Source organism: Phocoena sinus, chromosome 17 (assembly GCF_008692025.1).
Source record: "Phocoena sinus isolate mPhoSin1 chromosome 17, mPhoSin1.pri, whole genome shotgun sequence".
NCBI lineage: Eukaryota > Metazoa > Chordata > Mammalia > Artiodactyla > Phocoenidae > Phocoena > Phocoena sinus.
In genome coordinates this window covers 74,912,619-75,489,334 of record NC_045779.1, presented here as the reverse complement: position 1 = coordinate 75,489,334, position 576,716 = coordinate 74,912,619, and the positions used below count along the sequence as shown (strand labels likewise).

General features: G+C 48.5%; 1 protein-coding gene and 2 non-coding genes across 3 annotated transcripts; 2 read left to right on the top strand and 1 right to left on the bottom strand.

Moving 5' to 3' along the window:
• The first annotated feature begins 163,741 nt into the window (after positions 1 to 163,741).
• Positions 163,742 to 406,221, top strand: COL22A1 (collagen type XXII alpha 1 chain). The gene is made up of 63 exons (XM_032609582.1): positions 163,742 to 163,832; positions 168,192 to 168,758; positions 197,509 to 197,583; positions 204,712 to 204,823; positions 208,940 to 209,063; positions 220,051 to 220,326; positions 226,953 to 227,033; positions 228,221 to 228,337; positions 230,987 to 231,031; positions 232,963 to 233,025; positions 237,255 to 237,293; positions 249,735 to 249,788; positions 250,619 to 250,654; positions 251,717 to 251,770; positions 253,650 to 253,694; positions 262,980 to 263,033; positions 263,703 to 263,747; positions 268,921 to 268,965; positions 269,240 to 269,269; positions 269,543 to 269,596; positions 273,344 to 273,397; positions 286,935 to 286,988; positions 297,728 to 297,781; positions 298,427 to 298,480; positions 299,725 to 299,778; positions 300,728 to 300,781; positions 304,396 to 304,440; positions 304,995 to 305,039; positions 305,498 to 305,551; positions 308,695 to 308,736; positions 311,473 to 311,505; positions 314,434 to 314,487; positions 314,766 to 314,819; positions 315,625 to 315,678; positions 317,407 to 317,460; positions 319,024 to 319,077; positions 321,700 to 321,804; positions 322,565 to 322,609; positions 338,070 to 338,147; positions 346,533 to 346,568; positions 347,482 to 347,535; positions 348,785 to 348,829; positions 353,118 to 353,165; positions 359,003 to 359,116; positions 359,494 to 359,547; positions 361,909 to 361,962; positions 363,546 to 363,599; positions 366,327 to 366,380; positions 370,988 to 371,041; positions 374,992 to 375,045; positions 379,312 to 379,365; positions 384,131 to 384,175; positions 384,990 to 385,043; positions 386,811 to 386,864; positions 392,111 to 392,164; positions 393,585 to 393,656; positions 393,817 to 393,852; positions 394,667 to 394,711; positions 397,116 to 397,295; positions 398,916 to 398,982; positions 401,554 to 401,736; positions 403,678 to 403,755; positions 405,872 to 406,221. Exons 1-63 carry the CDS (start codon positions 163,742 to 163,744, stop codon positions 406,060 to 406,062), a joined length of 4,782 nt encoding a protein of 1,593 aa, XP_032465473.1. The 3' UTR covers positions 406,063 to 406,221.
• Positions 331,749 to 331,855, top strand: LOC116742795. Its single transcript, XR_004346575.1, has one exon. It is a non-coding gene; the product is annotated as a U6 spliceosomal RNA (small nuclear RNA).
• Positions 406,222 to 465,762: 59,541 nt separating the features above from the next.
• Positions 465,763 to 465,835, bottom strand: TRNAG-CCC. Its single transcript has one exon. It is a non-coding gene; the product is annotated as a tRNA-Gly (tRNA).
• Positions 465,836 to 576,716: the final 110,881 nt, after the last annotated feature.

The window sequence follows — 576,716 nt, the reverse complement described above, 5'->3', positions numbered from 1 at the left end:
TCCTCTCAAGGCCTTCTCCCTGCAACAACTTTCAGGAAGGCCGACGTCCTTTATTCTACTTGATTACTTCCTAGTACTTGCTGTGCCTTTCATACGTGGCTGGCCTGAGACGATCCATCACCCTAGAGTCTCATTCGAGGCACCGGTGTTCCCAGTGAACACAGGTGACAACAAAGGCTGAGGAAGATTAAGGGACTCCCATGAGGCATTACAGCAAGCAAGAGGTGGGCCAAGCCTGAATTCGAATGCAGGAGCATCTGATTTCTAAGTCCAGGGTTTCAGTTAAACAGTCCCAGTGACAGTACAGTATTTAGCACGTGGTGTATGCTCGATGTTTACTGAATGACTGAGTGAGTCGCTGCATCCTTGGTGAACTCACTCGTTCTCTGAGCTCCCTCATCCCCACGTTAGAACACGGGGAGGGTAGTATCTGCAGTGGGGCCGTGAGTAGAAAATGCCACGTGGTGAGGAGGGTAGTGCAGGGCAGCTGCCCACTAAGTGTTAATTCCCTTTCATCTCCTGGTCAGGGGCTGCATCTGGCTGCTTCAAAGGGTGTTTAAGCTGAGCCGAATCGCACTCGAGAGTGACAGAAAACCCTGAAACCTCGGGAGACAAGCATAATCTCCTGGAGCCAAGCAGCAGGCCCGGGCAGGCTCTACCTCCTTGTTTAAGACACTGCCCCCACCCCCACCCCCACCGCCGGCAGACAGGGGAAGCAGGAGGGTGAGGATGCCCGCTCCCCGCACCCCCCACCCCACCCCGAGCTCACCGCAGCCGGTGGTGTTCACACCTCTCCCACAGGGTCGGCACCTGCTGGCAGCCCGGCCTGTGGGCACCTGCCCGGGAGGAGCTGTGAGCCACGGCTATGTCGACTGCTTGTCAGAGCACCTCTCGTGTGTGTGTCTTGCATCCTCGCACTGCAGGCCAGGAGGGATGCAGGTTCCTGATCTCCCGTACTTAGGTCCCAGGCAGCAGGCTCCAGGCGGAGCTGCTCAAGGCTCTGTTTTGGAGAACAGAGTCAGGGGACCCCAGACCAGAGACCAGCGTGAGGAAGGGTGGTGAGGGCCCAGTGAGGATGAGGCTCCACAGTGGCTCCTGGAAGGAATGTCCAAGAATGTGGAGGATGGTGTCCCCAGAGCCCAGGCTGGGGCCCAGGGGTGTCTCTGTGGCCGATTTCCCACTGGACGTGGACAAAGTTCTTGACTAACTGTGCCCTGGTTTCCTCAATTCTCAACACAAGCAGATGCAGACAAGGCATAGCCCAGAAGCTCCCTAAAAGCCTTGGGTAGTAAGAACTGCTGGAAGAATTACATTATTACAAAAGTGACTTTAAAATATATTATTATTTTCTTATTTCTTAAGTAAGGACAAATATTGCTATAAAAGTTTTTATATGGAATTTGTGTCAAATGTTGATAGAAGTTTTCTTCAAACCTGATTCAACAATTTTGTATAGAAATAAACCTCCTTTGTTTCTTCTGGTTAAAAAAAAAGGAAAAAAAGCCTTGGGGACCTAAGCTTCCTGGTTACTGGCTCATAGAAATAGCCGGGTGGCCACTGTCACTGCCAGCCCATCACCGAAGCCACCGCTAGGCTCTCTCGTGGAGTGGGTGGCTTGGACACGCGTGTGCTGGGTGCCCCTAGTTGTTCGTCGTGTTAGCTGATCCAGCCATGCCTTGTGTGAAAGGTTAACTGGAAGTCAAAACAATATTCCGGAAATAGACCTATGTTACCCTTTTGGTCAGCATCAGACAGTGAGAATTCTTCTACCCCACACCAGACACGGGGTCATTGCAGTAGTTCTTGAAGGTGGCAAAACGAATTGCCACCAACTGGGTGACTCAGAAACTTGAATCACGGCTCTGGAGGCCGGAAGTCGGAAATGCAGGTGTCAGCAGACTTGGCTCCTTCCGGAGGCCCCGAGGAAGGGTCTCTTCCACGCCCCTCTCCCAGCTGCTGGTAGTTGTTGCCGGTCCTTGACCTTTACACGATTCCCTCCAACCTCTGCAGCCATCTTCACATGGTTTTCGTCCCGATGTATCTCACGGTCTGTGTCCAAGTTCCCTTCTTCTGAAAGGAAAACGGCCATCGAACTAAAACCTTGAACCCTAGTTCACTGAACCCAGCAGGCCCTCATCCCAACATGATTGTACTTGAAGAGATCTTACTTCCAAATAGGGTTACATTCACAAGTACTAGAGATTAGGATCTGAACATGTACTTTCACGGCCTTAAATCAACCCATGACAGTCACTTAGGGATCAAACTTTAGTTGCCCTCCCTAAGGATTCAAGCTAGAGAGTGTTTAGGTTCTTTAACTGGGCTTGTGCAGTGTGGATAACTATTTAGAACATCTTTGGCTATGCGTCACGGATCCCACCAATTTCATAAGAGGGTCTATTTCCCATATCCAACACGTTAATTAGAAAAACACTTAGTATTGATCAAAGGTAAAGCTTCCCAAGCACCCACACCTGGAGGTGTTTTCTGATTGGAATGCTTCTCGACCAACTCTGAGATGTGATTTCCTTAAAGCAATAATTTCCCTTTGAATTTCAGTGTAAACTCACCAGTGCACATATTTATGACTGTTTATGATGAAGTATAAGTGAACTACAGGTGCTATAACATCAACTGACAGTCATATCTACTTCGCCTGGCTGCCAAGATAAAAACGAAGAAATACATTCTATTATCTCTGGTTAATAAACAAGCAACCTGAGGAAGAGAGCTGAAGCCACTAATTTAACAAACACACAGTTAATACACTGTAGAGGGGAAGTGAAAATATAGTCTACTCACCCCAACTTCTCACTGAACTTAGGCTCCCTTTTCATTCCTTCTTAACTTACTCACTTGAAAGTTGAGTGACCTTGGATGGGTCACTTGCTCTCTCACAGTTGTAGTGTCCCCAGTAGTATAAAGACTGAGAAATTGTTTTCTCTGACAGTGTATTTGTAGGTCATTGGAGGTGAAAGTGCTCTGTGGACTCTAGGCTGACAGACATGTACCAGGAGGGTCGTGATGGGAATTTTCTGCTTCCAGAGTGGTCTGCTGTCTTAGCTCTTTTAACAAGCACTGAAACAGTTATGGAAGATGAGGCATCTAGCTCTAAAAATAGCTTCTCGCAATTGCTCAAGGAAATGCAATGGAAGTTACTTTTTTAAACAACTTTCTGGCCAAGTCTCATCACAAGGAGGTTAGGCGGAACTTTTCCTTAGAGACGAATTTTAGCCAAGACATGGGTCTCCCTGCATAGCTAACGCCAAATCTGCTCTAAGAAGGATGGTCATTGAAACGTCCAGATGTTTCTCCAGGGAGTAAAACTTTCCTCTTATCCCCTTAACTCAGCCATCCCTCAATACGTATTTCTAAATTTAATTACAAGGAGTTTTACCATTTTAAAGTAATACAGCTGCATGTTAGATACTTGAAAACCAGAGAATAGCCTACAACATCCTTCCATCTTCCCCCGCCCCCCGCCATCACAATGCCTGTATTATTTGCAGTGGCCTCAGGACATTCTTACATATTTCAACTTTTACATAGATAAAATCATAGTGTAGGTTTTTTTATCCCATTTTTTCCTGCTTACGTCATGGTGTAAGTATCTTTCCATGTCATTTTAGAGTTTTCTTAACTCATTTAAAGGAGCCGAGTGTATATAATTTATATACCTATTTCCCTGTTGTTGATTATTTAAGGCTCTTTCTAGTTTCTCCCCATTAAAAATGCCTCAGGGAATATATTTATACACAGATGTTGCTTTCTTTCTCAGACAAGGAATTACATCCTTAGGCTCAGTTCCCAGAAGTGAATTATTGGGTCAAAGAATACGAATATTTCTTTGTGTCTGGAAGTCTTTGCCAAATTGCTTTCCAAAATAGTCATTACAATAAAAGAGGGACAGGAGAGTTCTACCCTAACTCCAGCAATTTTGTGTTTTATTTTCTCCTTCAGCCACTGATACTTGAAGAGGCAGAAAACCCTCCTTCTTTGGATTTGGGTTTCTCTGTATGTGAGACTGGCCACCTTTATGTATATATCTGCTTCCTAGTTGTAACTTCCCAAGCCCTATGCTCTTCTTTACACGTGGAGACCCCCAAGTGGTATTAGGCGGCACTGGAGATTCAGACACAAGGCAGCCTCGACTGACTGCACAGACATGGGGTCCGAGTAGCTGGGGAGGGATTCAAGCCTCGTGCTCAGTCGTGACCATGGTTTGGGGAACTGGTGGGTTACAGAGAGTCAAGAGAAGGGCTGAGATCCGGGGTCTACAGGCTGTGGTGCTCAGTTGTAATTCACACACCAGGTGCAAGAGAAAGACTGGGAATGAGGAGTTAGATGGAGGCCACCGTCCGAAGGTGCAGGCTCATCCCCTAGCCTGGTGTGTGTCACCGGGGCCGAATCACTCAGTCTGGGATGTGTGTGCCGAGCACCTGGCCCCAGTGGTCAGTTCCCGGTCACGAGCAGCCCCTGTTCCTGAGGCACAAGCCCTGCCATCAGGGCCTAATGACTTAGTGGGAGCAACTGACATCCTCTAAGGAAATGTCACGAATGGTTGCAGGGGCCACGTCCGAAGTCCCCAGAGTTCAGCACAGTGCCTGCCACACGGCAGCCCTGGCTAGGTGTCATCACGTTAATGAGCAGGTAACTGACAGCTGAATGGTTAGCACGTGTGCGATGTTTAACATCTTGGAACCAGACCCATACGGCAAGGAGAAGGAACCAAAGGTGTCAGGACTAGGGAAGAGGCCTGTAATGTGACAGACCATTTGGGTTTCAGCAGCTCAAGAGAATCCCAAAGGAGATGACAGCAGAAGGCTGTTGCTGGCAGGATTTCTAGGAGCTGCCGTCACCAGGTCTTCGCTGAAGGAAGAGCTGGGTGACACCTGCATGTGTCTAGTACATGACGACAGTTCAATACATATTCCTTCTATTTCCCCTCTTGTCCTTCAGCAGGAATTGAGTCTACGCATATATCATTAATTGGCGAAGCCAGAAGTTTACCTTGAAGCCACACATCAGAGCGTGACAGACCTGACAGGGATGTGAAAGACAATCCAGTAAGAATCCCACATTTTAGAGATGGAGGAACTGAAGCCCAGAACGTTCTGCTCGCCTTCTATGGCCAGAGCATGAAGCGTCAGATTGGACCCGAGGTCATCTGTCCCCTCATACCCGTGTTATCTCCTCTGCCGTCCCCAAATGCACTTGAGAAGCCCAGGATATTTATTTTCTACATTTGGCCTCCGGCTCCACAGTGGTTCTAGGGAAGCCCAGACTCCCTCTAGGAGTGGAGAAGCCAGGAAACGTGTGCAGTAGAACAGCCATGCCTGTTTGTGGTCCACTGAGGGGGATTTGGTCAGTGACCCCGACTGCACGTGGGCATCTCCAGGTTAGGACACTCCCTGCCTGCACCTTGGGCAGCAGGGTTAGGGTGAGACACACTCATAGTGACACAGAGCAGGAGCTGTGGCTGCATCAGATCTGGACACACCCTCAGCTGTACACTCAGTGTGCCCTGTGATCCAAGGAGAGCCATTCCCCACTCCACCTCAGTTTCCCCATCTGTCAAATGGGGAGACTAGAATAGGGAGGATCTATTTCACGTGTGATTTTCTCGCTCTGAAGAAAAAGTCAGTTATTTTTCTTGCATGTGCTTCCTCAAGTGCCTTTAACGCCAAACACTCAACATGCCAGAGAGACATACTTGGGGATGGTGGGTTCTGAACTCCTACAGCATTTCCAGATGTTTGTAGCGAAGGGAACAGAGCCCAGCTCGTGTGTCAGGCTCTTTAAAAAGATGCAGCCCTGGACACAGCTAGAGGGGCAGGGGGTTCTTCGGAACAGGTGATCCTGATTTGAGGGACTACAGCGTGGCAGGTGGCCTAGAGGACAACAGACTGCGTCAGCTAATAGACTTGAAATATCGCAGAAGCTAACTTCGTGAATTCAAGTGGGGCTGGTATCACAGTGAACGGTCTACTCATTAGTAGGGCTAGAAGTTGTATGCTCAAGTCTCTACTCTGTCGAGGAAAATACGTTCTGTCCAAAAAAGTTTTGCTGGTTGGCGAGCAGTCAGTTTTACAAGAAACGAGATTCTCCAAAGTGTTCCGCATCTGACTTGGTGATAGGAAAAGCTCGGGGAATAGGAATCAGGTTTTGGGAAGTTCCTTCCTATACTAGATAGGAAGTTCCAGTAAAACGCTAAGAGCCTTGGCTTTCAAGTCAAAACCTGGACCCCTACCTTGATTTACCGCTTACTAGATCTTAGATTGTTCAAACACTCTTAATATGTCTAGTCTCCCACCTCAAAATTAGGGAGCATACTAACCTCTTAGAGATGTTTTGAGGATTAAATAAATGAATGAAAATAACAGTTGGCGCCCGGTAGATGCGTCATAAGAATTCAACAAGCATCACTCAGGTTTGAAGGGACTGCGCTCGTGATCCATGCGACCGGTGTGGGGACACCTTCATCTTTTCCATTTTGATTCTAACTGTCATATTTCATCAGAAGGGCCTTCACATCCGAAAGACAATTCTGAGTCTTGGCAGGGATTTCAAATGCGTCTTAGTTCAATTAGCATTTATTAAGCAACCTTTCCTGGGTGAGGGGCTGGATGCTGAGGAGACACATTCATTCATCCATTTATTAAATACCTGCTGATCCAGAACCTACCATCGTAAACAATGGGGAGAGTCTAGGGAGGTCCCCCCTCTTCAGCTGTGGATTTCACATCTCAAGAACCAAGAGATGGTTAACAACTTGAGCTCTCAAATGCCGAGTTGTGAAATTCTGGCTATATATTCATGAAAGATTACTTTTATAAAGTGGCTTGTTTACATCTTCCACTGAGAATAACAAAGCTTTTCTTATGACACCATGCCATTATTCGGAGGGCGCTGGTCCTGGACATGGATTTTTGGTGACATTTGGAGAGCAAGGCTAACCAAGGTAACTTTAGGTGACACAACTACTTCTTCTGAAAGAGCCCTCTGGGTTCATCCTTAGACCACCTGGAAAGAGCACAGATTTCTTGTTCTGCAGTGTGGGACTGTAATTGGGTCTGTGTGGGCTCTGCTGATTGAGTTGTCTCTGAGTCATTATTGTAACCCCAGAGAATTTTGAGCAGAATTGTTGCTCAAGCTATGCCTGTGGAATGGCAATCCCATAGTTGTAATGGAATCAGCCGAAGCAATCCATTTATTTGTTCATCTCTTGAGTGTTCATTGAGCCTTTCCTGTCTGCCAAGCCCTCTGGGGAAAATAAAATGGAATCAAGTGAGAATTGTGCTCACAGCGTAATAGAGAAGGCCAGACATGCCAAGTGCAGGGTAGAGAGAACTGAGACCTGGGGGAAGAGCGGATGAAGTTATTGGGTTTTAAGAGAGATTATTCTGGATGAGATGAGAGATAGAATAGGAGATCTGGACCATCTTTATAATGGCAGTTGAACTGGGTTATAATAATTATTTGTACACACCATGCACTGTTATCTATTACACACCTGGCAATCTTCCTATGGTAGCTTATAAATTCTGACCCCCAAACTCTCAAGTAGATACACACATGACTCTCATTTTACGAGTAAAAATAGCTCAAGATGTTAGCAGTTTGTCCAATATCACTACGGACCTCACAGAATTTGAAACAAGGTTAATCTGTCCCCACCTCAGACTCTCCTCCCAGTACTGTTCTGCTACCAGTTATGGTTGTGGCTGATACTAAAGCTGAACGTGGATGTGGCCAGGCAGGGAGGCACGATATGTTTGATGGATGGAAAGCAGCAGCATTTGATGGAGGCATAGAGGGCGAGGAGTAGAAGGTGTGCACGCAGCCCAAGAGGACCCTCACTGCCAGCTGGAGAGCCTGGACTTTATCTTGCAGGCAGTGGGGAGCCACTGACTGTAGAAGCGGAACAGCTGAAGCAGAAGATGGAGAGACCATTGGAGGTAAAGAGACATAGCAGCAATGATTTAGGCTGGATTGTGAGACCTTATAAAGAGAAGCAAGAGGACCAGACGTGCTTTCCTGTGCCATAAAGCCTCAGTTAGGATGAGGGTGAGTGCAGCTGATTTCTGGTGAAGGGGTTCAGAACATGCCACCCCAACATATGCCACCTCAGCCTATTCTTTTGAGCTGCAAGCACTTGAGAAACAGCAGATGCAGGAAGGGCTACTGACCTACCCCTTTCTGCCCTAAATGCAGTCCACAAAATTTTCCTGAGAAAGGTACCTGCACTACAGCAGGAAAAGAACATTCTTATCACCAGAGATAGGGTGACAACACCAAAATGAGCCTATATAAACCAACCTACTAAGACAGCCCTCATCTTCCATCTCTTTCCCCCATATGTTTCCTGCCTGTTGCCCACAGTTTGCTGCCCTAAGACCAAGCACCTTTGTCGGCTCACATCCCCACAATCATTCTGTGTGTAAACAGATGTGAAAGGTTTTAGGACTAACAGCTTCTTCGGGTGTTCACTTTCCTTCTGAAGACTCCCATGTATGTGTAAAGATATTAAATTTGCATGTTTTTCTCCTGTCACTCTGTCTTAGGTTCTAAGAATTAAACTGACGTAAGAGGGTAGAAGAAGTTCTTCCCAACCCACAGTGGGGAAGATGTAAGGCATGTCTTCACTAACATGCTGATGGTTGCCAAATTCCCGAGTTTTATTAACACGGGCTTGTATGTGGTAGGGAAGGTGGAGAAACAGGCACACAGACCCCCTCACGCGTGATGCTCACGTACAGGCGTGACCCTTGCTCGTACACGCACAGGAGGCTCACACAGTAGATGTTCAGATCATAGGACGCATCCCACATTCAGAAACATGGGAAAAAATGCAGCAATGTGCATCTTGCATGCAGGCACCAAAGCTGATCGCTCCACGTGACCTGTGAGCTCCCTCTACTGAGGGAGTCAAAGATTCAGCCAGCAGACTTACTGGACCTCTGCTGGTGGATGGCACTAGAACCACCACTTACCGGCCTCCAGTCTGAGGCTCAGAAGGGTTAAGAAGTGTGTTCAAGTCCACACAGCTGGGAAGAGGCAGAGCCAGGATCGATCGTTCCAATTCTGTCAGTTTCCTTTTTCTGTAAAAATAGGACTTACTCTTCTCAAGACTGCTGTGAGAATTAAATAATGCATGCACACTGCTAGGAGCTGGCACCTGGCAGGTGCTCGAGGCACAGGAATTCATTCTAGTTTACTGCACAAATACCGAGCTTCCTATCAATCATGTTAGAATCAGTGATACCACAGCAGTCTTACAACCCAACTTCCTTGCTGTGCGGAGAGGAAGCTGAGGCTCAGAGATGGGGGATTGCTCTGGTGGGGCCAGGGACTGACCAAACTAGAGCGAATACTGAGGTCTCCCACCTCTAGGCCAAGAGATTAGCATTTGAATTGGTGGAGTAAAGACTTGGCCGATTGATATAAGCCACCCCCTGTCACTGGCCACCCCATTGCTGACATGGAGAGCACATGAACCAAATGACCACGGAGACAGTGATGGAAGTTATGCATTTGGCCAGACAGCATGGGCTCCCACTTACCAAGGTTGATTTAACCACTTTGAACCTCTGACAGGGACCAAAGCCGAGGCCCTGGAATAACACCATTCCTCTAGGAGCCCAACTTGGAGGTAAGCGGACTACACCGGGCTCCGTCCACCGTAGAAGGGGCAGTGACTTATCCTGATGGGCAAACCTCTAATCTATGAAAAAACTAAACTCAGAAAGTAAATTGTTCGGCTAGTAGGTGAGGACCACAACGGAAGACCAGCTCTGGCGCCATCGGAATGTATACCCCCATCCAATTATTTTTTCGCATAGTGAGTGAATGGCTAACTGTTAGCTAATAAGCCTTTAACCGTGCGTAGAATTTTACAGATCATAAATCTGACTCATGGGTTACTTCCTTTGATCCATACAGAAATCCACAAGGTGAGCAAGACTCCTTCAAGCTCACGTTACAAATGAGCAACTGGCAGCACATTCTCTCCTATATCCCTCCTCTACCTCCTGCCAGAGCAGCGTTTGAAAAGTGATGGCCCAGGATGTTGACTGTAAAACCCTACTCACTCCTTAGCACATTTCATTTAAGAGAAAAGTTAATGAATCAGCTACTTAAAGGATCTGAACCTCGGCTAAGATAACTGCATGTAAAGATCGTTTGCACCAGGCTTCCCTGGTGGCGCAGTGGTTGAGAGTCCGCCTGCCAATGCAGGGGACGCGGGTTCGTGCCCCGGTCCGGGAAGATCCCACATGCCGCGGAGCGGCTGGGCCCGTGAGCCATGGCCGCTGAGCCTGCGCGTCCGGAGCCTGTGCTCCGCTACGGTGAGGCCACAACAGTGAGAGGCCCGTGTACCGCAAAAAAAAAAAAAAAAAAAAAAAAAATTGTTTGCACCCTGTAAAGGACCATGCCAATGGGTTGACAATGAAAACCTGAAAATACAGGGGGATCCATCAGCATTCTGGAATTCCTAAGTAATCTTGATTTTCAAGAGAACGGGGCAATAAGAAGGTATAATATCGTGCTCAGTATCATAACGGGAATGGGTGGTGAGATGCAGACCTGTGTCTGAGCACAAAAGAACGATGTTCTCCCAGGTTCATAGGCACTTTAGGAGAGATTCAGCACCGTAGGTTAGAGGATAGTGTGGAAGATGGAAGGGAACTTGGAGCAGGAGGAACCCAGGTCAACTAAGACAGGTGAGACCAGAGGCACATCACTGTTATTCAGCATCACAAATGCAGAGCTCAGGTGAAGGCTACTGCCTGACTCAGACTAATCCCAGCACATCCTGGAAGTAAAGGAAAAAGAAAGGGCTGCTTCCGGGCTTCCCTGGTGGCGCAGTGGTTGAGAATCTGCCTGCTAATGCAGGGGACACACTAATGCAGCCCTGGTCTGGGCGGATCCCACATGCCGCGGAGCAACTAAGCCCGTGCGCCACAACTACCGAGCCCGCGCGTCTGGAGCCTGGGCTCCGCAATAAGAGAGGCCGGGATAGTGAGAGGCCCGCGCACCGCGATGAAGAGGGGCCCCCGCCTGCCACAACTAGAGAAGGCCCACGCACAGAAACGAAGACGCAACACAGCAAAAACAAACAAATTAATTAATAAACTCCTACCCCCAACATCTTCTTTAAAAAAAAAAAGAAAAAAGAAAGTCTGCTTCTGACACTTTCTGGAAGGAGACAGGATATACGTTATGAATAAATATTGTCTGTACCTGCTGAAAAAGCTCAGCTCAGGAATGAGGACTGAAGGACGTTATCCTCCTAAACTCCCTCCCTCCAACTCACCTCGGGGGGAGCAATGCTTCTCTCTCCTAGGTTTCCCTTGCTGTTTTATGTTACTGTTTTAAAAGTAGCTCTTAAACCGGGAGACACAGGATACGCCTGCAAACTTGCATCAGGATTATGATGTATTCCACCTATTAACTGACAGGGCGAGGTGGTGGTAAATCCAGACAGGGTTTCACTTGAAGCTAGATTTCCTGTTAACTGCTGTTGAGGATGTGCACATGTCTGTGTATTTCGCACATGTGTCTAAATACAATCTAACCACGTTCCCTCATTTATTTCACATCGCTCCTGCTATTTGGGAAACAAATGAATCAACGCATCATAAAGAACGGGCACGGATGGGAGTGTGGGGTAAGTGAGGCTGATTTTCCTGGGAGAGTTATTAAAATAAGTAGTTTTAGAAATGCTCCTGTTAACTCCTTCTGAGAGAAGGGAAAAATCTTAAAGGCCACAAAATATAGAAAAATAGTAGGCACCTTACAGCTCATCTACCCAAATCTCCTCCATTTTTACAGGTGAGAAGGCTGAGGCATAGAAGGCCCAGGTGACTGACCCCAGGCTGCCCAGTGGATGACTTTACAGACAAGGGCACAGGACTCAGGTTTTTACCTGGATGAGGTGGGAAGCACAGATCCGAATACTGGGCTGCCCACGATTTTGTGCAGCGTTAGATTACCTCCACAGATACATTTTCATAGCGATCAGTTATCTCCTACATAATAGGAATGAAAGTATTCAAGAAAAAATATTCTGGCCTCAAAACTGACTAGCAGTGGGACCTTGAGTAGGTCACTTAACTTCTCTGCACCTTGGTTTCCTTATCTTCTTATCTCTAAGTAGGAGACCCTACTGCTCCATTTTAGAATCAAGTGAGCTCATTAATATGTATCGGACTCTTCTCTTTCCCATCCTGGGGGCAGGAAAGCCCCTTTGCAGACAGGTGGGATTGCCACACAATGGCTAGAGAAAACCGGCCAAGAGGACGTGACACCCTCCTGAAAGCGAGGGGCCTTCCAACCTCCAGCGCAAGTTCGTCACTGGCTATGATCACCCCAGGGAGATGTAAACTTCCGGGCACTTCCAGCTACCTGTGATAGAATCAGAGCAGCCCAGGCAGCCCAGCATTCACGGTGAGGATGCCCATCGTCATATGTAGTGACCCACTTAGCTTCTGAAGAGGTCAATTTGGAGCTATGATGGACCCAGCAACTCCTCCACCTCTGAGTGCACCCATCATCTCTTCCATTCCACGGGAGGCTTGGCTAGAAGTGGGGACTATTTTATGCTTTCCACTGGGCCTTTCCTGCTGTGATAGCTTCCAACCCACTGGTCAAGAAACTAGTAAGCATTTGTCCAGTTGCTTTGTTCATCCTGCTTATGCATTTGGTAACCGGGGAAGTGACTAACAGATGGGGCAGTGGACCATTCAACTCTATTATTGTCAGAGCCGGGTCAGATCCATTCATCCCGACCTCCAGAAGTCCTTACTCTCGTGGGGGGCTTTGGGACCCCTGGAATCATGTCAGTTCACTCTTACATCCAGAATCCCTAGAAGTAAGTAGGTCTTTCCCCACTGTCCAATTATTTGCAAAGATTACAGGATCCTTCGAGGAAGAACTGAAAAATCACTACAGGTGATCTCAGGTTTTACTTAACTCCAGGTGTTACGCATTGCTAGATCCATTCTGAAGGTGAACCTATTTCTCTCTCGATAAATACGTCCTCAGAACTGACTCGGTTCTGAAAATTGAGGGATTAAGACTTTCCATGGGCCTCGGCTCACCCTCCCTTTCTCTTGATGCACACGTGTGCATTTTCACACATACATATGCAATTATTTGTTGGCTGCCTATGTTGTATTATATTTATATATATTTACACACAGTTCCTTTGTCAGCTGCCTATTCATCTTGTCCTAATGAACTCCGTGGCCCGTTGGACTCCTATGGGTAAAGGCCCCCGGTTGCCATTACGATCGTGCCGTCTACTCAATTATTTGATCCTTGATCTTGCTCATTGGTCGCGGTCCCTCCATGGTCTCTGCTCTTCTGTAATCCTATCAGCTCACTGACACTAGGGGACCCAGCATCTCCTAACATCACCCTCCTCTGAGAACTGACAGCACGGCTCAGTGGCAGGGCCCTCCCCCAGCAGAGTCAACTGAAACCTGTTCTCTGGGAGGGTCCAGAGGATGCTATGGGTGGAGGGGCTCTCTGATCTCATACAGAAGATTCTTCCTAGTATGCCTTCTTGCCTGAGCCTTTCCATTGCTTCCTGAAGACAGTTTTAGCAACTCTTCATTTGAGAATTCTTCCCTCATAGCTTTCATAATCCCTCCTAGCACGTAGTAGAACTGTCTCCAAGGACCCTTGCCAAGGCATTAAATCCCAAGCCATGGGAGAATGCCCCAGGTCAACACTCATTCATCTTTTCACCTTTCTCGAGGACCCTGAAGACCTGCTGCTCTCAGGTACACTCTCCCAGTTCCTAAGAGTACATTTGGGTCGCATCTTTGCAGCTGCTTTGATAAATAATTCTGCTATTCTTTGAAAAATGCTAGCATTACCCCAATCCGGTCATAATGAAACTGACCCCAGTTAGTTGTTCCCAGGTACAACTCATGGCAAACAACTTCATCAACTAGAGCACAGTGCTTACGTACGTTGCCTTTTGCCTTTAGCCTTACAGACTCCACTCAGTTACTTAGTCTGGGATTTTATTCCCCTGCCCCCCTTAGTGAAATTCACACTTGGGTAATACGTTCACATTCTTTCATCACATTCTGAACTGAATTTGATCCTGGGATCTCCCAAACTCCTAAATATTTTTTTCTACCTCTTGAATATTAAGGTTTAGTCTTTTATGCCTTTGTCAAATGCCCAATAGAAACTTAAAGCATAATATCTTATATTCACCATTACATATGATACAGAATAACTGCTACTGCACCATATCCCCAGAGCTTCATCTACTCTGCCTTTCTCTGGTTTTGATATTATCTGGCCAGTAATTCTAGCCTTACAGCATCAATTAAGTGTTACCTCTGCTTCTAATTTCTGGAATAGACTGGCGAATCAATACCATTTCTCCCTGAAATGTTTATAAGAATTCAAAGCAACCTGGGTCTGGAACACTTAGATTTTAATTATTGGTTCTATTTTATAGATGTAGGGCTATTCAAGTTATCAATTTTTCCTTTTCTGAGTTTTACTAGTTTGTCTTTCAAGGAATTTGGTAAACTTCATCTAAGTTATAACCGCGGGTCTAGCATTGTTAGTCTTTTTTTTTTTTTTTTTTTTTGCGGTACGCGGGCCTCTCACTGATGTGGCCTCTCCCGTTGCGGAGCACAGGCTCCGAACGTGCAGGCTCAGCAGCCATGGCCCACGGGCCCAGCTGCTCCGTGGCATGTGGGATCTTCCCGGACCGGGGCACGAACCCGCGACCCCTGCATCAGCAGGCGGACTCCCAACCACTGCGCCACCAGGGAAGCCCCTGTTAGCCATTTTTATATTATTCTTTTAGCGTCTATGGGTTCAGTAGTGATGACCCCTGTTTCATCTGATACTGACAATTTTTGTCTTCTTTATTAGTCTGGCTAGAAGTTCACTTTTTAGATAACCTGCTTTGGGTTTGAATTTCTGTTTTCTTAATTTCCATTTGTTGATTTTTGCTCTATTATTTTAGTTTCAATTTGATCTTATTCCTCTAGTTTAACGCGTAAGTTCAGGTTATTGACTTTAGACTCTTTTCTAATATGTTTATTTAATGCTGTAAGTCTTCCTCTAAGCATGGCTTTTGCTTCATCCCACAGTTGATATGTAGAACTTAGTTCAAGATCTTAAAGCATATCTTGATACTTCTTTGAACCATGTGTTTAGAAGTATGTTTAATTTGCAAGTGTTTGGAGAGTCTCCATGTATCTTTGTTATTGATTTCTGGCTTAATTTTATCATGGTGTGAGAACATTCTTTTATGATTTGTTCTTTTAAATTTAAGGTGTATTCTATACCCAGAATGCGGTCTATGCTGGTGAATGTGCCATGCAAGCTTGAGAAAAGCGTATTCTTTTGCTGTTGGAGTATTCCATAGATGTCCATTAGACAAGCTGATTTATAGTGCTCTTCAGGCCACCTTTAAACTTGTTGGTTTTCTGCTGCTTTGTTTTTCCTTTCAGTTCCTTGTCTGAGGAATGTCCAGGTTCTCTTTATTAGGCAAATGTATTTAAAATTATGACTTCATGAAGAATTGACCTTTTATTATTGTGTAATGCCCGCTTTTGTCCCTGCTAAATTTGTCTTGTTCTGAAATCTGCTTTGACTGAAATACAGCTATTCTAGCTTTTTCTTTTGAGTAGTGCTGGCATGGTTTTTCTTCATCCCTTTACTTTTAGCCTTTCAGCATCTTTATATTTAAAATGTTCACTTCATGCAGACCACTTACTTGGACCTTTCTTTAAATCCACTGAAAATGTCTATCTTTTAATTGGAGTCTTTACGCCATCTACATTTAAGTTAATTGATATATCTCAGTGTCTCTTAGTCTGCATAGGCTGCTATGTGACAAGATGGTGTATACCGGAGGATGGAAAGTCCAAGTCTAAGCCCAAGGTGCCAGCTGATTTGGTTCTTGGTGAAGGTGCTCTACCTGGCTCGCAGACACCCAAACTTTTCACTGTGTCCTCACGTAAGAGAGCAGAAGTGAGCTCGCTGGTGTCTCTTATAAGAACACTAATCATACGGGATTTGGCTGTATCTCAAGGGTCTTCGTTCTTTACACTATTGTGTTTTTATGCTACCCTTATAACCATTCAGGGTGTGTTAGTATCCCCCAGTTTATACATGAGAACTGAAGCTGGCTCTTCAATGTTTTACAGTGTTTAAAAATTTTTGAGTTCCCCCAAAGTTGCCCTGTTTAACTAGAACCTACCTGTATAGTATAGAGCCAATAAGCATTAAGGACCCTAACATTTGAGAGTGTCATACTCTGCAAGATGGCTTTTGCAACGTCATCACATTGACTCCAAGGGTGCTATGAAGTGGGCATTACTGATCCAGCTCTGCTGGCGAGGAGACAGAATCAGGGAAGTAAAGCGATCACCCTGTTTCATCTACAATGGGTAAGTGGAGGTGTTGATGTTAAAACTTGGCTCTGCTGGACCGAAAACCTTTCTGCTATGGGCCACCAGCTCTGTTAGAGTGTGTTTCTTGCACACCCAAACTCTAGCTGGAGGGGATCGGTGATGCTTGGATTCCCTGGCGGGATCCGGGGCTGGCTGGTCACTGGCAAGGCCCTGTGGCACACTAGGTTCATGCTGGCTTCATCTCTACCTCACGCCCCCCTGTGCACTAACAGGGAGAGCCGCCAGGGCTGGTGGCTTTCAACAATGGGACCCTCCACACCCAAGGAGGGTCATGGGAGTCTTGCCAGTGGCAGCCGATGCTGAGATTGTTTTACTTCTTCAGTGTTTAGCCCTCTGCTCTCTTTTCCTGCTCCAGATGGTGACGGCATAACCTGGAATGTGTAGGTTTGAGGCACTTGGGGACACGGTGCTGGGCTTTATGTCAGGACGCCCCATGAGTCTGAGCGCCTGGCTTCTGCTCTAACTAGCAGAACACGATGCTTTCTGACTTTTAAAGGCATGAAGAGCAGGGACCAAGCAAAAGATAAGGCAGCTCAGACCCTCCCATGCAAGCAGTTTGCTAACATGGCCCCCTCTCGACCACGTGAACTCCCCCGGCTTAGGAGCTGCTGCTTTGAATTTCCAGGCCTCCATTTCCTGCGTGCAGACAGGCTGCTTTTGAACTATCAAGTCCATTTAGCACGCCATCAGGCTGGTAGGATAAAGCATACCCTCATAAGAAGTCACAGATTAAGCTGCTCCCCTACAAAACGTTTGGTTAAACAAGAAGAAGAGGCAAGGAATATATGCCTCAGCCTCAAAAGAGTTCTCTGCTTTTGCAAAGCTTGCTTTAAGGAACACATAACAGATCACCACAGCCAACTCTAGGAATCCAGGGAGACCAAAATCAACACATTCCATCATTAATGTTATGACTTCCACAAGTAGGGTTACTATCCTTACAATTTTTTGTTATGTGCCCAAACAGCTAAGCACTTTGCATGCTGTCTTAGCCAGTCTGGGATGCTGTAATGAAATGCCACAGCCTGCGTGGCTTAAACAGGAATTTCTCACAGCTCCAAGATCAAGGTGCCAGCATGGTCAGGTTCTGGTGAGAGCCCTCTCCTGGCTGGCAGAGGGCCTCTTCCTTGCTGTATCCTCACATGGTGGCTCTTCCTCTTCTAAGGGCACTAATCCCATCACGAGGCCCCACCCTCATGACCTCATCTAAACCTAATCACCTCTCCACAGCCCCATTCTCCCAACACTATCACATTGGAGGTTAGGGCTTCAATGTGAGTTTGGGGGATGAGGACACAGATATTCAGTCCATAACACATGCATTACCTTTTCACTGAATCTTCACAATAGTCCTGTGAGATTAAACTCGGCCCTATCCTTCCCATTTTACTGATGAAACTCAAACTTAGAAATTTAAAAATTCATCTCGGTTGACACAAGTAAGAGGCTGACCAGAGTTTCATATCCAGGTAACGAGTGATACCAAGTCTGTGCTGGGTTACGCTACAGGAACCCAAAGGGGTCAAAATAACACTACAATCCTTTCTCTGTCTGTCATTACGATGCTCCTTTTCATTGTTGTCTATTTGTAGAATCATTTATTATCATTTACAGGTGGCTCTCACAGCATTTTCCCCTTTATTTCTACTTTTAGAAATAAAGTAATTCCACCTGAATTATAATTCAAAGACTCAGTGAGATTAAGTGGCTTTCTCTTCCTCATCTCAGCAAAATGTCAATCTTGAACCTGGAAACTTGTATTACTCACGTTACACAGGAAAGTAGAGAAGCATGCACTGATAACTGCTTAGGTTTCCGTGAAATTCTATAGCCATATAAGTATTTACTCAGAACTTTAAGATTACTGCGCCAGATGACTGCACTTTTCTTTCACATTTTCTGGAAAAGGATCTTAAACGTAACTTGCATCGGGACTTGAGCAGACCCTCCCATGCAAGCAGTTTGCTAACAGATTAACAGATTCAATCTGGCACCGTGGACTGAGCATCTCCTTTGTGCCAGGTGTGGGTGGCGTCCTTGGGGAAGACGGCAGGAAGTGCTCATCTGTCAGGAGCTGAGAAGCCAGGGAGAGCGCAGGTGCGTACACGTCCACAGTGCAAAGCAGAACGGGGCAGGTCCTGTGGGGCCCCTGAGGACAGGCTATTCCCCCCTGGACAGGCAGGGTGAGGCTTTGGGAGGAACAGAGACGTTGGGGCCAGGCACGCCTGGGTTCAATTCGCCTTGACATCCACAGTGAGGTCTGGGGCATGTCACTTAGACACTTTACTGCCTCTCCTGGTGGGTTAATCCCACCATAACCATTTACTCATGTGCCAGGTTTGACACTGGTCTCTAATTTATCTGCAATCTAAGATCACTATTTCAGCAATCACGCCAATTATCACAGTCACCTGGGGAGATTTAAAATTCGTATCAGCGGTTCCCAACCTTTTCGGCACCAGGGACCAGTTTTGTGGCAGACAATTTTTCCGCGGACCGGGGGCGGGGGGGATGCTTCCGGGATGATTCAAGCACATTACATTTATGGCGCACTTTATTTCTACTACTATTACATCCGCTCCACCTCAGATCAGCAGGCATTAGATTCCGGAGGTTGGGGGCCCCTGCCATAGATCTATATAGCTTCTCACGCCTCATTCCTGGCAGCTCTGACTCCACGGCACCTGGGAATCAGCAATTTTAGCTTGTTTGGTTACTGAGGCTTCCTGGGAGAGGAACACTCCACTCGGGAAGTAGCATCATGCAGGAAAATGAACAGGCAAAGCCTCAGAAGGAAAGTTGAAGCAGAGAGACAGAAAGCCATCACTACAGCCCAGGCAAGATAACACGGTGACTTGCGCCGGAAGAGTAGGCAAGGGTTGGAAGTGGTTTGCTTGACAGTGGAAGGGAGAATGTTCTAGAAGGGTCAGGATAGAACCAGCTTCCTAAAACAGAAGTTAGAGCAGGTCATCTGACCACTTAACGTTTTACTGGCTCAGTGACTCCCATGACTGAGAGATGCCTAAGGCTGTTTGTGACCACACACCCCCACCATCACCCAAACTTTCCTGCTTCATCTTCAGAAACTCTGAATGGGATACAGTTCCTTACGTATGCAGACGTCTTAGTCCTCTGAGCATTTGCACATGCTGTTCCCACTTTGTGGAACACCCAGAAATCCACATCTAACTAATGTCTTCAGTGATCTAAACGTTCAGAGAATTCAGACTCAGAGCTGTAATAGCACATGTTACGGACTGGATGTTTGTGTCCCACTAAAATTCATATGTTGAGAACCAGTGTGGCTGTATTTGGAGATGGGACCTTGAAGGAAGTAACAGGGTTATATTAGGTGATAATGGTGGACCTCTGGTCTGATAAAGTGAGAGTCCCTATCAGAAGGGACACCAGAGAGCTCATTCTGTCACGTGAGGACAGAGTGAGCAGGCGACCATCTGTGAGCCAGGAAGAGTCTTACCAGAAACCAAATTAGCCAGAACCGTGAACTTGGCTTCTAGCCTCTAGAACTGAGAAAAGACATTTGTTGTTTAAGCCGCCCAACTTGTGGTATTTTGTATGGCAGTCTGAGCAGAGTAATAGAGCACGTAAGTCAGAAGGGAGGTAAGGAGTTAGTGCTCTAGGACCCTTACGTTCCCACTCATGAAAGAAAATGCTTATATTAGACCTCAGTGTTCCAAGAATGCAAGCTATAGTCGTCCTAAGATATTCTTTCACTGTCCAGTGGTTTATCCAACAAGGTAAGAGAGGAGAGGGGAAGAAATGAGTGATGTGAATTATTTAGTTAATTCAGAACAAGAACAAAAGGAACACAAAATATGAGAGTAGAAAGAAAACTCCATAAAGCACTAGGAGTGGCAGAAAGACGCCCTGGAGGCGAAGGCGTTTTCGGCAGAAGTGGAAAATCGTCAGGAGGCAGCCACACAGCAGCATCCTTTAGAGTTCGATGTAATCAGTGTATTTCTAGAGACAACGCTTTGCACTTCGGAAGCTACTCACACTGCCCCTCAAACAACTAGTTCTGACCCTGGGGTGTGGACCGTCTATTTGGACAGAGGAACCCCCAACACCCTGGTCAATGTAGGATTTGGAAAAGCAGAAGCAGGACACTTCTGTTGGCTGAGAGAGGCCCTGAAATTAATTTCATTGGTTTATGCACGTCCACTCTGGTGGTTAAGCCACAAAAGTATGGCTTAACCACTTTACTGCCATTCACATACCCTGTTTCCAATTCTACGGTTCTGATCTTTGATAGGGCTTGAGGCGGCAGTTAACGCCCTTGGGCAGCTTTTATGACAGTCACAGTGTAGAATCCATGACACGGCAGACATTTAGAGATGGGGCCCCTCCAAGGCCATATCAATAAGAAGGGTCCTTTCATTATTTTTTCCTGAAGGCAGGTAGGTAGCATGGCACAGTGACAGAGCTTTCAACACCCATGAGTGTCAAGTTCCGGAGCAAATCTCTACTGCACAGCCTGACACCTGGACAGACTCCCAATTTCTAGTGACAAGGCTCCTGGCTGTAAGCCAAGGCACTGAGGTCATAGATTCTCCTTCGAACAGTCAAATAGAAGCCAGAGAATGCTATGTAGTCTTTCTGCTTGAGCGGGAGACCCTCAGCCATGTCTAGAGTCTCTATTTTCAAGAGGTGTCCTGAACCCCTGGGGACATTTTCCCTCTCAGTCTTGATCATGTAGAAATTTCACGCCTGGGTCTCCTGTGAACTACGGCTCCTCCTCTAACTATCCCCAGGTTGGGATCATCATGGCTGAGGAAATATCTTAAAACACCAACTTCCTAACAGCTGGCCTCTGATAGGGAGGGAGGAAAGGGTCCCGTGTTTGCTAAGCTGCTCCCCTCTCTTGGGACCATTTCTTTCAGGGAAGCACCTGGCCATGCTGCCACCACCTATGAGAGCACAGTTACCAAAATGTCAAAGTCATCACGTTCAGCAGGGCTTCCTGATAAAGTCCCGTGGGAACTCACAGGTTGGGAAGAGAGGGGAAATTTTCAAAACGAAGGAAACAAAATACTGCACGACCCCAAACAAATGGAAACAAGTGAACAGCTTTGGTACCTATGAGAACTCCACCTTTTAGAATGGAATACAGATTTTTAAAAGTTCCTGGAAGGAAGCCCAGGAGAATGACTCTACATCTTGGGAAGAAATAATCATGAATGATCAACTAACAACTTTAAGTCTTGTGCAGAGGAAATGAGGCAAAAGTTAACTTGTCTACGGTTGATTCCCTGCAGTCTGGCCTCCCAGAAAGGGAGGTCCCTTGTAAGACTTCATGGAAACCATCCACCTCTCAGCTTAAGGCAATCAATCCTCAAATACAAGTATTATATTCTAGCCCCCAAAATAGTCACACAGGAGGAGGGGCCGTTTCTCCTCAACCGTGACCACTGAGATGGCTGTGAGGTCTTACAGCTGCGATGGCTAGGTTAGGACCTATCTCCTGGGCACATCTGGGGAAAGTCTAAAATGTCCCTAGCCCATGAATACTTCATAGGCGGGATACTTTTGAAGATTCTGTGATGAGACTCTCATCACCGGATGAGGGATTCGTTTTCCCCTCATCATATGGCTTAAAATCCCCAAGTCACAAACAAGGACCCTCCTCCAGAGTCTGTCCATCCTGCCAGACTGCTACACACTACCCCAGAATACAATGGGCACCACATATATGCCTCACAGTGGCAGAGGCCAGGGAGAGCTCTCCTCATTTTCTTACTATGGAAAAACTTCAAGTGATCTTTCCAAATTCAGGCGAGTTGAGTTGAACCTTGTGGTTTACCTGGCAGAAGATGGAGGGTGGGGGGAGTCAAGGCAGCCCTTGGGTGCCTCCAAACCTTGGGCCCCTCGAAAGTGTTATACTCGCTAGGACGGAAGTCCTGGTTAGTCTGCCTTCTGTAGGTGCCCATGTGACTCCGGGTTTGGAAGCTGGGAGTTTCCTGAAGCCACTTGGAGGAATAAGCGTGCGATTAAGCCACAGCTCCGTCACCAAGAGCCGCAGCTGGGCCCACATCCTCACTGTCATTTCTTCGGTGAACTCAGGACTCCAGTGTTCTCCAAGGACTGGTCCAGCTAGAGACCCTTCAGGAGACCCAGTGCAAGGCTGCAGCTGTCACAAAGTCATCAGAAGGGATATAAATGCAGGACCAGGCAGGAACCTGCAGTCTTCCTAGCACGCTGCTACCCCTCGTGCTGCAGGAATCTGAGCCTAGGTGGAGCAAAGACAGGCAAGGCTCTCCTGCCCTTAGGCACCTGGAGGGAGAAAGGATGCTAACCCAGTCCTGACCTCTGTATCTAATCAGGGGCAAGTGAAGACAGTTACTGATCACATGGCCAGAACCTCTGATACAGGAAATGCGGTAACTTCCACCAGCCGCCCTCCCCGTCCTGGGATGGGGATCTTACACCAGCACAACTGTGGTGAAGGGGTCGAATTGGCCACTCAAGACGTAACAGGCTTTAAACTAATACTTTATGTGGCTTCGTAGGAGGATCAAAACAGAAGATGCATCTACGATGTCTTCACCTCATTGGGGACCCAAGAGTTGCCCAAGCACGCGACTTCCTTTGGCCTCACGTGCGTGGGACCCAGGACTGCACTGGAGTGCACACCGAGCTCTACACTGAGCTGAACTCTGCAGCTTGGAGACGCACACTGTGAGCAGGTAGAATCCAAGGTGTTTTGTGAGGAAGGTCTGGTCAACCCAGACCCGATGAGTATCTTACCAGAACTTTATATGGAGAAAACCCCATGTTAAAGGCTTAAACTTGCAGAGACCTGTCCTGGACAATGGGGTGACACCACTCTTGTGTTTCTTCATGTTATTAGGACTTAGTCCGATACGTCTCGTTTCCACAAAGGTTGTCACGTGTTCCCCTCCCCACGCTCACCCAGTGGCAGAGCAGTTGGTGCACATTTCTGCTTAGGCAAATGGGACTCATTCATCTTATCCCTTCCTAAAGTTTCTCTCCCCAAGGTGTCTGCGGTTCCCTCATCCTGGTCCCTGTGCAGTCAGGAAAGGGCCTCTTTGCCCTCTGACCTCATTCTGCCCATCGGGAAGAAGCACTTCAGAGTGGAGGGGAGAGCTGGCCCCACATAAGCCCTGAGCCTTTAGACCTGAACATGCAGACCTGAGTGAGCCCTAAAAAGGAAGTGCTGGATTCAACACCCCACTCTTAAAGTGACCACAGCGGATAAACATCCGATTTGTCCGGAGGAAGTGATGCTGTGGGCATCCTTCCTGTGCGAATACGGTTTTAGTCCATGATGCAGCCTCTCTCAGGGAGGCTCGTTCCTCACTCCAAAAGGTCTCAGTTCCAGAAAGGAAACAGATTCTACAGACCCGTGTCGGTGGCCTGTAGTTACGTGAACCCCTGCTTGTCTGAGACGGACTGAAAGCACCTTGCTTTTGTTTATGGGCAGAGATTCCCTCTGGGCTTCAATATCCTGCTCCCTCTGAACCACAGCTCTGTTCTGCTCATCTGTCCCTGATCTGTCTGCTAAGCACTGAGATCCCAAGAAACAAGGCAGCACGGAGGCCAGGCCCGGCTGCCCTCTCTGGACCACTCAGGGGGCTACAACTGGCCATGGTGACCACGAGGGAAAGGAAGTGTCTACTACCAGCCAGGACTTCCGTCATCACGGATACCCGAGACCCATCCTCAGCCATCCTGGTTGTCATGGCCTTAAGAAGTTAACAAGATTCATCCCCGTCAGAGCAGACATCCAGTGGGTGACTCACCCAAATCCCTTCTGGAAAACTAGACCTTGTTAACTGTCCTTGATCTCCGTCCTCCTGTCCCATCACTTTTATTCCGTGGCAAAATAGGACCTAGGTGAGAACAAATCATTCCCTCAGTCTCGCAGAGAAACCAGGACTCACATGAATAAAACATTCTAGTCAACATTAATAGCTGTTGAAAATGAAGCCAGGAGCAAAAGCCCACAGGTTTCTCCACGGGGCAGATTCTATAACTCAGAAGTCTTAGAGGCTATGAGAAAATTTAATCGTTTAAGGCATCATTAATGCATCACCTGTACTTAGCCCAGAGCGTGCCTGCCTGTTCTGGAATGAGTCTATGCATGTAGGAGCTGGGGGCTTTAGGTAACATGGGGCATGGTTCATGTACACTGCAGCGTGCCCATAGAGCCTGTAGGACAGTTTGCACCCCACAGTGACCAGGACCTGGCTGACCCTCTAGTCACAACACTATGACAAGAATTCCATAGATGTGCTGAACGTCCAGCACAGCGAGGAAAACCTCAGCCACGTCTCAGCTAGTTCACCTTCCAGTTGGTGTCATGGGTGAGACAAGGCCCCTGTCCAACAGGCCCTCCATCCTCCAGTGATGGGGTTTGCTCTACTAGGGAAGATACTAAGGTGGGAGAGAGTTCTCTGGCCTTCTGGCCTCCAGAACCTCAAATGCTCTCCTACTCAAGGCTCACTCTTGCTGACACAACTCAAATTGTAAATCTGCACCAGAACCTGGTTTTTATGACCCAACAGAAGCTCAATGTTAATAAGGAAAGGGGAGAAATTCTGGGCCAGCCCTCTAGACCGCCATTTCCATAACTCCTGTTTTCATCTTTTCAAGGAGGTGTTTTTATCAAATCACCTCAAGACCATTAGACGTTGACCCCGAGCACAAGCGCTCATTCGTTGAGGGCACAAGGTGGGCTCCCCACTGTGGTACCCAGCCTCCCGAGTCCATGAAGTCGGAAAGGCCAAGCTCCATATGGATATAAAACAAGGCTTCCTGTGACTCTCCCCTCCCACTTTTCTTGTCTCATACTCAGACATCATCAAACAGCTGAGGAAGGTCAAAAGCATGCCAGTGCAGATCACAGAGAGCGAGGACAAGATCTGAAGTCTGAAGGTTCTAGAGGGAAGTTTACACACATTTTATATGAGAACCAGGGAAGTAGGGCCTATACAACTTGACTAAGATGAAAAAACTCATTCACTGTTTCTAAGTGACCAGGAAGGATGACAAAAAAGGCTTTTTCTCGAAAGGAACAAAGGCTTCTAGGAGCAGAGACTGCACACTTCTAGACTTTCATAATTTCCGGCTTCAGATCTCCTGACCTGCATGTGTACATACAACCTCAGCGCCCTGTCCTGTCCTCAGAGCCAGTGAACTTTCTTCTTGACTTTACAATGAGTCCTAGATGTCTCTAGCCACAGGCCACCTTGCATCCAGCCCCCGAGTGGACCTCACATTCGGCCTGGCTCTTGGCTTCAGGGAGTTTACTCTAGATCAGGATACCATCATCAGGCCTCTCTGCAGGAATCACGTATCCCCGTTGAGAGGAGTATGTAAAATGCCAACAGTGATATGTCAGCATCTGATAGGATGCCCCCCGAGTTTCTAGGAGGTCCAGGGAAGCAAAGTCCGTTGTAGGTCAAGAAGTTGCTCCACAGAAAGCCCCGTCTAGTACAGAGGTCTGTTTCTAACAGCCACCTTTATATTTTGGACATCCCTGGGCACTGGTGGAATAATGGTCAACTTGGTCCTAGGTAATGGTACTTTACGGGGGAATATTCTCTATGGACAGACAGTTCTAAAACTGCCTTTGATTCTGAGAGGGATGCTTGGACATCAGCTCTAGCTCGCCGCCTTGAGCAAAACAGCTTCATGTCCAAGAAGCTGAGACTAGTTTGCAGGCCCAGAAACACCTCCAATCACGGACGAGCAAAGATCAACGTTCAGGCCAAGGAGGCACAGAGTGAGGTCCGGAGACAACCAAGCCGTGGGTACACAGGGCTTCCCCAGGGCAACATCCAGCTCTGAAGTGGCTCCAAGCCACAGCCATGCTCTTGCACTGAGTCCTGAGTGCCATGCTTCAGTTAACGCCAGCCCAAAATTCGAGGTCCCCGTCTCTGTAAAGGTTCTTGTTCCTAGTTAAACTTCAACACTTCAGATTTCCGAACTCTCTGGATGTGCCCCGACTGGTAGTTCGGGAGATCCAGTGCTGGCTCTGGATCCAGCATGTGGATTTTATCTTGGGGACATTCACCACTGGCAGGAGGCAAGGACCCGAGAGCGACAGGTCCTCCCTTCGCGTCAGGTCTTACTGTCTTCTGATCTGACATGTGACTACTACACATCTTCCCCACCCTTGTAAAATCACCATCACTCCCTATACTCTGTAGTTTTTTTGTTTTTATATATTAAACTATGGTTGACTTACAACATGGTGTTAGTTTCAGGTGTAGAGCTTCAGATTCTTTTCCGGTGTAGGTTATTACAAGATATTGAATATAGTTCCATGTGCTATACAGTAAATCCTTGTTTCTGTCTCCCTGTATTCTTAACGAGTCAGTGTGAGAAGAGACTTTTGCCTCTCCAGACACAGAAAGCCACGTTCCTCTGGATTTGCCACACCTGCCTTTCTCATACCCACGCCAGCCTCTTTGCTGTTTACTGACAGCTGCCTGGTGTCTGTCGCCTGTGCCTTTCCAGTGAACAAGGGTAAAGCAGACAGTCTCAGAAAGTCACTTCATTGATCTTCTCTGGCGCCACTTAGCAAGGTGTCTCTCCCCACAGACCCCCTACCCTTTTCCTTGGGCAACCCAAGTTTTGCAGAGGGGTTCCCTTCATAAGACACATTTCCTCCCAAACCAGAGGCTGCTGAGGGCCCCAAGTCCTAAGGGCAAAAAGTGGGAGGAAGGGAAATATCTCTGGTGCTCGAGTCTAGAAGGCCAGTTCCCACCGTACCAAAGAGTTTTTGTCACCCTACTGCCATATGGGGCATTGCAATATTTCTAATTTTTAGTATGTACAATTTTCATTTAGTTAACAGATAGAAAAGTTAATTTTATTCTCTATACATGTTTATTTTTGTAGTTATTCCTAGCATTTGCCAGCCCTGTACCTGCAGGAATGAGAAGCCACACTTTCTAGAGTTTGCCAGTAGCCTTGCTGGGAGGTCATTACCAGACCTTAGATTACTGAATCCATACTCCATTTTTCTCACGTTTTGAGACGAAGCAGTGCTCTGGTGGGCTACTTATTAGGAGTGCTGGTAACAAAGCTGAGAAAAGGTCCAGGACAACAGACCGTGCCATTTCATGAAACGCGACTCACCAAATGGTTAGACAGGGCCTGTGACTTTTTAAAACGGTTTTCTAGACCACGCTCACCTGGTCAAGAGCAAGTGGACACAAAGACTCAGTGTCTCCCCCTCTCAGTTTAAAGCCTCTCCAACCCCTGGTCTCCTTACTGCCCAGTCTAATTTGGAGTACCGAAAGTCAACGTCGAGGTCAATTACAACTGGAGGAACTACATCTGTTTCCTACTCATGATGGAAACCACACAACAAGTTTACTGAGAAATGGCGTCACCTACGGAGGAGCAGCCTGGGTTGCTGTCGACCATGCAGACGTCCTGAAAGGCCCAGCAGAGCCTGGATTCACATGATAGGACAGCCATTCCGTAGGCTACAAGACACGTATGGTCCAAGATGTAACCTAGAGTCTTCCATTGTTAGGAGGTTGGCCTGGATTTCTAGGGAGACGTCCAGGCCTAGAGCTTTAAGATCTCTGTAGATGAGCACAGACACCAGAGTCTCACTACGACACCGCAGTAACACTTCATTTTCGGTGCTCCCTATAATCCACAGGTTCAGAGACAAGACGTTTCATTTTTTTTTTTTTTTTTAACTGGAAGCCATTGTCTTGGTTCTTCATTTAACCCTCTTGGAGGATATGCCAGCGCTGGTCTTGGGACGTGGACATACTACGTGGAACTCCAAACACATAGATCGTGATGTAAAGCAAGTAAAGGAAAACCGAACACTCCCTCATGTAGTCCTGATTAAGCGATGTAGCCAAGACAGTGACACGCACTACAGCTCAGGAATCCATGGGGAGGCAGAGTAGTGCCCCTGGCCTTCAAGACAGGACTAATTTGTGACCACTCCTCGGCTGAATGGACAATTGGATTAGAGGATGTTGTCGGAGACCAAGGGCAGAGTCTTTCACAAGACACCGAAATCACTGTCATCCTGTCAGAAGCAGCTGGAGCGACGGAACAGACTCTCGAGATGCTGCCAGTGCCTCCCACTGGCTGAGCCCAGCTGAAAGCTAGTACTGTGCTGGAAGACAGGCTGCAGAGGTCAAGTTTCCCATGATTTAGGACACAAGAGAGGCAAGAAGTGGGTTGGAAGTCAACAGGACCAGTGGCAACATAATACACACAGTTGACCTGGTCAGACAATTTCTACTAGATGCAACGTAAGAGACATTTAAACATAAGCATCAGGTCTATTCTGAGACAGAAAGTATCCCTGCTTCTTTGGACTGTCTTAGTTTAAATCTGGATTTCAGATCAGTAGAAGGAGAAGACCAACCCAGCACTTAACCACAAGAATGAGTTGGGAACCTGTCCTCTACATGTGCAAGATGAAGGAACAAAAACAATTGTGATTAATCCATATAGATGCAGAGATGAACATTAAAATTAGTTATAACATTATATGCTGAAGTTATACAGTTAGACGATTTTTTTTGTTCAGTTATCCATGTCCCTCCCTTCTGTTAAGAAGACATGACAAAAGTGATCAAAGTCATACTTTGAGAGGAAATCTAAAATTCTAGAAAAAAAACTACAGTGGATAGGATTAGCAAACATTGCAGAGGAAAATAGCGAATTTCAGAACAGAGCAATAGAATTATGTCCAAAGTGACTAAATGCATAAGAATAAGTGAATTGTGGACAAACTCTAAGCCACCTAACATACGCATAAGTGGAGTACCTGAAGAGGTGAGGAGGCAGAAAAATATATGAAGTAGTGGCCAAAACTTTTCCATATTTTAAGGCAACTATAAATTAACAGAATCGGGGACTTCCCTGGTGGTCCAGGGGTTAAGACTCTGAGCTTCCACTGCAGGGGACATGGGTTTGATCCCTGGTCAGGGAACTAAGATCCCTCATGCCATGTGGCACGGCCAAAAAAACCTTTAAAAAATAAAATAAAATAACAGAATCAAACCCAAAGAGTACAGAATATAGAATACATTAACTGAATCAATGAAATGAATCAAAGTTAGCAGAGACTTATTAGAGCTCTTGATCCCTACTAGTCAGTCAGGAAATGCCAGTTCCGTATATCAACTGCATGTCCCATGATATTTTTGGCTCTGATTAAACAACCAATAGAATCAAGAAGGCATGGACAACCCTGCTATTAGTGGGCTGGAGAAGCAAAGACACCAACCAGCTACAGCTATGAGCATCTGTGGTTTATAAGAGCTTCCCTGGCAGGTACGTTGTCTTTCCGGGAAAGGATGGCTTCCATCCTTCAACCTCACGTAGCTCCACACTTTGTTTAAAAATAACACTCTTTGATAATGTGATGTGTAGCCTGGAGTACTCTTATTAGCCCTTTTGAAGGGCTCATGACATTGGGCCCTTTACTATAATGTCACTTATACAGGAAATCTCAGACCCCTCGCCACACAGCTCCCCTTATTGGAAACAAGTCTGCCATGAGTGAGAACAGGACTTCATGGCAGACAAAGCCCTCACCGTCCTGTGCCCTTCGTGTTTCCCAGGAGCCTGAACTGAGGACTCTTACTACCTGGCCTGCCACTAAGCCACCAGACGACCATGTTCTTGGTTACACCAGGTAGACATCTAGATCCTACGTTTATTAAAGGTAACCAAGCCTTGTCTGAAAACTGTCTAATGGTATCTCTGTTGGGCAGTTGTCTTTGTGCCATGGAGAAAAGTTTTCTTCCAAGAACCTGGAGCCTTAGATACCCCTTTTCCTCTTATGAGCACTTATCTAATATTCCTTTTATCTCTGCTGGATCCTTCATCTACTATGTTTGGGACAATTTGTTAGGGGTGGGGTAAGCTTCCCAAATACCAACTTCAGAATAACTGGCTGTCAAGAGCAAGTAAGAAAGAGAGGGTAGTAAAGGGAACTGTTCTATTCACAGTCACTAAGGAATCACTTGACTATGAACATTCCTCAGAAAACTTGGCCAGGAAGTCACTAGGATCACCAAGCAGTGAAGGGAATGTGGAGGACTCCCAGGAGATTTGAGCTCATATCCTCCACGGGATGGCTCTGGGAGATACTGCACAATAGAGAAACAACTATACAAGCCAAGATTTAAATGGAAATAGCAGTGAGCATCTTTGCAACTGACTACACCTGCTTACTTCAAATTGAAGAACTGGCCAGGACATTCTAAAGAACTTCCTTTGACAAAGTAGATAGACGGTTACATGTAGAAGTCCCAGGAGCCTGATCTTTCCCCAAACTATTTTAATACCTCAGATTAAGTTAATTTAATGTCTGTCTAGGATCTAGATGCTGCATATGGAGCAAGAGAAAAATCAAAGCCCGATTCTGATCAAGAACCACTTGTCTTGGCAACCTCAGAGAAGGTGGTCTGATCTGTCCAACTCCATTTTTGTTGGTGACAACAAAGTGTTCAAAGTCATACACGTAGGTCTCCCTAGAAAAAAGGGGAGGGAAGATGCTCATTTTTATATAAAGTAAAATTATTTCCCACAGGTTTAAGAAAAGGTAGAATCTGGCCAGAGAAGACAAGAAGGCCGACTACCATGGCAAGTCGGGAGTGTGACCACTCTTGACCAATCACAGGTCTACAGCTGCCAGCTGTCAGACTCTGAAACCGTCTTCCCTGACACACTGTGTTCCAGGGCAGGAGCCTGATGGAGAGCCCTGCTCACTGCCGCCCCAGGAGGGCTGGGCTGGCGGCAGAATAGGCTGTATTGTAGGGCAGCCATTGGCAGAGTCAGGAAGGCTACAGATAGGGCACATCCGTGATGGAGGAGTTCGACTTCCCAAGGAAGAGCCCTTGGCCATCCCTCTGATGGCTCCCGTGAGTAAATCTCTCAGCGGTATGAGTCTGGGATACCGATTAACTGCCTGAAGCAGCTTTTAACACAGTCCCATGGACACTCAGTGGCCACAGCCTGGGTCAGGTCCAACTCGGAAACTAAGCTCATCGTAAGATGACTGGAGAACTACAGAAGGAAGAACATCTCCACCAACAGCTGGCCAGTGTGGCAGAGGCAAACAAGATTTGGACTCTTTGGCGTTCATGGTATGACCTAGATCTGCCAGGTAATACACTCAGGTCTGAGTTGAACAAGATCATCTCAAACTCAAAGCAAGGCTTCAGTGTAAATGGAAGGAAGCCCCCACTCTACCAAAGCTGGTAGGAGATAATAGTTCTACACCTGAAATTGGAGGATCAGGTGGGTTATAGTAAGGCATCTCAGTAACAGGCATAAAGTAGACCTCCCCTGCCCTCTGCAGTTCGGGCTGCAATCTTCCCATCATATCTGGGGATGGAGACTGCATTCCCGGGAAAGACATGACATCCTATCTCCTCTGGGTGGTCACTCAGGGATCCTGCATTTATTGTTGGATGGTGGGCTTGATGAAGCCAGTCTTCCTCCAAGACACTGATGTGCTGGGACAAGCCCTTTGGCCACAGAGCACACATCCATACACCAGGGGAGCACCTAGGACAGCATCCAGCTCTCAATCACTCAGCACATGATTTCCTTCAAGTTCCCAGTGCTGATGGGGGTGGGGTAGTGGTGACCCCCTTGGGCTGCAGCATTACCATCTCCAGGATTCTTGTGGGAAGGAGACTGGGACACAGTGCAGGCTGGCTGCACTACCGCTCAGAGAATGCTTCCGGTAGCCAGACGGAAAGGCAGGAGTGTTGCAGTGTAACTTGGACACGCTACCGGCTCCAGGACTCCGTGCTGGGATGGCTGAGGCCGCATCACAGCTCAGCATCTGCATCTGACCAACCCTGCTTCTTCCCCCTCCCTTCACTGGTGTTTATGCCTCACACCCCACGTGTGGTCTGGACATCTGTTTCTTGCTGTGACCTGTACTTCCTAAGAAGATAAAAGATCTAAATCGCGTTAGTGAAGCTAGCCTTGTGTAAGTGTTGGCCTTGTGTCAAAGTCTTAATAGAATTATTGCACCATCTTCTGCAAACACCCAGAAGAGATGACAGGCAAGATCACTGTTCAGAGGTTCTGCTAAGATTGAGATGGCTTTTTCCTCTCCTTGGGCTTTGGCTTCAGAAGCGAGCCTTCTCAGCGATACCTTGGAAAGGGTCACAGATATCCCCAATTCAACCTCTCAGTATCCTATATGGACCCAGAAAAGGTGGCCTTGCCGTGGGAAAATTCATCTCTTGCTTTTATAATCCCGTGGGCCACAATCTCCACGTTGGCTGTAAGTTGTCAGGCTGTCTCCTTCCTCCTATGTCCAATCAACCTGGCCAGCTCAAGCTTTTCTATGCTGAGGTCAGGTAAATTCTAGCTTTTGTTCTCAATCTTTCCTAGCCACCTTCTCTAGTCATGATCCCGTGATGAATATTTTCAGCGACCCTCGCCAACATCCTCAGCTAACCGTCTTTATGGTCTGATAAGGTTTTAAGACCTAGGACATTCTCCTGGACTTGTTTTGAAAACTCTATGCATTTGAGATATGATGATCTAGGTAGATCCATGACTCCCTTGTTTTCTAGCCATAGACAACTCTCTGAACACCCACTGTCTATTTGGGTTTCAAGGACACTAGGACCAGGATGAAGCTTAGACTCCTTTATAGCATTTGGCATCTAGGTTGGCTTATCTTTTAAAGGGAAACAGATTTGGACACTGACGTCCAGACTTATGCCCTCAGTCCCTAGTCACTCAAGTGTTCTCACAAAATAACAAAACCAAACTCAGAGCAAATTGGTATTTGCCAGAGGGGAAGAGGGTTGGAGGGTGACAAAAGTGGGTGAAGGGCGGGGCCATGAAACAAACTTCCAGATATAATCATGGGGATGTAATATACAACATGGCAACTATAGTAATACTGTACTGCATATCTGAAAACGTCAAGAGGGAGTAAATCTTAAGTTTTCATCACAAAGAAAGAAACACTTGTCACTTTGGTGATGGATGGTAACTACAGCTTACGGTGATCACTTCAGTGTATACAAATAATGATTTTGTACACCTCAAACTAATGTTACGTCAATTCGATCTCAAAATTACAAAACCTTATAAATGATTTTAGAAAGTAAAGCAACACTCAGGGACACTCAGAACAGGCTCATACTATTAGAAGTAAGGAACTTCTAGTTAGGTAAACCGTTTTCTTCAGTAACACCAGAAATATGCTTGCTTTCCTTAAGACCAAAATAAATAATTGCTGAAGTGGCTCTGGGATTTTTCCTAGCTCAAGTGATTTGATGTTCTGTGAAGTTCAGAAATAACTTGGAACTTTCCAAGCCTGGGACACAGAAGAGACTTGGCATTCCTGTTCTTTCAGAAGGTAGAGTCAGAATTGGGGCTCTGGCTCTGGTTTCTTTTTGTAGATGAACCTGGATTGAGGGGAGAAGGCTCTGGTCTGCTTCAGTGTTGTCCTGTATCTTGTGCTGTGCTCTAATGAGGGGTGGGGGTCATCTGTCAGGCTCCTCAGCTATGTACAGTTGACCCAGGAGTCCACTGGTCCCATCACCATCTGTCTCAGACGCAAAGAGCTGCACTAGAGACACCAAAGCGATGGTGGCTCAACCACAGTGCCTTTAGGAAGTGCAGTCCTCCACGAAAGAGCAAAAGGGCTGTGGGCATGGCCTCCATCCATCCTAGGTTCTGGAGAGCAGCTGAAGACTCGGTGTGGCTGGGAGGACAGTAGCGGTAAGCCAAGCCCTGCCCGATGGCCCAGCAGCCTCAGCCAGAATTTGAGGACAGAAGATGCTCACAACAAAGGACAAGGAGCAAAACAGGAGAGAAGGGGAAGATGATCAATTTCCTGCGGGTGAATTATGCATAGACATTTGAAGAGACTCTTCATCCTAATTTTACCACTGGAGAAGAACTGGGGCACTGAACAACCCCACCATCAAGTGTAAGTGATCCCCGGTTTCAAAGACACGTCAGACATCGAAAACAGAGCCGACTGCCAACTCCTTAAGGGAAGGGCAACTGCAGCCACATGAACAGCCTCAAGCCTGGGCTCGAGAACACTTCCCCAAAGAAGCCAGGACAAAGAGAACACCCATCGCTCGACCGCAAACCAGTATTCTCCTTCAAGCCTTCGAGAACCTATTTCCTGGCACGGCTATTAGGGAAGGACTGGCTAGACAAACAGGCATCCCAGAACCCAGATACGGCTCTAGAACCAGCGAGGTGGGCACCAGGAGAGCAGAAGTGGGCCTGCAAGTGCCTTGGCTGAGGGCCCAATCCCAGGTCTCGCCCGACTGTCCCTTTGGACCAAAGCATCCTGTCCACTGGTCCCAGCAGCCTTCCCCTGCCTGCCCATCATCATCTCGGGAACATCCAATCATTTGCTCAGCAGCTCTTCTCTCCCCAACGTTCTTTCGAGTTCCTCTGGGGGCAACGGGGGCCAGTCACCAGGGAGCGGGGTGGTCCAGCCCACCTGCGCCAGAGGAGAGAACTCAACCTCCTCAGACACTTAGGAGGAGTCACTCGTCAGAGTCACAGATTGACCCCGGAAGGGGGCTCATCCCTTCACTCCTCTGGTGTCCACAACAAGGAAAATGCCAGGAGCACAACTAGCACACTGGCCTGGCGACACTGCCCCCTGCCCCAGCCTGACCCTGACCATCCCCAGCAACAGGTGCAACATCTGGTCAGCCAGGCACATCCCACACTAGGCCAAGTTGGGGCCAGAGGGGAGGGGACAGGGGAAGGGCACTTCTGCAGCCTGAACACACGGACACACGGATGGTAGCAGCACGCACCATCGGCCGAAGAGCTGTTGCCTCTGTCGCTGGGCCAACAGCACCAGTGTCTGCAGGAACTTGAATTTAGCCCCTTAGATGATCTCCTGTCAACCACGAAGACCCAGGAAGAGGCATCGTCTCTCTTCTGCATGAGGAATGGCAAGAAGAGGACTTTCCAGGACCACTGGAGGCATCCCCCCAGCAAGGAGAATTTCAGGCTTCTCTTGACAAACTGCAGAGCTCACTAGGGCCTCAGCTTGAACAGAAGGGCATCAGCTTTCTCCCCACCCTTTTAGGTCTCTTTTCCTGGGATGCAGAGCCAGACTGACAAAGGAACAAGGAAACCCAGCATGCTGGAGACCAAGACAAAGGCAAGAAACAGCCATCACTTAGAAACCCAGAGGGAGTGTCTCCTTTGTCCTGTAGGTGGCTCTTTCTCGGCTCCCTGACTGTTGCCAAGCTCAGATGGCCTCTAGAGCCACCACGGGTACCACGCAGTGGACACCATCCCTGAAGACCGAATGAACCAGAGCATTCTCAGGACACACATCACCCCCTCCCTGCCATCACCACACCTCAGCCATCTGGACCACCCCAGAACTGAAACCAGAACCAATCATAGGTCTAAGGACTCATCCACACGGGTTTCCCTTCTGGCAAGATCAGAAGTCAAGCCTGAAGTTAGGCTGGTGTATAGAAGAGGGGGTGCTCCATGTCTCGAACATGGGAGTCCAGGAACATGTCTGTATCCCAGCTGTGAGTATCGGACCTGGCAATGGAAGCAGCTCTTTCTTCATCTATCAATGGTTAATTCAAAGGTTAAGTCCATAATATTGTGGAATCTTTCAATCTTGGAGCATTAGAACATACAGAAAATAGCAGAGGAAGGTATGGTAGCAACTCCAAGAAATCACTGAGGACAGTATGAATCTGGCACTTTCCATAGTTGTAACATCTTTGGATGTACGGGCACGCCTGTTTACCCACCATCTTTCCTCATGTTTTATGAAGTATAAGTTGTCTAAGCCTCTTGGTGGTCTTCTTTCAACTGTCTCCTCCCTTTTTTTTTTTTTTTTTTTGCGGTACGCGGGCCTCTCACTGTTGTGGCCTCTCCCATTGCGGAGCACAGGCTCCGGACGCGCAGGCTCAGCGGCCATGGCTTACGGGCCCAGCCGCTCCGCGGAATGTGGGATCTTCCCGGACCGGGGCACGAACCTGTGTCCCCTGCATCGGCAGGCGGACTCTCAACCACTGCGCCACCAGGGAAGCCCCGCCCCTTTTATTTAAATTAATTTATTTTTGGCTGCGTTGGGTCTTCATTGCTGAGTGCGGGCCTTCTTGTTGTGGCCAGGGGGGGCTACTCTTTGTTGCAGTGTGCGGGCTTCTCATTGCAGTGTCTTCTCTTGCTGCAGAGCACAGGCTCAGGCTTCAGTAGTTGTGGCACAGGGGCTCAGTAGTTGTGGTTTGCGGGATCTAGAGCGCAGGCTCCGTAGTTGTGGTGCGTGGACTTAGTTGCTCTGCGGCATGTGGGATCTTCTCGGACCAGGGCTTGAACCTGTGTCCCCTGCATTGTCAGGTGGATTCCTAACCACTGCGCCACGAGGGAAGTCCCTCCCTCCTTTTCAAGTGCTAACTTTGAAAGATACATCATGGATTATCAAGCTATGTGACTTTCCATTGGTGTAATAGCAATCTTTGTAAATTTGAAATTGTTCTTCAGATATAAACAAGCTAACTCCTTGAACCAGGGTGTTACCTTAATTCCAGGTTGTCTGAGAAATGAAATCACAACCTCTGAGTTTGTTCCTGAAGAAATGTCAGGACATTATTGCCCCTCTATATCTTCTAGAAGCTCTTCTCCCACTTTTCTCTTAAAATTGCCACCCACCCCCCAGCATCTTTGGCAGACACCAGCTCTATGGCAGGTACACACCTTAAAAGTCCTTCCACCCCACCCTTGGGGATCTACTATCAATGTTACCATGTATGGAGATGACCTTCTGAAAGTTTAGTTTTGTAAAGCTTCTTTCATGACCAAGCTACAGGCTAGGCATACACTATTCACTAACTTTAACCACTCTCAATTTGTCTAGACTTTAGAGATTTGAAGTTGTAAAGGACATTCAAGAGGCAGTTACCACATGTGCCCAAGTGAGCTGTTAGGCTTTCAGTGGCACAGGAGATTCTTGCATGAACTGCCCGGAGGAAGAGACAGCGGGAGAACTAGCTCCATAGGATTTAGACCTTGAGACAAAAAGGGGAGTGATTATCAGAGGGGGTCTCTCCCATATCAAAGTCACAGGTTCCGTCCTGGACTCTGCAATGTTCCTTCTTTTATTATCCCTATTTCCAGGGAAATTTCCTGAAATTCTAAGTTAATAGAAAAAGGAATTTAGGCTGAGGCATACAACCCTGGCCTCGTAGAAATCACATCCATTTCCAGGCCTTCTCTGGTCACAAAACCCAGCGGGCCTCTGTCCTTAAGGTGGGTTGAGGCAAAGGACATCTTAAATCCACCTGCTGAATTTAATGTCCCAGAGCCCAGTGCTAGGGCTCTGGGTTCCTCCTGGGCCCCACTCAACCCACAGCTTCCCTTTCTGCCTCATGGATTTCTTTGATTCCAGGTCTCTTATCTAAATGTCCATCTTCCATCTCCAAACTTGAGCTTTTATGTTTCCTAACTCATCAGGCTAGATTCCTACTTGCCAAGTCATTCATTACCTTTACTCCTTGTTTTCCGCCCCCATAAATAAAATACACTAGTTTTCTATGATCTCATTGAGTCACTGAATCAAACAACTATCAAGTCCCACATTACCTTCGGACGTAAAATTATAGTATATACAGTAGTACATTTCTCTGATGTTAAATTTAGGAGTTAGGAGTCTACTTACATGAAATCCAGATCATCCTCACTGAGGAAGAACTCTCTTGGGCACCTGCCTGCTGCTGCCCCTCCTGTGGGCCCCCAAGGCACCTCTGAAGAACATCAGGGCTCCAAGAAATAAGGTTTGAAAGCTTCTGAGATGCTCCAAATCTTCTTATAAATGTAACAAGCTGAAAAAATGTTATTTACAATAATTCATAAATTAGGTGAATTGACCATACACCATCTTCAGTAAGTTATTTTAAAAAAAAGAAGCACTGATTAACTTTCGGTTTCTTTATCCTACGATTAGCATAGGTGTGCATATTGCTTAAACTTCTAAGTCATTTAGTTGTGAGTAGTTTTGCTTTGTTTTATCTCTACAGGTTATTTTGTTCCTTTATATTTTATTACTGGTGTTTGATTTAATTCACTGTGATCAGAACCTATTAGCTGTATCCTGGATATTTCAAACTTGTTGAGATTTGTTTGTGATCTAGTACCTGGTCAAAATTCCAAATGTTTCATATGCATATAAAAATAATTTTTAGATTAGGTATACTAATGCACTATCCTTTCTGTATATTTTATTAAGTTGCGTCAGTCTGAGAGAAGAATTTAAAACCCTGAATGAGAGGACCTTCAAGATGGCAGAGGAATAAGACGCGGAGATCACCTTCCTCCCCACAAATACATCAAAAATACATCTACGTGTGGACAACTCCTACAGAACACCTCCTGAACGCTGGCAGAAGACCTCAGACTTCCCAAAAGGCAAGAAAATCCCCACGTACCTGGCCATGGGGCTGACAGGGTCTTGGTGCTCTGGCCTGGTGTCAAGCCTGAGCCTCTGAGGTGGGAGAGCTGAGTTCAGGACATAGGACCACCAGAGACCTCCCAGCTCCATGTAATATCAATTGATGAGAGCTCTCCCAGAGATTTCCGTCTCAACGCCAAGACCCAGGTCCACCCAATGGCCAGCAAGCTCCAGTGCCGGATGCCCCATGCCAATCAACTAGCAAGACAGGACCACAACCCCATCCATTAGCAGAGAGGCTGCCTAAAACCATACTAAGTTCACAGACACCCCAAAACACACCACTGGACACAGCCCTGCCCACCAGAAAAACAAGATCCAGCCCCACCAACCACAACACAGGTACCAGTCCCCTCCACCAGGAAGCCTACACAAGCCACTGAACCAACCTCACCCACTGGAGGCAGACACCAAAAACAACAGGAACTACGAACCTGCAGCCTGTGAAAACGAGATCCCAAACACAGTAAGTGAAAAAAGTGAGAAGACAGAGAAATATGCAACAGATGAAGGAGCAAGGTAAAAACCCACCCGACCATACAAATGAAGAGGAAATAGGCAGCCTACCTGAAAAAGAATTCAGAGTAATGACAGTAAAGATGATGCAAAATTTTGGAAACAGAATGAGAAAATAACAGAAACATTTAACAAGGACCTAGAAGAACTAAAGAGCAAACAAATAGTGATGAGCAACACAATGAAAGAAATTTAAAATTCTCTAGAAGGAGTCAACAGCAGGATAACTGAGGCAGAAGAACGGAGAAGTGACCTGGAAGATAAAATAGGGGAAATAACTACTGCAGAGCAGAATAAAGAAAAAGGCATGAAAAGAATTGAGGACAGTCTCAGAGACCTCTGAAACAACACTAAATGCACCAATATTCAAATTATAGGGGTCCCAGAAGAAGAAGAGAAAAAGAAAGGGTCTGAGAAAATATTTGAAGGGATTATAGTTGAAAACTTCCCACATGGGAAATGAAATCGTCAATCAAGTCCAGGAAGTGCAGAGAGTCCCATAGAGGATAAATCCAAGGAGAAACATGCCAAGACACATATTAATCAAACTATCAAGAATTAAATACAAAGAAAAAATATTAAAACCAGCAAGGGAAAAGCAACAAATAATACAAGGGAATCCCCATAAGGTTAACAGCTGATCTTTTTAGCAGAAACTCGGCAAGCCAGAAGGGAGTGGCAAGAGATATATAAAGTAAAGAAAGGGAAAAACCTACAACCAAGATGACTCTACCCAGCAAGGATCTCATTCAGATTTGACGGAGAAATTAAAACCTTTACAGACGAGCAAAGTTAAGAGAATTCAGCACCACCAAACCAGCTTTACAACAAATGCTAAAGGAACTTCTCTAGGCAGGAAACACAAGAGAAGGAAAACACCTACAAAAACAAACCCAAAACAATTAAGAAAATGGCAACAGGAACATACATATCGATATTTAGTTACCTTAAATGTAAATGGATTAAATGCTCCATCCAAAAGACACAGACTGGCTGAATGGATACAAAAACAAGACCCGTATATATGCTGTCTACAAGAGACCCACTTCAGACCTAGGGACACATACAGACTGAAAGTGAGGGGATGGAAAAAGATATTCCATGCAAATGGAAATCTAAAGAAAGCTGCAGTAGCAATTGTCATATCAGACAAAATAGACTTTAAAATAAAGACTATTACAAGAGACAAAGAAGGACACTACGTAACGATCAAGGGATCAATCCAAGAATATATAACAACTGTAAATATTTATGCACCCAACATAGGAGCACCTCAATACATAAGGCAAATGCTAACAGCCATAAAAGGGGAAATCGACAGTAACACAATAATAGGTGGGGACTTTAACACCCCACTTTAACCAATGGACAGATCATCCAAAATGAAAATAAATAAGGAAACACAAGCTTTAAATGATACATTAAACAAGATGGACTTAATTGATATTTATAGGACACTCCATCCAAAAACAACAGAATACTCTTCTCAAGTGTTCATGGAACACTGGATAGGATAGATCCAATCTTCTAGGATAGATCATATGTTGGGTCACAAATCAAGCCTTGGTAAATTTAAGAAAATTGAAATCATATCAAGTATCTTTTCTGACTACAATGCTATAAGACTACGTATCAATTACAGGGAAAAAAATGTAAAAAATGCAAACACATGGAGGCTAAACAATATGCTGCTAAATAACCAAGAGATTACTGAAGAAATTAAAGAGGAAATCAAAAACTACCTAGAAACCAATGACAATGAAAACACGATGACCCAAAACCTATGGGATGCAGCAAGATCAGTTCTAAGAGGGAAGTTTACAGCAAGAAACAAGAAACATCTCAAATAAACAACCTAACCTTACACCTAAAGCAATTAGAGAAAGAAGAAGAAAAAAACCCCAAAGTTAGCAGAAGGAAAGAAATCATGAAGATCAGATCAGAAATAAATGAAAATAAATGAAGGAAACAATAGCAAAGATCAATAAAACTAAAAGCTGGTTCTTTGAGGAGATAAAAAAAAATTGATAAACCATTAGCCAGGCTCATCAAGAAAAAAAGGCAGAAGACTCAAATCAATAGAATTAGAAATGAAAAAGGAGAAGTAACATCTGACACTGCAGAAATACAAAGGATCATGAGAGATTACTACAAGCAACTCTATGCCAATAAAATGGACAACCTGGAAGAAATGGACACATTCTTAGAAAAGCACAACCTTCCGAGACTGAACCAGGAAGAAACAGAAAATATAAACAGACCAATCACAAGCACTGAAATTGAAACTGTGATTAAAAATCTTCCAACAAACAAAAGCCCAGGACCAGATGGCTTCACAGGCAAATTCTATCAAACATTTAGAGAAGAGTTAACACGTATTCTTCTCAAACTCTTCCAAAATATAGCAGAGGGAAGAACACTCCCAAACTCATTCTACGAGGCCACCATCACCCTGATACCAAAACCAGACAGAGAGGTCACAAAAAAAGAAAACTACAGGCCAATATCACTGATGAACACAGATGCAAAAATCCTCAACAAAATATTAGCAAACAGAATCCAACAGCACATTAAATGGATCATACACCATGATCAAGTGGGGTTTATCCCAGGAATGCAAGGATTCTTCAATATATGCAAATCAATCAATGTGATACACCATATTACAGATTAAAGAATAAAAACCATATGATCATCTCAATAGACGCAGAAAAAGGTTTTGACAAAATTCAACACCCATTTATGATAAAAACTCTCCAGAAAGTAGACATAGTGGGAACTTATCTCAACATAATAAAGGCCATATATGACAAACCCACAGCCAACATCATTCTCAATGGTGAAAAACTGAAACCATTTCCACTAAGATCAGGAACAAGACAAGGCCCACTCTCACCGCTATTATTCAACATAGTTTTGGAAGTTTTAGCCACAGCAATCAAGGAAAAAGAAATTAAAGGAATCCAAATCGGAAAAGAAGTAAAAATGTCACTTTTTGCAGATGACACGATACTATACATAGAGAATCTTAAAGACTCTACCAGAAAACTACTAGAGCTAATCAATGAATTTGGTAAAGTATCAGGATACAAAATTAATGCAGAGAAATCTCTTGCATTCCTATACACTAATGATGAAAAATCTGAAAGTGAAATTAAGGAATAAACCTACCTACGGAGACAAAAGACCTGTATGCAGAAAATTATAAGACACTGATGAAAGAAATTAAAGATGATACAAACAGACGGAGAGATATACCATGTTCTTGGATTGGAAGAATCAACAATGTGAAAATGACTATACTACCCAAAGCGATCTACAGATTCAATGCAATTCCTATCAAACTACCACTGGCATTTTTCACAGAACTAGAACAAAAAATTTCACAATTTGTATGGAAACACAAAAGACCCCGAATAGCCAAAGCAACCTTGAGAAAGAAAAACGGAGCTGGAGGAATCAGGCTACCTGAATTCAGACTATACTACAAAGCTACAGTAATCAAGACAGTATGGTACTGGCACAAAAACAGAAAGACAGATCGATGGAACAGCATAGAAAGCCCAGAGAGAAACCCATGCACATATGGTCACCTTATCTTTGATAAAGGAGCCAAGAATATAAAATGGAGGAAAGACAGCCTCTTCAAAAAGTGGTGCTGGGAAAACTGGACAAGTGCATGTAAAAGTATGAAATTAGAACACTCCCTAACACCATACACAAAAATAAACTCAAAATGGATTAAAGACCTAAGTGTAAGATCAGACACTATAAAACTCTTAGAGGAAAACATAGGCAGAACACTCTATGACATAAACCACAGCAAGATCCTTTTTGACCCACCTCTTAGAGAAATGGAAATAAAAACAAAAATAAACAAATGGGACCTAATGAAACTTTAAAGCTTTTGCACAGCAAAGGAAACCATATACAAGACCAAAAGACAACCCTCAGAATGGAAGAAAATATTCGTAAATAAATAAAAAATGAAGCAACTGACAAAGGATTAATCTCCAAAATATGCAAGCAGCTCATGCAGCTCAATGTCAAAAAACAAACAACCCAATCCAAACATGGGCAGAAGACCTAAACAGACATTTCTCCAAAGAAGATATACAGACTGCCAACAAACACATGAAAGGATGCTCAACATCACTGATTAGAGAAATGCAAATCAAAACTACAATGAGGTATCACGTCACACCGGTCAGAATGGCCATCATCAAAAAATCCACAAACAGGGCTTCCCTGGTGGTGCAGTGGTTGAGAGTCCGCCTGCCAATGCAGGGGACACGGGTTCGTGCCACGGTCTGGGAAGATCCCACATGCCGCGGAGCGGCTGGTGCCGTGAGCCATGGCCGCTGAGCCTGCGTCCGGAGCCCGTGCTCCGCAACGGGAGAGGCCACAGCAGTGAGAGGCCCACATACCGCAAAAAAAAAAAAAAAAAGTTAAAAAAAAAAAATTCCACAAACAATAAATGCTGGAGAGGGTGTGGAGAAAAGGGAACCCTCTTGCACTGTTGGTGGGAATATAAATTGATACAGCCACTATGGAGAACAGTATGGAGGTTCCTTAAAAAACTAAAAATAGAACTACCTTATGATCCAGCAATCCCACTACTGGGCATATACCCTGAGAAAACCAATATTCAAAAAGAGACATGTACCACAATGTTTATTGCAGCACTATTTACAACAGACAGGACATGGAAGCAACCTAGGTGTCCATCGACAGATGAATGGATAAAGAAGATGTGGCACATATATACAATGGAATATTACTCAGCCATAAAGGAAATGAAATTGAACTATTTGTAGTGAGGTGAATGGATCTAGAGTCTGTCATACAGAGTGAAGTAAGTCAGAAAGTGAAAAACAAATACTGTATGCTAACACGTATATATGGAATCTAAAAAAAAAAAAGGTTCTGATGAACATAGGGGCAGGACAGGAATAAAGATGCAGACGTAGAGAATGGACTTGAGGACACGGGAAGGGGGACGTGTAAGCTGGGACGCAGTGGGAGAGTAACATTGAGATATATACACTACCAAATGTAAAATAGATAGCTAGTGGGAAGCAGCTACATAGCACAGGGAGATCAGCTCAGTGCTTTGTGACTACCTAGAGGGGTGGGATAGGGAGCATGGGAGGGAGACGCAAGAAGGAGGGGGTATGGAGATATGTGTATACGTATGGCTGATTCACTTTGTTATACAGCAGAAACTAACACAACATTGTAAAGCAATTACACTCCAATATAGATGTTTAAAAAAATGAAAAATCCCTCAGTGTGTCCTAAAGGTGGTCTGCAGTAGCAGCATGCCTAGTCTTTTATTCTGAGTATATATCAAGGGCTTATTTGATATATTCACTATTTAAAACAAATTTATGTGTTCAACCAATATTGGCCAAACCTTTTTACTGTGTGCTCACCCTGTATCAGGTAGTGATGGTCAAAACTGAACAAGAAAAATAACCTGCCAAGAGAGATCTTCCATTGCAGGAGGAAAAACTGAGTCACGAAGAGAAAACCATAACACAATTGATGATCTCAGAGAGAGGGAGGAAGTGGGGGCCGTGGGACGGGAGGATGATTCACAAGGTGCTAGAGGAACGTAGCGGAGCATAGGCAGGGGAATCCATTACTGTCTTATGCCTTGAAGGAAAAAGAGGTCATTGTGGTAGCTTCTGGGAGGAGGTGACACTGATTTGAATTTAAAGCAGGAGTAGAGACAGATTCATAGTAATAGCCTCTTTGAGGAAGGAGGGAGAGCAATTAAACTGCAGAGGAGAGGATGGCACCTCAGCCTTACTTCCCTTAGAAGAGTATTTTAATTTCATATATGAAAATTATCAAAGTTCAAAAAAGGAAGATTCATTAAGAGAATTAAAAACCAAGCCACAGTTTGGGAGAAGATAAGCAAACACCCAAGTTAAAAAATAATTGGCAAAGACCCGAACCACACCTTACCAAAGATGATATATAGATGGAAAATAAGCATATAAAAAAAGATGCTAAATATCATATGTCATTAGGAAATTGCAAAGGAAAACAATGAGATACCACTACAAACATATTTGAATGGCTAAAATTGAAAAAATTGACAATACCAAGCGCTGACAGGGATGCAAAGCGAAAGGAACTCTCATTCCTTGTTGGTGGAAATGCGAAACGGTACAGCCATTCTGGAAGACAGTTTGGCAGTTTTTTACAAAGCTAAACAGAGTCTTATGATTCAGCACTTGTTCTCCTAGTTATTTTTCCAAGTGACTTGGATACTTAGGTCCGCACAAAAACCTAAACACAGAGGTTTAAAATCAAATAATAATTAATATTTATTGAGTGCTTTCTACATGCCAGACACTTGGCTCTAATTTCCCTCATTTTTATAGTTAAAGATGACTTCTCAGAGAACCGAACTCACATAACTTGCCCAACATCAACCACGCAGGAAGCAAAGCTAGATCAGAACCACAGGAGTCTAACTTCAGATGCCATGTTTTCAGTCACAGTGCATTTCTGTCCCCAACTCTAAAAGAAGGGAAAATATCCTACAATAAAATGCAGCATCGAAATTCATTAATTCCAGGAATATTTTAACTTTTCCTCAGTGGGGTACTGTGAGAATACCTTTGGGGACAGACAGAAGTGGGTCCAAGTTCTGGTTCTGCCATATACCAGCTCTGGAAAAGGTACTGAAACTCCATAAGCTTCTGGTATTTTAGCTCATAGATACTTTATTAGGATGAAATGTGGTAAGATACATAAAATGTCTAGCACCTAGTGCTAGACTCCAACTTTCGCCATTTAAGTTTTCATGTGGTCTCCCAGGTGGATTTTCCCAGAGTGAGCAAATGAACTGTTTGTTTTGGCAGCTCTGTCTCCCCATGGAAATGAAAAAACTGCTGCTGAATTTCATGTCATGAGCGTGGTCAATATGAGTCGTTGGCAGAGTGAGATAAACTCTTGGAGAACCTGTAAGTTCTGTTCTTCGAATATATACCTCTGTGGACCAGAGTCTGAGTTCACTGAGTCCATCGTCTGAGCCAGCAGTCTACCTCCCCTCTCATATTAGTACAGGACGTGCAAAATTCCTCTTTGATGACTTTGTTTTTATAGCTTCTATTGATGACAGTGTAATGATCCTAGACTGCTTACCTGGATGGCACATCAACCGTAATTCACGGAGAGAACAAAAACAAGATGTCTCGGTTGGCGAGCTCAGAAGTGCACATTCTGTTGATCTCCGGCTCCTGGACAGCACCTCCTGGGTGCTGTGCCAGACCGGCCTTAGCTCTCCTACCGCTCCCCATGCCATCAGGGCTGAAGGTGCTGTGCCCACTGGATGAGACAGTGTGTGGAGAGCTGTTACTCTGTGCGTGGGACAGGGTGAGAACTCAAGCGTTCTAGAAAGCAAGAGTTATGATTTTACGCGCAAAATGGCCCAAGCTCCTCTTGCTGCTATTAAGGGTGAGATATTCGTTTCTCTGTCTTAGCACTTAGGATGCTTGGGACTAGTGTCAGACTGCTGGGTGCAAGTTCTCAGGAAGGAAGATGACAGAGGCAGGTATCTACTTGAAGAAGGCAGGTTTTCTCTGTTTATTTCTTGGTGTATCACAAGGGTCTGGCATAGTGCTTGGCAACAACAGAGCCTCTGCCCTATAAGATATATTCCCGATGCCTGATGTGTCACAGATACTCTGCTACCACGTACTCCAGTACCACCCCCTTCACCATCACTGGGAACATCACTAAAAAGCAACCACAGAACAACGATGCTTAGGGCTGAACCGCCAGTCACACTCACTCCTAATTGGTCCTCCAACCCTGGAATTTTCATTTAAGCACACTGGTAAAATATTCTTATTAACTTGCATTATCAGTATATCCTTCATCTAGTATTCATATTCTTTACTTCTGCAGCCTGGTCTGGAAGAAACAGATACCAAGGGGGTTTATATGACCCAGTTGTTGAAAATTGCTTTTTCTGATTCTGTCCCCAACTATCTATCTTCCCTTCGCTTTCTCTCCGTCACTGCAGTGCTAGTACAGTTTCTCTTTGTCATTGTCACGGACCAGTTCCAAAGCGTCCTCATTGCTTGTGCTATTTCTGATTCATTTTCCCCCTAATGAAGTAGAACTTCCTGGTTGCCTTCTAAACATTGTGCTGACCGCACCACTTTTCCTTCCTGGGCTTAGCATCACCTTCTGAATCCAAACTGACCTTCCCATGGGCTCTGAAGCTCCTTCACCATTTGGTTCCCAACCTCGCGCTCCCGCTCACCTCTTCCTCTCTTTTCCCGGCCACGACTGCACAACAGCCAATGATTCATCCTTTTTGAGCACCCACGTGCCCCTTTTCACCTTCTTCCCTCAACTGGAATAGCAAATATATTATCCTTAATACAATCATCCTTCAAGACAAAGTTCAGACATGACCACATACATCAAGAACGTCTCTATGGCTCCCCCTGGTTATTGAAGTGTACCCCACTCTCATACCTTCCTATACTTTTTAATGCTGCATTTTGTTTCTGCATTTTAATATAGGTATGTACGTTCATGGGTGTCTCAGCCTGCTTTCTATTACATTTTGGGAGGTGTAGCATACTGCAGAAAGAGCCACAATACTTTTGACCTTTTCCCATCAAAAGCTGAAGCCCAGAAGTGTTACTAATACCCAAAGAATGGACGGTGAGCATGGAGGTGTTTAAATACTTTCTTCTAGCTGTGGAGGAATTAACGCTGGCTACAGTGATTAGCCCAAACTCACTTATGAAGAATAGGATGGGAATTGATATTTAGGTGGATGCTCTGCATCCAATAGTTAGTCAAGGTGCAGGTGACCTGGGGCTGTGGTCTTAGCCTCTTTGAATAGTGACAGATCTTTCTGCACATCAGACGTACGGTGCTGACCAGAAACGAAGATTCTCAGTTTTATATAGTAAAAAAGAAATGTAAGCCAGCTAATTAATACATGGAACGTGCACCATGGTACTGTAAGTGCTATTACCCAATTTTTTAAAAACTGACGACACGGTGCCTTCACTTCCTGACTGCCACCGCCTGGATTGGAGAAGTGTGGACCCCCTCCCCAGAGACAGTCCCATACCTGTGCACGTGCTGCCATGTGCTTCCTGTTCTCAGACTCACTGGGTGACGAAGGCATGCATCCCATCAGTCAGCTGTGGCAGAGGCCTGGCTAACAGAAAAGTCCGGCAAGCAAACCGAGCTGGTCCACAAAGCTGAGAGGATTGTTCCTGCAAGTGTGCCCCATGGACAGTCTGCTATAGGCTTCAGCAGTTCCCGGGAGGTCCAAGGCTGGATCTGGGGGTCTGGGGTGAGGCCTGGGAATCGGGATGCTCATCAAACACCCCCAGTTACTGCAGGCACGTCAAATGGGGCCTATGGAACTACTGCAACTACAGAGTTGTAGAGAGAGGCTGCTCCGACCAGCATGTAATGGCTCACTCTTGTCATGGTAGGAAACCCCTTTCTCCATCCTCGCCCCACACTAACGCAGCTCCCAGCTCCGGAAGGGCTGGTTTTTTGGGGGGAGCGGGTGTTGTGTTGAGAATGTGAGTGTAAACTAAATAGCTCAAGGATGCAGGGCTGTGCCCCAGGTAATGTTGGAGAGAGTGGGATTATCTCCGGGAAAAAATACAAAACCAAACCCCAAAACACCTCAATCTCAGTTTGTACTGAATCAGAACAGTAAAGTATCTGGATCATTTCTCCAGGGCTCCTGCAACAAAGTGCCCCAGCTGCTGGGCTTAAAGCAACAGAAAGGTCTTCTCTCACATTCTGGAGGCTAGAAGTCTGAAATCAGGGGGTCAGCAGGGCCACGCTCACTCTGAAAGCTCTCCGGGAGGATCGAATCCATGTTTTTCTCGTAGCTTCTGACATTGTCGCCATCTTTAGCGTTCCTTGCTTGTAGATGCATCAGTTCAATCTGCCTTTGTCATCACGTGGTATTCTTCTCTTTGTGTCTCTGAGTCTTTTCTCCTGTTCTTATAGGAGCACCCATCGATTTGGATTAGGACTCACTCTAACCCAGTGTGAACTCATCTTAACCTGACTGTATCTAGAAAGACCACCCCCTTCCCAAATAAGTTCATATCCACAGGTACCAAGTGTTGGGAATTCAACTTATCTTTTGCGGGGACACAATGCAACCCATAAGAGAATCCAAGAAGCAATGGACAAGAACACACTGTGCAGCCCACCCCCCAGTCTGCAACAAAACCTACAGAGCCAGAAAATGTAACTTCCTTGGGGAGTAATTGGGCTACTCTGAGTTACCTTCATCTGATATTTGGAAGTAGATCTGCTATCTTTAGACTGAGGATGTCCTTGAAGTTTTTGGATAACAATGGAATATGGGATTTTCTGGGATCTGGGTGTGAAAAGGAGAAAAAAGGAGTGACTTTTTATTCCTCAAGCTGTTGGAAGGGGTCCTACAGTTTACCCCATCTGCTTAATTCCATTTCACAACAATCTTTGAAACACTGTATGTTTCGAATACTTCTCTAAATCCTGGACTCTTCCCAGAGCACCATACACTTACGTATCTTGTACTGATACACAGGGTTAAAATTTATTTCTGAAGCACGTGGTGAGAGGAATAAATCATATGTTAAACAATAAGCATATTTTTTGGTAAGCCTGACTATCCCTGTAACGCAAATGAGTACAAGAAAAACTCTGCCATTTGGTCAGTTCTGCAAAATATTGGAAGAAGTCTTCTAGCTCATCTTTGAAGATGATTTCTTGACTTCCAGGGCAGAATCTGTCCAGCAAATTAGCCAACTGCAAATTAGCCAGTTGCCTGGGGTCCTTGCTAAGGAGACTTCGGTACTTGCACTTGACCTTTGCCACTGGCAGTGACAGCTGGCTTTGCATACTAATGATCCTTCTGCCGAACTCTCAGTGCTTTTCAAATAATTTATCCATCAATAATCCCACCTGTAATAGGGTAGGTCATTATGTCTTCCTTATATCTTGACTGGACAAACTAGACATTTCAGTCTTGGTCTCTGTATAAGAATTCCTGGGATAAAATCTATGTCTCTATTTACCAGCTACATGACCTTGGGCATGTTAATTAATCTTTCTTTGAACCAAGTTCCTCTGATGTAAAATGGGACTGATAAATCTGATAAGAGAATTACATAAGGTAATTCACGAAAAGCACTGACACAGGTCTGCCCCACAGCAAGTTCTTAATAAATGGAAGCTTTTGTTAATGTAGGAGACCTCACGATTACACAAATCAGGATGTAACAAAATTAGTCACGGGCTTCCACCTTGCATTGTAGGCTCACTCTTGTCATTTCACTAACCTTGAAATACAGGTACTTAACTTTTAAAATATATGTGCACTGTTTTGCACTGTTCTCACTTACAGTGATTTAACTATAATGTAGTCCTTGTGTAATATTTGAGCGGAATAATATGATTGGAAATAGACATAAACATTGATGTGGTATACACATGAAATTTACCTTTATGATTGGCTATGTTTTCTTTACATTAACACTCTGAGATTATATATTCAGTTACTATTCCGACATCAGCATATTTTATTCTTTCTGATTTTTTTAACTGAAGTATAGTTACTTTACAATGTTGTGTTAGTTTCAAGTATACAGAAAAGTGATTCCGTTATATACACATATATGTGTATACCTTTTCAGATTCTTTTCCATTATAGCTTATTACAAGATATTGAGCATAGTTCCCTATGCTATACATAGCATACCTTGTTGTTTACCTGTGTTATATATAGTAGTGTGTATATGTTAATCCCAAACTCCTAATTTATCTCTCTCCCACCATCCCTGCTATTCCCTTTGGCAACCACAAGTCTGTTCTCTATATCTGTGAGTCTGTTTCTGTTTCATAGATATGTTCATTTGTGTCATATTTTAGATTCCAAGTATAAGTTATATCATATGATATTTGTCTTTCTCTGTCTGACTTACTTCACTTAGTATGATAATCTCTGGGTCCATCTAATGGCATTATTTTTTATGACTAATATTCCATTATATATATATACACACACACACACACACACACACACACACACACACACACACACACACACACACACTACATCTTCTTTATCCATTCAACCATTGATGGACACTTAGGTTACTTCCATGTCTTGGCTATTGTAAATAATGCTGCTCTGAACATTGGGGTGCATGTATCTTTTTGAATTAGAGTTTTCTCTGGATACATGCCCAGGAGTGGGATTGCAAAATCATATGGTAACTCTATTTTTAGTTTTTTAAGGAGCCTCCATACTGTTCAACATCATTTTATATATATATATATATATATATATATATATATATACATATATATATATATTTTTTTTTTTTTTTTTTTGCGGTACGCGGGCCTCTCACCGCTGTGGCCCCTCCCATTGCGGAGCACAGGCTCCAGACGCGCAGGCCCAGCGGCCATGGCTCACGGGCCCAGCCGCTCCGCGGCATGTGGGATCCTCCCGGACCAGGGCACGAACCCGTGTCCCCTACGTCGGCAGGCGGACTCTCAACCACTGCGCCACCAGGGAAGCCCAACATCATTATATTTTAATGATATTATCTAACAATGCAATTCCCCACCGTTCTACTTATAGTGGATAGAGCGGTACTCTGCCCTGAATGTTCCTTCAAGTCTGATGTTACCATCCCACAGCTATTGGTTGCTGAAGAGTCAAAGAAGTGTCCCTCACTGGAATTGTCCTAAGCAACAGAGAACTGCCCCAGCTAAAGTGATGCCCTCTGCAATGGTTGATTTTAGGTGTGAATTTGACCAGGCTAAGTGATGCCCAGATAGCTGGTAAAGCATTATTTCTGGGTGTTCTGTGAGGGTGTTTGCAGAAGAGATTAGCATTTGATTCAGTAGACTGGGTAAAGAGCATCCACCCTTCCCAAGGTGGGTGGGCATCATCCCATCCATTGAGGGACCGAAATAGAACAAAAACACAGAGGGAGGGTGAATTCTGTCTCTCTTCTTGAGTTGGGACTTGCACCTTCTCTTCCCTGGGACACTGGGGCTCCCGGTTCTCGGGCCTTAGGACTCCCGGACTTACACCAGTAGCCCCTAGCTCTCAGGCCGTCAGACTGGGACTGAATTATTTCACAGCTTTCCGGGTTCTCCAGCTTGACGGCAGAAGATCGGGGGACTCCTCAGCCTTCATGATCAGATAAGCCAATGCCCCTAATAAGCTTCTCTTGCACATCTATATGTATCCTATTAGTTCTGTTTCCCTGGAGAACCCTGACTGATATACCTTCCAGGAAGAGGCTAAGACTGATGACTGACTGACAGAGGAATGCAAACACCCAGCCAAGGGGCCGTCCCAGATCCAGAGCTCCCATAGGACTGGCTGAGGCCCGGGTCCCACCTCACTGCCAGTCAGCTTCTTCCTCTGCCCGTCTTGCCTTCTCCTTTCTTCAGTTTACATACTGATTTTCTATCTTAAGCTTTGTTTCTACACACTCTGCTTTCAGACACCCACTTTGATATCCCACAGTGGATCCACTGGTCACGTCAATTGACGACGTCATTCTACATGTCCCTGCTGAGCAGGTTACAGTGGACACACGAAGCAATTTAGCAAGGCGTAAGTGTGTCCAGGGATGGGTGTGAAAACCAGCAGAAGACCGGCGGTCTGCCACATGGGTAAGGTTCCTGTGGCCCCATGTTCTGGGGCGTATAAGGATATTCCTTTAAAAAGAGATAGATGCAGTTTGCTGTGTTTGCACTTTGCAACCAAGAAAAAGATGCAATGCGGTAACTCTCTTTGATTTTTGGTGGTAAGATACACTACCTTTGGGCATGATGTTCCGGTACATTTATTGAGTGACCCATAAGCCTAAGTTTTATTGGGAGCCCGCAGCCAGAAAGGGCTCTGCAGCAGGCCCAGGCGGTCTACTGCTTCAGCCTCGTGCTCCTGTAGATCTAATGATACTAGAAGCATCTAAGGCAGACAGGGATACTCATGGGCCCTCTGGGAAGTCCTCCACTGATGAATCTCAGCAGAGACACTGAGGACTTTGGAGTAAAACCGTCCCCTCTGGTTCCCTGGGCCCCGATAGCTATTGAATGCCTCAGGACACCATGTGAGTCAGCATCTTCAGTGTACTTTTATTGGCTGAATGGCACCTGAGCTGGCAAATCATAAAAAAATGGTCCCTTGATTAAATGGAAGTTATTTAAATGAGACCAACGCCAATTCAGAGGCACAGGTAACCTGCAGGAGAATGCAGTACACATTCCAAAGTTACCCTCTCTGACGGTGCTATACAATGAACTGTGTCTCTCTGAAATTCCCGCGTTGAAGCCCTAACCTCCTTGTGACTGTGTCTAGAGATAAGGTCTTTGGGAGCTGACATTAGATAAAGTCATAGGAGTAGAGCCATAATCTGATAGGACTATGGCCTGTGGGCTTATAAGAAGAGGAAACTCTCTCTCTCTCTCTTGCTCTCACTCTCCTGACCCCATGCCTTGTGAGGACACAGCAAGAAGGTGACCATCTGCAGGACAGGAAGAGAACTCCCTCTAGGACCTACCCACACCTTCACCCTGACCTTAGACTTCCAGCCTCCAGAACTGTGAGAAAATAAGTTTCTGTTGTTTCAGCCACACAATCTATGATATTTTGTCACATCAGCACAAGCTGACTAATACACACTACTATACTACTTCTCCATCAACTCTCACCTACAGAACCATGTGCAGCTCTCTGATGGCAGCCAACACAACGGGAAAGAAGCAAGGGTCTCTTTCAAAATCTGCACAGTGTGTTGTCATCACTGGACGTGAATGGCAGCTGCAAGAGAGACTCCCAAGGGTGCCCCTGTGGACGGTTACAAAATAAAGTTATGCAATGAAGAACTTGGGTAGTATTTCTATACGTTCGTTATACAATGGAAAAGACAGAACCTGTATAGTGATTGCAAATGGATTGGCTGGCAGCTCATTTTTTTTTTTTCCAAAAAATAACTATTGGAAATGAGGTGTCATATAGGGGAGTGATGTGTGGACGGACCTCTTAGAAAGGGAATGGTGAATGAAGACATTTATGATAAAACTAAATAAACACCAGGAGACGTAACCCATTTGGAAAACACTCAATAACCAGGTGGACAAGGTGAACATATGTGGACGTCCATCAGCCTCTTTCTCCAGGAAGCCTGGCATTTTCTCTGTGGACACAAAGATTCTGTGGCATCAGGAATGAAGACTATGCATGGGCTCTACAAGCTGGACATCCTTCACCAAGCTGAGCTGGACACTGCTATTGCCAAGTACGGATGGTGTCTTTAGCAGTGACTAATGCTGAGTATCTGGCATGCAGGGTAATTGTGCGTTCACTTTTGCCCCTAGAGTCTTGATTTATCCCTTTTGTCCTGATGTCCCATTAGCTCCTCTTTTCATTCTCAAAAGTGTCCTACTTGAGAAAGTCAATTTTATGGCCACTCTGCTGATACAGCACCACCCCCAGATGCAATCACCCTGCTAGCAGGTGGTAGGTGTAGTACTTTGTTCCCTTTCTATAGTGGAGTGCGTGGCAATTTATTCTAATAGAGACACATACATATTCTAGATGCAGATTTGTCTTCCCTGCAGGAAATATTTCTAGCAGAACCATCATCGTTCAGTGACTTGTGGAATTCATCACCATAGTATTCCACTTTGCAGCGACACTAACTGAGGAAATCATTTTACTGTGAAGGAGAATTTGTAATGAGCTAAAACCTACAAATTAATTTTTCACCATGCGCCTTATAAAACAAAGTCACCGGCTTGACAAACAGATGGAATGGGCTTCTGAGACTCAGGACAGATTTGAGGTAACTCCGTGCAAGGTTGGGGTGCTGTCCCACGAAATGAGATGAGTCCCTTACACCAACAGCTATTTGTTTCAGTTAGGATCCAACAGGAGACAGAAACCACGAAGTACTTTGAAAATGGAACGTTTAATATAAAGAATTATTCAAGAATTACTAGAATAGGAGATGACCCATCAAGGGACAAAGAGAACTCTAAAGAATATAATGATGGACCTACTGTAGAGCACGGGGAACTATACTTAGTATCTTGTAATAACCTATAAGGGAAAAGAATCTGAAAAAGAATACAGATATAAAACTGAATGACTGTGCTTTACACCTGAAGTTAACAACACTGTAAATTATAATGTTGTAAATTGTAAATTAACAACAGTATAAACTATACTTAAATAAAAGCTTTTTAAATAACTAAAATGTAGCTTAAAAAAAAAGTTTAAAAAAAAAGAATACAACGATGACAGATCGGTAGAGCAGGCAGAATCACTAAAACTAAGATAGATCACCCACGGGGGATACAAATCTGTAAGCGCCTTACCCCTTGGCCAGAGCTTAGGATCCCGACCTCAGTATGTCCTTTTGTTTCCCACACATGCAGCCTTGTGCTCAGAGGGTTCAGATGTCTAGTGCCCAAAGGATGCCTACTGACCAGGATATACATAAAATTTTTGTCAAATCAGAATCGCAAACTCCCCCTTAAGCATTTGATCTCCTCATGTTGCTACATCACCACACGAAGAAGAGCTTCTTGTATTTGCTGAGGTGGTTGATTCTGACTACCAAGGGCAAATTCTGTTACTAAAACACCACCGTAAAGAAACACACTGTCAAGAAGGACCGTGTGTGAAATCCAAGAAAGGCACTGACTACTTCTTAGACATCTTAAGCCCACAAATATCAGTGAATAGGAAATTCTGGCAAATCCGATAAGGAAAGATCCAGGGAGGATATGAATCCTGTGGGAATAAAGGCATCCATGACACCATCAGGAAGAAAATTTCGATTAACTGAGAGGCTGTCAGAGGGGATGGGAAACACGAGATGGGGGTCGTAGAAGGCGGCTCCAATTTATTAAATAATTCCCTCAATTATCTAAAGAAAAGTTAACCAGAACACACGTTTGGTTAATTAATTTAACCCCCTTTTTCTTCCCCCTACTACTTTATATAAAAAAGCACTGGTGGCGCCAACATCTCAAGTTTCAGGTGGGAATTTAATTATATTGACGTTCTTCGGATCACTCACCTTCAAAAACTCTGTAACAACCTAGACACTAAGCAGAGTCTGAAAGTACTGTGATGTGTTAGTGTGGGTAGCGTCACGATAACCTGAATCATCTGTGGAAGGTTCTTCTAGATAATGCCTCGTCTGTGTGTCATACGGATCTCCCCAAGGACACTGGGTGACCCAGCTACCTCCTACCTCTGTGCCTGGGACAAATCAGCTTCACTGAACCTTACTTTGCCCACCTGTGAAACAAATAAAGATGATAACATACTGCATAGGGCTATTATGAGGCACACATGATACAGTGTCTATAAAGCAACTGGAAAATATTAAAATAGTATAAAATTGTAAATGGTTATTTATTTTTTTGTTGACTCTACAAAATTCTTCTATCATGTCAAGGTAGTTAACCAAAAGGCTCTTACAGACCTCTCATCTTGGTATCTGTATAAAACAGAATCCTACAAAAAAAAAATATGTATATACAACAAAAAACCTAGATAAGAAATAGTAGTCAAAAGAAGAGAGCATGACCTTACTTCAAATACCTGGAAACATGCACTGATATCTTCCATCTGGGTCTACCAGAAGGTTCTTCCTGCACTGTGGCCTGACACACACCCTTCCTTTACCATTATCTGGTTTGAAAGATCCAGGTAGCAGTTTAAACTAGAGTCTAGACCTACAACAGAGCCTTCTTTTGTGCAGAGCCCATTTGAAAACTTGCAGCCTATGGGTTACCCTATGGGTAAATGGATTTGAACAATATTCCCAAATGTGGTGTATGGTTACCTCCAAAATCCAGAGAGATCCACAAAGTATCCTATCCTGTTCTCCAGAGTGATGTACGGTGAAGCAAATTCTCTCTACTTTTAAAAGGATTATTTCCACTTGCCCTACACTCTGGCACCCAGAAACTTCACTAATGTGGTAGAGCACTTACTCAACTATCAGACAGAGGTAAATCAGAATCTGTCGTCTCACTGCCTACTCCCAAACTGACTAATAGTGTTCAGTGATGTTCTGGGTGCCCAGGACTAGAGACAGAGCCCGTATCTAACAGAAGGTCTGGGAATTTCCCTTTTTCTGGTGCATGGTTACCCTGATGAATAGCCATAGGTTTTTTTGGTGGCCATTTATGTTTTTAATAATACATAACGATTGTTTTTAACAATTTTAAATTTCATTAACAAATTTGAAAACACAATTCTCCATAATTTAAAAACTTGTACATTTTAATCTCTGAATCATTGTTTAGGCCCCTCCCTCGAAATTACTAATGGTTTTCATCTCAGTTATTTTCCTCTGGAACCTGGAGGTATTCTTGCATATTTGTTGTCTATATTGCTTATTTGAGTCCATGGAATTTTACATCTCCATGTTTTTTAGTCCCCAGTGTGACTTTTCCCTTTTTGTCTAACTTCCTTTTCTACTTCATCTGTTGGCTTTTTGTCTTCGCTTTTGCTCACCTTGTGGTTTTCTGCTCCATTTCACAGAGGCTCTGCCTTCTTCAATTTTCGAAAAGCCCAACAGTTTAATTCCCATTGAAATGCAATTATACTTCATAGATGAAATAATGTTCTTTTTAGTCATCGCTGAGTGATGTGATTTTTTTTCTGGATGCACTTTTAGCAGCAGGTAGTGTGGGTACGTAGTGCTTCTCTTGGCATGCTGAAGTGACCTGCTCTGTGGACCTGACTCAGACCTGCAGCTGGATGTCACACTGATGTGTTGAAAGGAAGTATATGCCCTCAGAGAGCTGTCCAGGGAGCTGCCTGGGGCACTGAAATGTTTCTCTCTTGACAATCCCTGGGCTCCTTGGATAATGCACTCCATCTCCATGGTATTTAGAGACCAAGATCTGAATGTAATGTGTGTCAATTGCTACCCTAGCGTTATCGTCCCCAGTCCCTCTCAGTGGAAACGTATGCATGAACACACACACCTTAAATCTAATTATTTTATATCTATAACTACCTACTCATTTATTTATGGAATAATACATGAGGTGTTACCATAAGGTATCTTTCCATATTTCTACCTCCCTTCTTGTCACTGAAAAGCTGGCTCCCATTCCCAACATACTTACTTATGTGCTCAAATTCCTGTATGCCAATCTATGCCTCTTTTACCCTGTTCTGATACTGAATTTCAGACTACCACTTCAGTCACCACTGGAATGGCTCTGTGGTCTGTGTCTGATGCCATCCTATAGGATACTGTTACTGATTCACTTTGGTCTTCCCAGTGACTTTTGGACTAAATTAACAGGAAGGAAGACAGGCAGGGAGGGAGGGAGGAAGCAAGGGGGAAAAAAAAAAAAAAGAAAGGAAATTTGGTCTATGCAGGTCTTACCCAAACTTCAAGGCTCAGCTCAGAGAAATATTCCCTAGTTTTGCAGAATAGTGGCCTTCCAAAGATGCCCGTGCCCTAACCCATAGAACCTATGAATATGTTACCTTGCATGTAGAAAGGGTCTTGAAGATAAGATTAAATAGAGGATCTTAGATGGGAAGTTGTTACAGTGGGTCAAAACTAACCACAGGGGTCCTTATAAGTGAAACTGGGAGGCAGGAAAATCAGAGAGAGACTTGACAATGATACACTACCGGCTGTGAGAATGGAGAAAAAGACCACGGGCCTAGGAATGGAGGTGGTCTCTGGAAGCAGGAAAAGGCGAGGAAAGGTGTTCCCCCTTAGAGCCCCCCAGAAGGCACACAGCCCTGCTGACACATCAGCTGCAGGCCAGTGAAACCCAGGTCTGACTTCTGACCGCCAGAACCGTAAGAAAGGAAACGTGTTAGACTTCTGACCGCCAGAAGCGTAAGAAAGGAAACGTGTTATAAGCCACTAAGTTTGTGGTAATTTGTTAGAGCAGCAGTAGGAAGTTCATGCACTGATCTTGGGTGATATTTACTAGAGGACTCTTCTTAGGATCCTCACCAGCGTTCAAACTCCACAAAGACAGGGGCCATGTCTTTCGTGTCCATCTTTATAGCCAGCACGTGGTTGTGTCCCAGTGAAACTGACCCCTCCAATGGTTTAACTTTTGAGGTTTGACTCTTATTTATTTTAGTGGAGACCGTTAGGCCTTTGTGTGAATTACAGATAAAGAGAAGTGACCTTGAGAGATTTTCTGAGTTCTCCTTCATTCTGTATTAATCTATGAAACAATCAACATACCGAGGTAAAACAATTCAGTCAAGGTATTATCTTCTAAACATTCCCTTGTTTGTGCCTTTATTCCTCCATACATTTCCTGTGCTGGTTCCTCTGTCTAGAATGCCTGCCCCTTCTTGCCTTTGGCTCTTACTATTGCCACCCAGAACAAAGATTAGGAATGCATTACTCTCTCTCCTCATGCATTAGAACACATCAGAGACAGTTTCCAGGAAATTGCAAGGCTATAGTCAAGGTTGCGTTTAAAGCATTTATTGATGGCTTCAGGTGAGCTCATCAAAGACACAGGGGACTATGAGATATTGGTGTATCTTCAGAGATTGCATAATTCACTCAAATTCCCTGTCATGAATGATCGTCTCCTAACAGGGTAGTAAAACTTATAATGGAAACCCAAAATGCTTATAAGTCTGAGCTAAGGAAAAATCTCTGGGCTCATTTAGGGTAAAGAGGAATGCATTTTACACCCCTGCTTTCCTAGTCATTACATTATGTCTTATAAGTTCAACAATCTGAAAGTCAGCTTTTTCTATCACACTAAGGACCCATCGATGACTCACGGCTTTGCATTATTCAAGGGTTTGTTTAATAAGGATTTGCTTACTAAAAACAGAAATGATGAAGCAGCTTTGACCTTTAAACTCTTCATGTGCGGTTTCAAATGTGGGTCTGCACTCATCTAGAAGGAAGATTTGGCATTGAAATCAACTGAAATTGGAAGCTTCTCTTGCGTAACAGTTTATATGCTTTGTCTTCCTCTGAAATGTCCGTGTATCTTCCTCCTGCAGTAAGAAGTCCCTCAACAATGGAGACCTGGACAAAGTGTTACATCCTCAAAGGGAAGCTAGGTGGGGATGTGTGAAAGAAGCAAAAACATCCATTAGGCTGACTTCTGCTGTAAATCCTGGAACTCCATAGGTTTGGATTTGCTCAGGGACAATATCATCCTTTATGCTTTTATAAATGTCATAAATAACACTTCATTGGGCTTCCCTGGTGGTGCAGTGGTTAAGAGTCCGCCTGCCGATGCAGGGGACGCGGGTTCGTGCCCCGGTCTGGGAAGATCCCACATGCCGCGTGGAGCGGCTGGGCCTGTGAGCCACGGCCGCTGAGCCTGCGCGTCCGGAGCCTGTGCTCCGCAACGGGAGAGGCCACAGCAGTGAGAGGCCCGCGTACCGCAAAGAAAAAATAAAAATAAAAAAATAAATAAATAAAATAAATAACACTTCACTTATTTTCGTGAAACATTATGAAATGTTTTATGAAAGGTTATCTTCATGAACGATAGTTATCCAACAATGCTGCAAAGAAACCACTGTTCTTTCTATCTTTTTGAAACATGAGAACTTGAGGCTTATAAAGATGACTCACCCAAGGTTAACTGCTGGCCACGGAAGTGGGAGGTTCAAGCTGAAAACCACTGATGTAATCCAAGCTCCTCATTTTCCCAACAGCAAGAAGAAGACTAGATTCAGAAAAGAGAAATTTCCAAAAATTACTCCATGACTTAGGATCAAAGAAGTATTAGAGGCTTCCCTGGTGGTGCAGTGGTTGACAGTCCGCCTGCCGATGCAGGGGACGCGGGCTCGTGCCCCGAGCCGGGAGGATCCCGCATGCCGTGGAGCGGCTGGGCCCATAAGCCATGGCCGCTGAGCCTGCGCATCCGGAGCCTGTGCTCCGCAACGGGAGAGGCCACAGCAGTGAGAGGCCCACGTACCACACACACACACATACACACAAAGTATTAGAATGCAAACTTGTGGCCTCAATCACCAGTATATTTCCCAACACTGAGGTATGCAGAATGAGGAAGAAGCTCAGATGCCATCTCATTCCTATCCTTCGCTGTGTATCTGAGAACACTGAGGCCCCTAAAAGACAGATAGGGACACCATACAATGAGACAAATTTCCCATAACTGAGCTGCAGTACCAAACATCAACTCCCAACTTCCAGTAAGCTGAGTAAGCATGAATCCTATTTACTGTTATCAACTTACTAAGGAGTCACATCCCCTCCATGTTATACATCCCCTTTTTTATTTTTCTAATATTTTTCATATTAAAAAATTTCCATATATAATAAAAATGGAAATTATCTTTTTATTTCATACACCCAAGCCCAGTTCTCTAACTGAATAAAATTCTTATGAATAATTCATTGTGCATTCTTCCAGATACTGTCGGGTTTTTTTTTTTTGTATTTATGAATACACAGTGTTGGTGCTTTAAAATACAAATGATATCATAATATACAGGCATTCTATTAGTTGCTTCTTCCCCATATAATATCATGGTCATCTATGTCAATATCTGCATATTTACTTCATTTTTTTCAATATTAGGGCATGAACAAACTGCATCAAATACCTACATGTCACAAGACATATTATATAAGGATTTAAGGCCCATATGAAAGGAAATGTCCGGTAATTTGCTCATCTTTCCCATACATTAAAATTATGCTTAAAAAAATCTATCCCCTTGTCACCGATTCCTCTCTGCCCTTCTCTAAACTCAGTTTACTAAGATTTCAACCTTACTCCACCAAACTGTTCATGTAAAGTCATCCAGGGCTGCCATGTTGTGAAACCTGATGGACATGTTCCAATCCACACCTAATTTTATCTTTCAGAAGTATTTGAGCAATGGGTTCTCTCTTCTTAACATCTTCTGTGCTTAGCTTCCAGGTTGCCACATGCCTGTTGTCTTTCTCCTAACTACGTCTCAGCCTCCTGTTCTGTATAATCCTCATTCCCCAACTTACAAACACCAGAGTACAACAGAGATCAGTTTCGAGTCTCTCTCCTTCTCTCCATTCACTCCTTGTGTGACCTTACAGATTCACAGGCTTCAAATAACACTGGAAGTTCCCCAACTTTTTATCCAGATCATTTTATTTCCAGACCAGACATCCCTCCTGAATAACAGACTTCTATATACAATGACCTACTCAAAATTTCCAATTCTGTATTTACTAGTTAACTCATACATCGCAACTCTAAATCTGAACTCCTGATCTCCACCCTAAATACTGGCTTTCCATGTTTTCCCCATCTCAGTTAATGCAAATTCCAATTTTCTGGTTGCTCAGGCCAATAACCTTGGAGTCACACCCCGTGTCTCGTATGGCAGCAAATTCTCTTGGCACCATCTTTAAAATATATCCAGAATCTGACCATTTCTACCACCTCTACTGCTACTCACCAAGCACAGACTCTGTCTCTCCACCTCATTGCAATAGCCTACTATCTACTCTTTATCCTTTTGTCCTTGATCCTTGTTGTCTACCCTCAAAAAGTTGCATGAGTACTGCTAATAAAATATGAAAGACTGTTATTCATCGGTTCAGACTTGCAAATGTTCTGAATAAAAACCCAGGTTCTTTCAATGGTTTAAGATTGCCATAAGAAAGAATGAGATTTTTAAATTGCAATGAAAAAAATTCTTTTCCAACAGAGTTAGAGAAGGCTTTATGTAAAAAAGGGAGTACTTAGGGACTTCCCTGAGGTCCAGTGGTTAGGACCACACGCTTCCAATGCAGAGGGTGCGGGTTCGATCCCTGGTTGGGGAACTAGGATTCCACGTGCTGTGTGGCACGGCCAAAAAAAAACCAAAACACTTAAAAAAAAAGGGAGCACATTCTGAGAAAGGCATAAATATTGGAAAGTATGAGCATTCAGGGTAAAAAGTACATACAGAGGCACAAAAAAGAACTATAGCGTTCATGAATTTTCAAGAAAATGACTATTGGGCTTCCCTGGTGGCGCAGTGGTTGAGAGTCCACCTGCCAATGCAGGGGACGCGGGTTCGTGCCCCGGTCCGGGAAGATCCCACATGCCGCGGAGCGGCTGGGCCCGTGAGCCATGGCCGCTGAGCCTGCACGTCCGGAGCCTGTGCTCCACAACGGGAGAGGCCACAACGGTGAGAGGCCCGTGTACTGCAAAAAAAAAAAAAAAAAAAAAGAAAGAAAGAAAATGACTATTGACTGATGAGTGATTTACCAGAGATTAAAAACAAAAGGGTAAATTTAAGCTAGACTGTAACAGGACATTAACATATCCTGGACTAATTTTGGTGGGCAATAGGAACCACAGAGACTTTTTTTCCACAGAGGAATTATGTGACCAGAACTGTAAAAAGTAATCTGAGAGCAGAATGTTAGCTGAAATAGCGTGGAGATTCCAGTGAGGGTACTTCCCCAGCAGTACAGGTAAGGGATAATGTCCAGTGGTGATGGACACGCAACTGAAAATTCTGCACGAAATGTGAGGAGGAGTGACTGATGACACCAGGAATTTGAGCCTTGGTTATCTACTACGTGGTTGAGAAGCTATTACAGTATCTCTGGAAATAGACACTGGTATTCTAAACTAAAGCAGTGGCAGTGGGGTGCAGAGAAGCAGGTGATTAGATGCAATATCCCGGAATTCTCCCCTCTCTGTTTCTCTGCAAGTGCAAATCATTACAACACCTTTGACATTTTTCCTTCTGGCTCACAGACTTAGATAATGGACTTATGGTTACCAGGGGGGAAGGGCGGGGGGAGAGCTAGGGAGTGCGGGATTGACATGTGCACACAGCCATATTTAAAATGGATAACCAACAGGGACTGACTGTAGAGCACAGGGAACTCTGCTCACTATTGTGTAACAACCTAATTGGGAAAAGAATTTGATAAAGAATAGATACATGTAGATGTATAATTAAGTCACTTTCTTGTACAGCTGAGACTAGCACAGCATCGTTGATCTACTATACTCCAATATAAAAGAAAAAGTTAATAAAAATTTTTTTCCTTCTGGTACCATATTTAGAGATATATTTATAGGGTATTCAGATTCAGGTCAGAAGTTTGTTTTTCTGATTCTGTTGCCATGAAGACACCGTGTCTACACAGTATGAAGTTCCGTTGGAGGCCCTGGTGGTAGAATTGGCAGGATATGAGGGCCAGATGAGCGAGATGGGTCAGAGTGATGGAGGAGTTGAAGATGACTTTTGAGTTTTACAATTCTAACGTTTCAGTCCATCTTTTTAGAAAATCTTTCTTTATACTTGGTATAGACAAGCTTTCATCCACAAAATATTATCCAAGAAAACATGACTGGGTATGTGCCTAGTGGTTGTCATTAAGAATATCTTTTTAATATGAAACAGATGTGTCATGCAATGAAGAATCCATAACTTTGCTCAAGACAAGATATATGACGCCTGTCATCGTCTTCCCATCTCTAAGCCCCATTACCCTGTCACGGAAGATTACACTCATCAGGCAGAAGATGTTCCTTCAGAAAATCTCTCAGATACTCTGCCTAATTCTGTGTTCTCTTCGGCGGTACCACAGTTTGTTTTCAGTGAGCATTTCGTGACTACGTAAGAGACGGGATACCCGGCTTACAACTAACATAGCTTCTAATTATAGTTGAAAAATTCATTTGGAAAAAATACAGATCAAAACAGTTTCCTGAATTTCAGTGAACTACTTGACAAAATAATTTTCAACATGCTAACATTCACTTGCTCTTGACCGCAAAGGGAGTCAATCCTGACTGCACCTAGAGTCACCAAGGGAGCTTTCTTAAACAAAACCTGTGCATGGGCAAGTCTACACTGGTCTAGGTTTAGCCAGAGACATCAGTATGATTTCAGAGCTCCTGGGTGATTCTGCCGTGCCTCCAGCCTAAGAACCACTGTCTAAGGATGGCACTTCTGAATGTGTGCCCAGAACACACCTACATCAGGATGGTCCAGAATGTGTGTTCAAAGGCAGGGTCTCCGGGGCCACCAAGCTGCTAACTCAGATTCTCTGAAGCTGGAAACCTTGAACGCGCGTGTTCATCGAGCACCTCCAGTGATTCTTACGCTGCATAAAATCTGAGGACCACAGTTTGTGTTCAAACCTCTCGTTTTTGATATGGGAAACTGAGGGCCCTCAAGGTGGAAGGAACCGGCCCATGACACCAGCCAGGACATGGGGTCTCATCTCAGGTCTCCTGAGATATAATCCAGCATTCATTCCAATGGGTTATATTCAGAGGGGCAGGAAATTTGAAAGAGCAGAAGCTCCTTGAATCAACTATAAAACCAAATAAAATTTATAATAGAAACATAAATAAGACCATGAACCAAATAAAATTTAAATAAACAACATTAATGAGAAACATAAAAATTGTTTTGTTAGAATAAAAGAAAAGCTTGCTTGAAACATTATATGAACGCGGGAGCCCCTCCATGGCCTCTAACCCGGAGAGTTATTTCGATTTTGACATGTTCCACCGCTTTGCACCATGTGATTTTATTTCCTCACCGCTTTTCTCATTCCTAATATGGAAAAAATAAACACTCATTGATGGTAACTCACCACGATATCAGTTTTGCTCTACTTAACCAGACACAACACATTGCTTACATATTAAGATTTCCTTTTTAATTTTCTCATTAATCTGAAAAAATTAAATCAATATAACTGGACATTTTGCCAGTAGTGTCATAAACATACACCTGTATCCGGGGCTTATAATGCATAATTGTAATGGATATAAGGTGATCCAGAATGCTTATATATTTTTTTTAATTATGGCAAAAATAAATCAGTGTAAACACATTTTCATGTGTAATGTCAAAATCAAATTGGGCAAACCACAGATACAGAAATGCCACTTTTGACCATGTAAACTAAATATATTCTGACTTAGATTTCCAAGAGATAAAAACGATTTTTAAAAAATCAACGGTGCTTTTGTTTTGCCTCTGGATTTATGGGGTAGATATTTCTTTGCGTTTACTAGCTGATTGTCTTTTGATTTCTGGTTTAACTAAATGAAGATTTTTTTTTAAAAAAGATCAGCTCCTCATAATGAAACAAAATAGGGAATTCAAACATGCAATTAAAATGCACATTTAATCTACCAAGTGTCTATTTTCTGGTCTATCATTTAATAGACCAGAAGGATCATTCTTCTTTTTGAAATTATTTATTTATTTGTTTATTTGGCTGCATTGGGTCTTTGTCGCTGCACGCGGGCTTTCTTTAGTTGCGGCGAGCAGGGGCTACCCTTCATCGCGGTGGCTTCTCTTGCTGCAAAGCACGGGCTCTAGGTGTGCGGGCTTCAGTAGTTGTGGCTCACGGGCTCTAGAGTGCAGGCTCAGTACTTGTGGCGCAGGGGCTTAGTTGCCCCGGGGCATGTGGGATCTTCCCGAACCAGGGCTCGAACCCATGTCCCCTGCATTGGAAGGCGGATTCTTAACCACTGTGCCACCAGGGAAGCCCAAGTATCATTTTCCAATCAGTCCTACAATGCCATTAAAGATCTTGATGTGTCATCCTCCAGTCACACTAACTATGCTTATTGGACATGAAGTAAAAACATTTCTTGCTCATAACTTTTCCAATTACTTATTCTACCTCTATAATTATTCATTAGGGAATTTTCTTCATATCATACAAGTCGCTCTGTGTTATTTTGTTAATCACTTACACTGTCATACACATACATATGCATATGTGTATATGTGTATATGAAAAGCATTTCATTAAGTAAATCCATCTTTTTATTTGCAATTTTCAAATATCTATTCTATTCTTATAAATTTTACTCAAACCTGTTTTTATATAGGTTTATACTTTGTTGTTATTACCACACTTTTTATAGTCAAGCTTTACTCTCTCTGCAAGCAGTTTTACATGTCAGATGAGTATATACCTGATTTCTCCCTCAGCCAAATTTCAAAATACTATTTAACAAGTAACCAAATAATCATTTTAACTTCAAATTTGAACCACTACCCTTTCATACATTAGAGTTTAAATAATAGATTATGTCTCTTTCTATTACATCTTCTCTCTCCTATACCAGCACCAGGAGTTCAATTATTTTATGTTTACAGTAAATGTGCCATATAACAGGTGACAGCCCCCTCCACTGGCCTTTTTAAAAATCCTTTTGGATATTATCCTATGTTTATGTTTAGAATTCCTTTAGAATCACTTTGCCAACTAGTATAACATCACATTAAGTTTTAGGTAGAACTATGTTTAAGTTATACAACAATTTGGGACAAATTTTAATTTTCAGAAGATTGAGTGAAGCTCTCCAGGAACATCGTATGGCTCTCCATTTATTTTTAAACTTTTATTTGTTTCCAAATAGTGTCTTTGAGTTTATCACCGGGTAGTTCATACATTTGTTGTTGCTCACATGTCACATAGTGTTTTAATGGTATCAACGAGAAGAAGTGGAGACACAGTCACAGCAGACATCAATCAATGTATCTGGTCTCATTCAAAGCCCTCCCTGAGACTCAGTCTACAGCACACCCACCTCATCAGTGTAGTTTGTTTTCTTTGTACACATCCGAAAGTAAACAACATGAACATCTCTAAGGATATCTTGAAAATTTAGAACTTTTACTTGATTCCATAATCAAATCTCCACAACTAGCGTCGCCGTCCTCAAACGCCAACATCTCACCGACCCAACGCCTCTTCTTCCAGTGTGGAAACTTAAAACTACTTGCAGTGGGTGTTGGAGTCCTGGGTTGCACCTTCTGGCTCTTTTGCCGAATTGTCTAGAAATCTGCCAGGGGCCATTCCACAGCCACAGCTGTCACTCATCCCTCTTCTGTGCCCTGCTTGGTCCTTGGCCACAGCCTCTCCTTATGCTCCTTGGCAGGGGACCTGACAGCCCTTTGACAATGATTCAGTATGACGTGGGCCTTGGCAGTGAAGGGACCACAGCCAGGAAATAAAAGAGATGGTGATGGTGCCTCCATTCATTCCTCCCTGGCTCATGCCGGCCAATGTCCATGACCCTGGGAATCCCAGCGCTGCCTGGGGCACTGCCATTTCCCACGGGGTGCCTGGTTCTTTCCTAGGGACAGACTTTCCTACGTGATTTGTCTCCTCTCTTGACTGTGTGAGAAGCAGACCCAGCTTTCTCCAGCTACTTCTCAGGTCCTCTCTTCCACTTAGCAGATGGCGGTCTGTATTCCACTGCTCCATCAGCTGGCAACCCACAGCCCTCCCCAGGTCTCTCCCAACATGGCTCTGGCTCAGGAGAAGGCAAGCTGTTAGTGACTAATATCCTGTGCATATATTAATAAAATATTTTTTAAGCTGTACTCATTTCAAATAATGCGTATATATTCTCGAAGGCTGAGCATTCACGGGACTAGGGGACCTTTGGAGAAGGAACTTGGAATTGTTGTCATAGAAACAATTCATTGGCAACATTGTGGTTCCTTAACCTGGGGGAGAAAAGGATCAACTGCGACTTCCCCTCTAAGAGCTGGAAAGACTTTCTGATAATTTGGAGGGAATACTTCTTTGATGCTACCTCAAAATTTTGAATGAGGGCTAAGAGATTCAAAGTGAAATCTTCATATTGAAAGTGAAATTCTTTTATTTTATAGAGTAAGTTTCACCCCCAAGGAATTAAAAAAAAAAAATCTAACCGGCTCCTTGGGAGGCAGTGAGCTTCCTGCCACCTTTGATTTTTCAAGTAGAAGTGGGATGGGTACAATATAACTCTTTAAGGAAAGCATTTGTTCATGATTCACCTACGCTACCACCTTACTGCAATTATCACAATGTTGATCGCTGTAGAAACAGCACAGAAGAGTGTAAATAATTCAGCCATTGAAAGCAGACAAATCTAAATTCTACTTGAATAAGCTCTATCACTTACAATATAGCTTTAGACAAGGTACTTGCCAAACCTCAAGGCGCTTGTCCATAAAATAGAGGCTACACAGATGCCCCTCTGCTCTCTTGCTGACATGTGCTGAAGCAGTTTTCACTCCCTGCTAACCTGGAACAGAACTCATCCTCTTAGACGTCCCTGAAATAACCCATCTGCACTGAAGCCTCGGTGAGCACAGCAGACTTTCCTGAAGTGTCCAAATGGAGGAGGGTCTACATTGCATCCCCCATACATAAACAACTCACAAAAATGGGCAAACATTCCTCAAACTCCCTTCTCACCCGTGCCTCTGAACTGGCTGGCTGGTTGTCTTTACTTTTCCCTTGTTCCTCTTTCCACCTGTCCCCTCATGGATAAAGATTCCAGCTCTCCTTTCTTTCCAGATTCCAGCCCCAAACCCATCTTCAAATCCCTCCACGTTAATGAAATTCTACTTCCATTACTGACTCAGCCCATGAGATACTCTTCAAATAAGGGATGTACAGAGGAAACTCCCTCCTTGGAAGGCTTTATCCCAGGACACTTTTGTGATTTCACTTCTACCCCAGGAAACTCATAAAAATATTTCTCCTGAATAAACAGAATGCCCTCTTCACAAGAAAAATGTTCTCAGGCTTGATTCAATGAGTTAGCAGTAAAAAGCCTCAGATGCCCCATTCATAAAGTGATTCATTATTATGACTGAACGATGTAAAGTGTGCGGCACCCATTGTTCGGTGCTGCTCAGAAGAGGCAGAAAAGGAGGATGAGGATAATTAAAAGGCCAAAAAAATTTCTAAATGAATGAGTGAATTCATGAGTGTCATGAGGGAATTTCAAGTCAACCAAGGTGCTATGGACTGAACTGTACCACCCCCATTCACTGCTGAAGCCCTAACTCCCAATGTGATGGTATTTGGAGGTGGGGACCTTTGGGAAGGAATTAGGTTTAGATGAGGGTGGGGCCCTCGTGATGGGATTAGTGTCCTTATAAGAAAAGGAAGAGACACCAAAGCTCTCTCTCCACCACGTGAGGACATCTCCACCATCTGGTGGCCATCCACAAGCCAGGAAGAGAACTCAGCCATGCTTGCTCCCTGATCTTGGACTTGCAACCTCCAGAACTGTGAGAAAAAAAAAAATGGTCTGTTGTTCATTGTAAATCAACTATACTTCAATAATTTTTTTTTAAGTGTCTGTTGTTTAAGCCACCCAGTCTATGGTATTTTGTTAGAGCAGCCCAAGCTGACTCATCCATGAGGCATCCTGTGTCCAGCTCACACACCTGACCACGCGCAATGCCATCCGACAACAGGACCTGCTCTGGATACTGTCTGCCCAAAGGTCCACTGTCCACACTTCACTGCCATTTGCTGGGCTGTGTGAGGCCAAATCCTTATGAATTACATCTGCTGCGCTCCTTGCCCTCTCACTCTTATTTGGGTTTGGCCATCGGGCAGCCCAAGTAGACAACCGGAGGGCAGGATAAAAGACTGACTGGGCCACGGTCCAGCAGTGACTGCCTCCCTCCCCACGTGGCCCTCGCCGAGTGATTCTCCTCCAAACTGCAACTCCATCTGGGGTCTGATCTCTCTTCACTCCCCCCTTGTCCCTTCACAGCTATAGGGGTGGAAACTGCATCCCAGGGTTGCTTGTCTTGGGCACCCTACATCCTGTCACAGTTCCCTTCATGCTGCCCTCACTTCTATAAATATTTCCTTCCTTGCAGGGTATTCAGTTGAACCCCGTATCCTAAATACAGTGCTAACCCTGACAGGTAGGTGCCTTACCCAAAGCATATTAGAAAAACTTAAGGATTATTTGCTCCTGGATTCCAAATTAGGCGATAAGTTTGTTACATAAAAGCTAAGATGAAGCATAGCTGCTCTGGAGACATAGACTATAAATAAGATGTGCTTTAGCCTGAGATCCACAGAAATCAGAGGTAGAAAGAACATGCAGGGGTCACTTTGTCGAATTTTCAGATCACTTTTAACATGCATAATCTAGTGGAAACAGAATGGTCTATGGTGTCTGACAGCTCTTGGTTCAAATCGCAGCCTGCCGACTTACCAACTGATTTGGGGAAAGTACTTAAACCCTTCTGAGTCTCAGTTTGATCAACTTTAAAATGAGTGTAATATAGGCAAGGCCAAATCCCTTATCCAAAATCTTTGGGCCCAGAAATGCTTCAGAATTCAGGATATTTTCAAAGTTTAGAAGTTTAATATAATACCAGGCCTGTTTCTAACTTTGTGAAAGGGCCAGAAAGGGTCAAGGGCATGACTCTAATAAAACTCATCACTGTTTTTGCGGGGAGACGTGAATATTCATGAGAACAAAACAAATGAAAACTATAAATAATATCACGCCATTTCTAGCCAGGTTTTTCTACCTAATTACTTACAAAATCCTTGGACTTTTTACCTACCTTAAGAGTCATTCTGAGATCACATTAATTAATGCATTTCAACTCGGTAGCACAATAGCTGGAATACAGTCAGTCCTCAACAAATGCCGTCCTCATCAACATTGTTGCAGTGGCCAACAGCGAACAATTACACAGAGCCTTCCTGTAAACTGATTGGACTCAAAGCAAGAAGCCCTCTGGCATCTCCTCCAATTCCCACAGGTGGTCAGCAGGGCACTGGATCTCAAAGTGTAACGTTTTCGAGTTTAGATAGTTGGTAGGTAGAGCTGGAATATGAGTTCAGATCTTCCATCTCCAATTCTGGGCTCTTTTCCTATATTTATCCATCCATTCAAAGATTGAGGAACAATATCTACAGTATAATCCCATGTGTCTAGAAAGAAAAGCATTACCTGAAAAGGTCTAGAAGGAAACACAGTAAGTTGTGCTCAGTGAGTGACCGGCATGGTTGGCTCATGTCAGCCACTAGACGAGGCACCAAGGGATTGACGTGGCCCACAGCTCTGGAAAGGGGTAGATCATTTTGTAAATACGCATTTAATTTCCTGGGGAAGGCACCTTTATATTCATCACATTTTCAAAAACGCACACAGAGAGAGACACAGACACTAGAACTGCTGGCAGGGAGACGGTGTGCTACTCCAGGGGGCTGACCCCCGTGATGTGTTCTCTCCTGGGCCCAATAATCGGATTATTGTGGCAGAAGGACATTTCATTGCTAATTAGCACAAAGAAATCTTCCAGGCTTCTTGGGTCAGGGCCTGGCGAAGGATAAAACGCCGGGTCCTGAATGGTGCCCTTTGAGATGTTTAAATGGGTTTGGGAGGGAGCCTGTCACATCAGGTTTCTAGGATAATTAGATTATGAAACAGGGAGGGAGAGAAGGCATCCAACATAATCTGCAAAGTCTCTGGCAGAGCCTGGTGTAGGAAACTGGCCACAGAGTTGACCTCCAGAGGGTCACATTCAACGTGGGCCCCAGAGCCAGAGTTCGGGGCACCGACTCAAGGAACGTTTGGTGTCTAAGGGCCTGCTGAGGACATATTGTCAAGTGGCTTCCAAATGCCAGGCACTTGGTGTGTTTGTTTGAAAGTATAGGTTCCCAGGCACTGTCCCTGCAAATTCTAGGTCAGTGGACTTGGGTTTGAACCAGTGGGGAGGGCGGTGTTTTTAGTTCCTGGGTAGCATTTAATGCATACAGTTTAGTAGTCACTGGCCTAGTTCAATGCTGACATTTGGCAGAAAGAAGTGAGGAGACATACTGGAGATGGTGGTGACGACAGCACCCATGTATGTTGTACCGCATTTAATCTTCCTGGCAGCGCTACGACGGTGGCTGTGTTTGCCCAATTTGACAGATGAGGATACCGAAGCTCTGGGAGGACCAGGGACTTTTCCAGTCACACAGCCAGTAAATGATGAAATGAGACTGCATCAGTGCCTCCCAGGGCATCACTGAAAGCACCTGTCAGAGCCCACAGGCTCAGCACGGTCTGGCCCCTGCATAATCCCGAACATCTCGAAACTCTACCTCATTCCTGATGCTCCAACCAATTGGTCTTCTTTCAATTCCTCAGAGAAACGTGCAAAGCTCTTCTGAACTCAGGGCCTTTGCACGTGATGTTCTGACCGCCTGGCCAGTGTTCCCCCCACCACCCCGGCTCTTCACACAATTATCTTCTTTCCACCCATGTTAAAGGCAGAGTAATCATTGTGTCTGAGCGCATACACACAGATACACATGCATACACATGCATACACACACACACCCCTAAGGAGGTTCAGTACCTCCCAGTGCTCTAAGGTTAACAGTAAAATTCTTTAACAGGACCTGGAAAACCCTGTGTTGCTGGCCCCCGACCTCTCTCCAGCCTCACCTTGCCCCAGGCTTTCCTTTACGCCCTGAGCTTGTAACCCCTGGACCTTTTGGTCCTTGAAGCCTCCACGTGCCTCCTGTGGGACCCTGGCACACCCACGTGCTTTGGCTTTGGGTCCCAGAATGCTATTTCTTCCCCTATTCTTTCACTCAATTGCTACCCAGCAGTGAGCCAGACTTTCTCGGGGATCCTGCCCTGACCTCCCAAGTACACTGAACACCCGTTTGTGGATGTTCAGTGTGTCTTGTCGGTGGCCATCATAACCCTTGTCATTTCAGAGCCTCAATCTTTCAAATGGATCGTCTCTTTCTTCTACTAAGATACAGTGCCTGGTGGTTCTCAGTAAGCCCCAGCACACAGCACAGAGCTTGGTACACAGTAGGCGCTCCATAAGAACACGCGGGTGGTGACCTCACTGAGCCATTTGGGTATGTGCTTAAATATCACCTTTGAAGCAAAAAGGTCTTCCCCAGCTGCTTCTCTGCTGTTGCTTGTTTGTCTCACAGTCGTAATGACAAATTATAACGATCTGGGTATCTTTTAACTTTCCGCCTTCCCCGTAAGGATGGGAGTTGCCTGAGGGCAGGGATGATGTCTGCCCCTTGCTCACTTCTAGAACGAGGCGCTTGCATGTGCTGCCTGATGTTCACGTGAGTGAACTGGTAGAGACCAAACTCCAGATTCTCCCTCCACGAATGTCTCTTCTCAACATGCAGCCTTCCTGCTGGTAGATTTAGACCCACTCCCACCGTGATACTGGGAAAGGGATGTCCGCTTTCTGGACCTTAGTTTTCCCACATAAAGAAAGGAGTGAGATCAGATGAGCTCTGAGTTTCTTTCCAGAGTGGACATTCAGAAATTCTAGGACCCACAATGTATTACACTAGACAGATGCCACTGTGATAACTGTTGCTTTGGGCTGAAGGGCTGCACGGGACTCAATTCAGAGGCTGAACTTTGGTTTTTAGACCAGCATTTGGCTCGTGATGGGTGATGTCAAGTTCAGACCCAATCCCACAAGTTAACCCAGATCTGTAAGTAAACTACGCTGAGAACTAAATCATCTTAACTTTCCTTAACACCCTGGCAGAAAAGAGACAGCATACATAGATTTAAGGAGAATTTACATGGGAACGATTTGTAAAAGGAACCACTTCATCCTGTGGGCAGGATTCAGGGGGTCAGGAGGGAAGGACCCATCCGGAATCTGGTAACAACAGTGAGACACGACACCCCTAAGCCTGCAGGGTTAGTGGAGGTACAGTTACTAGATCCCAGAGGGAGGGGATGCTGTGTGGGGAACAGCATCTGAGACGCACTGCGGTTGTCAAGGACACAGTCAACCTGCAGAGATCTTGCAGGGAGAGTCAAAAAAAAAAAAAAAAAAAATCAAGACTCTGACTTTACCACCTCCCTTCCCTCAGATCTCTTGCCAATGCTCCCCTGTGAGTTGGAGCAAAGTGGAAAGAGTAGAGAGAATGGTGGGTGGGGGGAGGGTGGTGGATAGAAAATGTACAGCACACAATTTGAAGGAGACATCAAAATGCAATCAAGTAGAATTTTACAGATAACCTTGAATTGCTCTAAGTTATTTATAAAGTCTATAATTTGCAAACCTCAGCATGTTAACGGTTATTAGTCTCAGACTGCTTGTGGCACGCGTCTAAATCATTTGAGGTACATCAAAGAATCCTCACTGTGTTTACCAGGAGAAGGGGAGAAAAGATCATTTAACTGGAACGTAGGGCTTCCCTGGTGGCGCAGTGGTTGAGAGTCCGCCTGCCGATGCAGAGGACGCGGGTTCCTGCCCCGGTCCGGGAGGATCCCACGTGCCGTGGAGCAGCCGGGCCCGTGAGCCATGGCCGCTGAGCCTGCGCGTCCGGAGCCTGTGCTCTGCGACGGGAGAGGCCACAGCAGTGAGAGGCCCGCGTACCGCAAAAAAAAAATAAAAAATAAAAAACTCGAACATATATGATCTGCTACGTTCCTGACAAACATTTCTAAAATGTCAATTCTAAAAGTATAATTACCTAAAAAATATAATTCACTTGTAGAATCATCTGCATATATTCTCTCGGGTTCTCCTCCCATTATATAATGGAAAGGAGAAACATGACATACAACACATATTCACACAACCTGCAGCTCAGTGACTCCACGGGCTTGTTATTCACCAACCATATAAGTGCCTGAGAACAATCACAGTCCTTGTACCGTCAGCAAAGCTACCACTACAGTAACGCATTTTACACGGTCGAGCCCGCCCTGTCTTGATTGAATGGATTGGATGAATGGGGCATAGTGTCCAATTATTCACGATGCTTCAATCCTATCATTCTTCTATTCTATGCCATTCACGATGGAAAATTGTTCTTCAATTATATTTGCACCTCTGACTGTGAAAAAGTGTTAGGCCAACACTCCTTCCAAGAATAACTAGAAGAGAGTTTATATATAATTTCACTGCACATCACAATTCTATAAATGTGTAATAAATCACCCAAAATTTGCACACACACACACAAACACATACATATATTCCATGAGTATATGGAGAACTACCCCCAAATTTAGAGGCTTAATCTAACCAAAATAATTCATTTTCTCGAGCTCCTTCAAATGGGGATGTGGCTCCAGCTGGGGAAGCTCGAAGAGGGCTGGAGGTTCTATTTCCAGGAAGGCTCACTGCCGTGGCTGGCAAGTTAGTGCGAGTTGTTGGCTGGGACCTCAGCCAAGTCTTCAGTTCCCAGCATGGCTTCTCCAGGTGGCTAGGTTGAGCTTCTCACAGCATTTTACCTAGGTTCGAAAAGGAAGCATCCCAAAAGCAAGTCTTCCCAGAGATCAAGCCTCAGTAGCCATGATTTTGCTGTTTCAGGAGCTAAAAGTTAGCCTCGTGGCCAAGCCAAGGTAGCAGTTGATGTGACAGGAGACTACAAAAGTGCGTGTGTTCCCGGAAGCACAGTGCGTTGGATATGTGTGTGTATTTGTTTATTTATTGGCACAGATAATCTGTCAAGGAAATTAGAATTGGGGGACAAAAACCTTAGAGAAATTAAAAACAAAATGAGGTGAATCCAAAATCAAACTGAATAGTGATTCCTTTATCTGAGTCATTTTCACGTAAATACGAATAGCCAAAAATAGCCAAGACAACCTTGAGGAAGTGGAACAAACATGGAGAATTTTCACTACCAAAGATTAAGATTTACAAAAAGTTAAATAATTAAGACAATACACTAATTGGTGCAGAAATAGGCAAATAGAGGAATGGAACGGAATAAAAATCTCTGCTAAACACACACACACAAATGCAATAAAAAAAAGAATTATTCTGGATAAATTGGATATCCGTATTTTAAAACTATGAGTATTGATTCCTTCTTCATTGGATACATAAAATTCATTCCAGATAGATTATAGGTCTAAATTTAAAAGGAAAATTGCTATAAATTCTAAACGGTAACTTGAAGAATGGCTTAATGCTATGATATAGACACAGATTTCTTTTGATATAGGCAGCAGAGATAAATCTCAGAAAGATAATGCTGAATGAACAAACCCAGACACAGTGAGGTACACACTGTGTTGTATATGCGTGTGAGCACATATGCGTACTGTGTGTGTGTATGTGTATTGCGTATGTACACATTGGGACATGCATGTACACACGTGTGTGCACGTGTATTTTAAACACAGCAAAAATTCATCTTTGATGGCAGAAACCAGGGGCGTGGTTATCTCTGGGGGTAAGTGTTGTGACTGGAAGGGAATCCAGAGGAGCCGTGAGGGGCAATGTTACTGTTTTTATTTTTTTTGCTTAACAGGTGGTGGAGACTTGGTCAATTTTTACTTTGTGAAAACTCATCCGGCTGTACATTTTTTATTTGGACACTTTGAGGTGTGATTTTTTGGCTCAAGTAAAAGGAAGTTTATCTTTAGAATGCTTTTTAGTTATTAAATGTATGATCATAGAGTATGGCTGAATGGCAGAGCAGGAAGACCCTGAGTTCCCCTCCTCCCCAGGCACACCAAAATTACAACGGTTTACAGCTGTAATTACAGAGCAACTATCTATAAGAACAACGCGAAGACCAGCAGAAAAGATTTTCCACAACTGACGATACACAGAAGGATCCACGAGACGGGCAGGAGACGCAGTAAACTCAAGACCCACGTCTTGGGTAGGCGACCCACAAGCAGGAGGAGAATCAAAATTGCAGAGGTTCTCCCCGAGGAGTGAGGGGTCTCAAGCCGCCACGCTGGGCTCCCAACCCAGGGGTCCTGAACAAGGAAGACGAGCCCCAGAATACCCGGCTGTGAAGGCCGGCGGGGTTTGCGTGTGGAAGGTCTGGGGGGCTGCAGGAAACATGATCTGCTCTTAAAGGGCACGCACAAAATCTCACACGCTCTGAGTCCCAGCACAAAAGCAGTACTTTGAAAGGAGCCTGAGTCAGGCCCATCTGTTCATCTTGAGAGCCTCCTGAGGAGGCAGGAGGCTACTGGGGCCTCCCACTGGGGAGCTCATTCTACCACAAGGGCACTGGTGCTGGCAGGTGCCATTTTGGAGTCCTCTCTCTAGCCTATCAGTGCCAGGAGCTCACCTGTCCACCAATGGGCTGCCACCAGCCTCCGGCCCCAAGGGCCCCATGGCCAGCTGCCCTGGGACCTGGCCTTGCCCACCAGTGGGCTGGCAGCCACCAAAAGAGGCAAAGACAGACAGACAGCTGGCCAGGGGCCAGCCGCACCTACCTGCACATCCACGGCAGTTGTCCCCGCCGTAACAGAAGGGTCCACGTAGCCCACGTCGGGAGGCACCACTGGAGCACATACGTGGCTCTGGTGGCGAGAAGGGAGCGTGCTGCTGGAGAAATGGGACACTGATAAGTGCTGTGTGTAGGGGATTTCCTCGGCAGCTGGCTTGGTGGGTGCGCGTAGTGGGCAAGTTGTTGATTCAGTAATTAGTTACTGTTTGCCACTTAGAAGCTGAGCCGATAATGCTGATTAGAGATATTGAAACATGGGCTGCAGCTTCAAAGCCTTGAATTCTCCACTCAGGCTGCAGGTAGAAAATCAGAAGGTGTCTAGGGCAGTTCCGAAAGCAGCCCTTGTCCCCTGCGGCTGCAGGTGAAGGTGGGTCAAACACAGAGTCTGTAAGGACCACTGAATTATAGTGACCGTTAGATGATAATTCTCTTTGGTCTCTTGTGCCAAGTTAAGGGAACCGGAACTGATGGGGAGAGAAGGGACCCCAAGGGATGGCGCATCGGGGCAGGCACATACAAGCTGAGGACCTTGAACTCTCAAACCCCTCTCGTCATTCCTTGCGGTGAAAGCAACCCTCTCTCACGTGTAGAGAAACCAGCCTCTCCCTGCACTTAAAGATGTATTTATAAAGAACTCTGTTGGCATCACACAGGGTGGTTGATTCAAGGGGGCTGTCGACTCTCCTCCGGACTCCGCCCACCCATGGGCACCCTGTGCTTCGGACTGATCACGAGAGTTTTATTCCAGCAAAGCCAAGGTGCGGAAATGAGGCCTTACTGCAGGAGGAGGTGTAATACACCAACTGTTACCTAATCCTTCCAGTCTTTGTTGACACAGCCGAAGCCACACGAATGGCAAAGTGTTCTTAGGACATTAGATGGTGGAAGGCGAATACAGCAGTGGATTGTGCCCGCTTGACTGCTATGAGCTGAATGTTTGTGTCTCCCCCGCCCCCAAAGTCAGGTGTACACACCTAACCCCCAATGCGATGCTGTTAGGAGAAGGAGCCTCTGGGAGGTGATTGGGTTATGAGGGCACTGCCCTCGTGAACGGGAGGTATGATTTCCACAGTAAGCCAGGGGAAGCAAGATGAGGCCTGATTTAACAGGTGGGATGACCTGGTCACAGACATACTTGGGCTTAACTACATGTTCAGCCTCTTACACTGCAATATATACAGGAACATATCAGACCTGGCAGACATATGCTTGATTTGAGATACCAGAGTGGCAGTGGCGGGGGTGAGGGGTGTGTGGCCTTTTGCCAGATTCCCAGGTAGGAGTCAGTTCACAGATCCAGATTCCCTTCACGGAGATGGAAGTGAGCTCCCTTTGAGAAAGGGCTTCACCACGCAGCCATAGGTGTGCACTGCAAATTGTCACCCAGACGGTCTTCCCGGGGAAATGTGTCCCACGGACAGGAACCTGGTCATGGCTGTGCTGTATTGACGTGATAAGTTTGCTCTTATGTTGTGGGGGGAAGGAGACCCATTTTAGGATTTCGAACAATTAAGAGACAGACTCCCGTCTCTGTCTTACAACAATGATTCTTGAACCCATTTAGAATGGTGCTGAGATAAAGGCTTTGAGGCTTGAACTGAAGCAAGGATTCTAAATATGGAAAATAGGGATTGGATTAAAGAAACATTCAAAGATGACAATTATCAAGCTATAGTGACTGGCTGGATATGAGAGGCTTAGAAGAGAAGACAGATGAGGGATGAGACGTAAAGTGTGAAGGGCCCTGGATATACTCAGAAGAGTTTGAAATTCAGAGAACAAAAGAGAGGCACCGAAGAATTATAAAGAGGAGAAATAGATAATTAGGAACGTGGTTTTATCCTAAAGATACGTGACAGCTCGTGCAAAACACTTCTCCTGGCAGACTAACCTAGGCTCCATTAGGGCGTTAAGGTCGCTGGCATTTATGAGTGATCTACCTGAAATGGTAACGTATCTCTGCAAAAAAGAAAAGATGGCTCAATTTCAAAAAATCTAGTAATGAGATTCAACGCACTGACATCCTAAAGGACAGGAAAGCAGTGAGCACTTAACAGGATTAGGGAACTCAAACATGTATTCCTGCCCAACAGCTGTCTCTAAAATACCAGTATATACGGGGAGGAAAACTCATTTCCCTCCTCCCTTCTAGGCTGTCGGCTGAGAATCCCATAAAAGACACACTAACAGGAGAAAAACAAACAGAAGCTTAGTAACATGTATCCCTCCTACATATTCAGTACATGGGAGGGATGCAGGAAAACTGAGCAACTTGTTAAAACGGCCCATCCACACCTTAAACACCTCCTCCAGTGAAAGACAGAAGATGTTGTTTAGGGGTGAGCGTTTTGGGGTGCGATTATCGGAGGCTTTCAGGTAAAGCACAGTAAAAGAAGCTACTGTTGTTACGTCTCTGCCTTCTTCATTGATCAGAGTTTCTGGAGATCTTAAGTTCCCCTGCAGCAGGCCCTCACCACCACGCCCACCCCTCCTTCTGGTCTCTCTCCTCCTCCAGTCCGCCCTCCACACTCCACTGACGGGCTAACCTTTCAGTTATGCACGATGAAAACGTTCTAGAGACCTGTTGTGCAACACAGCGCCTGTAGTTAACAACAATGTATGGAACACTTAAAATAGTTGTCACGGGTGTGGATCTTGTGTTACACGGTCTTAACATAAAAACAAACAAAAATACCCAAGGGGCACAAAGACACTTTTGGAGGTAACGGATATGCTTATAACCGTGATTGTGGGGATGGTTTCTCGGGTGTATACGTACGGACAAGCTCATCAGATTGTAACATTAATATGCGCAGTTTATGAATACCAGGTGTACCTCAATATGGCTGCTCTTAAAATTCAAATTCCTAAAGCAGAGCCCTGCCCAGATATCTCTGAAGGTGGGAATTGGACTCAGGTCAGCTGGGCTTGAGCCCTTATTATCTGTGACACCTTAAAGCTGCTTAAACAACCTGTGCTCCATGTTCCTTGTTGCAAAGTGGGGATGATACCCATTCGTAGGGTGATTGCAGGGGAAGAAGAGATGATGCCGAGATAGAGTGCCTGGAACAGTGACTGGTGGCTTACCATCAATGAACATTAGCTGCTATTATCATGTGTAAGTTTCCTATGTCTACTTATAAACAAATCACAGTGCGATGGGAGGTCCCCCTCACACCTGCCTAGGCTCACCTGTCCTCCCCATACCTGCCAAGTAGCCTTAAACCCTTGAATGGCAGTTCCGATCTCACCTTCCTCCTCTTTTCCAAGTTTATTCTAACCTGACATTCAATCGTTTGTTTGGTCACCTCTCTGGGGGACTCTGATGCCCCCTGGACACGGTCTCCTCCTAGAGTCACTGTCAACTCTCAGACCCCCAGTATTTCCATCCTCACGGGGACAGGGGCCCCAGGTGGGTCTGACTGCCCCCCTGGGAGAGCAGGTCTCCTCCCTGAAAACCTGCTCCACGTCTGGTCTCCAGCCCCCTCCCACCTCACAGCCAGCCTCTCACCACGTCCTGTGAATGAGACCGCAAAGTCTCTGTAATTAGAATGAAGACATTACTAATCGTTAACATTTAATCAGTAGTTAAGCACTTGGCGACACCACACTACGGAGTTTAAGTGGATTAATTCATTCAGTAACAACCATATGAAGTGGATCCTATCATTCCTCCCAGTTTGCACGTTAAACACAGCCTGGAGCTTCAGCTGCCTGCCCGGCGCTGCACGCGCAATAGGAGGTGAAGACCCTTCCTAATACGCCCCTCCCGGCACCCCCACCATTGTATTGCCAGAACCTGCCCCGCAGCTGCCACACTGAGCTTCCGAAAACACAGGAGACCTATTGCTTCCCCAGTTGAAACTGTTCAGGAACCCCGCGTCTTCCGTAGGTGCAAGGCCCACCTGTGCCCTGCCTACCGACGAACCTCGGGCCGAGCTGCCGATGCTCCAACGTCACCCCGGGAAACTCCCCCGGTGACGCCTTCACAGGCTCTCATCGCAGTCACTGCACGCGGACGGATTTCAACACGTGGAAGCTCTTTGCTGCCCCCTGCCGGCCGTCGGCAGCTATAAGGGAGCCTACAAACCAGCTGTGTACCACCCCGTCCGCGGGATTTCAGCCCAGGGAGTCCCAGAATAGCGTCTAGCACAGGGTTCTCCTGATGCAGTTTAGTTTACGGTAACGTTTTCCAAACTTGAATCTCAGAATCCCCAGCTGAGGGACCCTAGCATCTGTAACTTTAATAAGTGCCTCTGTCGATTTTTATTATCAGGCCAGTTTAGAGAAATCACGTTCCATACACCTTTGGGACCCAGACAAAGGGGCTTCACCTGTCAGCTCTGTCCCTCCTGCAACTGCCATCCTGCCCCATCGTCAATCTGAGCATCTCTCTTCGTGATTAATTACCACTTAATTGAGGAGGGCTTTGTGGAGCTTGATTAAGACGATGTTGGTCAATTAATGCAGTCCGTCACCACTCACCATGGTCCTCACTGCAGCTGTTTTTTGTTTCTGTTTTTGTTTTGCGGTACGCGGGCCTCTCACCATTGTGGCTTCTCCCGTTGCGGAGCACAGGCTCCGGACTCGCAGGCCCAGCGGCCATGGCTCACGGGCCCAGCCGCTCCGCGGCACGTGGGATCTTCCCGGACCGGGGCACGAACCCGCGTCCCCTGCGTCGGCAGGCGGACTCTCAACCACGGCGCCACCAGGGAAGCCCTAAGAACACTTCTGACAGGGTCAGCTAACCAGGGGATTGACGTGAGGGATAATGTAACAGAAACGGCAGGAGTTCATGTAACAAAACCAGTTATCTTCTGCTCGCCAAAGCTCTGACTCCCAGGGCTTCAGGCCCTCTTACCAAAACCACTGCAAACGGTCTTCTTGACCCCCACCCCGTAGCCCTTGGGGTGGCAGTGTTGTGGGAAGGACCTTAAGCTGGGGGCGGGGGGGTCAAGAAAAACCTCTATATCAATTCATGCAATACATACCTAGTGTTTAATACTGTAGCCACTAGCTACATGTGACTACAGAGCGCTTGAAATGTTGCTAGTAGAAATTGTACGAACTGAAACACGTTAGAAAACACACATGGATTTTAAAGACTTAATTTAAAAAATGTAAAGTATCTCAATAATTTTAGAGTAATTGCATTTTAAATAGGTTCGATAAAATATTAAAATTAATTTCACAATTTCTTCTTATTTTCTAAATGTCTACAAGAAAATTTAAAATTACCCCGTGGCTCACATTATACTTCTACTGGACAAGGTGATCTAGACCACAGTGAGTGTAAATTCTAAACTTCTCCGCTGGCCATCGGACTCGCCGTTCTGTGGGGTGCACGGAACGTGGACAGATCCCACACATTCAGCCCCTAATTAATCTATATTCTCCACATTTGAAACAGGAATTTCCGGCCCCCAAGCTTGGCCTACAACCAGTGGTTCTCAAAGGTTTCTTCCCACATCAGCACATCAGCATCTCCTGGGAACATGTCAGAAGTGCACGTGCTGGGACCCCACCTCAGAGCCACTGAGCCGGGAGCCCCGAGCGGGGCCGGCAGCCTGTGTCAGCCAGGTGTTCTGAATCACGCAGAAGGGCCTCCGTCTGAAGTGCCCTGGGGCAGACGCTGACTTTGCCTGGCCATTCGTGACCACCCTTCCCCCTTCCATCCCTGCTAACAAAACTCTTTGTTCCCTCAGGTGACAGTGACCCTGATTTGGAGGGAGGCAGCCAGAGGATGGGTCTCACGATTTAGGTGAGTCCCGGCCATGCCATTCTCCCTTATCTGACGCTCACATCCCTCACGTTTCTGGATGCTCACACTAAGGTGGTCAGGGGATGGCAAGGAAGCCGGTGATGTCTCTTCTGTGACAGCTTTTTCTCTTTGACAAAAGCAAAGCCCCTTTGTTTTCTGACCTGCTTCTCTCCTTCCTGAGAAACTTTAGCATGAGGGCAGGTGCTCAGAGCAGCAATGACCTTACAATGTGGAAGAAAAGGTCCAGAGGATGGCAGAGACCCACCCAGAATCCAGGTATGGCCCAGCCTCTGGAGCAAGGCTGGCAACGCCCACCTGCACACTTCTTGTTCAGTGCGGTGATTACACGTCCTCTTCCTTAAGCCCCCGTGAAGTAGATGCTGTTATACTAGCACATCCAAAGCTACTTAAACCTGGGGTCTCTAAATCTACTGAAATTCTAACCATCTCTCAAGACCCGTGACAGTGTCAGTTAGCTTTTGGTGAGACCAAACTATGTCTCCGTCACTGACAACGGTGAATTTTACCGAGTCTGTGATCCTGGAAAACAGACAGTTAAAGAATTCACCCTCCCCACCAGCTCCAGGAACTAGCTCACTGCAAGAAACCCCCTCCCCATAGGACTTAGATGAGACCCCTGGATGCCTGACGCTTACCCCTCCCAAGGCCAAACACGCACCCTCCGCGTCCCCATTATTCGCCCCACAATGATTCGCCCCACAATGATTCGCCGAGCTGCTAGTCCGCACAGATCAATGAGAACAAGTCCTCTTTAACCAAAGTTCAGTGCAATTTCTCTCCTTCCCCAGTTCCTGAACGTTGACCCACCCTCAGCTGGAGCCTCCCTTTAGGACCCTGCTGAAGATAAGCTGGCCCTAGGGAAAACCGTCCCAAACACCGGTTCTTCTAGACTCCTTTGCTTTTCCCTATAAAACAAAAACCAAAAACGCTTTTTGTCTGATTTTTGAGATGCTGGCAGCTTCCGTGGTTCATCTCCGTACTGCAATAGCTCTTTCCCTTTTTGCGATAATCCTTAGGGAGAGTCTCTCCCTACCTAAGCTTGGGTTTGTGGTTTTATTTGACACCAGCACTACACACACACACACACACACACACACACACACACACACACACACACACACACACGGTGATAGGCAACCTCTAAGATTCCCTGATCTCCTCCTGGTACACACGCCCTGTGTAATCCCTCCATGCTGAGTATGCGTTGGCTCTAGTGACTCACTTCCAATGAACAGATTACAGCAGAAATGATGGTGCATCTGAGACCAGCTCATACACAGAGGGCGGCTTCCATTCGGGCTACTCTCACCCACTCTCCCTCGTTCTCCCAGATTACCCATGTGCGGCCAGCCAGCTGCCGTGTCTTGAGGGCGCTACACAGTCCACGTGGCCAGTACCTGAGGTCTCAGTCCAACAGCCACGTGAACCCGGAATCTGAGCTGATGGCAGCCGTGGGCTGGAGGGCTACCTCCTGGGGGACCCAGAGCCAGAAGCATCCAGCGAAGCCACGCTGGCCCGAGGAAACCGTGAGATAATTCTTCTTTCCCCCTTTTCCTCAGAGAACAAAGGAGCCTGTAATTCCCTTACTCTCTGATGTTTGGAGCCTACCGTGCATCTCTTCGTGTAGTAAATACCCTTATTTTAAAATAAATATCTAAACGTATTTTAATTAAATCTCAGTTACTATTAAATATTTCTATATTAACTCCTATCCTCCTAAGGACATTTGAACATTTTAACTTCTCAATGAACACCCTCCCCCGTCACTGTAAGTCACTGTTTTTATTTTTAAGCCTAAATTGTAGCGTACAGCATCCTAAATAGTCTCATTTAAAACTATTTTCGCACTGTCCCATATAAATAACTGGAACGGGCAATTTTTGTTTATATTATTGATTTTGCTGGCCCTCTCTCTTCGCTTTGGTGAGCTTCATTTATTTCTTGTTTGTTGTTTGTGAGATGTTTTGCCGAAGAGATGATTTTGATCCAGTCTAGCTCATTCTACGAAAGTTTACGGTGTGCCCCTGTTTAGTCTCACTAAAAAGTCAGCAGAAACATCTGTATCTTCCTATCTGCGGTGGTATATTCCTCTTAGTTACTTAAGATCCTGAGCTCGCGGCCCGGCTCCTGCCCTTCTGCTGTGCTTTTCTCTCTCTTCCTTATTAGTCCCCCATATTCTGAAGGAAGATTTAAACTCAGAAAATGCACAGGCAGCAGTTCATTCAGCTGAATTCTAGTGGGCGCCGCAGGACTGTACCTGGGAGTTGAACTTGCCTATCAGAGATGCTTTTGGTGCCCCAGGTGGCTGCTGCTCAGGCTCTGATTTCAACCACACCTGTAAGACTTGTGAATAGCAACCACCTTGGAGTCTTTTTGTTGTCTGCCTTAGGGCCTTCTCTGAAGCCACGGGAGTTCACTCAGCACTTTTGTCCCGTACAAAAGAGCTGTCAGAAAGTGTCTGTGGTCTGCCTTTTCATCACTGATTTTTTAAATGTTCTTTTATAGTGTGGATTTAAGTCTTTTGTCACACAGGCACTGTAAGACTTTTTTCCCAGTCTGCAGCTTACCTATTAATTTACTTACAGATGTCATTTGATGATCACATTGAAACAACAATCTGTTGAAGGCCAATTTTTCTCTTAACCTTTTTTTCTTTAGGGTTGGTGCTTTTGTGTCCTCGGATATCTTTGCCTACATGAAGGTTGCGTATATATGATATGTGTTCTTTTACTAGTTTTATGGCTCTTGCTTTCAAAATTTAGTCTATGGTTCATTTCAAATTTACACTAAATAGTGTGTCTGTATGATTGAAGCAGAGATTTAGGGGTTTTTTTTTTTTTTCTTCATATGGATACTCAATCGTTTAGCAAGTTGACCTTGTGAAATTCACTTATCTGTTCTACTTTTCTTTTTTAGAGTCCCTAGAGTTTTATGTATATACAATCATGTCCTTGAGAATGAAGAGCTTGAATTCCTCCTTTGTAATGTGTGCCATCTCCCCATCTCTTGCCAATTGCTCTAAGACTTCCGGTTCAAGGCTGCATATAAAAGGTGAGAATGCGTGTCCTTGCCTGATACTCAGTGATGGAAGGAAAACATTCAATATTTTACTTTTAGGCATGATAATTGTTGCGATTTTTGTAGATGTCCATTAGCAGATTGAACATGTTACTTCTATTTCTGATTGATGTTGTCATCATGAATAGTTATTAAGTTATACAAAATAATTTCATTCTTTCATTTAAAATGGTCATATGATTTTTCTCGTTGATACTTTTTTTTGGTCGCACCATGAGGTTTGCAGTATCTGAGTTCCCCAACCAGGGACAGAACCTGGGCCTGCGTCAGTGAAAGCACCAAGCCCTAACCTCTGGACCACCAGGGAAATCAGGATACTCTTCTTTTAATTGAAGTATAATTGACTGATACTCTTAATTTGGTGAATTACCTTGACTGATTCCCAAATGCTGAATACACCTTACAGTATTGAGATAAACTTCACTTGGTCATTAGATTCATGTTACTAATATTTTGGTATGAATTTTTGCATATATATTCCATTCCTTCTTTCCTGATTTTGTGCTCTATACTTCACTTACTGATTTTACAAACCACACAATACTTTGTTATTTCTGCTTTCTACAGTCATTGTTTTAATGAAAAATGTACAGAATAAGATTTTTCATATATTTATGTACATATTCATAGTGTCTGATATCCTCTTATTTTTCCTATAGATCTGAATTTCCATTAGGTGTCTCTTCTCTACCTTGTCCACTAGATTTTTTTCACCTAGTTTTCATAGCTACATTAAAGCCCCGTCCGCTAATTCCACGTTCTGGGCTCTCTGTGGGTCTGCTTCTGTTCAATGTTGTGTTACCTGATTTGGGTTGGTTTGACTCTTTATATGTCATAATATTAATTTTTTATTATATGCACACAAACAGTAGGTTAAAAAATAATAATTATCCTCAGAATATATTCAGTTCCTAGGATGCAACTACTGGTAGAACTCCAAAGACCTCTCTATGCTTTTCTACCTATCTGCCAATTTTCTGAGTCTAAGCCGCTTTCCCTCTGATCAAAACGCTTGGCCACAGACTTTCGAGCCCCTTTACTCTACCATCCTGTTTCCAGCCTTTCTGCTCCTGGGAGACCCATCTCCATTCTGCTCTCAGCCCCCACCCTTCAGCCACCTGCTACCTTACACTCAGTGAAAGCCTTACATGCCTGGCGGTAAGCTCTCACTCTCCTGCCCCGCCTCCATCCAAAGCAAGCATTTGTGCGCGGGAAAGCTTTCATCTCACCTAGAAGATGCCTCTTGGCTCTCCTACCCGTCTCCAGGCTTCCGCATACCACTATGTGCCCTTGGTGAGAGTTGTGTGGGAAAACGGTGGCAGGGGGCTACCAAAAGCTTAGTGATGGGGGCACCTAGGAATTCCAGCCCATCGTATCAGCTGACACGTGGCCATTAAGCGTCCATTAAAATTTGTGCTGATTTCTTTTTACCACCTTCCATGCCAGGTTCACTCTTCCTTCTTCCCTATCCCCAGAGGTGAAAACAGGTGGGAACTCTCCTAGGAAACATTCATCCCTCTCTAGCATTTATTTCATTCTACATATGTAGATCTCTGATCTTTAAACAAAATCGCTCTGTTTATTCAGCTTGTTCTTGGTTTTTAGGGTAGTGGGAACTGTCTCTTGAGATTTCCTACATCCTACCTGGGAGGTGTGCTCAGACTGGTCACATCCTTATCTTCCTTTCTTTACCTCCCTTCAATTCAGAAGTAGTGTGTCCTGTCTGTAGCCAATAACTTAGGAAATTAATCCTGGTTACATTTTCAGATATTTAGAAATGGATAGTCTAAATGTGTCATGTAGGACTTGTTTTATTAAGTCATCAGTAGGAACATGAGTTCGTAGAACAGAACAGATCCTTAGAGGTCAGCAAGACAACCCCTCCCCCTCATATATTTTTTTTAATTAAAAAAAAATTTTTAAGGCTGTGTCCTACAGCATGTGGGATCTTAGTTCGGCCAGGGATCAAACCAGTGCCCCCCTGCACTGGGAGCACAGAGTCTTAACCACTGGACCACCACTGGAAGTACCCCCCTCACCCCTCATATAGTAAAAGTATAGAAAACTGGCTCAGAGGAGACACAGGACCAGTCCAAGGTTACCCAGTAATTAGTTACAGAGTCAGAACTCCAACTTACCGTACATTTATCTTTCTACTTTTGAAGTACCTGCATTTTAGAGATTCAGCTCCCTCATTAGTACAGTAAGGGAGCTGGATCAGGTTAACAGCAGGTCCCTTCCAGCATCATGGTTCTATTTTTTCCTTTCATGTGCCTGTGAAAGCTTGCAAGGATGTCAAGGACATGATCCATGTTACATCATCGGAGGACCTTTGCTATTTATGCTTAAAGGTTTATCGGACCATGTCTAGATTACGATTCTGGGGAAAAATAATAGCTTAATGTAAAAAAGAAGAAAAAACCAAAATGAAACATTTAAAAAACGTTTATTCTCACCAAATCCAAACGTGTTCACGTGAAATATTTGTTAGGCATTGTCAGGTATACTAAAACCACTATAATTTCCTTCTCCTTCCATTCCGAGATAACCACTATGAAGAGTTTCATATATAATTGTCACCATTTTTATGGACTTACATTATATCTATGCTTTACTCCTTCTGCGTATGCTCACTGATGTCCTACTGTGTGCTGGAATACTCTGCTAGATACCAGGATAAGACAAGACAGGCAAGGTCTCTCCTTCCATGGACTTTATATTCCAGTGATGAAGGTAGACAAGAAGTAAATGAATGAATCACAGCAGCATCCATCCCACAGGTAGAGATGGGGGACAGTGACCGGGAAGAGGGCTGTCCTGGAAAGGGTGGTCAGAGCCTGGCTGTCTCAGAAGTGAGATCCACATAATACAAAAGAATCAGACATTTTAAAGCATGAGGTAAGAGTGAGCTGGGGAGAAAAGCAAAGGCCTGAAAAAGACCAAGCTTAGTGCATTCAGCCCCCAAGCAGGAGCGGCTGGAGTGCGCAGAGTGGGGACGGGCGGAGCGAGGTACAGTGGAAGCGGGGTCCACGTCACACAGAGCCTCAGCCAGTGAATTAGGTAACAGCCTAAGTGCAGAAGAAAGTCACTGCAAAGTTTTAAGCAAGAATTTCAGAGTCTGATTCATAATTTAAAATATGGTTAAATATAGACTCACACCATAACACAATGCTTATACTAAAATAGATATATATTCATCCACCACATACATTTTATTGCAAATATACTTCCTTCTTGTTTGAGAAGGGTAGGATCTTTCTACATATACTCTCTGACACATCATTCAGTTAATGGTTTGGACATCTTCACTTCTCAGTGTCTAGAGATCACACACGGTTCATTTTTTTTTTTTTTTAATAATTTATTTATTTATTTTTGGCTGCGTTGGTCTTCGTTGCTGTGTGTAGGCTTTCTCTAGTTGTGGCGAGTGGAGGCTACTCTTCGTTGTGGTGCACAGGCTTCTCATTGTGGTGGCTTCCCTTGTTGCAGAATGTGGGCTCTAGATGTGCGGGCTGCAGTAGTTCTGGCACATGAGCTCAGTGGTTGTGGCTCGCGGGCTCTAGAGCACAGGCTCAGTAGTTGCAGCACATGGGCTTAGCTGCTCCAGGCATGTGGGATCTTCCCAGACCAGGGCTCGAACCCGCGTCCCCTGCATGGCTGGCAGATTCTTAACCACTGCGCCACCAGGGAAGTCCCTCACACACACGGTTCTTTTCAACAGCATTGCTCTGTTTTTATTCATCTTTGCAGAGGGATGTTCACTGAAGTGACAGTGTGCGTATGAGTTCAATTTGCTTATTTCAGTTATTAATCATTCACTTATTCAGCCATCCAGCAAGCATTGTTTGAGCCACTACAATGCCTAAAACTCTAGGCATTCATAGAAATATGAATCAGTGAAGGGTCCTTGTCCTTAAGAAGCAGCATTCCAGAGAAAGGGTGCACCGTGCATGACCACGTCCTATCGAGTTTCACGAGGTCGGAGGGGACACTGCACAGCGTAACAGAGGAGAACACGTGGGGAGGAGTCCAGCCTCAGATGCTAGGGGTCAGGGAAGCCTTGCAGAGTGGCTGACTCCCGGAAGGAGTTCTGAGAGGTTGGTGGGGACATGCGTCAGGCAAAGGGCCGGGCATGGCCAGAGAGGGCCAACAAGTGGCAAGCACAGGGCAGGATGTAGCCTCACGTGTGACAGGCGCTGAGGAGACTCATGGTGAGGAGGAAAAAGGGCTCCCCCTGGTGGTCACGACACCTGGGCTCCCCACTTGCTTCTTCCCCTAATCCCTGTGTCTTCATCGCTAAATCCCTTCCCTTCTCTGTGTCTCAGCCTCCACGTCTCAAAGGAGCACTCTGACTTTCACATCCTGTGACTTTAAGTAAAACTCTGACATAAGCAAGACAATTGTGGGAAAAAAAAATTCTGTTTTGGTTGCTCCTGAGTTCTGAAATGCTGCCAAGTCTTTTTCCCAGAAGACAATATCGAAACAGTTAATGGAATGAGAAATACTGATCTCACAGAGGGCATCTTCAACAAAATAAGGGGAATCACTAAATAATACTGTAGTTAGAGTTTCAAAGTAACAAGGAGGTAAATCTGGTCCCACGCCGGCTGACAATTTGATGGTCCTCAACAGCGCCACCTAGTGGTCATCCAGCTTTGTCTTGAAGCCCTTTAAGGAAGGAAGCTCGCCCTGCGCAGGAAACGAACCTTCTCTCCTGGGAGGGTCAAGATCGGCCCCCACTATATTAAAGATCCGTTTGTTCTGGGTGCCTGCCACACCCATAACTTCTGCTGAAGACATCTCAGACTGCAGCCCCGAGCTGGGGTGTCCATGATCTTTACAGTGTGACTCCCCACAGTCTTGAGTCAAAGCAGCCTCAACCAGGGGAGGGCCCTTTCTCAGGGACCCTCAAGCATCAGGCTGGTCGTAGGCAACGGTGCATCTTGTGGAAGAGCTGCAAACAAGGGTGATGGCGCGTAGCTGAAACAGATTCCTTCTTTGAGGAATCTGAAACGGGGATGTAATTCAACAGCCGATAGTGAGAGCAGAAGTATAGGACATTGTGTTTGCCCTTCCAATTCCCAACCCACTTTGCCACTGGGTTGCCACTGGGATTTGGGGTGAGTTTGCGACCCCGCCCTAAGCTCCAGGGGCATTTAACCAGAAAGATGAATTCTATCCTCTTTGCTGTGCTGATTAGCATAGGCCAATGGATGCCTGATTTTTCTCCCGGCCACAGAGAGTGATTTATGAACTCAGGATTTTGCAGGGAATTCTGAAAAACAGGATCCTACTTAGGGTCTAAAAATGCAAAATTTGGAACTTGAACAACTGCCATCGTTTCCCCACTATGAGAAAAGGCAACACGAGAAGAAAGCAGACATGCAGAGATGGGCAGAATAAAGGGAATTGTGGAGAAACAGAGGTAGTGCTATTCAACCGGCCCTAAATCCCATTCTCTATTATTGTCTAGGCCAGTTTGATTTGGAATTTCTGTTACTTATAAAAAACGTATCCTCAAAAACAGAAAGAAAAGGAAGTGTCCCCTCAAAGATACCGAGGCAGGGTGCGTGTGCTATATCGCTGTGGGAATCCAGCATCCCGAGTTCTCCCTGCTTGGGGCGTGATGATGTGGATGAGACCTTAGCACTGACTCAGATCCTGGTCATTATGGAGCCAGGAATCTGCACATAGCCCAGCTTCCAAGTTGTGTTTGTTCCACAAACTTTTTGGGGTACCTTATTTCACAACATACATCTGATCATTATCTCCATCCTTACTCCTGCTTAAAACCTTTTGTTTGGGTTTTCAGTGATTTTAGGACTCAGAACAACATTTTTCCTGGCCCAGAAGCTCACTCTCAGGTCTTCTTGACCTAGGTTACCTCCTTCTCAAAGATAAATGCTCTAGTCCACCTGCATCAGACCCCCCTGTCCCTAATATAACCCCTCACCTGTCACCAGCTCCTGGTGTGTCAGATGATTTTGCCAGGGAGCTTGTTGGGGGAGCCCCGTTGGGTACAGACACCGAATCTGCCTCTGCTCACCACTGCCTTCAGTCTCTGGCACGGAAGAGGTGGGAGGGAATTAATAGACAGGTGAATCATTTCCTACCATTAACTGAAGGGGTGAATTCTTGCTAAGCTGAATCTCTGCAATTAACCCTTTCCAGCAAGCCAGACCACGAGATAGAACCTCTAGAACTGCCAAATCAGGCTCCATGATGTTTCCAGATGTTGCATGCCATCAGAGAATGGCAGGAAGGCACACCTCTTCAGTGGACACGAGCAGGGTCAGCTGCTCAGTGATGCCGTGGGAATTGGCAAGCCACGGAGTTATTACTCTCAGTTCCACTGGATTTAGGAAAAGACCGCAGCTGACACACCCCTCTAGAGTCTAAGAAAAATGGCGAATTGATTTCAGGGGTGGGGTGGGGCGGCTTTTATAAAATTCATCGCCAAAGCCTTGAAATATATTTGAAGTGACAAGTGTGCTGTGCTTCCCGGGGCAGCTCGTACCACCTGCCTGGATGGATGGAGGTCGTGCCGAGGCGCAGACTGCATCACTGGTGCCATCACTGACCCATGCAGTCAAGATCCTGAGCTTTAAACCCAGCCCCACCACCTGGGAGCACAGACCGTCGACGTTTAAACACGCATTAGAAGTTCGCTTGTCTTCCCCTCTCATCTTTCGTAGATGCTGATTCGGGAAATCTGATGACTGGCCGGCTTGGCATTTGGTTAGCATCCTTCCCAGATCACAGTGGAAGGTGTCCTTTCATGTGGCAGATCAGAGCTCGGGCTCTGGTGTCAGACTAGTTTGGAGCCCTGCCTCCACCCCATGCCTCGCACGGTGCGGCCTGAGGTATCATCCTTCAACGTCCAGCTCTTTCCTGATCTGTAACACGGGGCTATGGTGCTGTTGTAGGCATTAAACGAAATGAGTAAAAAGCAGTTAACAAGGCACCACACAGTACGGAGCAAGTGTTGAATGAACCTGCCCTCATGTTTTTCCCAACAAAGTCAAAATCCAGCTCTCTGTCTTGTTACACAGCTCGGAATTCCAAATCCTACACCACGGGGAAGGGGGAGCCTGGGAGGCCCACAGGAGGCAACAGCCAAAGGCCGAAGGAGCCGTGCACATCATCCTCAGAAGGTCGGCGGGTCCACCTTGCCGGAGGAAAGCGTTCTGCGATTTGCTGCCTGCGCTTCTCCACAGACTGCAGGGAGCCCCACGTGTGGAGCCGCACCCCGCCCCATTTCATGGATCCCATGTACCTCCAAGACAAGCACTCCAAACCCATTTCCTCTCTCTGAAGCTCCGGGAACACCCCACTGGCTTCTCAATGGAAATGAGAATGGGCGACAGTATCGCTTAGTTCCCATGAACTGACGTCAGAGAGCTAAAAGCGGAACGTTTTGTAAGCTTGGAGAATAGGTCCTTTGTGCTACCTCAATTGCCGAATACTAGAGATGGGAGGGATCTTAGATTCTTGTGTTTTCCTGAGGCCAGAGAGGGAGAGTAACTTCCTCACACAGTGAGTCGCAGGAATGACGGGACTGGAAAATGCTTATTGTGACCCTGAGTTCAGATATTTTCCATTATCCCACATGGTCTTTGCTTTTGCCCTCAGATAATTTACATGGCCGCTCTTTGTGAGAACTAAATGTTGGGGAGAACTGCACAAGATTTGCAGTGAGAAGACCCCTGCCGTCTGTGTGACCTGCAGGGGGCCCTCAGGGATGCTCAGAGAATCAAGAGGGCTGGCCCCCCGCCCTGCCTCTGCCCCTCACTCGGAGACTTCGGGGGAGTCACTGTGCTTCTCTTGCCCTCTGCGTCCTCATCTGTAGATTGACACAGGTGAACCAGACATTCTGAGGAACCCACTGATTCTGAAATATCTGTGGCCCAATTCCCCAAGTGGTCAGAGACTAAGACGATTAGCTTTCTTCAAAACATCCCAACCTGGACATAGTAAACACTTGAGAGATATTTGAGGATAAATTAACAAAGGAATGAAAGGAACTTAAAAAAAAACTGCACCAAGTGAAAGAAGGCAGTCACAAAAGAACACATAGTGCTGGCTTCCATTTATAGAAAACGTCCAGAAGAGAAAAATCCAAAGACAGGAAGTAGAGCAAGTAGCTGTCAGAGCTATTATGCTCAGAGCAACATGAAGTATAAAAGGACTTTCATATATGCCATCTAATAGAAGCCATAGAAGGATGGTGCACAAAACAAGAATTACCTATGTTTCGTCTCCATAAAACTGAGGTCCAGAGGTGAGAAATGACTTGAAGGATGACTCACACACCTTGTCAGCGGCAGAAGAGGGAGAGGGATCCCTCCTTTGCTCCTCTGTGCCTCTCCTTTGCACCACAGCCCCTAATCCCACCCACTCAAACCCATGTACCACCTACCTAGTGCTAAGAGCAATAGGTCCTGGACCAATGCAGAAGATGGTCTCAGCCCAGATCTCACAGGGCCTGTACGCTGCCTCCACTGCTGCTCCCTCAGCCCCCCAGAAACGCTTGTCCCACCAACCACTCTTCCCTCCCCCTAGTGTCCTCACACCGCGGCCTCCTGGTCTCCTGGGCAGCCCCCCATCTGCGTCCTGCCCATTGATGACATGTGTTCTCAGCTCCTGGACTCGCCAGCCTACCCTATGACCCCTCCCAGGGGTATCTCACTCTTCCTCGTGGATACTTCTCGCACTGTGTCCGGCTTTCTCTCCAGATTCTTTGCCTCTCGTCATCTCCAGTTGGACCTCTCCACGTGCTTCCTGAATTTCAACAGCTGCGGGTCCCACAGTCACATCAAAGTCAACTTCACCAATAGCTTCTCTGCTAGACCTTCTCTTGGCTCTGATCTTCGAGGGTGCAGAAACCTCACGTGATCGTATCCCTAAGTTCATGACATGCCAGCGTCGGCACAGAAGCCACCTCAGGCTTGCTCTCGCCTCTCTTCTCTCTCCTCCCTCCCTCTCTCTCTGGGTTCTGATTCTTCCCCTACTCCTTCCTCAATTACACCCCTTGCCTCTCCAGCAGATAACTGCTATGTTTGGTGTCATTCCCTGAATATGGGGGTATCCTTGGAAAATGTGTAATGTTGTTTTCTGGGTACGTAGTTTGAATGTGTATTAATGATATCATGCTGACATTTCGCTCAGCGCTTTTAAGACTTAGCCGTGTGGCGGCGTGCTCCTCTGGCTTGCTGCCTCTCACTGCTTCGTGTCCTAGCGCGTTCACACAGTCTGTCTGTCTCTTTCTCCACTGATGGGCAGCTGGGCTTCTGCTATCACAAACAAAGCTGAGATACGCCTCCTTATATCTGTTCCCTGTAGAGCAGCTCCTCTGCTGGATCACTGGCTACACGCCTTTTTATTTCCACGGATTCCACCCGTATTCCCTCCAGCACGGCTGGACCCGTCCAGCCTGCCCATCCCGGCCGGTCATCAGGACCCCTTTCCCCACTCCCCTCCCACATTCTGAATTGTACCTCCTTGCCACTGTTGTCAGGATAAAAAGCTGTCCCTTTGTTTAAATTAGCATTTTTAAATTACTGAGTCTGAATGTTTTTAATAAACGTGTTAGTAGTTCTGACTTCCCCATCTGTCAGTAGCCTATTTATAGCCTCAGCTCAGATTTCTACTCCATTGAGTGTCTTTTGTATTTTATTTTCAGGAATTTTATTCTTTATTACTGATATAAATCATGTGTTCATTTTGGAAGCTGGAAAAAAACTTTTCCTGGCCTGTCATTAATTTAACTTTCTAAAAAAATTAGGAATCATTATTTTTCACGTTGTAAGAACAATTCTTATTCCCTGGGGGTTGGGGCTTCCCGTGGCACCTGTCTGTCACCCTTCATCCTAGCTGACAGCCCCAGTGTGTCCCGTCTCGCCTGAGCCCAGACGGCACATCCTCCCTGACGGCCTCACCTCCCTCCACCAGCTGCCCACCACCAGCCCCGCCAGCTGTGTGGTCTGACCGTGACTGACGCCATCTCCTCTCCCCCCAGCATCGCTGCCCTGCTTTGTTGCTCACCAGCTGTCACCTGGACCGTCGACTTGACTGCTCTCCTGCCCCCAGACCCCACCTCTTCCCACTCTATGCTCCAAACTGCTCGATGAACCCTCATTTCCAACACACGACTCTGTCCTCCTCCTAAAATCCCTCAGTGGATCCCACTGACTCAAGCAGTTTCAAACGGAATGAAAAACGCTTCACTGGGTGAAGTTTTTTTTTTCCTCTTCTTTAATCAGAATTCTTAGATTCCAACCCAGAATTACAGAATGAGAACGCTGGAGGACAGGGCCTGGGTAACTGTACTTCAGTAGATGCTTCACATGTAGGACTCCCCACCCCTCATGCAGTACTTCTGAAAACCCAGTCCCGAGGAAGGCACTGGAGAAAGCAGCACCGGACCGCCAGGCCAGCTCTCCTGCCACACCTGGCCTCCAAGGCCATTAAAGTAACGCTGAGGGCTTCCCTGGTGGCGCAGTGGTTGAGAGTCCGCCTGCCGGTGCAGGGGACGCGGGTTCGTGCCCCGGTCCGGGAAGATCCCACATGCCGCGGAGCGGCTGGGCCCGTGAGCCATGGCCGCTGAGCCTGCGCGTCCGGAGCCTGTGCTCCGCAACGGGAGAGGCCACAACAGTGAGAGGCCCGCGTACCGCAAAAAATAAGTAAATAAATAAAGTAATGCTGAGATATTTGTTCTTTCATGCGCTCGACTAGTTTTTGCTTCTCTGCCTCTGCAGGATTTGTGTCATGCTTCTGGGAATTCTTCCCCTTGCCTTCAATTTATTTTATTTCTTCAAGGTTTTGCTCAGCTGCCCTCTTCTTCAGGAAGCCTTCTTTCTGATCAACTGCCCTCATCCTTGCCCCTCCTCGGCATCCCTCCCTATAGCTCGTCCCACCACCATCTGCCGCGACCCTGCCATTCCCGTGTTGCTTTCTAATGATTTATCTATGTGTGAGTCTATTTCGTCAGACCCTGAGTTCCCTGAGATAGAATGGTGTTAATTATTATTGAACCTGGCTCAATAGGTCCTAGCATTTCAGACATGAAAAGAAGGAAGATGAAATCTGATAAACAAAAATCTTAGGAGTATCCGTGGAACTGTAAGGAATTGTAGGCAAGAACATGGCCATTTTCTAGAGGTACCAATGGCACCTTTTATCATACTAATGAGCGCAAGCTTCTGAGCATGGGGCTTGATGCCCATAGTTTCACTGGGAGACAAACCACCCCAAACTTAGTGCGGTTTAAAAAACCCAATTTTATCACAACGACTCTACTACCACTCGTTTCTTGTGGTTCTGGGGGTCGGCTGGACTGAGCCGAAGGCTCTCACTCGAGGTCTCTCACCCAGCTGCCATCAGATGTGGTTGAGATGGAGTCCTGCTGAAGGCTTTCTCACTCCTGTGTCCGTCGGTTGGTGCTGGTTACTGGCTATGACCTTCGCTGGCATTGTCAGCAGGGCTCTTTACGTAGCGTGGGCTTCCTCGAGGCAAGGTGGCTGGGTTCTAAGAGCAAGCGTCTCAAGAAAGAGTCAGGAAGAAACTTTCTTTCCCTTCATGACCCTAAGTCACATGGGGTCACTTCTTCTCTACTGCGTTGGTCCCGGCACTCACGGAGATCCACCAGGTGTCAAGGAGAGGGGATAGACGCTCCTCCAGATGGGGCAGTGCTGGGTCACGTGGTCAGAAGAGCATGTGGACTTTGTTATGACCCACACTTGGAAACTACTGATTACAAGCTGCCCCACCGCGAAGCTACTTCACATCTCTGAGCCTCAGTTTTCCCGTCTGTAAAATATGGACACTAGCACAGACTTCACAGACTTTAAATCCAACGACACCTGACTTCTGTTCAGTAAATATTGAGCATCTGCTGAGTGAAAGCAGAAATGGATTGAAAAAGCCTGTGGTTCACGGTTATAACGAGTCTACAGTAACCATTAGCTTCAAGTGCTCTGTAGAAAATGACAATACCCAGTGTTCAAAGTTGGAGTCTCCACTTGGGGAAGGGCCTTTGTGAAAAATACCAGGGCAGGAAATCACCTGCCTGTGTAAACCTCCCCTCAGCCACCACCGCTCCCTCTCTTCCCTGTTTTCACCCTTTTTCTGAGCTGCTTTCAAGCAGATCTGGGCATATTTCCAGCATCCAACACCCTTAAATATTTTGTCTTCAAATATTCATTTGGAAGAAATCCATGTTTAATTGAATAACCAGCCCAGTTTGTGTTAAGGAAAAGACAGAATATTCCCATTTTCACTACAAGAAGCCTTATGTATCTCTCTTCTTTTTTTATCTTATCATGCCTCTCATATTCACAGATTTCCTCCCATAAATATCACTATACACATGCACGAATTTTATGAAATATAGGGCTTAATTTTTTATCCCTCTCCCCTTTCCCCTTTGGTAACCATAAGTTTGTTTTCTATGCCCTGTGGGTCTATTTCTGTTTTGTATATAAGTTCATTTGTATCATTCTTTTTAGATTCCACATATAAGCAATATCCTATGATATTTGTCTTTCTCTGTCTAGCTTACTTCACTTAATATAATAATCTCTAGGTCCATCCATGTTGCTACAAATGGCATTATTCCATTCTATTTTATGGCTGAGTAATATTCCATTGTGTAGATGTACCACATCTTCTTTATCCATTCATCTGTCAATGGTCATTTATTTTGCTTCACGTCTTGGCTACTGTAAATGTTGCTGCAATGAACAATGGGGTACATACCTCTTTTCAAATTATGGTTTTCTCCTGGGCTTAATTTTTTATCATGTAATAATTTATACCTAAGACCACTATCTGATACAATGACTGAATTAATAAATGCATATACAGGTACAAAAATAAGTATATACAGTATATGTAATATATGTAAATGATAAAGCAAAAAGAAAAAATTACCCATGAACCTACTACCCAAATTAATATAGCATTGACTCAACCTGGGTGCTACCATCTGTCCCATCCTCCACCTCCTGCAAAGGTTAAGTTTCATTCTGAAGTTTAAACTTATTATCCTCTTGCTCTTTTAAAAATATGTTTACTTTATATGTTATATTTTTTCCCCAACAATACTGTACTTAATTTTGCTTATTTGGGGACTTTTAAAATAAATGCTTTCAGGAGTAAAGTGAATAATTCTGAGATGGAACGTGGTGAGAAATTACAGAATAGTAACTATCTTAGAACACTGGAGAGTGAATTATGCCCTTTCTAAAGTTATCCAAGGTCAGTTAAAAGCAACAACAGCAACAGCAGCCTCGGCAACACCACAGGTTTCGCGTGGAGAACCTCCAGCTTAAAACCCCTGGCTTGGAGGGAAAAGTGTGAACCCTAAGGCGTGGATGCAGGGCTCCCTAGAATCCATCCACAACTTGCTTACCAGCCCATTTCACTTGCAATGGCAAGGATGCGGAGCAACTACAGCATTCACATTTTGCCAATATACACGTAGATCTGCCCAAGCACTGTGGAAAATTTTTAGTTCTAATTGCTGAAGATGGTATGCCAGTACTCTATGACTGAGCAGTGCCATTCAATATACTCAACAGAAATAAATGCATATGTATATCGAAATATATATACAAAGACGTCTCCTGTAGATTTAGTTATAATACCTAATCTAGAAACAACTCAAATGTGCATGAATCATCAATATATATTCCATCTTACAGCAAGATGTTAACCCTCTTCCATTGAGAAGTGAGGGGGGTTCCCCCCTTTTTCTGATCCTGGGCCAAACTCTGTAGTTGCCTTGACCAACATAATACAGTAAGAGTGATGCTGTGTGACTTCAAATTTGGAAGCTAGGTAGTAAAATTAGGTACAACTTCTGCTTTGCTCTCTTACCCTCTCAGAACCCTCAGTTTTGAAACTCAGACACCGTATTATGAGAAGCCCAGCTCTCATGGAGACCCAATGTGTAGGAGCCAAGGTCTCAGCTGGCAACTAGAATCCACCCCCAGACAAGAGAATGTAGAAGACTGACTCTGTCAGCTGAGGCCTCAGGTATAGTGGGGTGTAGACAAGCCCACCGTACCGTGCTCTGTCCAAAGTTCTGAACCTATAAGTACAATAGATGGTTGTTTTATGCTACTGAATTTTGGGATGACTTATTATGCAGCCATAGTAACTGGAATAATTACACAAAAGACATGAATAACTCTCACAAACATAAAAAGTTAAGGTCAACAGAAGTGAGTACATGCTGGATGAGTCCACAGATAGGAAGCCCATAGTGGAAGAAGTCAGAAGAGTGGTTACTTTTCAGGGTGGACTTACTAGAAGGAGACAGGAAAGAAGATTCTAAAAGTACAGACAGTTTTCTGTATCTCAGGCTGGGTGTCCATCTCGTGACTGTGCTCACTTGTAAAAATTCATCAAGCCTTACACAGCAGACGCAAAAACTACTTCAAAAACAAAGTTTTCAAAAGCAAAAGCAGAGGTATTCTGAAGTGGGTGTGGATCCCTGGGGACCACTGACTCTGCTCCCTCTTATCCCGCAGAATTCCAAGAGCTCAATAAGGAATGTGGTTTGAAAACCTTGTGAGTCAGGTTCTTCTCATTTTCTACATCCCATCATCTTTCTACCTGCAGGAACTACCATATGTAATAGCTGGTATGGAATAACGGCTTAATAAATGCTGAATTCATGAATGAATGAATGATAGCTTTTGTTTGTCTATGGTAACTACAAGGGTTCTTTCTGTAAGACTGAGTAGGAAATCCTTTGGAAAACTTCTGGAACTATATTAATTCATTCAGACATTTAGTGTACTCTTTCAAACCATTTGACAAATGACTGTCCATTTTGCAATTTTTGTTCTTCCAAGTACCCTCCCTTGTTGTCTAATGGAAGCTTAGACTGTGGTTTTTCATACCATTAAGTCCTAATCACCTAATCTCACCATTAGTCACATACATATATGATTCTATTAAGAGGTGGATAAGAGATATTAAAGGGAATATCTAGCGAACACCTCATCTGTTTCAGAAATATATAAAAAGGGCAATATGATTTGACCAAGTGGGATTTATTCCAGGAGTGGAAGTTTGGTTTAATATTAAAACTCTAATCACTTTAATTTACACATAACAGAAAACAGAAGAAAAAATTTTGATCTTCCCAATAGGCATATAAAAAACATTTGACAAAATTTGATATCTAATGATTAAAAATAATCAACAAACTGTGTTAAAGGGAACTTCCTGGGCTTCCCTGGTGGTGCAGTGGTTAAGAATCTGCCTGCCAATGCAAGGGGACACAGGTTCGAGCCCTGGTCTGGGAAGATCCCACATGCCGCGGAGCAACTGGGCCCATGTGCCACAACTGCTGAGCCTGTGCTCTAGACCCCACGAGCCACAACTACTGAAGCCCACGTGCCTGGAGCCCACGCTCCGCAACAGGAGAAGCCACTGCAACGAGAAGCCCACACATCGCAATGAAGAGTGGCCCCAGCTCACCGCAACTAGAGAAAGCCCACACACAACAATGAAGACCCAACGCAGCCAAAAATAAATTTAAAAAATAGATATTTAAAAACAAAGGGAACTTCCTTAATCTGATAAAAGGTATCAGCTATAAACCTTTTGCTAACTTCATACTCAGTGGTAAAATATTTAATGCTTTCCCTTTGAGGATAGAAACAAATAAAAGACGCCTATTGTCATCACCGTTAATTAACTTTGTATTGGAGACACTAGCCATTACAATCAGCATGAAAAATAAATAAAAGGTACGATGATTCAAAATGGAATAACAGAAATAGAGTTACAGATGTAGAAAACAAACTTATGGCTGCCAGAGGGTGAGGGCAGGAGGGATAAATTGGAAAACTGGGATTGACATATATACACTACTATATATAAAATAGATAACTAATAAGGACCTACTGTATAGCACAGGGAACTCTACTCAATATACTCTGTAATGACCTGTATGGGAAAAGAATCTATAAGAGTGGATATATGTATAACTGATTTACTTTGCTGTACACCTGAAACTAACACAATATTGTAAATCAACTATACTCCAATAAAAATTTTTTTAAAAAAGGAAAAAAATCAAAAAGGAATCAAGCCATCTCTCTTCATAAATGGCATGATTATATATGCAGAAATTGCCTACAGCTACAGCTAGAATTAATAAGTCAATTTAGCAAAGATGCTAGAAACAAGGTAAATCTAAAGTGTACATAAATACAATAATATTTATATATTCTAGCAGCAAATAATAGAAAAATAAATTTGAAAATATGACTATTTACAATTGCATGGAAAATTATCAAGTACATAGGAATAAATCCATGTAAATGTGTGTAATACTGAATTTTTTTTTTTTTTTTTTTTGCGGTACGCGGGCCTCTCACTGTCGTGGCCTCTCCCATTGCGGAGCACAGGCTCCGGACGGACAGGCTCAGCGGCCATGGCTCACGGGCCCAGCCGCTCCGCGGCATGTGGGATCTTCCCAGACCGGGGCACGAACCTGCGTCCCCTGCATCGGCAGGCGGACTCCCAACCACTGCGCCACCAGGGAAGCCCAGTAATATTGATATTTTAAAATATCAAATACCTAAGAATAAATCTAAGTAAAGATGTGTAAGAATTCCACATGGAACAACACAAAATGCTGCTGAGAAAAACTAAGTAACGCCTTAACAAATGGACAGCTATTCCATGTTCATGTCTTAAGATACTGAACATTATTAAGATTTCAATTCCCCTTAAATTTATTTACAGACTCAATATAATTCCAATCAAAATCCTAGAAGATCATTATTTTAATCGACTTCATTTTGTAGAGCAGTTTTAGGTTTAAAAAAAACTGAACAGAAAGTACAGGGTTCCCCATATACCCCCTATCCCATGCCGTGCCTCCCACCACTGTCAGTATCCCCAACCAGAGTGATACATTTGTTACAATTGATGAACCTACACTGATGCATCATTATCTCCCCAAATCCATAGTTTATATTAGGGTTTACTCATTGTACATTCTATGGTTTGGACAGATGTATAATGACAAATACGCACTATTATAGCATCATGCAGAATAGTTTCACTGCCCTCAAAATCTTCTGTGCTCCACCTACTTATTTCTTCCTTCCCATAACCCCTGGCAAACACTTATTTTTTATTGTCTCCATAGTTTTGCCTTTTCCAGAATATAATATTGTTGGAACCATACAGTGTGTAGCCTTTCAGATTGGCTCTTTAATTTACTTAGTAAAACGCATTTAAGGTTTCTTCCATGTCTCTTCATGGCTTGATAGCTCTTTTCCTTTTAATGCTGACTAATATTCCACTATCTGGATACCTAGGTTGCTGATATCCACTACTGAAGGACAGCTCTGAGCAGATCTCTCACCACAGAAGATACAGAGATACAAATAAGCATATGAAAAGATGCTTTACATCATATTGTCATCAGGGAAATGCAAATTAAAACAATGAGATACCACTGCACCCCTATTAGCATGCCAAAATTCAGAACACTGACAACCCCAAATGCAGGCGAGGGTGTGGAGCAACAGGAACCCTCGTTCACTGCTGGTGGTGGTCACTTTGGAACGCAGTCTGCCAGTTTCTTATAAAACTAAACATACTCTTCTCATACCATCCAGCACTCACGCTCCTGGGTATTTACCCAAATGAGCTGAAAACTTCTGTCTACACAACAACCCACACATGAGTATTCACAGCAGCTTTATTCTTAATTGCCAAAACATGAAGCAGTTGAAGATTTTTAAAAATATTAGTGTGGTAGATACTGATACAGAAATTCAAAACTTTAATGAAAATGCTATGAACAAAGAATGGCCAAGACAACGTTAAAAAATAAGTTAGATGATTTATAGGTTTCAAAACTTAGTGTGAAGCTGAAGTAATTAAGCCAGCGTGGACACTGACACAAAGACAGACAAATAGAACCATCAGTCAAAAGAGACCCTATGGAGACGGACATTGTTATTTACAGTGACACAGGTTTTCACTGGGGAACAGTCTTTTCAATAAAATTTGCTCCCCCCGAATCCAGTATATGTATGGAGAAAAACAAACTTTCTTCCCTATTTCATAATTTAATTTGAGGAAAATCATAAACATAAATCTGAAAGTTAAAATAATCAAGCTTTAGAATAAAACAGTAGAATATGTTCATAATCTTGTTTTAGGAAAAGATTTCTTAAATAGCCTATGAACCATTCATCATAAAAGAAAAACAAGATAAATTAGACCGAATTAAAAGAAGGAAATTCTGCTCATCAAGAGCCAACATTATAAAAAGTGATTAGTTGGGCCAGGCCTTGGTGAAAACATTTGTGGTACGTTCCCTGTTCCGGCTATCTTTGTATCCCAGGCCCAACCCAGAGCTGACAACCCATTAGTTCTAAGGAAAGTTTTATTTTTTCCCTGTCCCCTTTCTTCCCCCTAACTGGTGGCCTCTTGCTGTGTAGTATACGCATGAGTCTCTTGCACTGGCAAAGGGATGAAAAGGCCCATCATGCCTTGCAAGGAAGTCTTAAATCAAGGTCTGCTGTCTAGTTGTGGGTGCTTTATTTTGCAAATGTTCAAAAAGAACTCCTCCACAGATCAAGGATGGAAGATTTAATTTCAATGGTCAAGTACATGCACACACCAAGATCCATGTCACCAACAAGATACACTCCTCGAGGGAGTATGGACCTTTGGGATCAGACAGATAGGAGTGCAGATTCAGGGAGGGAATTTACTTGTTGGCTTTAGACAAATTACCTTGCCCCTCTGGTCTCATTTTTCTTATCTCTAATGGGATAACTACTTAATAGTTTGTTTTCAATGCCTAAAATATCAAAATCTATTCCATGAAATACCAATTCCATGATGCTGATAGATATTCCACATATGATACATTATCAAATATGGTTCAACAGTTCTAAGAAGAAACTATTTTTTTAAACTTTATGACTCCTAAAAGGGATTTTTTCTAGTGAAAGTTATAAATCTCCAAGGAAGGACTAGAAGATTCAGTTTTCCAAAACAGCTCTGACCCTGGAAGCATCTTCCATAGTAAGAACTAGTGTTGTACGAACACACTTGGAGAAATGACGATGTAGGACAGAATACACATCCCAAAATGCTACCTACTATTATTATTGATACCATAAATATTATTAGGTTATTATTACTTTGCAGCAACAATAACAATACAAGAGGCCCAAATCTGAAGAAATCCAAGTTACAGTTCAAAATTCATAAAGTACCATTTTCCAAACAAAATTTTGCATGTTGGACTTTGCTTGGTGCATCTCCTCTGAATTATACCAGTTTTAGAATAGACAATTTGAAAACAGACAAATCCCTCTTCCCTTTGCTAATTAGCATGATGGATTGTTGCGATGGGATTGTTCCATCACAGTAGAGGTGATGCCGTTGTTTTTAATTAACCATACAGGGACTTGAATTGAATCAAAAAGAAAGAAAAGTTCGGAACATGCCTGCTCACCTGGGTTAAGGATCAAAGGAGTCAAAGAAGTAACAGCTGTGGGCCTACATTTCCTATCGAGTTCCTTATATGAAAACAGATTTATACATACCACTTTGAATATTTATAACTGTGTTTTCATAACATGGGGCTAATGAGAACGCAGACAGAGAAAAGCAGTACACTCACATACTTCTGCAGTGCCAGCCTTTTGTCCAGTGCCTTCCTGGATTATGCTATTAATTCCTTGGAAAGTGTGAATCATAGTAGTTGCTAGATGATGAGTGATTTTCCCTTTTTCATGAGTGCATTCTTCTTGTATGTAAACAACAGCCTCCATGTGCATCTGTTTTACTCATCGAGAGGCTCCTGACCCCTGCACTCTGGCTCTAGCCCTCCAGCATCCATAGGTCTCTAGGATGCACGGAAAACCAGAAAGAACCTAGGCTTTGGACTCTTCCCCCTGTGGGAATTCGGGCAAGAATCTCTGTCACTCCCCTTCTCTTTCCTGGTAGTAGGCTAAGATGAGCCGGATACCCTCCGATTTCAAGACTGCATGACTCCATGGCTTCAGGTTAACAGGGAAATGAAACCACTGGATTGGATGGAGAATACAGGAATATTTGCTTTGTCACTGGCCCTATTTCTGTAACTATTTAACAGGCCTTTACTGAGCACCTAGGTACCAGGCCATAGGCTGGACACTGGAGAAACAGAGCTCACAATCAAGTTGGATAGAAAAACATATGCCAATAAAATAATGCGGCGTGGAACATTTGATGCTGATGTGGACATACTACAGAGAGGTGACAGAAGGCAGAGTGATCGCAGCAGGCCTCCCGGAAGTCATTACACTGAAGCAGAGTTCTGAAAGCTGCATGTGAGCTTGGCAGCTGGGTAGGGATGGGCGCTCTGGGTAGAAAGAACCGTACATGAAAAAGTGCTATGAGACTCAATATACAAACGGACAAACGTCTGTGTGTGTGTGTGTGTGTGTGTGCACGCACGTGTGTGTGCATGTGTGCGCACCTGGGGGGGGTGCATGTGTGAGCGTGTGTGCGTGTGTGCGTGTGTGTATATATGAAACGTAACTCCAATCCACAATTTGCAGCAACCAACCCTGGAAGCCAACCAGTAACCCTTAAAACGATCAGCCCCAAATGGCCAGGTCTTGGTTAATAACGGACAGCCTCCCTAATTTTTGCCCCCATTTCTAGCTTAGGACCAACTGGGATAAAAATAATATTCACCTCTGAACAGTCACATGCCCCACTGGAGGTGGTTAGTCCACCTCCAGCTTCTCCAGGCCAACGGCCTCCAATCAGGGCACCCTGAAGGCCTTGGTGTTTTCGACACTATAAAGCTTTCCCACTCCTCTGCCAGCTTTGGATTCTCTGCCAAATGCCCATGATGGTGGGTGACTCCCTTGCTAGAGCAAGTTCAAACTAAATAGCCTTTGCTTACTTTCATTTGGGAAATCTTCATTTAATTTCACAGCAGAGAGGCGTGAAACCCCGTGTTTTGTGTATAGTTATTGTAGGTGGTTTTTTGTGTGTGTGTTTCTAGAATGTAAACATGTATAAATTGAGGGGAGGGCAATGGTAGATGGGTTTGGAGAAACAGGCAATAGGCTTTTGTATAATGTATTAATTAACTACTGTGTAGAATAATAATATCACAATCTTTGGTGCTTCAAATGACACACATGTATTATCTCCATCCATGTGGGTCAGGGGTCCAGGCATTCTTAGCTTCAGATAAGGTCTCAACTGGGGCTGGGCTCATCTGAGGCTGGTCTGGGGAAGGGTCTGTTCCTGGTCCATGTGGCTGCTGGCAGCCTTCATTTTCTTCTGGACTTTGGTCTGAGGGCCTCAGTTCCTTCCTGGCTGGAGGTACTGGAGGAGGCAAAATAATGCCCCCTCCCAAAGATGTCCAGGATGTCATACCTAGAACCTGTGAATATATGCCCTTATGTGGAAAAAGAAACTTTGCACATGTGATTACAGTTAAGGACCTTAAGATGGGGGGGGGGTGTGGGGGGCAGGTACCTGGATTAACCAGGTGGGCCCAGTCTAATCGTGTGGACCTCTAAAAGTGGGAACTTCTCGTTATCGTTACAAAGAAATGTGAGAACACACGAGCGGTCAGACTGTGGCTGGGCGTGAAGATGGAGGGTAAGGGTCGTGAGCAAAGGAGCGCAGACAGAGCCTCCTGGAACTGGAAAGGGCAAGAACGCATTCTCCCGCAGGGCCTCTGGAAGGAACCCAGCTCCTGATTTGTGCACTGCGCAAAGGTCCCCAACCAGACCAAGCATGTGGTCACTGAAACCCTGCCTACGCTCTGCTCACCAAGGAACACCCTGTCCGAGTGGTGTCCACCCATCGGGGGTCACGTGTCTAATTTGTCCACCTGAAGACGGTGCCATTTCCTGAATCTCTCTAGAAGGAATGTCGCTGTATACTTTGCCCAAAGGCACCAGACAGCAAGTCCTCTGTCTGTTCCCACAAACGTCTCCACAAATTTACTGTTACCTGCTCCCTGGAAACGACGCTTAGAAGTAAGTGACGTTTTGCTCTTAACTCAAAGAGACACAGGCTTTAATTTTAGTGGAATTTTTTCCCCCACTGCCGAGCGGTCTTCTTCATTTGTATAATCCCCAGAGCCTATACTGTGAGCCAAGCAGACCGGGCTTGGTGAAAGTCTGCTGCACTGAAATGACTGATTTGCAAAGGGACTTGGAGGCCGAGGCTTCCACATCAGGGCTGCAGTAGGGAACGGTCTACCCCACGGCTCCCATTTCTGGAGGCCACCCTAAATGCCAGGGACTGTGCCAGGCAACCCGCCTTCCTATGACCCCAGGCCTCACAACAACCCTACCACATACGACTCGTAGTTCCCAATTTCCAAATAAGAAAAGAAAAATACAAGAGTAGGGTTAATTAACTAGCCCAGGGTCATAGAATCAGTAAGGACAAAGCTGAGATCAAATCCTGGCCTCTGGACACCAACCGATGTGATTTCCTCTGAGAAGCGCCTCCCATCATAACCTGCCCAAAGGAAAAAGAGAATCAGGACTCACAGAAGCCAGCTTCTGCAAGTCTGCTCTTCGAGATTACTTTTCATCTCGGTTGGGGTAGGGGACGGTGTCTAATAATATATATTATTTTTGTAACGAGGCTATAAGTTATTCACTGTCCTACAATGCAAATCTTTATTCACACAACGTATCGTTATTCACACAAATGACACCCATAACTCAGATAAGAAAACTTGTACAGGAATGTACGTTATGAACACTTTCAAAACTACCTCACAACCCCAAATGCCCATGGTGTTAGGTGACACACTCATCCCTGTACACAGAAATTTTAAGAGGATGCACTTCCGAGTCAGTCACTGCTTCAAACAAAGCCCAGTGGGGAAGGGCCACGTGGAAGCACTTTATCTTCAAGGAGGTGAAAGGGTGAGAGATTTACCTGCAGGCTCATCCCGGTCTCCTTTCTCCACCAGACAGAGTACACTCAACAGTTCATTAGGTCCCTCAGTCTCCTGGGATTGTCATCTAGACCCTGCAGGAAGCCTCTGGGAAGCAGAAGCCTCTGGCGGTCCAGTCCCACCCATGCGTACGTGTACAGTTTCTCCCTCATCAGGTGACGGTGCATGTCAGGGCTCCTAGGCCTGTGGGAACTTGTACTGTGGCAGCTTTGACGAGACCTTTCCAACAGCACCAAGTACACAAGACATCGCCAGGGCACATTTGCAAGGAAACAAGATGTGTGGCTAAGAGCTGGAAGGAGGGGGGCAGAAGGGGCCAAGCTGATCTAGGGTGAGGTACAATCCAGGTCCAGTTCAGTCTGAACATCTAAACTGACCAAATGCATAGAGAAACAATGTGTCATTGGTAATATACAAGCACAATACAATGCTTGATACGTATGAATACTGCATAAACAAGAAGTTAGAGTAGATCGGTACACAATTACTAAGACTTCTAAGAACTTCAGATAAATAATACTTAGAGTTTATGGAAGCCTGGGCGCCACAGCTACCGAAGCCTGCGGGCCTAGAGCCCATGCTCCGCAACAAGAGAAGCCACCGCAATGAGAAGCCCACGCACCACAATGAAGAGTAGCCCCTGCTCGCCGCAACTAGAGAAAGCCTGCACGCAGCAACGAAGACCCAACGCAGCCAAAAATAAATAAATAAATAAATAAATTTAAGTACATTCAAAATGAATAAAGAAATGAGAGATGGACTCAAAGCCGTGAGAAAACGGTAATATAGTAGGAACAGAACAGCAGGCAAATAGAACACCCAGAAGGAAAAATGCAGTCACTGAAATTTTAAATAAAGTTAATGAATGGGCAAAAGTGACGTTTGAAAAAGAGGACGATATAATAACGTGTTCTAGATATTAGCTGTGATAACACTTCGACCTTACTCTAAATAATCCAGAGAGATACAGACGGATAAATATGAAATGTAAATTTACAAGGATCGTGGGAAAAGGAGGCATGACATACATCTAATAGGAACAAGATAACCATGGGGTCAATATGTAATGAGGTAATGACCAGAAAAATTGAGAATTTCCCAGAACTGCCGAAGGACATAAACACTCAGACTCAGGAGGCGCGCAAGTCCCAACACAGACAAATACACAGAAAATCACATCTGGACCCACTGTCGTGATACTGAGTAATGTCAACGGCAAAGAGAAGATCTAAACAGACAACTCGAGAGAAGAGAGAGTACCTACGCTGGAATGACATTTGGACTAAACTACTGAATTTTAGGAAAGGTATTTTAGTCATTATGATGTTTGAAGAATATCTTAAGAAGGAAGAAAGAAGGAAAGAAAGGAACGGAAAGGAAAGAAGCGAGGGAGGGAGGGAGGGAGGGAGGGAGGCGGGCTGTTACACCCACAGGATAACCACCATCTCTACCAGACAAGTCCTCCCTGGAGGCAGTTTTGACAAAGACCCTTCTGTGAACTGAAGGAGGTCAGACTACACTGGGCTTTGGTTATCAGCTTGAATTCTTCTTCTCAAGAGTCTCTGGCTGCTTATTTTAAAGGTAGTGGGGAGACCATGTACCTGGGCAGGTGGGGCCTCTGGGTGCTCTCAAGTACGACACGGTCAAGCAGAGAAGATCAAGGTCTCTGACCGCGTTTTCTCAGCACCTTTTGCCCCTCAACTTGAACATTCAGATTTCCCTGCATCTACCTCCAGTGTAGCAAGTGACTTGTATAAAAGGCAAATCAGACCATGTGACTCTTCTTCCTAGCTCCCCGCTTCGTCTGCAGTCCCAGGTCCAAACGCCTAAGCCAGACCCTCGTGACTTACTCCTTCCAACCTGCCCAGCACCTTACCATCCTCTCACCCCAAGCTCACTCCTGCTTCAAGCCGCCGAGCCCCCGTGCTTCCCCAGATGGTCACTGCTCTCTCCCTGCCAAGTCTATGCATATGCCGTCTCTCTGCTCAAGCCACCAAACTAACAACTCCCGAAGTCTAGGTGTGACCTCAGAGCTAAGAACGAGAAGGCAGCACCTGGCATCTGGCAGCTGGCCTGGTGTCCTCCTGCTGAATCCAAACATTTCACAGAATATCAACACCAGACAAGGCCAATCTGCCCGTGACAGATCAAGACAAACAAGACCATTGCATAATCATGAACAAGAACTTTATCCAAAACACAAAAATGTCCAAACATCCCCCACCGTGGATGACGGTGTGACTGCTGCTTCTTTGGAGTCACAGCTGTAGCTGTCACCCTTACCTTCCCCTGAGAGCTGAAGGATCCTTGTCTTGATTTACCTCTACGTTTGTTTCAAAAGCACCTGGGGTTGAGACTTCCCTGGTGGTGCAGTGGTAAAGAATCCGCCTTACAATGCAGGAGATGTGGGTTTGATCTCTGGTCAGGGAACTAAGATCCCACATGCCACAGGGCAACTAAGCCCGCACGCCACAACAACTGAGCTCGCGCGCCTCAACTAGAGAGCCTGCGTGCCGCAAACTACAGAGCCCACGTGCCCTGGAGCCTGCGCGCCACACTAGAGAGAGAAAACCCGCATGCCACAACTACAGGGAAGCCCGTGTGCCGCAACAAAGAGACCGCATGCTGCAACTAGGACACAACACTGCCAAAAATAAATTAAATAAGTAAATAATAAAATAAATCTTTAAAAAAAAAAAGCGCCGGGGGTTTGACAGAGATGTTTTGTAGCTGTGCTTTAAGAGACATGTGTCTGAACCTACTCCGACCTGACCATAGGAGGCAGCATAAGCAAAGAGACCCGAGCTGTCCGGAAGCTACCTTTGCTTCATCATTATGCTAAGATCTCTGCCCAATGAGGGGATCTGTACTCTGCTAGGCACAATTCGTACCTTGTGCAGAGAAGCAGGGAAGACTTCGCATGCCCTGGCTGTCCCTGGAAATCTCTGCCCCTTTCCTAGTTCCCTGATGACACGCCTGCCTCCTACCCCTTAAAATTCCCTCACTCCCCTTCCATCGGGGAGAAGGTGTTTTTAGAGCACGCGCTCTCCCTCCTCCATTCCTTGATCGATGAATAAAGTTTGCCTCTGCTACACCCAACACGGTTTCGTTTGATTGACATTTGCAACTCTTGGCAAAGGACCCACTGAGATAACATAGCCTCACTCCAATCTCCCTTACATAGGGGAGATCTCCCTACAGGTAAGATATAGGTAGGATACCCAAAACTAGGATTACCTGCTTTTTCACTGCATCCAATCCAGAGCAAAGCCCACTTCCTTAACTCCTTCCCATACCACCTAACACAGACTCCAACCCTACGTGAGTCTCTTCCAGCACACTCTGACAGTGACTCCCTCACCGGAAGGTAACCAAGCCCCCTCGTTCATTGCAGGTGCATTCCTGGCGGGGCCTGGCTGGAGGGCATGGACCGAGGTCTCATCAGAGACCTTTCCTTTCCCCCTCATCCCAGGTGAGCTGTGACTGGCAGGTCAGAGAAGAGCTCTCAGGCTTTTCTCTGTGTTCACAGCACCCAGAACAAAGCTCTCCCCACCCTGTGCCACCGGCAAAACCCAGGAGCAATTCCCAGGAAATAAAAATAAAGTCTGAGTAGTAAAACAAAGTCTAACCTTTTCTTTTCCTTTGCGCTTAGTCTAGTTTCACTCACTCACAGGGGGGCCGCAGTCACAGGACACGCTCTGGGCGCTTTCAGACTAGAGATACTGGTGCAACATGGCTGAACCCACACTTCAGCTCTCCGGCCGTGTGCAGAGACGCTGCACCCGACTCTCAATCTAAGATGGCAGCGGCGGCAGCGGGCCGTGTGCAGAGGCAGCGCGCCTGGCAGGGCCATCTGGAGAGGGGAGCCGCGCAGCTGCGCCCTGCGCCTGCCCGCCCCCCCACTCCCGCGAGAACCCCGCCTCTTCCCTTGCCAGATCCCCAGAAGCAGCCCCGCCTATGGCCTGGGGGTGGTGGGAGAGCCTGCGCCCTGGAGCCCCACCCGTTGCCCCTCCCTTCTCTGATCAAAGAATGGAGGTTTTCGGGTTTCCCTGGTGGTGCAGTGGTTGAGAGTCCGCCTGCGAATGCAGGGGACGTGGCTTCGTGCCCGGTCCGGGAAGATCCCACATGCCGCGGAGCGGGCTGGGCCCGTGAGCCATGGCCGCTGAGCCTGTGCGTCCGGAGCCTGTGCTCCGCAACGGGAGAGGCCACAACAGTGAGAGGACCGCGTACCGCAAAAAAAAAAAAAGAACGGAGCTTTCCTTTGCTTCTGAGCCCAACTTGGTCTCGTTCTACTGGCTCCAACGACACCGGGAAGAAGGACCCTTGCTGGGGTTGGTAACAACCTGTGTTCCATTTCTTCCTGTATTCACCTTGCTGTCTCCCACTGAAAACTAAGAACTTTCGGGGGCACAAGCTTTCCTGGAGGAGAGCTGCCCCCATACAACCAGCCTCCACGTGGAGGCCCCTCTGTGTTTAAGTTACAAGGGACTTCCCCGGAGGTCCAGTGGTTAAGACTCCACGCTTCCACTGCAGGGGGCGTGGATTCGATCTCTGGTCAGGGAACTAAGATCCCACGGTCAGCGCGGCAAGGACCAAAAAAAAAAAAGACAGATGTGGTGATAGTTAAGGTCAGAGGAAGCAAGTGGCAAGCAGGACCATGAGACAGTGAGAGGGACGATTCCTCTTTTATTTTACTTACTTATTCTGCTAGCGTGATTTTCCCTTATGAGCCAAGGTAGAGGCCTGGTGGTCCTGCACGCTGTGTGCCCCTCGCCACTGTCCTCCCCCAGGCTCCCTCCTCTGAACGTAGAAGCTGCTTCTGGTTCTAACTCATTGCATCATGTCTAGCTAGAGCAGCGCCTGGCAGATACCGGTGCCCACACACGTTTCAGATGATTGATTGGTGGGTGAATTGACCCATGGCTCTCCCAGCTTAACCAGAAAATGTTCTCTTCTCCTTCTTTGCCTTTCTGTCCCCAACTCAATGCATCAGAATTCTCATCCTCCAGGGCCCAATTCAAATGTCACCTCCTCCACAGAGCCTTCTCTGGAATTCGCCTTAAGAAGGAATCACTTCTTCCTCTGTATTTCCTGAAGAAGTCAGCAAATCCTTACGGAGAAATGAAGGCGTGGGAGTGAGTGAAGACCAAACCCCTGGTATGGAGACACTTCTAAAAGCTCACCTTGATTTTGCCCTTCTATTCCATCTCATGCCACAGATAAAATAATAAATACATGAAAATACCATTTTGTCTTTGGAGTTTGCCCTTTCATGAAGCAGCTCATAAGTAGTAAACCTCATTACACAACGCACATTCCAATTAGAAGCTCGCAGCCCAGAAACAGAAGGGTGGGTCTGCCCCCTGCCATTGTGAGCAAACGAACCAGTAATAAATCCCCAGTTAGCCAAGAGGAACAGGGCTTGAATATCTCTCCTTACTTTTTTTAGCCCTGCAAACAGGGCTGTGGGGTTGGCATTCAAGAGGAAAAAAATAAAGTCAGTTTAAATTTGCCATGATTTATGTCTTGCCAGGTAAGTTATTTAAAGTTTCTCAAGAATAACACTAGGGAAAGTCATTATAAAATCAGAAAGGTTATAGCTATATATATCTACACGTATATATGACATCATCTTCTTATAGATAATAAATATCAATACAACGAAAAGTTCAAGAATTTTCGATGTTACCAGATCTGGTGTTTTATAATTAATTAATTACAATTACTTTGGCCACTTTCTAGTTGGGGGATATCAATTAGGGTTTTTGAACCTAGATTTTCTCATTCTGTACAGTGGTGATGTTGTATATAAAGCTCTATTTAAAAGTTTTTAGGACAAGCAGCTGTCAGGGGGATGGGGCTGCCCGTGACTATTATTAATAGCGGAAGTCCCGGCAGCAGGACGGCAACGCTGACCCACAGGTGTGCAGAGAGTGTCGTGTTCCCGGGGCCTTCCAGCCACTCCCCACGTGTACCTCCCTTGAGTATCTGAATCGAGGCAAGAGCTATTCTTATCCTTACCTTCTGAGCGAGGCTCAGAGAGGTTACATGACTCACCCAAGGTCACAGGCCCATCGGAAAACTGGAGGAATGGGTAGTGACAGCGTGCTGGGAGGGTCCTGACTTCAAACGGAGATGGGCACCGTGGAGAGCACACACAGCTGGGAAGGAGAAGGCTCCGTGGGTGAAACCGCAGAGGATCCGCCCTCTCCAATAGTATGTATCATCTTCTGGCAGCTCAAGTTGTCCCAGCAAGTGAAAGGCTGTCAAGGAAAGTACTGAGTTCTCTGCCACTGGAGGCATCCAAGCCGAAGCCGCCCAGAAAAGGATGCTGAGGAGCAGGCCCCCAAGGAAGGGGTGCAGGTTGAAGCGGATGACCCCCAAGGCCCCTCATCATTCCCGCATCCTGGGATCCTAAGACGATACGCAGACATCCCTGGGTTTGTCCGAGCCTCCTGGGTCTTACATATCTCAGCAGGCCCTGTCTTCTGCCTGAGTTAAGATTGGAATTCGTCCTCTGTTTATGGTAGTAAAGCAGGCTGCTTTCATAATTGCCTTTTGGAAAACACAAGCATTGCAAAGTCCAGTGTGACAAAGAGACACTTTTTCTTAAGGAAACCAGAAACGGTGCTGCACAATGAAACACAAAGCAGAGAACTGGACGGTGAATTTATGGACTGTTCTTTGCAGCTGTGAACATAGGCCCCTCTTCGGTGGCGAGCTTGTTGTGTGCATACATTCTCTGAATTTTCCCCAGAGGCCGGGTAGAAAATTAAACTGTAAGGGTATTTCTACAAACCAAAGCTGTGCTAGCAGATCCTGGGAACCAGGGTTTTGAGGCAGCAACTAAAGCCATGGTAGATGCCGTGGGCGGTAGAGGAGACAACATGGCCAGACCGTGCTCAAAGCAAGAGGAAGGGGAGAAATACCCGCCTCACCTCTTCCAGCTGCCCTTCAGTCTTGCTCTTGGCATCCTGCTGGCCTTCCCCACTGGGAAGTCAGGAACCGGGACGCCTGGGGAATGCAGGTCCCCACCACGCAGGGGAGAGTATGCAGGGGTGGACGGATGCGAGAACAAGCAGACCACAGCTGTGCCCTGCAGTCACACGCGTGCTCTCACAACTCTGAGGGGAAGGAATCAGTCTTCACTTCACGCCAGAGGAAACTGAGGCTCAGAGCTGCTGAATGACTCACTCATTCACCTCATTCAACCCCCCAAAGCTTGGCAGAATCATAGCAGAATTCAAATCCTGAGCTCTTTCTTCTACACCGGTCAGCCCCTGAATGGCAGGGTTATGCGTGATTCATGTTGTTATCCCTCCTGGGACCTAGCATAGCATCCAGCATGTATGGGGCATCAATAAATACTCGCAGAATGTAAATGGTAGTGGATGAGTCATTACTGAGAGGGTAGCAAAGACAGCACGGGGTCTGGGATTTAGAGACAACAGGGCTCTGATGGCCCGAGTGGCTTCTGGACGTGGGATGTGGAATTGGAACGAGCCCTCGAGGGACGCAGTGTCACAGAGTCAGAGGTCTCTGGTGTGGGCGGCTGCCACAGATCCAGCCCAGACGATGACTTGGCAAGACCCTTCCTCACCTTCCCCACCAGTTGCTCACCTTCCTCATTGGACGCAGCAGGGGATGTTTCAAAGCAGACGTTGTAAACACGATTACACAGGTAGGCCAGATGCTGCCTGAGGACGGAGAGACGGGGGCGGGGGCACTAACTGTGACCAACCATGACACACCCCTCCTTCTGAGGGTGGGGGGCCCTCAGCTTCAGGCCCTGCTGCCCTGTGGGAGCAGTGTGGCCTCACCGAGAAGCTGGGGACTGGAACGCGAATGTGAAATTTTGAGATGCGATAACGAGTTCAGCTTGCTTTTCAGTACCACACAGGTAGTAATAATAACAGCAACAATGAGAATGAAAATCTTAAAGGTCAAGTCTGACCTGAAGGCCACGAGTTCTGTCCTTCTGCCCTGGAGAAACTGACATGGGCTCCCCGCCAGCGGGCCTGTCCCGACTCTGTACCACTGCATCAGCTGGAGGCACGTATTCAGGTATTTGGTTTTTGCTCATCTATGTGCCTTCCAGGGCAGCTTTATCGGGGGCATTTGTAAAAGGCCTTCTCCAGCTCGGCCTTCCCTTTCTGAGAAGGCAGTCATCTCTGGTCCCATCCCCTGGGCAACAGCAAGCCTTGGTCTGAGCTGCTGTCGCACACATGTGATGATCCGGGTGTGGGTCTGTGTGCTGGAGGGTCTGGGGAACAGGAGATAGAGGGCCAGGTCTGGGGGTGGGAGTGGGGCAGGGCCCCAGCTGGCTGGCGAGGTGCACGGGGAGGAGAACGGGCCCCAGCAGCAGCCCAGCCCCAGTGCCCAGTGCGGCTGAAGCCCAGGGCTGGGGTGGTAGAATCAGAGCTGCTGAGAGCAGCCCCCTCAGGCCAAGGCAGTGTGGGGAGCAGGCCAGGGCAGGGGCCAGGGGTAGAGTGCAGAGGGGCCAGCAGGGTGTGTGTGTGTGCAGCCCAGGGTCACGGGCACAAGGTGCAGGGGATTTTGGTGGATGTGTGGCTGTGCTGCCCTCCTTTCGGGGATCTGCATTCTGAGCCCCCGGCCTCCTGAAACTGAGGGGGCTCACAGGGGGCGGGGGAAAGGGAAGGGGAGGAAACACAGCCTGGAGTGGTTTAGCTGACGCTGTCATTTAGCTTTCCACTGGAGAGGAACAGAGACGCAGAGAGAGAGAGACAGAAGGATAGAGACAGAAAGAGAGACACACACAGATGGAGAGAGACAGAGAGATGGACAGAGACACAGAGACAGAGATATAGAGACAGAAAGACAGAGACACAGACAGACAGACAGAGAGGGAGTGCTCCCTGGGAATTGAGACGGTGTCGCCTGGAGCTCATAACGTCCTGGCCGTCCCTGTGTTCAACTGGCCTTCACGTTGTGGCTTAGTTGTCACTTGGGTTGGCCCCAGAGACCTCCTGACTCTTCGCTCGCTGCCAGTAACAGGTTTTGCATGCGTTCCCTTTGCACGGCTCAAGCTCAGAAAGGCAGCCTCGGGCTCAGCGTGCGGGTGGCCCCGGCGTCCAAGAGGGACTGGGTCGGGAAGAGAAAGCACAGGAGAGCCGGGAGAGGGGGGCTGGAGGAAGGACGTATGGGTGGCGCGGCCTCGGCCACCAGCTCTCCCCCTTCAGACAACAATCCCCCCCGATGGCGGGCCTGCTCCGTGTCAGGTCCATAGCCCACGTTCCCCTCGTCAGTCCTCAGGACAGCCAGGCAGACCAGGCATTGCTGTCTCCGCCCCCACGCCCCTACTTTACAGGGGATGAAATTAAGGGCAGAGAGGCTAATGCTTTGCCCAGGGAAACACAATTTTTAACTAGCAGAGCTGCCAGAGCGAGTTACTTCCCTGATGGCTGAGAGAATTGAGAGTCTCGGATAATCTAAGGACACGGTGCTGGCCTCTGCACGGTCCTTCCTTCCTGCATCCCCATCCCTGAGGCCTGCCCCCCTCCCACTTGCAGCTCTGCTTCCTTCCAGGCTGCAGAGAGAATCGTGGAGGAAGAAATGACCCCCATTCCAGCCCCGGGGGAGGGGTGTGGTCAGCCCCGGCCCTGCCCCTCACTCACTGAGACTTTGTGTGTCCCCTTCTCTCTCTATTCACCCTTTTTGTAGCTTGTTGCTCTTATTTGTATTTCTTTCTTTTTTTTTTTTTCAGTACGCGGGCCTCTCACTGTTGTGGCCTCTCCCGTTGCGGAGCACAGGCTCCGGATGCGCAGGCTCAGCGGCCATGGCTCACGGGCCCAGCCGCTCCTTGGCACGAGGGATCTTCCCGGACCGGGGCACGAACCCGTGTCCCCTGCATCGGCAGGCGGACTCTCAACCACTGTGCCACCAGGGAAGCCCTTTATTTCATTTTTAAAATTGACTTAATATTCAGTTTGTTCTGAGTTTTTGAGTTCTTAACATGGAAGCTTGGGTTATTGATTTTACAATTTTCCCCTAATATTTGCATTAAAGCTGAACGCTTTCCTCTAAGCACCCCTTTAGCTACATACCACAATTTTTTCCTATCTCTGATTTTTAAAAAGAGTTTCCAGTGGTCTTATAAAATAATTTTTAAATTTTTAATATTTTAATGAAAACATTTTTATAGAGGTAGAATTGACCTATATCACTGTATTAGCTTCAGGTGTACAACATAATGGTTTGATATAGGTCTGTATATTGAGAAATGATCACCACCTAAGTCAGTGATGTTTTTCATGTTGTATTTTCCTTAAAACTCTGTGAGAATTCTTTTCCAATTTCCATTGTGATTTCTTTTCTCTTCTTTTCACGATGGGCTACTTAGAAAAGCATTGCTTCCTTTCTATACTATGGGTCACAGTTTCTTACCTCTGTAAATTTTATAACTCTTGATTTTACGTCAAACACTGTGTATAGATGAGGAGTAGAGATTTAACTAAAAAATATTTATCCCCAGGAAAGGGCATACTCCTCCCGATAGGCTGCCGGCAGGTGGTAGCCAGTGAAGTTAATCTGTATTTACACCGAGATTTCTGCAATGCCGTTTAGATTTGCTGAACAATTGGCTTCAATTATTTTTAAAAAGGTAAGAAGGCATTTCCTTGAGGTGTGCACTGCAAAAACTCTAGTGATCTCTTTACATTTACAGTATAGCTGCCAGCTTTTTGACTGTGGTAGGTCTCTCTCTCCTAATCTCTTCCTCACCTCAGATATGAGCTTTTGGGGTCCCTGGGAGTTATTTTCTTCCTCCAGTCCCCTCCCTGGATTTCTATGCCTCAGGGGATCTCCCTCTGCCTTGTGACCCTGACCTCAGCCTTCAGGGAACCCTGCAGTTACCGCACTCAGCAAACCCTTGGGCTACTTCAGAGGGATTTCTATCCGCTCTCTTTCCCTGTATTCTATCTTTGGAGGACCACTGTCCCGCTGTCAGCCTTCAGGGGGAGCGGGTCTCTGCAGTGCACGCTGTGAGGGATTCGTATGACTCAAAGAGATTTATCTCTGCTTTCCTGTCCTGCCACTGTGTGGCAGAGAAATCACTAAATTAGCACGAGTTGCTACTGACGTGATGGACTTCTGCAGACACTGGCACTTGTCCCCTGATGCACGTTTGTACCCATCTCCCTACCCCAACCTCACCATTTAAAGATTCAACTTAGTCTTAAGTAAGCTTTATGGGTACTCCCAGCCTGGATAAAAAGCACCTGCAGGACATTTTCAAATCATCTGATGCTTCTTGTAGCCAATATCTTGACCTTCTACATCTTAATGATCACCGTTCTTCTCTGTCTCTTCTATATGCTGAGCTTTTTTGACGACAGGGGCCATGTCTCTTCCTCTATGTGCCCACAGAGCCTAGAGGAGCGCCAAGCACATTGTAGGTGTTGAGGACATGCCAAAGCCACATCTCCGGGGGGTTGGTGCAAGATGAACTTATCAAGGGGAGTCAGAGCCTCAGATTTATGGGCACCGCTGAATCACCCTCCCACACTGGCTTAACAAATTGATTATCTTGAGGGTTTGAAGTCAGATTTCATGCCCATTTCCTATAGCGCAAGAAAGGAAGGGAACTATTATAATAATGACAGAGGAAATCTCTATGAAGTGACATTTAAAGGCCATTGTCAGACATCCAGACCACAAGTCAGAGCCTCCTCGTGTGACATTATCAAATTTGTAGTTGCCTGACCTTAGAGGACTAAAGAGGGCCTTGACACTGGTTTTATCCAATCTCAGGGCTGAGAGGTAGGCAGAGAAAGCAGCCGAGGGAACCTAGGCCATGAAGCTGCAGGACACACTCAAACACCACTTACCTCCAAGCTCCGAGGGGAAAAGAGCCTTGTCCTTTGGTTTAAGCCTTAGCTGAAGGAAAAGCAGTCAGACGATGCAATGAGTTTGCAATATTTTTCCATAATACTGGAAATCAACCAACATGCTCAGTAAGTGGAGAATGATTTACTAAGATGATTATATTGTTTACAACCTAAATAATATTTATATTATTCATGTTATGGGATTTGGTACAGGAATTTGCAATAATATTTAGGACATGTTTGTAATGATGTTGGCCAATACTTATAAAATTAAGTGATCAAACCATGATATAGTTGGACACTTCCTATATATTCTCAATAATGTTCAAAACGGCTTTTTCTTAATTTAAAAAAAGTCTCAGAAAATACAACAAATTGTTCATAGTGAATATTTGTGAGGTTAAGGTTTGGAAAGATTTTAACTGTAAACATTTTAGTTGACCACACATTTTCTATGGCATCTGTTTTGTAGGAAGAGAAAAATTAGAAGTGTACACATATGAGAAAACTGAAAGCAAACGTCTTCCTTGAGTCTCTGCAAATTCCTGGATTTCTTCTGGAATTTATTTATAAATATACATATATTTATAAATTATACATTTATAAATGTACTCATAAATATAAATTCAATAATACACTCCTGAAAAAGATTTAAAAGTAAATATAAGTATGAAATAATTAAATTTCCTAATGACAAAATGGGACTGGTATCCGAGAGAACTGAGGTAGCTTTTGGGACCTGTGTCTCACACTGTGTTGGTCACACAGAATACCTTCCACATTCGGCTTGCTGACTTCCTTTTATTGTCTCTAAATGACACCTGGTGAATTATCATCAGATCTGACATGTGCAGGAAGCAAGCTATTTTCCTGCAGAAAAACACTTTATAAAGCCACGTGACTGCAGGCACTCAGGGACCTGTGCTAGCACTACTCCCCAGGACACCTGTCCTGACTTACCCTAGGTCACCACTCTACTTCTAACTGGTGCAACTGTGAGAAATTACACTGGTCATTTATTTACCCATCATTGACTTCTATCATCTTAAGGGAAAGTCCGGTTAGAACACCGCCTAGCAGATAATAAGTGCTCAATGCATACTCATTGAATGAATTATTCCCCATGGCCCCCTGTGTGCCCAGTCCCCATGTTAGGGGCTGGGGATGAAAAGATAAACACAATCCAAATCCTACCTAGCGTGAGGTTGCTCGAGACTCCCATACGGAGGCATTCAGGTGGCCAGTAGTCACCAGATCAGTGGGTTCACAGGCAAGTTTGGAACTCAGGCTTTAATTTTATCCCCGGACAAATGACTACACCAACATCACATATGTGTTTGCACACATGCACACATCCACACACGTGTGAACAGCCCAGCTGTCATCCTGGCAGTTAGAAGAGCACAAGAAAACACCATTAGTCACAATGCTCTGTCAATACATTGCTGAAAACTCAGACTGAGATGGATCTAAGGAGGAAGGACCAAAGCTTTCCATGCCACATGTAGAGAAAACGCCTCCGCCTGTCTGACTGAGCCTCCAAATACCACTCCCATGCCCATCTCACCCAATGATCTTGACAGAGACATTACGAGAAACAATAACAATGTCCCAAATAACACAACCTATTAAATGTTATCATCATTGGCTTAATAATCCTGTAAAAACCTGAGACTGATATTATAATCATAAAAATTGTTTGTTAAATGAAGTTGATTACTAGCAGATTTTATGGAGGAAGAAAAAGGAGAAGAAGGAATATTGTTTTCTCAAAGTTTAGTGACAAAGAAATGTCAGCCAGTGTATTGGTCATGGTTCTCCAAAGAAACAGAGCCTATAGGAAATATATATGTATCATGATATATATATATTATTTATATACATATATGTGTGTGTGTATATATATATATATATATATATATATATATATATAGAGAGAGAGAGAGAGAGAGAGAGAGAGAGAGAGAGAGAGGGAGAGAGAGAATATAAAGGAACTGGTTCATGTAAGTGGGGAGGCTGGCAAGTCCAAAATCTGCAATGTGGTCTTGCAGGCTGGAGATCCAGGGAGAGCTGACGTTGCAGCTCAAGTCCAAAGACCATCTGCAGCAGAATTCCCTCTTGCTTGGAGGAGACCAGTCTTTTGTTCTATTCAGGCCTTCGACTGATTATACAAGGCCCACCCATGGGATGGAAGACAATCTTCTTCCCTCATATTTCCACTAACTTAAATGTAGGTCTCATCCCCAAACACCCTCACAGAAACATTCAGAATGTTTGACCACATATCCAGGCACTGTGGTCCAGCCAAACTGATGCAAAGTTAACCATCACAAGCCAGAAATATAACCAAGTCCATCCCCCCACCCTCTGGCCTCATGCATAGCCCCCTCTCTGTACATCACTCTTCAGTACTGGTACCAGGAGCCCGTTCCTTAGTCCCCGCTGGGCTCCCAAGAGAGAGAAGCTAATTGGCTGGGTATCTGTGGTGTCAGCTGCAGGGACCATAGGTCACGGGCATCCTAGGAGTGGCCACAGCCAGTCGAAGTGTCCGTCCTAGGCAGTGAGTGTGGTGCGGGTGGTGCTTATGGTGGGTACTTCCCGCTCAGCATGGGCCATGAGAATCAACTGGCCCTGAAGGGGGCAGGTGCCAGCAAGAGCACAGAGTCCTGAGTGCCATGGAGACCAGCTGGTGTTGGGCGTGCTCAGAAAGAAGGTGACTGCCAGCTCCTAAGGACACTAATTCACCACTGGCCTCATCTTGTTAAAACTATGTGCCCATCATCAGGAATTATGCTACAAACCCATGTCAAAGGGCGTGAGCCATTCACCACATCTGCTGTTTTGGGGCTGTAGAAGCCCTGAGTCTGAGCATGGCTCAGTCTTTAGCATAAGAACCAGAGCCCAGAGTGCCAGAGGGCAGGACATCCTCGTGAGCAATGGAGGGCGTCAGGTGGCCTGGGAGTGGAGGGTGGATTTCTGGGAAGAGTTCACTCCGAAGTTCTTGGGATGGGAGTACGTTTGGAACTTCCAAATATAGCAAGTTAACCTCCTCCCCTCCACAATTCATTCCAGCTTTCCCGCCATTCCTAATAAGGCATGTGCTTTGGTGTTTAAGACCACACCAGACAGCCCCAACCAGATGGGACCGGGCCCGACTCAGAAAGGGGCCTTAGCCCTGGGTGGGGTCATTACCCCCATAACCCACCAGGGGGCACACTCCTGTCGGGAATCAGCCCTGGCGGAAGCATTGCTTCCCCTTCGTCCTGCACATGTTCCCTTTAGCTGCCTCTTGGACGAATCTATCCCCTGCTGCCCCCTCTCTTAGCCCATCCGTCCGCTCTTGCACTGACTTGGCTTCTCTTGTGAGTCCACAGGAAGAGCTCCACTCCAGGGGCCAGACCGGGGTCACAGTCCTAGACTGGCCTGAGTCCCTGAGTGACCAAGCGGGGCCCGGAGGACCCAGCAGGACCCTTTCCCCTGCACTTCCCTCCTCGGTGCTCACCCGCTTTCTTCGGGCAGCGCACTGCATCCGGGAGCAGCTCCATCACATGAATAAACCCTTGACCTCAACCGCTTTACCCCTCGCAGGTGCTGCTGCCCGCTTCCCTGCTGTCTGGTTAGTGATGATGGATGAATGACCGATGATTCGCACAGTAATTGATTGTGTCTACATTTTACAGACAAGAACCTGAGGTTTACCTTGTTGAGGAAGCTGCCTTTGGTCACAGGGTTAGGGAAGTGAGAAGGCTGCAATGCAGATAAAGATTTGCCAGGATTTGTGCCTTGGCCTGTGTGATACTTTGTTCAGACGCTTCCCTGTGCATCGGGATTGAACGTGCTTCCTTCTGAGCGGATGCCCGTCTCCCTGCAGTTCCAGCCACAGGTTCAAGTTCTCCCCTTGGGAACCAAACCAAAAGGCCCAGGCCGACGTTTTTCTGTATCAATTAGCTCCTTATTTATGTGATGAACTTTTGTTTTCTGAGAATCTGAGGCTCACCGAGGGGCAGCAATCTTACTAAATCTCCCCAAGTCCTGGACTTGAATATAGAGCAGTGAATTCTCATCCACTGAGCAGTTCCCTGGGCTCCAAGGGAGGAAAAGGCAGAGTTTCTTAGAGGCAGTGGGCAAATAACAGTGCTGCCCAGTGACCCGTCACTTTCCTCAGATGCAACCCTTGTTGGGTTCTTCTTGTCGATAACAACACCTTCCCAAAGAAATTTGGGGTGGGACAGGTGAGTCATGTGCCCGTCCCTAGGAACAAGGAGAGATTTGGGGAGGCCAGCTGTGGGATGCTGTGGGACCTTGCCCTGGGAGGAGAAGGCATCGGGCTTCTGGAGGAGCAGAGCCAGCCAGGTCTCAGGGAAGGAGCCTGGAGACCTGAGGGGGAGATGTGGCTGGGCTTGGGCGGTGGCGAGTCTGTCAGGCTGGCGTGGGAATTAGACGTGGCCCTCCCAGAAATGCTCTACTGCCTCTCGTGTTTGATGTCCCCGCCAGGCTGGCTTCTGTGGAAGGTTAATGACCACCTGCAACCCTGCAGCAATCAGATGTGGCGCCCATACCAGCATCCTCCCCGGAACAGCGGCATGCACGTCTCTTAGCATCCTGCCTTTTTTTTTCTCATGGTTTCAAAACTCTGGGTCCCTCCAAGGGATGTTCAGAAGGGGCCCCCGCCCCACCCCTGCTGCTCTGCCTGGCGGGCCCAGATGTTCCCCAGCAGCGGCTCCAGCCTCACCAGATGTCCGCGGTATTGGAATCACCTAACTGTGCTCTGCAAAGAGTTTTCTGGAAAATAGTGCCTGTGCAGATGGGTCTGGGACATGCTGCGGGAGATTCACAAAGTTTGGGGTCTATTAATGATGCTGTGGGTTCTCATATAAAGAATTTGTTGAAATTTGTTTAACTTGGTATTTCCGAAATCATCAGGTTGTTTTTGTTGTTACTATTCTTTCTCCTCCCCTGCCCTCCCCCTCCTTTCCCCTTCTCCTTCCCCTTCTCTTTCTTCTTCTTCTTTTTCTTCCTCTTCTTCTTCTTTTCCTTTTTCTCCTTCTCCTTCTCCTTCTTCTTCTCCTCCTTCTTCTCCTTCTCCTTCTTCTTCTTCTTCTTCCTTTTCTTCTTCTTCTTCTTCTTCTTCTTCTCCTTCTCTTTCTCCTTCTCCTCCTTCTTCTTCTCCTCCTTCTTCTCCTTCTCCTTCTTCTTCTCCTCCTTCTTCTCCTTCTCCTTCTTCTTCTCCTTCTTCTTCTTCTCCTTCTTCTCCTCCTTCTTCTTCTTTTTCTTCTTCTCCCTTTTCTTCTTCTTCTTCTTCTTCTTCTTCTTCTTCTTCTTCTTCTTCTTCTCCTTCTCTTTCTCCTTCTCCTTCTTCTCCTCTACTTCCTCCTCCTCCTCCTTCTTTTTCCTGAAATGTGTATTCACATCTCAAAGAAGACAGAGAAATATTCCTCTAAGCCAGTCCTGACCAGGACCAGGGCTGGAGAGATAAACACACTCTCATCAGTAAGCAGTCCTGAAGCCAATTACGCCCTCGTGCTTAGTATCTGCTGCTCCCTGTGGTGGGGCTGGGGGAGCCTCGGACATCTGCATCCCAAATCCATGGTTTACAACCTCCATCTGGTCAAGAAACTGCATTTCTCCCTCAATTTCCTGTCCAGTACCTTAGCTCCTGTCCGGGGCTGGAGGCCAGTCCTGGGATCCAGAGAGCTCAGCTGCAATCCTGCAAGCCCGTGGTCCCCCTGAACTCCAACAATTCTCTGATCCTGCCCCAAACCAAGTATCTGGAGCCACACCTCTGTCCTGCCTGACTCTGAGAATCCCTACAGACCGTGGGCCCTTGCTGTTGCTCCCCACACACCCGGGGAAATGCTCTTATTTACGATAATTATTAAAATAGGGCTGAGGTATGTGCCAGATATTTCACATGTCATCTAATTTAATAACAAAAGAGAATGTTGTCCAGATGAGGAAACTGAAGCTTAGAGAGGTTCAGCCACTTGGGGGATTGGGATTGACGTATACACACTACTATATATAGAAATAGATAACTAATAAGAACCTACTGTAGAGCATGGGAAACTCTACTCAATACTCTGTAATGACCCATATGAGAACAGAATCTAAAAAAGAGTGGCTATATGTATATGCATAATAGATTCACTTGGCTGTACAACACTGGAAATCAACTACACTTCAGTACAAATTAATTTTTAAAAAGAGCGAGGTCCAGCCTCTTGTGCGTGTACTTCTTACAACTGATGCAGTAGTATCAGTATCCCCGTCGTACAGGTGAGAAGGAAGATGAGGCTCAGAGTGTGAAAGACATTTGCCTAAGGTCTTCCAGCACAAGGTGGATATGTGTGTCTTTGTCTTATCAGCGTGTGTGGAAGGTTCTAATGCGAGCAGAACCAGATAAACCCTCCAGAGGAGTGGCAGTGACAGGCAGCAGTGGCCAGGCCAGGGGACCCGTGCAGACACATAGGATCCCACACTCAGGTCAGAAGGACCTCGTGATGGTTAATCTTCTGTATCAACCTAATTGGACTTTGAGAGGCCCTGCTATCTGGTTAAAGGTTATTCTGGGTGTGGGGTGGGGGGAGGGTGTTTCTGGAAGACATTAACACCGGAATCGGGGGGCTAAGAGCAGCCTCTCAGATGTGGCTGACATCATCTGATCCACTGAGGGCCTGACTGGAACAAAGAGGTAGAAGACGGGAGAATCCTCTCTTTGCCTGACTCCTTGAGCTGGAGCATGGGTCTCCTCCACCCCTTGGACTGGAATTGCACCACTGGGTTTCCTGGGGTGGCGTCCAACCTCAGATAGTAGGTCGTGAGACTTCTCAGCCTCCATAATTGTAAGCCAGTTCTTTGATTGATAGATAGTTTGATGAAGAGATACAATTTTTTTGGTTCTATTTCTCTAGAGAACCCTAATAGGACCTCATCCTTGGTTTGGCCCTGCTGTTGCCATCTTGAAAGTTTTTGCAATTTTATCTTTGAACTTGGTTTTGTAAGTGAAGTCTGGTGGGACGAAGGAGCACGTGTGTGAACACAGAAGACAAGCACAATGTGTGCCCCCCTGTCCCACGTGCATATCACTCTTCAGTGCCCCAGGAGCACAGAATTGCAGAGGACCCGCAAGCTATAGGAGCTCAATGGACTCCCAGGGTGCACAGGGTCCGTGTGTTCCATCTATACTGGGTAAGGGGAGACACAGACCCCACTTCAACGCAGAGGGATGCAGTGGCCATTCTAAGAAACATGAACGAACAGGAGACTATCTCAGCCTTCCTTCTCCTGTTACTTGCCTGTTCAAGTCAACCACTAGGCTGAAAATGATGAAGTAGACACAGAAGAGAGAGGGCAAACCAGAGTTCCTCTTCCTTTTGTCCTTCTTCCTCATCAGTAAGCAGAAGCCAGAGTGTGCTGTAAAACGTGCACATGCCAACACGTGAAATAAAAATGGTTAAGTAACTTTTTAAAATGGTGATTCTTTTCGTTTAAACTTATTTATTTATTTTAAAATTTTATTTATTTACTTATTTATTTTTGGCTGCGTTGGGTCCTCCTTGCGGTGCGCGGGCTTTCTCTAGTTGCAGCGAGCAGGGGCTACTCTCCGTTGCAGTGCGCGGGCTTCTCATTGCGGTGGCTTCTCTTGTTGTGGAGCACCGGCTCTAGGCACACAGGCTTCAGTAGTTGTGGCATGCGGGCTCAGTAGTTGTGGCTCGCAGGCTCTGGAGCACAGGCTCAGTAGTTGTGGCACACGGGCTTATTTGTTCCGTGGCATGTGGGATCTTCCTGGACCAGGGCTCAAACCCATGTCTCCTGCATTGACAAGCAGATTCTTAACCACTGCACCACCAGGGAAGTCCCCGGGGAAGTTACTTTTGTGCAGCATTTCCATCATCTGGTAAGATCAAAATACATATGCATGTCACAATCTACGAAATATGAGTTGTAATTTCGGTAATTCTGTACACGGTTTAAACGCTCTTACATTTGCATTTAAAACTGGCATCGCACAGTATAAAGATGGCTGGTAAAATTCACACTAGCGATATACAATTTTATTTTTCTTTATTTAGGGTGACATTAAATAGAAAATAAAGCCCACAACAATAACTCAGAGAGAGATCATAGAAGAAAGAAAAAAACTTGATAGTAGTACCTTTGACAGCATTTTTTTTTCCTGCTGTTTGAAAAAGGCACCCTGCATTTTCATTCTGAGCTAGATCCTGCATAAAATGTCGCCAATCCTGAGCAGCATGTTTTAAAGTTGAAAGGGAATTGGGAGGATTTTCTTTTAACTCTCCTTTTACAGGTGTGGAGACAGAGGCCAGAGCAGTGAGGTGGCGTGAAAGCAAGGATGCAGCTCAGTTCTCCTGCCCCATCCAGCCCCGGCCCCTGGCCCACACAGGCCCTGCCCAGCTGCAGCGGGGCTCACCAGCCACCCAGGACATGGGTTCTTCTGGGAAGCTGCCAGGGGCCCCAGCCAGGCTGGCCTTCTCTAAGGGCACAGGCTACCTGTTGAACTGTTTTCTGAGAAAGTCCCAGAAACCTCTGCCCCCTCCCCAGCAAAGTGTCTTTAGCCACGTGTACCCTGTGCTGTGAGGCCCATGGCCACTGAAAACCCCTCATTATGGCCAACACAAAGCACAAGTGCCCTGCCCAGCCTGCAATCCCGGGCTTATTCACTGTATTATACCCAGAGAAAGAAGGGCGCCTTTAAGTATGGAGAAAAGAGGAGGCACTTCTTGCCTTGAGCGTGGAGTCAGTGTCTACCCTTGGTTCATAGGGCCTCCACTTTCCCACTGCAACTCCCCCCCGGCTTTGGCCTCATCCTACTGGCTTTGAATCTGAAGGTCATTTCCCAGGTTGACGGGATCAGGTGATCTTGCATCAGTGGAGAGGAAAGGTGCTTATGTCACGGAGGGGACAGGGCTGTGGGTGTAGAAAGCTGGGCTGGGCTGGGCTTCGGTGGTGGAGCAAGTGAGGGCTGGGAGGGCAGCAGGCCTCGGAAGTGCTCTGAGGGGCCTGGGTTTTGGAGCAGAGCAGCTGACCTGTCGTTAGAAAAGTCTTTCCTAACAGCACTTTTCCTCCCAGGTTGGAAGCGTTTCATTGGTTCTACCCCTAACCAGATCTGGTCGTGCCTTAAAATTGCACCCCCTGATTCCATGTCCCAATCTCACCAGCCTCCCACTCTTGGCTGAGTCAGAACAGCAAGGAAGTTCTCCACCGTCACATCCAGCCACCTGGCTCCAGCCCCTTCAGCTCTCCCTTCCCTGGTCCCCGACTTCCAACTGCAACCTCAGCTCAGACCAGGCCCTGAGTGTGCTCCTAACTGGACACAGGAGGGGTCTTAACACCAGCTGACCCTTCATGCTAACCTTCGTGCCAGAACTCAGTCTTCCTGGCTATTGTGGTGCTGACCTTGGGCCTCACCTACAATATGTGTTTTGTAGCCACTTCTTTCTAAAAGTGGGACTCCTGGGCTTCCCTGGTGGCGCAGTGGTTGCGAGTCCGCCTGCCGATGCAGGGGACACGGGTTCGTACCCCGGTCCGGGAAGATCCCACATGTCGCGGAGAGGCTGGGCCCGTGAGCCATGGCCGCTGAGCCTGCGCGTCTGGAGCCTGTGCTCCGCAACGGGAGAGGCCACAGCAGTGAGAGGCCCGCGTACCGCAAAAAAAAAAAAAAAAGTGGGACTCCTTCCTCAGGAGGCTGGCTGTGTGTGCTGTGGCCTCCTGACGTGTAAAAGAACTCAGACTCAGGCTCGATTCTGGACCTGCTATTCTCCAGCTGTGAGAACTGGGGTAAGTGACTCAACCTCTCTGAGCCTCCAGTTTCTCCTAACTCTCAAGGAGGGTGTGAGGATTAAGTGAAGCAGACCTTCTAAATTGGAATTGTGGGAGCTGGGGGCTTTGAGTCTCATTTCAATTTTCCCAGGTGTTTCTGAAGACCAGATGCCACTGTTAAAAGAAATCCACAGACAAATAGCACAGAAGCTCAAGGGAGGGTCGGGGTGGGGATATAATTCCTTATAATGAGATCTTTGATTCTCAGAAGGCTTCTCTTACAAAAACAATAGTTATCCAGAAGGAAAAGCTACTTGATCCTCTGTGATCCACTAATGCTGTAAGCAAAGAAGAGATTCCACAGGGCAAAGAGCAGTGAGGACGGTTGGGTAGGCAGCCTGAAGGATGTGCCAGGGCCACAGAGCTAAGAGAAGGGATGAGGTACTTGGACCATATCTTTACAAACTCAGACTCCGAGCCCTGGGTCCCAGTGTCACCTGCTACCTCCTAGCCCTGTGACCTCAGACAGGGCACTACCCCTTCCAACATCTGCTTCTGCCTCTATAAAGGCAAGGGATAAATTGGTGCATGGGTCCTCCAAGTGTGGTGCAAGAAATCACCCATCAGATTCATGCAAGGATTTGTCGAAAAGCAGGTGATGGGTTTTACCCCAAATCTTGGAGCCAGAACCTCTGGGGGTGTGTCAGCCAAATCTGAAGCCCGTTAAAATTGGAAAGTGAGTTGTCTAAATTTGCGATGGCCTTTTCTGATATTCCAGAACGGTGTTCTCCAAAAGGCACCCCATTCATGGAGAATGGAGCATGTATCTCATTAGTGTATTTTATTTTATAAACTATGTATGGGTGTGTCTCTGATTACAAATGTATTTTAAATATTATAAGACATACCCCCAAATAAAACTTTTAAGGTTGTTATAAAAATAAACTGACCTAAAGTTTATATAGAGAGGCAAAAGACCCAGAAGAGACAGCACAATACTGAAGAATAATAAAACTGGAGGATTGACACTACCCAACTTTAAGACTTACTATAAAGCTACAGTAATCAAAACAGTGTGGTACTGGTGAAAGAATAGATAAATAGATCACTGGAACAGAATAGAGAGCCCAGAAATAGACCCATAAATATAGTCAACTGATCTTTGACAGAAGACAAGAGAATGGGTCAATCATAGTCTTTTCAATGATTGGTGCTGGAACAACTGGACATTCACATGCAAAAAATGAATCTCACACCCTTCATAAAAATTAACTCAAAATGGATCATGCACATAAATGTAAACTGCAAAACTATCCTAAAAGGTAATATAGGGGCAAACCAAGATGATCTTGCGTAGGGTGGTGCATTTTTAGATACAACACCCAAGACACGATCCATGGAAGGGAAAATCGATAAGCTGGACTTTGTTAAAGTTAAAAACTTCTGCTCTGCAAAAGACAATGATAAGAGAATGAGAAGACAAGCCATAGAGTGGGAGGAAATACTCGCAAAAGATACATCCGATAAGGGACCGTCATCTAAAATATACAAAGAACTCGTAAAACCCAACAGCAGGAATACAAACAACCTGATTAAAAAACGGGCCAAAGATCTCAATAGACACCTCAGCAAAGAAGATATATAGATGGAAAATAAGCATACGAAAAGATGCTTCACATCATCTGTCATCAGGGAAATGCAAATTAAAACAACAATGAGATACCACTATATACCTATTATACCAGAACACTGACAGCACCGAATGCTGGTGAGGGTGTGGAGCAACAGGAACGCTCCTTCACTGCTGGTGGGAACGCAGGATGGTAAAGCCACTTTGGAAGATACTTTGGTGGTTTCTTACTAAACTAAATATACTCTTACCATATGGTCCAACATGTACACCTTGGTATTTACCCAAAGGAGCTGAAAGCTTATGTCCACACAAAAAAACTACACATTAATGTGTATAGTACCTTTATTCATAATTGCCAATACTTAGAAGCAACCAAGATGTCCTTTAGTAGGTGCGTGGATAAATAAACTGTGGTCCATCCAGACAATGGAATATTATTCATCACTAAAAAGAAATGAGCTATCAAGCCATGAAAAGGCACGGAGAAAGCTTAAATGCATATTACTAAGTGAAAGAAGCCAATCTGAAAAGGTTACATACTGTATGATTGCAACTACATGACACTCTGGAAAAGGCATAACCATGGAGCCAGATAAAAAGATCAGTGGTTGGCAGTAGTGTGGCGGGAGATGAATAGGTGGGACACAGAAGATTCTTAGGGCAGAGAAAACACTGTATGATGTTATAATTATGGGTAGACACCATTATACCTATATCCAAACTCATAGCACATGCAATACCAAGAGTAAACCCTAATATAAACTGTGGACTTTGGGTGATCTTATATGTCCAAGCAGGTCCATTACTTATAACAAAACACCACTCTAGTGGGGATGCTGGTAATGGGGCGGCTGTGCATGTGTGGGGCAGGAGGTATGTGGGAAATCTCTGTACCTTCCTCTCAATTTTTCTGGGAACCTAAAACTGCTCTTTTTTAAAAAATAAAAAAAGTCATTAAAAAATAAACAGAAAGTGAAACACAATTAAAAATCTACAGTAAGGAGATAAGTAGGGGCCCCCCGGATTTGACCACATAAAATACAGGGTCCTGTAAAAGCAAAGTTAAAGAAAAGCAGTGTTTTAAGTGGTCTGAAATGTCACAATAAAGCACAAATAGATCGTGAAATGTACATCTTATGCAACTGGATGAGAACAAACAGAAATTCTGAAACTCCAAGAAGCAAGCAGTTTCCCAGCGCTCACCTAACTAACCCTGACCCCGCAGAGGGTGAAAACTGCAAATGCCTTACCTGAGAGCAGGGCCAAGAGCGGGCACCAATCACTGAGTCATGCGTGTCAGCCTGGGGCTGCCTGCATTTCTTCTGTACCCACACGCGTCTCCTTGTTCACTCTCAGTGCTACCTGCACCCCACGTGCAGACCACTCTCCTAAGACTATATGGCTCAACAGACGACAATGACTAGCTTCTCTGAGCACCTACTAAGTGCTGGCACTGGCGGCTAATTTCACAGAAGGGATCTCATTTATGTTAGGAAACTACATTTTAGTCACCCTTGAACTACATCCTTGAACCCACGGTACAGGTGCCACAATACAGGACCTAGGGGATGATGGGTGTGTCATCCAGGGTCATGCAGCCAAGTAAGTAGCAGAACAGGGATTCAACGTGAAGTCTCCCAACTCTGCCCTGTGTCCTTGCGGGGGGTGATGCTCGGACTTCAAGGCCTCCCTCCAAGACCATGTATGGGGCCCCCTCCCCAATGCTTGCAAACAAAAGGGGGCCCCTTCCAACCCCTTCCTCATCCAGATAGCCTGAGGGCCGGGCTAATCCGTTGTGCAGGCTCCCGCCCAGTTTACTTTCACTCTGTAAATATTTGTCGGCACCCTTCTCGCTCCCAGCTTCCAAAGGTGGGTGTGTCGGCACCCTTCTCACTCCCAGCAAAGGTGGGTGAGCGCAAAGCCAGGCTGGGCGTGTGAACACAGGCAGTTTGTCAGCAGAATTGATGCTGCAAAGCCGCAGGCCCAGCACAATGGATGCTTGCCGAGCAGATGGGGAAGGATGCGTAATCCCTATAATACAAACAGTCATGTAATTTAGGAAAGTGGAGTTGTTTTTCTTGAACCACAGGGACAGATCATGCCATTCCATGCAGCCAGGACTGTCTCTGGAAAGTTCAGACGGGCATTACTCCTCTGTCCTGAGTTTCGAGCTCTCACTCCACAGCCATCCATCACCAGAGGGCAACCCTGTGAGCGGTCCATCCTCACTGGGCTCCTGGCCCTGGTGCCCTCCCACTCCCAGCTGCCCACGTGTGGATGCAGATTGACCTCTGGGCAGCAGCAAGCGCTCCCTGGCAGCGGGGCGTGGAGGAAGTTGTAAACCCGTTTGTTTTCTCATATTTACAATGGGGATGACAGGACACTCCGTATCGTCATTCATTCATTCACATCAAGCATATTCATGGAGCACCTGTCACTGTGGGCTGGGCATAACCAGCTCCGGAAGTGCTGAGCAGATACTAGACACTGCACACATGCGACTCCCTGACTTTACCCTCTTTCCTAAAACTCCGGTTTATAAATCAGCCTCCCATCTCCAAAACCCCCTGTAGCTCTTGCCCTGTACAGGGTAAAGTCCATATTTCTTTTTTTTTTTTTTTTTTTTGCGGTACGCGGGCCTCTCACTGTTGTGGCCTCTCCCGTTGTGGAGCACAGGCTCCGGACGCACAGGCTCAGCGGCCACGGTTCACGGGCCCAGCCGCACCGTGGCACGTGGAATCTTCCCGGACCGGGGCACGAACCCGCGTCTCCTGCATCGGCAGGCAGACTCTCAACCACGGCGCCACCAGGGAAGCCCGCATATTTCTTTATTGGGCTCTAACATTTAAAATATCCAAGGAAAATATATCTATCAGAAAATAAGTTGTACACATCCTTAACCACCTGGGGCCACTTCCAGGACCCTTCTTGCCTAATTCAGAAACAGGTAGAGAACAGGATGAGATATGCATACGAAGATGTTTATCACAGCATGCTAAAAGGGAATAAAAAAGTGGGAATAGCCATCTGTCCGTTGCAGAATCATGATGGAAATTACTATCCTTCCATCAAGCTTAGTGAAGCTCTTCCTGGCATGCGATGGGCATCTAATGTGTGTGGAATTAGAGAAAAGATGGAAAGCAATGGGGCCATGAACAGAATAAGGTCGAACTAAAGGAACTGACATTGACAGGTGCCCAAGACACAGTGTTAGGTGAAAACAACCAAGCTACAGAATGGCATGTGTAAAGAGTATGTTCTCATTTTACAAAATAGGATGTGTCTGGGTCTGTACCTGACAGAACATACTTGAATGAACGGAAAGTATTGTGAAAGCCACAAAATCATCTCTTCAATAAAGATTTTTGGAAAAGAGAAGCAGGGAGCCCTGCTTTGCTAATCTGCTTTATTTTTTTCCCCATTTAACAGTACAGCCTGGGTGTCTCTACATGGTAATGAGCATAACTCTATATCACCACTTGAATGACTTTCTTTCACTTGTTTCATCCAACCCCCTAGTCTTGGACATTTTGACTATTGCCAATTCTTTTGTAAACAGCGCTGATCTGAACATTCTTGGGAATAAATCTTTGCTGGTGAGGAATACATTCCTGGAAGTATAATTGCTGCCATGTTTAATGATATCACTTCTGGTTGTCTTTGATCCACTGCACGTCATTTAACTGACTTCACAATCAGGGAATGGTTCAACCTTTACGCACTCTGAGACAGAACAAGTTAACCTCTGAACCGCGCTTCCCTCACCTGGAAAATAGAAGTATACGGCTTGAGAGGCTGCCAACCAAGAAGATGAGGACAGACAGGGAAGATCCCTGGACGTGGGCCATCACATCACCCTAGGGTGCTCAGGAATCTTAGGAGGGGACTCCACAGAGGGAAGGAATTATTGATGTTGGTGTAACTGACCCAACTTCTAAAACAGGGAAGCCTGGGGCCTGGGGTTCACACCCAGGGCAAGAAACTGACTCAGGAATTGGTTACGTGGCTTTGGCAGGATCATACCATTAGCTAGTGACACAGTGTCTTTGGCTGAATTACCCTGAATGGGACACAGGGCAAGACCCAGGAGGAAGGAGATTCTGAGTTGCCAGGAACCCAGCATTTGATTTTTCAGCAGACAATTGCAACCCAGTTTTCAGAAATTGGAGCATTTTCACGTTAAAAAAGAAACTTTTAAAGTCGTGTTTCAGGCTGGGATATGTAGAAGAAAACACAAGTTTCTAGAAGAAGACAGACCTAGATTTGAAGTCAGTGAACAACTCTGGCAAGTTTCTCAACAACCAAGCCTCCATTTCTGTATTCGCGAGAGGAGGCTGTGCCCGTCACCCTGCCAGCTGGGCTCAGAAGTGACACACGTGTCTGGAAGTGTATGTAGCTCCCGGGTACCTAATCCATGGCCATGGTGACTGACGTCGTTGCTGTTTAGTTATTATTATTATTTGCTCTCTCTCCTGGAGAAGTTAGAGTGTCTCAGGAGGAAACATCAGGCTCATGACTGAGTCCACTCACCGATCAGCTCCTCCCTGCTCTAGGCCAGTCGCTGTCCTGAGCACTAAGGATGCAGCAGAACTTCCTACCCTCTTGGATCTTGTTTCTGGTTGGGGAGGCAAAGAGGAAACACACACACATAAAATACGCTGTCAGAAAGCACTAGGGGCCTTGGAGAATCACAAAACCGAGTGGGGAGCAGAGGGAGATGCAGGGATGGTTTGGATTTTTTTTTAATTTTATTATGGTCAGGACACTTAACACGAGATCTCGCTCTTAAACACATGTTTAAGTGTGTAATATTGGTACCATATTGTGCACATTGTTATAGAGACTCTAAAACGGATTCATCTTGCTTCAGTGAAACTTTATACCCACTGAGCAGCACTGCCCATTTCTTCCTTCCCCAGATCATGGCAGCCACCATTCTGTGCCCACCTTCTATGTATCTGATTATTCCAGGTACCTCAGATCAGTGGAATCATACAGCGGTTGGTCCTTCTGCAACTTGCCTATTTCACTGAGCAGAAGATCCATCCGTGTTGCCACATATGGCAGGATTTCCTTCTCTTTCAAGGCTGAATGATATTCCATCGTATGTAAGTACCGCACTGTCTTTAACCATCCATCCATCCATCAGTGGACATTTAGGTTGTTTCTGTACCTTGGCTATCATGCTCAATAGTGTAATAAACATAGATGAGGTGGTGCGAAGGCCTCGCTGAGGAGGGGGCCTTGGCTCTGAGCCCTCCGTGGAGGAGAATGTGACCATGGAGGAGGGCTCTCATGGCAGGGACGGCCACGAGAAAGTCCTGAACGTGAAGAAGGGCTCCGGCTTGGAGGAAAGGCAGGGAGGCCACTGTGGCTGGAGCTCTGTTGTAAGGGTCCAGAGGTAGAAGGCGGGGAGAACAGGGTTCTGGGCAGTGTGTGAAGGACCATGGTGGCCTGGGGTTTCAGAATTGATTCTAAGCATAAGGGGAAGCCCCACAGAAGGGTTTGCAGCAGAGATAAAGACATTGGATTTAATTTTCAAAGGATACCCCTGGAGGCTGGTGGGTAGAGGCAGGAGTCTGCCCAGAATCCATTCCAAACATGCCCCACTGCCCCCAGGCACCCTCCAACTACACCAATTTGGCCCCATCACTTTTCCATGACTTTCATCTTTTTTAACCTTTCAGTCTTGTGCATCCTAACATGTCAATCTGATTTAAGATCTACCACCTGGCCCTGTGCGAGTCATTTAGACCATCATTCATTGATTCCTTCACTCATTCATGCATTTCACAAATATCGTCATACCTGTTATATGCCAAGCTCCATGCTAGACTTGGGGACATAGCAGTGAACAAGAAGATACATTTACTGTCCTCATAGAGATTGGAGTCAAATAAAAATGCAGGAAACAAACAAGTTTTTTTTTAAGAGGAAGAAAATGAATAATTACAAATTTCAGTCAGTGCAGAATTTTGAGAAAAGGGTGTGGAAGGTCGGAACGATGACTCCCAGGAAAATGTCCCCCCCCCCGACCCCTGGAATGTCAGCATGTGATGAGATATCACTCCAGTGATTGTGCTATGTTATGGGGCCCAATTGACATGAATAAAGGGAGGTTATCTGGGGGAGCCTCATCGAATCCCATGAGCTCCTGAAATCATGAGACTTTGGCTGGTGGCAAAAGAAGGTAGAAAAAGACACGAGAGGGCCGTGCTCCAGCTGGGCTGGACCAGGAAGAAGCAAAGAGCTACTTTGCGAGCTACTGACGGAGAGCGCCAGCCTCCCAAAGGGATGCTGGGGGCCACCCTTGGTGCTGACAGGGAGCAAGAAAACAGGGATCTCTGTGCTACGCGGCAAGGAAGGAACAAATGAGCTCGGCAGCTGACTCCTACCCAGAAACTTCAGGAGGAAATGTGGCCTGCAGCACCTGGATTGCAGCTTTGGGAAAGCCTGAGCAGATGATCCCATGATATTTCCACACAGAAATATGAATTGTGGCTGGCAGTGGCCTTAAAGTTATTGTGTATGTTTACCTGCGGCGTTAATTATCACCGTGATAAAATGGGTGGCGGAGATGAGAAGAAGTTAAGTCACAGGGGGACATTTTCTAACTCTTTGTCTAATGCATAGCCATATATTTTTGTGTGCATAATGACGCACATATTTTTTATTTCAGTTTAATACATCTCAGAAATGTGAACAATTTGTCATCCTGGCAGAGCAAGAGCCCAGAAGGGGAAGGAAGTGAGACAGAGCGCTTTCTGGAATTGTCTTTCCAGAGCCCTCTGCTCACTCCTCCAGCCTCGCGGCCTCTCTTTGCAGAGGTGGAGGAACAAAGCGAATCCTAGCATCTGCTTCTTGGAGGCAGAACATGACCCTGTGAAAACTTGGATCCATTTTCGTGAACAGAGTTGGTTTGGAGGAGGGGCTGGAAGGCGGTCCGCGGAGGTGGACCAGGCTCTGGCCTCTTCTCTGGTCTTTTGGGTGCTCAGGCGAGAAAAGAGAGCTGCAGGGGGAGGCCTCTGGTCTCCAGGGGCTTCTCCAGCCCAAGGTTTTTATCACAGTTTCACAGTGACAGCAGGAGAAGGGAAGGTGGGAGATTGAGGGTTAGGGTGTGGCGGGGAGGACTTGAACCCTGTTCACTGTCGATGGTGAGGACAAATTCAGTGATGGCGAGGCCTGGGGCCTGGAGCAGGGGGAGACCGCTGGGCGGCAGGACAGCTGCAGGGCAGGGACCCAGAGACATTCCCAGTGGTGGAGGGGGCATCCTGTCCCCGTGGGCCAGACCTCCCTCACTAGGTCTCAAGGGTCGCCAGAGGGGAGATGCTATTCCGGGGACCCCTCTGGGCTGCCCCTCCAACGTGCAAAAGCTCGTTTTCACTGTGGGGCTCGGCACTTGCTGTTCTAGTGAGCCTAGCGTGCTTTCGCTCTCTGAGACTGAATGGCTTCCCAGCTCATCTCCCTGCCCCTGCCCATGCGCTCTATAATGCCCCCCACTGGCCATGCCCCTGCCCCCTGAGCACTTCGGAGACTCCCCATCATCCGGCTCACGTCCACGCTCTTCTGCAGGCCTCCCCAGCGCCCGTCAGTCGCCTGTGCCCTGCTCCCCTCTCCAGCCTGGCCCCGGCCGCAAGGGTCCTCAACTCCACGCTTGAGTCCTTCACTCCGCCTGGACGGCCCCCATGTCCCGTGAGCTCTGGGCACCCTGCTAGCCCTGGTCCCTCCTTCGCACAGGGTGGGGCGGGGGACGCGCCCATCTCTAGTCTCAGCCTCCTCGTACTGAATCTAGAGTCTACCCCCCCCCCATTCATTCTCTGACTCGTCCCTCTTCTCTGTGTCCTTTGCACTTAGGATAACATGGTCTGTCAACGTGATGGTCTGCTTCCCCGTTTTCTGTCTGTCTCCCTGTGAGGATGCGCCTACCTGGGCTCACCCCGCCACCTGCGCCTGGGCACTCACTGGGCCCGTGATGCCCACGCGTTAAGTGACTGTGCCCCGCAGCCTTCTCATGCAGGTGCGATCACTCTCTTCCCCGCCTCCCCACCCTTCCTGTGACTCTGATACCCAGGGCACCTGTCTCAGCGCGTTGCCATCCCACAGCAGGGCCTGGCCTCCCCAGCACGCCTCCTGTGTTCCATTTAGCTGGGACCTGACACTCTGCCTGGTACCAAGTGTGCCCCCAGCAACCATGCGTGGAATGAACTGTCGTGAGGTAGTGGGAAATTAGGAGAAGAGGAAGGAAGGGGCCAATGGCAGAGGATTCCCTGGGTCACAGATGAGCCCCACACTGTCTGTTTATTAAATCCCTGCTACCCAGCAGGCGGCCAAATAAAGACGCCCCAGAGTTTAGGAGCCTGATTGGTAGTGTAATAGGGGTGAGGGAGGTCATACAAATTAAGCCATGTTCTCATCTAGTTCAAAATACCCATGCCTGGCCCATTTTTAGGAACAGAAGTCAGCAAGAAAAAGTAGAAGAGCCCCCAGGGCCAGCACCTGTTCCTTCTCTGCTTTTGGAGTCTGGGAAGCCCTTTAGGAAGGAAAGTGTTCTCATCAGACCCACCTGGGCCCCCATCCCTGCTCTGCCGAGGGGCCCTGGCAGGTAACAGTGACTCCCTCTGAACTTTCACAGTCCTCGGCTCAAAGTAAGGACATCAACCCACCCCTCCCCCAGGATGTCCTGAGAGCCAGTAAAGGGGGCCACCTGCAGGAAGAGACAGGTAGGTGCTGGGACAGGAGTGGGACTCCCTGTGCGGGACAAAAGCAAAGCCCCAAACCTCCGTCCCCTTGCCCCTCCAGACTTTCCAAACTTGCAGGCAGCTGCCCAGGGAGGGGGCTATTTCAGACCCGGCTGTAAGAGGGACCAAAATATCTGCTGAAGGCTATAACTGGACGGAGCGTTGTCGGCCCTGTCCTGGGCTTCCTCTTTACCGCCTGGAGCCCGACGCCGTTCCTGCTCCCCTGAGCCCTCCCCAGGCCCCTGCCCCCGTCCCCCGCAGGCACGCAGCCTCGCTGCCTCCTCTTTCTTCCGGGAGGCCTCCCGCCCCTCCGGCCCCTCCCGCTCCGGGGGCCCAAGCGTCTCCTTCTCCGCTCCCCCCGCCCCTCGCCCCGCCCCTCCTCGCCCCGCCCATCGCCGGGCTCCGCCCTCCGCGCTCCCGGCTGGGGATCCCACCGCTCCGGCCCCTTCGCCCCTGGGGGGACCGAGCAGCTTTGTTCTTGCGCAGCAGCTGGGTTGGCTGCCGCTGCTGCTGCATTTCTCCCCAGAGAGGTGTCCCCCCTTTCCCTATCTTTCTGTTTCTCACACACTTCCTATTTTATTCTCTGAGTGCCAAGCCTTACCTTTTTACTGTATTTATTTAGTTATCGGTTTGAAAACTAGCTCTCTCTCCGGACTCCTGGCCTGCGGGGGCCCCCCCAGACCTATTACAAGTCTTATCTAGCGAGTCAGTTTGCTAGATTTGGGGGAAGGGTGGGTGGGGTCGCTGGCAGGTGACCCTCAGGAGGGGGCTGCCTGGGGCTGGCGTCTTCTCCAGACACTGCTTCCTGTGGATCCGCCTGGACTGGGACCCTAGCTGGCATCCCTCTGAGCTTCTTGCCCCACCAGGTAAGGCCGGCTTCTCTTCTCCGCTGGGGGCTGCAGGAGGTCACGGGGCTTCAGGCTTCCCCCCCATCTCCCCATGACCAGGAGGGGAGAGTCCTGGGGGCGTGCACCCTGGGGACAGTGCCCTCTCCTGAGTAGGATCTGTTTCCTTCTGCAGCCAGAACACACGGAGCCCTTCAGGCGGTGACCCCGGTCCTGCGAGGTGGGTCTGTGCTTTGCCTGCGCTTTCTAGTAGCAAGGAGCAAAGTCGGTGAGAAGGCACCTGTTTGATCGTAGTTGAGCAGCCCCAGGAGGCAGGAGCACAGGGCTGAGGGCCGCGTGTCAGATGCCCGGCTTGTTTCCGATTGCTGCTTTTAGAGTTGTTGAGATACCCCAGCTTCTTTCGACTTTCCAGTAAGAAATTTGGAGTAAGAGCCAGAAAGATTGAAAAAAAACAAAAAACAGGACAAACAAAAAAAAAAAAACACAAAGGGAATGAAGTGGGGGAAGAATAGCTTCCCTCTGGTTTTGTATTTATTGTCCAGGAACTTTGCATGTTGGTCTAAATTTAAATCTCTTTCCTATCTGAGCAGTGTGTTTCGCCTCTCCCAACTTCCTCTGGCCCAGGAAGGTGTTTTTGTTCTTTTTCTGCAAATCCATCCTCTGTAGCAGACCTGAGTTTCTTGTATCAGGTTATAGAATGTAACTGGAATTAGTCACGTTATTGGAAAACGTGCCCTTCCCTCTCCCCACTCAAGTCCAGACTCTGAGATGACAGACAGGGGACACGCTTATCAGGCATGTCCTGAAGGAGGCAACCCAACCGGCCTCGTCCTGACGCTCCAAGCCCCGTCTCCCTCCCCAGAACTTCATTACTTGTCATCTTCCAGAACCCTGTATGGCTCTCCTATCTCTGCACAGGTCATTCAGGCCCCAGTCTGTCTGTGTCTCATTGAGGATGTACACCCGGCAAAATCCTAGGAGGCCAGACTTGAGCTGGGAGAGCCCCCTGGTGATGGGCTGCATCTTCAGGCCCTTTCTAGTTTAGTTCATGAGTTGTTCCGGGAAAGTTCTAAGCTCCAGGGCTTGTGCGTTGCTAGAGGCAGGCCAAGTGAGGTGTGCTGGCCAGCTGGCGTAAATGCAGGTGAAGGGCAGGAGCCTTGCTGCTCGTCTGGCCTTCTGCTCCTAACTCAGTCGCTTTCTCTGGCTGCCCTGAGCTGGGGGCACTGCACCCAGTGAGCTCCAGTTTCCTCACCTGCCAAGTGGAGATGATGAAATGACGCAGGAAGAGCTCTGTGAGTGCCTGGGACCTCGCTGTTATGCGGTGCCTCTTAACTTTGCTTCTGCTTCGCAGATCTGGGGAGGGGATGGCATCAGTCGTTGTGGGGAGGAAACACCCGCCCCCCCCATCCTAGATCTCCTTGTCACGCTGCTACGCAGGGGCCAGCTGCGTGACTTTGGGAGATTGTCACCAAATTGTGTTTGTTGGGCCTCCCAGGTCTGGCAAGAGGCTGGAAGAGATGAGGGTTTCCTTTCCTGGGGATCCAGGAGTGCCTCCGGGGGATCCATGGGGCCTTTCAAATGGGAGCAGATTCTCAAAAGTTTTTTTCATATTAACAAAACGGTTAAGGGAGTGGCCCAGAGGCTGGTCCAGCCCACAGACAGTTGTAATGCTTCTTAGGTTATTTTACATTTGTTTTAATTACTTGCCAACATAACATGTTCAGGAGATGTCGTGTACGCATCTTAATCTCTGGCTTCTCTTGAAAAATGGGAAGATGTGTCCCCGGGAGGCCTTCCGAGGAGCCGCCCACTTCAGCCAGGCACGTGCCCTCTGGCCATGCGCGGTTGTCTGTGTGACCTGCAGGGGGTTTGCTGGCTCTGGACTGGATGATTCAGGTTATCTCTCTCGGTCTGATTCCATTCTAAGAGGGTTACAGATAAGTGAAGGCACTTTCAGAGGAGAGAAAGCAGGATGTCCTGGGAACAGACGCGTGGCTCACAAGGAAAGGTCAGTGTGACTGTAAGAAAGATGCTCTGGTAGGGAGGAAAGAAAATGTGTGGCCACGGGAATCTGGAGGGATGCTGTGGAGAAGTGGTGACTGATCTGTTCTCTTGGTCCCCAGAGGGTGGAAGGAGGACCAGTGGGCGAAGTTTCATTGGACACTGGATTCAGTCCAGTAGGAAGATTGGGGCAGATCCACCCCCCCTGGATCTGCTCACTGGGGTGTGGGCCCCAAGCGCCAGAGGGATTTAAACTGAGGTTGGATGGCCATTTCGCAGTGCTGGTGAGGGGCTAATCTGAACTTTGATGGTCAGGTGAACATTTAAGGTCTTTTCCCAGCTTGAGATTGTCCCCTTCCGAAGTGCTTCCTTTCCGGCCCTAGAATTCTGCTGGTTCCCTCCTGCCCCCTTCGCTTCTACTGATAGAGGCCAACACAGGCTGCGTGGTCACTTGGGTCAGGACTGGGAACTCTGTGTGGATCATTCATATCTCGGTTTTGTGAACAAGGAAACGGAAGGAGAGAGTTTGAATGACTTACCTGAGGGCAGGTAGAGAGAATACAAGAGTCAGGATTCAAAGCTACGTCTGGGAAATCGAAGCCCTCGTCAGTCACGTCGACAGGAGGAGCCATCATTACCAGTGCGGGCCAGCCAGGGAGAACCAGAATGAGAAAGGCCCATGGGGATATTTTTAGGGTGGGAATTGTCCCTGAGGCTATTTAGCCAAACCTCCTACTCAAGAGTTGAAGACATGGCAGGTTGCCTGACAAAAATAACTTTAATTTTTAATAATTTTTATTAAATAAAATTAAAATAACAAGAATATTTTCGTGAATAAAAAGAAAATAACCCAAAAAAATCAAGGAAGAGGGATATGGCAAGATGGGAAAAGTATAAGTCCCCCATTTTACAGATGAGGGAACAGAGTCCAGGAGCATGTGAGTGACTCGCCTGCTTTGCAGTTAGAGACAGAGGTGGGTCTCAAACACAGGTCTACCGAGAGGCACCTGGGCATAGACAGGTTGGCCCTTTGGTCTTCCCGCCCAGGACTCGGCATTGTGGGTGCGCATGCACGCATGCCTCTGTGTGTGTGTGTGTGTTGGAGCTGGGGTTGGTGTCTGAGAAGACCGGACCGAGGCCAGGCGGCCACACTGACCTCCCCGCCTTTTGCTTTGCAATGAGTAAATGACCACCTGAATGCAGAGTTGAATGAATGGATCTTGTGACATGTACCGCTCCTCATCTTTATTATTTAGCAAAATCGGTCACTTTCTCTCTGGTTTTAGTAAGTACCATCTTTTATTGCTTCCTAGAATCCCTTCAAGTGGATGAGCCATGACGTGCTCACCGTTCTCGCTGGCCGCTGCCGCTAGCATCTTTCTGCACGTGACTTTGGCCCCTTTTCGATGTGGTCTGGCAGACTATTCCCAAGGAATAGGGTTTCTGGGACAAAGGTCATGGCCATTTTAATGGCTCTCAGGAGGTTTGGGACTGAGTATTCATGAGAGGCCGAAAGCCGAGTAACATCGTGGCCCAGACAAAGGGAAGTCTTGGCCGAGACCCAGGGAATGCACGGAGCCACCAGCCCGCCGTGGTCGTGGACATTGTCAGAACCCTCGAGGGGCAAACCCCATCTGATGGTTAAGTTCCCTGCTGCTGCCCGCTTGCCTTTTCTTGTACCCTCCCAGTTACTGGATGCTCACTACTTCTAGCTAATTCTGTCTACGTTCTGGTAGAGATGAGAATATCATTTTCATTTTTTAAAGTTTGGTTCATAATACAATTTTGAGAAAAAAAATAGTTTACACCGTCCTTTGGTTGGAACTCTCTCGAAGGAGAAACCTTTCCTTTAACTGCATCCTGGCAGATCTGAGCCAGTTGGAGCTGGCCTTGACTGCCCGGCAGCCCAGTGGCTGGGGGATTCCCTTTATAGGCGCTTGCATCTGAAGGCTATAAGATGACGCTCGCGGCCACCTTGCCCAATCTCCTTATCCAGTGACTGAATCATGTCTCCCAGCATTTGCCCACCTACTTCTGTCCAGGGACAGAGGAATCAGCACCTCCCAAGGGAGTCCGGTACATCATTAGATACCTCGTTAAGACGAAAGCTCTCTCCCTGCCACCTCCGTCTGCCAGCCCTTAATTCATGTTTTTGGAGGTGCTTAGAATAATTGAAATCGCCTTTCCCATGACATTTTTTGACATCTGTAGAAACAAAAATAATGTGACCCTGAGCCTGAGATTGGATGCCAGAGGGTGTCAGGCTGTATACTGTGCATTCTTACATCACTTACTCCTGTGAATTGGCTATGCTGCTACCCCTTGTACAGATGGATAGACTGAGGCTTGTGGACATTCAGTCCCACAATTAGTAAGCAGCAGAACTGGGATTCAAACCCATGTCTTAGTGCAAAACTCATACCCTGTACCAAAATTCCACATGGCCTTAGTGTATAAGGTAAAGGTATAGAATTTATCCAAAGAGGCAAATACACCATTTAGACAATCTTCGTTCTTTTTAAAAAATATTTCTCATTAGAATGTTTTAAATTATAAAAGTAATGAAAGCGTATTTTTACAAGGGCAACAATGTTGGCGACAGCCCTGTGTTCTCATCCCCCCAGCTTACCCAATAGTAACATTCTGGCAAATGCCCTTTCAGAATTTTATATCCAAACCTACGCATCAATCAAAATCCAGCATTTGAACAATTGGGGGACAATAACAATGAATACTAAAACATGTTTACCTAGTGCAGTGTCTGGCTCATAGGATGTGCTCTGTTTATAATTGAAAGGTTGAATTCGGGTATGTTTTGCCTGGTCTAACGCTTGCTGTGAGGCCACTGGGCAGTGGTGCCATGGTCCCCATTCGCCTTTAGCAAAGCTGATGGGCGGGATGGGACCCTGGATGGGATGTTTCCAGGCCTCTGAAGAAACACCTAATGGCATCCCAGCTTTTTCCCTTGCTCCTGAGTTGCTGTGGGCAAGTCAGCGTGGGCTCTCCTTGCGTCTTGGATTGCCTGGTGTGCTTCGCCCCCAGCACCCCGTGCTGCGACAGCTCCACATCATCGACTGCTGTAACCCACCGTGGGCTGGTCTGTTTCTGCCACTAGGCAATGAGTTCCTGCAGTTCATTGGTTTTATGTTTCTTATCTCTGAACTACCAGTGTCTGTATGTTGCTGGACACAGTAGGAACTCAAGAAATCTTTGTGGAAGGAAGTAATTTCAAAATGGTGATAGTCAAGTGCGGGGCACGTAGTATTGGATTAACGAAATTACAACTTGATCTAAATCACAATAAAACAATGAAGTATCAAAATTGGAAAAGTGGTACTGGTATTTACGAGGTCTGGTACAGCATTCCACATCCAGACACGCGTGATGGATGCTTCTCCTTCCCCACTCAGGGGGCTTCTGAGTGATGACCAGGCAGCTCTGGACCTTGGGCATTGTTGGGGGCCCCACCGAGCTCAGGGGGCCTGGATTCACAGACAGGGCCGTGTTGGTGTGTATAAGTCTGGCTCAGGTCTGAATCTGGCCCTTCGTTGGCTAGCTGTGCCTTTTAGAGCATCTCTGTGCTCGAGTCCAGGAATCACCAGAGAAAACATGATACGGGTCAGTTCAGGGCCTGGGAACCTCTGGTCAGTGAGTTGATCTGACATCCTTAATGCCTGGTAGGTCAGTTTTCTAGGACCTTTCAAAGGTCATACAGGCCCCAGGATTCCCTGTCAGCCACACCAGCCTGTTCCCGCGCTGGAAAAGAAAGTACCTCGATCCACCTGATCGCCCTCTCCCTCAAATGATGCTCTGGCTGTACACAGATACCTATAATCCCTTGTCTCTTTGGTTGGTCAGTTCCCCCAAGGGTGTATCCGGTCATCCATTTAACGTGCTCTGAATGCCTGCCGCGGGTCAGGTGTGTGATTAGGGAATCAAGGGACAGACACCCCGCAGCCCAGAGGCCAAGCTGCTCACGGTGTTCAGGTGAGGGTTCAGGTGCTCTGTGCTGTGGAGGACTCCCTAGCCAACCGCTCACCGTGCAGCAACACTTACTGGAATGCAGACATTGGCCCTGCGTGCTTACGCACTCCTCCCAGGTAACTTTTGCAACAATCCTACAGGTAGTTAGTAATCACTTTATGTATGAGGAGTTTACCTCCATCCCCTCAGCCCCACCCCCCCCCCGCGTAGACCTGGGTGGGAGTGGGGAGGGTGCCGTGCCTGCGCGTGAGTGAGCATCTGTGTAGGGGAGTGGGTGGGTGCTGAGTCAGGGAGGGAGGGCGTGGGTGCGCGGCTGCCTGGAGGGGCAGGCAAGGGAGCGGATTCACGAAGCAGTGAGTGAGACAGCAAGTCCCCGGCTGGATAAAGGCATGAGGGCGTTAGCAAGTGTTGATCAGCTGTGTCTGGGTGGTTCTTCAGGTGAAAAGGAAAGAGGATGGGGTTGCAGTGATTCTTTCCTCAGACAGAACCTTTCAAGAGGCTTTTCTTCTGTTCCTCCTGTGGAATTCTCCTACCAATAAATGCTCAGATGGGGGTTAGATAACCCGACTTTAGACACAGCAAACCACAGAGGTCCCTCCCACAGGGGCCCCCCTTGATGGGAGAAATTCCCGGAAGGCAGGGAGCCGGAGCCCCGGGTCGAGGTGGCTCATGAATCTCTCTTGTCCCACTGTGCTGGACACATTTGTGAATCAACTCCTGGGAAGAAAACTCATCCTGCAGGGCCTCCGCTCCTGGTCCCTCCCCACGCATCCCTGACCTCCCCGCCTGCTACTGCCTGCAGAGCGTCGGGGTCCTGGTAGGATCTGAGGAGATTTCTTAGAAGAAAAGAAACCCTTCGTGACTAGGCAGAGACAGTAACTCCTGTGCTCATAATCCACATGCTTCCTCTGTTCTCAGGAAGTAGAAGTTTCAAGATTATTTTTTTTAATTTTTTTTAGAAAAAATAAAAGAGAACGCCCTTTTATTATCTAAGTTAAATACAGAGTTAAGTTAGTTGAGACACTCACCTATTGTTATGCTGATACGAGGAGCGCCTGCTCTGTGCCTATCACTGTTCCAGGTGCTGAGGAAGAGAGACCAGAGATATAGCCCCTAAGTCTGAGGAGCTCCGTGGAGAAGACAGACGGATAAGTAGGTCGGTTTTAATATCACTTGTGCGGTGAGAAAAACCGGGGGTCTGTGGGAGCCTGAAGAAGATAGTGGGGAATCAGAGAAGCCTTCACAGGGGAGAAGGCACATACGCTGGGTTTTGAAGGATGAGTAGGAGTCTGCCTGGCAAGGAAAAGACATCATCTCAGATGTAACAACAGAGGCAATGGCTAGGATTTAAGAAAAGAAAATGCTGGGGTGTTGCAGAAAGAGAGGGAAGTCGCTGAGTTTGGAGAATTAGGTCCATGAGGAGTAGGTGGAGACCATGAACGTGGAAAAGATTGGTACCAGACTGAAAAAGGCCTGAGGAGAAGGCTTTCAGCTGGGAAATGATGTGAACAGACCTGTCTCCTCTGATGACATCTGTGCCCAGGGTGAGCAAGGTCCTTTGCAAACTCACAGAGTATAACACACGGGGTTGACAATCTGGTACGGACGTCAGAGTCTTACCCTCAGAAGGGAAAGTGTCTTCAGGGGCTCTGGGAGGTGCGTGCCCTCAGGGCTGAGCGGGGAGCTTGGGTTTGAGACTACAGGGTCTCTTAAGGTAGGGGGTCCAAATGGTCCAGTCGCCGAGGGGGTTGCCTGTGTGAAACTGCTCTGATCTGAAGACGGTTAACATCTCTCAAGCTCCTTCCTGCTCCAACAGTGTAGAATTCTGAGGTACACTTAGCACCTTGCAAAGTTGCCAGCACCTGGTTACTGGGGACCCCGAGACCTAAATGAAGGCATGAGAGGGGCCGAGAGGGGATTCAGGCATGGGGTGATGGGGGGGACCTCTCTCAGATAGAGAGGTCTCTGAACTGGGTTATGTGGTGGTCCAGAAAGTACTGTCAGTATGAAATAAATGCCGAAAAGGATTCTCTGGTAGCAATAACTTCCTTTAATTGAGTGCCTGTACCTTTTTAAAGTTTTAAATCTTTTTACGGCTGCCATTGACTAGGCAACCAGCCTCTGTGGTAGGGACCCTAATCCTTGCAACCCGCTGGTGAGGCTGGGTGAATCCACTTGTTACAGACGAGGCGCTGAGGCTCAGAGACAGTAGCTGAGATCACACGGTGCTGAAGACAGGAACCAAACTACTGCCCCTCTGGCCCACGGCGCTCCACCTACTGTCCTGTCTCAAATCTCACGGGGGAGGCGCTGCTTATGGCTCTGATTACCCTCCCCCAGAAAAAGGGGAGCCTTTCTGGGTCGGCACCTCCCAAGTCAGTGTGGGTGCTCTGGCACTATTTATACGCATTGCTTCATCGGACCAGACGCTACTCAAAATATGTTAAACAGAAATATCTTTCTGTGTCCTCAGGACCCTGTAATCTGAGACCGTCTCTTGTGAAATGAACTGAGACAGTCTATTTGGGGTCGGGGAGAGGGGAGAAAAGAAAGAAGAACAAAATCAGGAAGAATTCAATACTGGAAATGAAAGAAATATGAATGGGGTTATGACAGCTGTCAGACAGCTGTGTAGACTCAGAACAATGCAGGGCAATGAGCGTTTTCTGGTGCTGATGGTGGGGCTGTCTAAAGGGAGGGGACCCCCCTGTCTGTGCCACCACCCCCTTGGCCCAGGAAGGGTGCAGGGGTGGGGCATCTGGATGGATTTTGGAAGTCAGCCCTTGGAAGGGGAGGGTGGGCAGGGTGATCCTGGGAAAGCCAGTCTGAGCTGAGTTGTCAATCAAAGAAGAAAGGAGAGGAAGAGGACACAAGATATATAACAAGGAAGGAGAGTAAGAAACCAGGGGCCACGTGGGAGAGGCTGGGTGAGCTCCAGAGATGGGGCTATATCGCCTGGGCCTTGTAAAATACAAGGCCTGCCTGTGGTTTGCACATGAAAGTATCCCAGCTCAGATTGGCTTAGGTTTAGAAAATGGGCCTGGGGAAATATTTATCCCCAACACAAAAGCTCTGGGTGCTTTCTGGACATCGGGCAACACTGAGCTAAAGTGCTCGAGTGACAAAGCTTGTCTCGTTCCCCTCAATGGGTGGCCTTCTTCTCCATCAGGATCCTCCCATGTCATGACAAACGGCCTTCCACATCTCCAAACTTAGCAGCTCCCCAGAAACGCACCTGTCTTCCCCAAAACTCCAGCAGAGTTCCCAGGGATGGCCCTAATTGGCCCAGCTTGGATTATATGCTTGTCCCTTGTCAAATTCCAGTATCTAGTAGGGATGTAGAGTCCAAGTTGGCCTGGTCTGGTCTCCTACCACCCACCACCCCACTCGCCAGGCCATGGGGTCCCCTCACATGAACCACATTGGCCAAGGATAGGAGAGACCTTCTCACCAAAACAAGATACTGATTCTTCTGCCTGGAGAAGGGAGTCTTGGAAGGCGTAGGCAACAGTGGGACCAGGCAGGAGACTCTCACTGGTGTGCGGGGACTCAGAGGGGACCACACGGACAGGATCTCCATTTCTGGGATCCACACGGGCCCAAGTTATATGGCCCTTCGCTCCCAACTCCATGTAAAGCTCATTAGTCTCCACCTTTGTGGAACTCACATATGATTCAAAAATGAGGAGTGTTTTGCTACGTGTTACTTGAAGCACAGAACTCAGACCACTGACATTCAAGGGCCCACAGTCTGTCCTGGACTCCTGTTTCCGCTTACACCCTGCTTCCCTTTAGGAGGCAGCCAGCAGCCCCAGGAGGTGGGTGGCCCAGAAAGTGAATCCAGCCTCTGCCGTTTTATTTATTTATTTATTTGGATTTTTTTTTTTAACTTGAAGTATAGTTGATTTACAGTCTTGTGTTAGTTTCAGGTGTACAGCAGAGTGATTCAGTTATGTATATAACTTGTTGATTATCTATATTATATGTGGTAGGATGTGTATATGTTGATACCAACCTCCCAATCTATCCCTCCCCCCCACCCTTCCTCTTTGGGAACCGTAAGTTTGTTTTCTAAGTCTGTGAGTCTGTTTCTGTTTTGTAAATAGGTTCACTTGTATCATGTTTTTAGATTCCACATATAAACGATATCATATGGTATTTGTCTTTCTCCGTCCTGCTTACTTCACTTAGCGTGATCATCTCTAGGTCCATCCATGTTGCTGCAAATCAGCCTCCGCCACTTGGTAACTGTGTGGCCTTGAGCGATGCCCTGGCCTCGGGTTTCCAGTCCGTGAAAGGGAGCAGTAACTCTGAGCACATCAGGCCGCCGTGGGGATTCCTTGTGGCTGAGAAGATAAACATCCTGACTGTGCACCTGCTGTGTGGTTGATGTTCGGTGAATCTTAACTGGATTCACGCACACATCCGTTCTGACTGGGAGGGCCGCCAGCCTTGAGTGGATTAGCGGTAGGACACATGTCTCTTATTCCCCCGTCAGGCCTGACGGTCACACGCAGGGGGTGATTAATAGCAATAATGCTCAGGTAAGCACCTGGACACCTGACGCTCAGCAGCTCGCGAGTGTGGAACGGTTTCATGTTTCCCCATCCGTGCTTCCAGGCCTGTTAGGTCAACACCCCTTTTCTTGTCCCTTAGCCAATCTTGACCAAATCACATAACTTTTTGTTCACTTTCAGGTGCTGCAAGGGCTAGTCCAGTCTGTTCCAGTCTCGGAGTTTCATCCCGTATTCACATTAAAGCTCTCTGCCCTCCCATCACCGCCGATGTTAACCATCGTCCTGAGGGACCTGGGTGGCGGAGGGGGCAGTGGGCTCTTTCGCTCCTTCTTCCTCTGTCTCTGGAGGGTCGGGGTGAAGATGAAGGGGGAGCTTGGGGGGCAGCAGACCCTACTTCAGTGGCTGCAGGGGAGCCCTCTCCTGGCTGTCCTTGCCACCCACGCTTCACTGTGTTGCGGGTACCCAAGTGGTGGTCCTCTAACGGAGCCTCCTCGGCTTGGAGCCCCCCACCCTGGGAGATCTCTCCCCTGCCCCTTCCGCTTCTGCCCCGGCAGGCAGTGCCCTCTGTGGCTGCGTACCCGCTGGAGTCTCCTTGTTGTGCAAACAGCTCTCTTGGTCGGGTGCCAGCCCAATAACCCGAACCCAGCTTCCTTCTGTGATGTTCCTTTGACTCATGGGAAACTCCCTCATCCTCGCCGCATGGCATCCCGGGAGTGCGGGCTGCCCCCCCCCCCCCCCGCCCCGGCACCGGCAGGGCTCCCATTGTCTTCTCCCCTGTTCACAGAGGGCCAAGCACACATGCAAGCAGGTGACAGAGGTGAGGCCGGAGAGGTGGGTACAAGCCGGTGCCTGAAGGCCTGTGACGAGGACTCTGAGCCCTGTCGCGGGCAGTGAGGGGCCACTGCATCCACGAGTCTAAAGATCACATTTGTGCGTCGGGAGCCTCATTTGGTTCTCATGAGGACGTGCAGATGCTGAGGTCAGGGGCCAGCCTGAGGTCTGGAGACCACTCCCAAGGCTGTTGGTTGCAGAAATCCGAGACTTGATAGAGGCCTTGTCCTCCTTACCCTACCCGTCCTTCTGAGTGGCCGGCTCCATCTCGTTAGTCAGATCTCAGTTCAGATGTCCCCAACTCAGCAGAGACTTTCCTTTTACAACGTGTAGAAACTGTCCTGCCCACCACGTCCCCTTCTATCCCATAACCCTGTTGTGTTCAAATCAATTATTACTCTCGGAAACCATACGGGTATTTGTTCGTTTCTTGGTTTAGTTTCTCTCTTCCCTCCCTAGAAAGTCAGCTCCAAGGAGGCAGAGATGTCGCCACACCCAGTGATTCAAACAACGCCTGCTGTCTAGTATGGGACTCGATGGATAAATGCTTGTCGGATTAGTTAATCAGGCTGTGGGGAAGGGTGAAGGAGCGGGCAATGGCTTCGGCAGGACGATGCGCCTTTCAAGTCCTTTTGGGGGCCAGTTTAAGAAATCTCCTTTGTTTCAAGAGGAGATAGGGCTTGGGTTTCATTCACAGTTTTTAGCAACTGGCAGAGAAACACGACTGGCATCTGGCCTCTTCTAAGGGAAAAAAAGAACTGATAGGAAATATTTTTGAATTCCATAGCATGCAGAAGGAGGTTAGGAAAACACATTTCTCACTCTATTTCCATCTCCTTCAATCAAGTTAATCCTGCGTGTTGGCAGTGTGGGGCTTAAGTTGATTCCATTTAAATCTATGACGTCTGAATGGAGAGGACGTGAGGACTGGAGGACTCTCGCTGCTTATCGGGACCGAAGGCTCCTAAAGGCCCGAGCTCTTTCCTTCCCTTCTCTACTGTGAGACACCCAAACAAGTTCTTCCATTCTATAGAGGACAGAGACCAGTCCTCTGCGGTTAAGTGAAAAGGACACAGGATTTAGGACGATAGTGGCCTAGGACTAAATTGCAGTTCTGTAACTTCCTGGATGTATGATTTGGGACATGTTTCTTAACCTTCCTGAACTTGAGATTCCCCAGTTGTAATAACCATTTTGTCAGCTTGCTATGAGGAGAGAAAACAGTTCAAATGAAACCACAGCATGGCTCTGGCTACCGTTCATATCATTTGTGCCTTTGTATGTTCACCATATCTGTTACCGCACAGCCTCCTGGATCCGCTGCCATTCTGTGGGTTTGGACATGTATTTTCACGGCCCTAAAAATCCTCTGTGCTCTTCTGGTTCGTCCCTCCCTCCCCTCACACTCCTGGAAACCATGGATCTTTCTCTTGCCTCCATAGTTTTGCCTTTTCCAGAATGTCATATAGTTGGAATCATACTGTATGTAGCCTTTTCAGATTGGCTTCTTTCACTTAATCATATGCATTGAAGGCTCCTCCATCTCTTTTCATGGCTTGATAGCTCATTTCTTTTTAGCGCTGAATAACATTCCATTGTATGGAATACATACATACATAAATGGAATGTGTATTCCATTCCACAGTTTATTGGTTCACCTCCTGAAGAATATCTTGGTTGCTTCTAAGTTTTGGCAATTATGCATAAAAGCACTATAAACATCCACGTGCAGGATTTTTGTGTGGACAAATACCAAGGAGCGTGATTGCTGGATCATATGGTAGGAATATGTTTAGTTTTGTAAGAAAGCAGCAAGCTGTCTTCCGAAGTGGCTGCACCTTGTTGCGTTCCCACCAGCAGTGAACGAGGGTTCCTGTTGCTCCACAGCCTTGCTCGCATTTGGTGGTGTCAGTGCTCTGGACTTGGGCCATTCTAATAGGGGTGTCGTGCTCTCTCGTTGCTGTTTTAATTTGCATTTCCCTGATGACAGGTGATGTGGAGCATCTTTTCATGTGCTGTTTTCCATCTGTGTACCTTCCGTGGTGAGATGTCTGTTGAGATGATAGAGGCCCATTTAAAAATAAGGTGGTTTGTTTTCTTATTGTTGAGTTTTGAGAGTTTATGGTGTATTTTGGATAACACCAGTTCTTTATCAGATGTATCTATTGCAAATGTTTTCTCCTGCTCTATGGCTTATCTTTTTAATCTCTTGAAGGTTTTGTTTGTTCATTTTTAGCTAAAAGTATACCTCAGGGTATTCTCCACCGTAAAAGTCACAGGAAAACATTGGATCAGGGGAAGAAACCAAAGGTACAGAAGTACTATAGCATGTGCGCTTGTATGACTAAGTGGTAGTAATTGAAAGTGAGGCTGACCCCAATATGGGAGGGGGGACGCTTGACCTGTCTCCCTGCCCCGACGCTGGCTGCACACTGCTTCCCCTCAGGGCTCTGTCCTCCACTCCCTCTTCACTTTTCCAGGGGGTCTCCAGCCCCAATTTCTCTTCCGAGCTCTAGACTCAGATGTCTGTCTGTCTTTGACTTCTCCACCTGGCTCTCTTCAGGTGTCTCAGACTCACTCACTGTGACCTGCCCAAGCTTACCATCCCCACTCCACTCAGTGAATGGCTCCCAGATGCTCAAAACTGGCAATCTGGGCTTCCTTCCAGACTGTCTCCTCCCTCTGTCCCTCCACTTCCTGCCGGTCACCTGGTGTCTTGGAGTCTGCAGCTGGACCACTTGACCTGCTACTGTCTTAGGAAAGGTTGTCAGCATCTCTTTTTGGACGTTGCACGAACCTCCTCATTGGTCCCTCTACTCCAACCATCCTTCTCAGCAGTTTTTTCTAAATCACATCAGTATAGGCCACTCCCACGTATGAGGACATCCACTGGTCCCAGGGGCAAAATCTGACCCCTTTTCCTGGGTCACTGTACAAGTCTCTCAACTGCCTTTATTGACATGAATTCATGCCTTCTGCTCAAGCCTGAATTTTCACCATGCCTTTCACCTCCTTCTCTAAATAATTTATTTTTTGCTCATCCCACAGTGATACTGGAAGGGAGGCAGGCTGCTCCTGGTGAAAGCAACTCTTGTCCCCCAGCCTCCTCTCCACCCATCTTTTCCGGCTCGGATCAGGCGTTCCCTCCTCCAGGAAGCCTTCCCTGATTGTCAGGCCTGAGTCAAGTCTTTCCCTCTATCACAACACTGACCACATAGAAATGTAAGCATCTACTTGCTTGTCTGTCTCCACCATTAGGTCTCAAGGTCCTTGGAGAAAGTGTCCTAGTCCATGTGCCTGGCACTTAGTAAGTACTTGACATGCACTCAGGGCATGATTGAATTAGGGAATAAAATAGTGAAGGCCGTGGTACCCCTATGCAATCAACATCAGCTGAGTTCTCTGAGTAGCTCAAACTGACAATTCTCCCCTTGATGTTGATAATGGCAATAATGGTCAACATTTTACTTTATAAAGGACTATCACTCCCATTGCCTCACGTAATCTCTCCCACAGATCTATGAAGTAGGGACTCTTGTTCCCATTTTATAGGTGAGGAAACAAAGGATTGGAAAATCACAAAAATAGTGTGCCTTAAGACCCGCTGTGATCAGGTAGTGTTCTAAGCTTCTTTACATGTAGTGATGTGTTTAATTCTCCCCATAGCCAGTGACATAGATGTTATCCCCACTCGTACATGAGAGGGCTGAGGTCCAGAGAGGTTAAGTGACTTCCCCTGGTTTACACAGCGAGTCACGGGCAGAACTGGACTTTGAACACAGGGGTTCTGATATAGAAGCTTCATCGTTGTGCCAGCCACCCGGGAGCAGTCAGTGTCTGTGCAGGACCTGGGTACAGAAGGTGCTCGGTCTGTTTGGTGACTGAAGAGGGCTTGTGCCAGGTCACACGCGGCAGGGGTTTGAATCCAGGAGGTGGGCTCTAGAGCTTCCAAAGATACAGAAGCTACCCAGCTCCCTCTGCCCCTCTTGACCAGCAAGCTTGCCTCGCAGACAGCACAGCAGAGGCTCAGAAGGACCCAGCTCAGTGGCCTGGACACAGCACCCCAGGCTTTTATGTCGCCACCAGATTCCTGCCCACAGCATCGCCCGTCGCCTCAGCAACACATCAGTGGTGCCTCATTCCACGCTGTCCCCACCCCCCAGTGGGCAGCGGCCAGACCCTCTGAAGCAGACAGAGCTCGCACTCTGCCCGGGCTGCCCTCGCAATGTGCCAGATCTCATTTCCTCCCTCTAGATTGCTTTCTGTTCAGTGTCTTTTCTCCCCTACCTCTGAGTCCCTGAATAGGGAAGGCAGGTTACTATGGTGATGGGCCGGCTTGTGGAAGGAACTCAGCTCAGTAAATTAATTGCTGGACTTTTGGAGACTAATGGCAGAGCCCTGCCTCCAGGGACAGGGTGTGGCCTGCTTCGTGCCAGCTTGGCAGCCAGACCCTGGAAAGAGCTGGTGAGAGGGAAACGGAATCATGGTACCCATGCTCGTTGGGACTGCAGCCTAAGGTGGTTTGGAGTGGGCGGGGAAGCTGACTGACGCGGATCTCACACTTGCCGCGCACCTGCTCTGGGCCAGCATCTGCGCTGCATGCTTTGTAGAAATTATTTCGTGTAACCCTCACGGCATCCCCTATGGAGTAGTGGTCCTTCCCGTCTTATGGGGATGGGATGCTCATTTCTGGGGCTAACGAACAGAATTCCATACCAGGCCTGCCTCCTCAGTGGGCATTTTGTTATGAACACTCCAGTTATTCTCTTCTCTACACTATCTTCCAGAAGGTAGAAAAACAGGGAACATGTCCTGTCTCATTCTGTGACGCCAGCATTACCCTAATCCCAAATCAAGCAAAGGCGTTCCGAGAAAAGCAAAGGACTGATCAATATCTCTCATGATCAAAACTGCAAAATCCCTCAACAAAATATTAGCGAATCAAATAAGACAATGTGTACAAAGAATTCTAGGCCACGGCCAAGTAGGAGGGACCCAGGTGTGCAAGGCTGGTTCAAAGTTTGAAAATCACTTAATGGAATCCATCACACCAACGGGTGAAGAAGGCCATTCTCTTTCCTCTGGGGGATGCATGGCTTGGTTTTTGACTGTAGCCTTTGCTTGTTTCCCACGTTGTTTCTGTGCTCAAGAAATAAGTGTTGCTCCAGCCAGATTCCCAAGAAGCCATGTTGTTGTTTGATTACAAGTGTGGGCCTGTGATTATCTGGGGCTGAACCCCGGCTACTAGGTGTGAGGTCACGAGCAATTTCCTAAGCCCTTTGTGCCTCAGTTTCTTACCCTGTAAAATGGGTCTCGTGATAGCTGTCTTTCAGATTAAATGACTTATTATGTATAAAGCCCTGGGAATAGCTCCTGGAGCTTCGTAAGCATGCGATATGTGTTAAAGGTTAGTGCTGGAAAGAGCGTGGACTTTGGCGTCATTCAGGCCTGATGGCAGGTCCAGCTCCATCTTTGCTGGCCTGGGTGCCTAGTGGAGTTGTCTGTGCTCCCTGATCCCAGGTTCATTTTCAGGAGGGTGGCGCCAACGGTACTGACTTGCAGAGAAGATGTTGCTAAAAGTTGCCTGGCTCACGGCACACACGTGTCTCCCCAGCCTTTTCTCTAGAGAACCTGCCATCCGGACTGTGGATTTTCAACTCCGCAAATATTCACTGGGACAGTGGTCGGCACAGACTGGCCCTAGGGGAGCTTCCAATTAAGCAGGAGACCACACCTGCTTTTTGGGGGGGGGCAGGAGCTTCCAATTAAGAATATTTCTGAGTCCCGTGGATCCGCTTTCACACGCAGCTCTGCCCTTCACCAGCAGGGTGTGCTGGGGGCACCTCCCCCCTTCTTGGCCCCAGCTTGCTGGCCTGTGAAGGGGAGATGCGGTGCCCGCTCCGTGGGGTTGTTATAGAGATGGGATGTGTGGCATCTACAGTGTGGAGGCCCTCCAGTGATGCCGGGTTTTACCCCAGGTACAAGGCGCCCTTGGACGGCGGGTGGGCTGAGGAAGCAGGTATGGGTTGGAGTGCCAGCTCTGGCTCACGTCAGTGATGTGGCCTTAAGCTTGGGCTAAGACTTTACTTGCAGTTTTATTGATATTATTTAATCTCTACAATGACCCCCTTGTGACAACCCGCTACGGTAGGTTTTGTTATTCTCGCCACTCCTCAAGTGAGGGCGCTAAGGCACAGAGAGATTAGGTGTCTCTCTGAGATCGCAGAGCTGGTGAGTGACCGGGGTTTGTGCCACCAGGCACTCTGGTTTGAGGCTCCACCCTCCTGACCACCCGGCGAGCTCTGCCCCCACCTACACTAGAACCGACGGAAGCTGCTTCTGTCTTTTTGGCGCTGGTGGGTGATGGAGATGCGAGAGGGCTGAGTGTGCTGTGTTGCCGCCTGGGATGTGGGGTTGGGCCGGCCTCAGCCCAGGTGTGGGGATGCTCCTGGGCTATTACAGAATCCGCTGCCTGCTTCTGTGGTCAGGCCAACCGGTCTGCCTTCAGTAGCGGGAGGAGCTCCTGACATCTCTTCTTCTTTTTTTAAAAAATATGTATTTATTTATTTGGCTGCACTGGCTGTTTAGTTGTGGTATGCGGGCTCTTTCGTGCGACGTGCGCGTGGGATCTAGTTCCCTGACCAGGGATCGAATCCGGACCCCCTGCGTTGGGAGCGCGGAGTCTTAACCACTGGACCACCAGGGAAGTCCCTCTTCTTCTTATAAGGGCACTAATCCCATTACGGGGCCACACTCTCATGACCTCATCTAAACCTGATCACCTCCCAAAGGCCCCACCACCAAATGCCATCACACTGAGGGATAGGGTTTAAACATATGAATTTGGGGTACATGATTTAGCCCAGAGAAAAGGGCCTGAACATACATTTGTAGGAGGCAGGCGAAGAGAAGGGGGGTGGGTGGGAGAATGCCAGGAGGGACCACTCACCACGCCCCTAGCATCCACTGGGTCCTCCATTCCCCTCAACTCTCATCACCATTCAGTATTCTGTGGATGCTATGACAAATCACCCCAAACTTAGTGGCTTAGGACAGCACAGATTTATTATTGTAAAGTTCTCAATTGAATTGAATTCCAAAATGGGTCTCACTGGGCTAAAATCAAGGGGTTGGCAGGGTTGTTCCCTTAGAAGTCCATAGGGGAGAATCCCTTTCCTTGCCTTGTCCAGCTTCTAGAGGTCACCTGCATTCTTTAGCTTGTGGTCCCTTCCTCCATCTTCAAAGCCAACAATGGCCAATCAAGTCTTTCTCAGGTTGCCATCACTCTGGTTCTGACCCAGACTCTTCCCTTTGTAAGGACCCTTGTGATTACACTGAGCCCCCCCAGATACTCCAAGTTAGCCGCCATACTTTAAGGTCAAGTAATCAGTAATTTTTTTTTTTTTTTGTGGTACGCAGGCCTCTCACCGTTGTGGCCTCTCCCGTTGCGGAGCACAGGCTCCGGACGCGCAGGCTCAGCGGCCATGGCTCACGGGCCCAGCCGCTCCGCAGCATGTGGGATCCTCTTGGACCGGGGCACGAACCCGCGTCCCCTGCATTGGCAGGCGGACTCTCAACCACTGCGCCACCAGGGAAGCCCGAGTAATCAGTAATCTTAACTCCACCTGTAACTTTAATTCTTCCTTACCATGTAACGTAACATATTCACAGAGATTAGGATATGGACATCTTTTATTGGGTTTATTGTGGTAAAAAGTAAATAACATAAAATTTACCATTTTAAGTGTGTGATTCAGCAGCATTAATTCCATTCAGATGTTGTGTAGCCATCAGCAGTATTTCCAGAACATTTTCATCACCCCAGACAGAAACCCTGTAATCATTAAGCAATAACAGAAGATGTCTTTCCATGTACTTAGGTCTTCTTTAATTTCTTTCAGCAGTGATTTGCAGTTTTCAGTGTACAAGTCTTGCACCTCCTTGGTTCAATTTATTCCTCAGTATTTTATGCTATTTTTTGATGCTATCGTAAGTAGAATTATTCTTCTTAATTTCTCTATGGATTGTTCACTGCTAGTGGACAGAAATGCAATGGAGTTTTAAATGTTGATTTTTCACTTTGCAACTTTGCTGAATTCGTTTATTGGTTTTAACAGCTTTTGTAATTTTTAGGCTTTTCTGTATATAGGAACATGTCATCTGACGGTCTCCTGAAATGGTCACATGGCAATCCCCCTTCTGTCCCCACGCTCCTATAACCCCCCTCCCCATTTCCCTCTGCCGGTGTCATTTTATCCTACTTTACCCTGGCCTGTGTCTTACCTGTCTCCCAGGTGTCAGTGAGGGAGGCTTTGGTGGCATTCATCTGCCTGCCCTCAGAACCTGGCACACGAGGGCCACTGGTAAATCTTTGTGAATGAATCAATCAATGGTCAAATCTATAAGCTGTTTCCTTTTCCTGCATTTTGGAGTGAGCAATGACAAACACTTTTTGAAATGGCCATCCACATGAAAATAAAATATACAGGAGGGGAAATCATTTAGCTAATAAACCACATGGATCAAAGAAATGCATAGAAAGCAAGAAGCGGTGTCTGTCCAACTGAGTTAGCAAAGATCAAAGGAATGATGCTACTTCTGTGCTGCCAGGTACGTGATGAGAGGGGCCCACACACACTCCCACACTGCTTGAGGCAGTGGAAATGGTACAACCTTTTTGAAAAGAAGGTTGACAATTCCTATCAGGGTCCTTTCAAAACCCATAGGACACCCTAAGTATTTTCCCACAAACCTACTGTAAGAAAATAATTAAATAGGGGCAAAGACTTAGGTACAAAGATGTCCTCTTGTGACATGTTAAACGAATGAAACAGCCTATTAATGTCTAAAAGTAGAAAATATGATCAGAATAATGATGGTACTATAACAGGCCATAGCCTTAGGGAGCCGATAATGTGGGGCCTGACAGGTCCTTAACATGAATTTGCTAATGGGTGGATGTGGGGGAAGGGCTGGATGAATCAGTGGCCGGGAGGTAACAGTGGGCTTTGCTGTTAGAAAGTCACACCTTTGGCTGTGTGAAGAGTGGAGTCTGAGCAGTGGAGACAGGGGGGAGGCTGGGTCTGGGGAATTCCTCCCACGTGAGGCCCAGAGGTTACTTCCTGCAGCTTCTCAGCTCAAGGGCCCTCCTCTAAAGGCGTGTCTTTCTCCACACAGGACATGTTCCAGTAGACCCTACCGGCGCCTCTTCCTGGCCCAGAAACGCTTGTTCCCAAGCACGAGAGAGCCATGGGCAGCCTGCACGGGAGCGTCGTGGCCCATCTCCTCTGGATGCTGCTGCTCTGGAGTGGGGACAGCAGCTGTCAGGCCCAGAGGGCAGGTGGGGCTGGAGGCTGTGCCAGGCTGAAGACAGAGCCGTCTGTGTGCGCGTCCGTGCGTGTGTGGGTGTGGGCCTCGGGGTGGGCTAGCGCCTGTGTGTGAGAGAGTGCGGGTCATCACAGGGGAGGTGTCAGCTGTCCCCCAGCTGGTGTGTGTCATAATCAGTCGTGCAGCTGGGGCGTGTGCACGTGGGTGTGAGAGTGAACACACACCTTTTTCTTTTTTTTAAATTGGAGTATAGTTGCTTTGCAATATTGTGTTAGTTTCTGCTGTGCGGCAAAGTGAATCAGCTATACGTATACATATATCCCCTCTTTTTTGGATGTCCTTCCCATTTAGGTCACCACAGAGCATTGAGTAGAGTTCCCTGTGCTCTACAGTAGCTTCTCATTAGTTATCTATTTTATACATAGCAGCGTGTATATGTCAATCCCAATCTCCCAATTCATCACATCCCCCCTCCTTCCCCTCTTGGTATCCTTAAGTCTGTTCTCTATACATGTGTCTCTATTTCTGCTTTGCAAGTTAGTTGATATGTACCATTTTTCTAGATTCCACATATAAGTGATATTATATGATAGTTGTTTTTCTCTTTCTGACTTCACTCTGTACGACAGTCTCTAGGTCTATCCACGTCTCTGCAAATGGCACTATTTCGTTCCTTTTTATGGCTGAGTAATACTCCATTGTATATATGTACCCCATCTTCTTTATCCATTCCTCTGTTGATGGACATTTAGGTTGCTTCAACACACATCTTGTGTCAATCATAGAATGTGTTGAAGGTGTGTCTCTGTTGAGTGCATACAGGGTTTGGGGACAGTGGGCAGGTTAGTGCCCTGCTGTGTTGTCTGGCTCTGTGAGGACGTTGGACCACATCCTGGGGGGCGTTGGATGCACTGGAGTCCAGCCAGAAGAGGCGGCTGGGACAGTGAGTGGACGGGAAGTGGGGAAGTTATTGTAGCAGAGAAGGCCCGGGAGGGAGGGGGTAAGAAGTGACAGGAGGGTTTGCCCACCTGTCTGAGGGCCTCCTGGGAGGAGTCACTGTCAGTGGGGGACATGGAGAAGGGGTCAGGGACCTGAGCTGGTCTGGTCTGTATCACAGCACCCAGCCCAGAGCCCGCGCAGTGCGTCCACAGCACACAGCTGGACCGGATCTCAGGGAGAGCGCCTGTCACTATACGGCTGGGTGTAAAATGCTGCCCCCATTTTACAGATGAGGAACTGAGGTAACAGATGCCCACTACTGTATATAAAATAGATAAACAACAAGGACCTACTTATAGCACAGGGAACTATATTCGATATCTTGTAATAATCTATAATGGAAAAGAATTTAAAAAACGAATATAGATATATACATCTATATGCATAACTGAATCACTTTGCTATACACCTGAAACTAACACAGTATTGTAAATGGACTATACTTCAATTTTGAAAAGTGTTGGAAAAAAAAAAGAGAGGCTCCTATCCCCCACCTCCATCCCCGTGAGGCTGGGGGACACAAGAAGTGCTGACCAGAGCCACGCCCTTTATCCGGGGCCTCCAAAGAAGATGAAAAACAAACAACAGACCTCAGAGGCTTCCATTTCTCCATCGTTTTACAAAGTTCTGCTTTGCCTGAGCCTCACAAAGCCCGGCTGTCTAGAAAGACAGTGATGAGTGTGGGCGTCCTGGTTTTCATGGGAGGAATGTGGGGCTTCCTAGGAGCTTTCTGTGTCCCCTGGGATGACCCCACTTGCCCAGGCCATACCCAGGATTATCAAATTCAGAAGTGGGAAGGCCCAAGGACCTTCTGTCCGTGCCCTCATTTCACAGAGTGGCGGCCCAGGGGAAGCAGTCGCCTGCCGGGTCACAGGGCCCTTGCCTGTGGCAGAGCCGAGGCCAGAAGCCAGGACCCTTCCCACCACATCTCTCTTCATTCTCACCTGCCCAAGACGCAGCCTGTTCCCTGGCCTCCAGGAGAAAGTGGCCCCTTGGCGAGGCCTCCTGCACAAATGAACCTTCTGCAGCCTAGAGGATTACAGCCGCAGGGCGGGCCCTCCCTGGCGCACAGCAGCAATTATTCTGATCAGGCTGGGACATCACTGTCCCAAAGACAAAAGGATGACCTTTTGTGTCAAGAAGAAACACTCCCCAGGAATTATCTCTGAGTCCACACATCTGGGCGGACACACTTCTAAAACTCTAATCCTGTTAGGGGATCAATCCGGCGAAGGCAGGGATTCATTTCAGCTCCTCAGCGGATCGGACCTGGATTTTAAAAACTAGAGGGGAAGGTAGATGTGGAAGATTCAAGGGAGGCACTGGCTCAAGGCAGGATAAGATGTATTTGTGTGTGTGTGTATAAATATGCCTAGCTTTATTTTTCTGTTTTTTGAACTTAATGCATTGCTTGTAAACACAAAATCCGAAGTACAAAGGAATACCATTCACTCATGGTTCTGCTTGCCAGAAATAAGCTATGTTTCTTTTTGTAGCTTCTCTCCTGAATACACAGTTGTACACAGAGACACACATGCTTTTCATACCCAACAACAGAGTGGAAAATGTATCCACATTGGTAAATAAGGGTTCCTGTAGGGCCCGGCCATGGCTGTGGTGGCTTCCTGGCATCCCACTGAATGAGCACAGGAGTATTATTTAAGTAGTTCCCTATGGGTGATCATGGAGGTGGTCTCCAGAATTTTGCTTGGCAGTGCTGCCATGAGCTTCCTTATACATCTTTATTTTTTTCCCCTTCCATTTATCTGCTAGTTTGCTTCAGTTAAATCACGGAATCTGGAATTGGTGGATCTAAAGATACCCTCTCCTGTAAAAGGCTTTTAGGACCCTGACAATGGGGTGACAAACCCCATGGCCACTTCTTGAGCCCACAAAGGCACTCTCCTTACGCTCTCACTGGCTACCACGGTCTCTCTGACTTTTGCCAGTTGGACAGTTTAACAAAGTGGAATTCTTTTTCTTTTTTTGGTTTGTTTTTATTTTATTTTCACTAATCAGATGTTTGTGCCAGGTGTTCCCAAAGCCTGATCAGTTGCTGCTGTTGGCATGGCCAAGACTCAGATTCCAGAAAAATCGAGACGAGGGCATTTTGATGGTTCCCCTGTATATTTGTGCAGCACTTTGGAGTTTAGAAGATACTTTTCCTCATATTACCTAACTGTGAAATGGGGACGAACAAGCTCTCTGCACAGGGCTGCCCTGAGGATCAGAAATAAATTAGATAGTACTGCATTTTGTTTAATCAAAAGCATCACATAGCTTATATAAAATTTATATTTGTAAAAATATAAGCATATTTTTTATAGAGCACTATAGAGCTTCTAAAATATATGAATGCAGTCTAACTTACGTGATTTCTAATAGTGAAATACTTTTAACTGTTTGACTATCTGACAAGAGAGGACTGGCTAAATAAATTATGCTCATCCCTGCAGTGGAATCTCTGCAGCCATAGAAACCGGCATTATCACACTGAAAACGGGCTCCCAGAGCATCGCTGGATGCGGTAAAACCAGCTGATATACCAGTGCGTCTGGTACAGGCCCACTTCCATCGATAATTATATGGAAATAGCACATAAATAAATACACCGTGGGCTAGCAGTAGTTATCTCGGAGCAGATGGAAATATGAGCGTTTAAAGATTTTTTGATTGCCTTTTCTGCTTTTTCTGAAATGGGCGTGCATTATTTATAGTAGGTTTGAAAGATAATGAAGTCACTTTCGAACCAAAATAATGGGAAGAAAGAAATGGGTACGGTAGCGTTCCATGATTGTTACTCACTTATATAAATATATATATAAGCTATATATAAAATTATACATATTTATATAACATCCATATATTATATAATATATAATTATATATGTATTATTCACTTATATACATATATAATTATATTATATATAATTATGCATATGATATATTTTATCTATCATTACATAGTATATTATATATAATTGTATATGTTATTCACTTTTAGAAATATATATAAACTATAATTATATAGTTCTATATTAGTATATTTTATATACAATTATATATGGTATCCACTTGTATAAATATACGTATTAGCTATATATATAAATATATATGTTAACTATATCTATAGGCAGCTGAACCTCACTCACAGCAACCTCGGAGAGACTCCCAGTCATGTGACCTTTAGGGACCCGAGGCTGGGGCTTTAAGGCAGCAGCCAAGGCCCCGCTCCCGCCCCCCAGCGCGAGGCCGAGTGGGCGGGGCTTGGAGGCAGGTGGGCGAGACCCGAATGACCACGCCTCCCGCCCCCAAGGACCTTGCCTTTCCTGCGACCCAGCGGCCCCCGTCGCCTTTTCTGTCGCCCCTGCAGGTTGCAAAACCGTCCACTACGACCTGGTCTTCCTCCTGGACGCCTCCTCGAGCGTGGGCAAGGAGAACTTCGAGAAGGTCCGGCAGTGGGTGGCCAACCTGGTGGACACGTTCGAGGTGGGCCTGGACCGCACCCGCGTGGGCGTCGTGCGCTACAGCGACCGGCCGACCACGGCCTTCGAGCTGGGCCGCTTCGGCTCACGGGCCGAGGTCAAGGCGGCGGCGCGGCAGCTGGCCTACCACGGAGGCCACACGCACACGGGCGACGCGCTGCGCTACGTCACGCGGCACAGCTTCGCCGCGCGGGCCGGCGGCCGCCCCGGGGACCGCGCCTTCAAGCAGGTGGCCATCCTGCTGACCGACGGTCGCAGCCAGGACCTGGTGCTGCCCGCCGCCGATGCCGCGCACCGCGCAGGCATCCGCATCTTCGCCGTGGGCGTGGGCGAGGCGCTGCGGGAGGAGCTGGAGGAGATCGCCTCCGAGCCCAGGGCCGCGCACGTCTTCCACGTGTCGGACTTCGACGCCATCGACAAGATCTGGGGCAAGCTGCGGCGCCGCCTGTGCGAGAGTGAGTAGGGACCCGCGCGCGGGGCAGGGCGGGGCGGGGCGGGACCCGGCTGCACCGCAAAGCGGGGCCAGAGGCCACCCGGCCAGCTCAGTAACTGAGAGCTCCCCACCCCCAGTCCGGGCCCATCACCCAGGGTCCTGCCCCGTGGGCTCTGCGTCCAGGGAGGCAGAGGTGGAAAGAAAATTAAAGAGAGCTGGGTCCTGAACCCCGCCCAGTCTGAGATACTCGGAGACTGGTTACGTCTCTTGAGTTGCAGCTTCATGTCTGCAATGGGGACCATCCACTGGCCTCCCAGGGCTGTTAAGTCAGAAAAGGTGCCTGCAGAGGCCTGGCCAGAATATCTGCACGCAGAGCTGAGAGATGTCGGGCCCTGCACCTCTCCTGAGGGGTTGCAGTGAGAGGTCATGGAAGAACGGGGGCACAGACCACCTTTGGGAACTGCCCGAGTCAGTCTGGGCAGGGCGTGACATGGTCAGATCTTTGTGCAGAATGGAATGCTGGCAGGACAGCGGAGTCTAAGGAGCCCACTGCTGGTCCCAGAGGCCAAGGGCTCTTGACCTCGTGCCCTCTGAGATCACCCGAGGCCTCCGAGTTATTTGCCTGGAATCTTGACTGTGGCTGGGGATGGAGGATGGAGAGGAAGGAGTATGCGGGCAGAGGGGGCAGACAACGGGCAGAGATCCAGGGGCCCCTGGGGCTCTGACCTGGACGGCTGACCTCCAGGACCCTAGTGGGGTCATTCTGAGGCCAGCCCCCTCTCCAGGATAGGAGGGGTGAAGTGAGTTTCTCTTGTGCCAGCCTTTCTCCAGGTTCAGCCTCTGCCTGCTTCACTGGGGTGATGTTTCCTCCTTGCTGGGTAACTTCCGCCTCCAGGGCCCAGGCGGGGGCAGGGAGCAGAGTGTCAGACTCTGTCTTTCCGACTTCTCTGGGGGACTGCGCCCTGGCTGGGGCAGCCCAGAGGTTTGCACCTGAGCAGGGGCAGGGGCCTGGGGCAGTGGAGGAGGGACTGGCAGTGGAGCAGCTGGCCAGAGAGGCAGGTGCCTTGTCCCAGGGATGGGCCGGGCTTGCAGCTGACTCATATCTGAGACTGGATGCCCTCGGTTTCTTTACCACTTTGTGGCTTTTTCTCTGCTTACTTATTGACAGATACTTACTGAGGGTCTCATGTTTGTGTGGCCTGACTTCTGAGCCTATAGAAAAAGATAAGACACAGCACCTGCCCTCAAGGCTTTCGTAGTCTAGATGGTGGGAAAAGGCACCAAAAAAGGAATGTGATGGGTGGGGTCCTGCTGTGGTTTGGTGGATGGTGACCCTGAGAAGAGGGAGGGCTTCCTGGAGGAGGTGACACGTAGATGGTTTAGAAGACAGAGCTCAAGCTTCAGTGGCTGCACTTAGTCAATGAACTGGAAATGGCCAGAGGAAAGGAGCAGAGTGGAGGATGGTGGCTTTGTGTGATGGTCAAGGCCTGGATGAAGGAGGGCCTTGTGTGCAAGGCAAGACGTTGGAGGGTTCTTGGCAGGGCGTGACATGGTCAGATCATTATGCAGAATGGAATGCTGGCAGGACAGCAAGCAAAAGGGAGCCCCTTCACAAGACTGCTGGGGAAATTCAGAGAATGGTGCTGGGGTGGGTGGCACATTGATGCCGAGGCCCATTTTACAGATGAGGAAATTGATGCCCAGAGTGCTGAGAGACAGTCACCTAGTCTACAGTGTGCCGTTCATTGGCCATAGACTTCCTTAGTGACTTCATTTGACCCTCACTGCAACCTCCTAAGGTACAGATGCTCTTCTTTTTGCTGCTGAGGGCATTTAGAACGCTGAGATCATGGGCTTCTGGGCCCTCAGCAGTAGGCCGGAGCGGTGGCGGGGCCACACTGGGGAAGAGAAAGGCAGAAGGAACAGCCCGGGCAGGGCCAGGCGAAGGCTTGATCTAGGTGCATATGCTCAAGAAATCCGGGCTGACAAGAGCCAGACGCTAGGTCACGGGCCTAGCCAAGGGGCAGACATCCAACGTGGTGGCTGTCCAACTACCATCCAGCACCCATGTCCAGCACCCAACTACCATCCCAGAGCCTTGATCCAGGGACCCCAGGGACCTAGGAAGCAAGGCTGCTTCTAGACCCTACCCTCTGGCATTTCGTCATCCTGCCAGCCTGGGTTCAAACTGGTTCTGCATCTTGGCAGAGCAGAATGTAGATTTTGAAGAACTTCTGTGCCCAGGGGTTGGTTTTGGGACTCCTTCTGACAACCCTGGAGAGGGCAGGCCGCTGAGTCACGTTGCCCGGTGAATACAACGGCGGGGCTGGGCACAGAACCCGGGCCTTCGGCCTCCGCCTGCTGGCCTCATCCCCCTGTGCCCCCAGAACACAGATTTCAGCACCATTGACCTTGGGTCTGAGTCAGGGACGATGATCACAGGTAACAGAAAACCCCACTCTAACTTGCTTAAAGAGTAAAGCAGGTTGACATCACACAGGATGAAGAGACCAGGGGTCAGGCAGCCTCGAGCAGTGAGACCAGGCCCTCTCACTCTCCCTGTTCCCAGGCTCTTCTTTCTTGGTGTTAATTCTGATCTTGGCTGATGTGTGTGTCGGGGTCTCGGCAGTGACCGGTGTTGACTGAAGAGGTGCTGATGGGGGTTCTCTTTAGGGAAGATTGAGGTCACCGAGGGATGCCGAGGCACCGGGAATCAGTAGCAGGAGAAGTCAGCTGGTAGCAGGGATGGAAATGATGCTGGGGCCCGTGGGTGGGGAGGGGCTGCCCGTCATGAGCTGTAGTCTCCTCACCTCAGGGAGGAACACGGCTGCCCACTCAACCATGACCCAGAGGGAGCGGGAAAGGAGCCCCTGCCTCACTCCCTGCCCGCTTGGCTGGCACTTCCCGTTGGCCTGACTTCATCCGACACCAGAGGGGCCAGGTGATACGGTGACAGGGGCCAGCCTCCTGGGCTCAGAGCAAGACAGAGAAGGAGAGCAGGGGTGTGGGAGGGAAAAGGAGCTGCCAGCACAAGACAGCTCTGAGTGACCTCAGAGTCGCGAGAGTCCTTGGACCCAGCAGAGGAGAGGGTGACCCACAGGCCCGGGTTCAGTCTGACTGGACGCCTGTAGGCCCTACGACTGTTCCCAGCCCATCGCTGTGGCCTCCGAGTGGAAACAGGCTGACTATCTGGGGCCTAAACCACAGGACCCTGTTTGACGCTGGGGAGTGGAGTTAATTACCACCTCTCCTCCCTCAAAGAAAGGGGTCTGACCCAGGCAGAAACACCGGGGGTTGTACCCACGGGGCAAGGGCTGCAAGCCCACCCAGCACGCCACACATCCACCATGATAACATTAGGAGAAACCCACGATTCTCTCTAGACAGGCTTCTCCGAATGCCTGAATAGATGGAAGATCCAAGTTATTCTTAGTCGTCTGAAGGGAATCCGTTTTGTAAATACAGCTGTAGGCTGAGAGGGTCTGCTCTGTTCTGGGGACAGACGAAGCGAAATCTCTGCGCAATTGCTTCAATTAGAAACAAAGCAAAACAAATAAAAGAGCGAACAGTAACACAGTGGAAAGCACGTAATAGATTAAATCAAGGAGCATCACAGCATCCAAACAGCTAGAATTCTTTTGGCCCAGGGAGGGCACCTATGGGTGACTTCACAGCCTGAATCAGAGCCGTTCTGACAGGGGCTTCACACTCATGATCTGGGAAATCGTAGACTAACAATGTGGGGTTTTGGTGTCGTGATCAGTCCACCCAACCCCCTCGTTCGTTCATTCAACAGCCATAGTGTGTTCACGCTAATCCATTCATTCGTTCAACTTCAACCCAACCACGTGTTGTAAGCATTGGTTCAGTTCAGTCCGTCCGTCCATCCATTCGTTCATTCACTGGTTCATTCAGCAGTCACACGCTGAGTGAGTCCTCTGCTGGGCACACGCCAGGTGCCCAGGATGCAGTCTTTTTCATTGAGAAGCTCTTATCTCCTGGAGGCAGCAGGGAAGTGACAGATTTTTACACCATGGACTGTGCACGCTGGTTACCACCTGCCACTGGAAATTTCTGTTAGTTTATCTGCCTAGAAGCTGCCTTCACATATAAGAGCATAAGCTTCACGAGGGAAAGTCTGTTTCTTGCGGTGCCAGCACCTAGAGCAGAGCCTGCTATGTAGGAGGAGCTGCCTAAATATTGTTTAAAAGAAATCGAGAGCAGCGGCCCGGAGTTAGCTCTGTGCTCCCTGCTGCACTTGTGGCGCTGTGCACATCAGAAGCACTCACGCAATGATCCACCGCCTCCCAAATGCCAAGAATATTCAGCAAATCTGAACTCATAGCCAGCAGTAACTGAGTATTTAACTTGTGCGTATTTTGGTTATCAGAGACAAACAGTTGGATTTTTTTTTCCCCTTTAAAAACAAAACCTAGGGCTTCCCTGGTGGCGCAGTGGTTGAGAGTCCGCCTGCCGATGCAGGGGACGCGGGTTCGTGCCCCGGTCCGGGAAGACCCCACATATCGCGGAGCAGCTGGGCCCGTGAGCCATGGCCTCTGAGCCTGCACGTCTGGAGCCTGTGCTCTGCAACAGGAGAGGCCACAACAGTGAGAGGCCCGCGTACCGCAAAAAACAACAAAAAAAAACCCTTTATTTTATTTTTTTTAACATGTTTATTGGAATATAATTGCTTTACGATGGTGTGTTAGTTTCTGCTTTATAAGAAAGTGAATCAGCTATACATATACATATATCCCCATATCCCCTCCCTCTTGCGTCTCCCTCCCACCCTCCCTATCCCACTCCTCTAGGTGGTCACAAAGCACCGAGCTGGTCTCCCTGTGCTATGCGGCTGCTTCCCACTAGCTATCTGTTTTACATTTGGTAGTGTATATATGTCCATGCCACTCTCTCACTTCATCCCAGCTTACCCTTCCCCCTCCCCGTGTCCTCAAGTCCATTCTCTGCATCTGCGTCTTTATTCCTGTCCTGCAATGGTTCTTCAGAACCTTTTTTTTTTTTTTGATTCCATATATATGTGTTAGCATATGGTATTTGTTTTTCTCTTTCTGACTTACTTCACTCTGTATGACAGACTCTAGGTCCGTCCACCTCACTAAATAACTCGATTTCATTTCTTTTTATGGCTGAGTAATATTCCATTGTATGTATGTGCCACATCTTCTTTATCCATTCATCTGTCGATGGACACTTAGGTTGCTTCCATGTCCTGACTATTGTAAATAGGGCTGCAGTGAACATTGTGGTACATGGCTCTTTTTGAATTATGGTTTTCTTAGGGTGTATGCCCAGTAGTGGGATTGCTGGGTCGTATGGTAGTTCTATTTTTAGTTTTTTAAGGAAGCTCCATACTGTTCTCCATAGTGGCTGTATCAATCTACATTCCCACCAACAGGGCAAGAGGGTTCCTTTTTCTCCACACCCTCTCCAGCATTTATCGTTTGTAGATTTTTTGATGATGGCCATTCTGACTGGTGTGAGGTGATACCTCATTGTGGTTTTGGTTTGCATTTCTCTAATGATTAGTGATGTTGAGCATCCTTTCACGTGTTTGTTTGCAATCGGTACATCTTCTTTGGAGAAATGTCTGTTTGGATTTTGAAGGCTGGTGAGGGTCTGGAGGAGGCAGGCTGGGATGGGCTGAATCTTCTAATGACAGGACAGATGCAGAGGAAGAGGACCCTGACCCGACTCCCTGGGCTGTGAACAGCACTGAGAAAGTCTCCTGTTCTCTGAGCACCAAATGTTTTGAAGGCTGATGAGGGTCTTTGCATTACACTCTCACTCTGTCCCCACCCAGCCCGGTTGGCAGGGCCGGGGGCTGGGTGTCCCTGCTGACGTTTTGCACGTGGGGAAGCCACCAGTGCTCTAGACCCGTGCTGGCCATCACATGTGGGCACTGACCAGTCTGGGGCTGGTCTGAACTGAGAAGTGCTGTGAGTGACATACACGCCAGATTTTGTGGGCGTGGCATGAAAAAGAGAGTAAAGCATCTCATGCATATTTTTATATATATTGATTACATATTTAAATGATAATGTGTTGGAAATTTAGGGTTTATACAATATATTCCTAAAATCAACCTCACCTGGTTCTTTTTACTTTTTAAAAATTGCGGCTTCTAGCGGATCTAACTTTACATGTGAGGCTTGCCTGTGAGGCTCTTCTCCACCTCTCCTTCCTCCTCCTTTGCCCTTGTTCTTCTTCTGTGATGCTGCTGCAGATGGAGAACGGAGGTCTGATCGCTTCTAGCGCCCATGCTTTCCAGGCAGCCTGGCTACAGAAGGGAGGAGGGGCAGTTCTGGGGGACAGAGGGGAAGCTGAGTCCCAGGTCAGTGCACAGGAAGTGAGGGGCCAGTGCGGCGGCCCCGCTCCTAAGGCAGCACAGGCGGGGGTCTGGAGGCAGTGGCTGGTCTGGCCTGGAAGCCCAGCTGGGAGTGACCGTGTGAGCAGAGGAGGGGTGACGTGGGGACAGGACCAGGCCTGGGATGGGGCAGCGCTTCTTCAGGGTGGCCACTGCAGAAGCTTCTCTTTGTCCAGATTGCTCCTGGACCACCCGTGGGCCTGACCTGTCCTTGTTCTCAGGCCTCAGGGTGCCGTCGTTCACCACTGCTTAGAGCAGAACTCCTGGGCCCATCCTGCTTCCTAAGTCATAGCTGCACGTAGGATAACTTAGTGCTGCCCCGGGATTTTTCTCTAACGCATTTATGGCTTACGCTGTGTGTCCATCCGTTCTCAGAATTAATAGGCACAACACTTAACGTTGGCGTTCAGACCTTAGCCACTCCTAATTGGTCGGTGACGTGGCTGGTTAGGATCTCTCCCCGAGGAGGCCCCGCTGGCAGGGAGCAGAGCCGGGTGTTTCACCCCATTCTCTTTGACCGCAGGGCCTGAGTTCTTTCTGGTCACTGTGGATATTTAGGAAGCATCTTTAAATCCACCATGGCATTGAAGCCTCTCCCCAACCCCCTAAGTCAGTTCCTGCTTTTTCCTCTTCTGTTGCTGATGGCACTGAGGGGCTGAGGAGCTTATCCGGGATCACAGGCAACCAGGCTCTCAGCTCTTCACATAGCTCAGAACCTGCTGCCTGCAAGTCTGAGTTTTTTCACGCTATCCTTCTGTAATCCTATTGGATGCCTAATTATTGAACCCTCCCAATGCCTGGCCCAGGCCTGGCTCACGCCCGGTGACCAGTGGCTGTTTGTTGAAATGATAAATGGAGCTCACTGTACTTGAAGAAATCATCATCCCTGTTCCGCAAATGAAAGATTCTGCGCACACCTAGGAGGGGCGCAGCGGCAGCAGCCACACGCGGCGGTGTTGTTAGGGATGCACCTTCTAGCGTCGCCACTTCTGCGGCCTCACCCGGTGGCCTCCCCTGAGATCTGCTGCGGCCCGTGGCTCACTGTCCCCCGGCCTTGGGCTCATCCAGGGAAGCACCTCCGTGTCACGGCATCAGTTCCTGCCCCTCTGTGACCTGATGAGGTTCCCAGGAGACTGGACCTCAGCCCGGCTTCCCGCAGAGCCTGGGGCGGAGGCGCAGCCCCGGAGCCTCGTCTGTAATTAAGAGCTTTTTCTACCCCAGGCTCAGTCGTGGCCATGAAACAGCCTTTATATAGCTGATGGTGTGGCACTTATGAGCTTGTGGCATGCCAGCGGCCGCAGCTGGGGGAGCCTCTGCCTGCTTCTATTTTGGGGACACTGTTTGGTGGCCCTGACTCCCCTCCCCCTGCCCCTTAGCCCTTGGGTGTTAGTGTGGATGAGGGCACAGAAGCGGCCGCTTGTGCCTCTGTGGTTCATGACACAAAGCCTCCCTCTCTCTGTGTGTTGTGTGTCCATGTGCTGTTCCAGTGAGTTTTGTCTACTGGATGCAATACTTCCCATGACAACACACACACACACACACACACACACACACACACACACACACACACAGAGAGAGAGAGAGAGAGAGAGAGAGAGAGGGCGGGAGAGAGAGAGAGAGGGAGAGAGAGGCTTGTTTGGTGTGAGGCGGGGATGGATTTTATGGTTCTCCTGCAGTTCACACTGGAAAAACGTCAGCATCTCTACCCCAGCCGCGCATTTTGAGAGTGCGTGACTCTGCGTGTGTCCCCCGCCACTCGGAGGAGAGTCTCAGCTTCCTGTACTGGTTAGACCCGCTCACAGATTCAGCCACTGTGATCCTAAGTGAGGTCAGTCTGGGGGCGGGTGCTGAGATTCTTTGAGAGGCTCTTTCTTGCTTTTGACCGTGGCTGTCACAGACCACTGCATCTTCAGATGAGGAGATCGTTAGGTTCGCTTGAAAATTTGTTCTATGCTTTTTTCTTCTTGTAGCAGAAAACAGTTTGAGTAAATAACACAACTTACTTGTGTCACTGGGACCAGGCTAGATAGGCCTTGCAGGACACCAGCTCACAGCGGTGCAGGTCTCAGGGGTCTTTACTGCACTGTTGGGTTCTTTCTTCAGCACAGATTGTTCCCCTCTTATCTCCCAGACATTGTTGTGAGGCAAGGGGATCACGATGGTGAGCGATTCATGCGATCCTGCTTTTAGGGCAATACTTTCCAGAAAGGAAGGGAGATGGAGAAAAAACAAAATCAAGTAAGCGGGAAGGTGATTTCATAGCGTGGTAAGTGCTTTGAAGGGAGTAAAGCAGGGCCATGTGACAAAGGGTCTCAGGCGGGAGGGTTAGGAAGGCCTGAGTTGATCCAGGAAGAGATCCATGGGCCCAGAGTTCCAGGGAGAGGCAAGTGCCAAAGCCAAGGGCCTGCAGGAGGTGTGGTCCTGATGCTGGAGGAGCAGATGCTGGGGGCCAGGCTGGGGGCAGGGGCAGTCACAGTGCCCACGAGGAGAGCGTTACCACTGCCACTGTCGGGGGCAGATGTTGAGGCTTAGCTCTGCAGCTCAGCTCTCCCAAGTCCACCTGCCAGGAGGAGGCCAGGAATCAGCCAGAAGCAGAGCGCACCTCAACCCCCTGGAATAGTCTGTCCCCTCGACGGCCCAGAGATGACACCCACGGGGAGCCTGGGGCTGGCTGTCGGCATGTCTGGGTGGCGTGTCCAGCCTAGGAGTTTCTTTGGGTCTGTCTCCCTTAGGACCTGAGTCTCGTAGTCATCAGAGAGGGGACAGCCCTGCTGGTGGCTTTGTCCCCAGTGACCAAGTCTTCCTGTCCCCACCCCTGTCTCCATCCCCACATCCCTCTGCGTGGCCTGGAGACTCAGAGATGAACTCAGCACACACATACGTGCGTGCGTGCCTATGCACATACGCCACACACACACACACACACACACACACACACACACGTATCTGGGAGCACGTGTTCCCACGAGGCGACCCGCCCAGCTCGTCCTCTGGGTGGGCCTGAACCCCGGGCAGAATCAGCGGCCGCCTCAGCTGTGGGTTTGGAGCTGCCACGCGGATGCCTGTGGCCTGGCTCTCGGGGCCACACCAGCCTCGGGAAACACGGCTGGGGCCCCGCCCTTGGCCCAAAGGTCACTGGGAGCGCCTCCCGGGTAAACTTGTCATGACTGAGGTCACCCCCTGGAAATAATCATCGGGTTACTTAATTCTGATTATGTGCTGGGGAATTTTATTAGAAAATTACTGAAATTGAGGGAAAACTAAAAAACACCCGTCGTTAATTTTTCATTTGTGTACATCAAGGAAGAAGGAATAGTTTCCCAGCTCTGCGCAGCCAGGCCCAAGCCTGACGAGGCCCCTGCCTGACTCCTTTCTCTGCTACATCTGCGTGACCCCCTGTAAAAACCCCAGCTCTTCTGCCTCAGCCTCTGCTGATCCAGGGGTTGCGGCTCATCTCGTCCACACTTTCTAACCCGTGTGTCCCGCTCCACGTGAGGAGCAGGTACCCTCGTGTCCTGAGTTCTCCCCAGCCTGCCCGTCACTCTCTCTGCTTCTGGGTTCTGGTTTCTCATGGCAGCAGCACTTTTAGTACTGAGCTCCGTGTGGATTTGTCCCGGCAGGTAGATTCCCAGAGGAGGTTTGCACGTGCACCGTGATTCCCACAGTGCAGCCCGTGGGCTGGCGGCGGAGGCTGTGGTGCGTGCTGGTTCAGCCCCAGCGCCTGGAGCAGCCTAGCCCTGCCTCTTCACCCTGGGTGAAGCCTCAGGCCAATTCCCTAACCTCCTTCTGCCTTGCATGTTCATTGGTACAAAGAGGATGATGGTGACATTTCCACCTTGTAGAGTGTTGTGAAGATCTAAGCGTTGGGACGTGGAAAACGCTTAGCACAGTGGTGGCCCTGAGCACACGCTCTACAGCTGTCTGCTCTTACTTCGTGGGTGTGATTTTTATGTATGTCTATCTCTTCATCTGTCTCTATCTGTATGTGTATATGTGTATGTATATATCTATATTTTCATCTGTCTCTACCTGTATGTGTATATGTGTATGTATATATATTTTCATCTGTCTCTACCTGTATGTGTATATGTGTATGTATATATCTATATTTTCATCTGTCTCTACCTGTATGTGTATATGTGTATGTATATATCTATATTTTCATCTGTCTCTACCTGTATGTGTATATGTGTATGTATATGTCTATATTTTCATCTGTCTCTACCTGTATGTGTATATGTGTATGTATATGTCTATATTTTCATCTGTCTCTACCTGTATGTGTATATGTGTATGTATATGTCTATATTTTCATCTGTCTCTACCTGTATGTGTATATGTGTATGTATATGTCTATATTTTCATCTGTCTCTACCTGTATGTGTATATGTGTATGTATATGTCTATATTTTCATCTGTCTCTACCTGTATGTGTATATGTGTATGTATATGTCTATATTTTCATCTGTCTCTACCTGTATGTGTATATGTGTATGTATATGTCTATATTTTCATCTGTCTCTACCTGTATGTGTATATGTGTATGTATATGTCTATATTTTCATCTGTCTCTACCTGTATGTGTATATGTGTATGTATATGTCTATATTTTCATCTGTCTCTACCTGTATGTGTATATGTGTATATATTACTTTTCAGAAAGGTGACTGAGTTCATACGCTTCACTTAAGGCAGTAGTTCTCGACCTCCTTTTGAGGGAACCTATACAGTAAGTCTCCTGCATACAAACAGGTTCCGTTCCGAGAGCGCGTTCGTAAGTCCAGTTTGTTCGTTAAGTCCAACAAAGTTAGGCTAGGCACCCAACTAACACAATCGGCTATACAGTACTGTACTGTAATAGGTTTATAATACTTTTCACACAAATAATACATAAAAACAAACAAACACAAAAGATAAAACATTGTTAATCTTACCGTACAGGAGTCCAGTACAACAGCTGGCATCCAGGGGCTGGCATCATCGGGTGAACAGGCCAGAAGAGTTACTGACTGGAGGAGGGAGAGGAGGTGGGAGATGGTAGAGCTGAAGGACCGTCAGCGATAGGAGGCGGAGGGCAAGCTGCCATTTCACTCACGCATGACGCTGATGGCACAGGTTCTGGCTCCTTGCTGGAACCGGATGCGCGTCTGCATCTTTGAAAGTTTGCAACTTGAAGGTTTACTGTAGGGGACTTGCTGTATACGTGGTTTTTTTCCTCTAATTGCCTCCTTCTCCGGACTTGTAATACCACACCTAACTGTCGATCTGTTTATGCTGTTGGGTAAGGTTGAACTTTGGAGAGCCGCAGACCGTTGAAATCGCTAAGGTTTTTTTTTACCCTCTCCCTCAAAGCTAGATTTACCTCCTTGGAGGCAATATTACCCCCTTTGAGAATGCATAATTTGGGGCATGTGAAAGGATTACAGGATGAGAATTCAGGGAAGGCCTGAGTTCATATCCTGCCCTCTGTCCCTCGGGAGCTGCAGTGATGCGGCATCAGGGTTCAGCAGATGGACTGAGGTCTAAAAGCCCCAGTTAAATACAGCTTTCTCTGTTTGAGAGATTCCTTTTTTAAGCTTCAGTTTTCCCTGTAAATGAAGCCAGTAATATGACTACCTGATTTCTAGAGCCAAGAGAACACACACATAAAAGGCTCCCTTTGTAGCCTGGCACAGAGCTAGTGCCCATCATAATTCAGGCACCGCACTGCTAGGACCACTGATCTGTGGCACAGGGACTGGATGGAATCCCAGCTCTGCCATCTGCCAGCTGGGGGTCCCTGGGCTGGAGTGTGCACCTCTCTGAGCCTTGGTCTCCTTATCTGTAAAATTGTGGAATTTACCAATCTGGTGAATAATTTACTGTGGTTCTTACTGTTTTTATTGTGCTATTATTATCATACTTAATATTTTTATGGCAAGTCTGTATAAAAACTGTCAAAAACCAAAGCTCCCAGACATGACATGACTGGATCTGAGCTCCCCGTCACAGGAGGGAATCAAGCAGAGTCTAGAAGTTCATCTGCTGTGAGTTCTGTAAAGAAAACTGGCCTGTCCAGGAAGGTGAGACTTTCCTTCATCTAGTGCGTGGGGTGCCAAACCCCGTCCCACAGTCCACATCCCACCAGGCAGAACGTTTTACACACTGAGTTTTATTGGAAGATGTACTTCACGTCAGCTTCTTTACACGTTGTCTGTGGCTCTGTCGGCACAACCGCAAGCTGAGTAGCTGTGACAGAGACCACGTGGCCCACAAGATCTGAAGTATCTACCGTCTGGCTCTTTAGAGAAGAAGATTGCCGACCCCTGATAGTGGGTTTTGACGTGATGGCTGGGAATCTGAAGTCGCTGCCACTAACTCCTGGGGTGACCCCGGAGAGGGTGTCCCGTGGAGTGCTGAGTGGGATGCGTAGGAACCCTCCTGGAGGCCCCTTCCCTTCTGTGTCTCCATCACCGTCCTGCGTAATCCCCTCCCCCGTCCGTGTGCTGCTGCATTACGGGTGCCTTCTCATCTTGTCAGTTTTAGGGGCGACCCATGTATCCTAGAAAGCTCTCCTACCATCCCAGGTCTTGGATGAGGGTTCATGTGCCAAGTGGGACTAGAGAGGACTTTAAAGGTCAGCTGTGAACCTGTGTCCTGCCGTTGCATCAGCCACGGCACTCTTTGTTCCTGGTGGCATCCCAGGCAGAGAATGCATCCACGTAGGCGCGACCGTCTCGTTTACTGGTATCGTCATGCCAGGAATTCCAGCCCAGGGGGGTTCAACTGTGCATTTCCCACAGTGGCTTTCGTTTTGAGTTGATAAAGGGATAAAGTATAGTGGCCACAGTGAAATTGGCACTTGCAAAATGTATACACACGTATACACGGTCTGTATATAAATTTGCGTCTATATAGTTAAATACGTGGAGAAATTCTTCATTTCTGAGTGTCTCTCACATCCTGCAGTGAACCTTGTCCTGGCTGAACTGGATTCACACTTGCGAGAGGGCGTGCGGGGCGCGGGGCTTACACGATGTCTGGGGCTTTCCAAGAAATGTGGCTGATTAATTGCGATGCTTCTGATACAGCCTCACGCTTCACAGAAGCCTGAAGGAAAGCAGTTGTCAAAGCCGTACGTTCTCCGTGACTTGTTTTGCTGTAAAATGTGTCTGTCTTTGTCCTTTTAATTACACAGACTCTGGTTTCTTTGCGTTTATCCACATACAAACGCAAGCAGAAACACACACAAAGTCACACACACACAGGCACACAGACACACTCACCCGTGCCCACTCATACATACACATGAGTGTACACATGTGCCCCTCCCCCCCACCCCCCACACACGTGAGCCTAGACAGGGCGGTCAGCACAGCAAACACCCCTTCCTCCTGCCACTCACACTGGAACAGGCGACGTGCAGCTGCTTAGAAAAATAGAGCTGTATTAAAAATCAGTGCCTTTTGAGTGTCTGTCGGCACTTGTGAAATACCTACTCTTATTTTCTGAAGTAGCCAATTTTGCTTGATCCAGTAACGGACACATAGTGTGTTTTTATTTGCTTGTTTTCAGTAAAGGCTCCTGTTCCTTGCATCAGTCTAACGACCAGGTGTAAGGATAAGTGACCAAAGAGGGGACAGTGATAACTGGTGCTCTTGGAGGGTCCCTGAGGGGGCCAGGCCTGTGGGGACTTCAGCTCCCCTGCAGGGCGGCCCGGCCTGGGTGTTTCCTGCTGCACCCGCGTCTGCCTTGGGCCCCAGATTCTGCCCTGTGCTCAGGCTGGGCTGCCCACGAGGCACCCGTGGGCCAGAGCAGCCTGTGCTGGCAGAGGGAGTGGAAACCTCAGTTACAGGAGGTTGGGATGCAGGGCTGATCACCTCCAGTGACCTCTGCTCGCCTTGACTGAACCCTGCGCGGCACGGGGGCGGCGCTGACCCATGAGCCTGGGGCAGGAGAGCAAAAGGAAGCCTGCCTGCTGTGCAGTCTGTGTTTATAAGCCACCCATCAAGTGTAAAAACTGTCCCAGGAAACACGTCCCATCCGCCTAGCGTGGGCCTGGGAGACGGGTGGTTACCTCCCCTTCCAGTGGCATCCAGGACACGGCGGCCCGGGAGGGTCACATCCTGGCCCCAGCCCACCCAGCCCCCTTCTCTTCACACGTCCTATTCACTTGGGCTTGACTCATGGGGGCCTCATGGGGGCAAACACACCCCAGGAAACGAGGTCAAGCTCTGCCCACAAACCCCACGTACGGCCGCCCCTCACAGCCCCTGGGCCCGGGGATTACATGATCCGCTCTCGGGAGAACAGGTGGGCAACCGCTGTACCTCTGGAGGTGGGAGTGGGCTGCTTGGGCGAGGAAGTCCAGAGTGGTTTAGAAGAGCAGCATGGGGTCTGAGTGGGTGTGGTCCCTTGGCCTGTCCTCCCCCCTCTGTTTTCTCTTTGTCTCCTTTTTGTCAGGGAGGCAACAAAATGGGGTTGAAAGAATATGCTTTCTGAAATCCAGCAGGCCTGGGTTGTAAACCCAGCTCTGCTGTCCACCGGCTGCGTGGATGTGCGCAGGAGGCATCTCCCCCGTGGGCACGTTGGCAAAGAGTCCACAACTATCTGTGGATCCTGAGACCCGAGTTAAGTCTAGGCCCGGTCCCCACGTGCCCACTTCAGAGAGGCCTCAGCCAGAGCGCAGAGAAAGCAAAGCCGCCTTTGGGAGTGCAGCGCAGCGAGCCCCGTGCCCACTGCCACGGTCTCAACCTCCTCCCGGTCCCGGATGCAAAAATCTCGGCCTAGAAAGTGAAAATAACCAGTTCAGCACTGTTTCTTTGCACACTGGAACTTAGAGGTAAGATGGACGGCAGTGACCTTGATCCCTTGAGACCAGGCCCCAGACACCAAAGCTGAAGAGGTACTGGGGTCACAGGGAGAGCGGCCCAGGCCAGCTGGAGTCTGGAGTGACACCCGGAGTCCGCCCCTCCCCCTCCTCCTTGCTGTGCGTGAACTTGATGCCACAGCCCACCTTCAGGGAGGGATGACCAGAAACACCTAACTAGGGTCCCTGGCTCCTCAGCTGAGGGTTCCAGTGTCAGCCAGCCTCTGCCGCATTTCCATTGTCACTGGGCGGATGAGCAGGGCCTGGCCAGTGGTGTCCAGCGTGATGTCCGTGAGACTGTTGTTGGTTGGAGGCCACAAAGGGCCTTGAGCATAAAAAAAAAGGAGCCAGTAAACCTGTAGTGAATGTGCAGATCTTTTAAAGTTCTGAGCACTAGAGAATTTTCTTCCTCCTTCCCTCCCTCCCTCCCTCCCTCTCCCTCTCTTTTTTTTTTTTTCTCTTTTTTCATCTCAACTTCTGAGGCCCAGCAGTTTGTATCATAGGTCAGTGCTTGGATGTTTAGGCTGATGGACCTTGGCTTGAAGTCCTGCGTTTGCCATTTTCATCTCTTTACTTGCTACTTAACTTCTGTGCTTGGCTTCCTCATCTGTAGAATGGGTGCACTAGTCCCACCTTCTCCTATGAAAATTAAATATGTTAAAGTATGAAAGTGCTTCCAGCAGCGCCTGACACAGAGCAGGTGCCGGGCACTTGTCCTTGAGGAAGCACCTGGGTGCTCTGACTCTCAGTGTCCTTGTCTGAAACATGGGGATGAGAAAACCCACTTGGTGGCCTTGTTACAGCATTTTACTCGTGGGTCCAGGAGCTCTTGATGAAATGCTGTCCGTGAGCTGGAAACTGTGACTGCAGGTCAGGGGCGTCTGGGAGTCCGTGGGATAAACATACCCTCTATCTCAGGGGAGAACAAAACCATAGAAAAAGCACTGAAACATAAGTGAAAATTCTAGCAGGAAATTTTAGTAAGTGCCCTCTGTCAGACATAACCAGGGAGGCTAAGAACAAACAAGAAAGAGGGGATTTGCTGTAGGTCTGGTGGTTTGGGGGCCCTTGGAGGGCACACCAGGAAAAAGGCCCGCAAAGAGAATTCCAGGAACAGGAAACTTTATGTAAAGGAACGGGTTTGGGGTTATATAAAGGAACCGAGAAACCAGGGAGCGTGCGCCCTGGAGCAGATCGGGGAGGGACAGGGTGAGACCGTGGCAGAGGCCAGCTCCTGGATGGAGTCCTGTGTCTGTGGGAAGTGTTGGGAGTTTTATTCTGAGTTGAATGCCAAGCCGTTGAAGACTTTGTTTCATTTTACGTTTTATAGTGAGACATAGGCAACCTTCCGAAAGCGGGGCGTATCTGAAGTGTCCGGCTTGGTGAATGTTGACACACGGCGTGTACCCTACCGTCCAGAGCACGGTGCTACCTGTTCATGAGTTCCATTCACCGGAGCTGTTGGGTGGAGGACGGATGCAAGGAGGGGACAGAGGAAGCAGGGGCAGTGGGAGGAGTCCAGGGTAACCTGGGGCAGAATTTAGATTCTCATCCTGGGCACGGCATCCCAGGACTGCAGGAGTGTGGGGAAGGGGAGGAGGGGGGCTCGGGAGGGGAGGGGCTGGTGCACTATTGAGGTGCCCGCGCTGCACCCGACCCAGAGCTTGGGGTGAGTCAGGAAGGATGTTGGCAGAAAGGCCCTCGTGGAATCCGCACCCTCCGAATAGCTGATGGGGCGGGGAGATGGGTGGAGAATTCATTTGCTGGCTCTTGCCTGTCTCTGCTGGTGAAATCTCATCCCCAGGGCGTTCACTCCTCTGCGTTCTGTGTGGTGGGGAAGCCAGATCCCAGGTCCCGGGAGCCTCGAGAGCCTTGTCTGAGGCGGAAGTAGGTAGCGGAGGTCAGGGACGCTGATGGAGCAGTGGGACGGCAGGAGCAAGTGTGTCCTTGTTTTGAGCTCCTCGTGTTTGCAGTGGCTTCGAGGTCATTAATGAGACCCAGAGAAACAGGGTGGGGTGCAGCTGAGGCCGGTGAGGCTCCGGGTTTAAGGAGACTCACTCTCGAGGTCCTGCGCCCTCCAGGTGGGCAGCTGGGGTGCGGCTTGTTAGGTGTGGGCCTCAGGCCCGTGCTGGCCTTGTCCTCTTCCCAGCCCTGCCGCAGAGCGGCGGTTAAGGTGACGACGCCTTACACCACAGAACGGATCAATGCCACCAGGATCAAGATGGAGAGGGAACGTGAGCTGGAGCCGCAGCCCAGCGGCCCGGGCAGGTGGGGTGGGCGGAGCTGAAGAGGCAGGGTGGGCGACCCCCCAAGAATGGGGTCTGAGGGCCGGGGCGGGGTGGGCGGGAGGGTGGCTGGAAGTTAGGGGAAAGTGAGTAGAGTTGAACGGAGGACCCAGCGCGCGGTGGTGCTCTCATGAGGAGCAGGGGCTGATGGGCTGGGCAGCTGGCTGAGGTGAACTGGGGGGAGAGGAAGCTCCAGCAGCTTCACGCTCCAGGTGTGGCGTCGGCAGGTGAAGCAGAGCCCGGGCCGCAGGTGGGGATCCACAGCCGTGGAGGGGCACAGAGGCAGGTGACCCCCATGTGCCCACCCCCAGCCGGCCCCTCTTCCGCAGACCCCCAGAGGAGGCGGCCGTGTGCAGTAGGCGGCCCGGGGTGGGGCTGGGAGAGCGCGTGGGCGGGGCCCCCGTCTGGAGTGTGTGCGCTGGACGTCCCCACCCTTCCTGCAGGCCTCAGCGCCGTCTCCAGTCACAGCTCTGCCTTCACCGCTGGACTTGTCTGGGGGGGCGGGGGGAGCCAGGCCACACCGGCTGCCCCTCGTTGCCATCTGGCCGTGACGTCCCAGCAGCCTCCCTCGGGTCCCCACAGGAACACAGCCCGTGGCCGTTCCAGGAACCCACCTCCACCAGCCCTTGGGCAGAGGGGCCAGGAGCAAAGGAGCATCAGGGCTGGCTAGTTCCACCCCTGTGCAGTGCCCTGAGAACCGGTGAAGAGGTCCCCACCTTGCTGCCTGCTCCCACAGGCGTTCAGGGGCCTGACGCAGTGGACGGCTGAGCTCGGCCCCGCTGCCTCTGGGGCCTCCTGTCCCTGTGGCCTGCCTAGGTCACCGGAGCTCTAGTTCTGAGGACACGACCCTGAGTCTGGGCACGGTCTGACCCAGGCCACATGCTGCTGGAGAGGATGTGGCCGCAAGTAGGCAGGATAAATAGCGTCGTATGTTGTTTGCCCATCTCCCGTGAGAAGCACAGGCACCACAAGGGCTGGGGATGTGCCTGTGGGGAGGCGTGGGGCTCCTCAGCCAGTCCTGTGCTTTCCTGAGACGGCGGGAGGGGGGGGGGTCTGTCCTGGTCACACGCAGGTCAGCACTGCCCCCGGAGCCGGGGCTCCGGAGGCCTCTTACCGCCGTGGGCTCCCCTTCTCCCCGCGCCTTCCCGGCGGAAGGTCTCAGCTCCTCTCCACGGGCCACAGGGAGTCTCGTCGACCCTTCCGTGCGTTCATGTGATAAATTCCCGTTGTGCCACTTATTTGGTTTTTTTTTTTTTTTAATTTTATTTATTTATTTATTTATTTTTGGCTGTGTTGGGTCTTCACTTTTGTGCGAGGGCTTTCTCCAGTTGCGGCAAGCGGGGGCCACTCTTCATTGCGGTGCGTGGGCCTCTCACTGTCGCGGCCTCTCTTGTTGCAGAGCAGAGGCTCCAGACGCGCAGGCTCAGTAGTTGTGGCTCACGGGCCCAGTTGCTCCGCGGCACGTGGGATCCTCCCAGACCAGGGCTCGAACCCGTGTCCCCTGCACTAGCAGGCAGACTCTCAACCACTGCGCCACCAGGGAAGCCCTTATTTGGTTTTATATTTCTCCATCTTCTCCGAGCCCACGTAGGAGGAGGGAGGGTTTTGCTTTGCCTTGTTTCTCCTCCCTGCTCAGCAGCCCGCTCCCTGGGGACCCTGTGCCATGGGAGAAAGCTTTGGGGGTGCCCCTCCCGCTGTGGTCCAGCGGAAGGTCCGGGTTCCTGGGAAGGGCGGCAGACTGGGTTCGGTCCTGGGGTGAGTGGGCAGGAGGAGGACGTGACTGGGTGAGATCACGGCAGCCTTGGGACCGAGTCTGGCACTTCGTGTGCGTTCTCTTGTCCAGTGCCTGCCAGGACCCTGAAGGGTAGGTACTGAGAGTGTGGATTCAGTTCTAGAATCGAGCAAACAAGCCTCGGAGGGTTGGAAAAGACGGTGCCACGCACAGAAAGCAAAGGCTCACCCCCACGAGGCCTTTCCTCCGTGGCCGTCCACACGGCAGCTGCTGTAGCGCAAAGCGGGGTGATGCTGGAGTGGGACGCGCCTGGGCTTGAGCTCTGGGTCCCTGGTTATGAACTCTGTTACTCGGCAGGCCAGTATCTTAATCCTGTAATCGGAAACGCTCCCTCCTCTGGACCTCCGCGCCTCCTCTCTGCCCCTCCTGGCCCACCAGCGTCCCCTTCTCAGCCTCCTTTGCTGGTCAGGTCTCATGTCCCGACATGCAAAGCTGGAGGCTGGGACCTACCCTGGGACCTCTTCTCTCCTCTGTCTCCATCTCTGAACCATCTCTTCCATTCCCAGCGCTTTAAAGGCTGTGTCTACAAAGGAGCTACTCCCACATCAAAAGCCTGGAGCTTTGTTTCGGAGTCTGAAAGCCAGGCTCACAGATCCGGTTGCTTGCTAGGTGTCTAAGAGACATCTCAAACATGAAGCATCGGAAACTGGACTTATGTTTTCTGGTTCCAGTTGGGTTCTTCCTGCAGGGTTCCAGATGCTCAGGACAGAACATTCTTTCTTTCTGGGGCGCTCCTCACCCATTAGGCCACCAGCCTGCCCATTCTGCTTTCCAGAGAGACCAGGGCCTGAGCACCCCTCCCTGCTTCGCCCCCGCCGCATGGCTCGAAGCCACCAGTATCCACTGTGGTAGCCTCACCGGTCCGTCCTCCTCCACCCCTGCCCGCCAGTGTCAGGCCCCCAGGCCGAGGGGCACCTCCTGCCAGGACCCATCACCCCCCACCCCTCCCGGCCCCACCCCTGCTGCAGCTCATCTCTCTGTCTGCCATTCTGGCCATGTGTCCATGCTCCCTGACCCTCGGGCCCTGGCCTGCACCCCTGATGGGTCACCCTCCTCCCGCTCTCACCTTCTCGCCTCTGACTCATCCTTCAGATCTCAGTAGAGACACCCTTTGATCCACTGTTTTCATGCCCCCACTGGCCTCAGTACCTTGCAGGGGTTATAATCACAGAGCTCTTGGAGACATCAGGGCCGTACTTGACCAGTTTCCATCTTGTCTGCTGGACGGCAGCTCCCTGAGCTCCGCAGGCCCCTTAGCGTGTGCCCTGGCTCGGCTCAGCGCCAGGTGCATGGCAGGCAGTCGTCGGACGCGGCGTGAAGGGAAGGAGGTTTGCATTTCGGTGCTTCTCAGACACCAGGTGCCAAAGGTCACTGCTGGGCTGAGCTGGGCCCTGGCACCTGTTCAGGCTGGCCGAGGGCTCTGCCTACCTCCTGCCGCCCCACTGCCCCAGGCTCCTTTTGCCAGTCCTACAGGAGGTCCTTGCAGTCTCTGGTGACACCTACTGGTGCTCTGCCCACGGGACAGTCCCCAGGAGGGAAGGAGGTCCAAGTGGCCGGGGACAATCGAGACCACACCGTCTTCACAGGAGTCTCACTGCCCCTGGCCAGGGTCACGGCCCCCTTGTATCTGGGCAGAGCCATCTCTTCCCTGCCCTGAATTACAGACGCAGCCTGGGGTTAAGAGACTTCCCCTGACCCACCTCTCCTCTCTCCACGCTCCCGGCTTTGCTGCAGGGCTCGGTCCCCCTCCCACCTCTGGGCCAGCCGAGCCCCTTCCTCCTCAGGGCTCTGCACTCGCCGGGACCTTCTTCCCTTTGCTCTTCCCTGGCTGCTCGAGCCCTTCTTAGCTCCTGGCCCAGAGCTCACCAAGCCAGGAGGTCTTCCCAGGCTGGCGCACCCCATGCGCATCCTGGCCCCCGCGTCACCGACGTGTCCCCAGCAGCACTGATCACTCGTGGCAGCTGGCTCGCTTCTCTTGTCTGTGTGTTTCCTCTCTGCCCTCTCCTCTGTCTGGCTAGTCACTCCAACAGGGTGGGGCCCCCTCGTCTGCGTGTTTACACGTTTGCTCCTTATGGCAGGATGTATGGGTCGGGCGCCGTGCAAATACGTGTTGGCTGAGTGAGTGAAGGAACGAACAAGCTCGAATTGGGTGCCAGGCGTCAGGCCGTGAACTCCTCACCCACTGGTCCATTTAGTCTTGGGGATGACCTTGGATGGGGAAAAATCCCACAAACTTTTACACCTGTTTCTGGGTCTGGAAACAGACACAGAAGGAGAAACTGACGTGGGTGGTGGGTGTCTGCAGACTCCAGACCTTGCCCCTCCCCAGCCTTGGGGAGCACTTCCCCCTCTGGCCCTGTCCCCGCTTCACTGTACCCCAGCAGGCAGGCGTGTGCTCGGGCGGGAGGGCGCCCGGTAGCCTCTCCTTCTCACTGTTCTCACGCCGTGCGTGCTCTTCCTGAGACAGAGGATGGGTGGCCCTGCTCTCCCAGACGCGGTGATCCTGCTGTCAGCAGGCCCCGGAGGCCCCAGTATTTTGTCTCTTACCACCAGGCTGCCTCTAAAACACTTAGCCTTCATTCCCCCATAGACTGGGCACCCTGACCACACCCTCCCTCCAGCCTAAGGGACCTGGGACGTGGGCATCGACCACCGAGGGGATCTGGAGCCTCTGGGGAGGCAGCAGGTGCCAATTCACTTTGACCTAGAAGGGAAATGCAGGCCGGGAATCTCCAGAAAGTTCTAGAGTAGGAAGTGGAGGTGGAACCTGGACCCTGGGTTGTCCTCTTTGTTCCTCACACGGTCCACACCATGGCCCTGGGATGCAGCTAATAACAATTTTCAGGTGTTTTTTTTTGTTTGTTTTTGTTTTTGTGTGTGTGTGTGTGTGTGTGTTTTTTAACAACGGGGAAAGCTCCTTGTTCACCTGTAAAGAACGGATGCGAATATCTGCCCTGTGAGAGCATTGGCTGAGACCCTGTGTGTGACCTCGAGGCAGTGGAGCTATCCGATGACTGGCTGGTTATTATTATACTCATACCCAGGGTGCTTTCTAATGCTCAGATGTGTGTGTAGAATAGTGGTCCAGCGCTCGATGTCCAAGCCTCACTACCTGGCTTGATTCCTGCCTCTGCCACTTGCTGGCTGTGTGATGTTGGATAAATTACTTAACCTCTCTGAGCTTTGGCTTCCCCATGCATCAGCATGCCCATATTGCAGGGTTGCTGTGAAATCAGAGCACATAACTGTCTAAAGTAGCTGGTAGGTGGTGCACAGGGCAGGTCCAGCACTTCCCTTTTCTTCCTCACCATTTCGCAAATGGGTAGAGAGAGGCCCCGTCCTGCCCTTGCTGAGAGCTGCAGGGAGCTCATGACATGCGCCAGGATTTTAGTGACTCCAAACAACGTGCTCGTTGCTTGTTACGGTGTCCCTGTGTCCTCGGCCCCCACTAGTGAACCCTCCCAGCGTCTGCAGGTATTTGCTGGCCGTGGCACAGAGCTCTCTCCCATCTGTCCGGCTGTCTGTCCAGCTGTCTGTCTGTCTGTCTCCATGGTGGCTCCCTTGAAAATGGGGGCCTGTACCCCTGACCGGTAGCTCTTGGGTCCAGGAGTGCATATTGAGCCCCACAAGGCCCCCGCCGTCCCCCAGACCTCCTGGGGATGTCTGCACCAGCTGTCCTCCGGGGCTCCAGTTCACCTCTGCAAACAGCCCTCATGGCTGCCTGCCAGTCCCTGGCCATCCCGCCGCCCCCTCCCCTAGAGCCTCCTGCCTCAGCAAAGAGGGCCCCAGGGCAAGGCTCAGGCCTACGTTTAAAAAAGAATGACACTGATAACCTGCGAATACTGTACTAGCGAATCATGTTCAGACCTTTAAAACAGATTTGAAAATGCAGAAAGGCAAAAAGGAAATAAAACCCACTTCAAGTGCTGCCCCCCAGAGGTAACCACAGTTAGTAAGTGTCATATAGGCTCTTCCAGACCCCTGTGTATATACGTCAGTTTGTCGTAGTGAGTAGGAGAGTGCTGGAGCCATACTGAGTTTGAATTCTGTTTGCACCACTAACTAGGGGTGTGCTTTGAGCAGGTCATCTGAGCTCTCTTAGACTCAGTTTTCTCATCTGAAAAACGGGCATGATGACTACACTGACATGTGTCAAACAGGATGCCACAGCCTGGCATCTGTCGGCGGGAGCATGCCTCAGCCGTGCCCTCGGGAGCTGTGAGGCTACGGTGCGTGTGCGCTTAGGTTCCTAACTGCTCCCGTTGGGATCCGATTCTCTCTGCTCTTTCTCCTCCGGGTGAGGGAGCTGCCAGGGAGCCAGGCTTGCTCAGCTGGAGAAGATTGGAGAGAGGAGGACGCTCGCTGACTGTCTTGAAACACCTAACGGCTTTTATGAAAGACACGGGACCTGTTCTGGATTTGGTGCCAGCAGAGGACACACTCTAGGGCAGGGTCTTGCCGTCTGCCCACCCCAGGTTCCCCAGTGTCCTGCCCAGAGCCAGGTGCAAGTGGGCACAAGCAGACGGACCCGATGGGTAGAACTCGGAGAGCACGTGAAACCGCTGGGTGCAGAGTGAGGGGGCCCCTTGTACATGTCAGGGGTGTCCAGAGGCAGAGGGGTGCCTCAGGAAGTGGCATGCTGGCTGGCTGTCCCTGCAGGCTTTGGAGACAGACTTGGGCGCCTTTGTGCTGTGTGGCCTTGGGCAGGTGACCTTGGAGAGACTGCATGCTGTAGTGGTCCAGAGCCAGAGGCTGGGGCCAGCACTCTGACTTTGCCATTTGCCAGCTCTGTGGCCTTGGACATCTTGCTGACTTCTGTGTGCCTTTCCTTCCACATCTGCAAACAGCAGCACCTGTCCCATAAAGCTGTAGCGGGGGTGGTCAGTCAGCGTGCTGATGGCTTCGACATGCCTGGCACAAGGTCTGTGCAGAGCAAGCCCTCTACATCTGTCTCCTGACCATGGGGATAACTCCATCCCCTGGCAGAGCAGAAACTGTCCACATCGTGCACCCAGCGCAGTACCTGGACGTGTGGGCACGCAGTCTTGGAAACCCTTACGATTCTAATTATTCGTATCGACCCTGGGGCCTGGGGGCCTGGCTCTCCAAAGTGGGGGTGTGTGGACGACTTCCTGGCTGGCCTCGGAGCCGCGGAGGAACTGTGCCGTGAGTCTGCAGGGGGTCTGATTCATCTCTTTCCTCCTCCGCCTCTTCCCCTGCCCACTTGGAATGTCATCATCCCATCTGTGGTTAGCTGCGTTCAGCAGCGACTGCCGGGAGGTGATGGATGGGCAGTGACTGCTTCCTCCCTCCCTCGGCGCTCTGCTCCTTGCTTCTCCTGCTGCCGCTCAGCTAGGCCGGGGAAGCATCTCCACTCCTCCATTCTAGACACAGGTAGACCTTTATTCAAACCCAGATACTCCTCCTATCTGGTGAGTTTCTTAACCTCTCTTAGTCTCAGTTCTTAATATCTGTGTAACGGAAACAACGTCTACCTCCTCGAATGGTTGTTGTGGGTAAAATTTCCAGATGGGTGAATGGCACACAGTAGGCACTCAGTAATTGCTAGCACCCTTTTTTTCCCAGCTGGAGAGACTCTTGGCTGAGAGCCAGGGGACAGGGAGCCAGGGGACAGCATGGCACATCTTCTCTAGACAGGACCGTGGGTGTTCAGCATGAAGCAGAAGGACAGCAGAGACCACCTTGTGCAAACCCTCCTCCCCTGATGCTCAAACACATTCTCCCCTTTTGCCATTTGGTAGACTGAGGGCAGCTGGAAGCGTTTTTCCCGGGAAACTGCAGTGAATTCATGGTGTGTCCCTCTGGGAGCAGCAGCCCTGATCAACCAAGACTTGGCCTCTGTCGAAGGCTTCTGGTGAGAAAGAACTCCTACTGTGGAAAGAGATCTCGTTGCTCTCCAGAGGTCTAGAATGTTCTGCCTTCCTGAAAGCTGAGGGAATACGAATGGCAGTGGGTGACAGTACATGAACTCCAGGGGAGCAGGGGCTTTGTAATCAGTCATGTCTATTTTGTTTTCACACTTTCAAGAAGGAAAATGGGCCAACTAAGCAAGAGCTAATTAAGCACAGGTTTTGATTCCTGAGAACTTACCCTTATCCTTAATTCCAGAACTACTTTTTATGTTGATCCTGAATGATTACCTATAAATCTGTATTGATTGGATAAGTGAAGGTAATCCAGTTTGTCAGTAGTTTCTTTACCAGGAAAATGAGTTTCTTTTTCTTACGCTTTTCACCTAGGCTTGGGGGTAGCTGGAGTTCCTCTCTCCTCAATTCTAGACAGTCCTGCAGATGTTATGTCCCACGTTTGAAGGAGGAAGAAGGGAAAGTACACCTGCCAATCCCTTCTACCTATCTGTCCCCTTACATTGGGGAAACCAAAGCTTTTTAAGACACCACCCCTCCTCAACCAAGCACGCTTCTGGTATTTATGTCCTTGGCCAGCACTGGGTCACAGGTCCATCCCTCGCTGGAAGGGCGGGCTTAGACCAACCAGCCACAGCTGTTCTCCATAGGCTGAAAATGCTGCCGTTCTGAATAAAAGTGACGCTCTTTCAGCAAGGAAGGCGTGGGGGATGGGGATTCGGGTGGCAGCTAGCCGTGTGTGCGACACCTCGGTGGCAGGAGTCCCGGAGCCCGTGCGTCCTCCCACCTGATTGTCAACGTCATGACGCAGCCCACGCCCCAGAGGCGTCCAGGCCGCCCCTCAGCCTTTACTGCTTGGCTCAGATGGCACTGGTCGTTCTGTTCAGCACAGACTCGAGGCCTGTTCTGTGCCTGGAGCCGTGAAGGCAGTGGACATACAGCTGGACTGAGGCTCAGCCGGGTGTCCAGACTCTCCGGGGAGACAGCCATGCCAGTCAGTGCCTTGAGCGTGGTGCCACCAGCTCTAGGACACGGGGCCCTGCCGAGGGGCCCTTACCCAGGTGGCAGCAGGGGTTGAGGAGGAGGGGCCTGGGAAGCGGGGGACACAGGATGCCACGGCAGCACTGGCGCTTCCTTGAGCGTACCTGTTCCCAGTCCTTCTCACAGCCCACGAGTGCCCTGAAGATAGGGACGGTGTCTTATCTATTATCCCACTTATGTGTCCCTGGAACTAGCTCAGTGCCTGGAATGTGTCTGGAGCTCTGTAAGTATTTTAGTTCGAATAAATGAGTTAACGTGGAAATAAATGGATCATTATCCAAGATGTGGGCATATCTTGGCCAAAGGGAGGTAGTTACGGGCTGAGAGGGACTTGGGATGCTAACCCTCCCTCCCTGCCAAGAGGTGAACCTCTGGGCCCCCGTCTTCTCTGGGGAGCCTGGCTGCAGGGGGTATTTTGGGAGCCATTCGTCCTGACTTACTAAGTCAGCTATAAATTCCCCCTTGAGGCTTTGGAGTGTATGAGGCTTAGTGATGGCCCCAAAAGGGGATTGGCAGGTGGTTTGGGGACTGATTTCTTAAAGCAGTTTGGGCAAGCGCTAACGTCTTTGAAACGTTTCCATCTTTTCTGTGGTCGTGGCTTTCGGACTGTCTTTGACCGTCCCGGTTTGGGAGTCAGGGCGTCCCCTTGGGATATTTGCAGAGACAAGGCTCAGTAGCTTTGCCTGCCCTGAGCTCCAGGTGTCAGCCTCCAGAGGTTTGCTCATAATCAAGGCTAGAACCTTCTGAGTCAACTCATTTTAGGTGACGCACGGTCCCAGCCAGTCCCTCTGGCGGACTGCCAACCTTAAAGCAATTGGCCGTCACCCGCAGCTGCCGCTGTCCTGGGTGGCGCCGTCTAAATACTGCGCACTGCTGGCATCCTCTTGCATATCTGGTTCTAGACAGACAACTCCGTGCTCTTTCCAAAATAACTCCTTCCTTGGGGCTTGTCAGACCTCTGGTGCCTTTGGGATAAACATTAAAAATACCTCCTCCCAAATCAGGGAGGATCTCATTCTTTCCCCTCAGTGCTGATTGGAAAAGGGGCCTCAAACTGGTCCCGCAGTGAAACATTTGTGAAAACGTATGAAAAGAGATTACTGCACGTGGAATTGATGGGTTGACAGCACTGCCTAATAACGTGTGATTATTGTAATAATGTATACAGTAACCGGATTGCTTCAAGGGCAGGGCAGTGTTTGTACTGAGTTGCCTCGGGTGCTACATTTAAGTCCTGTTACGGCCTCATCTTGCTTCGTCCTCCAAGCAGCCCTGCAACAAGTGTGTATTTTGTAAGGCGTCCCACGTCACACGTACTGACACCGGCAGAGAGATTAGGAGACCTGCAGTGGACCCAACACTTGGGCCTGGAACCTTAACGTTGACAGTTGGTGCTCTCTCTGGGATTCTTAGAAATTGAAGTATAATTAATTTACAATGTTGTGTTAGTTTCAGGTGTACAGCAGAGTGATTAAGTTACACACGCACCCACACCCACACACACACACATATTCTTTTTCAGATTCTTTTCCATGATAGGTTATTATAAGATATTGAATATAGTTCCCTGGGCTATACAGTAGGTCCTTGTTGTTTATCTATTTTATATATAGTAGTTTGTATCTGCTAATCCCAAACTCCTAATTTATCCGTCCCCTATCCTGTCCCCTTTGAAAGAAACCGTAAGTTTCTTTCTGGGAATTTTAGGGCAACTGGAAGAATCCCTTTTCCTTCCAACTTTTTTTTTTAAGTGAGAAATCATGAAGACATTCAGATAAGACATTTATGTAATATCGTATAATAAGGCGTTTATGTAATATCGTATAATGAAGTATTTTTCACTGTGTGACTGACTCCATTGCCTTTGTGTAACTGAGCAGTCTTGCTTCTTCTGGGATTACGCCTGCTTCTGGAATTGCACCTAAAGCTCCCTGGGGTGGCATAACAGACACCTTGTAGGTGGGCCCCCAGCACGTTTCCTGTTTCATTGACACCCTGCTGGCTTGAGATTTTCATCTATAAGCTCCTGCCTTTATGAATGAAGTTCCCTCTGCCTGTATCGCCTTTTGGTCTTTTGTCCATCTGGCTGAGTCTTACTGTTCCTTTAAGGGAAACCTCAAACATCAGCTTTCCAGGAAAGCTTCCCTGACCTCCCCAGGCTGGGCTAGGTGTTGGATCAGAGTCCTTAGTGCCCTAGCAACCCAGACCCATTTCTGTCACTTATGACCCCATCGATCGTGTGGATTTCCACGTCTGACTCCGTCTAATGGATGACTGTGAGCTCCTTGTGGGTGGGGACCATGCCTGTTCTTATCTCATCCCCGTATGAGCACAGTATTGGCAGAGCCGATGCTTAACAAGTACATCTGGGAGTAAATGAAACACTCCGTCAATGTGGCGCTGCCTCTGCGTCTGCCCCATGCTGGACGTCCTGCATGCAGGGGGGTTGGCGCAGGGTCCCAATGATGTCACGTGCCCTGGAGGAACCGTGGGCTGCGTTTGCTCATCGATCTCTGTTTCCTCTTGCTTTTCTCAGACGTGCTCTGCCCCAGCCTTCGTGTAGAGGGAGATCGCTTTAAGCACACCAATGGCGAAACCAAGGAAATCACAGGTAAGAGAGTAACAGCCACGCCACACGGCTTGCTTTCTGTGCTTTTTGCTGGACTTGACCATGACCCTCCTTGATTCAAGGGTAGCCTTGGTGCTGTCCTCATTCCTGTCCTTCACCGAAGTCCTAATAGGACGGTCTGAACTGTGCAGGTGGCAGCTCCCGTCAACGAACCGTCAACAGGGAAGACCGTTCACGTGTTCCCTCTGGGAGCAGGTGGTGATGCTGTAGGCTCGGTAGAGAATGCAGTGGAGTGAGTGACATGGTGAGTGAGTGATTGGCAGCCGGGCAAAGGGTGAATAAATAAATGCATTTGGGAGTGAATCAGAGTCATAAATACATGAGTGAATCAACAGATGAGGGAACACAGAGACACACGACTGCGGAGCCAGCGGCAGAAATAAACTCCGCGGAGGCTGACTCTGAACGCGACCACGACTGGGTAACTGGGTGCGCGGGGGACGCCGAGCCGGCCCCCTCGTCCCGATGGTGATGAGCATCCATTAGCTGCTCCCAGGCGTCCAGCTGAACACTTCAAGTTCATGATCTCAGGGGAGTTTTCCTCCCTGCAGGACACCAGCCCCGCTCCCCTCGCCAACGCCAGCCCCGTCAGGAGCCCCGCCTCTCCACCCCAAAGGATCTTGGGTCCATTTCTAACCAGTGCGGTCAGTCTCCCGTCCAAGGCAGTGAGCCCCGGGCCATCAGAACCCGGTGTCTTATAGGTGCTGCAGTGCCCTGCCCCTTCCCCAGGGACCCTGCCCGGGTTCGCCTGCCCACGCGAACACGCCAGCATCTGCACCTTGGCGCCTGAGGGTTGTTTCTAGAACCGCAGAAGGCTGTGCTCCCTGTGTGCACGGCAGGTGAAACGTGCCAGGGGATTAACACTCCTCGGGAGTAACCCAGCCCTCAAGCAGTGAGCGTCGGTAAAGAAACACCCGGCCCCTCGACCCACTTGCCAGCACGTCCCCACAGCGGGCAGCCGGCTTGGTGCTGCTTTCCTCGTCAGCCGCCGTGCCTCCCTCCCTGCTGACCCTTCTCCTCCATCGAGCGTCTCCCGGATAAACCAGCACTTCTTGGGGGGAGCGCCTGGGCTGTAGTCAGTGCTCAATGAGGTGCTTACTCTCCCTATCAGGATGTCTTTGTCTAACTCCTGAGAGCAAGATGACTTCCATCCTAGTCACTGTGTTAATGCAGCTACCTTGAAGTGAAAATATTTATAGCCGAGTCACCGTCCAAAGGGCAAAACTGCTGGGAGCACGGATGTCCCCACTGATTGCCTCGGTACTACCCAGCGGAGCTCTGGCTCTGGGTAATCTGTTCTCCATCCATGTCGGGCTTCCTGAGCGACGAATCCTTCATAATGGTATCTCCCCTAAATAATTCATTATCCAGTGTGTCTGTTCACAGAAGCGAAGTTACGACAGTCATACCATTAATAACAGAAATGGTAATAATTGATGCTTACCAGCACTTACATGCTTACCACGTCCTTGCCTGCCAAGGGATTTGCACTTATTTTCTCATTTAACCCTTACAGTGTAGGAGACCAGCACTATTGTGTCTTTTGTAGCTGGGGAAACAGGTACAGACACAGTAAGTAATTTGCCTGAGTTTGTGGCGGAGTCAGGGCTCACATCCAGCCCGTCGGAAGGAAGAGGGGGAGGGAGGGAGGAGACGCAAATGAGCACCATTTCATCTGCCTTATCGTCTGTAACTCAGAAGGAGCTTTCCTCTCGTTCTACGGACTGAAGAGCCCCTAGTATTTTTTTCCACTGAAGAATAACGGATTCTGGCCGGGAAGATTCAGAAAGTGTGTGTGTGTACGTGTGTGTGCACGCATGTGCGTGTGTGCACGTCTGTGTGTGCACACGTGTGCTTACGCAAGCTGGGAACAAATCCTTTCGGCTCTGGCGTGTGAGGATCCCGCTGAGGAGTCTTGTCGTGATTGGATAGAAACGGGACCCTCTGTGCGGAATCCGCTGTGTGGATCTGCCGCCAGTGAAGCCTGGAACCTCGCCCCCCCTTGGTGGGCTCCGAGGCCCCCAGGAAGTAAATCACAGCGCTGGGTGGGCATCCATCAGCAGGCGGTGCAGATGCCCTGCTTGTGCAGCTCTGAGAGCAGAGAGCCTGCGGGATCTATCGTCTCCTCTAATTATAACCAGACCAGAAAAAAGGCTCCTGCCAGCTGGAGCTGAGACCGGAGCTAGGGAGGGATGGCGCCGCATACTGCCAACTTAGCCGCAGTTGGGTAACCGGAGCAGCTTTTGTAAAAAATGCAGTTCCCCAAAGCCTCACCTCCAGGCGGTTCCTTAAATGACTCCAGCTATTTTTAGGGCTTATCTGGGCTGGAACAGTGAGCACGGGGAACAGAACAGACAAAGCAGGTTGGAGGCCTGGGTCCATCACCCGACTCTCTGAGATTCAGTTTCCCCACTTACGCAACAATACATCCGACATGATATCTCTGAGGACCCCTCCCGGCTCTAAAAACGGAATGTTCTGCCAATTCTAGTGACTGAAGGTGTTATACAACATTCCTGGGGGGTCAGCTATTTAAAGCTGAAAGAAAGCGCTGGGCACGGTCCAGCTCTGAGATTGGGCCACAGACATCCTAATGTCTCTCTGTTCCTACCTGAGTTCCGACCTCCAGATAACAGTCGCCATGTCACGAGCATCTCAGATAGTCTCAGCTCAGTGCCCCTTCCCTCCCTCCTCCCAGGCCTGTGTTTCCAAGTCTAGTTCTCCCCAGTCTCCCCCAGACCGGTACATCCCACCGTTGCCTCCTCCATCCCCACTGCCAGAATGGTCTTCGAGCACAGAAACAAGATTGTGTTTCTCCCTTGCTTTAAAGCCCTTCCGCGGCTCCCCACTGCCTGTAGAAAGAAACTCAAACCGCCTCGTGTGGCCGACAGAGCCCAGCCTGGTCTGCCCCTGCCTAGCTCACTCCCCTAACCATGGCTCCTGACATCCCGAAATAGTGGGATTCTCAGAAAGAACCTCGGTGACTCAGGTCCGGTGACCTTTGCACATCCAGTTACTTTGGATGCCCTTCCCTCCATCTCTGTCTGCCCAGATTTTATTCTTTAAATTCAGGCCAGGCCTTGCCTCCTCTGGGAAGCCTTCCCTGATTGCTCCTCAGCTGGGCAGGGAAAATATTCCATGTGCTGTTATACAAGCCCAGCCATTCCCCCTCCTTCTCATTTACCCATCCATGATACCAACACAGCTTCTCTCTGTGCCTGTTTCTCTGTAGACACTAAACTTTTGGGGGTTGGGGCTGGGATTTTGTCCTGTTGAACATTGGAGCAGCCAACAGGGCATCTAAATGGAGGAGGCCCTTAATGGTTTGGTGAATTCCTTTCTTCTCTCCTTCCCTCTTTCCACTGACGGTGCCTCAATTAAGAACGACAACCAGAGCTCTTACTTTTTTAGGGATGGAAACATGAATCAGATCAGGTCCCATCCTTCAAATTGCTCACCTTCTCCTGGGGACAGATTAACCGTGTGCACCTCGGCCAGACCCACGAAAGACCCGGGAGTAACTTCCGTGCCTGGGGGTCCGGCAAAGCTTCGTCCAGCACGGACCTTTGAAGGACTCTGGGCGATCGTCACGGTGTCCCTGATACCACCTGGTTCAGCTGAGTCCGTGACTTCGGGAAGGTGCATCCTTGCGGTTTCTACATTAAACAATCGCCGCTTTATCTCGCGGTGCCTCGCATCGGGGTCCCTTGACCTCGGGCACGTTTTTCATTTTCCTACCCGGCCTGTATTTATTGCAGGCAATTCATCTTTCTCTCAGCGCCCTTCGCTGCCTCCTGGTTAACTGCTTGTTGTTCAGAGTTTTGTGGTGTTTAAGTCTTTGTTTTTATCCATGGAAGCCAACGAAAGTGGAACTAGAAAGTAGAGCATATGTTTGCTTTTCTAAAGCTATTTTTTATTCTCCCACACATGACTGCTACCAGGAAGCCCAGCTTCAGGGGGCGGTTTCCAGTGACAGGGACAGAGCTGTGAAGTGGAGGAGCGGGCCTCTCTGCCCTTCTGCCTGGCACCGTAGTGGGCGGCATTGGGCCCGTGCCCGCCGGGTTCTGAGCCCGCTCTCTGAGTCAGAGCCGGCACTCAGTGGGAGCCCCCGGGGCCCGCGCATCCCTGTGGGCCTTGGGCAGCCCCGTGAAGTGGGAGTTTGCAGGGGCTGAGTAGTTGCGCCAGAGCCGTGGAGCTGCGGTGTCTAAGAGCAGGGAGGGCCCAGGTGTGTCTCACTGAGATGCTCTCCGGTCCCCACTTTCCCTCCTTAAATGAAAGTGGCTGCTTCCCTGGAGCAACAGCCCATCCCATGTCCAGGCAGTTACCGCTCCAGGGGTTTTGCTCCCCGGCCGCTGAGAGCCTCTGAGTGCTGACAAACGGGAGAGCCCACCGGGACCCACTTGCTCCCGCAGGGAGAGATGGCAGGGACGCCCGGAGGCCCCGAGGCCCGGAGGCGGCGAGCCTGCAAGTCGGGCCCTTACCCTTGCCTCGTTGCTGAAGGAGACACGAGGATGCGGGCTGTGGCCCGGCCGGCGCTGGGCCTGCTTTCACACCCGGGCAGAGTGGCTCCGAAACCTGCGCCCGCCTCTTCTGCCTTTCCTGGGAACAGAACCTGAGCCTAAACGGGCCCTTTACCGCTCGGTGTCCCTTCCATGGAACACTTGTGGGCCACTCACCCCATTCCCAGGCACCAGCCCCTCCCACTGTCCTCTGCTTCCCAGCCCTGCGGGTCACTTCCAGGTCCAGGGCCGCAGTGCACGGGTGACCCTTCGGATCTTCACGAGATCCCTCCTTGTGTGGCCCAGTGCGTTCCACCCGCTGATCCCGCTGGACCCGCCGGGCTCTGTGAGGCCTTAAACCCAGAGCTGCGGGTGATGACATTGGGGGGTGCCTGCCCCTTGGGGGGCCCCTGCATCTCTGGGGAGCCTAGGTCGTTTGCCTCAGTGGGCACTAAAGGGCACACTGTTCCAAGGTGTGCTGTCTTCATCCTTGAGGGAGCTTCTGGGTACGTGTTTTCTATCTTAAGGATCAAATCTCGTTTAACGTTGTGCCATGAATTCTGTTAATTCGCTGGTTTGTGAGATGCTGTTTAGAAATGACATGATGGCAACTCTTAGTCATTTCCTGAGAACTAGGCAACCTCAGAGTGGCAGGGGCTGGGGAGGGGCCGGTGCCTAGAGTCCCCCAGGGCCTCAATCTCAGCACAGCCTTGCTCTGCGTGGAATCCCTTCCCAGGCCATCACAGGCCCTGCCCCAGGCCTGGAACAGCCCCTGCTCAGGTGGCCCGCCCCAAGGCCTGCCCGGTCACCCCTGCTCACCTCCCATCAAATCCTGTTTAATTATTCCTCCTGCCTGAAATTGTCCTTTACATTTGTGCTGAACATGTGCTTATTATTGGTCTCCCACTAGGGTACCAGTTCTCCCAGCTGTGTCTCCAGTGCTCATACATGCTTGGCACAGAGCAGGATCTCAAAAAATATGTATTGAATGCGTAAAGAAATTCTATCCCACGGACAGAATCTAGTGGGAGAAGAGGCTGTAATCATTGTAAAGGGAAATGATTAATATGAAAATTATTTTGTGGGTCTTCTGCCCTATGTCAGGCTCCGTACGAAGAGCTTTGTATCATATCCAAGCTTCACCACAATCCTATGAGGTGCAAAGACAATCCCCTTTTTACAGATGAAGAAATTGGTGCTCAGAGACGTCAGGCAACCTGCCTAAGGTCACACAGCTAGGACCTGGTGGTCAGGAACACAGCCCAGGCCTGTCTGACTCTGCTGCTGAAACTCTCAATTGATGCGAATTCCTTTCTGTTCTTGGAGAATCTTACACAGGGCTTGGAACAGAGAGGCTCTCAAAATACAACTTGAATGACTAAATCATCTCTTAGGACGGAATCCAGTTAGAAGATGTTTTAGTCATCCTAATGTGAGCCCTGCGAGCTCGTTTCCTGTTTTCCGTGGCAGCGTCTCAGAATGTTGGAGACAGCAAGAACCTTCCTGAAGTCTCGTGGGTCAGGTGCCACTGATGCGTGGTGTGTTAGCCTGGGGATGCGGAGACAAGTGAGGCCTGGTGCCCACCCACAGGCGGCTTCCTCTCATCTGCCGCGAGGTTCCCCTTCCCCAGGGACGCAGTGTCAGGCCGGTACATCCCACCGTTGCCTCCGTGTGGGCATCGTGGTTGGGCTCCTCTGAGGACCCCAGCTGCAGGACTCAAGTCAGCCCCCACAGACTGGTCCAGGTGGTTTTGTAGGGGGTCGTGGATAAGTTTGTGCTGCTGATGGTGGAGAATCCTGAGTGAACAACTGACCTGCTGAGTCGGTTTCCTGCCACGGCTGAGCGACCGCCTGGGGTTCTCTTGACAGCCAAGGTGGCGGGTGTCAAGCCTCTGTCACGACCGAGTACTGAGGCTCTTGCGAGTTCTGTAACCCACTCAGCATCCCACAAATATGTGACTGAGCTGGATGACCCCCGTCCCGCCAGCTCGCCTGAGCCCAAAGTTCATGTCTTTTCCATTACTTCGTGTGGCCAGTGAGCAGGGTCCCCTCTCAGAGCCATGACAAAAGGAAACGCGCCTTTCCGTTAATGCAGAGTCACGAAGAGTTTTCTCCTCTCTGATGTTTCGCTCTTTTAAATCATGCAGTTTAAATGCTGCTAAATTATAATTCAAGCAGAGTCCAAGTGAATTGCGGAAATGTGGCTGCAAGAAGGAAAGCCGAAGTTGCCACTTAGCCTGCAGAGCCAGGCTGTGTGAGCCGGGCGTCCCCACGTGGGCTCCCTGAACGCCAGCCACACGCCAGAATGGTGGCCGACTGCTTACTCCATGCTTGCCTGTGATCCAGGACTTTCACGAAGGCTCATGTTTCATCGGAAACCCCAGCGTCTCTGCCTGTTTCCTGCAATTGGCCGTGGAAACAGAAGCTGTCCGTCTTCTCCCTCTGTTGTTTCTGTTTTCACCTGGGAGATGGATTTGCACAGTTCCCTACGCTTAAATCCCGCTCCCCCAGGGCAGGACGGGCTGGCCACCTTCCCAGAGAGCAGATGTGCTTTTCCTCTGTCTCCCGGGCTCCTCTGGCCAAACTCACTCCTGGCTCTTCTCTTTGGACAGGTTTTGACCTGATGGATTTGTTCAGTGTGAAGGCGATCTTGGGGGAGAGAGAGAACGGGGCGCAGAGTTCCTACGTCCGGATGGGAGCCTTCCCTGTGGTGCAAAGGACTGAGTGAGTGCTTGCTTCTCCTTCTAGACCTGCCCGGGACGCCTCTGAAAGGGTGGGAAGGCGCTGGTCAGCACGGTTGCCCACTGAGCACTGGGCAGGGATTTCGCCTACAGAGTGCCTGGTGAGGTCACCCTGAAATGAAGCAGCCGAATCACTGACCCGGGAATTCAGCCTCATTCTTAACCATGTATTACCGTTGACGTTATTGGTCCCCTGGTCCTTCTACACTCACCTGTCCGTACAGGTGTGGTGTTCATCCTCCATCCGTTCATGCCTGCGTTTTTCTGTTAGTTCAGTAAACTACAAACGTTTATCATTTATGGCTTAGATCCATGGTACCTACTGTGGACCAGCCACTGCATGACACGCAGGCAGAGCACCGCCCAGAGTCATGTAGTCGTTTTGGCCAGTGGAGACCCAGTTCAGTGTTTGCTGGGTGCCTGGCCTTACACAAGTCATGGGAGGTCCCTGTGCCCCAGTCATGGTACCTGTTTCATCTGAGGTGAATGTGTCCGCCTTGCAGCGTCATTTGAGAGGGTCATGGTGCAAAGATGTGTCCAGGGTCTGACACCTGTGGGGTCTCCAGTCCAGGGCTAATGATGACACCAAAATTAATGTTCCGTTCTTCTCCTCTCAGGCAGAATGGTCTTTTGAAGATGAAAAGTGATATTTTATCTTGACATTATCCTTCATCTTAAAACTCTTTAATTACTTCTGAGTGTTCTTAAGCTAAGGGCCTGGGAAGACCCTGTGTGTGATCTAGCCCCGTGCTGCCTTTCCGGCATCAGGTTCGTCCTGGCCTGTCATTGTCTGCACTGCCCTCTCTCTACCCCTGCTTGTCCTTCAAAGTAGAGCTCATCTGTCCTGCTTTCAAGGATGCCTCCCCCTAACTCTGAGGTTAAGCCAGGCCTCCCCTTATTTTCTCTCCTCACAACCTGTCCTCCTGCATAAAATGTAGCAACATTGAAGCCAGCGACTCGATTGTGCAATGAGTCATTTGCAGACTGTCTCCCCAGCTGTGGGAGAAGCTCCTCGAAGGGCCTGAGTCTGGTCTCTGCTGAGTCCCAGCGTGGAGCTGAGCCCTGCCTGGAGGAGGGGATGAATCAGTCCACGATCAGTGGGAAGCCTCCGTTAGATACTAGCCTGGCAAAGGCGGGCTTTGCCACATCAGGCCTCAGAGCTTGCATTTTGCAGGCGTGCAATCGTTTCTCCAGCTCGGTGGGCGTTCTCTGAGTGCCAGCCTTGCACCAGGACTGTATCGGGCCCTAACGTCCTCCACGGCTCACAGCGCCAGCATCCCGGGACAGTGCTGGTTCAGAACAGGAAACGCTACGTCAGTTTCTCTCTCTGGGTCCCGTTTCCTCGCCCTGCGATGGAGACCATATCACAGTCAGCAGACCCTCAAGGGAGGCGTGCCTTCCTGACTGTGGGTGTTGTTCTGTCCACACAGGGGCTGAGATACAGATGCTGGGTGATCTTAATCACCTGGTCCCATGCTCATTCGGGGGCCACACAGGGATGAACAGAATCCAGGTTCCATTTCCCACTTAACTCCCCTTACTTCTTTGGCCTAACTTGTCCAATTCATCCATACCACTTAGAAACAGAAAAAAAAAAATCACAGCCAACTTCACTTTAAAGCAAACGTACAAGGGGATTCCTTGGCAGTTAGGACTCCACACTCCCACCACAGGGGGCCCAGGTTCGATTCCTGGTGGGGGAACTAAGATTCTGCAAGCTGCACCAAAAATGATAATAATAATAATAATAATAATAAAGCAAACGTGTAATAGAGAAAGAACAAAACAGAGGGAGGAAAGCACACGTTACACACATGTGGTGGGGAGCCCAGCAGAGGCCTCCCACTTGCTGAGGGTGCCGTCTTTCTATCAGGACATTGGGAGCAAACAGCACAATGGCTTTGGACTCTGCTCTCTGGACGTGGGGCTGAAGTGTTTCTGGGAAATGGATTTGGGCTCATGTTATGCTGAGTCGTCCTGAGAAGGAATTTCTACATGGTTTCGAGTTTGTTTTAATGGCAAAACAGAAACAAACCGACAGAGCTCTGACGTGTTGAGTGAGAATAGCATCCCTTTCATTTCTAATGCAATTTACCCAGATACATACATACACGTATAATTTTTAATGTATGGGTTAATTTTGTTCATAATGAAAAAGGGTGTCAATATTTGTATTTTTCTTACTTGCTAAATGTTTCAAGGGCACTTTACACACCTTATCTAACTTATTTCTCACCACAGTAAAATGGGGGGAGCAAGGCTTGTATTATCCTCAGCATTTATGTGGTGTGACATTTGAGGCTCAAAATGGGACAGTAACCTGTTCAAAATCTCATAGTTCCTAGGAAGCAGAGGTTGGCCTCAAACTCAGGTCGGTCCATCAACTCTAATCCCTTTACCCTCTCCTGTATATCTGTATATATACACAGCCTAAGAAAAAGTATTAGTCTCTTGATAGAGAGAGAGAGATAGAGGCACACCCCAGAGATATTGTGGGTTTGGTTCCAGACTACTGCAATAAAGCGAATATCAAAACGAAGAGAGTCACATTTTTTGGTTTCCCAGTGTGTATAAAAGTTATGTTTACACCATACTGTAGTCTTTCAAGTTTGCAACAGCATTACGTCTTAAAAAACAGTGTACATATCATTGGCACTGATGGACTTGCTTGGTGCAGGGTTGCCACAAACCTTCAATTTTTAAAAAAACCACAGTATCTGTGAAGCACAGTAAGGCTAAAACAGAACAAAACGAGGTGTGCCTGTAGATAGAGATATAAATATAGTTATCAATGTATAGATATAATGGATTTGCATACATAGCATATTTGTATATTACACATACACGTGCGTTGAGAAGTAAGTGTGTTTAGAAAAGAACAGTAGCATGGTTGGCCTCATTAATGCAATGAGAAGAAAAAAAAATTGAAGGGCAGTGTCCATCTGAGGCTCCACAGCCTGTGTCCTTGCAGAGCAGTGGGGAAGCCCCGTATCCCTCCCGTGTGGCAGTGACCTAGGACGTCCCTGAATCCTGGGAAGGCCCGAGGGAGTAAAGGGCACTGCTCCCAGTGCCTGGATGTGATCCTGGGTGAAATCCCAGCTCAGAGAGCGACTCTGAACGGCTGGGCCAACTCCCGGCTCGGATCTGTGAACCGAGATCACAGAGGGAGGACCAGTCTGTACTCACAGGTTCTACAGCCAAACGAAGGGTCCCTGAGGGTCCACGAGTCTGAGAACCAGAAACCCAGACGCCTCCTCATTTCCCTTCCTGGCTCTCTGGCCAGACAGTTTCCACCTCCTCCGGTGCAGAAGGCAGCGCCTCGCATTCTTTGCTCCCAGAGCAGGGTTTGGCCCCCCGTGAGAGGGAGTGCCGGGCAACAGCTGACGGTTAAGAGGAGAGCTCTGGAGACCCGCCGCTGTCTGCAGGGGAGCCTCTGCTCGACCACTGAGCAGCGGGGTGCAGGAGTCACCCCGTGAGAGCCTGGCCGCCCTCAGCTAGGGCGGGGCATCACAACACCGTACATCCGTAGCTTCTGTCACGGAACAACGTGCGTGCGGAATTTGTAGGGGAAAGGGCAGTGCAGGGCTGTCTGGGCTGGAGCTGCAGGGGCCGAGGGATCCCCCCATTTGAGGGCCTGGTCCCCCGAGCTCAGGAAACCAGTGCTCTGTGGAGACGGAGGATGTCCTGGCACGTGGGGCAGGGACCAAGCGGGCTAAGATGTGACAGTGTGGCCTTGCCGAGGGGCAGCAGGCAGGGAGAGGTGAGGGCTGCAGCACTCAGCCGCATTTGGCCCCGCGGCGGGGCGGCAGTTCAGCATTTATTACTGATTTTGGAGAGACGGAAGCAGACGAGCACTGCGGGGGTGGATTTGACGGGGCTGAGGGTGGGTGCACCGGGACAATGAAGGGGCCACAGCGAGGGTCCGCGGAGGGCTGTATGGAGGCCCTGATTGAAGGGAAAGGCGGTAAAGGCAGGCGAGCAGGTGGACTTTAGAACCCTAGGAGGTCCGAGTGGCAGGACTTCGTGACCCCGGGGTGCGTGGGCCTCCTCTGCAGCCTCTTCTCTCAGCCCGGCGCCATCTGTCTCTGTCTCCCTCCAGGGATGTGTTCCCGCAAGGCTTGCCTGACGAGTACGCCTTTGTCACCACCTTCCGGCTCCGGAAGATGTCTCGGAAAGAAGACTGGTATATCTGGCAGGTCATCGACCAGTACGGCATCCCGCAGGTGTGAGCAGCATGCCTTGTCTCGGTGCAGATTTCTTTCTCCTTCTCGTGGGCTTGGCATCAGCCACCGTGTTTTCTCCTGGGGTCTCTGTCCTGGGCCTGGGAGATGGAGGGTCTGGTGTCCACAGAGGCGCAGGGCAGCTGCAGGGGCTGACAGACCGCCAGAGGGCTGCACTTCTTCCTTGACGGTCAAGTACCCGTCACCTGGTGGGGCAGAACGCCCAGTTCCTGTCTCAGGGACCCTCAGCCCAGCGAGGGAGGTGGCAGCCCGTGCTGCTGTCCTACAGCACATGCTCTCTTAGCAGCATGTTCATTATGTAGTGCAAGAAACTGGCTTAGAGTCAGCACGACCTGGGTTCAGACCTCGTGTCTAGTCTTTTCTTGGTGTGGCCTCTGAGACACGTTCACTTTCTTTTTTTTTTTTTTAATTTTATTTATTTACTTTTTATACAGCAGGTTCTTATTAGTTATCTGTCTTATACATATTAGTGTATACATGTCAATCCCAGTTACCCAATTCACCCCACCACCACCCCCGCCCCCCTGCTTTCCCCCCTTGGTGTCCATACATTTGTTCTCTACATCTGCCCTGCATCTACATCTACATCTCTATTTCTGCCCTGCAAACCGGTTCATCTGTACCTTTTTCTAGATTCCACATATATGCGTTAATATACGATATTTGTTTCTCTCTTTCTGACTTACTTCACTCTGTATGACAGTCTCTAGGTCCATCCACGTCTCTACAAATGACCCAATTTCGTTCTTTTTTATGGCTGAGTAATATTCCATTGTATGTATGTACCACATCTTCTTTATCCATTCGTCTGTCGATGGGCATTTAGGTTGCTTCCATGACCTGGCTATTGTAAATAGTGCTGCAGTGAACATTGGGGTGCATCTGTCTTTTTGAGTTATGGTTTTCTCTGGGTATGTGCCCAGTAGTGGGATTGCTGGGTCATATGGTAGTTCTATTTTTAGTTTTTTAAGTAATCTCCATACTGTTCTCCATAGCGGCTATATCAGTTTACATTCCCACCAACAGTGCAAGAGGGTTCCCTTTTCTCCACACCCTCTCCAGCATTTGTTGTTTGTAGGTTTTCTGGTGATGCCCATTCTGAGTGGTGTGAGGTGATACCTCATTGTAGTTTTGATTTGCATTTCTCTAATAATTAATGATGTTGAGCAGCTTTTCATGTGCCTCTTGGCCATCTGTATGTCTTCTTTGGAGAAATGTCTAATTAGGTCTTCTGCCCATTTTTTAATTGGGTTGTTTGTTTTTTTAATATTGAGCTGCATGAGCTGTTTATATATTTTGGAGATTAATCCTTTGTCGGTTGATTGGTTTGCAAATATTTTCTCCCATTCTGAGGGTTGTATTTTCGTCTTGTTTATAGTTTGCTGTGCAAAAGCTTTTAAGTTTCATTAGGTCCCATTTGTTTATTTTTGTTTTTATTTCCATTACTCTAGGAGGTGGGTCAAAAAAGATCTTGCTGTGATTTATGTCAAAGAGTGTTCTGCCTATGTTTTCCTCTAAGCGTTTTATAGTGTCCAGTCTTACATTTAGGTCTTTAATCCATTTTGAGTTTATTTTTGTGTATGGTGTTAGGGAGTGTTCTAATTTCATTCTTTTACATGTAGCTGTCCAGTTTTCCAGCACCACTTATTGAAGAGACTGTCTTTTCTCCATTGTATATCCTTGCCTCTTTTGTCATAGATTTGTTGACCATAGGTGCATGGGTTTATCTCTGTGCTTTCTATCCTGTTCCACTGATCTATATTTCTGTTTTTGTGCCAGTACCATATTGTCATAATTACTGTAGCTTTGTACTATAGTCCGAAGTCAGGGAGTCTGATTCCTCCAGCTCTGTTTTTTTCCCTCAAGATTGCTTTGGCTATTTGGGGTCTTTTGTGTCTCCGTACAAATTTTAAGACTTTTTGTTCTAGTTCTGTAAAAACTGCCATTGGTGATTTGATAGGGATTGCATTGAATCTGTGGATTGCTTTGGGTATTACAGTCATTTTCACAATATTGATTCTTTCAATCCAAGAACATGGTATATCTCTCCATCTGTTTTGTGTCATCTTTGATTTCTTTCATCAGTGTCTTATAGTTTTCTGAGTACAGGTCTCTGACCTCCTTAGGTAGGTTTATTCCTAGGTATTTTATTCTTCTTGTTGCAATGGTGAATGGGATTGTTTCCTTAATTTCTCCTTCTGATCTTTCATTATTAGTGTATAGGAATGCCATAGATTGCTGTGCATTAATTTTGTATCCTGCAACTTTACCAAATTCATTGATTAGCTCTAGCAGTTTTCTGGTGACATCTTTAGGATTATCTATGTATAGTATGTCATCTGCAAACAGTGACACTTTTACTTCTCTTCCGATTTGGATTCCTTTTATTTCTTTTTCTTCTCTGATTGTCGTGGCTAGGACTTCCAAAACTATGTTGAATGATAGTGGTGAGAGTGGACATCTTTGTCTTGTTCCTGATCTTAGAGGAAATGCTTTCAGTTTTTCACCATTGAGAAGGATGTTTGCTATGGGTTTGTCATATATGGCCTTTATTATGTTGAGGTAGGTTCCCTCTATGCCCACTTTCTGGGAGTTTTTATCATAAATTGGTGTTGAATTTTGTCAAAAGCTTTTTCTGCATCTATTGAGATGATCATATGGTTTTTATTCTTCAGTTTGTTAATATGGTGTATCACATTGACTTATTTGTGTATATTGAAGAATCCTTGCATCCCTGGCATAAATCCCACTTGATCATGGTGTATGATCCTTTTAATGTGTTGTTGGATCCTAGTATTTAATGTGTAGTTGGATCCTTTGCTAATATTTTGTTGAGGATTTTTGCATCTGTATTCATCAGTGATATTGGTCTGTAATTTTCTTTTTTATGAGTTTGGGACTATTCCTTCCTCTGCAGTTTTTTGGAAGAGTTCGAGACGGATGGGTGTTAGCTCTTCTCTAAATGTTTGATAGAATTCACCTGTGAAGTCATCTGGTCCTGGACTTTTGTTTGCTGGAAGATTTTTAATCACAGTTTCAATTTCATTACTTGTGATTGGTCTGTTCATATTTTCTATTTCTTCCGGATTCAGTCTTGGAAGGTTATACCTTTCTAAGAATTTGTCCATTTCTTCCAGGTTGTCCATTTTATTGGCATAGAGTTTCTTTTAGTAGTCTGTTATGATGCTTTGTATTTCTGCAGTGTCCGTTGTAACTTCTCCTTTTTCATTTCTAATTTTATTGATTTGAGTCCTCTCCCTCTTTTTCTTGATGAGTCTGGCTAAAGGTTTATCAGTTTTATTTATCTTCTCAAAGAACCAGCTTTTAGTTTTATTGATCTTTGCTATTGTTTTCTTTGTTTCTATTTCATTTATTTCTGCTCTTGTCTTTATGATTTCTTTCCTTCTGCTAACTTTGGGTTTTGTTTGTTCTTCTTTCTCTGGTTCCTTTAGGTGTAAGGTTAGATTGTTTATTTGAGATTTTTCTTGTTTCTTGGGGTAGGATTTTATTGCTATAAACGTCCCTCTTAGAACTGCTTTTGCTGCATCCCATAGCTGCATTTGGATCGTCATGTTTTCATTGTCATTTGTCTCTAGGTATTTTTTTTTCCTCTTTGATTTCTTCAGTGATCTCCTGGTTATTTAGTAATGTATTGTTTAGCCTCCATGTGTTTGTGTATTTTACGTTTTTTTCCCTGTAATTAATTTCTAATCTCATAGCCTTGTGGTCAGGAAAGATGCTTGATATGATTTCAGTTTTCTTAAATTAACCTAGGCTTTGTGACCCAAGATGTGAAGTATCCTGGAGAATGTTCTGTGTGCACTTGAGAAGAAAGTGTAATCTGCTGTTTTCGGATGGCATGTCCTATAAATATCAATTAAATCTATCTGGTCTGTTGTGTCGTTTAAAGCTTGTGTTTCCTTATTAATTCTCTGTCTGGATGATCTGTCCATTGGTGTAAGTGAGGTGTTAAAGTCCCCCACTATTATTGTGTTACTGTCGACTTCCTCTTTTATAGCTGTTAGCATTTGCCTTGTGTCTTGAGGTGCTCCTGTGTTGGGTTCATATATGTTTATAATTGTTACCTCTTCTTCTTGGATTGATTCCTTGATCATTATGTGTAGTGTCCTTCCTTGTCTCTTGTAACATTCTTTATTTTAAAGTCTATTTTATCTGATATGAGTATTACTACTCCAGCTTTCTTTTGATTTCCATTTGCATGGAATACCTTTTTCCATCCCCTCACTTTCAGTTTGTATGTGTCCCTAGGTCTGAAGTGGGTCTCTTGTAGACAGCATATATATGGGTCTTGTTTTTGTATCCATTCAGCAAGCCTGTGTCTTTTGGTTGGAGCATTTAATCCATTCACATTGAAGGTGATTGTCGATATGTATGTTCCTATGACCATTTTCTTAATTGTTTTGGGTTTGTTTTTGTAGGTCCTTTTCTTCTTTTGTGTTTCCCACTTAGAGAAGTTCCTTTAGCATTTGTTTTAGAGCTGATTTGGTGGTGCTGAATTCTCTGCTTTTGCTTGTCTGTAAAGCTTTTGATTTCTACGTTGAATCTGAATGAGATCCTTGCTGGGTAGAGTAATCTTTGTTGTGGGTTCTTGCCTTTCATCACTTTAAATATATTATGCCCCTCCCTTCTGACTTGTAGAGTTTCTGCTGAGAAATCAGCTGTTAACGTTGTGTATGTTATTCCCTTGTTGCTTTTAATTTTTGTTTGTCTTTAATTTTTGCCAGTTTGATTACTATGTGTCTCGGCGTGTTTCTCCTTGGGGTTTTTTTTTTTTTTTTTTTTTTTTTTATGCGTTACGCGGGCCTCTCACTGTTGTGGCCTCTCCCGTTGCGGAGGACAGGCTCCGGACGCGCAGGCTCAGCGGCCATGGCTCACGGGCCCAGCCGCTCCGCGGCACGTGGGATCCTCCCAGACCGGGGCACGAACCCGTGTCCCCTGCATCGGCAGGCGGACTCTCAACCACTGCGCCACCAGGGAAGCCCCTCTCCTTGGGTTTTATCCTGCCTGGGACTCTCTGCACTTCCTGGACTTGGTGGGCTATTTCCTTTCCCATGTTACGGAAGTTTTTGACTATAATCTCTTCTTATATTTTCTCAGGTCCTTTCTCTCTCTCTTCTCCTTCTGGGACCCCTATAATGTGAATGTTGGTGTGTTTAATGTTGTCCCCGAGGTCTCTTAGGTTGTCTTCATTTCTTCTCATTCTTTTTTCTTTATTCTGTTCCGCAGCAGTGAATTCCACCATTCTGTCTTCCAGGTCACTGATCCGTTCTTCTGCCTCAGGTATTCTGCTGTTGATTCCTTCTAGTGTATTTTTCATTTCAGTTACTGTATTATACATCTCTGTTTGTTTGTTCTTTAATTCTTCTAGGTGTTTGTTCTTTAATTCTTCTAGGTCTTTGTTAAACATTTCTTGCATCTTCTCAATCTTTGCCTCCATTCTTTTTCCGAGGTCCTGGATCATTTTCGCTATCATTATTCTGAATTCTTCTTCTGGAAGGTTGCCTATCTCCACTTCATTTAATTGTTTTTCTGGGGTTTTATCTTGTTCCTTCATCTGGTACATAGCCCTCTGCCTTTTCGTCTTGTCTGTCTTTCTGTGAATGTGGTTTTTGTGCCGCAGGCTGCAGGACTGTAGTTCTTCTTGCCTCTGCTGTCTGCCCTCTGGTGGATGAGGCTATGCTTGTGCAAGTTTCCTGATGCAAGGGACTGGTCATGGGTAGAGCTGGGTGTTTCTCTAGTGGGCAGAGCTCAGTAAAACCTTAATCCGCTTGTCTGCTGATGGGTGGGGCTGGGTTCCCTCCATGTTGGTTGTTTGGCCTGAGGCGGCCCAACACTGGAGGCTACAGGCTCTTTGGTGGGGCTGATGGCGGACTCTGGGAGGGTTCACGCCAAGGAGTACCTCCCAGAACTTGTGCTGCCAGTGTCCTTGTCCTCACGGTGAGACACAGCCGCCCCCTGCCTCTGCAGGAGACCCTCCAACACTAGCAGGTAGGTCTGGTTCAGTCTCCTATGGGGTCACTGCTCCTTCCCCTGGCTCCCTTCCCCTGGCTCACACTGCTTTGTGTGTGCCCTCCAAGAGTGGAGTCTCTGTTTCCCCCAGTCCTGTCGAAGTCCTGCAGTCAAATCCCACTAGCCTTCAAAGTCTGATTCTCTAGGAATTCCTCCTCCCTGCTTTGCTGGACCCCCAGGTCGGGAAGCCTGACGTGGGGCTCAGAACCTTCACTCCAGTGGGTGGACTTCTGTGGTATAAGTGTTCTCCAGGCTGTGAGCCACCCACCCAGCAGTTATGGGATTTGATTTTATTGTGATTGCGCCCCTCCTACCATCTCATTGTGGCTTCTCCTTTGTCTTTGGATGTGGGGTGTCTTTTTTGGTGAGTTCCAGTGTCCTCCTGTCGATGACTGTTCAGCAGTTAGTTGTGATTCCGGTGCTTTCGCAAGAGGGAGTGAGAGCACGTCCTTCTACTCTGCCATCTTGAATCAACCTCCACGTTTGCTTTCTGAGTCTTGATGTTCTTAGCTGGAAAATGGAAAACAGAAAACCTCCCAGGAATGGTTAGTGGAAGCACCATGTGGAATGATGTCTCTGAAGCATCTAGAATGCTGCCTGATGTGTGATACAGGTTTTTATGGTAGTCTTTGGTTTTACCTTGAATGGAGCTCTGCAGCTCGTCTTTGCCCATGTCTGGTGCACGCTGGCTCTCAGTCCCTGTGAAGGTAGGCCCACCTGTCAACAGCACGCAGCCGAGCGAGGGAGGACCTGTCTCAGGCCCAGGCCATCAACACCGTACACTGATTTGAGATGCAGATCCCGATCCGCTTGTCCTCAGAGTTCATGGACCAACCGTATCTGTCGTTTACCCTGGTCCTCTCTTGAAGAATGAACTGTGTAGCGACATTACTCATCTTCAGCTGGGGGACGCTGACTTTATTTTCACTTGGGGTTGAAATAAAATAAAAGCGTGCTCAAGCCATTGCACTGCGGTAGCCACACTCACGGGCTCCTCCCCCAGAGGCGACTTCCTCCGTGGCAGTGAGCTCACTTCCCGTGGTTGAAGCTGGACCCTGCCCCCGAGGGCACCTCTTATCCACACTCACACGCGGTCAGCAGGAGCCAAGGACTGTCCCGAGTGCTTCACAAATCTTAACTCAGTCCTCCTAACAGCCCTGTGGGTAGGTTCTACTGTTACTGCCTTACCGAGAGGAACCTGATCCACAGCAAGCTTTAGGCGTCTGCCCGTGTCTTCATAGGTCGTGAGGGGGAGAGGTGGGATTTGAACCCAGACAGTCGAGCTCCAAGTCTGTCTTTTGACCGCTGTGCCCCGCTGGCTCTGGTCCCCATCCATTAGTCCTGTCGAATGACACTCCTGCAGCGTCCCTGGTCAAACTGAGATGCAGAACCATGGTCAGCCTTGACCGCCCAGTGGCCTGATTTCCTGAGTGTGGGAGGCCGACTGCAGGAGGTGAGACTCTTCTCCAGAGAGCAGGCAGCTTGTCGTGACCCTCACCCACCTCCATTGCAGACGTGCACGTCTCCAGTCTGCCGGGGTCCTGTGCTGTGGGCCTGGGCACCTGCCATGGCAGTCCTATGGGGCGAGCCCGCACCACCCCTCAGTCTGGGCCCTCTTCCTCCATGGCGTTTGCAGGGCCATGTCAGCCTCCTCCCCTCCTCCTGCCAGAATGAGCCCTGGGCTGGAATCCTGCAGAGCCATGCAGAGACAGAACCTGCCTTTTCAGAGAGGCTCCTGGCTGTTCCGTTCCACTGAACAAGCTTTGGGGCGTGCCCTTCACTGAAAATGACGTGGTGGCCGCCCCGCGCCTCGGGGAAGTCCTGACCGGACACAGGACAAATGGGCAGAGGCCACGTAGATGACCTGTGAGCAGACTGGTGTGAGCCACCCTGTCACGTGCTCTTTGTCCCGTAGCCCGGTAATAACAGGATCTAGATTTTTACACCCGTGACCCCACAGAGAATTTACAACCACCCTTGACCGTTGGCATGTCCCCCGTTTGTCCTTTGGAGAAACTGAGGGGCACTCATTCCAGATCTGATAAAGGGCCAGGAGGAGGCTAGTTCTGGAGCAGGGTGGAGGGGTAGAGGTGAGACTCGGAACAGGCCGGAGGCCAGTGCAGGGACTGGAGGGTAGGCTCTGCGAGGTGGGCAGGCCTGGGACAGGGAGCCTGGGAGACCGCTGTGGTCCTCTTGGCAAAGGGTGATACTGACTCAGACCAAGGAGTCCTAGGGAACTGGGGAGAAGCGATGGGCTTCTGGAGATGAGGTTTGAAAATAGAACCAACAGGGTTTGCTCATGGATCTGAGGCATGGAGTGCCCTCCTGAGGCCCCCCCAGCTTGGACTCGGGCCTGCCGGGCCTTCCTCTGCTCTGTGTGGTGCTGGGAGAAATAGAAACATGGGAGAAAAACCCATGTCCTCATGAAGCTCCCCAGGTGGCTCAGGGGTACAGGGCTCAAACAGGTGAAACTGACTTCAAGAAAGAGACCAGGTTTAATCATGATTATTAGATTATGCTTATGAGAAGTTTCGGGTTATTAGTCAGGGGTTCATAGTTTCGTTTTTCACCCTAACCGTAACATACCAGCAGACAATGCAGTTAAAAATAAATTTTAGTTTCCCCTTGGCTGTGCTGAAGCCATGTGGGGGACCCGAGACAGAGAAACCAGAACACCTGGGTGGTGTCATAAACACTGTGGCCGGTTCCCTGCAGGGCAGTGGACTCCTTCCTTTAACCTCGGGGCTCTCATTCATTCATTCCCTTTCTGTTGAGTCCTACTATATGGCGTGTGTTGTCCTAGCCACTGGGGTTAAAGAGATGAGCAGTAGAGACAGGGGGCCTGCTTAAAAGGATGGGGGCAGGGCAGGCAGGAAACGGGCGGATGAAATAAATGACCCGAAATGCTCTCATATACTGACCCGAAATGCTCTGAAAAAACAAATAAATCCACATGCCTGAGGATGTGAGAGCAAATGACCAGGTTAGAATCCAGTTGCACGTGTGTGTCAGAGAAAGCTTCACTGCGGTGATGTCTTTGAACTTGCTTCGTTTATTATAGATAGTATCTAGAACAGTGCCTGATGTATAAGTACTATGTATTTTACGTATCTGTAAATTCATTTAATTCTCATAACAGCTCTATCAAGTAGGCACTATCATCAGTGCCATTTTACAAATGAGGAAACAACACACAGAGGTTGAAAACCTGCCCGAGGTCACGCAGCTTAAAAGCGACTTGCCAATTTGGGTGTGGGCAAGCAGTAGACAGCCCAGAGTTTTGAAGAATGTTTTAGTAAAGTGTCTGGGGGTAAGGGAGCGGATGAGGTTAAGGGTCAGGGTTAAGGAAACCAAAAAGATATTGTGGTGTCCTGGGATTAGCAGCAGCAGGAAGCTCCTGCCCGGGGCCTGGATGGCCTGGGCAGGGAGAGGTTGGTGGTTCGCGGAGACGTTGTGTTCTGGGGTCGTGGAGGAGGGAGGGCTTCCAAAGGGCCCTGGCACGTGGAGGAACATGGCCGTCCGGAGCCGCAGGGAAGCTGGGAGGGCAGGAGAGTCAATACCAGACCCCCCTCTCTTCCTGCTCTTTGATTTCCGCTCCCATGGGCCAGACTAACTAGAAGCCAAAGGGCATCGGAGCCCGGGTCAGGAAGTCAAAGGTCAGAGGCTGGGAGTCCAGATCCAGGTAGAGAGAGGTGGAGCGTGGATATCAGGGCTGATGGAGGCTAACCCCATGGAGACTGGACAAGAATATACCCACCCATCCATTTGCTCAGTGAATACCTATTTTCTGTGTCACGTTACATCCCCCACCTCCGTGCGCTGAGGCAGTATTGGTCTTGCCCACTCCTGCATTCCTAACGCCTAGCAGGTTGCTTGCCTGTCACAGAGGGTGTTCAGTGAGCATCGTGCAAGGGATGAAAGAATAAGCACATGGATGAGCATACGTTCATTCATTACTTCATTCATTGATTAAAAAAATTAATTTATTTTATTTTTTGGCTGCGTTGGGTCTTCATTGCTGCATGCGGGCTTTCTCTAGTTGCGGCGAGCGGGGGCCACTCTTCGTTGTCGTGCGCGGGCTTCTCATTGCGGTGGCTTCTCTTGTTGCGAAGCACAGGCTCTAGGCGTGCGGGCTTCAGTAGTTGTGACACAAGGGCTCAGTAGTTGTGGCTCACAGGCACTAGAGCGCAGGCTCAGTAGTTGCGGCAGCATGTGGGATCTTCCCGGACCAGGGCTCAAACCCGTGTCCCCTGCATTAGCAGGCGTATTCTTAACCACTGCGCCACCAGGGAAACCTCTCATTCATTCTTAAAACGCAGAGGAAAGTAAAACTTCCTTCCAGAGTTTTCAAGGCATTTTGCAGAGGGCTGGAGGGTGGTCCAGTGAACAAGACAGCCAAGGTCCCTGCCACCGAATTGCTTTATTCTACCAGGGCTTCAATTTTATCTTCAAGGTGAGAGAGAGTTTGGGTTAGTGGATGGGGTCTCAGACTGGCACCTGGTATCTAGACACAGATGGATTCTGTTTTGCTGTCTGCGGTTTTAAAAGAACCTGAAACCAGTCATGGTCTCTGGTCGGTCTCACAGATCAAGCCCCTCCACACCAGTCCCCTTGTAGTTTCACAAAGGTGCTCTTACCTGCATAGCCCTCGGGTACTTGAGATTTTGACCCCTGGATTAACGTGTGAGCTCAGATCTTCCATTTAATACAGGGTTTAGATGAGCCTGTAAGGTAGATGTCAGTAACACCATTGTCGTGAGGAGGACACCAGGGCTTAGGGATGGGAAGTGCTTTGCCCAAGGCTGACCAGCTGGTGAGGGTCACGGCTAGGATCTGACTCAGGTCTGTCGGGTCTGACTCTGCGATCTCCCCTCCCCAGTTGCCCTCTCCCTCCTTGGTCCCATGCAGCTCAAGGGGCCTCTGGTCCTCTCCTCCCCAGGTGTCCATCCGGCTGGACGGCGAGAACAAGGCCGTGGAGTACAACGCCGTGGGTGCCATGAAGGACGCCGTCAGGGTGGTCTTCCGAGGTCCCCGGGTCCATGACCTTTTCAACCGGGACTGGCACAAGGTGGCCCTGAGCATCCAGGCCCAGAACGTCTCCCTGTACATAGACTGTGCGCTGGTGCAGGCACTGCCCATCGAGGAGAGGGAGAACATCGACATCCAGGGGAAGACCGTGATCGGCAAGCGCCTCTATGACAGCGTGCCCGTCGACGTGAGTACTGGCGGGCCTTCTGCAGCCAAGGTCCTGGGGTCACCGGGGAGGAGCCTCAGGCACCACGTGCTCCTGATGTCCCCGCACCTGTGTGTATCATGTACCAAGTCATCACCTTGCACTGTCTTAGGAGGGAGGACCCTGGCTCAGAAAACTGCCGTATCACCATCACTCATTCACTCAATTATTTAGCCACTTGATCATTTACCATATGTATACTGAGCACCTACTCTGTGCCAAGCACTGTGTGTCTACATGTACATGTAGACAAATCGACCCTGTAAATTTAGACCCTTTTCCCTTCTTCTCTGATTGTAAAAAAATTGGAACATACAGGAAAGTATATGGAAAATAAGTAAAAATCGTCCTCATTTCACCAACCAGGGATATTAACTGGGGAAGACTCAGTGGCCGGTAATAGCTGTCCTTCCATCACCATTACATCAGTGTTCTTTCCTTCTTTATTCTTTCTTTTCCCTCAATTCTTTTTTCTTTTTTTCGCTTTCCTTTACTGTATCTTTCTTTCCTCTACGAATGCATTCCCACATCTGTACACACAGACACACACACCGCGAACACGCACACACGTAACACGTGTACACTTACGTGCTGTCTTCAAGCTGAAGTCAGCTTGATCCTTCTGACCGGGAGCGTCCCCTGCTTCTCGAGAAGTGACCAAATCATGATCTGGGATAGCTCTCTCCAAAACCATCTCTTTTCTTTTTTTACACGTATATGTATTTCTGTTATCAAATATAGGGTTGTTGGATGTGTGCTAGATATTTTGAAATTTATGTAAATAATGTACAGCGTGTATAGTCACGTCTTGCTTTTTTTCTCTCAAAATTGCGTGTCTAAGCTTTCATTTCTTTCAGCTGCTGCGTAATACTTCATTTTATCGTGCATTTTGCTTATTTGTTCTCCTGCTAGTGAGTATTTAGATTGTTTTGATGTTTCACCACCATAACCAGCAAGTCTTGGGTCTTGAACGTGCTGGCACATCTCCAGATGTGCGTTCCTCATGAAGAAAACAGGGTAACACGTGCCTTTGAGGCTGGAGATGTGTACAGTTGGGAGAGTGTCTCTGGGGCATTCAATGATTAGATTGTAGGATAAACAATTTTCGACTTTCCAGCGTATTTTAACTTTTCAACAAAGAGACAGAACATTTATGTGTCTACCAGCAATGTATGAAAGACCCATTTTCTTAGATCCTCACCAACACATTGATAGACTTTTTTTTAACTTTTTTGTTGTTGTTTTGCCAATCGGATGGGCATACGATGGTATTTTATTGTGGTTCTATCTGCATTTCCCTGATTACCACTGAGCTCAGAAATACTTCTATGTGTTTCTTTTTTTTTTGCGGTACGCGGGCCTCTCACTGTTGTGGCCTCTCCCGTTGCGGAGCACAGGCTCCGGACGCGCAGGCCCAGCGGCCATGGCTCACAGGCCCAGCCGCTCCGCGGCATGTGGGATCTTCCCGGACCGGGGCACGAACCCGTGTCCCCTGCATCGGCAGGTGGACTCTCAACCACTGCGCCACCAGGGAAGCCCTGTTCCTATTTTTAAATAAACTTTGGTTCAGTGAGGCTAAATTAATTCACTCAATAAACACATATTTTATTTTATTCTTTATTGAGGCCTAATCATATATAGTAAAAAGCACAGATCTTAAGTACATATTTTGATGAGTTCTGTCAAATGTATATGCCAGGGATGGAAAGTGGTAAATGCGTACCAGCTGCCCCCAACCTGCCGCCTGGCCCTTCCCATCCACGTGGGCAGCGTCAGTGGGACTCATGCTGGTGCCTCGTGTTGTGCTGTGGGGTTCATGTGATCAAGCAGGTGCTGTCTGAGTGTCCCGGGTGGATATGAGCGCCCCAGTGGGTGGTGACTGCTCTTTCCGTCTTGTCTCTCAACATTGTGTTTACTGAATAGAAAAAGACTTTAAGGCTCTGACTTGAAGCTACTTATGGCCTCTTATAAAAGGAAAGGATCACACTGAGATCTTTTCAGTCTCTTTGAATTACTTTTTTGATAACAGTAAGCATCAGATATTACGGGGCCCAGAGGAAAGGCATCTGACCTCAATGAACAGGGTAGGCGGATGGGGGAAGACAGGAGGGGGTGGGCAGGGGTGGCTTCCTGGAGGCAAGTGACTTCTGGGATGAGCCTGGAAGGATGAATTGGATTTGTCTGTGCGCAGGATGGGAGGTGGCAGGAGCTGAAGCACGGTGGGGGAGGGGCGGGGCAGGAGGCAGGGCCAGGCCTCGCTAGTGCACAGGCCCTGGGATCCACCTGTAGGTGAAGGGGCAGCAAGGGTTGAGGAGGGTGGGGAGAGCTCTGGGCTGTACTGGAGGCCGTTTCCTGGGGCTGCAGAGTAGGGTGGATGGAAGGAGAAGGCGGGTGAGCCCTGTTAGGGAAGGAGGTGAGAGGCCAGGGCCTGGGCTGGGAAACGGGGCAGGGCTGGGGGCTGGCCTGGGGATCCTGGCTCCCGGGTGACTCTCTGATGAGGGATGTGCAACAGAAGCGGCCAGGCAAGTCAGGGGGCGTCTAGGCTGATGGACGGGGAGCCCGTCTCCGAGCTGCGGGGAGAGGAGACTCAAACCCTTGGGGCCCGGGGCCGGGAAGGGGTGCTCCTGGGCTCTGGGGGTCCAGCTGGTCTGGGACCTGCCATGCTGGGACCCCTGCCCCGTGACTCCCCGGAGGCCCTGCCAGCCTTCCCTCCGTTTCCCGCTCCTGTGTCCCAGGCCTGCCCAGCTCCAAATCCCAGGGGATGGGGTTGGTCGCTGAGAAGCCGTAACCCCTATCAGGAACCAGAGGGGTTAATTTCTGATGCCCTCCAGCTCTCTGGGTTCATCGCGTGGCTGGTTCTCGCGCTCCGGACCAGCCCTCGCTCACTCGCTTTGAGCAGCACAGACCCAGAGCAGCGCCCCTTCCACCGCTCGGTGCCCTGGAGCTGGTGGACTGCCAGCTTCGCTGCTCTGCACCGGCCCCAAAGCCTCGATTCAGTTTTGGGTAAAGAAGAGTCCTCCAGAGACAAGAGCATTCAGGCTCGACTGGGAAGAAGGGGGCTGGGCCCGCGTTTGCCCTCCTTCCGCCCCGGTAGTGGCGGGGGGCAGGCGCAGAGTCCACCCAGAGCCTGAGCAGGGGCCGCCGGTGGGTGTCAGAGCCGCAGGCGCCGGCCAGCACCTTGCTCTGTGCCACCCACCGTGTTCCCAGAAGTTCTCACGGGCTGACTAGGTCCTCCACGTTGCAGGCTGTGACCTCACTCACCGCATTGTCCCCATTCTGTAAGGACGTTCAGCACAGAGATTGAGGCAGTCTGGGAGATCAGCTCGGTGCCTTGTGACCACCTAGAGGGGTGGGATAGGGAGGGTGGGAGGGAAGGAGACGCAAGAGGGAAGAGATATAGGAATATATGTATATGTATAACTGATTCACTTTGTTATAAAGCAGAAACTAACACACCATTGTAAAGCAATTATACTCCAATAAAGATGTTAGGAAAAAAAAAAAGTGGCAGAATTAGGAGGCGGGGGTGCAGGCCTCACCGTCTACTTGGAAGTTCTGCCTTTACTGTGAGTCTGGGCCTCCAGGTCCTGTCCCGTGCTGACTCTCAGATTCGATGGTCACATTGGGCCCTTAACTGGGCCCTTTTAACCCACAGTGTGGAGTCTGGGGTCTGGGCTGGGTCCCACTCTCTCCTCCTCTGGCCCATTGCCATTAGGTGAGTGTCCACGTTGTACCCAGTGCCGGGGAATCCCAGAACCTGACGTTTGTCAGAGGAATACTCTGCCCACTTCCTGTTTCGTGCTGGGTTTCTAGATTAAAACTGAATCCTGATGAACTACACGGAGAGAGGATCAATGAACCCCGCACCCCTTCGTAAACCTTCCAGAAGCGTAGGCTGGGGCACTTGTGACCACGTAGCTCAGGCTTGAACACGGTGGGGAGAGACCACGGCACCCTGCAGCTCCACCTGCCATGGACACCTGTGTCTGGCCTCACCTGGTCTTCACGGTGCCCTAGGAGTCACGTCAGCATCTCCATCTACAGAAGAGGAAACCGAGGCTCAGGGGATTGGGTGCCTTGACCAGCTGCTCTGAGAGAAGAGCAGAGCTGAGGCTCAGACCCGGGCCCGGCTGATCTCAGATCCTCAGCTCTCTGCACCCTGATTGGTTTCCACACTGTAGTCAGGAAAGCGTCACCAAGCTGCACATGGTGGGCACGGAGGGAAACGGGGGCTGGAGAGAGGACCCTGCAGCAGTTCAGCCTGGAATTGCTGAGGGTGTAAACGGGAGCAGAGATCCCAGGGGGTGGGGGCAGAGGGGCATCAGGAGGTGGGCTCCCTGACGTGGTGGAGGGAGGGGAGAGGGAGGAAGGTGGGACAGGGAATGGTGGGATTCCAGGCAGTTGGAAGAGACCCCTCCTGGCTCCCAGGCCCTGCTACCCACCCTGAGTGCACGTGTGCAGGCCCCAGGCCACCTGTGCACCTCCCTGACCCTGACCTTGCCTTCCTTCTCCACCTCTGTCCCTGTGGCCTTGCCAGACAGACCCAGCCGCTGAGCATGTACGCTTGCTAATGCAGAAAGCAGGACCCTCTCTTTAAAATAGGCCTTATTCCAAAGCATGATTCTGTGTTTTGTCATTTTCTCCTGTCTGTGGGCTGGTGTCTCTACAGGAAATACAACAGACAGACAACTGGAATTGTTACTGTTTCTGCTGAGTCCAGTCTGTGGAGTGAGGGCTTACACCTGCCAGGGCCTGTCCCAAAGCCAGGAGGGTGAGGTCGAGCTGCCTGGCCTGCTCGCTCAGGGCCTTCGAATGCAGCACAGGCCGCAGAAGGGCACAGGGGAGGTGCAAGGCTGGGAGCATTCAGCATTGGTGTTAATAAAATAAGTATCCGTTGATTTAGCTCAACTTCCATTCGATAAATGTCCGTGCGTGGTGCACGCATGTATCCACTCAACCATTCATTCTACGCCTCAGGACATCTGCTGTGCCAGGAAGTACTCTGGGGCTGGGGGTACAGAGAAACGCAAGAGATAGGGGAGGCCTGCCTCACAGAACTGCTGTTCTAATCAGAGAAACACAGTTTAAAAAGTAAACTGAGAAACGCACACAAAGGAGGCATTGTGGTCATTGCTTGTATAAGGATGTACAGGATGACAAGTGACAGGGAGGGCCTGGGCTCTGATGGGTGGTTACAGAGGTGAAAGGTGAGAGGAGCGAGCCTTGTGAGGAGCAGGAGGGAAAAGCAGGTAGGAAAAGAGAGCTCAGTGTGTTTGAGGGCTATGGGTCAGGATGGGGAGCCCTGGGGGAAGATGGACACACAAATGTATAATTACCATGCAGGCTGCTATGTTCAGTATTAGCTGTATGTACAAGGAGCCAAGTGGTGGAGAAGAGACCCCGTGAACTCTTCTCGACAGTAGAGGATGTGTATCAGTTATCAGTTGCTGCATAACAAATATCCCCCCCAATCCCCCCGCCCAAAAAAGAGGGATGAAAACAACAAGCACTTATTGTCTCATAGTTTCTGTGGTTCAGGAATCTGGGAGGGGCTGAGCTGGGTGGGTCTTGCTCAGGGTTTCTCATAACGTCGCTGTCAAGCTATTGGCTATTGCTGTGATCTTGAAGTTAGAACAGGGCTCAAAGACCACCTCCAAGCTCACGCAGGTGATTGCTGGCAGCCTCCCGTGGGCTGTTGGACTGAGGGCCTCAGTTCCTTGCTGTTGGATTGCTGACAGTGGCCCTGGTTCCTCCCTACGCGGGCTTCTCCGTGGGGCAGCTCCCTGCGTGCCAGCTGGTGACCCCAGGCTGCGTGATGTGTGAGAGAGAGAGAGAGACCATGCGCGCACGCACAAAGAAGCCAGTCTTCCTGTAACTGATCTCGAAGTGACACGCCGTCACTTCTGCCACGTTCTGTTCCTTAGAAGCCAGTGACCAGGTCCCTCCTACACTCGGGTGGGAAGGTGAATGAAGCTCCACCTCTTGGAGGAGCATCAAAAGATCTGTGGGTGTATTTTTACAACAACTCCTGAGGGGATGCCTCAGTGTGGTTGCTAGTTTTCAGGGGTTTTCCTGGAAGGGAGACCACGTGCAGAGGCATGAATGTGAAAATCCGTGGTTTCATTTGCTGTGCAAAAGCATGTAAGTTTAATTAGGTCCCATTTGTTTATTTTTGCTTTTATTTGGTAGAAGCAAATTTTTAATATAAAAACGTTCACTTAAAGCCACCACATGGAGATGAGAGAGTTGAAAACAGGGATACTCTGAACCTTTGGAGACTGTTGGTGGCAGCATCATGGCAGGGGCTTTAGTGAACGCAGTGGCCACGGATTGTGGACGGGAGGAGGCGTGTGAGGGGCCTGAGCTGTAGCACATTCAGAGCAGGAGAAAACGCTGCCCCCGGTCTGTGCTGACTCACCTTGCGCTTGGGGCTCGCGCTGTCTGTAGATGACACTGAGGCTCCCTCTGAAGTTCAGCTCAGGGTCAGACCATACAGCATCCTGAAGGGGAAGCGGGCCTGATCCCTGAGCAGGGCGTACCTGAAAGCAGGGAGGATCTGGGTTCCAAAGCCCCCAAAACTCACTCTCTGTCCTCGCTTTCCCTCCCAGTTTGACCTACAGCGGATCGTGATTTACTGTGACTCCCGACACTCAGAACTGGAGACGTGCTGTGACATCCCCTCGGGTCCGGTGAGCAGAGACTCTGCATGGGGGGGTCGGTGTGGGGGGGGAACGGGTCCTTGGCTTCCCGAGGGAGGGGGCGTCCTGGGCCCCAGGATGGGATCGGGGGACACCCGCCACCACAGTGCGCCCCGGGAGGGAGCCGCATGGTCATTGCTAGGGTTCCGTTTCCTGGTCTGGCGGCCATGGGTTGGGGGAGTGGGTCATGCAGGTCTGCCCCAGCCTCGGTCTACGGCCCCCGGGGCTGCAGCTGAGCGATGAAGCCCAGCTCCGGGGTGCACGGGGCAGAGGCTGGCAGTGGGGAACGGCATCCCTGCTGCCGGCGCTCAGAGTGGGGAGGCCGCTGTGCTCTGAGCCGCTCAGCAAGACAGGAGGAGGCAACACGGGTTCAGGAGCAGCGGGCAGAGGCTCCTGGGCCCCCGGCGCAGTTCCGCCTCTCCCAGGGCCTCCCCACCTCTGCCTCGGTCCAGGCCCCTCCCTCTCCATTTACCAAATACCAGTTCCAAGGGTGCTTCCATAGTCCTGCCTCCCAGAGTTGAAAGCTGACATCCATGGACTCGGCGGGCACAGGCCCGGACGCAGTGAGCACTCGGTCAGCGTGTCCTGTGTCAGGACGAGTGGGGGGCGCAGGCATCCGGGGTGGTCGTTACCAGGGCTGGGGCTGCGGAATCAGCTGAGCCTGACTGTAGAGAGAGAGGAGAGAAAGGAAAGGGAGGGAGACGGGTAAGAGCAGGAGAATAAAGGGAAAGAAGGACGGGGCGGGGGGAAGAGGAAGCGAAGAGGGAGGGAGGGGGCTGGCGAGGGTAAGGAAATAAGTCATTACGGGCACACCTGCTGGGTTCCTGCGTTCCGAACTCTGAACTGGATGCTTCCTCCGTGTCCTACTAACTCCTCCTCACCGCATTATGATGGAAACGCCCTTGTCCCCATTCTGCGGAGGTTAGCACCGAGGCTCAGAGGGGTTAAGTGGTTCCCACAGGCTGCTGAGAGGCCAGTGAAGTGGCTGAGACCCTTGGCCCACGCCAGTCTGACTCCAGGGCCTCAGGGTACCAGGACCTGCGGTCAGATGCTACTTGCCCTCCCTGCTCAGGCTCCAGTGTCCTCAGGGTTCCTGGCTCCCCTTTGCCTGTGCAGGGAAGCTCCAGGGAGTGGTGCCGGGCAGGAAGCCAGGTTCTGACCGCTGTGCTTCCCTTCAGTGCCAGGTGACCGTGCTGACGGAGCCCTCACCCCCGCCCCAGCCGCCTCCCACCTCCGGCAGTGAACAGATCGGCATTTTGAAGACTATCAACTGCTCCTGCCCAGCTGGAGAAAAGGTACCGTCCACAGTCCACCCTCAGCCGCCAGCCCGGGGCCCCAGAGCTGAGTGGGGCAGGGTGGCAGCAGAACCAGCAGTGGAGGTGGGAATTTCCCATCATGCACGTGAGCTGCCAGGGCAGGGTGGCCCCAGGCTCCAGGCGACTCTCCGGTCAGGGGCCTGTCCTTGCTCCTTGGGCTTCTCCCTTCTTGATTTCTGTGCACATCGGGAGGGGAGCTGCTCAGACCCAGCCGTGACGAACCTCTTCCTGAAGTTCATGACGTCTTCCCAAGGCGCTCTGGCCCCTCCCGGTCTCCTCTTCACTCGTGTGTGCGCCTAAACCAGCCAGATTTGCTTCGAGAATAAGACTCTGCATGGGCAGCGGCCGAGGGTTTAGGTGTGCTCTGCGGGACACACCCTCATCCCTTTCTTCTCAAAGTTCCCTGTAATTAGCTGTACTATATAATCTACATGTGTATATGAGTAGAGTTTAATGCCTCTTGTTTCTAATTTTAAAACCTAATATGTTTCCAACTGCCACCACCGCCTGCCCTTTAGCCTAGATGAAATGTCTCGAGTGCCTGAGGCCTTCATCTGTTTTTCTGTGGACGAACAGCCCTCTTAATAAGAAAACAATTTCCACTGTTTGATCAGAATAAACAGATATGTGAGGATGACAAAATCGAGATGGTCTCTGTGAAGATCTGCTCAACCGGTAGGCCCCCAGGGCCCTCGGTCTACAGCATTCAGTGTATCCATCGCTCTGTCTGCCCCTCCCAGCTCAGGGCCGGCACGCAGGAGGTGCTCTCCAACTTTGCAAGGGCCTTGGGCGACAGACAAAACTACGAAATCGTGGTTGACGTTCATTGGAGTGGACACACTTTAAGAATTTCCTGACAGTTTTGTTTCAATAAGCCACCTGTCCTGGCAGCCTCTCCTCCTTCCCTTCTTCCCTCTCCTCTGTTCTCCTTCACACTCTCCTTTCTTCTTTCCACCCAGAGACCCCATCCCAAGGAGCTCCCAGTCAAGTGGGGATTTCTAACCATGGCCCAGCTGGCTGGGAGGCCACGAGAAGCAAGCTCGGTCATGCTGCGAGCTGAGGCTTTGTCTGGGGCGTCGGTGGAGTTAGGGGCTTCCGGCCTGGTGCTGGGTTAGGATTGGGAGAAGCTAGAGAGGGAGCCAGGGTGGGTGCACCCAGGGCGCCAGGCAGGGATCCTCGTCTGTGCCCCTGCCGGGCTCAGGCGGTCCACAGACAACGTGTTGATCCGGTTCTCACCCATCAATGTGTCATAACGAAAGCAACTGTCCAAACCCAAGTCCTTTGGAATTCTTGTTTTCCATGGAAAACCCCAAACGGAAAGGGTGACTGCAGCAGCGTGGGGCTTGGCCCACCAGCCTGCAGACTGTGCCCGGGAGGGCGGCCGACGCTAGCTCCGCCCAGTTCATGGTTTCCCCGGAGCCCTGCCCTGGCGGGGCCCCTCGGGAGGAAGTCTGGGGTCAAGCAGGCCTCCGTCCTCTCTTCCCGCCCACCTTCTCACTCTCCAGCTCACGACCACCTGCTGGATCGCCACTGACCTCCTGAGCTTGGCTTACAGATCCCCTCCCCCACCTGTGCCCACTCTGTGTGGCCCCTGGTGGGTCCTAGTTGCCCTTCTAGCCTCATCTCACTCCCCTCTCCCCTCCCAGTTTCTAGGCAGGCGGGAATGTCCTATTCCTCCACCAGGTCATGATCTTTCTTGCCTTCTGGAATTTGCATATGTAGCACCTTCTGCCTAGAACATCCTCTTCCCTCCCGCCACCCCTTTTAATCTGCTAATGCCTGTTCTTCTTTCAAGACATCCCCAAAGAATCCTTTTCTGATCCCATTATTATTGTCTGTATGATCTCCCTCCTCCCTGCCTCCCTGCCTGCCTGCCTGCCTGCCTTTCCATTCTTCACATCCATCCATTCAATACCTGTTCATTTAGCCCCTGTTATTTGGGACATTAAGACCCTTTCTTTCCCTCTTCTTCCAGAGACCATAACAATTATCACATTGGAGTAAAACTGCCTACTTGTCTTTACTTCCATAAGCTCATAAATTCCAGATGGCAAAGGCTGAATCTTTCCATGTCTGTATTTTCAGCCACTGTATGAAATAATGGTTGAATTGATGGATAAGTGGACCCAGGGTATGAAGGATGGATGGAATGGCTTATTGGGTGATGCCACGCAGAGGTTGAGGCTGGCATTTGTAAATTGATGGCTGTATTTGGCGGTCACGTCCAAGTTCCCCATGTAGGTTGGCAGTTTGAGAAAGAGTGCTCAGCTCCAGTGAATTTTTTTGTGTGTGTGGTATGCGGGCCTCTCACTGTTGTGGCCTCTCCCGCTGCGGAGCACAGGCTCCGGACGCGCAGGCTCAGCGGCCATGGCTCACGGGCCCAGCCGCTCCGCGGCATGTGGGATCTTCCCGGACTGGGGCACGAACCCTGTCCCCTGCATCGGCAGGCGAACTCTCAACCACTGCTCCACCAGGGAAGCCCTCCAGTGAACTTTGTCCAACTTATTGATTGGCACATGGCTTACTAGGGACTGGCTTATGAGCAGATGGAGGGATAACCAGCTAGTAAAGAGAGAGGGGAAAATTAAAACAGAACCTTACTTGTTTCTTTTGTCTTTCTTCCTTTAGGGTGAAAGGGGCTTTGATGGCCCAGTGGGACTCCCCGGCCCAAAGGTCAGTACCGGAGCCGGCAGAGAAGCCCTTTAGAGCGTGAGGTCCTTTGATTTGCTCTCTTTGTAAGAAGGAGGAAAAAACTCCCAAACGATGGTGTGTTAGATTACTGTCCTGCGGGGTTTTGCTTCTGAGCTTGTTGAGATGGAAGGATATAGCAAGTGGCATGAAGTCCGTAACCTCGGAGTCCCTTCACGGTTCAGAGCGTCCGTTTCTCAGCCTGAACGTGTGATCGAGAAGGAGAACACGCACGCCCGGGCTCAGATGCTGTTCGCGCCAACAGGCTCAGCCCTCCGTGTTCAGCTAACTCTGCATCAATCCTTTCAGGCCTCTATGTTCCAGAAACTCTGGGGGTTGCGCTTTAAAGAGTCTGTTCAGCATGCACGATCTGTTTGCTTGACGTGCGTGGAATTCTTTTCGTACACGTTTTCCAAACTCACGAATTGCTCGAGGCCAGGTGCCTCCTTGTGGGCTCCTCCCTCCTCAGCCGTGGACCAGCCTCTTCTCTGTCCACCACTGCCCAGGTTTATCGCATTTACGGAGCTGGACAGGGCTGTCGTCTTGCGTCATTGTTTGGTCTCGGAAAGCTGAGACCCAGAGAGGTGTGCATTGCCCGGGGTCACACAGAGGCTGAGGGAGGAGGTCAGCGTTGCCCAGCGGCCGTCACCTGGTCTGGTGTTCGACAGAGGGGCTGAGTGTGATGGCGCAGACACCTAGCGATGACTGCATCCCCTTCCCTCCCCTCCCCCCTCTCCCCCTCCCCCTGCCCCGTCCCTCCCTCTCACCTGTATTACTTGTGTTCACATTCATTCAGCGCGTCACCACTGAGCATCTCCTAAGGTCCCTTGTGTCTTCTCCCTTCTTCCTTCCTCTGTATGTACCTCCTTCATCTTCCCCTTCTCTCGCCCTTCTCCCCTCTGTCCCCAGTGTGCTAGGATGGGGAGAATAGACAGACAGACACACGCACACACACAGGACGTCCAGGGTGCCAGGTGTTCGCTGCGAGAAAGAGAGTAGGGGCCTCTGCCTTGCTGAGCAGCCCCTGGGCTGTAGCCTCCGCTCCTGGGCTGTCAGACGGAAGAAGAGAGCAAAGCTGTTGGGGGTTTTGTGAAGCTCTAAGTAGAAAACATTTGTCTGAAGCAGTGGCTGCTCACGGAGAGACGGAGAGACCGAGCTGTGCTGTGGTCGGGCAGATCTGGGGTTGTGCAGATAGCAGAGCCCGACCCCTGACGCTGGGAGAGAAGATGAGGTGGGAGGGAGGGGATTCTGGGGGGGGGAAACAGGTCCCACTGCCTATAGATAGGCCTGGCTTCCCCGTGGCTGATTGGCGTCCTGGCCCTTTAGCCAGTGTCCCAGCCCGTCCGTGGTTAAGATGCTGTGTAAACACCTTGATTCCAGCGGCTCCGTTTACCTAGAGGTAGCTCAGGTCGTGTCCACAGGCGTGGCCTGGTGGATCCTGGGTGCCCAGGCCCATTCTGGATGCGGGGACATACCAGGGAGCCATGTCCCCGGACTCAGAGCCAGCAAGTAGAGGCATGACAGGGGGTGGGGCGCTGGGTTGCAGGGAGCGGGGCTGGGGGGGGGGGCCCTGAAGCTTCCTGGGAAGGCTCCAGGATGCCTGGGGGGCCCGCCCTAGCTGGGTCCAGTAAGATACGTAAGAGCTGCCGTTACCCGTTCCCAGGGTCAAGCGTGCGATGCTTTCACCCACTTGCTTTCCCCAGGTGTCCTTCGTTCCGGGAATTAGGAGTTTGAGAAAATTACTCAGAGGCTTCTTCCCTCTCCGGGGGCGGGAGGCTTGGCCTCATGGTGCAGTTGGCAATGACAAAATCGGCTGCTTCCAGAAAACTGGGGCAAGGTGGGCCATGGGCAGCTGGTGTGGGAGAGGTTGGTCGGAGGACCCGACCCAACGTTCGTCTCTGATTTCCACCCCTCAGGGGGACATGGGAGCCGCTGGGCCGGCTGGAGCTCCTGGACCCAAGGGAGAGAAAGGAGATACGGTGAGTGAAGGCCCCTCTGCGTGGCCAGTGGGGGGGGACCCCTCTGCATGGGCACAGGAGGCCTGCCAGCTGCTCCAGCCTCACCCTGCACCACCCCGCCCTCACCCACCGAAGTCTGTGCTCCAGGTTGGCAGTGATGACTCCCCCAACTGGCCATGTCTCACCCTGGCCATTGTATATGGTTTTTCCTCTGCCAGGAATCATTTTGCCCTCTGTCCACCCCCGTTTGCCCCTCACCTCCCCCTCCTGCCTGGCTCACGTTTTCGCACCTTTCAGACTCAACCGGTGTAGTTCTCCAGGGTATCTTTGCTACCCCAGGTCTGGCTCACCCCCTCGGTTCTCCCACATCCCCGGTGCCTGTCAGTCCCCACATCAGCTGACTCCCTGATACCTCGGTTTGCGGTTTGTCGGTCCAGCATCCCCGGCATCTGGCCCAGCACAGACTGTTCGTGGATCCTTAGGTTGATGAGCGAGCACAGTGGATGGTGGGTCAGGGAAGAATTACAGAGATAAATGATTCATGGTGCAGAGCAGGGCTTAGGAGCCCATGGCTGGGAAGCAAAGGCTGGCTCCACCAAGATACTTAACCTTCCTGTCCTCAGTTTCCTCATCTGTAAAGTGGGGAGGATAAAATTAACTGTTGAGTTGCATGATGAGGATTAAAACGAGTTAACACATGTAAACAGTTTGTAACAGTGCAGAAGCAAAGTAAATGCTATTGTTCCTCCGTTGTTACCTGGCCTGGTGGAAGCACTAAACCCACCCTTCAGACTGCATCTTGTAGCATCAGTAGCACAGGTTTGGAGTCAGGTGGGCCTCAGTAGCCGTCCCCGGCTCCTGCCTTTATTGGCTGTGTGACTGCGAGCGGGTTGCTTAACCCCCCTGAAAACCTCATTCGCTCCATGAGTAGAATAAAGAAAAGAGCAGCTTTGTCTGTAAAATGCCTGGCCCGTGGTAGGAGGCCAGTGAGTGAGAGCGAGTGTAATCAGTTCCTTTTAGGTTCTCAGTGCGCAGGGGAAACCCGACGACAAGACAGAGCCACTCCCCCAGAAGAGTTAGCCTGGCAGACACCCCCGCGCCATCACCTGAGAGCTCATGATAGTAACTATACCGCCTGCCCTTCTTCACAGGGGCTTCATGTTGGTCCCTCCTTACTCCTTAGAACAGCTTCTTAAACTTAGGCTCGTCACTCACGGACGGGAAGGATACAGAATTTTCAGACTTGCGTGACGCGCTCGTGGTCACGTCAGGTGCTCTGCCTGTGTGTGGCAGAGGCAGGATTTGAATCTGTTTTAATCTGAGTCTTGTGCTCACTTGCTGAGCTATACCTTTCACGCACACTCTACACACCGGCCTCCCGTGCAGAGGTAGGAAGCACCCGCTCTGTGCAAATTAACATGGAAATAGGAAGAGAGGCTTACATTTAACAGCATTCATGGCGTGCCGGGATCTGTGCTGTATGTTTTACAGATTTCTGGCTCATTTAACCCTCAGTTCGATGTTGTGAGGTGAGGGCTAGTGAAACACCCATTTTACTGATACACAGGGAAAAACCAGGCTACAGAAACTGCCTGTGAGAGAGCACAGATGTCGGATCTAACAGACAAAGCCTGCAAAGTAGCCATTGTAATTATATCCAGAGAACTAAAGTAAGCCATTCGGAAGGAAACAGAGGGGAGCATCGTGACATTATCTCATCACATATAGAACATAAGGAGGTAGAAATTGTTAAAAAGAACCAAATGGAAATTCTAGAACTAAATGGAAATTGTAAAGTACAGTCAATGAAATGAAAAGGAAAATCACTCGAGAGGCATGACAGTAGGTTCGAACTGGCTGAAGAAAGAGCCAGCATTCTTGAGAACAGATCAGTAGCGATCATGTCATCTGAAGATCAGAGAGAAACAATAATGAAGGAAAATGAACAGAGCCTCAGAGAAGTGTGAGGGCCCGTGAAGTGCGTCAGTGCACATAACAGGGGTACCCGGAGCGGAGAGAAAGGAGCAGAAAAAGCGTTCAGAGAGATCACGGCTGAAGACATCCCGAATTTGATGAAGGGCAGTGATCTGCATGTTCAGGAAGCCTCAGGAAGTCCAACCAAGAAAAACAAAAGGAGGTCCATCCTTAGAAAAATCATGGTAAAAAACGCTAACAGACAAAGCAAAAACATCGAAAGCGGAAAAAGAAAAATGATTCCTGATGTACAAGGAAAACCCAATAAGATTATCAGCTGACTCATCACCGAAAATAATTGAGGCCAGAATGCAAGTTCAAAGTAATAATTATGACAGTATATCATTGGGTATTTAACAAATATTTGTAACAACAGTAGCACAAAAATGGGGAAGAAGGAATAGATCACGTAGGAGTATGTTTCTAAGTCTCACTGGAAGTAAGTTAGTGTAAATCTTAAGTAGGTCCTGATAAGTTAAGATGTATATGGTAAACCTCAAGCAACCTCCAAGAAAATAATTCAAAACTATATGGTGAAAATATCCTTAAAGAGGTTAAAATGTTGCACTAAAAAGAACTCATGTAATGCAAAAAAGAGCAGTAAAGGAGGAATAAAGGAACAGAAGTCAGGAGACACAGAAAACAAAAAGTTAAATGGCATATGTCAATCTACCTACATCAAAAACAGCGTTGTCTGTAAATGTATTAAACAAACCAATTGAACAGCAGAGATTTTCAGCCTGGACATAAAAACAAGATCCAACTGTATTGTGTCTACGGGAGACACACTTTAGATTCAAATACATAAATAGGTTGAAAGTAAAAGGATGGACAATACACATTCTACAAATAGAAAACATTAGAAATTGGAATGACTGTAACAGTATCAGACAAAGGCTTTAAAATTAATAGAAATAAAGAGGAACACTTTATAACGACAAAAGTGTCGATCCTCTAAAAATATGTCACAATTATAAACATATGTGCACCTAACAACAGAGCCCCCAGATATATGAAGCAAACATTGAGAATTGAAGTGAGAGACTTAACACCCCACTTTAATAATGTGTAGAACAACTAGAAATGTGGAGAAATCGTAACTCATACGTTGCTGGTGAAAAACGCTGCAGCTGCTTTTGAAAAACAGTCTGGTGGTCCTTAAAGGGTTAAACACAGAATTATATGACCCAGCAATTCCACTCCTAGGAGTATAACCGAAAGAAATGAAGACACGTGTTCATACAAAAACTTGTTCATGGGTGTTCACAGCAGCCTCATTCATAATAACGGAAAAGTAGAAGGAACCTAAATGCTCATCACGTGATGAATGGCTAAATAAAATGTGTGTCATAGCCATGCAATGGCACAGTATTCTTTAATAAAATGAGGTATTGACACATGCTGCAAAGTGGGTGAACCTTGACAGCACTTTGCTAAGAAAACACGGGCTATGAAGCCAGTCATAAAAGCCCACATGTATGATTTCATATATATAAAACGTCTAGAATAGGTGAATTTATAGAAACAGAAAACTGATTAATGTTTGCCCAGAGCAGGGGATGGGGGAAAAAGGGGAGTGACCACAATGGGTTTGGGGTTCTTTTGGGATGATGAAAACATTCTAAAGTTGATTGTGGTGGTGGTGCACCACCACATTTAGTATATTTAGGAAATGTACTAAAAAGCCGTTGAATTGTACACCTTATTTTTAGTTAATTAATTAATTTATTTTTGGCCACGTTGGGTCTTCGTCGCTGTGCACGGGCTTTCTCTAGTTGCGGCGAGCAGGGGCTACTCTTTGTTGCTGTGTGCAGGCTTCTCATTGCAGCGGCTTCTCTTGTGGAGCGCGGGCTCTAGGCGCGCGGGCTTCAGTAGTCGCGGCTCGCGGGCTTAGTTGCTCCGTGGCATGCAGGATCTTCCCGGACCAGGGCTCGAACCCGCGTCCCCTGCATTGGCAGGCGGATTGTTAACCACTGCGCCACCAGGGAAGTCCTACACTTTAAATAGGTGAATTATGTGCTCTGTAGATTATATCTCGATAAAGCTGATGTGGAAGAAAGAATAGTACCATAATATTGAGTTGTTGGAAAAATTAAATGAGATAAAACTCACGAGAATCTACCCTCAGTAAATGATAGTGTCTTCTAGAGGCTCCTTGGCAGGGCTTATGAGAAAGCAGCCCACCATTTTGAATCCCAGGGCACATCTGCCATGTGTGATGTCATGCCGTGGAGATGCTTCGTAGAAAACCTTTGCCTTCTGCTTTGCTTTTCCAGGGCAGAGGACCTTTTGTCCACGGAGAAAAGGGTGAAAAGGTAAGCACCTCCCTGCTGTCTCATTCCTCCAGGGGCTGTAGATGTGGCCCGGGAACAGGATGGGGCACTTGGGTTCGGGAGAGTTGTGTGCTGCCGTGGTGCTGCCTGGTAAGAATTTGGGTGGGAGGGGAAGAGGTTTCCTGGGCTGAGTGCCTCAGTGTGTGAAGTGGGAGGGAAGGGCTTGTTTAGGACATGGATGGTTCACAGTGCTTAGAGCAGAGGGTACTTAATGGCGCTCATGGAAATTGGGATGCAGAGCTGCAGATGTGGTTTGAGGACCAACATACAGGGCATTCAATATCAAAATGTGTTCAGGCCTTGTTTGCAGTGATGGGAAGGCCTTGGACGGTCTGTGTGTGATCAGACATGCTGAGAAGGTTCAAATAGCAGGTGCCGATAGACGTGAGAGCGGGGCAGACCAGAGGAACTTGGGGAATAGTCGGGAGATTGTTGCAGAAGCATGAAGGCAAGATGATGAGGGACAGAGTCATGGGTGGCAGTAGGACTAGACAGGCAGAGGAATGGAGGCCTATTCACATTCTCCCTGGATACGAATGTTGCACCTTCTTTAACCGTCATCAGTCGTGATGATGATGTACAAGGTCGACAGATCCTGGGAAAGAGGGGATTCCTTCTAAAGAGGAAAGCTTTCTTAAGGTGTCAGCCTAGAAGGAGAAATAAAAAGCAGTCACTAAAAATGCCATTTTCCACTCACACCAGCGATTAAAAATACATCTCCCATTTCCCAGGAGAGGCAGCCACAATACTTTGTAACATATATTTATGTTGGTTATTTTGCCGGAGTCTAGGCAATTGCAGACTCAGAATGCAGGGCATTGGACCTCGGAAGGGTATCGTTACTCAGAGGGGGGCTCACATCAACCCCTTGCATGGGGCTGATGGTATAAAGCAGGTGCCTCTCTGTCAGGTTACTATGGAAACAGAGCTTTCATGTGCCCAGCTCGTCTCTCCGTGTAGCACCTTTTATTTAGTCCGTTCATGTTGAGAGATTTACTCTAAGGAGATAAATCAAGGCTGTGCACAAGTACATACCCACACGTTTCGTAATTACAGCGTGATTTGTAAGGCAGCCTGGAGACGACTGTAATGCTCTGCAATGGGCAAAAGGTAACGTGAGTCGTTGTACAGCTAAGTAATACATGGTGTTTAGAGACGCAAAGTCACATTTAGAAGGACAGTTAACGACCCCGCAAATGAAGATAGCATTTTGTTCGTTTTTAATTGAAACACGTTGCAGAATATCTATACAGTATGACCCCAGTTGTGTTTATGTGTGTGTGTGAGACTCAGGGAGGTGATTCTGGGGGCAAACCCCCATTGTTAACCACTGGTTGTCTGTGGGTGGCAAAGCTGTGAGAGTATTTATTTTTTCCCTTACTTTTCTTTGTGTCTTCATTTATTCCACAATGAACTTCTCCTTTTTAACCTGTGTTAAAAGCACAGGCAACACACGCACACGTAATAACTACTGCACGGGAATACAGAGCCACTTGAGAGACAGTGTGACACACAGTGTAACACGAGCTTTGCACCAGGCAGACCTGGGTCAGTCGAGGCTGTTCCCAAGCTCTGCCATCAGCGTCCGGGTCTCCCGCTGCCTACAGCAGGACTGGCGGCACCATCTTCCTGGATTCCTGTGTGGTCTCAAAGCACAGCACCTGGAACCTAGGCACTCAGGTTTGATGGTTGCCATCATGTTCGGTTCCTAATAGCCCAGAACCCAGGCACAGGGTATTAACAGGACACCCACATGTTCCTTGGGTTCAGGACTGGGGCTGCCAGAGCCCTTGAAGTCAGGGCGCTCAGCCTGGGTTGTGCTTCCCAGGCAAGACCAACGTGCAGCTCCTGGGCCGGCTTGTCCTCTGAGTGACGTGCTGTCCTTCTCATGTGCTGGCGCCACCAGGAGAAACTGACAGGCCCCCTTTCTCCCATGAGCAGCAGCTGCATCTCTGCCCCGTCTGTTCTGGTTGAGCTCAGGACAGGCAGCCTTCTGCTTCTGGAGGCACCTCCCCGGTGCCCCAAAGCCCAGGCTGCAGCGCTACGCTCAGGACCTGAAGCTGCCGGGCCACAGTCCCAGCCGGGAGACCTCCCCACACATCCGGTGCCGGCAGAAGAGACGCGTAGCTGAATAGACTCCGGCACTCCTGGCTCTGTCTTCAGTTGACATTCTCTTGCAGTTGGGCATTTTTAGCAAAGTCTGAGTCTAGATTCTTCCACATCTGAGCTATGTGATTCAGGATGAGTCACCTCCGTCTCTGGGTCTCTGCTCCCTCATCTGTAGAAACGAAGGGGTGGGATGGGATGATGCATAAGGGACCTTGCAGGTGGCAGTTCTGAGACTGGGTCATCAGCCCACCCCCAGCCTGAGTCCCTGGGGCTGTCTTCTGTAACTTGGAGTCTCTGCTTCCCCTCCAAGGATGCAGCGAGGCCAGGGAGAGTCAAGGGGACAACAGGCTCCACAGAAAGGAGAAGACCACTGGTGACTCATGCACTTGGACAGAGCTTTTTTGCTTGAATATTCTCTCGAAAGCAATCGCAGAGTGCCAAGGGGATTGGATGGACTGGAGCCTGATGTGTCCACAGTCCATGACTGTGTCCAGTCATGTTACGCTGAATCTTGCTGTGGTTTTTTGGGTTTTTTTAAATTTTTGGTGATGTAATCAGCCACTGTGACAACGTGCATTGACCTGTCTGAGGGCCAGGCACCGTGTATGCTGTGTTCCATGCTTTAATGCCTCATTATTAAGACGTGCTTCGAGGAAGTCACAGCTATGCCCTTTTCACAGATGAGAGAACATAGCTTAGAGGTCAAGTGACCTGCCCAAGGTCACAGTTAGTAAGATGGCTAGAAAACACAATCACTCGTGAAGGGAAGCTGGAAGGCTGATTCAATTACCCCTTTTTCTGCAGCTGAGGAAACCGAAGCTCAGAGAAGGTGAGTGACTGGCCCAGTGTCACACAGCTGGAATACTGCCGGAGCTCTTGGCCTCCTGACTTTCCCAGCGCCCCCCACCAAATGCCCAGGACCACTGTGTGGTGCTTTGTTCCTGGGCTGCCTCCGCCCCTCATTTTGGAAGCCAGCCTTCTCTCTGGTTCCCGTTCCACCCCACGTTCACCACGGGTTCTTGGGACAAAGCTCCCTCAGTGTTTTAATACGTATGAAATCGGGCTCAGGGAAAGGGGGAAGCAGGCTTTTAGGGGCTGCCTGAAAAGATCTGCACGTAGCCCAGGTGTTGGGGACACGGAAGGAGAGAAAGATAGGCATGGACCCTCCTCCACAGCGTCTGGAAGACAGCTGGCACTAAATAAATGCTTGCCTAGTGAGTGAATGGATGGATGGAGTGTGGACCTCCGTCATCCAGGACCAAGAGCCAATAGAATGGTCACAGACTCTGCAGTCAGAAAGGTTCAGCTTCACGTTCCGGCTCCCCTTCATGTGGAGCCTCAGGTTCCTTTTCTGTAAGAGTGAGAAGGGGAATGATAATAGTTCCTACCACGTGAGGTTGCTGGGAAGATTAACCCAGGGCCCCACGTCGCAAGCCCGCATAATGGGTGATGCCGCTGTTCTCGCCCCCCACCCCCGTCGTCATTGGCAACGCTGTCTTGTTGAGGAGGGTAAGAGAGGGCGGCTGCAGCATGGTGTGGACCAGTGCTGATGGGCTGGTTTGGACCAGTTTGGGGGGAGTCAGGGGGAGCAGGGAGGGGTGATGACTTCCGTGCCCTTCCCACCCTTGGTCCTTCCATGTTGACAAAATAAGTTAATAAGCAGAGTGAAGATGTTGGTGTAAGGTTTCCTATGGCTGGACACTGAGTCTTTTCCATGGAGATGTGGTCCATGAGCCCCACGGTAGAAAAAAATTCAGAAACAACAAAAACAAGGCCAAAGTGCGTGGTGTCCAGTGAGCTTCCTTTTGCATCCCGAGGGTCCTTCCGCTCTGGGGGACCACAGCCTTCAGGGGAGGAACCCCACAGAGAGGCTGCATTGTCGTCCCTTCCTGGACCCACAGCGCCCTCTGGTGTCTGGAAGCCAGAGCGTCGCTCCAGTTTTCCTCTGCAGGGGTGCATGTGATGCTGGGGAGATAGATCTCTGCCCTTTGGGAGGGTTCCTCTTTCCCTTAGGAATCTAGCACCTGGGGGGACGAGGACAAAGAGAGCTTTCGTTTTGTGCTCAGATGTGGGCTCAGGTGATGGAAAGAAAGCAGGTTCGGGAAGTTGGGCAGACCTGGTTTGGATCCCAGCTCTGCAGTGGCTGGGTGAGCATTGGGTGGTGTCTCTCTGAGCCTCAGTTTCCTCATCTGTAAAGTGGGGCCATTGATGCCCACCCCTTAGGGCTGTTGTGGGGCTTATAGGAGGTTGGCAGTGCCTGTGACAGCACCTGGCTTAGTCCCTGGCACGTGGTAGTTCATGTAAAAATCTGTCCCTTATCTTTATTCCTTTCTTTTGTCTGCTAGAAGCTGTTGCTAAAATCCATAAAAGAGTGGCAGATGTGCTTCTTCAGTAAACAGCGTTCAAGTACCTAGTACGTGGGAGAGTGGTGGGTTCACAGAGCTGTAAAACATGGCCTGGGCCTCCCCCAGAGGCTCACTCACCAATTCAGCGGAGGAGACATGCACACACATTCTGGTCACGTGGTTGTCTAATCATGAGTGTTTCTTCTTCTTCCTGGTCCTTAATCGAGTCTGTTGTGCCACCTCCATCCTCCACCCTGTTACACACTCAGAGGGTGACGACGCTATCAGGAGACCCTGCCTGGGACACCGGTCACGTCAGCACTGCACCTTGAGGGTTTCCCAGGATACCCGGTATTGTACTGCTGGGGCTGCTTAGAGAATGAAACTAAAAAATATCTAGGAAATTCTTGTAAGCACAGTTCCAATGAAGGGAAAAACAGAAACAAAACGACCTCAAGCTGACTCTGTTCTTTATAAGTACTCTTAACAGTGACCAGCGCAGCAAAGAATGGAAACAACCTGATGGAAAATTGCATTTCTTCAAGTGAAAATTAGGAAGCCCTTATATATGTAGATGTGCACGCAACATGGCGTCAATGAAATGGTAGAATAGGAAGCCACATGCACTCCCACACAAAAGGCGTGTGCAGCAAGAAGAGCCAGTGCACTGGGGAGTGGGATTTGGGCTATTTCTTGCCTTGTTAATTGCTCTTTATGTTGCTGTAACATTAGTACTTTTGCAAAACATAAACATTTAACTAACAACTAGAGCTTGAACTTAATATGATGAAAAAATAAAAAATAATAGTATATTTACAGCTGTTCATGCATGAAATCCAGAAGCAGTATCATTTTGGAGGGAAGAGCCCTCTCTCCCAGCGTGGGGCATTTGCCGAACCCTGCGTGCTGTGACGGCTGGTCCCAGATGACAGAACATGGCAGCGGCTGAGGGTCAGGCTTTGGGAACCTGGCACTGCCCCTGTCCTGCTGTGTGACCTTGGAAAGGTCATTGCAGTTCTTGGTGCCTGTTTTCTCGTGTACACTGAAGATAATAGTAACAGTAATAGGCTCTTGTAAGACTGAAGTGAGGGTTAAGTGATTGCATCCACGGAAAGAACTTAGCAGAGCACCTGGCAGATCAGAAAGCATTAGCGGGAATCAGGTCTAAGCCACCTGGGCACTGGATTCTCTGAGCGTGATGGTCAGTTCGGACACATTATCTACGTTAGTCCAAACAGAACAACAGACTCAGTACTTTCACTTAGAAGCCCAGGGACGGTGTTCTTTCCCCCAGGGCCTGGGGCTGTGCGATGAGAGCCCGGATATCTGCGGCCGTGCAGTGAGCCAGGTGGGGTAGGGCAAAGGTGACAAACACACAGGTTGGGCCCAGCGTGGACCCTTGTAGATGACGTCGCAGAGCGGAGTCCAGGCTCACCTAAGCCAGCATTGCCCACTGCTCAGATACACGGGGCAATGCATTTCCTACCAGGGCTCTTTTTTTTCTTTATGAGCAGCTGCTGGTATTAATATTTTAATTAGAGTTGGGATAGGATGTAGAAGGCAGCTCTCAGGTAGAGACCAGCCTAGACCTGGTGCTGAGGAGACTCCACTGCCCCCCGTTTCCCTCGAGTAACAGAGGACAGAGCAGGGAAAGGGCTTGCAGCCCCTCATCAAGTCTGGCTCACACCTTGTAGATGGTGGGGGCCCTTGGGAGCCACAGGGGATGGAATTGTGGCAAAGTGTCCCGTAAAGCCATGCTTGGGTCAGCAACTGTGTACTCAGCGCTTGGTAGCGGGGGGGAAAGAAACCAAAACAACCACCACCAAAAAGTCCTTTCTTCAGCATTTTCACAGAAATCCGTATGGCAGCCAATAAAATTTTGTATGGATTTTGTGCTCGGATTTCACAGTGCGGTGCCCCAGAAAAACTATGCGAGCAAATAGAAGGAACTCAGCTAAATTTTACTGGGCTGGTTGACTCAGTAGCAGACAGAATTTTAGGTCACGCAAACATCGCTTCCTTGTCTTTTATGGCTTTCTTCCATTTTTATCGGGACCATAAACCTGACGGGGAAAGAGGAATCTGAGCCAGACATATAGCAGAGGCTGTTCTGACTCCCTGGGATGCTGCCTCTAGAAACTTCAGCCAAATGTCCTGCAGCGGATGCTGGGGCCGAGTGCAGGTCATTACGGGGGAAGCCCTTATGGGTTGGTTCACCATGAAGTTAAACAAATAGGGTGCCGATTGGGAAACCGAGGAAAGAGGCCACGGCCATCTTGATGGAACTAAGGAGGGTTGTTAGAAGGCCAGGTTCAGGGCTGTCAGCTGAGGTGGGCTGGTCCCCAGGTCTGAGAAAAGTAGGTTCCCCACATGCTTATTCCAAACCAGGCCCCCGAGAAGCCCGGTGCCTCCTGTTCTCTGATGATTTGAAATTGGACAAAGCAGTCTCCCCTGCATTGCTGTGGACCTGAAGATCCAGCCTCTCAGGAAAGGCAGTGGCTTGAGGAGCGCTGGGGACTCGTGTGCCCAGTGGTGGGCAGGGCGCCTGGGGCTCCTCAGCTCCAGGTGGCTTCCTTTGGCGCCTTCTCTCGCTGTCCTATTTGAAACATGCAAATGCACGTGAATTTGTGTTCGATTTTAAACGCTGCTGTGGTCACACCGTTCCCTACAGACCCCTGCGCAGCCGCTCTGTGTTACGTGGAGGATCAAGCCCCCTGCCTGTTGGCCCCAAGTGACCCTCCCCCGTCTCCATCTCCTGCCAGTTCTGGATCCACATTTCCACCTCCCCGGCATTGCTTCCTCCTCCTTGCACATCCACCGCTCCCTTCTCCCGTGGAATCCTGGAGATGCTTCTGATGCAGTAACCTTCGGGGTGTCAAGCACGGAGCCAGGTGGTTCCACAGTCATTGTCTTACTCAGGCCTCCCAGTGAGGGCAGGTGGAGGGTATCCCCATCATCATTTCATGGAAAAGGGCGCTGAGACTCAGGAAGATGCTCCTGCACATCGATGTTTTCACTGTAGAAGCTATAGGGAGAGGGCGAAGTAGTTTATAGTGAGCTCTGGTTTGTTCAAAAGTGTAACACCTACCCAATTTAGGTCTCGTCCTGTGCTGGAGGGCTGGAGAAGGACAGCAGAATGATGGACGTGAACTTTGGAGTAGGATTAATCCAGCCGTCTGCACTGAGAGTCAAGGCGGGTGGAGGGGTGGAGGGTGAAGAGTGTCTAGAAAAATATCTGCGTCACTGCAGAGCTCGTAGGGCAGAGAGGTGGGTGGCAGTGACGCTGCCGCTCACATGGTCCTGACCAGCCCGCGGCCTGAGGTCTGAGCTGGCTGAGAGCCCTTCCTGTGAAGCAGCGGCGCAGTGCCTGTCCCACTTCATGGGACAGACCTGCTCTCACGGTGACATTTCTCTGATCTCAACGTGACAGACACACCTTGTGCCATCCACAGTGTGAAAGACTGAGTCCCTCCCACCCGAGTCAGTTCTTTCTCTGGTGTCTTTCAACGGCAGGCTGTACTTGAAATTGAGAGATGAGAGGATGTTGTGGAGGTGATGGACTGTCCAGGTGGGTGGGGAGTGAAGCGCGGGGTCTGCTACATCCGGATTCTCTTCCCAGTGCCTCCTTTCCAGAGCAGTGGCCAAGAAACGCTCTCAGAAAGCGCGAGGTGGTTCTGCATAGCGCGGGGCTCTGGTGTAGGTGGGACGTGTGCCGTTGCAGGGGATGATGGACACGCTTCCTTCGCAGATTCTGTCCGAAGGGATGGGTGGGGCGTTAACACTGGCAGCCGTGGAGAATTCAGTGGCCAGCACTTGGTGATTTTGTCCGCAGCAGTCGAGTGACTTTGTCTCAAAGAAGATGCCTTGTGGTGGAAAGAATCATGACATCAGCCTTTTACTGACCACTTGATATCTGCCAGCTGTTCACTTTATGAGTGTCAGCCTCCTGCAGCTCCTTGAAGGAGTCTGGAGCATATGCCCAAGGGCACAGAGTGGTGGGTGAGGGGCTGAGGTTGTGTCTGTCCGACCCTACACCCCCATTCCTAGCCACTGCACTGGCCAATGCCGGTTCCCTGCCCTCCCCCCAAAAGGATGCTTTTATCGGGGAATTCTTGACCCTCAAAACCCATGTACCTTGTAGGAATCGACTTGTTTTATGCGCTGACTACATCATAGAGCCTCTGAGCCGTAAAGTATAAATGATATGTGTGTGCTTGTATGTGTGAAACCTCTAAGATGAATTTATGCCATTTGCTGCCGGCTCTGGGTCTCATTCTTTTTTCACAGCTTGCTTAATCCGCGCCCCCGACCCCTATTCTTAGCCTGTTCCTTAATGTGCATTATTCATGGTTATCGACTTGGATAACTGTGGTCGAGTGCCTTCTATTTTTATCATAATTAAAGGGTTTAGGGGAAAATAGGTTCAGCTGCCTATGTACCCTCAAATAGCCTTGTAGGTTGGGGCAAAATGCTGGGAGTTAGAATAAAGATGCCGCAGACCCTGTCCATGGTGCTGAAGGACACGTTGGGGAAGTTTTGAGTTCACGGGTTCTCACGGCCCCAGGCAGCGCTGGAATAGGAAAGTCTGCACTTTTTCCAGATCCGTCTGACACTCAGGCTCTTGGCAAGTTTCATGGCCCAGCCACAGGGCCAAGGGCTTCATACAGGAGGGGAGAGCATTTATGGGAGGGTAAATGCTGGACTGCTAGGCAGCTGGGCTGGGAGGGCAGGGGAGGCCAAGGACATGTACCCTAGACACCGATCGGCTGGACTCAGATCCCAGCTCAGCCACTTAGCAGCTGTGGACACTGGGCAAGTCAGTTACTCAACCCCTGCAACCCGTGCTTTACCTCACCTGTAAATTGGCGACTATAATTCTACTGGCCTCAGAGGGTTACAACGAGGATGAAATGAACTAATGAAAATAAATGACTTAACATTTGTAAAAAGTACTCATAAATGTTAAGTATAATTACCGTGATACCAGCATAGTTTTCCACCTTTTACACCAAGTGACATCTTCTGCGTCCTCTGCATCAATGAGGTCTTATCCCCAGGGCCGGCTGACAGCTGGGAAATGTCAGTGTTCCCTGCTTCCCCCAAGGAGGACTTCTGTAACTTCTGTACTGAATCTCTGTGTTTCCATGTCGTAAACTCTGAAACGTAGGTAGCAGTTGCATCTCCCCGTGGAATTGTCGTGAGGACAGGTCGAGTGCACTGATGAGGGTAAACAGCTCAGAACCTGGCAGGTCGTGAATATAAAGCGAAGACTGGCCGCCAGCAGCACGTCTGTAATATCTCCTTAATGTTTTCTTTAGTATACCGTTAATTTTCCTGCTGGTTCTGCCATTAGCGCTAACGATAGCGATGCTAGTTGGTGTCTAGCTGTCACTCTGTATTGCAGAAATCACTTGCATCTGTACTGGTTGCCTCTTTCAACCTCGCTTGAGTTTCAAAATAGTCAGATAGAGGGACAGGCAAGCAGAGAATTCACCCCTGCTGGGTGGGTGTGGAAATAGAGGCTAAGAAATCTCCGGCCGCAGCTGCCCTGCCCTTACAGGGACAGTTGGACCCCAGAAAGCACCCCATCGACTGCCATTTGTCCTGAGGAAGTGGCCACCGCAGAACACCCTGGGCCTTTGATGTTGAACAGTCCTTCCTCGTGTGAAAATACCCAGACTGTTCGCCTGCTTTGTGTCCAGCCAAGGAGAGTCAGACATTCCCTAAGACCAACGAGAAAGTCTCTCCGCTTCGGAAATCCCACCTAAGTACGAGGCTTGCCAATCAGAGACTGTCTCCGTCTTTCTTCTTCTTACTCAATAACTAACTCCCTTTTAACACTTTTGAACCCCTGCTGATGGCAGCCTGGTCCCCTGGACGCACGTGGGTGAAGGACTCAGTTTTGCCCCTGAGGAGGTGCAGGGGCCCCGCACGCGCCCCAGGGGCAGGTCTGGCGGGCAAGGACACGGTGCAGAACCGCCATCCACAGAGCAAGTTTAAGGCTTCAAGACAACCTGCCGTGAAGGAGCCTGTTTAACTTGATTTAACTGCAGTTCACAAGCTTATCTGACCCAAGAACTCGGCAATCTTCCCCCCACCCCGTCACACATTAACTACAAATCAAACAGGTATGGTGCAGACCAGCTTTGGAAATGTTACACGAAGCCCCGCGGAGACACTTCATACTTAAGCAAGCTCCACAGTGTCTGTAGTTGTTTCCTTTTTTACAGAAAGTGAGACCGAGATTCTGAGATCAAGTAATTTGTCCAGACTGGCCCACCCTCCTCTAAGGGACGGTTGCAGGAGCACGAGGGTTGCGTTCAGCCTGCCAAGTCCCTGAAGTCCCGCCCCCCAGGCTGCCTTGTCTGCGACGTCCCCTCTGGAAGGTTCCACTCACGTTAGTCTCCAGGACTAGACCCTCCTGGCCCCGAGCTTAAGAACCAGACACCACTTCCCAGCAGATCAGTGTTCTGTGGGAGCACAGGCGCCCTGTAGGCACCATTGAATTGCTAGGTGACAGCAGGAGAGGGCACCTCGTGTGGCTGCGATGACAGCGTGCCGGGGGTAGAGGTGTCCCCCCAGCAGGGGTGTGCTTTACTGCCCCAGCCCCCCCTCCTCCTCCCAGCGACCCTGCTGGTGTCACCCTCCACACTTGGACGAGGGGCGAGCGCCACACAACCTTTCAGAGTGGCTGCCTTTGGGATCATGCAGCTAGAAAGGTGCAGAGATGGGCCAGAGATGTCTGTCTGTCTGTTTTTCTCTCCAATATCACAACAACTTAGAATGTTGAGACCATGGAAGGCACTTTGTAGAAGTTTTAAAAGTGTGTGTGTGTGTGTGTGTGTGTGTGTGTGTGTGCATACATACATGGTTGCATCTTAATTTATAGATAAAAACTAGAAATATATAATGTGTGTTGTGTCTTTCAGAAAATAAGACCTGTCTTGAGGGCTTATTAGGAGTACTAAATAACACAATATATGAAGACATCCTACAGGGTCCAGCCCTTAGTGTTTTCTAAATATACTTATAGATTCATCAGTTCAGTCATTCGTTGAATGTCCAGCATGGTTATTTCACAGATGGAAAAGCCCAGAAAGAGGCACTGACTTGCTCCGTGTCCCATGGAAAACTGATGGGGAGGGGGCAGCTGGGGTGAAGGTCTTGGCGGAAGCCTTTGATTTGAATCAGGTGGTGTGGGAGCTGGACAGGAGCGGAGGGCTCCTGGACTTCCCTGGTTTTGAGTTGCCCCCCGTCCATCTCCAGGAGGCATGGTTGGGGGGGTCGAGCAGGTCCCCACAGCTGCTCCATGAGCATGCCCGTCACATGCTTCTGCACAGTTCATCAGAATGGAGTTTAGCCCAGCTTAAGAAACATTTTTAATACCTGGTCTAGCCCAGTGGTTCTCAACTGGTGTGAGTTTTACCTCCCAGGGGACGTTTGGCGATACCTGGAGGCATTTTGGGTTGTCACACCTGGGGAGTGCTACTGGACGTCCTGCAACACCCAGGGCAGCCTCCCCACCCCCGAACAAAGAACCATCAGCCCAGTGCTGATGGGGCCCAGGTCAAGAACCCTGTTCTGGCCTGGTGCTGTGCTGACGTGTGTGACCCCGGTCCTGGAGGGGGGTCAGCCACACGGCGAGTTAGGGGAGGGCAGGGCAGGGGCGTCTCACTCCCACTGTCAGGTGCATACGTACCCCCCGGAGGGGTCTTGTTAAAACATGGGCCCTGATACAATAGGCCTCCAGTGAAGCCTGAGAATCTGCATTTCTCACCCTCTCCCAGGAGGCGCCCAGGCTGCAGGTCTGTGAATTGCCCTCTGAGTCGTGGTGTCCTGGCCACAGGGCCTGTCTGGCACTCTCTCCGCTGCACCAGTGTCCTGAGAGCCTGTCTCCAGTGCTGTCCTCACCCTGTTCTCCTTCTCTCGTCCTAGGGTCCTAATTGCTGTTCTCCTTCTCTCGTCCTAGGGTTCCCTGGGCCTGCCGGGTCCCCCTGGGAGAGACGGCAGCAAAGGCATGCAGGTACGTCTGTTCCCACAGGGCAGCACCGGGCTTGGGACCTCCTGTCAGGGTCCCCTGTCCCCGAGTGGGGTGGCCTTTGCCAGGGCCAGGCCTGAGCTGGGACTTGTTTGTACCAGGATCTTCCCAGGTCCCTGGAGGCCAGCCTGATAGTTATAACATCACCAGCAGCAGCCGTTGCCACCAGGCGTCTGCCACCTGTATGTCCCTGGAAGCTGTTTTCTCACTTAGCTGACAGGCAGTCCTGCGTGGGAGGTCTTGTCCGATGCCTAGACCTGGAACCAAGTCGAGGTCCAAGCTGAGGGGCTCGGTTCCCAAGTCCCCAGTTCACAGCTCAAGGAGTCGGTGAGACCCCAGCCGCAGCCCGCGTGGCCAGCCGGCCTCCCTCTGGGGGGCACCCCGACTCCACCTCTGCACCCGCAGCCTCTGAGTTGGAACACACTCTGGGACCCCAGGCAAAATGTGACCTCAACTCAGCCGGGTCAGTCTGATCCAGGACACAGGGGCCCTCTTCTCCAGCAAGAACCCAGTGGGAACCGGCTCGGGTTCTTGGCGGCCCCTGATGGGCACGCGAGCCGCTATGCATGCTCCACTGTTCTGTCTCAGCTGAGTTTTGTTGGACCAGCAGCAGGAGTGGGTGGGGATTGAGGTGATGAACACCCGCAGTGGAGATCAGCTCCTTTGCTTGTAGGAAGAGTGTCTGGGGGAGCTGGGTCTCAGCTCACCGGTGGCTACATCATTTCCGTGCCGAGTTCTAGTTCCAGGAAGAGATGCCCCGGGTGCCTGGGCCTGTGTCCGCCGGGTTGTGACCACACGCTATTCTGTGTGTGCAGGGGGAGCCGGGGCTGCCTGGGGAGGTGGGCGTGCGGGTGAGTGTTGCTTTGAGTTATTCCTCTCATGCCCCTGGTGCACAGATCTTGATGCAAAACGAACTTTTTGGGTAACATTTCCTTAGGTGTAGAGGTGGTGCCCAAATGGGTTCCCTACCTACGCTGCTTATGCACCACACCCGGGCTCGTGTGTGTATGTCCGCACATGCGTGATGTTTCCTGAAGGCTTACGGAAAATGAATCGTACCGTACTCTGCCATCTATCTTTTGTAACGAGAGGCGCATCTTTCCACACCAGTACGGATCGACACCACCCATTCTCTTAATCAGTGCGTGTTATTCCATCATATGGATGTGTCCTAATTGACATAGCTTTTCCTCTATTTGTGGCCCTCAAGGTTATGTCTAATTTCTTCTGTTTTTCCCTAAAATCAGTAAATGCACACACATGTGTGCACGTGTACGCGTTCCTCTTACGTATACTGTATTTTTATTTCAGTAGGCTAGATGACAAAAATTGGGATACCTTTGGCTGAGGAAAAGAACATTTTAATTTTAATAGATTTTAACAGCTATTGCCCATTTAGTAGCCTAGAAATCATAGCAACCCACGGTCCGGGCAGCAGAGGGGCCTCCAGACCCTGCAGACTCCCGTTGGGCTTTGTCAGGACGCGTCTGGGCTGTGCTGGCCCCACGGCGAAGTGTGAGCGATGCGCTGAGGGAATCAGTCATATGACCGGGAGCTGTGCACATGTCCTGGCCAGATCCTGGCGTGGCCGTGGGCCGCGGGGCACGTGGAAACGAGACAGCCGCACTGGCCTTATGACGGCTCAGCACACCGTTTCCTGTTCCTCAAAGCCGAGCAGAGTTGCGTGTGAATCCTGGCTCCACCAGGCAGGACATGGCACGAGCTCTGCGTGGGGCAGGGAGCAGCGGAGGTGGAGGGGTCTCTCGGGGAGACCTCGTGCAGGCGGCACGGTGGCACGTGGTGGGTGAGAAGCAGCCCTCTCAGCCCTGAACGTGGTTACCGACAGAGTGTGGCCTCTGCTCCTGCCTCTTCTTGCCATTCCCAAACCTTTTTTTGTGAACACGCTTCTGCAGGGACCCCAAGGACCTCCTGGACTTCCCGGACCTCCCGGCCCCGTCGGAGCTCCTGTAAGTAGAGGCAGCTGTGTGGAGGGGGCTCTGTCGCCCCTGCCAGGGACTGGGACCCAGGCTCTGACAGGTCCTCATCCCGCATCTGTACACGGAGGACATGGCAGCGAAGCATGGGTGACTCTTCTTAGACCAGAAATGCTTACATGTTATGGTACTTAAAGGATCTCTTAGCGATCACGTTTAAGTGCACGTTCCCAGGGCCCCATTCCCAGCTAAAGCAACAGGTTTGTGTGGAGCCCAGGAATCTGCATTTTTACCCAGCAGCCCAGGTATTTCTGACACTTGACCTAAAGAAGCCATTTTCACCAATCTGTCTAGTCAGCCGCTCCAGAAGGGAGTGGAGTCTTTATTATAAATTTTCAGCCCCTAGAACAGTGCCAGACACATGGGATGTTTGGTGACCAAGTGCCCCACGAATAAACCGATGAACAAGTAGATATGGTATATAGTGAGCAAAGTGTCTTCTTGGGCTTCTAACCTTGTTTTTGGTTCTTGTTAAGAAAGATTTGAGATGATCTCCAAATGAAAGAAGCAGTGTTCAAGGTCCTTTTCAAACAAGGCAACCTGCGTTGCCTCAGGGGCATTCAAAACCTCTGACCTCTGTGTATCTGGCCAGATTATTTGGATGGAATTAGAATGGCCTGTATATCCAGCTGCCCCCAAAGGCCTAAGTGGTCCGCAGACCCTCTGCCTTCTGGGAAGGCATCCTGTGTTCTGGCCCTGTGCCTCTTCTCCAGGCACCAAAGATGTATGTATTATTCCTGGGATCCACAAGCAGGCCTGGGCAGTCTGCCCCCTTTAACTTCTTTTTCTTAGAGCATCCAGGAAGGGAGAGGAGAGAGAGGGGACACAGGGCATTCACCTAGTAACACAGGACGTACTCAGGCCTCTCCTGCAGGGCCATGCACCAAGCTGCATTCCTGCCCGGGAGAAGCCATGCTTCCACCAGCGGGGGTGCTGGTGACCTGGCATCTCACTGCACACCCTACACATCTCAGAGGAGCAGACACACGTGCATTCTGATCTCTGCACTGTAGTGTGGGGCAGTGGCCTTCAGGTAGAACTTCTGCAAGATTCTCGTGCAAACCAAGGGATTGATGTAGCCATTCCTTGGCTCACTTATTCAACAAGTGTTTATGGACATCAGGCGGCAGCTGCCCTTCCAGACCGTGGGGTGCGGCGCTGAAGGAAAGGAGGCGCTGCCCTCATGGGGCTGCCATTCCGCTTGGGGGAGGCCACAGATGTGTCCCGTGGGGCTGAGTGCTCGAGGAAGGTGAAGCCTGGTGAGGAGGATGGACGGTAGGCGGGCGGGGCAGGGACCGTAATTTGAATCCTGTGGTCAGAGAAGCCAACACCTCGGCTGGCGTTTCCATCGCATCTGCTCACAGAGGGGAGGGAGTCCTTAGTGCAGGTTCTAGGTGTTGCTCCTGAGGAAGGTAGGGTGGATGGAGGGTGGGGCAGCGGCCCTGTCCCTGGGGGAGGTGGAGGAATGTGGCTTAAAGGGGCCCAGAGTCTCCGGTTCAGTGTTGGGCTGCTCCGCCATTCCATGATCAGACGGAATCACAGGCTCTGGGTGGCAGCGGGGACTGACTCCAAGGCCACCTTCCTGCGACTGACCAGATGAGCTCAGGGACCAGGGTGGGTTCAAGTCTTAACAGGGAGGACCTTGATGACCCAGGCGGGGGGACCAGCCCCGGGAGCTCACGCCTCACGCAGCGGGGGACCCAGATCGCTGCCCCGGCCTGAGGGGGGGAGTGCAGGCCGCTGTGCAGAGTGAGTCTGCACGGGAGGCAGGCTGCCCACGGGCCTCACACTCAGCCCGGAGAAGCTGGACGGGGCTGTCCTGTTACTCAACTCTTCTTCCCCTCTTCCCCAGGGTCTCCATGGAGAACGAGGTGAAAAGGGAGCCCGAGGTGAAAAGGTATTTCCAACCTGTTTCAGTCAATCAGTGCAGCTTTCCACAGACAGCGTGTGTGTGCACGTGTGTGTGCGTGCGTGCGTGCGCGCACTGGTGGGTGAAGCCCGGTGCAGAGGAGGCCTTCTGAACGTAAGGTCTGGGCCCAGAATGCTGTGGGCTCGGCACCTGCAGGGGCTGCAGTCCCCTTGCAGAGACAGGAATTCGGGTTTCCTGGCCAGAGGGGTTTTTGAAAGAGCCTTTGGATCCGGACTCAGTTCCGGTTGCTGCCATGGACTCACATCTCCCTCGGCAAGTTGCACAAGTTCTCCACACCTCGATTACCTGACTCTCCCACGGAGGGAGGGAGCATGGTGACAGCTGTGGCCTTGGGGACCCACGTTTAGCCTCATGCATCAAGTGGTGTGACCTGACCTCAGCTGAGACTTGTAAACGCACGTTGCCACCGAGGTGACGTGGTCAGGGCGGGCTGGGCTGGCCGTGCCTTCGTAGTGAGGCCGCCGGGTCACAAGTAATCCTCAGACCAGATCCTTCTATGGGTGCTAAGGCCGTAGAAGACTCAGGGTTCTGCTGGGTGGGGGTGAGGACCGCATATCCCCCCTGACCTCGCCAGACAGCAGCTGGCGTCTAATTCGCAGGAATCCCAGGCCCATCTGTTCATGGGGCTCCTTCAGATCAAGAGCTAGAAACTGGCCATGTTCCAGACCCTTTTTCAGCAGCTACCCTGTTCCATCTTCCTAGAGTACATGTTACTAGTTTTATAGGGAATGTCTAAGTTATTAAGAAACTTAATTTTATTTCAGTATATTTGGAAAATAAGGAAAAAACAGCCTCTAATTCCACCATCCTGCTACAACTGCGGTGGCCAAGTCCCTGTAGGACTTGTTCTTGTGTGTCCCGTGTCTTCCTATATAGTCACACGTGACATGTTCTGCTTTGCATCTGTCTTGTCTCTTGTTCCTGCATGGAGCCTCTCCCCAACATATGCTGCTGTAGACTTTTACGATTTATCTTAAATGGCTGCACAGCGTCCCATTGTGTGACTAGACCGTGATTTATGTGCCCGTTCCCCTATTATTGATCACTTAGGGTTTTTTTCCAGTTTTTCATGATTAAAAACACTGCTTTGGTGACCATTTTTGCACCGATAGCTTTATTTTTCAAATTTAGGATGGTTTCCTCAGGCTGCTCCCCCAGAAGGGAGGCTCCAGTCAAAGGAAATGAATGTGTTGTGTGGCTCTGGAAACACGTGGCCCCGAGGCTTCCCAGAAGGCTCCTCAGAAGGAAGGAGGGGGCAGAGGCTAGCATAACGCCCCACCTCAGCTCCAAAGCCTGGTTTCTGTTTGTGTGGATATTAAATTTTAATCACTGTAGCTTAAAAAGTGAAATACCTTACCCCATGGTCATTATGAGTTGCGTCTCTTGGTTCTTTTGAGAGATTTCATGTGGCTCCGTGCATTTGGTCACAGGTAGAGCGCCCCTCTGTGGCCCCCTGCTCCTTCCCTTTATAAGGTAGAGTCTTGAAAGTGACACTTGGGATAACTGAGGATCCAGGCACAGGGCTTGATGGGCAGCTCTGGCGCACGAGGGAACAAGGTTCTCATTTGAAAGGCCCCGTGGGAACAGGCAGGGTTTGGGGAACGGACCCGGCAGTAGGGCTGAGCTCCAGACCAGCAAAAGGGACCCTGAGACTCCATGCTCAAAGTGCGTGCGTGGCCGGCTCACCAGTGATTCTGGCCAAAGGCCCAGGTGCGCGGACACCCCCCTGGCTGTCGCCTGTGGGCACAATCAGAGACCCAGGCCTGTGCCCTGGCCTCCAGGCCTTCAGTGTCCCACCAGCCATTACTGAGTGCCCGGTGCCTCACGTCCTGTGCTGACGGTGGCAGCGCCAGTGAAGACAGGACAGGCCCTGCTTTCGAGGCCCCAGGAGTTCAGTGGGCCACACGGATTCACAGGGTCAACTTACTTTGTGGTCCTGTGAGGTGTGCAGTGCCCAGTGTACAGCCTGGAGCGTGGACAGCCCTCCGTAGGCCTTGGCCAGACCAGTCAGTGAATAACAGGTGAGTCCTGTGTCCTCAGACCAGACCCCCCCCATAAGAAGGATAACTGGTGAATCGAAGGTGTGGGAACCGAAGCAAAGGACAGTAGCGTGGACACGGCTGGGTCGTGTAAGGACAGGAGGTGGATGCAGCCCCCCAGTAGCTCCGGGACCTTGCATCAGATCCACGTGCAGTACTGACACAGCACTGCAGGGCACAGACACCCAATGCTTGATCCCCTGGGAAGGGCTCCCCGCACAGAGGGGTCAAGGCTGTGGCTTTGCCGCTTGCCTGAGGCCCGGGGCTGGGCCAAGCCTGCCGTCACAGCATCTGAGGACCCACGGGCAGGAGCTCGTGAGGGTCCCCCACCCGCAGAGGACTCTGCTTTGCTTCATGTGGGGACCACGTGCCACCAAACACCCTGGGGTCCGGGAGACATGGGCTCAAGCCGCGCAGCACTGATGTGGAGTGTGCAAAAGGAAATTAGGAAGGGAAAGAAGCCTCCTTACTGGGCCTCAGTCCCCTGCATTGTAAAATCGCGGGTGGGATCTGGATTGAGCCAGAAGCCTGTTCTCAGCCCTTGTTCGTCATCTGGTTCACACGCAGTGCCTGGGGTTTCCGGACGCACCTCCCACAAGTGTCTTCTGCCTCATGAGGGAATATGGAAGGAATCCTCCCAGTTGAAGCTATGTTTTAAGTGCTTTTTTTTTTTTTTTTTTAATGTGCTGGAAAGGACCCAAAAAAGTAAAAGCATAACTTCAGCCCTTAAGAAGCCTGCAGTCTGACTGGGAGCATGTGAAAAGTTAAGTTGATTCATCCATTCATTCCCCAGTCATGTACCCCGCCCCCAGCGCCCAGCTACAAATATTTTAAATATTTGTGTGACCTCCTCCAGCTCTCTGCTCAAGCGCCACTTCCTCAGAAGTCTTCCTCGGTCCCCAGGCCTGTCCCAGAGCTTGCACGTCCATGCCCCTGGAGCCCCTGTGGTTTTCACCCTCATGGGTCACGTGTATCACATTTGTTTGCCTTTCACCCCCAAACACGCCTGTAGCCCCCTGGCAACTTGAGCACGCTGCTCACACCCTGTTCACCTCATACACCTCTGGGGCCTCACGCCCTGGGGTAGTACCTGACACGGAGCACCTGGCCAGGCCTCATCTACTGATGCGCTGGGCACCAGGTGAGGAGTGATGCAGGAGCCAAGGTCGGACTCGGATTACAGAGGACCTTCAGTAACAGGTGTGTGAACTTGGACTTCTTTAGAGATGCGTAGGGTGGATTTAGAAGATGCATCTTAGCACTTAGGCTTAGGTGAAGCCTCCGGAGTGGATGAGATGGTGAACAGGAAGCTGCATGGACCATGTCATGGAAGCCAGGAAATGTCACCGACAGAAAGCAGAGCAGGGACACTGCGCCGTCCGAAAGATGGTCTCCTGAGCTCCCTGGTCGCAGCAGTTTAAGCTGAGCTTCTGAGGAATTTGCATTGCCCGGGGTTTCAGTCGAGACTGAAGTACAGAGCTGAGGACTCTTCGTGGGCCTAGGGGGAGCCAGCTCTGCACCAGAGGAGCTGGGCCGGCCATTTGTTGTACCGGAGCCTCAGGTTCTCATCTGCGGAATGGAAACATGCACAGACTCCCTGAATCTTGTTGGAACCTTGGATGAGACCACAGAATCAGAGTGTCCAGCACATAACTGACACATCCACAAACATTCGTGTCCTTTCCCACCTGTGTTTCAGGGAAAACTCAGTCTGTACACTCAGTGCTTTGTTCTTCCCAAAGTTCTGTTTTGAAGTAACAGCCTTTTCCCATATAATGCTGGGCGGCTTGTCTATTAAGCTTTTGGAGTCTTAAGACTTTTTTTCCAGCCAAGAAACGCTGCATTCCTGTCAATGTTCTAAATTATCAGATCTGGAAAGGACCGCAGATAATCCTGGAGATTTCCCGTTATTGTCCAGAGGGAGGAACTGAGCCCAGAGGGAGGAACTGAGCCCAGAGGCGATGTGTTTCCTGATGCAGCCCGTTATAAGGCGAGCAGGTGCTGGAAATGTCTCACTCCCAATCTGGGCTTTCCCCGCAGGACACACGGGGCTGAACAGTCGACATTCCCCGGGGGCTGTTTCTTCAGACCGGCCACAGGCCTGCCCCCTGCAGGCGCCACCTTGCAGGGAAGCTCGGGAAATGGGGACCCACCTGCAGGGGAGCCCCAGGAGAGGAAGTGCAGCCGGTGACCCATCAGCCTCAGTCTCCCCAGGCTGCACCAGGCAGCAGCATCGTGGCATAGAGGAAGCCCCGCACAGTGATTCTGGAGCCAGTCTGCCTGCGCCTTCAATCCTAGTTCTGGGATCTGCAAGCAGTGTGACCTTTGGAGAGTTTAGTTTAACTTTAACTCTGAGTCTCAGGTTTCCTCAGTGCTGAGAGTATCTATTATGTAAGGCTACCATGAGGATTAAATGAGTTAGTATCTGTAAAATGCTTAGAGCAGTGCCGGGCAACACATGCCATATTTATGGAGGGTGGGGAGTCAGAGAGAGAGAGATGGAGAAAGAGAGTATAGAAACAGCCCGACAGAGGAAGATGGGGGCCTGCATAACCTGAGCCCTGCGAGCTCAGCTTTGGGTCTGAGCTCCGGCTCCCTTGCCGACTTTTCTCCGTGACCCTGGGGAGAGCTGGTTCCTTCTCTGCACCTCCGTTTCCCCATCTATCAAACAAGAAGCCTGAGCTGCATGATCTCTTAGGCTCCTTTCCAGCCCTTATATCTGATGAGTACTTAAAACAGCTTATTTTCTCGTGAACCTCTCAGATTTCTTAAATCAGCAAGAAGGAAGTTTCCATCTCCCCTTGAGACAGGCGCATCCCACTGCCTGGCTTGGCCAGACGTGGAGCTGGGCCAGAGAGAGCCAGTGGCCACGCATCGCTAGGCCACCTCCGTCAGGCACGTGGCAGGGCCTTCTCTGGGAGGTGGGGGCCGGGAGTTAGCCCCTGCTTCAGGCATCTTCCAGAAGGTGCCTTGCAGGCGCAGCGAGGTGTGGAGGCACAAGCACCTCCTAGTGACTGAGGGGCAGTGAGGCCCGAATGGGTTGTCCAGGGGCTTTTGGGCTTGGGGCAGTTGGCAAATGGTACAGTGTATCTAGTTAGTCACAAAGAGAGGAGTCCACTCCCTAGGGGCCAGAAGTTGGACACAGCGGCCCCAGCTCTTCTACCTGGAAACCGTGCTTCCTATACAACTTCGGGTGGGTGAGTGTGGCAGTCGAGCTCCTGAGGCCCCAGGGAGGACGTTCCAGGGGTCCTGCCCACCCTGGTTTGGCACTAGGGAAGCCCAGGCCTCGGGGGCTGGAGTGAAACGGTCAGAGCACCAGCTTTGGAATCAACAGGACCAGTCTTACCTTGGCCCTGCCTCTGTCAGCTCTGGGACCTCACACCAGCTTCTAGTCTCTCTGACCTGTGTCCTTATCTAACATTTAGAGGTAACACCATCTGTCTCAGGAAGTGACCCTGAGGATCCGACGAAATTAGTTGTGAAAGCAGCTACAGGACTCGACACCCGGTAGGCACCCCCTGAACGTTTAACGAAAGGGAGTGGGAATTTTGAAGGGACTGTGGCCATGGTGCATCCCGCCCACACCAGCCCCCAACTCTGTCTTACGGTGAGTCGTCAGTAAGACCATGGCCTTCAATCCACGTAGCTCTGGAAGGGCTGGCAGTGTTGCCCACCAGGTGTCACTGGGATGAGTATTTGTTGACTTTCTCCTGTGTGCTGGGTGCATGTGGTTAAATCTTTATGGAACAAATACCCAGTGGAGGAAGCACACCACACACCCGCTCCCGCGTTAAATGTGCGGAGGGACACGGAGATTTCAGGGTCCTCAGGACTAGGCAGCCTAGATGGCAGGGGCTGTGGGCGGGTTTTGTGCTTTAAGCGGGTTGCGTGTGACCTCTGCTGTCGGAGACCTAGAACAGCAGGTGGACCTGGCCTGGGGGAGCCCCCGCCCCCCGCCCCCTGCCTTCACCGCAAGCCCCCAGGATTCAGACAGTGAATACCAGATCTTCCCCTCTTGAGCTGTGTGAGCCAGGATGGCACACTTAATCTCTGAGACTCAGTTTCCTTTACTGAAAGCAGGGACAGTGTGTCATAGGGCTGATGTGAATTTTAAAGGAGATAGTGTGTGTTCAGCTCCTGGTACTCAGAAGATGCTGCAGACACGGATTGAGTCTGCTTTGATTTGCATATTCCACGCTTCTGGTGGGCTGTGCTCGCGCTAGTTTGAACGCTGACCCCACGCTTCCCTGTGACTTCCGCCCCACCTCCTGTCCCAGCAGGGCTCGGAGGGTGTTGCAGTTAAAGACCCGCTCGGAATGCCGTCTTCTGTCTTCCGGCTCCGTCGCCATCCACATCTCTCTGCCTCTTTGTCCCTCGGCTCATCTCTGTCCCTCGTCCGTCCTCTCCTGCTCATTCCCTCCCTCTCTCATCCCCTGCTCCTGGAGGCACACACCTATCAGCACCCCAGTCGCATCCCTCCTGCCCCACTCTCTGTGTGCTGATCAGGGAGAGAGACCGCCGATGCCACGTCCAGCCGAGCCCGAGCCCTGCACCCTGCAGCTGTCCTGAGTGGCAGCTGGGAGAAGTCTTGCCTCCGGGCTCCACTGACCTTGATGAGTAAGCGCAAGGCTGTTAAGAAATAGGGACTTGGGCTGCGAGGTAGGACTTGTGAAACAGTGCCTGGTCAACACTCCTTCCTTTGCTGAGCCCTGTGGAAGTGCCCCGGGGGACGTTCAGTAGGCTGGCCCGCCACGAGGAGAGCTCTGGAATGGAAGTCCGGAGGCCTTGACTTCAGTCCTGGCTCCATTGCTAAGTTTCTGTGTGACCTTGGACAAGCTCTACCTCCTAAGGTTGTCAGTTTCCTCCCCTGTAAAATGAGGGGGTTGGCGTTCTTGCCGGATCAGCTGCTCTGGGAATCAACGGAAGAGATGCTTGGGGTCCTCTAGGGGCCTCTGCTCAGACCCCATGGGGTGGTAGACATAGAAGATTGAGGGTCAGGGGAATCCAGGTTCTGGTGCCAATGCAGTCACACCTCACTGGGGTAAGTGGCTTACATCAGGGCCTCCGTTTCCTCATCAGAGTCATCCTCAAACCTGCCAACCCCATAGCGTTCGGAGGAAAAGAAGATGCAGTAGCACACGTGGAATCACTTGGCAGAGAGAGAAACTGCAGGCAGCTCTCCTCTCTGTTCACCCCGACCTTCGTGTGATGGAGAGACTTTAAGAGTTAATATATGAGTGCTTGAAAATAGAAACGCGTACATCATTGTTCCAGGATTTTAAAATCATTTCTGAAAGCTAGGAAATATATATGGTTAAGTTTACATAGATGCAGAGTGGAGGGAAACTACAATGCAGCCTGCAGAGTAGGAAGAGGTGCTGGAACAACCCTAAGTCTAAGTCAGTGGATTTGGGGAGTCAAGGGATCCACGGACAGTTGTCAGTGATTAACTGAGGCCCCGCACTTAGAGCGGCAGAGTTGGGCGTCTCCTCCCCTGACCTCGGCTTGAACTGTCCAGTGGGAAGCATCAGTTTTTGCCCCCAGATTGAGAGAAAGAAGCCCCCACCTTGCCCTGCAGTCACCAGAGGTGGGCTGGGTATACAGTCAGCATGCTCAGGCAGGCACCCAGGACCAGCAGAGCAAAGATGAGCAGAAAACCAGGAATCTTCACTTATTCAAAACAGCATCCTGAAAGACACGCCAACATTAAAACAACAAAGAAGGGGGGCTTCCCTGGTGGCGCAGTGGTTGGGAGTCCGCCTGTCGATGCAGGGGACGCGGGCTCGTGCCCCGGTCTGGGAAGATCCCACATGCCGCGGAGCGGCTGGGCCCGTGAGCCATGGCCGCTGAGCCTGCGCGTCCGGAGTCTGTGCTCCGCAACGGGAGAGGCCACAACCGTGAGAGGCCCGCGTACCGCAAAAAAAAACAACAACAAAAAAGGAAAGAAAGAACTTAAGAAATAAAGTTATAGGGAAGTAGAAGGAGAGCTCAGAATCCTTCCCTTGTGCAGTGCTGCATCATTCAGTCGTGTCAACCGGGGCCACACTGCCTCTCCAGGCTGGGCTCCGGGGACGCAATAATGAAAAGAGTAAACCCAGCCCGTGTCCTCCTGGGGGACGGGAGAGAAGGGTGGTCACGTGGAGAAGAAATGTGAATTGGATTAAGGGCTGTGAGGGAGACACATATGAGACCATGCTGGGGAAGAACGTTACGTGGAATCCGGACTAAAAGGCCAAAGGGGTGACGTTTACATGAGCCCTGAGGGCACGGAGGAGCAGCAGAGAGCGGCAAGCGTGGCCCTTGGAAACGAGAGAAGCTGCTGTGATGGAGGCACTGCAAGAAGGAACCTGGGCTGCTGGAGGCTGTGCCGTAGGCTGTGGATACCAGCATGAACCCACCTTTTGGAGGGTTCTCTCTCCATCAGCTGAGCTCTTAGGGCCCGGCTGGGAGAAGGACACTGGACCCGGCGAGTCAGCCACGAGGGGAACACGCCAGCATCACAGGCATGGCTTGGAGGGGAACACTGGTATTTATCCAGTGGCCGTCATAAGTGGGCGCTTTAGATAAGTCACCTCATTCCTTAGTCATCTGTATCTTTCAAAGAAGGGATAATTTTCATCCCCAGGAAACACAGTCAACAGAAACGTCTCAGAGAGGTGAAGCAAGTTGCCCAAGATTCCAGAGCTAATAAGAGATTCACACCTGTGTGAACGTAAGCTGATGGGTGGAGGTTGTGTGGACGGTAGCCCACTGTGCTCCAGCAAATTAACTCTTAGGTCTGTACCACGCACTGCGAACAGTGGACGTTTATACACACTTTCTGGGTGGATGAATGATGTGTTAAATGTGTCCACAGTTTTATGAGCTGCGTTACAAGCCCCGTGCATTTATTATTTTTTTTGACCCCCATGTAGACCCATGAGATAAGGAGTCAGTGTGGTTCAGAGAGGCTGTGTGGTCTTCACTTGGTCACAGATTTAGATGAGAAGCAGAGATGGGAATGTGTTCTCCCTGACCTTTAACTTATGCTCCTTGACCCCCAATACACATAAGCTCTCGGCTGCCGTGTGTGTGTGTTTGGCTCTCCTGGTGCCTCGTGGAGAACAGAGCATGCGCGGGAGCTAAGGGCCTTTGCTTGCCTTTCCTCTTTTATGACATTGACCCCGGGGATGTCCCTCTGTTGTTCATTTCCTCTCTTTCCTTCTTTTGCCAGGGGGAGAGAGGCCTGGATGGATTCCCCGGGAAGCACGGGGACACTGGAGAGCAGGTAGGCAGGCATTGGCTCCGGGGGCCGGCCGGGACTGGGGCCTGTGCAGAGCTCGTAGGGCCTGGGGGCTGTGGCCTTTGTCCTACTCGGCTGGGGGTTCCAGGAGGGTTAGCGACCAGCCCCCAGCTTACGGCCACACGTGGACTCCTCCACGCCAGAGTGGAGGGATTCCAGAGAACACACCACGTTAAATCCATTCTCACCTCAGCAGTACGACACGTGATCATTAACGTAAAGGCCATGGGCGACGCGCACGTGTTCAGAGTGCTGTATTCAGTGCAGTCCTGTCCCCGAGAGTAAAATGTTACTAACAGCCCTAATGCTCATCAATAGATACAGGAGAATAATATAAAATTAATGTGGAAGTTAATAGAGCTTCTAATGTCCTGATGTGATATTCTCTGAGATACACTGTTAAGTGGAAAATAAAGGCAAGTGTAGGATGGCGTGGGAAGATGCATCTATGAGTCCAAAGGGGACCACATGGAGGTGGCATTGGGTTAGTTGAGGAAGAACTTTCTAGCAATAGGTGCAGTCTGGGAAGCCTTGTCAAAGGGGCCTGGTGCCTTCTGGGGAAAAGGCCAGGTACAGATTTGGAGGTGCAGTGGCCTCAGCCTCTTCCTTCTCCACTGCTGCCCCTGATGGCCTCTGTTTCCTTCTTTCCTCCAGGGAAGACCCGGCCCTCCTGGCGTGCCAGGGCCCCATGGAGAAAAGGTAAGCCAGGCCCTGGGGTGACAGATGGCTCTTGACAAGCAGGTGTGTGAGCTGAATGAATCAGGGCCTGGGGGGTGTGTGTTGGAGCGCCCAGGCTGGAGTTCTGGGAACAGAGTGCAGACAAAGGTGGTGAGTCAGGCATTAGAACTCAGCCTACAAGAAATTTCTGGTTATTGTACTGAAACATTTTTTTCTACTTTTAGGAATAAAAATCTATTTAAAAAACAAACAGAAATCCCTATTCTATAACATCCGGACATGTTAAAATATCGTGCTGCCCTTAAAAGGCTTTTTGTTCTAACGCAGAATATGAACAAGCGCAGAAGAAGACCGCACAGACGCCTTTTCCTCTCTCCTTTTCTCCTTCTCTCTCCTCTGCAACATTTAGTTGTTGTTGTTTTTTTAAACCAGAATTATACTCCTGAAAATGTGCTAGATATTTCATAAATAAAATAAGGTTTTATCTCACCCTGCTGGTCATCTATTTTAGAGCATTTTCACAGCAAGGCTTAACTCACTGAATTTGCTGCTTAGGATTTCTTTATCTCAACAGAAAGAACTGCATGTAAAATTTCTTTGTAAACGTGCGGTGAAACCGTATGAAGGTAATAACCTTCCCAGGCATTCAGGGTCACAGAGGGAAACTAAGAAGGTGTGCTGTGTTCTGGATTATAGTGGGAGGAGTCATGAAATAGAGCCCTGCATTTGAGTACAAGAGAAAGATTTTCTTCCAGATCTTAGGCCCTTAGGAGATACATCAGACTTTGGGTCTGAGAGCAGCTAGGAGAGAGGCTGGGGGGGAGCAGGAGAAGTCCAGCTAAACCAAGGAGGGTGAGACCGGGGATGCCGCGCTTCTCAGCGTCACGCTGCAGGGTTCAGGTGAAGGTCACTGCCCTATCCAGACGAGTTCTCGCTGGGCACATGCTGAAAACAAAGGCAAAGAGAAAGGCTGCTCTCTGACTCTTTACCGAAGCAGACAGGTTATAGTCATAAATAAATAAAAAGATACACAAGCTAAAAAAGCCTCTGTTCAGGAAAGGTGGCTGGAGAGTATTGATCTCTTTCAAGCTTGCTCACTTGGGCTTCAATTCTAGCTGAGTTAATTATTCTCTCTCGAAGTATTTTTAGAGTTGAGATTTACATTGTTACGTTATCCTAGTGTCAGGGTTTTAATGTATTCTTGCAGTTCCTTGACAGGGGATGCTAAATCCTAAAATAAATAGTTTATTTCAAGTCCTGAAGAGGGAATGTGTCTTAAAGTTTGGATCTAGGTGACAGCTCTTTCCCAATACTGTGTGTGTGTGTGTGTGTGTGTGTGTGTGTCTGTGTGTGTCTGTGTGTGTCTGTGTGTCTGTGTGTGTGTTTGGCCCCCCCGATTGGTAAGCAGCTGAGTTGTACATTGCTTATAATGATGAATGCAGCAGAAATGGGAAGACACGGTCAAGGGTCACGGTAGGAAATGGGGCATTCATTGGAAGAGTCGAGAAACCAGTGGTTCTCAGGTGATAGAATGTGTCTTAGCTCATTCTGAGAGAACATCACTGGGACAAATCTTAGCTGCTTTACAATTTGAGAAAGTCATTGGGACCATAGAGCTGACCCTTTAACCCCCCTAACTTTACAGATGAGAAAACAGAGGCCCAGAGAAGTAGGGTGTCTTGTTCAAGACGCCACAGTGGCTACAGACCAAGGTGTATAGATCTACCTGCCCGTACGATGATGCACCACAGACCTCGGTATCGGGGATGCTCTACCTATTCTGTATTAAGAGTTTTAATGGATCGACTCCATGGTTATATTAGTTATCTTCTGCTGCATAACAAATCATCCTGAACCTGAGAAGTGTGGTCTCGCCCAGTTTCTGAGGGCCAGGAATCTAGGAGCGGCACGGCTGGACTCCTGTGGCTCAGGGTCTCCCAGGAGGCCGAGCTGTCGCCAGGGTGTAGTTATGTCATCTGAAGAATCCACTTCCAAGCTCACTCACAGGGTGGTTGGAAGCCTCAGTTCCTTGGTGGCCATTGGCCTCATTACACGGTCCTCCCTAGGGCTGCTCACAGAAGTGGAAATCACTTCCCTAGAGTGCGTTGTGAGCTCTCTGAGACTGGGGTTTGGCAGGGGGAATCCACAGTCATGTTTTATAACCTCATCCTGCAGCAGTACCTATGACTTCTGCTGTGCGCTACTGGCCACATAGATGAGCTGTGGTACAGCGTGGTCCTGCACAGGATGTGAATCCCAGGAGGCAGGGGCCATCTTAGAGGCTGACTCCCCCAAGGGATAAAATAGATCTTTGAAAAACATGACACCCTCGTAGTGGAAAGAAAGCGATTCAAGGACAGACTAGCTTTTTCAGTGTCCTCATCTCTAAGGTAGGGTAGTATCTGAGAGGAAAAGATTTACTTCATGTCAAGTCCTTGGAACAAGGCCAGGCGTTTAAAAAGGATCCGATAACTATTAGCTATACGTACACAATTCTTATGGATGGACTATAGGATCTTAGTTTTCCTTAATAATGGTTTAATACATTTGATCTCATAGTCTGTAACGTTACCTGTGCAAGTGAGAAAACATGCGTTGATTAATTGATTTCATAACTATCATTGAAATTCACTTTTGTGGTGTAATGATGATGAGAAACGCAACAATGAAGACAATAAAAATAAATGTAATAATGAGGCAGGGTGTAAATAAAAGAAGAAAGAGGGCTTCCCTGGTGGCGCAGTGGTTGAGGGTCCGCCTGCCGATGCAGGGGACGCGGGCTCGTGCCCCGGTCTGGGAAGATCCCACATGCCGCGGAGCGGCTGGGCCCGTGAACCAAGGCCGCTGAGCCTGCACGTCCGGAGCCTGTGCTCCGCAACGGGAGAGGCCACGGCAGTGAGAGGCCCGCGTACCGCCAAAAAAAAAAAAAAAGAAGAAGAAAGATACAGTTATGAACCTCAAAAGATTCATTATTCAGCCACATAATGCTTTCTCTCTCATTTATATATTATATATATTTATGTATATATTTTATATGTATCAATATTTATATATATTATATTTTGTACATTTAAGACGGCCACACAACAGTATTACAGTATAGTTCAGAATGTCTTCTAACAATCATATTAGCAAAATATTAATGAGGTTTGGGGGAGTGTAGGGAAAAAAGACTCCTGCTTGGGAGAGTTGAAGCAGGCTCATGGGGGAATGGAGAAGACACACCCGAGCTGGGTTCTGATTGCGTGCAGCTGGGCTTGCGTCCAGGTCATGGAAGTGTGTGGAGAGGGTATAGGGTGATAAAGAGTGCTGTGTGTGAGCATGTGTGTGCACCCGTGTGTATGTGGGTGGTGGCGTCATGGAAAGGAAAAGCGAGAATGGAAACACGTGTCTGAGGCAGGACCCGGTTATTGCATGTGAGAAACAGAAAGGCAGGTACAGCAAGGAAAATCCACACTCGTTAACTCTGTACTTGCCACACACCTTTGCTGTGTGGCTAAAAACTGCTCTAAAAATAGTCTGTTTAAAAAGACATTCTTAATTGAGGTTTTAGAAAAACACCTGATGCTATGTAAAGAGATGTGAGTTTTTCCAAGTCTAAGAAAGCAGTGGGACCATCAGAATTGTGACCGCACCAGTCAGAGGAAACAGGTCCTGTCCATAAGATAGAACCTCAAATGCAATGAAGGGTGACAGACGTGCCCTGAGTCCTTCATTCTTACTCCTCGGCCTTAAGGTTTAATAGATGCTTTCCTATTTATCCAGCAACTCATTTACTCTTTGCCAACTTACTAAACAGTAGTTTTTCAAGGCTTCCTGTGCTCCCTGAGCGAGCCTCTAGGGAAAATGCAGTCATATCTCCAAGCTACATGTGGGAACATTGGCTACAAGCAGTGTCCTCGTTTTAGCTCTAGGGCACTAGGGTAATAACAGTGAAGATTTTTCTGTCGACAGATGTGCCCAATGTAGAACCAAGATGTAGCCCACGCTCTGGAAAACCTGACCTAGCCACAGCCATCAGAGCCTGGCGGTAAGGCAGAAGGAGGCGGAAAACAAAACTTCTGTACATCATGATCTGGTGAAAATGGACAGGCCTCATCACAGCATCTGTGGTAGTTATTACTTGCTAAGTACTTACTGAGCGCTGACCATGTGCTGAACCCGTGACCGGGCACAGAGGACGCACCATAGGGTGTAACCACTTTCTCGATGTGCGTAGTGCAGAGCCTGCTACGGGCAGGTGCTCGCTGGAGAGTGGAGCAAGGGATGCTCTTGAGCAGGAAAGTGGTGGGAAGAGCACCAGCCAGATCTAGGCACTGGGTACATAAGTGAGAGCAAGGCTCCTACAGCCTTGATGCAGAGATATGAATGAGACAGAACACTTGCGATTGTTAAGTCAGCCAGCCCACGTGATGGCATGTGTGCTGGAGCACAGAGAAGGAGGTGGTCCCGAGGACTTGCATGGGTAAGCAGGGGCCTTTGGGGTGTGGGAGCCCGCAGGAGCAGGTGTCACAAAGTACCCTCTGTTAACATGACCGTCTCCAGGCCCGTCCGTGTTCTGCAGACGCCATTATTTCATTCTCTTTATGGCTGAGTGATGTTCCATTGTGTATATGTGCGGCATCTTCCTTATCCATTCATCTGTCGATGGACATTAGGATGCTTCCATGTCCTGGCTATTGTAAACAGCACTGCTGTAAACATTGGGGTGCATGTATCTTTTTGGATTAGAGTTTGGTCTGGATATATGCCCAGGAGTGGGATTGCTGGAGATTATCATATTAAGTGAAGTAAGTCAGAGAGAGAAAGACAGATATCATATGATACCACATATTTGTGGAATCTAAAAAAAAAATGATACAACTGAACTTATTTACAAAAGAGAAATTGACTCACGGATACAGGAAACAAACTTATGGTTACCAAAGGGGAAAGGGGGGAGAGATAAATTAGGAGTTTGGGCTTAACAGATACATACTACTATCTATAAAATAGGTAAACAACAGGGCCTACTGTATAGTACAGGCAACTATACTCAATATCTTGTAATAACCTATAATGGAAAAGAATCTGAAAAAGGAAGTGTATATATATATATGTACACACACACACGTGTGTGTGTGTATGTATGTGTATGTATATGCACAAAGGGAACAAAGTACCCTCTGTTGGAACATTTGTCATTTCTCCGCAGGGCGCCATGGGGCCTGCAGGACCTCCTGGGGTACCGGGCTCAGTGGTAAGTGATGCAGTCACCAGTGGTTGGAATCACGGACTCAGATACTGATAGGACTGTGTAGTTGGGAGAGTTGTTGCCTCTGAGAATGAGGCGGGACTGTTCTGATGACACGAGCTGGATACAAGGCTTTGCCCGCTGAAAATGGGGTAAAGTCAGAGGCGAGTCGGAAATTGCTGCTTCCCAGCATGCCGTGCGCCTACGCGCCGCGCAGTGGAGCGAGGGGGGCGATTAGGAAAGTGCCACCGGCTTTGCTGACGTCTGGTTTGTCCCTCAGGTGCAGAGAGAGGGCCTGAAGGGCGAGCAGGTAAGAGGGACGTGGGTCCTCCCATCGTGGGGCTTTAGGTGGTGGCAGAAATAGGAAGGCCACCGGCGCGGGGTGACACTGCTTGCTGAGCTCAGGTGGAGCCCTTCAGAGACAGGTCAAGTTATCTCTGCCAAGAATGCAGATTCCCACCCTGGGTCCCCTTTGGGAACTTGGGAAGAAAACTCTGAGTCAGCAAAGGGTCATGCATGGGTGGTGGCCCGGGGCATAAGGACGGGGAGTCATGACTAATTCTGGCTTGACTTGTGTTACCAGGGAGCCCCGGGACCACGAGGTCACCAGGGCCCTCCTGGGCCACCAGGCGCTCCGGTAAGTCATCCCTCCCCAGCCCGGGGTCCACACCTCTAGGTCTGGAAAATCATAGCCATTCTCGCTTCCGAGCTCTGCGTTATTTCAGAAGCTCCTCCCTTCGCCCTGAGTGATGGGGGTTGTTGTCAGCATCTAGCACAGGAGGAAACTGGGCCTTGGAGACTGCAATCACTGGGCACGGATCATGCAGTGAGCAAGTGTGGAGCTGGACTTGAAGCCCAGGCAGCCCGCCTTCAGGGCTCCCGGTCCCAAACATGCCAGGATTGGGGTTTCTGGTGTTCAGTCTGCGGTTTCAGTTTCCCTTCAGATAAAATGGAATAAAAACATTGGACACTTCAATGCCAGTTGAATCATCTCCAGTGCACACTTGCTTTTCACATGTTTCTGATTAACACTGACTTTGCAGTGGTTTGGAACACTTCAGCCTTTGGTTTCTCCCTCTGTTAAGAATTTAATGATATGTAAATAACCATTTGGGAAGAGGCCATTCAAAGGGACTCTGTGATCATTTTTGATGTGCGTTCAGATACTCAGGATAATTAATAAGAATACAGTAAATTCCACAGGTCAGTGATTGGACCTTTGCTCCTCCTGGTAACATGCCTTTGCTTCTTTCAAGTGACTGTTTTACTGAAGGAAATAAAACAACTCTTATCTTGAAATGTTCATAAATCAGATCTATAATTTATGATAAGGCCCATTCCTCATTAGGATAAATGTATATGTTTTTGCTGGGACAAAACTAGAAGAAACTTAGAAAATGTTTTTAATTCCAGTATAATTAGAACAATTTCACATCGAAAAGTTCAGGTCAGAAAAGCTCCCTTCTGTCTCGATAACCTTAGATACCTTGCTTAACCTTTCCAAGGCTTGGTTTCCGGAGCTCTCCGCCATTGTTACAACTGTTGAGAGATTCAAAGTAGATAATGCAGTGTGCTGTCGATATTTAGCTCTCCGTGCATATATGCCCATATAGTTCAGAGCATAACTGGCAAGTACTGACCATCTGTACTGTAGTATATTTTACATGCAGACATTTGCATATTAAGTTTGCGAGGGTGAAGTTGTTATTTTTCGGCTTTTACCGATGAAGACATTGGTACACAGATACTGAGTAGCTTGCACAAAGTTATACAGCTAAGAAGCAAAAGCGAGCTTTGAACCCAGATCTGTCTGACAGACTAGTCCGTGCGCTTTTCATTCCTGAGTGCACAGTGCAGCAGTATCTCCTCTCAGATGCACAAAGGAGAGAATTACTTTAACTTAGCGGCTCCCACTAAGGGATAAGAAGCTAAGAGTGCTCAGCCCTGCTTAATTCATGACGCAGCCTTCTTGATCTCTCACTCTGGGATCTGGGATGTAATAACGGGCCGTCCTTCCCCCTCATGTAAACTTTGTTATGGTAAATGAGGGAGGGAGAGAAGGAAGAAACCTCAAGCACTTGTGGTCACATACTTTATTTTATATCAATCGAAATATTAAGGCTGGAGATATAGGGATGAAAGCACGTGGACTGATCCATGTGAAAGGAGTGTGAAAAAGAAATAATTGTGAGTAGACACTTGCAATCTCTAGATGATTAATGAGAATCCCCTGCATGTGTCATTCCTGTGACCCATTGTATAGGACAAGGAGAGGGTCCTGAACTCAGTACTTGCAAACACCAGAATACCTCAACCCTGCAGCCCAGTGGAGCTGTCCAGGGTTCTGAAGAGGTCCTCTGGGCTACATACTCTTGATAGAATGGGATTGAGTACAATGCACGGTGTTGCTGATGAAATTCCCTTGGAAGGAGTTCAGAAACCCTACCTAAAGACCTTGTGAAAAGTGGGGAGCAGTGATGAGAGACCAGGAGTGTGAGGTTCTTAAGGCCACAGCCAATATCCCTCCTGTCTCTAAATCCACAAGTTTATCACATGGTGGGAACTTAATACGTGCTTATGAAGGAGGGACCCCCATGACAGATACTCAAGAGGGACGTCGGAGCGGGACCTGATTGCAGTCTGAGCTCATAAGGAGCAGTGTGGCCATGGGAGGCGCTTGGGGTTAGGAGCCAGAGCATCTGGTTTCATGCCCCAATTCATCCACCAAGTAGCTTTGGGTTTTTGAACTCTACCCCTCTTATCCTCTTCTGCTTTCCTAAGTTGGAAATCATTGTCAGCGACATCATTTCCTACGTAAATGTGCTGTGAGGGTGAAATGAGTTGATGTAGGAAGCAGTGTTCTGTGAAGCCTTATTAAGCCCAATACTGATATCAATTGTTATTTCTGTCTTTTTCGAACCCCCAGCAGCACCTAGCCCAGGGCCTTCCTCGGAGCAGTTGCTCCCTAAATATTCTTTGGATTGAATCAGATCGAGAATCTGGCTTCAGTGACTTCTGTTGAGAATGGAAAATTTTGAGTCTGTGCTTAGCAATCCCAGAAAGAGGAACATGTATCCCGTTCTCTAAATAGAAACAGTGTACGGCATTCTCCATCCTTGTTGAGCAGGCTTTTTGCATCTTTGATTCTTTCCCCAGGATGAAACAGGTTCTGGTAGTTTTAGCAGTGTTTGGTTGAGTGTAATAAAGAAGGGCCAGCTGGGCAGACCAAATGTGAGACATTTCTTGATGCTTAATGAAAACTCACTTCTGCAGGGTCTTCCTTCCCTTGACGTGTGCCCTGAGCTCACTGCGGTAATCCTCGTGAGGAAGGGAGATTTAAACCTTTAATTACTACAGTTTGTACATTCATGTACTCATCTTTATGGTGTTATTAAGGGAAAAGACCTTAGACCTAAATACAATTCCATCACTTCATAGTTACGCAGACTGTGGCAGTAGTAGCTGTTTGCGTGATAATCGTTACTATTGAAGATGAGGAAGCTGGAGCACAGAGAGGGAACTTCTGGCCCAAATTCACCCGTACAGTTGGTGATAAGAGTCTCCGTTAGAGCTGAAGTTTCCATTTTCCCATTCCCGCTTCATGCCATATTCTAGGTGACCTCAGTAATACATTTGGGTATAAAGCAGGTGCTGTCAGGAGGTGCTTTGTCAGGGCTTTAGTACCCATTCTTCACGTGGTCCTCACAACCACTCGGGAGGAAAGTTTATTGTGCTCACGCTGGAGATGAGCTACCTGAGGTCCACAGATGCCCAGTGACTTGTCTGAGGTCAGGCAGCAGGAACCTAGCGAGGTGTAACGGGCAGGATTTTACTTAGGTCAGCAAGACCTCTTTCCGCACCAGTTGGCTTTTTGTCTTTTGTGGGTTTTGCTTTGTGGAAATTGATCTTTCTCAGATGGTTTCATTTATTTATCCAGACTGTCATTTGCATATCGCAGTTGATGGAGAGTCAGATAACCCAAGCCAGTTCTTGCCGAGCCAGCAAGATACAGGGGCAAAGGCACCAGGCTTAGAGCCAAAGACACTTGGATTCCAGGCACCTCTCTTGTGTGCACTTTTTACAAAGCAGTGATGCGAGGCCTGTGGTCCTTACTCTACTCATCTTTAAAGTATGAATGATGGCGCCTACACCTCGGTTGTTAATCACACTTAATGACATCAGATAGGTGCACACATTTTAAGTGTTGCAGATTTGAGGGAATAGGATGTTTTTTTCCCTTCCAACCTCCCAGTTTCCCCACTGGAATGGGATGGTATTCTCCTATCCAATGAGAGTGACAGGGCCAAGTATATCCCGTGGTCTTTACTCAGTATTTACCGTGGTCTGTCTCTCTTGTTTTTTCCCCTTTCTCCTCCTTCTAAAGGGTCTGATGGGTCCAGGAGGCAAGGATGGACCTCCTGGTTCGCAAGGTCTCCGAGTAAGTAAACTGTCTTTCCTTTCTGGTGCCCCAACTCAGCCACACTGCCCCCACCCCCCATTTTAGCTGCTCAGACAGAGGAGATGACCCCAGTCTTGGGAGCTTGGGATGAATATTGGAAGCAGATTGAAGGCTTAGATTGAGTTCATCAACAGTAGTTGAGGATGGGTTATGTGTTCAGCCTTGAGCTGGGTCCTGGGTCATCTCATGCAGATGAGTCTGTGGTCTGCCATGAGTCATGTATATAGAAACTCACATCCCTGTGTGATCAGAGCCCCAGTAGAAGGAGAGAACACAGGGAAGGGGCAACTGACCCAACCTGGGGGCCAGCCAGGGCTTCCTGAAAGGGGTAATGTTTGAGCTAAGTCTTAAGGAAAGAATAAGAAAAAATAGCAGTGAAAGAATAGAGGTCTGCCAGTAGGCTGTTAGCCACTCCGATCTAAACATCTACATTATTTTTGAATACCATGTCATAATTTCTTATGGCATTTCATTTCATTTAGCCCTTGTCGTTTTATCCAAACGGTGCACACCTTACGGGTTTGAATCCACCAGTAAGCCCAGCTCCTGACACTGTGTTTAAAGGTAGAGGGCGTGGCATCTCTCTCCTCAGCGCCCTCACGGTAAACTGGGACTGACCTCAACTCTGTCCTCAGGTCCCAGCAGGTGCCTGGCGCAGAGTAAGGGCTCAGCTCACATTTCCTGACCTCGAGCCCTTAAGCTTGTAACATATTTTTTAGTTTGTTTTATTCACGTATAGTTGATTTACAACGTTAATCTTTGCTCTACACCAAAGTGATTCAGTTATCCATATATATACATTCTTTCTCATTTTCTTGCCCATTATGGTTTATCACAGAATACTGAATATAATTCCCTGTGCTCTACAGTAGGACCTTGTTGTTATCCACTCTCTATATACTAGTTTGCATGTGCTCACCCCAAACGCCCACTTCATCCCCTCCCCGCCCTCCTCCCCCTTGGCAACCACAAGTCTGTTCTCTATGTCTGTGGGTCTGTTTTGTAGATAAGTTCATTTGTGTCATATTTTATTTTATTTATTTTTTTTATAAATTTATTTATCTTTGGCTGCATTGGGTCTTTGTTGCTGTGCGCGGGCTTTCTCTAGTCGCAGCGAGCGGGGGCTACTCTTTGTTGCAGTGCGCAGGCTTCTCGTTGCAGTGGCTTCTCCTTGCGGAGCACGGGCTCTAGGTGCGTGGGCTTCAGTAGTTGTGGCTCACAGGCTCTAGAACACAGGCTCGGTAGTTGTGGCTCACGGGCTTAGTTGCTCCCCAGCATGTGAGATCTTCCCGGACCAGGGCCCAAACCCGTGTCCCCTGCGTTGGCAGGCGGATTCTTAACCACTGCGCCACCAGGGAAGCCCCTTGTGTCATATTTTAGATTCCACATATAAGTGCTATCCTATGATATTTGTACTTCTCTTTCTGACTCAACTTCACTTAGTATGATAATCTCTAGGTCCATCCAGGTTGCTGCAAATGGCATTAGTTCATTCTTTTTTATGGCTGTGTAATATTCCATTGTATGTATACACCATGTCTTCTTTATCCGTTTGTCTGTCGATGGAGATTTAGGTTGTTTCCGTGTCTTGGCTATTGTGAATAGTGAAGCTTATAGCATCTTTCACTGGTTCACTTAAGAAAACAGCTCCAGGGCACAAGCATCCAGAGACCGTGAGGCAGCCCCTGGTGGTAGTGAGCTCATTGCCCTTGGAGGTTTTAGTTCAGAGTCCGGGTGACCTGACAGATGGCTGGAAATGAGGGTGCTGGCATCTGGCAGAGGCTGCCGCAGTCCCGTGTATGGCTTCACATATGGCCTGGAGATTCCATAGGTCAGTGAAGTGGATGGTGTCACAGATTTGCTGGGATCCACTCTGTCTAAGGTGGTTGGACCCACTGATCACACTGTACACTTCAGTTCTGAGGTGGGCTGACCTGTTTCTGTGACCCAGCACAGACTCCAACCTGTCCTTACCCACCAGTGAACTTCCTCTTTTGGTTTCCAAGCACCTCTGCATCCTGTAACAGTCTTGAAATCTCAAGATTCTAAGAGGAGCTTATTGTGAAGGCTAGCTCTGAAGCATGGTAGGGTGTCATGAAGGTAGGGCGGGTGGGAGAAGTCACTTATCCTACTAGAAGACCTTGGATATGTCACCTCCCACTCAACATCACCAGCCCTGGCCTCAGTTTCACTGTCAGTCAGATGGGTCAAAACTGGGTTGCCTTTGCCTCTGTATGGAGTGAGGATCCTGGACTTTGCAGCAAGATGCACCTGGGTTTGAAGCTCAGCTCTACTTCTCAGCAGCTGTGTGACCCTTTAAGACACCCAACCTCTCTGAGCCTCTTTACTTTGTTATGGTGGGAAGGCAACCCAGCCGGCTGAGTTGTTGTGAGGAAAAAGTGCCCAGCACTTTGTGGGCAGCAGGACGCGGCAGCTGTCACGGCACTCGTTCTCCTGACACACTCATGCACAGTCTCAGGAGAAAGCAGCAATCCTGTGTCCTATGGGACTGACGTTTAGATGACCCTTATCTCATCTTGCCTTGAAGTGCTCCAAGTGTTACTTTTCCTAATGCAGTGTTAGACGGTGAGTGGAACTCTTGATGCAAGGATGACTGCGAAGGTTTTTTTTTTTTTTTTTTTTAATCTATATCTTTATTTAATTGGCTCTTATTAAGGGGAGAGGGGACAAATCTTGCCTGGAGCTTGCTTGTCTAGGCCCACGCTTCCTTGGCCGTGACTTCTTGGCACCCCAAAAAGTGTTCGTATGTTGCCCCGGGACGGTTGTTGTCCTTCCCAGAAACACCTCTAACCCCTAAGAGTAATAATACCAGCTACCCACGCAGCGGGGGGCAGGGGCCTTGGGGATTGGACGCATGCCCCAAGAGTGGAGATTTGAGGAGTAAAAGAGGGGGACCCAGAGAAGCAGTCAGGGTAGGACTGGGGTAGGGGTGCACATATTGAGTCGCTGAGCTCCATCTAAGTACCAGGCCTCCTGACAGTGCTGGGGAAGGGCTGCCGTCCCTCTGTCCACGGACGAACAGCAGGCTCAGCCACCAGCGCCTCTCAGGGACGCACACACAGGACCGTGTGTCTCTAGGGCCTTCTTCTTTCCTCCCTTCTTCCCTTCCATGCATCAGTCAGCCAGCAAAGCCCACGAGTGCCCTGACGAAGCACAGGTGCTGTGCTAAATGCTCTGGGATCCCTGAAGAGATTATGGTCTCCGCCACCGGGAGCTCACAGCCCATGGGACTTGAGACACACGAACAGTGAAGCCAGATGCCTCCGTGGGGACCAATAAAGACTGTAAGTGTAGAGAGGACAGAGGGAGCTCAGTGGAGAGAGGCCGTGGGGCTGGGAACAGGGAGCGTGGTATTTGAGGCAGCCTCGCAGGAGTGAGCGGATTTCAGCAGGAACAGATGGGGACACGGAAGAGAGTAATTCAGACACAGGGAGCCCCCCCCACCCCCGCCCGAGAGGACCTCCTGCCTCTGGACACTTGCTCACGTCCATCTGCTTTTATCCGGCTCCCCGGTCTCCAGCTCGGAAGCGCATGTGTAAGTAAAAGGGCCACACACGTGGCTTTTACTTCAGCCTCTGCCAGCGTCCTACGAGGACCCTGGACTGATTTCTCTTCTTTTTCTGTTTCTCTTGTCCTTTCCCATCTCTGCCATTTTTCTTCTACTAGCCCTTCTCCCACCCCTGCATCTTCTTTGCTCCCTTTTCCTTCCTTCCACAAATTCATCGGTTCAGCAAATATTTCTTCATCACTTACTGGGTGATGGGCATTGTTCTAGGCAAGTGGGGTCCTTCAGTGAGAAGAATAAAGATCCCTGCCTTCGAGATGCTTACATTCTGGTAGCAAGGAAACGAATCATGCTGATTAGCATTTAAATAAACAATTCTGGAAGAGCCACAGAGAAAGTCGTGTTTGGGCGGGTTCTCAGGAGGTGAGGGAGTTGGCTGTACGGGTAGCTGAGGGGAGAGCAGAGCAGGCAGAGGAAACAGCTAGAGCTAAGGCCCTGGGGCAGGCGGCTGCTTGTGTGTCAGCGCAGAGGCCTATGTGGCCAGAGCGAGCAAGGGCCCAGCATGGAGGAGGCGAAGTCCTAGAACTGGGAGCAGGCTCATGTCAGGCCTCGTGGGCCATTGTGAGGGTCTTGGCTTTTACCGTGAGCGACGTGGGGCTGTTGAGTGTGTTCAAAGCTGTTTTTTTATGAAAAAAATTAAACACATACAAAAATAAGAAAAAGAAAAAGTGAAGTAACCCCCTTATCCCCCAAGCCCATTGCAGCGCTTGCCGAGTCACTGGCCAGTGGGTTTCACACCCTCACCCACTAGCACCCACTGCTGGGTGAGTTGGAAGCAATTTCAAACAGTATCACATTGCGTCTCTAAATATTTCAGCACGTACGTAAAAGAAACAAAACCTTAATACCGTCATCCCACCTAAATCTATGAAAAAGCTTCTTCGAGTACTCACTTTGGGTTCACCGTTTCCTGGACTGTCTCATACATTTCTGGTTGCAGTTTGTTCATACAGGATTTGGGGTGCAGACGTGGCGTGGCCCAGGTTACATTCTAAACGCATCCATCTGGCCACCGTGTTGAGAACAAACTGCAGCAGGAGGAGAGCGATTAGGGAGGGGATGATGGCAGTGACCCAAAGAGAAAGGGAAGAGGGCGTGGCCCAGACGGGGGTGGTGGGGTGGGCGTGGCTGGGAGGAGCGCCCGTCCTGGGCCAGGTGGTCTGCCAGTCAGGGGGGACGCTGAAGCAGGGGCGGAGCCCTTGGCCTGAGAGACCCAGTGTCTAGCAGAGGAGGGTGAGCCGTGAGTCACAAGGCGGGGTGGTGAGGGTGTTAACAGAGGTTGTGCCGGGGAGCACAGGAGGGCTCCTCTCGCGTCCTGCCTCCTCCAGCGAATGGGGTAGGATGGCCAAGCGTGTCCCTGGGGACCCCGTCCCTCCAGTGTCATTGGTGATCTCCTGACTTGAGCTGCTCCATCCCGGGGGTGTTGCTCCTCAGTGGCTTCACCTGTGGACAGACGACAGAGGCAAACGGTGATGTTGGCGTGGGCTGGGGGGCAGCTTCCTGTTCAGTCAGCCTGTGGCTGAGTCAGGAAAGCCTGAGACAGGATGATGACTGATTCAAAGCAGTATCCCTCTCCCTCCCACACTGTGACCTGCCGTTCCCTGCTTCAATTGAATCGTCACTCTGAGAGCTGCTAATGTCAGCGCTCAGGCTGTGACAAGAGAAGAGACGAGACAGTGACAAGCCACAGGGACCTGGGAATTGAGATACTGAGACTAAAACACGGGGCGGGGAAAGGGATCCGGGCCCTTTACTTTAGAGATTAGCAACCGGCAGACAGTGTAGTCTGTGGTGAGGTGAATGCATTCATTTTGGACAGAGCTGGTATTTTTCCACAATGACATAGTGAAAGGGGAGGGGCAGGAGCCAGGCACCCTCTTCCCCATTCCCACCCCCTTCCCCACCCCCTTCCCCACCCCCTTCCCCTTCCCCATCTTGCAGAGCCCGTAGCCCTGGGAGATGGTTGCTGCCCGCTGAGGCGGGTGTTAGGCACTCATTGCCCCACTGCTTCCTGCCTTAGGTGGAGGTAGAGAAGGTACTCAAGCCTTTCTGAGGTTCAGATTTCCTCCTGCTTGTCTGAGCAGGGCGTTGGGGCCCGGGAGTGCTGTCTCTCGGCTGGAGCGGGCACTGCTACAAGTGCATCTGAACCCTGAATGATCCAAAGCAGAGCCAGCCTGGCTCCAGGCTGCTGAGGCGCTTGGACACTCAAAAGCTTGCACGAGGTTGATTTTTCAAAAAAAACCCCCAAAAATTCTTGTGCCCTAATCATCCACCCCAAAATAGACATCCTGTCACTCTCACACCAGCCTATTTTAATTTTCTGTAGAGGACGTATATTTTTCTTATTTGAGAATTTGTTTATTTTTGTTATCTCCACTAAAATGTAAGTCTGTAAGAACATTATTTTTGTATTTGAAGCACTTAGAGGAGTGCCTCACATTTATAAAAACATATGTTTTTATACATGCATTAAAATAAATATGAAAAAATATATAAGCATATAAAATATGCATAAATGTATAATGTCATTCATGAGCATCAGATACAATTAGTGTGCGAGAGTGAATGAATCACACCTGAGTGCTGCTTTCTGGGGGCTGACACACTTGGGTGGTGTGGGGAGAACAGGACCCAGCACTGGACATCTAGCCACCTGGGTTCTGACCTTCGACAGAGAATGTCCAACTTGTTTTTTTAACGTTTTCACCACCTTTGCCCATTTCATCCACCTCCTACCCCTGTCTCCTCTGTCAACCACCAATCTGTTCGCTCTACCTACGAGTTCAGTTTTTTTTTAGATCCCATATCATAAATGAGATTATACGGTATGACGTATTGCACTTAGCGTGATGCCCTCGAGGCTCATCCTTGTTGCATATGGCACAGTTTCCTTCTTTTTATGGCTGTCTACTATTCTCTTGTATGTGTACCACTATTTCTTTATCCATTGTTGCATCCCGGGGCACTTAGGGGCCTTCCATGGCTTGGCTATTGTAAATAATGCTGCAGTGAACATGGGGGTGCATGTGTCTTTTCAAGGTAGTGTTTTCATTTTCCTTGGGTAATACCCAGCATTGGGGTTGCTGGATCATGTGGTAGTTCCTTTTTTTTTTTTTCACCAACCTCCATACTGTTCTCCATTGTGGCTGCACTAATTTACATTCCCCCAACAGTGCACAGGGCTTCCCTCTTCTCCACACCCTCTCCAGCACTTGTTCCTTGTCTTTTGGTAATAGCCACTCTAACACGTGTGAGTTTACGTCTAATTGTGGTTTGGGTTTGCATCTCCCTGATGGTTAGTGATGTTGAGCACCTCTTCATGTGCCTGTTGGTCATCTGGACGCGTCTAGAGTGCCCAGTTTTGAAGAAAAACACTTGGTTTCTTTTGTACCTTTACTGTTACTTGGCCTTCATCTTGCTCTGTGGTCCTAGTCACACCTAAAATAGCCTAGGTATCTTCTTTCCTCTCTGGACAAAAAGGAGGGGAAAAAAAGTTTTGCCTAAGAGAGTTCCATGTTGTCAGACATTTAAACAATGTAAAATTTGGAATGTTTAAGCTAGAGAATCATCATGGTGGAAGGAATCTCTGAGATCGACAGTGAGAAATTTAATGTCCAGAAATATTAAATGACCTAACTGCTCAAGGTTGCTCAGGGCTTTGTCACTGCCCCTCCCGCAAGCTGGGGACAGCCTCTTTGGTTCCTCTGATCATTCTCTTAATATCTTCTGTCTTCTCTTCTCTCTTATCAAGAGGTGAGAACCGAAGAAGGGACACTATGAGATATGGTGCTCCCCTTCTTCCTAGAGATGCAGTGATCACCACATGTCTCTTGCTGGGCCCGACTGCGTCAGTTGCTTTAAAAACATATGTTAAGGGCTTCCCTGGTGGCGCAGTGGTTGAGAGTCCGCCTGCCGATGCAGGGGACGCGGGTTCGTGCCCCGGTCCGGGAAGATCCCACATGCCGTGGAGCGGCTGGGCCCGTGAGCCGTGGCCGCTGAGCCTGTGCGTCCGGAGCCTGTGCTCCGCAACGGGAGAGGCCATAACAGCGAGAGGCCCGCATACCGCAAAAAAAAAAAAATGTTAAAAACAGAACCTCTACACGTGTAGAACTAATATAAGGTAGGAAGGAAATAATATTGGTTGAATTGTCATTGCATAGCAGGCACTTAGGTTTTTTCTTTTGTTTTTTTTTTTTTTTGCACGCATGTTTCTCACTTAATTCTCATAAGGATCCTATGAAGTCTGGCAGTTTTAATCCCATTCTGCAAATGAGGAAACCAAGACTTGAAGGTATAAATCAGATTATCCGGCGTCACACAGATTGTAAATGGTGAGGCAGGGATTAGAACTCAGGTTGTCCTGGCTCCAAACCTTTGCTGTTTTTGCTTTAGAATGGTGTGTGTGTGTCCACTTACACACCAGAATTCTAAACTGGACCCTAGCAGTCCTTTCGGCGGAAGCCTCGGAGAGACCTAGGACCCCTTGTAACTGCCAGTGCGTGTCCTGAAGGATGCCCTGAGCTCCTGTCACTTTAATCTCTAGCTTCTGCCCTTGGAGCTGAAGGTCTTACGTGGCTGCAAGCGATCAGGCCATCAGCCCTGATTTCTAGTAGATTTGAGAGAGAGAAACACTAGTGGTCTTTTGTAAGTGGCAGCCTGGGTTGAATTTGTTGTACTTTTCAATTTGTAAAGCCTTTTTTCTTGCCTTTCTCTGCTCTACCAGATGGTAATGGCGTCATTTGGATCGCAGGCCACTGTTGGATGCCTTTCGTGGCGTGGAGCCAGGTTTATTTCAGGACCCTCTAGGTTTTCTCTGAGCACCTGGTTTCAGCTCTAACCGGTAGAAAATAATCACGTTTGGCATTTGGAGGCACGGAGAACAGGGACTGAGCAAAAAGACCATACGGCTCATATTAGAACCACTTGCACAAGCAATCCTTTCATCGGATAATGGCCCCTCGCATGGCTGTGTTAACGCGTCCTGGCTGGGAAGGAATTGCTCTTTTGAATTCATAGGCTTCCCTCTTCTCCACAGACAGACAGGCAGCCTCAGAAATACTGGTCTCGCTCAGCATCCTGGCATCCAGAAGGGCTTGAAATATCCGCCCTTGTGATAAATTACAAACATTTATCCAGACGTTGTGTTGGCTAGCAGTTTAAAAGAGCAGAAAAGGAAAAAGACAAGGAACAGGCTTATTGTTAACAAACAGTTCTGTATTGCTGCAGACCTTGGCGCTGGCCAGCACATCTCAAATCCCCACACCCAAGTATAGGTGCAAAATGCAGAGGGTACATAGCTGCTGCTACATCCACCAGTAGCTTTACCGTCACCACCAGTAACATTATCACCATCACCATCAGCACCACTTCCATCACTAGTACCATCACCATCAGCACCATCGTCAACTCCACCATCACCACCACCATAATCACCACCATCAACACATCAACACCTCCACCATCACTATCACCTCCACCGCCACCGTTACCTCTACCACCACCACCAGCAGCACCATCACCACTACGTGTTTCTTAACGTCAGATCCTGTGCTAAGCACTTTGTGGACATTATCTTATTTAATCTCCGTGGCACTGCTGGGAGGTAGTGGTTTTGAAACCAACCCTGCTTGACATGTGGTCTCTCACCCACGCCGGGGACTCAGAAGAGCAGAATTCTGCTATTACCATTTCTTCTTCATCAGAGCCTCCGTCATCTTCCTTCTCTTTCTCATAACTATCTATTACATTGGCGTGATGCTTTGTTATGCTTTTTAAATTACTTCCTCAAATATTGAATTATTTCTTCTGCTACTGTCTTTTCAGATAATTACAATGATTATAATTTTCCACATGAGGAAACTAAGATTCAGCAAGTTTTAAATGGCTTGCCCGTCCTCATCTACCTCAGATTTAGAACTCTTTTTCTTTTAATATTGTAGAGGAAAGGGGTTGGGAAAAGAACATAGAGAATCCCTTTGATCACAATGAGTGACCGAGTCCTTGCAGCTACTTGCTTAGAGCTTTGTGCCCCATCCCTGGTGATTCTAGCTCACGAGCTCTTGGGTGACACCAGGGAATGCGTCTCAAATATGTTTTTGCCCTACTTTGCCATTATTTCTCATCATTGCTGGGACTTCATGGACGAGGTGGCACTGGACTGGGCTAGGACTTTGACAAGTTGAGATGGAGCATGCGTCCTACAGACAGGTGGCTTGGTGGGCCAAGTTCCAGAGGCCAGGAGTCCTTGGGGTCTTTGGGGCCACGCTAAGCAGCCCACGTGAGCTGTTGCTTAGGGCTGGGAACATGGCCACTGGACGCGAGACTGAAAAGGCATGTCGGAATCACGTGGTCTGTCAATTTCCAACTGAAACTCAGATGTTATGTCTTTTAGGTAAGGAGGTGGCAAGTAACTTGGACAGAGCTTCTTTCCTCCTTATGGAAGAATAACCTGCCGGCACAGCTTGGCTCAGGGGCAGGGCACGTGAACGGGGTCAGCTCTCGTGGCTGTGGCTGCAGGAGGGGAGGGAGGAGAGCTGTGAGAGGCACCGGGGCAGCTCCAGACACTGTGGGTAGAGGAGATGTGAGCGCAGGTGCTGGAGCTGGACAGAGCCGTTACCGTGATCTTTCTCTGGGTGATGCCCCTTTATGGATGGTCCACGAACCGTATGCCTTTCTTGGGGGAGAGGCCGCCTTGTGACACTGCTGCGATCACAAATCTCTGATGCTTTTCTCTTCCTCTGGCCTCTTGCCATCATCTTGCTTTTTTCCTTCTTGCTGAAAATCTAACACTCGGGATGTCTGCTCCTCTGGACGCACTGCTTTGCATTTCTGTATCTCCTACCACACCTCTCCGACCTGCCCATAATTCTCCTTTTTCAGGTCAGTTTTACTGACTTCCCTGGCATTGGAGAACCTCCTGACTCCATGCTCTGCACATTTCCTTAGCGTCTCAGGTGTCTTCCGAGCATTAGTGTGTCATTACATACAGTCCCCAAGCTCCAGCAGAGCGAAGAGCTGCTGAGAACTCATACATCCCTCAAACAGTGGTGGGTGCTCTGCAAGAGGGAAACTGAAGCTGCGTCCCCTAGCAGATGTGGACACTTTAATTAGTGACTCTGCCCAGTCGCAGCCCAGACCTTCTCATCCCTTCGTCTTCCATCTGGTCCTTGCTTACCAACCGCTAAATGTTCTAGCCCGTCACTGCTCTCAGCCTCTCCTCCAAACGTCTCTGGCCTGGGTTCTGAATTCTGATGACTACTCGCCAGGCCATTCTGCTGACCTCGAAGGGAAGCGGTTTATCCATCTTGTAAATAACGCTGTGGCATAACTTGGAAGCGGGTGGAGGGGGTGTCTGTCTAGATAGAAAATTGAAGGTGTCTGGTTTCCATTCGCTGAGGAAGGGGAGCTGGCCGTTCTCAGCCCTCTCGCGGTCGGCTTCCGATGATTTCAGTAATCAGAGCAGGATGGATGTGCAGACAGGACTCCTCCTAGGCTCGGCTCCCTTCTGAAGGTGTCTGTGACTGCATTTTGAATTCTACCTGACAAGTGTCGAGGAACTCATCCTGACCTAGACCTGATCGCGCCTTCCGGACTGATGTGCTCCAGCTCAAGGGGTGCAGGTCCAGGGGCCTCTAACTCAGACCACCTCACTCACTCTGCAAGTCTGCCAACGGCTTTCCTCCCTAACGGCCCTTCTCTCTACCCTCTCATTGCTGTTCCCACTGCCACTGTCCTGGCTTAGGACCACGTCAGTCCCGAAGGGACAAGTTACGTATCCAGCCCGCGAATGTTCATCAAGTCTCCACCACGCAGCGGGCCTTGTTCTGGGCCCACGGATATAGCACTGAAGAAAAGCAGAGCCAGTCCTCGTTTTCAGATGAGCATCCCAGTGGGTAGACGGGCAGTTGGTAGATACGAATGTCAACAGTGTATGTGGTGGTCATAGAAACAAAGGGAAATACAGCGGGGCAAGGAGAGAGGGTGGGATGGGGACCGCGGTCAGAGAAGGCATTCGGGTGAGGGGGACGTCTGGCAGAGACCAGATGGAATTGAGGGTTGGAGCCATGTGGGCACCTGGGAACCAGCATTCCAGGCAGAAGCACCTGGAAGGGGCCTCTTGGGGCAGGTTGTGGGTGGAGGTGCCCCGGGACTGCTCCCTGGGCTCAGCACCGACTACGCGCTCCCAAGACGTGGTGGCGGGGAGGGGGGGGGAAAGGTGGGATCCACGGGACCCCAGAGGGCTGGGCTGGCACGGTCCAAGGTCGTAAAGACACCTTCCCTCTGGGGATGGGGGAGCACACGGGGACAAACCAGAGTGTCCAGTGGCAGAGACAGGAGAGGGCCAGGGTTTCAGAAAGAGAGAAGGAGCTGACGTCTTCCAGCTCCTGTAACCTAGCAGTCTAGACTATTAGAGGTATTTTGTAGAACTTACATCCTTAAGTCATCTTCAGAGCCCTGGCAAGTAAGAGTGACATGTACAGGCTCCAGCACACATAGATCTGGGGCTGAATCTTAACCCCGCCACATTCTAGCTGTGTCACATGTGAGACTTGACTCTGAACCTCAGTTTCCACACCTCCCAGTGGGACTGAGAACACCTGCATCACAGGGGCGTCCTGCAGAGTAAAGACGTAAGGAAAATGTGGGAAACCCCAAAAGAGGGTACTCAAGGAATGCGGTTCTCATTCGGAGTCTTGTTTTACTTCTCATTTCTGACTGCAGTGCTTTGACGTCATGAGAACAACTGTGAGCAAAAGAAAGCAAACGGACGGGCCTTCCATCATTCACATTCGGCTGTAATATAACGCACGCCGTGTGCGGTGTAGCTAAGCGGCACACACCTCACCCCTGTTCAAAGGGATAGACTCTGAGGCTTAGTGAGACAGGTCACGCCCACAGGATGACCCGCCGGGGTCCTGCACACCAGTGTGGAGTCTAACAGCAGAAGAGCAGAAATGGTCCAAATGACCTACCTGCCCAGAGTTGAAACGTATCACGTGTCATCCTTATGGGGAAAGCCATGTAGCTGTAGAAAAGAATGGAGTGGCTCTCCACGTGCTGATACAGGATGCATCCGGGTTAAATTGTTAAGTGAAAAAAAAGCCTAGTTTATCAGTAGATTGAATGATATGCTACAGTTTGTAAAAAAAAAAAAAAAGGGGGGGTAGAGGGAGAGAATGTGTGTGTGTGTGCGTGTGCAAAGCTTATCTAAACATAAAATGCCTCTGGAAAGATTAGCCAACATCTGGTAGGATTAGCTGCTTTCAAGGAAAGGGACTGAGTGGCAGGGGACAGGGCAAGGACATTTTTCTCAGGTAAACCTTGCTGTACTTTTTGAATTTGGGGCCATGTGTTACCCAAATCATCCAAGTTACAGAGCCGGCATCCAGAGGGGAGCCTCCCTGACTCCAGACTTCTTCCCAATCCCACCCTGCTTCCCCGTAGGGCATCCCGAGGGGGATGGGCTGCTATCCGGGAGTCTGCCCCAGACGTGCCATTAGACGGGCTCCGGGCGCTGCTTGCCTGTTAATTTTGGCTGCTGCTTTTTTTTTTTTTTTTTTTTACATCTTTATTGGAGTATAATTGCTTTACAATGGTGTGTTAGTTTCTGCTTTATAAGAAAGTGAATCAGCTATACATATATCCCCTCCCTCTTGCGTCTCCCTCCCACCCTCCCTATCCCACCCCTCTAGGCGTTCACAAAGCACCGAGCTGATCTCCCTGTGCTATGCGGCTGCTTCCCACTAGCTATCTGTTTTACGTTTGGTTGTGTATATATGTCCATGCCTCTCTCTCACTTCGTCCCAGCTTACCCTTCTCCCTCCCCGTATCCTCAAGTCCATTCTCTAGTAGGTCTGTGTTTTTATTCCTGTCTTACCCCCGGGTTCTTCATGACCTTTTTTTTTTTTTTTTCCTTAAATTCCATATCAGGGAAAGAAAGGTGAGACCGGCCCTCCTGGAATCCCTGGATTGCCGGGGCAGCAGGTAACGACTGTCTTTAAATCCTCTTCCTTAGCAACACTGCTTGCTCTGGTTGAATAAGTGATGGGGTAACGATTCTCAGGTTGTAACCAGAATCTTGCATGGTCACCGCATCAGAGCATTAAAAAGAATGTTCGGTGGGACACTCGCCCTCCCTCTGCCCCTTGCTCCCCCTGCCTCCCATCTCAGGTGCTGGGAGAATGGCTGTTTGGTCTCCTGGAGGGGTTTAGGCCTGGAGGAGGGCAGACCCTCATCTCCTGCCCCTGCCCCTCCTCGCCTCGCTCCCCCTCCGCTTTCAGACTCAGCTCTGGTGTAACGTCCTCTGGCCCCAGGCTCCGTCCAGCTCCCCACTCCCACACAGCCTCACGTGTGCTGTCCCTGTGGCCCCCTGTGGACCTCCACAGCCAGCCTGCCAGGTGGGCAGGCTCGGGGTCACCATCCTCATTTCACAGACGAGGGGTGAGCCTCCCAGATGCACAGAGACTCGCTTGGGTCCACGCGCCGCTCAGCAGACACCTCCCTCCGTCCCAGGCCCCCTCATCTGTGTGTGTCACTGTGAGCACCTCCTGCCTCCGACACACACACCTTAGTGTGGACAGAGCAAGGCGCCTGGCACTGGAGGCCGGAGCTCCCTTCATTCTCCCTTTGCCCCTTGCACCAAAGCTCGCCACCCAGTCCCCAGCCCCAGCCTCCCCCGGAGCAGGGTCGGTAAATTCTTGGGGAAGCAGTGTGCTGGGGGGGAAGCCCAGGTGCGGGGGCGGGGGAGGTTAGGAGGTTAGAGTTCCAGCCCTCGGCCCCTTTCGGGCTGTGGCGTCTTGGACAAGTCACTTTACCTTCTGAACTTCAACCTCATCATTTGTCACAAATACCAAGAAAAGTAAAAGGGGAGGGCGATTCGAAGAGAAGATGAGGGGATGTGACCCGGGTGATGGTGGGCGTGGCGTCCCGGAGGAACAGAGAGCACCGGGCAGGGTGCTGTTCTGTCCTCCTGGGTGTGGTGGCCTCAGGCAGGCAGGCAGGCAGGTGGGATCACTAAGGGCTCGTCCACGGGCCGCCCCTGCACTGCGGTAAATGGTCGGCTCCGGCACCCGCCTGTTCCGGGCCGTCTCCACCTCCGTGCCCGAGTCCCATGGTGTTGACCACACTGTCCTTTGACATTGTCGGGGAGGCACCCCCCAGAAGACACTGCTAACTGCACTTCCAAAACCCGCTTCTCCCACGCTGACACAGGAGGTGTGTGAGGGCACCCCGCACACAAATCTCAGGCTTCATTTCAGTCCCTCGCATCTGGGTTAGGCTGCAGCCCGGGATAAGGGACTATAAAATCAGCCATTATTCACCGTCTTCTAAAGATTCCACATTCACTGTGGCATTTTGATGTTCATAGTGAAAGATAGAGTGTTTTTGCATTTGTTTTATGACCTTGCTTTCCAGTGAGCAAAGCTTGTGTGTTTCAAAAATTCTCCATAAACCCAGCTCCATCAAATCGCTTTAAGTACAGATTTTTTCCCTGTAAATTTTTGTTGACTGCTTTGGAAAATACATTTATTTCTTTCATTTTTAATTTTGAAACCATTTTCCTTCAGCAAATCTTTGCTGAATGCCAGGCATTGAGCTAGTGCTGTGGATAAACACGCGATCAGCTTTCCCACAGCAGGGGTTTTGCTAGAAATAGGGCGCCCGATACATTCGGGGATCTCAGTGGTTCAGAACCAACGTACAGTGTATAATATGTCCTACCTGGCACCCCGCATTGGGCCACCACCCAATGGACGCAAAGCTGAATTCAAGCCCACCACGCCCACACTGAGAGCAGTATTTCCCTGGTGGATCACTGCCCATCTCTGTAATTCACCCTTCCTAACATATCTGAAGACTCACCTTCCCTGGGCCTGGCCACGGTTTTCTTCTGCTTGCCATCCGCGCATTTGTTCATTTGTTCATTGGTTCACTCATTCAGCAGGTGTTTACTAAATACCCGCTGTGTGCAGATTCAGCTCTGGCGATGGGAAACCTAGCAGCCACTGTCCATGTCCAGAGGAGCCAGATGTAATGGGGCAGAAAGAGATGCACGTAGAGTCTGACAATCCTCTGAGCTGAGTCCTGGAAGAGGGGTATTCAGAGCTCTGGTTCTGGGGGAGAGGTCGTCAGCCTCTCTCGGGCCCAGAGGAGGGTCCCTACGCTGATATGGAAAATCAAGGTTGGCGCTGTTGCAGCAGAAACCAAGTCATATGGTTTCCTGCTCTGATGAGAAGAGGGCAGAGGGCACATATGTTTAGTTTCTGCTCTTGTCAGACACTCCCCTTGGTGTTCATATATAATCGTGTATGTAACCACCTGTAATAACCACCTGTGAGAAAGCAATGCTTAGTCCACTTACAGTCTAAAGAACTTGAGCTCAGAGTTTAATTAGCTTTGCTTGTAACGGGAAGAGCCCACTGTAGCCTCAGAGTGAGCCAGCCCCAGGGCGGCTGGCATTCTAGAAGATGCTTTTGGTGCCTCTTTCAAGATGAACATTTTCACCTGCTGGAATGTTTTAGACTCAGTATACACATTCTACATGGTAGCTCCTGTATCCTGGCAGCCTAGGAAAAGTGGAAATCTGTGTCTGGTCTGGGCAACTGTTTATGCAAAGACGGTGCTGCAGTCAGGACGGCAGGAAGCCTCTTGAGTTGGTGGGAACACAGCCAGGGAAGGGGCCAACCCCAGACGGCCGAGTGGGTTCAACGTCCTGGGCCTCTACACAGGAACCCTCCTGAGGGGGGCAGTCATTGTGCCCCTGGAGTTACATACTGAGAGAAGGACTCACAATCCGGAACAACTTCCGGAAAAAGCAAACATTACCAAGTCACGCAGGGAGTGTGATTGCCGTGCTAATTTATGCAAGTAATTTTCATTCATCTTCAAATTCCATCCAGTTTTATAAATCTACTCCAATTGGAACTTGGTGGTTATTAGGAATAGTTACTTGCCATTCCATTATTAATAACGATAATTGGGTTAACTGGTTATTTATACATCGTCACTGGAATCACTGAGCGCATTAAGTAGCTGTTTAGGAACCATCGTATTAAGGAGGATCAAACGTTCTATTAATAATAATTAGACTTACTGGTTAATTGATAGAGTCATTAAATAGTTTTTTTATTAGTAATAATTAAAGCAGTTATTTTGTTGTTAACATTTAGATCTGTTGGCTCATTTGTCACTCTCTTTCATAATTAGATGAATGGGTTATTTAGGTTTTTTTTGTTTTTTTTTTTATAAATTTATTTATTTATTTTTGGCTGTGTTGGGTCTTCGTTTCTGTGCGAGGGCTTTCTCCAGTTACGGCGAGCGGGGGCCACTCTTCATCGCAGTGCGCAGGCCTCTCTCTCACTGTCACAGCCTCTCCCGTTGCGGAGCACAGGCTCCAGATGCGCAGGCTCAGTAGTTGTGGCTCACGGGCCTAGTTGCTCCGCGGCATGTGGGATCTTCCCAGACCAGGGCTCGAACCCATGTCCCCTGCATTGGCAGGCAGATTCCCAACCACTGCGCCACCAGGGAAGCCCTATTTAGGTATTTTTATTGATGATAAAAAGAGAAAAGGGTGAAAACCTCCCATGAGCTGAGCTGGTGTCACGCACACCTTCGTTAATCCAGCCATACGAGGCCACCCCTCTTTTTTTATCACTCTCTCCTGTCTGCGTTTAATTCTGCAGCAGCCCTTCCCCGAGCTGCAGCCCCTGGGCAACTCCACCCGGTGCCTCAGACACTCGTATGGAACACTCAGCCTTCTTCAGCAGGACGGCTGGTGCCCACCCCGTCCAGGTGTGCTCCCCGCCGCAGCGTCCCCGCCTCGGTAAAGGGCCCCGTCACCTATCCAGTCCTTCAGGGCCGTCCTCGTCCCTTCGCTCCACACACCCGACCTGCTGTGGAGTCTTGTCCACTTCTCCTTCCAAACACAACCAAGTCAGATGGGCTCTCGCTGTCCCGATTCTAAAGCCCAGATCCCAGCCATCCTGGCCCCCAACCCTGAAGCAACGCACCTGCCTCCCAGCTGCCCCCTCCCACCGCGGCACCCCACCACCTTCCCCGGGGCCCTGTCCCCGTCCCCTGCTCACTTCACTCCTTCACACTGACCCCGTCGGTCCTGCCGACGCACGGAGGTCCATCCAGTCTCAGGCCCCTGAACCCACTGTTCTCCCTTCCCCGGACTTTCTGGCCACTCAGTTCTCAGCTTAAACGTGGCCCCTTCTGCGGGGCCTGCCTTGACCAGCCCCAGCTAGGACAGCCCCTCAGTTACAGTCATGCTGACTTCAACCCTAGGACTTCCAGTCCCCAAATTGTCTCTTCGCTTGCTTCCGCACTTGTTCTCTCTGTCATCGCAGCCCCCTCACCAGCTTCTAACACCTCCAGGGCCTGGCAAGCCACATCCTGCATCCTGGCTTGTGGGAGCGCCCTGCGCAGAGCGGGCAGTGGCCCAGGACTTGAGGGATCCGCCTGCCCCCCGCCACCTCCCTCCTCCTCGTTTCTACCTCCACTCCTAATACGCTTTCCTCGGTAAACGGTGATTGAACATCGTCCCTGTGCCCTGCGAATAAAATGCTGAACAAAACCAGACACGGTCTCTGCCCTCCTGGGCCTTAAAATCCAGTGGGAAAATGCTGGACGCTCCCTGTTTCTGTTTTTTGAAGTTATCTCCCACTCTTCATACTTTATCCCTAAAGCTTGGGAGAAAATTTAGCAGTCAATTTGTCCAATTTTTACAGCTGCTTTTTAAAAATAAAAGCCACACGTATGAACTAGACAAATGCAAAGCTCCCCTGGTTGACGTACAGGTGGGAGCTCAGGAGAGTCTCCCTCAAAACACGCACACAGGACGTGCCTCCGAACACAAGTCCTTGGAACCCTGGTTTCCGCCTGGTCCGCGCACAACATCTGCATCAGTGACGAGCGGAGGGTGACTTGCCTCTGGCTCCTCGGAGAGTCCCTGGCCGCACGGAGACGGGCCTTCAGTCTTGACTTCCCTTTAGCCACATTTCTTTCCTGAAACCCTAATAATATCCTCACCTGTGAAAGAGGCATAATAGTGCAGAGTCTTTGGCTTTCAAGCAGCTTTTTCAAGAAGTTTATTGAAGTGTAGTTGATGTACAGTGTTGTGTTAATTTCTGCTGTACAGCAAAGTGACTCAGTTACGTGTATACACATTCTTTTTCATATTCTTTTCCATTGTGGTTTATCCCAGGCTATTGACTACAGCTCCCTGTGCTGTACAGTAGGACCTTGCTGTTTATCCATCCTATACATAATAGTTTGCATCTGCTCACCCCAAACTCCCACTGCATCCTCCCCCCACCTTGGCAACTACACGTCTGTTTTCCATGTCTGTGAGTCTGTTTCTGTTTTGTAAATAAGTTTGTTCGTGTCATTTTTTTTAGATTCCACATGTAAGTGATGTCATATGATATTTGTCTTTATCTGACTTACTTCGTTTAGTATGATAATTTCTAGGTCCATCCATGTTGCTGCAAATGGTATTATTTCATTCTTTTTTATGACCGAGTAATATTCCATTGTATGTATGTACCACATCTTCATTATCCATTCATCTGTTGATGGACATTTAGGTTGTTTCCACGTCATGGCTATGGTGAATAGTGAAGCTTGTAGCAAGCAGGGGTTTTTGTTTTGTTTTGTTTTGGTGAGAGGAAGGCAGCTTCGTGCCTAAAAATCCCAAAGCCAGTACATGCAGAACAAAATAGAAAATTCATAAATTGCTTTGATTTAGTAATGAGCCATCTAGTTTCATTTGGAAACTTACCAACTAAGTGACTCAAATGGCCTTTCTGTTTGGGGTTTTGTTTAACTTATTTTCAGGCGAAAGAGAAGATAAAGTGAGGGGACTAATTCAAGTCAACCAGAAGTCTGGGGGGGGGATTAGTCCCATCTGAACAGTAGCTGTTGCCCATCACTGGTAAGGTCCCCAAGGCCACTGGAAGATTCTGAAGTGCCATACGCACCGTCAGACAGCTGATGTTCTGCTCAGCTCTGTGGAGTGCGCTAGGATCCGGGAGATGCCAGCGCCTCACCAGAGCCTTCCACCAGCGGCATCACTGGGTCCGGCACTCTCCTCACGCCCCCAGCTACCCCATGGGAATCTCTCTCTAGTTGAGGCTCTGAAGGGCCTGTAACTCACATCCCAGACTAACCCCTCCCCCCCACCCCCACCCCACGTCTCTTCCTTCCCCTGCAGGCTTCCCCTGGAAAAGCCTCTCCTCCTTTTAGCCTCTCAGGTAGCATCCAACCCCCGCCAGATGCTCACCTGTCACCGCTGAACTGCCGTGCAGACCTCCCCTGGTCTGCATCCCTCCCCGCCATCCACTTAACCCTGGGCCCAGCCTCACTGGCGTCTTGCCTGCGCCATGGTTTCACTGTCTCCTGGTCTGTCTCTTCCAGGATTCCTTCTCCCTAGTGATCCTGAGGACAGCAGAATGTCTTCCTAAGCACAGACCTGACTGTGTCTGTCTTCTAGAACACCTCTGTTATTTTGAGCTGCCTCAAAGACAAAGCCGGACTTTTCAGACCCCAGACTTGCGGCCTAGTTTTAGGGGCCTCTGCTTCCTGTTCTTACTGGGCATCCCAGTCATGCCGAGCCGCCTGTTCCCCTTTATCCTGCTCCGTCCACGTGTGGTGCCCGCCCTCTTCGACCCCACCTCGTTTGCCAAGGCCCCACTTTGCCCTCCAAGACCAAACTCGCCCTCTGAGGTGCATCCCCGATTCCCCCACTGTGTCTTTACTTGATTTCTGTGCGTTTAGAACATCTTCCTTCTTTGTTGTCATTTTCTATATTTTTAATTAGATTCAACAAATACCTCATGAGTTCTTCCACGTGCCAGGACCCAGGGTTCTGCTACAAAAACTCCGAGAGGGAAGTATTATTGTGCCCACTCCTCTGTATGCTTAGAAACCAGCCTTTGGATAAACCAAATACTTTGCCTCGAGTCAGACAGCTGCTCGGAATTTAACCATCTGCCTTTGATGCCAAGCCCACGGCTTTCCCAGGAGGTCACGGGCTTGCGTTTTATTTACTCTGCAAGACTGCAGTCTTCTGGAAGGGAGGGCTGGGTCACCTGGAGATCCGGAGGGAACACGGAAGGTGCCCGATACGTGTAGACTGGAGGAAGGACCTCCACCCCCGCCATCTGGATCTCCGGGAGCCGCTTCTCCAGAGGCCCCAGGACTCTGCAGAGGTCTCTGATGGAAGGACCGAAGCGTCTGCCTGCTCGCTCCCCACTCCCCGCGCCCCTCCGTGGCATCAGCGGGTGCTGCCAGCATCCTGTCGCCCACCGACACCTCGTCTTCCACCCGGGGCTCCTGTGCCCCCAGACTTCACGATGCTTCTCACTCATGAACACGCTGCCCTTTTGCTGGTGGTGACAGATGCGAGGTTTCCTTGCCTCTGAAACCTCCTGGGGGAGGGAGAACATTCTCTAGAACATTTGCACATGCAGGCCGTGAGAGGACGGAGGCTGCCCCATAGCCTGGGACAATTGGGGTGCACGTCATGGGGCATGCACCCCACTGCTCTGTTCCCTCAGCGACCAGGCCCGGACCTCTTGTCCTCCTGCATCGTCATGTTCAATCTTGGGGCTGTAGGATTCATACCCCCATTGCAGAGCACGGGGAAGTGGACCCCCGCAAGGCCAGGAGCTCGCCACGTGGATAGGAAGCAGCATATCTGGGGTTCCACTCGCACCCTTGACGATCAGCTCCTGCAGCGTGTGGACCCTGAGTGCCGGGGCTCACAGCCAGGGAGTCAGGGACCACCGAGGTCATGGCGCCCTGTGTGTAGAGACCTCGGAGAAGGCCAGGCGTATGCTAGGTGCCCTAAAATTCCAGTTTGCTCCCTCCTGGCTGAGAGTGCCAGCTGTAGATGGCTGATGGGCCTGTGCACCCACATCCCCCCAGCACTCCCTGCCCCTGGCTTGCAGAGGCGCTGGTATCAGAAACAAACGGAGTTTCGCTGGAGCTGAGTCCACTCTGACCTGGCGGGGCTGGACGCAGCCTTCCTGGGAGGAAGGTGTACGCTGTGCCGTGTGATGACCACAGTGTGGCCCCGGGGCAGCGCCCACGGGGCAGGCTGGCTCTAATTGAATCCTGACTGCTGTCCACCCCTCACCCCAACATTTCCCGCTGGGACTTGCAGGGCGCCCCCGGCCAGCTGGAAAGGAAGCCACGGCCACTGACCAGCCCCCTGTGTGGCTGCGTCTGGAGCGGCTGTCCCACTCCCTCCAGCGCCGCCTCTTTGTAAGGCCCTTGCGTTGGTTATTTGATGACCGTGTGGGGTTCTGCTCTCGGCCCTGAGCTGGTAGCATCAAACAGGCAGCTAGTCATTAACCCGTACCGCATGCAGAGAAACGACCCAGGCGCTGTGGTCCTACGAAGGTGGTGGACTCGGAGATCACAGAGCTGGGCTTGAAAGCCCCAAGTTCATTTAACGCGCAGACAGTCTTTTAGGAGATGAGGCTGTTTAAGGGTGGGCTGGCTGTGGCGGGCGGGGAGCTTGGCAGACGCTTCACAAGGGAGGGGGTGAAGGACCAGGGACACTGTGCTGGATGCCACCGTATCTAATGCCGGTTCCCTTTCCTCCAGGTTCCAGTTCCTCATCTTCAAAACGGGATGAACAGGGCCCGCCTGAAAGGATTAGCGTGAGGATTAAGATGAGGTGAAATGCGTGTAGCTCAGGGCAGAGTAAACCCTAAATGGAGGGTGCTGCCCCCTCGGCCTTCTACACCTGTGTTTCCTGCTCCCTCCTTGCAAGGGTCCCTGCTGGAACCCTGGGCTTGTAGTATTAGCAGCAGTGAGGATGGTAATTAGGGTGCTGCATGGAGTTGGTCCAGACAGGTAATTCTCAGACCTGGCTGCTCTCCACAGGTACCTGGAGAGTGTTCCGAAGTCACTGGCCCCTCAAATTTGTCCCAGACCTGTGCCTTAGAGTCCAGTCAAGGGGCCTGTTTACCTGTATTTACGACGAGCTTCCCAGGTGGTTCTTCAGCAGCTGGACTGCTCAGGATCCACTGGAGACGATGGCTGTGTGACCTCAGATGGGGCCCTTACCCTCTCTGAGCCTCAGTTTTCTTTATTGTTAAACAAGGTTTAATTTCCAGTAGAGGATCCCTAGAGATCTGTCTACCCTAACGTGCTGAGAGAGTGAAACAAACAAACGGCAGCAGCCCGCAGGGACGTTTGCAGGAGACGGAGGAGGAGGGGGAAACAAGGTCAGAGTCACAAGCGGGTCAGGAGGCCAGCTTCCTGGAACGATCACTTTGAAAGAGGCCAGTGCATTCCGGGGGCCGTCAGCATCAAGGGGAGTGTAAGGAGGGATGAAAGCTAAGTGTATCCCATTTGCTCTCAGAGATAGCTGCCTGAGGGGAGAAGGGGCCTTGGATGAGTTCTGTGGGGTTGAGGTTGCTGTGAGAGCCTCAGAGGTCAGGGCGATGTAAAAAGGTCAACTGGGACATGCCTTATGGAGGGGTGGGTCCTGGGAGTGCCACCTGCAGGGCTCCTGCTCTGCCGGGAGGTGAGCGGAGCTGAACTGGAGCAGATGCAGGCGGAGCAGGACTGAGCCACGATAGGGGGGAGGTCACCAGCCTTCTTTGGTGCCCTCCCCCACCTCTGCCCTCATCCATTAGGGGGACCCTGCATCTGTACCCACCCGGGCCACTGTCCAGCTCTGTCTGGCCATTCAGTTGCTCCAGCCCCAAGCAGATGTCTCCTAATAAGAGTAGACGTTATCCCCAAAGGCTCTCCAGCACTGAGTGAGCTACGTAGAAAACTAGGTTCAGGTGCCATCAAAAAGTTCTCTTCTGTAAACGTCGCCGTTCTCTGCCCTTTGTTGACTCACTAGCGCCCCCAGAGGGAGAAAAGGGAACTGTCCGCGGAAGTGGTAACCTTGGCCATTTTTTAGTATTTATCGTCCTCCAGTGGCGATGTATTGTTCTCTCGGAATGCACAGCGCTCTCCTCAGCTGTGTTCAATGCAGTTGACTTCTCCAAACGCTTACTGAGCACCTGCTCTATTCCAAGCCCTGGGCTTGTTGCTGTGCAAGATGAGATGCGGGGGGGCAGCAAGAGGGGGGCTCTGCCTTCGGGGGCCCGGGGGTCAGATGAGAACTGTTGCACTGGCCTTCGGCTTGGGGGAGGGAGCGATTAATTCTGCCTGGGGAATTGCAGGAAATTTCAGAAAGGTGGAGACATCCATCCGAGCAGCGAGACAGGGGAGGGAGGGCGTATTTGGAGAGACACCTGGACAAACAAAGGCCAGAGGCGCATCTCCTAGAACGTGTGTAGTGGAGAGAGAGAGGGTTTGAACAGATCTCTTGATTCACCCCAGGTGATTCGATGCTGAATAATGCTTGGGAACCACTGTTCTAGAAGCTTTTTGTTAATGGGTTAACCCATCGTGTGTATGTGTGTTCACGCACGTACGTATTTATTTTAAATATGTATTGGAATGGATGATATAACAGACAGTTATATTATCGCACCAGCCAGACAGTACACACGTTACCATTTTGCAAATTTTACTTCAGACCTTCTCTTTTTGCTCTCGTTACTTTTTGTTGAAAAAATGCAGTATTTCAAGTAAAGCGGCGGAACCCCCCTTCACTGGTCCCCATCCCTCTCCCCTCTCAGAGGACAGTGTCACCAGGAGGCTGCTCCACGCACGTTTGTAACCCAGGCTGTGCTCTTTCTCTGCAGGGCCCCCCAGGACCACCTGGCATCCCAGGCCCCCCTGGACCTGGAGGCCCCCCGGTGAGATTGGTTTTGATTTTCTCTCCCCAGGGCACTTAGATGGAGGGTTCGTGGCCCTGGGAGCCGGGGACATCGTGGTGTAGAGCCACATGTTCACTCTTTGAGAGCAGAGCAAAGGCATGAGCAAGGAGGGCCCCCCCAGCAGCCGGCCCTGCAGCCCCTTTGATTGGAAGTAGCATCTGAGTTACACAGCGCATCGTTGGCTGCTCCTAGAGATGCAGGGGGAGAGACACACTGGGCTGGGGTCATCCTTTTGAGGTCTTTCAGGAGCGTGTGGTTTGTCTCCCCTCCCGTATTTCAGGAGCCCTCTGGGAAAGTTCCCTGTAGGCCGAGCGGAGGGATGGGGTCCCGCTGGGTGGGGCAGAGGGAGGCGTTTCCACCCATCCCGCCAGGCAGGAATGAAGGTGCCGGTGGCCCCGACTGCAGACCAGATGAGCCCTGCGCCGGCCAGCCTTGGAGGTGTGACGATTCCACGTCTCACCGTGGCCCACACCAAGGACAGCCAGATGCCCCCGAGCGGTATCCACCCCTGGGTGCCCTTGTCAGAGCTGGAGACCTGGGCTTCTGCCAGGAAAGGTGCTGGGAGAAGTGAGCTGATGCTTGGAAGAGATCAGACTGAAGGTTCCCCTCTGGTTCCCTTTTCAGGGTTTGCCTGGAGAGATCGGCTTCCCAGGAAAACCTGGGCACCCTGGGCAGACGGTGAGTGACAGAGCATCCCTCCCTGCACGGCCCCGTCTCCCCCATCCTCTGTGACGGGAGTGGCCAGGCCCTTTCAGCTGCCATCCGGGCCGCCTTCCAGCAGGTGACGCTCCGTGCCCTTTCCTCCCTGTCGGCAGGACCAGGGCCCTGGTACCCAGCCTGCCTTCTTCCTTCCGTGGTGCCTGTCACGTATGTGCTCTGTCTCCTGGGGCCGCTCCCCCATGGCCCCAGCCGGAATGCAGACTGGAGCACCCTCTCCCTAGGCCGCCGCCTGTGCTCTTGTAACTCAAAGGGACGTTCAAAAGTCCTTTGTTGTTTAAAGTGTGGCTTCTCGTCTGTAGGGTCACTGCCAGAGGGTCGCAGAAGTGATGGAGGAGGAGACATGAGACATGGTCCAGGGTGCAGCAGAGCTCTTCCTGTCACTGTGCCGATGGTGTTGCTTCTTTCCCAGCCAAAAAGATCCTAGGGATCTGGGCCTTCTCCTTCCTTTTAAGTCCTGAGGGTAGAGCTCATCAGACCTTAATGTCTCCACACAAGGAAGTGGGTGCAGACTGAAGCTGGGTGTCTCCCGCCGTTTTGGCCTGTAGCTCTTCAGGGCAGGATGGTAGGCGTGGCCTTGAGCTTCCGATACCATGTGACCATGGTGGGCCCTCCCGGGCCTGGTGACGGCCCTCAGGAGGCCTCTGCTCATCCGGAAGGCATTTCCTTACCGCTGGTTCTCTGATGGGGCCAGCAGAGGAGGGGAAGGCTGTGGATACAGAAAGCCTGTGCGACCCACAGAGCTGACGGGGGGTCGGGACGCTGGAGAAAGGTGACAGAGGGAAATCCGACTGTGGAGCACACAGTGGTTGTCCCCTTGTCCCTGGACCACAGTTCCATTGGTGGCTGTAGATGAAGGGACGTGATTGCTGGATGCCAGTGTGCTCGGCCCCGTTGAGCTCCAGGTACCAGGCCTAAGGCTCTCGACGTAAATTCAGGGCCGTGACGCCCACTCTCAGGCGAACGGGTCCAAACCTGGAACGCGTGGTTAACTGTCACCCACAGACGTTCCTGAACACGTGGTCCACACAGTTTCACCCACAGACACTTGACAGCAGCGAGAGCGCCACCGGAGAGCTGGAACACAGGACCAGTCCTGCATGTCTCGCCCACTGTGCCGACCAGCTTCCGGCTGCAGCAACTCGGTGCAGCGCTTCCCTAACCGTGCCTTTCATGTTGGTCTGTTTTTCTCCCTCTTGGCGCAGGGACCTCCTGGAAAGGATGCGCTGAACGGACACCCAGGCCTGCCAGGACCAAAGGTTGGTGTGAGTTTGGGAACCCAAAACACAGAAGCTAAAGAGATTTTTGATTGTTGGTTGCCTGGGCCTTGGATCACGTTTGGATTCCGAGTCATGCCGGGCTCGGAAATGTTCAGATTTCCAAGGTCAGATATGGGCGAGCCCCTTATTCCTACTTAGGTAACTGGGGAAGGATTTGGAGGCCTAGGACTTTAAAATTATTCTGTTAGAAATGTGTGTGTATTTTATTTGCAAGGAGAAAAGCCTTTCAGATACTCTTGCATACTAAGAGACTTCAGTTTAGAAAGTACTTTGGTGGGGCTCATTACAGTAAGATCATTAAGAAAAGAGTCAGAGGTTAACTATCATAAAATTGGGAAGCAAGTTCACAGTCTACCCACTTCAGATGGACAATTAAAACACCATACAGCCAAAATGTTAACAAGTGAACTTCACCTTTTCATAACAGACATTAAGCTCAAGGGTGAACGTCAACCGTCCTCGAAAGGCAACTTTTGGATGTTATAGGAAAATTCATCATCCTTTTCCATAAGCAGACTTAGAAGCTTAACTTTTTCATGACGAGACATAGAATAAGTATGGATTCAACTTAATTTTATGGGCATTTCATGTAAATATTCTCCACCCTCCTATCTCATCTTTCAAGACAAAAGATAAGGGCTAACCAAGTATTTTGTAGTCTCAAAAGCACGTAGGCAATATCTTGCCTACTCTACATCCCTCATTTCCGTTCACTTATGTCTTTATAAATCAAAAGCAGAGCCGTTGAATATGGCATCTAAGAGGTGGTTTGAGCTGCGGTTTCTGGTCGCCGTGGTCACACACATTTGAAGAGGTTCAGTAACACCTAAGGCCCAGCAGTTTTCTTCCTTCCAGCCTGGACCTAGTCCTGAGGCTGTCTCCTCCAAGCCCAGCCCCTCCTGTTTACTTCCGTTCGTGTTCCTTACAGGGAGCCCTGGGAGACAGAGGGGCAGACGGTTTGCCCGGACAGCCTGGCCCGCGGGTAGGGACTCCTTCTCCATCACGTCTGTTATTCTAAACGGTGTGTTTGGGGCTGTGTGTGAACCTCAGCTGACAGGGCCCAGCATCTGTATGAGCTGGAGTGTGGCAGGAAACAGCCGGGGTCATTGCAGAGGGGCTGTTTGAAAGGCCGAGGGCGGGGTCAGGGGGTCCATGGTGACACACCCTGGACTGGTGACAATGGATGCCACCCCTGGGGCAGAGGAGCAAGGGGGCAGTGCGTTCCTGGAACCCAGGAGCTGTGTAGCTGGAGGAGAGAGCCCCCGAGAGAGCGGGAGCCTTGAGAGGAAGGCCAGCATCGCTGCCTAGCTCGTCCTGGGAGGGAAGAGGCAAGGGGGTCAATACCGCCTCCTCTCTCTCTCTCTCCTGTCCCTTAAGCTTTCCCCTCCCTCCGACGCTCCCTGACCCCTGACCCCTACAGAAGCAGGGAAGCGCGGCTGGGCTCGTCTGCAGAGCTCAGCATCTCAGATGTGGCCTGGGCTCCGGGTGCGGTGGGTGCGGAAGAGAGAGGGCTGGGCTCTGCGCGTGTGTCTGTACGTGCGTGTGCGCGTGTCTGTGTGTATATGTGTGGCGTGGGTGTGTGCACAGCGCCTTGCTTCCGGAGAGGCGTGTGTGCACACAGCCAAGCGCGTGGGGAGCCCTCTCCCTCCCGTCACAGGGCCTCCGAGTCTACTGGGTTAAGCGCTAGTTAAGGCGGTGACCCGCTCTCGGCCACCAGCTCCCACCCCTGGCCCACAGGCAGGCACCTGGCGGGCTCTCGGCGAGGGCTCACTGGATGGAGGGTGGGTCACAAACCGCCCAGCGAGGGCACAGCTGTGGCCTGGACTCACCTTGCTGGCCACTGAAGGGCCGATGGGTAAGTGCCGGGGCCCTGGGTTCCCTGCTGCCTCGCTTTTTCAAGGAGCGAGCATTCTTCAGACCAGATGGAAACCACAGGTTACGATGCACCGAAGCTGTCTCAAGGACGCCCGCCGGCGGGATTCAGTGTGCAAAGAGTGCCCACCAGGAGCCTCCCGCCCGCCCTGGACCCCGGATTCTGATTATTGGCCCCTGCCCCCATCGGCACACAGCGAGCCACCACTGCCACCTGCGAGCACAGCGGCCCTTCGTGTTTTAAGACTCAACATTCATGTTTTAAAAAAACGTGGATAATGATCCCCAGTGATTGATGTGTGACTTGCTGTGTTTTGTCACAGCATGGACAAAGCATGCATGCCCTGACCTAAGGTGCTGGTTAGGGGTGAATCACGTGGTCTTAGAAGCACCAAGGCCACCTTCCAGGGTCTGAGTGATTGGCTGAAATTCAGGCATTTCCCAGAAGTAACTTGCAGCATTTGCATCGCTCCCTGTTACTCTCCTTTTTGGACTCCGTGGGTTTTATGGAGTCCCCCGTACCTTAGAGCTGTGTTTCCTCCAATCCCTGAGTTGCCACACCCTTCTGGGCTTACACCGTGTGAATTTTCACATTCCTTTCAATAGTCTTCAGAAGAATCTGTTCCCATGGAGTTCCCTGTGCACAATTCTGTGGATGAAGGTGATCAGTCAGAAGTATTGGGGTGAAACTGAGGTGCCCTCAGGGGTTTCTTTCATCTTTCCTTCTCCGTGTTTTGTGTTTATGTTCACCCCTAATGGCTGAAAGGTTCAGAGAGGTCTGTTACTACAGCTCACGTGTCATCTTTGTACGATTTCTAGTGTGATACTTTAAAAAAATTTATCTAGAAAGTTCAAAATTGTGAGTTTCTGCCGTTATGATGCTTTTAGGACATACTTTGTAGCTTCAGAGGAGACCTGGCAGGAGTCCTAATTACTTTATCTTGACAACATGCCAGCTAAAGATAAATATTTTCAAAGAAGATGATGGCTACGTCCTGGACGCGGCGGGTCTTGAGTCAGCCCAGAGAAGGGACTGGTTGTGGGATGAGCGGATGCATCGCCTCTTTGGCTCGTGTCAAGAATTCCGGACGCTGCCCGGCTCTCCGTGCTTTGGCCTAGGATTCAGGAAGCACTTCAGGTGGCCTTCAAAATGCTTTCTACCCAAACTCAGCCCCCCAGCACCTTTCCCACTGCAAAGGTGTGACCGTCCTAGCAGATTTAAAGTGACAATTTCTATAGCAAGTATTTGCACAATTCCGGTTAGAGCAGTTCTTACTAATCGTGCTTGTAAACACTGGGAATTGATGGGAAAACGGGAGTGCGTCTAGAATTTCTATTTGCACTGATTCCAGACACCAGTTGCCCTGGTGGCACCAGAGCTACAGGATAGAATGTGTGCTTAATGCTAAACAGTGCTTTTAGTTTCTTTGCTTTCTTTTCTTTTTTTTTTTTCCTCTTTAATATGTGGAACAGCCTTCACTACCAGTGGAATCTGGCATAGCTGCAGGGAGAATCTTTATGTGTGTACGTACCCGTTCATTCATTCATTCGTTCATTCGTGTGTCCATTTACTTACCAGAACACCACTTTCCTTCTGGAACCATTTCTTTATGGAAACCTACATAAAGGTTTCACTAAGTACCATAATAATGTTAGGAAGAAACTGTCATTCAAGAAGTTAGTGTTTCTTAAGACACGTGGCTGGTTAGAAATTGCAGTCCCTCCCCCCACCCACCGAACAGCCGCCTCTTTGCACCACTGACTTGCAGGGACCTGGTAGGCACAGCAGCCTGGTGCCGTGGTGTCCGAGAACAGGCCCCTCTGATCCCGCACCCTCCTACTTTAACGTGCCCACAAAATGCACGTCAGGAGCAACACTTCATCCAAGCTACTTGGAACGGGTGTATCCCTGCTGGGGGCTTGCTTTCAGTACAAGTTTGCATGTTGAACAGCATTTCACCCAAGACTGGCCTTCATTGTAACGCACCAAGCGAGACGGAAACAGACCTCTCAGCTGCCCGTGGGCTCCTCCACGGGCGCCTCTGTTTACCAGCGACTCTGAACTACAGCCTCGGGACGGCCCGTCAACTCGGACAAGTTCGTCAACGGCTTCTCCATCGTTGCACCCGGCCTGGGGTCTGGGCTTCCCTGAAGGGGCACAGAACTCAGAGCTGGGGTGGCTCTGGGACTCACGGATTTCGGCTCCTTGTTTTTTGTTTTTTGCGGTACGTGGGCCTCTCACTGTTGTGGCCTCTCTCGCTGCGGAGCACAGGCTCCGGACACACAGGCTCAGCGGCCATGGCTCACGGGCCCAGCCGCCCCGCGGCATGTGGGATCTTCCCGGACCGGGGCACGAACCCGCGTCCCCTGCATCGGCAGGCGGGCTCTCAACCACTGCGCCACCAGGGAAGCCCCTCCTTGTTGTTTTGAGCTGTAAGTGTTTAGATTCAGGATGAGTGGACTCAACCTGTTTAAATGCTGTCAGGGCAACTCCAGAAGCTGTTTCTTTTGAGGGAAGCAGAAGACAACGTGAGGGAGTGTGGACGCCCTCTCTCCAGAAAGGCGAACCACTCGGGTCTTCAAAGCCTGTGACGCTTGTGCTGCTTGTGTGAGAATCGAGGATTGTGGCTGACGGGGGCTCTGAGGGTGTGGGACCAGCTGGGATGACGGCCATCTCTGCAATGCGAGTGGAAAATGATGGGGTGTCTGTTATTTTATCTCCAGGGTGAAGTTGGGGAGCAGGGCCCGGCAGGCCGACCTGGAGAGAAGGTCTGTTCCACCTTCGTTCGTTCAGTGCGTGTGTTTGTTAGTATACGCTACGCCTCGTGTCACTTGTCTCCCTGGAGCTCACGACCTTCCCGTCGTGCGCTCATTTACTTACCCCATGACGGTCGGCATGTCCTACGCATCTGTCGCTGTGGTGGGTACTGGGGTCACCACCACTGGCCAAGAGCAGTTGAACAGGTGCAGCGAGTGGGGCCATGCAGGTGGCGGGGGGCATAGGAGTCCCTCTCGCTCAGACTTGGGGGATATCAGGAGAGGGGGCCAGGAGGTGACCTCGTGGCTGATCCAGAGGAATGAGGAGTCAGGCAGCAAGAGGCGAAACACGGGTTCCCGGGGAGGGAGTAGCAAAGTGAGGACCACGTGGGGACTCTCCATGAGCGGACTCGCTCGATTTTGCTTTCCACGTTACCCCCGCTGAGCCAGAGGTGTCTGGGGGGCCGGACGGCAGGCGGTAGAGAGCACAGTTCCCTCACCCTGGACCACGGGAGAGCCCCTTTGCCGAGAGCCCACTGAACAGGGACGCCGTGTTCTTTCCACAGGGACAGGCAGGGCTCCCAGGCGTGAGGGGAGAGAAAGGAGAACAGGTGAGTGGCAGCAGTGTCTTCCCAGCAGGGCCACGTGCCTGTGCCCGAGGAGAGAAGCCCCCTTTGCAGTCTTCGACCCTGGGGGGATGGGTGGTGATTCAGGCTGGGACTAGAGCGTATTTCCTCAGTGTTCGTGGAAGAGAAAAGGAAGGGGATCAGGCCGCTCTGGTCCGTGGGCTGGAGCAAAAGGACGGTGGCTGCGGGGTCTCTCTGAAAAGGGTGGAGCAGCTTCAACTGAAATTTGTGGGAACGGTTGGGGCTGTTATCTGTCAGGTGCAGAATTCGGTGCTTCACACGCAACTGACAGGCTGTCCCTTGAACTTGGTTTTCACCACGGCAGGGCAGGTTGGGAAGAAAAACACAATACTTTGCCCAAGGTCCCCTTGCTCTCACCTGGAAGAGGCGGCCGTTACACTCAGGTGAGTGCTAATGTTTCCTAATTTTATCTTTCTCTGTAGGGAGAGAAAGGGGAACTGGGACTCCCGGGACCGAAAGGTGACCGAGGTGCAAAGGTAGGAGCTCCTGCTGTTGTCCTGGTCATCCGGTCCGTGAGCCGCAGAGCCTCCCTTCTGTAGTTTCTGTGCGTTGCCTGCGGTTCAGTGGAGAGGGCAACTCCTTGGAGTCACAGTGGTGGCCTGGCGTACAGTCCTGGTTCTACCCGGTGTGTGGTTCTGAGCATCTCATCTGCCCTCCTTGTGCCTCCCTTGCTGCCTCCCTTGTGTGGTGCTGACACAAGCCCAACCCGCGGGCAGGTGGTTCCAGGAGCCCTCACGGATACCGAAATCGGTGGATGCTCGAGTCTGTTCTGTGAAATGGTGGAGAGTAATGAATACAGTCAGCCTTCAGGAGCCAGCCCACGGGGGTCGGGGCCCGCTGTGTGCCAGGATCGTGGGAAGCACTGCACGTGTAGTGACTTAGGTGACACTCGTGACAGCCGGAGAGGGGTCATGTTATCAGCAACACCCCCAGTTTATAAAGGAGGAAACTGAGGCACAGAAAGGCCAAGCCTCTTTCCCAGGGCTGCGTGAATGGAGGATGGTGGAGCCAAGACCCGACCTCAGTCTGGGCCCAGCGTCCTGGCTCTGACCAGGTCCTCACCTCACACCAGCCTGGCCCGAGGGGAACCTGAGGAGCGGCCACCCCCCCGAGGGGCCCTGGTGCCCCTGTCCGGCACGGTGCTGTCACCTTGTTCTCCCAAGTTTGCACGCTCGTCCCCTCCAGGGTCCTGCCCTCGACCTCTCTCAACTCCTGTCCCCCTCTCTCGGGCTGAAGGCTGAGGGCTTTGTTCTGGACAGACCTGCGATCTATAAATAGAGATCCTGGAATGGAAAGAGCTTTGGTGGGTAAGCCATTCAGGCCTGCTGCTCTCCTGGACCTTTCAGAAAGCAGTTTTTATTTGAGAAACTCATTTCCAGAATGCAGAGGACTCAGCGAGACCATTAAGCCCGTGTTATTGCTTTGGCAGAGTTGCCAGGGCCACAGCAGAATCACATTCAAGCTTCCGAAGAATCTGGCCTGCTTTTCTTTTCCCCTAGAGAAATATGTAATAATAGACAATTCTGGTCAAAAAAAAAATCTAAAATAAGACATTCAGGCAACACTGCCCCCTTCTGACTGTGCCTTGAGCACCCCTGCCTCAGTTCTCTGGTCCACTTTCTCCCCACCAGCCACTGTGAGAATTTTGTCCCCAGGGCATCTTGGAAAGTAGGGCGATAATGTGTCTGTGTCAGCTAGCGCTCGGAAACTGTGGAGAAGCTGGGATGGGAACTGAGGCTGGTCACATTAACTACAAAACTCAAAGACCCTTCTCCAGCCAAGCATCTTCCTCTAAGTCAGAGAGCTGCCTGGGCTGTGCCCCAGTGGCCCACTGGCCCTTCCTTCACCCCGCAGCCCTGGGGGCGGGGGAGGCTTTTCCAGAAAGGTGGCCTTGAGGCTCTCGGGGTTAGAGATGCTCTCCAACCCTCTTCTTGTTTATGTCTATTCATACGTTCCACTGGGACACGCTCAGCTTTGGTCATTTGGACTTTTTAATGGAGGGTAAATTGGTTTGGATGAGATTGGTTTTGGAGCACGAGGTCGACAGTGTCAAGAAGAGAATCGGGTAAACTCGGATAATGCACATAGCGCTGAGAAAGGGTTCTTCTCTCTGAAGCTTCTGGAACTTTAGTCAGGGAAATGCTGCACAGTGAGTAGTTCAGGGCTTGGATTCTGGGTTTAAAGCCAGCCTGAGCCATTTGCTGGCTGTGTGCCTTTGGGCAGGCGAATGAGTGTGGTAGCTTCCGTGGAATGGGAACACGGAAGCATCTCTGTTACAGGCATTTAGACGGAGATTAGAGGCGTTAATGCCTGTAGAAAAGTAAGTCGTACCTGCGGTTAAATCCTATATAACCGTAGAAATAATCATAGACGACTGTGTAACTACATTTTATTATCATATTATTGTTACTAAGAGCAGCCTTTCCTCTCTCTAAGCCAACTTCATTCATTCATTTGTCCGCTAATAACCATGAGTGGACCCAGGCCTGCAACAGGCCTGACCCTGGGCTGCTAGGAACACACCTGGGCCTCAACATCCATGTCCTGACACCATCGTGGCTCACAAAGGATGACGGGCTTTGGGGACCGCACCTCCTGGTGGAGTAGCCAGTGACCTCTTTTCCTCGGGGCAAATGGAGTAACAATTTTCTCCTCAGTGGGCCCTCGCTGACGCTCTCACTCAGCCCCCAGATGGTGCTGTGAGCTGGATGTACTATTGTCATTATTTTGCGCAGAGGAGGACGGGCTGACGGAAGTAGAATAACATATATAAAATGGTAGAGTTAGGTTTCAGGCTCAGGTGCTTCAACTCCCAAGCCTGTGCTGTTTACAGGAACGTAATAGCCACCCGTCAGGCCCCTGAGAAGAGCCTGTCCCCTTCGAAGAGGGTGGGGCAGGGCCCAGGGAGTTCCTAAGGGAGCTCAAGCCCTTGGGCGCCAGTGCACAGCGTGGAGAGGTTTGCTGCACCACGTTATGGCTGCAGCAGGTGGGAAGTCACGTAAATGTCATCAACAGGGAGGTGGATCGTGTCCATTTTATTACCTTCGTTGGTTTATTAGTTCTGTCTCTCCTTTGTTTTATTTTAGTGATTGCTTTGAAGTTTCTAGTGGACGTCTTTAACTTACCACAACTAAATCTTTAAGTGCTAATATACCGCTTCGTGTATAAATGTACGAACCATATAACAGTATATCTTCGTTTCTCCCTTTTGGCTTTTGTGCCATCGTTGTCACACGTTTACTTCTACCTGTGTTCTAACACCTATAGTACATTGTTACTGTTTTTGCTTTAAACAATTGGTTATCTGTTAAAGGTGTAAATAAAAAAGAAGTATTTTATACTTAAAAAAAAAAAGTTGGATCATAGATCACTTTATTTCCATGTGCACCATGGAATAGTATTTAGTGATATAAACGATCTACACAGACCAGCATAGATACTTCTCAAAATGAAGTTCTCATGTGTCTGAAGTATTTTATAATCTGGAATCTATCTATCTATCTCTCTATCTATCAGGTAGATGTGGGGTGGGTGATTCTGTTGTCTTGGGAAAGGTATCCCAGGACAGGCAGAGCTGGTAGAGGGTTAATGGTAATTTATCTTCCATTTCTTCATCTAGGGTGAAACGGGTCCAGCAGGCCCCCCGGGATTACCTGGAACTGTAAGTTAACTCTGCTTCTAACCCTTTCTCCTTCTGCACACATACCGCTTAGTTATAAATATCTTTTTAAGGGAGTTTGTCAGGTCCCGTAATCCAAAGATGCATAAGCTTCACTAGGAACCGCCTGTGCTTGTTGATTGATTTTCGTCAGCAAGCACAGTTACTGTTTATTAGAACACTGGCTAGACGCTGAGCGTACATACCCACCTCTTGCCTATGGGGAAACAGAGGTCCAGAGACAAGAAGCTGTTTGTCCAGGGTAAGACTATACAACACAGATATACAGCCACGACTCGTGCTTCTACCCTTCGCGTGTCTGAGGGTGGGCGTTGTGAGTTCGGGATGAGTAGTAACAGCGTGGGCTTTGGAGCCAGAATAAAAGTGGGTTTGAATCCTGGCTGTGCCATTCACCAGCACTGCGGTCTTAGACACGTTATTTGATGTCAAAAAGACTTGGTCTTCTCATCTGTTAAGAAAAAACGTTATACCTATAGCTATCTTGTGCATTTGTAGTGAAAATTAACTGAAATAATACAAGCTACAGTGCAGTTTCTGGTACATAATAAATACTAAATTAAAAAAAAACGAAGGCTATATAAATATGCGAATATAGTTTGCATTTTTTTTTCATGTGAATGTTTCTTCCCAGCCTTGATATTCTGTGCTTTGATCGGATGGTTTCGGGGGAGGTGAACGTGGCTCCAGTTGCTGGCCATGGCGGGGCACGTAGGGATTGGTCATTTAGTAGCTACAATGGGGGACTGCCTCATGTGGAGGGCAGGAGATGAGAGAGCCTGAACGCCCAGAAATCCCATTCGCAGTGTGACTAAGATGGGCCCTCCGTGGTCTTCTCTGTGTTTCATCTTGATGCCACCACTGTTTGCTCCCCACACACAGGCCCCTCAAAATGAGACGCAGTAAGCATTTCAGAGTCAAATTTAGAGTCAGAGCTGACCGTGTAACATTGTTGTTTAAGACTGGTAATATTTAATGTAGGCAAGCTTGCAGGGAATGGACACCGCCTTTTGGTGGGAGGCATACTGGTAACACTTATTTGAGAGGTTACTTGGTATTAACATATCATAACGTGTCTGTCTAACCTTCAGATTAGAGATTCCATTCCTAGGCATCTAGCCTGAAGAATTATTTGCATTGTGTGTATTTAAAAAATCACGTACAAGGATTTACATTGTGGTGTTGCTTATAATGAAAAATCACAGGCAACCTACACGACCAGAAGCAAAGAATTAACTAAACCACGGAATATGTGTATCATGGAATCCTACTTCATAAAAATTAAACACACACACATGCGTGTTTAGCCATACACATATGGCTTTAAATAGATGCCAACATTCAAGAAAAGTTAAGTAGAAAAACTAGTTTATGAATTACAGCGTGTGTGAAGGCTAACACGGACTCCGCAGCCCACCTACGTGATGTCCAGCATTCACTGGCTGTGTGAACTTCATTAAGAAGTTTCTTTCTCTGACCTTCAATCTTCTTACGTGTAAAAGCAGGGCAAAAACAGATAAAACTGCTTCTTTTACTGTGAGGAATATATGAGTTAACACATATCAACAACCATCAATAATGCTTGCTGTTCTTATTTGTATAACTCTCGTGCAAAGTTACACATTCCTATACATTCATAATTGCAGTTGGAAATAGATACAAATGGGTCTAAAACATGCTAAACTGAAAAACAGTGTTTTCTTTTGGGGACGAGACTGGGGTTTGGAGAGATGGAGGGCACGGTGTAGGAAATCCCCCTTTTTTCCCTCCTTGTTGAATTCATTGTGTTTTTGGACTAGAATCCACGCTGTCCTTTTGTCCGCTCACTTATATTTGAGCACCTGCTGTGAGCCAGACGTTGGCAGAGTTTGGCTGCTGTGGAGCTTAAACAGCCTCGTCAGGGAGATAAACTCTAGTCACGTGGCGGCCCAGACACACGGATCCTGCAAATCATAGTAAATGCTGTGAAGGCAAAGAGCAGGTGCATAGCAAGGGGGCCTCATTTATATTTGAGTGGTGCAGAGGGAGGGAGATCTTTGAAGACAGGACATTCAAACATGAGCTCTGAAGGGTGAGCTTGGTCAGTCAGGAAAAGGAGAAGGGAAGCGCGTTCCAGGCCAGGGGAGCGGCGGGTGCAGGAGCTTTGAGATGGGAGGAAGCAGGCCGCCTGGGAAGTATTCATGCAACGCAGAGGGACGGCCGTGCGGGGGCCAGTCCATGGGGTCCTCAGCTGCTGGGACAGAGAGTCTGCATCAGCAGGGCTCCCTGGGCCCAGAGCTGAGTCCCGCAGCCTGGCTTCCTTGTCACCTGTGTCATTGCCAGCAGCCGCTGGTGGTGGAGGGATCCAGCGGTCCAGGCACAGCTCTGATTACTCGCATGGATTCTTCCGTTTCGGCCCCGCCATACCCTGAGAGGAGAACGTGTCATCCCATTTCACCGATGAGAGCAGAGAAGCTGGCAGGTGTCCGAGGCCACACAGTTTAAGGTGGAGGTGACAGGCTTTGAGCTCAGGCTGCGGGACTCCAGCGTTCCCACAGCTAACCACTGTGCTTCCCGGACTTAATACCCGCTCGGGGACTTGAAAAGAGCACGGGATCCTAACTGTCAAAGCCAGTCATCGTTAAAGGAGCCCTCGGGGCTGTATTCTTTTACTCCATAAATCTGTCAGAGGCGGTTGTTAACATCGATTCACGTCCTTCTCATTTCTGGTTTCCTTTGCAGACGTCCCTGTTCACGCCGCACCCAGGGATGCCAGTAAGTAGCAGCGACTCCTCGGTGCTGCACGGTGTCCCCCAGCCTGGCTCGCGATGTCCCCGGGGGCTCTGGGAGCTGGGCCCGGGCTGTGTCCTAACTCTCAGCCCCTGCGTCCCAGTCGCTGCCAGGCATCTGGGCTTCCCGACCTTGTCCTGGCAGCCAGTGGGGACAGACCCTGCGAGGAACCAGCTCCAGGGTCGGACAGGAGGTTCCAGGGGCCTGGAGGCTGCCTGCCAGTAGCCAAGGGCGAAGGCCAGCCCTCTCTTTGGGTAACCTTACCTCCTCACTCCACAGAGAGTGGCTGGTGGTCCCGAGCAGGACAGAGTCATGTGGGCTGGCAGAGGACCAGAGGGCAGAGCAGGCAGTTCAGTGGGTGTCTGCAGTGAGGGGCGCCGGGCCTGGAGGGCCTCGAAGGGACAGGTTGAGAGGGGCAGTTCGGAGGCCGGAGGGGACCCAGCCTGCGTGGAGGGTGGCTGGTGGAGGGACAGCTTGTGGCTTCTTGTGAAGATGAAGACGCTTGACCGAAAAGGATGCTCGCCATGGCCGCAGCCTCCAGGAACATTTCCCTCCTCTCTCCACGAGCAGCCCCCGTGGAAATAAGCGCATTCAGGGGCTCTGCCTGCCCTGAGGTCAGCAGACAGCCTCCTGTGGCTCCTTTGCTCTCAGGGACGTGGTTCTCCCGCTGTTAGGACTTGACCCGCCACACCGTGCGCGGCGGCGGAGGGGCTTGTGTGGAGGATCCACCTGTTTCCACGCTTAAGTAGCTGTGACTTAAGAAGCTCAAAAGGACCCTGTATCTGATGGAAAAGAGCAGAGTAGAGAGAGAGAGGCTGAGTCGGTGCTGGAATCACTGCGGCAGGGGGAGGATGATTTTGAGCTGCTTCGGAGGAAGAAGCGAGGGCGGGAGGGCCGTCACGGGGCAGTGCGGCTGCAGAAGTGCTGGGAGATGCGGGGGGAGCAGGCTGGGCCTCCGGCTGGGTCCTCTCCTCTCTCAGAGGAAGGGCTCAAAGGGACAAGGAGGCAGAGCCTCGAACGCGGCAGATGCAGTGCAGGCATAGCTGTGACCGTCCCTGTGCCCAGGGATGGCCCGTGGCTCGGAGGAGTGAAGCTCCTTGCAAAGGACCTTCCTGGACTTAGCAATTGAGACTTGGTTGTCAGCCACGAGGCCCTGGCCGAGCCCCACCGTCTTCCTCGTCCAGGACCACACGCACCTACTCGATGCCTCTGGGTCTCCCTCCCTCACGCCCACCCTGAGTCCCCAGATCTTAAGGCAGACCCGCACATCCAGCCTCTGCTTAAAGGAATTGCTCCATAAAAGATGAGTTCCAAGGTGCTCCCATGGGAAGGGACTGAGAGAGAGCCAGAGTTCTGCCCAGCCTCCTTTCTGAATCGCAGTGGTGCCGCCTTCCTACAGGGTCGGAGCTGTGCAGAAACCAGGAAGTCACTTTAAAATGCAAAGCAAGGAACCTGTGTCCATGAAAAAAAAAAAAAAAGATTCATTGTGGATTGTTGCATGAATCCTCTGGGGCTGCCTCATTGCCATGGTAACCGTGTTGTATTGATGGTTTTGAAAGACGTTCTTCTGTTTGATTTCTCCTTGCTCTCAGCTGTGTGCCTTCCAGCCCCTGCACAGGGGGAGGGGCCGCGAGATTTGGAGGGGGGGCAAAGTTTGCAGCATGATTAAGAAGGGGAATAAAAAGGGGGAGGAGGGCTGGAAGGAGAGCCCCTCTTCCTGCCGCTCCAGGATTGAGAAACCTTCTGGGGATGTCAGGGACCTCAGCTGGGGCGGCCTCGAGGTAGCAGGGTGATGGTAGTTTGTGGAGAGCAGAGCAGGGGCTGTTAGATGGTGAGCAGGTCTGGAGATGTCAGAGAGGAGAAGGGAACCCATTCCTTAGCTGGAGGAGGGAGGGCCAGGCAGCCTCAGGCTTGGAGACATTGCCGTGAAGAACTTACGTGAGGCTTTGTAACTGGTTTAGAAGCAGCCACCTCGGGAAGGCAGTCTGACTCCACCCCCTCAGCCTGCAAAGGATTCCCAGACGCCCAGCCAGTGCCCTGCGTCTGCTGAGCGCAGAGAGGGGATTTGGCTGGGCTGACATCACCAAGGAGGCATTTGGGGGAGAACGATGCTCCTGCATTCCGCATTCAGCAGCTACTGATGGGCACCTAGTGGGCACCCCTGCAGTGACGACTCTGCCTCCTGGCTCTCAGGCCCTGGGTAGAAATGCCTTGAGCATCTTGCCTGTGAGCCCCCAGGGTCTCTCCTCTATCCTGGCCTGACCACTCCTGGTTCCTGAGCCCGCTTCCTGCCACCCACTGTTCCTTCCCCCAGCTGGCCGAAAGCATGTGCAGACTCCTTCCCTGTGCGTCACCCAAGTCCATCCCGCAAGCCCTTTCCTCTTTGCAGATTGTGTCTCCAATGACTTGTGGACCAGACAAAAGAATTTTGCAAATCCCCCAGCCCCCCACGGGAACTTTTCTAGGAGGAAACCATGCTAGAAATAAGGGTATTGTTGTCTGGTGACTGGAGCCAGAGTGCGTTCTTCTGAGCTGGTGGGAAATGGAGATTCTAGAAGGAATGAGCTTGCCTCTGTTGAGAACCTCATTTAATCCAGGCTCTCCGAGGTGTACCGTGCAGATCCCACTCAACAGCTGATGCAGAGGGAGTGGCGCCCCCAGCCCAGGGCCGTGCAGACACTAACTCGGGGATCCGTGATGAGCTTGGGGGAGGGCAGGCAGGAGCCTCGGGGGCAAGGTCTCCAAAATCTGCCCATGCGTGAGTAGAAAGCGGCGTGGAACCTGCACAGGGCAGTCGCTGGCTGTGCTGGCTTCTCCTCCAGCGAAGGGGCGTGTGCAGGACAGGCAGGTCCGTGCGGCCTGACCTGAGGGTGGGCTGAGCACGTCTGCTGTACTCTGCTTCCCCACCGACAGGGAGAACAAGGGCCCAAAGGAGAGAAGGGCAATCCCGGCGTGCCTGGGGAAGCGGTGAGTGCCCCGGGCTCTGCGCCCCGTGCCCCTGCCGCTGCCTCTCGGCCCTCACTCTGGGCGGCTGGTTAGACGGGACGTCTGAGGGCTGAGCGGCTGCAGCTCTGAACTGTGCACAGGAGCCCGCCGAACTGAATGTGGCCCCGTCCTCCTCCCTTAGGGTCCAAGGACACCCCCTCCATGGATCTCAAATTATGCCCACTGCACGTGTCCATACCTCCCCCATCTGCCCGGAGCAGGGGTGTGACCTAGTCCATTGATAGGTTGTTTCATTTCAGGGATCACAGGGTCATCCTGGAGAACTGGGGCCTCGGGGACCCATTGGACCACCGGTAAGAAAACTCTCTGTCCACCTGTTGGCTCCTAGACCCGAAAGCCCCGCCAGCGCCTCCATCCCTCGCTGGCCCCTCTCACCTGGCATTCCTGGAGTGTCCACCAGGGGGCACTGCCACAGGCACTGCTGGGACTGTGAGTCCAGTGCCCTGGGGCAGGGAGGACCTCACAAAGCGCCCCAAAATGCAGCCCCCGGGGGCGGGCCCCGCCTCTGGGGCCCAGGATGTCGCTGCTCTGTCGCTGAGGTGTCGGTGTCGGTGAGCTGGGCTCCCGCCACGCGCTCCCTCCCCGACTCTGTGCAGCCGCAGCCGTGCTGGGGACCAGGGTTCCCCGAGGCTTTTCAGCGGCGGGAGGTGCCCTCCTCCCTCCCAGCCCCGATTGGCAGCTCCAGTTTACATGACACCTAGTGTGTGTTAGCGTCTGGATCGCATTTCCCTCAGTTTTGGCTTCATAACTGGCTCTTTGTTGGGCAGTTGCTGGTGTTCTCTGAGAGTTACGTGGGAGCGGCCTGTCTGGGCTCAGACGCCACGGGCCGCCGGCTGGCTGTGTGTGCCCCGGGCCGGGCTGTCCCTCTGAATATTGTTCACGTCAAGATAAAGGGTGGGTGCTGCTGTCCCGGGGGTGGGGAAGACGGAGTACAATAGCGGAGGCCAGGAGCTGTGATCTCTGCACCTTTAGACGCGCTCCCTGTCCTTCAGTTCGGATCACCTAATTCTGATGACGAAGGTGCCCTGACGTCCCCGCATGGGGCCGAGGACGGCGTTGCCTGTGGCTTCTCACCTCCCCGTTTTGTTTCACGTGCAGGGCGCCAAGGGACAGGAAGGCGCGCAGGGGCCGCCCGGAGCAGCTGGGAACCCCGTGAGTCCTCCCGGGTCCCACAGGAGGGGGTCTGGGCCAAGCACCTCCCCCCGCCCGGGCTCCCAGCTCTGGGCAGAGTGTGGGGAGGGGGCCGGGAAAGCACCGTCCACGCTAGAGGGATGGCTGGGGCTGGAGCCTCCTGAGCAGCCAGGACCAGAGACGTGCCGGCCTCTGCCACGTTCCCAGCATCTCAGGGCTTCGTCCACATGCCAGCCCCGAAAGGAATCTCCTGCACACACATGGGTGGCGCACACACGGACACACGCAGACGAGTTTGTCCCTCTGAGAAGCACGCCCACGTGCACATCCACACGTTTGGAAACCGAGATGCACACGCACCGTGGTGCGCACACACATATGTACACCCGTATAAGGACATGCACACGTATAAACGCAGTTCCGGCAACTCCAGGAAGACGAGCACACGGGTACCCTCACGCGCTCGCTGCTCCTGGCCCGCCTCCCTCAGGCCCAGAATCTCCGTGGGTCGGCACTCGTGCCCCTGAGCTCTGACTAGCGTTGCGTCTACCGGAGCGGAGCCCCGAGCCCAGGCTTCTCCGGGGAGCTGACAGACTCCCGCGGGGACTCCCGGGAGGGGCGGTGGCATTAGAGCAGCAGCAGTGCCAGGCAGGCAGGACCGCAGGCCCCACGTACCCGGCTGCAGTCTGCTCGCACGGCCCAGCCCACTTAGTGGGAACGGGGTCAGCCCCGGGAGCTGGGCGGCGTGGACGTCGCAGAGAAGGGGCTCGCGGTCAGCCCCTCCGTGCTCCCGGAGAGAGACCCGCCCGAGCGCAGCCTGCGGGAGAGGGAAGCCGAGCGCAGGGGCGCGGGCGGCAGGAGAAGCGCGGGGAGGCCCCAGTACTGCGAGTCCCCTGCGTCCCCGACTCCCTGGTGGTCACCCATCTGGAGTGTCCTCATCCACCTCTCCCGTCATACACTCGTCCAGCCACCAGTGTTCAAATCCACCTCCTCCAGGAAACATGCCCTGATTCGCCAGTCAGATCCAACACAGGTACGCACGCACACGCACGCACACGCAAGCTTTCCCCCCTCAGTGCCGGAACAGCCCCGGCATCTTCAGAGGGAGCCAGGGCGAGAGCAGTGCTGCCGAGGCCCGCTCAGGCTTCTGCCACCATCCCCACCATGAACTCCCCCTCGGCCCTTCACCAGCGGTTGGTCACCAAGCCCAGGTCGTTCCTCCTGGCACCTTCTCCAGGGATGCCTCTTCCTGTCCAGCCCAGGGCTGCCTCTCGTGTCCTGTCTCGTGCCCTTACGGTCGACCTGCGTTATCCCGGAGCATGTTTCTCTGCAACGCAGGTCTGAAGGGTTTGTCCCATTTTTGGGGTTTCCTTTCCCCCAGGCTCTGAGGATAGAGGCCAAACCCCACCCGAGACACGTGCATGTTTGGACCCGGCCTTCCTTTCTGTCCGCCCCGCCCAGCACACACTCCACCTCTGCCGCCTGTATGCTGTGGTCTTAAGGAAGGTCCTAGGCTGCTTCTGTCCTCCTGTCTCCCACCTCTGTGCCGGAATCCCACTCATTTGAGGCTTGGCGAGTTGGGGTGCACCCGGACGGGAGGTTCATCTTATCTGTGGAGGGAGTTTCAGGTTAGAAACGTTTCCAGCAAATCAGGGAGAATTGAATAGAAGGCAGGTTTGGAGGGAAACTGGGGGAGCTGCTTATAATCAATACCTTGGGCCTTTCTAACCTTCTTTTGTCTCTTAATAGGGCGCTCCTGGACCTGTAGGTCCCCCTGGTTCCAGTGGCCCCCCAGGAAGTGTGGTGAGTAATCGGGGTAAGGGGAGAGGGCAGGGACACCAACACTGGTTGTGGCTCCACAGTGCCCATCTCCTGAGTTAACTCATTTATCCTCCACAAAACTCAGGGGTGTAGGCATCCTTACTCCCATTTCACAGATGGAAGAACTTGATGTCCTGACGAAGTCACCTAGAAAGTTACCAACCTGAGGTTCTCGGTAACTCGTGAGGTCTCTGGGTGGTAAATGAAGCTATGGTAACTGCAGAAAACTGTGAACGTCACTGATGTTGGAATCAGCATCAGAGTTTGCCTTGGAAGAAACAAAATGAACCTACAGAAGGGGAAGAGGCCCTGACTTTTGGGCTGCCCAGGTTCTGGCCACAGCTCTGCCACTAACCGGCTGTCAGGCCTCCGTGAGGGGCTCCTGGAGGCCTCCGCTTTTTCATCTTCAGGATGGAGAGCACGGGCTGTGCAGGTTCACCCTTAACCTCCTGCTGCACTTGACTTAGGGAGGCAGCTTCCCCCGTGGGGGCCCCAGGGGTCTGCTTTAAGGACCCCAGCTTTAAGGTCCACCTGAACATTGATTTCAGCTGTAACGTGTGCGATGAAACACCCAATGGCATCTAGTCAAGGGTAGCAGAGAGCTGTGCTCCTGAAATAGATTGAGACCAGTCCCGTTCAGAGGACAAATGTGGGCATATACGTGTGCCGGGCACTGTTGTAAGGGCTTTACACGAGTTCGTTCGTTGACTCCTCGGGACCCTGGGAGGTGGATATTAGTATTGCCCCCATTTTATGCAGCAGGAGACTGAGGCACAGGGAGACTGAGGCATGTGGTTAGTGGTCGCCGTGGATACTGCTGGACCCTTGCCTGTACCATGTCACCCTCCCCACTGCAGTGCCAGCCACAGACTTCCAGGAGCCAACCTTGCATTCCTCTGTCTGAGGGTTTCCTGTGGCTTTTAGAGACCTCACTGTGCAGCCACGTGACACGTGGCCAGGAACACCACCCACCAGCAGAGGCATCCCTGGCTGATGGGTGTATAAACGGCCCGGCTTCTCCACTCCTGGTGGAGCCACTCTGAGTGTGTGTCCTGCGTTGGCCCCCAGAGCCCCCAGCAGGACCGAGCTCCAGTTACACGAACGTGTCGCTCCCTGCCTGTCCTCCTTTCTCATGTCCCTGCTGGTGCTTCCGTGGAACACCTGCACCTGAGCCTTGTCTCAAAAACTCAACCTCTGGGGGACTCTGAAGACACAGGTGGAGCAGGTCAATGGTGCCAAGGCCATGTTCTTAGGTCACCCTTCTCCTCCCCGAGGTCCCCTCTGAGAGCTGCAGCCCAGGGCGGGCAGGGCACCGGGAAACACATGTCTGCGTGGTTAGAGGTCTCGTGTTCAAGGTTGAGTGACAGACCAGGGGAGGAGCAGCTGAGGCAGGCTGGGGGAGGTGGCGGCGAGGAATTTAAGCCGGGGTGGGGGGGGACGAGTGGGGACAGAGCTGTAATCATTAACTGAAAGGGGCTGATCGCCCTTCTCTGGGGGCGGCAGCACTCCTGAACTTCACCCTGTCAATAACCCCTCTTTCTTCAGGGCCCCCCGGGCACCAGAGGCCCCCCTGGGAAAGATGGGGAGCGCGGCGAGAAGGTAAGGTGCAGTGTGATCTCTCTGCACACAGCAGCTCTTCTCAGCTTCTCAAGAAGCAGGGAAGGAGGAGCCAGCTCTGCCCAGACCCGGTTTAGCACCCAGGGTCCGAAGGGCTTCTGAACAGAAGGGTAGGAGGGGCCCTGCAGTCCTCTTGTTTAACCCTCACAGCGGACCCGTAGGGTAGGTGGATCCCCATTTGACAGAGGTGGGGACCGAGGCTCTGAGAGATTAATTCAGCTCTCCTACGCCCTGTAGCTAGTGAACCACAGAGCTGGTCGGTCTGACTCTAAGTCCATTTTCTCTCAGTTCAGCGCACCAGCTTCGCCCTCCCACACCTTTGTGTGCACAGTTAAACCTTCCTGAGTTATGAGAAAGAGCTTTGTTTATTAGGAGGAAGAGAGACACTGTGTCCCCCCAAAACGCCAACACCCCGGGGGCAGAGAGGGAGGTCCCATGGACTTCCGCGATCCCACGCCACGTTTCCCGAGCTCACGTTTTAGGAAGCGTCTCCGAGGGGTACTCCTGACTTCTCCTGGCATCTAGTGGGTGGAGACCAGGGATTCTTCTAAACTGTCACAGGACGGCACCCCCGTCTCAACACAGAGCGCCCGTCCCGAATGTCAGCAGCGCCGGAGCTGAGAAGCCCGGACTGCAGGCACCCTCTGACACCTGCATGTTCTCGTGTGTAAAATGGAGACACTGACCACAGGTGGCAAGGAGGAACTGAAGCACTGATGTGTCAGAGGGCGCGGCAGAGGGCCGGTGATGGGGGCTGACGGCGGTTCGCTGTCTCGAGCCACCACGTGAGGCTTCGCCCCCAGGAACGGGTGTCTCGGCGTCTCCACGGCGCCCGATGCCTCCTCCGCAGAGGGCCCCTCCCGGCACTGCAGTGTCTGAACTTGATGCAAATCCCTTCACGTCCACCTCGCCTGAGACCTTTGAAAGGAGTGATCATTTTACCTTTCCTATTTTGGCAAAATGCAACAAGGATAAATAACAAAATTTTACACTCTGGTGGGAAGGCTCAGTTTTAAAACACGTACTTCAGAGAGGAAAATGATTCACTGCAGAGAAAAATGATCCACCAACCTGTGGAAAATATCCTTAAGCGAGGGAAAACAACCTGGCCCATCGGGCTTTCCTTGATTACACCACGTCTGAAGGATTAGGCTCTATTCGGGGACGTAAGTGGGGCACTAACCCCTTAGGAGGAGCTTAGAAGGGGGTTAGAAGAGGTTTTTGAGGACCCGTTGAGCAAAGATGAGAAAAGCTGTGAGCCGTTGGCTCATTCAGCCTCAAGGGGGAGCCCAGCACTTCTGCTTGTCTGAGCAGAAGGCTGGGCTGAGGTCCAAGACCCAGGGCTGCATTTGGAAGGGCACTTCCCTCCGGTGCTCTGCAAAGTGGTGAAAATCCCGGACAGCAGGATGTGTCCAGTGGCTGGCCCGAGGCTTGCAGAAGCTGACCCCGCCCCGGGCCTGCAGGCAGGTCCTCTCCATCCCTTGCTTTGCCCCTCCTTGGGACATCGTACCTTACCTCACCTCTGCATCAAATGTCAGAGGCGGTCAGACTGCAGCCTAGGCCCGAGAGAGCCCTGCCCTGGGAAAGGGAGCTCCTGCCGCTCATGTGGTTACCCCGCAGCGTTCCACAGCCAGGGCTGCTTCGGGGCTCCTGGCTTTGTGGTCAGAAAGGGTGAGCAAACTCCAAGCCCAGCTCCCTCATTAGATCCTGGCTGTCTGTCTCTCCCCACTTTGGAGCCCCGGGCTGTGTTCACATCGCTGAAAGTCTGTCATGTGAAAAGGGATTGGATTTCATCTGTAGAGCTCCAAGGTTGAATGCCAAACATCTGGAAGATTTCAGAGAGGGTTGGCTGAAAATAAAGGCACACTATGTAATGGAACTGCCCAATAAAGGGATGAACAGCCTGAGAAGGTGGTGAGCTCCCTGCTCTCATAGGAGTCCAAACAGAAATGGGAGGACTGCCTGGAAGAGGCACACATGATGGTTTCCTGCAGTGGGAGGAAAGTTGGACTAGAAGACGACTAGCATCCTTCCTATTCCCATGTTCCACGTTGTATAGTTTGCAAAGGCCGCTGGAACAGCGTATCACAAACTGGGTGCCTTAAACAACAGAAACTTACCGTCTCACCATTCTCACTGTGTCAGGAAGTCCTAAATCAAGGTGTCAGCAGGGTTGGCTCCTCCTGGGGGCTGTGAGGGAAGGATCTCTTCCAGGCCCCTCTCCTTGGATTACTGATGGCTCTCTTCTCCCCGTATCTTCACGTTGACTTCCCTCTCCACATGTCTGTGTCCAAATGTCCCCTTCTCGTGAGGACACCAGTTCATACTGGATTAGGGTCCGTGCTACCCTAGTATGACTGCATCTTAACTAGTTACATCTGTGAAGACTCTGTTTCTAAATTGAGGTACTGGGGTTAGGGCTTCAGCATATGAATTTTGGGGGACACATTATACAACCCATCTTTCTATGCCCTCAGAAGGGGTGGGCTTTCTGAAGCAGGGCATCACCAGGAAGCCCACCAACCCCCTTCAGGTTGGCTCACCACTGAAAAGCTTACTCTCTGCATGTCACTGATCCTGGACGCTGTCCGCTTTTCCTTCCAGGGAGCAATGGGAGAAGAAGGAAGCCCAGGGCCAGGTGGCCCCAGGGGCGATCCTGGTGCCCCTGGGCTCCCAGGGCCACCCGGAAGAGGGAAAGATGGAGAACCGGTAAGTGTCGGGTCCAGGGTTTCTGTGCCCATGACGACCAGGCTGGAATTAGAAGAGAAAAAAAGAAAAGGCTCACTGGTCAACCTTTGCAGAAGCGGAGTCATAGCCAGTGAAAGCAGGTGGGCTGGGAAAGGGGTCTTGGGTGGGGGAAGCGTCTTCTCCTGTCCCCTTTAGGCCAGCGCAGCAAAGTCCCCCGCGGACTGCTGGCCGCGTGCCAGGCTCCAGGCCGGACGCTGGGGACACGGAGATGGGTGAGCGCCTGTGCTGTTGAGATGCTCATGAGACAGCCAGGCAAACAGATAACCATAGCTCAGGCAGTCCTGGAGTGCACATCCTGGAGAAGGGCTTCCTGGTCTGTGTAAGTCTGGGGAAACCTTGCACAGGAAGTGGCATCTGTGCGAAATGTGAAAGTTGGAAGAAATTACTTTTTAGGCAGAACAGCACAGAGAGGGTGGTCCAGACAGGTAAACCGTATGTGGAAACGCATGAGAGCGTTGTGTGCATGGGGACTTACAAACGTGTTAGAGTGTCACGGACACGAAGTGAGATGTATTAGTAAATTTTGCTGCAGTAATGAAGAACCCCGAAATCTCAGTGGCTTTCAGCCCTTAGCACTACATGAGGACACAGGGACCTTTCCTCTGTACAAGACAGGTCACGATGAGAGTCCCGTCCACCTGTGGCCCCCCACGGCACAGGGTAGATGGGTAAATGCTCACTCATGGTCCCATGGTTATCTTTGTGCCATTCATTTTCCCAGGGACTTCGTGGACCACCTGGATCACCTGGACCTCTAGGAACTAAGGTAGGTTTATCTAGCGAGCCGTGGATGCCATGGGTTGCACTTAGGGGCCAAACAAAATTTGATCGTCAGCATCTCTGGTCACCTCAGTTTACTTGCATGCTCGTCACCTTCCGCTTAACTAAAGGCTCTGTGACTCTGAACTGTGACATTAAAGTAGTTGCCACATAACTGTTGCTTAATAAATGCTTGCAGTGCAATCAAGTTGCAAAAGATGCTTTCAACCAGCAAAGCAACAGGTCTGTCTTGTATTATTAGTTTTTTTTTTTTTTAAAACATCTTTATTGGGGTATAATTGCTTTACAATGGTGTGTTAGTTTCTGCTTTACAACAAAGTGAATCAGCTATACATATACATATGTTCCCATATGTCTTCCCTCTTGCGTCTCCCTCCCTCCCACTCTCCCCATCCCACCCTTCCAGGCTGTCACAAAGCACCGAGCTAATATCCCTGTGCCTTGCGGCTGCTTCCCCCCAGCTATCTACCTTACTACGTTTGTTAGTGTGTATATGTCCATGACTCTCTCTCGCCCTGTCAAAACTCACCCTTCCCCCTCCCCATATCCTTAAGTCCGTTCTCCAGTAGGTCTGCGTCTTTATTCCTATCTTACCCCTAGGTTCTTCATGACATTTTTTTCCCTTAAATTCCATATATATGTGTTAGCATACGGTATTTGTCTTTTTCTTTCTGACTTACTTCACTCTGTATGACAGACTCTAGGTCTATCCATCTCATTACAAATAGCTCAATTTCATTTCTTTTTAAGGCTGAGTAATATTCCATTGTGTATATGTGCCACATCTTCTTTATCCATTCATCCGATGATGGGCGCTTAGGTTGTTTCCATGTCCTGGCTATTGCAAATAGAGCTGCAATGAACATTTTGGTACATGACTCTCTTTGAATTTTGGTTTTCTCAGGGTATATGCCAAGTAGTGGGATTGCTGGGTCATATGGTAATTCTATTTGTAGTTTTTTAAGGAACCTCCATACTGTTCTCCACAGTGGCTGAACCAATTCACATTCCCACCAGCAGTGCAAGAGTGTCCCCTTTTCTCCACACCCTCTCCAGCATTTATTGTTTCTTGATTTTTTGATGATGGCCATTCTGACTGGTGTGAGATGATATCTCATTGTAGTTTTGATTTGCATTTCTCTAATGATTAATGATGTTGAGCATTCTTTCATGTGTTTGTTGGCATTCTGTATATCTTCTTTGGAGAAATGTCTATTTAGGTCTTCTGCCCATTTTTGGATGGGGTTGTTTGTATTTTTGTTATTGAGCTGCATGAGCTGCTTGTAAATTTTGGAGATTAATCCTTTGTCAGTTGCTTCATTTGCAAATGTTTTCTCCCATTCTGAGGGTTGTCTTTTGGTCTTGGTTATGGTTTCCTTTGCTGTGCAAAAGCTTTGAAGTTTCATTAGGTCCCATTTGTTTATTTTTGTTTTTATTTCCATTACTCTAGGAGGTGGGTCAGAAAGGATCTTGCTGTGATTTATGTCATAGAGTGTTCTTCCTATGTTTTCTTCTAAGAGTTTGATAGTTTCTGGCCTTACATTTAGGTCTTTAATCCATTTTGAGCTTATTTTGTGTATGGTGTTAGGGAGTGATCTAATCTCATACTTTTACATGTACCTGTCCAGTTTTCCCAGCACCATTTATTGAAGAGGCTGTCCTTTCTCCACTGTACATTCCTGCCTCCTTTATCAAAGATAAGGTGTCCATATGTGCGTGGGTTTATCTCTGGGCTTTCTATCCTGTTCCACTGATCTATCTTTCTGTTTTTGTGCCAGTACCATACTGTCTTGATTACTGTTGCTTTGTAATATAGTCTGAAGTCAGGGAGCCTTATTCCTCCAGCTCCTTTTTTCGTTCTCAAGATTGCTTTGGCTATTCGGGGTCTTTTGTGTTTCCATACAAATTGCGAAATTTTTTGTTCTAGTTCTGTGAAAAATGCCAGTGGTAGTTTGATAGGGATTGCATTGAATCTGTAGATTGCTTTGGGTAGTAGAGTCATTTTCACAATGTTGATTCTTCCCATCCAAGAACATGGTATATCTCTCCATCTATTTGTATCATCTTTAATTTCTTTCATCAGTGTCTTATAATTTTCTGCATACAGGTCTTTCGTATCCTTAGGTAGGTTTATTCCTAGATATTTTATTCTTTTTGTTGCAATGGTAAATGGGAGTGTTTTCTTGATTTCACTTTCAGATTTTTCATCATTAGTATATAGGAATGCCAGAGATTTCTGTGCATTAATTTTGTATCCTGCTACTTTACCAAATTCATTGATTAGCTCTAGTAGTTTTCTGGTAGCATCTTTAGGATTCTCTATGTATAGTATCATGTCATCTGCAAACAGTGACAGCTTTACTTCTTCTTTTCCGATTTGGATTCCTTTTATTTCCTTTTCTTCTCTGATTGCTGTGGCTAAAACTTCCAAAACTATGTTGAATAAGAGTGGTGAGAGTGGGCAACCTTGTCTTGTTCCTGATTTTAGTGGAAATGCTTTCAGTTTTTCACCATTGAGGATGATGTTTGCTGTGGGCTTGTCATATATGGCTTTTATTATGTTTAGGAAAGTTCCCTCTATGCCTACTTTCTGGAGGGTTTTTATCATAAATGGGTGTTGAATTTTGTCGAAAGCTTTCTCTGCATCTATTGAGATGATCATATGGTTTTTCTCCTTCAATTTGTTAATATAGTTTATCACATTGATAGATTTGCGTATATTGAAGAATCCTTGCATTCCTGGAATAAACCCCACTTGATCATGGTGTATGATCCTTTTAATGTGCTGTTGGATTCTGTTTGCTAGTACTTTGTTGAGGATTTTTGCATCTATGTTCATCAGTGATATTGGCCTGTAGTTTTCTTTCTTTGTGACATCCTTGTCTGGTTTTGGTATCAAGGTGATGGTGGCTTCGTAGAAGGAATTTGGGAGTGTTCCTCCCTCTGCTATATTTTGGAAGAGTTTGAGAAGGATAGGTGTTAGCTCTTCTCTAAACGTTTGATAGAATTCACCTGTGAAGCCATCTGGTCCTGGGCTTTTGTTTGTTGGAAGGTTTTTAATCACAGTTTCAATTTCAGTGCTTGTGATTGGTCTGTTCATATTTTCTATTTCTTCCTGATTCAGTCTTGGCAGGTTGTGCATTTCTAAGAATTTGTCCATTTCTTCCAGATTGTCCATTTTATTGGCATAGAGTTGCTTGTAGTAATCTCTCATGATTTTTTTTATTTCTGCAGTGTCAGTTGTTACTTCTCCTTTTTCATTTCTAATTCTATTGATTTGAGTCTTCTCCCTTTTTTTCTTGATGAGTCTGGCTAGTGGTTTATCTATTTTGTTTATCTTCTCAAAGAACCAGCTTTTAGTTTTATTGATCTTTGCTATTGTTTCCTTCATTTCTTTTTCATTTATTTCTGATCTGATTTTTATGATTTCTTTCCTTCTGCTAGCTTTGGGGTTTTTTTGTTCTTCTTTCTCTAATTGCTTGAGGTGCAAGGTTAGGTTGTTTATTCGAGATGTTTCCTGCTTCTTAAGGTGGGCTTGTATTGCTATAAACTTCCCCCTTAGAACTGCTTTTGCTGCATCCCATACGTTTTGGGTCGTTGTGTCTCCATTGTCATTTGTTTCTAGGTATTTTTTTATTTCCTCTTTGATTTCTTCAGTGATCACTTCATTATTAAGTAGTGTATTGTTTAGCCTCCATGTGTTTGTATTTCTTACAGATCTTTTCCTGTAATTGATATCTAGTCTCATGGCGTTGTGGTCGGAAAAGATACTTGATACAATTTCAGTTTTCTTAAATTTACCAAGGCTTGATTTGTGACCCAAGATATGATCTATCCTGGAGAATGTTCCATGAGCACTTGAGAAAAATGTGTATTCTGTTGTTTTTGGATGGAGTGTCCTATAAATATCAATTAAGTCCATCTTGTTTAATGTATCATTTAAAGCTTGTGTTTCCTTATTTATTTTCATTTTGGATGATCTGTCCATGGGTGAAAGTGGGGTGTTAAAGTCCCCTACTATGAATGTGTTACTGTTGATCTCCCCTTTTATGGTTGTTAGTATTTGCCTTATGTATTGAGGTGCTCCTATGTTGGGTGCATAAATATTTACAATTGTTATATCTTCTTCTTGGATCGATCCCTTGATCATTATGTAGTGTCCTTCTTTGTCCCTTTTAATAGTCCTTATTTTAAAGTCTATTTTGTCTGATATGAGAATTGCTACTCCAGCTTTCTTTTGGTTTCCATTTGCATGGAATATCTTTTTCCATCCCCTTACTTTCAGTCTGTATGTGTCTCTAGTTCTGAAGTGGGTCTCTTGTAGACAGCATATATAAGGGTCTTGTTTTTGTATCCATTCAGCCAATCTGTGTCTTTTGGTGGGAGCATTTAGTCCATTTACATTTAAGGTAATTATTGATATGTATGTTCCTATTTCCATTTTATATATTGTTTTGGGTTCGCTACTATAGGTCATTTCCTTCTCTTGTGTTTCGTGTCTAGAGAAGTTCCTTTAGCATTTGTTGTAAAGCTGGTTTGGTGGTGCTGAACTCTCTCAGCTTTTGCTTGTCTGTAAAGGTTTTAATTTCTCCATCAAATGTGAATGAGATCCTTGCTGGGTAGAGTAGTCTTGGTTTCAGGCTATTCTCCTTCATCACTTTCAGTATGTCCTGCCACTCCCTTCTAGCTTGTAGGGTTTCTGCTGAGAGATCCGCTGTTAACCTTATGGGGATTCCCTTGTGTGTTATTTGTTGTTTTTCCCTTGCTGCTTTTAATATGCTTTCTTTGTATTTAATTTTTGACAGTTTGATTAATATGTGTCTTGGCGTGTTTCTCCTTGTATTTATCCTGTATGGGACCCTCTGTGCTTCCTGGACTTGATTAACTATTTCCTTTCCCATATTAGGGAAGTTTTCAACTATAATCTCTTCAAATATTTTCTCAGTCCCTTTCTTTCTTTCTTCTTCTTCTGGAACCCCTATAATTCGAATGTTGGTGCGTTTCATGTTGTCCCAGAGGTCTCTGAGACTGTCCTCAGTTCTTTTCATTCTTTTTTCTTTATTCTGCTCTGCAGTAGTTATTTCCACTACTTTATCTTCCAGGTCACTTATCCGTTCTTCTGCCTCAGTTATTCTGCTATTGATCCTATCTAGAGTGATTTTAATTTCATTTATTGCATTGTTCATCGTTGCTTGTTTCATCTTTAGTTCTTGTAGGTCCTTGTTAACTGTTTCTTGCATTTTGTCCATTCTACTTCCAAGATTTCGGATCATCCTTACTATCATTATTCTGAATTCTTTTTCAGGTAGATTGCCTATTTCCTCTTCATTTGTTAGGTCTGGTGGGTTTTTATCTTGCTCCTTCATCTGCTGTGTGTTTTTCTGTCTTCTCATTTTGCTTATCTTACTGTGTTTGGGGTCTCCTTTTTGCAGGCTGCAGGTTCGTAGTTCCCGTTGTTTTTGATGTCTGTCTCCAGTGGCTAAGGTTGTTTCAGTGGGTTGTGTAGGCTTCCTGGTGGAGGGGACTAGTGCCTGTGTTGTGCTGGATGAGGCTGGATCTTGTCTCTCTAGTGGGCAGGTTCACGTCTGGTGGTGTGTTTTGGGGTGTCTGTGGCCTTATTATGATTTTAGGCAGCCTCTCTGCTAATGGGTGGGGTTGTGTTCCTGTTTTGCTAGTTGTTTGGCATAGGTTGTCCAGCACTGTGGCTTGCTGGTCGTTGAGTGAAGCTGGGTGCTGGTGTTAAGATGGAGGTCTCTGGGAGATTTCCGCTGTTTAATATTATGTGGAGCTGGGAGGTCTCTTGTTGACCAGTGACCTGAAGTTGGCTCTCCTACCTCAGAGGCAGAGCCCTGACTCCTGGCTGGAGCACCAAGAGCCTTTCATCCACACGGCTCAGAATAAAAGGGAGAAAAAGTAGAGAGAATTAGTAGAAGTATGAGGAAAGAAAGAAGGAAAGGAGGAAAGGAAGGAAGGAAGAAAGAAGCAAAGAAGGAAAGAAAGGAGGGAGGGAGGGAGGGAGGGAGGAAGGAAGGAAGGAGGGAAAGAAGGAAAAAAAGACAGAAAGAAAGATGATACAGTAAAAATAAAATAAAGTATAATATAGTTATTGAATTAAAAAATATTTAGAAAAAAAAAAGGGACGGATAGAACCTTAGGACAAATGTTGGAAGCAAAGCTATACAGAGAAAATCTTACACAGAAGCATACACATACACCTTCACAAAAAGAGGTAAAGGGGGAAAAATCATAAATCCTGCTCCCTGAGACCACCTCCTCAATTTGGGGTGATTCGTTGTCTAAAGGAGGGAGGGAAGGAAGGAAAGAAAGAAAGAACGAAGGTAAAGTATAATAAAGTTATTACAATTAAACTTAATTATTAAGAAAAAGAATTTTTAAAAAAAAGTCATGGACGGATAGAGCCCTAGGACAAATGGTGGAAGCTAGAGTATACAGACTAGATGTCACACAGGAGCATACACGTACACCTTCACAAAAAGAGGAAAAGGGAAAAAAATCATAGATTTCGCTCCTAAATTCCACCTCTTCAATTTGGGATCATTCCTTGTCTATTCAGGTATTCCACAGATGCAGGGTATATCAAGTTGATTGTGGAGCTTTAATCCGCTGCTTCTGTGGCTGCTGGGAGAGATTTCCCTTTCTCTTCTTTGTTCTCACAGCTCACAGGAGCTCAGCTTTGGATTTGGCCCTGCCTCTGCGTGTAGGTCGCTGGAGGGCGTCTGTTTTTTCGCTCAGACAGGACGGGGTTAAAGGAGCCGCTGATTCGGGGCCTCCGGCTCACTCAGGCCGGGGGTTGGGGGATGGGGGAAGGAGGGGCACTGCGTGCGGGGCCGGCCTGCGGCGGCAGAGGCAGCGTGACGTTGCGGCAGAGGCCGGCGTGACGTTGCACCAGCCTGAGGCCCGCCGTGCGCTGTCCCGGGGAAGTTGTCCCTGGATCCCGGGAACCTGGCAGTGGCGGGCTGCACAGGCTCCGCGGAAGAGGGGTGTGGAGAGTGACCTGTGCTCGCACACAGGCCCCTTGGTGGCGGCAGCAGCAGCCTTAGCGTCTCCCGCCCGTCTCTGGGGTCCGCGGTTTTAGCCGCGGCTCGCGCCCGTCTCTGGGGTTTGCGCTTTCAGCCGCGGCTCGCGCCCGTCTCGGGGGCTCGCGCCCTCAGCCGCGGCTCGCGCCCGTCTCTGGGGTTCGCGCTTTTAGCCGCGGCTCGCGCCCGTCTCTGGAGTTCCTTTAAGCAGCGCTCTTAAACCCCTCTCCTCGCACACCAGGAGACAAAGAGGGAAGAAAAAGTCTCTTGCCTCTTCGGCCGGTGCAGGCTTTTCCCCGAACTCCCTCCCGGCTAGTCGTGGTGCACTAACCCCTTCAGGCTATGTTCAAGCCGCCAACCCCAGTCCTCTCCCTGAGCTCCGTCCAAAACCAAAACCCGAGCCTCAGCTCGCAGCCCCGCCCGCCCCGGCGGGTGAGCAGACAAGCCACTCGGGCTGGTGAGTGCCGGTCGGCACCGATCGTCTGTGCAGGAATCTCCCCGCTTTGCCCTCCGCACCCGTCGCTGTGCACTACTCCGCGGTCCCGAAACTACCCCCTCTGCCTCCCGCAGTCTCCGCCCGCGGAGGGGCTTCCTAGTGTGTGGAAACTTTTCCTCCTTCACAGCTCCCTCCCGCTGGTGCAGGTGCCGTCCTTATTCTTTTGTCTCTGTTTTTTCTTTTGCCCTACCCAGTTACGTGGGGAGTTTCTTGCCTTTTGGGAGGTCTGAGGTCTTCTGCCAGCCTTCAGTAGGAGTTCTGTAGGAGTTGTTCCACGTGTGGATGTATTTCTGGTGTATCCGTGGGGAGGAAGGCGATCTCCGCGTCTTACTCTTCCGCCATCTTCAAGGTCCCCCCGCTCAATAAGTTTTTAAAGACTGAAGAGAATCGTGGATTTTAACTTGAAGAGGACATAATTTGAAGGAGGTTAGATTTCATCTTCAGAGAGAAGTGGTTTCCCCTGTCATCAACTCTGTAATTTTCAGGATCTTACAAGGTTTTGTATTATCTGTTGTGCACCTGGCTCGAAACAAAAACCGAGCCAGACCAAAAAAAGTCAAGGGACGCAGAGTGAGAGTCGAGGGAGGTGACGCCCTCACAGGCAAACTTCTGATCGTATTATTAGTTTAATTGGGGACACAAACGATCCCCAAATTTCAGATGATTAGCACGGGAAAAGTCTATTCCTCATTCACAGCGTGACGGGAGCTGTGGTGGGTGAGGAGTCCTTGTCTACCTGTCCGTCCAGAGCCCCGTGTTCCTCCAGTCCAGTGCCACCCCTTCCTCTGGGACTTCAGTGTCTCCCAGAGCCTCCGTATGCGGTGGCAAATGAGGGAAGAGACGGTAGAGGATCTTGGGGAAGGATTTTGTGGGCCAGGCCTGGAGGTGATCGCTCATTTCCACCAGACTCCTGACGCTACAGGGGAGGGGCGGTTGTCCTCTAGCTGGGCCCTGGGAGGGAAGGCAGATGCTTTGGCAAACGGCAGGCGTCTCTTGTTTAGTACACTTGCAGCCACAGCTCAGAAGACATGACTTCACCCATCAGGGAGTGTTCTTAAGAGAACTTTCCTGAGTGACTAGGGAAGTTTTCCTGGAGTTATTTTCACAGCGAAGCAGTCATTCATTGAGTCAAATGCATCAATTAACAATACACTTTTTATCTCATCCATTGCATGTCCACTGAGCCTCTGCCGCGTGTCAGACCTGTAGGTGGGCTGTGGGGTGACAGGGATGGGTGTCACGTGTTCCCAGCCCTCTAACAGCTCAGGAGCCGGGGGAAAAGCAGACTCACAAGTGCTGAGATAGAGGGAGGCTGAGGCACAAGTGAGCTCAGAGGAGCCTCCCGACCCAGCCTCGTTTGACCGTGGAAGGCTTCTTGGAGGAGGTGATGTTTCTCCTGATTTTGAAGTGCATGTAGCCACTGGAAGGGGAAGATGAGGAAGGAGTTCTCTGCAGGGTACTAACGTGGGAGAAGGCCGTGGGAGCGTGAAATAGAATGTGTTCAGAGTAGAGCGTGTGCTCTAAATGCACCCGCAGCCAATGAACCATCACTTGACCAGCTCAAAGGCATAAACTTAAGAATGCGTGTGACAGGGCTCGCTTCGGCAGCACATATACTAAAACTGGGACGATACAGAGAAGATTAGCATGGCCCCTGCGCAAGGATGACACACAAATTCGTGAAGCGTTCCATGTTTTTTGGCTGAGTGATTCTGTAAATAGTTAAATAAAATTTAATAAGTAAAAAATTAAATAAAATGCAGTAAAGTTTAGAATTTATGTACAAAAGGAATGTGTGTGACATAGTCAGCGATAGACATTAGAGGGTTTATTTTTTGCTTTAGTTTAACGTATATTCAAAATCACATAAATTAAAGAATTACTGTATAATTATGATATTTTTATCCACTTACATATATTTATGAAAACAGTTTTAAAAATTCTTTTTATGTGCCTTTGGTGTCATGGCCCGTCATCCCTAGACCCACTTTCTGAGTCAACTAGCACTTTCCCAGATCAGGTCACCATCCATCCCAGTCAAGTTATTGAAGATATAACACATTGGGAACCCATACATGCTGCTCTTACTGGACATTTTATCTCAAGGCCCAGATACCCATTGTTTTTTTTTTTTTATTCCTTTTATTCTACAGTTGTGTCTTTGGGATCTGAGGAACGTAACCGCAGAGCATGTTGTATTTATTATATGTAAAAGGCTTGTTTACAGTAATAACCAGGACATGGAATTTGAGGCCTCAGGAATAACTGCGGTGTCTGTGTTCAACTTTCTTGCTTCCTGACTTTTTCTGCTATTTGGGCAGGTGACCTCTGTAACTGTACCAAATTTGCACTGATTGAGGTCATAGGAGGCTGACGTGCATCCCCCTGATAGCGACTTTGTAGTTCATGATCAAAGGGGGAAAAACGAGAGAGTTCTCTGAGCAAATATTTGGCAACTCCCCAGTTTCTGAAGAAAAAAAAATTGGGAACAACTTTGCCTGAATTTGAGGGCGTGTAAGATAGTTCCCTGTACCTGGAACAGTGGGAGTGTATGGAAAGGAGCAGGAAGCAGGACCAGATTCTGGAGGCCCTGTGAATTAACAGCCAACTGAAGGCATGTCTCCGAGGTTCCGCTGTGATGCTGTGAGCCCAGAGTCTGACTGGCAGCGCTCCTGTGCTCTCAATTTCCCCCCCTAGAGGAGGACCTTCAGGACCTGGAAGGAAGGCAAGGGCACTGGAAAGGGCACCAGAAATGGGAGATGGGGAAGATGGCTTAAAAGGTCCTTTTCTCTGTGATATTTCTGAGGTTGATGAAATCTTTCTCCCAGGCAGTTTGGGCAAAAATGATATAATGCAAATAAAAATAGTTGTCTACCTCTGCTTGTCACAGGTACAAGCTCTGTAGATGTTAGTGACTCTTATCATTAGATCGCCCCGTGGAGTCCGCTTCACGGTTGCAGCATGAAGGTGGGGAACCTGTAGGCAAGTTGCTGGAGAGAGAGCCCAAGTGGAAGTGGGAGAGGCAGCAGTGAGTAGAGAGGAAGGCTGAGACCCCGGGGTGTGAGGAGTGCAGGGAGCCTTGCCCTGGGGTCCAGTTGACCAGCCAGTTTCAACTCCGTGGGACCCACGGTAAGTCGTGCTGTCCCTTTGGCCAAACACATCTTCCTGTTTCAAATGTGAGATGTGTAAACAGATGACCCTTGCAGTGTTAATATTGTATAATATATATTTGTAAGTTAGAATGTAGTTTAGAATGAAGGTTTCCCTAGTCAGCTGGGAAGGTAAATTGGAATTCAGGTCTTTAGTTGTAGAATGGGGGGCCCATGGGGGGGACCAGGAGGGAGGAAGGGGACACACACAGAGAGAGAGAGAGAGAGAGACAGAGAGAGGTAGCAGGGAGCGTTCAGCAGTGTGCCTTGCCCAGGCACTGTCCGTGGTTCCTGGTGCTGACTGAAAACCCCTGGGGATTTCAGGGTGGGTGCTACAGTGTATAAGGGTTTTCCTGGGCACCTCCTCAGCCCTTCTTAATTGCTTACAACTGCAGGAAGACTCTTAAAGATGCCTTTCCTTCTCTTGGGTGGACTTATTTCTAGCAAAATGAACAGACTTTGCCTTCATACAGAACTGGGTTAGGATCCCAGCTTAGCTACTTGCAAGATAGATGACTTAAGGGCAAGTGGCTTATTCTTTCAGACTCTCTTCCTTTTCTGCATAAAGGAGTAAAGCATAGTTAACCCCCAAAGGGCTCCTGTGGATAAGTGATCTCACAGCACATAAATGTTCAGTAAATGTCATTCTCCTTCCATGACTTCACACCTCTCTTCCCTGAACAGTGTTGAACTGGCCCAGAACGTTTTGCAGCCAAAACAGATACTCCAGTCGGTATTACGGATTACAGCTCACGCGCCCCTTTTTCCCCAATCAGGCGCCTTCTTGCTTTTGCTGACCAGGCTTTAAGGTCTTTTGCCCTTTTCTTGAAAACACTTTCTCAAAGTTTCAGTCCATTAAGCTGTGATGTGTAGTTGCTTGGGGTAAATGTTAGCATCACAAAGGGGCATAAACATACCAGGGCCAGGCCTGGCGACCCTGCAGCAGCGATCAATCAGTGTGACTCAGATCCTGGGCTGGGCTGGGAGAGGTCTTTCATCATGTTCCCTCCTGGGAAAAAAAAAGTTGATTTTGGTCAAAAGCAAAATTTAGTACCTGACAAAATGTGAGTGATGAGAGGTTCATTCATTCGGGCGTTCAGGAATTGGCTATTAAAGGGCTATTCCAGGCCCTACACTGGGCATTGTGGATGCGAAAGCGTGTAGAGATTGTACCCAACATAGGGTCTGACTCATTTTTGGTACTTTACAAATATTTGTTGGATTAATGGTTAAAGGAGTGAATGGATAGTTTTCTTCTTCTTTTAAGACACACAGAAGTCAGAGGGTCAGACAGACAAAATGGGAGGGCAGTGTGTTAAGATTCATGAGGATATATTCGAATACCTTCCGGAAGGCAGAGAGGAGGGCAGGCGGAGGTGGGTTTATGGAGATGGAATGATTGGGCTGAGTCTTAATTGGTGGGGAAGTGTTTGGAAGCTTAGAACCTGGATCAGACAACATCCCCACGAGGGGAACAGCTGGTGCAAGAAGCAGGGGTGTGAACAGACCGCATGGAAAAATTCAGATTCCACCGTTGGTGTGATTTAGCCTTCAGTGGTTAGGGTTTTGTGCTGCGCATGAAATAGAGCCTTGGGAAGAAGGGGGAAGCCACGATAAGACAGAAAGTAATAGGAAGAAGTTTACATTAACCACTGTGAAGAGGAACGGGTGCAAAACAACATGGATATTTCTGACATTTTTGTGTGCTTAGTTTATTTTCTGTCTTCTGATGCGGCTGATAAAATATAATTATAAAATACTTCATGTTATATGGTTTCTTACCTTGTAAATGAGTCTACGGAAGATACATGGGAATTTGGTAGAATGTTCTTTTTTTCCCTAATTGATGAGGATCTTAAGGTGCCAGAGAGGTTATGGCATTTATGCAAAGTCACAGGACCAGATTGACATTGTTCTGTTAGGAACGGAGCTTGGGTGCACTTGCCTGATTCGCGGCAAAGCCTCTCTGCAGACACCGGGTTGTGGTGAAGGAAAGTAGTGTTTGTTGCCGGGCCAAGCAAAGAGGATGGGCGGCTAGTGAGACCTGAACCCCTGATGGCTTTCAGACAAGGGTTTAAAAGCAACGGGAAGGTGAGGGTCGTAGGGTGTGTGATCAGCTCGCGGACATTTCTCTCATTGACTGGTGGTGAGGTGGCAGGGTGATGTTTGGGGATCTCAGTCATCAGCCTTCTGGTTCCAGCCAGTCTGGGGTCTACATGCTTGTGGTCAGCATCCTCTAGTGGGTGGGCGTCTTTATTTCTGCAGAACAGCTCGAAGGTGCGTGTCAGATGGTTACGTATATCCCTTGAGGAGGAACTAGGAGTCCTGAGGCTGTTTCATTGCTCAGCTGTTGTACGGGTTACCATAACTTTTCTCGCTTAACCGCTGTTCCTTTGTGTCTGCTTCCCCTCTCTTCCCTAATCGGTAACTGCTTGAGTCTGCTCTTTGGAACTCGGTGAAGGCCAAAGAAGTGAGGACACGACCTGGAGGGGGTTGTACCGGGGAAGGTACAGGGTCCTGTTCAGTTTCAGGCCCGCCTTTTCTTTGATACTCTTCATTCCTGAGAGAAACAGGGGCAGGGCAAGAACGGGAATAAAGTTTGGGATGGAGAGAGGTTAGCCATCAACTCACGGGGGAACTGGATTTTAGGGGAGCTCGGTTTCAGTCCTAAGACTGGACTTGTCATCACCTGACGGCCAGTTTGACGTCTTCTGCCTCATCCTCTCGCTGTTACAATGTGCTGGTGAGGGACGCGGCACTGATCGTGTTCATTCTTAGTTCATTACCCTTTTCCCACATTTGCCTTATTTCTTGACTTCCTACCTTCCCCAGGCACACAAATCAGATCTCCTGGCAGTCCCAGGCACCTTGTACTTCCCAGAATCAGCCATATCATATTATTCTAAAGAAACAGAAGGCACCATCTGGGGCTCTGAAGAGGATTTCTTGGGGACTGTTTACAGAAGCGAGGGCGGGACAGAGGGATGCCGCAGCTCTCAGGACACGTCGCCACTGTCCACCTGGAGGGAGGAGGGAGAGAGACAGTGTTACCAGAGTTTAGTGAGAGGTTTGGATTGTGGTTCATCTCTTTTGTGAGAACTTCACAAGCCCTGTTTCGATTTCTCTTCTGAATTTAACATGGAGTATTGAAAATGGGCTCATGGTCGAGTCATCTTTGGTCTTGGAGTCTGGACTGCGGTTTGCAATGAATAAACAACCAACATTCGTTGAACGAGTATATAACTTATATACTCATCCAAGGAACAGTCATACTGCAAGAAAAACAAATCATCTTGAAGCGTGACTTTTCTTAAAGGTCCAAAATGTAAAGTTTTCAAATTGAGATGGTGGTTACAGGATAAGCTGACGATTAATAGGGTTTTCCCTTAATGCTTAAACACATAAACCTTAATAAAGCAGTGTTGCCTAGCAACGCCAGGTTCTACCTGAAATAAATGTGCTGCACACTATCTCATCGGCTCTTCATAATGACCTCCTAAGGCTGTTTCCATCTGTCATACGAGTTAACTCATCCTGGAGATGTTAAGTGCTTTCACCGGGGTCACCCCCCATTTCAGTATCAGGCTTGGCTGCCGTCTGCTGACCTAACAGAGGTGCACAGTTTCTTACACAAAATCCTGGGGGCCCCGGGTGCTTCGGATTGAATTTATTTTGGAATTTAGAAAGGTAATAATTTGCAAGCAACATACATTGCATTTACCGTGGTGTGGGGGGCAGCTTTCCTCATCAGACTCGTTAATATTGATGTAACAGAAACGTGTAAGTATCCACACAAAACGAGATGTGTAAAGACTGTGAATAGCCTGTGTCAGTGCAAGTCGGCTTTGGCTGCCATCTCAGTTAGCATAAGCTCTTGTTCTCAGAGGGGGAGGATTTTGAAATTGTGCAGAAGAAGGCATGACTGTCTCAGCATCCTTCTACAGCAAGTGGCAAAGCAGAACTTCTTCCCTCTTCTTCTTTCCTTCTCCTCTACTCTTCCGATCATTGTCCAGAATGACAGGCGCCTGAGAACAGCCGCAGCCCCGACGGCCTACGTGCACTGGCCGCTGTGCCAGGCGCCCTGTAGGCACGATCCCCTAACAGGCACGGCGTCTGCGGGCCTGGCAGCTCCTGCTACTACCTGCCCTTCGTAAATGAAGGACTAGAGCTCAGGAAACGTGTCGCTCTCTTAAGCCAGCAGTGACTGAGTGCTGAAGGCAGAACTTAAACGTGCACTATATTAACCGCCATGCACGAGGCAAAGGTTACATCTCAGTCGTTCTCCCCGCTCCCACCCCCTGGAAAAGTGACCCACAAAATGTAGGTACTTGGCAAATTATTGGTGAAATGATGGATTAATGTATTGGTGATGTGGGCATTAAGCTGAAATGTGGGTACATGGTCATGGGTCCAGGATGGGGGCAAGGTGAAGCCTGGAGAAAGCACCGTAACACTTGGAATTGTGGTCACGTTGGGGGGGGGGGGTGTCACATTGTTACAATCACATCTGGAGCCATGGTCAGGGTTGGGGCATGGTCAGCCCTGAAAGGTGCATGGTCGCGGTCAGTGGCTGTGGTCCACGGGTGTTGGACTGGGTGGGATGATGGCAGCTTGGATGAACTTCAGGGGGCACTCGGAATCCGGGTTGGGGCAGAAGTGCTGGCTGGAGAGTGTGATCGGACAGTGGGAGGGGCATAATTCCCCTGCACCCTGGCTCTCTCTTGCCCAGAGCTGACCTCTTCACCTTGTGTTTTCTCTTTGCAGGGGGACCGTGGTGCACCTGGGATCCCCGGCTCTCCTGGCAACCACGGAGACCCGGGCATTGGGGTCACTGGCCCTCCTGTGAGTCCTTACCCACCCCGCACACCCTTTCTCCCTGGCACACAGTCAGCCCCTGCTGGCTCCCAGGGGACCTGCTGCTCAGGCCCTGCAGCAGGGACACGCCTTTCCCGGCTAATCTGGTAGTGGGTCGTTGATGCCTGGGCCGGCCAGGCTGTAGGTCTGTCCACCGTGACTGACACTGTTTCTAAAACTTGGTGTATTTCTTATAGGACTAAGGCTTTTCTGGGGAGACCAAGACTTGTCTCATTCAAAGAGGAGTGAGAGAACAAAACTCACTAAAAAATAAAAAGGAAAAAACAGTGCTCACTGGCCAGACTTTGCAAAAACTGAGGTATAGCCAGTGAACGTGAATTGGTCGGGAAAGGGGTGTGATGTGGAAGAAACAGCACGCTTTCATGTATTTCAGGCAAAAATGAGTTCATTACCCCTCTTCCTCCAATTAACGTACAGGTGAGAACGTAAGTGGAATCAAGGAGGTTTTTATCTCCAAAATAAAATCTAGGAAGTGGTCTTTGGATTGGTGGTTTTGATGAATAATTCACATCAGTCTCCTGGGGGTGAGCTGGCAGGCTCCCTGGAGGTGGTAACTTTAAGAACCGGAAAACCTTTGAGCTGTGAGAGGTCATGGGCATCCATGACCCCCAGGCCCCATCCAAGCTGAGGATTGCTGTGAGCGTCTTCAGTCAGCATACCCCGAAGACCTCCAGGAATAGGAGACACTTCTTTCAAAGCTAGTACATCTGGGTTTGATATTTGGACAGTTATTTCCGTAGAGAATAGACGTTTTTTAGGAATTTCTTTCCAGAGAATGTAGGATTATGCTTGTCTGTATCTTCTACCGCTGCTTCTAATTCTTCCCTTTGTACCACAAAGAGCCCACCTCCCCCCCTCCATCCCCACCCCTTTTACTGAATGATGACTTTCAGAACTTAAGACCAGTTTTCAATCCTGGGGTTTTATCCTCTGTTTAGTCCCTTCTTTGCTAAGGACACAGTACCTTATTCATGCGCCTTAAACTTGCATTTTCTGGTTTTTTGGCAGCCACGTTGTCTTAGTCTGTTCGGGCTGCTGTAACAAAAATTCCTTAGACTGGGTGGCTTAAACACAACAGAAATTTACTTTCCACAGTACTAGAGGCTAAGAAGTCCGAGATCAAGGTGCTGGCGGATCCAGTGTCTGGTGAGGGCCCGCTTTCTGGTTCATAGATGGCTGTTTTTTGTATGTCCTCATGTGGTGGGTGGAAAGCGTCAGGGGGTTTTCTGAAGTTTCTTTAGAAAGACTAATTCCATTCATAAGGGCTTCACCCTCGTGACCTAGTCACCCCAAACCCCTATTTCCGAATACCATCGCACTGGGGGTTAAGGTTTCTATGTATGAATTTTGGGGAGACGCGAGCATTCAGTCTGTGGCACTTGTCTTACTGTTATTTAAAGGAAGCTCCAATGCCCAGTGGTCTACAGATACTGTGGCTAAGCCTCTTAATATCCAAACTGCGCATGTATCAGTGTTGATACTGTTGGGATCATTATTATCTTAACCCAGAAGCACGGTCTAACTTCACCCCCGTTCAATGTAATCTGAATATAAACTGGAGCAGTACATGACCCGGTCTCTGCTTGGTTTTGCATTCAAGAAATAAAGTGATCCCATTCATTCCTCATCTGTCTCTCAAAGAATTTGAGAGGAAATCCAGTGTATCACCCACAGTGCCACTTGTTAAATTAAAACCCCCTTTTCTCCCCCTGGTGGTGCTCTTACACCCCAGGGCTGGTCTTGGGCCTCTCACTTTGTCCCTGAAATTCCCCGGGGCACTCTCTTCTCTGACCAGCCCCCTACCAAGTGCGCCTCGTACCAGAAATGACCACATCACTTCCACTCCAGCCCCCAGCAACAGGGCGACCTTCAAGGTGGTAGACACAAGACCAGTGGCCTTGTGTCTTCCTAAAGGTCCCCGGAAACCAGGGAGAAGGCAGGTGGTATCCTCTTGGAAATGTCCAGTTTTAGTCTGTTTTTCTTAGAAGAGATTCTCCGCTAAAATTTCTGATGAACAAAACCCTCTATTACATCCGTTTTATCTTTTGTCTTTGGCTGTTTTTCTTCATCTGCTGGTAGCCAGGAGGAACAACGTGGCAGAGGGTGTACTGAAGAGACAGCGCTCAGGCTTCCTTCCTTCTGAAATCCCGCTTTTCACGGGGCCTGCTCTGTTGGAATTAGGATTCTGAATCATGCAGGAATTAGCCCCTTAGGAGAGAAACGGACTGAAAGAGGAACCGCAGGGCTGTAAGCTGGGTGGTCCCTCTGTCATTTCACGGGTCTTTCCATGCCCCGTCCGCTCCCCAGGATCCATCATATCAAGCCCTTAATCAGAAAGCCAGACAGCAGAGGCGGGCACTCCTCGCCCCACCTCCCGCTTCAGAGCCATGAAATCGCCCGGGAAATACGTTACTACCCCAGTGATTCCACCTGAAAAGTAATTGGCTGCTTCCAGCCAAGAGGCCGAAAATCAACTATTCAGTGTCCTCCCTCCACTTCGACTTATTAAAAGCCTCCGTGGTGGGGGCAGCGTTACTGAATTTTCATGAATTCTGTCTCTGGCTGACGCTCCTTTCTAATGGCCTGGCTGTCGGTAATGAGGGCTCGGGGTGTGTTGAGAGCGGGTGTGCGGAGAAGGTGGAGAAGGGGTGCCGACAGGCTGTGAGTTCGTCCCTCACACGCCTGTGCTTTACAGGAGCCCTGACCCTGGCTGAGTGGTCCATATGTGGTCCTGTGCTGAGTCCAGAAGCGTCCACATCCTCAGCCCTTCAGTCCCCTGAAAGTTGGTTTATCCCTTGGTGAAGGCTGGGCTTCTGCAGAAGCATCTCCTGAGAACAGGATTCAAGGGCAAGGAGTTTATTTGGGAAGTTGTCTCAGAAATCACCCCTTAGGGAGTGGCAGCCTCCACTGACAAGCCCTTGGAGACTGGGGTACGGCTGCAGAGCTGTTCTTCGAAAAGGGCGGCAGAGCCGGGGTGTTTGCATACCGACTCCCGTTGGGCATTGGTGGAAGGCTGCTCCCGGGGAGCTGCCCTGCACTCGGGGTGAGCATCCCCTTACGGCTACAGACGCCCCCGGGGCAGGCACCTTCAGGGAGGAGCTGCCGGGTGGGTGCGTGCCCAGGGGATTTGGAGAGAGGTCCTGAAGGTGCCTGCTTCGTCAGTGTTTTCCAGGTAAACAGTCTGAGGCTCAGAAGGTGAGGTGACTTGGCCAGTGTCACGCAGCTGGGCCAGGGCCAGGGCCAGGGTGCAGATCACTGCCACATCCTCCAAAGCCAGTTCTCTTCCTCTGCTTCAGCTCTCCTGTGGCTTTGGCAGGATGGGCAGGGTTGTTCGCTTCCATTACGTGCTCACGTGAAGGCTGGATCCTTCTCGTCCTTCCTTCCGTGGCGCTGAGCTCCAAGGCCTTCGGCGTCCAGGAGCAGCGCTGACCCCTGGAAGGAGCCCGGGACTTTCTCTGCCGACGCCTGCACGTCGTGGGGCGGGGGGTGGATGAGGAGGCAGTTGTTTGGAGTCTTGGCTTCTCCCTTCAAGACATTAACCAAAAAAATCCCTTTGATCCTCAGGTTGCCTCTGATCTTCCTTTTGCAGCGTCTGAGGGCAGATCAAAGTGTTGCTGAAGCTCACTGAGCCTTGGAGCCTGAGGTCTGCAAGGGCGGGATCCCCGCTGGCAGCCCGCACCCCAAGACTCCGTGCTGAGCAGTAGTTTCCTTATGAATCAGGGGTGCTGGGCAGATTACAATGTGGTAGTATTGGTAATAACACTTGGAACCTTGCCTTGGACCTTCTGAGGTCATAAAAGTCCTTCCCAGACGTCTTTCTCAACCTTTACTGGCCGAAATTGCGCCTCCGTTCTCTACATCTTCAGTTTTCCCTCTCTGGAGTCACTTGTTCTGACGCCTGTTTACCCAGACGCTGAGGGTCACACACAAAGAAAACTAGTTCAACAGCCCTTAGACCAACAGTGTGATCGGGGAAAAGGAAGCATGGAGCTGATTGTGTGCAAAAACACACGTCACGTGTCCTAACTGGAAGGTGTCACGTGTCCTAACCCGTAGGTTCTTTGTTTTTCTTCTGCTCCCCCTCTTCTAGGGAGTAACATAATAAGAACAGAAATGAAAGCCGCTGAAAGCTAGAGCAGTCGTAACCGCAGCTCACGTGGCCTGCCTACTGCAGGGTCCGGGGTGAGCAGGGCACCCACACCCATTCTCTCATTTATCTCGTGGACAACTTCTCATCCAATCCTCCCAGCCACCCTTCCAGGCAGATCTTGTTCTCCCTTTCATTTTACAAATAAAGGAAGCCACTTAAGAGACGTGACACTTGCCTGAAGCCACAGTTAGGATGTGGTAGAACTGGGATTGGATGCCAGCATTCCAGCTCCAAGCGGATGCCCAAGCAGGGCAGTGGTAGAACAGAAGTTCACATTTACATTGTCCTTTCCTGTGCCAGGGTCTTCTCACGTACATTACCACTTCCGAACTATTGACCCGCAAGTCTAGCTGTTGTTTCTGTTCATATGTCGTATCTGCTGGTTTAGTCCAATTCCTTTGGTTCTAAGGACCACAGAGCCACTCCTGTTGTCCTGGAGTTAGGCTGGCCTGTGGCCCCTCGAAACGAGCATGTACAGCCGGCTAGCCCCATCTGCCCGGCTGCCACTTGGGGACACCAGGCATTTCTTGAGAGGTACCTCAAAGCCGACACTCAGGACAGGCTCTGCAGGGCTTCATTCCCGGCCACGCGCTCTCGTCTTGCACTGTGCGCGGAGCAAGGTCCTGTGCGCAGAGCAGGGTCCCGTGGGCAGAAGAGGAGGGGTTGGGGAGGATCCCTACCGACAACACACGGCCCCAGACCCCAGGGCTCCCTGTATAACCAGGAGCTGAATATCCCAATCTTGGCTTTTTAGATTAAAGTATGAGGGGATTCTTCTCTTGATGGGAAAAAAAAAAGGGGGGGGGGTTTAAATAAATTTCTACTCTCACTTCTGGTTGGAAACTCTCCTTTCTGATCTCAAGAAGGCTTTTTGTTGTTCCTAATAATAATTCCTAGGCATACTGAGCACTTATACGACGGGCCAGGCTCCGGTGGGAGGCCCTTTACGTGCACTGCCCTCCTCAGTCTTTGTAGTGGTTCTGTGAGCCTGAACTATGATTGTTTCCAGCTTACAGATGAGGAAACTGAGGCTTAGAGAGGTTCAGACAGTGTGCCTGGCTCACTGGGCTGATGAAAGGCAAGCCCAGCACTTAGCCTGGTACCCATGAGCCCTTGAGATAAAAGATGATGGAGAATGAAACGAGCTGTGTTTTCAAATAGATATCTATGGGAGGGAGGGAGAGGGGATCAAATTTCAAATTTATATAAATATAAACGGCAGTATTTTAATTGATGAGACAAGATTTATTGTTTGGTCTCAGAACTTCCCACTGTCTGGACTTTGCTCATAGAACAGTTTAGCACTGCTCTGTCCCTGTGTTTCCTGTACACCCGTACTTGGGCGTCGAGGCTGGAGCAGATTCAGGTTTGATCTTTCTGGCAAGACTGCCATCAGGAGGCGTGTGATGTCCAGTGGTGTCTTTGCTGTGACATTCACACCCTTTGATAGACAAGGTGTAGATCAGTTAGCACATCAGGGCTTGCAAATTGGTGCTATTCTAGTTCAGTCAGTTCTTTTTTTATTTATTTATTTATTTATTTATTTTTTTTGCGGTACGCGGGCCTCTCACCGCTGTGGCCTCTCCCGCCGCGGAGCACAGTCTCCGGACGCGCAGGCTCAGCGGCCATGGCTCACGGGCCCAGCCGCTCCGCGGCATGTGGGATCTTCCCGGACCGGGGCACGAACCCGTGTCCCCTGCATCGGCAGGCGGACTCTCAACCACTGCGCCACCAGGGAAGCCCCAGTCAGTTCTTTTTTATGTGTTAGCTAGGATACTTCTGTATGGAGAGATGTTCCCTCATGTACAATTCGGATACCCAGTGGAACAGCTCACATGGAAGGCAGAATATAAATGCTTTCCCTTTAATCATTTTCAAATAACGACTTGGTTGCCTAGCATCTTGCAAAGATGATCAATGAGGTGTTTTTGTTTTTTATCAATAATTTTGAACCCGTGGATTTAAACACATTTGACTTGTTTTAATATACTGCAGTTATCCTTCCTTTCGCTGTTCAAATGGTCTTATTTGATGCAAATAGGAGACTGTTCAAGTTGACCCTGCAGTCTTCGATAGTTTCCTTGCTCTTTGGAATGACAGGATGTTCCAGACTTGTACGTACTCCTTACCCAGATCTGGGATCAGTCATTTCTACAAGGAGCTGGAGTTCCTTTTAGTGGAAAAATGGTGTCAAAGGCCAAAATATGTATTTTGGGTAAAGTGACTCTTGAACAAACCCATCAGAGGGCGTAATCTCGGGAAAGAGGGTCATTATTGTTGAACACGTGTTTAGGCTTCAGATTTAGGAATGACATTGGGAAGTCATGATACAATCCCTCCTCCACAACACACTTTTCTATTTCTTAAAAGTATACTAGCAAGATAGCGTGGGAATGCCTGTTATGTATGGGCCAGGCACCGGTCTGGTTCTCTACTTAGAGGATCTTCTGTTTCTGATCACACAAGGCAAGGTGATCACCTAGCTTTGTATTTGTGTTGAGGAGTCTGAAGCTCAGAGAAACTAACATGCTCAAGGTCAAATGACTAATAATTGTTAAAGCTCCGATTTGAAATGAAGACCTTTTTGACAACAAAATCCATGCTTCACATGTAGATTTCATATTAAATGATGGGAGAGAGGAATTCGGAGCTTAGTCTAATGAACAAGTCAAATGCTTGAGGTGGATCATGGAGTTTAATTTGGAAACAAAAGGTGCCTCTAAAATCTGACAGCATTCCCCAGGCCAGTAATAAACTGTCCCTAAGCCCTTTCCTTGAAGGATAAGTGTGCAGTCTGAGTAAGGAACTACTTTGAAAGGAACGAAATTCGGATGTGTATATATTGGTCCATGTGTACCATTGACCTACAGCTTGACAGAGCAGTGAGAGCTAATGAAGGGAGAATGACCTGTGAGTCAGGTAGACCCCAGGTGGGATTCTGAGTCCATTGTCTTCCCTGCCCGACTTGCCCTCTTGGCTTAGGCCTCTGGAGATGTCCCCTCCTTCCTTTAGTGCTCAGTTCTGCACCTGAAATGCTTTTACTTTATTTTATCAGGCAGTTCTGGGACACATTTGGTGGGCAGGCTTTTAGGTTACCTGGCCTGTCATACTGCCAGAAACCTATGCCTCTGAGTGACGTCTCTTCTCCCTCTTGGGATATCTCGGAAGTTCTCACGGGCACTGCTGCAGGGATGCACAGGTGCACGGAACCGAGAACAGGCGGTAGGACTCAACCCACCTGGCGAGTGACTCCCGATGTGGCTTGGGCTGGTTCTTTGTCTCTTCTGGGCCTTAGTTTGATCGTCAATGGAAAGGATGATAACACAAGATTTTCCAGTTCTCCTCATACCATAAAATGTCAATTTTAGCAGAGTGCCGTGTGCTGTGGTCTGCTGCGTCCTGACCACACCCGGGGCCGTGCTGAGCACTGGCGAGAGCATGCTGAGCGCCCCCAAGACAGCACTCAGTCCTTTCAGTAGAGAGGACAGATGGAGCCCCGAAGCGATGACAGCACTAGGCCACACGTCTGTGATGGGATGCACCCAGGGGCTGGAGACCACTTCTAACGAGCCTCCTGGGAGAAGCCAGGGAAGGTTTCCGTGGGTGCTGATATCTAAACAGAGAACCAGCGTGTGGCAAGAACATGTGTCCAGGCAGAAAGGCAGGGCAGAGCCTTCTCAGGGCTGAGGGGCAGCTCTGCTCACTGCAGGGACTGAAAGTAGACACTAATGCCTCAAGCAAGGGACGCATCTTCAGTGCAACATCGGAAGCCAGATTCTAGGCTGGTCACACTCGCAGGATGGGAGACCCGCGAGTGTGTGTGTGTGTCTGGGGATTCTGGCTCTGGATGTACCTGCCCCCGCAAGGCCTGTGCTGCCCAAGCAGGAAGGGGGCACAGCACGAGAATGCTGGGATGCTGCTTCCACTCCACACCAGAGCTAGAGATGGGCTCAAGTGTCAGACATCCAGTGGGTGCCAGGATGGGGTAGCACTAGTTCAGGGGCAGGTGGAGAAGGTTCCAGGAAGATTCCCACGTGCAACGATAGTGGGTGGTATGAGAGGATGTGACACTATGTCTTAAAGATGGGGGAAGTCAGCTCCTCCTTTCAGGACAGTTAAAGACCTAGCTTAGAAATAAACACCACAGCATGTTTAAATAAAATTTCACTTCTCGTTAGCTTATTTGTTTGTTTGTTTCTTAGGGCCCCTCTGGACCACCAGGAGAAAAAGGACCTCAGGTACAGTATGATTTAAATAGAGGGCTGGGTTTTGATGGGAGAAATTATGCGATCAAAGCAATTTCAAATTGCAGGGGCCAGAAAATACAATAGTTTCCAAAAATCTTTAATGTCAAACAGTGCGAACTCTCCAAGGTGTAAGCACTGACCCATGGAATGCTGGAGTAGGAGGGAGTGGGGCGTTGCCCAGTGCAGTGAGCACGGTGATGGTGATCGTTGGCCAGACTGACGCTGCCTTTGCTTTCTGCTATCTCTGCTTCCCAGAAGGACAGCCATGGTTAAACAAATTTAATCACATTGCCGGAGGAACTAGTTTTGAATCCTGGCTTCACACCCCCGGCCACATAGCCCTGAGCAAGTGAGGGCTCTCTCTTAATCTGTAAGGTGGGTGGAAGACACAGGAAAATTCCTACAGGAAGTGAGATCCATCATGAGAGATGATTTGTGCTGATTCCTGACAGTGTCTAGAAATTTTCAGCAGAGTGGGAATGACTTTCCAATAACAAATAGTGATGGTCACCTGAGTGCTGGGCTCTGAACTGGGCCTCTCATAGGGCAATCTACCCAGCCGGCCAGCACCGGGGCTGGTTATCCGCACGGCACCCAGGGTGAGCTCAGGCCCGTCTCACTGCAGGAGCTGCCCTGTCCACTCAAGAAAGGGGCCTGCGAAGGGGGCCTGGGCAGTCAGGCTCACGGGGAAGACTTCCCGAGCATCCTTTCTGTGTGTATTTAATGCATCCACCTCCACGAGCGCGGTGAAATGCGTAAGCTCTGAGAAGGCAGCTCTCAGGCACCCATGTTCCATCGAGAGTCCTCAGAGCACCAGGCCTTTTATACAAGGAGAACCGACCCGAGGAAAGGGGGGCCTTATTTTGCTTAAACGGTGGGGGGGATGTCTTTTCTTTTTCTTCAGGGATCTCGAGGCCCACCTGGATTTCCCGGTCCCCAGGGACCAGCTGGCCAAGACGTAAGTAAAGGCAAAGGGTGCAGGCTCTGTCTCCCGAACCCTTCTCCAGCCTCTCCCGGCCTCCCTTGACCAGGATGCCCCCATGGGAGCTGGTCATCTTCACTAGTCACCCCTCCCCCATGAACATTTTTTACGTTTTGCTCCTCTATTCCCTGTGCCCTGTAAGCTTGCATTGTCTAGTTTCACTTCTTTGGCTTTTGTGTGATGCTTTCAGAAACTTGTAAGCTCCGGTTATCCCGTGCAATGTTTCCTATTGTTTTGTCAATTTTCTTTTGTACCTAGCTGGTCAGTTCTGCTCAGATCAGGTATCATCTTCTCCATGGACCTGTTCCTAACTGATCCCTGTAATGGCTTTCTCCCTTCAAGGGAATTCTACAGACTTACCTAATACTCTTTGAGGCTGTATCTCTTCCCACTTTGTGACAGTGACAATCGTCTCTTATCTCTGTGATCTGACTTTCGTTCAGATAGATCTGAGCTCCAAGAAGGTAGGAACCATGGGTCTTATGCATCTCTAGGTCCTTGATGCCTAACAGGTGACAGGCACGTAGATGTTACTCGATACAGACTTACTGACCAAATGGATAAAAGACAACCATGAGTTCTTGGAGCAGAGGTCTGGCACCATTAACCAGCAGTGCTAGACTTGTTGCTTAGACTCGCATCTTTCCATGTCTATAGTTTTGGTTCCTATAAGCAAAAACAATAAATCACCCTCCCCTTCCCATCCTTGGGTTCTGTTTCAGAGAAGAAAGTTACCCTCTCATTCCTGTCTCCAAATACTTGAATTTATTGTATCTGCTCCACTCTCAGTATTACACCCTTAGAGTCAGTTCCGTAGAAGAGCCTTCTTTTTCAAAGCTGGTCCTTCCTCCTGTGTTTGGAAAATGATGGCAGAAATTTAAGATAGGGGTGTGTGTGTGTGTGTGTGTGTGTGTACACAGACGTGCACACACAGGTACACACTTTGCATGCACGAGTGGTTTTCGGTTCCACGTTTTGGAAAGGAGTTCTAGGAGGGGTAGTTTACTGTTTTGAACATTCAGCACAGTTGAGTATTTCCTGAGAAGCTTCGGGTATTCAGCGGAGATTGGAAACCTTGAATTTTTATTGGTGCCAGTCTTCACGGTTGGGTGATTTTTTCTACTGAGTTACACCCAGCAGATTATAGAGGTTGGGGGAGAGGGTGTGCAGGGTGGGTCAGGATTATGTGCTTAGCAGAACTAATGTCCTTTCTCTCTTCTCTTAGGGTGTACCTGGAAATCCAGGAGAAAGAGGGCCTCCTGGCAAACCGGTATGTATGTCATCTACCTGTTCTGGACGAGTCTTGATCATCAGTCAGGGGTTCGGGCAGAATAAAATGCAGCTCGTATAGTGCAAGAGACTTTAAGAAGGGGCTTTTGACAGAGCTGTGGGCAGAGGGAACTAAGCAGAGATGCTGTGCCACCCAGAGATAAAGCACAGGGGGAAGCCAGTACCATCTTGTGCTTCTCTCCAGAGCCAAGAGAAAGCGAGGCTGGTGGGGAAGAAGGGGACTGTCATTGTGGGTTCAAAGCCACTGCCAGGAAGCCTGGCCAGAGGCAAGGAGGGAGCAGTGCCTCCGCCCCCCACTCCAGTTTCCTAACGTGCCTCTTATTGGTCCAGCTCACCCGAGAGCCAGCAGGCAGGTGAGTCCCCCGACACATCCCCAGGGTGCAGCCTCCCGGGCCTGGAGCAGGACAGAGAAGGATGAATGGTGATTTGGGGGAGAGCAAATGGACAAGAGCCGCATTCACGGCAAGTTCCACACTGGCCCGTGTCCTGCCCTTTTGTTCAGTAATGTCAGTACCTCCTGGCTTCCCCCTTTTTAGAGTAGAAGAAACTTTCTTTCCTCTCTCACAGCGAGAGCAGGTTGAGCGGAAATGGACAGTCCTGAGTGTCTGGTCCTGGGCTATATATCCATCCGCACTTTAGCCCAAGGTTCCTGCAGGCATCCTTCGTGTGCAGTATATTCACCTTCTGGGGAACCGCCTCCCAATTAAGTTACCAATGCCAGAGAAGCCCCAAAGGCTTAGCCAGTTAACCAGGCCACGAGTGGGCCCTCCAGGGAAGGAACAGTGTGGATGAGCAGGTCTGGGTGAGTGGGGCGACAGCTATGAAGACACAGGAGAAATTAGTCCATCAGAAGATGCTACCCAAGATGGAGGAACCAGTGGCGGCTGCAACTGGGGAATCTCAGGCCTCAGGGCTGGTGTCAGACTCCAGTAAGCTCCCCGGGGCAGGAGCTTCCCCTCAGGATGGGTCGGAGAGGCCATCTTTCTCCTCGGTGAGCCTGACCTGCTACAAGTTTCAGGCAAGGACCCAAGGCCTGGAGGCCCCTGAGGGCTTGAACATCTGTTCCTGACTTACCCGGGCTGCTGGGCACAGCAGAGATCTGGAGGGGCACCTGGTCTGCCTAGAAGCGTCCAGGAACTTTTCACCGAAGCCCTGCCAGTGGGATGAGTGAAAAGTCTTGCTGGAGGATAGAGGGAGTCAGATCTGTAGCAGCCGCCCCAGTACCCAAGTGCAAGTCCCAGGTGAAGTGGGTGAAAGAGTAAGGTTCAGGCCAAAGGCTGAAGGGGGCTCAGATGACCCCTCCCAAATCCAGACCTTGACACCTCTGCAGAGAAAATGACATCAGCAGAGTCCAGCTGACAAGGTGGACTAACTGTGATGTCCACGGCTGGTCACCGGCAGAGCAGAGAGAGAGACAGAGAGAGGATGGGTCTCTCTTTGACTACCTTTAAATTCACTGAACACGCTCTCCCCAGGTGGTCCCAAGTACCACTGGGTAGCTGTCGGTCTCTGTGATCTCACTAATCAGATGAGTCATGTTTTCAAGTGTCCCCGATACTCCCCTCTGGTTCAGTGATTCACCAGAAGGACTCCCAGAACTCAGGAAAGCTGTTAAGCTCACGATGGTTGATGGTTTATTACAGATTAAGAGCAGCACAGGGAGGAGACGCACAGTGCAGAGGCCCTGAGAGACGAGGCTCAGGGTTCCAGGTGTCCCCTCCCAGCACTCAGTTTTCCCAGCAGTTGTGTGTAATCAGAGGGCACGTGGATGACCACGTGCTCTGAAATGCAGCAGGTGTTGCCACTGAGGGACGCTCGGGCAGACCTTGGTGTCCAGGTCTCCTAGGTGTGGTACCTCCCTGGCTGGGCTGGGTTATTCCACCATCTCCAGCCCTCCCACGTGGTCCAGGGACCCCGCCATAGATCACGGTGTTAGCATAAGTTATCTGCTTGGCCCAAGACCCTAGGTAAACAAAGGCACTCTTATCAGGTAGGGCATTCCAAGGACTTAGACGTTATCTCCCAGGAGCCAGCCAGGGCTGGACCTTTGGAATGTGCAGGTTTTGGACAACCCAGGCCTGCTGAGCTAAGCCCTTCCTACAGTCATCGTCCCTCAGGGGGTGGAGAGTGGGGCCTACAGTGTTTCTCCAGGGCTGCACTGTCCTGGGAATCCCTCTGTCTAGGCTTGGGTTCTCTGGAAGCAGAGCCTCTGCTTGTGCCAACTGATTGAGGTGAAACCTGCCAGGATTGAAGGAAGCAGGGCGTGGTGGGGTTGTGGGCTCAGCTGGAATCTAGGCTCATTCTGAGCCTACGGGGAGCAAGCAGCCCCGTGGAGCTGGCCCATCTCGAGTGGAGAGGCCGGCCGCTCTCACCTCCATGTCAGCTCATTATTGACTGTGTAACGTCTCTGTGTGACCTTCCAGCCAGCGTCCCGGCAGCTGGTGGTTGAGCACACCAGGAGGGAAGGAGGGTCTAAGCAGGGCACAGACTATGTCTCCTATACCCCGGCACTTCCCACTCCTGTTCTCTTATCCCATCAACAACCAATTCCTCCAGAGCAAACATGGCAATCTCTGATGCGTCCTGTGTCCACCTTCAGGAGGCCACCACCCCACAACGGCCTTGCTCCTGTGTATTCAGACCTATCTTGTGAGACCCACAGAAACGGACCACAACAGGACATTAACTGAGTTATCCCCAAGGCCACGCTGTACCTAGACAGAAAACTCACTCCTTGTTCTCCTTTTCTAACTGATGCCCAGCCGTGCTGTCTAATAGAGCTCATTCTAACTCTACAAGGGGCTCAAATGACAGCAGAAAAATATTCCAAAGAATACAAGGCCAGCAGTGTGAAAATGTGCCGATTTGAACAATAGGAATCTTAGGTTATTAATTTCCCAGGGGAAAATAATAAGGCGTCAAAAGAAAACCCCTCTCCCCCTTTTAAAGCTTTAATTAATGTGGCACAAGTTGCCCTTCCTCCTGAGGGTCGGTCTCAGGTAACTAAGGACGTTCTTGGCTTTGTTCAGCAGATGCAACCCACGTGAGCTCTCCCTGCGGGCTAGTAGTGCCTTCAGAACCTCCAAAGCTGAGTCAGTCCTACCCCAATCTCTCTCGGGTGTCCTCTTGAAATAGACCAGAGCGTTGATAGAATACTTGAGCATTTCAACTCAGAAAACACAGGCATACATACGCCTAGCCACTGCCAAGATGATCCTATGCAAACGTATGCGATGCTACTGTCGCATGGCTTTCTGTAGCCACAGGATGTGGCAGAAACCCCATGGGGCCAGGGAGAGGGGCGTAGCCAGGGAAATTGTCTCGTTAAGAGGCCAGACTGGAGTCGTAATTCATAAACCCAATGTCAAACTTAATCAGAAGGAATCAGCCCCCACAAGTCCGATTGTGGCCACAGAGGAAAATCTGGAAAATCTAGAGGAAACCCTGCCACCTTCCCTCTGGAGAGTGGATTCTCTGGTACTCCATTTCCACTGCAAAATTTAGAAGTTTGCAAAGTAGCACACCAGTCTCCCAGTTCTTTCCTGAGAATCCCTTCCTCACTTTAGTGTCTGCCTTTGAGTTTCCATTTCCTCCCCAGCTTCATGTCCCTTGAACCCCAGTGTGAACCCAGCCTCTGCTCCACTTGGGCTCCGGGCTGACCGCAATCATCGCATGCCATGTTCCAACTCACCATGGGTTTGAATGTGAAGTCAGTGACCCACGGACTCCTACACGCCTTCAGAGGCTTTGTAATTACTCCTGATTTCTGAAATCTTCCTGAAGTTAGAGACTTCCAACTCATAATGATGAATGAGGCTTAAAAGGCTCTTTCACCTACGAAAGCTGAAGAAGTTGCTTTAAAATCATGCTAGACTGTGAATGACTGATAGCGACATCTGCTACCCATCTGGAGAATAAAGGACCGTCTGCCTCTTTGTCTTCCACAGTACCCATAGGCCCTATTGGTTTTGATGGAAGTGGGGAGGAGAGGCCACCAGGAGAAGAGAAAGGGCCACAAGAAGGAGCCCGGGGACCAGAAAGGCTGATGTCAGACTCAGGACTGGCAGCCCGTGCACTTGGGCTGCCACGTCTTTCTACGGCTCCCAAGCGTGGGACGTAGGCAGGGCGCCTGTCATCCCGTGCCCGGCCCAGCTTCGTCGTGTGTTACAGCTTCCACTTTGAAGGCTGCGTGCTGTCTAAAGAAGCATGGAGTATGCAGTGTGCATGCATGTGTGTATGTCTGTATTTACTGATTCTTGTTTTGACAGGGCCCCTCTCCACTACTGTCTCCAGGGGACATAAATCTCTTGGTTAAGGTAAAAGCAAAAAATAAACGTGCATGCATTTTGAAAATGGTGATGCGGGATTAGAGATCTCAGTAATATGTGCTTTTCCTTTTTGTCTGAACAACTATGTTATAATATTAACAACGATAGCAACATTGGTTGAGAGCTCACTGTGTGCCAGCAGTGTGCTAAAATCCGCTGTCCAGTATGGCAGCCACTGGCCACATGTAAGTTAATTAAAATTAAATGCAATTAGCAGTTCCGGTCCTTGGTCACACTAGCCACATTCCAAGTACTTACTCACCACCTGTGGCCAGTGGCTATCTTATTGGACAATAAGATCCATCATCACGGGAAATCCTTCCAGGCAGTGCTATGCGAAATGCTTCCCACGTGTCTCTTGTTTTATATCCACGATCACTCTCTGATGTTGGTACTACTTATGCTCTTGTTTTGCTTGTTAGAAACCTGAGTCACTGTGAGGGTCAGAGACTTTATGGGACTAGAGCCCACTCCTCACTGATTCCAGAGGCTGACCTTTGACCCCACACAGGAGTGCATCCTGGAGTTCTGAGAGGACGCATGGGCAGAGTCAGACAGGCCGGGTGGGGTTTCCTCTGGGGCGAGGTCCAGAGTGCAGGTGCAGGGCGGTGGAGCCGGCTGCCGGGCCCTTAGCCAGGCTGAGTCCAGATCAGAGCGCGCGCTGCGCTCGTGGTCCGAACTGCGTGCGCCTGCTCCACGAGCGGCAGAAGACGCGAGTTCAGCACAGCTCTGCTGAGATAGCGCACGGAAAGCTGGACGCCCAGGAGCCTGGCCAGGGACCTCGGCGCTTAAAGAGAAGAACTGGGGACGGCTGTGAGCGAGACAGAGGCAGGATAAGATTTGTGTTTCAGGAAGAGCAGTCCTGCGGCCGTGCGTGTGGAGGACCCTTTGCTACCTCTGTTCCAAGCTTTTGTCTTGGCTTCGGGTGAAGCTTGGCCTCGGATTTTGTGTGACCACCCTCTCCCTCACTTCCTGTATTCTAAAAACCACTTGGGAGGTGTCGGAAAATACCTGGTTCTTGCATGAGAGCGAGGGAGGAGAACAAAAGGGAAAAGAAATCCTTCTCAGAAGCTTGGGCCTTTTCATCTCTTTATACATTGAGATGCCTTGATGGAAAATTATACATTTCATTGGAAATGAGTAGTAATAGAGCAATCTTTCCTGATTTTCATTAACAAGAGGGAATTTTGTTTTTTATAACAAGGACGTGGCAAGAATTCATTATCTATTGATTCCAGCCTTGTTTATTACAGGCATTTCTGTTCTCGATCATTTTTTCCTAACTGTGTCCTGCTGGAAGGCCCTGGGTTTGCATCGGCCCCTGTCTTCCCCACCCCACAGCCTCACCAAGGATTTCAACCTCAAGGTGTCCCGGTCCTGATGGCAATGATAATAGGGGTGAATTCTGCATGGGTTAATGCTCTACGGCTACAGCATTAAGATAGGTGTTTAGTCAAATCGGTACTTCTTACCTGCTAAAGGATGCAGCTGTGTTCCTCAGAGCACCCAGGAACCGCAGAGAGAATGTGAGCACCTACATTCAGGGAAGCACCTGAGACTCCCTGGCCCTACAGAGCTATTCTTTGCCTGGAAACCCTGTGGACAGGAGCCTGGGCTCTGTGGGTTTGCCCAGGTCTGTGAAGTCAGCTATCCAGCTCCCTGTTTTATAATCACCTGCTGCTGTCTTGATGATCTGGTCCAGGTGGGCTGGCGGCGGGACCCTCTCTTGCTAAGAAGGTATCTTTTATTACAGAAAATTTGCCTCATTCTCATAGTTGGAAAACTGCCTGGTTAGAAAGTTCGTCTCCTAAGAGTTCCTGTTTAGTGAACTTCCATCGTTGGATCTGTGCCCGGGGAGGTCATCCTCAGGGCCTCTCCATTAGATGATTCCCTGGGATAAATATTACTTCATCCTATCCTCAGCAACAACCCAGTGGGTGGGTACTATTACGTGCTGCATTTTACAGAGCAGGAGGTTGGCACAGAGCGTCAGTCACTTGTTCAAGGCAACAGAGCTGGATGGTGGCAGAGCAAAGACTCAAACCCAGTGTGACCACCTCCACGTCCTGTGCTCTAGCCCCTCTGCTCTCCGACTTCATCTCTGCATGCATCCGAGCTTCCTGACAGCTACCTGACGAAGGGCAGGCAGGTAGTGAGTTTCTTGCCTGTCACCCAGAGGTTCGAAATGTAGGCTCCACAGCCCTTTGGCAGGAATCTGCAGTGAGGATTCAGGAATCCAGCAAGAACTTGCATGAGATGATCTGGAGGTGAGTCCTATGCTGGGCAGAGACTGCAGCACTCCTCCAGTCGTACACACCTGATTGAGCACTTTCTTGAATGCCGTCCCACACCAAATACAGTGACACAGCCAGCCGGGTTTGCTGAAAGTGTCTCAGGAAAAACGAAGGGGATGGAGGCGAGAGGGAGTCTGTATTTACAGATTGGAACCCTGCAACGTGCTAGATGCTTCACATGTGTTATTTCAGTTTCACATCCCTCTCCTAAGGTAGGAGAACAATCCTTATTAACAGATACGGACATAGACTCAAAGGGACTAAGTGACTTGCCTGAGATGACTCAGTTACGTGGAAAAGTTGGGAGTCAGTATTGATGATCAGGGGCATCTGATCTGCCAGTGGGACAAAGCAACAGATTTAGGGAGGAAAATAACAACTGAAACCACAGTGACACATGTAGCAGCTGAAATTCCTGTGCTGTCACTGTGTGCCAGGCATGGCATCAGGCGTTTTTCATCCATTATCTCATGTATTTCTCCCCAGACTCTGAGGTTCTCATCTCACAGATAAGGGACTGAGGCTCGGTGAGGTGAAGCCGTGATCCCAAGTGGGCAGAGGCTTTGGTGTGGTCTGGGCAAAGCCCGTCTAGCCGGAAGCAGAACCCTGGCTAGTGACAGGGAGGGAGAAATGTCCCCCTATAATCCCTCTCGAGTTCTTGTGGCCAGACTAATAATAAAATTGACACACGACATTAACAGAAGAAAAATAAATACATTTTAATTTGTGCACGTGGAGGTCTCATAGAAATGGGACCTGAGATGTGGCCAAAACAGGCAGCTTTTATACTTTTTGGATAAAGAAGCAATACATTTGTGAGGAATTGACAGGGCAAAGAAACTTAGGCTTTGGGTCCTTAATTAGTGAAGAATCTAAACGGAGCTTGGACTTAGGGAAGTAAATTTAAAAAGGTTTGTTTATACAGGCTTCTCCGCCTTGAAATCCCCGTTTCTGGGGATGAAGTAGTTGTTCTACCTCCAGATGCAGGGAGGGTACTTTTCACATTAGAGGTTTATTTCTTGCTTTCAGGGAGACAGACAGAAGGGCCAGCATCCCTCTTGCCCTGGCCATTTCTTACGTATCTTTAGTTCAAAGTTAAATGCTATTGAGACACTTCGGGGCAGCCCACCCTGGGCCCCAACACTAGTGTCGGCATTTCCGGCAGCCCAGGTCAGGAGGGACCAGGGGCCCCAGGTGCACAGGAGCCAAAGTGAGCATTGGTAGGACAGCAGGTGGGGGGCTGGTCTCGCCCTGTGCTCACTGGATTCCAGGACCTGATCCAGCCCCCCCACTGGCAAGTCTGGGGGCTGCTGGGGGCTGCTCTGGTCATCAGGGAACAATCCTACACATTGACTAAGACACACCCAGGCTGAGCTACCCATGCCGCAAATGGAAAAGAAATTGGAAAGTAGTGACATTTTGTATCGCTCAGATACAATTTCTTATGCTGTGGATCCCGCTGCGAAGAACGGTTCCGAATCGCTTTTGCACCCACCACGTCCAACAGATCTCATCCTGTGCGCACTGTGGCCACGTTTGACGGCTGTGTCTCATTTTAACGCACTATAGCGAAGGTCTAGGAATGGACGAGATAGATGAGTTCCTCCCAAGTCTGCCACTCTTCCAAACAAAAAACAGCAACTGGAAACAGTATCCTTCATCTTCTCTCATCTGCCATTTCTTCATGTAGCCCGACATTTTGGTATTCCTCATCCTCCAAAAACATTCAACCAGCATCTGAAATCACCACTAAGGGAAGATGACACTGGGTGCCAGAAGGTCAGTGGCCAGTTGGTTGGTGGTTGGTCGGGTCGGCTGGTTCCCTCATTTATGGAACTCACGCTCTGCGGAAGGTTATTTGCTACGAAGTGGACATGCAAAGATAAAGCAACTCTATCTCTGTTCTCGGAGAGCTAACACTTTTTTGCTTGGTGGGGAGGGCTTGGAGCTATGAACGGATCTCCTCAATAGTGGGACAGGTGCTTCCATAGCAGGAATTCCTGGGTCTGTGGGAGCAGGAACACATCCCCAGTGTGAAGCCATCAGGAAGGCTTCCTGGAGTAGGACACTTCCAAAGAAGCTTCGAATATTGAGTAGGAGTAAGTACCTAAAAGGAAGGTGGACGGTTCAGAGTTGCTTTTTTGATGACGAAAGCCCTTCCATCCTGAATTAGAGACGGATTTGTTTTTTTGTTTTTCGTTTTTTGTTTTTCTTGTGGTACGCGGGCCTCTCACTGTTGTGGCCTCTCCCGTTGCGGAGCACAGGCTCCGGACGCGCAGGCTCAGCGGCCATGGCTCACGGGCCCAGCCGCTCCGCGGCATGTGGCATCTTCCCGGACCGGGGCACGAACCCGTGTCCCCTGCATCGGCAGGCGGACTCTCAACCACTGCGCCACCAGGGAAGCCCTAGAGACCGATTTGAATGCCAAGTCACCTGAAACATCACCTCATTGAATATGAACAGGTCTTCGCCGATCTCTCCAGCACAGCATCCCAGAAGCCCTAGTTAATGCGTTTGTTTGTGTCAGTTAGTACATGGAACCATGAGCCCTTCAAGACGTGTGCTCGTTGTGGTCTCGAAGCAGAAAAGCACAGTGCCTAACAGTGAGGGAGCTGCTGGGTAGATACATGAATTCATAATAGCCAAAAGCACTGGGAATGATCTGCCGCTATTCTGAGAGACCTCTGTGTTTTATCTCATTCAACCCTTACAGCAGGGAGAAAATAGGGGAGGAAGAGAGTGAGGATTAGAGAGAAGGGCGTGGAAGGAGCGATCCAAGACCCTGGGGTGTGAAATGGATGAGAGTGTGGTCAAGCCTGTGAACTGTATTTGGTGTTTACTGTGCTCCAAAATGTAAGATCTGGGGAGGACGCAGACAAGCTAGAGAACCTGTTCTTTGGGCTGAGAACTTTACATTCAGCCCAGGAACCTGCCTCAGAGGAGTGGAGCAAAGTTCCATTCTGGGGAACAGTTATTAAATGCCTACTTTGAACAAAGGATAATGCCAGGCATGGTGAGATTTGGTGTGTGTCACAGCAAGAGAGTCCCAAGGGGGGGTGCCTGTTGCTTCCCTTTTTTTTGCTGCTTTGTTCAGAAACATTTTGGGCAAACCCACCAGACAGAGAATGCAGTTCCCAGCTGTGTCTTGTCTCTAGTCTTAGGGACAGAGCACGTTATCTTTAACAGCACTAAATGTTTGCATTAAATCTGTACTGTGAATGTTTTCAGACGCTCACAGACATTGGTACATCTTCGCTTTCGACATCTTCATCTTGGGCTACATTTCAGCAGTCTGGCCAGAAGTAGGGAGAAATGCGGTAATAATCCAGATATATCAGATGTGTCAGTGCTGAAATCTAATTTAAGACCAAGAGAGAAAAATGCAAAGTTTGACACAAGCTGTGTGGGTAGTGACTCGATCCACCTGTTTCCTTTTCATCATTTGCTGGCTTCTTCCTGTCTGGAAAGGTAGGAGCCATGGGCCACCTTTTGTTTTATAAGTAACTGTACTGTTTTTGCTCTTTTTCTCAGGATGTGTGCAATGACTGTCCCCCAGGTCCCCCAGGCCTCCCTGGTCTGCCAGGTTTTAAAGGGGACAAAGGTCTCCCAGGAAAGCCAGGGAGAGAAGGCACAGGAGGGAAAAAGGTAAGGAGAAAAGAGGAAACTTAGTTTTTGTCACTGTAATGGAATACATCACCTGGGAGACCTCAGCACCGGGTCTCGGGGACACAAGGGGGGATTCTACGCAAGGGCACAGAAGCGGGAGGTGGGGCCGTGGGGGCCCTTGGGGACTGGCTCTCATACCAGCTGCCACATTGGTGGTGGGTGACGGCCATGACTGCACAGCTGCCCACCTATACCCTTTGCTCAGACACGCGGTAGGGTGGGGCAGACAGGGAAGCCGGTGGGAAGTCAGTAAGTGCATGTGTAAGAGGATGGCTTGCCGATGACTCTGGGCATGGGCTCCAGGCACTCATTCTTGCTGTTTTGTTTTGTTTTTTTCCCCGTTATTCCTGCTGCAGGGAGATGCTGGGCCCAGAGGCCTCCCAGGGCCCCCAGGAACAGATGGACCACAGGTCAGTGAGCTTTCATAAAAATCATGTGAGTTTATTCTCATCTCACTGGTGAACCGACGTTTGAGGAAGAGTGACGTCCAGTGGAAAGGAACAATGATTTTACAATCAGAAAATCCACGTTCAGGTTCTCTCCTTAGCACTGACTGTCTCAGTGACCATGGGAACGGGCCCTTGGACTTGGTGAGTCTTAGATTGCTCATAGACAAATACTTGAGTGGCTGAAAGTATAGATGAGCTACCAGATAGGAATGTGTAGTGCTGGTTAAGACATGAGCTTTGGGGTCAGACAGCTCCGAACTCGAGTCCCACCCCTGAGTTGAGTCTTTGGAGCTGTGCGACCTTAGGCAAAATTCTTGACCTCTCTGGGCCTCAATTTCTCCACCCACTAACGATGTGAATAAAAACAACTTCAGAGAGAGGGAAGAGTTGCACAATATCATACATAAAAAGAACTTGGCACTCAATAAAAATATTAGGAAGGAGCTATACAAACGCAAGTGAGTATCATTAACTCTCACGTGAATGACAAGACACCCATCTAAAACGGGCAGGATAGCTTGTAGTTTCACAAAGCCAGGGAGACTGGCCTGGGAGGAAGGAGCTGGGATCGCAGCCGTAGAACAGGCTGCGAAGCTCTGGCTGCCAGAACAGGTGTCTGGGCTGTGGCTGGTGGGGCTCTGGGTGGTGACAGTACTTACCTCTAAGGGGAAGAGAGTGTGTGAGTGTGGCGTACAGGCAGGGAGCGGGTGAGCTCTGACCTTCCCAGCCTTATTCCACTTCCCCTGACGTCGATGCTGCCCTGGGGGCTCTCTCTGACCCCCTTGTCACCTCTGTGCTGCTGGAAACTCTATGCACTGCTCTGCCCCAACATTCAGGGACACGTGTCACTGTGTCTCTTCTTGTGGCCTGGCTGGGACACGGTGTGGCTCATCTGATGGGAGATGCAGCAGGAAATTGTCAGTAGGAGAGAGACCACAGGAGCAAGCCCTTTGGGGTTGGAATCCAGTCTCAGCAGTCTCCTTGGGCTAGCTTCTTACCTCTCTGCCCTTCCCTTTCCTCCTGGTACCCTAGGGAGTGTGAGAGCAGAGACCGTACAGGCTCTGGCCCTGGCAGCCGCTCATGAGATGCCCCCACCAGTGCCTGTCACATTGTAGCCCTCTGTCAATCTTAGCCCTCATGCTCTGTCAGCCCCTGGGCCAGGATTGGGGTGAGGACCTGGGTGGAAAACGTTAAGGGGAAGCCAAAATCCTCCATAACCAAGATAAATGAAACTCTAATGCGGTATTATGAAATGTTTAAAATGAGTGCAGTAGATACATAAGGAACAAGATATCAAAATTTTAAATAAGGACAAGACCCAGGGCTTCCCTGGTGGCACAGTGGTTAAGAATCCGCCTGCCAGTGCAGGGGACACGGGTTCAAGCCTTGGGTCGGGAAGATCCCACATGCTGCAGAGCCACTAAGCCCGTGTGCCACAACTACTGAGCCTGTAGTGCCACAGCTACTGAAGCCTGGGTGTCTAGACCTCGTGCTCCACAACAAGAGAAGCGACCGCAATGACAAGCCCACACACCGCAACAAAGAGTAGCCCCTGCTCGCCGCAACTAGAGAAAGCCTGCGCGCAGCAATGAAGACCCAACACAGCCAAAAATAAATTAATTAATTAATTAAATTTATATAAAAAAAAGAGATGAGACCCAACCTACACATGAATCCCTCACTTTCCTTGCCTCCCCCTAATCCTTGCCTCTTTGGAGCCCTGTATTTATTTTCATGTTCATATTTTGTTCATCTTGGATTATTTTGCATTAATTTTGACTTATAAAAATATGGCCGTAAAATATTCTTTATCTTGGATCCTGAGGTTTCCCGGGGCCCCTTACATTTCGCCCCCCAGGTGAGTGCTCACTTTCTTCACCCTAGGCACAGCCCTGGAAAAATGGGGTTGGAGGTATTATTATTACTATTAAAAGGCAAGGGGCTTCCCTGGTGGTGCAGTGGTTGACAGTCCACCTGCCGATGCAGGGGATGTGGGTTCGTGCCCCGGTCCGGGAAGATCCCACATGCCGCGGAGCGGCTGGGCCCATGAGCCATGGCCACTGGGCCTCCGCGTCCGGAGCCTGTGCTCTGCAACGGGAGAGGCCAAGGCAGTGAGAGGCCCGCGTACCGCAAAAAAGAAAAAAAAAAAGCTACCACTCAGAGTTTAAATGACCTGCTCAAGGTCCCACAGCTAGTTTGGACCTACAGCACAAACTTGAAAAGAAATTGATGAAGAATGAGAGAATGAATGCATTGCAAAATTCTTCTTTTGCAACGTAGCACTGGCAAAATTTTCAGTAATTTTTTTTTTTTTCTCCTAAGGGAAATAAAGGAGAACGTGGTGCAGATGGTGAGATTGGACAGAAAGGTGATCAGGTAAAAACTTATTTTACAGTGAAACATTCACCCCGAAGAAACATCACTTATTTTTCCTAGGTAACTTTCATTCCACCGTTTCTGCAGTCATTTCTCGTTTCTTCTTTGCCTTTGGCAGGATTTTTTTTTAAATCATGTTTTCGTGGTTCCCACCTCGGTTCATTGTCACACTCCCCTTCCCCAGTTATCCGAGGAGCCTCCCTTTTCTTTTCTTTAAAAATACGTATTTTTAAATTTTGTACTCGGTTACTTTTAGTGTTTCTTGCTCACTGAAGTGGTAGTCATTCATTACAAAATGCAAAACGCCCCCTTCTTTCTTCCTGCCCACCCACCACTTCTATTGTGTGACTCTCACTGTGTGAGCTAAAATGCTTCACAGACACCCCTTCTCTGCCCAGGGCCCATCCAGCCCTGCTGGACCACTGCTCCAGATGCATTGTGAGATTGTTCCCATGTGCATCGGAACACTGTCTCCCACTCGTCTCCAGTCCAGGGCTACCAGCTCGTCCTTCACTCTCAAGTCCTCAGCCTCTAACGGCCTTTAAGCCATTTAAACTGGCTGTTCTGCTTGTGCCTTGCCGCTGTCACTCTTTTCCCTCTTTTCCTGTTTTCTCTCCCTCCTGTCCTTCCCCTTTCCTTCGAAGTCTATCCGTCTCTCAGTCGGTACTCATCGTAAACCAGCTCCGTGCCAGGCCCCGCACCAGGCTCTGAGATACAGGATGAGTGATGGGCAAATCCCTAACCTCACAGGGCTTTTCTTTCAGTGACAGGGTGAGGCATGTGAGCAAAGAATCCAGAGGCGGTGAGATAAGAGCTATACTAAAGGTCTGAATGACATACTCAGTGAAAATTCCACTTGTATCTTGAAAGACAAAATTTGGGGGGATTGTTCTTATGAGTTGTGAACGGCAGTGATCTCTGCGCCGAATGTTACAGTTTGTGTTTTCCTGTGGAAGGAGGTGAAGGAGGAGGGTAGGGAGATCTTTTCTTTCGTGGTGGTTTGTTTGGTTTGATAACACTGCTGGACTACATAAATGATGCAATACACTTGGCACCATAACCGGTTTAGCTCATTCTAAAATACACACGGACTCCTCTCCACATGGGGACATGAATCTCTTTCTTAAAATAACTGTAATACTGTCAAAGATGCCGTAATTCAGTTAATCTAGCTGTTTCCATTGTGGGTATAAATTGTGTGTATATGTATTTATTTGTTTTTAAATTCTTATTATGGGATACATCAAAATAAGAACGTATAGTAAAAATTACCCCATTGTATTTATCACCTGGTCAGAATATCTTCCAGCTGTTTGGCCACTCTTGTTTTCATCTATATCCTTCTTCCTTCACATTATTTTGAAGCAAATCCAGTTACAGGATAGGTTTGTTTTTGTAAATATTGTTAGATACTCCCTCAACCACTTATTTATATATATATAAATATGTTCATATATGTATACATATATCCAGAATTTTTATCTGAGTTAGAAGATGGATTCTAGCTTGTCTGAAAGTGGGTAGTTGCACGGAGTGCAACTTTTTGGGAATCATTTAAAATAATTGCCTTGTGTTTTCCTTAGGGTTATCCAGGAGTTCCAGGTTTCATGGGGCCCCCAGGGAACCCTGGGCCACCAGTAAGTAATTATTTTGAATCTCCTCCTCTTCTGGCCTTGTCATTGGTGCATACTTCCATACTCCCTGGAGGTGGTATCACATGGACAGACCTCTTATTTTAAAGAGTGGGCTGACACCTGAAGGGTGTCTGGGGTGAAGTGAAAGTGCAGGTCGCGGCGGCGTCTGGGGTGAGCCCAGAGGGGCTTGGCTACGTTGAGGGACGGTGTAGTCAGAATGCTCTCGCGACGGGGGCATTGGCGGGGATGCACAGGCTCCACTTACTGTTTTTCATCCAGCTCGGGTTGGGGGAAGCCTGGGATAATTGCAAGGTTAGGCTCTTAAGTAAGAAATGTATTATAGAAGCAACTTTCCCTCTTCCGTAGGAAACTGTCCCATGGTGAGAGGCTCAGGGAATCACAGAGTGTCTGTGCAAACCCAGACTTTCTTGGATTTACTGTAATTGATAACAATAATAATAACTGCAAGTTATTACTGTGTGTTATTACTATTTTCAACAGTTCATTCGTTGTCATTCTAAGGCACTTGTTATCATTCTAACTATAACAACAGCCTTTAATATCATCCCATTTATTCCCATTGACCCTCCTCCCCCTCCAAACAAATGTTCTCCTTGCTCTTCCAGTAGCTGTGGTGCTACCATTGACTGATGCCCTTCTTGGCAAATTGACCTCCCTTTGGTCTAGGTTGCTTGTCTGTCTCCAGCTGATTCGTGAGTTTATTCAGCATCATGCAGGTGTTTATTGAGCCTCCACTTTGTGCCGTGGCTTGGACTGTTAATTGTCTTTGGGAATGGATGCTGAGTCAGCTGCCCATTCAGGTTTAGGGGCCAGTCATGCAGAAGAAACTGAGGAGCAGGCAGCTAACCCTCCTGGTCAATCATGCGTTGTTTTTTAAGTGTTCATGATGTTATATATAGATACCAAGAAGACAAAGCTCTTTACTTTCAGTTTATTTTCTGGTGCTCTGTTAGCATTCTTCTTCCAGTAAAACCCTCACCCTGTTCCCAACCTGCTAGCTTAGCTAGATTCCAGAGTCTAGGATGCCAAACGCTTCTGGCAAAATTATGTAAAATAACCCAAATTTGGAGTAGAAATGCAACTATTCTGTTAGATGTGTAATTTTCCCCTGCAGCAGCCCAGAGGCAGGGGAGCATGAACCTTAGGCTGTTTATCTAAATATTATCAACATCTTTTTATTTCGTGAACATTTACGGGGTCCTCACCTGGTCACGGAAAATAAGACACACCTCCTACAACTATGTCAGGTTTCCTTGAGGTCCAAGACCGTGGTGTGGCCATTTCTGTATCCCTAAAACTTTGCCAGCACCTGGTATGACATAGGCATCCAGTAAATGTATGCAAAAGGACTAAATCAAGACTGCTGGAAAGGTGTCGATAAAGTATGGTGAGACCTTGCTCATTTGTTATCCCATGCTTAGTTATTACCTGCAGTGCTTCTGGTCTTGAGTTGGCCAACAGACACGCACAGAAGACGACCACTGTCATCAGACTTCTGATAATAGAGAGCCCTTTATGGAGATCTCTGAGTATGTACCTGGTGCTGGCTGGCTAACTCTTTATATGTATCACCTTACTCAGTTCTCTCAACAACTCAAGTTAAGTCAGTGCTGTCTTTTTCTTTTTTTTCCTCTTTCTCCATTTTACAAAGGAACTGAGATGCAGAGAGGTAAAGTAACTTCCCATACAGCTAGTCAGTGGGGACCCAGGAACTCTGGCTCTGAGAGGGTGCACTCCTAACTGGTACCCTCAATTCTGTGCTGAGCACATTGTAAACATTGTCTCATTTACTGCTCACCTCCCTATGGCATGGGCAATATCACCTGCTGCCTTCGGTGGATAAGGAAACTGAAGCCTCAAAGCCGGTAAGAAGCAAAGCATCGATTCATCTAAAGAACCTCTACACTTATCACCCAGCCAGCCCAGCTCCTAATTCATTCATTTATTCAAGAACTATTGAGTGTCTACTATCCCCAAGGCACTGTTTTAGTTCCCAGTAAACAAGGTGATAAACACTAAGGTGTCAGATGGACACAAAGGCTGGAGAAAACTAAAAGCAGAAACGGGGCATTGAGGAGCAGGGACTTGCAGTTGGGGTCAGGCAGGCAGAGAATGTCTCACTGAGAAGCTGATACCTGAGCCAAGGTGTGGACGAGGGCAGGTTATGAGCTCTGACACATGGGGGTTTAGACTGCAGGCAGAAGGGACAGCATGTGCAGTAACCCTAGGGCAGAAGCCTGTCTGGGGCTCACTCTGCACCACTTACCTGTGTACAACTCCCCTTCCCTTTATCCATCTGTGCATCTCTTCATCCTTGGATTGTCGATACAGGCAGTTGCCTTCCTTAGCTCTCTGGAAGATAAATCCAATTGTTTATTTCTTGTCTGCTGTCCTGAAATGTTCCCTGATGTTAGCTGAAAATGTCCATTCTGAAGTGAGACCATTTACTCTCATCTTATGGATAATTAGCTGGTGAATGCTTTGGCCTCTCCTGAAATGCAGCTGCTGTCCTCCCGACATCTTTGTATCCCCAGAGGCTATCCCAGCCTGATGGGGAAGGCAGAAGTACCTCTGAAACACTTACAGTTCAGACAGCTGGGAAGGGGCACAGGATCTAAGGTCTGTGCACTGCCTCATGCGCAAAGAGGAGGTGCTGATGACCTCTGTTCAGATACACAGCAAACTGGCTTTCTGCTTTACCACCCTTAGGGAACAGATGGAATTGCTGGAGCTGCGGGACCGCCAGGAATCCAGGGATCCCCAGTAAGTTCCTCATTGGAGAGGATGTGCCTTCAGTTTGTGTTTGGACCTTCCCAGAACCCCAAGTGTTTGCCAGCCCTGCCCTGGTCCTCCTTAACTCCTGTGGCTCACGTTTCAAAGGTCTGTTCACTACTGGTCGACCACAGGAGGAATTGCTTTATGTTAGAACCCTGGTTACCTCGCCTCTAAATTAAAGGTTTGGATGAAATGACCTGGCAATCTGTGATTCCAGAATTCAGCTTACAACCAATTCAAACTGGTTCAAGGTTTAGCCCCATCTCCCTATTCCTTTTTGGTCTGGCTTCTATTTGGAAGAGGCACAGGGGAGGAGAAAGCCCTGGAGCTACCCCATCCCGAGCCTGTGGTATGAGCCAGGTGGTGTGTCAGGCAGGAGGTAGCTACTGTTATCCAGTTGTTCAAAAAGCAGAGTGAGGGCTTCCCTGGTGGCGCAGTGGTTGAGAGTCCGCCTGCCGATGCAGGGGACACGGGTTCGCGCCCCGGTCCGGGAAGATCCCACATGCCGCGGAGCGGCTGGGCCCGTGAGCCGTGGCCGCTGAGCCTGCGCTTCCAGAGCCTGTGCTTCGCAACGGGAGGGGCCACAACAGTGAGAGGCCCGCGTACCGCAAAAAAAAAAAAAAAAAAAAGAGTGAAATTAAGAAAGCGGAAGTCACAGGTCAAGGTCCTAAAACTACACAGGTGGAGGTAGTTGGAATCCAAGACTTTTGTCTCAAACACCAGCGTTATATTCATTGCTTGAAGCTGCCGGGACCATTCTTGGTTTCAACAGCGTAAGGCAAAGGTGAACCTCAGTTTAGCAGGCACTGGGCTCGTAGTCACTACAGGCATATTCACTTAAAGGAATTTACGGTCCCTTGATATCCCTTATCTCATCTGACTGCCCTGTCAGTAGGAATCATTGTCTCCATTTTATAAATAAGGAAAGTGGGCATAAGAGAAGGAAAACTACCAGTTCAGGGTCACATGGTGAGGAAATGTCAGAGCTGGGTGCAAACCCCACTCTACAGAAATCTCAGTGTCATGTTCCAGGTAGGGCTATTGCTAGCAAGCAGGTCAACCCTGCCCTGGTACCTCTGGACTCTGGTGCCAGGAGCACTTCCTCCTCAGATGAGGAAAACAAAGCCCAGGGGAGTGATGTCACTCGTCCAAGGTCATACAGGAAATTGATATCCAAGTCGGGAGTTAAGTCAGTTTGAAAATTCCCATTTCAGCATTCCTTCTGTCACTCCACCCTGCCCCACTGTGTGGGATGGTCAGGTTAGGGGCAGGACGGATGTCGAGATTGAAAACTAAGAGCCACGTGGTTCTTTTTACGATCATCATCTAGCTAATGCTTTTGCAGCAGCCCACTGAGAAGTCCCAGGATGAATAACATATGACCCATTATACCGCAGACAGCTTTTTATTGATTCTCAGACAGAAAAAGATTTCTCCCATAAAAACGAATGGACTATTCGCCTGAGGAGAATACGATGCGGGTCCCAGATGTAAATCCTAGGAATTAAACTACATTAAATGAGATATTGATTCTGTCCTGGCAAGTTATACCTGTGCTTGAAGTTGCCCATGGTCTTGGTATTTCCACATAAACATCAAACCAGAAAACAGCTGAAGTTTTCTTAGCACAAATAATGAGTATTGGTAGTTAAAAAACAGAAATAAAGTTAAATAGGGAATAGTTAAAAATATATATACACAGAGAAATCTAAAACATTTCTATTGCATTTTGAGTTAAAACATATAAACCATTTGCCAATCTTTTTGACATGGGATGAAGGCCGTCATTTTTATTTCTGTTCCCCTGAATAGAGTCTCTTGTCATTATATTGTAGAAAGAACATGCACCCATTTACTATTCGTTGCCTTTTTAAAAAGTGGTTTGAGGGACTTCCCTGTTAAGAATCCACCGGCCAATGCAGGGGATACGGGTTCGAGCCCTAGTCTGGGAAGATCCCACATGCCGTGGAGCAACTAAGCCCGTGCACCACAACTACTGAGCCTGTGCTCTAGAGCCCATGAGCCACAACTACTGAGCCCACGTGCTGCAACTACTGAAGCCCGCGCACCTAGAGCCCGTGCTCCGCAGTAAGAGAAGCCACCGCAATGAGAAGCCTGTGCACCGCAACGAAGAGTAGCCCCCGCTCGCCGCAACTAGAGAAAGCCTGCACACAGCAGTGAAGACCCAATGCAGCCAAAAATAAATAAATAAAAAATAAATAAATTTATTTTTTTAAAAAGTGGTTTGGGTGTGTAACAACACCTGTGAAGCAATTTGAATGTAGGATCCTAGTTTGTTAGGATTTTTTGCAAATCTTTTATAGCTATCTTGTGGTACAGCTATCAGCTATCTATTTAGACAGTGAATGTCTCATCTTTATCAAATATTTTCAACATCTTAATTTGCGTAAAAAGATCATTCTCTTTCTTTTTCCACCTGAATTTCATTGGGCAGCCTAATGAACAATTAAATTGTGTAATTTCCATAGCAAACAACAAGTGGTGAAAACAGGCTTGGGAACAACCATCCTGGCTCCTTACTGAGGCTTCGACTCACCTGATTGGAGCAGAAAGACCCTAAGTAGTAGATATTTTAGTCTTGCGGGCCATATGGTCTCTGTTGCAAATCCTCAACTGTGCCACAGTCAGGCGAGATCAGCCACAGACCTTATGTAAACTAGCGGTGAGACTGCATTCCGCTGAGACTTCATTTGCAGCAACAAGCAGAGGGTGGGAGCTTGCTGACTCCTGTCCTAGAGCACTGGTGCTTTCATAGCAGGGTCTTGGCAATAATAAGCGTCCAAGAAGGGATCCAGGAAGCTCTGTTATCAATATGTAAAAACACCTACCTAGGGTGAATATTTGGCCCAAGTTGACCAAAAAACCCACTTTATTTGTTAATGTTTGTAGGTGTCGTGATATGGGGAGGGGGTGAATTTTTTTGTTTTGTTTTACTGTTATTATTTTGCATTGGTGTAAGTGGCAAAATGTCTAGACAGTCTCAGATATCATGCAGCATACGTTTACAGAGATGCAGGTCATGCCAAATTGTTATCAATGCAAATGCATAAACATAGCATTTCATTTTTTAAGAGCTAAGAGTAACCTCCCAACATGAATAGGTAGAGTGTAGATACTTTTGTTTTTTTTGAGTGTAGATACTTTTGAGAATAGGTTTCAACAAACCAGTAGTGAACCTAAGACATTGTTCATTCTTCACTAGTTCCCGAAGGTCTATGAAAAGAATTCTCAATATCTGTTTTATTTAATAAATTTATTTATTTATTTATTTTTGGCTGGGTTGGGTCTTCGTTGCTGCGCGCAGGCTTTTCTCTAGTTGCGGCGAGCGGGGGCTACTCTTCGTTGCGGAGTGTGAGCTTCTCAGTGTGGTGGCTTCTCTTGTTGTGGAGCACGGGCTCTAGGCGCACGGGCTCAGTAGTTGTGGCGCACGGGCTTAGTTGCTCCACGGCATGTGGGATCTTCCCGGACCAGGGCTCGAACCGTGTCCCCTGCATTGGCAGGCAGATTCTTAACCACTGCATCACCAGGGAAGCCCCTCAGTATCTTAATGATGTGACACTGGTATCTTTCATTTTCTTCAGATTTGGAAATGAAAGTCAGTTATTGAGTTTTTTATTGAGTTTAACTAGTACTTACTAAAGAAAGTGTGCTTTGGTCCCCTCATTGAACACTTTACATGACAGTATACTAAATCTCTATGAATCTGAAATAAATATCAAAATATTTTTGCTTTTGCTTTTCTTCCAAGGGGATAACATCACAACCTTTAAGAATATTTCATTTTGTGTGGAATGTGGATTAGAGTTTAAGCCAGACGTTAGTGTTTTATTGCAAAAGAAACACTAGCAGGAAATTATAAAGTTATCAGGACTTTCAAAATACTCATGGTAGAGATGCAGGATGATATAATTATGCACATTAGAATAAAAATGATAACACCGATTACCTCATCTGATGTAGAAACTCTAGTTGACACTGATGTGTATTTTTGCTGAGTAAAATGAGAAAGGAAGTATTAATGCACCTTGGTAAACACAATCTTTCAAGGTCTGTTTCCTGGGGGAAAGGGATACTAAAAGCAAGCACTGATGGTAAAGAATTGGGGAACCTCTGGATAAGACGGTGGCAGTAACAAAACCATCTGTTACCTGTGCCCCTGGTCAGCTGGTCAGTTCTTTACTTGTCTTGAGTGCTGTACGCAGAAGCCCTGCAGGTGCTACGGTCTGTGCTGTGAGGCGGTCTGGGGACAAAGTGCAGAGTTGGATCTGGACCCAGGTCTTGTGGACCCCTAACCTTCTTCCCAGTACGCCTTCCAAGCACTAATTCCCCGAGTCTATGTAATAAGGCCAAAATGAGCTCCGGTCTGCACACCCACCTGCATGATTGTGCTCTGTCCAGGGCCCCTCCCTGCCCTGCAGGGAAGCAGTACCTGGAAAGGAACCAGGTGGACGAGGCAGATGCAGAAGCACTAAAGACTCCTTCCAACCCACGAAGGCAATTCTGGGTGAGATCATTTACCTCCAGAAAAGCCAATCCCAGAAATTTAATGGGGTTTCGTGTCTTGGATCTTTTAGGGAAAAGAAGGTCCTCCTGGCCCCCAAGGCCCATCTGGATTACCCGGAATCCCAGTAAGTGGCATTTTTTTTTAAAAATCTAGTTTCTCTACTGCAAAAATAAGCAAAGAAAACTATATTTCACCATTGTAGACACAAAGCATGTTTACTAGGGAAATTTTCGGTAGAAGAAAAATAATACTAACCAAAGCCAATTTTAGTCTCATTCTTCCTTTATGTATTTGTTGTTGTTTACTTATGTAAATAAAATTTTCATCTCTTTCTCTCTCCACACACATATCAATCAACAGACACATACATACATAACTGTGATAACTGTGATAATATAAACATTTTCTGTTTTCCACACTGGTATTAAATGCTCATAAATTTTACATACATTCTACCCAATAAATGTACCATAATATATGTGATTCTTCTTCTGTTGCCTCATAAGTCTTATAACTTTTAAAAATCTACAATAGATTATTTTACATTAGGTTTTTATTTTACAGTAGATTACTGTTTTACATTAGATTATTATTTTATTTCTATAGGATGGTGCCCCAAAGTGGAGTCTACTGGTCAGAGCACAATAATATCTAAGGTTCTTGATACATACTGCAAAATTACTCTCCACAAATGTTGTTCCGGACTTTTCAATTTAATATACTTCTCGACAGGGTCAGACTCTCCAGTATGTTAGTAATAAGGCTGCTCCAGAGAGGCCATGTGCTGCCTTCTTCATTGAGAATAAATCCTCGTGTGGCTCCTCGTCTGGCGTGTGCCTGCAGCTGGGACCTCTCCTGGACACAGCCCCACCCCTGCCCTCCACGGGGCGTCCTTTTGTTCCAGCCACACTGGCTTCCTTTTGGTTTCCAGAACACTCTGCACCCTCTCCTCTCTAGGCCACAGGGCCTTTGCACATGCCTTTCTGTCCACCCAGAATGCCCTCTTGTCACCTCTTTCACTATTCGATGCTTTGATCTTTTCCAGCTCATCCCAGGCATCACTTCCTAGAAGTTTCCTCTGCCCCCCAGGCTAGGATAGGCTGTCTTAGTCTCTTTTTCCTTTCTTCCTAAGTGCCTGTCTCTGCTGGTAGCCCCGCGTTTATTTGCGTGATGGTTTGATTAGTAACCACCTCCACCATTACTCACTAATCGATGTGCTCCTTCAGCACACACTGACTAGGCACCTACTGGGTGCTGGATCTGGGGACCTAACCAAGAGCGCCTGGTAATCATGGGGTTATGTTCTGGGTTGTGGGTTCTATGGGACCAGGCTTTTGTTCCCCACACGTGGTGGGCACACGGCAAATATTACTTAAATAAATATGTGGATGCATGAATCGTTTTCCTAGAGCCCTTCCTCCTTGAGTGTCTGACAAGTGCTACTGTTGGTCGAGCAGGCATTTCCGGGGCATCACCAGTAGCCGTCACTGCAACCACACAACCCCGGAGGTTAAGTAACCTGTCCAGGGCGCACAGGTCTTAAAAGACAGGCTGGGATGTGAAACCCCGGTTGGTAGAAAATGCAACGCTGTAGCCTAGTGTGTCATAGCAGCTAGGAAATACTTGATTTAATTCCAGGAATAATAAGGCTACGGAGAGAAAATTCCAGTTTGAATTTTCTGCCAAGCCCTTATGATCAAAGTCCTAGGGTGCTGGAGAAGAGAGAAATGACCTGAGATATGAGTACACGATTTTCTTAGTAGTATCCCTCCTCTCTCCCAGCTTCCCTCCTTCCTTCCTTCTTTCCCTCCAGTGCTCACCCCATCTGCTCTCTGTTATCCTCAGAGGAAAGCCGAGACGACCTCCCTGGCACCTCGTGAACTCACCCTGTTTTCCTCTCTGTCTCTTTCTCAGCCCTGTCCTGGACACTCCAGCCTTGTCCACACCCCTTCCTCCCAGCCACTCTAAACAGCTTTGCCTTCCTCCAGGTCATCGCTATGTAGAAAACTCTTCCTCTCCCTCTGCCCGCGCAACAGGAATCATCCCAGCTTTCACGCACATTGTGCTAACCACAGGGCGGGCTCAGTGCAGAGAGCTTTCCACGTGTTAACATGCATAATCCTCACCACACCCCACTCCTCTGTTCATCCCGAGGTCTCGGCTAGACAGCATCTTCTCCGGGGAGATGTCCTTGAACCTCCCCAGTGGGGTTAGGTGGGGATCAGAGCCGTGCTCTGAGAGCACTTCCTTCATAACCCCTTGCGGCACTTGGGATTTACAATCATAAATACCTGTTGGGGGCTTCCCTGGTGGCGCAGTGGTTGAGAGTCCGTCTGACGATGCAGGGGACGTGGGTTCGTGCCCCGGTGCGGGAAGATCCCACGTGCCGCGGAGTATGCTGGGCCCGTGAGCCATGGGCCGCTGAGCCTGCGCGTCCGGAGCCTGTGCTCCACAACGGGAGAGGCCACAACAGTGAGAGGCCTGCGTACCGCAAAAAAAAAAAAAAAAAAAAAAAAGACCCTTCATATATGCCTTACAGCTCCTCCCCTTGCAGTGTAAGTGTGAACATCCCTTTAATTTATTAAAGGTGAAGAAATGAGGCTCTGAGAAGTTCACGGATTGCTCAGCAATCCGGCAGTCGACGAGAGCAGTCTCTATCTCTCAGAAGCCGCACCTCCTTCCCCGATGATTCAGTAGAGGCCGCACTCAGCCCTCTTCTGCGTCGCCTGAAGCGGCGCTCCTGCTGCTTCCGGGAGCCAGGTGTCTGCCCCGGGGCTCCCCTGGGGTCGGCTGCCCTCCTTCCTGCGCGTGTCTCACCTGGGTACGTTGCCTTTCTCTTCTGTGCGTGGGTCTCCTGACCCTCCCCCCGCTGCTTTTCTCCTCGCATGGGAGAAAAGGTTTCTGGAGTTAAACTCTTAATTGAAAAGAGGATCAGTAGCGCGGGGCCTCCGAGTCAGCCAAGCCGGCTTACCTGGCGTTACCATGGTCATGCCAGGAGCAGGGTCTTAACGAGTTACGGGTGCGCATGGGGCATCAGCTAGCGGCCCGGATGGTCAGTAAACTTACGTTACCGTCCTCAGTGCTTCCTGCCAGCGCCCGGGCACTGGCGTTAAAGGCACTGATGAGGAGCGATGCACGATATCGCGCGTGCCGGCCGCAGCGGGAGCAGCTGCACTGCTGGCGCCGACTACCGATGCCTGGTTTGCTAAACGTTGCAGGTGGTGGCGTTGATTCCGAGTCCCCTCGTGACTCTGCCAGACAGGTTTGTCATCTGTGTTTAGGAGAGGGGCCGCTGCGAGCTGAGAATGTCAGTAACTCACCCAAGATCGTAGGCATAGTTGATTCAAGCGGGGTTCAGACCCTGCCTGGCGTGACTCAGGTGCCCCTCTGCCTTGCTGCTCGTTGCTTTCTTTCCCTGGAACCCGCCCAGTGCAGGTGACCTAGGACTGGAACCTGAGTCTGTGTGATGCTGTAATCATTGTCCTGATCTGGCAGAGGTTCCTGGAGAAGAATGGTCTCTTAGATTAAACATGAGGCTTACAGTGTCTTACTGAGGGCAGGAGGTGGGCCAGTAGGAGGTGGGGAGCAGGTGGGGGATTTGTAGCTTGATTTCATGGAAAGAAACGTGACATGTTCGTGGCCTTCCTGTAGCCCGGACATGGCCCTGGCTGTCATTCACCTCGCCTGCTTGTGTCCCGGGAGCTATAGGCACTCTGCCGCAGGCCCCTCGGGTCCTTGTCATCTCCATCAGAAGCCGTCTCCTCGCTGTGGTCAACCCAGGAGGCCCAGAGATGAGCCCATGTTGTCCTAAGTTTGACTGCATGAAAATGTCCAGTAGGGGCTTCTTTCCACCTATAGCAATAATAATGCAATTTATTGCTTTTTCACTGTGTGCCAGGCACCGCCAACCAGAGATCCAAGCCAGAAGCGTGGTGCTGGGGGAGAAACCATGAAAAATGAAGCCAGTTCCGCCTGTTGTGTGTGACTGTAGCTGTGCACCAGGCAGAAAGGCGTCTTTCCTTCCCTCCCTCTTAGCGTCTTCATCCAGATAAACAATGTGAGTTTATCTTGCAGGGAGAAGAAGGCAAAGAAGGCAGAGATGGAAAACCAGGGCCCCCCGGAGAGCCGGTAAGGGACTCGAAGGTTCTTACCATTTACACGCCAGATCAGCCATTTCTCAGAAGCAACTGCTCTGTGTCCAGAGCTACTATGAACCGGGCACAGTGACATTTATTTGTTGTGCATTTCTTCATTTACTTCTCCTGAGAACCCTGCAAGGTAAACACCTCTGTCCCCATTTTACAGCTGAGGAAACGGAGTCTCGGGGAGTGAACTCTATCCTGGGGCTCCTGTCCCTCCCTTTCTGCTCTTTTTTTTTTTTTTTTTTAACTGCCTCTGCAGCCTCCATCCTATTGATGTGGAAGGGAACTGGGCAGGTGAGCACTGGCTGGAGTAGAAACCTGACATCCGAAAAGCCTGTTAAACCCCTGAAAGCCTGAGCTTCACCTGCCGTCTCTAGGGGATGCGAGTTTGTCCTTTCTTCGACATTGGCATAGAGGTGTTTTGTTTTTTTTTAATCTTTCTTTTTTTCTTTGTTTTTTTTTTGTTTGTTTGGTTGGTTGGTTGGGTTTTTTTTTCCCTTTATCTTTAATGTCAGCTGCCGGGCCACACAGTGAGATGGACTGTGTGCTGCTGAGGACGTCTGTCTCTGTGGCCCCAGCAGCTACTGGCTGGAAGTGTGCAGTGATTTCCTCAGACCCGCCTCTATGACCTCGGAGTTGTCCTTCCTGAGGACGGTCAGCCCCTCGTGAGTGTGGATCTGGGCTGAGTGATGATGCTGAAGCTTCATTTCCTAGCAACAGTTTTGTCTTCACAAACCCCTTCCACAGCCTCAACACCGAGGGGAAGATGGCAGGTGGCCCCTGGGGCTTAGAGACCTGGTTCTCCCGACACCCACCAGCAGGAGACAGTTACTGATGGGGTGCACCCAATAAATACCACGCAGCTGTGCACAAGATGGGGGATGTTTTCTAGATACAGACATGAGACTTCTCCAAGATACATTGTTGAGTAAAAAAGCAAGGGCACAGAGCAGTGTGTTTAGCCTGCCCTATTTCGTATGAAAATGGGTCTGTGTGTATTTATCTAGCATTTACATAAAGGGACTCTGGGAGACTCCAGAAGCACCAAGAGAAGTCGTTTCCATCCATGGAAGGAAGTGAGGACGGGTGATTCTGAGCACAAGGAACATAGGGATGGGACGTCAATTTTTGGTCCATAGTATGTTATTTTATTATCTTTTTAATTTTTGGAGCCATGTGTGCAGTGCTTATTGATAAAATTAAATTAAAATATTTTATGCCAAAATTACAACCACAACCAGAAGAAGAAACTGGCTTCGGATGCTGGCTTCACTCCCTACAGGCTTTGCGACCCGGCTTGAGTCAAAGAGCATCTCCCGGCTTCAGTCTCAATTCAAATAGAATGAGAATAATAGTAGCAACTTGCTGGAGTTGCTGGCGAATCAGATGTGGTGAGAAGCTGGTTAAATGCATCAGGCCTCTCTAACTGTTCATTAATTTAGTAAGTTACTTTTCCAACTGCTCTAGCTTTAATTCCTGGTGAGGTTAGAACCTCAGAGCCTTTAGAACCAGTAAGTGGAATTACATAACAGTCTCCACAGCAAGACTTGTGCTCCATTTAATTTGTGCGGCCGTAACTGTTATGACTCACTCTGCGTCTTATGCAACCTGCCAGAAGTACCTTCTTTATCGCTTTTCCCTGTTTGCCTGATGCCGAGACCAGGACGCACTGCCGAGGGGAAAGTAAGAGCTTAGGGCAGCGAGCAAAGTCAACAGCTCATCTAAGCTGCTGAAGGCTGATGTCCAGCCGCGCAGCCCTGGTGGGCAAGCAGCAGTTAGCCAGGCTGAGGACGTGGCAAGGGAGCAAAAGAAGGACAGGTATCTCCACCGCGGCTGACAGCTGCTGTGTGCGCACCAGGGGGGTGCTGCGTGCCTCGTTACATTTGCCAGTGTAAGCCCCAGGAAACCGCTGTGGGGTGTGGGTGTCATAATTGGCCCAGATGAGGAAACTAAGGCACAGAGAGGTTAGGTAGGCTGGCCGAGGTCACACCGCTGGTAAATGAAGCATCCGGGACCCGCACCCTGAAGGCTGACCCCAGAGCTCAGTCAGCGCAGAGCAGGCAATCAGCTTTTTTGCAGAAAGTGTATTATCCTGAGAGGCTGTCACTGACAGTACAGGATAACCGAGGCCCGTGGTCTGCACTCACTCTGTTTGTGGAATGCCTTTTCCAGATAGGCCTGTGCCAGGCGCTGGGTGTGGACGGCTGGAAGGCCAGGTCTGCCCTGGGTAAGCAGTGGCTAAGTCAGTGCATGGAAGGCAAGGCCGGTTCTGCTGGAAGCAGAGGGGGCTCGGCAGCTGTCCCCAGCACGTGGTCCAGAGCTCACCTGTCCGTTCGTTCTGGGGTCTCAGCGTGTGGCCATCCTGACCTTTGTCACTCTGAGCTGCTTGGGAGGAGATTGGCGGAGGAATGGGGGCACCAGAGGTCCCCTGAGAGCAGACCTGGAGACCAGGATGGGGGGCAGGTGGGGTATTTGGACAAGATCCCAGGAGCACGGACAGAGTGGGGAAATGGAAAGAAGGAAAGCTGCTGGCAGGCCAGTGGGCAGACGTTCCAGTGGGCACCGTGGGTCCACTCCCCCGGAGACCAGCTGAGGATGTGAGAGGAGCACACCTGGCCTCCCCGGTCCCACGCCTGCCGGGGAGCAGGCTCGGGTGTTCTTCATCAACTTCAGCCTTTCTGCCTGGGGATTGCTTGTTGGGGCATGAACTCCCACGCACTCGGGCCTTCAACACCTCGGAGTCAAGTGCCCCAAAGGCTGTTCTGGGCACGGCCTTCTGCCTGAGTGGGCGCTGATCAAGAGTGACAGGAGCCCTCCCGGGGAGCCAGGGGGTGGCTGGGAAACAGCGGCACTGCCTACTGGTAGTGGGTGGTTAATTTCCACTTTGACTTATTCCTTTAAGTCCCTATACATCGGGGACATGGATGGACAGACAGTAGACAGACAGATGACGGATGCGTGGATAGATAACAGATAGATGGGTAAATACGCAGCTTTTAGAGTTGCCCATTTTGTCATTTTTAATAAGAGGCATTTGAGTATTAGTTACAGTGTAGGTTGAAGTACGGAGGCTCTGGAACCAAAACGCCTGCATTAGAACCCCAGCTGTGTGACCTTGAGCAGGTCACTTAACCTCTCTGTGCCTTGGAGTTTTGCCTGGGGCAGAACCAAAGTGCCTCCCTCATGGGTTATAGTGTAAAGCGCTGGTGTTGTGCCCAGCGCATGGAAAACCCTCAGCAGTGTCTGGTTGTTATCCTTTGTCTGCTGTCAGCCTGGGCCGGTGATGGCTGTCCCACTTGCCTGTGGGGCAGGAGTCAGGCTAGATCACAAAGACCTACGTCAGGGAGGCTGTCCTGAATTTACAACTGAGAAACAGATCCAGGGAAGGGTAACGATCCCCAAGATCACACGGCTAGACTTAGACGAGCTGGGACAGAAGAAGAAACAAACTCGGAAGTCAGAGCTTGGTGCCCCATCCTCCTTCCCCTGTAACTTTCACTCTGAATCCACAGATGCCCTTCTCCCTCTCCCGTGCCCCGCCATGGACCCCTTCTGTCCCTCCAGGTTTATAAGCTGTGAAAATGAAGGGGGACTTGGGCGAGTAGGCCCTCCTGTTACCATGGAGGCGGGGCCAGCATGCTGCCCATCTCCCCGTCAAGCACACGTGCCCCTTCACCCACTTTCCCGGCTCACCCCAACCCTCCCTCACCTCTCACCACTTTATCTGGACTTCAGCAGTAAACCGCAGGCCCCCTGTCAGCAGGCACTGATGCCAGGCTGAGGAGAGCCTCCTTTCGGGTGTTGCTGGGGTCCAGTCTGGCTTTGCTGTTTGTTAACTTAATGAAACCATAACTTCTTTGAGCCTCAGGTCCCCATTTGTACCATGCAGTCATCACCAGCTGCCTCGGGGTGGCTTTGTGAGTAGGTATAAAGCGGTCTCTAACTTGGGCGTCTACATAATCTCTCATCCAGACCAGAGCCCTTCCAAGGATAAGAAGGGGCACTGTGAATGGGTGTTTCAAAGATGAAACCTGTGTAACCAGCGCCGTCCCAGGAAAACCAACAACATAATAGGCAGGGCTACACAGTGCAGATTTCTATGGACTAAAATGGACCACAGTACCAGAGGGTAGGGTTGGCAGGGGGCAGAGGCTGGCTGGTGGAAGTATGATGCTCTGAAGCTCCGGCAGACGAGAATAGGAAGGTCCTGCAAATGTTGTCCTCAAGTTCTTCTTTTCTTCTTTATCCTCAGGGCAAAACAGGAGAGCCAGGTCTGCCAGGACCGGAGGGTGCCCGTGGTCCCCCTGTAAGTGCTGAGCGTGTGTGTGTGTGTTGTCCACAGTAGAATAAAGCCATCAGTCACTTGGCTGTGACACCGTGGGTAGGGTCCTCTGAGATTGCCTGGACTCCAGAAGTACCTCTCTTCCAAGACCTTGGTACTTCCGTGCAGTAAATCCAGTCCTTTCACATGCCATTGCTGTAAAATTTATTTTCAAACTTGTACCCATCGTTACTTGTTCTAAGTTTTCTTTGTTCTTATCCTATTTATTATAATTTTAATGGACTTCCTCTGGATGATAGGACCTAAAAATAAGTCTCAATTTTCAATTCTGAACCCTTTTCACAGCTAAAGGGTTTTTCCCCAATTATAACAGTAACTCATTCTCATTGCATAACAATAACAAATGATGATGGTAATAAAAAGAGAAAGAGTAAGAAAAGTAATGTTATAGAGAAGAAAATAGAGTTACTTATAATTCTACAACACAGAAGTAAAGCTCTGTTAACGTTCTAGTATGTTTTTTTAGTCTTTTTTTCTATGTATGAAATCCAACATTTATATATCTAAATCTACATCTGTCATTTATATATCTAAATCTGTATCTAGCTGTCGGGCTATTTATTATACATATAAACATATACAGACACCTTTTCTTTTTTTCTTTTTAAGAACCACCATTTCATCTTTTTTTATATAAAATTTCAAACACATATGAAGTAAACAGAATAGTGAAATGAACTCCCATGTGCCATTCACTGAGCTTCAATAATCATTATTCTGCTTCATATCTACCTCTACTCATTTCCTATCCCCTACTCAATACTTTTCAAGTTCTTTGCTATAAAATTTACACACATCAAAAAATCTTAACTGTATCATTTGGACAAATAGATATACACATGTAACCCACATCATCATTTCATTTTAAGCCCCATGGTTTTCTACAGGGTTCTAAAACAAGACTCAACAACTTGGATCCCATTTTAAGGTCAGGATGGCCAACCCAATGCCAATGGCTTAGATTGCATGATCATTTAGCAGTGGATATGTTGAAGGGATGTTGAGGTAGGGAGGGGTATACTGTTATTTATATATATATATGCATAAAAGATCCACAACAGAGCAGAACAGGAAAGAAACATACCTTGCAAGTAAAGGAGTTGGACTTAGAGTGATCTGTGAAAGAAGATAAGCAAGGCCACGAGAGAGAGAAGAGACTTCATAACTTTATAAACTCCATGAGAAAAAGAAGAGACTTCCTACTTTTTAGCTTTTAGATGGCAATTAGAGGAATCCCAAAACAGGGCCTAAGAGGTTGCCTTGATCGTCAGTGTTTTACAGCTTCTCCACAGCCTGTTGAAAAGGCTCGCACTTGACAGAGCCTTCAGTGCATGTCTTCACTCTCTCCTACCTATAAAAATGAACCCTGTGTATTTTGGGGTTGTTGGGGTTTTTTCGCTAAATGCTTTACTCCTTTATAATTTCAAAACTGTTTACAAAATTCCTTAAATTTTCTTTGGAAATGAATAGGATGTTCAATAAAAATCTTAAAATCCAATTATCTGGCAAGAAGTGGGAGATCAAAATGCTGGTTCTATTTCCTTAATCTGTTTTTCTGTTAAAAAAAAATCAATAACTCACCTGGCTAGTATTCAATAAGGAGGAAATAAAACACAAAAAACACTTTCCTTTTCCCAACTCTCCTTGCTTTTCACCTGCCTGCATCAGGAGAAGAAACCTAAGAATGGGGACTGCCACCTCTTACGGGGGATTCAAACACAGAATTAGTGATTTTTTTTTTTTAAGGTCAGTTCTGGTTTACTGGAGGGAGGGTCTTTTGTTTTGTTATATTTTTCTTTTTTCAGCCACGGAGATCCATTTGCTGGGAAGTGTGCTGGGCCAAGATCCACCTCTCAACAGAGAGTTGTAAGGAATCCTACTTCAGTGCAGGGACAGAGGTTAGAGACCCAGGGAGTTGAAAGCACACCCACCTCCTCTGGCTGGCACGGTGTGAGCTTGGAGATAGACAGACCTGGGCTCAGCTTTCACTTTGTCATTTATTAACTTTGTGACCTGGGTCAGGGGACCGTTCTGAACCTCTGTTTCTTCTTTTATGAAATGGGCATCAGAATAGCTCCCACTTCTATAGGGTGGTTGTGAGTACTAAAGGAGAAGATAAAACATGTGAAACTCCCAGCCAAGTGTCTGGGACATTGTGTGTGGCTCCCTTAGTTGGTGCTTTTGTCCATGATTATTTGGGAGGAGAGCAACCGGGGTCCCTGCCTCTGCACTGGCTGGATTTGGGGAAGATGCTGGGCCCCAGGAGGCCCTGTCCCTCCCCAGGGGAAGGGAACTGGCCTATTTTGAACAGTGGAGAGCACTGTTTGTTTCTTTTTCAATCCTTACGGCAACTCTGCAGAAGTGGGTTCTACCCTCATTTTACAGATGTGGAAACTGACTCCCAGTGAAGAGAAGTAAAGCACCCAAGACCCACAGCTAGAAAGTGGGGAGCCATGGTTCAGTTCCAGACCTGACCCCAAAGTCAGCCCTGCTCCATCATAGTTAATAGCATGTAAAGCCCCTGTCCATAGACTAGTCCTGCAGAGCTCTGCCAGGTGGTATTTTTATTATCCTCGTTTCATAGATGGTGATGTTAGGACTCTAAGGGGTAAGTTGACTTTTCCGAGGTTACAGTGGTTCAATCTCGAGTCAAATCTAGGCGACTTCATGCCCTCCTCCTGCTTTTCCCCTGCACCTCCCAGACTCTGAGACTTCCCTTTCTGTTGCACCGCCCTGCGGCCTGGGAAGTGACCTTCAGAGCCTCCCTCCTAAGGCCACCCATTCTTATCCCCCAAGCGGTGAGGAACTGGCAAGAGAAAGCGTTTCCAGGGTAACAAGCACAGCCACACAGCAGTGGGGCTGCTAGGCCACAGCTCTCATCAGATGGCCAGGTCAGAGGGCTGTCTTCTCCCCAGTAGGGTCTTCGCTCGCTTTTTGAAACCAGGAGATAAACTCAGGAGATAAGGTCTGAGAAGGGCCTGGTGGCGTCAGCTGGGAGGCATTTGGCCTTGGCCTCAGAAGGCCCTGTCTGGCCACACGCTGCTGCCTCCCAGAGTCGAGTGTGTGGCACTGGAGAGGCTTTGAATCATGGCTCCACCGCTAACTCTCTGTGTGATAGATCGGCCTGAGCTTCTTTTCTATACAGTGGGGAAAATGAATCCCATCTTCCAGGACTTCATTGCACTGAAATGGGAGTGTGTCCCGTGGCTGCAGCACATGTGTGGTAGGGGCTCTGCAGCTGGGGTTTTCCTCTCTTTCCCCTGCTGCAGCCTTGCTCCTCTCTCCCCGCCTCGAGCCTTCCTTATAGCGAGTGAGAGGCTAGGATGGGACCTTGCCGCTCACTGTGAGGCCTCCGCACTGCTCGGAGAAGTGCACGACTCCCTGTGCTGTGCAGCCCCTGTCTGTGGGGCTTGTGTTGACAAGTGAAATTAAATTCAAGGCCCCGTCCCAGGTGCTCCCCAGACCCCCTGACCTTGACCTCTGTGCACAGGCATCAGCCCTCGTACAAGGGCGTGGCTCTGTGTCAGCCACTGGCTGGGGACTCAGTCGAGCAGGACACCCAGAGCAGTGCTCTGGCAGTGACGACGTGAGGAGGTGACGCACAGAGAGAAAGGTGCCAGGAAGGCGGTAGATGGTGGCAGCGGGAGGGGCGACTGAGATGCTGGAGTTGGGATGGGAGACTGGCTGAGAGCAAGGCCTGTAACCGGGAGGGATTTACGCGACGGGCAAGCGCGCACCAGCAGGAGGGAGCAGCGGTGAACACGTGAGGCCTGCCGCAGGAACCACGGGTGGGGCGGGACGTGCAGCGGGATAGGGCCCAGGACCTGGACGTGGTCCGCTGGCGCAGAGAGGGCGGGCAGGCCCTGCTCATCTGCGGGATCAGCGTCCTGTGAATGCCTGGGTCTCAGCAGGAGGGCAAGCACCCTGACTCCCGGGCTGCAGAGATGCTGTTCCAGCTGGTCAGGAGCAGAGCCTGGGAGTGGGACAGTGGGAAGTGGGAGGGCTTTGGGGCTGTGCAGGCCTGCCTGGACCCAAATCCGATTCCTGTCTAGCTGTGGGGCTTTGGGCAGGTGTTCTACGTCTCTGAGACTCAGCTTCCTCATCTGTGAAGTGGGGATTCTTCCACAATCAGGGTGGCCTGACTGTTAACGGATGGTAGCGTCAGCTCTGCTGACAGCTTCGTCTTTGCTCAGAGGGCTTGTGCTTCAGGGAGAATATCTCAAGCTGCTCTTTTGTGCAGGGAGGGCCCAGCCCCATGGCCCAGTATGAGGCTTCCGGGCTGGCTGTACTCACAGCTGCTGGGGGGGACCAGCGATGGCTACAGGAACGAGGAAGGTGCCCAGGCCCTAACTTGGGGTGAAGGCAGTGTTGTCTCAAAGGGAACTGCCTACCCCAGGATCCAGGCGGAGGGGGTCCAAGCCACGTGGTATGAGATGAGGAAGAAGCGGGAGTTCAGGAGACACGTGGGGAGACCCCACCACCCTCCAGGACATTTGTGGAACAGGCCCCAGCAGCCCTGCCCTCGCTGCAGAGTGACCAGGAGGAAGGGCCTGGCCACCCAGTCAGGTATCAGGGACCTGGCCCATGTCCGGCAACTGGTCAGGAACGAGGGGCATCGGGTGAGACACAAAGAGGGGTCAGGGTGCGCTGGACCATCTCCCTGGACTCCACCCTGTCCCGCGTTGCCAGCCTGCTCCTTGGTGGGGTAACTTCATTCTCTTTCTTCTAGGGCTTCAAGGGACACACCGGCGACTCTGGCCACCCTGGCCCCCGGGTGAGTGGACGTGTCGCCGTCAGGTCATCCCAGTGCACCTGAGCTGGCACTTCTAGGCGGAGGGCTCCTGGGCCCTGCAGGCGGGGCAGTGCCGTGTCACCTCAGAGAGGACAGTGGCAGCATTGGAAGCATCATCCCTCCTTGGTCAAGTGTTTCTAGACATTTCTTCTGGGGGCCAGACGCCGATGTACAACCAGTTTGACCAAGTCAGCCTGAAGTCAGGTGTGGTCACTGCCGGCTGTGCTACCCACAGACTGTGCTGTCCTGGGTCCGGGGAGACGAGTGCTGTCATTAGGTCTACTTTCCAGAGGAGGGAACTGAGGCCCAGAGGATATGGGTGGTTTTCCCGAGGTCCCAGAGCTAATGTGTGGAAAGCTTCGGCTTATCCCAGATGGAAGGCTCTGGGCCCTGTCTTCCTATCCTTTAGCTTCCCCCATCTCTTCCAAGTGCCCCAAACAGAAGGACCCTCAGGGGTCCACCGGTTAACCCCACTGCTCTGTACAGCGAGGAGAAAGCTGAGGTGCAGAGAGGGTCCGGCGGGCCAGCAGGTGGGGAGACAGAATCCCCAGCGGTTTGCCTGATCTGTCAGGAGGTGTCTCCCTGCAGCTCAGAGTGGCAGAGCGGGCCCAGGCCTCGAAGCTGGCCTTGAGGACACTGCAGACCCCACTTGGGGCCAGGACTCAGTAGGGTGCTTTCGGGTGGGCCGTCCTCTTCTCCCCCTCCCAGATGCTCCGAGACCACTGCGGCTGGGACAGCGGGCGTTCTGCATCTCTTGCCCTAACGGCGGCTGTTTTGTTTCTGCTTCCCCTTCTAGGGAGAGCCTGGGGCCATGGGGCCCCCTGGCCGGGAAGGGTCACCAGGAAAAGATGTGAGTGTGGGTGTCCTGTGGGGCCTGGCTGGGCCTGTGGGAGGAGGAGGTGTAGAGGACGTGCGTCACTGAAGGACCAAGAGAGGTCCAGGAACTGGACTGGGGGGTTGGGGCCACCGTGGAGAGAGTCACGGGCGAATTCTAGGAATCTGCTGGTGATCCCTCACCTTCCAGCACCACGGGCTGCATGAGTTCTCCTTGGGGTCCTGAGGAGGCCCCGGGTCTGGGCTTCCGGCCAAAAGGGCTGGTGCCCATGCCATGTGACAGATGAGGAGGCTCTGCTGAATCCGTCATGATTTGCCTGTTGACCTCAATGATGCGTGAGCTGGATCTGGCCTTACGTGGACTCAAGTGGCGTTTCAGAGTCTCCCCAGGTTATTTCTCCATCTCCAGTATTCTGTAGCCTCATGGATCCATCACAGCACCACTGTGTACCCCTCACCTGCTCTCACTGACTTGGGGTCAAGTCAGGGTGGGACGAACCATCTTTGACCCCAGTCATACAAATAGAAAAACTAAGACCCAGAGAGGTCAGGGGACTTCCTCATGGTCACACAGAGTCAGAGGCAGGAGGAAGCAGTGTGGAGTCCAGATCTTCCAGCTCTGCATCCCCACAGGGCACTGGCCTGGGGACGTGACAGCCTGCAGGGCCATCCGACATGTGCGGACACAGCTTGACCTCCCGGGAGTGGGTGCTGGGTCAGGAGCACGGCCACACGGTCCTCAGGTCCAAGGCGGGCCCATGCCCGCCCCCTTGCATCCTTCAGGACCTGCCTTTAACCCCTGGCGAAGTGCCCTCTGCCCCCTGGTTCTTGTCCTGTGTTGTGTCCTCGGCTGATCTGTTGTCATGAGACGATGGAGCAGGGAAGGATCTTAGCAGAAATCCGATCTAGTTCTTGTGGTTTTCCTGAGCAGTGGGATCCATTTCACAAACCCCAGCCTAGTGTGTGGAGGCCCTTTACTAGGTTCAAAGCAGAAGAGCTGCATTGACCCCAAGCGGGGCCTCTGCCCAGCCCTGTCCCCTAAAGGTGCCTCTCAGGTGCTGAAGGGCAGCTTGAAAATCCTGGTCTTGCCAACCCTGCTCACTTCAGTTTACAGTACAGGGCCTGAGGGGAGCTCCCCAGGCAGGGGCGTGGTTGGGATTCAGCTCGCCCAGCAGGTCAGGCTGCAGCTGGGACAGGAGCCCAGGATGCCAGCCCGTGGTGCAAATGCCTTCTTCCCCCCTTCTTAGCTCTCTGACTTGTAATTTAAAAACTCCATCTTCTGGGGTGTTCTACAGTCTAATTTGTGTGGGAGCACGGCCAAGCTTCTGTTTTTTTTCATTCATTACACGGGGAGAACTACAGCCCTGTCGGGAGGCTGCCTGGAAGACCACGTAGGTGGTGGTGGTGAATCCCCACTGCTTGGCACCCTGGAAGGTTCCCTACACCTTCCAGGTGGAGTTTTTCTTACTGTGAGGACTGAGGCAGGAGTAGCCCCAGGTGACTGTCCAGACTCAGGGAGAGGACACCAAGAGAAGTTCTCTTCCCTGTTACCTGCCTTAGTTCCAGATGGAGCCCCCCGAAATCCCCGTGGGGCAGGGATTTATTCAGCTGCAGGAAGTGAGTTTGTCCGTATTCGGAATAACTGGTGATGGACGACGAGACGGTTTGGGCACCATCTGTTGGTCCTCTTGGGTAACTGGGTGAAGTCTGGTCCACATTTGAAACTGTGTCTCTGCCGTCTTCATGCGGCAACTCTGGATAACGTGATCTCTCTCCGTTCCAGGGTGACATTGGACCCACAGGACCACAGGGTCCCCGAGGCCTGAGGGGCTTACCGGTGAGTTTTGCTTTGAGACTAACCTGCTCCCTGCTTTGGCAGGGCTGCTACCATGGTAATATTTGCTTGGTTCATCCTGGTACAGCCCTATGTGCTGTTAAAAAAATGACAGGATGTCTTAGCAGTTGGTAAATAGCCACTGCCCTAAGCCCCCCTAGTGGCCTAGGACACACTCTCCAGGCTCTTTTCTGGGACCGCCTACCCACAACCCGGAAACTTAAAAGGTGCCACTCGGCACGGCAGGAGCGCCGTAGGACTTGCCCTCCAATCATGCTCTAGCTTTAGGGCATTCTGGCGTTCAGAGCATGCCCTGTATGAGTTCACTAGAGCTGTCATTGCAAAGAACCGCAAACGCAGTGGCTTAAACAACGGAAATTCATTGTCTTTCAGGTGTGGAGGCTAGAAATCCAAGACATTTATTGTCTCGCTGTTCTGTAAGCTAGGAGTCCAAGGTCAAGGTGCCAGCAGAACTGGTTCCTTCTGAGGGCTGTGAGGGAGAATCGTCCCTCAGAAGGCCTCTCTTAGCCTCTGGTGGTTTGCAAGCAATCTCTGGCATCCTTGGCTCGTAGAAGCATCACCCCAGCCTCCTCCTTCACCTTCACATGGTATTCTCCCTGAGGACGTGTCTCTGGTCCAAAAGTCCCCTTTTTATAAAGACACCGGTCATATTGGATAAGGGGCCCATCCTACTCCAGTATGACCTCATCTTAATTAATTACGTATGCAAGGACCCTATTTCCAGGTAAGTTCAGGTTCTGACATACTGAGAATTAGGACTTCAACATATAGATTGGCGGTGGGAGGACACAACTTAACTCATAACACGCCATGTGGTTAATAGATATTTTGAATATTATCTCTGCCCATACATGTACTTAAGGGAATCTTTCTCTAATCCAAGAGCAGCCTGAGCGAATACGGGAGAGGGATGTAGAAGATAAATACTTACATTCCTGGTTCTGTGTCAAAAGAAGCACCTGCCTTATCCCATTTAACCCAGGGCCCTTGTCATAGGGGCTGCTGTAATGTATATGTGCCTGTATATACGAGCATAAATGTGACCCATGATAAGGGTGCGAGGATCATACAGGATGGAATGTGACGAAGTAAAGAGAAAATTCCCTCTTTATCCCCTCATCCCACACTCCAGAGGGAGCCACTGTTAATAGCATTTTGTGTATCTTTGAAAATATTTTCAGTATACCTACTAGCACACAGACAGAGTGCACGCTTGTTACACACTTCATCTTTGCAACTTGCTTATTTTGCGTAGCTTGTGTGCATGTACATATATTTTGAGTGAGTAATGGAATCAGTGAATGAGTGAGTAAACCTGTAAGGCAGATATAGGGGCTTTCTGGGTCTAGGTTACGCAGCTGGCGAGAGCTTCCGGGGGGGATTTAAACCCAGGACTTTCTGACATCATATCCGATGTTCTCCACCTCTCGTGGCCGTGGCCGTGCACTGTGTCTTCAGGCTCCTACGGAAAGAACGTGGGGGGCGGCAGGTCACATGTGTTTGACTCACCAGGTGGAGCCCCACTCTTCCCTGATGGGGCCACAATGACTCAAATCCAGCCTCCCATCCTGAGTCGGCGGCCTGTGAGGGTTCAGGGTGCCCTCCGTGCCCGCGGGCTGTGATCCCCAGTGGCCAGAGGAAGGGCGCGACAGCCTTCAGATCAGGGCGCAGGGCCTGTGCTGTCCTGGGCCTCCCGTCCTCTGGGCAGGTGGCCGCCTGTGGTCTGCATAGTGATGGAAGCCGAGTGCACTGGGCGCCTGGCCACTTCTCCGTCGCCTTGGGGTAGCATCCCTGCTCAGGGCTCACCCGCTTAGCTCCATACTTCCTCCTCTCCAGCAGCAGCTCACTGTCTGACGTGCCCTGTCCGCTTTCTAGGAGGTGGTGTTTGTTCATTCAGCGAGAAGGCAGTGGGTTCAGCGCAGAGCAAGGAGCTGGCTGGTGCTCTGTATCTGTTCTCCCGCTGAGTGAGGTCAACCCGGGGACTCCTGGGGGCATCACGCCATCGCCGTAGGCACACACAGGAGACTGGCCCCCAGCTGGGCCCCTCGGCCATGACGAAAAGCCCAGACCCTCTGGGGCGTGTGTCCCCAGTGTGGGTGCTTTTGCCCCAAGGGGACAAATGTTGGTTCTTGGGGCGCCCAAAGCTCCTACTTTTTAGTTCCAAGCACAGATATGCGTACGGAACAGAAGTAGGTACACGTTTTTAGTACCAAGCACAGATATGCGTATGGAACAGAAGTAGATACACGGTATAGCTGTGGCATTAAATTCAAACGGAGCAGTTAGGGAAAAACTGTGAATGGGCACCTGTGCGGGAGCGCTGCCGACAGAAAGGTGGAGAAGCCCTGCTCCGGAGCCCCACCAGGCAGCGGCGCCACGCCTGGTCCTGCTGGCCCGTCGCGGCGTCCACATCTGGGCTGTGGCTGCTGTGAAGCCCCCTGGGCTCGGTTCCTGGCTGTCTTCTTACTTGTCACATGGACTGGGCGTTTCTTCACCTCTCCAGGCCTCAGTTTCCTCACCTGTGAAGAGGGGGAAGTTGTGAGCACCGGCGAGTCAATCCAGTGAAGCGACAGGACCGTGTCCAGAGCTCAGAGTGGGCCGGGAGCTGCCCGTCACCGGGCCTCACACGGCCTCTTCCTGGAGGGGCGTCTGGCTCTTGCCTCTGGAGGGCGGCGGGTAAACCCCTGATAAATGCAGATGCGTGCAAGGGCGCAGGGAGCGCATCTGGGGACAGTGAGAGTGGCAGGACAGGTGTGTGCGGTGGAGGCCGAGAGGCCGGCCGCAGCCCAGGTGAGGCTGCGAACAGCCTCAGAGGCACAGCCTGCAGGAGGCGGGCTTGGCCCTGAAGGCCTGCGGCCCCCAAGGCAGGTTTGTGGTTTTCTAACTTGCTCCCCTCAAGCCTGAGGAGCCTCCCGAGGCATCTGTAACCAGCAGTCAGCTGCTAAAGTTTCCCAGACGCCTGTGTTCTTGGACACGTAGGACCAGGTTCCAGGTTATTTCCCTGACAATCACTCTCGCTTACCTGGAGCCGACATGCTTTCCTGAGTGAAGAGAAGGTTCCTGGCCACTGCAGCCAGTTCATGCGGCCTGGAACCAGACCCTGAGTGGAGGCCCCTGAGGGCCTCCAGGAAGTGTGGGCAGAGTCCAGTCCATTGACGTAATTCACTGCCTGAGCCCCCCAAACCCTGGGCCAGGCACTCCGACCGTCCTGCCCACAGAGGAGAGAAGGAGGCACAGGGAGGTCGAGCGCCTTCCCAAGGCCGCACAGCACGTGAGCGACAGAGCCAGCATCTGGACTCAGCAGTCTGGTCCGAGAGTCCACAGCTTGAGCCCGCCTGGCCCGTGTGTGCTGGAGTCCCTTGGCAGGAAGGTCACCTGGTGGGAAGGAGTGGGCAGGAGTTTGGAGCTCAGAGCCGTTGGGGAGGGAAAGCTGTGGCCTCCATTTTGGAGTGGCACAGACACCAAAGGGGCTTCATGAGGACAAATGGGACATGAGGAGGCCTGTGGCCCAGGAAGGAGCAGGTCTCAGCCCCAGTCGGCCTCTAGCGCACTGACAGGTGACAGTTGGCTGCCCAGAGCCGCCCCTCCCTCTGCGCATGGCCGCCTTTGTTGGCACCGTGTGTTAATGTGTCGTGGCCCTTATCCTCTAGGCGAACAGAGGGAAGAGGGGAGAGATGATTGCCATCGGGCTGAGCCAGAGCGCATACTTTTAGAGGGACGCAGATCGGCTGCTGGGTGGGCGCGGGCAGGTGCAGGGCAGCACCGTCGTGCCTGGACGGACATCACGCGTAGTCACAGACACCGACTGGCCTCTCTGATTTCAGCACTCCGTAGCTCTGCGATCCCAGGCAGGTCCTGTGCTTTCTCCAACCCTCGGTTTCCTCATCTGTGATGTAAAGGCATCCGTGCACATGGCACGATTCCTGCAGGGTCTGGTGACATGAGACGCGTGAATCACCCACGATCACACGTGCACATTTTAGGCACAAGGAGGAAGCACTGTTTATGATCCCCAGCAAGCTATACCTTTAATGAACATGGGGTGGGGGCGGTGCCGCCAGGGTTCAAACCACAGCCCCTTCCTTTCTATCTCAGGAAGGCTGTTGGCATTTCTGCGCCTCAGTTTCCCCATTTGTAAAATGGCGCCGTCTGCTCTGTTGTGAGAGTGAGTGAGTTAATGCGTGTGAAGCCTGGCACGTAGGAAGCGCCCGGGCAGTGTTAGTGACTTTTTACTGTCACGTGTTTCCATGAAGCCAGCTCACCTGTAAACGTGTGCTTCACAGATTATAGGACGTTGGCACCTGGTGGTTCAGGGATCAGTGCAGCGTGGTCTCCTGTGATGTTGTTGGTTCATTCATCTAGCAGAGTGCCCGCCTCCTGTGTGTGGGTGACACGTGCCAGATGTTGGGCATGGACACAGACAAGGCAGGGAAGAGAACCAGTGAAAGACACAGCTGCCTGGTGGGGAAGGTCCTGAGCGGGAGGAAAGTGAGGGCAGGGGCGTGACCAGCTCAGCTGAAGCTGACCTGTGGGTTTGGGGCTTACTAGGAATTTGTCTGTAGCTTAGGAGCATTCTCGAACTTTCGGATTTTTATGCTACCAAGGATCTTACTGGTTAAATGTATTTATTCAAATTACAAATGGGCGCAAAATACCCATCAAGTTAGAGAGTGTTACGGATGTGAGTCTGTCCTGGAGTCTGGAGCGAGTGGACCTTCCACCCAGTAGCCGTGTGATTCTGCACCAGCCACTTTTCTGTGTCTCGATATCTTTATCTGTTCAACCCGGTGGTGACCATCCTGGAGGCAGAGGATAGGATACGGGTAGCGATGTGCGTCCTAAGCTGAGAACAGCCCGCGGTGACGTGAGCACTTCTGTTTGTTCCTTAAGTCAGCATCTGAAGGGGGAGGGTACGCATAAGTGGACGATGTGGTCCTGATTCTTTACTGTGCCTGGGCTCTGGGCATCTGTCACCAGCCCAGGATTCTTCATGCACACGAACTCATTTAATTACTTATTATTCATTACGAGTTAAATATCCCAAGCTCCTTTTACAAGTTGAGAAACATCTTCTAAGTAATGACTTGGAGCCACGCTGGTCTGAGTTAACAGCTGTATGTGTGAAATCAGGCCCTCCGCATCCAGCAGTCTCTCTGTCCCACTGTCCTGCTCTGTGAGGTCCTGGCAGAGCATCCTGGCAGAATCCTCTCTTCTGTTTCTTCCACCAGGGTAAGAACGGATCGCCTGGATCTCCAGGAGACCATGGCACTCCAGGCAATCCCGTGAGTACTGTCCCACTGCTGTGATGGAATCAGGGCAGGCTTTGAAAGGTTGTGTGGTTTACATCACAGACTGTCTGGTCTCTGTTTCCAGAAGCCTCAGTGGGAAAATATGGTGTTTGGATGGCAGGAACAGGCTGGAGGAAAGGGGAGCCACGAAGGACGTCTTTCAAAGCTTAAAATACACACGATTATGCACTTGGCTCTCTGTTGTCTACAACCATGCGTGATAAGGTTGCATGGTAGTTGATTGATGTTTTTAGATGATGGAAGGACAAGGTCAGGCTGACCGACCCTTAACGTCTCAGACAGGGTAAGGGTGCATCGTGGGGATGCGTGTAACACAGATTCGGCTGAAGAGGGTCCTCCTGCTGGTGAGCAGGTGTTAGCTAGAGCTAACAATGGGTACAGTAGAAAGAGGGTGACATGAGTAACCAGAAGAGTCCTGGGCACTGGGCAGCAGGTTCTGGACTTGGGGTTCAGGTCTGGTAGATGGGGAGACATGGTGGGGAACATTGGTCCTTGATGGGGTCTAGGGGTGGATAAGTGAAAGCCTGTCCGCTAGTCTCCTCCCAGCCCAGCCTTACCGTATATTTATTTGGTAAAATTGGCAACCCTGTTGAGAAGGCCACCTTTATGGTGTGTTGTTCAAGCGACAGATGCGTGGGGTAATGGGCAGAACAGTCTGGCCAGCTGACTGTTGTCACTGTGGAAATTAGGGTGACCCGTCAGTCTTGATTTCCCAGGAACCTTCCTGCGTGTAGCCCTGAAAATCCTGCATCCTGGGAAACCCGTTTCCCAGGCAAACAGGGCATCTGGTGGTCCTGATAGAACCCCATCTTCCTGTTGGACCGGGGACAGCCGTGTTAAGGCATCTAACTCCTCAGCACACACAGTGACATTCCTTAGGAACCATCGTGGGAGTCTTGTCGCCTCCGCTGCGACGTCACAGACAGGACGGGATTGGGTCCTGAGGCCGATCCATCCCCAGTGCAGAGCTGACCCCAGAAGAGCTGACCCACATATGGTGGCGGCCCAGAAGGGTTAAAACTAAAATTCCCGAACACCTTTCCCCCAAAGTGCGCCTGCCAAACCATGAGACGAGCTGGCCAAAGGGGAAGAGGCACAGCTGGGGGGCCCCATACACAGCAAGGTGTTTTGTTTAATGTTTGTCCCATTTTGTGTCTGTTGCTTCAAATGGGAGAGCCGTTCACTGTTTGCAGGAGACTCTCCTTCTGCCCCCGCAGTACCCCGTCTCACAGTACCCTGTCTCTCCCCAACCCAGCCCCTCCGTTTCAGGAAAGGGCTCTTCTATTTTGTTCACGTGCCAGGCCTTCAGAGTACAGAGGGGTTACGAGGTTTCTGAATCTTCTTGAGTTGACACTTGACCTTGAAGAATTAATGCCCTGCTTTCCCTTTGCAGGGCCAGAAGGGAACCAGAGGAGAAAACGGCAGCCCAGGGCTCCCTGGCTTCCTGGGTCCCCGTGGGCCGCAGGTGAGCACAGAACACCGTTGGGGAATATCCCCGGCTGGCCCATTGATCGCTGTCTGTGCTGGAGCGTGACGTGGGTGAAAATGTCTGTTGTAAAGACAGTCGTGTCATCTGCAACGTGCCGATACAGCAGAGCTCACTGATATTATGTCCTGTGTTGTAGGGTGAGCCGGGAGAGAAGGGAGTCCCAGGCAAGGAGGCAAGTACCGTGCACCCCTCTTCTCCTCTTGGTGCCCTTTCCTGTGGGAGACACAGGGTCACTTCGTGGGCGGGCGACACGTGCTGTCTCACGGGGCCCTGGGCCTAGCAGGGCTCCCACACGTGCTGTGTTCTGCTGTTGTTGTCCGGAAATCCTAATGCTTTCTGAACGAGGCTCCACGTCTTCACTTTGCTTAGGGCCCACCAGTTAGGGAGCCGGTCCAGGGGTGCCATCGTGTGATGTCTCTGACTTGTCTGTAGCTCTCCGCACCCAGTCCATCAACTAGTCCTGTCCATTCTGACTCCACAATACCTCCCAGCTCGGTCCATCTCTCTCCATCTCTCCCGCTGGACCCTAACGCAGACCGTCATCATCTCTCACCTGGACGTTTGCAGTGACCTCCTAACTGGCTTCCGTGTGTCCAGCCTGCCCCCTGCCCCACTCCTTCCCCACTCACCAGCCAGAGTGACCTTCGTAGAACAAACGTGAGATCATGTCAGTTTCTAGTTCAAGCCTCGGCTCTGTGCCTCCTGTCAACAGAGACGCCCCGGCCCTGGTCACTTCCAGCTCTCAGGATGGGCAGGAGCAGGTGTGGGAAGGCACGTTTCAGGAAGCACAAGCCCAGGGTGACCGGCGTGTAGACAGCGGGAGGGCGTGACCAGGGCCGGAGCAGGACTCTTGGAAGACCTGCCTTCTCCAGGACACCTTGCCCTCAGCACACAGGATCTGAGAAGAACCGAGAAGGGCAGAGAGGGATGCCCGAGCAGATGGGATGGCCCTGGTTAAGTGACCCCCTCCTTTGGTTTCATTGCAGGGGACCCCTGGGAAGCCGGGAGAGCCGGGACCCAGAGGAGAAAGGGTAAGTGGGGCACGGGGACTGTGTCCAAGGCTTTAGGAAGCAGCCTGGCCTGCGGAACGGCTCCTGTGGTGGCCTCTCTGTTCTCTGTTCCCCCCCCCCGGAAATTTGTGAGCCCCCAGCGGGAGGCTTTTCCCAAAGTTGTAGTCAGTGATGTTGGCTTTTGTCATGGTTTTTTTGTTGTTATTTTAAGCAGTAAAGTCATCGCAATTACAAATTCAAAGGCGAGCATGCCCAGACTTTGACAGATTTCCGTCTCTCCTCTCCGTGTGCGAACGCCTGTGTGTGACACGCTTGGAGCCCAAAGTGCCAATTTGCCAGGAGCCAGATCTGTTCCTGGAGGTGACAAGGGAACAGATTTTCCCATAATGAATCGCCTTGGCGCTGCGCTCAGAAAGCCCTTCTTTACATTGCATTCCTCCAAAAAACAACAGGAAAGAAAATATCACTTTTTTTTTTCTTTTTTGGAAGAAACGCCGGTGAGGGGAGGGGGCATTCTCTCACTGCTGCCAACCGCTGCTCCCTCCAGAGAAATTAGACATCTCGTCTGCCCAGGGCCCTGCGCTTGGTCAGCCGTCACACCGTCCCACTGCTGCCCGACGCGGACGGCACGCCACCCCGCTTCGACCCTCCGTTTGTTTTCCGTGGTGCTGCAAAGAATTTCTCTCTGCTTTCCTTGCAAGTTGGATGAGTGAGGAGCTGGCTTTGCCTGCAGGCCAGAGCAAAACGGAAGCAGAGAGCATCAGGGCTTCTCACCCCTACAGATCTCTCTCCCTCCTCCCTTCCCAGTGAACATCATTCCCATGGCTGCTGGTTCCTGAGCGTGGAGCCGGGGGAGAGGCTGTAGCTGGGAGGGCACTGAGGGTCTTGCCACCCAGCAGCTGGCCAGCTGGCCCCTGGGAGCTGCTGGAGTTTTGGTTGGGAGCCGGGGAATTCAGACGGCAAGTATGAATCTTCTGGATACCGAATCAGTACCTAGAATCTTCTCGAATACCGAGTCAATGATGGCGAGTTGCCTTCCCCGGTTAAGTTGCCTTCCCCTGTTTCGTGGAACGTTGCCAGATAGCGGTCAGGTTCCCCGTGCCTTGGACTCCAGAGAACATCTGAAACGTGGGACAAGTCCTCTCACGGCAAAGGGATGTTGAGACGTTTAAAGAATAGGAAATGCCGTACCACAGGCCTTGGCTTTGAGGTGCACGAAGCACCAGGACTCTCCTAGACCCCTAAACTTGAGATCACCCACGGATGGCAATGTCCCCAAGAAATGCATCACCTTTGAGAAATTTAGGTGACGCCCTCAAATCTGGGTAAATGCCTTTTTTAATTCACTGCTCTTTCTGTTACTGTTGAAAAAGCAATACAGACACATAGTTAAACAATACAAATTGCAGAAAAGTGGCTGCAGTGAAGACTAGGTGCCCTTCCACCAGGCCTTCTGGTCCCCGTCCCCTCCCCATGTCGGTCGCTGTACACGTCCTCTGTATCTTGCCCTAGTCTGTGCGCGCAGAACCACGTGGGGTGTGCGTGTCAACACGCGTATTACTAGATCCCCTGCAACGTATCAGACTTTTCCCACCGTTTCGCTCTTCGTTTTTCGTGCGTGTATGTGGCAGATGGTCTCATAACTGCACCGGCTTCCTTTTCCGTGGCTCTAGGTCACGCCCATAGCCATGTCCCATGTCCGGTTACCTGTGGCTCACTTTTTTCTTGCTGTTCCCCCCCTCTGCTGCCTCCAAGCAGTGGAGTTTTTACACCCTGAGGCTGTTAGCCTGGCCGCCGTATTTTCAGGCTCTCCGGCAACCGAGGCTGGCTGGTCAGACACCCGGTAGCAGATAGGGCAGAGGACTGGACCGTCCCGTGGTTGCCATGGCTCCCAGATCATTGATCCAGCACTTCAGTCCTTGGACCAGCGATGGGGAGAAAGGGGTCCCGGGCAGTGTCGTCCTCTGCGGGCCCCCTTGGGCTGAGAGGAGGGGGCAGATTCCCTGCGGGTGAGACACCTCTGGCTGACAAGTGCCACCATCCCTCCAGCTGACGGAGAACAAAACTGGGCCTGAAGTGGCCCAGAAGCTCTGGCAGTCGGGCTCAGCAGCTGGCCTTCTCTAGCCAGGCAGGTGGAGCTGCGCTCCTGGGATGGAGCACGGGACTGGGATTTGGAAATCAGAGCTCATGTCTTGTCCTCTGCAGACCAGCAGTGTGATGTGGGCAGGTAGCTTTGTCTCCCTGGGCCCTCGTGTCCTGGTCTGTGGCATCAGACTTGAGTCATGGGCCTGCCAGGGCCGAGGTCTCCTTTCCACCGCTGAGGACGCAAAGGGCCGGCAGAGTCCCTTCTGTAGCCGCACGTCTTGTCTGGCCTGGGGGCACTTCCTAGGCCTTTGCTCACTGAAGCGCTTCTTTCCTCCCCTAGGGAGATCCTGGCATCAAAGGTGACAAAGGACCTCCCGGTGGGAAGGGTCAGCCTGGAGACCCTGGGATCCCAGGCCACAAAGGTCACACAGGCCTAATGGGCCCCCAGGGACTACCTGGGGAGAATGGGCCGGCTGGGCCCCCGGGGCCCCCGGGCCAGCCAGGATTTCCAGGACTGAGGGTAAGGATATTGGGGCTCCTTGGGACTGAAGGGGAAGCCCGTGAGGTGTGTGGGCTTCAGAGGGACCAGGTTACAGATCCCAGTAACCTGCGTGACCCGGGGCAGGTTACCTCTCCTCTCCGAGCCTTCCTTCCGCATCTGCCGAAAGAGGGGAGGAGAACCTCCCTCCCGACACTCCGCTGTGATGGTTAAAGGAGATAACGCCGCATGGCTTACGAAGGGCTCCAGAGCAGCATCCCTCTCTCTCAGTGTGCTGCATCCCCGAGGCTCCACTCCTCGGGCTGTCGCGCCTTTCTGCCCCAGGACCTGGTGCAGCAGGCCACTGAGAAGATGCAGCCGGATCTCAGTGACCAGAGCTTCCCGTGGGGACGGCTGGCTGTCCATCCCGTGCCCGGCTCTGCCTCTCTCCTGTCTGCCTGTCTGGGGTACTCGTTCTTCCCTTTGGGTCCAGCTTTTCCCAAATGTAAAAGGAAAGGCTTGTTTAGAGCAGTTTCTTTTCTTTGAACATACTGTATTCCCGTGGCAGACTTCTTACTTTTCACAGACGTGTAGCATCGGCACACGCTGGCTGTAGAGAGATAAAGGCAGAGCTTGGTGGACGTGTCAGTGGGGGCTGGTTGCCAGGTCCCCGTGACCTCCCCACCCCGCCTTTGCAGCCCACGTGGCTCTCGGGGGACGCTCCGGTTCCTCAGAGCACAGGCTTACATGGTCTTCAGAGCCCGCGCCTGCTCTGAGGTTCCGTGTCACCGTCCCTGCCAGGGCGCCTGTGGCCAGCCTGAGCTTCCACCACCGTGAAAGAGGCCAGGCAGCTAGATCCTGTCCCTCGGCCAAGTGTGGGTTCTGGCGGGCTCAGCGGGCTTCCAGAAGCCCCCCACCCCTCCCCCGAGTCTTTGCCAAGTTCTCCTGCTGCTGTGGGTAGCGGTGGACATTCTGGGACTAACCTAAAAGATTATTGGCCAGAAAGGCAAACAAGAGGATAAGGACACAGAGCCCATCTCACGCTGTGCTAGACGCTGGGGCTGCGGAGATGAGCACAGTACAGCCCCCAGCCTCGGGGGTGGGCACTGCCCTGAAGGGCTCTGATGACAAGAGGGGCGCCCAGTGCGGCAGCAGGTCTGCTCACGGATCCGTCTAAGAATCGCACGTCGCCGTGGGCGCCTGGAGGTGGTGCCCGCCTTCTCTGCCCCCTGACCCATCGGTTTCTGTGACCAGAGCAGGGCAAGCCAGACCCTGGGGACCAGAGCAGCCAAGTGACCAGTGGGAGGAAATCAAACACGATTTCACGCAGGAGGCAGCCTGTGAGCGGGTCCTGCAGGAAGATGGCACTTTGGCAGGGAGAGGCTCAGAGCAGACCTCCCGGGTCCAGAGCTGGGGAAGGGGTTTGTGCGGGGACGAGGGGAGCAGGGGCCCCAGAGAGAAAGGAGTCCAGGTCGCCGTACATGACGGGATAACGCCACCTGCATGGCGGGGAGCGGGCAGACGGCTCCAGGTGTAAAAGGGGTTGAACTAGGGAGCTGCGGTGTATGGGGCTGTGACCGTCGTGGCTTCCCGAGCCATCTCAGGTCTCAGGAGGCAAGGGTTCCTGGGAGGATGAACAACTCCGCCTTCCCTCCCTCCTAGGGGGAGTCTCCATCCATGGACATCCTGCGACGGCTCATCCGAGAAGAAGTGGAGAAGCAGCTGGAAAGTGAGTAGCTGGGCTTTATCACAGCCGTGTAGGTCGGGTCCTGGGTGCTTTTAAGAGCCCCGGGAAGCAGTCCGTTCACTCATCCTTCAGGACTTCTGTAGCCTGGTTGGAAAAGGCAGCCTAAGAGCGGCTCCAGTAGCAATCAGGGTTGAGGCGCCCCTTGCAGGCTCCAGCCAGCCTCCTCTGGCACAGATCCCGCTCCAAGCTTCTCTTCAGGGCAGCTTGAATTGCCGCTGCTTGATTACCTCCAGGAAGCTCAGCATCTGCAGAACCAGCTTCTCGTGATCCTTCATTGCTTCTGTGCACTCAGTTTATCTAATGAGGAGGCAGCTCCGACAGGCCTGCAGTGGGTCTGTTAGTTAGAACTCACAGCCCGGGGAAGAGACAGAGACATAAACAGACAAGGCGGCTTCAGTACAGTAAGAAATTCCTGTGGTTTAATTTGGCACAGGGGGTGTTGAAGAGGACGGATGAAAGTACCTAGGATAGCTCAGGGGGCGGACAGGTGAGGAAGGGCTTCCCGGAGGAGGGGCAGGTGAGCTGAAAGGTGAGGAAGGGCTTCCCGGAGGAGGGGCCGTGTGAGCTGAAAGCAGGGACAGGATCCCAGGCCTTTGGGGCAGCATGTGCAGCGCCCCTGAGGGGGGCCTGAACACACGGTGCTTTCAAGAAACTAGAATCCTTTTGATCCTACTGCACTGGATTGACTGTGAAATCCCAGTCTTGCGTGAGCCCCATACACAGCAGGTGCTCAGGAAGGGAGAGAGATGGGAAGGTAATAGTAATAACACCAGCATGCAGGGCCGGCCCTGTGTCGGGTGGAGTCCTCAGCACGCGACACATGTTGACTCGTGGAAGCCTCGGTGAGCCTGTGAGGCGTGTGTGATTGTTAGCATCATAGATGCTGAGGAACTTAACCGAGGCCGGAGAGCTGGTAAGTGTCTGACCAGGGTTTGCATGCAGGCAACCGAGCTGCAGAATCCAGGCTCTTAACCGCCATGTTCTCTGGACCAGTGACCATGCCCACTGCCCTATGTGTGGGAAACTGTTAGGGGAAGAAAGTCACCGAGAACTCTGTAGTAAGGAAGATCGGATACCCACTGCTGTTCCCAGGCACGGATGGACAAGCAGGAAGGACATGTTTATTCACGTGGTGGTGTCTCAGACGGTTATCCTGCACCTGGCACGTGGCAGACTCTAAATGGGGTAGGGGACGCAGCACTGAACAAGATGACCCTCTTCCCTGCCCTCTTGGCGTGTCCAGGCGAGCATGGTCTGTCTCCCTACGCAGGAGAACCAAAGACGATTCCCCGGAGTGGACAGCACAGAGCTGGGGTTGGTGGAGAGGAAACCAAAGGCTGGAATGGTGACCCCCACCCGGCGGGGTGGGTCCTGAGGGCGCCCGTGTGGCGATCCCCACGGTCTGCTCTCCGAGGGTTGGATTTATCGGTGACAGGAAGGGCGTCCCCCCGTGAGGAGTTTCCAGCCCTTGGGCAGAGACAAGCCCTGTTTTGAACTAGTTTAACTGGAGCGTCTGCTGGGCTGAGTCCTTTCTTCCAAATAATCTTTCGAGGAGGAAACATCAGCTCCACTTTCAAGATGAGAGAATCAAGGCTCAGAAAAGTGAAGCGTGAGGCCGGGTCTCAGCGCTAGAGCACAGCCCTCCCGCTTCCCTGCGTGAGATGATGAGGGGCTGCCGTGGGAAGCCGACCCAGCAGGCTGTCAGAAGCCCCCGACTCTGCCTTGGTTCTGCCACCAGGGTACCGGGAGGGTGTCAACATGCCTCTCTGGGCTGGGTCACGCCACCTGCGAGATGAAGGGCTTGGCCTGATTGTCTGGGCCGTATGGCCAGCAAAGCAGAAGCCCGTGCTGGCCCTCGGGCGGGCTCTGTATGCCCCAGTGCAGAAGAGGGCGTGGCAGCTGGCAATGGGACCTCTGGGGCTCTTGAATCAATTCTGTAATCTTCACGTTTCAGACGCCTAAGGATCATTAGTGATATCATATCCAGCCCTTCATTTATAGATGAGGAATTCAGCACTTAGAGAGGAGAAGTCCCTAAGCTGCTCTGTGTAAGCCACTTAAATCCCACCCAGCCCCACCGGCCTCAGTTTCCCCAAACTGACAATTACAACAACAAATGCTGCTGCTGCTATTACTGCTGGCAGTGCCACCTCGATCACAGCAGCGATGTCCACGCGGCACTTAGCTTGTTCCAGGAGCACTTTCAGTGCCTTGTCCCATCTGCTCCATCCTCACACCAGCCCAGTGGGGTGGTGGTTATTTCATTGCATCCATTTTGCAGAAGAGGCAACGAAGGCTAAGAGAGGTCAGGTAGCTCGCCCAGGGCCACGCGGCCGGCAGCGGCTGCTTGGGGACGCCAGCCCAGGCTGCCTGGCTCCAGAGGCCATGGCTGTAGGTACAGGTGCCGTGCAGTGTGCTCTCAATGTAGTTTCTCTTACTCTTGTTTTGCAGCTGTTACTGCCTCCCCAGGGCTGAGCTTGGCAGTGAGCTGCCATCCTGTCTTTGGGGCAACCCTCCATCATGAAATGTCTCTCTGTTTTTCCTGCTCCACAGCCAGACTCGCCTACCTCCTGGCCCAGATGCCCTCAGCGCACACCAAGGCCTCTCAAGGCAGACCCGGGCCCCCAGGGCCCCCTGGAAAAGATGGGCTTCCAGGTCGGGCAGGCCCCATGGGGGAGCCAGGACGGCCTGGGCAAGGGGGTCTGGAGGGACCCTCTGGGCCCATAGGTCCCAAAGGTGAGTGAGGACCCAGGAAGATGCGCTTTGTACACGACACGAGGGCTGAGAAGGAACCAGGGTGCGTGGCATGTGTGCCACTGAATGTGCATGATTCAGCCTGTTCTTCTGCCCTGCAGCCTGCCGGCACCCTGCATTGTGGCATCATGTAATTTCTTCATATGCAGAAGAGGGTTTCATACTTGACATTTTTGCAAAATGATGCTCCTGCCAGGAGCATTGAGTCTGTTTCCTCCTACTGTCTTTTCTCTCTCCATCTCCACTGCTCGAGTTCCAGGGAGTAGCACAGAATGCCCTTTTTCCCCTTTCGAGTTGGGAAGTCAGTGAGGAATAAGACCTTTAAGCTCCAGGCAAATGGGCATTAAACACCAGCTTACATGTGAATAAAGTGGTTTGAGCTAAAGCTGGACGTGGCTGCCAACTCTCCTGCTCTCAGAGAGCTGCCTGACCTGGATACAGCTGCTGCCGGCAACAGGGGGCCTCTCCTTCAAGGGGCAGCGCCTGCCCCACTTAACACAGCGCACTGTGGAAGCAGGTCGGAAGGCACTCTCTTTGCAGGCAGACAGGTGTGAAAGGGCAGGAAAGGACATGAGCCCAGACTCACCAACCTGGTCATTCACCCTTTCTCTCTCGCAAGGATGAGCATGTGATGGGGAAGAAGCGGTGCTGTGATCTCAGCCGGCACGTGGTGACTGAGGTGGGGGGAGCGCATGCCCCTAACATCTTCCTCTTTCAATCTTCCATTCCTTAATTCTTTCTTTTTTTTTTGGTTGCTGCAAGGTTTGCGGGATCTTAGTTCCCCGACCAGGGATTGAACCCACGCCCTAGGCAGTGAAAGCTCGGAGTCCTAACCACTGGACCACCAGGGAATTCCCTCTTAATTCTTTATTCATTGATTTATTCCTTGTAATGTTTCTCCTACTGAACTTTTTGTTAAGTTTGGGTCCGAGTCCTACTTCTTTTGGTTCGTCAAACAAAATACATGAAATCAATGTCAACAAGAAAACATAAGGCATAGAAAACATCAGACTATGACAAAAGACTGACCAAATGTAGTAATCATAACAATAAATAAGAGTGGCCTAAAATCTCCATGAACTATAGCAGACTTTCAATCCGGATTATAAAAGAAAATGTCATAGGTTGCATACAGGAAATATTCTGGAAGCAACAGAGCAAAAAAAAAGCAATGATGGAAAAAAAGTTGAGAGAGACAGTTTAATCAAGTTTGTGTAGTATTAACCCAATATAATCTCAGATATCCTCCCGGGGGAATGGACCCTCTTTCTTCTGAACATCTATTAGGATTTTAAATTCCTGTGATTATTAGGACTTACCTGATTCTGCTTCACATTGCAATTTCTTTGTGCCCTGCTTCATCTGTCTTATTAGAATTCAAGCTTCTTGAGAGTAGAGCTGTGTCTTACGTACATGCAGGTTTGTTTATCACCCAGCTCCTCCTTGATAAAGGTTCACGTAAAATGCTTTTAGAACATGGTGAAGAGTAGGCGTATGTGAGTAGATGTGGATGGGAATATGTGTTTGTATACAAGAGAGTGTGGGTATGAACATTTGGGTGCCTGTGTTTGATGTGTTTATCAGTGTATGCATATTTTTGCTAATATATGTGCGAATGTACATATGTGTATGTGTAATTCGGTAGTTACGCACTTGGGTGAATGTTTACGTGTATATATGTGTATTTGAGCAAATGTTTGGAAGGAGTGTCCAATTATTTTGGTGTTCACATAGGCGTCTTTCTGAATGCAAGTGTGTGCTTGAGTGTGGGTGTGAACGGGAGCTAGGGGTGTGAGTGTGAGGGGCGTGCAAGCTGTGGAAAGCACACCAGCAGTGCTGGCCCTGCCCCCCACATGGTGGGGCTCCCTCTCTCTGCCACCGTCCTGGGTCTCTACCATCAAAGATGCATGTTTCTCTCACCAGGTGAGCGAGGAGCCAGAGGTGACCCAGGTGAACCTGGAGTTGGCCTCCGAGGCGAGGTGGGACCCGCCGGGATCCCAGGTAGGAGTGGGCGCTGGGCTCTCAGGTGGGGAAGGGCCCGCCAGCAGGGAGTGGGCCTCACGGGGCAGACCCCCCACCTGCATCGCCAGGGGCCTTGGGAGCGGCTGGGAGAAAGGGCTGGCTTAACTACTGACGAGGCGGAACCCAGATTTGTTTTATTACATCTTTCTAAGACGTCAGCTCCTTGGCTCACCGTGCAAACTGTAGTGTATCCCATGAGTTCTTGAGATGTATCCCGTGAATTAAAAGTCCTGTGAAATGGTCCTGAAGAAAACTGATTTGGCCTTAAATAAGTCAGGACAGCGCTGGGAACCGTGCTTCTCTTTCAGACATGCCTAGTACACATTAACTTCTCTGGTGCAGTGCTAAGGGACCTTGCATAAAATAATAATGTTTATTTCAGTTAAACCAACATTTTCCAAACTCACTTGAATGTAGGATGCTTCTTCTTTCACTATGTAATTTAATACCCTGTTACTACTCTCAGAACACATTTTGGAGAATACTGGCCACGTGGCAGGGTGGCCAGCCGTCCTGGCCTTTCTGGGGCTATGGGATTCCTGGGACATGGCCCTTTGAGTTTTGAAACCTGGACAAGCTGGCCACCCTATCTAATGGTTGGATGGGACTAACTCTAGAACACAGCAGTATCGCATTCCGAGATGAGGTGTGGAAGAACTCAGACTGAATTGTTATCAAACTCCACCTCATTGAGGCTTCTGTTTTTATTTAATTTTACTTTATATGATTCCCCGTGGTCATTTCTGAATATTAGGCCTGCAGGTCATTTTATTTTTAGTACTTATATCTTCTTGATTTTCCAAATTTCCTATGGTGGAAATGTTATTCTCATGAGAGAAGATAACTATACATATTTGTGATAGCTTGCCTACTTTTCAGTAGCTTAAAATATTAAGAATATTTTAAAAATAAGGCGATTCCAAATAAAGATTACAAGGCCGAACAGAAAGCATTGTGATGGGGGAGATAGTTGTACCAACATGAGGCTGAGATAATGACTAGATTTCAGTGGTTCCCACCTGAAGGAATGAACAACACTGCTGGCTCAAAACTCAGTCGAGATAGGAATACAATAGATTAACTACTACTAAAGCATGAACAGAATTCATGCAATGTCCAAAGATCATTTAAAGGGAAAAGTTTACTTTTTGTTTATTTTATGGAGGGACTCAGATTTTCTAACAAGGTGATTACTAAGGCTTAAGGAAGAATATCACTGTTAAGGTTAACTACAACACTTAGCACCGAGCTTCCCAGTTGCCAAAGCAAAAAGGGAGATTGATTACATATGATATTATGATGCTTAATAAATGGAGGCATAGAAGTTTGTTTTAAGTAAACAACCTAAATGGGAAAGGAATTTGACAAAGGATACACTTATATGCGTAACTGACTCACTTTGCTCTACACCTGAAACTAACACAACATTGTTAATCAACTAGACTCCAGTATAAAATTAAAAGTTAAAGAAAAAAAAAGATTTAACCAACAAAAAAAAGGAAGTTTGTCTTAGGTAGTATTTCCTGGATCTAAATTTTGGGCTCTCGGTTACTTACTTCCTACTTACATTGTCTTTGACTCTGATTTGCAGAGTAGTTTAATGTAGTCCATGTATGTGGTTCACATTTAACATATAGATAAAGCCTAGAAACTACAGAATAAATGGGACCATTTAGATACTGGCTAATGGAATGTGACTAGGTATCTCCAAGGATACATGAATTGCGGCTGACGGTTAATGGTGGGGACTTGGTGTCCCAACCCGGATGCATCTCCTAGAACCAGACACAGACGGTCTGGTTTCTCTTTTCCTTGTAACAGAGGATGCGTTCCCTACCTGGCCTCCATCTCCCCTTGTTTATTTCTCTCCTGTGGCACCCTGATTACTGTCCTAGTCCAAACCGTTAAGGCAACCCTTTTCCTGCAAAGCAAGGTGTCCACATTTCCTCCTCTCTCCAGGCAGGGCGCCCAGACCGTGGGGTGTTCTGAGGTTGTTGAGTCTTCAGTTCATACTGAATGGAAGTAGCGAGATCAGGGCTCATTTGCTCCAGAACGAACTTGAACCACCTTCTGTTTCTTTTGCTTCTTGGGCCAGGTCAACCCGGGGAACCTGGCTATGCTAAAGATGGGCTCCCCGGAGGTCCCGGTCCTCAAGGGGAGACAGGACCAGCTGGACACCCTGGCCCCCCGGGACCCCCCGGCCCCCCTGGCCAGTGTGACCCCTCCCAGTGTGCCTACTTCGCCAGCCTCGCTGCTGCTCGACCTGGTAATGTGAAGGGCCCCTAGAAGAGTCCCGAATGCCAGGAGACGGCGGTGGATTTCTGAAACTTGAACGCACAGCCCGATGGGAAGCAGAGGTCTTGAGACATTTCAGCCTTGTGTTTTTTTTCTTTCTTTCTTTTATCATTTGTTTTTGTCTTATTTTCTTGAGAGACCTCAACATTATTAAAACCAACAGATGCTGCCGGTCGGTCAGATTATTATTAATTATTGTTGTTGTTAATTATTATTATTATTTCATATGGTAATGCTTTTCGAGTTTTTCCCCTCTCCTCTCAAGTTGGGGAAACTTGATTCGTGGGGCAGGGGATTGTTTGTCTCTCGTTCTTCTGACAGCCCCCATTTGAAGTGTAGCTGCCAGTTTTAAGGAAACTCTCGGTGCTATGAAACCCCGACCAGACACTTGCCAAACTTACCTCTTTCCTCAAAAGGAGACTTTAAGAAAATGAGGCAGTGGGCTTCTATTCTTGACTGTGCCCAGAGGTCGCCCAGGGAGAAATGATCCACCAGTCGCTACTTCCCAGGAGAGAGAAGTAAAGCAGGAAGAGAAAGAATTTGCAGACACGAAGAACATCCTGTCCTCCTGATGCGAAGCGCACGCAGAAGGGCGCAGACTCCCTCCTTTGGGCCAAGTCAGCACCTCGGTGTTTCAAACCTGTGGGAGTGAAACACTGTCGCACGGCTCGCAGCGGCTTCCTGGAGTCCCACGGCTGCACCAAAGATGCGGGAGCCGGTGTGGGAAGAGTAGCCCCGTGTGTTAATGTGACTTCTGAGCCGTGGACAGAACCCCTCCCTGCCCCTCGCTGTTGGTTTCACTCTAATTTTGAAATCAGGGGGTCCAGAGACCACTCCCGTGTGTTTTCCTGATGGTGGGCAACTGGCCGGGGTGCTGGCCAGAGCTGGGAAATGTGTGCTTCCAGCTTCTGGCTCTGAAATAAATGGCATCGAGCGTGTGTGTGTAAATGACATGCCCAGCTTGAACGGGTGCTCAATAAATCCAAGTTTCCTTCTCTTCGGTTTCCCGTGACGATTCCTTTCTTATCGCCCGCGTCTGCCCCCGCGTAAAGCCCTCGAGGCTGGGGATGCATCATTTTCCCCGGGGCGCCCAGGCCAGAGCCACGGTCCAGTCCACGTGCTGAATACACACGTGGGTGAGCTACTGCGTGTGACCGCGCCAGCTCCTGGGCAGCGTACTTATCCAGCACCTCCTTTTTATCACCTGTGTGCTAGATGCTTCTAATCAATTTAGGAACCCGGAGTACAGACATCCAAAGACGTTGGAAGGTTCCATATGTAGAGAAATATTACTGCCACAAGTTAAAAATAGGATCCAAGACCTACTTCTCTCATTGGAGCTGAATCTGGGGGTCAGTGGGTGTCGGGGTCCTCGGGAAGCAATGCCTGTCAGTGCAGGATGAGACGACCGCCTTCCTGTTTTTGCACATCTACCATCTCAGTGTATTCACACAACCGTAAAAGACACAAGGACGTTATTATAATATCCTTTTCTGTTTGAGGAAACAATCCCAAAGACCTTAGATATCCTCTAATCCAGTGAGTTAAAAAAATTTGACCATGACCCACAGCAAGAATGCGATTTCTTTGTGAGTCAGTGTACGCACACCTAAATATAAAACTGGGAGAGCTTATTTCTCCCGACCACAAGGCCCTCTAACGTTTACTATTCTATTTCATTACAAAGATGCTCATCACAACCTACTGAGGTGATGCCATGAGCCACCAGTGCGTTGCAACCTACAGTCAGAAGAACAGTGCTCTGGTCTAGAGGGAAACTGAGGCACGGAGAGAGCCTGTCTCGGCGCAAAGCCTTGTGTAGAATCCAGTTCCCTGATGCCCTGAGCATCTTTTTTCTCTTCACGTTTCATTTTGCTTCTGTATTTTAAGCCGTCCATCATCTGGACCAAGAAGAAGGGTTTTATACAACAGAAAGAATGATTTGGGTGAGTCCACAGACTTCTTTGATTATGGGAGTTCTCAGACGCTCAGGTGGGGTATTGAGAGGGGCAGGGGCGTTCCTTCCCTGAGGGTCTCGGATTCATCCAGCTCCCCATGTGACTTGGGAGTGGCTGCGTTTGTGGGCAGCTGGGGGAATGCGTGGACTGTCCTGAGTCCTTTCCAGGCACAGAGCTTGATGGGTTTCTGGAAATAAAGACGACTGCCTCAGCAGCACTGAGGATTTTGGTAATTTCCAGCTCAAAATACATGAAAATGATAGGCAGGGAAGCGCAGGGGTGTGGGGTGGGAGCGGACCGAGAGGACAGCGCGCTGCGGTTTCCATCTGCCTTGGCAGGGCAGCTCCTTCCCCGGGGAAGTGCCTCCAAGACCACGGCCTGCTTCCGGAGGGGCTCTCAGGGCAGGTGTTGGTCGCGCGGGTGATGCTGGTAGTATCTGGCCTGAGAACCGTAGAAAGTCAGTGACAGGTTGAAAGAAGCATCACAGCAGTGTTTTTAAACCACCAAGAGCCCTAGGGGGGTTCTGGAGGGGCCCTGCCAGTTGCCAGGAGGAGATGGGGTGCAAACGGGTGGGCTCCAGTGCCCCCCAGCCAGAGAAGTTCAGACTGCCCTTATTGTGCAGTGGGCACCTAGCATATGCTTTCCATGCCCGTCCTGCATTTCTTTGCCACTTCCCTGAAGTGGGCAGTCCTGTGTTTGGGGATAGGGGTCCACCCTGAGCATCCCTCGAAGAGTTTCTCTGCTCTTTGGCCTCGTGGCTCTCTCTAACGCCCTGGAGGGCTTTTTGCCCAGAAGTGCAGGAGACTTAACGCCCCCTCGGGGTGGCCCTCGGCCAGTGGGGTATGGGGACCGCAGGAGAGAGGCCTCTGTCCTCCCTTACTTTGGAAAGAACATTCTGAGGTGCAACTTGCATGGCTGCTCAGACCGTCCGCGGGGGTCTGGCTCGATGATGCGTCGGTGTGGCTGTCCCTGCTGCCCCGCTCAGACCCCCAGACAACCTGTGCCCGCATCCCAGGACCAGGCTCCACTTCAGGGAAACCCCACCGTGACAGGTCTCCACAGACGGCCCCGCGTGAACACAGGATTCCGAGCCAGTGCAGATTTTCTGGGGACAAGGACCCTGGGGCCTCAAGGGGGACAGGCCTGCCCCACGTGCTCGCAGCAAACGTGGGATAGGCATGAAGGATCCCTGTCTACGGCTCTGGTTGGGGGCACCTCAGCGGGCCAGTTCCAGGTACCTGGGATGATCCTGAGGACCACCAGGGTAGGGGCACCCTCACCCGCCCTCAGCTGTTACCAGGTTGGGGCTGGTTCACGTTGAAGCCTGCTTGCCCGGCCTGCAGGGTAGGGAGCTGCCCCAGGAGCCTGTTCTCACCTCACACCTGCACCTGACCACCTTGCAGAGCCTCACGTAAGGTCACGGCGCTGGGATCCGGGCATCCCACACAGGCAGCTGTCGTCCCGAGCAGCTCAGGGGAGAGAGTGGGGGTTGGTCTACACAGCAGGGCATCCCTTTCTCCCCACCCCACCGCCCTGCAGGACACTCTGCAGGGTCTCTGCTTCTGAGATCGGAACTCCCTTTTCAATTCGAGCATGTCTGTTTCTTCCTCTCTCTCGCACCTGTTGAGAATTTGTCAGCAGGTGGCAGCAGGCACCCGTCTCGTGTCCTCCCCCAACCTCTTCAGGGGCCGTTACCGCTGCATTTTGGTTGTACTGTTTCCCGAAATATAAAACCCAGAAGCCACAGTGGTGGGGGGGCATCCCTCAGCAGGGTGACTGAGTGGGGCTCTGGTGTCCGTGCCTCCCACGGGAGGGGCCGAGGTCAGGTTGGTTTCACGGTCTCTGAGTTGACTGTCCGCACCCAATCTGCCTCCTGGGTCCCTGTATGCTGAAGGCATCGTTGGGGCCAGGCCGCGTGCGGCCAGTGTGACGTATTAGGTGTCGGGGGGCACAGCTCCGTGAAACGGCCCGACAGCACTTCTTTTGGTGCGGCCCTGAGAGCCCCTGGGCTTTGGTTTCACCTAACGTGTGGATGAAGCCCCAGCGCGTGAGTGAAGGGGAAGACCGAAGTCCCTCCCCTTAACGTTAAACTGAGACGGTCGAATAGAAACCCCAGCATGGTTGGAGAGTGGGACGGAGGGTTCCAAATCACAGAAACGCCAGCAGATTCAGGGGAACTTCCAGTGCATCTTTGTTCCAGTTCCTGCCCCCGGGAACGATCGTGTGGTCAGAGGCGGACACCACAGCACAAGGGGCCAAGGACGGGCTCCTCGGTAGGCTCCTGGGTGGTATCAGTAGCTCTGGTCTCCCAGATGGGACCTGCCTGGGGCCACGGGGTGTGGCAGGGAGGGCACTGGTCCCGGAGAGAGTGGAGTTGAAGCTTGTCTGGGGCATTTTGGAACACAGAGGGCAATGATGTTCCAGTGTGAGGAAGCATTGCAAACAAGGACCAGGAACATCCTGAGAAAGTCAACCCGGGGTTCCCACTGCTTGTCCAGGGCAAGGTATCCACTGGTCCAAGCTCTGTGGGTCCAAGGCTTAGACAGGGGTGAACGGGGCAGAAGGGCAAACCCGAAGCATCACATTTGAAGGATGATCCTTCATTCTGAGACTGAGGTCTGGCTAATTTTTTTAGGGTTTAAAATGTCTCATACCGTGAGAGAAGGAGTGTGTGTGTGTGTGTGTGTGTGTGTGTGTGTGTGTGTGTGTGTGTCGGGGGGAGTAATACTTATTTGTATATTTGGTTTTTTATAATCCGACTTGTCAGAATAAAGATCTGGTCTGATATCTTCATACTGGTTCCCAAGATTTGTTTTTTTCAACTACCAGTTCATAATTCCCACATCTGGGAATGCCTGGTGTAGCCCAAACCTTGATTTATTTTTCACAAACAGGAAAATGAGACTCAGAAAGATACAGTGATTTTCCCAAGATCATGAACTATGGGGCCCAGTGTTTGGGTGCAAAGGCTCACCTCACTTCTTCAGTAAGTACCCTTTAGGCTCCGTGATCAAATTTTACAGGGAAACTTTGCTTTTAACGTGATAGATTCTTGGGTCTGGTCTGGAATCACTAAATCAGGATCTCTGGGGGATGGTATTAACATGTTTTGAAAAGCTGCTGCCCTTTTTCCCAAGAATAATATCTATTTCAACCCAAGCCCAGGAGCTCAGAGTTGAGGCAAATGCAGAACTTGGCCAGACTCCAACGCCTCTGCAGATTTTAAGACCTGCAAGGATGAGATGCTTCCTCCTTAGAGTCTGAGGATGTTGCAGTGTGTTTGAAAGGGCCAGGCAGTGCGCATAAGTGGCCCAGAGAATTGGGCTTCAACCTGCTGTCTCTGGCATTTTCCAGCCAACTCTCGTTTTCTGCCTGCCAACGGCTGCAGCCCGAGGACCCATCTCTGTAAGCTTCTGATGCCCCGAGGGCAGTGCAGGAGAGTTGGTTCTGGGCCCCAGAAGGAGAAGGCCTGGTCCTGACACAGATGCTCTAGAGACACACAGCAGATGCTTGCTAAACAATGACTGAGACCGCGGGCTTCCCAGAGACTCCGGGCTGTGTCCGAGAACCTGGGCTTCTCCTGTGTGTGGGACCAGTAATAAAAACTCACCTCTCTTCCAGCCAGCGGCCGGGGAAGGAGTGACTTCTGCTGTGCTGGTCTTGGCTTAGAATCATTCTGTCCTCCACTCGGGGCACAACTCTGGTTTATACTGAAGGCAGGTTGGAGGCGCCTTGATCAGCAGCCCTCAACCCCTGGCTTCTGTGAGCCAGGATTTGCAAGAACTTCCCCGGATTGAGTTCGGCACAGCTGCAGGGCTGAGCTGCCCCTGGTCAGCCGTCAATTAGCCTCCTTCACTTCCAGTCCCTAATGAGCTGTCCACGTGAGAAGGGCCCCTGCTGCCCTCTGCCCTGCAGCTGTGCCAGCCTGAGGATGTCAGCTGAATAACTGAACAACCTACGTTTCCGTTTCCTGCTTTGTGAAGTGGAATTAACATGTACTTCACAGGATTTGTATGAGGATCATTTTTTTCTTCCAGCTTTATTGAGATATAATTGACATATAAAATGGTATAATTTTACGGTATACAACAGAATGGTTTGATGCATGTATATGTTGTGAAATGATGACCGGAAAAAGGTGAGTTAATACCTAAATGCAGGGCACACGGATCCATCCTTTCCAGCATCTCCTCTGTCATCCTTTAAGAGCGATCGAGTCCACTTTGCTTGTTTGTTTACTCTAATCCAAGTAGAGAAACCCTTCCTTTCAAACCAAATATTTGCTTTCCATGTTTTTCAAAGCATGTTCCCTTAAGTTTGATCATTTATCCCTTGTTACACACCTATGAGGGGCGGGGCACGGTTCTTTGCCCCCATGGTAATTCGGAAACTGTGGCAGAGGGTTGAGCCCACCTGCCCCAAATCACACACACAGCTCACGTCCCCAGCTCACTGCGGGATCACACCAAGGCGTCCAGGGAGCTGGCAAACAGCAGCCTTGGTCTGGGTCGCCTTGTCTGCTTCCCACGGTGCTTTCTCATGAGTAAATGCTTTCTCCTGGCTCTAGGCAGAGGCGAACTCGAAATGTGCGTTTGAAACAACACTTCCGTGAGGGAAAGGAGATGCCGCTTGTTCAATTATTAGGAGACGGGTGGCATTTCTGGCTCATCTTCATATGGTTGGGGAGGTGCTATTTCAGGGCAATCATTTTGTTTCTCTTCTTTTCCACTGGGAACATCTAGCTTCAGTTTCCTTTTGTGGTGCTATTTTATGAAGCCAGAGTGTGTGCCTATATATAGTAAGTTATTAAAGCCATTGAAAACCATGGATCTGGCTGGGAGGTTCACCTGGGAGGGGAAAGAGAATGTGAAGCGAGGGGTGTTTCTGTCGTCAAGACGTTGGAGACCTGGAAAGGTGCATAAAACAAGGTAATTCCAGACACAGACGGCTGCCAGGCCGATTTCGCGTTTGGACAACCGTTCCTCCTAAGGTGTCATTGGCTCCTGTCCTCACCTCTTATAACCCTGAGGATCGAGAGACGGAGTGAACGAGGAGGCCAGCCCTGTTCCGAAAGGCACACTGGCACGGAGGCCTCATCCCGACGGCTGACCTTTGACCACATCATGAACCGAGATCCTTCGTGTGTAACAGGACTGTTGCCGTTGCCATGGAGACATCGGTAAGGTGGTCTGTCCCAGTGTCACCTTGGTTCCCTTCTGGCATGTTCCCTGTAGTCAGGGAAGAATGGAGAACTTGGCAGGCATTACTGAGCCAGCTGCCACTCAGCACAGGCCTCCGATGGTCTGAGCAGGTGGGAACCCAACAGACGAAGGACGTGGCAGAGACGGGGCTGGAGGACCAGTGTCCAGTCTCAGAGGGATGCTGGCTTGTTTAAGCGAGCAGACGTGGTGCCAGGCGCTGGGGACAGCAAGCTGAACAGGAAACGAGCCCATCTCACAGATGGAGGTCAGAGTCTAGAGAGATTTAATATAATTATATACAATCATATGTATATAAATAACTCCACGACACTATTTCTGGGCAACACATAGGGAGACAGACACACATGAAACAGAGCCTTACAATTTAATCTGATCCGTGCTGTGGAAGAGAACTCTGTAGATATTGTGGAAGGCTCCACGATAAAGATAAAACTAATGTCATGTGCCAGCAACCCGCCCACCGGCGCCTGGAGCCTTGAATACTTTATCTCGAAGCCATTGCGGCGCAGGTGTTTCTAGCCTCGTTTTACAGGCAAGAACACAGTGACAAGGGAGGTGTGGTGACTCTCTCCAGGTCACACGGCAGCAGGCAGGCAGGTCCTGATACGAAGGTGGGCTCTGTGGGGTCCCTGTCCCTTCACCGGCCGCCCCAAGGGACGAGATGTGCAGCGAGCCTGGGCCCCTGGAGATTCCTCTTCACCCTCACTCTTTCTCTCAGCCAACGGGCACTTCTTCCTGAGCCACACTGGGGACCCTTGGGTTCTACTTTTCATCACATTTCAGGAAACAAGAGTTGTCTGGTTTGGACGGGAGTCTGTAGAGATGAGCCGTCTCGGGATGTGAGGGGCCCTGCAGGGTAGACACACCCGCCCCCTCGCAGCATGGGTTCCTTTGGGGAATGTGGGTCCCACGGGGTGGAGTCAGGACACACAGCCCCACCTGACGCCCCAGCTGCCAAACCACAGTGAGGGGCTGGGAGGGCCACTCAGAAGGAAATGAGAGCCACAGCATCACATCAGAGAACACTGGTCTGGACCTAAACAATGACGTACGAAGAACTGGGGACATTTCACCTGGAGGGAAGAATGCAGGGGCCTCACAGCTGAATCCAGGCGCCTGAAGGGCGATCGAAGAAAGGCAGGGGTGAGTCAAGTTAGATGATCACGGTGGTCACCTGGGCTCCATGAAACCATTTCTACAGAGCTGCCCAAGGAGAGGGGGCCCCATCCTAAAGGATGAGAATGTTCCAGGTGCTGTGCAGGGAGAAGGGTCATACCACTGCCCGGGGGCGAGATGGGAAAACTGTGCCGGCTTCGTGGGAGTCATGGCTTGGGGTTCAGGGATGGGGCTTCCTTATGGGAGGGCAGTGAGAAGAAGATGCCGGTACCAAACAGGTTACCAGGAGAGAAAAGGCCACAAGACTGTCCGAAAGAATCTTCTAGGTCAGAGTTGGGTAGGAATGAGGGTGGGGTGGGGAGAGGAGAGAAGTGGTAGTTGCACATCACCTTGTAAATGGCCAATATTGGCTTTGACAGCTCTGTCTCCCTTCTCTCTCTCTGTCCTTCCCCCTGTCTCTGACAAATCCCACCTCTGTCCCCCAATCCGAGAGGCTGTCTCCCTCCCTTTTCGCCTCTCTTGGTGTCTCTCTGCCCTTCTCCGTCTCCCTACATCTATTTTACGCCTTCTCAGTCTTGCACTTTTGAGACTCTGCTGGCTTAGCCCTCCCTGGACTCTTCTCCCCCACCTCCCCCTGCCTCTCTCCCCTCTGAGCCCCAGCACCCGCCCCTCTCCTCACCCCTGCTCTCATTCTGAAGCTCCTCCAGGGCTGCCCCTCTCGGAAGCGTCCAGCTTCCGGGCCCTGTTTCCACTCCTGGGTGCTAGGCGGGCAAGCCAAACAGCCTCAGCTCTCTGGGCGGTGGTGGTGATGGCCTGGGGGCTTATTCAGCAGGGGGAAGGGCTTTCCCAGCCCGAGGCAGAGGCTCTCCTCTGGAGAGGAGTGTGGGAGGAGTCCTCTGAGACCTCCACGTCTGGCCTGCCCTACGGCCTCGTGTGCATCCCGCGAGGATGTGAGAGTCATCATACATCCCTTTCCAGCCTGCGGCTGCACAGTTGGCTTTTCCCCTGAAGTCTGAGCTAGTTCTGCTGTGGAGCTGGGTGCGTGCTTCTTTGCCCTCTAGTCAAAAGCAGGGCTCTCGTCTTTGATCGAGTGCCTGCTTGTCAAGGGCTTTTCTCTGTTTAGAATCCATTTGTTAGCGCTTCTGCTCAGGGAGGCTCGCAAAGCTGGTCATTAACAGACACACTCTCTGCGTCTGGAATTTTAATGGACTTGATTTTCTGCTACAAGCATTTTAGGACTGAGGGACACAGATGGGGCTTCCTCCCCATGTTGAGAGGGTCCAGCCGCCTCCTCTCTGAGGCCACCCCTTCCCCCAGTGAGGAAGCCTGTCCTCCTGAGCTCTGTCTTGCAGCAACTCCCAGGCTCCTTATCTGGAATTTTCTGAGCACACTCCCGGATTCTGGAGCTGCAGGGCTTCTTCCACTCGTGCGGCCATCTGATCTCCTCTGGATGACGTGGCAGGCAGTTGAGGTCTGGCCTCCGCTGCCTCCCTGACCCCAACTCGGAGGATTTCAGACTTCCAGTCCTTCCCCAGTAGCCACACCCAAGACCTTCGAGTCCCAAGTGCCCTGCTGTTGCCAGGACACCCTGGCGTCGCCCACTCCATTCTCCCCCAGCCCCAGGTCCCCCCAGCCTGTCCTCAGGGTCCACTCAGGCTTCATTGGTGCCTGGAGCCTCCACTGGAGCCCCATGGAGTTGGCCACACCCTCAGGGGCCCTGGGAGGGGCTAGAAGCTCAAGCCGGCAGGGGTTGCTGGCCCCACGGCAAGGCGGGCTCTCCCGGCGCGGATGCACACGGACGGACTCCAGTCTCTCCCCTCCTCCCACGTGTGCAGCCCGCAAGTCTCAGGAGCAGCCTCGCTTTGCTTTCCTCCTCCCTGTGATGCGATCAAGCTCGGCGCCTCCTCGAGAAGACCCTGACGGGATTTAATTACATTATTCTATGAAAAGTACTTGTGATAATATCTGGCCTGTATTAAGTATGCAAAAGCCGCGAGCTGGCGTCGGCAGCGGCAGCGTTATTAGCACCACGTCGGGAGAGCTTTTCTGCGTCCCCCGCCTTTCCTGCTCCCATAGCCTCCCGAGGCCAGCTGGCTGTCAGCACTCAACAGGAAGCTGCAGGGAGCCGGCCACCCGCCCTTCCCGCCCCCCAGTCCTGACAGGTGCTGGTGATGTGCCGTGGGGTGTGGGTCAGAGGACATGCGCATGGCTGCTCTTTGGATCCCAGCCCTCAGGCCAGAGCACCTTTCCTTGGAGGTCCCTCCACCGGGACCCACAGGGCCTCCCTTCCCCCCACCCAGTAGTGAGGCCAGGAGGGCAACAGCTGGTGGACAGCTGACTCCAGGAGCCCAGCAAGGAGGCGAGGGGACCAGAGGAGGGACAGGGGTGAGGTGGGTGCGGATGGAGCTGAGGGGAGCTGCAGGGGGAGAGGTGGGCGAGCGAGAGTCTGGGAGTGGCCTCCGCCCACCAGGGCCCTGGCCCCGTGTCCCCTTCTAAGTCAAGGGAGCTTGGGGCCAAGTCAGGCTCAGGTTAAGTACATCGGGGAGGTGACCCTAATCCCCGCTGCACCGTGGGACCCCTGGGCCTCGAGCGGTATCATTTGCCATGGACGAGAGTGATTCATCACGCCGTACTGCGTCCGTATTGACTTGTTACACATCTGTGCATCGAAAGCGACTTCCAACCAGTCCACCAGCTCCAATCCAGCACCACCCAGTTCTTCCTAGTTTTCTCTTTCCACATCTGTGACTCCTCCAGCACTGAGGAGTGGGACCCTCGTCCCTAACGTATCTACTTACTCATTTGATCAATGCCCTGTGTGCTCTCAATCCCACTGCTGTCAAGTCCCCGACCTCACCGGGGGGCTGACGCTCCATCCCCCGGAGCCCCCTACCGAGGGTCCCCACCGCCTCGGCTTTGGCATCCCGAGCCAGCTGCCCTCTCCCTCACCCCCTGCACGGTTGCCCTCCTCACCCGCTGGGGCTCTGACCACCCTGGGCATGGCCCCCCAACCCTGCCTGCCATCTCTGCTTGCCTATTTTCAAGACGCTTTCTCATTTACCCCAGCAGGACGCTTATTCCTTGAGGATCCAGATAGACCCAGCGTAAAGCACCACCCGTGAGTGCGCTCAGATAGTGGCCTTTCTGTGCCCACGAAGCCGCCTGACCACCCGGATTCTGATGGAGACCCACCCTGGGCGGGCTGGTGAAGGTCTGTCTCTACCCTGTCTCCCTGGAGCTCTGCCCTCCCCGCAGGGTCTCCTTGAATTCCACTCCCCTCCCCAAGCCTGGGAGCTGGGAGTGTGCCATTCCCAACCTCTGCCCACAGTGGACTGCGTTCCTCTTCAGGACTTCCTGGAACTCCTGGGAGAAGAGAACATTTCCAGGTGCCACTGGACCAAACACCGAGGGACCAAGAGGAACCAGAAACAAGATGCAAGTGGATCAAAGACGGGATCTTCCCACTGAGGTTCTTTCTCTTCAGATCAGTTACACCGCAGACCCTGACGGCTTGTCTGGCTTTTTCTGCCCCTTCCTCTCACCACCAGTTGGGGTCTGCCTGTGACGGTCATGTCCTGGACACATTGCCCTCCTTGGAAATGTGGAAACATCTGAGGCACTAGAATAAAGACACCTGTCCCATCTTCCTCCTCCGTCCATCCCAAACCACTGCTCTGCAGTCTTGGTTATCTCCTGCCAATATGGGCACCAGTGTCATCTCTCTGGTCTCCCCGCCCCAGCCTTCCTCCCCTCCCGCCTCCAGAGTGCTCGTCCTGAAGGCATGATGCTGGAGGACCCACTCCCGAGAGCAGTACTTCCTAACAACCCTCTGTGACTTGCACCCTCCAGGCACCAACCTTCTCCCAGCCCCTGCATTGCCCAACTCCACTGGAGTCTTTCGCAAACACGCTTCATTTTTTTTTTTTTTTTTTGCGGTACGCAGGCCTCTCCCGTTGCGGATCACAGGCTCCGGACGCGCAGGCTCAGCGGCCATGGCTCACGGGCCCAGCCGCTCCACGGCATGTGGATCTTCCCAGACCGGGGCACGAACCCGCGTCCCCTGCATCGGCAGGTGGACTCTCAACCACTGCGCCACCAGGGAAGCCCAGCACTCTTCATTTAATTCTTCCAGCCGCATTGTGAGCTGCTTTTACAATAAACTCGTACAGGACGGAGGTGCTGAAAAGGTGAAATGACTTGCCAAGGATGTAGCAAACGCTGAAGAGAAGGAGCTGAAACAGATCCAAGCATCCGGCTCTGGTCCAGAGCTTTCTGTTAGGGCCCGGTGGAGGGAGGGCGGCCCCCGCTCCTGGGAAGATGCCGACCTGCCCGGTGTGTCACCTCACCAGCTCTGCCTTGTGGAACAGGCTGTTTCCCTAAGGTGATGCGGACTGATTTTAAGACAGATGAAAATAAGGAGATAAGCCAGGGGGAAATTTCTCTCTCCACTTTTCCCTCTGTGGATCAGTGAGCACCACCTCCCTGCCCAGCTGTGAGCCACACACCAGAGAATCTCAGACTGTGTCTCTGCTGGAGAGGATCTAACAGTCCAGACGAGGACAGACGATGAAGCCACTCCAAGTGGCCTCTCTAGGTTGGGCTGTGTGATTCCACCTCCACAGGAAGGTCTGAGCGGCACGTCCCTCTGCAGCCACGTGTGTGCTTGGCCCTCAGCAGCACAGCTGTTTGCTAAAGGGCTGCACTGCCCACCCTTCCCATGGTCTCACTAGGGACACTGTTACACTGTCCCTTCCACGAGGGCCACACGTACACTGTACAGAAGAGGAAGCCGGAACATGGTGGAGCTGGGGTTTAATGCACACGTGCCTGGCTCCTCCGGGCCGGCCACCTCCCTGGCTGGGGTATTCCTTTACTTTCAGTCCTTTGGATGTCTGAGGGCCATGATCAGCCGGGGCCCCCTGAAGCCTTCTCTTCTCCAGACCAAACACCCATCTCCCCAGGGTGTGTGCCGGAGGAGGGCTTCCTTCCGCGGTGGGTTTTGGGAGTTGGGAGCAGACAGTGCAGCAGTAGAGGGTGAAACTTCTTTTGAAACAATCTCGGAAGTGTGTTCTGCTACCTGACGTTCTCCTGGAAGCGCCGTCTGGGGAAAGGACACAAAGCGGGTGGCGGAGGGGCGGCGCTTTCTTACGGGGTCAGTGTCCTGGGTCCTCCTAGTTCAAGACCAAAGAGAGAAACCTCACATCTTTCAGAGGACAGTGAAGGCAAGAGGCAATCACACCTGCGACCGAACCACGTACATACATATAATTTTCATAGTCAAGCCCCAGGATAGATGTGCTTGTTACCCCGTTTTACGGATGGTAATACTGGGGCTCAGTAAAGGATTTTGCCCATTTTCACAGGGCCAGTCAGCAGAGGACTCAAATGGAAGTGGAATGACTTTTCTCTGCAGGCAATGTGTTGCTCTTAAATTTATTTTTCATTTATTTCCCAACATTTGATGGTGACTGAAAAGCATTTAACCACTCACACTTGATGGTAGCACAGAAAGAGGATACACTGCTTTATGGATCTGTGGATACTGCTGAACATATATTTGGGCTGTGAGTTTTTCCAGCTGGCTTTGTGGGTTACAGCCAGGTATGGCGTCCTGGGGCTGCAGCTCCGTCTATATATTTACGGTCTATAACTTACCAAAGAGCAGTTGGTAACCTCACAAGGCACCATTTTAGGTACAAGAGATACAGGAATTAAAGGGTAATTATTCCTGCTTTTCAGAAAGATTTATTCTAGTGGGGATATAGAGAGACAATGTAACTCTGAAGGACACACACAGCCACACACATACACACCATACAAAGATATTGAAAAGAAACACAGATAAGATAGAATGAGTGATATGGTAGAGTACCTGTCTCAGGCAGATTGGAGGAAAAATCTCCAGTAAGATTACATTTGAGCTGAAAGGAGGCAAGTGAGCATAGGTCTGGGATGGAGGAGAGGGAATCCCAAGCTGAAGGTATGTGCAAATGTCCTGTGGCAGGAAGCAGGATGTCACATTTGAGGGATTCTGAATGGAGGGTCTGTGGAGGAGAATGAAGAGCTGAGATCAGAGAGAGAGGAAGGAACCTGCTCGATAAGACCTGCAGGGACTGGATAGAGGGCTTGGTTTTTACTCTAAGAGTAATGAAAAACCAAGGGTCCTCGGAAATGTCACTTTGGAAAATTTAGGGGAGGAAGATGGGCGTTGGGAGGGATCAGGTAGGAGGTGTTGCAATGGTCCAGGTGAGGCAGATGGGCTGGGAGCATGGTGGCAGCTGTAGAGGTGGTGGCACCGGGGCTATTTGGGGAATGTTTTGAAGGCACTGCTGGAGGACATTACTGATGCAAGGTGTGAGGGAGGGAGGGGACAGTCATGCCTTGGTTCAAGTGTTGGCTGGTGAAAGAGACGTTGGCTGGAACGAAGATATCATGAGTGTGGGAGAATTTGGGAAGCGATCCAGTGGGGGGACCAATAGTACTGTTTTACAAAGGTTAACTTGGGATGCCTGAAGACTTCTAAAAGAGACAGCAATGGACCTGGATTATGTACCTGGATTTCAGAGAGGAGATGCAGCTAAAGACATAACTTTGAGAGTCGTTAGTGTAGAGAAGGTATCTCCAACTATATTAATGAACACGCCCTCTTCTCCATGTGCATTTCCCTCCAGGAAAAGAGAGCTGAGTCCAGCGTATTGAGACTCCTAGGGTTTCTAGAGAAGCAGGGGTCCAAGGAAAGCTTGAGGAAGAGGCAGTAAAGTAGGCAAAAGCCAGCCTGGTTCGTGTCAAGAAAGCCCAGAGTATAGAAGTTTTCATAAAGAAGCGGGGGTCAGCCATGCCCACTGCTGCTGAAAGGCCAGGTAAAGTGAGGACAGAGGATGGGCTCTTGGCTGGAGTCAGGTGGAAGTGACTCGTAGAGCTATTCAGGTCAGCTTCAGAGCAGTGATGGGTCTGAGTGCCTAATCCAGTCGGTTGGGGACACACCAAGAGTGAGGGTGTAGAGACGTCAGTACAGAGAGCTCCTTGGACAATTTTGCTGGGATGAAGAGCAGAGAGGGATGTGGCCTGGATGAATCTATATCTGTATCTGTCTCTATACCTGTACCTATAAGTATACATCCAAATACACCTATCTAAATTATATACATATAAATTATATTTATCTGTATCTAAGTTATAGCTATCTAAATTATATTTACATCTAAATTATATTTGTAAATTTATATGTATAAATTTAAATATATTGGGTTGGCCAAAAAGTTCATTTGGGTTTTTGTAAAATCCTATGAAAAACCCGAACGAACTTTTTGGCCAATGCAGTATTTACATCTACGATCTAGGAGCCCAATTTCACTTCCTTCAGTGCTTCCAGCCTTACTTGTTCCCCAAGGTGTGGTGCCTGTCCCTCCGTTTTGCTCTTACCAGTGAGGGTGAATGAGGGCTTCCTATATTGGCAGGACCTGTCACACGCCCATGCCCTGGTCCATGCACCATGGCAAAATGAAGAAGGGGGTGAGTGGACGATGCACAGAGTTTAGGTCTCTTGAAAAGTGAGGCCACGAAGGGCTCCTCACAGGTAAATGGGGGCTGATCACGGAGCATCTTGATACAGGTCGGTATGAGGTTTTTATTCTGCAGGTAAAAAAGAAACCAGTAAAAATTTTTAGTTTTAAAAAATGATGAGTGATGTGATTTGGCCTGGGTTTTAGAAAATTGGTTGTTTATTATATGTCAGGTCCACGTACCACTGCTTAAATGAGAGGGAGAGATTGAGGGTTTTTTTTTTTTTTTAGTAAGGAAATAATCCCGAGAGATGGGAAAGGGGAAGAAAGGCAGGGTGAGCAGGCCATTCTGACAGCAGCCTGGGGGCGGGATGGAGGGGAGAGGACCATTGCGAGGCTCCTGAGGGCAAGAAGAGGGGCCTGAGTTGGAGACGTGAGAGCTGGGGAGGAGGACGTGTGCCGGGGGGACCCAGGGGAAAGAGCCTCCTTTGCCACCGGGAGGACGCCTCTCAGGCTTCACCATCCCCGATCACCAAGGACTTCTCGCTGTCCCTCTCTTGCTGAAGTGACTTTTGTCCCCAACATTCTCAAGCACTGAATTATCATAGTTCCCCAGTTGAGAGAGTTTTATAAGAAGATAAATAGCATAATTACCTACGTGTCAATCCACGCGATTGCACTGAGCAAACATTAACTTGAGCTGCTGCTGCTAAAACAAGATGAAAATCTAATCAGGATGTTCAAGAACTACTTGTCCTACCTTCGGTTTGAGGCATGAATCATGGCTAATGTTTCTTTTTTTTCCCACCCAGCGCTCATCATAACCTATGGCATTCGCTTCAGAAATGCACTCATCCACCACACCAGTCCCGGTTGTAAAGACCAAGTGATATTTCACATCCATGTGAGTGGAGGGGTTACATGGCTTTTTCTAGTCCCTGCTGAGAAACCGGACCGGGAGCTGTCCTTGGTCCAGCCGAGAGGATGTTCTCCAGCAGGGTGAGCAAGGAGAGTACAGCCAATTGAAATTCCTGAGCACCCTATCCATCCGGAGCTCTCGGTTCAAAAACAATAAGAGAACATCTGCACCAGGACCAAAGCGGGGGAAGAGATTTGAAGCAGGAGAGAGATAGAATGCCAGACCCCTGCGGCAGCCTATCAGAGAAGCCCAGATTTTAGAGTCAAGGGCCATACATCAGCCCAGAGCTCAGAGCTTTATTATCTAGACTCAGAAAAGACGCTAAACCCTAAGAAATCCTTTAAAGGTCAGATACTCCAATAACTCCATCCCAGTCATTCCGCTGTCTTGCCTTCTCATTCATATTAAAAATCTGATTCCTTAAATGAGCTGTAGAGCCCTACATCATCCACACTAGCCCTCCTCCACTCCAGCCTCCCTCCCTGCTCTTCCCCACCTCCCCAGCTACTTCCCTCAACTCTGGCTCACTCTGTTTCCACACTAGTTCCTTAATGGGCCTCGGATATACAAGGCAGGCTGCTGCCCCAGGACCTTTGCACATGCAGTCTCCTTTGTAAACCTCTTGTCATGGGTAGCTCAATGACCCTGTGTCATTTTCTCTGGTCTTTACATAAATGTCAACTTGTCTTGTGCCTTTCCATGAGAACCTTATTCAAATGACCCTCCTTCCTGATTTCAGATTCCTATTTACCTTATTATTATTATTATTATTTTTGGTCTCCATAGCAGTTAACACCATCTAACACAAGTGTTGTCTGTCTCCCTTCTCTAGAATGTAAACTCCATGGGGCAGAACTTTGTCTACTGAGATTACTGTGTAATCTTCAGGGCCTCTAACATTTTCCGGAGCACATGTGGGATCAGCAAATATTCATAGGATGAATATATAACTTAGTGATTCCCTATATGCTGGTTAACAAGCCCTCAATCAGTCAGGAAATACTGCAGCAGAGTCAGGAATTCTTCATTATCTAACACAACTAATGAGTAATGAGAACAGGTATCGTTCCAAACATCTAAAACTTGACACGCATTCATTAACTCAATCTTCATGAAAAACCTCTGAGTTAGGTTTCACTGTTAAAGTCTTTTTTTTTTTTTTAACTAATAAAAGAGTAAACAAAGGCAGAGAAAAATTAAGCAACTTGCCTCAAATTCCACAAGTCATGAATGCAAGAACCTGATTTCAGAGTCTGTATCCTTAACCACGGTGGGCGGTCATAACTGCTGTCACTAAAGACCAGATTTTCCTTCTTTTTGAACACAGGTTATAACTTTTTCAAATTCCCTGAAGTTAAGGATTCTCTTTGGCCAAAGAAATATAAACAGGATTACCTCGTGTTACTCCTGGGGTGGTATTTTTAGTATTTTAATGGTATTTTTAGTGTTTTAATGGCCATTGGTAACAAGGGATCCCCACCCTAGAGGTATGGGGATGACCATACACACAGCATGCAACACCAGACAGATGAGACCAACGGCAGTTCATCAGTTACAGAGGTCCACACCCCGGGGGGTGAAGACACTGCGCACCACGCAGGAACATGGCGGGTTGTAACCGAAAGTGGGGTCTGGCTGCTCGCTGCTCAAAAGCCCATAAAGAGGCCAGACTGGTGGAAAGGAAAGTCTGCTTTATTTTGGATGCCGGCAACCGAGGGGGAGGGTGGACTCCTGTCCAGAGGGAGTCCCCGACAATCAGCGGAGAAGAGCTTTTATAGGTGGAGGGAGGGGGCTACACGCAGAAACAGCGCAGTCAGCTCTGACCGTCGTCCTGCACTTGTTCACGCGATGGTCTGATCAGCGTCACCTTGATTGTTTTAGGTACAATGAGCCTTCAGTTCCAGGGTCAGTTTGTTCCCATTTCCTTGAGGCCTATTCTTGGAATTGCGGCAGCGTATGTCATGGCTACAGTCTGGTCATCATGAGTTAACTTCTTTCACCTGGTGGCGGTTTCAGTGTTTACAAGACAGCTTACAGGATATGGCTCAGAATATGATCTATAGCCCTTGAGAAGGACCTAAAGGCCCTTCACTCTGCTTGAGGACTAAATTATTATTATTATTTAGTCTTGTTGGACTGTTTCCCTTTGTTTCTGCATTGTCTCACTTCTCTGATTAAATTTATTCTTTGGCTAAAGTTTTTCCACAGACAAAAGGCAGGTGGAGGACATGGGGGTGGAGGGAGGACCACAGGGCCCTGCTCCGTTTCAGGGTTGCACTTGGGAACAGAGTGAAAAGGGAGATACTCTAGGAGGCCAACCTTGTAGTGTCAAGAAGGCGGGGTGTCTCCTTGGTTCTGCGGGAAGATGTGGTTGCCTTATTTGAATACTTCCGCAAACCCTGCTCCTCGGGGATAAACAGGAACTGCACGAGGACCCCCTGATAAGGAGACCTTACCCACAGGTGGGGGAACTCGTGATGGGGTTGCTCAAGGCCCTCCCAGCTTCACCAGATGCCGAGGCCACATGCAATAGTGAGCCTTAATTTTAGTCCTGATGCCACAGAGGGGATGTGAGGTTAGCCTTGCTGACTTCCCCATCTTGGGGTGATTGCAGAGGGACATATGGAGGCGGAGAATCTGCAGCCTAGGCCCCTGGCTGACTATGACGTGCAGAGCAGCCTCACTGACCCACAACCAACTCGTAAAGTGACAGAGAACTCTACCTGCCATCATATACTTACCCCAAGATTCCTGCCCACTGGTGTACACACCTTTCTGCCACTTATTTAATCAAACAATGGTGTAAAGCCTGCTGTGAAGGGATTTTGCAGATGTGACCAAGGTCCCAGGTCAGTTTGAGTTAATAAAAGGAGAGATTATCCTTGGTGGGCCTGACCTAATCAGGTGAGCCCTTAAATGGGACTGGACCCTTCCTGAAGGGAATGATTCGAAGCATGAGAGGGTGTATGGGGGTTGGGGGGGCCATATGACAAGGACCAGAGAGAGGCCTCTGGAAGCTGAGAGTAGGCTTGGCTGGCAGCCAGCAAGAAACTGTGGACCCTAGTCCTGCAACCACGGGACATCAATTCTGCCAACAACCTGACGGATCTTCCAGTCAAGCCTCCAGATGAGGACGTGACCCCAGATGACACCTCAGTTACAGCCTGTGAGACCTTGCACAGAGGTGTCAGCTAAAGCATGCTGACTCCTGGCCCCCAGACTCATGGTGGTGATACATTAGTATTGCTTTAAACTGTTAGTCTGTGGTATTTCATGACACAGCAATACACAACTATTATAGTTACGTTAGTTGTGTTATGTTGAAATAGGGTTGTTGTTATTGGTGGTGGTACTAACAATGTCATCTACCCCTTTTGACTGGTCAAACCATCATGGACAGCTGCCTACTTTGTGGCACTTTACAGACTCATAATTATCCAATTCTTCATTTCCTCAACCAAATTATGTGCTCTAGGACTTGGGGAAGATCGTGTCCATTTTATTCACTTTTGTACCCTCGGTCCTTCTCTGTGAATCTGTCACCTGGTGGACACTGGATGAATGTTTGAAGTGAGCACACAAAAGAAGATGAGACAGTCATGTTCAGTGACGGTGCCAAGGAGAGAGATCAAATCGGCCTGGGGAAAGGAAACCTTCAGGAAAGTGATGAGGTAAGAGAAGGTAGGCGAGGTAAGGAAGGTATTCTAGGCATAAGTGACAATATTTAAGGATATTTAAAGATGAGGCTGGTGACAGCATGGCCCAAGGGAGCCTTCGCCAGGAGCTAGTGGGGCTGCAGGACGTGGAACTGGTGAGGTGGAAATTAAAGCGCAAGGCTATGTAAATCCATCTGTGGTCCCTGAGAACACTGGCATCTTTAAAATGTCTCGCCTCGTCTTTCCATGACAAACTCAGAATTCCAATCCAGGCAGTGAAAGCTGTCAGAAGGTAGCAAACAGTAACAAGCAAGTGTGAAATGACAGGGCTTTTTTTTTTTTTCTCAATAAAAATATAAAACTAGAGCTTGACAAATCACGCAGAGCCAAGATTTTTTAAAAAACACATATTTTAAAGCTGAAATCCTGGTGAAGATTATTTTGGTCTGACAATTGTCTGTGATGTGAGGCTCAAATCACTCTGGCTGCCAGGACACCAATATATATTCTTTGCGGTAGCGTTGCTGCTTCTCTTTATCTGTTTAAGATTCCATACGAAAAACTTGACCCCAGTCATGTGTTTCAGGCTGCGCCCCGGGACTTGAAGTCTAAACTAAACAGCGGCTCCTGATTCTCTAGCTCCTACTACGTGCCAAGGGTTTTGCATGCATTGCCTCATGGCACTTACTGGGTCCTGGTTTACGGTGGGGGAAATGAAGGAGCAGGCAGCTGATTTTCCCAGGGTCACGGTGGTGCAAGCCATACGCAGAGGTTTTGACCCAGGACTGAGAGACTTGAGAGTCCATGTCTTTCCCACGATGGCAAACTACTCTAGAATTGCTTCTATTTAAAAAGTAATTTTGGGGCTTCCCTGGTGGCGCAGTGGTTGAGAGTCTGCCTGCCGATGCAGGGGACGCGGGTTCGTGCCCCGGTCCGGGAAGATCCCACATGCCGCGAAGCGGCTGGGCCCGTGAGCCATGGCCGCTGAGCCTGCGCGTCCGGAGTCTGTGCTCCGCAATGGGAGAGGCCACAACAGTGAGAGGCCCGCGTACCGCAAAAAAAAAAATAAATAAATAAAAAATTTTAAAAAGTAATTTTGGATGTATGAAGCCTATTTTCTCTTGTGTTTCCTATAAACATTTTAGGATAGCTGGAACCTTTTAAAGATGAAGAAATGAATAATTACTGAAGCTAAACTCTATTCCCAGTGTTCTTTCCTCCCTCCCTTCCTTCTTTCCATCCATCCTTCCTTCCCATGTTTAACGGTCATCTAAAATGGATTAATCATTGTAGATGACAATGAAACAAATGAAGAAATACAAAATAGTATCTCTGCACTCAAGGGGCTCAAAATCAGTGGTAAAGTCTGATTTAGAAATTCAGATAGATAGTAACAAGCACCGTGATAGAAGAATGTGAAATATTTAATGAGAGCACTGGAGTGGGAATAGATAACTGAGCCGTGATAGTGGTGAAGGTTTCATAGGCTGGTGGGTGAGTTATGATGGATGAGTGGCTAAGACCCACAGGGGTGTGTTCCAAGGAGAGAAAAAGGTGTGCTCAGAAGCAAAGATTCTTCATTTACTTGGTAATTTGTTGGCAACTTTGTGTATGTCAGACACTGCATGAGGTCCTGGGGCCAATGGTGCCCTAAAGGGATGTGACCTCTCTACGCTTGTGAAGTTTAACATCTAGTCAGGAAGAAGGACTGTATTAGTCCAGGTCCTCTCAAAGGCAAACATCAGTGTTAGATTAAGCATAGAAGGTAATTGGGGCATTGCTTGTTTGAATAAGAGCGAGAGAGGGAGCCAGAAGGGGTTGGAAAGTGGTCAGAATGTGATGCAATCATGAACTTGAGCGAAAGGGAAAGCGAGAGATGGCTGTAGAAGCTTCCCAGACGGCCATGTAGTCTAAGGCACGTTTCTCAAAACCAACCGGGGATGTATGTATACGTAGAGCTGATTCACTTTGTTATACAGCAGAAACTAACACAACATTGTAAAGCAATTATACTCCAATAAAGATGTTAAAACAAAAAACCGACTAGGAATCCTGCAGCCAAACTTGGCTGTCCGAGGAGAACCTTGTCTCTGGGAAACAAGTCTGCTTTGGTGTCCCTGTTGCGCTCGTTCACTGGCTGATACAAGTTGAACCAGTGGCTGGTTCACTGGCTCGTTCCCTGGCTCCTCCCATGGGAGGAGCGGCCTTATTGCAAACACAAGGATGGAGGTCAAAGCCCAGGACCTGGGACCCCCTGTCAGTTCCGTTCCCTGTCGTTAGAGGATGGTGATGTGCACGGACATGGCCACCACAGGGACATTCACTAAGGAATCACATAAAAAACGTGCAATCTGCATCAAGTGCTGAGAAGACGCGGGCTTCTCCGGGAGTGCTGGATGGTGAGAGCTGAACTAGTCAGGGGACAGAAAGGGCTCCCCGGGAGGTGATGAGCGGGTTTAGGTACAAAGGATTAGGGCAGACGTTAAAGGAGAGGAGAGGAATTACAGTCAGAGAACACAGATGCACAATGGACCTACAGAGGATGGAGCCCATTGGAGGGGCTTAACCTATGCCCGGAGGGAGCAGAGAAGGCAGAGGTGAGATCTGTGCTGAAACTGACAAGCTAAGCAAAGTCCAGCCATGGGAGGCCCTGCTTAGGTTTTTAGATTTTGTTCTAAAGCAGTGAGAAACCGTTAGAAGGTTTTACAGGGGATCAAATTTGCATTTCACAGAGATGGCTGGCTGCTGCTAGAAGAATGGATTGGGCAGAGACTACGACTGAAGCTGGGAGAACAGAGAAGGGAGAACAGTGTGTTTCAGTAACACAGGCTTAAAGGGGAAGGAAATTAGACCAACGTGGTGGAGGTCGGTGGCAGTTCATGGAAAGTGGACACAAGAGATATTTAGGAGGCAAAATCCCCTGGACTTGTGGTGGATTAGAACCACACGTCCTGGGGTGCTGCCCAGAAGGGACAGACACAAAGACAGTGGGAGAGGGTGTGGACAAGACTTGGTGACCTAGCATCTTATTTTCCAAGAGGCAGCATACTTCCTGGACCTCCAAGTTTCAGCTCTGGACTAACCCTCACCATGCAGTCCACATCCAGGGGATTGGGACATCTGCCCCAGACCTGCCTTCCCATCGTCTACACCGAGTTATAAACTCAGCAAATAATATTATAAAAGCATGACCTTGCTGGGAGACAAACACTGCTCCATCGTAACTGGGCATGCTGTTGGAAAGCCTGAAAAATTCCTGCTCTACCTCATCAGAGGTGTAGCCCTCCCCGACACATGATGTGACATAGAGATGCCCTTCCTCTTATGGGTTTACCGTGTCCTGAGCCAAAGCTTGGGCATTTCTATTAACAGAGAAATGAAGAGCAAACACTGGAGATGGTTTAGTGGTCTTAATCTCGAAGACTTGTTTTACAATGACATCCAAAGTTGCAGCTTTTGACACACACTGGCTCTGCATGCCAACTTACAGAAATAAACTTCTCTTTCACAAAGAGATATGGTCGAGCTCGTTTTTCTCAAAATCCAAGGACCTGGAGGTCCATCTTTCGATTTCTCCCTGGTTTGGTTTGAATCAGATGGAGAAAAACATATCTGTATTATAAGAAAAGTATCCCTTCAGGGACAATGACAAATATCAAGAGACAGCCCCTGGTCAAGGATGTAGTGGGGGGAGAGGGTGGTGGCCTGTGGAGTCCATCGTCAACCAGAAGCAGATGGGTAGCAAGTAGAAGGGTCAGATTGCCCACCATCTTTTTGTTTGTGTGTTTGTTTTTAGAAAATCAAGGCCTTCATGTGTATGTTTCTGATTTCTGATCAAAAGCTTTTCAAAATGCTTGTGGGTCAAAGATATGGTCTATGAGCACCCGTTTTTTGGGTTTTTGTTTTTGCGGTACGCGGGCCTCTCACTGCTGTGGCCTCTCCCGTTGCAGAGCACAGGCTCCGGACGCGCAGGCCCAGTGGCCACCGCCCACGGGCCCAGCTGCTCCGCGGCACGTGGGATCCTCCCGGACCGGGGCGCGAACCCGCACCCCCCGCATCGGCAGGCGGACTCCCAACCACCGCACCACCAGGGAAGCCCTGAGCACCCGTTTTTGACCTTGGGTTTTAACTTAATAACTCCTCTGCCATCTTTCATGCAGATGGAGGCCAAGAAGAGAGAGGCTTGGCTCAGGTCTACTGGTGGTGAGACATCACATAGTTTCTCTAAACATGTTCCCCAGGAGATGAAAGCTGTGCTCACTGCCAAGTGAGAACACATAACTGGTGCCCTGTGCAGAAGGAGACACCTCGGGTCATAGAACCCGTTTTCTGTCTTCATTTATTCTGAATCCAGGTGCATCATTTGCCTTCAACTTCTCAGAGACCAATTTTCACTAATTAGACCTTTTGCTATTTATCCTGCAGGGAACTGGCTAAATAATAGAAATAATAACTTTAATGAGGATGATGGTGACAACAGTTGTGAGAACAGCCAGGGAAGAGCTCACATTCTCCTGACACTCTGGGCATCCCACACCCCTCTAAATACCCCCTAATACGTTATTGAATCCTCACGACAGGATAATTACTGTTATTTGCCCCACTTCATATGGGATGAACCTGAGTCTTGGAGAATTTAAAGGCATTTGCCCAAAGTCAAAAGCAAATGGTAGAAGCAGTTCTGGTTCTCAAGCCAGTTTCTGACCACTGCATGTAGAGTTTCTCAAGTTAGGATTATAGATTCTGGGTTCCCGAAGTTCTCTACAAGATGTTTAAAATGTTTTATTTCAAATTTAATTTAAACATAACAGGAACATGTTCTGAGCCACCTGGGTTTAGGAGACGACACCCATCATTTCCTGAGATCGCGTTTGTGTTTGTATTCATGTTTATATGCATCCACCTAAACCTAAGCATTTAGCTTATAAGGCAGTATTTTCCCATTACAGTCTGGGAGTCTCTGGACATAAGCAGGTGTCTTCTGATGGGTCTGAGAGATCTCAAATTTGAGCAAGACTGCACCAACTTTTACTCTCTTAAAAGCCAGACCTCTTCACCACTGGAAGGAGGAAGTGAAGCGGCAACTGTTTGTATGCTCTGAGGGTCGGCAGGGGCACCAGTCTCCTGGGCAGCTCGTTCACATCCTCAAAGATTTCTAGAGGCAGAACCTAGGCCCATAACTTCCTCAGGCCCCACCAGAGCTCCTCCTTCAGCCCCTCTGCATCTTCGGCCAGGTATGCGTGCACCTCTTTGGCAAAGCTCTCCTGCAGGTCATTAGATCATCAAACTCGGACGGGATGTCCTCATAGATTGAGTCTGTGCCTATTCTGTCCTACTTCAGGCCTAGTCTTCATCTCCAACTATTGGCCCGCGTGAGCTATAGTGATGGTCATTGAGACAACGGCCCTGTGTGAACTTGTCCACCAGCACCACTCAGTCTAAGGTCTAATCTCTGCAACGAATCCTTATTATCTATTACTTATTGGCGTTCTGCTTCTCTGGCCAAATCTTGAATGACACAAAGTCCCTGATTCAGAAATGTTAGAAAACAAAACCAAATAAATTACTACATTCTAACTTTAAGACTGTCATTTACACCATGCCTAGATCTATGAACTTATAAAAAGGTAAATTTGACTAAATAATTAATATACTTTATACATACGTGCATAGTGAGTTCTGCTAGAATGCAATATATATGTTCCTAAAAATCACTGAGCTATTTACAGTCATAGAGCAAAACCCAGCAGGCTTATGGGAAAATGGAGCTGGGGTATAGCACTCAAAAGAGTCATCAGTGACACATTAAAAAAAAAATAATCAAGACAGTAGCATTCTTTTCTTTCTTTCTTTTTTTTTTCTTTTTTTTTTTTTGCGGTACGCGGGCCTCTCACTGATGTGGCCTCTCCCGTTGCGGAGCACAGGCTCCGGACGCGCAGGCTCAGCGGCCACGGCTCACGGGCCCAGCCGCTCCGTGGCATGTGGGATCCTCCCGGACTGGGGCACGAACCCGTGTCCCCTGCATCGGCAGGCGGACTCTCAACCACTGCGCCACCAGGGAAGCCCAGTAGCATTCTTTTATACCTGCAAAATTGCTAAGAAATACATAACTTATTTTTTTAGTGAAGTATAGTTCATTTACAATGTTGTGTGTTATTTTCTGGTGTACAGCAAAGTGATTCAGTTATATATATATATATATACACACATATATACATATACATATATATGTACATATATATTCCTTTTCATATTCTTTTCCATTATGGCTTATTACAAGATTTTTGTTGTTGTTGGGGGTAGGGGTTTATTTATTTATTTTGGCTGTGTTGGGTCTTCGTTTCTGTGTGAGGGCTTTCTCTAGTTGCGGCAAGCGGGGGCCACTCTTCATCGCGGTGCACAGGCCTCTCACTATCGCGGCCTCTCTTGTTGCGGAGCACAGGCTCCAGATGCGCAGGCTCAGTAGTTGTGGCTCACGGGCCTAGTTGCTCCGCGGCATGTGGGATCCTCCCATACCAGGGCTCAAACCCGTGTCCCCTGCATTAGCAGGCAGATTCTCAACCACTGCGCCACCACGGAAGCCGTATTACAAGATTTTTGAATATAGTTCCCTGTGATATACAGTAGGACCTTGCTATTTGTCTGTTTTACACATAGTAGTGTGTAATATTAATCCCAAACTCCTAAATTATCTCTTTCCCCTTTGGTGGCCAAAAGTTTGTTTTCTATGTCTCAGAGTCTGCTTCTGTTTTCTAAATAAGTTCATGTGTATCGTATTTTAGATTCCACATATAAGTAATATCACACGATATTTGCCTTTCTCTGTCTGGCTTACTGCACTTAGTATGATTATCTATAGGTATACAATGGAATACTACTCAGCCATAAAAAAGAATGAAATAATACCTAACTACTAAAATAACTATGGTGTTTTACTTTGAAAAAGATGTGGGGTTTGCTTGTGATCACAGGCATCAGAAGGGTTGCAGCTTGTGAATTATTGGGGAGGGGTCGAGGGAAGGTTATCTAATAGGAGATGAAGGGCTGTAATACCACCTGTGGATGCCTGTGGCCCCTAACGCATCCAGTGGCAGAAGGCAGCTCCTGGAGGTTTGAGGTTTGACGTGTATGTATCTTGTGTGCTCCTACATGGCCGGCTTCCGCTGGGAGCAGTTTTCTACACTCACCTCGTGTCTCTCCCAAGCAAAATCACACACGAGCCAATGCAAAAATCCACGTTAGGCTCAGCTGTTCCCACTATAGCAATCATGCCAAATGTATATGTATGTGTTGTGATTCATATCAAATATACAGAAGAGTTAGAGATGATTACAGAATTGATTCAGTGAACAAGTATTGAGTTAATTAGTTACTCTCATACATGACTGTTCACTATTAATTCTCTGCCAGGTATAGGTTGAAGCCCATAGGAAACTTGGTCTCTTATGCAGCTTCTCAATCAGTGGATTCCGGAGCTTAACAGTACTTGGTTTTGAAAAGAGGTCCTCAGACTTGAAAAAATTAGGAAGCACTTGTTTAGGAATCACAGTGATTGAAGAGCTGGGGATACTAATTAACCGTCTAAATGATGCTTCAAAGGACATTGGGGAGAATGTGATGGACTTCTTGTTGACCGTGAGGACTGAATATGTGAGTTTATTTCTGTTCCTTCCAGAAGCCCCACTAATATGATAACAAAGAAATAAAAGAGAAAGAAACCCACAAAGACACACACACACACACACACAGTAATTCCTTTAGTGTGAGCTATTTCTAGTGTATTGGCAGCATGTACTTTGATTAATGAATTTTAAAGTTGGTCAGCTGAACATTTCTTGTGCTCCTAGAAGCATAGCATCTTGGTTTTATTGTTGGCAGATAGCTATTATCTACATAGACAATTTAGATACACTTTCCTCATGTTCCACTAATTTCAATCAATTTTCTTTGAGACTTGTACAATTGGGGGCACGAAGAACAGGGTCCATGCTCCTGAAAAACTTGTAATCTAGTGAAGAGAGGACAAATTCTCTAGAATTGCTCTGAGTAAAAGGGAAAGGAATCTCATGATTTTGTTCATACATTCGAAAAATTTACTGAGCAACTACTATGTGCTAGGGTACATAGTAGGCAATGGGGAAGGGAGTATGTTGGTGAGAAAAATAAAGATCCCTGCCCTTATAGAGTTTATAATAGGAGAGAAAGAAAGGAAACTGTTTAATATAATGTCAAGGGGTGAAACATTCTGTAGAGCAGAACAAAGTATCTCAGGGGATGGAATCAAGGGTTGGCTCCTGAGCAGAAACCTGAATGAATGGGGTGAGGAGAGAAGCACCGTGCAGGGAAGGAGCATTCCAGGAACGGAAAACAAGCAGTGCCAAGGCTCTGATGAGTCTGCTGCACCCCCTGTTTTCCAGCAACAGTGAAGGGACCTTTGTGGCTGGAGACGGGGAGGACACCAGCCAGAGGGGCAGCTGGAGGCCACTTCCGCGGGGCCCTGAAGGCCATGGGAAGGAGTCTGGATTTCGTTGTAATGAGATGCAAGGCTACTGCAGGCCTGAGAGACGGCAGTGATGTGTTCTGGTTTGTATTTTACAGGAATCCCTCTGTTTGTGTATATAAAATAGACTCCAGGGAGGTCAAGGACATGAGTGGGGAGACCGGAAAGGAGGTCATTGTCATAACCCAGCTGGGAGATGGGGGCACGTGTTCATTCCAGGGTGGTAGCCTGGAGACAGTGAGAAGTGAGGGCTTGTGGACGCATTTGATAGTGGAGCCAACAGCATTTGTTGATGGAATGGATAAGGGCGTAGGATAAAAGTCAGAGTTGCAGATAATGTGAATAACAGGAAGGAGTTAAGGATTTTAAGGGAGCTTGGCGTTAGTTTAAAATCTAGCACAGGGCTTCCCTGGTGGCACAGTAGTTAAGAATCCTCCTGCCAATGCAGGGGACACAGGTTCAAGCCCTGGTCCAGGAAGATCCCACATGCCGCGGAGCAACTAAGCCCGTGCGCCACAACTACTGAGCCTGCACTCTAGAGCCTGTGAGCCACAACTACTAAGCCCGCGTGCCATAACTACTGAAGCCCGGGTGCCTACAGCCTGTGCTCTGCAACAAGGGAAGCCACCACAATAAGAAGCCCGTGCACCACAACGAAGAGTAGCCCCTGCTCGCCGCAACTAGAGAAAGCCCACGCACAGCAACGAAGACCCAACACAGCAAGCAAGCAAGCAAGAAAGAAAGAAAGAAAGAAAGAAAAAGAAAGAAATTTAAAAAAAATAAACTATATAAATAAAATCTAGCACAGCTCACTATGTTCAGAAGGGCAGATGGACTTGGGGTATAAACTCTGCTCTAGGGGGTGTCATGCCCCAAAGGTGACAGACAGGCCCTGGAGGCAGATGGATCTGGTCTTGCATTATCCTGGCTCTGCCACCCTCTGGCTCGGTGATCTCGGACCACTTATTTTATCTCCGTGAGAGTCTCAGCTGTAAAATAGTTTACAATAATCTCTATCGCAAATGCTTTTGACAACGGTCAAATGAAATAATGCAACAAAGCACAAAGTACGATGCCTCACACACAGGAAAAAAAAGAAGAAACACACTGTGATGATTAAGACTAAAAAAAATTTCACATTTTGTTCAGATTATATCTTGGGACACAAAGTTTGGGAGCATCGGACCAGGAATCAGGAAAATGGGATTCCAGCCCCCATTCTGTCCTTGAACAACTCGATTTGTTTCTCTGGACCTCGGCTGCGTTATCTACAGATGGCCTGCTCATTTCTATCTCAAGGGTTTGGGTGAGCATGAAATAAAGACAACCCAAGTTAAAGTGTCCAGCTCCGTGCCTGGCATTGAGCGCTCAGTCATATTAACTGACTCTCAAATTGAGTGACTACCTTTTATGTGGTTTAATGAGGGGAACATCTTGAAGCAGGATTTAAAACTCTGTTCGTTGTCAACCTTTTCCAAATGACCAGAGTTCATAATTGCTAATAACTCCGCCCTGGCATCCCCCAGAGTCACAGCCATGCCAGGGTGGAAAGAAATAATATTGAGAAAGATTGACCATTAGACGTTAATATATTTATTTTGCAAAGTCTTCAGGGTGCCTAGCAACCATTGACGTTTCTATCCTATGTTTTTTCCCCTTCAAATATTACCTAGTCACTAAAACACACATTCCATCCTGCTTGAGGAAAAGGGAGGGTTTAGTGGTTCAGGGTTTAGTGCTTACCTTGATCTCACTATCCCTCTTTCCAGCTTTCATTAGGGAAGCAAATCCTACCACAGCGACCGTTACTGATTAGCAAGTCTCTCTCTGAATGAGTTTATTTCATCTATGCCATGTGTGCTCTTCCGGCATTGATGATTCTGCTTCCTAAAGTGATCAGTGAATGGCCCTGGGGAAAGAATGAATAATACATCAGGTGGAAGAGGAAAGGAAAGCACAACTCCATAAGGTCGCACCCCATCCAAGTCAACTTACGGAGAGTAGGTGTTCCCGGTGTATTTCCTTGACTCACACAAACTGAGCCTCAGAGAGGGGAGGGCTCATGCCTGGCACATCCGGCGACCCAGTGCCAGGGTCGAGGTGAGCATTCAGGCCCTTTGGCTTCTCATTCAATGACGTCCCTGTGACCCATGCTCTCCCTTGCGATGTGCACAGCATGTGGAGGAGCTGAGCCTTGGAGATACTTGGCCGTGAAAACTCAATGTGCACATAAGGGTCAGATGTGACCAGATCATCAACTCTTCAAGGTCAGGAACCATATCTCATTCACCCTTATTCATCCAGATATTAGATGGAGCATCTCTGCAGTTTTCCTGGTGAAATTGACTTGGGGTTTCAAATTCCACAGCCCATGGAAATCTAAAAATCTCCCCCAAATTTATGAAAGACATTCATTTCTTTTATCTCATGTTCCCCTGGGTTCCGCTTCCTTGCATTCGGTCTTGATTCTTCACCACATTGATTCAGATGTGACTCTAATCCCTTCGTCTGTCTCCTCGAGGAAACAAAAATACACAAAATTCAAACACACAATAAACTTTATCAGAGGAACTGACTTTACTGACAATATGAGGTGGGGAGGTTTATAGTGATGACAGGAAAGGCCTACATTGTTTGATACATCATAAAAAGTCAAAGTAGGTATTTAAGTTCTAAAATATTATCTTTGAGCATCTTCCATCCAGAAATTCTTCTTTGGTTCACCCTTCCCCTAGTACAAATATTTTTGAGTGCCACTGAAGGACAGACACTGGACTGGGAGATGAGTATTCAGTAAAGAACAAAATAGGCAAGTTTCCTGTTCTCACGAAATTGACAATGCATTTTAGGAGATGGATAAAATTTTACATAAATAATAATATAATTGCAAAATGTTACTTAAGTGCTGGGGAGAATTCCAAGAGTAAACAAGAGTGCACACAGTCTCTTAAGGTCAAGGCTCAGAAGTAGCACTTCATTTCCACCTCATTCTGTTGGTCCAAGCTGAAGGGGTGGGGGAGCAGACACCATCTCCAGATGGGAGGTGTCCACTGCAAAGCCTTATTGTAAAGGGTATGGCTGTAGGATGGAGGACCTAGAGAAGTTTCTTCTTCACCTAAACCAAAGGATGGAGGTCGCCAAAGAGCCACTGGTAAAACTACGGATAAATTGGGAAGTTCTGTAAGAGGAGGAGCCTACCTTATTCCCTAGTTGGGTGTCCTTATCCATTGGGCTTGCTGACCTGGCTGATCTTCTTGGAGCAGGCAACAGAGCTTTGGAGAAGGTGAGTCTGGTAACACGTTCATGCGGAAAAAGGAGACCATATTCCTCACGTTTCCATTCCCAAGAGTTATAAAAAGAGACCCTCTCCATGCACAGGTCCCAGAGTTTGTGTTCACGGTGGTATGAGATTTGGAGACTTGGGCTGGCCGAGGTCCTGCACACACGGAGCTAAGACGTTCTTGCAGCAGAAGAATGAAGTACGATACATCGTGAGGGCCAGCCTTGAGAGGCCAGCAGGAGGGCATGGCCCGATGGGGAGGGAGTCCCTCGCAAAGGGGGCGTGGTGATCCCATCCATCATCACCAACCTTATCAAAGGCAGTCACTTCCGGAGCTCCCTTCTCTGTGTTATTTTCCCCCCAGATCAGCGGGTAGGGCTGGGAAGAAGGAGGTGAGAAGAGAACACCACATCCTCTGCTCACTTCATCCGTTTTCTAGGGCCACTGATTAAGCACCAATTACCTTGCACAGATATTGCGATGGGAGGGTCAGGATGTAGGGAACCTTGAGTTGGGTATGGAACAGAAGTATGAAAATGGCCGCATGAGCCGTAGTAACTTGAGCAAGATGGCTTCAAAAATGGAAGATAACTAAACATACCATTGGGTCAGACTTAGATGTTAAAGAAAACCACTCTCCAATGGGAAGGGAGATTTTCACAGATCACAGCTGTTGATCATTATTGGAAAAGTAAAACAGTTTTCTGTTTCTGCCTCCACCATATTTAGGCCTAAAATAAAGATGTAATGATTATGATAAAAATGATCAAGAGGCTCTATTTGGTAATATCGATCTCTTACCTTTTCTTTTTTTTTTTTTTTTTTTTGCCATACGCGGGCCTCTCACTGTTTGTGGCCTCTCCCGTTGCGGAGCACAGGCTCCGGACGCACAGGCTCAGCAGCCATGGCTCACAGGCCCAGCCACTCCGCGGCATGTGGGATCTTCCCGGACCGGGGCACGAACCCGTGTCCCCTGCATCGGCAGGCGGACTCTCAACCACTGCACCACCAGGGAAGCCCTCCCCTTCCTTTTGAAAGCATCCCTAAGTTTATTCTCTTCAAATGTCTATGGTTGAAGACTATGGGGAATGGGTGTGGGCTTTTGAGATGGAGTTTTATTCTTTTTCTTATAGATTTTCTGATGGTTTTAGGCTATCACACAGCATGAGTCTTAAAATGTCTTTTCTTCTATTTACTCTAATATTAAACGTGAGATCCCTGATTTTTTCTTTTTTTTTTTTTCTGGAGAGAAGAGGAGGAAATGTATTATTTTACTAGCGGAAGAAGAAATGAATGGAAAAAGTTGATGAATGTCAAGGGAAAGATCAGTTCTCTTGGAAACAGAAAAAAAGTTAGAACACAGACACAGATGAAAAGCAATGCAGGCTCTTGGAAACTTTCATCTGGTTCTCACAAAGGAATAAAAACAAGAGAGAGTGAAGAGCCAGGGCATTCTTAATGAATTCATTGCTTTCTGTACCTGAAAAATTTAAAGTTGATAAATACCAGATAAAGTAATAAGTGAAACTCATTATGTATAATAAACAGCTACTTGATGCGTAGTGAATCTGGCTTGTGCTGATTTTCTATAAATACCAAAATTTAGTGGTTGTCCCTGAGCTATTCATTAAACTTCAAAGTCAATGAATAATGAATAGGAAATCCATTCGTTCATTAACTTGAGAAATGAAAACTACCTCCCTCCCCTGTTATGTTTCTGATTAATGTGGCTCTGAAACAAGTTAGCAGGTCTATAAACATCCCCCAGGGCTATATCTGGCTCAGGAACCAGCACTTTTCTCAAAAGGGATGCAAGTCTATCTGCATTCAATCTGTCAGAACCCGCCCCTGGTGAAGGCTGGCTGGGGCTCCCTTCAGGGGAGCTGTGCTCCAGGGAGGAGCTGGGGGGCATTTTATAGCACAAAACTCAGAATGTGCTGCTTGGATAGTGTACTGGAGGCTGATCACTTTTCCAGAAGGCATTTGCTGTCTTTAAAGCACTTTAGTAGGAGAAATACCCACAGGGACAAGTAGCAGGAGTGTATGCCAGCTACAGCTACCAGAATTCCAACTGGGCTCATCTCTGTGGTCTCCCTTTATATTTACTGCTCCATTACATGTTCCCAGGATTCTGACCTGATTTCGTTTTATTAAAAATCCTTCCATTTAGGGCTTCCCTGGTGGCGCAGCGGTTGAGAGTCCGCCTGCCGATGCAGCGGACGTGGGTTCGTGCCCCGGTGCAGGAAGATCCCCCATGCCGCGGAGCGGCTGGGCCCGTGAGCCATGGCCAATGAGTCTGCGCGTCCGGAGCCCGTGCTCCGCAACGGGAGAGGCCACAGCAGTGAGAGGCCCGCGTACCGCAAAATAAATAAATAAAAGAAGGTGGTTGCTCCAGGCCAGATGTTGGAAGGAACTTAAGTGGGATGTGCCTTTCACAGGGCGGGAGAGAGGTCGGGGAAGGGGGAGAGAAGGGAGAAGAGAAGTGCGTGAGGGGCTGGGCAAGCATTAGAAGAGGAGCAGGAGAAGTGAGGCGGGAGAGCTGGGAGGAGAGGGAAGGGGAGATTGCCGGTTGGACTGCGTGACATCATTCCTTGGAAGATCCCAAAATAATACAAATGAGTGCACGTGCCAAACAGAACAGGCTCAGACACAGACGTCGAAAACAGGCTGGTGGTTTCCAAAAGAGAAAGGAAAGGGAGGAGGGACAAACTGGGGTATGGGATTAAGAGATGCAAACTGCTATGTATAAAAGAGATAAGCAACACGGATGTATTCTACAGCACAGGGAAGTATAGCCATTATCTTGTAATCATTTTTAAGGGGGTGTAATCTTTAAAAGAAAAAACTGAATCACTATGCTGTACACCTGGGACTAATATGATATTGTAAATCAGCTATACGTCAGTTAAAAAATAGAGGTAGCAAAGGAGGCATGAGGAATGAGGTGATGAAGTAAGAAAGTAAAGGAGAGCAGGAAGGGTGAGCTGTGACAAAGCGAGAGAGAGGCATGGACATATACACACTACCAAACGTAAGGTAGATAGCTAGTGGGAAGCAGCCGCATAGCACAGGGAGATCAGCTCGGTGCTTTGTGACCGCCTGGAGGGGTGGGAGGGAGGGAGACGCAAGAGGGAAGAGATATGGGAACATATGTATATGTATAACTGATTCACTTTGTTATAAAGCAGAAACTAACACACCATTGTAAAGCAATTATACTCCAATAAAGATGTAAAATAAATAAATTAAATTAAATAAGAAAGTAAAGGAGAGCGGGGTGGAGAGGAAAAGGGCAACGAGAACCAGAGATACTGAGAGCTATAGGGAGAGCAAAGCCAGGGAGGACACAGGGGACGATGGTCTTCGTTAGACATTCCTGGGGAAGTTGGGGCCACCTTCCTGCCTCTGCCTCTGCTTCTTTTCTCTCCTCTCCCGAGGTTCTTCATGGGCACCTTCTCTCAGCCTGCCCTTTGCCCCCGAGCACCACCCTTCTTGCCACCTTGGCACCTGGGTTAGGCTGCGTCTCCAGGCAACCTCTCGTCCAACAGACTCCACACAACTGCCATGAGGTGGAAATGGGCAAAGCACCCGGAAACTTAGAGCACCGGTGAGATAGGAGCCTCTCCCATGGGGGGAAACCTTTCCTCCACTGGGAATGGTTCACCATCTACACCCATGGGTCCTTTCTCCAGCCCCAAGGCTCACCCAGCCTTTTTTCTTACGTTTCAGTGATGTCTTTCTCCATCTACCAGGATCTGGTTTTGTCAGCCGCTTGTTCACGGCCGCATCTTTAGCACCAAGAACAGCTCCGGGATCAGGAGGCCTTAGTAACCATATGTGGAATGAACCAGAAGCCATTCCTTCTACCTCTTTGGACTCCAGTTTCCTCATTTATAAAGGAAGCGAGTTGGATGAGACAGTCACTAGAGTGACTTTCGGCTTGAATATCCCATCCCATCCGTACCACTCCATTTGTGGTAGGCAGAATTCCCATCCCCAAGACCACCCTAAGACCCATGGCCTTGTGCAATCCCCTCCCCTTGAAGGCAAAGGGGGCCTGCAACTTGATTCTAACCCCTAGAATATGGCAAAGGTGATGAGATAACATGCCCATGACTGTGTCACATTCTTGGTAAAAGGAGAGGGGTTTCACAGATGAGATTACAGTCCCTAATCAGTTAGCTTTAAGTGAATTGAAAAGGAGAGAATCCTGAGTGCACATGACCCAATCGAGTCACACCCTTAGAGGAAGGTCTAGATGTTAGAGACTTGCTCTCCCGTTAGTCTTGAAGAAGCAGAGGCCTCCGCGACTTCCACAGTTGCAAAGGAATGGATTCTCCCAACAACCTGAGGGATGTGGAAGTGGATGATTCCAGACGAGAAGGCAGCCCAGCTGACACCTTGACTTCCATCTTATGGGATATGAGCTATGCCCATTTTACTAACCCATGAGCCGGGAGGTAATTAATGAGCGTGATTTTAAGCCTCGAAGTTTTGGGTAGTTTTCTATGCATCGGTAGAAAAGTAACACGCCATCCCATTGCAGTCCTTCCATTGTGGAGGAGAAAAGGAGAAGTTTACTTCCCAGTGCAGGTTACAAGGAGGGGGCCATAATAACTAGACCCTTCAAAGAAAGCTATTGGCCTTTGGTGACAGCAGCTGCAGTACGCATCTAGAAATGTACAGGTTCCTCAAAATGTGATTTAAGCCGGTACCAGGAAGCAAGTTTTGTGCCCAATAATCATTCTGTGCCCTTAGAGACTGATTTAAAAATCACAGTCTTTGCTTGGTTGTAGGTGATAGATCATGAATAAAACATTCATTTTCCTGATTTTCAGTGTCCTCCTTTGTTATAAACAGAAAGAAAAGGAAAAATAATAGTGTATTGTTTTCCATGGCTGCCATGTCCAATGACCTCAGAGTCAGGAGCTTAAAACAACACACAGGGGCTTCCCTGGTGGCGCAGTGGTTGAGAGTCCGCCTGCCGATGCAGGGGACACGGGTTCGTGCCCCGGTCCGGGAGGATCCCACATGCCGCGGAGCGGCTGGGCCCGTGAGCCATGGCCGCTGAGCCTGCGCGTCCGGAGCCTGTGCTCCGCAACGGGAGAGGCCACAACAGTGAGAGGCCCGGTCTCACTGGGCTAAACTCTAGGTGTGAGCAGGCTGTGTTTTTTCTTTTTTTTTTTCTGGAGGCTCTAAAAGAAAATCCATTTTCTTGCCTTTTCCAGCTTTTAGAGGCTGCCAACATTCCTTGGCTCGTGGCCCCTTCCGACAACTTCAAAGCCAGCAACTGCAGGTAGAGTCTTTCTTACATCAGATCACTCTGACCTTGGGTCCATGGTGATATCTCTGACTCCTTCACTTTTTTTTTTTTTTTTTTTTGCGGTACGTGGGCCTCTCACTGCTGTGGCCTCTTCCGTCGCGGAGCACAGGCTCCGGACGCGCAGGCTCCGCGGCCATGGCTCACGGGCCCAGCCGCTCCGGGGCACGTGGGATCTTCCCGGACCGGGGCACGAACCCGCTTCCCCTGCATCAGCAGGCAGACGCCCGACCACTGCACCACCAGGGAAGCCCTGACTCCTTCACTTTTAAGAACTCTTGTGCTTACTTTGAGCCCACCCGGAAAATCTTCCTATTTTAAGGTCAGCTGATTAGCAACCATAATTCCATCTGCAACTTTAATTCCCCATCGGCTGTGTAATTTTAACATATTCACAGGTTCAAGGGGTTAGTATGCGACCATCTCTGGGGGGACCATTATTTTGTCTACCACATCTTCCAGGATTGCTATGAGAACCAAAGGAGATGTTGAGGGTAACATGTTTTGCACAGTGTCTGCTGCAAATGAAGGGATTAACACATTGTTGTAGTCATTGCTGTTTGTTGTTTCAAAATCTGATCCTCACAATGAACCTGGGAAGCAGGCTGGACAGGTGTTATCACCCGCATTTTACAGAAGAGGAAACTGAAGCTCAGGGAGGTGGGGAATCCTTGCCGGCAGGCACGTGGGGAATCTGCCTCCATAAATCTTGCCTTAGAATTCTGGGGTGGATCAAAGGAATGTTTTGAATGACAAAGCAGTTTCTGGCTTTTAAGAAATGACAGCAAAGCCCCCAATCGCGCCTCTCTGCTGGGCTGAGCCAAAGCTCTAATGGAAGATATTAGTCAAATTGGAAACAGGCTGTTCTCATTAACCACAGGAAAAACTCCATTTCACGCCCAGATGGAAAGCATCCCACAGTTCTCATCAAACCCCCGCTCCCCTTGTCTGCAGCCTCGCTTAAATTGGTCCCCACCCTCACCTCCTGGGGCGTTCACTGCTGACCCCACGAGGGCACATAGCTTGAGTCTGGGAAGCGCTCTGGAACTCACGGGAGGTGGGGCGGGGTGCTGAGTGCCATCCCCCCAGTGCACTACCCAGTGGTGAGAGCAAAGTCAAAGTCTTGGACAGGTGACATGCTCACAGCTGGGCTTAGGAAATGGGGTTTGCTGACAGTGGGATGAATGGGGCACCCTCATTATAATAGATACTGGGAAGGTGAAAAGAAGACAAAATCACTACGTTTTCCATTCGACATCTCTTTTATTTTATTTTATTTTTTTGCGGTACACGGGCCTCTCACTGCTGTGGTCTCTCCCGTTGCGGAGCACAGGCTCCGGACGCGCAGGCTCAGCGGCCATGGCTCACGGGCCCAGCCGCTCCGCAGCATGTGGGATCTCCCCGGACCGGGGCACGAACCCGTGTCCCCTGCATCGGCAGGCGGACGCTCAACCACTGCGCCACCAGGTAAGCCCCATTAGACATCTCTTGAATGCCATCTTGGGAGCTGAGCACCGGGGACCTAGAGAGGTGAGGACCGCACGCTGACGTTTATTGAGCTCAGAGTCCAGGGGGCTGACAGCTATGCCTCTGGAAACCCAAGGCTGTGCTGCTGGCCCCGCAGTAAAGGCAAAGGAGGACCAGCCATCACTTCTCCTTGTATAGGTTAGGGGTGGAGGGGTGGGAAGGCAGGAAAGCACTCTGGACCTACCTCCAGAACAATCCATTTTAGTATCATTCTGCCACAGACAAGTTATGTCAGCTGAACCTCCAAGTTCCTCATACCCTAAAACGGTAATGATGGTTAGTGCCTGCAACACTGGGTTCATGTAGCGGCTGCTGGGCTGCCGTCCACAGTCTCTTTAGAATCGGCCACTGTCTTGCTCTATGCTGAATCTCCTTGTCCTTAGAACAGTGGCAAGCAAGTGGTCGATGCTCAATAAGTATTTCTCAAATGATGGGTAAAATGAACCACCTTTGCAACCAATAAAATGTTGATCAAATGCAAAGGATTTTCTAAAGTTTAAAAAGAAAACTTTACATGCAAAGATGTTCACCCCATTGTTACTGAGGGCAGTAAAGAGTGGAAACCATTTAACTGGGAAGATTAAGAAGAACGGGCATATACGTTTGAGATATTTGCTGGTAGTAACAATTGTATTCACAAACCTAAACAAGGATAGAGAAAAGGTTTATCTTATAAAGAAAAGTGAAGAAAATATAAAATGCTAAATCTTGTATCCTCTGTTTTCACCACTGGGTTAAAGAATAAATTCTCTGAAGTTTCTTGTTAAAATCTGTAAAGAGGAAAAATCCAAGGTAAAAGGAAACATATTACAATGTTAATAGAGTGTGTCTCTAGCTGGACGGTGAGTAATTTTATTTTCTTCTTCCTGCTTTAATATAATTTCCAAATCCTTTTAAATGAGTATATATTGCTTTCGGAATGGAACAGATAATAAGCCCATTGAAATCCCTGCGAGATTTCTTATTGCCATGTATACGGTGTATATTTTCTGCACGATCCTCTAGCCTGGTGTTCTTAGGCTGACTCATGGAAGATTGTACCTCCTTTACCAAGAAAATAAATCCTCTTCCTGCCACAGACTCATCACCGCTCAGAGCTAGAATTCTAATCACTAGATCTGACACTGAATAATAGATGTTCTTCATCTTATCTCGTTTGAGTCACACTGGCCCTGTGGAGTTAGCCTTCTTTTAATACCATAGTAACTACCTCATTTGGAGTCTTTCTCATGTCCCAGGGTCTATGCCAAGCCTTATCTTTAAAGACTTCCTCCGATTCTACAACAGATACGTGTATAGAGAACAGACCTGCCTTCACGGAAGTCGAGTGACAGAGTCACGAAGCTAATTGGAAGTTGCGGGAGGAGAATTTGAATCCAGACGTTTGCCTTATTTCATTCATGTATTCATTCTTTCATTCATTTATTCATCCGTCATTCTTTCATGTATAACGATGCATTTTCCCCTGTTGTAAAGGGTTGAATGCTTAGCACGTTGGCAGTTGTGTGAATGGCATGACACCCTCAAGGGAAGTGCTCGTTGAAGCGTGAGCCAGTCTTGGTGGCTTGGCTCAGACACCTGTCTTGACACAGGCTGGGAGTGTCTACCTTCCACAGGCGGTAGAACAGGGCACTGATGACTAGCACTGTGGTCCCTGTCCTTAGAGACTTTCACTGTTCAAAGGTACCTTTAGTAAAAAGGTCACACATGGGAATGACTTTGAGCCTCACAAGGAAGTGCATCACTGCAACCTCAGCATAACCCACGCTTAGGGGTCTGTGGTGTGGGTGCCCTGGGACTCCTGGAGCTCCCTTAAAGCTGAGAACTAGATTCGCTTAGCAGGATGTTCACACGCTCTATAAGAAGGTCCTCCTGTGCCTGCGGTGGGCGAGGTATGAAGCCAACGCTTTACACCCACTCTCCGATTGTGTCAACAGCCCTGCAAAATAGGCATCATCCCCATATTACAGATAAAGCAATCAAGGCTGAGAGAGGCAAAGTGACCCGTGCAGTGTCAAGTGGCCCTTAAGCGGGGGGGAGAGTTGTTACCAGAGCCCAAATCGGCCAGTTGCAAAGCCGCTGCGCTTTCCTCCATGCCAGGTGGCCCAGTCCCACTCACTCTCCGGGGTCCTGTGACCACTGACCCATAGGCCAAGACAGATGCTGAGCCTCTCTGGAGGCAACCTAGGGCAGCCTTCACTTTGATTCCACATTTCTGATCTTCCTGAGATTCAACCCTGATGTAATAAGAGCTACCGCTCTCCAGACTTGTTCTCGTCAGTGTGTTTTTTTTTTTTAGAAGCGCATATGATTTAAATTTGTTTATTTATTTATTTATGGCGGTGTTGGGTCTCCATTTTCGTGCGAGGGTTTTCTCCAGTTGTGGCAAGCGGATGCCACTCTTCATCGCAGTACGCGGGCCTCTCACTATCGTGGCCTCTCTTGTTGTGGAGCACAGACGCACAGGCTCCGTAGTTGTGGCTCACGGGTCCTGCCGCTCCGCGGCATGTGGGATCTTCCCCGACCAGGGCTCGAGCCTGTGTCCCCTGCATCGGCAGGCGGACTCTCAACCACTCATCAGTGTGGTTTTAATTGTCGTTTGTTTGCTTCCTGAGGGAATGTGACCGCTGGTCTTACAAGTGAAGCTTTGAAATGTGATCTTGGTTGTTTTTTATGGGGTCCTTGCCTACATCTGCCAAGAACTGACTCGGTTACACAGCACATCGCCACCGAATCCTCCACATTGATATCCATCCTGCTACAGCCACAGACAAAGACCTGGGAAGGGTTTAGGCACTGAAAATGCGACACTGCTTCACATGGCATTAAAATAGAAACAGTAATACGCCATCAAATTAATGGAAAGAAGTCCCATGTGTTCTCATTCTGCTGCTATTCTAGAACGTTCAAATAGAAAATCTTTCCAAAAGAGCTTTTTAAAAAAGTATTTTTAATGTCTCGCCTGGTATCCCCAGCACGAGGCTAGTGCTATTATAATATTGAGTAATTCAATCCAGGTGAACCCCAAACTTTTCAGTATAATTCCTCAATTTATTGTTTTCCTTGTTTTTTAAGAAAGCAGCTCAGACCATACACACACACACTCTCTCTCTCACTCACACATACAACCCATTCACACATACAACCTACACACTCTCACACACACAACTTACACACACGCGCACATTGGCCAGAGCTTGTCTCCAAGGCCTCATTAAGACCCAGAATGTTAGGTCACCTGACCACTGGTGCACCCTCTAAAGATCCTATACAGGAAGGAAGGAGGTGAGGTCAGTCTGTGAAGACTTACTCTTGGGAATCCTAACACTGTCTGTTCTTTGAACATATGCTATGTGCCAGTCCTGGCGCTAGAAACTTCAGACTCCTCAGCTCATGTAATCCTCATAACTTGCATTAAGAGCTGTATTTCTGGGACTTCCCTGGTGGCACAGTGGTTAAGAATCTGCCTGCCAACGCAGGGGACACGGGTTCGAGCCCTGGTCCAGGAAGACCCCACATGCCGCAGAGCAACTGAGCCAGTGTGCCACAACTACTGAGCCTGTGCTTTAGAGCCCGTGACCACAATAACTGAAGCCCCTGTGCCACAACTACTGAAGCCCGTGAGCCTAGAGCCCATGCTCCGCTACAAGAGAAGCCACCGCAATGAGAAGCCTTCACACTGCAGTGAACAGTAGCCCCCGCTCGCCACAACTAGAGAAAGACCGTGTGCAACAACGAAGACCCAAAGCAGCCAAAAATAAATTAAAATTTTAAAAAAGATGTTTTTCTGATGCCTTCTTATCAGTAAGAAAGTTGTGACTCGGAGAGGCACGGGATACTGCTACCTACAAAGCAAATGTACTGGCAAACGGAGCACTTTGTAGGGCTTTCGTGACCCCAAGACCACCCTCTTCCCCTTCAGTGAACTCCTTCTGGCTCCCCAGATTATATTCCTCCTCTAGGTCCTTAACCCGCATCTCTGTGGTGATTTGTTCTATAGCACCAACCAGGGATACCCCCGGGTGGCCTTTTCTGTCTTCTACTGTATAAGAGGTTGGTGAACTGCTTCTTCAGAGAGTCAGAGGTTAAATCAGTAAGGCTCTGTGGGCCACACAGCCTCTGTTGTAATTACTCAATGCTGTCACTGTAGCCAAAGCAGCCATAGGCAATCCATGAAGGAATGGGCATTGCCGGGTTCGAATAAAACTTTATTTATAAAAACAAGCTGCCAGGGCTTCCCTGGTGGTGCAGTGGTTGAGAGTACGCCTGCCGATGCAGGGGACACGGGTTCGTGCCCCGGTCTGGGAAGATCCCACGTGCCGCGGAGCGGCTGGGCCCGTGAGCCATGGCCGCCGAGCCTGCGCGTCCGGAGCCTGTGCTCCGCAGCGGGAAAGGCCACAGCAGTGAGAGGCCCGCGTACCACAAAAAAAAAAAACAAGCTGCCAGCCTACCTTCGTTTGACACCTCCTCTCTGGATGTGATCGTGCAGTAAAACTCCAGCTGATGAGATTGTGGAAATCATGGTGTCAGGTTCCATTCCAAAGGCCACCCTTATGACCACGTGGACAACCCCACAACTTAGCCAAGGTGGAACGTGAGCTGGGAGGAGCCTGGATCCCTGAGGTCTTTGTGGAGCAAAGCAGGACCACTGCCCTGGAATGCTTCCCTCACAACCGCGTGAAGTCAAGAAGGAAATAATCTTGGCGGTCATAACCCACTGCCATTTCGGGGTTTCCTCCACTCACAGCTGAAACTAATCCTAATACACAAGTGAAGCCAGGCTCACAGCATATGTTTTGTAGAATCTGCCTCTTCAGACGTTTTACAAATCAAAATGATATTTCATCTACCTCTGCCCTTTAACATTCCTCTTTTTCATGATTTTCCAGATATCAGCTCAGCAACTGCATTTGCATTTTTTCTTAATACTTTATAATATCCCTTCTTTCCTTACTTCCACTCTTGAACAAGTATTTATAGACTATCACTGTGTAGGCTTTGGGGACATAATTATGAACAAGAAAGGCAAGATCTACAGTCTTGTAGAGCTGTATCCCAGCAAGCTTAAGGGCGGACTCACTTCATCTCTACCCCTCTTGGACTTGTCTTTATTTATTTTGTTCATTCATTCATATATTTATTTTATTTTATTTTCTCTTCTCTCCTTTTCAGTTTTTTCTTTTTATTTATTTATTTTTTCTGTTTCCCCTTTTGAAATTGCTTTGCCCTCTGACCTGGGTTTGGTTCTAACTACCTGTGCTGCCCAAGGATAGTCTCTTTATCCCACTCGGACTCACTTTTCATACCCGTGCTCCTGATAAAAAATAAACCAGACCATGTCACTCACCTGCTCAAAATCTTCCAAGGGCTTCCCGTGACATTTAGAATAAAATTCTCAAATCTCACACCACAGCCCATAAATACTGTGGAGGGTTGGGAGAGCACAGTGTCTGATACATAAAGATGCTCATTAAACATCTCCCAAATGTTGGGGGGGATAATGAGCTTAAACAAGATTACTTCCAGATCTGATATTGGAGATTCTACAGTTTTCTGTTTTTACTTCCCCACTCCCAGCTTGTGTTTCTGTGTGTGAAGAGGAGGACATAATTTGATGGAGAAGATATCTTTTGGCCGAGACACTCATTCCTCAGGCAGTTCAGATGTAGGGCAGTAATAGTAGCAAGATTCAGAACCTTGGGGCCACAGAGACAGATTCTGACCTTAGTGTCTGGGTGCCTTGGGCAGGCACTCACATTCCCTGAGACTAGTTTCCTCATCTGTTAATGGGTACGATGAGATCTACTTCCATTGGATGCTGGAGGAGTTAAGGAGGTCTTGTGTGTGTGTCACTTAGCACGGTGTAGTAAGAGTAGGTCTTCAACATATGTCCCTTTGTGCCTTTCTTGGTTCCATTCCTGTCCTTTCAAACTAGCCCTTTGACCTCAAGACACAGCTACTCAATCTTTCTCCAAAATACAGCTGCAGAGAGAACTCCTTTCCAGCTCACCTGGTCCTGGGGTCTTGCAAAGGCCCACCTCACTCACTGTAGAGTCTGCCGTGAGTCAGGTCAGCCTGAGGGAGAATTGGATGCAGGAAGTATCCCATGAGGCACAGGGCTGCAGCAGTCCGCAAAGGCTATTCACCCCTTCTGGGTGTGACGTTTCGCCTCCAGGTTTCCTGGAAGCTTATTAGGCAATGTAGCAAACAGCCGATCAGGAACTCTGACTGTCCTATGAATACAGGCGCATGGAGCAAATCAGGCCACTTGTCTTCAAGATAGGTCTGGGGTGCAGTTTACTTTTAGGGCAAGAAGGATTCTAACCGCCTCCAGAAGAAGGTAAGGCTGTTGCTCCGGGAGTGCCGAGAGTCTAATGGGGAGAAATATCACCTTATATTTGATGTGTCTTTTCTTCATGATGAGTTCACTGCACCAACCTCCAGGCTGAATTGTTTACATGCTTTGTATTGTCTTCTCTCAACCTCTATGTGAGCTGGAAACAGTTTTCACTTTAGAGATGAGAAGAGCTAAATGATAACTTGGTGGTGAAAAACGCACCTGTGTGCCTCTCCAGGAGCTCAAGGTCTCCACAATGGTGGAGAGGGTCCACTGGCCTTCCGCTTACTCTAGGCTGCATATCCCGTCTCTAAGACCAGGCTGGGCATGCATAAGATCTAGAAGCTCAGGAATCAGTGGGTGTGACACACACGTAGACAGCTAGCTCTTTGAGTCCCTGGGACAGGAACTGTTTGTTGCCCATCTTTGTATCCCTAGTTCCTAGCACAGCATTGATGTTGGTGCCAAGATTTCCGTGAAAGGTCACGGAAGTTGAAGGCGGCTCAGCTCCAACAGGTGCCACTCATTATTACAGGCCGAGTAAAATGTGTCCCCCAGAGCTGGGCAAGTCATGACCTCTGTGGCCATAGGCAGCGTCCCTGAGTAGATGAGAGCTCTTGTCGTTGCTGTCCTGCTGTTAACAATTGCTGACACTGCCTCGGGCATTCGGGGTGGTGGAGTGGACCTAGAACTTGGGGTTCCTGGGTTTGCCTGGGGTGTCAATGTTGATGCCATGACCTATTGTGGCCCTGGCCAGTTTTGTCCTCTACTTAATTGAATCTGATCTCAGCGGACCTTTTCCTAAGAGAACGTCTACTGCCCATCTTAATGGCTTTTAGCTGGGGTCAGAGGGGTGTGTGAGCTTATGTATTAGTTTCTTATTGCTGTTGTAACAAATTTTCACAAACTCAGTGGCTGAAGGCAACACAGATCCATTCTCTGGAAGCCATTCCATAGTTCTGGAAGCCAGAGTCCAAAATGAGTCAGCAGGGGCTTCCCTGGTGGCGCAGCGGTTGAGAACCCGCCTGCCGATGCAGGGGACACGGGTTCGTGCCCCGGTCCGGGAAGATCCCACATGCTCTGGAGCAGCTGGGCCCGTGAGCCATGGCCGCTGAGCCTGCGCGTCCGGAGCCTGTGCTCCGCAACGGGAGAGGCCACAACAGTGAGAGGCCCACATACCGCAAAAAAAAAAAAAAAGAAAAAAAGAGTCAGCAGAGCTGTGTTCCTTTTGGAGGCTCCAGGGAAGAATCCATTTCCTTGCTTTTTTCTAGCCAGTAAAGATCAGCTGCATTTTGTAGCTCATGATCCCACGTCAATCTGACCTCTCCTTCCATCACAACATCTTCTCTGGCTCTGATCATCCTGCTACCTCCTTCTAGGGACCCTTAGATTACATGGGTACCACGCAGATTATTTGGAATAATCCCCCCATCCTTAATTTAATCACATTTGCGATGTCCTTTTTGCCATCAATGGTAACCTATCCACAAGTTCTGGGTTTTAGGGTGTGGACATCTGTGTGAGGGGCATTATTCTATCCACCACAGCACATATATTCCAAAGGAAACTCTCATTCATTCTCTGACTCAAACCAGAGAGCTCCACTTCATCTGTTTCCCATATTCTACTTCCAGTTCAGATTTGTTTGAAGAAAGAGTCCTGCAATGGAAACAAATAAGGTTGTCTGAAATGTCAATTGTCCAGATACCTACAGCTCTGAGATTATAAAAGTCTCTTTAATTCAGAGGCTGAATAGTATCTCTTCCATGAAGTATTCTGTAGACTGGGCATCCCCTCAGCTCCAGCCTCTCCTCTGGAGAATCTAATTCAGTGGGTCTGGGGTGGAGCTCGTTCACATTTTTGACAAGTACTCATAGGGTTTCTTAGTGCCAAGAGAGTTTGGACACTTCTCACCATACTCTGCACCCACATCCTACCCTCTCTGACCCCATCTTCCTGCAACACAACCTCCTAGAAGAGGAAGAGACAGGAATGTGGGGAAGCATTTACTGGGAACCCTCTGGATGCTGGACAACATGCCATACATAGACAATTTTATCTACTCCTCACGGTAACCTGGAATGTCAGCATTGGTACCTCCATTGGATGGAGCAGGGAGAGGAGGTACAGACATCTGCCCTCGTGACATCTCTGGTAAAGAGTGAAGCTGGAGATTTCCCTGCTGGTCCAGTGGTAAAGAATCTGCCTTCCAATGCAGGGTATGCAGGTTTGATCCCTGGTCAGGGAACTAAGATCCCACGTGCCACGGGGCATCTAAGCCTGAATGCCTCAACAAGAGAGCCCACGTGCTGCAAACTACAGAGCCCACACACCCTGGAGCCCACGCGCCACAGCTAGAGAGAAGCCCACGCGCTGCAACAAAGACCTACGTGCCATAACGAAAGATCCTCAACGAAGATCCCATATGCCGCAACTAAGGCCCGATGCGGCCAAAAAAAAAGGAAAATAAATATTAAAAAAAAAAGAGTGGAGCTGGGGTTACAACTGGGTCTGTCCCAATTAAGTCACATTCTCTTTCACTCCACAGATAATATGGCAAAGATTTCACCAGAATCTATTCATGAGCAAATAGATATCAAACTGGCTCACATGTCATGTACAATAAACTCTCTATGAAATCCACTAGAGAGAATCCATAAAATAAATCATTAGGAGGTTGAATTTGACTAATAAGTCTAGCCCATTTGTATCATGTCTGCTGGAAGATGCCTTACTTCCCATTCAATTATTGTTTTCCTTTTAGCTCAAATGATTGGGATAACTGTGTCAATTTTCCACTCTCTTCATTGTGTCTAAACACAGCCAGGACTTGCTGTTGTTCTCAAAAGAAATTTGGGCAACAGACAGCCAAGCAAAGATTGGGCCAGTCATTATTCAGAGAAATAGGGGGGCTGGCGAGTGATGTGATTTCCGCCAAACCAGGGGCTTCTATCTTCCTTCACACAATGAAGCAGCTTAATTGCAAAGCATTCTTTGCAAATGGACGAAAAGGGAGTATGAGGTAGGAGTCTGATTAGAAATAATGGCAGGGAGTTGAGTTTCCTAGCCATGCATTCTAAATTTACTCGTAGTTTCTTAGAAAATTAAGGGAACACATGGTGGCATAATGCACCTTTAGAGCTATAGCGGTTACAACCTTCTGGATAGACTTCAGAGGAAGTCCTGGCGTAATAAAGTGCTATTAATTCAAGCTCATCCAAACCAGAGTAATATTAAGAAAACAATTTTCCAATACTTAGAAATAAGCAAAGAATGATGGCACGTCTTTTTTTTTGTTAATTATTTATTTTTGGCTGTGTTGGGTCTTCCTTGCTGCGCGCAGGCTTTCTCTAGTTGCATCGAGAGGGGGCCGCGTGGGCTTCTCATTGCAGTGGCTTCTCTTGTTGCAGACCATGGGCTCTAGGCGCGCGGGCTTCAGTAGTTGTGGCTCGCGGGCTCTAGAGTGCAGGCTCAGTAGTTGTGGCACAGGGGCTTAGTTGCTCCGCAGCATGTGGGATCTTCCTGGACCAGGGCTTGAACCCATGTCCCCCGCATTGGCAGGTGGATTCTGAACCACTGCGTCACCAGGAAAGTCCCACATCTTTTCAATATCACACTGGAAAGTTGCCTGTCAGGCACCACCAAGGATGTTTTCTTTGATACTATTCACTACCAATGAAAGTCTAGACTCTAAAATTGAACATTAATTTGTAGGTTTTTGTCCAGACGAAATGTAAATCATTTCTTCCTAGAAAGGAAAATAACCACAAGGCTTAAGATTTTATTGACCTGTACGACATTGAACAATATTTGAAAGCATTACTTCTAGTATTAGAATAAGCTACGAAAAAGTAAATAAAGGTTATTGACACAATAGTACAAAATCTGATTTTTAAATTGAATAATTTCTTCTATCATTACATTTTATTATTTTTGACTTCTCTGTTGGAACATTATGTTTGATTAGACAAACATACCCAAAACTTGAAAATAAGCCAAGAGAGAGCAGGGAATCCGTATGAGGTCACAGTGGGGCTTTGTTTAACACTTACATTCAAGGATTATTTAATTATCTAGGGAAATTTCCCTCTGTTTCACTTGGAAACTTGACATTTCTGTGTGACATTTCCTGTTCACTTCTCAGCTTTCTCTAGTGATGATGCAAATTCTTTCTGCCCAGTAAAGAGGATAACCTCAAGGGTCGTGGACGCAAGAGGGGGGGATATGGGGATATATGTGTATGTATAGCTGGTTCACTTTGTTATACAGCAGAAACTAACACACCATTGTAAAGCAATTATACTCCAATAAAGATGTTAAAAAAAAAAATCATCAGCCCCAAATTATCCTCATGCCAAAGAGACACATTTTGGGGTGGCAGAGTTTGGCTCCCCTACCATATATACTCGTTATTAAGAAATTAAATCTTTGACATATGCTGACTTTAGATTTGTGTGCACGTGATGAGTTTATCTTTTCAAGAATAGTATCTTTTTATAATTCGGGAAGTCATCCACTGAGCTGCCCATGGAGTCACTGGACAGAGGCAGGTAAACTGTGTTTCCAGAAAAGAACAGCTTAGGCCCAGTTGCATCCTTTCTTGGCTTCCAGAGGGGAGTTCCAAGCAGCAACAGAGCTTTGCCCACGCTTTTATTTTAATTTCTTCTCTTCTAACGTTGTTTTCTTTGCTTTTGGTTTACCGATAGCTGATAAGGTTGTTTCTTGGTTGTGGCAGTGATGACGGGGGATTTGGTTTCATGGTCTGACCACTTGGTGATCTCTGTAAAAGGACTGCTGGAGAATAAAAGTCTATTCTTTGTTGGGTGTGAGCCAACGGAGAATCCAATTTTCAGTCTTTTTGTTTGTTTGTTTGTTTGTGTGTCTATTCGTCTACTTGGGCTCAGATCAAATTAAGAATTCTGTGCCCATTGGAGAGGAGACCCGCTCTTGATTTCTGGATCTTTGAGCTTTGCGTTTCGGTGTCCCTTGGTCTGTGGCTAATACTGGAATTCAAAGCTCTCAGTCCCTATATCTCCTTATTCAAATAGGCCTTTAATTATTATTATGCGAGTGGCTGACGTTTTCTGATGTGCAGATGGTATTAAAAACCTAGGTAATAAAGTCTCAAATTAAAGGTACTCTGTTCTGATTGATTTATGAAGGTATAAAAATGCTTATGTAAATGCAAATATTGACTATTGCTAAAATTCCCAGAACATAAGAAAGTTGAACTTCTAATACTTTAAGTGCCTGATGGGGTTCAGAACAGGACACCCCCACAATGTGCCACTCTGCATATTAATTATTTTGAATTAAAGTTACTTGAGAAACAGCTTGTACAAGAACCTTCTGACTCTCCTCTGTCACCCTGAAAGCAGGGAATAAATCTCCCCCGTGAAAGGTATCCTCCCTGAATCAAGACTAGAGAGATGTACTTATCACCAAAAATAGGGAATTCATGGCCCAAAAGACTGTGTAAACACACTCTGCTTAGTTTCTTCCTTAATTATTACCCAAACCTAAGTTTCTCTGTCTTGTCAGTTTCTCACGAATTTATTGTTTCTTTGTCTAAAAGGTATACAAACAGTTTGCTTTGGTTACTTCTTGGGTCTCATATCTATGGGACCTCTGTATGTGTGAAATTATTTTTTTTTCTCTTGTTAATCTGCCTTGTGCCAATTTAATGATTAGACCAGTCCAAAGAACCAAGAAGTGCAAGGGAAATTTTTCCCCTCCCCAGCATACCCTAGGATTAAAAAAAAAATTGTACAGAAGCTAACTCAGGAATGTTTTAAGACTGCAAGAAGATACAGTTTAGCATCAATTGCAATCTGCATTTAAAGCTCAGTTTGTGTCTACAAATATTCGTCCAGGCAAGAGTGTCTTCTTATCATTTTGCCACGATCTAGAACTTATCCTTTACCAGTAGGAATATTAATACTTTCTTAAAGTACATAAATGGAAATTAATTTTTATTTTGAGTAACCATGGTGTTTGCTCGATTATTTTCCAACATCTGAAGACAGTTTCCGCCTTCAAAATCAAACTCAAATTGTAACAGGGAAGAACCAAATCTGACTACATGTTGGATCTGTTTCTTTTACTTTAACCCTTGCTTCCCGTTGCTTTTGTTCACTAAAAGGATACTGTGTATACATAATGTTCCCTGCCTCAGGGAACCCTGCCCCTCTGCCTGAATGTTAAACCAAAGTGCCTTTGTTCAGGGAAACATCCGGACCCTGTCCACCTGTGGATGGCTGCAAGAAAGAAGAAATTAACACATCCTCTCCCCGAGGCTGGCCATTCCAGGGGACTTTCGCAAAACTTATGGTCTTTTTACTTTACTTCCTCATCTCCTCCCCCTCTCTGTGCTATAAAAGAAACTGGCATCCAAACCCTGGGAAGATGGTTTTTCGGAGACATTAGTCTGCCGTCTTCTCGGTCTGCCGGCTTTCCCAATAAAGTCATATTCCGTGCCTCAGCACCTGTCATGTGGCGAGCAGAGAGAGGGAGCTTGGACTCGGTAACAAAATGGAGGCGTCCCACCTTATAAACATCGGTGATACAGATCCCAATAGTGAGATAACAACTTCTTTATAAAAGGATCACACATTTTAATAGGGTTTTGTTACTGCTTTAAACTATAGCTTTTAGCTTGTTTATTAGGTAGCAAAGGCAACAATGAGCATTTGAGAAATTAATGTAAAATGTCACCCAGCATGGGAGCTATTTAATTACTAGTGATGAACCCTCTAACCAAACTGGTTTAAGCAAAAAGCAGCCTCTGTTGGTAAATGAGATGGGTGAGTCCAGGGGCAGATCTGGCTTCCCACATAGAGCAGATGTTTGAACTGTCACCAGATCTCTCCTTGCTGTCAGGTGTGATTCTCTGGGTGACTGCAGAACGCTCCGGGGGCTTTAGGCTTCTGCAGTTCTGGGAGTTCCAGATCTCGGAGAAGGGGTAAGATCCTGGGCTGATTGCTCTTGCAATAGACACAAGGGGACTCTGACGGCCCAGCCCTGGGAACAAGAGGAGCCCCAAGCAAACCTCATGGACCAAATGGGATTAAGGATGGGGTTAGGGGTGGTTTCCTCTAAGAGGGAACCCTGGGCAGATTTAAATTTGGGAAGTTTCTGTCTAGCACATCTCATTCCTTCTTCAGGACACAGCCAAACGCCTTCCTCTGTGAAGAACTTACTCTTTCCTCTGGGCTCTGAAAACACGTTATCACTTGCTCACTACTTTGTCATTATGAGATCATGTCTCTTTCTCTGTGATGAGGAAATGAGGATGGGGTCAGGGAGGGGAAGCTGGCTTTCTGCGAGTATTACTTTGTGCTTACATCATTTAAATGAATCTTTACAACAAGCTTCCTGGACGCACTGTTACACCCATTTTCCAGATGAGAAAACTGAGGATCAATGGAAGATCGGTTGGCTTTTAAGTGGCAAAGCCAGCGTTTGAAACCCAGTGTCTGAAACCCAGTGTGCAAACCTACTATAACTCACTCATCCTATAACTGCGGTTCACAGTGCCCGGCACATCCTAGGAAGTCAATACCTATTTGTTGAATGGGAGGAAGGGAAGGCAACACCAGGATAAAAGGAAATTGACTTCTCCTTTCCAGAGTTTTGGTGTCTGTGTCCTTCTTTGAAGACAACTCAAGTGATTACACGGCGTTTTTGTCCCTTTCTTGACTCCCACTCTCCTCCATGCCTGCCCTCTCTTTGGTATTTCTCACGGGTCCGTGGCAGACACTCAGATTCTGGAAAGGTCCTTAGTGATTGTGCAAACTGGCTGCAAGGTACTCTATGATAGAGGGTCTGCGCAGCACCCCCGGAGCCCCCGCTGCAGGCCAGCCAGCTGCAGATGGCGTGGGCCTTGGTTCCGCGGGGCTGGCGGCCTGTTCTGTAGGGACACCGACCAGGGCACTTGGGGTGTGTGATCTCCTGGGTGGGATGAACTGATAAAATGCAGGATGCCCAGTTACGCTTGAATTTCAAACACCTTTTTAGTAGAAGTGTTTCCCATGCACTACTTGAGACATCCTTTTACTCAAAAATTGTTTGTAGTTTACCTGAAATTCAGGTTTAACTGGACATCCTTCTTTTCATTTGCTGGGTCTGGCAACCTTACACTGGCGAGAAGGCTGGATCCTGGGGTTTCTTCGGAGTCCCTTTGATGTTCTCTTCTCCTTTAACTGCCATCGGCTACATCCTTCTCGGGGCTTCGGAGCTCCCTGCCCCAAAGGTGCGTGCTATCCAAGGCTTGCTATATAACCTGTTTCCCGTCCACCTTTGAGGCATCTCTCTATGTACTAACCCACGCAGGGATCTCACCTCATGCTCACGGCCTCCACGGGGACTACTCTTTACCCCATCCCATTGCCCTTGTCCCTTTTCAGTCCCCTCGGAATGCCTCTTGCTCTGGGGAGCCTTTATCAATGCCCTGGCACTCTGAGGCTGCTCCTACTTGGAATCTTTTCTTTTTCTTGTAAATTTATTTATTTTATTTATTTATTATTGGTTGTGTTGGGTCTTTGTTGCTGCGTGCGGGCTTTCTCTAGTTGTGGCGAGCGGGGGCTACTCTTCGTGTTGGTGTGCGGGCTCTAGGCACGCAGGCTCAGTAGTTGTGGCTCACGGGCTTAGTTGCTCCACGGCACGTGGGATCTTCCCGGACCAGGGATAGAACCCACATCCCCTGCATTGGCATTTTTTCCATTACGGTTTATCTTGGGATATTGAATATAGTTCCCTGCGCTATACAGTAGGACCTTGCTGTTTATCCACTCTCTATATAACAGTTTGTCTCTGCTAATCCCAGCAATCTCATTTTTGAGCTTCACAATGGGGGGGGGGTGTGTGTGATATCTTCCTGAAAAATGTAAACTTTGCAACAGTCCCTCTTTGCACACAGCAGGTGCTTAATAAGTAATGGCAGATTTGAATCTGCTATTTCCTTATACCCTGAGCTGAATAGCAGGCCTCTTGTTTTCTAAAAGAAGAATTGAACAATCGGTCACGTGGGTTCAAATCTGTCCCACACACTCCACAGGGGCTGCAGTGATGTGTCAGTTAAACGGTTGATTATGCAATGAATATATAATTTTCATATTCATAAAGCAATCATCTATTATTAAGATTGCTTCTCCATTTAAATGATAAGAATCCTTTATGTAGGAAGGAAGTCAATTACTTTTGCATCAGAAGGGATGGTGTGCATTTTTTTTAGACATCAAAATCTTATTTGGAGCCTTTAGAGCTTCCAAAGATGCATTTATGTGAAAACTGTTATTTGTGGAATGGTTTGGGTTTCTGCAAACCGAAATGGGCAAGCATGAAACCTGCTTGAATACTGAAAATCTCAGGTCACACATGTAGGGAGTGGAAGCTTTGAATGGGCTTCCACATCTGTGAGTCCTTTTGTTGCTAAAAATAACCCAGAAATGCAGGCCATGCTGAGGCCACTGCTCCACTTACAGATGCTGTAACTGAAGACAGGGTTTGAGCAATTCCCTGGAGGTCACAGAGCCAGTGAGTAAGAACTAACTTGTATTAAACCCTTTCCAAGTCTCACCCTTTTTTTCCTAGGGTGGATGGATGGAAGGAAAGATGGATGGATGGATGGATGATGGAAGGAAAGATGGATGGAAGGGTGGATGGATGAGCAACTACTAAAAATACGCGAAAGTCTAAAATTCAAAATTTTGTGTTGTTTGAATCAAAGTGATTAAAACAACTAAACCATGGGACTTCCCTGCAGGGGACGCGGGCTTGATCCCTGGTTGGGGAACTAAGATCCTGCATGCTGTGCGGGGTGGCCAAAAAAGAAACCCCAAACCAGAAAAACAATTAAGCCACACTTACTTTTGCCTGATGACATAATTACTTCTTATAGGATATTTAGAAAATGTAGCAAAACACAGTGGAGAGAATTACGATCACCTGCACTCCCAACTCCCAGAGCCTATCTTGGTTTTATGCACTTTCAGGGTGTTATTTTTCTTATCAGTTTTGTACAAAAAATGGAATCACAACATAAAACATATAAAATTGACGTTTCCAAGTAATAGAATATTTTCCTTTATTTTAAAATAAAGCATCACTTTAATGATTGATTAATAGCTCATTATCTTTTATTTTATTCCACCAGTCCCCACCATTGATAGCCATTAAAATGTTTTCCCCAGTTTGTGTTAATGCAAACAACGCAGGGATGGACATCCTTGTATTGCAGGAGAAAGGTTATCTACGAGTTCACTACATTTGCTTCACTCTGATTGAGAATTCACAGGTCGGCTCAGGAAAAGAAGACCTTAGCTAGAGCTCTTTCACACCTGCTGGGTTGTCAGAATCTGGGGACATCCTGAGAAGGGGACTGAGGGTTGTTTAATGAATTTGGTCCTTCCTGACTTATCTTGAGATCAAACAATTTGCCCAGGAGAGAATAGCTAATGATGCTTAGTTTGTGTCTATGTGCATGTTTGTATGCATGTGTATGTGGGGGGGGGGGATGATGTGAGATTTTAATTCTGGTAAGTAAGCAATTATCTGTCAGACAGCAAGCAGGAAGGGAGCAAAGGCATGAACGCATGACAAGATGCAGATGGTTTGAGAAATGTCAAGTTGCACCATGTATCTGGAGCATTGACTTTTTGCAGGGGCGGCATAACACGAGTCAGAGTTTTAGCCACCTTGGCCATCATACTAAGTAATTTGAACTTGATCGTGTCCCAGGGCAATCACCTTCCTAATATAATTAGCGTTTGTAAAGCAATCGGCAGTTCATAGAGCACTTCCTTACCTCTCAGGATTCTCCCGGCCGTGCTGTGTGAAGGCCTTGTTAAGGGTTACAAGCTAATACATGACCAAAGCCCCTTCATTCTGAAACGCAGGCCCAGTGAGTTGCCTTCAGGTGGGTTTCCTGTAGTGTTCGATTGATGATCTGTACACGGGTTGGTGGTGTCTCCGAGACGCTGAGGTCTCCTGTGTTCTCAGAGTCGACCATAGTGCAGAGGCCAGAGCATAGCTGTTTGACAACAGGGATAAACAAATGCGTGGATGTGGCATTTCCTCCTGCCTTCTTTAAGCTGAAATGCACACTCCCACACACACTGAGTGAAATCAACCTGTCAAATCCCTCTCCATCCATCATCCCCAGTCTCTCTCCCTGCAGAGGCAGAGATCAGAGTTGCCTTCTGAGGCTTTGGTTCTGCTATAGTGTGAGGGAAGAAGGGACCGCCAGAGGTGCACGCACCCCAGAAGATGCCGGGACCATATATTGCATCACAGGTCATAAGAGCTGGGAAGGACCTTAACACAGAGTTTATGCAATCCCCTCGTTCATAGGTGCACCCAGTGTTACAAAGTCCCTGGTCCTAGAAACGGGACCACAGATGCTTCTGATATTGAAGAGGAACTCTAGCCCCTCACACCTAGCCCATTTTCTCAGGATTGAATGAGATATCTATAATTCTATTTTCGCTGTGAGTAAGAAGGGCACTTCATGGAAAGGAACACGGTTGGCTTGGGAAGAAGAGGGTGAAAGAAGATCTTGGAAAATGACAGAGGGGATAAAAAGACTGTGTATCTAAGGGATGTATTGGGAATTATAAACTCAGTAGAAGACTAAGCCAGGTGTTTCAGAGGCGCTCTCTCGATTTCTCTTTTTACATGCAGTGGGTGCAGATGAGATCAAACTCAATTCTGGTTTGTCTATTTGTCCCCAAGGAGACGTTTCCTAGCCACCAAACTATATAATATTTACGTTTGGCTGGAGTACCAGCCCATACCACAGACACTGAGGGTCAGTGTCCACAGGTGCATCCATGGTTGCATTGAACTTGCACTGATGTCTGACCAAGGTCCGGTGAGCAGGAAGGTAGGGCTTAATCCACTCAGTGCTCATGGGCTCCAGCCAAAGCAACTCTATGCAGAGAAAGTTGCACGAGTTCTCTTTCCTCAGAAGGGTCCCGTGGGCACACAGCAGCCTCCTGGAACTGTGTGAACTCCTCTGTGGGGCACATACAAAAGGCTGAGGGGCTTTTCAATGGACATCACACATTTTCAACGTGGGAATTTCATCAAAGTCTGGAGAGAAGGCACAGTAGTAACCATGCCGTGAAAATAATATTTCCCGAGCAACTTTTCTCTGTCAGAATCTGTAATCGGCATCTATTATGGGTTGAATGTCGCCTTTCCAAAATCCATATGTTGAAGTCCTAATCCCCCCTCCCCCCAGTGCCTCAGAATGTGACTATACTTGGAGAAAAGGTCTTTAAAGAAGCAACTGAGTTAAAATGAGATCACTAGAATGGGTCCTAATCCCATATTCCTCATAAGAAGAGGAGATTAGGACACAGACACACAAAGAGGGAAGACCCTATGAAGACACAGGGAGAAGACAGCCATCTACAAGCCAAAGAGAAGCTTTATAAGAAGTCAACCCATGAACACCTTGATCTAGGACTTCTGGCTTCCAGAATGCAGAGAAAATGAATTTCTGTTGTTTAAACCACCAAGTCTGAGGCACTTTGTTATGGCAGCCCTAGCTGACAGAAGTGGTACTTTGCCCATATTAGCCCAATTCATCCTCGTAAGGGAAGAAGGATGCTGAGGTTAAAAAAACAAAACAAAACAGAATTGTGGCTTCCGGCTCAGTGTGGGAACTTGAAAGTTCTCTTGCGTCCTCTGGGCCTCAGTTTTCATATGTGTTTAAATAATAATCATCATCGTCATTAATATTATAGGAAACCGTTATAGAATGCTTATATTTGAGGGTCGTTTGTCACCATCCTCTATCGTAGGACTATTGCTGTGAGCTTTGAAAAATGGAGATACTGAGGTACAGAGATGTTCAGACCCTACTCAAGAGCGTACGGCTAGTAAGTGGCTAAACTAGAAATTAACACAGATAATTCAACCCTGAAGCTGGGCCAACTGATCAGCATCTAGGATGAGGGGCCTTGGCACTCACTCCCCTGACCTGTGCTCTGCCTTCTGCAGGATGCTTTGGTGGTCCCTCAGTTGTCCCTTAAAGCCAGATGATTTAGGACAAGGGAGCTTTAATGAGTGCCAGGCTCAGCAAGGTCTTCAGGGAGCCCTGAGCCAAACTGAAGAAACTCACCAGGCATTTGAGTCTGGAGATTGGCGCTTTGTCTCTGATTCTGGAAGAAGTACCATGATCCTCTTGCAAAGATCACAGGAGAGCAAGACAAAAGAGGCTATAGGGCTTGGTCCCGGCAGCAGCATTCATGGGTTATGAGACTTGGAGGGAGAAGCACTCCTTCTCTGCCTGTGGGGATCACAGGACTTGTCTCCTCCAGGAGACCTTGGCAAGAACAAAATCAAGAGGAGAACATGGATACAAAATCATACAGTAAATGATCTGTTTTCTCAAAAAGCTCTGCAATTGCAAGGGACGTTTGTATCGAGCCAAATTTCAACCTCTGTGCTTAAATTTTGTTGTTTTTTAAACGGGGATGATAACATCTAACTCCCAGGGTGGCACTAGGAATCGAGAAAGATGCTAAGTGTGAAATGCCTCACTCGGTTCTCTTGCCAATTTTGGGAAGTCGGTGGTACCAAGGGTCAGAGCAGGAGGCTTGTTTGTTTTGGAGGAAAAAGGAAGAATAGGGAAGGGGAGGGGAGACTCTTAGGCAGTACCTGTGTAACTGTGCAAATCAAGATTGTCTTCATAGACCACAAATGCCACTATGCCTTGCACGGTGTCCATAAACATTGCAAAGCCCCAGGAACCCCCACTTTTGATGGATGAGAAGGCGTAGGACCCAGGGTTCCTGATTTTCCCACCCTTCACTTCTCCTCACTCTGGCGTTTGTTGACTCAAAAGCTCTCTCCACCAAAAGTCCTGCTATTACTGTGAGATTTTATTTCCCAGGAATAACTCATCCCAATTCTTGGCCTCTTTAACAGTGTTGGATATCCCTTAAATGTAAAGATTTTTGGATTAGAAAGACCTTCATTCAGACGCCATCTGAGGAATGTCCTAATTGAGCATCAGCTTTTCGTCTGCAAATTGGAGATAGTATCAGGGCTCCCCTCATTAGCTGTGGGAGGATTAAATTACATGATGTTATGTAAATTCCTTAACACTCCGAAGCGAATGGTAAGGGCAGAATGAAGGAAGACTGTCACTGCAGTTGGTCTTTCAGCCCTGGCTCCCTTGTCTCTTACCTGGAAGTCCCCTTCCATTTCCCTCCCATCATCTCATTAGGATTGTCTTTGGGTTGATCCTTAACCCAACCCCAAACCTGGAAAGGCCAACTTGACCAGCATAAATTCTGACCTGTCCTTTTGGTTTTGGCCAAGCCACGTGGCATGCGGGATCTTAGTTCCCCGACCAGGGATCGAACCTGGGCCCCCTGCAATGGGAGTGCAGAGTCGTAACCACTGGACCACCAGGGAAGTCCTCTGACCTGTTGTCCTTTCTGATCACAGCATCTGTCTTTCTGCTTCCTCTTTCTCTCCCATTCTTCTACTACACTTCTTTTTTCTTTTTTAACTTCACAGACATCCACTCCCCAGTTCTCTTGTTTTCTTTCAGTCTATCATGACCCATCTCTTCAACCAACTTCATGTAATTGCCCTAATTCATAGCCCCTGAGCTCCCTTTGTTCCTGCTATAGACCCAGGAGTTCAAGCTCCAGCCCAGTGACTTGCCCTCTTCTCACATCACATGAAGCCAACACCTGTCCCTGCTCACCTCTTCTTCTCCTCCACTGATCCATGTTTCTATTTTCCTCAAGCCCTAATTCCAACTCTTCCTCTCTAGGCAGGAAAGCCTACTTTCTACTTCCCAAAGAAAATAAAGCCCACCAGACAAGTATTCCTTCTGCTTCAGGCTTTTATCACCTTCAGATGTATCCCACTGTCTTTTATTTCCATCCTGTCTCTAAAGAGTAGAGCTGGCTCCACTGGCCTGCCCAAGCCCCCAGTTAGATTGGAATTACCTACTCTAGTCTCTCATGGGTCTCCCTCTACTTCCATTCCTTCCTAACAATTGCAGATTATCTTCAATCTACCCCATGATGGTTTTTTCCTCTCAGTTTATAAACAGGCTCAATCCCGAACGAACATTCCTCCTCCATCCCTGGGCCCCCTAGTAACTCTATTTTCCGTCTAGTAACTGAATAAATAATTGAAACTCTTCCCACAAAGAGAACGTTAGACCCACAATGATTTTACAGTTGAGTTAGATGTTCAAGAAACGGATTATTGCTAATATTACATAAATTTTTTCAAAGAAGTGAAAAACAGAGGCTACCATACAACTTACTTTAAGAGGGTGGAGTCACCTTGATTCTACCGCCAAACAAGGTTTGGTGTAAAGTGAAGGAAAGGAAAATTATATCCAAATCTCATTAATGAGCATAATGAAACAATTCGAAATAAAATATTGCCAGTCTGAAGAGGAGTGTATATACAAAAAGATGGTACATTGTGAGCAACTGGGGTTTATTCCAGGAATGCAAATTCACAGCAACATTATAGAACACATTAATGTAATCTACTCTATTCACAGAAGTGAAGAGAAACATCACCTTATCTTAATAGACATAGAAAAGAATAGTCGATAAAATTTTAATAACCGTTCATTATCGTAAAAGTTTAGTATATACGAGTAAAAAGAACTTTTTTTTTTTCCGGTATGCAAGCCTCTCACTGTTGTGGCCTCTCCCGTTGCGGAGCACAGGCTCCGGACGCGCAGGCTCAGCGGCCATGGCTCACGGGCCCAGCCGCTCCGCGGCATGTGGGATCTTCCTGGACCGGGGCACGAACCCGCGTCCCCTGCATCGGCAGGCGGACTCCCAACCACCGCGCCACCAGGGAAGCCCGCCAAAGCAATCTTCAGAAAGAAAAATGGAGCTGGAGAGATCAGGCTCCTGGACTTCAGACTATAATACAAAGCTACAGAAATCAAGACAGTATGGTACTGGCACAAAAACAGAAATACAGATTCAATGGAACAGGACAGAAAACCCAGAGATAAACTCATGCACCTATGGTCACCTTATTTTTGATAAAGGAGGCAGGAATGTACAGTGGAGAAAGGACAGCCTCTTTAATAAGTGGTGCTGGGAAAACTGGACAGCTACATGTCAAAGGATGAAATTAGAACACTCCCTAACACCATACACAAAAATAAACTCAAAATGGATTAAAGACCTAAATGTAAGGCCAGACACTATAAGACTCTTAGAGGAAAACATAGGAAGAACACTCTTTGACATAAATCACAGCAAGATCCTTTTTGACCCACCTCCTAGAGGGATGGAAATAGAAACAAAAATAAACAAATGAGACCTAATGAAAGTTAAAAGCTTTTGCACAGCAAAGGAAAACATGAACAAGATGAAAAGACAACCCTCAGAATGGGAGAAAATACTTGCAAATGAAGCAACAGGCAAAGGATTAATCTCCAAGATTAAACCTCAATATCAGCTCATGCAGCTCAATATCAAAAAAACAAAACCCAATCCAAAAATGGGCAGAAGACCTAAACAGACATTTCCCCAAAGAAGATATACAGATTTCCAACAAACACATGAAAGGATGCTCAACATCACTAATCATTAGAGAAATGCAAATCAAAACCACAATGAGGTGTCACCTCACACCAGTCAGAATGGCCATCATCAAAAATTCTACAAACAATAAATGCTGGAGAGGGTGTGGAGAAAAGAGAACCCTCTTGCCCTGTTGGTGGGAATGTAAATTGATACAGCCACTATGGAGAACAGTATGGAAGTTCCTTATAAAACTAAAAATAGAACTACCATACAACCCAGCAATCCCACTACTGGGCATATACCCTGAGAAAACCATAATTCAAAAAGAGTCATGTACCACAATGTTCACTGCAGCTCTGTTTACAATAGCCAGGACATGGAGGCAACCTAAGTGTCCATCGACAGGTGAATGGATGAAGAAGATGTGGCACATATATACAATGGAATATTACTCAGCCATAAAAAGAAACGAAATTGAGTTATTTGTAGTGAGGTGGATGGACCTAGAGTCTGTCATACAGAGTGAAGTAAGTCAGAAAGAGAAAAACAAATACCGTATGCTAACACATATATATGGAATCTAAAAAAAAAACCAGTTGGTTCTGACGAACCTAGGGGCACGACAGGAATAAAGATGCAGGCATAGAGAATGGACTTGAGGAGATGCGGAGGGGGAAGGGTAAGCTGTGACAAAGTGAGAGAGTGGCATGGACATATATACACTACCAAACGTAAAATAGATAGCTAGTGGGAAGCAGCCGCATAGCACAGGGAGATCAGCTCGGTGCTTTGTGACCACCTAGAGGGGTGGGATAGGGAGGGTGAGAGGGATACACAAGAGGGAGGAGATATGGGGATATATGTGTACATATAGCTGATGCACTTTGTGATACAGCAGACATTAACACACCATTGTAAAGCAATTATACTCCAATAAAGATGTTAAAAAAAAAGGACACACATGACAAATCAGAAGTGTGGACATGGTCTTCTCCTTAAACTGAATTGATTGCACCTGGTCTTTAAAAAATTATTTTTAACAAACACGTATGAGTGTGCTCCCTCTCTATGTGTGTATAATAGATATGTGTAAACATATTACTTTATCTGTTTCATCTATTTCATAATGAAAAAACCTTAAGACAATAGGAAATACATTCAGTTAAGGGAGAAAACACTGATATCAAATAAAGTATTGAGACGATCTTCATGTTGAACTGGTACTTTGTCACACGAGCCATTAGAGGCATAGAGGGAATGGAGCGCAGGTCTGGAGACCCACAACCGTCAAATTAGGAGGGACCTTAGTGCTCTTCTTGTAAATCCTGTCCATTATAAAGATGAGGAAACTGAGGCTCAAAGTGTCAAAGTAACTTTCTCAAGGTCACTGAGCTGGTTACTAGCAGATTCTAGTACTAGAAGCAAGGCTCATGGCTCCCTGGCTATATTATTCTTAGGAGGTTATCACCTGGTCACTGAGTCTTTTCCATCCCCTACAGGGCATCTGAGGACGAAGGTAAGCTGCAAGTCCTAGCGTCTGAGAAGGCAACATGAGAGTGCAAAGGAGTCAGGGAGGAATGGGCCTAAGAGTACTGGGGGCCCTTAGGTGTCAGATCCATGCTGGGGTCCTTCAATCCCCAGGACCATCCCACGGGGGGCAGCGTTCATATCCGACTTCATAGAGACAGGCTCACGTTAAATTCTTCCCCTTTATAACTCACCAAGGGAAGGCCTTGGAACAGGGCCTGGAGTTTCTGCAGACAGGAATGATACTGACGTCCCAGACACTTTGATTATGAGAAGTGAGAAGGTCCTGGCCACCTCCCAAGGCTGTGTCCTTTCTAAAAGGAAGAATTTGTCCCCAGAGTACTACTGTAGTCATTTAATGATTCACCAACTTAAAATTATATATATATATATATAAAACACAAATATCCTTTATTTGTTACGGAAGACAAGTTCGTGTGCCCGATGCACAGTGAGGCCAAACCAAAATGTCAGAGCTGGGAGCAGAGAAAGTTTTATTGCAAGTGACGGGGAGGATTTGTGATCAGCTGGCGCAAAATTCTCTGATTGGTTGGTGGTGATCAATCCTTAGACGCCAGAAGGTCTGGGGGCTACATGCTCAAGATCATCAAGTAGTTAATTTCTTCCATTTGGTGGTGGTTTTAGCATCTGAAAAACTCAGGAAATATGCATGAGATACTTTTATCTAGGTACTTTAGAGAGGAGCTAAAGCAGAGGATATGGGGGAGGGGGGTTCTGCTGGGTTACATATTGAGCTGAAAAGTGGTGTCCTTACAATTTAGTGGGAATGTTTGTTTATGTCATTATCCTCACTATCAACTCAGTAGTCTCCCCCTCCTTTCTTTCAAAGTTGCTGATTTCTAAAAGATACTAATGATTTGTTACCAACTAACTTTTCTTTTGGTAGTGAATCTAGCTTTCCACAGCAGTAAAGTAATGAACATCATTAAAGTGTGATACGTAAACATCAATCCCGTGCCTGGCATTCCATCAGTCACTCGTCGCACAAACCTTTCTCGAGATGTCCCGGAGTTTGTTGGAGGGGGTCATGGAGAAGACAGGATTGCCAGCTGATCCCAGAGCTGACCGAGGCAATCGGAGGCTCCTCACTCCCTCCCTGACCTTGGAATATAAGCCCCACCCACTTTTCCTGCAGTGGGAGCCCTTTCCAAGGACTCAGCCTTGAGAACGCGACGGTAGTTGGGACCCTCTAGACGGTTACATGTGGCTGAACCCCATTAAGGCCTCTCTATAAACTTTGGAGATCCGGGCTGGCGTGTTCGGAGATTTACTTGTCTCGTGGCTTCTCAAGACAAACCTCCGAGGTAAATCCCCTGCTTGTTAAACCTGCCGCCTCCATCTGGAGTGGCCTTTTCTCTGGTCCCTTCTTAGCTTCCGGGAGCCAATTTCAGATTTCACCCCAGGAAGCTCCCCAGGTTTCGAACCAACAGAGTAGAAGCCCTGTGTGTAGACCCTCAAACCAGTTGATCAGGGTCAAACCCTGGCTCTGCCGCTTTCTAGCTCGGAGAAGTCCTGTTAGCCCTGTGGATGGAAAAATGTTGCCTGCCTTGTCAGCGAACAAAGGATGGTTCTGCCCTCAAACCATCACCCTAACGATGAGCCCTGAGGGATCTCGGGATGGAGACAAACAAGCCCTCAGCCACTGCGGTGCACCCCGAGGGGACTCAGGGTTGGAAAGAACAGGCGACTGGCCCTAGATGGTTAAAGGATGATTCCAGTGAGCCCAGACTCTTGCATCTTCCCATTTCTAGAAAAGCGTTAAATTCATTAACTCGAGATACTTTCTTTAATAAACAGTAATTTTCTAATGTGCCCACCACCTGGTTTTGTTTCGTTTCGGCCACACCGCGTGGCTTGCGGGATCTTAATTCCACCACCAGGGATTGAACCCGGGCCTCGGCAGTGAAAGCGCGGAGTCCTAACCACTGGCCACCAGGGAACTCCACTATCTGGTTTTTATATATTCTGGCTCCTCTCTTACCTCTTCGGAGTGGTCCCTCAGAGCGACCTGAGAGGCTGTTTTTCATCCTCAGAAAAAACAAGTAAAGCATAATTTTCAACTTTTAGGTTGTGCGTTTTTTTTCCAGTTGACAGCTACCTGTGCCTAGTTTCCTAATCTTGGAAAAAATTGGGTAGTAATAGCACTCATTTCCTGGTGTGGCCATGTGAACTGTTGGTGTGGTTTTTCAGGTGATGATCTAGTGGTTTGGAAATCGTGTTTCTCTACTCGTGTTAGCCAGCGTTGGCTACTCAATGCTACATAAGCAGATTAACTTTGAAATCTCAGTGATGTACATAAGTTAATTTTTGCCCCATCACAGCCTGATGCAGGTCAGGCCACCACCATCAGCAGCTTCAGAGGCAACCTTTGATCTGTCTCCATTTTGAAATTGGCCATTTTCTTGTTTGGGCTTATTCATTTTTTTTTTTTTTTCAGTTGCACAGATAGAAGAAAGGTTATGTGAATGTGTGTGTGTGTAACTCATACCCACTCTTTTTCCTCCCACAGGAAGTCATATCACTTCTGCTCATCTGATTTGGCGAGGACTCCGTCGTGAGGTCCCCATCAGCTACGAGGAGGGCTGACAAATGCAGCTTGGTAGCTGCAAAGAATCAGAATGAATTCGAACGGCTACCATAACTGGCCAGAGGTTAGAGCCTTTTACTATATGTGTTAGGTACATGTAAACCCACAGATGAGGGAACTGATGTCAGTCAGATTATCTCCTGTTATGTACCAAGTCACGCAGGTGGGAAGTGGCGGAAGTTGGGGTCACACTGGATCTCTTTGATTCTAATGGGTCCCTAATTGATTCTTTAAAAAACTGCAGATCTCCAGGTTGGGAGGGGGCAGGTGCAAGATGATCCATTTTTGAGGATGTACAGCCGGAATATATCGAAGGGTTCATTTACATTGAGCTCTGTCTTTAAAAGATGATTGTTTCATTAATGTTAAATATGAGGCTGGATGAGGATGCCGTCAGTCCCCGTGCTGCTGGGCACCTGCCTTGCACTGTTCTGAAGGGGGGTTCTGAGGACCACATGGTAAGTAGTACTTGACAGCGGTCCCTTCCATTCAGTGTGATGGGGAACGCTACTGCCTACTGGTGCTTAGTTAATCGAATTGTGATCATATAAGTGTTTTAACTAAAGTGGTCCTCACAAACTGCTCGAGTAACTTGAAAAGACCCCTTTGAAATACATGCACATGGATTAAAGATAGAGGTACTTAAAGTGGAAATATGAGAGAACAAGAAGAAAAGCTCAAGCAAGCGCCTTGACCAGAAGAAAGCTGCTGCCAGTCCAATCGTAGAGTAAAAACAAAGCTGATGTGATCATACCTAACAAATAATGGCCTGTTTTAAAACAATATCAGCAATTTTATTTGAAATTGGGTTTACATTCATTATCATTTGTTATAAAATTTACCCTAAGTCTATTTTTGGATCAGTGGTTCTCAATATAGTATAATTTTGTCTCCATCCTCCCCCCAGCCCAGGGACATTTGTCAATGTCTGGAAATCATTTGGTTTGTCAAAATTGAGGGTGTTGGTAGGGGGCAGGGTGCTACTGGCCTCTAATGGGCAGGGGTCAGGGAAGGTGTTGAACATCCTATAATGCATAGGGCAGCCCTCATGACAGTCACCTGGCCCCAAATATCAATAATGCCAAGTTGAGAACCTTGCATTAGATGATGTTGCAGGATCTCTATATAATTTCCAAATATAAATGACAGAGATAATGTAAACCATGGTCATAGCAGAGCATATAGGCAATGTTGCCTAATCATAAGGAACTGGGATTGACCATTCAAACCCAGGCTTAGCCCCCTTTAGTTGTGTGATTTCAGTGAAGTTCTGCAACTTTGCCTCCGTCTCCTCCTAAGAGGGTTATCACGGGGTTGTTGTGAAGATAAAATGAGTTTAGAATAGTGCCTGGTGCCTAGTAAGAACACAACTGCGTATGGGTTTGCTGCAATCACAGTTACATGTGCTCCAATAATGCAATGAGAGGAGAATGAGATAAGATAAAAACGTGAAGCTCTGTGGGTTGAACTGCTGTGCTGCTGAGAAGTCGTTCCCTTGAAGACCCATCCCAAGGCAATAACAAGGTTGGCCTTCTCCTGAGGACCCTCCCACCCCAGTGCCAATCGATCTGGCTCTTAGGTGAACATTACTTCCCTGTGAGTCAAACTGAACATAGTAATTGAGCACCTATCATAAACGCAAAGATGTTTAAAGGAAACTTTCGATTTTTGGTTGGCAGGACAAGATAAGACAAATACATGAGAAGAAAGTCAACCCCAAATCTATTCAAATAAATTTTAAAGATGTATCAAACATCTCTATGTTCCAGATGTTGTGCTATGGGTTGGGTAGAGAAAGATAGGCATAGACCCTTTCTTAAGAGCTTTCTTCAAAGACTTTTCCTTTGTCATAGATTAATTGTCCATATAGGTTTGAGTTCATTTCTGGGCTCTCTATTCTGTTCTATTTATCTATATGCCTGTTTTTGTGTGTGTGTGTGTGTGTGTGTGTGTGTGTGGCAGCACCATATTGTTTTGATTACTGTTGCTTTGTAGTACAGTCTGATATCAGGGAGCATGATTCCTCCAGTTTTGCTCTTCTTTCTCAAGATTGCTTTTGCTATTCAGGGGAAAAAAGGAGAACTTGCTTCAAAGACTCCTCAGTCTAGTGTGGGTAATGCATTGTGATGTAAATAAGTATACCACAAAGCTTTGAATGCCTTTTCCAAGTATGTGTGGGGTTCAGAGGCAGCTCAGAGGAGGAGGTGATGAACTCTAAGTTAGATCTTAGCAGGCTTCTTATGGCAGCAATATGTAGACACAGGTTTGAAGGATGAGCACACATTCATGGATGTACTTGACATCCTGGAGCTTTCTGGGAAGTACAGGTGATTGGTATTGCTTGGGCCAAATGGAGCCAGGATTCATGATGAACAGGAATCAGACCTTAGCTGGCCTGAATGCCAGGCCATGGAGCTTGAAACTCATTCTGAGAGTCTAGAACCACTCCTGAAGGATCTTAAGAGGCAGGGTTATAGGCTCAAGTTACATTTTTAGAAGATCGATATGCCATGTACAGCAGATGGGGTAAGGGGGATGGAACTGGAATTGGCGATATCAGTTAAGAAATTACGCTGGTAATTAAGAAATTACTCTGGGGCTTCCCTGGTGGCGCAGTGGTTGGGAGTCCACCTGCCGATGCAGGGGACGCGGGTTCGTGCCCTGGTCCGGGAGGATCCCATGTGCTGCGGAGCAGCTGGGCCTGTGACCCATGGCCGCTGAGCCTGCGCGTCCGGAGCCTGTGCTCCGCAATGGGAAAAAAAAAAAGAAATTACTGTGGTATTTTACAGATAAGAAACAGGATGATCTGGGCGCAGGTGGTGGATAGAAAAGAGAGTATTCCTGATAAACACAGCATCCCAAGCACCTTTCCTATTTCCCCAACTCACTCCAGCATTTAAAAAATAATAATAGCAGGGACTTCCCTGGTGGCGCAGTGGTTAAGAATCCACCTGCTAATACAGGGGAAATGGGTTCGATCCCTGGTCTGGGAAGATCCCATGGGAGCAAGCCTGTGCGCCACAACTACTGAGCCTGTGTGCCACAACTACTGAGCACGTGTGCCTAGAGCCCGTGCTCCGCAACAAGAGAAACCACCGCAACAAGAAGCCGATGCACCGCAACAAAGAGTAGACCTGGCTCGCCGCAACTAGAGAAAGCCTGTGTGCAGCAAGGAAGACCCAACACAGCCAAAAATAAATAGATAAATAAATAAATTAAAAAAAAAATTAGCTCACAGGTACATAGCCCTGACTCTGCATGGGGTCTAAGCTTTAATCCATTTAAAGCCATCTAAATTTTAATCCACTTAATCCTCGCCAAAAAAACCCTTATGAGATAACATTTATTATTCCTGTTTTACAGAAAGGAACTGGAGATACAATTAGGTCAAGTTACATCTTAAAGGACACACATTAAAGAGAGTAGCAAAGCCAGATATCAAGGCCAGGCCAGCTGCCCCAGTCTGTTCTTCTATTAGCAAATGCCCCCCCCTCCCCGCCCCAAACTGTCCTAAAACAATGGGGTTGGTACAGTCAAAAGGGAAGGCTATTCCAGCTCCCCAACTTCCTCCCCATCCTGTGGAGTGCATGGAGTCCGATAAGCATCTCATGACCATTGCTTCTTCTGTTTTTTTTTTTAAATTATAGTTGATATATAATATTATATTAGTTTTAAGTGTACCACATAGCGATCCAACATGTTTACAGGTTATACTCCATTTAAAGTTATTACTAGATAATAGCTATATTTCCCTGTGCTGTACAATACATCCTTGTTGCTTATCTATTTTATACATAATAGTTTGTTTCTCTTAATCCCATACTCCTATCTTGCCCCTCCCCCTTCCCTCTCCCCACTGGTAACCACTAGCTTCTTCTCTGTATCTGTGAGTCTGTTTCTGTTTTGTTACATACATTCATTTGTTTTATTTTTTTAGATTCCACATACAAGTGATAACATACAGTATTTGTCTTTCTCTATCTGCCTGATTTCACTTAGCATAATACTCTCGAGGTCCATCCATGGTGTTGAAAATAGCACAATTTCATTCTTTGTTATGGCTGAGTAGTATTCATTGTGTGTGTGTGTGTGTGTGTGTGTGTGTGTGTGTGTGTGTGTATACCACATCTAATTTATCCATTCATCTGTTGATGGACGCAGGTTGTTTCCATGTCTTGGCTGTTATAAATAATGCTGCTATGAACATGGCGGTGCATGTATCTTTTCAAATTAGTGTTTTCGTTTTTTTCTGGATATATACCCAGGAGTGGAACTGCTGGATCATATGGTAGTTCTATTTTTAGTTTTTGGAGGAACCTCCATATTGTTTTCTATAGTGGCTACACCAATCTACACTCCCACCAACAGTGCAAGAGGGTTCCCTTTTCTCCACACCCTCTCCAGCATTTATTGTTTGTAGATTTTTTGATGATGGCCATTCTGACCGGTGTGAGGTGATACCTTATTGTAGTTTTTTTTTTTTTTAACATCTTTATTGGAGTATAATTGCTTTACAATGGTATGTTAGTTTCTGCTTTATACACTTTATCAGTTATACGTATACATTTGTTCCCATATCTCTTCCCTCTTGCGTCTCCCTCCCTCCCACCCTCCCTATCCCACCCCTCTAGGTGGTCTTTATTTGCATTTCTCAAAGGAAACTGTTGTCCAAATGAAGACAACCTACTGAATGGGAGAAAATATTTGCAAATGATATGATCGATAAGGGGTTAATATTCAGGATATATAAACAGCTCATACAACTCAATAATAATAATAAAAAAATGGATTAAAAAATGCACAGAAGGTCTGGACAGACAGAAGATCTTCCTTGTCCAAGGCAGACAAAAAGATGGCCAACAGGCACATGGAAAGACAGTTGTTTCTTCATGCCACAGGATGTCACCACTGAAAACCTGCTTTCTGCAACACAGTGAGAAAATGCCAGTCCACTCGGCTGTGATTCTTTGCTCATTCTGAAGGGGCTCGAGCCCCTGCGGCCCTGTGAGGAAGGGCGACCTCCTTCCCCTAGAGCCACACTCAGCCAGGAGCACCTCACGCTTAGCTGTATCTCTCAGCTCTTCCACGTAGGGTGTCACGTTCCAGCTGGGGCTGGATCAGGCTCTGCCTCTGTCCCAGAACCAATGTCCTCCTGTCCTATCTGGAGCGGATCACCTCCAAACATAAAGCTAAGATTACACCCATTTCTCTAGACACCATCACTCACAGCCTCTTGCTGAAGGACTTAAAAAAAAAATCTCCTGGAGAGCCCCTGTTGTTGACAACTTGGAGAGCTGTTTACCTGGTGGAATTGACCAACATTAGTATTTAAGTAGATGTGTGTGGGATGAGGGGGGTAGAGAGAAGGAGGGCAGGGAGCCCAGGAGCCCAGGATGATGTTAGGTCTGTGTGATTTGATGGATGGTGGGTCATTCTCTGGCTGGGGGGATAACAGTGGAGGATTATTTCTGCTTTTCAGTCGGTTCCACCTAAGCCCACCCTGGACAGTGGTCAGGGCTTTCCTTGCAGATCTCCTGCAGTCCCCTGGCTGTTCAGAGCTTCACCCAGTGGGGCTGAGAATGCACCAGTTCGGAGTGGGGCACCCAATGCCTGTCCACAGGAGGGCGTTGGGTGAGGGAACCTCTGGGCCCAGAGAGCATCACTCCAGCTGCCTGATTTTGGGGTGCCATGTTGGCCACCAGGGACCAGTGATTGTTGTCTAGGGGGAGACCCCTGGGGCCTGACACATGGGTCCTGTCCACACAGCTCTCTACTCCTGGCCTCCCGGAGGCCTCAGTTTCTATGTCTGTGCTTCCTCGTCTCTCCTTATCTCCAGTCCATGAGCAGAGCTGGGATTGAGGAGAAAGACTTCACAGTAATAAGTCATAATGCTATTTTGCCACATAGGGAAGTAGGGGTGGGTGGGAAGAGTAGGTCTTGGGACACATTCATTTGGGACTTGTTGTATCTTGCGTGAAAGGTTATCTCAAGGTTCATGAAGATTCTAGTCACAGATGGTAATACATTATATAGATCATGTGCATATGTATTATATATATGTTTTATTTATATATATATATATATATATATACACACACACACACATACAGGTGTATGTAATTTATTTTTGATTCAAAAATCAAAAAGTTTTATAAAAGTGCATTGAAAATCTCACTGCCACTCAGCCTTTGTCCCCCAGTTCTCCACCCACCCCCACCCCCATAGCTAATATCCACTTCTACAGGTTTCTTACATAGCCTTCCAGTATATTTTATGCCAATATAAGCAAATACAAATATACCCTTGGGTCTCCTCTCCTTTTCACAAGAGTTATTATGAGCACTATTCTGCATTTGCTCTTTCACTTCACAGTATATTCTGGGGATCTTCTCTCAGGGCAATGGAAACACATCCCAGTACAAGAAAACCCTGTGCTACTGGGACGTCTTCACTGCTGGGGACTCAGAGGAAATAGTGGGGACTTGCACTGCCTTTCACATATAAGACTGCATAAAAATGGAATGTTCGTAGCAAAGGGATGTCATGTGATTTTAACCACATTTTAAGAACCAAAATTGTGCAAGACAGGTACCCCTTTTCTCTATGGAGAACTAAACATTCACGTATTTGCCATTCAGCAGACGTTGAGAACATGCATTGTCCGGGGCTTGGCTGGGTGCTGTGGGGAGGACAAATGGCAGAAGAATGCATCCTTCCTCTGCCCTGGCCAGGCTGCAGCAACAGGCAACTCGTGATACTCCTTCTTGTAGCCTCAATACCCACCTTACCCCGCCACATACCCCTTAACAACAGAGAACGTCCCCAAACGATGACCCAGCCCTTCGCCTGCTTAATTTCCTGCAGTGGCTCCCTCTTGTCCTTAGGGTCAAATTCCAACCCCCTCTCTTGGGTTCCAAGGCCCTCGGTGTGCAGCTCCTGCTCTTGCAAGCTCATTACTTGCTTCCCCTGTCCTGGCACACTCAGTTTCAGCTCTACTGGATCCCTAGTGGGGATCAAAACCCAGTCCTGGCTGTCTTGCCTCCAGGCCTTTGCATACTTGGTCTTCTCATTCTGCAAGGAACATTCTGCCCCCTTCTCCTCCCCTCCCTTTGCCTCTTCTTGTCCCTTCTTTCAGATTCCTTTCCCTGATTGCCTCCCCTCCCACCCTCCCTAACTAGTTAGATGCTAGTCACCCCGGTTGTAATTGCTGGCTTACAATCCACATCTCCTCTTGGACCGTGAGTTAGTGCAGCCCAGTGTAGCGGAGTCTCAATTTTGTCTTTTGTCTCTGAGGCTCTCAACTTCATCGTGAGTGCCAGGGGCCCTCCCTAACGTAGTGGTGGGGAGAATTAGAGACCTCTCCATGTACAGTGCCTGGTGAAGGATGGTGCTCAGTAGATGGTGGTCGGTTTAACCCGCCACAATCTTCTCCCCTCGTCCATGGACCGAATCTTTTTTTTTTTGCGGTACGCGGGCCTCTCACTGCTGTGGCCTCTCCCGTTGCGGAGCACAGGCTCCGGACGCGCAGGCTCAGCGGCCATGGCTCACGGGCTCAGCTGCTCTGCGGCATGTGGGATCTTCCCGGACTGGGGCACGAACCCGTGTCCCCTGCATCGGCAGGCAGACTCTCAACCACTGCGCCACCAGGGAAGCCCAGGACAGAATCTTAGACATCTCTGAACCCTCAGTGTCCAGCAGAAGTAGGTGCCTAGCAAATGATGCGTTAGTCCGTTCGTTGACAGCCACTGCTGACCATACTGAAGGTATTGATTGCTTAGGGCATTAACCCTTTCTCAGGCATCTACTGTGTTGCCTCTGGGTCCCTCTTCAAAGTTTATCGCCACCGACCCCCCTCATTCCCGGTCATCTGTCCCCCCTCCCTGGGGGTAAGGTCTGGAGAGGACCTTTTTATTTCTCCTGCATCCCCATCTTCCAATTCGGAAGGGCACCTCCGCCGCGGAGACTGAGCATGCTCGCGGCCAGGACTGGCTGGCGAGGGCCGGTGGGCGTCGGGTCGGGCTGCTTGCGCCCCCGCAGGCCGGGCGGGCGAGCGGGCGGGGTTTGGCTCCCGGGCAGGCTGCCCGGCCCCCGGGCTCCCGTCGCCGACTCGCCGCGGGGAGGGCTGAGGCTGGGGAAGCGGGCGCCGCGCCTCCCAGCCGGACGCGCAGCCTCAGGGCGCTGCGCAGGGCTGCGGGGAGCCGGGCCAGCCGGCGGCGGCAGGAAGGGCTCTCCAGGCCGCGAGGGCGCGCTGCGCGCCGTGCGCCGGGGTCTGGCCGCGTCCCGGCGAGGGAAGGAGAGGAGCAAGGGCGCGGAGGTGAGCAGAGCCAGCGGGCGCGAGCTGAGAGGCGCGGCCGCAGGCCCTCGGTCTTTTCCCTTTTTCAGGGGTGGCGGTGAGTCCCTTTCACCGTGTTGACAGCCTTGCCACCCGGCCCGCTTCACTGGGGCTGCCCAGAGGAGGCCGCGGCCGGGCAGCTGTTGCGCCGAGAGGGGGCAGCTGCGGAGTTCCATAACCATAGCAACCTCCTCAGCACCACCGCGGCGGCGGCGGCGGCGGCGGCGGCGGCGGCGGCGGCGGCGCGGGCAGCATCCTCTCGCTCCTCCTCCAGGCAGCCTTGCTGCGGGGACCCGAGACCCAGCTCGCAGGTGCCCGGACTCCGCGGTCCGCCCGCTGCCGCTGCAAGTGTTGGCGGCTGGAGAAGGCAAGAAAGAGCAGAGTGAGGGACCCAGGAGCAGTGAGTGGCCCAGGAGGAGAGAGAGGGGAGCTCTGCAGTGGGAGACAGGTAGGTGAGAGCACTCCGGGGTCGGCAGCTGCAAAACTCTCTCCTCTGTGGCAGTGACGTTTCTGGAAGCGTGGTTGCTAGTTGGATGGCTTTCTATTACTTAACAGGGATTCTGCCGCGAAATGTGGTTTATCTCCTTATGTCTCCCCCAATCTCTCTGTCCTCTAGTCTCAAGGCACATCTGGGCGCGTCTTGAGAGGACAAGAGGGGAAATCCGGTGTGATTGGTGGGGAGACGCTGGGTTAATTCTGGGTCCCTGCAGAAGTCCTAGATGGAGGCTGAGAGGGCACATCCAGACCCTTCTGCAGGCAGGTTCTCTGAGTCCTTGACCCAGCACAGGCTGGGGAGAAGATCATGTTGGGGTGAAATGGGGCAGTGGTAGCGATTCTCTGTGGCCCAGGCTGACCCTGTGGCTTGGCTGGGGACAAGGGTGGGGGACATTTGACATGGAAAGGGACCAGAGCACACAGCATGTCTTGCTTTGTAAAGTCAGCTTTAAACCCAGCAACTGGAAGGGATATTTAGACAAGGGGAGTAGTAACTATCACCATTTTTGGACCCAGGGGTATCCCTCAAGTTTATCACATTCTTGCCTTTGGCTCTAAGGGGTGGAGTGAGAATAGACATAAAATTATAAACTAAGAGCTAAAAATCCCCCCTCTTTATTTCCTTAACTCACTTCTAGCCACCCCCCAACTATTGTCAGCAAAACAAAACTTTCATGGATTATAACAACACTCTTTGTCCCCTTGGCCAAAGGGAATGCCAGCCATTGGCAAACTATCCCACTTTCAAACAGCCAGAGAATTCAGCTTCAGTTCTCTTTTTGAACTAGGGAGGCGTTGTTTTTCCATCAGGTTCTGAGGTTCCTGATGTTAAGGGATGTGTCAGAGCTGAGAAGCACCAGTGCTCTTCCCACAGAGTGATGGACTGTTAACCTCGTCTACAGGCCAGAGAGAGGGGCAAAGGTTTGGGCATGATTCCAAACTCAGCTCGGCAGGGGCCAGGGCTCCAGAAGACCGTACAGGAGGGAGATAAAGTTAGGTGAATAATTTGGGTCTAAAGTCTCTTGCATGTGGGTAAGTGGGTCTCTGGGTAATATCCGAGATGGGCAGCCATTGACTTTTATAGGCCCTCTCTTTATACTCTGGCCTCAGGGGACAGTGATCAGTCCTAGTTAAGAGGCCATGTTCTTTAATTGAGTTTTTAATTTATGCTGTGGTTGTGTTGCCTGAGGGGATGTGATTTGACCAGCATTTCATTTGGGATTTGTGTCATAATGAGGATGATATTATTGTATTCCAGGCAGATGGTAAGGGGTAGAGAAAGGAGGGCATGATTTGGCAGTCAAACATGGATGTGAGCTCTGATTCCTTCATACACTTGCTGTGTGACCTTGAGTTCCGCCACCTCTCTGAGACTCCCTTCTCTCATCTGTAGAATGGGATGCTAACAGTTCTTCCAGTTTGCCAGGGCATGGTGGGGAGGATGGATGGGAAGGGACTTTTCAAAACCTAATGTCTAGTGCAAATAAAAGGAATTATCATCATTTCCTAAAGAAAACCCCTTCCTCAGATCAGCAAATCATTCAACGGGCATCAGCTATGAAAAGGGAGTAGAAATATTGGTCAGTGACTCATAGCTGATATGCTGTAGTCTGGTCCAAGATACACTCAGGGGAATATAAAGAGGGCTTTATCGGAGGAAACACAGCATGTCATCCTTGCTTACAGATGTTGAAGGTCAAGGGCTTTGACATCAAATGTGGTATTTATCTAGTTTGGGAACACTGAGGTCTGCTCACCATGGAGCTGGACTAAGTGTTTTAAGGCATAGAAAGGGATTTGCACGTAGAGGGGACTCATTTAAATGTTGGTTAAATGGATACATCGGACACATTGTGAACTCCTAGGGGCAAAATTCACCTTCATCCAGCTGTGCTCTGTAATTCCAAATGTTTACCCAATTTTTGCCCAGTTTGACCGAAGGCTTGTAGCTTGATGGAACGGCTGGACTGTCTTATACTATTCCCTGCTCTTTTCTACCCCTGATGTTGCTCATGCTGGCCTCTGCCTAGAATGACCGTTGCATTTCTCACTTCCTTTTTCCCTTCCTGACCCAATTCAATTGCCCCTTCCTACGGGAAGCCTTCCTGGGTTCTCCCCTGTACTCCCACTGCACTTTGGACCTGCTCCGTGACAGTTTGTGCTGGGTCATGTTGTCTTCGCTCGCATACGTGCTGCCCCTCTCTAGATGTCATGCTTCCTGAGGACAGGAACTTGGTTTTATTCTACCACGATTGTGGCCCCTGCACCTGGCATAGTGTTTGCCGTGATGGGTGGTTGTCAAATGTGTGCCCAAGCCTTACCTGCGGCATAGCCACCGGCACTGGAAGAGGCCCGCACAAAGGCTGGCCAAGCTGCCTTCCCCCATCTCAGCCTGTGCAGGAAGGCTGAAGGATGCTTGCTGGGTGGTTGTGCGTTATTTAGGGTCAACCCACTGAAGCAGAGAGAAGGAGAACAAAAACACGTATTTTGCCTTAAAAATGCTCATTTGTTTTCAAGTGGATACTTTAGAATAATGGTAATCTGGTGTTGAATGGCCTTCATATAACATTTGCTGGAAACATCTGATGGAGTATTTTAAACTGAAAATGTATTTCTCTCCCTTCCATTTTTTCCCTTGATTTCAGCTCCAGTGTACTGGAAAAGCACACAGACTGGAGAAATCCTGGTTCTAAGAGGACCTAGGACTAGCACCCTTGGTCTTCCTGTGCCTCAGTTTTCTCATTTGTTAAATGTGGATGGTGATCCCCATCTCACAGAGATGCCAAGTGCTTGGAGTGAATGGAAAACCGTGCAGTAAAAGCAACTCATAAACTGTAAATTACCCTACCCAATACATTATTTCTTACAATTTTTTCTTTGTCCTGGAAAATGAGCAAAATGTCTACGTCTAATTACACAGCATCAGACAAGATGAACTGGTAGTACTGGCCCTGCACTTATGAGCTCCATGTGCCCTTCAGTGCATCATTTTGCCCCCTCAGCCATTTGCCTTCTTTGCGTACCATTATAATGACAGCTACCTTTCAAGATGAGTTGGGAGGACATATGTTAAGAAAAGTGTCATGCCCAACACATAGTACATTATATCTGTAATTTCCAAATGACAGACATAATTGCCCATAATAGAAGTTTCCAACTTTTTTGGGAAATGTCCCAAAATGCATTGTCTCTCTTTATCCCTCTATTTCACTTACCTTTTTGAGGAAGGGAGGGAGGGGGAGGGAAGGAGGGAGGAAGAGAGAGAGAGAAAAATTACTAATAAGAAGATAGTGGTAGTTTCTGAGAGCCCTCTTTCCACATGAGATACCAGGAAAAAGTAGAATACGCTCAAGGTTTAGATTCTGGGGCTGAGTCCTCACTCACTCTGAACCTAACCGCTCACAGGACTGTTGACCTGGCCTCCTCACCTTTATGGGTCTCAGTTTCTTCATCAAGAAACTGTCTGGGTGATTTCAGTGGCCCCATCTCACTCTGTTTTCAGTGCTTCCATCTCCTAATTAACTTTTCTCCTCGCCAAGGTTACCTCTGTGGCCTTGCAGGTTGTCCTTTTGGTCAAAACTCATCACTTGTCTAAACGTTACATTTCAATGCACTATATACCCATATCCTCCCCACCATATTTCTCCTCTTTTAGAATTGTCCCCAGTCTAGAAGGCTGGAGTCCTCAAGATGACCCTGGGACTTAGGCAGGTGTTGCTATCTCACCCTGCTATCTCTCCTTGTCTCACCCCACTTCTTAGCTGACCTCAGGCAAGGTGGTCTGCTGCTCTGTCCATCCTGGAAGATCTCTTTCATTCAAAATACAAGCAACTGTATGGAAGAAACCCTGTCTTACCTGCAAGAGCTGCAGGGGATTCACAGACATCTCTCATATTCACTGAGCTTCCCAGACTCTGGGTGCTCAGCAACGTCAAATGTTTCTGTTCAAACATGAATCATTTCTAGACGGCTGCACACTGATCTCAGGAGCAATTCCTGAGGGAGGTTTTAGCATCACAGAGGAAATTAGCTCTGTGGACCAGGGCTCTTTCCCGTAGCCGTCCACCTCTGGTGTGGATGGAGAAGCACTGTGTGTGCCCAGGACTGGAAATCTGAATCCGTAGCCTGCCATGTGTCACTCATCACACCAGGGCAGGGGATTCAACTGTGAACAAGGCAAAGACCTGTGCCCTGTAGTAGAGGGATCAGGCATGGAAACAGAAGAGTGAATCAGGCAAGGCAGGGTTCTGCAGAGCAAAGAGAAGAGACTTTTGATACATTTCCTAGGAGGGGCTGTCAAGGAAGGCTTCACAGAAAAGAGAGAGGGCCTGAAAGAAATCTGCAGGAATTTCCAAGTGGAGGGAAGGGCACTCTGCAGGAGGAAGTAACATGCAAAAGCCCTGGACTCGCGAGGTCACAAAGAAGGGACGTGAATCCGCAGGGCTGGAACACAAAAAGTGAAGTGGCGTCTCTTGAGGCTGGGGAGATGAATAGGGGCCACATCTTTGAGAATCTTTTGAGGCGGACTAAGTAGCTTGTCCTCTAACCTGAAGGTCTTGGGAACCATGGAAAGGTTTAGAGTTGCGCAGACACTGTCCCTCGCTTCAGAATAGAGGTTGGATTTGAGAAGGTGGATCAAGCACTAAATATGATGGCCTCTTAGGAGACTTTTCAGATAAGTCTTGAATTCAAGGAGGAGAGTTGAGATGAAGAGAAGTGATGGACAGGAAATAGTAACAGAAGGAATCCTAAGGTGGGAGAGATGGAGAAGTGTCAGATAAATGAGCAGACTGCATCCTTTATCAGAAAAATATCAGTGGAACACTCTAGGGACTTTTGACTGTGGATGTAGGTTAAGAGGAGGGAGGGGTCATGGGTGACACTCAGGGGTTTCTTTCCAGCTTGACCACACTCACTCTGGTTTCAGCACCTTCATCTACCTGAACTAGCATGCTAGGCTCTGAATGGACATCCCTGCCGCATCTCTGCTTCTTGACGCAGGGCAGCTAGAGCGATCTTGGTACCACTAAAATCAGACCTGATGAGAACACCTAGGGTCTGCCCTCTTAGCACATTTCAGGCATGCGATACAGTACTGTTACCTATAGTCACCATTCTACGCATTAGCTCTCCAGAACTTTCTCATCTTGCAGAACTGAAACTTTGTACCCTTTGACCCCTTGTGTCCCTGTTTTCCCCTCCCCCAGCTCTCTGCTTCTGTGAGTTTGACTCGCTTTGATTTCACATTTAAGTGAGATCATACAATATTTGAATTTCTGTGTCTGGCCTATATCGCTTAGCATTATATTCTCCACATCCTTTCATATTGTCACAAATGACAGGATTTCCTTACTTTTTTTTTTTAAGACTGAGTAATAGTCCATTGGATGTATATACCACATTTTCTTCAGTCATTCATCCATAGCTGGGCATTTAGGTTATTTCTGTATCTTGGCTATTGTGAATAAAGCTGCAGTGAACGTGGGATTGCAGGTATCTCTTTGAGATCCTGATTTCAATTCTTTTGGACCTATATGCAGAAATGGGATTGCTGAGTCATATGGTAGTTCTACTTTAAATTTGTTTTAGAAACTTTCATGTTTTCCATAATGACTGTACTGATTTACCTTCCCACTAACAGTGCACCAGAGTTCCCTTTGCTCCACATCCTTGCCAACACTTATTTTAATTTTATTTTTTTGCTATTGAATTGTATGAGTTCCTTATATATTTTGGATATTAACCCTTTATAAGATGTATGGCTTCCAAATATTTTCTTCTATTTCGTGTGTTGCCTTTTTACTCTTGTTGATTGTTTCCTTTGCTGTGCAGAGCCTTTACGTTTGATGTAGTCCCATTTATTTAATTTTTGCTTTTGTTGCCTGTGCTTTTGGTGTCATATCTAAAAAGTCATTGCTAGGACTAATGTGAAAGAGCTTTTCCCGCTGTGTGTGTATTCTTCCAGGAGGTTTTTGGTTTCAGATCTTATGTTTAAGTCATTTTCCCATCTTGAGTTATTTTTGTGCATGGTGTAAGATAAGGGTTCAGTTTTACTTATTTGCATATGGGTATCCAGTTTTCCCAACACCATTTATTGAAGAGACTATCCTTTTCTCATTGTGTATTCTTGACACCCTTGTCAAAGATTAGTTGACTATATATGTGTGAGTTTATTTCTATTCCATTATTCTATGTATCTGTTTTTATGCCAGTACCATGCTGCTTTAATTACTATAGCTTTGTAATATAATTTGAAATCAGCAAATGTGATGCCTCCGGGTTTGTTCAGCAGTGGGAGGATATTAAAGTGGGAAATGACAGATACAGATAGGCATTTTGGATTCTGGCTGCACTAGAGAGGATGCATGGGAGGGGATCAAGCCCAAAAGCGTGGAGACATGATAGGAGGCTACTGCAGGAAACCCCGGCAGTATGGAGGTAGTGATAGTCCCAAACAAAGTTAAGGTAACAGGGATGAAGAAAGGAGAACAAACTTGAGACATTAAGGCAATTGAGCATTGGGAAGTGCGGATGACTCAACATACAGTACCTAAAAGTGCAGAAATATCAAGGTTGACTCTTAGTTTTCTGACCTGGTCTGATGGATTGGACTTGTTGCTGTTCATTGGCCTGGGGACACAAGGAAAAGGACAGATTTTGAGGGGGAAATGATGACTTCTATTTTGAATAAGTAGATTTTTAGGTCTCTGAGGAAATCCATGTACGTTTTAGGCAATTGGAGACATCAGTCAAGCTCGGAAAGGAATTCTTGACTGAATCTGAACTTAGAAAATCATCAGCACATAGATGCTAATTCAGAGCATGGGAGTAGATGTGATCAACCCCAGGGGAATATATAGAACGAGGAAATAAAAATGTTCTTTTAGACTCACAAGGTCGATAGCACTGCCCATTCAACCCATTCAAAAAATACAACAAACAATACAAAAACACACACTCTATAGCTTCCTTTTTCCTTAAGGGCTTTTTGCTTTGTTTTCACACTGCTGGCTGGGAAAGTCACCCCTTGATATTTCCGTGGCTCCCTCCCTCCCCTCATCCAAGTCTTTTCTTTGTGGAGGTCTCCCTGGGCTACCCTAGTCAAATAGCCTCTTCTGGTTTCCAGCCTCAGAGCTTGCTTTCTTTTTCTCCATAGCATTCATCACTATATACCTGTTTGAATATTATTACGGATGTATTGCTTTACTTTTTTTAAAAAAAATTAATTCTCTCCCTTCCAAGATGGTAAGCTCCATGGTGCAGGGACTTTGTCATGTTTATAGCCGCACAAGTACGTAGAACATTTCCTGGTGCTCAATGAGCAGGCACCCAATATTTATCAAAGCACATACAGAAGAATTAACGCCAGGAATCTTCAGTAATAGAATAACACTTTTTCAGTGAAAGCAAATAACCACAAGCCTGTTTAAGTACCATTTAGAGCTCCTGGTCAGCAGGTTGGTGTCCTGTTTAGGGACATGCTGAAGCATGCTTCTTTGTCCCTGCTCTACCTGCTCCCTGAGACAACCTCCCCTTCCTGTCTCCTCAGCCAACCCTGACAAATATCTTTCAAGTTTCAGTTTAAATAAAAAAAGAAGATTTCCTCCCAGGACTAGGATGAGAGCAGCCTGAGGATTGAGGTAGATGTCTTCTACCCTCTATGCTCTGGTGAATGCAGAGGTGGGTGTTTGGCCATTGAACTGGGAAACAGCTCTGCTTGAGACCCATAAGTATGAGACAGAAGTACAGCACCCCACTGTTCAACTTAATCCGGAAATAAAAGCTGTGTGTTCTTGGACGATGGCTCTTAACCTTAATTATGTCGAGGATCACCTGATGAAATCTACAGTCATTTTCAAGAAGAAAAAAAAGAAAAAAAAAAGGAAAAGAAAGAACAACCTTATGAGAGGGGTTATAGATGACCTGAAGCCCTCCCATGGACCCCAACTAAGAATACAATTTCTAAGAGAGGGATGGGGCTGCCTCAGAGCCTACAAACATCCCTTTGTGGGCACCGTGTGGTGATGTATTTTCTGGTGGTGCCTGAGCTAGCAGGTGCCCGGGTTATCCATGAGGCAACACTCATGTAAATGAAAGATCACTGTCTAGAGAGAGATGCCGTTTAGAATGTGACAGACTTGGGTTTGTTTCTGTTGTTGTTGTTTTGTTTTTGTTTTTTTGGCCACACAGTGTGGCCTGTGGGATTTGAGTTCCCTGATTAGGGATTGAACCCGGGCCCTCAGCAGTGAAAGCGTGGAGTCCTAACCACTGGACCACCAGGTAATTCCCCAGACTTGGGTTTGAATCCCAGTTCTGACTAGAGTGAGCAACTTCTCTTTTTTTCCTGGGACTGTTACAGTTTGAAAACGAAGAGTCTTGCATCCTGGGAACCCCCTCAGTCCCAGACAAACCAGGTTGGATGGTTATCCTAGTTCTGGTATTTTTTAGTCAAGTGACCCTGGACAGTAAATTGGCCCCGTGGAGTGGTCCTACCTGCTTCCTGTCTCAGGTTCTGCGATGGAGACCTACCTCTTACATCCTGAGATGGCTCTTGTACAGGTGACTGACTGAGAGGGTGCTTTCAGCTGAAACCTCAGGGGGAGTGAGGAGAGCAGAAATAGACAGGGAAGAAGACAGGCATAGGTACAGGTGTGGGTGCAGCCTCATCTAATCTCAGCCTGATCACACAGGGAGCTCTAGGGAACACGTGTTTTCCACCTTGAAGCAAGGCCATTTCTGTGGCTCCAACTCGGAGAGGTATATCCACGCAAGTATTTCTGGGCAAAGCAGCTCCTGTCAGCTGAGGGAAATTCTTAGAACAGAGAAACGATGGGTTGTTCTCAGCCAACACAGCAACTCAGTGACGGGCACACCAGCCTGAGAGAGGGGAGCAGTGTTAAGCTCCAGTAGCACCCCCTGCATTCTAATTGATATTCCCACTTATTTTGATTGGAGCCCCCTCCAAGTCTTCCTTTAAGACACAGATTTCTCCACAGCTGCTTCCTGGGGGCTTATGACATTCAGCCATACAACCCTTTGATCCTCTGAGAATGTCTGTTCCCATAAGGGAGTCATGAAAACATACTATAGAAGGATCTCCCCAAACTTTGTAATGCTTAGAACCCAAGGAGCCCTGCTGTGGTTCCACTTCCCCATTTAGCCACACCTTCTGCTCATCTCTTAAAAGCATCGCTGGTCAGGGAAAATTGCAGTGGGGTGCCAGCTACACTGGTACCTACCGGCCTGACCAGTCATGTACCGGTCTTTTGCCCACACATTGCTCTCCAGGCACTGGTCATTCTGGTACCTGGGTCTTGTTTTCCTCCGCACCCCAAGTCCTGCCATTATCTTGGATGCCTTCCAAGCCCAGCTAAATGACCCCCACAGCACCTTGGCTTTCACCTTCTCAGCTGGGATAGCTTTTCCTCTTTTCTACTCAGCCAAACATTCATTCACGCATCACACTTGTTATATATGCACCAAATAATCTATCGAACCCAGCTTCCTCTCTTAGCTTGCTTGCTAGATTTTCCTATTAATGCCATTCTTTGACTTCACAGAAATCTCTGGCCAATGATCTCTCCTTTTTTAATCCATTTGCCCTCTTTTTTAAATTGGAGTATCGTTGATTTACAATGTTGTGTTAGTTCCTGGTGTACAGCAGAGTGATTCAGATATACATATTCTTTTTTATATTCTTTTCCATTACAGTTTATCACAGGATATTGAATATATTTCCCTGTGCTCTACAGTAGGACCTTGTTGTTTATCCATCCTATATGTCGTAGTTTGCATCTGCTAATCCCAACCTTCCACTCTATCCCTACCCTGCCCCCCCCTCCCTCTTGGCCACCACAAGTCTGTTCTCTATGCCTGTGAGTCTGTTTCGTAGATAAGTCCATTTGTGTCATATTTTAGATTCCTCATCTAAGTGATATCATGTGGTATTTGTCTTCCATTTTCTGACTTACTTCCCTTAGTATGATCATCTCTAGGTCCATCAATTAGCCCTCTTTTTCTGTAACTCCCCTCCTAACTCCACGTGGGGTCTATGGTATACAATTTCAGCAACACTTTTCTGATAACCCTGTCATAATCTCAACTTCTCTCTAGGATATAGTATGTTACTTTACCTGTATTGATCTTAGTTTCTTTAACTCTGAAACAGTGATCATAGGCAACCCATAAGAAAATTGTAATGAAAATTAAATGAAAAAATAAAAAGAAAGCAAATTCAACACAATCTATTGTAATACTTGCCACATACTAGGTGATTAGTTTCTTCTGGTTAAAGACTCATCTGTGTACTTTAATGTTAACTAAGAGGATGGTGAGATTTGATGTTCTACTATGAAAACTGAAGAACCTGAATGAGACTCTCCTGTGAATGGAACCTCTCTATGGGGTGGACCAAGGGATATCCATTAGGTGGAGCCTTTGGATCCTGAGTGAAGGAACTTGGAGTTGTTCAGGCTTCAGGGGTCTTTGAGAGCATCAGGGCATAATAGCACTAAGCAATAGCTTATGTTCAGAAGTGTGCAGTGAGTCATCAAGGAAGAACTAAATTGCAGTCTGTAAACTCTGCTGAAAGAAGGCATGGGAGTATAATTTCTAAAATGAGTTACATCAAAATTGCTAAAATTAAATATAACAGTATTTGGTATTTAAAGGATTTGGTATAAGTTATCTCAAAAACTAATTTCTGAGCATACACCATCATGACTGAGGTATTACTACAGGGAAAGAGGGGATGACTGAACAGTGGTTTTTGTGAAACCTTATTGACTTTAAATCAGAATATAAAATGCACTGAAGAATAAATGGCCTTTTTTAGTTTGCTTAGAGGAAATGTTTAAAGATAAGATTATCTTTGGAATCTTGTGCCCAAGGTAGAATTCATCAAGCGCTATATTTTAACATGCTGACTGGTGTGAGCCATTTGGGAGAATAAAATGAATATTAATGTAATTGCTTCTGAGTATCAGAATGAGATTTCCTTGCTTTTCTCTTTTCCTCCTTCTTTCCAAAAGCATGCAATTATTGTAAACAAAAAATGATCATAAGTCCTTTTGAAGTGACAGGCAGGGATTGAATTATGTGTAGTACAGATGAGAGGGAAAGGAAACACTTCCAAAGTACCTACTATGTGCTGGTGACTGCAGTAAGTACTTTCCCTGGTGATACTTTTATTTAACCTTCGTGCAGGAGGTGCCACTAGTGGTCTTTAAAGCTGAGGAGACCCAGGCACAGAGAGGGGAAGTAATTTACTCACAGTCCCACAGACAGCAAGAGAGGAAGACTGAACTTGACCCTCGAATTGGTCTGATCCCAAAGCTTATTCCTTCTCAGCTACCCTGTAGGTGTTCCTTGTGGAGGGCATTTAAAATTCAGCTAGAGATGATAAAAACCAAACAAAATATAAGACTAAAATTAAAGTCAAAAACTCTACTCAGTCAAAATATTTGGCTTTTAACCACTGAGCTGTTGAAACTTGGGAAATGGGATTGAGCTTCTGTTTGACTTGGAATATGAAGGGAGTGAGGAGAGGGTTTATTTGATGACCCTTAATATCAGGTCTGCTTCCAACATCTTTTGATTCTGGATTAAGTGTGAAAGACTGCAGCGTGTTTACTTTGAAGGACACTTTATGGAATTAGGGGGCTTAAAAAAAAAAAGAAAGAAAAAAAGAAATCCAGGGCAGTCTGTGTCTTCCCTAGTTGTTCAGGTAAGCAGTCCAAATTTTAAGTGTTTGCCTTTCCACTTTGTACTTTATTGTCTGTCTCCAACCAAAATGAAAGAAAAAACACTTGCTGAAACAGCAGATCTGTCTTTTCTTCTTTGCTTGTGTGGTTTAATCGCATGCCCCCTGGATATTTTCATTCGAAATTCAGTGATTAACGTACGTGTCAAAACTTCTGGGATGTTAATAGAATGTATTGTATACATCTAAACTTAAAATCAATGTGTTGCTTTAAGGTTCAAGTTAAAACTGAGGCTGAGTTGGCTCCCAGCGGCATATAATGTGACTCATGGTGGGAATGAAGTGTGCATTGTGCTTGAGGTTTCCTTTGCAGGAAATCTTGGGGTCCTGATTGTGGTTGCCAGAGAGGTGGAGAAGGTGTCCCCAAAGAGGGGGCTGGTTGATCCATTTATAATTTTAGCCCGATGTGTTGCTGCCCCTTCCAAATGCACACACACACACCCCCTCTGCCACATCCTCATCTGGGCAGCTTCTTCCTTGATTCAGATTCACCTCAGTCATCATCTCTTTGGAAAAGCCTTGCCCCACTCCTCTGAATGTTGACTCCATCATCTTCTCTGGCCTCCCGCATCAGCCTGACTTACTTTGACCATAGCATCAAACCCTACAAGGCTGTTGAGTATGACAGTGGCGCTCTGTTCAAAGCCTAGCTCTGCTACTGCTGAGCTGGGTGCCCATGGGCATATTACTCATCCTCTCTGCAGTTCGATTTATAAAATCGGGATTAAAAAGTAGTACATCTGGGCTTCCCTGGTGGTCCAGAGGTTTACTCCGCGCTTCCACTGCAGGGGGCTTGGGTTCGATCCCTGGTCCAGAAACTGAGGTCCCACATGCTGAGCGGCATGGCCAAAAAAAAAAAAAAAAAAAAAAGTTCTTCTTTCAGGTTTTTGTGAGGATTAAAGAACAAATAAAAGTAAAGTGTTTAGAATGGTATCTGGCATATTGCAAGACTCAATAAACGTTACTGTCTGCACTTCAAACATTAAGTCCTTCTCTGTCTCTTTCTTGGGACAGAATCTGTTTTTTCATCTGTCAAACAGGGGGTAGTAAGGCCACTTTTCTTGTAGGTGGCCTAGACTGTTAAATGATATACCCACTACAGGCATAGGACTTAGAAAAATGCCTGACACAGAGCAAAAGAATTGAGAAAGAGGAGCTATTTTATTAGTAAAAGAAGTATATAATCAAGTACATATTACGTGCCAAGCGTCATGCTGGGATCCTGCAGAGAGCAGGACACACTTGGTCTTTCTCTCCTGGGACTTATATTTTTCCAGTGGGTAGAGTAGGGAGACGCCAGACACACCAGGCAGTAGTTTCTCTCTTTTCTTTTTCCTCCTTCTTCCAGACCGTTCACTTAAACACTCATTCATTCATTTATTCACGCATGCATGCCTTCAACAAGTATGTGAACGCTTTCCCTGAACCAGGCACTGGACGTGGATTTTCTCGTGGAATCTTCACAACAGTTTTATGATCTAAAAGGATTCTTTCTAGGCCATTTTCACAAATGAAGTTTCTGAAGCTCAGAGAGATGGGGTAGCTTGCCCAAAATTACACAGATGATCAGGCTCAGAACCCAGATTCCAACTTCGGGGACTCTGACTCCAAGTTCTTTCCTGAGGCTGTTACAAAATAGAAATGCAGGTAGAGTACTCACAGAGCGATGTGAACAAGAATAAATTGACTTGCTTCTCTTAGACTCAATTTCCCCATTTTTTATTGGGGAAATTTTATTTTATTCAAACAAACAGTTTTTTATTGAAGTATAGCTGATTTACAGTGTTATATTAGTTTCAGGTGTACAGCAAAGTGATTCATATATATATATATATATATTCTTTATCAGGTTCTTTTCCATTATGGGTCATTACAAGATATTGAGTAGAGTGCCCTGTGCTCTACAGTAGGTCTTTGTTGTTTATCTACTTTATATACAGTATAAGATATACAGATAGACAGTAGTGTGTATCTATTAATCCCAGTCTCCTAATTTATTCCCTCCCCCCGCTTCCCCTTTGGTAACCATGAGTTTGTTTTCTATGTCTGTGAGTCTATTTCTGTCTTGTAAATAAGTTCATTTGTATCACTTTTCTGCATTCCACATATAAGTGATGTCATAGGATATTTGTCTTTCTCAGTCTGTCACTCAGTGTGATACTCTCTAGGTCCATCCATGTTGCTGCAAATGGCAACATTTCATTCTTTTTTATGGAGTAAGTAATATTCCATTGTATGTATATACCACATCTTCTTTGTTCATCTATCCATGGACATTTAGGTTGCTTCCATTTCTTGGCTGTTGTAAATAGTGCTGCTATGAACATTGGGGTGCATGGATCTTTTCGAGTTCTCATCATTTCTGGATATGTGCCCAGGAGTGGGATTGCTGGATCATATGGTAACTATTTTTAGCTTTGTAAGGAACTTCCATACTGTTCTCCATAGTGGCTGCAGTTTCCCTATTTTTAAAATAAGAAGGGATGAAGAGATAATTCCCAGTGTTATTTCTGTTGGGCTTTCTTCCACTCGGATAATTTCAGGTTTCCTTTAAATTTGTTCCTTTTCGGACCCTCTCTTGTTTTTTCCCCTTATTTCTTTCATACATGCTTTATTATTATTTTTTTTGTCTGTTTTTGGTTTTTTTGAGGTACGCGGGCCTCTCACTGTTGTGACCTCTCCCGTTGCGGAGCACAGGCTCCGGACACGCAGGCTCCGGACGCTCAGGCTCAGCGGCCATGGCTTACGGGCCCAGCCGCTCCGCGGCATGTGGGAATCTTCCCGGACCGGGGCACGAACCCGTGTCCCCTGCATCGGCAGGCGGACTCTCAACCACTGCGCCACCAGGGAAGCCCTACATGCTTTATTTTTATTTTCTTTTAGTAGAGACATCTACATACATGATTTTCTTTCCCATTTGACTGTGTGCAATGTGAAGACTGAATCTATTTCATACTCCATCTCTCTCCTCAATGCTTTCATACCATAGGTATATACTAAATGCTAATATCATGTAATCATTCGATTAGGATTTTCTTGTACACCCTAGTGCAATAACCCACAGAAATAGAGTGATCTCATTATGTCAAGGTGCAAATGTTTTGGAACAAGTTGGGTCAGAATTACTGAAGCTCTGAGGTTCCCTCTGAGCCACCAGCACGGGCTGAGAGCTTCTCACCCAGCCAGGCTCCCCTGAGCTCGGCACTGCTTGTGAATGGCCATCCACTTCTCTCCAGCCCTCACTTGTCTGGAGAGCCCCATGGAAGTTGCACAGGAAGATTAAATTCTCAAGAATGGTAGATCTAGAGCCAAACTCCCAGAGGCCCAAGGACTTCCAGTTCCAACTACCAGCCACGTTGTTTAGACTTGTTTATTATTATCACAGTCCTTCCAGCACAATTGATTCCACCCAGAACCTCCTCAGAAAGTTCCTGCCCCACGGTCTCACTGTGCTTGGAAACAGATATCTCAGGCAGGCACTGAGTCTGCCTGATGGGGTAAGCTCCAGAGGATAAATATCAGGACATATTTTGGTGGGAAATATTAGATACCAAGGGATACCATTATGATTTTTGTATTATTTTAGGCTGGGACTTCAGAGTGCTTTATAATTTAGAACCAAGAATAAACCTGGATTTCATTTTATTTCTACAACCAGGAAATATTACTGAGCACTTACCTTGGGCCAAGTCCAGGGCTGAGGATACAAAGATACAATCATTATCATCCCAACAGCTAATATTTTCTTTGAATTTTTATTTTTGTTGCGTTGGGTCTTTGTTGCTGTGCACGGGCTTTCTCTAGTGCGGCGAGCAGGGGCTACTCTTCATTGTGGTGCGTGGGCCTCTCACTGCGGTGGCTTCTCTTGTTGCGGAGCACGGGCTCTAGGCGTGCGGGCTTCAGTAGTTGTGGCTTGCGGGCTCTAGAGCGCAGGCTCAGTAGTCGTGGCGCACGGGCTTAGCTGCTCTGTAGCATGTGGGATCTTCCCGGACCAGGGATAGAACCCGTGTCCCCAGAGGTGGGTTCTTAACCACTGAGCCACCAGGGAAGCCCCCGCCCCCCAATAACTAACATTTATTGAACTTATTTAGCAGCACTTTTCATACATTATTGCTTTTAATCTGTAAAGTGCTCAAATCCAGGGATGCCATTAGCCTTTTATTCTGCACACACCCGAGGGTGGGACACTTGTTGGAATACAGAATCCTTTGGAGTTGGGTGATATGATGGCCCTAGGGCTATCTTTACTTTATTTATCTTTCTACATTATTTTAATAAATAACTTAGAGAAGCTGAAGGTCACAGCTTCAGTAGGTGGAGGCCATGGATTGAGAGGCGCCCTTAGACATGTGTTGAATGGCTGATAAGGGGAGATCACTGCTCTCCGGGTGTCATGTTTTGGAGGAGGAGGCAGATGGTTACACTAATAATTTGAAAGTAATTCACTGATTGCTGTAGCAAAAATCAGCCGTGGGGTGCTCTCTGGAAGTTCAGGGAACGGAGGAGCTATGGAATCAAGGAAGACTTTATAGAGGAGGTGATGTGGACCCCAGGCTTGGTAGACCAGTTATGCATCTGGGTGAAGCTGGTGGGGAACAGCCATTCTAACTCAGAAGAACTTGTGAAAACACAAGGACCTGTAGAAAGATGGGGTTTTCAGGGGACTTGCTAATGGACCAGTTAGAATGATTGGGACTCAGAGCATGTGGTGATGAGGAGGTCGTGGGAGGTGAGGGTGATGAGGTCTGCAGGCTCTGGGATGGAAGAGGTGTCATGGCAATGGGCTGAGATTTTTTTTTTTATCCTGTTGGAGGATGAATTACATGTCGTTGCATGTCAGCTAAGACTGGGCTTAGCTGTAATAATAGAAACCTAACGACAGTAGGTTATCCAAATGGAGTTTTATTTTTCTCTTGTAATGACAGCTCTGGCTTCTACCATTGGTTGCAGAAAGTCATCAAGAACACAGCTTGGTGCTCCGCCCAGGCTTCCTGCTCTGCCATCTTTAGCGTGTGCCTCTCTTTTTCAGATTCATGGCGTGAAATCTTTCCTCTACCATCAGGCATGGTGTCCACGTTTCAGATGTATAGGAAGCAGGAAGGGTGAAGAGTGAAAGACTTATGTCAACCAAGTTTATCTCTTTTTGTTAAAGAAAAGGTGGCTTTCTCATAATCGCATCCAACAGGCTTTCACTAACATCTTCTTGGTCTGAACTAGCTCTTGTGACCACTACTGACCGAAAGGGTGTCTGGAGAGATGCCTATTTTGCTATGCGGCTGAGCCAGATAAAGTCAAGGTTCCATTTAGAGAGAAAGGGAAGATGTTTTTTGGATAAGAAACCAGAAATACCTGGCGCTGGGAGTGATGCGATCAGCGATGTTTACAGAAATGGCTTTGGCAGCTATCAAGTGGCAGGTCATGCAACCACGACCTTCAAGGAGGGCTCAAAGTGAACAAACAGGTAGGCAAACAGATGATAATAAGATAGAGTGAGGAAGGTTAGGAGTGATATGGGGGCCACAGGATGGAGCGCTTACCCACTGTAGGACATGGTGGGTAAGCTTTCCCAGAGGAGGTGACTGTGGGCAGGGACTGAAAGAAGAGCATGGTAGATGACAAAGAAGAAGTAGGACATGCGAGATGGCTTGGAGGAGAGAGATCACACGATACTTACTGGTAAATGTAAATAATTTCTTCTATTAAAGGAGGAGTAGGATGTGATGCTTGAAAGAGAGGCAAGGAGCAACCAGGGTGTCTTCTTGGTCCCAACTAGACATTCAGATGCTTGGGACAGCCATACACCACACTTGGTACCTGCCTCGTCAGAAACCACAGGTGTTCCTCTTCAGCAGGAATACTTGCAGTAGCCAGCCTGTGTGCAAAGAGGAACAACCCACATTGCGTGATGGAGGTTTCACCCCGGCTTAAGAGCCTCATGCCTTTCAAGAACCATTTCTCTCTTGTAGAAACTCCATAGGCGTAGGACCCCTGAAAACACATGCTCAGCACTGGAGTCTCTAAGTTCAGGGAAGTCCAAAACAAGGCACCTCCATCCAATACCTCTAGTTCCCCCAGTCCAGAGACAGTCTCCCCAGCAGAAGTCAGTTTACAGTAAGCAATACTGTTCGCACACACGCCATCATTATCTGTTTCCAGGGAAACAGACTAAGTTTATCTGGTGGTCAGATTCTTAACGCAGGAAGGGAAAGACATTTTCTAACACTTTGCCCAGAGCCCTTTAATTTGTGAGCTATTGAAAAGCCTGGAAGGGTTTTTTGGTAGTGGATACCTTGATCAGATTTTCTACTGAGAAATAACTTCTAGGCTGTGGTGGATTGCTGAGATGGGGCCACGATGGGCCCACATAACTAGATGGGAGGCTGTTTGTTGTTTATTTTTAATCTTTTTTATTTTTTTGCGGTACACGGGCCTCTCACTGCTGTGGCCTCTCCTGTTGCGGAGCACAGGCTCCGGACGCCCAGACTCAGCGACCATGGCTCACGGGCCCAGCCGCTCCGCGGCACGTGGGATCTTCCCGGACCGGGGCACGAACCCTCGTCCCCTGCATCGGCAGGCGGACTCCCAACCACTGTGCCACCAGGGAAGCCCTGTTGTTTATTTTTAATAGACTGTATTTTTAGAGCAGTTTTAAGTTCACAGAAAAATTGAGTGGAGCATATAAAGTTCCCATATATTCCCTGCCCCACACATGCACGACCTCCCCTAGTATCAACATCCTGTACTACAGCGGTACATTGGCTACAACTGATAAACCTACATTGACACATCATTAACACCGAAAGTCCATATTTTACATCAGGGTTTGCTCTTGGTATTGTGCATTCTGTGGGTTTGGACACATTTATCATGACATGTATCAAATTTATTATGACATGACACAATACCATTTTACAGTCATACAGAATAGTTCCACTGCTCTAAAAATTCTCCACGTCCTGTCTATTTATCCCTCTCTCCCACTAACCCCTGGCAACCACTGACCTTTTTTACTGTCTCCATAATTTTGACTTTTCCAGAATATCGTATAGTTGAAATCACACAATATGTGGCCTTCTCAGCTTGGCTTCTTTCACTTAATAATATACATTTAAGGTTCCTCCATGTCTTTTGATGACTTGATAGCTTTTTCTTTTAGTGCCGAATAATATTTCATTGTCTGGATATACCATACTTCCTGAATTTACTCACCTACTGAAGGACATCTTGGTTGATTACAAGTTTTGGTAATTATGAATAAAGATGCTCTAAATATAAACATCAGTGTATAGGTTTTTGTGTGGCATAAGTTTTCAGCTCATTGAGTAAATACCAAGGAGCAGGATTGCTGGATTGTATGGTAAGGGTATGCTTAGTTTCATAAAATACTACCAAATAGTCTTCCAAAGTGACTGTACCATTTTGCATTCCCACCAGCAATGAATGAGAGTTCCTGTTGCTTCATTTCCTCCTCATCCTTTTGTGTTTTCAGTATTTTGTTTTCCAGGTAAGAAATGGTGGGCTCTGAACTAAGGCTGGGACAGTGGAGAAGAGAGCAGGCGAATTCTAGAACTATTGTGGGTTTCAGATCGACAGATCTTGGTGACGGATTGGCTTTGGGTGTTCAGGAAGCATGTGGAATCTTGGATGACTCTGGGATTCTTGTTTGGGTGACAGGGTGAATAGTGATGCTACTTGCAAACATAGAAAAATGAAGGACCGAGACAAGTTTTTAGAGCTGCAGTATGGTGTCTCGTTATGAGATATCCATGGAGTCTGTGGACGTCGGGAGAGATCTGGGTTGGAGATAGAAATACAAGTGTTATTGGTGTGAAGACTGTAGTTGAATTCATGAGATTTGATGTGACTCACCAGTTAGAGCATTTTGGATTCTTTCCTGTAGAAAGAATAAAGAAGAGGGAAGGAGAAAGAATTACGGACGGTGTAGAAAGCAGCTTCAGAGAGAAAGGAGAGAAAGGAGAGCTTACAACAGACAGCATAGCATCTTGCAGAAAGTTTGGAGTCTGACAGAGCAGATATTGGACTGAATTACCCAGTTATTTCTGGCTGCCTGTTATCCTTAGGAAGCATAAGTTATGGCTTTCAAAAGGTATTTTTTTTTCTGTTAATCTGGAAGCAAAAAAGAGCAAATGTTACACAGTTTGGTAACAGCACGGGATGGTACCAGGTCTTGTCCCAAAGAGAGTATGTAATTATTTTACTCATTTATTGTTGACAGATACTTCTTATCAGTTACTATGGGGTGGATACTATGGGATGGAGAGAGAGCAAACAAACCAGACCAAATCCTCAGTCTCCCAAGCCTCAGATCTAGTGGAGGGGGTCAAACAATACAAAAATCAAACAAATAAATAAATAGATGTAATAGGAAGTAATGCAGCTAAATAAAAGATGGTAAGGGGTGGCAGAGGAGAGCACTTTTAGATCAAGTGGTCAGGGATACTCTGGCATGAGGTCATCTGAATAAAGACCTAAATGAAGCCAGGGATGCTCAGGATGACATCGTCAGAGCTTCACCCAGGCCGTCAATGATCTTGCATCGCTTAGAGCAGGAATAACATAGAAATGAAACTTGCGTTAGCAGAGGGAGCTGCGATGGAGTCCCCATTAGGTGCTGGTCTCTGTACTCACCACATGACCTTTTCTCATTTGTCCCTATGGCCATGTAGGAGGCAGTATTATTATTCTCATTCTATAGGAGAGAAATTGAGGCTCAGAGAAGGAATAATTGGCCCAAGTTCACACAGTTAATGAATGAGAGAACTGAAATGTTACTTGGAGTCTGTCTGCCTTCAAAGTCCTCACTCTTTGTTCAGCCATCTGTACCGTCCTCCACAAATGGCCCTGGCAACACCATCCACGGCGTATTCCACAGGGAAATTTTCAACTCTCTCTGCACTGGAAAGAAGGAACCAGGGCTATATTTGTTTTCTGTTGTCTGGCTGACTCATTTTTAAAAATTAATTAATTAATTAATTTATGGCTGCGTTGGGTCTTCGTTGCTGCGCGTGGGCTTTTCTCTAGTTGCAGTGAGCAGGGGCTACTCTTCCTTGCGGTGCGTGGGCTTCTCACTGCGGTGGTTTCTCTTGTTGTGAAGCATGGGATCTAGGCGCACGGGCTTCAGTAGTTGCGGCACATGGGCTCAGTAGTTGTGGCTCACGGGCTCTAGAGCGCAGGCTCAGTAGTTGTGGCACATGGGCTTAGTTGCTCCGCAGCATGTGGGATCTTCCTGGACCGGGGCTCGAACCCGTGGCCCCTGCATTGGCAGGTGGATACTTAACCACTGTGCCACCAGGGATGCCCCTGGCTGACTCTTTAAAATGGTTTTGCAGTCCTCAGATAGAATCTATTTAAAGTTTTGGCCAAGATAAGTTGATAAAGTCAAATAAAACAGGAAATACTGATCTTTCTGTAACGTGCATTACAAATCCATCCCAAGGCACTCTGCAGCCTTGTGATCCCCAGGGCTAGCTTGTGTTTTGAGGGGGCTCGTTCTGATTATAACTTTATGCACATTTACACAATGCTCAGGCTGAATTAAAAGAATAAAATTACAGTTGAATAGAAAAGTCCTCAATCTCTCCCTCTCTCTCTTTCTCTCTCTCTCTTTTTCACATTGGTACGTAAAAAAGGAATAATCCAAAAATACTATCGGTTGGTCAACAATAATTCAGTTCTTGTTTGTTTTCACTGTTGTTTCTTAATTGCTCCGATGATGGCTGATCTCCTGGTTGTGTGCTAGTGAATTACCAGGGCATCATTCCCACTGGCAGCAAATAACTGCCTTCAGTACCCAGAGACAGTCTTTAGGAAATTGCTTTAAAAGACTTTAGGCTGAATCTGGTTGGAGCAGTGACTTTGCCATCTTAGAGTATTATTCCCATTTCAAGAATGACTGCCTCTTAGCAGATAGAAAGGAAATGGTTATAAGAGTTTAGAACTCTCCAAGATACACATTTCCATGTGGAGTATAGGATCTGTGGTGAGAAGGAGTAGGAAGGAGCCTGGAGAATTTGCAGGGACTTTATCCTAGAGAGTGGTGTAAACATCACCGAGGATGCTATGCCTTATTCTTTGGGCACCATGGATCCTTAAAAGATTTGTGAGCAAAGAACGACATGAAAAGAGTTTAGAATCTTTCACAGATTGTTCTGTGGCAATGAGGGTGTGGCTATAGGTTGGGTCAGGCTGGATAAGTCAGTACTTTTAATACTTTTTTTTTTTTTTGGCCATACTGTGCAGCAAGCGGAACTTCCCTGACCAGGGATCGAACCCTTGCCCCCTGCAGTGGAAGCGCAGAGTCTTAACCACTGGACCGCCAGGGAAGTTCAGTACTTTTTTTTAAATTATTTTTTTTGCGGTACGCGGGCCTCTCACTGCTGTGGCCTCTCCCGTTGCGGAGCACAGGCTCCGGACGTGCAGGCTCAGCGGCCATGGCTCACGGGCCCAGCTGCTCCGCGGCATGTGGGATCTTCCCGGACCGGGGCACGAACCCGTGTCCCCTGCATCGGCAGGCAGACTCTCAACCCCTGCGCCACCAGGGAAGCCCGAAGTCCAGTACTTCTTATTCTTAACGCTTAGTTTCAGATTCTCCTACGGAGGCTTCTGTCTCTCATGATTAATACAAAGCTGTAAGGAAGCATGAGAAAAGCTGATCACATGACCACAGTCTTATGTGGAACAAAAGGTGAAAACATTTCGGGCTGAGAAGGATTTAATTACTTTCAGTTTATTCTTATTTTTCCAAAATGTAATAATTCAGGTTAACAGCTATGCCTCTGATTAGAATTCCTGATGGCCTTGTGCTCTATAATGTACTCACAGGATTTAAGGCTCTCTGGATAAAATGTGCTCCATTCCTTTGTCTTTAAGGAAGATACCAGGTGGCGTGAGTTCGTACATCTGCTTTAACAAACCAGTTGGCAGAGACAAAACAAACCATGACACCTATACCCAGGAGGACCTGGGCCTGAATCTTTCTAAGCGTGCAGGTTCCTCAGACTGCTTGGGAGCTGTCCAGGGTGCTGGAAGAAATCTCACACGCTCACACGCCACTTTAAATCATCATCTCTAAAACTAAGCTTGGTTCCTGACATTGCTGGGGGAATTCTTCAATACTTTCTTAATCTGCTTCTCCCTCCCCTTTTCCTACTGGAATTTGTGCCATTCAAAATCTTCCAAATTACCACCCTCCTTGAGTTAGCCACCATTTTCCCTCACCTCTGGGGGAAGACCTACCTCTTCTCCTCACTAGGAACACAGAATAAAACACAAACAAGGTGGTCACTTTCCCTACTGAATCCCCCTGTGCTCAGTGTCACTCCGTTTGTGCACATCCTTTCCTGGAAAGAATGGACGTTCTTTTTAAGGCCAAACATCCCCATTTCCTCCTGCTCTGGACCTCAGCTCTTTTTCTCCCCAGAGAGAAAATGCTAGGAATGTTATTTATAATCGTTTTGTAATTATAAAGTAAGAAATCAGGCTTCTGAATGGTGAATATTCTGCATGATATCAGTGGCCTCGCCTGTCCACATGTCAGGTGGTCACCTGCAGGAGGGCAAGTGTCCTGAGGGGAGAGGTGACTCCTAACAAGGCCGGTTGGAGAGGTGTCCTTACTTGTCCTTTCAAATTCGTTGATTGTGACAATCTCGTTTACGGGGTCCAGATAGGTACATTTGTGGGTTATCATGTTTAGTTTTAATTAAACCGCCCTCACAAAATGCACGAGTGACTTTAAAACATCCCTACAAGGAAATTACAGATTTAAGACAATGCTGATAGTTAAAATATGAATGAAAATCAAATAGATGCTTTTCCCAGTCACATTACAAGTTAAAAAATAGTTGATATAATTAAATAATACAAGAAATTAAAAAAATATATTATCAAGAAGACCCTTTGAAGTAGAGAGGTGTGCTTACCCACATGAACAGTGAGCTCTGACCTCTAGGTATACTGAGACCTGAAATTAGTGAATGAAGTAATATAAAATGTACCTAGATTATGATATGCGTGCTCACGTGTATATATGGCCTCTGTTATCTGCTTGTGATGTATATTCTGGGACTTTTAGAAAGCATTCCATGAAAGCTGCATGTGTTCTTCTGTTGTAGGGAGATATACTGGCCTCTGCCTGAGATATACTGGCCTCTTCCCATGTCTTTCTTTTAGATTTCAGCTCAAGTATTATATCACTCATAGCACTTGCCATAATGTTCCATTTATTTCTGTGGTTATTTCCTCAGCTTTCATGCTCCATGTGGAAGAGGACCTGTCTGCTTTTGCTAACCTCTGGGACTACAGCCCCTCCTGTGCACCCCATCACATCCTAGGGGTTGAATTAATAACTAAAGGTGTCAATGAATACACGTCGGGGGTTGTGCCACTTGCATGGAAGCTATTATTATATTTTTCCAATGGATGCTGCCACTTGTAGGGTATGCTTGGAGCTCTAGGTTACAGACTGTCACCCGAGCCTGTTAAAAAGCCAGTGGATGAAATTCCCACCCCTTCTTCCCCCGATGATATTAGGTAGCATTAGCATAAAGGTTTAGAGAGATTATATCTGCCCATTCCAATCCCAGCTTTTTCCTGCCATGATAATTTGCCTCAAGACATATGAAGTTACATGATTAACTGAGGAATCTCTGATACTTGAAGTTCTAGAGGGCTCTGTAGCCATGTCTCGGTTTCAGGATGAGTCCATTGTCCGTTTCTAATGCATCGGCTCAACGTTTTCTTCTTTCCCTGACACTTCTCTTCCTACTTGCCAATCCCCCCACCCAGTTCCTAAGATGTGCAGGGTCTTGTGTGCCAGACAGATACACCTTCCCTTCTCAAGGTACCCAGTTAGCACCCAGGTTTTGTATTAAATTAGCTGCCACCTATGCTACTTGGGTCTGTTTCGAGAAGTGCCCGGTTACGAGTTACTCTGTAAAAATGTCCTTGTCTTCCCTTTCCTGTGTCTAATCATGCCAGTTCCTTTTTAACCTTTTGTCATGGAATTCCTTAATTCCAGGAACTTCACTACTTTCTGTTTTCCTTGGCTCTTCTTGACGTGGAGAAACAATTCTAATTTTCAATTAAGATAATTTTCTTATATATGTATATATTCATTTTAAGTTTTGGAGTTTAAGACGAAGCTTTCTTGTCAGAGCTGGCTGAATCAAAAGCAAGTTGTGATCGATGCAGGAGAAATGAAATCTGGTATTTAAGGGCAAACTTAAATACTGCATGTAAATTTCAACACAAAGGAAAAGAAAGAGTGGAAGGAGGAAGAGAAAAAAGGAGGCCATTGAAGCAGATCATAATGAAATCTCTTCCTTCGGGACTGGGAGAAGTTTGTTGAAAATTTCACGTTAGTAAAATGTGCAAGCTTTCTTCTGTCCATGGATGATGAGTCATAAAAAGTGAAAAGCTGGTGAGTCACAAGGTACAATATAGTTATTTCTCTCATTTGATCTTCTTGACACATGTAAATAAAACAGTGTTAAAAGAATGGAAGTCTTCCTTTATTAGGTAGAAAAAAAAGCAAAAAGGGCTTTCAAATACAAACTGCCTTAGAGTTTTGACACGTCAGGTTCTGTAAATTCCATGGGGATGCTGTCACAAAAATTTTATTATGAACATTTTCAATCCAGAAAAATTGAAGAAAGGCATGATGAAAACCACATTTTCTACACCTAGATTTGGCAATTGTTAACCTACTGGAATGTTTGCTTTATCTGCATATGAATATATGCATATTTTTCTAGGTCATTTGAAAATAAGCTGCAGATTTCAAGACAATACAACTCAAATCCTCAGCATGCTTACTTAGGAAAGTATATTCTCCAACGCGACTTGAATGACATCATCGCACTGAAGAAAATTGCCATAATACCATTCAATGTATATTCCACATTCATAATTCCCCAATTGTTCAAGAAAGGTGCTTATAGCTGTTTTTGGCTGTACTGTTTTGCATTCCCACCCCCAGTGAATGAGAGTTCTTGTTGCTTCACATCTTCACCAGCATTTGATGTTGTCAGTGTTCTCTTGTTTAGTAGGGGTATATTGGTAGCTCACTGCTGTTTTAATTTGTATGTGATGTCGTTTCATATGCTTATTTGCCCTCTGTGTACTTTCTGTGGTGAAGTATCTGTTAAGATCTCTGGCCCTTTTTTAATTGGGTTGCTTGTTTACTTATTATTGAGTTTTAGGAGTTCTTTATATATTTTGGGTACCAATCCTTTATCAGATACGTCTTTTGCAAATATTTTTTCCTAGTCTGTGGCTTGTCTTTTCATTCTCTTGACATTGGCATTCACAGAGAATACATTTTTAATTTTAATGAAGTCCCACTTATCAATTCTTTCTTTCATGGATCATGCCTTTGGGGTTGTATCTAAAAGGTTATCACAAAACCCAAGGTCATATAGATTTTCTCCAATGTTAAGGTCTAGAAGCATTATAGTTTCCTGTTTTACATTTAGGTCTGTGATCCATTTTGAGTTAATTTTTTTTCCAAGTTTATTAAGGAATAATTGACAAATATAATTGTACATATATAAAGTATGCAGCATGATGATTTGATATACGTGTATTTCTTTTATTGTGGTGAGAATGCTTAAGATCTACTCTCAGCAACTTTCAAGCGTACGTACAATACTTTATTATTAACTATAGTCACCATACTGTAGATTAGAGCCTTAACACTTCTTATTCTTATAACTGAAAGCTTGTACCCTTTGTTTTATGTCTCCTCATTTCCTCCTCTCCCCAGACCTGTGTCTAGATTCTCTCTCTCTCTCACTCTTTTTTTTTTTTTTTTTTTTGGCATGAGGATGTCCAGTTGTCCCAATACCATTTGTTGAAAAGATTACCTTTTCTCCATAGTGTTGCCTCTGCTCCTTTGTCAAAAGTTGAGTCTATTTCTGGGCTCTCTATTCTGCTCCTTTGGTCCATTTGTTTCTTCTTTTGCCAAGGCACACTGTCTTGATTACTGTAGCTTTTTAGTAAGTGTTGAATTTGGGTAATCTCAGTCCTACAAGTTTGTTCTTCTATAGTATCATGTGGGCTAGTCTGGATCCCTTGACTCTGTGTATAAACTTTAGGATCAACTTGTCAATATCCACAAAATAACTTGCTGAGATTTTGATTAAGATTTCGTTGCATCTACATATCATTTTGGGAAGAACTGACATTTTGACAGTTTTGAGCCTTCCTATTTGATTTTGGTTTTTTTTTTTTTTTTTTTTTTTTTTGCAGTACGCCGGCCTCTCACTGTTGTGGCCTCTCCCGTTGTGGAGCGCAGGCTCAGCGGCCATGACTCACGGACCCAGCCGCTCTGCGGCATGTGGGATCCTCCCGGACCGGGGCACGAACCCGTGTCCCCTGCATCGGCAGGCGGACTCTGAACCACTGCACCCCCAGGGAAGTCCTGAGCCTTCCTATTTGAACATGGAATATTTTTCCATTGATTTAGTTCTTTGAGTTCTTTCATCAGAGTTCTGTAGTTTTCCTTATATACACCTTGTACATATTTTGTTAGATTTTTATCTAAGTATATCATATTTGGGGTGCTAACATAAATTATATTGTGTTTTACATTTCAAATTCCACTTGTTTGTTGCTGATACATAGGAAAACAATTGCTTTTTGTATATTAACCTATATCATGCAACCTTCCTATAATCATGTATAAGTTCTAGGGGTTATTTTGTTCATTCTTTTACATTTTCTACATAAATGATCATGTCATCTGCAGACAGAGACAGTTTTATTTCTTCCTTCCAAATCCATATACCGTTTATATCCTTTCCTTGTCTTTTTGCATTAGTAGGACTTTCAGTAAAATGTGAAAAGTATTGGTGAAGAGGGGTCATTCTTGCCTCAATCCTGATCTTAGTGGGGAAGCTTTGGGTTTTTCCACCATGAAGTGAGAGGTTAGCTATAGTTTCTTTCTTTTTTCTTTTGTAGATATTTTTTTACCAAGTTGTGGAAATTCCCCTCTGTTCTTAGTTTACTGAGTTTTTATTTTTTTTTTTTTGCGGTATGCGGGCCTCTCACTGCCGTGGCCTCTCCCGCTGCGGAGCACAGGCTCCGGACGTGCAGGCTCAGCGGCCACGGTTCACGGGCCCAGCCGCTCCGCGGCATGTGGGATCTTCCCGGACCGGGGCACGAACCCGTGTCCCCTGCATCGGCAGGCGGACTCTCAACCACTGCGCCACTAGGGAAGCCCGCGTTTTTTGTTTTTATCATGAATGGGTGTTGAATTTTGTCAAACGCTTTTTCTGCATCTAAAGATATATTCATGTGATTTTCTTCTTTAGCCTGGTGATGTGATGGGTTACTTTAATTGATTTTTTAATGTTGAACCAGCCTTGCATACCTGGGTTAAATCCCAGTTGGTTGTGGTGTATAATTCTTTTTATACATTGTTGGATTAAAGTTAATATTTTGTTTTGAGGATTTTTGCATCTATATTCATGAAAATTATTGGTCTGTAGTTTTCTTGTAAAGTGTTTGTCTGGTTTTGGTTTTAAACTAATGTGGGTTTCAAAGAATAAATTAGGAAGTATTCCATCTGTTTTTATCTTCTGAAAGATATTGTAGGGAATTGGTATAATTTCTTCCTTAAATGTTTGTTAGAATTCACCAGTGAACCCATCTGGGCCTGGTGTTTTCTGTATTGAAATGTTATTAATTATTGATTCAATTTCTTTAATAGATATAGGCATATCTAGATCGTCTGTTTCATCTTGTGTGCATTTTGGCAGACTGTGTCTTTCAAGGAATTGGTCCATTTCATCTAGGTTATCAAATTTGTAGGCAAGGAGTTGTTGTTGTTTTTTTTTTTTGGTACGCGGGCCTCTCACTGTTGTGGCCTCTCCCGTTGCAGAGCACAGGCTCTGGATGCGCAGGCTCAGCGGCCATGGCTCACGGGCCCAGCCGCTCCGTGGCATGTGGGATCTTCCCGGACCGGGGCACGAACCTGTGTCCCCTGCATCGGCAGGTGGACTCTCAATCACTGTGCCACCAGGGAAGCCCAAGGAGTTGTTTATAGTGTTCTCTTATTATTCTTTTTACGTCCATGGACTCTGTAGTGATGTCCCCTCTTTCTTTCTCTTATTAGTAATTTGTGTCCTTTATCTTTTTTTTTTTCTTAGTTAGCCTGGCTATTGGCTTATTAATTTTAATGATCTTTTCAAAGAATCAGCTTTTGGTTTCATTGATTTTCTCTACTGATTTCTTGTTTTAATACAATCTAATCCAATCAATACAATATTGATTTCTGCTTTATACGGATTATTTTTTTAAGTTGACAGAAGGAAGAACAAGTCTGGTATTTTAATTCTCTTGATTAAGGGTCTGAAGAAAGCTGTATCTCTATGAGGTGATTTATAAGACTATGAAATTCTCTCAGGGATCAATGGAATATTTTATTGATATGGACTCTCATAACGTTTTAAAATCTATTTCTTTCATTATAACACTTCACCTTTTGATTATATAATCGTCAGCAATATCTTACCAATGTTTTATTTATTTCATTTTATAAATTTATTTATCTTTTATATATTTATTTTTGGCTGCATTGGGTCTTTGTTGCTGCACATGGGCTTTCTCTGGTTGCAGCGAGCGGGGGTACTCTTTGTTGCGGTGCGTGGGCTTCTCATTGTGGTGGCTTCTTTTGTTGTGGAGCACGGACTCTAGGCGCATGGGCTTCAGTAGTTGTGGCTCGCGGGCTCTAGAGCGCAGGCTTAGTAGTTGTGGCGCACGGGCTTAGTTGCTCCGCGGCATGTGGGATCTTCCCGGACCAGGGCTCAAACCTGTGTCCCCTGCATTGGCAGGCGGATTCTTAACCACTGTGCCACCATGGAAGTGCCTTACCGATATTTTATAGACTTTTAATTCTTTAAATGTTTCTTTAGAATTAAACATATAACCAAACAGCTTACTTTCAATAGGCATTCGAGCCAGACTGAAGAGGTTTAGTCTAATTTATATTCTCCCCATCTTTGTATTAATTGCATTGCAGCTAATATTAGCATATTTATTTTCTCCATTTTCCATTTATTTATTTTAAACAATGCAAGAAAATGTAATAAAGCATTCAGATCTGCAAACAAATACCATTATAATACAAAGAGGGTTGTTTTATGGAAAGTGAACAAACTGATTGGTAAGCAGAGGTGAATGGTAATGCTTGATATTTAGTTGCTGGATCAAGGTCTAAATTTGAAATAAGAAAAGTGGTTTAAGGTTAAGAGAGTAAAACTTGAGCTCTCATAAGACAACAGATGTGTGCTAGAAATAGGCTCTCTGGTGGTTTGGTTGAAGAATAGAATCTTAAGTAGCCTGGCTGTTGAAAACAGAAAACACACACACACACACACACACACACACACACACACACACCAGTTAAAGAATTTAGTCTCAGTCAGAGAGAGAGACATGTCTCACTGCTACTAGCAAGTTATACCACGTAGTTAGAGTCTGAACTTTGCATAGCTACCTGATGTGATCTAGCAGAGTCCTTCAAATTTCTCTTCCCAACCTTCTACTCATTCATTGACTGAGAGGAGAGGCCAGTTGTGTTATAAAAATTCCCACATGCTGGAGTTGTCTGTTTTCTAGTAACATCATTTACCTTGGTTCTCTCTCCCTTGTATTTCAGAAACACTAAAAGTTAGGTCTCAGGCAATAATGTTCAGTTGAACTTTGTGTGACGGAGATGTTCTATATATGTTGTTCAGTGTGGTAACCATTGACCACAGATATTTATTGAACACTTGAAATGTGGTTAGTACAACTAAGGAAATGAGTTTTTACTTGTATTTAATTAATTGAACTTGAAGTATCAGAGCACGTCTGGTGCTATAATATTGGATAGCACAGTTCTGGGGGCTTGAATAAATTTGGGTTAAATATTTCCGCAGTAGTGCCTCAGGGATACTCTAAATATGTTTTGCAATTTCCACGATTTTAGTTCTGTTCACCCTTAGGTGAACACCAGGGTTAAGTTGATCAGCCACTAATATAAGGTAGCAGGTAGTGAAGCAGACTATGTTTTTCGAGTACTTCTGCAGGTTTATGGCATAAGCCAGGTAGAATCTTCAATCAAAACTAGGGGAAGACAAGGATTACGTAGAACTTTAGTGACCAAGGACTGACTTGGAGTTTGCCTTTTGAGTGAGGAGATAGATTTTTGGAAAAGAACCAGGAAGAATACTTTTGCACCGTCTTTAGTCCTGGGATTGGCTTCCATTCTTCCCACTTTATCACACGTCCTTAATACATATTTACTGTAATAGGCAATGTTTCACTGATGACACAGCTGCCTGATCCTGAATCATCAAAGCAAGGCTTATATAAATTTGTCACACCATCCTTTTTAAGGAAGAAGAAACTTATCAACAGGGATTGATGCAAAAATGACGTTGCCGGGCTTCCCTGGATGTGCAGTGGTTGAGAGTCCGCCTGCCGATGCAGGGGACACGGGTTCGTGCCCCAGTCCGGGAAGATCCCACATGCCGCGGAGCGGCTGGGCCCGTGAGCCATGGCCGCTGAGCCTGCGCGTCCGGAGCCTGTGCTCCGCAACGGGAGAGGCCACGACAGTGAGAGGCCCGCGTACCGCAAAAAAAAAAAAAAAGAAAATGACGTTGTCTCATCTCCTGAACTAGAATAAATTAACAAAACATCCCAGCATTAGATTATAGTCAACTAGTAGCTTTAAAGACAGAAAGGTTTCTTATAACCCAGGCTAGTTGCGCTGGCGTAGATGTATTAACTTGCCGTTGCCTCTCACCCTGTAGAAGGCACAACTGCCTTCTTACTTTAGTTTTTTAACTCAGTTGTTCATCCATTATTTCTCGAGGAAACATGAGCGAACAACTTCTAGTATAAAGCCTCACCCAGTGGGCATTCTGATGGCTCCCTCCATGCTGTGGATCTTATACAAACTCTAGACTCCCCTGCCCACCTGATCACACTGCCCTTTGCTATGTGTTAGTTCCTCCTCTGGCTTCTTCACAGGCCTTTCCAATCTTATCTTCGGGTGTACTTCACTCTCAGACCAGCACTGACCTAATTCTCACTCCTGACCGAGATTCTGACCCAGTCTCTTTAAGTGGGTCACAGTGCAGCTCTCTTGCTTGCTTTGGCCTGTCATAGTCTCTGTGCTAGAAAAGAGGTGCTAAGAGCAGGGAGCAGTCCCTCTTCTCCTTGACTTGGAGGAGCTTTACTTTCCCCTGGCCAGGTGAGCGAGGGCTGAGCTGCAGGCTAGGTGCGAGGCCAGATGCAGGTGAGAGGACAGAGGCTTGGCCGTTTGCACAGCTGGGCTTCCTTCCACCGGCTGTATGTGGCTTCATTAAGTGAAGAGTTAGCTGGGGAGAGGCACAGTGCTCCAGTGACAATGTCCAGATGAGCCCCAAAGAGTGGAGATTGTATTTGATGGTGGTTAGAACAGACCCACGAGCCTGGAAGAGGAGTTCAGAGATGCAGCTCAACGGAGGGAGAGAACAAGGTCTCAGAGTGAGAAGAACAAGGTAGTGTCTGGAAATGGACAGCCTTGAGTTCCTCTCGTAACCCTGCCTCTTACTTACCATGTGACCTTAAGGCAAAGTCCTTAACCCTGTGTAACCCCAATTCCTGCATCTGTAAATTGGGGATATGATTAACCCCTCAGAGGAAGGTGAAGATTACATGAGATGTGTCAGAAAGATCCTAGTGCAGTTCCAGGCACAGAGCCAGAGCTTCATAACCATTTACTAGGAAAGGCTCACGAAGGGTGATTGGCAGATGGCATTTGGGTGTAAAACACCTTATATAGACAACTTTAATCAGTGCTCCTACCTTCCTTTCCCCACTTCAGGACACCCCACGTGCTGCCCCCATATTTACTTGGATGCTGTGAGGGCCTGGCTCAGTTTGTGTTTCCCTGCATTCAACTTGACAGTTTGGCCCCTGAAACTGCAGCCTCTAATTTTCTTAATTGCAAAATTTCCCGGAAGCCTGTTATTCCACCTCGTTACTGTTTCCTTATTAATTGTTCTTTAAACAATGAGTCCAGCCAAGTTTTCCCCAACTTCCGAACGTATTCTTCTGCAGTCACTAAAGTGTTATACTATGGCTGGGTAAATTCTAAGTGCCCACTAAAAAAGAGACTGTGTCTTGTCATTTTAACTGCTGTATCCCAGGCCTAGAATGGCGTGTGTTGCAGCCTAGGAACTTAATGCAGTGGTACGAAATGTTTGGATGCATTTTCCATGAGAATATGCTCTGGCTTGTTTTTCTAGCGTTCTGGGCACCAGGCCCACTGCCATCCAGCCCCAAGGATCTCTGCTGGGGTGATGGCAGACTATCCTGAAATGGTTCCATTCTGTTTTTTTCCAGCTCAGAATTGCAGTGTAGCTTCAGCAAACCTCCTGTCTACCTTCCCTCCTTTCTTAGAGCATTGCCCTCAGCCTGAATTCTAAGGCTGACTCTTCACGTGTTTAGAAGGCACTGGACAGGGTCCCTGCCTGTGGGTGTCCCTGAGGCCAGGGGGCTCAGAGGTGCAAGTGGGACTCGCTCTATGGGGCGCATTGTGTGCCCCATGGGGGCAGGCTGTTGAGAAGTCCTTCTCTGGAAGTTTGGATCTGAGAATGGGGCTATTTGATGAGCCCCACCCTAGGGGCTAAACCAGCAGACTGAGGAGCTGTCCATTCCCATCTCAGGAGGGAAAGGGAACCCACCCTGAGCATCGTGAACTCCTCCCACATCCACTTGGCTGACCTTTGCTTGGTGATGTATTAGCCACCTTTACTGTCCTCCATGCTGCCTGCCGCATTCTTGACGTCAAGGATGGTGTCCATCTTATGTCTTCATTTCATTATCTAGTCAAATAGTAGCTGATGAAGGAATGAGTGAATCCAGCTATGTAAGCTGTCTGAGTCTTCGTCTCCTTGTCTGTGAAAATAGGTGGTAAGTACTTATGCGATATAATTTTAGAGCAAATTAAATGAGGTCAGAAAATTTGAGGGTGTCGCATAAAACTTGCTATTTTTCCTTGCTCAAGACATGTTGATCATTGCTGTCATTACTGTTGTTGTAATCTCTCCTCAAAGAGTTTCTCAACCAGTGGGCCTTTCTTCACATCTTAAGATCTCTTTCCAAGGGACCCTTCTCCTTAGAACTGCTTAGGAGTCAAGCTCACGTCCCCTTCTCCTGAAATTTCCTGCTACATCTCGGATTCCCATCCTACGTCTCCTTCTCTTTATTAACTCCCTCCCTGAAAGAGATGCCCACACCGGCTGCTTCCTCTTTCTCCTGAGGTTCCTCCAGAACTGCTGCTAGGTTAAAGGACCTCAGTATTTTAGAGCCCCCGTGATGCTCCGGGAATCATGCAGGGTGAACTACGCTGCTGCATCCTTACCACCACTTTACACGGAGGAGCTGAGGCGCAGACTATGCCTTCAGGAGGTGGTGGAACTGGGATTCTGTGCTTTTCTCACTTCATTTTGGCTTCCTAACTTGTTATAATGGATCTTTGCTCTATCTGAGAAGCCCAGCCCCGCCTTTCCTGCTGTAATCCTCTCTCATCCTCTTTGAATTCACTGATTCAACTGTCTCTCCCTTTTCTAACTCCTGGCTGGATCTGTCTCTCCTCTCTCACCACCCAGACCGTGTGGGTTCTGCCTTGAATTCTGATTATTTGATAATCGGCCTTTTTACCCCCATTAGATTTTAAGGAATTTGAAGCTAGTGACGCCCTCTTTTCTATTTCTCCTTCCTCCAATCTGTTTAGCAACAGAACCTGATAAAGGACATCCTAAATATGTGCTCTTTTGACCAAAAATTCTTAGGACTTTGCAATCTTCAACTTTGTTTTTAACACAGAAGTAGGTACTTGTGGGCTGGGTCACACACAATTTATTGTTATTTCTTGCTCTCTCAGTTATTGTAACAATGTGATGTAAATGGTCTACCAGTAGTTAATTTTTGGATAAGTAGAACAAACTTTAGATCCCGACCACCCAGAACCACTGGAGAGGCTGTAGGTGAAATTCTCAGGCAGGCTGGCTGGGTAGTGACTTTGCCCAATCTAGGCCCACATCCAGATGTGCTCAGGCTTCCCCCTCCTCTTTCTGCATTTTGACCCACCTAGCTTCTTTACATCACATGCTGCTCCTGGCTAGATGGCTAACTCCTTAGCATTTTCTAGGGAAATGCACCAACTTACTCATGAAATGGCACCAACTCCCTGATTTTTCAAAGGAAGTTGAGTTTAGAATTCCTATATAGACAGTGGGAGAGAAGAGGTACTTGGATTGCATCAGGGGGTGGGGTTCAGAGACTCACTCAGTTGCCCTGGATTTCACACTGCCCACTTCTCCCGTGTCTGGGGCAGCATTCCAGACCTACAGGCCCTCAGGAGAAGGCTTCAGAACGCACAGCTCTGTAGTTCTTCCCTGCCTCTCATTGCAAAAATGTGTTTAACAGTAGAACTGACTCCCTTGGAGATGAGTTAATTTATTGCAGAGCACTGGGGCCTTAACCCCCACCCTCTTGAATCCTTGAAAGAAGTTGGATGTAACTTGCTCTACCAAACAGGAAAGCCTTCCTTCCGCAAAGCGACGAATCCAAGAATAAATGCAAAGAGGAATAGAACAAATGTGTTGTCCCCAAGTGGTCTTTGGTGTATGAGAAAGTAGAAATCAGCATGCAGGACAAAAAATAATTGAAGTACTACATATATTTATATATTTTTCCTTTGTTCCTGGTAGTAATTACATTGGATGGATATACTTTATTATTACTGTTACTGTTTGTATCTATCAAGCCAACCTTGGAAAATGAGCTCAGCTGGCCGTGAAGGTGACTCAGGTTTCTGAGTGAGGGCCAGCAGCTCCATAATGGTCTGTGTCACTGGAGCAAGATGACAGCCACGTGAGTCACGCTGCTCTAGGTGGGTGGTTATTAGCAACTCTCTCCCACCCTGGTGGTTGAATGTGATGGAGAGAAGATCACTGTTGTTGAGTTGCTGGTTTTGAGAAGGTTCGGGGAACGAGGTCATTGTAACCATCACTTACAGAAGGGGTCAGTCCTGGGCGTGGATCCCAACACCATCACAGTTGGCTGCGAGGTCCTGGAGTGACTTAGACTTTTGAGGTCTGAACGTTATCTTTTGTTGAGTAGAGTAACCTTTACTCATTTCATAGGGTTCTCTTGAGGATTAAGTGAGGTGTGTGTAGAAATAGGGTGTTTGTTGACGTTTCATTTGCATACCTTAACAGGAGTTCAAAAAGCAAGAGAGAGTCACAAGTCAGTTCTGAAGCCAGCTTTAACTGACCTGTCTGGTAGTTTCCATATGTATACTCTGCCTTTGTCACGTCACACTGCTGTTCAAATCCTTTTCATTTAGTTCCTCGTTGCAAAAAGTCAAAATCTCCAAATTGAGAGGGATCTCTCCTGATATTTGACTTTATTTCCTTTTTACAAATGAGAATTGATATCGCAGAGGATGTGTCCCCTGCACCTGGACACTCCCTGCTTCACGGTGAGTACTTAGTATCCTGCAGATCTGACCTGCCTTTGCAGTGTCACCCAGACTACTGTCAGCTCTAAGTAATAGTAGACTTGACCAAAGGTGGTGGCTTCAACTGCTACTTAATGGTAGCATTACCTGGGGCTAATGAGTTCTTCACTTTTTTTTTTTTCCCTTCCTTCATACTTAAAAAAAGGGATCAACTCTCTGTTTTCCAGATAAAGTTCTTCTTTGCCATCCTTAGCTAAGGTCCTCGTGCTTCATGCCACGATATGATGACCAAGGCTCCAGACGTTACATCTGTGTTCAGGGAGGAGGGAATGGGAAGGTCAGCCCCAACCATTCACCTCCCTTGTCAGTTCCTTTATAACAAAGACAAAAAAAATCTTTCCAGAAGCCTCGTAGACTATTTCCTCTTTTATTTCATTAGCCAAAGCAAGGTGGCATGGCTGTTTAAACTAGAGGTTAAATCTGGAGAGGGAAGTACCTGTCTTCTTTTCCCGAGCCTTTACAGGCAGAGGCAGGCATGAGTGGAGAAGACTGGGAATGAATAGCTCTTGGCTTACACGATCAGTAGCAGCTGTCTGCTGGGGTTAACACCCTGGTCGTGGGAATTGGCTCACGTGCTTTAACCATGTCCTTTTCTGCCCTCCACTTCCAGGGGTGGGTGTGTTTCACCCTCTAGGCTTGTGTTTTGGACTAAGAAGGAAGGCTCCCAGGACTGTGGGTGTCTTGAGCATAGCAGCATGGCACTGAGTTGTCCTTCTCATGGGCTTCAAACCAGACAGGCCATGGAATCTTCCATTTCTGGGTCCACTGCTAACTGGCCGTGTGCCTCCGAACAAATCATGTCCCTGATCTGTGAAATCTCGGTGATGCCTTTGTCTCATAGTGTGGCTGGGAGGAATAAATGTGATAATGAATGGAAGGTGCTCAGCACAGAGCCCCACTTACGTGAGTGCTTCAACTTCAGATAAATCAAAGAATGATAATTAATACTTACAGGGTGCCTCCTAGGAGCCCAGCCCCATTCAAAGTGTTTTTGCAACTGTTAAATCAGTTAATCTGCGAAACAAACTCAGGAGGAAGACTCCCTTATTACATTCGTTTTACCGCTGAAGGAACAGAGCACAGACATACGAAATAACCACCTCAGTTTACCTGGGATTCAAACCAAGGTCATCTGGATCCAGCTCCCAGGTCCAGTAACAATGCAAAAATGATGCATAGACTTTCACAGGGAGCCTGGTCATTATTTCTCCAGTTCTCTTTGCTCTGTGTTGGAAGAGGAGACGGGGAAACCTGAGCTCCCAGAATATAAATGCTTTGACCATAGGATGCTGGGGACCCCTCTGCGGGGCATCTGCGCCCTACTTAGCTGGGATTTGTATCTGAGTCTGCGCACAGCTGAGGTTCAGGGTGCAGTTCTCCTTGACAAGGACTGGCGAGGGTGAGACTGACCGTGCATCACAGCCTTCCTAATCTGAGTATTGTATCTGCACAGCCTGTGCCTTCCATGATCACGCTGGTCCTTAAGGAGATTGTTAAGAACTTCATCATTGTTGATAAACTGAAAGCGGCCCTCTCTGGCTGCAGCCTGGACAAGAAATTGGAGGGCTTTTTGCAGTGCCTTTTCAACTTTGTGATTTCAAGGTCCTGCCATCCTGGAGGCTTACGACTCTCGCTGACACTGAAGCCCTCTGCCTGCCTCCTGCCAGATCCCCACTGCTGTTTCTGCCTTGTTTTCCTGGCTTTTTCCTCTCGTAGCGTTTTGGCTGTTGTGAGAAGTGGTTCTGGAACAATATCAACAAATTCCCTTAATGCTTGAGAACTGGAGCTTCCTGAGCCTGCTGATGTTAATGGCAAAATAGCTGGAGTCCTGTAATGTCTTTCTTGGATTGTTCCATCAGTTACGATTTCTGCTCAGTCCCTATTATTCTCCATCACAGAATTTCACAGCCACTGTGGTCATGAGTTTCCTCACTTCCTTTTGCTCCAGGCAGATTGTGTGTTGGGGGTGCTTTGTGGATTCAGAAGCCAAGACTTCGTTGTATTTTCCTGGGCTTCTCTCTGTAAGAAATTCCCACACCCGTGCACTGTGTGGCCACCAGTACATGCTGGCAAGTTTGCAAGTCAGAAATCCCTCGTTTCGTTTTTCCTTTGCTTCAATTAGTCATATGCTGGCAGAAAAGTCACCATGTGCTACTTTCTCTGAACTCAGTGTAACTTGTAAAACGGCAGAGAATTAAACGAGCCCCTGTATCAGGGGTCAGCAAACAATTTCTGTAAATGGCTAGATAGATGGTCAGTCTTTGGGGTACTCAGGCCATAGGATGCTGTCACAAGTAGTCAGCGCTGCTCTCGTAGTGAGAAAGCAGCCTTAGGTGATATATACATGAATGGCTGTGACTGTGTGCCAATAAAGCTTTATTTATACAGACAGGCTGTGGGCATGAAATCCTCTGGACACGTCTACTGTCTACTTACTCCCATTTCCAGGAAATCCTTTCCAGAGTCTTTTCCTGTTCCCTCCTTCCCACAGTGACCTTGACCATTATATTTTGGGCCATAATCCTTTCATTTGGATTATATTGTGTAAGATTCTCAGATCCCCATCTTTTAATCTGTCATTCAGACTCCTGTCAGAGTGCATTCATTTCTGAGTCTGTTCATTTAGTCGTTCAATGCATATTGAGTTCCTACCATGTGACAGGCTGCCATTATGCCATTTGGAAGCTAAGGCTTCAAAGGTAAACAGGAAAAGGCATGGTCTCTACTTTCATGGAGCTTATAGTTTAGTGAGGAAACCTATAATAAGTGAGCCATTTTATGCTCATAAGAGTGTATAATTTATTTATTTGGTTGTGCTGGGTCTCGGTTGCAGCAGACAGGCTCCTTAGTTGCGGCTCATATGCTCCTTAGTTGTGGCATGCCAACTCTTAGTTGAGGCATGCATGTGGGATCTAGTTCCCTGACCAGGGATCGAACCTGGGCTCCCTGCATTGGGAACGTGGAGTCTTATCCACTGCACCACCAGGGAAGTCCCAAGAGTGTATAATTTATATATAAAATTGATGATTATTGTAAATACTATAAAGCGTAACAGTTGGTGAAGATTGTTATAAAAGGAAATATGAATCCCTGCTTAGAACCCTCCAGTGGCCCCCACAATGCCATCGACTTCATATAAACAAGAATCTCCTGGGTCTCTGGTAACACCAGAGCTGTTCATTGCCCTTCTTGCATGTTGATTTGTTGAGCCTCGTTCATTACTTTGCTAGTCCTGCCATGACAAAATACCACAGACCAGGTGGCTTAAACCACAGACATTTGTTTTCTTACAGTTCTGGAGGATGAAATTCCAAGATCAAGGTGTCAGCAAGGTTGGTATCTTCTGCCTCTCTCCTTAGCTTGCAGACGGCTGTCTTCTCCCTGTGTCCTCACAGGTCTTTCCTCTGTGTGCTTGCTTCTGGTATCTCTTCTTGCAAATCTGTTCTTACAAGGATATCAGTCAGATTGGATTAGGGCCCACCCTAATGGCCCCATTTAACTTAATCACCCCTTTGAAGGCCCCCTCTCCAAATAAATTCACATTCTGAAATACTAGAGGTTAGGGCTTCAATATGTGAATTTTGGGGGTTATCTAAAAATAAATACCGTAAACAGGGTGGCTTATCAGCAACAGAAACTTATTTCTCACTCTTCTGGAGGCTGGAAGTCCAAGATCATGGTGCCAGTGCTGTCGAGTTCTGGTGAGATTCCTCTTCTGAGTTGCAGATAGCTGACTTCTTATTGTACCTCACCTGGTGGAAAGAGAGCTCTGGGTTCCTCATTCCCTTGTCAGGACACTAATCCCATTGTGGGGGCCCCACCCCCACGACCTCAGCCAAACCTAATTACCTCCCCCAAACCCCACCTCCAAATACATATCGTGGGAGACTTCCCTCATGGTCCAGTGGGTAAGAATCCACGCTCCCAACGCAGGGGGGCCTGGATTCCATCCCTGCTCGGGAAACTAGATCCCACACGCATGCTGCAACTAAGAGTCTGCATGCCTCAACTAAGAAGCCCGCATGCCGCAGCTGAAAAGATCTCACATGCCACAACTAAAAACATGCTGCAACGAAGATCCCGCATGCCGCAACCAAGACCTGGCGCAGCCTAAATAAATAAATAAACAAACAAACAAATACATCACACTGTGGATTAGGCTTCAACACATGAATTTTGAGGGGACACAAACATTCAGTGCATGTTTGGGGGACATGATATAGACCACAGCTCCTCAGAAAGGGCTCAGGATCTGAACCTTAATGCCATTGAGAAACTCTGGCTAGACAACATGGTGAGGACGGTCCCGGTGTGGCCATCACCAGTACAGTGAGCAGAACTTCCATCTCCTCACCCTTCCCTACATCTTCGAGCCCATGCCTCCCTCCTTACATCCGGGCATACATAACACCCTCCACCCTTTTCCCTTTCGTCTGGCTCCCAGTCCCTTTCCAAGGTCCAACACGGACACGTGGCTTCAATCCCCTCTCCTTTCCAGAGACATTATGGCCATTCTTTTTATTACACTGTACTTTAAATTCTACAAAAGCTTCCTTTTTGTTCCTTTTATTTTTCCTTTGACATCTTCTTGGTGTCCCAGTTTTATTATCCCCAAAGCTTCCTGGAATGAGCTTCCTGGGCCTTCATTTGTTTCATCTTTCCATGTCAGAGATGAGAGAAATGGTGGGGGGGGCGGCGGCGGTGATTCATGGAAGGGAGTGTGGCTTATGTCTACACCACCCAGCTTCCCCTTCATCTTGCTAAGTACTGATCTATATGTACAGCATCACTCTTACAACATGAACATCCTTTTCATCCTCTCTTTGATAGGGAAATATGTGCTTTTAAAGAGCTTCAAGGGAATATGGGGAACCACTTTTTGGTGTATATTCTAGAGAAGATGAAGGCTAGAAAGGCTTTAAAGTGATCTTGCTTTTCCAGCCGGTGCATAGTTATTACCCAGGAGTTGGTGGAGCTCCTCCTAGGAGACCCAGATAAACCCACTACTCACAAGTCCATGACCGTGGGGATGGAGGCTGCCCGTTTACGTGCTAGGAGATGCCATCTCCCTAGGTCAAGTGCATGGGTTAAATAGAAGTAGCAAACCCAGAAAGGCTAACACCTTGTCTTTAACCTTGCAGTCTCTCAGTGAAATGCTTTTCTCCCGACTCCCTTCACTGTCTTGAGAAATGCACTTGTTTTTGGCAAAGTGGAAATCTGCAGTTCAAAGATACAAAGGATTAGGAAGATTACCTGGCTTTGTGGATCACAATTAGCAGTTAGTTCATTCTGATGAATTAAAGGTAAGTGAAGGGAGAGCATTTCAGTTCCATGCCCAATGATGTGCATGAGGGTTTAAAATATAAATCTGGAGACTTTCACGGTTTTGTTGCATTTGGGGTATTTTGTAGGTTTTGTAGCTCAAACCGTAACACAGGAGACACCCACTGAATCCTGGCTTTCTTTCATATGTGGGATGCCATTGTGTTGTTGACTCATTTATGCATCCTTTAGACATACATTTACTGAGCCCCTACTATGTGCCAGTATAATATTTGATCCTCGTACAGTTTTTTGAGTAGATGATGTATTTCCCCCATCTTACAGAGATAGAACTTGAGGCTCAGAGAAATCACGCGCGAGGGCAAACAGTTTGTAAGTTGTGGAGCTGGCATATGGATGGGCGTTATCTGACTTGAGAGCCTGCGTACATAACTACCGTTCTTGGCCTCCCCAACAATCCAGCATGACTCAACCCACACAACTGTCATCCACACTGCGAATTATGGATTCAGTTGGATACTCAGAGACTGTGTCCGTAGCAGTGATACTCCCTTGGTTGCTTCCTGTGTCTTTCCATTCTTTCACTCACCCATCCATCTATCCGTCCATCCACCCATCCACCCACCTACCCATCCATTCACTAGGACAATAATGTCAGACAAGAAGAAGCAGAGTCAGCATTTAGACATAGTTGGTCTGTGGTGCTTAACTATTTCTCCCTTCTTTAGTTTCCTCATCTGTAAAATGGGGATAATAATAACCACCTACCTCTTAGGTTTGTTGTGAGGATTAAATGAAGTGATACATGTAAAGCTCCTAGAACAGTGGCTTGGCAGTTTGTAATTGTTATTATATCACTATTATTTATTATTATTTCAACTATATTATACTCAATTTCACATAATTGGCTGAAACCGATTAAGAGAGTCTGTCAGACCAACCACTTGGAGTTTATGGAATATGAGACCCTGGTTACTTTGGACTTCAGGGACTGAAATCTGACAGTCGTGCCGACCACAGTCCCATGGTTCTCCCATCCATGGTCAACAGATTTGCTGAGCAAACAGGCAGAGCCAACATAACTGATCGGGGGACATATTTAACCCCCAAAGCACTTCAAAAGGACCTATGTACCAACAGCTCTGTTTTTGTTGGATCCGAAGCAATCTTACTTCTACATTACAATAGACCTCCGAAGGACTTCCTCTTTCCGAAGGTCACACAATTACATCTAGTTCCCACAGTTACACTTAGTTCCCACATTTATACCCTGAATGGTTTGGGCAAAGCATTCAATGAAGCTGAGACCCAGTTTTCTCATTTTGAACTCAGTACTCACCTGGTTTCTTAGTTTTAAGTGAGATTATTCATTGACTCAACCTCTTTGTTGAATGTCTACTACATGTCAAGCCCTGGGTGAGGGCTAATAATACAAAGGCCAGAAAGGGTGGGTGGAGTTCTTGTTTTTGTGAAGATTACAGTCTTGTGGGGAGCACGGGCTGTGTGTGGCACCTGTAGCAGAGTCCCTGGCACATAGTAGGTCCACGGTAATGAATCGTCCTCACGCCGCTGATTCCAGGGTCAGCGATGCTCTTTATTCATGAGGGCACTGTAGCATCAGAGTGGGCCTTCTCCAGTGAACTTAATCTGTGGGTACGAGGTTCCTTTTCTTTTTATTGTTAAGTGTTGAGTGAGAGAGGAAGAAAGTGTGCAGAGTCAGACCTTAGCACTTGCCCTGGTTCTGCACTATTTGCTTGATCATGTCAAGGCCATTTTCTAATATGTTTGACCTCGGTCTCTTCCTCTGTTTAATGAGGTGGTTCAGATAGATAAACTCTCTGGTCCATTCCAGGGGAAGATGCTGGAATTTGACCACCATTCTGTAACTCCTGCCGGGGGAACTAACACCGTAAATCCTTCAAAAGCCATCATTCAAGGGAGGCACGGAGGGCAGTTATCTTCCATTTGATGGATGAAGGAGAAAATGGGACAGTGAAACATGGCTGTGTTCCAGTAATCCACTTTCCCTGTAGCTCAGCCCATTACTTGGCCAGGAGAATGGCCTTTGAAGGGAAGCTTGACCAACTCGATGGCTGAAACAATTAGGCTGCTTGTCACAAAGGGCTTCTCAGCGTCATTCTTTCCATCTGAAAAGCAGTGGACTTAAAAGGAACTATCCTGCCATTCCTTCCCCTTCTTCCTGCCTGAGCAGAGTTGTTTTCCTCTTCCACCACCTGTCTGCACTAACTCAGCATCCACCCCAGGTCTTGAAGTTGGGACTCATGTGTCCTGGGCATCACTCTGCCATTTGCATTACCCTGGAAGGAAGCACTTACCCTCCCTGGGAATCAGATTCTCCTTTGGTGAAGTGAGGAGAGGGTAAGGTTGCCAAGAGAACGGTGAAGATCCTCATACGTTTATGCAGATTAGTGAATTTAGTTTGTACCTCACCTGGTGGAGACAGTACTGCTGTTACCACCACCGTACAGATACTAAAACTGTGGCCCGTAGATTTTAAGTCAATTGGCAAATGTCACAGGGCTAACATGTGCTGAGTGCTGTCAGCTGAACCCAGGCAGTCTGGCTCCAGAGCCTGCTCTCTGATCCACCACACTCCACTGCTTCGGAGAGCGGCACAAGGACCCTGCTCGTCCCAAGGAGTAACCTTGACCTTGGACCCTGCTCTTTAGCCTAAGGAGGTCCACTCTGAACCGATCTTCACTATTCTGCTAATTGAGTCAATCCCAAACTGCAGGGAGAAGCTCCTTTGGTTTGTGGAGCTGAGAGGTCCTGGGGACAACAAGAACGGAGGATAAATGAAGGGCATCGTTTTGCTGGTTTTATTTTTATTTTAATTTTTTTCACTTTGATCTAAGTGGGAGAAAGGGGAGCAGGAGAAGGCAAGAATTAATTAGGGGGCCTACAAGAAATATGCATCTGTAACCGATAGGTATTCTGTAGAGGGCATATTTGTTACTAACCTCTCAGCACTATCCCAGAATAATCATCTGTTCGTAACGTGGCTTTTTCACGTGTAGGATTCTAAATGTGGGGGAAGGAGGGCTGTGTGCCCATGGTGGCCATGGAGGGTGAGGGTATGGAGATAATGGAATCAGGCCCGGGAGTTCCTTGGCTTCCTGTGTTGTGGACTTGCATCTTTCTCTGTCTCATTTTTAAGTTCTGACTTAAGTCCTTGTGGTGGATAGCCTCCATGATGGCCCCAGTGATCCCACCTCCTGATATCCTACTCATGTGCTTATGGAGCCTTCTCCCACACTGACCTCTGGAACCACTAGGATATGGCAGAAATTACAGAGCTTAACTTCTAAGGGTGGGTCATAAAAGACATTGTAGCTTCCTCTCTTGGATCATTCGCTCTGGGAAAAACCAACCGCCATATCATAAGGACACTTGAATTTTCCTGTATAGAGGCAAGTGGGGGAAAACTAAGGCCTCCTACCAGTAACCAGCACTGACTTGCCAGTTATGTGAGGGAACCATCGTGGACATGGATTCTTTAGCACCAGGTGAGCCTTGAGATGACCACAGCTATAAATGACACCTTGACTACAACTTCATGAGAGATCCTGACCAGAACAATCTAGCTAACCTATTCCTCAATTCCGGGTCTGCAGAAACTTAGATAATAAGTATTTGTTGTTTTGAAGATGCTCAATCTTGAGGTGGTTTGTTATTCCACGTTGATAACTAATACAGTCCTCTTCACTGTGATGGAGAAGAGGGCCCGAAGGATTTCTATTTAGAAGATGAAGGCCAGTGTCACCTTTCTGTCTCTCAGCTGCAGTCACATTGAACCTTCCTGAGCTTTTCTTCCTCCTTTTTAATCTGTAGACTATGGTCATCTCTACTTTCAAAGGTAGATTGATGTGGATGAAATAAGAAATTGTGGGGCTTCCCTGGTGGCGCAGTGGTTGAGAGTCTGCCTGCCAATGCAGGGGACACGGGTTCGTGTCCTGGTCCGGGAAGATCCCGCATGCTCTGGAGCAGCTGGGCCCGTGAGCCATGGCCACTGAGCCTGCGCGTCTGGAGCCTGTGCTCCACAACGGGAGAGGCCACAGCAATGAGAGGCCCGCGTACCGCCAAAAAAAAAAAAAAAAAAAAAGAAATTGTGGATTGTATTATGATAGAATTCCCATTGTATTTATGATGTTCATGCCTACAAATGATAATTCCTTTTTCAAATAGCATTACTTTCTTCTGTTTAAATGCAATTTATATCTCAGCCTTCCTCCAGGTCAGCCCCAGTCCCTTTATGGCCCTTCAGATCAGGTCAGTTTCCCTAGCGTGGTCGTCTCTGTGGCCTGCACTTGTCTTTTACTCCACTTAATACAATTGAGTGAATTAATTTTTTGTGTGAAGAGAGTTGAATGCGTTTCTTACCCAGGAGACTGTAAACTCTTGTTCATCATATATCCTTAATGCTCGGCACATATCCAGTACTCAGGTAATAACTTTGTCCTGTGGGTAAACTGGGGCCTCCTGTGACCTCAATTTATTTACAGTAAATGTATTCGATGATCGTTGAAAAGAAATGACAATGGGCAATACCAACAACAAAATGGAAGAAATTGAAATATGAGAAAATCTCCCCAAAGAAAACAAAGATGGGTGTGTGGAAGGGGGTCCTCTCTTGGAGGATAGGGAATCCTCTTTAAAACACTCATTTTCTCTCTGCTCATCTCAGCCATCTCCACGCAAACAGTGACTGTCTCCCAAGAACTTTCTCTCTGATTCCTAGTTCCCTTCCCTGAACCGTCCATACACCCAACCCAAGTAGTTTTTGCCTTCTCTGGCCTCCGTCCCCAGCTTTTGTCCTTTGTTATATGTCTTCTCCACTTCCCTATTTCTTCCTGGGATTGGTTCAGATTGAGCTCAATAAATCGGATCTCAGGAGAAGACTTGGCAGGCAGGGCTCTTTCACCCTCGGCAGGTGCAGGAAACCTTGGGAAGGAGACTCAGAGGCTGCTGCTGTTACTGAACTCGGGTCTGGTTGCTTGCTCCTTGCTCGAAAATCAATACCTGAGCGAGAGGCAGGCGTTGGTAGAAAGGAAAGTTGCTTTGAATTAGAACGCTGGCAATCTGGGGGTGACGGTGGATGGTGGATTCAGATGAAGGCTTTGTTTGGCCACGAAAGGGAAAAAGGGAAGTAATCTCAGTTAGTTATTGAGATAAGGGCTCAGAGTTGTCACCGTCCCCCGATGTGTGCAGGCCTGTCGATTTGCGATCTTTCCTTAGATGCTATCTTGTTCACGCAGTTTGTTCCACGAGCTTACTGAAGGGGAAGCCAGGGAAGAGATCTGGTCATCTGTTATTCTTCGTCTCTACATTTCGATCTATGGAAGGAACCAACAGGTTAGGCAAGGCACTGTGCGATCAGAAGATTGGAAAGGGGTGCTTGGGCTGGAGATGAGTAGAGCATGGGGGTGCCTGGTTTAAGGTTAGTGACAAGACCAAAGGGGTCTCCTGCAGAGAGTTCTTTCCTGACGAAAGCTGCTCACACAGTCACTTTAGTAAGAACGTGTTCTGTTGAGTTTTGACCTTCAGAACAGTTCCCCAGCACCCTACCCTTGCCTTTCGTTGTCTTCATAGAACATGGATATCACCTGACATTATATTTCTTTGTTGTTATTTTGGTTATCGTCACTGTCTCTTGCCAACAAGAGGGTTCCACGCTCCGTGTGTCATTTGTGTCCACTGTTCCATTTTTAGAGCCTAGAGCAGTCCTGGCCCATAGTCAGTGTTTAGTTAATACTTGCTGAATGAATTGATACAATGAGTGAGAGCTGTGAAAATGAAGATGTCTTGGACTGACCGATTAACAGCTCTATTTGTGTGAGTTCTGCCTTCCAGGTTTGATGTGAGATTTTTAGAAGATCACACAATGTCTCTGTTATTTTTAAAAATTTATTGATTATAAATTTATTTATTTATTTTTGGCTGCATTGGGTCTTCGTTGCTGTGTGCGGCCTTTCTCTAGTTGCAGCGAGCTGGGGCTACTCTTCATAGCAGGGGGTGGGCTTCTCATTGCGGTGGCTTCTCTTGTTGCGGAGCACGGGCTCTAGGTGCACAGGCTTCAGTAGTTGTGGCTCACGGGCTCAGTAGTTGTGACTCGCGGGCTCTAGAGCGCAGGCTCAGTAATTGTGGCGCAAGGGCTTAGTTGCTCCACGGCATATGGGATTTTCCTGGACCAGGGCTTGAACCCGTGTCCCCTGCGTTGGCAGGCGGATTCTTAACCACTGTGCCACCAGGAAAGTCCTGTTTGTTTTTTTTGCTTTTTATTTCCTATTTTTGTTCCTTAGAGTGAAAGGCCTAGACATTTAAGTGCATCCCATGTAGTACTGACTCACTGAATTCAATTGGTATTTCCTGGCTCCTTTTTGGAGAACTTCTTTGGAACCAGTATGACCTGGTAAGATAGATAAATAAATAAATAAATAAATAAATAAATAAAAGTTATTTGAGTCAGATAAACTAGTTTTCAAATTGTGTCTCATCACTTATTCTGGAACAGTAGTTTCCTGTTTTATTGTTTGGGGTTAACATAGTCTACTTCACTCACGTGATGAGAAATGAGGCTTTTACTTTCCCGAATTCTGGCAGATCATGGACTTTATTTCTCCACCTCATACCACACCACAAACACGCGGTTCTGTATAGACATAGGACCTAGTGGGGTTGTTACCGTCCACTTAATGCAAGCCTTAGAAAGAGTCCTGACTCATCGTCAGGAGAAGCTGCCCTCCGGCTATAATCTGCTAACTTAATTAAAGGTAAACCATCCTCAAGGTAAACCATGAGATGCAGGCATGTTCTCCTGAGAACCATTGCCTAGTTCTTTGTGATCTGTCAGTGGCAATGCATTAAAATCGATCCATTTCCCAAACTCCATTGCTGTTGTTTTCTCATCAAATTATAGACCTAGCTCCAGTGCATCTGCCCTTCCCCCTGGGAGTGGGAACTCGCTTGCACAGCAAGCTCTTTGACACAGTATGGTTTGCTTGGAATTCATTACTCCAGGGACTTGGTGAATTGAAGATCTATTACTTTTTACATTTTGCTTTCTGTGGAGTGCCTGGCATAGAGTTCTGGCTACCCTCCAGAATCATTTTGATTGTTTTTGTCTCTCTCTCTCTCTCCATACACACACAAACACACACACATATCCTTTTTAATTTTATTTTTTTAGCTTTTTCTTTTTTCCTTTATGTTTGGTGGTGGAGATTAGGTGGAGATAATATAATAGAAAGATATATCAATTCTAGGTCCGAAAGATAGAACCTGAGTCCCAGCTACATACAATCATTGCTATTTTAAAACCCGTTGAAAAGGGATGATAAATAGCATCTACGTGAGGGATGTTGTATGTGTCTGGCACATGGTAGGTGCTCAGTAAATCTGTGTTGAACAAATGAAATATTAAACACAGAAACACACACACACACAGTGTGACCTATAAAGAGATGTTCAACTGTCAACAGTTATAATTTCCATCTTCTTCTTCACATTAAACCTGATTATTTTAAAGTGAGAAACCCTAGACTAAGACTAAAAACTGTTGGATTCTAGTCATGCTACGCTATGCGAAGGTCTTGGTGTAGATACTGAATAAAGCAGCAAACAAAATTCTTGCTCTCATAGGGTATACTTGCTAGCGGGGGCAAAGAATAAAAAAAAGATAAACCAATAGTGTGTCAGGCTGTGCTCAGTGCAATGTGTTAAGTTCTTTGCATAGTAATAATGGTGATGGATCATAGCTGAAGACTCCCAGTCGAGTCTGAATCCAACCAAATGCCCCCATTCAAAGTGTCCGTGTCCCACTTCTTCCCAATTAAATGGTCTAAGGTTCACACGAGAGATTTGGTGAGTGTGTGACTTCAACATTCCTTGCAATTGTGCAAGCTGTATAAATAAAATTTAGTTCTGAGTTTTAGTGGTATCTGCTCCGTGGCTACAAGTAATAAGAGCTTCTTTTAAGGCTGCCGCAGAAGCATTCTTGTTCTCTGATCAGAGTTGAGCTGATACGACAGTTTGCAGCCTGCATCTTGTTATTTTCTTCCTGTTGTTTGTGCAGTGCAGTGAGAAGTGACCATCCCACTCAGTGGCCTTGTAGTTACCATTAACACTGTAACCCGGTTTAGCAGCTACTTGGCACTTGATGGAATAGGAGCTTTCTCCAAAGAATGCACAGGCAACAAATGAATTAATTGTTGTACCACTTCTTGCCATGGATTATCAGTATCCCAATTTTCATTGATAAGGAATTCAGTACAACATTCAGATCTGAAGACATAAATAAACCAGTCTTTGAATCCTGTCTTTGAGGATGTGCTTCCTTGTAGCACTCTGGTACCAAGCAAAGTAGTCCTCAAAGCCCAATCAGAAAAACAGAATCAAGAGTAGCTATTTCAGGGCTTCCCTGGGGGCGCAGTGGTTGAGAGTCCGCCTGCCGATGCGGGGGACACGGGTTCGTGACCCGATCCGGGAAGATCCCACATGCCGCGGAGCGGCTGGGCCTGTGAGCCATGGCCGCTGAGCCTGCGCGTCCGGAGCCTGTGCTCCGCAACGGGAGAGGCCGCAGCAGTGAGAGGCCCGCGTACCGCAAAAAAAAAAAAAAAAAAAAAAAAAAAAAAGTAGCTATTTCGAACAGAGGATATTTAATATAAGGAATTGATTATATAAGTATGGGAACGCTGACAGAGCAAGAAGGGGACATTGAGATGACTTCACAATTAATGATGAATAATTATGATTGATTATTAATGACTCAGTGATCAGTACTGCTGTAAGAAGAAGCAGTGATTGCTAAGGCTGAGGAACTGAAAGGAATAATTGGAGTCCCCAGAATTTAATAACTCACATCTCTAGGAGAAGCTTCATGCAGCCAATGCTCAGACCTCTAAGAGGGGCCTTTGCAAAGCTATCGCGTGGTCATCTGGGGAGGGCTGTCTGCAGGTGATATTTTGACTGGCAGGGAAACATAATCCATTTTTGTTGGTGACAGCTTTGAAAAGTTGAGGCTAGGAGTGTCAAGCGGAACTGATGTCTGAAGTGGAGCTGTGCCCTGTTGCTAGGACTGCATAGACGGGGACTGAAAAGATGAAAGAAGTCCTTTTTGGTGCATTCTTATTCTCTCTCTGGAACCTTCCACGAGCAGCAGTTAACAGGAAGTCCGCCTACTAGTGAGTGTCGTAGTGTGGTTTGCAGAGTCCCAGCTCCAGAATCAAAGAGCATAAAGAGGTGGGCTTGGAGCTGTGTGACGAAAGGTAAATAACCCCAGTAGAGCCATGGAGAGGCGAAATTCAAACCTGCCATACCAGGGTCTCTGCTAAGTACTGGCAACTAGATACAGCCATTACATTGTAGTAAGGATCCTCATGGGAGTTAATAATGATAATTTCTGTTTATTGAAGGTTCTTATGTGCATGTCCTTATCTACCCAATCTTATTTGTGGAGTATTGCCCTTTTGATTTCATCTCCTTCCTTCTCCAGCTTGAGTCAATCTTATCAACTCTTGCTAATACTTACCTGTTGAGTATCCTGACAATTCATTTCTCCTTCTTTTCCCCTCAAGTACAACATGGTTTCAGCTTTGCACCATTTTTTGCTTCTGTTTCTAAAGGACTTAACCTGATCTCCTTCCTTCCCTGTGCTTTCTTTTAATCCTTCCTTCATATTGATGGCAGATAACCATTCTTCTAAATTTTAAAAAAATGTATCGTTCTTCCAGCTGAATGGCTCACCATGGCACACAGGATAAATCCAAACCTCCTGCACATTCACACACAAGGCCATTGATGATCTAGCTTAGTTTATTCTTACGTGCCCGTGCTTTCATGCCTCCTTGCTACTATTCATGTTCTCATCGCTACCTGTGATTATGTTTCTAACCCTTGCACATCTGTGCATAATCTCCTTATACATCAAGGCTTCTTAAAATTGTTACCTGCTCTCTGAAGCCCTTTACTATCTCATTTTTAGTTTCCAAGTCAACGTGTGTGTGTGTGTGTGTGTGCGTGCGTGTGTGTGTTTCATCAGAAAACTATTGGTATCTCCAGTGCACTTATTTTATTATCGTTCAGTTTTAGGCATAGACTTTAGGGCTTGAGAGTCTGAAAGTTAAATTGAAGGTCTGACACCTAAATCTTAGGTGAATTTATCCAAGTGACTTAACTTCTTTGAATCTCAACTGCTGTATCTGAAAGGTGAACTCTACAGCCAACCTCACAGAGTCGTTAGTTAAATTGATGCTACTACGTCATTAATTTCCTACCACGATGCTTAGCATATAGTGAACTTTTTAACAACTATCAGTTCTTTTATTTGACTTGAGTAGAGCCTATCTCCCTCTTTCCACCGCACTAGACTCTAAGCTCCTTGAAGTCAGGAGCAAGTTCATGATCATCATTGTATTTCCACAGATCATAGAAAAATGTCTGGCACATAGCACATAATAAGTACACACATAGTTTCAGGAGTTGTCCTGCCGTCCCTATGATTGGTGTGCTTTGTGGCCCATGCCATTCCTTGGGAGGCGGTGTAGGTAGGGCACAATAATGCATACCTGGAAAGGAGTTAGGATTAAATTTGCGAGCAGCGGTGAAGCGTCTAGGGGAGTCCCTGGCACATAGAGAGCTTGAACCAAGACAAGTTACCTCCTTTTTTGGTTACTATGCAGCACCCCATCCACAGAATCTGGAAGATCTCTTGATGACCTCCAATCAAAGGGAAGCCCCAAAATGCTCCTTCTCCCAAGATTAAGTCCTCCTCTAGTGTTTTGTGGGTTTGTGTGAAACATTTCCTTTGGGATTGAACGTGAGACTGGTGTACTGAGGTGACAGAGTAGTGGAATGAGCTTGGGATCGGGCAGGCCTTGGTTCACCCTTGATGGCACCATAGTTACTTAACCCTCAAACTTCTTTTATTGTTCTGTGTGCTGTAGATTTCCCTTACACAGCTCACACAGGGCCGTTATGGGATGATGATTGATCATTCGTGTGACGGTACTTTGTAATCTGGAAGAATACCATCTTTGCGTCTGCCCTCAACAAAGATTTCCATGGATACAAGCACTGGAACATTTGCCTGGTAAAGCTCACCATGGATAAATGAAGACCTTCAGATAGGCAGGAAATAATCTAATTTCCGTGAAAGTTAATTGAGATCTGTGTTTTCTAAAGGCTAATGGCGTGGTGAGAGATGTCCTGAGGCAAGCTCATGTGCTGGCCCACTTGTTTTCTCAGGTACCAGTTATCAAACAGAAGTCACATCTGTCACTGTTAACCTGTTTGCACAGTGACCTCTCCCGCCCACCCACAAAGTCTCCGTGGCAAATATAGGGGAAGAAGATGATCCCATTAAAAGACATAAGATGCTAATGAGTAAAATGCAGCCCCCAGGAAGCTTGGTTTGAGTCACTGCTACGTTTCTTCAAGCCGCAGGGGCTACTGCTTGCCCGTCAGGCTAGGCATACGCCCAGGGGAATGAAGCCCTGACCTCCATGCTCAGGGGGCTGGCCTTTTCCTGGGGAGTGGCAGAAGATTTGAAACCAAAATCTCAATGCATATTACGAGCCACAATTCCATATAAAGTAGGTATGAGGTGAGGATGGGCCATCGTTTAGGACAGCTGATGTTATTTCAGTGTCTTTCAGGGTTCCTAATTGCCCAAGGTAAGATGTAAATCGCATATCGTAGACTCATGGAAGGAAACAAACAATTCACCCACTCTTTACCCTTGGCATACTTTCTACTGTTTTATTTATTGCCTTCATACCTCTTAATCAGGATTCAAAATTACATTATTCTCCCTCTCCACACCCCCCCCCCCAACACAATACAGGTCGAGGCAACTTCTTGATACCTAGATCAATAAATGAGAACTCTGGGGGAGGCTATGAGGATAGGGTGCATTTCATAAGGTTTAAAAAGACCCAGATGCGGGAGTTCCCTGGTAGACTAGTGGTTAGGATTCCAGGCTTTCACTGCCACAGCCTGGGTTCAATCCCTGGTCAGGGAACTGAGATCCTGCAAGCCACACAGCGTGGCCAAAAAAAAAAAGACACAGATGCAATAGTTTCAGTGGTCAGTTATACAATGTAAACTAATTATCTCACACAAAGCGATGATAATCTATGGTGAATATTTAACAGCGAGTCTAAGAAAGCTGGTAACTTGTTTAGGTCAGTTCTAGAACTATGCCTGGAAACTAGTATGTGTTTACTAATATTCTGAATCATGAATGAATGAATGAATGATTGTACTAAGTTCCCAGGCTCCTGTAGCTGGTCTTCTCAAATACTTTGTACCCCCAAATATAAACTTTCCTAAGACTTAATATCTTTGTGAGATCAAAAACCTTCCAACCTTATAGGAGTCTTTGCTTATTTTTTTTCATTTGAAGTCTAAGGGATATGCAAGTTTTATAGCGAATTTTCATTGATTCTTCGCATATTTTCCGTTATGTCATTGAGCATAGTTAATATCTGATAATTCTAATATCTGGATCATCTTGAGGTCAGTCTCCGTTGATTGTCTTTTAAGAATGGGTGAATGGGTCACGTTTTTGTATTTCTTCTCATGTTGAACAGTTTTGGACTCTACCTTGGATATTGTGAACATTGGGCTGTGGAGGCACTAGGGACGGCAGTGTTCTTCCAGTGAGTGTTTTTGTTAATGCTCTTGTTGATGTTGTATTTGTGGGTTTGTTTGTTTAGTGGGAAATTAACTTGGTTGAACTCAAATGGCAACCTCTGGCTTTTGGGCAGCAGCTCAAATCTCAGTTCAGTTATTTTAAGCTTAGTGCAACTGCTTGGAGTCTGCCCCACGCGTGCATGGTTTTGGGGGGGAGCCAGAGATTAGGACAGAATGTCCTATTACACAGAATGTGGGGCTCTTTTCTCTGCTTCTTTCATTTCTAGGCTTCCGCCTCACTTTACAGAGGTTGAAATTGCCCTGAATTCTGTCCTCTAGTCCCTTGGACCAAAAATGCTATCGTCTTTTATAAGAGTGGTGCCTTCCCCTCATGCTAAAGCCATATGTATAAAAAGGAAACAAATGAAATAATAGGACCGCAATTTGGACTTGGTTTAGGCGGAATCAGAATTTAGCTGGTATTTGAAATCACTCAAATGGTCCTTTCTTTTACTGTCTTTTTACCATTATATTTTCCAACTGTACTCCACATTTTTGCTAAGGAAGCAGAGTTCCGTGAAGTCTCAGGAAGTCCACAGGACGCTAGCCCTCAGCTAGGTGATACAGTGCCTTCCCCTAGAGGAGAGGTGTGGAACTGTAGGAGCTCCTTACTTCAGAGTCCCCTGAGTAATAATCATAAAAGATGTTGTAATAAAACTTTGCATTTGAATTGCCCCTTATTCTCAGGATGTCAAAGTGCTTTACAAACACAAATTGCTAGACACCTTTTTATGTTAATTAAAATGAGCAGATTTCCCAGGCAAAGAAGGTGACTGTTTTCATACTTTCGAGTGTTGTTTGACAGGTGGATGAGTGGAGGCACAAGTAAGTTCTTGACCTTGTCAGACCATGAAGTTCCGAGGACGGGTGAATCCAGCGCGAGCACACCGACCACAGTGCCAAATCCCACTGCTCTTCAGAATAATAATGATAATATCCACGATTTGGGACTACTGGTGTTCGTGTAAGAATATCTGTGCTACCATTGATCGGAAACCTGCAATCAGCCAGGCGTTAGGCCTGGCTCGTGGTTGACAACATTGCGTTGTTTTCCTCCCAGTGCCTCTGGAAGTAGGTCTTTCTTCATTTTAGGCTGCTGGAAGGTGGGGCTTAGCTTCACTTTGCAGTCCAGGAAACTGGGCTCCGAGCACTTAGGCAACTTGCCCTGGGTCCTCCAGCTAGAAAGTAGCAAAGCTGGGACTTTAGCTCAAGTTTGATTCTTATGCCTAGACTCTTTTCCTCTGCCAGTATCATTGCCAATGGCTGTTCCTTGCCCCCGTATTCCTAAACTCGTGAGGAATATAATGCATTCTCATCAGAAAGAACAGCTCATCCCAGACCTGCGGACTTGGAATGGTAGGTCAGTATCGGGAGTTAAAGGAGATGAGAGGCTATTGGTAGAAATTGGAACTTGCTTGCAAAACAAGATAAAGCAATTGGACCTTATTCTGCCTTATGTGTCATCCCGTATGCCAAGGTTAATCTTCAGTACTCAGCGGTCCCAGAGGCAAAGGGAAGGAGGTATCCATGCCCTTGAGCATATGGGCAGACACCTTAGGAGACACGTTACTAGATGTTATTCTCACCAACTATATGAAGTAGGTTCTTATCTTCATTTTATAGAACAAGAGACTAAGACTTAGAAAGGTTAAAGATTTTCCCAGGGTTGCATAGCCCTTAAATAATGTCACCAGCTTGTTTAATGCCAAGACAGGTTCCTACCATTCTCACACTGTTTAAAAAGTCACATTCTATAGATAATTGACAAGGACCTACTATATAGCACAGGGAACTCTATTCAAATAGTCTTCAATAACCTATATAGGAAAAGAATCTGAAAAAGAACAGATATATGTATATGCATAACTGAATCACTTTGCTGTACACCTGAAACTAACACATCATTGTAAATCAACTATACTCCAATGTAAAATAAAAATTAAATTTAAAAAGTCACATTCTGGGCTTCCCTGGTGGCGCAGTGGTTGAGAGTCCGCCTGCCGATGCAGGGGACACGGGTTCGTGCCCCGGTCTGGGAAGATCCCACATGCCGCGGAGCGGCTGGGCCCGTGAGCCATGGCCGCTGAGCCTGCGCGTCCGGAGCCTGTCCTCCGCAGCGGGAGAGGCCACAACAGTGAGAGGCCCGCGTAACGCATAAAAAAAAAAAAAAAAAAAAGTCACATTCTAATCAGGTCTGATGGCCAAATCAGTCTGAATCCAATATGCCCACCTGTGTGGACATACTATGTAAGTACTTTCTGTTCAAGGTGGACACATGGTTACCAAGTTTGCATTTGGAGACCATTGTGATTTTCCAACCTGCTCATACCAGAGCGCCCTTTCCATCATGCCCATGTTAGCCTGACATGTTTATGTTACAGACAACCTTGCCCAGAGGTAAGCCCAGGGGTGCTCCTTTGCTCTTCCAACCTCCCTTGTGTTCATAGAATTGTTTATGAGACCAAGCTTAACCCCCAGTACCTCAGTCTTTGATTTCACGAAAAGCTGCTGGATGTGATGGGCATACGGGCCAGATGGCCATGTGCATTTCGAAGAAAGCTGTACTCAGGACATGGTGGTCACTGGCAAAACCAGCGGGTACTTTGACCTCTGATGTCCAACTCAAATAAATACCTTTCGACAAATATTTCTGTAGAGGAAGACACTTCTCCACATTGCATTGCCATCACACTGACAACACACGTAACATAAAAAACCAGTGCAGGAGCGTTTTGCAGAGAAATGGAAGAAATGCCCACCTAAGTGTGGTCTTTTCACCAAGTCAGATACATGGGTCCTACTGTGTTATGCCCAGTGAACTCTTCTTGTGAATATAGGTTGTCCCATCATTTCATCACCAAGGACGTGGCTGTGTTCCATGACTGCCCTCTCCAATGCCCAATTGTCATGTCTAAGATGAGCATAGATTAAATACTCCCTGTGTATCAGATTGCAGAGGGGAAGGAGACCAGCCCCGCCTCTTTAATGACTCTGTTATTACCAAGTGGGATACACCAGCCCTCCCGGTACATTAGGGTGTGCAGATCGTCACATACGGTGTAGTCCGAAGGCCAGGAGTTGCAGGTGTTACAAAGCTGAAACAGCCCTGGTCAACACGGCAGTGCTGCCAAGGTAGTTTCACAATATCTGCTGAATCCAGACCCCAGCCTTCAGCTAGACACTGGGGTAGCTTACGTCAATTCCACTGGGGAATCAGATATGAAGTCTCCCCTACAATTTTTAAACAAAGGGGCCGCGGGACTAAAACTGTGGTTTAGAAAAATAATTTTGAGAAGTAGAGGGCAGTTTGTGACCTTCGAATATGCGTTTTGATTCATGTGTGTGGATTTATTTAGAAACGTTTGTCTTGGACCTAATTCTCAGAGCAAGTTGAGACGGAGTGAGATGATGTCATTGAAAATACATAAAAACTTTTCAGAACTCTTATGCCTAAGCTATTTATAGATATTGTTATTACATTAGCTAATTAATATTTACTATAATAATGTTAGTAGTGTTTTAGCAAGTAATTTAATACTAGCACAGCTGTATTTGAATAAGTAGTGATACTACTGTAAAGCAGCACACCTGTGAGATGAAGATGACACCCTAAGCTTCCCAAGCGGTGGGGAGGCATCAGTGGGATGCTGAGCCTGGAGCCTGGAGGGAGAGCAGGGACCGTACTTGGGGGAGCCTGTGATCAGTGGCAGGGGTGATGGGGCTGCTCAGGGCTTATCCTGGAGCTGAGAGGTTTCCAGTCTGACTGGATCCCCTGCTTGGTAATAATGCAATAGTGGCCTAACCCCCACTTAATCACCAAGCATATTTCACATTAACTCTGAGAACCAGGCTTGGTTGGTATCTGCACTTCACGTACAGTTAACAGGTTCAGAGATGATTAACTTCCCAACCGCTAAGGCAGTGTCCTAAGATGACAGTAGACAAGAAATGTCATAGCCATATCGGGGGGAGCTTTGAATGTCATTTTCCAAAGAAACCATATCATGGAGTCACACAGGCACCTTTCTGATGCTATGACCAGGTGAGGTGGGCAAGAGCATTGAAGTGTGGGGTTTGGTGTCTGCCTCCTGTAACTGGATCCTACTCTTCTTACTAGGTGTGTGGTGCTGGGCCAGTGCATTGCTTTATAAACTCTAGGTTCTTCATCCACAATAATGGAAACACTTACATCTACCTTGACTTTGGAAAGCCTAGAGCAGAATCATGGACAGGGCAGATAGATACTCAATAGATGTCACTTTTTCCGTTTCTTTTTTTTCCCCACTTTCCTGGTTATCCTCCCTTCCAAAGAAAATGAAGGGTCAGAATTGAAAAGATCCAAGGGCTGCAGAAACAACGTTAGATTGATATTTAGACAGCAATTGATTTTTTTCCTTGGGTAAGAAAAGTTATACATTTGCTTCTAAAATATGAAGAGTGGCAATTGTGATTCATGCACACATGATTCATAGAGAAAAAGCTGGAGCTAGAAAACAGCTAAACTAATAATATTTCGTCCTTGTGACTAAAGCCTGTCTAAGCTTAGAACGCGGACCCAGAGTTAGAGCAAAGAATCCCAAGGGCAGTTTTGCTGATGCTCCGAGTTAGTCACTGGGACACGGAACAGGAAAGATTGCTGTTTTCTCATAGCCCACCTCCCCAAGGTGGGTGCATTTGTGTTGTGTGCAGCTGTTCCCTTCTCTTCACCCACTGAGTTTGCAAGCATGATTGATTTCTGCTAACAGTGCCCGAAGCCAGGCTTCGTCTTCTCTGTTGTGGATTATTGCAACAGCCCCTAGCAGGTACCCCGACTATTTATATCTCCCCCTCTTCAGCAAACCTATTCTCTCCCCTCTTACTGAAGTGAATTCTTAAAGCGTCGGTCAACCGTGTGGCTGAGAAGAAAACTCATAGACTTGGGCGTCTGTCATCTTCTCACCATGCAACCCTCAGCCATTTAACCGTCTCTTTGATGAGGCTGAAATGTGTATAAAATAGCTTACACTGTTCCTGAAGTACAATAGGTAATCAGTCAATTTTGTTTGCCCTTCAGTGCCTTTGTATTGCCGGAAAAATCAGATCTAAGTTTATCATGCTTTCCAAGGCCCTCCACGTGTCGTCCACCCTTCGCTGTCTAGATACTACTCACTGCTCTCCTGCCTCACTGTTCTGAGTTTGTATTTTCCCCATAAAAGTCTTCTACGAACTGATGCTTGAATGGATTCCAGTCCTTTGTCTTGCCTTCCGTGTTGCAAGAAAATCAAGGTCTTGTGGGGCTCCTTCACCCCCAACGAGGTGAAGCGAACAGCTCAAGTAAACACCACAGATCTCTACTGCCGTGTGTAATTCAGTGTGCATTCATCGAGACTGTACTATGTGCTCATGCACTTAGATATTATCATGGTAGCTATGGGTCTGAATCAGATATGGTCACCTTAAGGACTTTACATCCTAATAGGAGAAGAGAAGGCAAAGCTAATGTACACCTACCTGTATGCCAAGGAGAATGAGAAAAGTTCCAAGAATGGTTGGGCAGTGTGGCTTGAATGAGTCAGGGAGCACATCTGTTCTAGAGGATGTGACCAAAGACTTCAAGGGAGACATGCTGTGAGAGACAGTTGCTGAAGAACAGGGGTAGTTTCAGCAGGCAGCTTGGGGTGGTGGGGACCACGCAGGCTTTGGATCCAGAGCGAGGGGCTTTGAATACCAGCCCCGCTCCTTACCAGCAATTCCCTGTACCTGAAAAGCTCTTTCACATAATCTTTTTAAGATCTGTTCCTTTGTTATCATTCACGTCCGTGTTCAGATGTCATGTCCTATGAATCCTTCTCTGAACACTCTTTCTAAAGGAACTTTTGCCCCTTTTGTCCCAGGCAATTGCTCTTCATATCAGTTGCTGTTGGTGTCTAACTCTGCCCTCTGTTGCGCCCAGTTCTTTTAGGTGTGTACCTCTCTGAAACATGATTTAGGAGAGAAGAATCCTACCGCCAGAGCCAGAGATGCTCCTGCTTGGTGTTAGTCCCCTTCCCTCCCCAGTGGCCGGTTCAGGGAAGGACGTGTGACTCAGTCCTAGACAGCAAGGCGTGGGGCATCGTGGAGACCTCTGGGAAGGATTGGTTTTTCCTTCCCAAGAGAGGCAGTCTTAGGAGCTGTCTCTCCTCCTTCAGATGTTGTGTCAATATGTGGAATAACTGCAGCCACCTTGCAAACATAAAGAGCTCCAGTCTTGGATAAAACTGTAACCTGAAAGCCACAGAATGAAAAGATGGGAGGAGTCTGAGAACCTCGCGACGGCAGGGACCCGGGGCATGACGTCATCCTCCTCTGAATCTTAAGTTATGGTGTGTGTGTTTGCGGGGGGGGGGGGGGGGGGGGCGGGGTTGGGGGGTGTAATACATTTGTTCTGTGTCTGTGTTGTTTAAGCCAGAGGTAGGAAATCTGTTATGATCTGTAAGCCTGTGCCCTGTTACAGATATTCCATACTGCGATTACAGCATGAAAGCAGCCGTAAGAATATGTGAACAAATGGGTATGGCTGTGCTTCAACAAAACTCTTTCACAAAAACAGATACCAGGACAGGCCCGTGGGCCAGCACTGGTTTAAGCCAAGCCATTGAATCAGGGTTATCTGTTTCTTTCAGGTGAAGCCATGCCCATGAATGCATTTTCTCTTTCTTTACCCTGACTCATTTCCTTAAATGCCATATTACTGGAAACCAATTATTTACTTGTTTGGTAATTCGGTCTCTCGGTCACTAGAAGACAAAGTTCTGTTGTGACAGGGATGTGTTTTCTCTTGTTCAATGGGTGGCACAGAAGAGGAGTTCCATGAGTGTGTGAGGGAGTGTGCAAACGAGCGGATGAATTTGGGCAAGCTTATCCATCTCTTTGAGTTTCCGTTTGAGTTTGACTTCCCCCTTTTTCAAAGGTGAATGATAATAATAGCTGGAGGTGAATATATATCCTGGTGGACACTGGTTGTCTCCATGCAACTCCATAAAGCAGCCTCCTCCCCCTTTCACTCTCAAAAGCATCCTGAACCGGATAATAAATTATTTATTATTATTATTATTTTTTATTAATTTTTTTTGGCCGCGCTGCATGGTATGCGGGACCTTAGTTCTCCGACCAGGGATTGAACCCGTGGCCCCTGCAGTGGAAGCACAGAGTCTTAACCACTGGACCTCCAGGGAAGTCCCTTATTTTATTTTGTTTTGTTGGATAATACATTATATGTTTCCTTTAATGTTAGTAACTGTTTATAGAGCCTTGCTCTGTGTGGGGCATAGTGTTAAGTTCATTTTATATATTATTTTATCTGCTCCCTTAGGAAATCTTGTGAGACGGCTGCTATCATCCCCATTTTAGAGGTGAAGAACCTGAGGCTGGGAGAGGTGAAATAATGTGTTCAGGGACACACAGCCGATGGCAGAGCTAAAATGTCTGACTCCAAAGAACATGGCCGTAACCATTGTACTCTGGTAGATTTTATTTCCAAAGATGCCTGTAACCCTTTGCAAGGTGACCTCAACCCCTCCGCCATGGAGAGGCAGAACCTCTTTCTCCTCCCTTTATATCTGGGCCAGTCCTCCCACCTGGCTTGACAAATAGGGTGTGGCTGAAGTGCTGCCCTTTGTTTTCCAAGCCTGGGTCTTAAGAGATCTGCAGCTTCCACCCTCCCCTTCCAGAATGTTTCCTCTTGGAGACCAGCACCAACTTGAACTCTGACTGCCCCGCAGGACAGAGGGGCCAGGCTCTATTTTGCACGTTCCAGCCACAACTGAGAACTCCCAGGCTGACTGTGGGCTCATACTGAGATCTGATCAAATTTCCAATCCACAGAATTGGGAGCCAAGAAGACTGTTGTAGCTTTAAGTCAGTGAGTTCCAGGGTTATTTTGTTATGTGTCACTGGATATCCAAGACACATACAGATGTCTGTGCGGTGTTCATCCGAGCATGAGAAGTGGTGTATGTCGAGTGTCTGAGTGTGTGTGGCCCATAGGCGATCAGTAAGTAGTGATATCAGTACAGATGGAATTGCAGACCACAGGAGCCCAGTAAGGTGCATGCAGCGGGCAAGGTGGGCTGCAGAGATATTGAAGGGGTTAAATGCGGTAGTAAAAATGTGCGCTGAATTTGCCATCTCTGTAAACTTTCCTATCTAGAAAGTGCTCCCTTAGCTGGAATTTCATACTTTGGATGCAGTGGGTATGACGCTTCAGTTATACTCCATCAGTAAGTTCCAGAGATCTGCTGTAGTTCATAATACTGTATCGTGCACTTAAAAATTTGTTAAGATGATAGATCTCACGTTAAGTGTTTTTTACCACAATTAAAAAAAAATGCACAGAGTAAGTCACAAAGTACAAGGGAAAAAATTAAAATAACTGGGCACAGTGGGAGGCCTCTTTCATCTAAAACCCACAAAGCTGGGGCCTAAGACACGGTTTTCCCCTTTGCTTGCTCATGTCCTGGAACTTTATCTTCCCAGGTCTCAGTCAGCGCCATTGTCCTTTATGGTGGTTGGGGAGGATTTCTGAAAGGGGCCTTTCAGATGTTAAAAAAAAAATCCAGCTCTAATAGTTAAAATACTGCAGAGCAGATTTTGTCTCATGTCAAGACAGCTTCTTTGATCTCCTCTCTGGGCTGGATGCCACCTCTGTGTCTGCTGTCCTCCTTATAAGCGGGGGTTTTTACCAGGCTTTCTGCAAAAAACCACAATCATGATATGGGATTTGCCAACAGTCATCAACAGAAAGCGGCCCTGATGCAAGTTCTAGAAAGGAGCTAGAGAGGAGGAGCTGAAAAGACATGGACATTTCAGAAAAGTAGTTGGAGTTGGTGAGTCTTCTCTTTTTTTTGTTATCAACAAATTGCTGTTTTCTTCCTTTAGCTGCCAAAAAAAGGTGCAGTTAATACAGAGTTCATCATACAGGGCTTGTGCTCACTCAGATGCTTGCTACATTTTCCTTGAATAACGGTGGCAGCCACAAGGAGAGCAGGAATAATGACGATGATAGTACAAGTCAATTCAGGAGAGATCTATTGACTACCTATAAAGAAGCCACCCAGGTTTTCTAGGACATGAAACCAAGGCGTGAATAAGGCATAGTCCTGTCCTTGTGTTACTCATAGACTGTAGTGGAAACAGATAGAAAATGAATTACTGTGCAGTGAAGAGAGTGAAAACACAGAAGGTACAAATGGTACCAGGTTAATGAACTTTGCCTGAGGAAGTCTTCCCTGACCTCCAAGACTAGCCCTGATGCTCCCTGTTTTAAAGCTCCGTGTGCTTTTCATTCATGGCATTTACGACAGTTGGAAATTGCATTCGAGAGCAGTGCACCAGAGTCCCACCTTAACAGCGTAAGCACTGGAAGGACAGGGTGTATGTCTTTTTTTTTTTTTTTTTTTTTTGCGGTTCACGGGCCTCTCACTGCTGTGGCCTCTCCCGTTGCGGAGCACAGGCTCCGGACGCGCAGGCTCAGCGGCCATGGCTCACGGGCCCAGCCGCTCCGCGGCATGTGGGATCTTCCCGGACCGGGGCACGAACCCGCGTCCCCTGCATCGGCAGGCGGACTCGCAACCACTGCGCCACCAGGGAAGCCCAGGCGTATGTCTTCTGATTCACCATGGAATCCTTTGTACCTGGGCCAGTGACGCCTACACAGTAGCGCTCAGGGACAGTTTGTTGAATGAAATAAGGAAGTATAAGATCAGGGAAGACTTCTGAGGGAAAGAGATATATATATATATTTTTTGCGGTACACGGGCCTCTCACTGCTGTGGCCTCTCCCGCTGCAGAGCACAGGCTCTGGACGCGCAGGCCCAGCGGCCATGGCTCACGGGCCCAGCCGCTCCGCGGCATGCGGGACCCTCCCGGACCGGGGCACGAACCAGCGTCCTCTGCATCGGCAGGCGGACTCCCAACCACTGGGCCACCGGGGAAGCCCGGAAAGACATATTTGAATTAGGTTTTGAAGGATGAGTAGAAGTCTGCATCCGTAACAGCAGGAACAAAAATAAATCTAAAACTATTGACAGTTTAAAAGGAAAGTGTAACCTCATTAGCCCTTTGTTATGGCATCAGCAGGGATCCCTACTAAGACTCCCTAGCATCTGGATCTCTAAGGAGGTGGTTTCTGGTGGAAAGGGCCTGACATAAAGTTATTAAGATTGATGGTTCTAAGCCCAGGTTCCACCACTGTTTAGCCTCTCAGGCCCCAGTTAACACATCTTCAAATTGAGAAGATTCTGTGTTCTCTTAGATCAGGTGAGATAATATCGGTGGATTCTTTGGCAGTTACAGATGACCCTCTGCCTATGTGTGACTGCAATTTTATGATTCTTCGATAGCATAAAATACGATGCAATGGCCTAGGCACTGAAATAGATCTCTGCCTCAGTTCCTTTGATTGTAAATGGACAAATCACAGTTGTTTACAGCAAGAGACAGCCTTATGTCTGGACCTCCCATGTTGCAAGGCCGTCATTTCCTTAGTCAATGACAAGCTGAGGTAGTTTGGGATGGAACGTTTAGCACTGTAGTCTACCAGCCCTGTTTGTGAATCTCAGGCCCTCTACTGCCCAATTGTGTAAGACAGTTGTATTACTTAGTCAGTTGAAGCCTCTTGTTTCCTCATTTAAAAAAATGGGATAATCGTGCCCAATTTCCTTGGTTCTTGTTAATTTGCTTCATAATTTATTTATTTACATTCAACAATGTATCAGTATTATTTCAGGGATAAATTGGATTATCAATTAATATATGCACAGCATTTATCCCAGAGCTTGATGCGTTGTTGATGAACAATGGCGATGGATTATGATGGTGATGCCATTATTAGTAATCAAGAGATGGACAAAGTGTGAGAGTTACAAAGAGAGAGAAAACTTCGAGGAGGTTGCATGTGGCATCCATGGGCCCAGGAGTGCTCTGGACAGGTCGATGAGATGGGAATTCCAAGCAAATAGAACAATCGGGGTCAACACCAGGTGCAGAAACACATAGGGTGATTTTGGGATGAGTAGAGGGCTTATGAAAGGTGCATCAAGGCCATATAAATCGAAATATGGGAAGTTATCAGGGGATGATATAAAGCCTCCTTAAACACTCTACATTCTGCAGCTAGATTGACATTGCTGTGTTACAGAATATGTAAAAGTCCAGTTTTAGTAGAGACTGCTACATTGTTTTCTATACCGTGGAATACATTAAAGTAATAGCATTGCTGAGGCTCACTCAGTCACTCACTGCAGGCATTTATTGTGCCAGTGAATTGTTGCAGTGGAAGTTTTCCAATGTAGTTCTCACATCTTCTTTGTGAAGGTAGATGTTATAATCTTGTCGTACAGGTCAAGGCTCAGAAAATTTAACTTCTGTCTTTGATCTGTGTTTTTGTTTCAGGATAAAACATAGGACTTTTGAAAAAAATCAAGTTAAAAGGCATATTGCAACATATTAGTGCCATGGAAGAAAATTTAAAAATAATTATGGAAATAATATACGTTTGTATAATCTCAATGGATTTTCCCAAACTCAAAAATCCAGTTTAACCAGCACCAATATCAAGAAACAGAACACCATATACACTCCCCCAAATCCTCCTTGTGCTTTCTTCGTTACTGCTGAAAACCACTGGCAAGGGTAGATACTATCCTGACTTCTGACACCGTAGGTTATTAGTTTTTTTTTTTTATTGGAGTGTAATTGCTTTACAATGGTGTGTTAGTTTCTGCTTTACAACAAAATGCATCAGTTATAGGGTTATTAGTTTTGACTCTCTTTGAGCTTTATAGGAATAGGATCAGACAGTATGTATTCTTTTGCGTTTGGTTTCTTTTGTTCAAACCTGATTATGCAGTTCATCCATACTGCTGCCTATAGTAGTGTTTTACCATTTAGTGTCCAAAGTATAAACATACTTCAGGGCTTCCCTGGTGGTGCAGTGGTTGAGAGTCCGCCTGCCGAGGCAGGGGACACGGGTTCGTGCCCCGGTCCGGGAAGATCCCACATGCCTCGGAGCGGCTGGGCCCGTGAGCCATGGCCGCTGAGCCTGCGCGTCCAGAGCCTGTGCTCCGCAACGGGAGAGGCCACAGCAGTGAGAGGTCCGCGTACCGCATAAAACAAAAACAGAAACAAAAAACAACTTCAGTTAATTTACCCATCCTACTAAGATTTGTGTAATTTCCAGTATTGGAGTATTACAAGAATGCTAAGAACATTCTTATACACGCCTTTTAATATATATGTGTATGCATTTCTGTTGAGTATATTACTAAGAATTACATAGCTATATTATAGGATATGTGCACATTTAGTTTTAGTACATATTGCTACATAGTTTTCCAAAGTGGTCATATCAGTTTACACTTAACTCCAGCCGTACATAAAAATTTCATTTATTTCACATTCTCTTACACTTGGCATTGTCTGCCTTTTTCGTTTTGGCCATCTGGTCAGTGTGAACTAATATTATAATTTTAATTTGTGTTTGTAAGATTGTAAATGAAGTTAAACACCTTTCCATTTGATTATTGGTCTTTTGGCACAGTGTTTAGCTGTATAATTTGAGACGTATATTCCTTTTGTGCTGTGCTTACTGAATTGTACTAAAATTCTCCAGTTCCTGTAAACTCTTTGATGCCATGAACTAAGCCTTCTTCCTTTGTGTGGCTTCAGCACCAAGGACAGTGTCTGTCAAAGGGTCCACTCTAAGGCGTGACGCCAGAATGGGAAAGCCAAGGCAGGCGGATGCTAATCCTGTGTTCTGACACTCTAAAGAGGGTGAATAAGGCTTAGTTGACCCTTCTGTCTCCCTTGCATGAGAGCCATTCCAAATGGAATGCTCAGTTAAGCCAATGAGTGGAGTCCTTCTGAACCATGGGCATTCTAATATGGCCCCTGCAGGGAGCACACCTGCAGGGGATACAACGGCCTTCCCTCTCAACAGGTTTATGAACACAAGAGTGGGCTCTGTCTCAACTCCCTCCACAACCACATCTCATTTATGTGGAGCCTATTCAGAGTGATGTTTGATCCTCTAATTACCCTTGATGCTTCCGAGTAAGTGCTTGTGGCTGAAATATAGTGCCTGAAAGTATGTGCGTTGGGATCCAGTTCCACTTTTAATTTACTCTATTTGTGCTTTGGTCAAGTTACTTGCCTCCTCTGAGTCCTTTTCAAGCTTTATATTGGATTAATCTCCCCCACCTCCAAGGTCATTGTAAGGATCCAATAGTCCACGAGTCTGAAATATTTGGGAAGACTCCTGGCAATGATGGATCACTCACCCAATGACAGATCTTGTTATTAACGGTAATACTTGGAGTGTGTAATTTTGAGATTTAGGAAAAGGTAACGATGACCACGTGTTTGGCTCAGCATGGCTTTGGGATGCATTTGTGTGGGACATGTTTTGAAGTAAGAGACAAATCAGTGGAGTAAACTATGGCTAACTGAGCATTGCAAAGATTACATGATGTCAGTGCATATAATAAGTATACTTTGAAAAGCTACCTGAGAAGTAATATTCATAAAGTGCAGTGTGATGTATGGCTCAGAAAATGTCAAGGGAAGGAAGAGGAGGTTGCCTGGAAGGCTGGAGTGAGAGATGAGGCTAAGAAAGTACCTTTAAGCGAGATCAGAGAGGGCCTTGAGTCCTATGCCAAGACGTGGACTTTAGTCTCCAGACATCGAGAAGCCAGTGGAGATGTTTGATAAAGGAGTAAGTAGATAAGCCATTTTTCAGGGGCTGGGCCTAAGGGGAGCTGAGGGATTAGAGTAAGTTACTGTATCACTTGTCTTTCATTCTTCGACTCTAGAGATAAAGGATTCCCCTTGAGACAATGTCCTCTTAATTGGCTCTTTGTACTAAGTTAACTGCCTCTTGACCTTCTATCTTCAGCCGCTTAAATCACTGATGATCTCCCGCAAAGGCATCTTCAGCTTTGCACTTTGGGAAGCTTCTTGGGCAGTGAAAGGGGCTCTGGCATGAATTAGAGACCTGTCCCAGCCCCATTTCTGCTGCTACCTTGCTGTGTCCTGGGGTGTCTTTTTAACCTCCCATGGTTTCAGTTCCAAACTCTGTATTGAGAGAGCTGGCCTGGCCATTTCCCCACTGGGCAAAGATTCTGTGATTAAATCCTTTGTCATTGTCACCACAGATGGCTAAACTGTAGAGCATCACAGGAGGGTCAGGGTCGGTTCAACACCGTGGGAAGGAAACTGCTACTTACTGCACGCCTGCTCTGGATAAGATACTGTGTGAGGCCCTTAACTCATGGTGACATAGCTCGCCAACTCAGGTTTACAAGAAACGTAGCTCTTTTTCTGAAGTTGAACCTCATTCCCATTCTAATCTCCAGGTCATAAATAACAACCATAGAATCCGGAATCTCTCCTCACTCTTCTGTGAGGTCGAAGCCAAGTTCTTGGGCTTGCAGAAAGCCACAGTATTGGAGGTGGGGATTGAGGTTGGGAGATCGGATATTTAGTCCTTGGTTATTACCTGCCCTCACCAGCATCTTTTGAGTTTTATATCTTCCCATAAGATGCTTAGTCATTAACCTCTCAGCCCTTACCCCAGGGCTTCCTTCCACGTCTGGCTCCATGAAGTCTTCAAGGTCCTTTTTTTTTTTTTAATTTTAAATTTTAAAATTATTTTTTAAAATCAATTAATTTCTTTTTGGCTGCGTTGGGTCTTCGTTGCTGCACGCGGGCTTTCCCTAGTTGCGGCGAGTGGGGGCTACTCTTCATTGCGGTGCACGGGCTTCTCATTGCGGTGGCTTCTCTCGTGTGAAGCATGGGCTCTAGGCGCGCAGGCTTCAGTAGTTGTGGCACGCGGGCTCAGTAGTTGTGGCTCATGAGCTCTAGAGCGCAGGTTCAGTAGTTGTGGCGCACGGGCTTAGTTGCTCCGCGGCATGTGGGATCTTCGCGGACCAGGGCTTGGACCTGTGTGCCCTGCATTGGCAGGTGGATTCTTAACCACTCCGCCACCGGGAGAGTCCTTAAGGTCCTTTCGATAGGATGCCAATCAGTGCCTGGGAAACTCTGAGAACTTGCTGTGTCCCTGACTCGACCCAGGGACGAGGAGGTACAGGTGCGCTCTGCACAGAGATTCCTCCAAGTCATCGGGGGATTCATTCTCTCTTTAGAATAGGGACACCCAGCCAAGTTTGAGGGTAGGGAACAGCATGGGGCCTCTTAAAGGGAACGCGTCATCTTTGCTTTCTCTTCAACTCTCTCTCAAATTGCCCTGTTCCAATCAAATTTTAAGTAGTTTCTAGTTTGGAGAGGGGGAAGAATAGATTACAGTATAATGTTCTAAAGCTATTATTCAGGCTGAAATTCCTAGACTCTTGAAACTCCAAAATATTTGCTCTCAAATTGCAGTCTTTCCCATTATATTCAAAAGTCTGCTTTGACACTTAAAATCAAGGACCGACTTTTCTCTTTCTATGTCTGCAATTCGAATATGCCATCTCTCTTCTGGGGGTGGGGAATGCAGGGTGCTCAGTGGCCCCGAATGGAAGATAGTGCAGGGACAGCAGTCTGCATGGAAGAGAACAGCTGTTTATATTTCAGAGTTTTACCCCATTCATATTATTTCCTGTAATTATCACTACCACCCATTGTGTGAGGCCATGCAGGCCCATTATGGTTTTGATTTTATAGAAGAAGAAACCAAGGATTAGTGGGTAGGTGACTTGTCACAGGTCACTTACGCTTACAAAGACCCCAAAATCCTCTGTTTTCGTTTCTTAGGTGGAGACTGAATGAACTATCTCAGGTGTTAATGAGCTTCCCATTTTGTGAGGTCTGTGTGTGTGTGTGTGTGTGTGTGTGTGTGTGTGTGTGTGTGGTGGGTGTGCACGGGCACACTCAGGTATGTACGCGTGTGTGTCTACATACCTGTGCGCCTGTGTGTGTGTGCGCACACTGGCACAAGGAATTTTAAGTAGACTGAATTATTAAATGATCACAGCAGTTCCTCCGTGTTTTAAAGTCCACATCTGGGGACACATTTCTCAGATTGTAGAACTTTGGATTCTTGATGTTGTAGCTCTTGGAAATAAAGCCAGCGTGGGAGGTGGGGTGTCGGGAGGTGAGGGTTGTTGGTTTAGCCCAGGTAAAGAGGGAGGTGAAAAACGCTTGTCACCTCCTCTCCAGATTTGCTCTGTGTGTTTTACTGAGTCATCTCACAAGCTCACAAATGCATGAGGAGGGCCAGGTCATGGGGCTTTGCTGAATAGCACCAGTGGCCTGTCAAACTGTGAGCTAAGTATAGAAGTGGTTGAAAGACTTGTGCTTTTCTGCCAGTCCCTCTCTTCCAACACAGAAATGAGCAGCTTGCAGATTTATGTTGAAATTGTCAGCACAGTGTTCAAGAGAAAATTGTCTTTGCCATTCTTTCTTTATTCTATTTATCATTTATCAGAGTAGTGACACACTAGAATGCTAGACAAGAAAAGACTTCATCCTTGTCCCCCAGTTGAGTTTGTGGTGTTTCTTGAGAAAAATGAATAATTTAAAGCAGACAAATGCTTGAGGTGCTTCCAAGATCTGGAAGAAAGGATGTCCTAGATTACAGGATAGGATGCCCCTTCAGGTGTGTCATAAAAAATACTTAGGAGAGGGTTTCCCTGGTGGCGCAGTGGTTGAGAGTCCGCCTGCCGATGCAGGGGACGCGGGTTCGTGCCCCGGTCCGGGAGGATCCCACGTGCCGCGGAGCGGCTGGGCCCGTGAGCCATGGCCGCTGAGCCTGCGCGTCCGGAGCCTGTGCTCCGCAACAGGAGAGGCCACAATGGTGAGAGGCCCGCGTACCAAAAAAAAAAAAAAAAAAAAAAAAGAATACGCCTGCCAATGCAGGGGACACGGGCTCGACCCTTGGTCCGGGAAGATCCCACATGCCATGGAGCAGCTAAGCCCGTGTGCCACAACTACTGAGCCCACCTGCCACAACTACTGAAGCCCGTGTGCCTAGAGCCCGTGCTCCGCAACAAGAGAAGCCACCGCAATGAGAAGCCCGTGCAATGCAACGGAGAGTAGCCCCCGCTCGCCGCAACTAGAGAAAGCCCACACGCAGCAACGAAGACCCATCGCAGCCAAAAATAAATAAATTAATTAAAAAACATGTTTTTTAAAAAAAGAACACTTAGGAATTGGGAGTTCCTGGGTAGTCCAGTGGTTAGGACTCTGTGCTTTCACTTCCGTGGCCCAAGTTCAATCCCTGGTCAGGGGACTAACATCCCGCGAGCTGTGCAGCATGGCCAAAAAAAAGAATACTTAGGAATTAACCAGAAGATGGGAGCGAGGCAAGAGGGAACAGATGAACAGAGACTTGGAAGTATGAACAGATGGTGAGATGGAGGAAACCTAAGCTGGGAAGTATCAACAAGGCAGGAAAGACAAGGGTGATGGTGGGGGAAGAAGATACACACACAGGAGAGAAACTCTTCCTCAGTGTGATTCAAAACCTGTCCATCGCCCAAGAGCTTTGTGTCTTCCATTTTGCTTTGTGCTCCGGGAAGACGAGAGGCTGTGAGAACAAAATAAAAAGATATGGACTTGTAACACTTTCAAAGTAAAAGGGACAGAGTTGGGGTCAACCATCCATAGAGAAGCCTCAATAGGTCCCATTGACTGGGCCTCCCTGCTGTGTTAGACATTGTCTGTCTTAGCCTAGCTGGTCTGGAAAGCAGAACTAGAGACAAAGGCTTGTCTGCGCACAGAATTAGGGAGTGTGATTCTAAGTTGCAAGAGGGAAACAAAGCAAGGAAGGAGAGAAAGCCAATGCAGGTGATACCCAGGTGCCACCTCTACCCTTACCGGACGCATACTCCCAAAGGTGCCATAGAGCAGCGTTTGAGAAGCAGCATGAATTGTATCTCTGATGCCCATCCTGGGTGACAGGAAAGAGATTATTTATCCATTGTTCCTGTCTGCTCGTGGTCAAGGCTTGTTCCACAGCAAATTAACTCCCCTGCACTTTCAGACTGGACGTGCATGGGGGTAAAGTAGGTGGGAGGAGAGAGGTGTGGTATTAGAATCAGGCAAGATGAGATCAGATTCCACATACATGAAGGCGATTGGAGTCCAGATAGAACTGGTCGACCCTGAGATGATTGGGCTCAGAGCTGGATGAGGCCAAGAGGGTCTGAAGCAGCGCATAGGAAGCATCTGATATACACACTGTAGTAGTTATCTTCGCTGTGAAATAAAAGAGCTCAAAGGTTAGCAGCTTAAAACAACAAACGTTTATTATCTCCCAGTGCCTGTGGGTCAAGCATGTGGGTATGGCTCAGCTGGGTGGTCTAGCCCAGGTCTCTCACCAGGATGCCATTAAGGTGTTGCCCGGGGCTGCAGTTCTTCTAAGGCTGGTTCCCTTCCAGATTCACTCAGAGGGTAATTGGCAGGATTTGGGTCCCACAGGCTGTTGGCTGAGAGCATCCCAAGTCCCTTTACACTGGCCCTCTCTGTGGGGCACTTACAACACTGCGGCCGGCTTTATCCCACAGAACAGGAGCGGGCGGGCAGAGTGGAGCCAGGTTCTTTGTAGACTTGGGAGAGGATTTTACACAAGGACATAGATACCAGGAGTTGGGTCACTGGGGCCACCCTAGAGGCCGCCTGCCACACAAACTCTATTGCATTTAACATGTACAGTAGTCCCGGGGACGTGATCCTCTTATGCCTCTGAGGAAATCAGCTCGGAAGCCTTTCGGCTCTTCCTGGGCATGGAGCCCATCCTGCTAACACCAGCCCCACTGGCGTCTGCTCTCTCTAGGTCTGCCGTGTGCACCATGGCAGCACTGCTCGCACCCCAGATATCCTGGCCTTGGTTCCGCTGTGTCTGCTGCAGAACTTTCCCTCTTCCACCATCAGAATAAAATACAGACAGTGTCTTCTTCAACCATGCAGGGCAATTTAGAGTGTGGGCGCCTGAAGCTGGACTTTTTGGTCTAACTCCTGGTTCCATAATCCAGAGCAATTGCGGTGAACCCTTGGCTTTCCATTTCCTCCTCTTACACAGAATAGTGTTTTTACTAATCGCATAATGCTGTTTTGAAGATTGGTTAATTTAATACATGAAGAGCACACCAAAAAATGCCGAACTTTCTTGGCATACAGTTTTCACTGTTTACACTCTGTCCAAGATTTCTCAACGTCAACATCATTGTATTGTGTTTATAGCTGCATCTCTGGCCTCTACTCACTACATGCCAGTGGCTCTCTCCAGTTGTGAAAACCAAAAATCCTTCCAGATACTGACAGCAGAATTGCCCCCAGTTGAGGACCTCTGCCCTGTGCCAATCAAAAGCTCAGGAAAATTTTTTTTTCTTTTGGAATGAATGGCTAGATGGATGTTGAGGGTTCTGTGTCTTGGGGGAGGGGAATGGGCAGAAAGAGACCCAGAGGAGTGTGTAGAATGTTTTGAAGGGGCCAAGCTTTCAAGGTCACTGTTCCCTGAGCCCAAGGTCAAGGTCTAGCCCGGCTCTGTTGGCATATTGGGAAGCTACTTCCGCCCTCTGACATTCAATTTTGTCATCTGTAGAAAAGGATTAAAAGTCCTATTTTGTTTTTGTTTTTTGGTTGTTATAAGGATTAAATCAGATCATCTCTACGTAACGATATGAGGAAACTTTATTTTTCGTAGCAGCAGACTCCTTTTCATAGGAATACTCGGAATTGGAATTGCTAGATACTATGTTAGTTCTGGATTTAATTTTTGAGGGACCTCCGCATTGCCTTCCGTAGTGGCTGCAGCAGTTTACATTCCCACCCTGTTTACTTCTTGAACGCACGTTCTCTTTCCCAAGCAAAATAAGAAATCCCTTATCTGTTAGTGTCCTGACTTTATGGGACCCGGAACAATACCGGAAATATCCTGTATGTGTCACACCCACAGGAAGGGTTGATTCCGTCCTAGAGGAAATGTTCCCGGTCATTCTGGGTCTGCAGAGTCTTCTGAGACCCCAGTGAATCAGGAGTTAACTCTGGACTGCTCTTTCTTCTCCTTTTCTCTTCACAAGAGCCCTGTTGTTTGGAGAGCTTCTGCACCAATGCTCTCTCTCTGTCTAGCACACACAGACACACACATGCACACACACACACACACACACACACACGCCAGAGACACACACAGTAAGCACTCAGTAACTATTTACAAGCCACTTGACTGGGATGTGAACAGTATAAATATCTGTGAAAATCAGGGCTCACCCAGGGGAACGGAGCCCAAGTTTCCAGAAAGCTGATACTTTCTGTGAAGATCCTCTTAAGCCAGACGGTGCTCAAAAGTGATGAGGTGAGTTTACTCTCAAAGCTTTCCCCTAAAACAAGTATACCCAGAGGCGATACTTCTTGTCCATCAGCCATATTTTTTTTTTTTTTTTTTTGCGGTACGCGGGCCTCTCACTGCTGTGGCCCCTCCCATTGCGGAGCACAGGCTCCGGACGCGCAGGCTCAGCGGCCATGGCTCACGGGCCCAGCCGCTCCATGGCATGTGGGATCTTCCCGGACCGGGGCACGAACCCGTGTCCCCTGCATCGGCAGGCGGACTCTCAACCCCCATCAGCCGTATTTATCAGCCAGCTCCTGAGAAAGGAAATGCAATTGGTTATTACCTTTGTAGGAAAATACTGCATTAGCTAGAAAGGCTCTCATCCTTAGACTTCCCAGGTCCTAGTGCTTTGTCAGCAGGGGTTAAAAGGCCATTTTTCTTTCTTTTTGCTAAAGGCAGGGAAAATAGATGTGAAAACAGCTCTGGGACCAACGTTTGGCTCAGAGCCTGGGCTGGTAAACAGATGGGTTCCTTTCAAGTGTGTGGCTGTCACTCAGGGAAGAAGGTGACATGAGTGCCGTGTGCCTCCCTTGTGCTTGCTCATATGATTTTATAGTTATTCCACTTCTGTCTGTAGCTGTAGGTGGGAATTCAAAAGAGGCAACCAAGACTCGAAGCTTCAGTGATGGAGGTTAATCCTTGGTCAGTTGCTTCATGTGCAAATATTTTTTCCCATTCTGAGGGTTGTCTTTTCGCCTTGCTTATGGTTTCCTTTGCTGTGCAAAAGCTTTTAAGTTTCATTAGGTCCCATTTGTTTATTTTTATTTCCATTTCTCTAGGAGGTGGGTCAAAAGGACCTTGCTGTGATTTATGTCATAGAGTGTTCTGCCTATGTTTTCCTCTAAGAGTTTGATAGTGTCTTACATTTAGGTCTTTAATCCATTTTGAGTTTATTTTTGTGTACTGTGTTAGGGAGTGTTCTAATTTCATCCTTTTACACGTAGCTGTCCAGTTTTCCCAGCACCACTTATTGAAGAGGCTGTCTTTTCTTCATTGTATACTCTTGCTTCCTTTATCAAAAATAAGGTGACCATATGTGCGTGGGTTTATCTCTGGGTTTTCTATCCTGTTCCATTGATCTGTATTTCTGTTTCTGTGCCAGTACCATACTACCTTGATTACTGTGTCTTTGTAGTATAGTCTGAAGTCCAGGAGCCTGATTCCTCCAGCTCTGTTTTTCTTTCTCAAGATTGCTTTGGCTATTCTGGGTCTTTTGTGTTTCCATACAGATTGTGAAATTTTTTGTTCTAGTTCTGTGAAAAATGCCAGTGGTAGTTTGATAGGGATTGCATTCAGTCTGTAGTTTGCTTTGGGTAGTATAGTCATCTTCACAGTGTTGATTCTGCCAATCCAAGAACATGGTATAGCTCTCCATCTGTTTGTATCATGTTTAATTTTTTTCATCAGTGTCTTATAGTTTTCTACACACAGGTCTTTTGTCTCCTTAGGTAGGTTTATTCCTAGGTATTTTATTCTTTTTGTTGCGGTGGTAAATGGGAGTGTTTCTTTAATTTCTCTTTCAGATTTTTCATCATTAGTGTATAGGAATGCAAGAGATTTCTGTGCATTAGTTTTGTGTCCTGCTACTTTACCAGATTCGCTGATTAGCTCTAGTAGTTTTCTGGTAGCATCTTTAGAATTCTCTGTGTATAGTATCAGGTCATCTGCAAACAGTGACAGCTTTACTTCTTTTCTGACTTGGATTCACAACTCAATATCAAAAAAACAAACAACCCAATCCAAAAATGGGCAGAAGACCTAAATAGATATTTCTCCAAAGAAGGTATACAGATTGCCAACAAACACGTGAAAGAAGGCTCAACATCACTAATCATTAGAGAAATGCAAATCAAAACTACAATGAGGTGTCACCTCACACCAGTCAGAATGGCCATCATCAAAAAATCTACAAATGTAAATGCTGGAGAGGGTGTGGAGAAAAGAGAACCCTCTTGCACTGTTGGTGGGAATGTAAATTGATACAGCCACTATGGAGAACAGTATGGAGGTTCCTTAAAAAACTAAAAATAGAACTACCATACGACCCAGCAATCCCACTACTGGGCATATATCCTGAGAAAACCGTAATTCAAAAAGAGTCACGTACCACAGTGTTCATTGCAGCTCTATTTACAATAGCCAGGACGTGGAAGCAACCTAAGTGACCATCGACAGAGGAATGGATAAAGAAGATGTGGCACATATATACAATGGGATATTACTCAGCCATAAAAAGCAATGAAATTGAGTTATTTGTAGTGAGGTAGATGGACCTAGAGTCTGTCATACAGAGTGAAGTAAGTCAGAAAGTAAAACAGATACTGTATGCTAACACATATATATGGAAGCTAAAAAAAAAAAAGTTTCTGACAAACCTAGGGGCAGGACAGGTATAAAGACGCAGATGTAGAGAGTGGATTTGAGGACACGGGGAGGGGGAAGGGCAAGCTGGGACGAAGTGAGAGAGTGGCATGGACATACATATATGACCAAATGTAAAATAGTTAGCTAGTGGGAAGCAGCCGCATAGCACAGGGAGACCAGCTCAGGGCTTTGTGACCACCTAGAGGGGTGGGATAGGGAGGGTGGGAGGGAGACACAAGAGGGAGGAGATATGGGGATATATGTATATGTATAACTGATTCACTTTGTGATACAGCAGAAACTAACACATCATTGTAAAGGAATTATACTCCAATAAAGTGTTAAAAAAATTTTCAGTGATGTGCTCAAGGGTGCAGAGCTGGTAAATGAGAATTTCCTTACCTTTAATCAGAGGAATTTGATCCTATTAGCTTTTCTCAGAGAGTGGGCCATAGCCTATCAGTCCAGACGATAACCCACAAAAATAAGAATATCATACTCAGGGAAGCTAGAGAGATACTCTGTACTAGATTTGCTTGGAGTGTCATAGAGGAAAGTATCCTATCAAAGGCTCTGAGAAGACCTGCAGCCTTGACATCTGCTTAACTCAGTTTCTCCTAAGCTTGGTTGAGCACGGAAACCTCTTTTGATATAACACCAATGAATATTTCATGTAAAAGAGTGTCCAGGCTCAACTTTTGTAAAAAAAAATATGCTCACTTAGATGATCCCTAAGGGATCTTCCTTTGAACCGCAAACATTTTGTGAGTTTCCTAAGTTGCCAACTCGCTTGCTCAGCAGACAGCACCGTGAAATCCCGTCAGAGGTCTCGGGATGGTTGGTGGTTTAGTTTCCGCAGTCACCAGACTTTTGACAATAAACTGCACGTAGTCTGCCAGTGTTTCAGTTCTTCATCTAAGACAGCATTTCGCAAACATTACAGCTTCTTGGAACGTGGACCCACGTCAAGGGCATCTTAAAATATGGGATACGGAGGTGTCTAAAATTAGGGGAAGGAATCACTGCCCCTAAGTGTGGAGTGAGGCTGTGGGTAGCCCAAGGAGAAAACGGCCATGGCGACCTTGGAAGGTAGAACGTTGCTGGTCTCGGATGGGTTTAAACAAGGGCTGAGCAGCGGTGTGCTAAGGAATCAGAGAGGATTCCTCAGGTTGGAAGCATCCTTTCCACATTTGGGTTCTGCTGGAGCAGTAGGCGTCTGACCTACTTTTCCCGGCTCATCTCTCCCAACCCTCTTCCTCTGATCTTCCCTCCCTCCCACTTCCATCCCAAGGTGGTGGGTGGCAGATGAGGCTGGGATAAACCAGGGAGACACATCAGCCTTGTGGAAATGGCCAGGCTTCAAGTCTACCACCTGCTCTCTGATCCCTGGGACTGCGTCCTACCCCCCAGCCATTCCAGAACTGGTATTTGGCAGCACGTCATTCTAGACAGGGCCCTGGGTAAGTGGCGGCATGATTTGCCTTACGTCTCCCAGTCTGGGACATCCGTGTTCTCCTTGAGACCCATCTGAGCTGGGGTATCTCTGGCTTCACCATTAGTCAGGCTTCCTTTTGACCTCAGGCAGAATCCCAGCCAAGTATTGCTATCATTTCATAACACCCAAAGCCCACATTCCAAAGAGAGCCAGCACAGGGGGGACTCTTTTGCCCCAAACATCCATCCACCCATCTGATATTTGCTGAATCTTTACACAGTGCTAAGTACTCTGCAGGGCCCCTGGGAAATAGATATGAATAAAACCAAGTTCTTGGGGCTTCTGGCCTGATGGGGAAGACCAGTGAGGCGATGAGGGATTATCTATGCCCTGGATAAATAATGAGGCACATCCAGGCATTGGGGAGTCGGAGAGGATGCGTGCTAATTAAAGGCCGATTTTCAGGCGAAACTATAAACGTATGTGCTTTGCTACGTAGTTTCAGTGGGTAATGATGTGTACTCATGGTTTTGCTTTATAACCTTGCCGAGGGTACACTTTTTACCTACCAGGTCAGATGAGCTCAAGGATTCCTTCCGTAATTAGGACTTTTTGTTGCATTTCCACGTGATGCCCTCTGCAGGTGGGGTAGGATGATTCTGACTTGAATGCTTTGGCAGTGAATTTTACCATGAATATAATTGCTCACCAGGAAGTCTGTGCAAGTCATGTTCAAAGTAGCCATCAGCCTGGGAAGATACTAGATATTGATTATAGTTCATTCATTCATTCATTCATTCAATAAGTGTTTACTGGGGACCCGGTGTGCCCAGCATTGTTCCAGGTCCTGGTGATACAAAGTTGAAATTTTGTTTAGTTTTTTAAATAATAGACTTTTTTTTCCCCCAAGGAACTCCTACAGAGGCCCTCCCCGCCCGCTCTGTGAGATAGAAGAGGCTTGGTCTGCTGGCAGGAGGGGTGCGAGAACCTTTGAGCTCCACCCAGTTGGTTAGCCTAAATTCCCTTGATGGGTTCTAAGAAATGCCTCTCCCCTGCCCTGGGGTTATCGGGATACTCTCTGCAAGCCACTCATGTTGAGAGGAAATGACTGGGGAGAGATTAGAGCTCAGCCTCTACTTTGGACAAACTAGACTGAATCCTGTTCTGGCACTCAGCTGAAATCTTCATCTTTCTGAGCCTCCATCGCTTCCTGTGTAAATGGGTGGCACTCATGGGGCACGTCTTCGAGAGTTGCTACGGACACGATGATGTCTTCTTCATATCCGGCCACTTCTGAGCGTGAGTGAGGGCCTGTTAATAATTCTGCTGGGACAGTAGATGTTAACTGGGACATTCCATGGAAAATAAGGACACATGGGTTCATCAAGATGACGCTAAGCAATGAGTCCTAACTCGGTGTGTCTTTAAAAAAATATTATTGTTGCCCCTGGTGTTCTTTTATTGATGAGGAGGCTGAGACCAGATACCCACGGCAAGGTAGTATGGTAGAATGAACTGTCCCGTGGTCTTGGAGGACCTGGGTTCAAGTTCTCGTAAGAAAGGGCATACTGTTCTCCTAGTCTATGTTGGAGCAGGAGTCTGCCAAGGCATTTACCAGATGTTGTATGAAGGGAAGTAGAGGCTGGAGGCTGGGCCGGGTAGGGCTGAGGACTGAGTCCAAAGCATTTTTACTATTTTCTCTTGGTGTCTGAGTGCTGACGTCTCAGTAGCATACTTTGCATGGCTGCTTCGAAAAGCTTTTCATCACACACTTACGGTAACATGTTGCCTTCAAATGAATGAAAGATCCCGCACTTCGGAGGAATGTCCTCCACTCCTTCTTTGCTCCCCACACCACCCCCTCTCCTACCTCACCTGCAGGACCCTCTGATGTCTGCATTATCCCCAAATCAAGCCTTCACTCCACGCCCTGAGGTTGGGTCTGCAGGTTGATGAGCTGGACCCCTCCCTCTGGGGTCTCCGAACTTGGTTCATTTCTAATAAAATTTAGGGCTCACTTGTCGATGCACTGAGAGTGTCTGTTCCTAGTTACCTGAGACCTGCAAGGGCGGGGAAGCAAGGTAGCCAGGTTTCAACATGTAAGCTGAGCAGATTTAATGGGGAATCACCCATGGGAGAACTACTATTTTTAGCAGCATCTTTTTGGCTACAGATGCACCTCATACCCTTCCTTGATAATCCAATCAGTGCCTCTTCTCTCCCTTGGGTCCTTTCATCTGTGTGGACCCAAGGATCCCACGCTCTGGAATGTCTATGTCCTGACTACTTGCAGCCCTGGTGGGTGCTGGATGGTGGCCCTTCCCCGTTTTACAGAAGGTGTGAAGTAACCGACCCAGCGTCATACAGTCCTTGAAGGGCAGAGGCGCAGAACCTTGCTCTGAGTCTGCGTAGTCTGGAGCTGACGGAGAGGAGAGCAGTCTGAGTCCCAGGAGAGCCCCATCACCAGGCCGAGGGTGGGCAGAGGCACCAGAGGCTGGCGGGCAATTCCTTAAGCTCTGAGAATACATGCAGTGTCCAGGGGAGGGAGGCGGCCACCCTGCCTGGTCCAGGAGGCATCTTGGGGCCGCGATGAGCAGGGGATGCCGACGTCTCTTTCTTGTCTGGGGATGAAAGATCCCAGCAGGTGCCATCTTCAGGGGAAAACGTTCTGGGGACATGAGCTCTGCTGTCAAACTCTTGAAGCTCTGTCCTGTGGGAGAAGGAGACAAATCTGTGGAATCTAAACCAAGAAGAGGAACCCAGAAGGGGCAGGCAGCCTTGAAATCAGAGCTGACATCAGAAAATCTTGAGTTAATTTTGTTCAGAATGAAGGAGTTTTTACTGAGCTATGGGATGGGCGAGTAGCACAATACAAGCGTGTGTAATATTGGAAATGGTATGTTTTAAGTTGAGGTAAAATTCACGTAACACAAAGTTTACATAAACGTGAAGTGTACAATTCAGCAACATTTAGTACATTCACGGTGTTGTGCAGCCATCCCTCTATCTAGTTCCAAAGCATTGCCATCACCTGAAAAGGGCACCCCGTACGCGTTCAGCGTCACTCACCAGCACCTTGCTCCCCATCCCCTGGGAACCTCGCACTGCTGTTTCTATGGATATACCGGTTCTCACCAGTTCTTAGGAGTGGAGTCACACAGTACATGACCCTTTGTGTCTGGCTTTAACGTTTTCGAGATTCATCCCTGTCATGGGGCTTTCCACGCTGGCCGTCTGGCTCCAGACTGTCACAGAACCGGGGCCCCATACGGGATCACAGATGCCTGTGGGATCTGAATCTACTGACATAGTTCACTGATTCTTGAGCAGCTCAGGATCGGGGGTGATTCTCTGTCAGGTGATCAACCGCTCTGCTCTCCAAACTAGTGGACTGCACACCCCAGCTCCAGCACAAGTTAGCTGGGATCTGGGGCAAGACAGTCAAGGAAACCTCTTTGGATACATGTTTAGTTTGTTTCTGTGGGTCCTCCAGTTATGTGACTGAATGAGCCATCCTATGGATAAGTGCAAGGGGCGTGCACATCCTTTGGAGCAGCAGTAGGTGCTGGCTGGGGGTAGGTCCAGGGAGAGGGCAACCAGATGGGCTCTGTTCTGCATGGGCTCCTTGATGCTCTCTGGTTGGGGAAACAGGGCGAGCTGAGTCAGTGCACCTGCAGCTCTGGGTGAGGTTTTCCCGTGTGTGGCGAGGCAGACAGAGTGGAAGCTTGTGTGGAAAAATCTGTGTTCCAGTCTGCACTTCTGCCAGGGACGTCAATTTCCCCACCACAATAATCGTTATGTACAAAGTTGTGGGCTTCCCTGGTGGCGCAGTGGTTGAGAGTCCGCCTGCCGATGCAGGGGACACGGGTTCGTGCCCCGGTCCGGGAAGATCCCACGTGCCGCGGAGCGGCTGGGCCCGTGAGCCATGGCCGCTGAGCCTGTGCGTCCGGAGCCTGTGCTCCGCAACGGGAGAGGCCACAGCGGTGAGAGGCCCGCGTACCGCAAAAAAAAAAAAACAACAAGGTCTTTGAGCCAGGATTTTCTCCCCACAAAGTACAGGGGCCCATAATTTGCTTTCATGCTCAAATGTCCAGCACCAAGCGTACCGTGTGGCACATAATGTGCGCTCAGTAAATGTTTGCTGAGCAAATGAGACCTGTGCCCAAGGAGACCCACCTGAGACCAGGGAAGATGAACTTCATCCTCATACCTGCCCAGATCCAAACTCTGCAATCCAATAGGACCGAATCTCGGCGAGGTCAGGTTGGTGGCACCAAGGCCACCCAGGTGGTGAGTGGCAGAGCCTGCATGCAAACTCAGGTGTGTCTGACCCTCAGTTTCCCCGCCTCCCCTAGAGTTCCTTTGGCTTCCCAAGCTCTGTCTGGCCCGGAGTGTGCAACGCAGACTAGAAGACCTTCCGCGCTAACCCAGCAGGTGTGCCGTCTCCCTGCCAGGCTCCTTCTATTTTGGGTCTGGCAGTTCTGCAGGGAATTCCTCAGAGACCATGACGGGGGCCAGAGAGCAGAGATAATGGTGGGGCTGTGAAGGCAGATTTCTAGGACAAGTGGAGACATTGAAACATAATTAAGGTAACTGCAGTCTTATTAGATAAATAACACTTGGGATTCAGGGCATGTTTCCCTCCCAGACACGGGCGCACAGAGAAAGGCGAAGGCATTAACTACATCAGGAATGTCCTGCTGGGCCAGTGGGGGTGATCTAGAAAGAGTGGGGTGGAAAGGGCAGAGAAATAGAGGAAAATGAAGGTCTTGAGAAGGGACATAGTGACCTCATTGTACCCAGGCTATCACACGATTCGCCTTAAATGGCTGTAGGTGCCCTCCTCCCCCATCTCTCAGGAGATTGCGTGAAGTACCAGCTTCCTTGGGTGTGCACAGCCAGCAGCCTAACTCCAGCCCTGCTCTTTTCAGTTGCACAGCCCTGAGTCGGGCTCTGTCTCCACCAGTCATTGGCCCTGGGCCCTCACTGAACCTCAGTGAGCTGGGTAAAGTTGGAAGCCTGACCCTCTCAGGGCTCCTGTGGGCTTGAGTGAGAGCCAGTGCCAAGCACAAGGAACATGACAGGGGCACCATGGGTGTGTGCCGTTCACAGAAGGAGGGCGTCCAAGGTCACCCAGCTCCGACTCTATTCTCTGATGATGGGCAAGTTACTTAGTCTCCTTGAGCCTCTATCCCCTCATCTGTCAAGTGGGGATAATGATTGTAGCCACTCCCAGAACTGATGGGAGATTGAGTGGGTTGATGTGGTAAAGCACATAGAAGCCTGACCCGTGGCAGCCATTGAGTAAAGACTAGCTCGTGACTATCTGGTCCACATCTCGTGAGCTGGTGTCCCCTGGGACAAACACACTCCACATCTGGGCTTTGTTTGGACAGCAGGTGGTTTTGAAAATTACTGAATTCATTTCCAACAGTTGATACCAGGAGATTTCACCTAATAAATAAGATGTCTGTCTTCTGTTGGAAACTAGATCGGGCAGCTCCAGGCCTACTTTGCTCAAAGGCCACCATCACCGGGGCTCAGGGGTGCTGTTCTCTGGTCCGTCACATGACCCGCGGTCTCCATTGACTCATGCAGGGCACCTGCCTGGCGTGATCTGGCCCGACAAACCATGTCATAAATGAAGAGACTGAGTCATAGGCATGTGTGTGCTCATGGAGGATCTAGCTTCCAGTGTGGGTGGTGTGAATCCTTGATTAGCACTTTGACTCCTGTATCATTCTATCTGTCTCTCCATCCGTCCATCCATCCATCCGCCCATCCCTCCCTCCCTCCCTCCCTCCCTCCCTCCATCCATCCTTTCAGCTGTCATGTAGATACTTATTTTGTCTCACACTCTGACCCGCTCCCCAGGACATCAGAGGCTCCAGAGGCACACAAAGGATGGGTTGAGGGAGGGGAGATGCCGGGCGTGTGCTCAGTAGGGGCTGGAAAGTAAACGGCCTGAAGGTTCCAGCCTGGCGCTACCCACCGAGGCTCCACTCCCATGCAGAGGTCCCCGCACTGAAATCATAGTTACGCTTCCAGGCAAAAGGGGATTTTCTGCTAGTGAATCTGCCCCTCCAGCCTGTAAGCTAAGTTTCAGGAAGCAAATTCATTGTTCATAGACAACAAAGTTCATGGCACGCAGCACACTCTGGAAGTTTTTTTTTTTTTTTTGGACAAATCAGCGTCATAGTCCCTCCACCTCCAAGACTTACACCAAGTATCGGCACGTAAAAAATTGTGAGAAGTCCTTCAGGGTCAGGGATTAACCTTGCGTGATCCGGTGATTCCCAAATTTATTCAACCAAGAGATTCTTTAGGGAAGAAACACCCGTTAAAGAATATTTTCGGAGCAGAGTCTGGGAGGTAGTTTTGAAATCCTTTCCAGAGGTCTGGAGAGGAGAAAAGAGGGGTAGAGAGGTTGGCACAGGGAAGAGAAAGCAATGCTTCGCATGCTGTCCCTTGCTTGTGCCAGGACTGTCTTGTGCTGATCTAATTCCCCGCAGACCCATTTTACAGATAAAAAGCTAGAAGCTTGCAAGATGTTAGGCTATTTTCCTGAGGTCACAAAGTGACCTAAAAAGTGCAAGGATTCAAACTCAGGTCTAATTCTAATAACACTGTTCTTTTCCTGTTTGGCTCAGAAAAATCCCATGCCAGTGGACATCAGAGTAACTTGGCTCTGTGGCTTTGAGGGGGAGGGGAGAGGTGGACAGGCTGGTGGGGAGTGTTCACAGTGACCCTGAGTTCCAGAAAGATGAGGCGCTTGCAACAAATACAGGATTTATTCCCCCCCTGCTTTCAAATGCCTTGTCCTCCCTGCTCCCCTCCCACTGTGGGCTTCATGCACACTTTAGTAATTTAGTGCATTACTCCAGTTAACTGTGTCTTCACACATAGCAAAGCGCTACTTAGTCTTCTGGCCTAGAGAGTTCCCTGAAGCAGGCCTGGAGGTGCCTGCAAGTCGGGCGTAGAAGCTACAATGAGTGAAAGGGGTTCCTGGGCTGGGGGCCAGAAGATGAAAGAGCAGTTTGCAAAGACTGTTGCAAAGACAAGAAGGGCAAATATTTATTCAAATGAGAGGCTTACCGTTCCAAACTGCATTTGAATGTGTGACTGTGCAAGGTGGTTTCCATGTGCGGTCCAGCCCCCTATGAACCAATGAATATCTAGGCCTGTTCACCCCACACCCTGCACTGCCTCCTGGGCTAGGTGCTGGGTCAGACAGGTGAGCATCCTTCCTTCCTGTGCAGTTGCTGCTAGAGGCCCTGAGCAAGAAGCTGGGACCACAGGTACACTGCCTTGACTGTAATCCAGGTTGTGCTTTTCATTTAGCTGTGTGACCCTCAGGCAAGTTGCTTAACCCATCTGTGTCTCCTCTGTAAAATGGGAATGATTGTAATAGTATTTACCAATGGGTTTGTTGGGAGGATTAAATTAATTACATAAAAACTCTTAGAATGGGGCCTGACCCCCGGGGAGCAGTCGGTAAGTATTAGCTGTTGGAGTCATTATAGGACAGCGGTAATGAGTAAGAGGGGATCTGACTGAAGCAGGGCAGGGACCGAGGGCGAGTGGCTAGCCTGCTTGATTTCAAAGGGCAGCTGGCGTGTAAATTCTTCTTGAGGGACAACTGGGAGGTCGAAGGGTTGGTGAGGTTAGGTCAAGCAGAGGAGTAGTCGGTGCAGAGATAAGGAGGTGAGAGCCATGAACTGGCTTGAATGTTCTGGAAATCAGTGGCGTCTCTGTGAGGCTGGCAGGTTGAAAGACATTGATGGGGTGGGGAAGAAGCTGGTGCTGGGGGTGGGTTGAGGTAGAGCCCCGTCTTGGGGTAGTCCTGACCTCTAGGTTTTCATCTGTAAAATGGGAGTGATGACATACAGGCAGTGAGATACTCACTGGAAGGCACCTGGCCAACCAGCATTTCACAAATACCTGTGGATCCAAGACCAGAAAGAAGGAGCTTGGCTTGGGAGAGAAAGGGGGGTTGCAGGAGTGCAGGGGAGGGGCGAGGGGTGCTGGCATGGGAGCTTTTGGTTCTGTGGTTCTGGAGTGGTCTTCCGCTGCCCCCAAGACTCCCAAGCCCCCTTCTCATCCTTCCAGACCCCTGATGGAGGGTCCAGATGCTTGGAAAGTTGCTTTGAGGGTGATCCTTCTTCCTTGTGTCCAGAAACCTCTGTTTCCCTGGGTAGCATCTGCAGTGTCATAATGATCCACACAGTCGCTTCTCTGTCTTCCTCCTCAAAGCGTGAATTTATGAAGGGCAGAGTTTCCATGTGACTTATTCGACATCCCCGGTCCTTAGCTGTGCTCCCACCCCACTGTAAGCGCTGTGGAAGGAGACGGAAAGGAAAAAGGAGATCTAGACACGGTCAACCCCCCCGCTTCTTGCCTCTCTTTTTCATCTCTCTGCACCCTGGAATAATGCAGCACTCAACACACACACACACACACACACACAAAGTGACTGAGATATTATATAATATGGGGGCTTTTGTGTCTGGCTTCTTTCACTTCGCACAACATTTTATGGTTGGTCCACGTTGCTGTATATGTCAGTACTGCGTTCCCGTTTATGACTGAATAATATCCCACTGTATAACACATTTGCGTTTGTTTACCCATTTATGCACTGATGGAAATTTCATTCGTTTCCGTCTTTCGATTATCGTGAGTAATTCTGCTGTGAACGTTCGTGTTCAGGTTTTTGCTTGAACACCTGTGTTCGATTTTGGGGGGTATGTACCCAGGAGTGGAATTGCTGGATCAGGTGTAGTTCTATGTTATCTCTGGAAGGAACTCCCAAGCTGTGTTCCCCAGTGACTGTCTCATTTTATATTTCCGCCAGCAATGGACATGGGCTCCAATTTCTCCAAATTACTGCCAGTGCTTATTTTCAGTTATTATTTCTTTGTTTATTAGAGCCATCCTAGTGGATGGGATCTCATTGTGGATGTGATCTCATTGTGATTTTGATTTGCATTTCCCCAGTGATTGATGACGTTGAGCCTTGCACATGTGCTTGTTGGCCATTTGTACGTCTTTGGGGGGACTTGATTTTACTTAAAGGGTGAAGGGAGGCCAATGGGGGTTTATAACGTAGGAATTGTATGAGTCTATTTCCATCTCAATAGACCTTCTGGCTTCTGGGTGGAGAATGGAGGAGGCAGGTGACCACCTGGGGGGTATTTTAGGAGTTTTGGGGAAAGATAAGGGGGGCTTGAGTGACAGTGGTTCACAGCTCCGTCGCTTACTCTCTGACACTGGGTAGGTCACCCCTCCCCGGATCCTCAGTTACCCCCTCTGTGGAATAGGGTAATAACAGCACATCCTCACAGGAGGGTGTTTAGGTTAAGTGGGGTCGTGGTTTCAGAGAGCCCACCTGGGTCTGGCGTGTGGCGGGAGCTCCAAGAAGCAGGGGCAGCCTCCCAGGCAGCAGCTGGCGGGTGTGACCCAGTCAGAGGCTCAGGGGAGACTTTGAGGGGCTCCATGTTGGCAGCTTCACCCATCTCATCTCTGCCCTCCCGCTGCTGGGCTGCGGGGAGAACAGGTAAAAGGAGAAGGGAGAGGGTGGCGGGGTGGAGAGGCAGACATATCCCAGACTACATTTTCTCCTCTTCCTCTCTGTCTGTCTCTCTCCCCAAAGCTCTGCTCCCGGACAGACTCCCCTGTCACCAACCCACAGCACCAGAGGAGGCCTCTGCATCCCGGGGGCTGAGCTGCACTGGGAATCGGGGACTGTGGGAGGCTGCACGGAGGAACAGAGGCTCAGATCCTGTGAGGCCTGGGCCCCAGCGGGTTGTGGCCCTTTGGGGGCAGGACTTAGAGAGTCCGGTTCTGGTGCCACCCCTTCACTGCCTGCCTGGCCGCCTCTGTCATGCTCATCTTGTCTAATCAAGCATAATGTTTGTGTGAACTGTTTACTATTTGTCCTTCTTCATTCTTGAATGTTGGGTAACGCTTTGTGTGTGGTTAAGTATGTCAGGTTAAGTGGGAGACGGTCACCTTAGCGACTGCATTTCACAGTGCTCAGCCTTCACAGGTGTGCGTCCTCTTCTGTAATCGCCATTCCCCTCCGCCTCTTCTACAGGTGAGGTAGTGATGGACCACCCCCATCGTCCTGGGACAGGCTTCCTGTACAGTCCCCTTATAGCACGGACTGTAGCGTACAGTAATTATCCGTTTTCTTATCTCCCTTTCTTGAACTCCGGACTTACGCATTCATGACTCCCTGGTAGCTACTACCGTTGCTGACACTAAGCCTTGAGTTAGTGTCAGTATTTGCATGATTGAATGAACCAGGGATCTCATCATGACCACAAAGGGGGTCTGAGCAGGTGTGGCTGAGACATTTATAAAGGGAAGATTGTTTTTAAAAATTAAAAAGCATAAGCTCATGATTAATTCATGCCCCAAAAAGAGGTTGTCATTGTCATTTTATAAAGATTAATATCCAAGCCAGTGTGCAGGTTGCTGTTTCAAGTTTGTTCTATCTCACACTTGGAGGCAGCTACCCAAATCCTTGACACTGCCAGTTCTTGCATTGTTTGTTTTTCCTTCAGGGTCTTACCTTCCAGCCTTACTCCCTGCGTGCCCGGTGTCCCCAGCACAACCCTGATTCCCATTTCCCAAGCTGCTTATCACCTGCTCCTCGCTGGCCAGGGACTCAGAGCCCAGTCCGTGCCGTGTACAACCATCGTGACATTTATTAGCCGCGTGGTCTTAGGTAGCTACAGCCGGCTTCCGCAGCATTAGTTCCCCTCACAAAAACGTGGGCATTTTTATACTGATCTGTTAGGTTTGGGGTTGAAGATTAAATGATAGAAAATGATGAAGTATCCAGCATCAATCACAGTTGTTCCAAAAGTTTTGCTTCCTTCACCCGCACATCCGTGATCCTCTTTGCTTTAAATATGCCCCATCTCAACCCTCCACTCCTAAAGCCTGTTCTTTCTTCAGGACTTGGCTGAATTTTAACCTTTAGTTCATCAACAGGTATGTATGGAGTGCTGTCTCTGGGTCAAGCCCTTTGCTGCCCACTGGGAAACAGCAGCCCAGGAATCGAGGAGGGTTTGAGCCCCTGGAGGTGACATTTTGAGAGGGTGATCTAGAAATTAAGCAAGTAAAGAATTCCATAGGGTAGTTGATTCTCCAAGTATCCTCGAAGAGGGTGGTACTAGAAAGGAGCCACGAGGAGGGGGAAATGAAGGCTTGTTGAGGAAACGACAGTTGTGCTGAGACCAGGCGGAAAACGGAGGACCGGTGCTGGGAAGTCTTCAGAGAGCGCCTTTGAGGCCACTGGGAGACCCAGGCCAAGGCTTCACGTAACCTGCAGGGCTACGTGAAGGAACAGTGAGGGGCCCGTATGCGGGGCATCTTGAGGCCGTGTGGTTCTAACCAAGGAGGTGCAAGGCCATCGGAGGGAGACGTGGCTGAGGTTACCTCCTCCGTCACGACCGTCGTTCCTGTGCTGCTGAGTAGAGAAGGGACCCCGCAGGGAGGGGCCCGACCGTCGGAGAAGCAGGGACACCAGCGTGGAGGCTGGTGTCCTCCAGCTGCGGGTCGAGGGAAGCAGTGGTGGAGGGAGGGGACCAGCGGCCAGCTTCAGCGTAGAATACATACGAGTATCTCGGGGGGCAAATGGCAGGGCTTCTGAGGCCTTCCCTGAGGTTCCCTTCAGACTCCCGTACTTCCCCCCGCCCTGAGCTGCGCACACACACGCACGCACACACTTATACACACGCGTGCGCCCCTTTATCCGGCAGAACACCCAGTCCCTCCTGCCGCACCCAGGAACAGGCCACCACAGCCCCGCTGCAGCGTGCGCCCCGTCCCAGTAGAGGCTTTGCCTGCCTGGGTCCCTCGTGAGACTCTGAACTGCTGGCTAGAGGCCGTGACTGTACCTTTTGCTCCCTGGATGGGTTCCCTGGGCTCCACGCTGGAGGCCCGGCGCTCGGTAGGTCCACGGGGCATCTGGTCGGTATGACTAACTACATCAATGAAGCAGCGAGGGCCGGGTAATCACTGGGCAAACCGGCCTCCTGGATGGGAGAGGAAGAAACAGTGTTAGGTGCAGACGGCTCTCGGCCGGGGGACAGGTGGGTGTATAGGCCCAGCCCGGTTGGTGTCAGGCGTCAAGCTGAACTCGACCACGCGAGGGTGACTGTTACTGATACAGACACTCACGCCGAGAGCTGGCCCTTGGGCTGTGTGAGGCTGAGATCGTGTCCATATGGCTCATTTCTGTGTCCCTAGCTCCTAGTACAGTGCCTGGGGCATCCTGACCAGACAGGACACGTTGGTTGAACAACAGTGATTACAGACTTTCCGAAACAGGGGAGGACAGGGTGAGCCATAGAGCTTGGAAAGGTGTGACGGATAGAGGAGGTGGACCTCCAGGGGGCTGTGAAGAGATTGGGGGTGACAAAGGCAGAGCCGGGAGAATGGACACCAAGGAGAGTGGACATCCAGGCAAAGAGGACGGTCACGGTCTTCTTTGCTAAACGCAAGGAGCCAGCTCGATTGGAACAGCATTTCTAGAAAGTGTTGGAGGGGGTTTTGACAGAAGGAAGGAACAAACCAACAAACGTAGCTATTACCTTTCAAGAAGTCAAAAATCAGTATTTCAAAAAGAATCATACAGAGATTAGGTCACTGAGGTTGCCTTCCTTAGCATTGATTCCCCTCACCCTCCCCTCCCCAAAAGTGTTATTTTCATGACCTTTCGCATTGAATTTTAAAGATTAAGTGAAATAAACGGGGAGGCCTTCGGTATCATGGGTTCCAAAAGTTTTACCTCTGTGCCTTCCATTACCTCTTTGCTCTGATACACCCCTTTCTCATTTCTGTAAATGATTAATATGAATAAATGGGAAAATTAGAAAGTACTCAGGGTCCCATCAACCTAAACGTCAGCTAATATGAATGCTCGCTCTGGGTCCAGTTGCATTTATGTCTCATCATATCTACTCTTCTCCTCCGAGACACATGTGTTTTTTACAGCTGTTGAGGACTGAGGTCCAACCATATTAAGCCACTGGCCTTGAGGTTACAGAGAAATAGGCGTTGGATTTGGGATCCGGCGCAAAGCATGTCTGGCTTTAGCGACTCTGAGTGGAAAGTCCAAGTAACAGAATGGACTCTGGGTACCTCGGGGTTTCAGGGCTCCTGGGTCCGAGCCGAAGGCATTGTTTATACTAGAGCTGGAGAAGACATTTGGCCTCCCTGGCACCTAGATAAGTAGATGACAGCACAGATAAGGACGTCTTCATGGTTGGGAGGAATGGGGTCACCCTTGGTGGTCATGCAAATGAATGAACTTTGCCAGTCCTGTGACTCCCCCTGCCCCTTTGACGGTGGATGCATCCAGGCCAGACTAATGCCTCCATCCCCCTCTTCCCATCCTCTCCATCCATCAGATCTCCTCTTGGATTCCTCTCCATCGTCCCGGGATGCCTTCTTGCTGGACCATGCCTGCAGGGCAGTTTTCAAGGAAAGGTTAATTATGAAACGAACCCCCTCCTTTCATTTTAAGGGAGAATATTTCTAACTATGAGTGAAAGGCTTATTGTTTCTCTCAGTTACCGTTCACTGAGTGTCTGTTGTCACTTTAAAAATAATGTCAATGACAGCAGCAGGTACTCTGGGTGTTTTCTGAGTGCTGGATATCGCGATATGTACTTTATATACTTCACGTGTAAATGCTTCGGTTTCTCACACTAACCCTGCTGGGAAGGTATCACGAGCCCTATTCACAGATGGTAACACCGAGGATCAGAGAAAAAGGTACCTGCACCAAACTAGGAACTCATAAAGGACAGGGTTTGTGGCTGTGAAAGTTTGGCCCCAGCCTTTGCTACCTCCTCTGTACCTAGCTGCCTCTCTGTGTACTCTGGGGACTCAGTTTTCTCTTCTGTATAATGGGTAGTTGGGCTTCCTAAGCCCCAAGGCCCCTGCAGCTGTGTGAGTCTGTGAGCCAACAGCTGAAGCCCCCATAGAAGCCTTACCTGGTGAGATGCACCAACCCCTGGAGGTACCCCTGGCCCTGGAGGCAGAGGAGCTTGCAGCATCAGCTCTACGTAAAGTAGAGCCCAGGCAGGCTGCTTCTCCCCTTCCTCGTAGCTCCCAGGAGGCTCCAGAAAACATCATTTCACGTCGTTTTCAAGTCCCTCCCTCTCTACCTTGGCTGAAAGGGTGGCTGGGAGGAGGGTGGCCATTCGTGTGTGAGAAGGTTGACAGTGGGTGCTTCCAGATCTTGTGGGTGGTCCTTGTGGGAACACAGACGCAGGCTGAGTCATAGCCGTGCTTGGGAAGCTAATGACAGACGCCAGCAAAACCGGGTCCCAAAGCTCCACGGCCGGGGCACAAACAGATAGCGCCTCTGAAATGCCAGCCTCGACTCGTTGGGTGGGAGCCTCGCGGCTTACTTTCACCTCCTCTCCTGTTTACACTGTGGCTTCTGGAAGGATAAATAGAGTGTCCACTGCAGTGGAGCTGCCACTGGGTGCTGTATCCCTCTTGGATGCTGGGTCCTCTCTGGAATCTTCTCCAACAAGATGGATTGTGCTGCCTTGCTTTTCCTGCCCCGAGGACAAAAGGGGCTCAAGCTTGCCTTAAAACTAAGAGCCATGGAATCATTTCACCCTTAAAGTCCTAAGTAGGGGCCTGGTGCCAAGTGCTCAGGGAAGCTCTATATTTGATCGGAAAGAAGAGTAATCAACTCATTCATTCATTTGCTTATCCATTTATATGTGAACTTCTCTTGTATTTGTGTATTATTCCATTCCTCCTCTCATTTGTCCCACAACTGTTACCGCGTGCTCTTCACTACCATGTTTTTTGCTAAACGCGGCGGCTGCCCTTCCTTTAAGCAGCTCGCAGTGTAACCTGAAAGATGGATGTACTTCCAGAACATAGGCTGGTCGGGGCTGTTGTGGCATGTATGCGACATTCTGGGGGCTTGTGTTGGGAAGGTGGTGGCATGGCCGTTCAGGAGCGACTTCCTGGGGGAGCTGTGTTGGACATTTAAGCGTGGGGAGCTGGTCAGGTAAGGAGGACGTAGGTGAGCCACCCGGTGGAGATAACGGATCACACAAAGGTAAGACGCATTCAGAGGCGGTGGAGCGCTTTGAGGAGGCTGCCTGCAGAGATTCTGCTGGGCGTGGGTGACAGAGAGAAGACAGATTGGCAGGGCAGGAAGGTCCCAGAGTTTGAAGGGCCTGGTTTTTCTGCTAAGAGTTTGGGCTGCGCTGAGGTTAAGCATGCATCACTGTCAGGCTGCTCCTATAGCAGAGGTGGGTCTGTGTGCGTTAAGCCTTACAGAGCATCACACTCTAAGGACCCGGATGCCCGAGGGCCTTCCTGGCTTTTCTCTCAGATGGCTCTGTGACCCCGAGACAGCGCCAAAGCCGCTCAGACTTTCTGTTTCCTCGGCCCCAGTATGAGGGGCTGAACCAGGTGATCCCTGAGTTTCCCGCGAGGTCTAAACTTCTGAGATACTGATGAATCTGTCACACCCACTTCCTCCCCCGTGACCATGCAGGTATCAGGGAGGCCACCCCCTGCTCCTTTTCCCTCTTGGGGCACCTTCCACGAGCAGATGAGATCACGGATGTGACCACTTTGACCACCAGGCATGTAAGGCCACTGGACTAGAAATCGGGAGACGGGTTCTGAACGCACCACTCTGCAGGGGTGGCCAGCGCTCTTCCCACTCTGGGCCTCACCCTGCTCAGCTGCGTGATGAGGGTGGTAGTGGAGCCACAGCGGGGCTTGCTGGACCTCTGCACTTTGACGTATGAGGTCGTAATACCTGGGTAAAGCTGATGGTTTCAACGTGTTAAGCGAAGAAACCGCCAATGCAAAACCAGCTGACATCTTCATACGACACAGCTTGAGTTGGGTGGACGGCCGTCCTGCCAACAAAATGCTCTTGAGACATCGTAATGCGTGCACAGCCTTCGTAGTCACAGGTAGGGAGCACTGAGGACTCTCCTCCAGGCTCGCACCCAAAGCAAGAATCCCCTCTTCAGCTTCTGGGGAGAACTCTGCATCTGAAGGTGCTCTTTCTGGCACAGGGAATCAGTGCCATTCAAGGCAGGACTGTCCATTATCTCCGGCTTGAGTTCTCTGTCATTGCATTGAAGCCTCTCCCACCTCAGTGTATGGAAGATGCTGTTACCACCTCCCCAGCTTCTGTCTTCCTCAGGACCCAGAGAGTCGGGAGCTTGACCCTGAACCCAGGAACCTTGGCCATGTCCTGAACACCCCCAAGCCCTGGGTCCTGATAGCTGGCCCTGGACACCACCCAGGTCTTCCCCTGGTGCCTCAGTGTGCTGTCTGCCCAGCTCAGCCCAGCTTCTCCGGCTGGCCCACCCCGCTTCCAGGGTGAACTTCTTTGGGTGCTTACGCTTGTCTTTGCTATGTGTAACCTCCTATGATTATTATTCGTTATTCTAATGTTAGCATTATCCACTGCTTATTGAGCGCCCAGAATGTTACTGGAACAATATCCATTAGTGTCAATCTGGAAAAAAAAAAAATCACTGCAAAATAGACACTACTTTTAGCTGGGAGGGAAAACCTGGTTTAACGTGACCCAGCTAGTCCCTGAAATGGTCAGCACGTGACCCACGTTTGGCGGGGTCAGAGCTGCTGCCCTTTGCATGATTCTCGCTGTCTCCCCGGGAGCTCAAGTCACCACATGCCTTTTATGTGTGCACGTGTGTGTGTGTGTGTGTGTGTGTGTGCGCGCACACTTAGGTGCCCGTTTGTGTACGTGCATTTCAGGAGGTGGGAGGAGAGATGAATTGCCACCCACTCTGGTCACATGCTTAACTTCTGGGTGAGTGCCACCAGCATTGGCAGGGAGGGGAGGCTCCATGCTGGGAGCTGCCAGCAGCAGTGGTGCTTCCTTGCCTTTGGTACTTTAAGGCTCTACCTGAGTTTACGCGTCTGTTACCCTTTTATGAGGTTGTGAAACCTTACGTGACTTCATGCCTGCGTTTTCAGGTGCTGCTTAAGAGGGGCACAGCACCCCAAGGGAAATAAGGACTCAGTGCTGTGTGGGGTGCTTCTTTTGGCATTGTCTTCAGACATGAAAAATAATAAACGTATACAGCACATTTTGATTTCTACACTGAAGGAAAGAAAATACCTTTTAACGTCAGGGGGCTGAGTTTGCTGTGATGAGTGGGAGTCTGGCCTTCGCTCTGCCCCTGCCAGCTGGGAGACCCTGGGGAAGCCCATAGCCTGCCAGGGGTCCAGTAACTCCTACGGGGAAAGGCGTTATTTCTTTTCTTCCATGGCCACCAAACTGTTTTTAGGTT

Coding starts and splice junctions, on each gene's coding strand:
- COL22A1 (XM_032609582.1), top strand. CDS start 163,742: ATGGGCAGCCTGCACGGGAGCGTCGTGGCCCATCTCCTCTGGATGCTG. Junction 227,034..228,220: donor GTGACATCCCCTCGGGTCCG/GTGAGCAGAGAC, acceptor GCTTCCCTTCAG/TGCCAGGTGACCGTGCTGAC. Junction 363,600..366,326: donor CAGGGAACCCTGGGCCACCA/GTAAGTAATTAT, acceptor TACCACCCTTAG/GGAACAGATGGAATTGCTGG.